This window comes from Pristiophorus japonicus, chromosome 7 (assembly GCF_044704955.1).
Source record: "Pristiophorus japonicus isolate sPriJap1 chromosome 7, sPriJap1.hap1, whole genome shotgun sequence".
Classification (NCBI taxonomy): domain Eukaryota; kingdom Metazoa; phylum Chordata; class Chondrichthyes; family Pristiophoridae; genus Pristiophorus; species Pristiophorus japonicus.
In genome coordinates, this window is record NC_091983.1 from 50,266,305 (window position 1) to 50,843,020 (window position 576,716).

General features: G+C 44.4%; 1 protein-coding gene across 1 annotated transcript; it reads right to left on the reverse strand.

The window, feature by feature from the left end:
• Positions 1–9,661: 9,661 nt before the first annotated feature.
• On the reverse strand, positions 9,662–442,365 carry myt1lb (myelin transcription factor 1-like, b). The gene is made up of 22 exons (XM_070884356.1): positions 442,343–442,365; positions 380,979–381,033; positions 380,765–380,798; positions 380,402–380,464; positions 337,345–337,643; positions 334,588–335,565; positions 315,776–315,910; positions 284,661–284,751; positions 283,094–283,201; positions 227,013–227,224; positions 222,424–222,426; positions 172,174–172,424; positions 150,072–150,326; positions 81,875–81,999; positions 80,779–80,847; positions 79,146–79,208; positions 51,616–51,699; positions 48,489–48,710; positions 40,518–40,609; positions 20,094–20,197; positions 17,248–17,391; positions 9,662–9,802 (listed from the first exon to the last, which is right to left on the reverse strand). Exons 2-22 carry the CDS (start codon positions 381,031–381,033, stop codon positions 9,662–9,664), a joined length of 3,528 nt encoding a protein of 1,175 aa, XP_070740457.1. The 5' UTR covers positions 442,343–442,365.
• Positions 442,366–576,716: the final 134,351 nt, after the last annotated feature.

Here is a 576,716-nt window from a genome sequence, read left to right on the forward strand (position 1 = left end):
ATTGGTGTAGGGCTTGCAATAGCTGTGCTCTGATCTGAATATTTAAATTAAATTTTCAGATAAATTTTCAGTTGTAATAATATAATGCTCCCTTTTGGTCTACTGTAGTAGTATGTTGGTGTCTGCCTTCCAGTAATATCTGCAGGTTTTCACAACCTATTCCTCTGGGCTCTTTTCTCCTGCAACATCACTAGTTCTTTTGTCTGTGAGTTCTGATTTTTGTGACTGCATCACCCCCTGAATGACTTTGGTCATGCTTAGCCAGTAGACTAAATCTGATTACTTCTGCATTTACCTTCATTTTATACTTAACTGGCATGCAACCAAAGCCATCAGTGGCATCATTGTACTCTTTGAGTATGCTTTAGGTGAAGTATTGGAATGTATCCTTTACTTGAATAGCACTACTGTGAAATGTCCATTTTGCCCAGACTTATGACCTTTAGCCTTTATAGTTGGGCACTATTCCCTACTGTATGGTGGACAGCTAGTTCTATGGTGGACAGCCACTTCTATTACATTTGCCTAACTTATGACGACTCTTCTTGTGCTTGAAATTATATACACTCTTGGCTGATTGCTTGATTACATTTACAGATGCTTCTCTTACAGTGCATCTGGTGAAGCACCCACTTTAAAAATGACATTTGCTGCTTTCAGTTAACCCTTTCGTACATCACATTTTTCTTCATGGTGAAATGTCTTATCAAAATCTTCCAACATTGGCTTTCTTTTAACTTCCACTATTTATCAACTTCCCCATCCCCGATTTTAAATCGCTCCTCGATTGGTGGCCGTGTCTTCGTTGCCAAGGCCCTAAACTCTGCAACTCCCTCCCTAAACCTTTCTACCTCTCTTTCCTCCTTTAAGACACTTCTTAAAACCTACTTCTTTGATCAAGTGTTCTAATATCTCCTTATGTGGCTCCGTGTCAAATATTGTTCTGATGACGCTCGTGGGAAGCGCCCTGGGATGTTTTGCTAGGTTAAAGGCACTTTTTAATGCAAGTTGTGTTGAATGGTGTAAGAGGATTGTGTATGCAGTAAATTCGTCTATTTACTTTTCTAATTACAACTAGTCCTAATGTGACATGGTAACGATTCCAATGCTTTTTCTATTCGTTCATTTCTTTAGCTTGAAAACATTTGATTTCACTGGAGGAGCAATAGCAATATCAGCTTCTGCCACATTTAATTTGGTTTGGCACTTAACTCATATTTTGGAATGTCTTAACAATGTTTTGTCCAAAGCTTTGATTTTCATGTGTGATGCTAGCACTGAATTCTGTCGTTCCCCCCCCCCCCCCCCCCCCCTCCACCTCCTTTCTCTTTCCTGCTTACTGAGGAGACTTCAGCAGTTTAGATTAAAAGTTTCCTTATTGTTTTTGCGGATAAGATTTGAATTCTGACACCATGTAAGGGTTTTCAGTGATGACATCACAACAAGAAATGATAAACTTTATTTACAAGCATAACTAATCAATCAAGACACAAGAAGAATGAATTGATTACAAATAATAGATTCATACAGATAGCTTGATTACGTGGGTGACTTCTCACATCAAGTATTGACAAGTTACTCAACCACAGTCAAGCCCACTATTGTCCTCTCCTGACATGGCATTTAACAGGTGGCAACTCTGGACAACAACCAGGAGCACAAACCATGACTGCTTTGCCCCTGCCTAGCTCAGGGGTGCAGAGGCCAATTGTAGATTTACTTCTGTTGTTACCGGAGCTGAGATCAGTTAACTCAGCACTACTGGGAGTCACACCTCAGATCTCCTGGTCAGTATGGGTCAGTTACATGCTTTATCAACTGCAAAATCAGGAGAAATTAAATATATTTTTGTAGACAAATCTAAAATGCTGAAGCCTTGCTCCGGTGCTTTGAAAAAAAAAAAATCATTCTTGTGATATGGGTGTTGCTGGCTAGCATTCCTAGTGCCCTTGGGAAGGTGGTCATGAGCCGTCGCCTTAAACCACTGCAGTCCATGTGGTGAAGGTGCTTCCACAGTGCTGTTGGGTAGGGAGTTCCAGGATTTTGACCCAAAATGTTGAGCCTCTCTTGGGAGAGTGGTGCTCCTACATTGACTTTGGAAATCCAATTACTTAATCAGAAATCAAATCATCAAAAATTGGTACAGTATTTCCAAGGAATAGAATATGTATATACGTGATAAACATCAAAAGGCTGATTCCTTGGGGAATGTGAGGAACAATCTTCAGATGAAGCACTGGTCAGAAACCATAGGCCTGCAGACCTCGATTTTCCATCCACTAACTCATGGTCCTACACCAGGGGATGGAGGCCCATGAGCTCCCAACCAGTGCTCCCTGCATGATTCAGGGAATCAGCTCTCAAATGTACACAAATAATGCCCTAAATTCTGAAATCAATTTTGAGAATGATTTCAGACATTGCATTTTACCTCCTTATAGCACACCCGGTAAATAATAAGTGATTTCTAGTAATCATTGTTGTGTACTTTAATCAAATAAGGTGAGGTGAGAGTGACTGCCCTTGACATTAAGGCAGCATTTGACCGAGTGTTGCATCAAGGAGCCCCAGTAAAATTAAAGTAAATGGAAATCAGGGGAAAAACTCTCCACTGGCTGGAGTCATACCTAGCACAAAGGAAGATGGTTGTTGGAGCTCAATCATAGCCCCAGGACATTGCTGCAGTCACCAAGAAGATGTGGTTGGAGGCAGCTGAGGAGTTGAGCAGCAGGAGCATTGTACAGTACCGTGCAGAAAGCAGTTTAATGTTCTAACCAGGCCAGGAAAAGTGAGTCCATTTGCTGATTCACCTAGATCCTGTGGTTTAAGCCCCCCCTCTTTCACTCTGTCTTGCCAAGTGTACCCCATTACATCACTTCTCACGTCCACTCAATTTTAAGCTGCACCCATACTTTCTATGCACTTCATCACTGCCCCATTTATCCATCTATCATTGCATAAGGATTACAGTAAGTGGCAATGTGAGGCATTTGTCTCATCGTCAATGCACTGCATCCATCAGATGAATGATGAGCCCATTCATCCTCCTCCATGCTGTGCAATCTTGTGTAGTGTGCAGCACATCGCTATTAGTCTGGACACCCTCACTGGCGAGTACTGAGGGCACCTTCAGACCTATCTAGGCACCTGACGTGCATCTTCAACATTCCGATGGCTTGCTCGATGAAGCACCTGGTGGTCATGTGGCTCTTGTTGTAGCATTCCAGCTTCTCATTTTGGGGTTCCTCACAAGTGTTATAAGCCAAGTTTGAAGGGAGTATCCCTTGTCTCCTACAAGCCAGCTCTTAAGTCTGCTTCCTGGAACGAAAAGGTCTGGAATGTTGGACTGCTGCAATGTGAATGAATCATGACATCTGCCAGGGAATCTGGTGCATACCTGCATGAACCTCTTCTTGTGGTTGCACACAATCTGTGCATTGATGGATGAATATCCCCTGCGGTTTATAAAAACTCATGGTTGCTGTGGTGGTGCTCGGATTGCCACATGTGTGCAGTCAATGGCTCCCTGAATCCAGCCAGAGAGGTGAAACCGAGTGCTCGTTCATTCTGGCTATTGTCATCACAGAGGAAGTTTACCTAACTCTCATCCCTGGGAAACAATTCAGCCATCAACTGCATTTATGTGCAGCGATATGTCTCTGGTCGCACCCAGGAAGGAACCAAAGGCTAAAAAAAATTGAGGGTGGAGTTCACTTTCATAACCGCTGGTAATGCATGGCCGCCAGGTTCAGTGGGTAGCAGGTCTTCTTCTAGGAGGTCTGCGACGACTACTTGAAGTGACAACCTCAGCCTTCGGAAGCATTGCTCTTCCAAGAGGTCAAGGACTCTGAGCCTCTGTTTATAACCCGTTTTTCATGAGTAGTGCCTGCTAAACCTTGGCCCCTCTCCTCTGTGCACCTCCCTTGTGTGTTCTCCTTCCCATGGACCGCTTTCTGTGCATTTCTCTCGTGTATTCCCACATTACAACAGTGACTACACTCAAAAGTACTTCATTGGCTGTAACGTGCTTTGAGATGTCTGGTGGTCGTGAAAGGCGCTATATAAATGCAAGTCTTTTTTTCTCTCCAATGCACCTCTCTCCTGTCCATGTGCGGATCCCACCGCGGCACGTTGTCTTCCTTTTCTGATGTGCTGTCAAACACATCCAACATGCCTCCCATCCTGATGATGTCAGTTTGAGAGCCTTCAAAGTTTAGAAATAGTTGTCATAACACAAGATTTCTCTGGCAAGGATCTGAGACACCAGCTGTAATAAATGAGCTTTTTTTCAGATGGGGGACTCACCAGTTTAAATACCCACCTGAACTGCGGCGCAAAATCACCTCCGTTTCTCTGGTCAGTTACCCGAGATGCGGGAAAGCTGTGCTGTACTCGTTAAATTTAAAGGTCAGTCAAATTCAATTCAAAAATACCTCATTAACATCTTCCAAGGACGGTAATAAGTACCCACCCTAATTAAGGTCCCGACTTTGACCAGAAGGTTACTCACAAGCATCCAAACTCGCCTCCATTAAACCTGGAAGTGGGTGAGTTGGGGCCGGGTTGTGGTCACGATCTAAAATTACTTTTTTCCCCTCCACTACCCAGCCACCCTCACTCAACCCACCCGTTATTGGGGGCTAAAATTCCCCTTTTGTTACCCAATTGTATTAATCTTGACTGTTAGTTAAAGAGCCCTTTTCTCCATCTCCAATATTTTTGTAACTAAAATGAAAATGTTCAAAGAAACAGAATTTTGTTGAATGTCACAATGATATTTTTCCCGTGGGCTGCTTGCAGCAGTGCCCTGGAGATGAATCTTCACTTCCTGGAGACTCCAGGACAATCCTGAAGGGTTGATAACCCATCAATGCGGAGTATTGCAAGTGCTAACCCAAACTGTGACACATGGAAAAGTCCACCTGTATTCAGATCAAATACCTTCAGCATCACTCTTTATTAGCGCATCTAATTTTACTGGTTAGTTATCTTTGAAACGATCAAACCCTTAATCAAACTTCCTTTAGGTTACCAGTTTCCTGTAAAACTTCCATTAAAAGTAGTTTTCCTGGGAAGTCCGCCCTACAACAGAATCACATTAGCGGTAAAATGATTCTAAAAACAGCTCACCTGTGTCTGAAGGGCCTCTCTCTGCTAATTTCACATCAGGCATTTATTTTTTCCAAGTGGTTCCACCTCCATTTCTCTTTCTGACCCAGCTGAATATATTTCCACATAAAGAACATTTGTAACATATCAAACCCGGAAAAAATTGTTTGTGATCTATATTAAATTCTGGATGCATATTGCACACTCCGAACCCCGCCATTCTATACTCTTCCACTTTCCCCCTCTTTCCTTGTCTCTTTATACGCTCCTTAAAACATACCTCTTTGACCAAGCTTTTGGTCACCTACACCAATTTCTACTTCTGCGGCTCGGTGTTAATTTTTTAAATCTCATAATACTCCTGTGAAGCACCTTGGAACATTTAACTATGTTAAAGGCGCTATATAAATGCAAGTTGTTGTTGTTATTTGGATGTCATTATTTCCACCATACTTCGAGATGTCACCTCGATAGGATTTCCTATATTAAGTGAGCAGCTACTAGGTGTATCAGGTCTCCAGTCACAGAAGTATTAACTATGCATTTCTACACTAGGTGGAGCTTCAAAAGCTCCAGGTTTCTGGAAATTTTCAGACTCTGTTCGCAATCTTGTTTTTCTCTTCAACTAAGTCAGCGTTTTAACTTTTATCTATGTTTTTTTAAAAACAAGAAGTTTATTTTTTACTCCTTCTCTAGGGGTTTGCCGTTCTTTTGCCTCCCACCACTCCTCTAAAATGTTAAACTTGATCAGGCTCCTACCTGCTCCTCCGGGTCTTCTCATCACCGATTCCTGGGGCTCAACAAAGCGCTGTCCCTGAAAAAAGATGTACTTTCCAAATATCTTTTTAATTTGAATAACTTTGTGTCCCCTTCACTGATGCTATTTGTCTAAAAGTTGTTATCTTTTTAATCACTCTGCCAGGCCCGATATTGCCTACCCCATTGGCTGGCAGTGCAGTCATCATGGCCAATATTTCGGGCCATTCCCTTCCCGACATGCTGGATCCCGGCTGGCGTTCTCGCTTCTGCCCAAAAACAACACTGCGCCGAATGTGATCCTGGCCCTCCATGCAGTGCCTCGAGCTCCCCGTGCAGCTGATATCCTGTCTCCCCTCACTGGTGTGGTGACACTGGTGTGCTGCTCTTTACCAAAGTTAAGTATCAAAAACATTTTTTTAAATCACAGCAGGCACTTTAGCTTTCCTTTGTGCTTCGAAGGTGCTTGCTACCAACTTCATATTTTAATCAAAAACAATAACCTTTGTAGCCAACTTAAAAAAAAAAATAATTTGTCCATTTAGGTTCTGGCCTGCAACTTTTAATTTTAATGTCCTATGCCGCTCCCCCCAACTCTCCTCTCTTTCCCAGAACTTTTCCTAATCTTTTCTGTTTTTTTGGTTTCTCCAACAAGATTGAGTGGTTAAATGGTGTGTAAATGGTGAACATGATGTATCTTATCTTGATGGGCTTAATGGGCTTTATCTTATTGTGTATGTGCATATTTCTTAACATCTCTAGTACAATTATGCCCCCAACATATGTGCCTTTGTATCTAACTGAGACTGAATACCTCATCTACATAGTGTAGGTGACTTGATGACCACAAATGAACATTTTACATACATAGCAATGAAACAATTAAAATAGAGAGGCCACACTGACAGCATCATTGAGCATCTGGTTTGATTATCATAGCAACAGGCCACCAATTGGTCTGGAATTTACCCATCTTATACTTTTCTTCAAAGCAATTTATGAATTTAGCCCAACATTTCTTTACCACTAAGTGATAAATTAAACACATTATTTTATATTATAGTATTTACTGGACAAGCTGACACAACGTCAAAAGCATTTTTATTTAAAAATGCTTTTTTCCCCACTGTTTCAGTAAAAGGGAAGATTCACAGAGAAATGACAGGCTCGTCTCACTCTCACAGCCAGTCTATAATGCAAGGCAATCAGTGGCATCCAGGGCATTGTCACCACCTGCTGTGCCAGCAGGCGAGCAGTTTCTCATTTGGAGTTTTATTTTAATTTAATTTGACTTCCCACTGAGAAGGCAGCCCTCAGGTCAAGTCTGGATTGCCATTATCCTTGTTTTCTTAAAAGCTATGTGGCCTTTAACTAATTTCTGTGTCCTCTTGTCTTACCCCTGGAGCTTTATTAGAGGTAACATCAAGGGTGGAACTCCCTGGAAGGCCAGTAAGCCCCAAGACTACACGATTGCATGCATAAACAAGGTCCATGCCTGATAAGGCCTGGCATGCAAAAGTATGACAATAAGAGGGCAGAGTTCATGAAATACTTATTATATTAGCTGAATATTTATTTGCCACAGCTGCCAGTACATACAATAAAGTTAAAATGTTAACACTGATCAGAGAACCACTGTGCTACAAATGTGGCAACACGATTTTATTTATAGTAAGATGTGTCAACATCCAGCATGACAAAATTGTACAAAGTTCACAATTTAAAAATGAATCATCACAGCAACTTGTGATTTCACACATTTATAGCAAAATTAAAATGTCAACAAATCCATGCTGTGTTGTACAAAAATAAATCAAACTTCAGTTCCACAGAGAGCACAATAAATAGTTTATACAAAATCCTGTCTTAATAAATGAATATCACTTAAATTAACTTAGAAATGAATATGAACAATAAGTTATTATAAATAAACTCTGACGAATCTGCAATAATCCTTATGAAATGTTAGCATTCTAATATGTGACACATCTGTGTTCACTATGTCGGAGTCACAGGTACGTTTTGATTCGATATTATGTACCAACATTAGATGAGCAGCAGATTTGTGCTTAAAATCCCTTTTCCATTTACATAGGTGAGAACAGTAATAATCCAAAAGTCAAACTAGCTCTTACTCTATTAAAAGCATTACTATATTGGCATAGAAGCTGCAGACACAATGCAGTGGAAAAAAAGGCATATGCAGTCAATGAAGAACAAAGCCCTAAAAGAGGCTAGGGCAAGTATATATGTATATATATGGCATAAGGTGAAAGACAAGCACCTTGCTTTAGCTCTCAAAAAGGCAATTCTGAACATGGCAGCTACAACTAATAGCACAACAGAAAGTGGGCACCGTGCAGGCTCAATGCCGCACAGACCCATGAGTAATTACAGAATCTTTTCCCAGCTAGTTAAGAATTTGTCCATTGGGAAAACTTTGCAAGTTTTGCACAACGACTATGAATAAAGTGCTGCTGGGATTATGTATTCACATTGAACATTTTATCATGTTTCCTGTCATGACAGCATTGCGCCCAGTAGTTTCCATTATGGCTGTCGCCGCGACGGTGGCCACATGGGCTTCTGTGTTTCGTTTGTTCAGACTCATGCGACTTTTGTCATGTGACTGATGACATCAGCAATTGCACACCTTATTACACTGTGGATATAGGACAAGGTAAGTGCAAAGTAGAACTGGCAGGTTTCTAGGGACAGTGACCCTGTAATTTCCAGTCAGATGAAATTATTAATAAGGTATAAAACCCATACTTCCTTCTACAGAGACCCATAGTACAGATAAACATGTACTGTAAACTGCAAGACAAATTAACTTCACAGAAAGTGTGCTGTGGCATTCAGTGGCCATCCTATGTTCATTGAAGTGCATTGCTGTAAGCATCTTATGGCCTACAAGGCTGCTGAAGTCACAACACCAATCAGTGCAGTGTGTAAGTAATCCTTCTGTCAAGTTACCTTGTCTTGGAGTTTAGCCCTGGGCCCTCACTGGGCTATGTTGTTTTTACCACTAACCCCACTGCTCTTTTCTTAACTAGAATTAACGCAGGATAGTGAGGACATAGGGTTATTCACCAAACGTTAACTAAAACAATCTTAAAGCTACTCATTATTTCATTCACTGTTCTAAAATCCCCAAACAATAATTTCATTTGAGTGTCCCCACCTAATGTTAATCCTTTTAAAACTAAAGCACATAATATTTTTAAAGCGTTGTTCAAAACTAGAGCATTTTCGCTACCAATCCTTGTCTATTAAACAATATGCACATAAATTCTTTTTTTTAAATTCTGTAAAACACAATCTCCCATATGAGACACAAAATCAGAGTATCCAAGTGATAGCGATACATAGTCAGATCATAGCTCACATGCTCCCAAGCTTTCTGTTATCTGTCAAATTCAATTTGTAATATTAAATCCTTCCCTTTTTGTAAAGCATTTGAAAGAATTCATATCCTATTCATTTTTTGTTCCGTCAACCATTCAAGAGTATACACTCAAAAAAAGTGTATACGTTGGCAGCTATAAACATTACATGGCATATTACACAATGTCATCTCATATGAAAACGTACAAAATGTGAATGTTTTTAAAAACTATATATTAAATGCAATTACTATTTTCAAAGCAGGACATAAAATCATTATGAAGTCTCCTACGCATAACACCTTTTGTAACAGAAATAAAGTTTCGATATTCAACACTGTCTGGTAAATTAGAGCAGCAAAAACGTGAGGCATCCTAGCAAGATCTCCCTTAAAACCAGAAAGAGGTCCTTAGACCTGAATTCCTTTTACAGCTTGCTTTATGTTTTCCAGCAGGGCCTTGTTTTCCGGGCTCTGATAGCGATCTTGATTTGTATACATGTCCGTTAAAGTCGTCACGTAGGCATCAAAATTCTGTTCGTTTATTGGATCCTACACAATGAAACAAATAACTGTCAGGTCCCTTATGAACAAAATCCCTGTCATGCAACAAATACGAATACTTTATACTAAGATACTGCACGCCATTGCATTTTTACAACAACAACTTGCATTTATACAGCACCTTTAATCTCATAAAATACACAATAAATAATCTCGAATAAACATGCCATGTAGTCTCATGCAAGTAAGAACCCCTTGCTGATTTGTTAATTTTTCAATTGCTCTAATTAATTTTTCTCGATAGTAAAATATCATACAAAGTTATGCTTCACCGCACCAGCCTCCACGTTCAACAGATTCTCCACCATTTCCACCACCTCCAACGTGATCCCACCACCAAACACATCTTCCCCTCCCTTCTCAGCATTCCAAAGGGATCGCTCCCTCTGTGACATCCTGGTCCACTTCTCAATCACCTGCAGCACCCCTTCCCCTTCCCACAGCACCTTCCCGTGTAAGCAAAGGAGATGCAACACCTGCCTTTTTACCTCCTCCCTTCCCACTGTTCAGGGCCCCAAACACTCCTTCCAGGTGAAACAGCGATTTACTTGTACTTCTTTCAATACACTGTATTCATTGCTCACGTGTGGTCTCCTCTACATTGGGGAGACCAAACGCAGATTAGGTGATCGCTTTGCAGAACACCTCCATTCAGTCTGTAAGCGTGACCCTGAGCTCACCTGTCACTTTAATTTCCCATACCATTTCAACTCTGATCTCTCTGTCCTCAGCCTCTTGCACTGATCCAATGAAGTTTAATGTAAGCTCGAGGAACAGCGCCTCATATTTTGTTTCGGCACTTTACAGCCTTCTGGATTCAACATCGGGATCAACAATTTCAAATCATAAACTCTGCCCCTATTTTTTTTCTGTTTTGTTCTCTCATTGATGATTCTGCCATCTCCATTTACACCCTATCTAGATTCATCTTTTGTTTCTTAACTTGTCCCATTGTCCTTTGGCCTTGCATCATCATTCTTTTGTCTCTTAATCTCTTCTGTCTTCCACCCTATCACAGACCTTCGCTTTTGTTCTTTCCTCCTTTCCCCCAGCCCCTACACTTGCTTAAAAACCTGTTACATCTCTAACATATTCCAGTTCTGACGAAGGGTCAACCTGTTTCTCTCCTCACAGATGCTGCCTGACCTGTTGAATATTTCCAGCATTTTCTGTCTTTATTTCAGATTCCAGCATCCACAGTATTTTGCTTTTTGTATGCTTCATCCCTATTTGTTCAATTTTAGGTTCCAGTGTATCTGTGTAGGTAATGCACTGTGTGTGGTTTCTATTTGTTAAATCAAGCATGTAACCAAGCTACAGCGTAGGTGTTCAAGGAATACAAAATAAGGATTTTGTGGTAATAGACAGTGAAGCTCTCGAACATATAATAGATCAGGACACAATAAAAGTTGCTTGTACCATTACTGCTTATTCGGATCTATTGTTCTGTATTCACCAAGGTAAGTGAGACCAGTGCTAGGGAGTAATACCTTTTAATTTCCCTGGTCATGTCAGGTTAATAGCAGGTTAAAATGATATCTAACCTGCCCTGGAAATGTGCCTTGACTTTGAACTCCGAGGAACCAACATGACATTTCAATTTCCCACACCCAAACTCCAATGTTTTAAAAATAGTGCAAAATAATTGGAAAGATTTGTGCTGTGCACGCTCTAGGGACAAGGTTTACACTGTTGAAACTAATTTCATTTAGGAACCGTACTACCATTAGAGAAATGGCTTTTATCATATTAATCTGAGTTAGATTGAAACTCAGGTTCCAGAGGTACAAGGACAACACGTTGACTGACCCATTGTACCCACGCCATGTGCTGTGGAACATAACAAATTTATATCGCTTTTAGCAAGGATGAAACAGAATTCCTTTGTGAGTAGCTAAGCTACATAGACTAGGAAGGCCCAGGCCTACATTGAGTTAACTACGCTCAACAGTTTGGCAGTGGGACTACTACAATTGGCCTTACTGAATTTAGTACACTGAAACCCATGCTACATCAACTTTAAGATTGAATTCTGCCTATGATCGAAAACGTTTGATAAACACAATTGTTTCTGTTTGCAAACTAATGGAGTAATCTCCAGGCTTTTGTCTTCTATTTTGACGGTTTAAGCTATTTATTTTAAAGAGCATAACATATCCATCAAGATATTGGACTTGTAAAAATGGGAGACACATTCAGAAACTAATACTGCACAGCATAATTTATAGGCTTTAGGTCTTTAACATCAATATAAAGCTAGTTATAGAAAATCAGACTTTTAATGTGTAGCCATCAGCCCTCTATTAAAATGATTATTTGCTTCTTGAAATAAAGGGGCAAATCTATGGTAGATGTGAGGTTATCCATTTTGGATCTGAGAAAGACAAATCAGAATATTTTTTTCAATGGTGACAGACTGGGATCTGTAGCAGAGCAAAGGGATTTACGTTTCCATGTGCACAATTCACGAAAAGCACAGGTACAAAAAGGCTAATGGAGCCAGCTCTACCTCACCACCACCTCCCTCGACCCTTCCACGGTCTCTAAATTGTCAGACTGCTTGTCCAACGTCCAGTATGGGATGAACAGAAATGTTCTCGAATTAAATATTTGGAAGACTGAAGCCATTGTTTTCGGTCCCCGCCACAAACTGCGTTCCCTAGCCACTGACTACATCCCAATCCCTAGCATCTGTCTGAGGCTGAACCACACTGTTCGTAACCTTGACGTCGTATTTGACCCTGAAATAAGCTTCCGACCACATACCCACAGCATAACTAAGACTGTCTATTTCCATCTCCGTAACATTGCCCATCTCCGGCCCTGTCTCAACTCATCTGCTGCTAAAGCCCTCATCAATGCCTTTCTTACCTCCAGAATTGACTATTCCAAAGCACTCCTTGGCTGGCCTCTCACATTGCACCCTGCATAAACTTGAGGTCATCCAAAACTCGGCTGCCCGTGTCCTAACTTGCATGAAATCTCATTCATTCATCACCCCTGTGCTCGCTGACCTACATTGGCTCCCGGTTAAGCAACAACCTTGATTTCAAAATTCTCATCCTTGTTTTCAAATCCCTCCATGGCCTCGCCCCTCCTTATCTCTGTAATCTCCTCCTGCCCGACAATCCCTAAGATATCTGCGCTCCTCTAATTCTGTCCTCTTGAGCATCCCTGATTATAATTGCTTAACCATTGGTGGCCGCGCCTTCAGTTGCCTAGGCCCTAAGCTCTGGAATTCCCTCCGTACACCTCTCTGTCTCTTTACCTCTCCTTCCTCCTTTAAACCGCTCCTTAAAACCTAACTCTTTGACCAAGCTTTTGGTTATCTGCCCTAATTTCTCTTTATGTACTTTGATGTCAAATTTTTGTCTTGTACTACTCCTGTGAAGCACATTGGGACGTTTTACTACATTAAAGGTGCTATATAAATACAAGTTGTTGTTGTTATTCATTCTTATTGGTAATCTTCCTCCGCGTGATGTCTATCCATGGGGGAGACTAGAACTAGAGGGCATGAGCTTAGAATAAGGGTCCGCCCATTTAAAACTGAGATGAGGAGAAATTTCTTCTCTCAGAGGGTTGTAAATCTGTGGAATTCGCTGCCTCAAAGAGCTGTGGAAGCTGGGACATTGAATACATTTAAGACAGAAATAGACAGTTTCTTAAACGATAAGGGGCTAAGGGTTTATGGGGAGCGGGCAGGGAAGTGGAGCTGAGTCCATGATCGGATCAGCCATGATCTTATTGAATGGCAGAGCAGGTTCGAGGGGCCGTATGGCCTACTCCTGTTCCTATTTCTTATATTCTTATGTTCTTATGGTCCTAGCATGTTAATCGATGAGACTTCCAAGGCTGAGCATTAGATAACTGATTAATTAATTATCTCTCCAGCTATTCTTTTGTAAAAAATGAAAATCATATTTTCACAGATGAAGGATATTTTCACATTTTATTTAACACACAGTGATACAATTAATATCAAAAAACCTCAGATATTTGTTAGCTAAAAGAAGTGATGCCCGTTTTTCCGATGGGGAATTTTGGGGCTGAGAATGAGCCTGTGCTATTGATGTGCTTGGGTCTCACTTTAATTGTCTATTTATTTAAATGAGATCTTTTAGGCCCATGGCATGCGAGGATTACATAGGATATACGGCATAGCAACAGGCCATTCAGCCCAACCAATCCATGCCAACATTTGTGTTCCACATGAGCCTCCTCCCATCTCTTCACCTAATTAAAATGGGCACTTTTGGGTTCCTGAGGCCTGGCCAGTCGAACTGAGCTCCTTGTAGTCCATTATTTGTTTTTGCTGTGAACATGCCATTTTTGGACTTTGGATTTTTGGATTTTTCTGCTGATGATTTTCTTCAGTATTCCTGGTCGTTGTGGACATTTTATATAGCACTGCACAGAGTGGTACCCTTGATCATTTCTTGCTGGTTTTCAACCGTGCTTAATGGTTCATTTGAGGTAGAGCAGTTTTGCTTCAGAGCTTCAACATTTCGCTCCAATATATTTCCACAAGTCCACGGGACCGGTTCCAGTTTTAGGCACATGGCAGGTGGTCGGTGGATGGAGGGTGCCTGCTGCGTTGTGAGGCCCGAGCCCTTTTGAGACCTGCCCCTCATTTGTACGTTGCCAGCACGATACTGGGGAGGCTGAGAAATTGACTGGCTGCTATGTGGAGCCAGCCAACAGTTGGAGCCTGGATGTTGAGAGAGAGAGAGAGAGAGAGAGAGAGAGGCGATCCCAGGAGAATGCTCGCACGGGGCTGTCATCAAGGCAGTGGTTTTTATTCTGGGCTCAGGAGGAGCACTCAGTCCAAACTGGCAGCAGCAGAAGCATCAGTGCAAATGGGGCTGTAAGGGAGCCGACACCATTCTCAGGCGGTTACGGCACTGTTTATGACTTGGCAGGGGCACCCAGAATCAGCCCCCACTTTTGCAAATTATCATGTGAATAATCCAGTCAGTGTCCCTTTAGTCTTCAATCTTATGTTGGGTGGTAATTTTACAAGTTGGGGAACTAGCGCCTACCGGAAGCGCATATTGACTATTCAGTCGTGCACTGCCCATGAGTTGCTGAGCATTCCAATATGCGCTACCTGTGGGCAAGGCTCTCTAGTGAGAATGCAGACTCATAAGTTTACCATTATGGCCATTATGGTTGAAAGATGTGTGTGCATCTGAAATTGCAATATCTACTGCAGGTGGGCAAGGCTTACTACTGGCACAGATTCCTAACAAACTTGAACACAGCATAAATAAGCTAACCAGAATTAAGTGACGGAAAGTAGATTCTATACCAACCTTTTCTTTATTTTGGTTGTCTAATACTTGGAGCAACAGCATTTGGTTGCACTTACAAGTGAGAAAGTTTAAGATGGAATTTAAGTTTTAAAGCATTTTGATACGAATATAAGTTCCTGCGTGTGTAGGATTTCAAAAACCATCATCTTCTCTGAAGCTGTTTGTGACTTAGCTAATCTTTTCTATTTAGATAGGGCAGGTTTTCCCCTAGCATGAATGACATGAAGATGAATGAGGTGTAGACCTCTGTGCCAGAAAAAACATAGCAGTAACTGAGAAGATATCACTAGCCACGGAGAGAGGTATGGTATGAACATGATTGGTGCATTAGAATAATTACAACCAGTTGTTTTTCTGCTTAGAGAAATTTGGATGGATCAGTTAACAAACCGGGCATGTGGGCAGTTAAAATGAGTAGATTACTTACCTGCTCGTAACTCGACCTTTCACGCCATTTACAGCTTGAACCTGCAGAGTCTTATAAATTTATGCAGATCGGGGTCCTATTACGTCAAAATAACCCCGATTGCATTTCATCTGCGTTCTGAGTGGGCAAACCTCCCATCAGGTGAAGCAAGTCTGCAGACAGAAGCCCACCAAGGTAAGTTTGATGTGTGAAACTTCCATTTGTGGCGCCAGGGGGAGTAGGGAACCTCCTCTGGGCACCACAAGGAAGGTTGTTGCCTCCCTTGCCCCGGATACCCCTCACCCTCCCTGGAAACCCTCCCAGAACTCCCTCCCTGCTGTTTACCTGCAAACTGGTCGGCGGCCTTTGGCTCTTAGATCCTACCCTGCCAGTAGCTGCTCTCGTCCACTTACTGTCCAAGGGCGGGAAGCGGACTGAAAGCATTTAAATGAGGCACGGGGGTTAAAATACCCCGGCCCTGAAACTTAGGCCAGTGAGTGCATTTCGCACTTGCCCAAAACATAGAAACATAGAAACATAGAAAATAGGTGCAGGAGTAGGCCATTCGGCCCTTCAAGCCTGCACCGCCATTCAATGAGTTCATGGCTGAACATTCAACTTCAGTACCCCATTCCTGCTTTCTCACTATACCCCTTGATCCCCCTAGTAGTAAGGACCTCATCTAACTCCTTTTTGAATATATTTAGTGAATTGGCCTCAACAACTTTCTGTGGTAGAGAATTCCACAGGTTCACCACTCTCTGGGTGAAGAAGTTCCTCCGCATCTCGGTCCTAAATGGCTTACCCCTTATCCTTAGACTGTGTCCCCTGGTTCTGGACTTCCCCAACATCGGGAACATTCTTCCTGCATCTAACCTGTCTAACCCCGTCAGAATTTTAAATGTTTCTATGAGGTCCCCTCTCATTCTTCTGAACTCCAGTGAATACAAGCCCAGTTGATCCAGTCTTTCTTGATAGGTCAGTCCCGCCATCCCGGGAATCAGTCTGGTGAACCTTCGCTGCACTCCCTCAATAGCAAGAATGTCCTTCCTCAGGTTAGGAGACCAAAACTGTACACAATACTCCAGGTGTGGCCTCACCAATGCCCTGTACAACTGTAGCAACACCTCCCTGCCCCTGTACTCAAATCCCCTTGCTATGAAGGCCAACATGCCATTTGCTTTCTTAACCGCCTGCTGCACCTGCATGCCAACCTTCAATGACTGATGTACCACGACACCCAGGTCTCTTTGCACCTCCCCTTTTCCTAATCTGTCACCATTCAGATAATAGTCTGTCTCTCTGTTTTTACCACCAAAGTGGATAACCTCACATTTATCCACATTATACTTCATCTGCCATGCATTTGCCCACTCACCTAACCTATCCAAGTCGCTCTGCAGCCTCACAGCATCCTCCTCGCAGCTCACACTGCCAACCAACTTAGTGTCATCCGCAAATTTGGAGATACTACATTTAATCCCCTCATCTAAATCATTAATCAACCCCAAAGATCTTGAAGAAAGACTTTTTCTCTGACAAATAAGAATTCTTATCACTGTATTATGTTGTAGATTTTAAACAGATTGGACAAATATTGCCGCAAGACACATTCTAGTAATTTACTGTGTAAATTTGTAAAATGATTGCAGTTCTGTCATGCCATCATTTTGATAAATGCGCAATATAAATATTTTTAATTTAGACCTTACCATGTGTGGCAGTTGGATGTTGGCCAAGCTATGGATTAGAGACTGACTGAGATTGGCCAACTCATGCAGAAGGGACTCGTTCTGTTGTTCAATTGCTTTGTTTTCTTCTTCTATCGTTTTTAGGTTATTTTCCATTGTTGTGATCTGAAAAGCAAAGTATACACTACCAATCAGCAATCTTAAAGGCAAAGTATACAATACCATAGTAATCTTAAAGGTAAAGCACACTTTACCAATTAGTAATCTTAAAGGTAAAGCATACAATACCAATTACTAATCTTAAATAAAAAGCATATAATACCAATTAGTAATCAAAAAATAATACAATTAAGTAATCTAAAAACTAAATATACAATGCTAATTAGTATCCAAAAAGTAACATGATCAAAAAATAGGGAAAAGTTCCAAACCAAATTCAGAAGCCAAGGGCCTTGAAATTCTCCTGTGCGAAGATTAGTATATAAATGCTGAGCATGCTCCTACAAAATTCCTTTATTTTGAATGATTTAACACCCGCATTAGAATTGTGAATAAAGGAATTTCATGCAAATGCATCAAATGCTCGTATGCTAATCTTTGTTCAGCATCATTTCAAGGCCAAGGTGAATTGAATTGGGTCAGCTTGGGTTCATTCATAAATTCTTGACTTTTGCCTAATTCAATTGCTTTTGTGTTTGGATGGCCTGTCATTTAAAAACTGCTCCTCCATAGCCTGAAAATTAGTGTTGGCAATATTAGTGGACGAAAACTTAACCCTTCTCCATGACATTCCTCGGTCCACTATTTTATTAACTTATTAATCCACTTGGAATAAACAGATTAATGCCCGTACTAAAGTAATGGGCAAAGGAATATCATACCGACATGTTAAAAGTTGATGTGCTAATATCGCCAACAGTAATTTCAAAGCATGTGTCTATGCCAGCTTTGTGAAAATCAGGCCATCAGCATCCCACCATAAGAGTATTTAAAAAGAACAGTGCGTGTCTGTGGCTGGAGCCTAGTAATTGATAGTAGTCCAATGGAAGGCATTCAATTTCGGACAGTTTAGTACTGGAATCTAATCCGTGACAATTTGGAAGTTAAGAGTGTCCCATTCATGGTTATCTAATGTAATGATGTATCCACTTTGTCTGGCAAAGCTGATGGGCTGATAATGCTGCATCCAGTCCCAGGTTGTACAAAAATAGTTACGCACGTTGTTTTCCTACAAAATATAATAAGGGAGGGGGGCGGTGGGGGAATTGTGAATGTAAATCCATCTTCGTTGGTGGCCGAGGAAGATTCAAACACTGAAGATTATCCCTATTACGTCCTTGTAAATTAGTAAAAAAACACCTTTCCTTCTTTTTAGCAGATTTTCTAAATATTGCTAAGAATATTCATTTGGTGCTGGTTTAGTAATTCACTAAACTGCTGAGTGGTAGTAAGTGGCTTCACATCTGGTGATCTCAGTCAGGTAACTCTGAGAATAGCAGAGCAAAGGCCAGCAGATGCTTCCCCACCGGCTCAGACTTAAAACGTCATCATGCAAGTCAACCTGGGACACTCCGGAAGAGCTCTGAGTAGCCTGTTACAAAGTGGCAAAGACAGCAGATCACCTACCCCCCTCTCAGCCAGGGATTGATGCATGGTGTGGGGGACCTAAAGGAGGGAAAATATAAATGAATAAATGCTTTCTATTATATAATATTCAAGTAATTTATTATAGAGAATTTCAGCTGAAGAGTACTTTGAGACTCTTGTTTTGCAATTATTCTTTGGCTACAACACTTTGTACATACATTAGTTCCACCGTATACAATATGAAAAGTACCGTGTGAAAGAGACCGAGTTTTATGATGACTTATGTACCAAATGTTGCTGGACACCATTCCATGGGAGCGGTAGTAGTGTTCATTTGTGCTGATCTACTCGACCACTGAGGATGCAGTTATATTGTCTCTTTTATGTCACTGTGAAGTAGCTTCCCCTTTTCAGTAACACTAAAGTGACAGTCTAACTCTCAAGTCAGGCCCTGATCTGACTCTGGAACACAGCAGTGCGATCACTTCCGTGAGCCTAACTCTCACTGTTTGGGTTTGATGCCGCATTAAGTTAACTCCAGTGCACGGTCGCACTGGGTTTAAAAAGTGCTCAGTTGCTCTTTTGAACCATTTGAGCATTTAAAAAAATAAATGTAAGTAATGTTTTAAGAAAACTAATGCTCCCTCTCACACTTTAAGAACATTGGAAGATTTACGACCAGGAGCAGAGCTCCCTCCTGGTCCCCAGAAGGTGGTTCACAACCTGCAGCATAATTCAGGTGTTGATAGTTGCAAATCACACTCTGCAGTGACCATTTCAGATCACTAGCCCATATTCAGTGTCTGATAGGTTGTTACAGCTTTGTGAGCTGCTTCATTTGTGATGGTTGGAGCATGTCCCACACCCTTGGTGTACAAGCAATGTGGATAGTATTGCTGACCAATCAGTGGCAATAGGCAGGGACAGAGATCAGATTTTTAACCAGATTCCTGGCTCTGCCTTTGGTCTGTGCACAATTTTGCTTGGATTGTTTCAATCCACTTTGGCCAAGTGGCAGGGGCTGGCTATCGTCAGCTGGATGCACTGATGGACTGTTGGGGGACAGTGCAAGAACTTGCCTATGTTTGGGTTGTGGGGGATGGGTGGGGATGGATGGGTTCACGATGGAGACACCCAGGAATCACTCTGCTGGATCTGATCCGATTCTGTGCTAAATGATTATTTTTTTGTTGATATTACGCACCACCTTTTTGCCAGAAGGTTTTTGGGCTTTTTGGGCATGCATAGAATGCTGAGATTTTTTTTAAAAGAAATGCTACCTGGGTTCTAAGCTTGATCATGTCTGCTTCCACCTGGGAATTAGATTCATTTAATTCCTTAATTTCTTCATCCAGCTGCTTGATTTCTTCATCATTCTCTATCCCTAGGGAATAAAATTACAAGTTAAAAATCACAGGTAATTGTTGAATTACTACACACAGGTCAGAATTTTCATTTTACTCACCGAGATATTAACTGCAGATATAATCCATCACTTTAAAGTTTTTTGAAAAAAAAAATATCAACCTGAAGTTTCTTTAATCTTAACATTATATCTCATGTTCATCTATGTTTAAGAAAGTGCTAATATTGACACAAACTTTTACAATCTTAACTTGTTAGGGAGGGAGGCGGGAAATCACTGGCGGATCCTCTTAAAACCATCCCTTGATTTGTGAATTCATATTCAGTAGTGGTGTTTAAATGTGCCAGTCTGATCCAGGTATAATCAAAAATTACAGAACAGAAAGTGTGAACATCAGAACTTGCTGCATGTTCATCACTGCTGGTTTTCCTTTATCATTGTTGTCAACATAACTTTCTCTTGGAGCAGCAGCCATTATAACATAGAAACATAGAAACATAGAAAATAGGTGCAGGAGTAGGCCATTCGGCCCTTCTAGCCTGCACCGCCATTCAATGAGTTCATGGCTGAACATTCAACTTCAGTACCCCATTCCTGCTTTCTCGCCATACCCCTTGATCCCCCTAGTAGTAAGGACCTCATCTAACTCCTTTTTGAATATATTTAGTGAATTGGCCTCAACAACTTTCTGTGGTAGAGAATTCCACAGGTTCACCACTCTCTGGGTGAAGAAGTTCCTCCGCATCTCGGTCCTAAATGGCTTACCCCTTATCCTTAGACTGTGACCTCTGGTTCTGGACTTCCCCAACATTGGGAACATTCTTCCTGCATCTAACCTGTCTAACCCCGTCAGAATTTTAAAGGTTTCTATGAGGTCCCCTCTCATTCTTCTGAACTCCAGTGAATACAAGCCCAGTTGATCCAGTCTTTCTTGATAGGTCAGTCCCGCCATCCCGGGAATTAGTCTGGTGAACCTTCGCTGCACTCCCTCAATAGCAAGAATGTCCTTCCTCAGGTTAGGAGACCAAAACTGTACACAATACTCCAGGTGTGGCCTCACCAATGCCCTGTACAACTGTAGCAACACCTCCCTGCCCCTAACTACACATATGCTTTAATCAAAATCTACTCAGATCCTTGCGAATGCCACTCGAGCCTATTTTTACTGCCAAAAACAAGTGGAAATACTTTCTAGCTGCCTCTTTCCTTACTACCCAGCATATCTTCCTCAGCGGTAACAAATTAAGGTTTCAGCTGCAACACATTTTCCCAAACTCCCTATGATCTGAATGTTGATGTTCTGAGAGAGGTTACATCACCAAACAATTTGCATAGAGTATGAGGCAGACCAGATGGTCTCAACAGTAGTAAGCACACTTTTACCAAGCAAAACACGTACTGATGGCCCAGATTTTGTGTGGCGAATAACGGCAAGGCTAATGTTATGACGGAGTAAATTGAAGTACAACTTCTGGCGTCCTCACATGCACAGTTAAACACGGAAATCTGGAAGTTGCTGTCAGAGATACCCTGCTCCTCCACAGTCTTCGCCGATAGACTCAGCACTGAAATCAATGCAACAATGTGAACTTAGGGTACATGCCCATTAGTTCCCCACTAAACACGGCAGAAAAAGTTAGGGCTGGTGCATTCAGGAGAAAGTGATTTTTTAACGACATGCTCTGGCCATGAAAGTTTAATTTTACAAGTGTGAAGTCTTATTCCTTCAGAATTTAATTTGTGTTGGAATTTAAAAAAAATATATATATTTTACTTTCTCTGTCTTTTTATCTCTCTCTTAATCCCATCTGTCTTTCCCAATCTTTATTTTGCTTTCTGTACATGATTTAAATCTAATTCATACTTCCTGTTTTATATTTCCTGGTTTAGACTCCGTGGCCGCAATTTTATGAACCTCGTCAGATCTGTGACAGGTGACTTCGGTGGTGGGTCCCGAACCCACTGCCGTCTCCAACCCAGCCTCTGAAATTAATTTACATTGATTGGGCTTGTTAAGCCAGTGGAGTTTGCCAGCCAATTAGAGGAAGCGGGTCTGGTGACATCAGTTGATGACACATCATCAGCCGGGACCATGGCCAAATTTGGTTTGACAGTTGTGCTGTCAGTGTTCTACAGCATTGAGATGTCGCAAACACTGACAAGCACTGCACAAAGGTGCGGGACTGCACCCAGGTTCTCCCAACACTCCCTCCATATGCTTATGTAAGGAGCTACAGCGCGCAGGGAGGTCCTCTTCCCTTCCCATTGGTGGAAGAGACCTCCCCAGGAGACCAGCACAGCCTGACTGCACATTGCACAGGAGGGTTCAAGCAAGGATGTCGTCAGGAGGACCTGAGTGCAGTGCTGCAAATGTTTCAATGATCTCAGTAGATCACAAAATGTTAGTACAAAGCCACACTCATAGAAACATAGAAACATAGAAATTTATAGCGCAGAAGGAGGCTATTTCAGCCCATCATGTCCATGCTGGCCAACAAAGAGCCGCATGGCCCTTGGTCAGCCGTCCTAAAGGTTACATATAAACCTATGAACAATGATGGAAAGGTAAAGAGCACCCAGCCCAACCAGTCCGCCTCACACAACTGCGACACCTCTTACACTGAAACATTCTACACTCCATCGAAAACGGAGCCAATGATCTTCTGGGAGAGGCAAAAGCCAGATAAAAACCCAGGCCAATTTAGGGAGAAAAAATCTGGGAAAATTCCTCTCCGACCCATCCAGGCGATCGAAACTAGTCCAGGAGATCACCCTGGCCGTATTCCATTCTCTGCAGTACTTACCATTATATCTGCACTGTCCAACAAAAGGTCATCCAGTCTAATCCCAATTACCAGCTCTAGGTGTGTAACCCTGCAGGTTACTGCACTTTAAGTGCCCATCCAACCATCTCTTAAAAGTGGTGAGGGTTTCTGCATCCATCACTCTTCCAGGCAGCGAGTTCCAGATCCCCACAAAACCTTCCTGTTATGTATGTTAACTGGGTTTTACCTGCCACCAGAGGGTGCGACTGTCGGAGTCCTAATGGTCACTGGCAGACACGTGCAAGCTGTGTATATAATGTTGGCAGCCATGTTGAATCCTCACTTTGAGAATTAATAAACAAGAGTAAGGTCATACCTGAACTAACTCACCGTACTTAGCCCCGTGGAGTTATTCGATACTTAACAATCGGCGACGAGGATGGTACTATGATCGCCCGGCCGTATCATATGACATTGCTGTTCATGACCCTGTATATGTCCTGAATTATGGTCATGGTCCAAAGTAGGTTGCTGGCACGGTTTTGGCCAAGGACGGGAACAGGGTGTTTGTAGTCAAACTGTTAAATGGCTAAACGTGCAAGAGGCTCATCGACCAAACCAAACCGTGATTCACAGAAACCCAGAACAAATTGAAGATGACATCATCATCAATCAACCAACACACATCCAACCATCAGTTGAACTTGTGTCATTCATGAAGACGAATCTACCATCTCCGACAGTCCTGTCAGATCGACTGATCCACAATGCAGCAATGGTCCTACAAACTCACCCAAGTTTGGGTTCGAACTGAGAAGATCAACCAAGGAGCGGAAGGCCCCGGACCGTCTCAACTTGTAAATACAACCTGTACCAAGGACTTTGGGGGGAATGATATTATGTATGTTAACTGGCTTTTACCTGCCACCGGAGGGCGCGACTGTTGGAGTCCTAATGGTCACTGGCAGACACGTGCAAGCCGTGTATATAATGTTGGCAGCTATGTTGAATCCTCACTTTGAGAATCAATAAACTGGATAAGGTCATGCCTGAACTAGCTCACCGTACTTAGCCTCGTGGAGTTATTCAATATTTAAGACTTCCAGCAACCACCTTAAAACTATGCCGCCCCATAATAGACCCCTCCACCAATGGAAATAGGCCGTTACTATGTACTATGTCCAGGTCCCTCAATATTTTGTACACCTCAATGAGGTCTCCTCTCAACCATCTCTGTTCCAATGAGAACAAACCCAGCCTATCCAATCTGTCCTCATAACTAAGATTCTCCATTTGAGACAACATCCTCGTAAATCTCCTCTGCACCCTCTCTAGTGCAGTCACGTCCTTCCTATAATACGGCAACCAGAGCGGCACGCAGTACTCCAGCTGTGGCCTAACCAAAGTATTATACAATTTAAGCATAACCTCCCTGCACTTATATTCTGTGCCTTGGCCAATAAAGGCAAGCATTCCTTTTGCCTTCTTAACCACCTTATCCACCTGGCCTGCTACTTTCAGGGATCTGTGGACAAGCACTACAAGGTCCCTTTGTTCATCTACACTATTAAGTGGCCTATCGCTTAATGTGTATACCCTTTCCTTATTAGCCCTCCCAAAGTGCATCACCTCACACTTCTCTGAATTAAATTCCATTTGCCACTACTGTGCCCACCTGACCAATAGATTGATATCCTTCTGCAGCCCATGACTTTCTTCTTGATTATCAACCACACAGCCAATTTTAGTGTCGTCTGCAAACTTCTTAATCATACTCCCTATATTCAAATCTAAATCATTGATTTATACCATAAAAAGCAAGTGACCCAGTACTGAGCCCTGTGGAACCCCACTGGAAACATCCTTCCAGTTACAAAAACATCCATCAATCATTACCCTTTGCTTCCTACCTCCAAGCCAATTTTGGATCCAACTTGCCACTTTGCCCTGTATCCCATGGGCTTTAACCTTCATGACCAGTCTACCATGTGGGACTTTATCAAAAGCCTTGCTAAAGTCCATATATACTACGTCATATGCACTACCCTCATCGACCCGCTTGGTTACCTCCTCAAAAATTTAAATCAGGTTAGTCAAACACGATCTTTCCTTAACAAATCCATGCTGACTGTCCCTAATTAATCCTTGCCTTTTCAAATCTGGATTTATCCTATCTTTCAGGATTTTCCCAATAATTTTCCCACCACTGAGGTTAGGCTGACAGGCCTGTAATTATTCGGCCTATCCCTTTCTCCCTTTTTAAACAAGAGTACTACATTAGCAGTCCTCCAATCCTCCGGCAACATGCCCAAATCCAAAGGGGACTGGAAAATGATGGTCAAGACCTCTGCTATTCCCTCTTTTACTTCGCTCAACAGCCTGGGATGCATTTCATCTGGACCTGGGGACTTATCTACTTTCAAAGCTGCTAAACCCCTGAATACTTCCTCTTACTATATTTATTTCATCCAGAATATCACACTCCTCTATAGCAGTATCTGCATTGCCCCTTTCCTTTGTAAAAACAGATGCAAAGTATTCGTTAAGAACCCTACCAACATCTTCTGCCTCCACACAAAGATTACCCTCTTGGTCTCTAATAGGTCCTACCCTTTCTTTAGTTACCCTTTTATTCTTAATATATTTATAGAACATCTTAGGGTTTTCCTTAATTTTACTGCCCAAGAATTTCTTGTGCTCTCTTTTAGCATTCCTAATATCCTTTTTAATTTTTCCTCTTAACTTTCTATATTCCTCTAAAGAATCTATAGTATTTAGCCATTGGTATATGACATAAGCGGCCATTTTTTTCTTAATCCTCTCCTATAAGTCCCTAGACATCCAGGGGGCTCTAGAATTATTTTCCCCAACCTTTTTCTTTAAGGGCACATGTTAGGCCTGGCCTTCCAGATCTCCTCCTTGAATGCCTTCCACTGTTCCATCACTGATTTACCCACAAGTAGCTGCTTCCAGTCCACTATGGCCAAATCACTCCTTAACTTAGCAAAATTAGCTTTTCCCCAATTCGGAACTTTTATTCCAAGCCTTTTCTTGTCCTTACCTATAACCAACTTGAATCTGACTGAATTATGATCACTGACACTCAAGTGCTCTCCCACTAATACCCCTTCAACCTGCCCAGCTTCATTCCCCAAAACTAAATCCAAGACCGCCTCCTCTCGTGTTGGGCTTGCTACATACGGACTAAAAAGGTTCTCTTGAATGCATTTCAAGAATCCTGCACCCTCTATACCCTTGACACTAAATTTGTCCCAATCAATATTTGGATAGTTAAAATCCCCTACTATTACTACCCTATGGTTTTTTGGACTTCACAGCAATTTGCCTACATATTTGCTCCTCTATCTCCCTCCACTGTTTGGGGGTCTATAATACATGCCCAGCAGTGTGATCGTCCCTTTTTTATTTTTTAATTCGACCCATATGGCCTCATTTGATGATCGCTCTAACATATCATGCCTCCTCACCGCTATAATAGTTTCTTTAATCACTCAACCTCATCACACCACCATCACCCTGTCTTCTCTACTCTAATCCTGAACATACACCAACTTACCTGCACCTCCACCCATCCCTCTCTATCTACATTATCACATCCCCATCTCACTAACCACCCCTCACACTCACTCTCATAATAGTGCAATCATACCAACTAATAACACACAAGGGTAGGCACTTGGGTCTTTTAGCCAATGTTCATGTAAAGCTTCTGTTAATGTAGTGTCAAACATTGAAACCTTTATTTTCAACACTTTGCATTCTTGGATAGATTTGTGTGCACCTTTGGAAGTGACTTAGTGAGTTGCAGTGAATGATGAGACATAATGGTGATGAGTGTGAAAGGAATGATTTATGTATTGTAAGGATGATTTACAGTGTTGGTGTGGGGTGATGCCAATCTGGTGCATCACGTGGCAGCCAGTGTGTACAGCATCAAGTGAAATAAATCTGGCCATGGTGAGATCATCTCTGGCTTCCCGGGCAGCAATGTGATCAGGTATTGATGCCCTCTGTCCTGTGCAGCATCTGGTGATTGCGGAGAAGGTTGGTGGTGTTGTTGTTGGTGTTCCTGATATGCCTGGTGTTGCTGGTGTTGGCGCTGTTCCTGGTGGGATTCTGAGGACCAAGGTGAGAGAGTTTCAAGGGCACCCATGCTGATGGAATAGATGGCAGGTGAAGTAGAGATGACAGAAGCGATCTGTCAATGGTGAGAGAGGTAATTAGGTCAGAATGGATGGAGACTTGTGTAAAGACTTGCAGCATACTGAATCTGTAGTGGAAATGCAGTTTAGAGAAGCTAGTGGTTAAGGGAACATATCTCAATCAGCTGGGAGCTTTGACTTGGCATTTGAAGCTGTCAACTCATCAGCTGATTCAATGGTCACTAAACTCCCACCTCAGCTTCACAGACAAGGTCTAGACACAGCGGGAAACTGGTGAGCAACCTGTCAAATCCAAAAAGTTGTGAAAAAAACATTGATAAGTGGCTGTACACAAGCCACTAATGATTTTAATTGTCTCCCCTATAGCTAAGTGTTGGGTCTGCTCAGCGCTCACAGATCCGACATTTGGTAAAGGTGCGTGGCGGCAGGTTCACAGCAGGATCCCAATCCGCTGAAGAAAATAACCACTTTCCCACCCGACTCATCACAGATTGTGCCCGCTGACCCCTGCAAAATCCAACCCTGTGTGTCTCAGTGAGGATTATTCAATCTGATTGGTTGAAGAGCCTTGCCGTGACTTGGCCTGCTTACCGACAGATCAGCTGTAGAGGGCGCTGTGCTGGATTAGACGCCCAAATAGAGCAAATCTCCTCTCAAGCCTGCAAATCTTTGGGGGCAGTTGTCAGCGAGGTGAACGGTGAGCGCCCTTAATTCACCGCTGACTGCAAAGTCTGGGCCATATATCATAGAAACATAGAATCATGGAAATTTATAGCACGGAAGAAAGCCATTTCGGCCTATCGTCTCCGCGCCAGCCAACGAAGAGATATCCAGCCTAATCCCACTTTCCAGCTCTTGGACCGTAGGCCTGTAGGTTATGGCACTTTAAGTGCACATCCAAGTACTTTTTAAATGTGGTGAGGGTTTCTGCCTTTACCACCATTTCAGGCAGTGAGTTCCAGACCCCAACACCCTTTGAGTAAAGAAATTTCCCCTCATATCTCTTCTAAACCTCCCCCAATTACTTTAAATCTGTGTCCCTGGTTGTTGACCCCTCTGCCAATAGAAACAGGTACTTCCTATCCACTCTATCCAGGCCCAACATAATTTTATACATCTCAATCAGGTCTCCCCTCAGCCTCCTCTGTTCCACAGAAAACAACCCCAGCCTATCCAATCTTTCTTCTTAGCTAAAATTCTCCAGTCCAGGCAATATCCTCGTAAATCTCCTCTGTACCTACTCTAGTGCAATCACATCTTTCCTGTAATATGGTGACCAGAAATGCACGCAGTACTCTAGCTGTGGCCGAACTAATATTTTATATAGAGTCCAAGCATAACCTCTCTGCACTTGTATTCTATGCCTCGGCTAATAAAGGCAAGTATTCCGTATGCCTTCTTAACTATCTTATCCACCTGGCCTGCTATCTTCAGGGATCTGTGGACCTGCACTCCAATTTTCCCTTTGTTCCTCTACACTTCTCAGTATCCTACCAGTAATCCCTCACCTTGTTAGCACTCCCCAAATGCATTATCTCACACTTCTCCGGATTGAATTCCATATGCCACTGTTCTGCCCACCTGACCAGTTCATTGAGATCTTCCTGCAGTCTACAGCATTCTTCTTCATTATCAACCACACAGCCAATTTTATTATCATCTGCAAACTTCATAAACATACCCCCAACATTCAAATCTGATCATTGATGTATACCACAAAAAGAAAGCGATCTAGTACTGAGTCCTGCGGAACCCCACTGGAAACAGTCTTCCGTCACAAAAGCTCCCATCAACCATTAACCTTTGCTTCCTGCCTCTGAGTCAATTTTGGATTCAACTTGCCACTTTGCCCTGGATCCCATGGGATTTTTACTTTCTAAAAAAATATTAGAATCGTTTACTATACTTGGCAATTTTCAAAATTGTAAGTGTAGTATAAATATGATAAAGAATGGTGATTCACCAGGATAACTCACCTCAGGAAATCAACTTACTCATATATGCTACTGTAACATTAGTAACATTAGCCTAGAAACTGGGTAAGGCCTGAATTGGGGTGCAATCTCAGTGCAGCCCATGTTACACACGCCAAATGAGGCCAGTGGCAGGAACATGCAAAATTGGTCCGCTGCCTAATTTGTTTACTACTGGCAAGCTGTGGCTGCAATTCGCCTTCCCATAGGCAGCATGCTGCAAGAATGAAGATCAGCCGGATTAGATGCTGGCTAAGGCGGAAAAGCAAAGTTGATGGAGGAAATTGGAAGGAGGGTAAGTGATCTTGCTCCTCCCGTCTCCACAATATGGTGAGTGAAAAAATAAAAACTTATCATTGGGGAGGCAGCTGGCTTGGACTGCTGGTTTGGCCGCCAAGTGCCTGAGAACACTGATCGCATCATGCACAGCGCATGTTGTGGTCAGTCGCTAATGAATTTTGGAAAAGGGGGCATCAAATAGATGACAGATCCCCAGTTGCACATGTAAAGGGCCTAATGCCTGTTCGCCTATACATGAGCCTTTACCAATGTGGTCAGCGACGTACTACTAGCCTAACAATCATATACTGTTACAGCCCAATCTGTACAGTTCTGGTCTTTATATTACGAAAAGGATACAGAAGCACTGAAGCACACGCAAAAATAATGTACAAGGCTAATGCCAGATCTGAGAGGTTAGAACTCTCAGGAAAGACTGAATAGGCTAGGGGTCATTTTATTGGAAAAGAGAAGACTGAGAGGCAACCTGATAGAGGTCCTTAAAATTATGAAGAGGTACGATAGGATCAACGTAGAGAAGATGTTTCCATTTTTTGGAGAGTCCAAAACTAGGGGCCATAGATATAAGATCATCACTAATAAAGCTAAAAAGGAATTCACTGGAACCATCTTTACTTAGAAAGTGGTAGGAATGTGGAACTCACTATCACATGGAGTGATTAATACAAATTGCATGGATGTATTTAAGGGAAAGCTAGATAAACACATGATGGAGAAAGAAATAGAAAGATATGTTGACAAGGTGACATAAAGTAAGGTGGGAGGAGGCTCATGTGGAGCATACACACCGGGATAGACTTGTTGAGCTGAATGGCCTGTTTCTGTGCTTATATACTATGTATTACTATGAGTACATTCCTGCTATGCGCTCCCAGGGGAGAAAATCCATTCAAAGTATCGGCCCTATGAATTGATGGTGGGGAATTTACTGTCTGGGGCATCAAAGCTGGGCCTGAGCTTGTTAACCAATGCCTCGATATCAAAATTCTCATCCTTGTTTACAAATCACTCCATGGCCTTGCCCCTCCCTATCTCTGTATCTTTTTCAGCCTTACAACCCCACAAGCTGTCTGCGCTCCTCAAATTCTGCCCTCTTGAACATCCCTCATTATAACTGCTCAACCATCGGTGGCCGTGCCCTCAGCTGCCTGGACCCCAAGGTCTGGAACTCCCTCCCTAAACCTCTCCGCCTCTCTATCACTCCTTCCTCCTTTAAGACGCTCCTTAAAACCTACCTCTTTACCCAGCTTTTGGTCATCTGCCTTAATTTCTTCTTTTGTGGCTCAGTGTCAAATTTATTTGTTTTGTCTTGTAACACTGCTGTGAAGCACCTTGGGATATTTCACTATGTTAAAGGTGCTATATAAATACAAGTTATTATTATTGTCCTCACTCGATTCATTGGATAATGATCAGAAGCAGAAACCGTGGCTGTTTTCACCATTCCCTAGCCAAGGGTGTTGAGTCCAACTGTAGTGCCCCTACTGTACTGAAATATCAGTTTGAGTATGATAATGTAAAGATGTTCACTTAACAGCAGTAAGTGCTGTATTGATGTTGCAACTAAGCAACCTGGTAGATCAAAACCTGACAAATAGAGTTTGTAAGTTAACCATCATCAGCAGTCCCTTGGAATCGAGGAAGACTTGCTTCCACTCCTGAAGTGAGTTCTTTGGTGGCTGAGCAATCCAATATGAGAGCCATAGACTCTGTCACAGGTGGGACAGATAGTCGTTGAGGGAAGGGGTGGGTGGGACTGGTTTGCCGCAGGCTCTTTCTGCTGCCTGCGCTTGATTTCTGCATGCTCTCGGCGTTGAGACTCGAGCTGCTCAGCGCCCTCCCGGATGCTCTTCCTCCACTTAGGACGGTCTTAGAAGCTAACAGCGAACTGCTGAATGTGAAGTTCTTTAAAACCATTATAAATCAAATTGTTTTTCCATCATCATTCAGTGTCAGATAATTAGGAACCCAAACAGGAATGTAACATAAGAACAGCATTCTTTTCATCATCATCATCATAGGCGGTCCCTCGAATGAGGATGACTTGCTTCCACACCAAAAGGGACGATTTCACAGATGTTTCAATGAAGGACCAGATATTGCAGTCCTGAACTCCAATTGAAGGGGTGGAAGATGCCTGTGCGTGAATTTTTTTAACGTGTGGTGACCGTTGCACATCAGCCACCACACAGGCTTGACAGAGCTAGGCCTTTATCCAGTGACAAGGGTTAACCAGGATGACTGGAGACCTGCTCTGCTGCACGGACCTAGTACGCACACATATCGCAATGCGGGCTGGCCCGTCCTGCCCCATGGCCCTTCTGGGCCCCCTGAGATCAGCTAAGTTATCACTGTTTGGGTATTTTTTTATGGTTTTGGTCCATACCAGAGATATTATCAACTGAGCCATGAGGGAGACCAACATAGAGGCAATATTTAGTACTGTTCACAGATTCGTAAGTTTTGGTTGCTGCTGCTTATGATGTCTTGCCAAATTTTGACAAACATTTTATCCATTTTGTTCCTTTTATTAAAGTTTCTTTCGATAAACATTCAAATTTTGTATCACTTTATATGTGCTGACATATTGTGAGAAGTGGCATAGAAATTTAAAATAGGGAAATTTCACAATACATTTTTAATTTGTATTGCACTTTCTCAGAATGTTATGGACAGCGTTCTTCCCATTGACAGTGGGAAGAATTTCAATACCAAAGGCACTGTGAGAATACAATACGTTTGTCGTTTCTTTCCACCTTTCCAATCATCTCAATCCCTTTAATTTAATTCCCACGTCCAGTGTATCCGCTCTCGTATGGCTGAATTTCCTGGTGGGCGCTGTTCAGGGGCAATGTATGTGCTGCACCCGGGGAAATAATGGGGCTCTGGGATTTCCTGCTGGCCCTCATTATAATGGAGAGGGCAGACATCTGGTGCTGCTGGAGGCACTCTTATTGGGCACAGACCAGTGAAGACAGTAAGATTGGGAAGAGTTTGGAACTTACAGGCAGCAAAGACATTTAAAGGGCAAGTACACGAGGCCCCAGGAGAGACCCAATTTAAAAGAAAAGTAATAGGACAAGATTTTTATAGTGCCAGCTTGAAATGACTTGTGGTAATTTTTTTAGTAATGTGCAGCAGGTTTGCATGCCAGTGGCCTTCATTTTAATTTAAAGGTTCCATCGGCCACAAATGAGTTCATGCTACTGTGGGCTGTGGCGTTAGCAACACCCCAAGCAGCATTTGGGCTCCTCTGCAGTCTTCCTTGGAAAGAACTGGTGGTACTGTTGTGCTAAGCCGTAGGTTCGGGAGCAGCAGCAGGTAAGTTCAAGTATGGACATAAAGAATGCTTGTGCAGGAACAGGAAGCAGGAGATGGCTTGACTGTGAGGCTTCTCTTTATATTCCAGTTGGCATAGAGCAGATGTATGGTCAGGGGCAGAGAGCATCTGCTCTAAAAGCCAAAAATAAAGAACATTCTTGCTAATACCAGCCTGTCTATCGAGACAGATAGCTCCAAAGCAGCAGCTCTAGAAGCTATTATGCCAGCTATCTCTGGGAGCAGTATGGCCCGAACTGTACTTGGCAGTCGAGCAGGTAATCTGAGTGCAAAGGTCTCTGGCATTCATTTGCAGGCAATTTACATTGCCTCATCCTCTTCAGCCACAAGTGGGTTCAACCTCCTGAAAAGCCACGCAGAAAATGTTACTGCAGTGCTATTCAGGCACAGAACGGGGGCAAATGATTAGTCTTAATTTTTCTGCACATAGCACCTGTTTTGTAGGTGCATCATGCAAGATACACCCAGGATAAACTGCCTCTCATAACTTCATTTTTCTTTTCCCTCAGCCTAATTTCCTGTCACTGAATGACATTCTTATTTACTCTTCCATCGCCCCCACGACTGGCTACTCTTCCCCAGACATGTTTCCCTATAACCACAGCAAGTGTAGCACATATCCAGTTGTTTCCTTCCACACTTGGGTTGCCAACCCTCCAGGATTGTCGCGGAATCTCCAGGAATGAAAGATTAATCTCCAGGACACTGCCCGTTGGCAGCCCAAGGGAAAAATCATAGCGGCTTTTCAAAAAAAAGTGTTTTAAAAACATTTTCTTGGCACACTTTTATTTATTAGTCATAAAAAGATTGGAGATTGGTATGAAGGCAGTTTGACACAGTCAAGAATCCTCCAATCGGGTAATAAAGAGACTGTTTGCCTTCCAGTTGGTGGGGGAAAGCAGTAAACTGCGAGGATATACGTTTTAGGTGATCAATGGCAAAGTGTGAGGGCGAGACGGTTGTTTTGCTTCTAAGATTCCCCAAATAGTGATTTCTCAATCATGGCCAGGCTTTCATGGGGATGTTTGAGGTAAGGCCCAATCGCTTCTCCACAGGGAGAAAGGCAAAGCCGGAGGGAGCTGTCCTGTGAAACGCTCATGCATCTCTTAGAGGCCAAATTGATAATGACACTGTCAGAAGAAAGTCTTGCATTTATATAACGCCTTTCACGTCCACCAGACGTCTCAAAACGCTTTACAGCCAATGAAGTACTTTTGGGGTGTAGTCACTGTTGTAATGTGGGTAACTTTTTCCAGAAGCCTGGAAAAAGTTACCTCACACTTAACACATGGTGACTAGTAGAATTCTGAGAAGACCAAATGAAAATGAAGTTTAAAAAACAAAATTGTGTTTGATCTGGATTACTTAACCCATTGTCTGTAGCAATCTGATGATACGAGTGCAAATGTGTGGCTTTTCATATAGCTGTCGTAATTAAAGAGCAAAAGTGATTTATTTCATTGAGTAATAGGGACTTGTTAAATATGTTTACTTCTTATAGCCAGAATGTTTACTTCTGTCTATAATGTAAATCCTGTCTAGCTCAGCTGCATAATGTACTAAATACATGTTTGGACAACTGCATATTTAAATGTAACACCATTAAATTTCCTCCTATAAATTCTCTCCTTTAAAAGAATGAGGAGGTTAAAGCTGGAGGTTCGAACATTTCAGAAGGTTTTTCAAAATTCTGTTACATGAATAGCTAAAGGATCTTTTTCTTATCCTACTTGAGACATTACATTAGACTATGTTATGATATCAAAATAGTAATAAGAAGACAAACCTCCTACTCGGGATTAAGACTTTAATCAGATGGGAAATTGTACAATTAGGGAAATATAGGGGCGAATGGCTCGAACCATAAGCATGTGAGCTTCATAGGCGATTGACATTTTGAGTGGGAACAGAAGGAAATCTGGTGGCTCATACATGGAGACAAGGCAGAGCTAACGGTTTGGTGGGGCCGCGGGGGTCTGCAATCACAGGAATGATATGGAGGGGCAGGCGCTGGGTGGAAAGATTTTTGTGGGTCCAGGAGCAACACTCATTCTCTTCCTCGTCCCACAAACATCTTTTTAAAACTTACTGTTACTGTTTTTATGAGCAACTGGCAGAGGTTCCTTTAAGCACTGCTGGTTAGGTCATCCATGCTGAGCTACAGCGCATGCTCTTTCCATTGGTATCTCATATTTAAATTGGGCTCCTTTTACATCACAGGACCCCGACATACATATTACAAGTCAGTTCCCACCAAAAACAGGTGGGCACTCTCGCCACCTTTCACAAGGCACCCGACAAAATGGCGGCAGGTGGATCGGGAGCAGGAACAGGGCGATAATTCAGGGCTGTGATTTTCATAGCACAACCGCCCATTCCCATTCAGTGGGGGTGGTGAAAATCAACCTCATAGTGATGTGCAGTAAATCATTTGGGTTATGACGTACCATAAAATAGTAGGTTTGAACATGTTCATAGCTTCCCTAGGCCTTTGTAAAATAAATCTACACATGGGACTAATTTGATTTTTGGTCCATGATAAAGAGGGGTAGGTGGTGGGTGTAAAATGTATTTAATACTGAATATTATTTAGCACATTGAGACCTAACCAAGTGATAAGATGCAGGTTCTTGCTCACAGTTTCTCCACACAGTGAGTTCCTGATCTAAAGCTACAGGATAAATTCTCTCCTTCAAAAGCACGAGGAGGAGGTTCAAACAGTTCAGAAGGCTTTTCAAAATTCTGTGACATGAATAGCTAAAGGATCTTTTTCTTATAAAGCACTCGTTCAGGTACTTCCACACAGAGAGGGAGGGGAAATCAGAACAGTCACCCAAATTCTCTTGTGCACTTCCCGGTGGCTGCTATTGGATAGCCCTAACAGAGGTGTGGGAGCGGGTTTCAAGCACATCTTCACTGCCAGGAAAAACGTGCAGGAAAATTATGGAAAAAAGACAGAAAAAATATATTAAATGCAGCAAAACATTTAAAATGCACATTTTACCCACAACAAAAATTGCGAAAAGCTTTAAAAATAATTGACATTGTCCACACAGTTGGTTTGCGCTGCAAAATTTCCACTTTACGCACATGCAGAGATGATTTTTATAAAATAGCAAAATATGATTTAAACTCCTAACAAGTGATAAAAGCCACTACATAGTTGCTGCACTCCTGTAACTTTGATGTCATAAAGAAATAATTTGCTGAAGCTCAGTTTAAAAGTGGAGCTGTGCAGCATTGTGGTTTGTTGTAAATCACAACTTCACAAAGCCATGTTCAAGTACAAGATTTTGACATTATAGGAGATGATAAAAATGTCTTCGCTGACAACAATGGAATACATGGTTCAGGTATTTAAACATAATATAATGATATAATTAAATAACAAGATTTGTGTATTTAAATATGGGCTAAACTGTACTGCAATCTTCCTTGGTTGCTAACATTGTCAAAGTTCAGTGAGACCAATGGACCATGCATGCGGAGCTACAGATGACTGAAACGGCTTTTGTTTCCATCAGGATTACTCACTAACATTTTGCCAGAGCCGACACCTCACCCTCGCTGTACTGCTGAGCAGTAATTGGAAGCCTACACAGAGCAGCTGGCCTCCTGAGGACCACAGATGAGGGGGAGATAGACCGCAAGTAGCCTACTGGCAGAAATATGAGTACCATTGGTTTATACATTCGGTTTTGTTTCATCTGAACCAACAGAAGTCAGCTGAATCTGAGCCGTATTGAAACTGATAAAATCCCTGCATTATCTTTCTTTTTCTCCCCTGTGTTTTCCACCAATTATCTCTCTCGTCCTCGCTTGAAGTCCTTGACTCGAATACAGTTCGAGCAGCGCTTGGCTCAGGGGCACTTTATGCAGATGAGCGGTACACTATTGAAAAACTTACATATGCTTTAAATTTCAAGGTTTAGATGCTTAATCAAATCATTACAGGTTCAAAGAAAGCCAGAACTAATCAACAAATTAATTTTCAATACAAACTACACAAGCTGACAATTTTAAACTCAGAATTTGGCCACACACATTAAGACCAACAACTGCAGCTCTAGTGCCGAGAGTCTATGAATCAATGAAACAGGCTATCCGGATTTTCTGCTCTGTTTAATTTAGTGCAGTTTCCCACTCTCCATAGCTCCGTAACATCCTTGGCCATTACTTGGCTAGTTAATGCCTGTAAAGTCATGTGAGAGTCAGGAAATAAATGATTACAGATAAGCCTTGGTTGGCTATGCTTCTGCCATTAAGGCTAACCAAATCCTGCAGAACAAACTCACCCAGTAAAAAATCAAAGTGATTAGCATTTCTATTTGTTGCTGTTAAAATAAATAAAACACAGCGGGACGAAACTGCCAGTGGTGCAAAACGGGCACACAGCGAAAGGACGGTCCCTTTTACACCGCATCCGGTTGCCTTTTCCATGGCCTACATAACAGTCATTGCACTTCAAAAATAATTAATAGTGTGAAGTACTTTGAGATATTTCAATGTGATCAGGGAATATGGCCGGAATTTTAATCTGCAGGGGGTTGGGAAAGCAGGGGAGGGGTGTGGGAGATAGAAAGCGGTCTGGAAACCCGGGAGAAAACAGATTTGCTGCGGGCCTTGATTAGCATTTCCAAGCTTTGTTTTCCACTAGCAGCCAGTCAGATGGAGAAACTGGCTGGCTGCAGGTGGGTAGGCCTGTGGCACTAGGCCGCAGAGAGGAGGGAGAGAATGGGTGGGGGGGTTGTGGTTGGGGCCGGAGGAGCATTGGGGAGGGAGAGAGAATCTGGGCTGGCGGAGCAGCATCAGGGGGGAGAGGAGGGGAAGGCAGAGGATCTGGGTCGGATGGAGTAGCATGGGAAGGGGGGGTGGGGCAGGGGGAGAGAGAGGATCGGGTTCGGCTGGTGAAGCATTGGGAGGGGGGGGGGGAAGAGAGAATCGGGGCCGACAAGAGGAGCACCGGGGGGCAACAAAGAGGATTGGGGCTGGAGGAGATTCGGAGGATTTGGGCTAGGATCGGGACTGGAAGAGCATTGGAGCTGTAGGAGGGTGTCTGGGAAGGCGATCAGGGGCCAGGTGACATTGTGGATGGATTGGATGCTTCGGGAGTGGGTGGGAGCAATAGTGGAGGCCTTGTGAGGGAATCTGAGACTTTGGGGAGGGTGATCAAAGGCCTCAGGCTGGTGGGGAGAGTTGCTGGGGGATTGGAGGCCTCGGGGGTGGGTCTCTGACCCCGGGGGGGTTAGGTGAAGCCGGAACACTGGATCCAGGAGGTAAGTGCCTTTACACTTACCTCCTGGATCCAGCAATCCTCGCCTTACTTTAGCTAGTCGGTTCTCCAAGGCCTGCGAAACCCAACCAGCCATAGTTAAATTTGTATTGGTGGTTAAATCTGAGGCACGTCAACCTCATTATAATATTTAAATAGGTGACCTGCCTCCTGGGAGCGATTGGCTGTCCACCCGCACACCTCACCCCCGCTCCCGAACCACACCCCCACCCCACACCCCCTCTGTCCGCCTCCGTTAAAACCAGAAGTGGGCAATTTGGGGTTGGGATTCAGTTTTTTAATACTTTAACCTCCCACCTAGCCCCAACCCATCCGTTTTTTGGGGTTGAAATTTACCTCCCTATATATTTGTTTGTTTAGTTGATATTAATAGATGGTTAGCAATGAGATTCAAGACAGTAATAAGTTATGGGTTGATCTCATACCCATAAGAGCAAAACTTGAGCTGTTCACAACTGCAATCTGATCTGAGGTGAGATTATAGTCTTAAAACCAATAGTTATATCTATTTCTTTTTTTTAATTATATATAGGTTGAACCTCTCTTATCCGGCATCCTCGGGACATGGCCTGTGCCGGATAAGGGATTTTGCCGGACGAGGGGAGGTCACATTAAATTCGATGAGCAAGGGAATGTCAGGGCTGGCTGGCTTGGGGCTTGGAGTGCAGTAGAGAGATTGTGGGTGTAGTGGGGGGTGGATTGCGGGGTCAGGCCAGCGATCGCAGGAGTTGCAAGCGGAGAAGGACTTCAATTTGTTCATGTCGGAGCTACCGGGAATGGTGCCGGACGAGGTGTGGTGCCGGATATGGGAGAACCGGGTAAGGGAGGTTCAACCTGTATTGTGATGTTCATAGGGTGATTTTGTTCAGAACTGGGATCATTTTCCACTGGCACATTAACGCTGTGCTCCACATCATTGATACATAATGGGACTGTCGGATTAATAATTGTGGTGCATCGATTGCAAAGGATTACATTACATGGGGAAACTGATTGTTAAGATGATTACGAGAAAGTAATAGTAGCCATGACCATTCCACCATAATGTAAGAGGATTGGCTGCCGCAACAGCACATATTTTTGTTATCTTATTACCATTATTACTAGCTTACCACACTACACAAGTACTAATATCTTGCATAAATATCATTTAGTGCTATGTTTTTATTTTACTGCTCAGTTATACCCTCCTTTCTTTTAGATGCCCTAAGCACAATTATCGAAGCAGGCAGGCAGGCCTGCGACGAACCATTCAGACTTGTGTGAGAGTAGCCTGCAGCAAGTGACTTGGGTCTCTGATTCCCCTCCCCCACCAGCACTTGTGGAGAAAAATAAAACTCTGCTCGTCATCCCCTCCGGCTGTTCAAGTCAAGCTCTAAACTTGGCATAGTGGGGGAAACAAGTGAAAATCTATACCTTACCAATAAACCACGGTTGACTGCTATGCCAACAGTTGTACCCTTGTTGTTATTTAAGTATTGAATATTCATTATGCAGATCTTTCAGTCTTCAAAAATACATGGGTCATTCTTGAGATACATGAGTCTGTTTTAACCCTTTTCAGCCAATATGTAGTTCGTCTTTTTATACCCTGCAATATTTTATTGGTTTATTTACTTATTTTGTTACCATTTTATTTTCAATTTTACCATTCCATTCACATTTGACCCAGCACAATAACCTTTCAATGGATAGCTTCAGAGTACTGCTTAATCTATTGTACCCAACTACTGTTACTACTTTACTGATCTTATACACAATCATCCCATGCATTTACCAAATATGCTACATATGTTCAAAAAACCTATAAGATCCTCCTACAATCTATTTTTTCATAAAATCTGTGGGAACATACAAGGCACACAATAAATCCTCGTAGCTTATGTCATAGAACATAATATTGGAAGCATTTCAACAAAAGATTTTTGTAAGCAGTTATGTTTTCACTAACTCTGAATCCCATGCTTTCCCTTTTTACAATATCTATTGTATCACCTTCCCATGACCCAATAGTGGTTTAAAACTTCTCACACAAATATTTTCTGTGACATTGTCCAACTGATCAGAAGATTTAATTTATTCTACTTTCCTTTACAGGACCGCTGCATCTATAAAGGATAGTCGAAGTACATTATATCTTCACTTTTATGTAGCATAAAGTAATTTTTCCAATTGTTATTTTGATTGAACTTTTGAGCTTGTGACGAATTCTATAAAATTAACACATATTTTATGTCTGTTTTTTTCTTCCATTTTTTAAAAAAGGTCATGAATCACAAATGCTATTGATGAATTGAGTTATTTTGAAGGAGAAACCTTTAATTCCAATATATATTATGTGGCCAGCTACCAAGGGAGCACAAACCTAGCTTTAGTGTCCCTACAGGTTGTATGAGCTTTATTGGACAAATCTTTACCTATATGTGGCAATTTCACTTAAGAAAATCTGCTTTATATCATGCAAGCTAAGTGAAGTCTGTTTACCATTACTGGCTCGTTGCTTTATCGTCAACATTTCCTCTCCCGATAACCTTGCTTTCTTCATTGCAGAAGTAGCTCTCGGACATCCTGACAGGCTGGGTCCATGGAAATGCAGGAAAGCGAAACAAATTAAATTAACAAAATTATAACAATGGGACTGGAACACTTACTGATGTGATTATTTTCATTCTACATCTACTAATTAAGTTGGGAAATTCATGATTTATCAAATCACTTATATATACATTTTATCAAAGGTACATTAGGAAATTATTTGTTTTGATAACTGTATACAGAATAATTATGACAGATTGACATATGAATGGGAATCTTTTTCTTCTAAAATCTGAAATTACCATTAATTATTTTTGTTTTATGCTGATGAGATATTGATAGGACTGGAGTTCCAAAAGGTGAAAACGATTTACTAACTGATTTGATATATATAACATAGTACAATTAGTTTTAAAAGGTTATTCTGTCTTTTAAAACTTCAGTCATATTAATATTTGAGAGATGTTGTACATTGGTAGAAATAATGACAATTTTACTTTTCATAGAACTCGGCACTTTTTAATCCCATCATCATCCAGATTCAGATTTGAACAACGTACATTCTGGAGGTTGTCCTATCGTACATTCTGGAGGTTGTCCTAACTTGTACATAGACTTATTTACTTATTTGAATGCTGTTTCCAAAACACATCAAGACAAATGGCCTGATGTACAACTGGCACAAGCAGAAACTCTTCAGGTTAGCAAATGGTTTATGGTTATCATTATGGCTAATGATTATCTTACCAATACTAAAGCTACATTGTCACATCCCTAAACATACTGAAATACCCCATTCAAAATAATACTTCCAAATTACTCAAAGCACATGTTACATAAATACTCCTGCAGATTTGTCCAGAATTTGCTGAAAACATAACGGCCCATGAGTGATTAGTGCATAAATCACAGGACTAACTATTTGTGCTGCACTTTTTTTGACAGGCAGGCGTCTGTCCAGCCCCCCCGCCCGTACTGCACTTTTTTGACCAACAGGCGACAAGCCTCGCCTCCTGTCAAGCTCCGCCCACCCCTCCCTGCCGAATCATTCCATCTACATGGTGCCAGAGGCAGGACCTGAGGCTCTCACTCTCTCCTCCCCCCCGGCCCCCTCCCCCTGCTAGCCTGCGCCCAATGGCGACGGGAGTGGGCCGATAGTGGTGGGCTGCTGCTCCTTCATGAGTTAGCTTCTCCGGCTGACCGGGCCTCCCGTTGAGCTGCGAGCCCTGAGTGGTGGCAGTGGCAGGGGGGAGGGGGGGAGTCGGAGGGCCGTGGGGGCCGCGAGTGAGAGAGTTTGGGGGGGGGAGTGAGAGAGGGAGTGAGAGAGGCGGGGGGAGTGAGAGAGAGGCTGGGGGTGGGGAGTGAGAGAGGCTGGGGGGGAGTGAGAGAGGCTGGAGAGGGGGAGTGAGAGAGGCTGGAGAGGGGGAGTGAGAGAGGCTGGGGGAGAGCAAGAGAGGCTGGGGGTGGGGAGTGAGAGAGGCTGGGGGAGAGCGAGAGAGGCGGGGGGGAGTGAGAGAGGCTGGAGAGGGGGAGTAAGGCTGGAGAGGTGGAGTGAGAGAGGCTGGGGGAGAGCGAGAGAGGCGGGGGGGAGTGAGAGAGGCTGGAGAGGGGGAGTAAGAGAGGCTGGAGAGGGGGAGTGAGAAAGGCTGGGAGGAGAGTGAGAGAGGCTGGGAGGAGGAGAGTGAGAGAGGCTGGGGGGGAGAGTGAGAGAGGCTGGGGGGGAGAGTGAGAGAGGCTGGGGGGGAGAGTGAGAGAGGCTGGTGGGGGGAGAGTGAGAGAGGCTGGGGGGGGAGAGTGAGAGAGGCTGGGGGGGAGAGTGAGAGAGGCTGGGGGAGAGCGAGAGAGGCGGGGGGGGGGGAGTGAGAGAGGCTGGAGAGGGGGAGTAAGAGAGGCTGGAGAGGTGGAGTGAGAGAGACTGGGGGAGAGTGAGAGAGGCTGGGGGGGAGTGAGAGAGGCTGGAGAGGGGGAGTGAGAGAGGCTGGAGAGGGGGAGTGAGAGAGGCTGAGGGAGAGTGAGAGAGGCTGGGGGGGAGATTGAGAGAGGCTGGGGGGGAGAGTGAGAGAGGCTGGGGGGGGAGAGTGAGAGAGGCTCGGGGGGAAGGGTGAGAGAGCCTGGGGTGGGGGGGGGGCGGAGAGTGAGAGAGGCTGGGGGGAGAGTGAGAGAGGCTGGGCGGGAGAGTGAGAGAGGCTGCGGGGGAGAGTGAGATAGGCTGGAGGGGAGAGTGAGAGAGGCTGGAGGGGAAGAGTGAGAGAGGCTGGAGGGGAAGAGTGAGAGAGGCTGGAGGGGAAGAGTGAGAGAGGCTGGAGGGGAAGAGTGAGAGCGGCTGGAGGGGAAGAGTGAGAGAGGCTGTGGGGGAGAGTGAGAGAGGCTGGGGGAGAGTGAGAGAGGCTGGAGGGGAGTGTGAGAGAGGCTGGGAGGGAAGCGTGAGAGAGGCTGGGGGGAGAGTGAGAGAGGCTGGGGGCGGGGGGGGGGAAGAGAGAGAGAGGCTGGTGGAAGTAGAGAGAGAAAGAGAGAGAGGCTGGGGAGGAGCGGGAAGGGGGGGTGGGTAGCGTGAGAGTCTGGGGGAAAGAGAGAGGCTAGGTGGGAAGAGAGAGAGAGAGAGAGAGAGGCTGGGGGGGGGGTGTGGTGAGAGAGAGACATGGGGGTGGGGGTGGGGGGGTGGTAGATTGGAGGGGAGAGAGGGAACTCAGGAAAGACAGATTACGTTCTTCCAACTGGATATCCAGAAGTCACAACACTGTCACTATTCACTTCATACCAAATAAACCTGTTAAGAATCCGCACACAGTGCCCCATATTTGTGGGGGGGGGTGGGGGCGGGGGGAGGATGCACTTGCGCTTGGGTAAGGCACTTGGGTTGGGGGAGGCATGCATGGAGCGGGGTAAGGCACTCAGGCTGGGGGAGGCATACATTTGGACTCGGGAACAGGACTTTGGTTGGGGGAGATATGCACTTGGACTGGTGTAAGGCATTTGGCTGCGGGAGGCATGCACTTGGACTGGGTGGGATAAGACACTTCGGCTGGGGGAGGGATGCACTTGGACTGGGGTACGGGACTTTGACTGGCCCTTGCTGTATTCTGGGGAGCTCTGTCCTCTGTCGCTTCAGGAAGGCAAAGTGGATCGAGTTACAATTTGCAAAGTCAGTGAGACCTTGGGATGGGCGGATCCAGTGACACATTCCTATGAAACTTCAGGATGTGGCTTATCCTCCAAGGGGACCAATCAGAAATAAGGGGTGGAGCCTGTTGGCCATTTTTGCAGTACAAATAAGCGCGTCCATTAATCATCCAGCAACTTGTGGCGAGAAAGAGATACTGTCAGGTTTGCCCAGAGAGTGAACAACTGAAACTGTGATGTTTAATTCCTCGAGGTAGCGAATTGTTGTTGGAGATTTTTAAAATGTCAAATTTTAAAATATTGATTTTTGTTCTTACTTTTCCTTTCCCTTAATTCAATCTGTCTTTCCCATTATTTATTTCTCTTTCTGTGCCTGATTTGACATTGAATTCACCCACTCTAATTTACCCTCCTTCTCAGTCCTTTCACTGTTTATTTCTCAATCCTTAAATCTCATTGGTTGAGGAGATGCATTGTTTGTCCCGTTGTTGACAAGGTCCCAGTTACCCCGCTGCCCTCACTGCACCATTATCAGCTCGCACTTCCAGCAACTTTGTGGGCAACAAAACTGAAGGATGTAGAACAAGTCTAAGGAACGATCGGTGCTGGGCCCTCAACTATTTACAATTTATATTAATGACTTGGATGAAGGGACCGAATGTAATGCAACCAAGTTTGCTGATGATACAAAGATGGGTGGGAAAACAAATTGTGAGGAGGACACAAAAAATCTGCAAACGGATATAGCCAGGCTAAGTGAGTGGGCAAAAGTTTGGCATTAATATGGGAAAATGTGAGGTTATCCAATTTGACAGAAAAAGTAGGTATGCAAATTATAATTTAAATGGAGAAAAATTGCAAAGTGCTGCAGTTCAGAGGGACCTAGGGGTCCTTGTGCATGAAACACAAAAAGTTAGTATGCAGGTACAGCAAGTAATTAAGAAGGCAAATGGAATGTTGGCCTTTATTGCAAGGGGGATAGAGTATAAAAGCAGAGAAGTCCTGCTACAACTGTACAGGGTATTGGTGAGGCCACACCTGGAGTACTGCATAGAGTTTTGGTCATTGTATTTAAGGAAGGATATACTTGCATTGGAGGCTGTTCAGAGAAGGTTCACTAGGTTGATTCCGGAGATAAGGGGGTTGACTTATGAAGAAAGGTTAAGTAGGTTGGGCCCATACACAATGGATTTCAAAAGAATGAGAGGTGATCTTATTGAAACATATATGATATTGAGGGGGCTCGACAAGGTGGATGCAGAGAGGATATTTCCACTCATAGGGGAAACTAAAACTAGGAGACATAGTCTCAGAATAAGGGGCCACCCATTTAAAACTGAGATGAGGAAGAATTTCTTCTCTCAGGGGGTTGTTACTCTATGGAATTCTCTGCACCAGAGAGCTGTGGAGGCTGGGTCATTGAATATATTTAAGGCAGAGATAGACAGATTTTTGAGTGATAAGGGAATAAAAGGGTTATGGGGAGTGGGCAGGGAAGTGGAGCTGAGTCCATGATCAGATCAGCCATGATCTTATTAAATGGCAGCACAGGCTCGAGGAGCCAGGTGACCTACTCCTGCTCCTATTTCTTATGTTCTTATGAACAGGGCGCACTGTGAGATGCCTTGCTCCAGCAAAATAAGGAACGATATGTTTCCAATTATATTCAGGGTCCTTAGAATTCTGGGGCGCCTCGAGGCCAATTTCAGTGGCACAGTTAACCAACTTTTATGGTGTGAGAATGTCGATTCTGTGAGAGGTTTCTCCTGGGTTGGACATCTCAATACAATAAATAGTATTGAAATGCCACCTCAATCTATCTCTAATATATTTTAAAAAATCATACATCTATGGGGAATTCCTATCTACAAAATCTTACTTGCTGTTGTCAACTTTTTCTGTTATAGATTCCTATGTACTCAGTTATAATAGAAACTGCCTATATGAATTTGTTACACTGGAGTCACATCCTCCTGCCAGTGGTGGTGTTTCAGCACTCCAGTTTTGCATCTCCCAGCTCCTCAGCCTGTACTGTACAGAATCTCCTCTGCTCCAACCAATTCTACTTCAGTCCCTTCCAAAATCAGTTTTGCCATTTAACTTAAAAAAAACAATAAATTTAAAAATAAGGAAATACTGTATACGTTTAAAATGGGAACAGAATTAGTGCTTTCCACCTCAGTCCAACTAAACCACACCCTCCAACCCTGCTTCACCTGAAGATTATACTTGTTATTGACTCATGTACAATTCACTGGTATAATAAATATTCTAAAAAATATTGTATATGACAATATCTTTTTTTCGTCAAGTCAAACATTCTAAATTGTTCAAATGCAGTTGAGTGTGCTTGGTGCGGCCAAATTGTTTATGGCAATTGGCAGGGAAAACACTGAACAGTGGGAGAGAAATTCCACTGGATTCTGTCACAATTAGGATTGGCAACTCTGGTCGTACATATTCCTGGAAGTTTTATCACATGATCGTCTGTCTCCAACCACCTCGCCCAGTCAAACAGTCTTTTTCCCCATCTCCAATATTTTTATAATTAGTAAAGAAAAACATTCAAAGAAAATAAGAAAAAAAAAAGGGAAGCTTATGACAGATACTGGGAAAACAACAGTACAGAACCCCTAGAGAAGTGTAAGTGCAGAGGTGCAATTAAAAAAGATATCAGGAAAGCAAAGATAGAGCATGAAAGAATGCTGGCAAATAAAATCAGGGAAAACCCAAAGACATTAAGAGCAAGAAAATAACTAGAGAAAGAATGGGCTCTATTAGATACTATAAAGGAAATCTGTGTGTGGAGGCGGAAAACATCGGTAGGATTCTTAATGAATATTTTGCATCTATTTTCATAAAAGAGAGAGGCGATGCAGACTTTGCAATAAGGGAGGAGGAGTGTGAAATATTAGATGAAATAAATAGAGTGAGAGGCTTAGCAGCTTTGAAAGTGGATAAATCCCCAGGCCCGGATGAAATGTATCCCAGGCTGTTAAGAGAGGCTAAAAAGGAAATAGCAGAGGCTCTGACCATCATTTTTCAATCCTCTCTGGCTACAGGTGTGGTGCCAGAGAACTGGAGGACTGCTAATGTTGCAAATCTTTGTTTAAAAAAGCAGAAAGGGATGGACCGAGTAATTACAGGTCAGTCAGCCTAACCTTGGTGGTGGGAAAAATTATTGGACAAAATCCTGAGGGACAGAATAATTCTTCATTTTGAAAGACATTGATTAATCGACGACAGTCAGCATGGATTTGTCAAGGGATGGTCGTGTCTGACTAACTTGATTGAATTTTCCGAGGAGGTAACCAGGAGGGGCAATGAGGGCAGTGCGTATGATGTAGTTTATATGGATTTTAGCAAAGCTTTTGATAAGGTTCCATATGGCAGCCTGGCCACGAAAGTAATAGCCCATGGGATCCAGGACAAAGTGGCAAGTTGAATCCAAAATTGGCTCAGAGGCAGGAAGCAAAGGGTAATGGTTGATGGGTGTTTTTGTGACGAAAAGGCTGTATCCAGTGAGGTTCCACAGGGCTCAGTGCTGGGTCTCTTGCTTTTTGTGGTATATATCAATGAGTTGGACTTAAATATTGGGGGTATGATTAAAAAGTTTGCAGATGACAATAAAATAGGCTGCGTGGTTGATAATGAAGAAGAAAGCTGCGGACTGCAGCAAGATACTAGTCAAGTGGGCAGAACAGTGACAAATGGAATTCAATCCTGATAAGTGTGAGATGATGCATTTAGGGAGGTCTAACATGACAAGGGAATACACATTAAATGGTACGACACTGAAAAGTGCAGAGGAAAAAAGGGACCTTGGAGTGCAGGTCCACAGATCCCTGCAGGTAGCAGACCAGGTAGATATGATTGTTAAGAAGGCATATGGAATACTTACCTTTATAAGTCGAGGCATGGAATACAAGAGCAAGGAGGTTATGCTTGAACTGTATAAAACACTGGTTAGGCAACAGATGCAGTACTGTGTGCAGTTCTGGTCACTGCACTATTGCACTGGAAAGGGTGCAGAGGAGATTTACAAGAATTTTGCCTGGATTGAATAATTTTGGCTATGAGGAAAGATTGGAGATGCTGGGTCTGTTTTCTTTGGAAAAGAGGAGGCTGAGGGGAGACCTGATTGAGGTGTATAAAATTATGAGAGGCCTAGATAGAGTGGATAGGAAGGACCTGTTTCCCTTGGCTGAGGTGTCAACAACCAGGGGGCATAAATTCAAAGTAATTGAGGGGAGGTTTAGAGGAGATATGAAGGGAAATGTCTTCACCCAGAGGGTGGTGGGGGGCCTGGAACTCACTCCCTGAAAGAGTGGTGGAGGCAGGAACCCTCACCACATTTTAAAGATACTTTGATGTGCACTAAAAGTGCCATAACCTACGGACCAAGAACTGGAAAGTGGGATTAGGCTGGATAGCTCTTGGTCGGCCAGCACGGACATGATGGGCCGGAATGGTCTTCCTTCCTTCCTTCCTGTAAATTTCTATGATTCTATGAAAATGAAAAACTAAAACACACAAATTTTTTAATGTGCGTTTGATTTTTCTTCCAGGTTGTGCGCTGCAGTGTCCAGGAGATTCATCTTTAATTCTGGGAGACTCCAGGACAATCTTAGAGGTTTGATATCCCTACGCCCAATATACCAGGCATGAGAAGGGATGGCTGAAAACAAGTACTTGTGTCATCAAATGGTTAGTTTTTTATGATCAATTCCAGTCATTTAAATGTATTGCAGCCTTTACTTTGAGACAACAGTTTCAAGAAACTGTTACCTGATTTCTCACCTGCGATGAGTAAGAAAGCTGCCGCTTACGTGTCCTGAACCATCACATCCTGGAGTTGGACAGGACATGCCTTCTGTTTTCCCAGACTTCCACGAGAATTGTGAACCGTTAAGGTAGCCGTCCTTTTGTCTCTTGGCAGCTAGGGGGCATCCTGACGCACTGCGATGAGATGCATACTTCCCAGTCACGTGACCTTGACCATCACACCCCGGAACAGGACATCTGCACAAACAACATAACAAACAATGCCCTTGACTGACTGCATATTTAAAACCCACAGTGTGGCCAAGAGAAAAACATTTTTCCAAATACGATCAAGCAAATGCATATAAGATAGGTTCCAGATATATGTTTTATGTATATTACTGACCAGCTATATTTCCCCCTCATTTGTGTTTCCCAGGGGTAAGGGACCTATGTGAAGTAAATTTAGGCAATCTTAACCCAGCTCCTACTGGGTATAGCTCCACAAGCCAAAATTGTCTGCAAATTGGCACAAAGTTACAATCTCACCCAGGATGGCTCATGTGAGAAATGAAAGAAATAGTACTGACGGAGTACAGGGTGCTCTTCTCAGGTACTGAGGCAGATTGCTGGGACAGATTAAGTGGTGCCTTGGTTTGCATGTGGCCAGGGTTTACCTAACCTGGCTGATGACGACTCTGACAAAAATGGCAAAAAGTGATCCATTTCCCAGCACTCATATTTCTCAGCTTGATGTGAACAAAGTAGCACAAAAATACACTTTTTTAAAAAGAAAAACACTTGCAGAAATCTGCAACTTTCTTCCACTGTAGTGAGGATGAAAAAAGTGAAAAATTCCAGAACTTGGAGATTTTCCTCTTATCTTTTATTTTGTAATTTTCTCTCTATGTATTGATTTCTAAGTAAACACTGGAAGGTATATTTTACAAATTCGCTCCTGACACCAAGCTGCATCCACCAGGAGCGTATACTGGGGATTCGGGTGCGGAGGTTAGAGAATCCTGCAGGGTTTTCTTGCGGGAGTGCAGGTTTGTAAAATTAGCCCTTAGGATTGCGAGGTAAATTGACAGCTGAAAGTAGTGCAGTACGACATTCACAGAAGTGCACTGAACTTATCCGAAGCATCATTACTGTAAATTAATCAAAACCCTTTTGCAGTTGAAAACAAGACATTCAAAGACTGGATCAGTCACCTCTATATTGGTGGAGATGGAAAACACCCCAGGGATTGTTCAAAGAACTGACCTTTATACATGTGTACTTAACTTATTGCTGATAGTGCTTTGCTTTGTTTTTTTTAAACAAATGATTAAACATTATTATCAATTGATTGAGCAGAAAGAGATCAGAATTTACACCATGTGTGTGATATTTCTTGCAATTACTTCATTTTTCCCACTCCGTTATGTTTGTAAGTCCTTGGATAGGAACCAAGTTCTGAAGCTTAATTGGGATATCCTGTACCAATATCTTTGCAATTAATATTGATCTTTACCACCATTACACACCAAATACCAGGCTTAGCTTTTACTGCAGTTACTATAATTACCCGATATGCTCGTTCCTGCAGTATTTTACTCAATATGTTCTGTTCAACATGGTCCTTTCTACTACAGGTTATCTATTAATTACTTTGTGTTATTTCTTTAGAGGCTGATTGGCACTGTTGGTGCTAAATATTTCAAGATTTTGCTAATATGATAGAAGTTGTTATAGGGGTTGTTTTCGTTCGAACAGAGAAGGCTAAGAGGAGATTTAATAGAAGTGTTTAAAATCATGAAGGATTTAGTTAGAGTACTGAAGGGTCGATAACCAGTGGGCGCAGATTTAAGGTAATTGGCAAGAGAACCAGAGGCAACACGAGGAAAAACCTTTTTACATAGCGAGTGGTTAAGATTTGGAATGCACTGCCCGATAGAGTGTTGGATACAGATTCAATAGTAGCCCTCAAAAGGGAATTGGATAAATACTTGAAGGAGAAAAAAATTGCAAAGTTGTGGGGTAAGAGCGGGGGAGTGGGACTAACTGGATTGCTCTTCGAAAGAGCCGGCGCAGACTCAATGGGCCGAATGGCCTCCTTCTGTGCTGTAGTATTCTATGATTCTGTGTGAAAATGAAGGACATCCTCAGAGCAATTATATTACAACGGATGTGAAGCCAAAGTGATGTGAGATTACCTGCTCCAGATGGCCTTCCACCCCAGACCTAAGTTCTATTGGCCCTGAAATTCCGATGCGCCGGGCCCGTACGAAGTTTCTACGGACCCGGGCAGGTATCGGAAAAGCCGGTTTTCAGCGCACAATGCACATGCGCTGAAAATCGGCTTTTCTGACCTGTCTGACTTTTAGAGATCTTCTGCCCAGGATTAGGGCACGAAAGTTCTGCGAGAGATAAAGCAGGTGTACAGCCTGCGTTCTGTGTGTATCTGCATCACCTGAAACTTTGCTTCAAACAGCTCAATAGTCTTCAGCATAAGCAGCAGTCGACGCTGAGGAGTTCTGGAAAATATGATTGACTTTATGCAAGTATGCACAGGGGTGTCAACAGTAAATTGGGTAAAATCGATACTCTATTCTAAACTATGCTGATCAATAGAGTTGAAATAGTTTTTCAACTAGTTTTTTAAAATATGGAGATGGAAACCTGCACGAATTGTTTAGTTCTTCTACTTTTGTGGAAATGTAACATGTTGCTCCGCCCTGTGGTCAGACCCAACACCGTAGATCAGGGGCGTGGCCTATGTAAATTAGCTCCTTTTGACAGCTCCTGTGGGCGGGGACAGACTCCGAAAGTAGCCACAGGATTCGCACGCACTGCGTTCTCGGGCGGCGTGACATCATACGCTGCCCGGGAATCTTCATCACAGAATCGGAAGTTCAAGAGGGCGCAGGAGAGAAAGGTAAGTGCGCATTTTTTTCCTTTATTTTACCAGATTGCCCGTGGGAATGGTGTTACAGGAATTTTTGGGCCATTATGGTGACTTTACATTCTAGTTATACTCTGCACTTGTGTTGATGTGAACCTGAAACTGCTTTAAATTAACATAAAATGCGTAGTTTAATTAAACCTTCACTAATACATTTTTATCCATTGTTTTCACGCTGAGTGGCAAACCATTACCATTAAGTAAAGCTGTACTCACTTAATCGGCTCCTGATCTTCTTTGTCATCTTTGCTTTGAGCAATTTTGATTCCACTTTTCTTTGCTCGGGGACAGCCTGAAAGACTGAAAAAATATACGTATCATAAACTACTTAATTCAAAATGCAATTGCTCTTTATAGCCCACAGCATATGTCAGTTATATTATATTTAATGACATAAAAATTGTATTTGTGCAAGCATGGTAACAAGCACAATTTTTCTTTTGGCAATTTTCTCAATTTTGTTTATTTCTCCCCTCCCCTTCTGAAGGTGTTAACTTTTCACTGGGGTATAATTTCGCAAGCTGTCACCACCCTCTGATCCATCACCCAAGTGCCCATTATTCACGCCTGAGCCTTGACAGTGAGTGCCAGCAGGTTACGAGTGGTGGAGGCATCACCTGATCCTGCTCTCACCCGATATCCTTACTTGCACTTCGAGCAGCAGTTTCTCTCTCACCCAGCGAGCTGTAGCATCCCAACCAGCTGAGATCAGCAAACTTACCACAGACTGGGATTCAACCTGGGACCTCTTGCATACTGAGCTTTTAAAGTACATTAGTGGCCGTCTTTCAGATATTATTGACTTTGTTGTCATGATTTTATGTTGCATTTTGCCGCAAGTGACATAGGAACAGACAACTTTTACTGTTTAAGGAAATTGTTATGAAATAAATTATTATGCTTTGATTATCTATGTGTTGACTGGATTAGTTTTGACTGAGGCACCTAATGGTGCAAAGCAGCAAGGACACATGACCAGCAGGTGGTGCTCAAGTAAAGTGAAACTGGAAAATGTGCTGCTCGACATGATTTCCTTGCAGGCAAATCAGCACAGATATTGTAGCAGTGATTCTGTGAAGAGGAAACATTCTCAATTCACAGGCGTTCCCAGATATTTTTCTGACAAAATGTGCACCACCACTTTTATAACATCTCTTAAATATTTCAATTCTTTGTGAGCTTGAAAATAATTTGTTGAATTGTTCTGTACAATTGGTCAATATATTTCATTGGAAAACCTCAAAGCTCCAGCTTTCTTCTTTTCCCATTAAATATTTATCTTTCTTCTCCCCGCCAAACCATTTCCCGACTGAGACGGTAGCCTGACAACAAGCTCCCAAATGTCTGCAGTGTCATTTGCGATTTGTCTGTGAACTGGTGCAGAAGAGCAGGCCAGCTAATTTCACCCTCTGATCTTCTCTCCCCCATGTGAGTAAATGACTGATTTCTGTTCAACGCCTCCCCAGCATCACAAATGTGGTCGGAGCCCAAGAATAGGTGCAAACTGCTTCCTACCACTTTGCAACCGAGCATTTTGCAACACCAACATGCTGCACTATCAGAGCTGTGGAGCAGGTCACATTCATCAATTCAGCATCAATGAATCAGTGATCTCTATCTGCTCGCACTGATGAACAGGACTTTACACCAGTGCAATTTGATGAGTTTTCACAGTGGGTCTGAAATTCTATTGGGTTCGGTCAGTGGCCTGCAATAACTCCAGTGGGAGTCTGACAGAACCGACCCCACTCCCCCGCCACCCCAGGTAAATAAGACCTACCCACCTACTGTTTCCCGAAGTTTAAGGGCAGAAATCCAACAGCTCACCATGGAAAATGTTGTTGGGGTAGGTGGGGGAAAGCCTGTGCAGGGGCTCCCTATGCCAGGAGTTTCTGTTGGACTGGCTTAGTCCAGACCTTGCTCATTTCTGGGGGATGCTTACTCGGGGGTCCAAGGTGGACACGATCAGTCTTGGGCCTGAGCCTCACCCCGCCTCCACCCTAGTGGTGTGTGTATGTGCAGGGGTGGGGGGGGGGGGGGGGGGGAGCGGTGCGCTGCAGATATGCCCACAGTAGCACTTGCACCCACCCATGGAAATGAGATGCTTTCCCATTGATGCCACAAACTCTGGCAGAGTTAGTGATAGAGGGCACTATATCCTAACAGACCGCACTGCGGCACTGGAGCTGCATGTGGATTCACTCTGGAGCATCCGTGATGCTGAGGATGCCGTGAATAGCACGTTTAGTGAGTTGGTCATACCGCAAGTAAAGGTTACTTAGGCAGATAAGGAATGGGTGACCAACAGGAAGAGCAGTGGAAGGAAGGTAGTGCAGAAGACCCCTGTGGTCATCCCCCTCCAAAACAGATACACTGTTTTGGGTACTGCTGGGGGGATGACTCACCAGGGGAGGGCAGCAGCAGCCAAGTCCATGGCACCATGGGTGGCTCTGCTGCACAGGAGGGCAGGAAAAAGAGTGGGAGAGCTATAGTGGTAGGGGATTCTATTGTAAGGGGACGGATAGACATTTCTGCGGCCGCAATCGAGACTCCAGGATGGTATTTTGTCTCCCTGGTGCAAGGTCAAGGATGTCTTGGAGCGGTTGCAGGACATTTTGGAGGGGGAGGGTGAACAGCCAGTTGTCGTGGTGCATATAGGTAACAACGATATAGGTAAAAAAATGGGATGAGGTCCTACAAGCTGAATTTAGGGAGCTAGGGGTTAAATTAAAAAGTAGGACCTCAAAGGTAGTAATCTCAGGATTGCTACCAGTGCCACGTGCTAGTCAGAGTAGGAATCACAGGAGAGCTCAGATGAATACGTGGCTTGAGGAGTGGTGCAGAAGGGAGGGATTTAAATTCCTGGGACATTGGAACCGGTTCTTGGGGAGGTGAGACTAGTACAAACCGGACGGTTTGCACCTGGGCAGGACCGGAACCAATATCCTAGGGGGAGTGTTTGATAGTCTGTTGGAGAGGGGTTAAACTAGTATGGCAGGGGGATGGGAACCTATGCAGGGAGACAGAGGGAAGTAGAATGGGGGCAGAAGCAAAAGATAGAAAGAAGAAAAGTAAAAGCGGAGCGCAGAGAAACCCAAGGCAAAAATCAAAAAGGGCCACATTACAGCAAAATTCTTAAGCGGCAAAGTGTGTTAAAAAGCCTGAAAGCTCTGTGCCTGAATGCAAGGAGTAATCATAATAAGGTGGACGAATTAACTGCACAGGCAGCAATTAATGAATATGATATAATTGGCATCACGGAGACATGGCTCCAGGGTGACCAAGGCTGGGAACTCAATATCCAGGGGTATTCAACATTCACGAAGGATAGACAGAAAGGAAAAGGAGGTGGGGTAGCATTGCTGGTTAAAGAGGAAATTAACACAATAGTAAGGAAGGACATTAGCTTGGATGATGTGGAATCTGTATGGCTGGAGCTGCGGAATATCAAAGGGCAGAAAACGCGAGTGGGAGACCACCAAACAGTCGTAGTGAGGTTGGGGACAGCATCAGACAAGAAATTAGGGATGCGTGCAATAAAGGTACAGCAGTTATCAGGGGCGACTTTAATCTACATATAGATTGGGCTAACCAAACTGGTAGGAATACGGTGGAGGAGGATTTCCTGGAGTGTATTAGGGATGGTTTTCTGGACCAATATGTCGCGAACCAACTAGAGGGCTGACCATCCTAGACTGGGTGATGTGTAATGAGAGAGGACTAAATTGCAATCTTGTTGTGCGAGGCCCCTTGGGGAAGAGCGACCATAATATGATAGAATTCTTTATTAAGATGGAGAGTGACACAGTTAATTCAGAGACTAGGGCCCTGAACTTAAGGAAAGGTAACTTCGATGGTATGAGACGTGAATTGGCTAGAATAGATTGGCGAATGATACTTAAAGGGTTGATGGTGGATAGGCAATGGCAAACATTTAAAGATCACATGGATGAACTTCAACAATTGTACATCCCTGTCTGGAATAAAAATAAAACAGAGAAGGTGGCTCAACCGTGGCTAACAAAGGAAATTAAGGATAGTGTTAAATCCAAGGAAGAGGCATATAAATTGACCAGAAAAAGCAGCAAACCTGAGGACTGGGAGAAATTTAGAATTCAGCAGAGGAAGAAAAAGGTTTTAATTAGGAGGGGGAAAATAGAGTATGAGAGGAAGCTTGCCGGGAACATAAAAACTGACTGCAAAAGCTTCTATAGATATGTGAAGAGAAAAAGATTAGTGAAGACAAACATAGGTCCCTTGTAGTCAGATTCAGGTGAATTTATAATGGGGAACAAAGAAATGGCAGACCAGTTGAACAAATGCTTTGTTTCTGTCTTCATGAAGGAAGACACAAATAACCTTTCAGAAATACTAGAGGACTGAGGGTGTAGTGAGAAGGAGGAACTGAAGGAAATCCTTATTAGTGGGAAATTGTGTTAGGGAAATTGATGGGATTGAAGGCTGATAAAACCCTGGGGCCTGGTAGTCTGCATCCTAGAGTACTGAAGGAAGTGGCCCTCGAAATAGTGGATACATTGGTGATCATTTTCCATCAGTCTATCGACTCTGGATCAGTTCCTATGGACTGGAGGGTTGCTAATCTAACACCACTTTTTAAAAGTGAAAACGGGGAATTATAGACCAGTTAGCCTGACATCAGCAGTGGGGAAAATGTTGGAATCAATTATTAAAGATGAAATAACAGCGCATTTGGAAAGCAGTGACAGGATCGGTCCAAGTCAGCACGGATTTATGAAAGGGAAATCATGCTTGACAAATCTTCTAGAATTTTTTGAGGATGTAACTAGTAGAGTGGACAAGGGAGAACCAATGGATGTGGTGTATTTGGACTTTCAAAAGGCTTTTGACAAGGTCCCGCACAAGAGATTGATGTGCAAAATTAAAGCACATGGTATTGGGTGTAATGTACTGACGTGGTTAGAGAACTGGTTGGCAGATAGGAAGCAGAGAGTCGAGATAAACGGGTCCTTTTCAAAATGGCAGGCAGTGACTAGTGGGGTGCTGCAGGGCTCAGTGCTGGGATCCCAGCTATTTACTATATATATTAATGATTTAGATGAAGGAATTGAGTGTAGATGATACGAAGCTGGGTGGTGGTGTGAGCTGTGAGGAGGACGCTAAGAGGCTGCAGGGTGACTTGGACAGGTTAGGTGAGTGGGCAAATGTATGGCAGATGCAGTATAATGTAGATAAATGTGAGGTTATCCACTTTGGGGGCAAAAACACGAATGCAGAATATTATCTGAATGGCGGCAGATTAGGAAAAGGGTAGGTGCAACGAGACCTGGGTGTCATGGTACATCAGTCATTGAAGGTTGGTATGCAGGTGCAGCAGGTGGTGAAGAAGGCAAATGGTCTGTTGGCCTTCATAGATAGGGGATTTGAGTATAGGAGCAGGGAGGTCATGGCTGATCATTCACCTCAGTACCCCTTTCCTGCTTTCTCTCCATACCCCTTGATCCCTTTAGCCGTAAGGGCCATATCTAACTCCCTCTTGAATATATCCAATGAACTATAAGGGCCATATCTAACTCCCTCTTGAATATATCCAATGAACTGGCATCAAGGACTCTCTGCGGTAGGGAATTCCACAGGTTAACAACTCTCTGAGTGAAGAAGTTTCTCCTCATCTCAGTCCTAAATTACTTACCTCTTATCCTTAAACTGTGTCCTCTGGTTCTGGACTTCCCCAACATCGGGAACATTCTTCCTGCATTTAACCTGTCCAGTCCCGTCAGAATTTTATATGTTTCTATGAGATCCCCTCTCATCCTTCTAAACTCCAATGTATAAAGGCCCAGTTGATCCAGTCTCTCCTCATATGTCAGTCCTGCCATCCTGGGAATCAGTCTGTGAACCTTCGCTGCGCTCCCTCAATAGCAAGAACGTCCTTCCTCAGATTAGGAGACCAAAACTGAATACAATATTCCAGGTGAGGCCTCACTAAGGCCCTGTACAACTGCAGTAAGACCTCCCTGCTCCTATACTCAAATCCCCTAGCTATGAAGGCCAACATACCTTTTGCCTTCCTCACCGCCGCCTATAGGGTAGGGAAAGCAGAGTGATGGGGATGTGATGAGTGATACAACAGGATGAGGTTGAGTGTGGCTTTGTACTAACATTTCTTGATCTAATGAGATCATTGAAACGTTTGTGGCACTGCACCCAGGTAATCCTGACCACATCGCTGCTTGTGCCCTCCTCTGCAATCTGTATCCAGGCTGTTTTGGTCTCCTGGGGAGGTCTCTTCCACCAGAAGAGAAGAGAAGAGAAGAGGACCTTCCTCGATGCTCTGACTCCCTCCATAAGCAAATGGAGGGAGTCATCGGAGAACCTGGGTGAAGCCCCCTGCCTCTGTGCAGTTATTGTCAGTGTTTGCAGCATTCCTATGCTGTTGTACACTGACTATGTTAGATTAAACTTCAAATGTAATGTGGGCATGGTGCCTTTAAAGATCCCGGCTGAAAACACATCATGAATGACATCACCAGACCCGCTCCATTTAATTGGTCCGGGTGACGAGCTGGTGGGCTTAATAGGCCCTATCAAGGGAAATTCTTTTTCAGCAGTGGGATCGAGTCAGCAGCGGGGCTGCGACCCGCCATGGACACCTCCCACACCTGACCCACTGACGTGGCCAAAATACCGGCCAATGTCTTTCGTTTATTTTGACAAAATCTCATCAATAACCAAATTTTAAAAATAGGCCTTGAACAACCCAAATTGTATGCTCAGCAGTGAGTCTACTTCAGTTGATCTCATTGGCTCATGTCACCATGACATGTCTTCTTGACTTCCCGCAGGTGTTGATGACTTTGAACACTACGCATGCACTTTCAATTAGAATTTTCTAAATACACTTGATAAATAAAAGGCATCACACAGAACACATATAAAGGAGATGCTTCACATTTAGAGCACTCACCCATATAACATTCTTCCATTACAAAGTGAATGTATTCAACCTGAGTGGCTGATTATATTGAAAAGAAATTGCTGCACAAATGGTATTTTATTTGCCTATATTAATGTAAAGCTGCAAGAATGCCTGGAGGCGAAATTGCCCATTTTTATATCCCCACTAGCGTCTCCAGGGTGTGCTAATGGGGCGCAATAAGGTTATCTCCCTGGGGGAAGGGGTCGATAGCATCTCTGGGGAAATTGCCCTGGAGATTTTGGGGGCATTGTGCCGTTAGCGCAGCACCCCGCGATTTGCGGGTGCACGCACGGCAATGATGTAATCGCCGTGCACACCAACTCCTTTGTGCCCGCAGGGGACACTGCCTCGCGGGCGGTGAGGATGGCGCTGATCGATGTCACTGTGGTGTCTCTGCACTGTACTATAAAGTCACACGAGGCATGTACTGCAGACAAGGTCACTACATGACCTGCACCTTTATTCCCAGGACCAAGGAGTGCTGAGCCTGCGTGGAACCTCCCTTTAAGTACCTGGCTGACCAGGTGAGGAGTGTCTCCCACAAGTTCACCCCCTGTGGTCAAGGTGTGTATTTCACAGTTGTATATAGTGTACAGTGTTGTTACATATTGGTTACAGTTATGTGAAGGTTACAAACATGACATCACCTCCCCCCAATGTCTTTGGGTCACAGATTGAGTCTTTCAGGCGGTCGACACTCTCTCGTGGAGCGCCGCAGTTGTGACTCTGGTGGTTGAGTCGTGGCATGCGTCTCTGTCGCCTGAGTTGGTTCCGGCCTGTCCGGGCTGGCCGCAGGGACTGCATGCTGGTGACTGTCCTTGTTGCTCGTTCACTAACAGTGGTGTGGTTGACATCCCATGGTCTATTTCAGGTTCCTCAGTGTCCATGCTGAACCTTTTCTTTACCTGGTCCAGATGTTTGCGGCATATCTGCTCATTGTTAAGTCTGACCACTATGACCCTTTTCCCCTCTTTGCCAATTACAGTACCCTCAAGCCACTTGGGTCCCAATGCGTGATTGAGAATGAATACAGGGTAATTGATTTCTCTGCATCTCCCCACTGAGTTGCGATCATGGCACTCGATTTGGGATTGGCGCTTGCCCTCAACAATGTCTGACAGGGCTGGATGAATGAGGGACAGCCGCATTTTAAGCGAGCGTTTCATGAATAATTCCGTGGGCGGGACTCCCGTGAGCGAATGCGGGCGGGACCTATAGGCCAGCAGGAGGCGCGATAGGCGGTACTGAAGAGAGGGTCCTTGAATCCGGAGCATGCCCTGTTTTATGATTTGAACCGCATGTTCCGCCTGGCCATTGGGAGCCGGCTTGAATGGCGCTGTCCTGACGTGTTTGATATCATTACCCGACATAAACTCCTGAAATTCATAGATAGTAAAGCACGGACCATTGTCGCTAACCAGGATGTCTGGCAAGCTGTGGGTCACAAATACCGTGTGCAGACTCTCCACAGTGGAGGATGTCGTGCACGAATTCAATATGATGCACTCGATCCATTTCGAGTATGCATCGACAACAATCAGGAACATTTTTCCCATAAACGGGCCCGCGTAGTCTACGTGAATACGTGACCATGGCTTGATGGTCCAGGGCCACGGGCTGAGGGGGGCCACCCTCGGGGCATTTCCCAGCTGAGCACACGTCGTGCACCTGCGAACACAGTGTTCCAGGTCTGAGTCAATTCCCGGCCACCATACATGTGACCGAGCAATGGCCTTCATTAGCACGATGCCTGGGTGCTCGCTGTGGAGTTCCCTGATGAAAGCTTCCCTTCCTTTCTGGGGCATGACTACCCGGCTGCCCCATAGTAGGCAGTCGGCTTGGACGGAGAGCTAGTCCATCCGTCTGTGAAATGGTCTGACCTCCTCGGGGCACGCTCCATGTGCGGGCGCCCAATCCCCAGTTAGGACACATTTCTTTATCAGTGATAGGAGGGGATCTCTGTTGGTCCAGATTTTGATCTGGCGGGCTGTGATGGGGGAGCCTGCGGTGTCTAAAACCTCAACGGCCATGACCATCTCTGCGCTTTGCTCCGACGCCCCCTCGGTGGTCGTCAGTGGGAGCCTGCTGAGCGCATCAGCGCAATTTTCGGTGCCTGGCCGGTGCCGTATGGTGTAATCATATGCAGCCAGCGTGAGAGCCCATCGCTGTATGCGAGCTGACGCATTGGCATTGACAGCCTTGCTGTCGGACAACAGGGATGTTAACGGCTTGTGGTCTGTTTCTAATTCGAACCTTCTGCCAAAAAGGTACTGGTGCATCTTTTTTACCCCAAAAACACATGCAAGTGCTTCCTTTACAACCATCCCATATCCCCGTTCTGCCTGGGAGAGCGACCTGGAGCATAAGCCACAGGTTGAAGTTGGCCCTCATCATTATTCTGCTGCAACACACACCCAAACCCATAGGACGATGCATCACACGTTAAAATCAGTTTCTTACAGGGGTCGTACAAGGTCAACAGCTTATAAGAACAAAGCAGGTTCCGCGCCCGATTAAAATCCCGTTCTTGACAGCCCCCCCAAAACCATTCGCAATCCTTACACAAGAGCACGTGTAGTGGCTCCAACAATGTACTTAAGTTCAGCAGAAAGTTCCCGAAGTAGTTTCAGAGTCCCAGGAATGACCTCAACTCCGATGTGTTGCCGGGCCGGGGCGCACGACAGATTGCTTCCGTTTTCGATTCGGTAGGCCGGATCCCGTCTGCGGCAACCCTCCTGCCCAAAAACTCAACCTCTGGTGCCAAAAACACACAATTGGGCTTCTTTAGTTGCAAGCCTTCTCGGTCCAGTCGGCATAGCACCTTCTCCAGGTTGTGGAGGTGTTCCTCGGTGTCTTGACCCGTGATTAGGATGTCATCTTGGAATACGATTGTGCCAAGAATGGATTTAAGCAAGCTTTCCATGTTCCTCTGGAAGATAGCAGCCGCTGAACGAATGCCAAACGGACACCTGTTGTATACAAATAGCCCCTTGTGCGTAGTGATGGTGGTCAGAAGCTTAGATTCTTCGGCCAGTTCCTGGGTCATGTAGGCTGAAGTGAGGTCCAACTTGGTGAACAGCTTGCCACCTGCCAGTGTGGCAAAAAGGTCCTCCACTCTTGGAAGCGAGCATTGGTCCTATAGTGACACTCGGTTGATGGTGGCCTTGTAGTCGCCACAAATTCTGACCGAGCCATCTGCTTTAAGGACAAGAATGATGGGACTTGCCCAGTCGGTGAATTCAACAGGCAATATTATGCCCTCTCTTAGCAGCCTGTCCAACTCACTCTCAATTTTCTCATGCATCACATACGGCACAGCTCTGGCTTTGTGGTGTACTGGTCTGGCGTCCGGGGTGATGCGTATCACTACTTTGGTGCCCTTGAAAGTCCCGACCCCAGGTTGAAATAGTGATTCGAATTTCTGTAGGACCTGTGAGCATGAACTTCGCTCCACAGATGAAATGGCGTGCACATCCCCCCATTTCCAGTTCATCTCGGCTAGCCAGCTCCTCCCCAAAAGCGCGGGACCATTCCCCGGGACAATGCAGAGTGGCAGCCGGTTCTCTGATCTATTATGTGTGACCACCAAATTTACACTGCCGAGCACTGGGATGATCTCTTTGGTGTACGTTTGTAATTGCGTCTCAATGCGTTCTACTTTGGGTCTGCTAGCTTTGAGTGGCCATAGTCTTTCGAATTATTGGACATTCATAAGTGACTGGCTAGCTCCTGTGTCCAGCTCCATGCGTTTCTATGCCATTTAATAGAACTTTCATCATCATAGGCGGTGTTTTAGTGTATGAGCTGTGGATGTCTGCCACATGAACCCGCTGGACTTCAGCATCCATGGCTATGCCCCAAGCATCCAACTGCCTTGCAGAATCTTCTTCTGGTTCCTCTGCCTCGTAAACTAACCTCACTGCGGGTTTTCTGCACATTCTGGCCAAATGTCCCTTGAAATTGCAGCTTCTGCAGATAAAATGTTGAACCCTGCAGGTTTTCGCATTGTGTCTGCCCCCGCACCTTCAGCATGAGCTGAGATTGTTATGGACATAGGGACTGTTACCAGGTATTCCTCTCTGATTATCTGTTTGATTACTCCTGATCACACTGTTGCTGTGTGTCAATGGTCCCATCCCGGGATGCACTGTCCCTTGTGATGGTGTGAATTGCCGATCCTCCTGCCACTCTCCCACCCTGGAATCTGTTGCTGCCTGGGCGGTGTTGAATTGCCCTTGCCTGCCTGCCTGGGCGGTGTCGAATTGCCCTTGCCTGCCTGCGGGGTTCTGTATCGCTTTTACAACATTAACTCCCTGGTTCATCACCACATTGAAACCAGGGCTGCTCGCGTAAATTATCTTGGCTTCCTCTTCCCCTGCCATGAAGATCTGAGCTATCAAAGCTGCCCTCTCCAAAGTCAAGTCCTTGGTCTCAATAAGCTTCCTGAAAATCCCGGCATGACCAATGCCCTCAATGAAGAAATCCCTTAACATCTCCCCCCCAGCAGGCATCTGTGAACTTACAGAGGCTGGCCAAATGCCGAAGATCCGCAACAAAGTCCGGTTTGCTTTGTCCCTCCCGACGTCTGTGTAAATAGAATCGGTGTCGGACCATGTGTACGCTGCTCGCTGGTTTGAGGTGCTCACCGATCAGTTTACTGAGCTCCTCAAAGGTTTTGTCCGCTGGCTTCTCAGGTGCGAGCAGGTCTTTCATCAGCCCGTACGTCTTAGGCCCACAGCTGGTCAGTAGATGCGCCCTTCACTTGTCGGCTGCTGCCTCTCCCAGCCAGTCCTTCGTGACAAAGCTCTGCTGGAGCCTCTCAACGAAATCGTTCCAGTCCTCACCAACACAGTACCTTTCATCTATGCAACCGGTGGCCATTTCGTGAGTCGTTGATTCCCGTTTCCCGTCGCCAAATGTGGTGTCTCTGCACTGTACTATAAAGTCACACAAGGCACATACTGCAGACAAGGTCACTACATGACCTGCACCTTTATTCCCAGGACCAAGGAGTGCTGAGCCTGCGTGGAACCTCCCTTTAAGTACCTGGCTGACCAGGTGAGAAGTGTCTCCCTCAAGTTCACCCCCTGTGGTCAAGGTGTGTATTTCACAGTTGTATACAGTGAACAGTGTTGTTACATATTGGTTACAGTTATGTGAAGGTTACAAACATGACAGTCACGGCCAGCTTCATGGGTCACGAAGACGGCAGACAACAGCCGCTGGGGCTCCCCTTAAAGAGAAGGCTGCTTGCGCTATGGGATGCCATATTTTTCTGTCGGCCTGACGATGGCGGCCCTCTTCTCGACCGGGCCGCCATCCTGCAGCCTGGCACTCGATTTGGGTGCCGGGCTGTTGGCCCAGTCAAGGGCGTCCCTGATGGTCGCCAACGGGACTGCAGAGCGCGCAGCGACCCTTCCCTTCAATTGAAGGGGAGGGGCATTCTGCTGCATCAGCGCTACGTGGAGCATCCGTGTGCCACTAACATTGCCAGGGGGGCACCGGTCTCCTGAGCGCGGTGCTGGACTCAGTACCACTCTATCGCCCCAGGAACGCTCATCCACGGACGCGGTGTGCCTCCAATAGCGCTCCGCCTCCTTTGAGGGGTGGAAGGGACGAATTTCGCGTCTGGGGTGGAACATCCGAGCCGGGGATAAATGCCCCAGCCCCGGAAGGTTACGGCCTCCAAACGGGACGCGGGCAATTTCACCCGCCCATATTTTTTTTAAACTGTACTTAAGGAATAGTCATTAGCATAATAAGTACCTGACAAATAAAACGCACAAAAATATTTGGCTTCGTATTGAAGATTTTTGTGAGTTCTATTATTCTATAATGGTATATCTTTAAAGCACCACTTTTGGGGAGTTCAATATTTTCATGAATTCCAAAAATGCAATCAATGGATTGTTTCAGTTTTAGTTATTGTTATTATTATTATGTCTAAGTTTCCCATCTTTTGTGTCCATATACCGTGTATCTTGTCAAGATGAGAGTATAGTTTGAAAGTCACTGCTAGGCCTCTGCAGTGCCAGCTGATAAGAGGTACATAAAGATAGGCCAGGCTCACTATCTCAGTTTTCCTCTATGTGGAGACTCATCTAACCATATCTAACCAGTTCTGATGAAGGGTCACAGACCTGAAACGGTAACTGTTCCTCCCCACAGACGCTGCCTGACCTGCTGAGATTTCGAGCATTTTCTGTTTTCATATCTAATCTTGGCTTGGTCTGTCTGTGGCAGCATGTTTGAGATCATAAATCACCCCTTCCATGCATTGAAATGTCAAAGAGACCACGAGAAACACTGGGCAGAGCACTGCAGCTCCAGTATGTCACAGTGCTATTTCAGCTTTCAACTTTTGCTTTAAGTCATAAATGCACAACCTGCTTCGAACAGATGTTAAAATTCTGTTTTATTACTAAATTATTGTCCAACACAAATGCATTTAGAATAACATTGTTTTATAGGTATTTTGGGCCCAAGTTTCCACACGATAAAAAATGGGCGCCTCTCCGAGCTGGGCGCCCGTTTTTCGCGCCGAAAACGGCGCCGGAAAAAAAACGCGCGATTCTGGAGCGCCCTGCAGCTCCATGTCTGCTTGGCGCGGTGCCCAGGGGGGCGGAGCCTACCACTCGCGCCGATTTTGTAAGTGGGAGGGGGCGGGTACCATTTAAATTAGTTTTCTTCCTGCCGGCAACCCTGCGCGTGCGCGTTGGAGCGTTCGCGCACGCGCAGTGTGAAGGAAAACATTGGCACTCGACCATTTTTGTAGTTCTTTGTAGCTGTTTAATTTTTGAACATTTTTTAATAAAAGCACATTGCCCTTCCATGATCAGCACTGAGGCTTCTTGCAGCAGTGAGAAGGCTGCAGGAAGCCTCAGAAGTTGAGGCAGCCGTTTCCCGATGGCCTCCCCTCCCCCCCCCTGCCGTCGGGAATGGCTGCTGAACTTCTGAGGCTTCCTGCAGCCTTCTCACTGTCTCCTTCCCCCCCCGCCCGCCGTCTGGAACGGCTTCTTCCCCCCCCGCTGCGTTCGGTCGGTCGGTCGGGCCCGCACTCCCTCCCTCCCCCCCCCCCCACGCCCGCCGTCGGGAATGGCTTCCTCCTCCCCCCCTGCCATCGGGAACGAACGGCTGCCTCAACTTGTGAGGCTTCCTGCAGCATTCTCCCTGGCTGAAGCACTTTCACACAGGTAGGAAGATGGTTTATTTAATCTTTTCTTTGCTTATAAATTTTTATTCAGGTTGGATTTATTTGTATAATATTTGTATAAGTATAAATAAGGATTTATTATAGAATTTAATGATTTCCCCCCCCCCCCCCCCCACCTCGTTCTGGACACCTTTTGTAACCTGCGCCTGATTTTTTAATGTGTAGACAAGGTTTTTTCAGTTCTACAAAAATCTTCACTTGCTCCATTCTAAGTTAGTTTAGAGTACGTTTTCACTGTGGAAACTTTGAAATCAGGCGTCAGTGGCTGGACACGCCCCCTTTTGAAGAAAAAATTCTGTTCCAAAGTGAAACTGTTCTAACTGACTAGAACTGCAGAAAAAAAATGTGGAGAATTGCGATTTCTAAGATCGTCCGTTCTCCACCAGTTGCTCCTAAAAATCAGGCGCAAATCATGTGGAAACTTGGGCCCATAAAGTTGTAGCAAAACAGCCTTTAGAGACCTGTCACAATTGATAACAAAATCTACTATTATTCCAAGGTCAGGAAAACCATTTTGCCCATGGAAGAGGCAAGGATCCAACAGATTAATCTATAGAAGGCAGCATAATTGAAGTCATGTGATTAAGCTGCAAGCAAGGCGAGATCAAAGATCGGGTTACACTGCTATGGCATCATTTCTCCAACCTGCACTCCCTTCAAGCAGTCTCCTCTGGGACTGTGGGATCTATGAAGTTACCTTCGTATATAACTATAACTGAGTATTCTGAGTCTCTCAACACTATTTGATGGATTCAAAATGACAGGGAAATCAAAGAGCAAAAAAAAAGAGAAAGCGATGCATCATCGGAACCTGGCATAGTGACCATGATGTAGAATATTTGCAGCACCAAGGGAAAACCTTAGTTAAATATATGATTGGGCAATGGCACTACTGAAGAAACTGAACAATATTTCTGCTCCCACACAAAATACAAATTAGCAATTTTAGTCTAGTGATGAGTGAGTGCAACTCAACAAAAGGGAAAACAACCAAACAGTACTGGGATGCAACTCAAGGGCATCTGATTTTAAGTCAAAACAAGCTATTCTAAATCTACATAGGTCAGGTTTAGAATGTGTGTGGGGTTAGAAAGGGCTCAGGATTATTATTCACCATTGGTTCTACGTCAAAGAGGGAGACTCACAGAGCTAAAATTGGTTTAATTGAAGAAAATAAAATTGAGAGGGGATGATGCAGATCTTTAAAATGCTGGCAGACATGAATAATATAAATGTAAATAGGTTATTTGAATTGGATGGTGAGTTTAAAATGAATTAGCCTCAAGCAAGACCTGATAGGGGAAGAAATTGGAGCCGAAAGTTTGTGGCCCTTCCATTGTAACTCTGGCAGAACTTTGGAAAATGTATTCATTCACAGTATTTATTACCCATCCCTAATTGCCATTTGAGAGGGTGGTGGTGAGCCGCCTTCTTACACCGCTGCAGTCTGTGTGGTGAAGATACTCCCACAGTGCTGGTAGGTAAGCAGTTTCAGGATTTTGACCCAGCGACGTTGAAGGACTGCACTACAAGGGCTGAAAATTGGGAATAATTGTGTAACATCCAAACTCCCAGGAACCTTGTTGGGAACGAAGCCTCCATCCACCCTAAACAAATGTTTTCCCATATCCTCAGCTCTCATTGGGACCCAGCAGTGGTCCGTCTAGTGAGACCTGGTGAACCAGGCCACTGAACAGCAGCAGTGAACTCCATTGGAGGGTCAAAACTGGGATTATGGCCTGGACTCCCACACAGATTTAAGGTCACATTTTGTAGTTAATTGTAAGGCAGCCTATTTACAAAAGGGACCATGGAAGCCCAACTTTGCACTATCCGGGGTTCAATGGCACCGGCAACCCCCCTCCCCTAATGCAGGAGCCCACCAATGTCATACAAATGACCCCAACCCTGAAAAGTCTGCCAGAGTCAGCTGTGGAGGTTCCTGGCAGATATATCCTGGCACTTAGTCTGCAACGTGCTCCCCCGCACCCCCCCCCACCCCGCAAATGTTCAACCCCATTATTTTGTATCCACAGAGTAATGGGTATCTGGAACAGGTTTCCAGCAAAAGCAGTTAATACAGTTTTGATTAACTCCCTCAAAAAAGACAAATAGCCAGTCAGAAATGGTATTGAATGTTGCTTGAAGGCGACTGTTGCAGATAGAGTTAATTAAATGCTGCATGGAATACCATAGCTTCTACACTGACAATGGAAAGCACTCAGCCAGGATTACATGGTGCAAATATAGGAAGGGACAAGTTTTAGTTGATGAGCTTTGAGGATTAAAGAGAATTCAGGCAAAGCTTTACCATAAGAGATCAAATGGGAGGGGTAGAGTCCATGATGGGCAAACTTATACACAGAAGGAATGGAAGTGGAAGGAATGGGCTGAATGGCATGAAGGGCCGTTTTTGTTCCATGCTTTTGTATGTTTTATTGTCTCCCTGCATCTAGATAGGCTCAGTATAAAACTGTAACTGCCGACTAAATTGGGAATAATGGGCGGAACTTTCAACTTTGGTGAAGATTTAAAACTGGCGGTTATGGATCAGCTGCCCGTTATACACCCCGCCCGATTTCCTTTCCACTGAAGTCACAGTTCCCTTGGTGGCTCAGTGTGTTTTTCTCCAATAATTAGCTGACTATGCAGATTGAAACGATCCCAAGTTTGATCCCCCAGTTTGTGCTGTGTTTGAGGGTCTCAGGCTGGGAGGCTGTGCAACTGGCCAGACAGTTAAGAAAGTCTTGAGTTAAGAAAGGGAAAATTGTCTCGCACTCCTGCTTCTGATCATTTTCCAGGGATCTCTGCTAGAAGTGCACGTGTGTGGATAATGTCTAAGAACAGGATTGTGCTCGGCTGTGATGCCCTCATGACCAAATACTTTACCTACACATGAAAAAGGGCATTTGTATGAGATACTAGGAGAGGAACAGGTCAAAAAGGAGTCAATACTTTCAGCTGGAGGAGAGAAAATTGATGAGAAAGTGGTAGAAAAGAGTAATGTTTTGCAGAGCAAGCATAGAGCAGAAAGTACTCAAAAGAGGAAACATTCATTGTGAAATACCTCACTCTTCTCCTTTATACAACCTCAGCTTTTAAACAAAGTTCCTATGGCAATTATTGTCTTCATTTGCTGATTTCCTGAATCACCATTGATTGTCTGTATCCGTACAATAAAATGGAGCACGGTGCCATTTTTATTCCTGCAAATCTATTTGTAAATATATATTAGCGAATGTTTATTGTTGAGTATAAGAGAATACAACAAATCTGAGCCTGTACATATTTACAGAAAGCACCCCAGCTGCTGAAGACCCTAGAGATATCGAAGTAATGTCTGCCCTGTGCTTCCAGATTGGAGCACTGCATTATGAACTCCGTCATTGCCATAGGGAGATCAATCCTTGACAGATTTCAAGCTGAGTTACATATAATTCAGCATTTTTCTCCCTCACATCCATGACTTGTGTTATGCTGTTAATTACTTTTTGTTTTAAAGGTTTTGTCACTTTTGGCTGCTCGAGATTGATGTTTAGTGGGAGCACATAAAGTCTGCTGGTAGTGCTGAAGGATGATTGGTGATGCTGGAGGAATCCTGATCAGCATTTAAAATACCTTTTTGAAGGCATGCTGCAGTTTGCGAGGGAGTTGCCACTGGTCCCTGTAGACCCTGAAATCTTTTTTTAAAGGTCTTTTTTGATAGGCCATAGTGACCTGCTCTAGCTTCTTAGGTAAAGGTATGAATTTGACTTCTTGCAACAAGTGTAGCTACATAATTGGAATGGTTATTGGCCCACTGCTCAGATCTTTCACATTTATCTCCAAGAGTTGCCCAAATTTATAGAAATTGCCACCCAAGCAAATGGCCAACTGTATGCAAGGTATCTTAAAATTGTGCAACCCCTTTGGAAAATCACTCATTCTAAGTGACACTGTAACTGTTTGCCTGGACTTGTGAACACTCATCCTCACTACACCTGCCTGCTCTCCTTGATTCTTGCAAGAAAGTTGAAAGGCCCTAAGGTGCATTTGCCCCCTCCACCAAAATCTTCTGCTCTACCAGAATCTTGTTCTTCACTGTGGCTTCTGGTATAATTCTGTATTTTCACTTCAAGGAAGTACCATAATGCTGTCCACTCCATAGGTTTCTTGAGCAGGAAATGGACCCGAAGAAGGGTCATGTCCAGTTGATAGGATCTATGAACAAGAACCAAGGAACCATAACGATATAATCGAGTGACATTAATTGCAACAATTAAGTGATGCATAACAATTAGGCAGCTGGAGTAAGTGGCAAATGAGCTTCAGGTTCTGGCCAATGTGCTAAAGACTAAAATTGATCATAATGTTGATAAATAATTTTTACTTGTGGTTTGTTGAAATGAAAGTACATTCATTTTGTACACTATAACAAAATATGGCCAGTCAAATTAAATAATTTATGGTTGGATGTATTCCTGTAACATTTTGAATGGATGTAATTTGGCTTCTGAATTAAATAACTTATACAAATACTGAGAATAAAAAGTACAATAAGCATGTTTGATTGCGGAGGCACTTTACCCAGTGAGGATATTAAGTTAAAAGAAGAACTGTAAACAGCAGAAGGCAGACTTACCCAGTCAAAGAACTTCAGCTGTGCTTTTGCCTCCCAGGCCAGTTACAACTTCTGGCGAGATGAGCTGGGAAGATATCTCATGCGACAGAGTCAGTTTCCCATCCTGATTCAGATGATGACCAGTAGCTTTGAGAAATCTCCTTATTTTGTCCATCTCATATCTAGTGCACCACTTAATGTTATTAAACTACTTTTGTTTTCTCCTTTTACTCCTCATTGATTTCAAGGGTTATATTGTATTTTCAGGTCATCTCTTTCTATAATTTAGGATGGAGATAGCCTCTTGTGCCAAATGCTTATTTTTGGGCGGACTTTTGGATGGGAAACACAGAAATTCGGGTTTCCCTGCATGCGGTGGTGTCTTTTGGCCTTAACAGAATCACTGCCCAGAAGTCAGCCGGATTGACAGGCTTGGCTTCCAGTCAGGCAGCGAGCACTCTGGAGCAGGCTGCGGCACCAGGTAGGCCTGATCCCCGAACAGGGAGGGTCTCTGATCCCTGACCCCCGGAGGAGGGTCCGATCCCTGACCCCGGGGGCCCTTGTATGGGGGTGGGAGAGCTTGGGGGCTGGGGGAAGCACTCCAGCTCCTCCTGGCCCACAAGCAGTGCTGTGACGGTACTTACCTTTGTCCAGAAGCTGTCCTTGCCTTGCTTCAGCTGCCAGATTTCCCGGGCCTGGGAAACACGGCTGCCCACTGTAAAACCTGAAAAGCAGGTTCAACCAGCAGCTGCCAGCCTCACTAATATATTTAAATTGCCAACCCGCCTCCTGGGAACAGGTTGCTTGCATGACTCTTGTCCCACCTCCGTAAAACCTGGAAGTGGGCAAATTGGAGGCAGGTTGGGGGTCAGGGTTCAGAATTTTAACATTTTCATTCCCACACCCACTCCCAACACACTTGTTTTATGTGCTAATATTCCCTCCCATGTGAGTTTGTTACTCAGGGCGTACTTCACACAAAAGCACACAGATTTGCACATTCTGTTGTTTGGACACCAGGGGGTAAAATGGAGACGAATTGAGTGCTGGAAGCAGACTGGTCAAGCAACACGTTCATACAATGGTGTTCCCATTGTTTTTTTTTATCTCACTCATTTTTGGTAGGAAAGAGTCCTCACAAATATGAAGATTTAGATTCATTTGTGAGTTGCTTCCAAAGATGTCTAGAGGTCCATACATACATTCCAGTAGCGATAAGCACCATTTTAAATAAGTGTAGGAATAATATAACATTTATTGTTGAATTGCAAATGTATCAGCTTTGACAAAGCATTTAAAATGATATTAATCGCTCCACAGTTATATTAATCTAAGGATCTTGAACTTATATCCATATAGACAATTCCATGTTTTAGCTTATTTGGTAATTGATGTTCACATTTGGCACCCAGAGTGTGTGGATCTCGGAACATTCCGCATCCACCCAAAATGGATCCGCAGACTATCAATTATTGCAGGTTTGGCAGAACCAGGGCAGTCTGTGTTGCTTATATTATTGATTCTAAAATAAAGTGCTTCAGAAATTGGAAGTGGTTCAGTTTTGAAATGTCACTATCAACAAGCTGCATTTTTGGTGTCAGTAGTTAAGTAGATTCTAAACTGACATGGGGCAGGACATTTGCTAGTGTTTAGTTTCTTAGCAACAAACAGTTTTTTTCTGTATTGATATTAATCAATCTACACGACTAAGCTAGTCAGCAGTTAGCTGTGAAGGTTTCTTCGGCAATTCAACATTCATATTTGATAAAAGAACTAAAAATGTGAACTTCTGAAGATATTTTTATTTTGTAGAGCGTTTGTGAAACAAACTTTCTACCTGGCAGGTCTGGATGACTATTCATGGTCTCAAAACAATACTTCTAAAGTGCAATAGTTTTGGTACTCCAATGGTTAATCATAACATCAGACAGCACAGAAGGAGGCCAATCAGACCATCAAGTCTGTGTCGGCTCTTTGACAGAACTCTCCAATTTGACCAAATCCCCTGCTCTTTCCCCATAGCCCTGCAAATTATTCCTTTTTACAGGAACGGTAGCATAGTGGTTATGTTACTGGACTAATAATCCACAGGCCTGGACTAATGATCCAGAGACGTGAGTTCAAATCCCATCACAGCAGCTGTGGAATTTAAATACAATTAAATAAATCTGGACTAAAAAGCTAGCATCAGTAATGATGACCATGAAACTATAGGATTGTCGTAAAAACCCATCTGATTCACTAATGTCCTTTAGGGAAGGAAATCTACTGTCCTTAACTGGTCTGGTCTGTATGTAACTCCAGACCCACAGCAATGTGGTTGACTCTTAACTGCCCTCTGAAATGGCTGAGCAAGCCACTCAGTTATAAAAAAAAAGCTACGAGAAACAATAAGAATAAAACCGGACGGACCACCCGGCTTCGACCTTGCCATCGGCTTCGGAAACGACAACGGCACACCCAGCCCAGTCAACCCTGCAAAGTCCTCCTCACCAACATTTGGGGAATTGTGCCAAAATTGGGAGAGCTGTCCCACAGACAAGACAAGCAACAGCCTGACACAGTCATACTCACAGAATCATATCTTGCAGCCACCTACTGCTGATTACCACCTACTGCCCTCTCTCAGATGTTGAATCAGTAGTCCTCCATGCTGAACACCACTTGGAAGAAGCACTGAGAGTAGCAAGGGCACAGAATGTACTCTGGGTGGGGGACTTCAATGTCCATCACCAAGAGTGGCTCGGTAGCTTCACTACTGACCGAACTGTCCAAGTCCTGAAGGACGATGACCCTTCATAAGAAATAGGAGTAGGATTAGGCCATTTGGTCCCTCGAGCCTGCTCCATCATTTAATAAGATCATGGCTAATCTGATCATGTACTCAGCTCCACTTCCCTGCCTGCTCCCCATAACCCTTTATTCCCTTATCGCTCAAAAATCTGTCTATCTCTGCATTAAATATATTCAATGACCCAGCCTCCACAGCTCTCTGAGGCAGAGAATTCCACAGATTTATAAGAACATAAGAACATAAGAATTAGGAATAGGAGTAGGCTATCTAGCCCCTCGAGCCTGCTCCGCCAGTCAACAAGATCATGGCTGATCTGGCCGTAGACTCAGCTCCACTTACCCACCCGCTCCCCATAACTCTTAATTCCCTTATTGGTTAAAAATCTATCTATTTGTGACTTGAATACATTCAATGAGCTAGCCTCAACTGCTTCCTTAAGCAGAGAATTCCACAGATTCACAACCCTCTGGGAGAAGAAATTCCTTCTCAACTCGATTTTAAATTGGCTCCCCCGTATTTTTGAGGTTGTGCCCCCTAGTTCTAGTCTCCCCGACCAGTGGAAACAACCTCTCTGCCTCTATCTTGTCTATCCTTTTCATTATTTTAAATGTTTCTATAAGATCACCCCTCATCCTTCTGAACTCCAATGAGTAAAGACCCAGTCTACTCAATTTATCATCATAAGGTAACCCCCTCATCTCCGGAATTAGCCTAGTGAATCGTCTCTGCACCCCCTCCAAAGCTAGTATATCCTTCCTGAAGTAAGGTGACCAAAAATGCACACAGTACTCCAGGTGCGGCCTCACCAATACCTGTACAGTTTCAGCAGGACTTCTCTGCTTTTGTACTCCATCCCTCTCGCAATGAAGGCCAACATTTCTTCTGAGAGAAGAAATTCCTCCTCATCTCAGTTTTAAATGGACGGCCTCTTATTCTGAGGCTATGCCCCCTAGTTTTAGTTTCCTCTATGAGTGGAAATATCCTATCTGCATGCACCTTGTCGAGTCTCCTCATTATCTCATATGATTCGATAAGATCATCTCTCATTTTTTTGAACTCCAATGACTATAGGCCCAACCTACTCAACCTATCTTCATAAGTCAACCCCCTTATTTTCAGAATCAACCTAGTAAACCTTCTCTGAACAGCCTCCAATGCAAGTATATCCTTCCTTAAATATGGAGACCAAAACTGTACGCAATACTCTAGGTGTGGTCTCACCAATACCCTGTACAGTTGTAGCAGAACTTCTCTGCTTTTATACTCTTTCCCCCTTGCAATAAAGGCCATCATTCCATTTGCCTTCCTGATTACTTGCTGTACCTGCATACTAACTTTTTGTGTTTCATGCAGAAGGACCCCCAGCTCCCTCAGTACAGTAGCACTTTGCAATTTTTCTCCATTTAAATTATAATTTGCTTTTCTATTTTTTCTGCCAAAGTGGATAACTTCACATTTTCCCACATTGTACTCAATTTGCCAATTTTTTGCCCACTCACTTAGCCTGTCTCTATCACTTTGCAGAATGGTCAAAGGGTCATCAAGCTGAAACGTTAACTTTTTTTTTCTCTCCACAGATGCTTCCTGACCCGTTGAGATATCCAGCATTTTCTGTTTTTATTTCAGATTCCAGCATCCGCAGTATTTTGCTTTTGTGTTGTTGTAGGCTTGAGACAGGTTGTGTGAGAGGACCAACACGAGGGAAAAACCTACTTGACCTCATCCTCTTTAGTTTACCTGTCGCAGATGCATCTGTCCACGACAGTTTTGGCAGCAGTGACCACCGCACAGTCATTGTGGAGATGAGTCCCATCTTCTGAAGGCACCCCCCATCGTACAATGTGGCACTACCACCGTGCTAAATGGAATAGATTCAGAACAGATCTAGCAGATGGAAGGTGTCACCCTAGTGCTATCAAGCGACATTTACTCACCAATAACCTGCTCACTGATGCCCAGTTTGGGTTCCACCAAGACCACTTGGCTCCAGGCCTCATGGGCTAGATTTAGAACAGAGCTAGCAGCTCAAAACTGGCATCCATGAGGTGCAATGGGCCATCAGCAGCAGCAGAATTGTATTCCACTATAATCTGTAACCTCATGGCCTGGTATATCCTCACCCTATCATTACAATCAAGCCAGGGGGTCAACCTTGGTTCAATGAGGAGTGTAGAAGAGCATGCCAGGAGCAGCACCAGGTGTACTTAAAATGAGGTGTCAACCTGGGGAAGCTGCAACACAGTACTACATGTATGCTAAAAAACAGATGCAGCATGCTATAGACAGGTTTAAGCGATCCCACAATCAATGGATCAGATCAAAGCTCTGCAGTCCTGTCACATCCAGTCGTGAATGGTGGTGGACCATTAAACAACTAATGGGAGGATGAAACTCCGTGAATATCCCCATCCTCAATAATGACAGAACACAGCACATGAGTGCAAAAGACAAGGCTGAAACGTTTGCAACAATCTTCAGCAAGAAGTACCGAGTAGATGATCCATATCGACCTCCTCCTGACGTCCCCACCATCACAGAAGCCAGTCTTCAGCCAATTCCATTCACTCCACGTGATATCAAGAAATGGCTGAGTGTACTGGATACGGCAAAGGCTTCGGGTCTCGACAACATCCCGGCTGTCGTGCTGAAGACTTGTGCTCCACAACTAGCTGCACTTCTAGCCAAGCTGTTCCCTTCCAGCTACAACACTGGCATCTATCTGACAATGTGGAAAACTGCCCAGGTATGTCCTGTCCATAAAAAGCAGGACAAATCTAATCCGGCCAATTACCACCCCATCAGTCTAATCTCAATCATCAGCAAAGTGATGAAAGGTGTCATCGACAGTGCTGTCAAGCGGTACTTACACCAATAACCTGCTCACCAATACTCCAGGACCACTTGGCTTCAGACCTCATTACAGCCTTGGTCCAAACATATACAAAAGAGCTGAATTCCAGTGGTGAGGTGAGAGTGATTGCCCTTGACATCAAGACAGCATTTGACCTTGTGTGACATCAGGGAGCCCTAGTAAAATTGAAGTCAATGAGAATCAGGGGAAAAACTCTCCACTGGCTGGAGTCATACATAGCACAAAGGAAGATGTTTATTATGTTTGGAGGTCAATCATCACAGCCCCAGGACATCGCTGCAGGAGTTCCTCAGTGCAGTGTCCTAGGTGCAACCATCTCCAGCTGCTTCATCAATGACTTTCCCTCTATCATAAGATCCAAAATGGGGATGTTCGCTGATGATTGCACAGTGTTCAGTGCCATTCGCAACTCCTCAGATAATGAAGCAGTCCATGCCTGCATGCAGCAAGACTCAGACAACACCCTTGGGCTGATAAGTGGCAAGTAACATTCATGCCACACAAGTGCTAGGCAATGACTGTCTCTAACAAACAAGAGTCTAACCACTGGCCCATGATATTCAACGACATTACCATCACCGAATCCCCCTCCATCAATATCCTGGGGGTCACCATGACCAGAAACTTAACTGGACCAACCACATTAATACTGTGGCAACAAGAGCAGGTCAGAGGTTGGGTATTCTGCAGTGTGTGTCTTCCCGACTCCCCAAAGCCTTTCTACCATCTACAAAGCAAAGTCAGGAGTGTGATGGAATGCTCTCCATTTGTCTGGATGAGTGCAGTTCCAATAACACTCAAGAAGCTCGACACCAGCCAGGACAAAGCAGCCCAGTTGATTGGCACCCCATCCACCACCTTAAATATCACTCGCTCCACCACCGTGACTGCAGTGTGTACCATCTATAAGATGCACTGCAGCAACTCGCCAAGGCTTTTTCGGCAGTACCTCCCAAACTGGTAACCTCTACCACCTAGAAGGACAAGGGCAGCAGGCACATGGGAACACCATCACCTCCAAGTTCCCCTCCAAGTCACACACCATCCTGACTTTGAAGTATATCGCCGTTCCTTCATCGTCGCTGGGTCAAAATCCTGGAACTCCCTTCTTAACAGTACTGTGGGAGTACCTTCACCACACGGACTGCAGTGGTTCATGAAGGCCGCTCACCACCACCTTCTTAAGGGCAATTAGGGATGGGCAATAAATGCTGGCCTTACCAGCGACACCCACATTCCATGAACGAATAAAAAAATAGGGATTCAATTCCCTTTTGAAAGTTACCACTGAATCTGGTTCCACCACCCTTTCAGGCAATGCATTCCAGATCATAACAAATCGTTGAGTTAATATAATCAAAAAGATGTACACCTGCCCAAGAATAAAACCAGTAAAGAAATTCAAAACATAAAGAAGAATTATGAAAAGCAGATTAACTTACAAGCCTGCATTTTTTGCGAGAGAGGATATTAATAAACATACTTGTTGTTAACAAGTAAAAATGACTGCAACCCAGATTTTTATCTGCTTACACAGTTTAGGCAAGTGTGCTCCATTGGGAACATGACCTGAACAGCTGTAGGACCTAATTTATACAATAAAGGCCCACAGCACAAAGGAAATCTGGGCACTTCTGAAATCTCACAGGTAGCAGCAACATTAAAGGACTGGTACAGGAGGAGCCCTGACTAGTCCTAATTCTAAAACATTGTACAATGATTTTGCAATATGGAACAGAAAGAAAACCAATTGTGTATTTTTCTAATGAATGTTACTAATATTGTGCTTTGAAAAAAAAACCTAGTTTATGGTCAGAATATAAATATTGGCCCTGAATTCATATATATTTTAGTTATTCCAGATATACATTTGATCAAACATCTTTTATAACTATGTGTAAATAATAATACTGCATTTATTAGACATATGGTTCTTACCTCCTCAGAATTAGATTAGATGCTCCAGTATTTGAATTGTGCCCTTAAAGTAGCAAACCCCAGTACAAAATGCTTCTATAAATCAGTAGTTTTTTTATTGCAATATGTTGAGAAATAATCGGCATAATAAAACTTTGCTTGTAAACCAATATATCCAATCTATAGAGTGCCAAATTGCTGGTGTTTACTGTGTTCAAAAACTCATTGGGAAAGATTCTGACACATGAAAAGAGCGTTGTGTTTGGTTAGTAAACCTTTAATCAGAAAATGCTGGAAACACTCAACAGTTCAGTCAGCAGTCACCGACTAATACAATTTTCTCATTCCCCTCCCCTTACGTTGTGCAACAGGCTCCTGCATTTGTTTCCACCAGATGTAAACGTTTCCAGGGTAGTCAATGCGCAGTAGGTGGACAATTAGCCCAACTTTTTGCCAGCAGGTTGATTTGAATGGGTCAGTGAAGCCAATGCGCAGTCAGAACTTGACAGATCGCAAGTCAGGGATTTAGCACATGCGGAAATCCTGAATTTGCGGTCAATTTCAAAGGCGAATTCAGGGCCATTCTTATTTTTCTCAGATGCTGCTGTGAAATTCATGGATTTGTGGCATTCTAAAACTAAAGTAACCAAAGTCCCTAAACAGCAGCTCAAAGATTTTTTATGGCAGCAGGCTGCCTGATCTCGACCCAGGAAATCTGTGCCCAGAACAATCAGACATGAATTTGCATGTAATTTAAATTGTTGCTCCCTCTTCAGGTGCAGTCAGTCGCAGACACCAGGAAAACCATAGAGGAAGTTTGGGTGCAGTGCTCTTCAGGTGCAGAAAAGGCAAAACAATGCCCATTTTTCTTGTTTTGCACCTAATTTGGGGGTATTATTTGAGAGCATGGCAGAGGAAAATCCACCGTTATAAGTTGTCCCGATGGTTTAGCTGGATAAGGCAGTGATCAGCCGATTCATAAAGACCATAACGGTTCTTGGTTTGATCCACAGCTTGAGTTCATTGAACTGATCTCAATCAGCATAGCAGCAGTATCTTTATAATTGACTGGAGCACTCATGAGTTAGGGGAGGAAAATCAGCCAGGGTTCTTGCTCCTGATTGGCACTATGCTGGAAGTGTGAGTGTGTGTATGTTTGGGGGAAGACAGGAACAGGATTGGTTACACTGCCCCTGGTGAAATAGCCTGCCATCACTCACTGTCCAGGTTTACACATGAAGAATGATAAGTTGGGAATGTGAATGGTAACTGTCGAACTGTATCCCAGCAATGAGTTAACCCCTTCATGCAAGGAGATGGGGAAGGGGGAGAATAGGAGGGATAAAAGTAGAGGGAAAAATAAACTATACAAGTGAAAGGTTAACCACCTACCTCCTATGAGAAGCATAGTTTCCAGTAATATGCCCGGATCCATCACATCCAGGAGTCGGACATCTACCAATGAAAATGTAAGAACAGCATATTGATCAGATGCACCTTATATCATTTATATAATTTACAGATGGGAAACTGAGAGGACTAGAACTGCCAGTTTGGTACCCAAATTATGTGTATAGCCTCTGAAAATTATTTTCAAATATATAACAGCATTTAACAAATACATTGTACAACATACAATATTATATTTTGATACGTGTGACAAAATAGACAGGATGTTTTGTGTTTAACATATCTGGATGGTAAAACATTTTTTTAGAATAATTGAAAATGGATTAATGTCACCGTAAAAGATCTTAACTAAAATAAAAGCATCATAACTAGCATATCTGTTCTTTGTAGAGTTTCCAGTTATCCACTTAAATTGCCCTATAATCAGTAAAAAAATGTCTTCCAGTTAAACTAATTGAGTGTATGCTAGAAAATTTGTAGTGGAAACAGCTTTATAGGATTTTCCAGCCCCCCCTACACCCGCCACCCCCAGGCTTTCCCTTTCTCTCTTTGCCAGTCACTCCCATGAGGCTCTCTCTCTTTCCAGTCACTTGTGCGAGTAGGTCAACTGCATACATATTTATAATAATCAACTCTGCAGGTTACCAAAGGAGAATCTTTGAGAAATTGACAAATGTCAAGCCAAAATACCAAAAGAGAAAGACATGTTGGTGATTGAACTTGTTGTGTTGCTGAAGCATTGTATATGAAACCAGGTTGGATAATATAAGCGCAACAAATTCACAAACTTGTGGGAAATCCAATGGATCTACCATCGTTGAATGATAGTATTCATACACAGAGACAACTAACACAGCGCAATACACAAATATTTAGTCAGGTTGCTACAAAATCTACTTGAAAGAAAACCAAAGTTATTGGGTAGAAACGTTTAGAGGTCATCTCCAAAAGAACAACCAAGAATGGATCAACACAAAAATGAGCAACAACAACAACAACTTGTATTTATATAGCATCTTTAACGTAGTAAAACGTTCCAAGGCACTTCACAGGATTATTATGAGATAAGAAATTTGACACTGAGCTGCATAAGGAGAAATTAGGGCAGGTAACAAAAGCTTGGTCAAAGAGGTAGGTTTTAAGTAGCATCTTGAAGGAGGAAAAAGAGAGTCGGAGAAGTTTAGGCAGGGAATTCCAGAGCTTAGGACCTAGGCAACAGAAGGCACGACCACCATTGGTTGAGCGATTATAATCAAGGATGCTCAAGAGGGAAGAATTAGAGGAGTGCAGACATCTCAGGGGGTCGGGCAGGGGGGGGGTGGGAGAAGTTGTGGGGCTGGAGGAGATTACAGAGATAGGAAGGGGAGGGGCCATGGAGGGATTTGAAAACGAGGGTGAGAATTTTGAAATCGAGGTGTTGCTTAACCGAGCAAAACCAATGCATCATATTTACACGAGTCTGTACACACATGCATGTGAAAGCAGCTTGTTCAACTGCTGGCTTCACATAAGCTATGCCAGTTATTAGTTAACGAAAAACCTAACATTAACCAAATAAAATTGGTCATGACAAAATGAAGACTTTATGCATGCATTAATGTCACTTAAGCCTTACTTGAGTTCTTGTGAGCTGGTGGCCATCATACTTCGAATACTTTTATCAGCCAAAGGACAGCCGGATAGACTGTAAGATATGCAAGGCAGCAAAGTTAACTCATGTTAATTCTTTCATACACACATATGACACAACTTGACAAATGCAGAGAAGCAATGTTTTCACTGCTGAATTGCTGATTAATTCATATCAATAGTTAACACTCTGAATATTAAGTAATATTTTGTTGATCACAACCTATATAGTTATGGAATCTCATTGTTAAAGCACCACACTTGCTTCTTTGATGGGCACACATTTTACAATAAATAACGGTCAACATCAAATTTATATAATACAGTGACGGCACATTCAAGACAATTGTTCTGTATAACTAAACATTTTCAGCATATTTCCGAATACAAAATGAAGGAAAATGTTTACAATTTACTCATGATGTACTGACAATAAAGAAATATTATTTCTTATGTAGTATTCTTACTCTTCATGGCACTCAGCCCCAAAATCTTACTGATTATCGTGCACATTTCGATAATAAACATGCTGCAAACTGTCAAGGAAATTCCATTGTCAAAGGGTTATCGTTGAAGGTTTTTTTTTGCAATTCACTTGACAGCATTGTTCAGGTAAGCTGAAAACAATAAATTGAAAAGACAGTATGCACCATGAAAAAGGAAGTCACACCTTCTATGTGAGGCGTAATTACCCATGACATGACCACTCCCATCACACCCTGGTGTTGGACATCTGTCACCAAACAAGAAAACATCCAAAAATAGTAATTATATTTTTAGTAAACTTTGTTTTTGATATTTCATTGTTTCCAGTTTAGCTTCACTGTCTGCAATGGCTTGCTAAGCATCTTAAGAAAAAACTGCAAAAATGAAACAATTACATAAATGATGTTTTACTTCCTCTTAATACTACATAGTTAAAGTAAGAAACATTATCTGCCAAGAAAGTTTTGGGATATGAAGATTAAAAAGTGCATGTTGCATATTGTGTCGCATGTTACCAAAATACAAAAGAAAAGAGTTTATTCAAAAGAAAAAAATATCAAAGTCAAGAAATAGTTGACACTATTCTGCCTGCTTACGTTATGAGATCTTTTTTGCTGATGTCCTTGCATTGTCCATATTTAGATTTGGGACTTGGTATTGTGACCTCACCAGGATACCTCCGTTCTTCCAGGCTTTCCAGAAATGGATCCATGTCTTCTGGCTATAGGAAAATGAGTCATTGTTATTTATTTATTTACATTTGTGTTGTTGCTTATGAACATGGGAAAGTGACGGGCAGGAAAAGACCAACTGCTCCTTCAAGCCTGCCTCACACTCGTGATGGTTGGAGCATCATGACTAGACACTTCCTACTCACCCCACCTCTTCCCTCTCCTCGCCCCGAAGCCATGTAATCTCCTGCCGTTAACAATGTGCAAAATCAACCAGAGAATTAAAAGATACTCCAAGAGTTGTGAGTCTCCACAACTTGATGGTCGATTTAGGCCGCTCCACCATTTGCTTCGCACAAACACCATCTCACCCTTAACTTCCCCGTTATTTTTAAGAACCTGCTGAATTTGCATATTAATTGCCCATTAAACTCACCACAGAAAGTTAAGTTTGGTAATTAAGAGCGCAAGTACCCTTTTAACGATGAGATAATTATTAAGGCAATGCCAATCAACCTCTCTGGCCCAGAAAGGGAACAATTTAAAATGCTGAATCTCATTCCTGCTGGCCGTCAATTGTTGCAGCAGGACCTTTACCAACACTAGTAAAATTAGCAGCAGCCAAGAAGATCTAATGAAAGACTGATCTTCCTCATTGACAGTCTGAAGAAATTTAGCAGAGGCTGGCTGCGGGAGACTCTCATTACAGGAGTCTGAAGATAAAAAGCAATACGAAAGCAGCTCTTATGCCCAGTCAGCAGAAAGTACACCTTAGTCTACTGATGAGTAATTACAAAAACATACAAGACACTTATTTATTTGACTTCATTAAAAATAAAAGGCACAGTATTTCCTTGGAACTTGTCCAGTTAATCCCAAAATACTCTCGATGAATTTAATGTATGCAAATACCATATGCCTGCATAGTTTGTGTGTCATTTTCTGCCAGGGTAAGGTAGGTGCAAAAACAGCATTACTGAAAATGGTGTGTCCAAATAAAATACTAAATGCTTGAACGAAGCCTCGTACTGCAAACATTTCGTAATACAAAATAATAGATATTCTCATAAATAGTAGTGCCAATATATTCCTACTTGTGATAATTGTAAATACAACTACAGTCAGTTTGGAAAGGGGAGGGGAGCGGGGGGGAGGGATAGAATTGCATCTCTGTGCAATCGCGAGGATACAACTGCCCAGGATCTCCAAAACTGGCTCTGCCAAATTTTGTGCAGTTGGGAGAAGACCCTTAATTAAACATGCTAATGGTGGACATCTGTACCACTCGGAGCACGTCTGGGGTGTTCGTAATTGGCAAGGTGGGGGGGGGGTAATATCTGATGAATTATATCCTCCTTGAATGCCTCCTGACTCTTGTTAGCTCCATCCTGTGCTACAGCTCCTCCTCTGTGATAATGGCAGAAGGTATGCTATAGGGAAAAGTCATAGCTGCTCCTTACATGCCCTAACTGTGGGGATGGAGGAGGGGGCTAACAATTCTCCATTGGACTACCTCTGTGAGAGGTAGGCAGAGTGAAGTGCAGGTTTTTGTAGAGAAAAAAACAGGTTTGTAAAGCCTCAGAAATCACTCCATTTGTTTCCCAGGCTCTTCAAGTTCAGAAACTCCTCATTTAAAATTGGCAGCTGCTGAACCTCATCAATCTCAGTCACCCAGACTGCAATAGCAGTGCAAACCCAAGAAACTCACTGTTGCTACGCCAGTGGCTCTCACTCTGACTTCTGCAAACGTAGCCAGTGGTGACCAGGTGAGTGGATTGTGGGAAGGCACAAAAAGCACAAGAAAAGTCAGGGGAAACATTTCAAAGGTGCACAAGCTGCAGAAACAACTTCCACCTTCAATTCTTGACTTAAAAACATTTCCTGTGTCGTTTACACACCGCTAATGCGCTGAAAATGGTGAAAAAATTCATCATTACAATAGATATACTGCAGCTGTTTCCATTTAACTTCTGTATGCATATTATTTTGCATTATAGCAGGATATGCCTCGAGGTAACTTACATGGACAAATATATCAGAAATGTGATCTTAGTTTTGTTGGACCATGCTTTTGTTACGTCCAGAGTTGCCTATTCCAATGCTCTCCTGGCAAGTCTCCCATCTTCCACAGTGGTAAACTTGAGCTCACTCTGCTGCCTGTATCCTAACTCACACCAAGTCCCATTTACCCATCACCCCTGTGCTCGCTGTCCTACATTGGCTCCACTGGATTTTAAAATTCTCATCTTCGTGTTCAAATCTCTCCATAGGCTCGCCCCTCACTATCTCTGTAACTTCCGCCAACCCTACAACCCTCTGAGAAGACTGCATTCCTCCAACTCTGGCCTTGTATGCATCTTTCAATTCCTTCGACCCCACACTGGCGGCTGTGCTTTCAGCCGTTTTGATCTTAAGCTCTAGAATTCCGTCTCCTTCTTTAAGATATTCCTTAAAATGTTTGACCAAGCTTTTAGTCACCCGCCCTAATATCTCCTTTTTTGGCTCAGTGTCAATCTTTGTTTCATAACGTTCCTGTGATGTGTCTTGGAATGTTTTTACTATGGTAAAAGGCGCTTTATAATTCAAATTGTTGTTGTTTTAGGCTTCGGCTGAGTGGTGAACCTGGTTCAGAGCAATCATTATCAATCAGTGTGAAGCGACATAAGATATAACAACTGTTGTTGCCGTGCAGTCAGACACAAGAACACAATGAAATAGGAGCAGGAGTAGGCCATCTAGCCCCTCGAGCTTGCTCCGCCAGTCAGTAAGATCATGGCTGATCTGATCTTGGCCTCAGCTCCACTTCCCTGCCTGCTCTCCATAAACCTTGTCAACGGTGGCTTCCAGGAATATTTGGGGGAAATGCACCAGAATGCAGGGTGATTTAAAAGCAGGGAGTCGGCTGGCTGGATGGGAGGTGAAGTTACATTACAAGGAGGCATCATGGCATCGGAGCCAATTCTAATGGATAAAGGCATGATTTGTTTGTGTTTACTGTGTTATAATTTTTATTTTTGGAGGTATACCCTGGGGTGTGTGATTATCTGTCCTGGCAGCTGTAACATGGAGATTTTTTTGAGGAGTTCAATGGGGATAAAAATGAAATTGGAAGGAAAGATTTTGCATAATATGATTGATAAATAATTGAAGGCGAAAATCACAGTGAGGAAGAATAAAAATTACAGACAGCTTGACATTCATAATGTAGACGAAAGAATTAATCTACATGACAGATACAAAAAATATTATAAAGTCAGAAATAAAAGTGCACTTAGTGATATAACATAGCAGAAAATAAAGGAAAAAGAGTGACTAACACTGAAATTTTTATTACAGTATAAGAAAGCTACTCCTGACATTTGCATAGCTTTATTACTGTAATATTACTGTATTAATGTTTGTTTTAATGTCGCAGTACATGAACTAAAAACAAATATCAGCTGGCCCACTCCTGGAATCAGCCTGTGAGCTAAAATTGTTCAATATCTACAGACCAAACTATAGTAGTTTCAGACAGATTATTAAATTATAGTTGATCATCTATATTTGAAATGCATTGATATCACTTCACTTCCCCATGGAAGTTGTACACATTTTGCAAATTTCAGCATGTATTTCTTGAGATTGGTTTACAACACGTTTACAACACATAAACAGGCTATTCAGCCCAACTGGTTTATTTTGGCATTTATGCTCCATACGAGCCACCACCCATTTCTCTTCTTCTAACCCTATCAACATATCTTTACCCTTTATTACTTAAGCACTAAAGGACAACCCCTTTCCCTGCATCACGTGCTGTACTCACACACAAATACAGGTAGATGGAAGGACAAGATGAGACCATAGTTATCCTCTCTTTTGTGCACTTTCTCGCTCAGAATCTTAACTTTTAATTTGTTTACTTTTCATATTTCATAAAATTAAAACTTTTATTTCAAGTGTAATAACATAAAATATCTTGTAAAGGTCTTACATTGCGGCAGTGTTTAAAACATGCACGCTGAACTCAGGTTGTTTAAACATTGAGCCCTACAACATTTATATTACTGCGATGTTTGAAAATATATCATGCTGATTGACTGGGCTTTGAAACTTGTTTGATGGCAGTTAGACCTCATGGATTATAAAGATGTTTCAATATATGAAGAGCAATTAATTAAGTCTCTTTAGTGTGTCATCGCTGGTCACTGCAAGCAGTTAAGCCAGATGATTTAGGTAATAGAGAATACCCAAATCATATACTTTTCAATGCACCCATGATTCTAATGCAGCTCAATTCTATTTTTGCATGCCCCAGGCAGCCCAGTAGATATTAATACATCCACCTACCTGGCCATCGATAGAGCTCACTGAATATTAACTCCTTGTTCCAGCAATCCTACTGGACCATGAATGAGCATTTGCACTGACGCTAAAATATTCAGAACAAGAAAGACATTCTCCAGAAGCCATGGCTCAAAAGCAACTGCGTTTTCCATAGTATTGATATAGACAGACATTGCCTCATTTTCTAGCTTTGCGCAATAAATTTTACTGGTTAAAAGTACTGCTGTGAAAACCAGGCATCCTCAATCATGTGCTATACCCCACAAGACTCATTATACAAGATAGAGCTGTAGGCTCCTTTTCTGCACCAGATGTGTCGGAATCCTATCTGCAGGTCAAGAGTTAATTATGCATATCTGTGCTAACTTCAGTCCAGGTCACAAAATCCATGACAAGAGCATACAACAATGCACTTTCCCAGTTTTACTGAAAATGGAGCAAAAACTTAACTTCATCGTCTTGAAAATAGTTACCCTAATTCAATGGGGGTTCACACAGATGCCCGAGTAAAAGTGACTTAACACTCAACGCACTAAGTAAAATTAATTGGAAAGTTGTTTCAAAGAGCCGACACAGGCACCATGGGTTGAATGACCTCTTTCTAAGCGGTAAGATAGGGCTAGAAATTCAGCAGCAGGTCCTGGTTGCGGTGTTAACTTTTGAAAAGTAGAAAAAGTAGCGGCAGGCACTAATGATTCTCTCCTGCCGGGAAATTCAGCTTTAGGACTCAAAGAGGGAAGTGGAATACTAAATCAAGTACTAACCACTTCTCTTAGGGCACTAAAATCTCTGAGCAGGGTGGTAGTACCCCCACTTCGGTGAGGGTTTTAGCATGCTGGTCCTGGAAATGTAAATTAAGAGAGGATGGCATCAGTCGGTGTGCAATGTCACCTCAGTAAACTTAGACCTATGAGTGGAGTTCAGTGCTGGACTGGATTTTTAAAACTTCATTGAAGTACTTGCTTGGTGCAATACATGTTAAGTGTGCAGGGAGTGCAGCTGGATGCTTTCAAGGCCTCGGATGGTAAAGGAAGGCTCTGGGAAGACAGTAAATACTGGAAATACTCAGCAGGTCAGGCAACATCTGTGGAGAGAGAAACAGAATTCATGTCTCAGGTCATGATGCTGCCTGACCTGCTGAGTATTTCCAGCATTTTTATGCTTTTATTTCAGATTTACTGCATCCGCTCGCAGAGGGAAGAGGAAGATGCAGAAGGGGAGGAAGCAAAAGGAAGGATGCATCCCAGACAGCTCCTTTCTGGCCGGGATGGAATAATCCGCTTGCGGTACCAATGACCATAACCCCTATTCCCCTTTCAATATTTGTCCCACACCTTCCCTTCCCTCTGTTACTGACCATCAGAGCGCCCTCTTGGCCAAAATGCTGAAATAAAAGCCACCACAAAGCAAACTTTCCAATCCAACTTTATACACCTATCCATCCAATATGACATCAAGAAATTAATGCAGCACCCTTATGCATTCCCTTAGTGACTGTCTTGTGTGTGCCTTTGCCGATCAGCAAGTGATCAGGAAGGCCAATGGAATCTTGGCCTTTATTGCAAAAGGAATGGAGTATAAAAACAGGGAAGTCCTGCTACAGCTGTACAGGGTATTGGTGAGGCCACACCTGGAATACTGCGTCCAGTTTTGGTTTCCATATTTACAAAAGGATATACTTGCTTTGGAGGCAGTTCGGAGAAGGTTCACTAGGTTGATTCCGGGGATGAGGGGGTTGACTTATGAGGAAAGGTTGAGTAGGTTGGGCCGCTACTCATTGGAATTCAGAAGAATGAGAGGTGATCTTATCGAAACATATAAGATTATGAGGAGGCTTGACAAGGTGGATGCAGAGAGGATGTTTCCACTAATGGGGGAGACTAGAACTAGAGGGCATGATCTTAGAATAAGGGGCCACCCATTTAAACTGAGATGAGGAGAAATTTCTTCTCTCAGAGGATTGTAAATCTATGGAATTCGCTGTCTCTGAGAGCTGTGGAAGCTGGGACATTGAATAAATTTAAGACAGAAATAGACAGTTTCTTAAACAATAAGAGGTTATGGGGAGCGGGCATGGAAGTGGAGCTGAGTCCATGATCAGATCAGCCATGATCTTATTGAATGACGGAGCAGGCTCGAGGGACCATATGACCTACTCCTGCTCCTATGTCTTATGTTCTTAAGTTCTACTGATGTCATGTAGTGTTACCTCAGTGGCTGCAGCATGGCTGGTGAAAGGCTGCTGTCTTTCAGTGGGAGCCACGGCAAATGACCTTGTCGGTAGCTGGGAGTGTCAAATCAAGTGATGGTGTTTCTTCTTCTTCACTCTCCTCTCTGTCTTCTTGGTCAACCACTCAATCACTGGCTGGTAGACTACATTTCTTCGGTGTGTGAAATGCACAAGGGTGGAGTTGTGGTGAGGGTAGGGCAGGAAAGCAAGAGGTGCATGCGAGAAGGAGGATAACACATGACGATATCAGCATCTTGGATCCTTTCAGACCCGCCGTTGGTCAAGGGCTCAACCATGCCCCAGCAAGAATGGCCTGCACTATCTCCTCCATAGGGGTGAGGTGAGGCTAGGAATAGGAGGTGTGCCTCATGGTTGATGCAGATTGTTGGTAGGTGAGTGATTGGGGTGTGGGAGGGGTAGAGTCGTGCATTGAGAAGAGTATGAGGTTAGTGATGTAGTTGGTAGGAGACAGCTTTTGAAGACTCATTCACTGACCTTGACCAGTGGTCTGAGGTCATGGAGCTTGGTTGGGCACTGGAGCCAGGTGGTGGGGGCGACACTGCTGACAGTGACGACCTTGATGATCTGGTCCCACTTCGTTCTTTCTGCAGGGCCTCCTGGCCCCCGTGGATAGAGGCCCTCTTGCAGTGTTGACTCCCTGCACAAAACTGGAGCGCTGCTTGCGAGACCCTGGATGCCCGTTCCATGGCCTGCAGAGCCATTTGTGGTAGTGCCGAAGCACTTTTCCCATTTTTTTAGGTCGGGAGGCAATTTAGCTTGAAGAGCTGAAAACTCCCTTTTGGGAATTCTTTCTAATGTTAATTAAGTTGAGCTGTAATGCTACAAACTGCATATTTTTACATTATTTATTTTGATCATTACAGAAGGCATTGCCCTTTTAGGAAAACAACATTGCATTGCCCTTTTAAAGTTCCACAATGCTTTGAGAAACCACAGCCTCGCTTCCAGAGGCTGCTCGAAGCTGCAATGCCGCATGTGGACACCACATTAGGGCCTGCTGCTGGGACGAACGCCACCAGGAAGGCATTACAGCGTGGCGGCCCCGACTTGTGGGAAACCACCAGCCACAGGTCGGGACCATGAAAGGAGTGGAGATGCAGCAGCCCAGGAGCAGCGTGAAGGCCACTTCAGGGAGTAGCACAAGCTGGCGCGGGAGGGCGACGATTTGGGGAAGGGTGACTGGATTGGACGTCACCAAAATCAATGTCGTGATTGGAGCATGGGCAGATATAGCAGGAGAAGTGGCAAGCAGCAGAGGAGTGGCATGGTCGAGGCGAAGGAGCAGCAAGAGATTGTAGAGTGACGTGATCGGGGCCCAGGAGAGGCGTGAGTTTGGTGCCCTGAAGAGGCGATACGATATGTGTGCGCTCTAGGTCCGTGCAGCAGAGCTGGTCTCCAGTCGTCTTGGTTAACCCTTGCCACTGGACCAAGACCAAGCTCTTTCAAGCCCCTGTGGTGGCTGGTGTGCAACGGCCAGCACACGTTAAAAAAAATCCACGCACAGGCTTCTTCCACCCTTCAATATGTAGTTCGGGACCTGGAATGCCAAGTCCTTCATTGTGAACTTATCGTTTTTTGGTGTGGAAGCAAGTCATCCTCGGACACGGTAAGTGTAGTGCTGGGCTAATAATCATTAGTCTCCAGCAGCAATTTTTCAGTCCTGTTAGCGCCACCATTTTCGGCAGCCGTTAATCCTCGGCCGCGGTAGCTTTCGTGGCGGTCATGAATTTCTACACCGTAATTTTTTCTGCACTTCTGCCGAAGTTACCGCGATGGAGCAACTCCGATGAAATTCCCAGCGAATATGTGTGGACCATTTGGAACAATACTTGTGCTGCATGGTAAGTTGCGTATTTTATGGCTGAAGGGTGATCAGGCCAGAGTTTTTCTTTGGAAGGAAGATGAACCGCTCTCCAGTTTTCATTTTGTTATTGTTTTTATTTGATCCTTTTCTGTGGTTGAAGCTACAAGTTGTACATTTTCTTATCAGCTAATATATTGAGCCATAAATATCAACTGAAATTTACAGCGGGTTAGCAAACTTCCCTCTCACCTCCAAGACCGGAGGTTGAATAACACAAGTCTGATGGGTGAAAAGTCATTTTTCTCCTAAGATTTAAGAGTCCAATGTGAGATGAGTCAATTCAGTTCCTAGTCGGTTCAGACCCACACAAGGAAAGGGCACTTAACCGTCGATCCTACTCAAAGAGGCCATAAGGTTAATTTGTGATTATGAGACTGTTCCTGTGCTGAAAATAATGGCTACTGTAAAACTGTAGGCTCAGCTCTTTGTGCATGTGAGAACATTTATTGGTAACCATGTTTATGCAAATACATGCTGACTATAATTAAGTTAATGTCCCTCAAACTAATTAAGCTAGACAATAAAATGGAAGTAAGTACTTATCACACTGCATTCTTCAAGAATTCAATATCACTAAAACTGAGCACCTCAGATTAATCATAAACTGAGTCATCACCTACTTTGTAAAAAGCAAAGGAGTAGCATACACATCACTAAGCACTTACCATTCTCACTTGTTGAACAAAGCCCTGTGGAAAATGCTAGACACACTTTAGTAAAGAGCCAAATGTAAGAAAATATATGCCCCAAAATGAGGGGGAAATGTTCCTTCCTATTAAGAAGTTTTCAGCGTTTGGCCTCCATGTGGAGGTCTTAGAAGGAGATTCTCTTTGTATTTGGATCCCTCCCTCAATGTATTCATCTTTTTTTTCTCTGCTTGCTCCTCCTACCAGATATATACTCTTCTGAGACAAAATAGATTAAATAGCATGGTCCGGAAATGAAACCACCAAGCAAGACCTTTTGTTGGGCAACTTGTAGGACATTACACCCCACAAGCTTTGAACTTATCTGTTACTCCACCACAAAAGTCACGCTCAATTACTTTCACTAAATAAAACTCAAATTGGTAATGTTGAATCCTATAGAATGAGATACATACTGCTTTGTCCTATTGTCCCATTGCATCGAAATTTATCAAAACCAGATTGCTCCATTCTCAAGGTCCCAAAGGCTCATTTCCTTCCTTGCAGGAGGTCCACATGTCTTAGCATACATGAGAAATTTCTTTATGCAAATGGCTGTTGGAGCATGGAATGTTTTGCCACAGTGAATGGTTGAGGCAGAGAGCATCTTTTTTAAATGCGAAAATTGGATAAATATTTGAAACGCAGAAGATGCATGTCTATAGCGAAAGTGTGGTGCAGTGGGATTAGTTTTGAATTGCCCGAGCAAAGAGATGGTATACACAATGGGCCGAATGGACTATTTCTGTGCTGTAAACTTTCTATGGTTCAATGATGGATAGCATTTTCTACTCTCGGCAGAGAACAAAATCCACATCCTGGATGCCTCCTCTCCATTGCTGTGGGAAAGTGGACAAACTGTTGCTAAAAAAAATAGGAAGACAGCACTTACAGTGGCAGGGAAATGAAACTGATAATATTATATCTAGACCCTAAACATTGCAGGTTTCGGTCACCAAACATCTATCGAGAAAGCCAAAAGGTGTTTCACAATATCCTTGCCTTTTATTATGAATACAACTACCAGCCTTGGAAGTTACAAACTGATGCTCCAAAACAGCAACTCAAAAGCCAACCTGTTACATTGTCTTGAGACCCTCCCCTTCTGTTGAAGAATGTAACTTGTATACAAAATATAAATTAAATATAATTTGTCATGTAGTTTAAAACTGTCTATATCTGTAACAAACTAGAATTAGAAGACATAATAATTGCAGTGAACACAGAAAGTACTAAAAATTACTTAATAACACAAAGGCATGAATAATATCATGTAGGGTAGAAATTTCACCCATCCCTCTTCTATCTCTGGAGAGTGTCTGGGTGAGTTCCTGACTACTCCAGGAATTACATCAACTAAACTCCCCATTAGACCCAATAGAACTGTCATCATTTTTGTTAAAGACTCTACAATGAAGCAAGATAAAGGTATCTGGGAAAATGCTGGAGTCCATTATTAAAGAAGCAGTAGCAGAACATTTGGAAAAGCAAAATTCGGTCAGAAACATAGAAAATAGATGCAGGAGTAGGCCATTCTGTCCTTCGAGTCTGCACCACCATTCAATATGATCACGGCTGATCATGCAACTTCAGTACCCCATTTCTGCTTTCTCTCCATACCTCTTGATCCTTTTAGCCAGAAGGACCATATCTGACTCCCTTTTGAATATATCTAACGAACTGGCCTCAATAACTTTATGTGGTAGAGAATTCCACAGGTTCACAATTCTCTGAGTGAAGAAGTTTTTTCTCATTTTGGTCCTAAATGGCTTACCTCTTATCCTTAGACTGTGACCCCTGGTTCTGGACTTCCCCAACATCGGGAACATTCTTCCTGCATCTAACCTATCCAATCCTGTCAGAATTTTATATGTTTCTATGAGATCCCCTCTCATTCTTCTAGACTCCAGTGAATATAAGCCTAGTCGATCCAGTCTTTCTTCATATGTCAGTCCTGCCATCCCGGGAATCAGTCTGGTGAACCTTCACTGCACTCCCTCAATAGCAAGAATGTCCTTCCTCAGATTAGGAGACCAAAACTAAACACAATATTCAAGGTGTGGCCTCACCAAGGCCCTGTACAACTGTAGTAAGACCTCCCTGCTCGTATATTCAATTCCTCTCGCTATGAAGGTCAACATGCCATTTGCCTTCTTCACCGCCTGCTGTACCTGCATGCTAACTTTCAATGACTGATGGACCATGACACCCAGGTCTCGTTGCACTTCCCCTTTTCTAAATCTGTCACCATTCAGATAACATTCTGCCTTCGTGTTTTTGCCACCAAAGTGGATAACTTCACATTTACCTACATTATACTGCATCTGCCATGCATTTGCCCATTCACCTAACCTGTCTAAATCACCCTGTAGCCTCTTAGCATCCTCCTCATAGCTCACACTGCCACCCAGCTTAGTGTCATCTGCAAACTTGGAGATATTACATTCAATTCCTTTGTCTAAATCATTAATGTGTATTATAAACAGTTGGGGTCCCAGCACTGAACCTTGTGGTACCCCACTAATCCCTTGTGTGGGACCTTGTCAAAAGTCTTTTGAAGGTCCAAATACACCACATCTACTGGTTCTCCCTTGTCCACTCTACGAGTTACAGCCTCAAAACTTTCTAGAAGAGTTGTCAAGCATGATTTCCCTTTCATAAATCCATGCTGACTTGGACCGATCCTGTCACTGCTTTCCAAATGCGCTGCTATTACAGCTTTAATAATTGATTCCAACATTTTCCCCTCCACTAATGTCAGGCTAACCGGTCTATAATTACCCGCTTTCTCTCTCCCTGCCTTTTTTTAAAAGTGGGGTTACATTAGCTACCCTCCAATCCATAGGAACTGATCCCAAGTCGATATAATGTTGGAAAATGACCACCAATGCATCCACTATTTCTAGGGCCACTTCCTTAAGTACTCTGGGATGCAGACTAACAGGCCCTGGGGATTTATCGGCCTTCAATCCCATCAATTTGCCGAACACAATTTGCTGACTAATAAGGATTCCCTTCAGTTCCTCCTTCTCGCTAGACCCTTGGTCCCCTAGTATTTCTGGAAGGTTATTTGTGTCTCCCTTCGTGAAGACAGAACTAAAGTATTTGTTGCATTGGTCTGCCATTTCTTTGTTCTCCATTATAAATTCACCTGATACTGACTGCAAGGACCTACATTGGTCTTCACTAATCTTTTTCTCTTCACATATCTATAGAAGTTTTAGCAGTCAGTTTTTATGTTCCCTGCAAGCTTACTCTCATACTCTATTTTCCCCTCCTAATTAAACCCTTTGTCCTCCTCTGCTGAATTCAAAATTTCTCCCAGTCCTCAGGTTTGCTGCTTTTTCTGGCAAATTTATATGCCTCTTCCTTGGATTTAACAATAACCCTAATTTCCCTTGTTAGCCACGGTTGAGCCACCTTCCCCGTTTTATTTTTTACGCCAAACAGGGATGTACAATTGTTGAAGTTCATCCATGTGATCTTTAAATGTCTGCCATTGCCTATCCACCATCAACCCTTTAAGTATCATTCGCCAGTCTATTCTAGCCAATTCACATCTCATACCATCAAAGTTACCTTTCTTTAAGTTCAGGACCCTAGTCTCTGAATTAACACTGTTACTCTCCATCTTAATGTGATGGTCACTCTTCCCCAAGAGGCCACGCACAAGATTGCTAATTAATCCTCTCTCATTACACAACACCCAGTCTAGGATGGCCAGATCTCTAGTTGGTTCCTCGACATATTGGTCTAGAAAACCATCCCTTATACACTTCAAGAAATCCTCCTCCACCATATTGATCCCAGTTTGGTTCGCCCAATCTATATGTAGATTAAAGTCACCCATGATAAATACTGTACCTTTATTGCATGCATCCCTAATTTCCTGTTTGATGACATCCCCAACCTCACTACTACTGTTTGGTGGTTTGTACACAACTCCCATTAGCGTTTTCTACCATTTGGTGTTCCGCAGCTCTACCCATACAGATTCCACATCATCCAAGCTAATGTACTATTTCGTTAATCTCCTCTTTAACCAGCAACGCTACCCCACCCCTTTTCCTTTCTGTCTATCCTTCCTGAATATTGAATACCAATGGATGTTGAGTTTCCAGCCTTGGTCACCCTGGAGCTATGTCTCCATAATTCCAATCACATCATATCTGTTAACAGCTGTCTGCACAGTTAATTCATCCACCTTATTTCGAATGCTCCTTGCATTGAGACACAGATCCTTCAGGCTTGTTTTTTTTAACACTCTTTTGTCCTTTTAGAATTATGTTGTAACGTGGTCCTTTTTGACTTTTGCCTTTGATTTCTCTGCCCTCCATTTTTACTTATCTCCTTTCTACCTTTTGCTTCCGCCCCAATTTTACTTCCCTCTATCTCCCTGCATAGATTCCCATCCCCCTGCCATATTAGTTTAAACCCTCCCCAACAGCACTAGCAAACATGCCCCCTAGGACATCGGTTCCGGTCCTGCCCAGGTGCAGACCATCTGGTTTGTATTGGTCCCACCTCCCCCAGAACCGGTTCCAATGTCCCAGGAATTTGAATCCCTCCCTCTTACACCATTTCTCAAGCCACGTATTCATCTTAACTTTCCTGCTATTTCTACTCTGACTAGCACGTGGCACTGGTAGCAATCCTGAGATTACTACCTTTGAGGTCCTACTTTTTCATTTTAATCCTAGCTCCCTAATTTCAGCCTGTAGGACCTCATCCCATTTTTTACCGATATCGTTGGTACCTATATGCACCACGACAACTGGCTGTTCACCCTGGAAGTGTCCCTGATTTCCCACATTGCACAGGAGGAGCAGAGTCAGCATGGATTTATGAAGGGGAAGTCATGTTTGACAAATTTGCTGGAATTCTTTGAGGATGTAACGAACAGGGTGGATACAGGAAAACCAGTGGATGTGGTGTATTTGGACTTCTAGAAGGCATTTGACAAGGTGCCACATAAAAGGTTACTGCACAAGATAAAAGTTCACGGGGTTGGGGGTAATATCTTAGCATGGATAGGGAATTGGCTAATTAACAGAAAACAGAGAGTCGGGATAAATGGTTCATTCTCTGGTTGGCAACCAGTAACTAGTGGGATGCTGCAGAGATCAGTGCTGGGACCCCAACTATTTACAATCTATATTAACGACTTGGAATAAGGGACTGAGTGTAACGTAGCCAAGTTTGCTGATGATACAAAAATGGGAGGAAAAGCAATGTGTGAGGAGGACACAAAAAATTTGCAAAAGAACATGGACAGGTGAGTGGGCAAAAATTTGGCAGATGGGGTATAATGTTGGAAAGTGTGACGTCAGACACTTTGGCAGAAAAAAAATCAAAGAGCAAGTTATTATTTAAAAATGGAGAAAGATTGCAAAGTGCTGCTGCATAGCGGGACCTGGGGGTACTTGTGCAAGAAACACAAACGGATAGATTGCGGGTTCAGCAAGTGATCAGGAAGACCAATGGAATCTTGGCCTATATTACAAAGGGGATGGAGTATAAAAGCAGGGAAGCCTTGCTACAGCTATATAAGGTATTGGTGAGGCCACACCTGGAATACTGTGTCCAGTTTTGGTTTCCATATTTACGAAAGAATATACTTGCTTTGGAGGCAGTTCAGAGAAGGTTCTTCACTAAGTTGATTCCGGAGATGAAGGGTTTGACTTATGAGGAAAGTTTGAGTAGGTTGGGCCTCTACTCATTGGAATTCGGAAGAATAAGAGGTGATCTTATCGAAATGTATAAGATTATGAGGAGGCTTGACAAGGTGGATGCAGAGAGGATGTTTCCACTGATGGGGAAGACTAGAATTAGAGGGCATGATCTTAGAATAAGGAACCGCCCACTTAAAACTGAGATAAGGAGAAATTTCTTCTCTGAGGGTTGTAAATCTGTGGAAGCTGGGACATTTTATAAATTTAAGACAGAAGGACAGTTTCTTAAACAATAAGGGGATAAGGGGTTATAGGGAAAGGGCAGGGAAGTGGACTTGAGTCCATGATCAGATCTGTAGGATTGCAAAATTTGTGGGAAAACCTCTCCAGTGTTTGGACTCGTTGTAAAGGGAATTTAATTTTGAACTGTCAACCAGAAAGTTTGGGATCCTGAAGTGCACGTGGAAGAAACTACAAGGCAGATTGGGTCTGTGTGGGAAGGGCTGAAAACCACAGGATAACTATCCTTCAAAAGAAACCAGTTTTGGGTATTGAAGCTGTCTGGTGTATCGAAGCAAAAAAAATTGTCTGGGGATTTGTGTAAACTCGAAAACCCTTCTCCCCGGGAGACATTAACATAGCAACAATCAACCTCGAAATAGCCAGCCATCACTCTAAGCATGGAAACCCAGGCCTAGGCACACATTACAAATACCAAAGCTCATTTTTTTTCCGATCGAGAAACAAATTCAAAAGATCAACACATCCGAGACAGTTTACCCTTAATGGGTCTGCCAAAATATGACAAAGAGATATCGAGCCCGCCAAAATTAAAACAAAAAATCGCATCTGATTTGGTACGTAGAATAGAACGGCTCCAAAAGTATAACTGAGGCCCGATTTTAATGAAAGAGAGCGAGCAGGCATTCATCTACCGAAAGAAGAAGGAAGAACATCATCATGGCAGAAAGCAGCTCCCAGTAACTTCAGACATCACCATCGCGGTAACAACTGACCACAGCCAACGTGGTAACATCAAAAGCACCACGATCGACCAATTCCGAAACCAAAACTCCTCAAGAAGAAACCAAAGATTTGAAAGTTTCCACTCTACAATCTAGTCCTAGCTACCAACAGGTGAAACATTACCTAAAAAGACTTAAAAACCTATTTCTAACAGAAGAAAGTGGGTACTCACCCCATAAGTCCAATACACACCCTACCGCATCAGCGGACACCACCCAACTAAAGACTATGCAGTCAGAAGTCCTCTACCCCGTTCGGAGTACGGCAAGCAGAATCTAGAGTCCAGCGAACAACAAAATCGTGAACCACCGCCAACGGATAATAAAGGATTGGTGAGCATAATCCCTGTTTACCCTGAAGTTTAAACTCATCAGAGTTAGGCTTTGGGAGGTGGGAGGTGTAGTTTTTTCTGTAACCCCTTTTGAATGTGTGGTGAAGTGTTTTTATTCTAGTTGTTTCAAGCTTGACATTGTACTTCTCTTGTATGTAATAAAATCGAAGTTCTATGCACCAAAATCAGTTGTCTCTTGCACTTTGTCACATCCCCAAATAAATCCAAAGTCTAGAACCCAGGGAGTGGGAGCGATTCGAACTGCTCAGAAGGTCAGAGGTGAACCTGACCCCACACACCACCCCCTACAGAATCGCGACCGCGGCAGGACTTTGGTATAAAGGATGTGATGCAGAGAGTGCTGTGCTGGAGGAAAGAACTAAGATGGAAGAGAGGATTTCCTCCTATGTGTACAAAAAAGTGAATGTCACTAAAGAATGGGTGCTTGGTCTGTTGCGCACTGAGCCTCCAGGAGACGCCACAGCCCAGTGGACAGCAAACAAGGACCATAAATAATGGGTAGAAAAGGCAATTTGGTTGGTCTGTCTACAGCGACAGGTCCAACTCCTAGACAAGAACATCGAGTCACTGCAGGTAGACTATGGGAATATGCAGAGACATCACATGAAAGGGCTATGGCAGGAGAAAGGTTATGGGGTGAACTCCGTAAGCTGAAGCATGGAAAGGTGCAGCTAATGGAGAGGTTCAAGAACAGCCAGGACTATTTTCAGTGTCAGGTTACCGAGGTTAAGAATAATGAAAAGATACTACGGGAGGAAAACACTCGCCTTACCCTTCAAGTAAAAGAGCTGGAGGAGAAATTAAGAGATGTACAGGCAGCTTATAAAGTAGCCAGCATTAATGGGTTTGAGTCAGGAGACCACGGTCCCTGCCAGCAACAAATCAAGAGTTTAACCCTTGCTCTTTCCAAGGCCAAAGGCATGGTATGCCTAATAAACCCGGTACGGCCCGGGTAAACCTGTGGCGTCGGTGACTATACCGGTTTGGCAGCAGGAGGGGTGGACGGGTTGTGAGGCGGATAGGGATAGCAGACCACCTCCACCTGTGGTGCCGAGTTTCAGCTCGGTTTGGCAGCAGGGAGAGGTGGACGAGCCAGAGCCAGAAGAGCCAGAGCCGGGGCCGATGTGTCCGGTCCGGAAACAAAAGTTTGGCCTGCCCAAGGGCGCTGGGGGTCAGAGGCCTCTGGAAAGTCAATTTGTGGTTCCCCACACTACCCAACAGCTTAGGGCTATGATAAGTCACCTGGGAAAGCTCACTCCAAAGGGAGACCCCTTTATGGAAGTGGAACACGCAGGGGATATCAACGGGTGAGATGATACCGAGATAGCAAAAATGCTCCTCCTCTCACTGGACGGCAAGCTGTACCAGTCCCTCTCTGCCGAGAGCAAAAGGTGGCAGAGCATTTGTGCCGCAGTCCAGGAAGACATTCTAGAAGCCATGGGCTGTAATGATGGTAGTCCCTTCTCCAGAGTGGAGAAGACAGTGCAGCTCACATGGGAAACTCCACAGGCCTTTGCAGACAGACTGTGGCCTGTGTACCAGAGCGCCAGTGGTGGGGACCTCAACCAGCATCACCTATCCCGGGACGAAAGAGCCCGCTGGCTCTGAAACCTGGTGGCAAACAGTTCACCACGGATCAGAACAAAGGCTGAGGCCTGGTTTGACCCGAGAGATCCCCAGGCCACCGAGCAGGGAGTGGTCAGGCAACTGATCCTAGCCTACCGGAACGGCAGGGGGATGGAAGAGCACCCACCCAACGTAAGGGTCTACGAAATCAGACCTAGTCAGGATAAGAGGGAATGGCATCAGAAGGGGGGCAACCCCTCCGATACAAAACGTACCTGTTTCAGGTGCGGATAAAGTGGGCACTGGGGAAAGGATTGTAGGAATCCATGAAGAGTGACGCAGGGAAGATTTCTCCAGTCCCTGCCAAAAGGACTGCGACTGAGAACCAGTCTCTCCCCACATGTTTGACGCATTCATGACTGCGCTCCGAACAATGCTAGATGGCCCTGGGAGGGTAGCCATCAACACCGGTACCGAAATCCCATCTGCCCCCTCCCATCCAAAACAGTGACTAGGACAGGCGCAGCCTGTTCACCTGTGTTCCCTCGAGTATGATGCATGGGGGAGACTGACCGTTCAGATGGAAGTGGAAAAGGTGAAAGGGACTTACCTGCTGGATACCGGTGCATCAAGCACCCTCGTCTATGCAACTAACCCCGCCCCCTCACCTCTGTCTAGTGGGGTCCCCACAGCTTAGTGGGTTTCACAGGCGCCGAGCAGGCTGGCTCATTCTCCGTTCCGCACTTTATTCATTTGGGAACACTCCACACCAGGTGGACTTGTTTCCTGATGAAGTGGGAACAGGAAGGGAGGGGGATCCTGGGGGCTGACTTCATTCTAGGTTACGGGACCCTAGTGGATTTAAGAAATCACTATCTTTGGGGGGCAGTATGTACGGGACAGGAGAGTGAGGTGGTGGTTATCCCAGAAAAGCGGGGAAAAGGGTCGGTGTGCACCATGAAGCCACAGGAGGGTTACGACCTTTAATCTCTGGTCAGTAACACTCCGATGGAGTACCAAGAGTATGTGAGGGCACACCTTGCAGCTTTTGCCACTCACAAACATGACCGTGGGAGGATAAACGGATCGAGGTTATCATAGATGGGGACCCCATGATCCGACCGCAGAAACAGTATAACTTTCCCAGGGAGGCGGAGGCGGACATGGAAACAGCCTTGGGTTCCTCGGTTAAACAGGGGGTATTGAGACCGATAGCTACCCATGTGAACTCTCCCTTGTGGCCGGTTAAGAAACCGGACAACTCCTGGAGCGTCAAGGTGGACTATCCCCGCCTGTGCACCCACGGTTGCTGCCGTCATCGACCTCATTGGAAGTATTCCGGCCTCCGCGACCACCTTCACGGTGCTGGATATTTCCAACGGGTTTTGGTCCATCGCTGTACGAAGAGAAGACCAGTACAAGTTTGCTTTTACCTTTAAAGGCCAGCAATGCACTTGGAACTGTCTCCCTCAGGGCTTCCACAACAGCCCTAGTATTTTCCATCAATGTATGACCAACTGTTTAAAGAACTTCAGTAGACCCCAGCAGTTGGTACATTATGTGGACGACCTGCTCCTATTCACTGATGAGGGGGAGGAGCATGGCCCACTGCTGGCTGAGCTGCTGGAGCTACTGAAGGAAGAGGGGTTTAAAGTGAATCCCAAGAAGGCACAGATTGGCCAGAAGGAAGTAAAGTTCCTGGGACTGACTGTGCACGCTGGGGAAAGAGCCATTGACAAAGCCAGAAGGGAAGCAGTGCAGAAGCTACCAGCCCCCAACACAGTAGCAGGAGTAAGATTTTTTCTCGTGCTAACCGGGTACTGCAGAGATTTCATTGAGGATTATGCAGCCAGAGCAGCCCCTCTGCTCCGACTCCTACACAAGGGAATGGAGTGGGATTGGGACAAAGGTTGCGAGGCAGCATTTATCCAGCTCAAGAAAGACCTGCAGACCGCGCCAGCTCTAGGGGCTATTGATGGGGGCAAAGAGTTCTTCCTGGAGGTAGCAGCCAGTGGAGACAGTGGTCTACTCCTCCAGGATACTCACGGATGTGGAGAAGGGACACTCCAACTGGACTGTGAAAAGATCACTGATCTTCACAGGGGGGTCCCCTATCACACTCCTTACCCATCACACACACATCCAAATGCTCCTGGATGGGAGAATCAAGGACAGGACAGTGAGCAGTGCCTGCATTGCTCGCTGGACCCTATTCCTCTCTTAGATGGACCTAAGGGTAAAGGGTATCTGCGAGCCAAGGCTCGCAGCCAACATGATCTAACCAGGGACAGCCCACCGATGTTCCGTAGAAGGGGTATGGGAAGTTAACATAGGCTTTCGGGCCGGGTTACACCCCACACGTCGGGAAATCTATGTAGACGGTTCAAGCATGGTATCTGCGAAGTGTATGACCCAGAGGCACGCATTTCCCTGCCGATTAAACTCCCAAGTACTATGAGTGCCCAGCATGCTGAACTGTCAGCAGTGGTGTACGTGGTCACACACCCCGAAGAATTCCCGACCCCATATACGATTTGCTCGGACAGTATGTTAACGTGCAATTTGTATACGGAATACCTGGCTATCTGGTCCCGTCGCAGATACACATCTGCTGACGGGAGACCCCTGGCAATCAAGCCTCTACTGGAAAAGATCATGGCAGCCGTAGGGAAGGAAGGGAAGGTCTATATACACAAAGTAAAGACACACTCAACCACTGAACCCCGTAGCGAGGGAAACCAGCAGGCTGACATGTTGGCCAAGCAAGGTGCCTGCATGGGCAAGCTCTGGGATCCGTACAATCCAGGCCCCATCGCAGCAGTCAGAGGTAGGATTGGGATGGCAGGGAAGACAGGGGTAACATTGCCCCCGGACCTGAAAACAGTTTAGACCCAAGACCCCATCCTCAAAACTGTCCTGAACACACTAGCTAAAGGGGAAAAGGTAGACGGCCTGTACGGCACCGCAGCGATTGTCATTAAAGAAGGCATGCTGTTCAGGGGGGAGCAATGGTGGTACCGCAACAACACCGGAGAAAATTCCTCCAGCTGGCCCACGAGGGTCCAGGAGCAGGACACCCCGGACCTGAGACCGCTTGGCAACGGATGGAACAGGCAAGGTGGTGGCCAGAACTCAGGGAAGATGAGTTCTGCGCCAGCTGTCTGATGTGCGCTGCCACAACCCTGACCCCCAGAAAAGGAAGGTGTCTATGGGACATATCAGGAGGGTAGTGAGACCCTGGCAGTTGATCCAGGTTGATTACATCGGGCCTCTACCCACTGCCCAGGGAGGTTACAAGTACTGCCTAGTGTTGGTGGACGTGTTCACCAAATGGGTGGAAGTCTTCCCATGCCAAATAGCCACTGCATTAGGGACAACTAGGATTCTGGTCAGGGAGGTGTTCACCCGATGGGGACTACCCCAGTATGTGGAGTCCGACCAAGGGAGTCACTTCACAGGACAGGTGATGCAGGAGACCTTTAAGGTGCTCGGCATCAAGGGGAAATGGCATGTCGCCCACAATCTGCAGTCATCCGGGCCTGTGGAGTGCTTGAACCGCACTATTAAAGAAAGGTTACGCAAGGAGACGGGGGACTCATCCAAGAAGTGGGTAGAGGTCCTACCACTGGTCCTTATGGGGATCCGAGCCAGCCAGTCAAAGAGCACGGGGTATTCCCCGTACGAGATGATGCCCGGCAGAGCCATGTGAACCCCACCCATGTACTAGCCCCGGTACTCACGGAAGGTCAGCTCAGGGAAGCGAACCGGGACAGTTTTGTCCGGAATCTGTTTGAACAAACTTAAGCAGATTCACTGGCAGGCTGCTAACAACATGGGAAACTAGCATTGGAGCAACCGAATGTTGCTAGAACCCTGCAAACACCACGAATGGGAGGTAGGGGACCAGGTCATGGTAAGGAACCACGCTCAAGTAGGGGTTTTTGAAGCAGTGTACATGGGCCGTACCACATTGTCGATATGGTAAGCCCCATGGTCTATGCTGTAAAGATGTCACGCCATACAAAGTGGTTCCACATAAACCAGTGCAAACTTTTCAACCCCGGAATAGCAGCCGAGCCTAAGGGACAGCCAGGAAATGTGAACCGTGCTAAAGGCAGAGACCTTCAGCCAGCAGACCCCGATTGTGCAAATCCCACAGGGGACATGGCAGACCCACAGGCTGTACCTCGAGGGGTGGTGGACTGTGTTACCGGAGGAGCTAACCCCCAATCATTTTGGACTCAGACGTACCCCCGGTAGTTAGAGCCTTGAGGAGGAACCGTGGTCACCAGTGCCCCAAATTAAGTGGTTCAGCCCCGGGAGAGGGACCAGCTGCAAAGGGGTACCTAAGATCAGGGACCAGCCTGCAAGCAGGGACCCCCAGCCGGTAGCCTTGGGCAACGAGGGACCCCCGGAAGAGATACTGGTGGACAAGCCATCAAATGAGAGTCCCCAGACTGCAGCCTTCGGCTATGCAGAACCCACCGGTAACAAAATGGGCCTCGCAGCCACCCCTAAAGGGGCGGTGTGCTGTAGCACCGGAGGGGCTGCTCCCCCAATAGTGTGGGACTCAGTCCCACCTCTGGTCAGGGCACTCCGGGTCCTGCAGTACAGGCCGACTTACTGCCGGCCACGCTTGAAACCCAGAGGCCTAAGAAGAAAAGAGAAGAATAGGAATTAACCGGGCCACCCGGAGACGAGTGGCAGATGTATATAAGTAGGACGACATGAGTTTAAGTCTGTTTAGTAAGAATCTAGCGTAGCGTAAGAAGTGTAAGAAGTGTATGAGTGTAAGACGTTTAGGTCACCATGACCTTAAAGAAGCCATGCGTAATGAAGTAGTGAAACGAATACAAGAACTGGGATAAGAATGGTTCAAAACGAAAGAGTTTTGCCCGGCAGCCGGTATCCGACTAGGGACATGTACCTGGTAGTATTTGGGGAAGGTGTGTAAGAGCCCATTTGGGGGTATGATGAAGAATCTACGGGTACAGCTAATAAAGGAAACACCGGTGGTATTTCTGGGGAAAGAAAAAGACTCCACCTTGTAGTCAGTAAAAGAGGCACTACAAGGACGATAAGAGTAAAAACAGACATCCGTTCTGAGTCAGGAACTGGATAAGACAGCCAGTTGATTAAAGACTTTATTGTGTTTTCTGAGAAGAAATGAGCCCAAATTGGAACTCGATCACCTTTTGTCAAGCCAGAGAGCTTTTCTCAGGGCTAGAGTAATCTGTGTAATATGTGAAGAGAAAAAGATTGGTGAAGATGAGCATGGGTTCCTTGCAGTCGGATTCGTGTGAATTTGTAGTGGGGAACAAAGAAATGGCAGACCAATTGAACAAATACTTCGGTTGTGTCTTCACGAAGGAAGATACAAATAACCTTCCGAAGGTACTCGGGGACAGTGGCTCTAGTGAGAAGGAGTAACTGAAGGATATCCTTATTAGGCAGGAAAGTGTGTTAGGGAAATTGATGGGATTGAAGGCCAATAAATCCCCGGGGCCTGATAGTCTGCATCCCAGAGTGCTCAAGGAAGTGGCCCTAGAAATAGTGGATGCATTGGTGATCATTTTACAACAGTCTATCAACTCTGGATCAGTTCCCATGGACTGGAGGGTAGCTAATGTAACACCAATTTTTAAAAAAGGAGGGTGAGAGAAAACATGGTAATTATAGACCGGTTAGCTTGACATCAGTAGTGGGGAAAATGTTGGAATCGATCATGAAGGATGAAATAGCAACGCATTTGGAAAGCGGTGACAGGATCGGACCAAGTCAGCATGGATTTATGAAAGGGAAATCATGCTTGACGAATCTTCTGGAATTTTTTGAGGATGTAACTAGCAGAGTGGACAAGGAAGAACCAGTGGATGTGGTATATTTGGACTTTCAGAAGGCTTTTGACAAGGTCTCGCACAAGAGATTGTTGTGCAAAATCAAAGCACATGGTATTGGGGGTAATATACTGACGTGGATAGGGAACTGGTTGGCAGACAGGAAGCAGAGAGTCGGGATAAACGGGTCCTTTTCATAATGGCAGGCAGTGACTAGTGGAGTGCCTCAGGGCTCAGTGCTGGGACCCCTGCTCTTTACAATATACATTAACGATTTGGATGAAGAATAGAGTGTAATATCTCCAAGTTTGCAGATGACACTAAACTGGGTGGCGTTGTGAGCTGTGAGGAGGACGCTAAGAGGCTGCAGGGTGACTTGGACAGGTTAGGTGAGTGGGCAAATGCATGGCAGATGCAGTATAATGTGGATAAAGTGAGGTTATCCATTTTGGGTGCAAAAACACCAAGGCAGAATATTATCTGAATGGCGGCAGACTCGGAAAAGGGGAGGTGCAACGAGACCTGGGTGTCATGGTACATCAGTCACTGAAAGTGGGCATGCAGGTGCAGCAGGCGGTAAAGAAGGCAAATGGTATGTTGGCCTTCATAGCTAGGGGATTTGAATATAGAAGCAGGGAGGTCTTACTGCTTTTGTACAGGGCCTTAGTGAGGCCTCACCTGGAATATTATGTTCAGTTTTGGTCATCTAGTCTGAGGAAGGACGTTCTTGCTATTGAGGGAGTGCAGCGAAGGTTCACCAGACTGATTCCAGGGATGGCTGGGCTGTCATATGAGGAGAGACTGGATCAACTGGGCCTTTATTCACTGGAGTTTAGAAGGATGAGAGGGGATCTCATAGAAACATATAAGATTCTGACGGGACTGGACAGGTTAGATGCGGGAAGAATGTTCCCGATGTTGAAGAAGTCCAGAACCAGGGGACATAGTCTTAGGATAAGGGGTAGGCCATTTAGGACTGAGATGAGGAGAAACTTCTTCACTCAGAGAGTTGTTAACCTGTGGAATTCCCTGCTGCAGAGAGTTGTTGATGCCAGTTCACTGGATATATTCAAGAGAGAGTTAGATATGGCCCTTACGGTTAAGGGGATCAAGGGTTATGGGGAGAAAGCAGGAAAGGGGTACTGAAGGAATGATCACATTGAATGGCGGTGCAGGCTCGAAGGGTCGAATGGCCTACTCCTGCACCTATTTTCTATGTTTCTCTGTTTCTATGTTTTATGTGCCCCTATAGGAAGGAGAACAACATGATAAGGATGAGCAGCAGCGGCCGAGAAGATGTGGAAGAGTCCCTCATTTATGGGTGCTCGGGAGAGAGAGCACCGATCGTGACTGCAGGGGGTGGCACACCAGGTGTGGAAGAGCTTGCCGCTTATGCCCACGAAGGGAGGTGGCCAGGGTGGCTGTCGAATTCCACTCGCTACTCCAGCCAGGAAGGGTTTCCTATGGGAAGGTGTCTGTTCCATGCCCCAGGATACGGGTCGTTTCTGCGTGGGTCAGTGTTACGGAGGGAAAACGTGTATGTTTGACTTGTAAAGGGCAGATTCCCCTGGGTAGATGGTGGTGGCTCAGGAAGCTGAGCAAGGACGCGGGGGACCAGGAATCTGACTGGGAACAACTCGGTAACGATACGAACCGTACCATCACTGGGACACGGGGAGGAGTGAAGGTGCGTTGGAACAAGTGGTGGGAGTCTGAACAGGGAATTCACATCTGCATGTGGGGGTCAGAGAAGATCTGTCCCGCAGGTATATCAATCGCCTTCGCCAGGCAATGGCAAGATGACGGGGAAGGGATGGGGTGGGATTCCAGCCTACACGGATGTGCGGTCCCACACTCCCCACTCCCAATTAACGCCACTGAACTTATAGCACGCATTAAGAAACCCCTGCCCACAACCCCGCCAATGCGAACAATAATAGAGAGATGTCCTACCACCACCAAGGGACCAAGGAACGGATTAGTATTGGTACCGACCGAAAGGGTGTTATATCAGGGAGTACACTATGCAGTAGCTTCAGTTATTTTAAACCTTACCGAGGTACACTTATCTGCGTGGTTCCCAAAGGAAACAGAACAGCTATAACAGGCCCTACTCAGAGAAATGTTCAAAGAAATTTTACGAGTTAGACTTTGGCAATGTAGACAAAGCAGATCTATACACTCTATATGCTAGGGACACCATGGGCACGGGGAGACCAAGAAGGGGAATCTTGAACGACATTTTTACTGCATATAATACAGGATCCTCTGTGATATAGAACTGCAAACAAAGATAAATGTTCTAAAGAACCAACTGAGAAAGATCCCAAAAGAGGAAAACACAGTGGTGGGCTCAGAGCGGCACGAGGACCAGGCTATGATGGTCCATTTAAAATAAATCGTGGCTGAGCTGGAAAAACATGCACAAACAGTGAATGCACTTATACGGGAGGATAGGAATGCTTCAGACCAGGCTGCACAGAACGAGGTTTGTGTGCTGTACGGGGCATGGTTGTTGGGCGAGGGCCGCGACAACCTGGAGGATTTAAAACAAGATTTAGTCCCCTTCTGGATCAGTAACAAGCACCTCGCAGCCCTCTACCCGTATAGTAATTCACTAAGCCTGTGCCAGCTCCATCTAGCTTCTGAAGCCTGTTCTGTCCCAGTAGATTGTGGACGTTCTAATCACACCATCATGGGGATAGTGCTAAGGATGCCGGTCATGGGTGGGACAGCCCGACCCGCACCGGTATACAGGGTGGAGAACATTGGAGTCATTCAAGGAGGTGCACACATTCGTTTCACAGCGGTCCCACCCTATGTCATAAAGTGGGAGCACGCTATGATGGGTATTGACCTCTCCGGGTACCGGAGCCGGGGTACACACATAATACTGTGTCCTCAACACTTGAATGCCTATTCTAAACCACAGTGTGGGTTTAAAGCTGCTGGCGCATAGCCTATCAACTGTATCATGGGGGTAATGACACAAGACCATGTTCCTCCACAGGTAGCATACATAGGGGGGGGACATATTGCGTCACCACCAGAGCGCCCCACTACCAGCATGGACAACACTTCTGTTGTCCAGTCAGTGACAGCAGTTTTTGCTTTAAACCCGAGGCAGAAGTTCAAGTGGCCCAGGAACAGATTGTCCCCATTCCCGATCCCTCCACTGTTCACCTCACTGTGAGAGAAAACATCACAAACCTGCGATATTATGTTGCAACATTTTGGCTATGAAATTCACCCTCTACCCGAACATCTTACTGCTCTGCTAGAAGCTGTAGTAATCTCACAAAAACATTTCTATACTCTAGAACAGAAAACAATTGAGATGGGGAGAAAAATTTTAGAGATCACAATTCCACCTTGGTGGGACCTTTTCAGGAATATAGAAGTTCCTGCCGGGATCAGAATAGCTTCCCACGTTTTGGTTGTCTGTCAACTCGCGATTATTCTTTGCTTACGGTGTCTCATTTGTCGAGTGAAACGCAGAGGCCGTCAGGTCAGGCACCAAAGGGTGCTGTACGCTCCCTGGCCAAACTTGGGGATCGCACAGGGAGGGGTAACACCATATTATCATGTGTGATTTGTTTTAATTTTCACCTGCTGTAAAAACGCAGAGATCGAGTGTTGTAAGAATGTTACTTAAAAATGTGTTTGACTATGTACCTTTATTTTCTGTAAAAGCAGGGTAATAGAGGGGCGTCAGACCACCTCTATACTGTAACATAATTGGAATGACGGCATTTATCTGTAAACTGCATTGCATTTCAAAGGGGGTATGCACGCTTAAGTTCAGTTAGGTAAATACAGGGGAAGTTTGACTCTCGGGAATCAGGAATTTTGCTCACCTAACATGACACTCTAGCATGTAGCGTATCACAGCGGGGACTGTAGGATTGCAAAATTTGTGGGAAAACCCCCCCAGTGTTTGGACTCATTGGAAAGGGAATTTAATTTTGAACTGTCAACCAGAAAGTTTGGGATCCTGAAGTGCACATGGAAGAAACTACAAGTTTTATCGAATTTGGGAATTTTACAAGGCAAATTGGGTCCGTGTGGGAAGGGATGAAAACTAAAGGATAACTATCCTTCAAAAGAAACCAGTTTTGGGTATTGAAGCTATCTGGGGTATCGAAGCTAAACAAATTGTCTGGGGATTTGTGTAAATGTGAAAACCCTTCTCCCCGGGAGACATTAACATAGCAACAATCAACCTAGAAATAGCCAGCAATCATTCTGAGCAGGAAACCCATCCAGCACATGCATAATGTTAATAGCCCATCCAGCCCGCATGGAAACCCAGGCCTCGACACACATTACAAATACCAAAGCTCATTTTTTTCCGATCGAGAAACAAGTTCAAAAGATCAGCAAATCCGAGACAGGTTACCCTTAATAGGCCCACCAAAATATGACAAAGAGATATCGAGTCCGCCAAAATTAAAACAAAGAATCGGGGCTAATTTGGCGCATAGATTAGAACGGCTCCAAAAGTAGAACTGGGGCCCAGTTTTAATGAAAGAGAGCGAGCAGGCATTCATCTACTGAAAGAAGAAGGAAGAACATCATCACGGCAGAAAGCAGCTCCCAGTAACTTCAGGCATTGCCATCGCGGTAACAACTGACACATCCAATGTGGAAACATCGAAAGCACTGCGATCGACCAATTCTGAAACCAAAACTCCTCAAGAAGAAACCGAAGATTTGAAAGTTTCCCCTCTACAATCTAGCCCTAGCTATCAACATTCTGAAGCACTTTGTTTACGAGTGTCCAGTGTGCCAAAGGACAGTTCCAGAGAACCGACAAGCGCCGATGAAGGTCATGTGCAGTCCCATTATATGGAGGCCAACTGATGGGCAAACAACAAACCAGTTTGAGTTCTACTTTATAAAAGGTAGTAACCATATCCAGTCTGAATTTTAATTCTAAGTGCTTTAGAATTAAAGCACCATAAGTCCAATATGCGCCCTACCGCATCAGCTGACACCACCCAACTAAAGACTACGCAGTCAGAAGTCCTCTACGACGTTCGGGGTATGGCTAGCAGAACCTATAGTGTCTAGCGCAGCCTGAAATCGCGAACCACCGCCAACGGATAATAAAGGATTGGTGAGCATAATCCCTGTTTGCCCTGAAGTTTAACCTAGTCAGAGTTAGGCATTGGAAGGTGGGAGGTGTAGTATTTTCTGTAACCCCTTTTGAATGTGCGGTGAAGTGTTTTTATTCTAGTCATTTCAAGCTTGACATTATACTTCTCTTGTCTGTAATAAAATTGAAGTTCTTTGCACCAAAACCAGTTGTCTCTTGCATTTTGTCACATCCCCAAATAAATCCAAAGTTTAGAACCCAGGGAGTGGGAGCGATTCGAACCGCTCAGAAGGTCAGAGGTGAACCTGACACTGCACACCACCCACTACAGATCAACCCCATCATCATCATAGGCAGTCCCTCGGATTCGAGGAAGACTTGCTTCCACTCCTGAAGTGAGTTCTCTGGTGGCTGAACAGTCCAATACGAAGTCACAGACTCTGTCACAGGTGGGACAGATAGTCGCTGAGGGAAGGGGTGGGTGGGACCGGTTTGCCGCACGTTCTTTCCGCTGCCTGCACTTGATTTCTGCATGCTCTCGATTTGAGACTCGAGGTGCTCAGCGCCCTCTCGGATGCACTTCCTCCACTTAGGTCGGTCTTGGGCCAGGGACTCCCAGGTGTCAGTGGGGTTGTCGCACTTTATCAGGGAAGCTTTGAGGGTACCCTTGTAGCGTTTCTGCTGCCTACTTTTGGCTCGTTTGTTGTGAAGGAGCTCCGAGTAGAGCACTTGCTTTGGGAGTCTCGTTTCTGGCATGCTAACTATGTGGCCTGCCCAGCGGAGCTGATCGAGTGTGGTTACTGCTTCAATGCTGGGGATGTTAGCCTGGATGGGAACGCTGATGTTGGTGCGCCTGTCCTCCCAGTTGGTGATATTTCTCCAGCAACTTGAGGTGTCTGCTGTACATGGTCCATATCTCTGCAGGGTAGGTATTACTACAAAACCCTGTAGACCATGAGCTTGGTGGCAGTTTTGAGGGCCTGGACTTCAAACACTCTTTTCCTCAGGCGGCCGAAGGCTGCACTGGCGGCGGTGTTGGATCTTGTCGTCGATGCCTGCTCTTGTTGATTGTCGGCTCCTGAGATATGGGAAGTGGTCCACGGTGTCCAAGGCTGTGCCGTGGATCTTGATGACTGGGGGGGGTGGGGGCGTGCAGTGCTGTGCGGTGAGGACAGGTTGGTGGAGGACCTTTGTCTTATGGATGTTTCTCGTAAGGCTCATGCTTTCGTACGTCTCAGTAAATACATCGACTTTGCCCTGGAGTTCAGCCTCTGTATGTGCGCAGACGCAGGCGTTGTCTGCGTACTGTAGGTCAATGACAGAGGTTGGGGTGGTCTTGGATCTGGCCGAGAGATGGCGCAGGTTGAACAGATTCCCACTGGTTCTGTATTTTCGTTCCACCCCAGCGGGGAGCTTGTTGACTGATCAGATCAGCCATGATCTTATTGAATGGCTGAGCAGGCTCGAGGGGCCGTATGGCCTATTCCTGTTCCTATTTCTTATGTTCTTTTGTTCTTATTCAAGGATCAATTACCTTTAAAATCACGGCCAATCAGCATGACCTTATGAGCTGAAGAGAAAAATCGGAACATTTATCTTCAGCCCTTCCTGGGCCTCTAGTTACCCTATTACAATGACTGAGTGCCACTCCGACTTGCGTTGGTAGACGAGAGCGCTGCATCTGAAGTGCCCATATCCATGCAGGGCACTATCCATGATTATGTTAATGGACCTGTCCTTCTGCATCCAAGTCCATGGGCCACCAGGAGTCTCACTCTGTCTTATTGCTGCTGATGCAATGGTAGTCTCGGCATTTCAGCCAAGTGTAAATCATTTTACCATTGGGCATGCATTAAAAAAATTTGTTTCTATTTATAAAATGTCTTAACAGATTGCCAGTTTCTATGGCCTAGAAATTTGGTGCATTTGTGCCTCCCGTTAGCGCCCCTCGGGGTCAAATACGTTAGCACCCTGCCATATTGCGTGGGAGTTTAGCGGCGGCGCTAAAGCATTGTGCCCCCATCTCCTTGCCCGGAGGTTGTGACGTCATGGCCATGTGCATCGCCCCGTTAGTGCCTTGGGCCCAAAATTGACTTTCGCCCCCTGCAGCAGCACTGGGTGTAAACACCGGCAGCTGCAGGAGGCTCGGATCGGGCAGCCGGCCACTACCGGGGCGATAATTAAAGGCGAGGTGGCCGAGTAAAGTAAATAAAAATGTACGTTTGTTTTCACTGTGTTCCTTTATTTTCTTCGTGGGGTCCTACACGCGATCACTCAGCCTGGCACACTGCTTGAGTGCCTGGCTAATTGCGCAGCTCCCTTGTTCGTCCAGGTAGGTGTTTTTTTTAATTGCACAGGCTGCAGCGATGGACTTTCCCTTTAAGGGAGGGAAGGGCCATTTGTACGTGGTATAGAAACATACAAACATAGAAAATAGGTGCAGGAGTAGGCCATTCGGCCCCTCGAGCCTGCACCACCATTCAATAAGATTATGGCTGATCATTCACCTCAGTACCCCTTTCCTGCTTTCTCTCCATACCACTTGATCCCTTTAGCCATGAGGGCCAAATCTAACTCCCTCTTGAATATATCCAATGAACTGGCATCAACAACTCTGTGCGGTAGGGAATTCCACAGGTTAACAACTCTCTCAGTGAAGAAGTTTCTCTTCATCTCAGTCCTAAATGGCCTACCCCTTATCCTAAGACTATGTCCCCTGGTTCTGGACTTCCCCAACATCGGGAACATTCTTCCCGCATCTAACCTGTCCGGTCCCATCAGAATTTTATATTTTCTATGAGATCCCCTCTCATCCTTCAAAACTCCAGTCAATACAGGCCCAGTCGATCCAGTCTCTCCTCATATGTCAGTCCAGCCATCCCAGGAATCAGTCTGGTGAATCTTCGCTGCACTCCCTCAATAGCAAGAACGTCCTTCCTCAGATTAGGAGACCAAAACTGAACACAATATTCCAGGTGATACCTCACCAAGGCCCAGTACAATTACAATAAGACCTCCCTGCTCCTATACTCAAATCCCCTAGCTATGAAGGCCAACATACCATTTGCCTTCTTCACCGCCTGCTGTACCTGCATGCCAACTTTCAATGACTGATGTACCATGACACCCAGGTCTCGTTGCACCTCCCCTTTTCCTAGTCTGCCGCCATTCAGATAATATTCTGCCTTCGTGTTTTTGCACCCAAAATGGATAACCTCACATTTATCCACATTATACTGCATCTGCCATTTGCCCACTCACCTAACCTGTCCAAGTCACCCTGCAGCCTCTTAGCATCCTCCTCACAGCTCACACTGTCACCTAGCTTTGTGTTGTCTGGAAACACGGAGATATTACACTCAATTCCTTCATCCAAATCATTAATGTATATTGTGAGTAGCTGGTGTCCCAGCACTGAGCCCTGCGGCACTCCACTAGTCATTGCCTGCCATTCTGAAAAGGACCCGTTTATCCCGATGCTCTGAGTCCTGTCTGCCAACCAGTTCTCTATCCATGTCAGTACATTACCCCTAATACCATGTGTTTTTGCACACCAATCTCTTGTGCGGGACCTTGTCAGAAGCCTTTTGACAGTCCAAATACACCACATTCACTAGTTCTCCCTTGTCTACTCTACTAGTTACATCCTCAAAAAATTCCAGAAGATTTGTCAAGCATGATTTCCCTTTCATAAATCCATGCTGACGTGGATAGATCCTGTCACTGCTTTCCAAATGCGCTGCTATTTCATCTTCAATAATTGATTCCAACATTTTCCCCACCACCGATGTCAGGCTAACCGGTCTATAATTACCCGTTTTCTCTCCCTCCTTTTTTAAAAAGTGGTGTTACATTAGCTACCCTCCAGTCCATAGGAACTGATCCAGAGTCGATAGACTGTTGGAAAATGATCACCAATGCATCCACTATTTCTAGGGCCACTTCCTTAAGTACTCTGGGATGCAGACTATCAGGCCCCGGGGATTTATTGGCCTTCAATCCCATCAATTTCCCTAACACAATTTCCCGCCTAAAAAGGATATCCTTCAGTTCCTCCTTCTCACCAGACCCTCGGTCCCCTAGTATTTCCAGAAGGGTATTTGTGTCTTCCTTCGTGAAGACAGAACCAAAGTATTTGTTCAACTGGGTCTGCCATTTCTTTTTTCCCCATTATAAATTCACCTGAATCTGACTGCAAGGGACCTACGTTTGTCTTCACTAATCTTTTTCTCTTCATATATCTATAGACGCTTTTGCAGTCAGTTTTTATGATCCCAGCAAGCTTCCTCTCATACTCTATTTGCCCCCTCCTAATTAAACCCTTTGTCCTCCTCTGCTGAATTCTAAGTTTCTCCCAGTCCTCAGGTTTGTTGCTTTTTCTGGCCAATTTATATGCCTCTTCCTTGGATTTAACACTATTCTTAATTTCCCTTGTTAGCCACGGTTGAGCAACCTTACCCGTTTTATTTTTACTCCAGACAGGGATGTACAATTGCTGAAGTTCATCCATGTGATCTTTAAATGTTTGCCATTGCCTATCCACCATCAACCCTTTAAGTATCATTTGCCAGTCTATTCTGGCCAATTCACGTCTCATACCATCGAAATTACCTTTCCTTGAGTTCAGGACCCTAGTCTCTGAATGAACTGTGTCACTCTGCATCTTAATAAAGAATTCTACCATATTATGGTCACTCTTCCCCAAGGGACCTTGCACAACAAGATTGCTAATTAGTCCTTTCTCATTACACATCACCCAGTCTAGGATGGTCAGCACTCTAGTTGGTTCCTTGACATGCTGGTCCACAAAACCACCCCTAATACACTCCAGGAAATCCTCCTCCACCGTATTGCTACCAGTTTGGTTATCCCAATCTATATGCAGGTTAAAGCCACCCGTGATAACTGCTGTACCTTTATTGCACATATCCCTAATTTCATGTTTGATGCTGTCCCCAAACTCACTACTACTGTTTGGTGGTTTGTACACAACTCCCACTAGCATTTTCTGCCCTTTGGTATTTCGCAGCTCCACCCATACAGATTCCACATCATCCAAGCTAATGTCCTTCCTTACTATTGCATTAATTTCCTCTTTAATAAGCAACGCTACCCCACCTCCTTTTCCTTTCTGTCTATCCTTCCTGAATGTTGAATACCCCTGGATGTTGAGTTCCCAATCTTGGTCACCCTAGAGCCCTGTCTCCGTGATGCCAATTATGTCATATTCATTAATTGCTGCCTGTGCAGTTAATTCGTCCACCTTATTATGAATACTCCTCGCATTGAGGCACAGAGCCTTCAGGCTTGTCTTTTTAACACACTTTGCTCTTTTCGAATTTTGCTATAATGTGGCCCTTTTTGATTTTTACCTTGGGTTTCTCTGCCCTCCACTTTTACTTTCCTTCTTTCTATCTTTTGCTTCTGCCCCCATTCTACTTCCCTCTGTCTCCCTGCATAGGTTCCCATCCCCCACCATATTAGTTTAACCCCTCCCCAACAGCACTAGCAAACACTCCCCCGAGGACATTGGTTCCGGTCCTGGTTTGATGCTGTCCACAACCTCTTGCCCAGGAGCAGACCATTCGGTTTGTTGTGGTCCCATCTCCCCCAGAACCAGTTCCAATGTCCCAGGAATTTGAATCCCTCCCTCCTGCATCACTCCTCAAGCCACGTATTCATCTTAGCTATCCTGCAATTCCTACTCTGACTAACGCATGGCACTGGTAACAATCCTGAGATTACTACCTTTGAGGTCCTGCTTTTTAATTTAACTCCTAGTCCCCTAAATTCAGCTTGTAGGACCTCATCCCGTTTTTTACCTATATTGTTGGTCCCTATATGCACCACGACAACTGGCTGTTCACCCTCCCCCTCCAAAATGTCCTGCAGCCGCTCCGAGATCTCCTTGACCCTTGCACCAGGGAGGCAACATACCATTCTGGAGTCTCGGTTGCGGCTGCAGAAATGCCTATCTATTCGCCTTACACTAGAATCCCCGACCACTATAGTTCTCCCACTCTTCTTCCTGCCCTCCTGTGCAGCAGAGCCACACATTGTGCCATGAACTTGGCTGCTGCTGCCTTCCTCTGATGAGTCACCCCCCCAACAGTACCCAAGATGATGTATCTGTTTTGGAGGGGGATGACCCCTGCACTACCTTCCTTCCACTGCTCTGCCTGATGGTCACCCATTCCTTATCTGCCTGAGTAACCCTTTACCTGCCGTGTGACCAACTCACTAAACGTGCTATTCACGACATCCTCAGCATTGCGGATGCTCCAGAGTGAATCCATGTGCAGCTCCAGTGCCGCAATGCGGCCTGTCAGGTGCTGCAGCAGGATACACTTCCTGCACATGTAGTCGTCAGGAACACTAGAAGCGTCCCTAGCTTCCCACATAGCACAGGAGGAGCATGACACGGGTCTGGGCTCTCCTTCCATGACTTAACCCTTAGATTAACTTAATTTGGCAACAATGTCAAAGTTGACCGATTGATAAGGAAATAAAAAGAAGAAAAAAACAGATTAAATACTCACCAATCCACCAACCAATCACTTACCCGCTTGGCTGTGACGTCACCCTTCGATTTCTTTCTACTTCTTTGCTTACCTTCTGCCCCTCGACTGCCGCTGCTCCTGAACTCCTGGGCCTTTTATAGGCCTCCTCAACTACCGCCTCCTCGAACTCCCGGGTCTTTTATAGGCCTCCTCGACCTCCCGCTGCTCCCGAACTCCCGGGCCTTTTATAGGCCTCCTCGACTGCCGCCTCCTTGAACTTCCGCTGCTCCCAAACTCCGGGGCTTTTATAGGCCTCCTCGACTGCCACCTCCTCGAACTCCCACTGCTCCCGAATTCCCGGGCCTTTTATAGGCCTCCTCGACTGCCTCCTCCTTGAACTCCTGCTGCTCCTGAATTCCTGGGCCTTTTGTAGACCTCCTCGACTGCCGCCTCCTCGAACTCCCTCTGCTCCCGAACTCCCGGGCCTTTTATAGGCCTCCTCGACTGCCGCCTCGTCGAACTCCAGCTGCTCCCGAACTCCCGGGCCTTTTATAGTCCTCCTCGACTGCCGCCTCGTCGACCTCCCGCTGCTCCCGAACCTTTTATAGGTCTCCTCGACTGCCACCTCCTCAAACTCCCTCTGCTCCCGAACTCCCAGACCTTTTATAGGCCTCCTCGACTGCCGCCTCCTCGAACTCTCGCTGCTCCTGAACTCCTGGGCCTTTTATAGGCCTCCTCGAAGTCCCGCTGCTCCTGAACTCCCGGGCCTTTTATAGGCCTCCTCGACTGCCGCCTCTTCGAACTCCCGCTGCTCCCGAATCTTTTACAGGCCTCTTCGACTGCCGCTTTCTCGAGCGCTACACGGCCCAGTGTGCGTAAATTTTTTGAGAGGGGGAAAACTTTAGCACCTGGCGCTGTTTCCCGCCTCTCAAAAGTTATCGCTCCATCAATTTCTCCCCCTATGTATTTAATTGAAGATTTTATAAATGTTGAAACGGAACATAGATATAGAATAAAATTAAATTGTTCTCTTGATAGATCCCATTGTTTGTTTAGTATTGATAAATCCATGCAACACCCAGGCAAGTAATCAGATCCACAGGATTTCATGATTTAAATCAATATAATAACATAAGAAATAGGAACAGGAGTAGGCCATACGGCCCCTCGAGCCTGCTTTGCCATTCAATAAGATCATGGCTGATCTGATCATGGACTCAGCTCCACTTCCCCGCCACTCCCCATAACCCCTCATTCCCCCATCGCTCAAGAAACTGTCTATTTCGGTCTTAAATTTATTTAATGTCCCAGCTTCCACAGCTCTCTGAGGCAGCGAATTCCACAGATTCACAATTCTCTGAGAGAAGAAGTTTCTCCTCATCTCAGTCCTAAATGAGCGGCCCCTTATTCTAAGATCATGCCCTCTAGTTCTAGTCTCCCCCACCAATGGAAACATCCTCTCTGCATCCATCTTGTCAAACCCCCTCATAATCTTATCCGTTTCGATAAGATCACCTCTCATTCTTCTGAATTCCAATGAGCAGAGGCCCAACCTACTCAACCTTTCCTTATAAGTCAACACCCTCATCCCCGGGATCAACCGAGTGAACCTTCTCTGAACTGCCTCCAAAGCAAGTATATCCTTTCGTAAATATGGAAACCAAAACTGCACGCAGTATTCCAGGCATGACCTCACCAATACCCTGTACAGCTGGAACAAGACTTCCCTGCTTTTATACTCCATCCCCTTTGCAATAAAGGCCAAGATTGCATTGGCCTTCCTGATCACTTGCTGTACCTGCATACTAACCTTTTGTGTTTCATGCACAAGTACTCCAGGTCCCGCTGTACTGCAGCACTTTGCAATCTTTCTCCATTTAAATAATAACTTGCTCCTTGATTTTTTCTGCTAAAGTGCATGACCTCATACTTTCCAACATTATACTCCATCTGCCAAATTCTTGCCCACTCACTTAGCCTGTCTATGTCCTCCTGCAGCCTCTTTACGTCCTCCTCACACATAGCCCTTCATCCCATCTTTGTTTCGTCAGCAAACTTGGCTACATTACACTCAGTCCCTTCTTCCAAGTCATTAATATAAATTGTAAATAGTTGAGGTCCCAGCACTGATCCCTGCGGCACCTCACTAGTTACTGATTGCCAATCGAGAATGAACCATTTATCCTGACTCTCTGTTTTCTGTTTTTCAGCAAATCTTCTATCCATGCTAATATGTTATCCCCAACCTTGTGAACTTTTGTCTTGTGCAGTAATCTTTTGTGTGGCACCCTCTGGAAGTCCAAATACACCACATCCACTGGTTCCCCTTTATCCACCCTGTTTGTTGCATCCTCAAAGAATTCCAGCAAATTTGTCAAACATGCCTTCCCCTTCATAAATCCATGCTGACTTTGCGTGACCAAATTTTGCTTTTCCAAATGTCCTGTTACTGCTTCTTTAATAATGGATTCCAACATTTTCCCAACCACAGATGTTAGGCTAACTGGTTGAAAGTTTCCTGCTTTTTGTCTGCCTCCTTTTTTGAACAGGGGCGTTACATTTGCAGTTTTCCAATCTGCTGGGACCTCCCCAGAATCCAGGGAATTTTGGTGAATTCCAACCAATGATTCCACAATCCCTGCCACTACTTCTCTTAAGACCCGAGGATGCAAGCCATCAGGTCCAGGGGATTTATCTGCCTTTAGTCCCATTATCTTACCGAACACCACCTGCTTCGTGATTGTGTTAAGTTCCTCCCCCCCCTATAGCCCCTTGACTATTCACTGTTGGAATATTGTTCGTGTCCTCTACCGTAAAAACTGATACAAAATATTTGTTTAGAGTTTCTGCAATTTCCATGTTCCCCATTACTAATTCCCCGGTCTCGTCCTCTAACGGACCAATATTTACTTTAGCAACTCTTTTTCTTTTTATATATCTATAGAAACTCTTACTATCTGTTTTTATATTTTGTGCTAGTTTACCTTCATAGTCTATCTTTCCTTTCTTAATCATTTTTTTAGTCATTCTTTGCTGCTTTTAAAAGCTTCGCCATCTTCCGTCCTCCCACTGGTTTTGGCCACTTTTTTATGCCCTTGTTTTTAATCGGATACCGTCCTTTATTTCTTTATTTAGCCACGGATGGCTGTCTTTTCTCTTGCACCCTTTCTTCCTTCCTGGAATATATTTTTCTTGAGAGTTATACATTATCTCTTTAAATGTACACCACTGTTCATCAACCGTCCCACACTTCAATCTGTTTTCCCAGTCCACTTTAGCCAACTCTGCCCTCATACCTTCAGAGTCTCCTTTCTTTAAGCTTGGTATGCAGGTTAAAGATCCAACTTTTTCACCCTCCATCTGAATTTGAAACTCAATCATGCTATGATCACTCATTCCGAGGGGATCCTTTATTATTATTTTGTGCTGTTTCCACAAGGTTCGAAATGAGTACAACAGCATTTTCATTAAATCCTGTCGCTCTTCATAGTTGTTTAATAGTATTTAATGGGATTGAAAAAAATTTTACAGTTACTTTCAAGAGCGCAATTCTACAGTGGGCCAGCATGCTGTTTCTCTGGAGGCTTCCCATAACTTCATAAATAATCTAAAAACTTCCAGATACATAAATGTTGAAGACAGATGAAAGGTTGTTTAATCTAAGGTTGCAGGCAGATTCCATTCGGAACTATCAATATTAGAGCAAAAGTAAAGCGAGAAGTATAAAGGTGGTAAGATATGTCATGGTGAAAGAGTTGCCTCTGAAAGGCTCCAGGAACAGCAGTAGGTTCAATGATAAAGTAAACAAAGAAGTATCAACCAACTTAGTTTTTACTAAATTGACAGTGCAGGGAGATAAAACTTTTCAAAGGAGAGCAATCTGAAAAATTCATGTTAATAGTAGACAGGATCTAATCCGCAAGAGAACACCTGTGTGCATCCATGGCTAAATCCAGAGCATGGCTATTTATTTAACATTCAGAGATATAGACTGTTCATAAGGGACAAAAACGAGGTGTTGTAGTCAGATATGTCAGGGACAATTAGAAGGGAAATATAATTTATTGTTTGAGAGGGAGCAAACTACGTAAAGAAGTATTCTGGATATAAATCTCTAATGTGAAAAGATCCAAGCTAACACTGGGGGTATGCTACAGACCACCAGACCACAAGTAGAAGAACAGTTTGCTCTACGAGGCGATAACGAAGAATGCGTGAGCACAGGAAAGTTATTTTAATGGGAAACTTCAATCAACTAATATAAATTTGGAAAACCTAAGTGGTTTTGAGTCAAGAAGGGCTAAACTTTCCTTTCATTTTCGGCGGGTTCCCGGCGATTTTCTCGACAGTACAGCTGTTTTTACGCCCGGTGAAAGTTTCCCCTTTTGTTTTTCAATGTTATCACCCAAATCTGAAAATGTCTGCCGGGAGCAAACCACCGACATGCACCACCGAGAAAATCGACAGGGTGTAAGTTTTGTCTCAATGGAAGCCCGTCCAGATCGCCAAGGGAACCGCCCTGTAAAAGCTGCTTAAACAGGGCGGTAGGTGAATACTCTGCAATGAAAGGTAAGTTAAAGGTTTTTTATTCATTTTTTTTAAATTTTAAAATACCAATTATGTGTAAAAGTGTCTTGGGAATGTTTTTAACTTTTTAATGAAAATTTGTTTTTTAAGTTTTCTCCCCTCCCTAGGTCCAACGGCAGCCTCGGACTAAAGGTTAAAAAAAACGCCCGTTTTACATAGTTTCCCCTTAACCGCCAAGAAGACTGCCCGAGAATAATGGTGCAAGACCCATTTTCTTGCCGGGCGATTAGTTTTAAATCGTTTTAACTTAAAAGTGGAAATTTTCGCCAGCGTTACTTACCAAACGATAGCGGTTTTTCTGGGTGGGCAATCAGATATTGAGGGGCTTGTAATGTGTGACTACTTCTTGACTCACTGGATATGGGAGACAGTGTTCATCCTGACCTAGTATTTGTAAATTACCCAAAATAGATATAGGAAATGGAAGTCCCAGCACTCCTGGGGAATAATAACTACATAATAATCAAATACAAGTACAAAATTATCTGGGATTCAGTTATACCAAAGGCTCGTTTGCTGTGAAGGAGTTCCGAGTAGAGCGCTTGCTTTGGGAATCTCATGTCTGGCATGCGGACAATGTAGCCGCCCAGCGGAGATGATCAAGTATGGTCAATGCTTCAATGCTGGGGATGTTGGCCTGGTTGAGGATGTTAATGTTGGTGTGTTTGTCCTCCCAGGGAATTTGTAGGATCTTGCTGAGACATCGTTGGTGGTATTTCTCCAGCGACTCCAGCCAAAGGTGGGCAGAAGAAACGTTACAAGGACACCCTCAAAGCCTCCCTTATAAAGTGCAACATCCCCACTGACATCTGGGAGTCCCTGGCCAAAGAGCGCCCTAAGTGGAGGAAGTGCATCCGGGAGGGCGCTGAGCACCTCAAGTCTCATCGCCGAGAGCATGCAGAAATCAAGCGCAGTCAGCGGAAAAAGTGTGCGGCAAACTTGTCCCACCCTCCCTTTCCCTCAACGAATATCTGTCCCACCTGTGACAGGGACTGTGGTTCTCGTATTGGACTGTTAATAGTGGAAGCAAGTCTTCCTTGATTCCGAGGGACTGCCTATGATGATGATACCAAAGACAAATGGATTGGAGGAAGTTGTTTTCAATATTTCAGCAGATGTTCAATGGAACCTTTGTAAAATAATAATGTTGAGCATGCTGGACAAAGACATGCCTAAACTCAGTAAGATTAAACTAAACAAGTGTGACTGTAAAAGGATTAACAACTTTAAAAATGTTCTTTACACTTCTGCAAACAAGCCTTTGGTATAACTGAATCCCAGAAAATTTTGTACTTGGGACATGTCCTTGGGATTTTTTCTTTTTGTGTTAAAGATGTATAAATATATAAATGCAAGTTGTTATTGTAAAGGTGAAATAAATGGGGAAATTAATTTACTGGGAAAAGGGGGAAGGGGTTTACTGGGATGATATAAGAAAATGCAGAAACATGCCAAATGTTGATCAGAGGGGTAATGGGAGATCTAGAAAAAAGGACAGTTGTAAAGGCAAAACATGATAGTATGAAAACCTTTGAGTACTACAATAGCAAGAGGTCTTTCTGAAAGGAATGAGAACATTAAAATATGAAAATGGATTGAAACTTCAGATCAGCATGAAATAGTAAATATTCTGAATGATTACTTCTTTAAAGTATGAAGGATCTGCCCTCCTCAAAGTATTAAGGCAGGATTTAGGAGATGGAAATTCTAGACACAAAAATACTTAACACAAACAAATGCCCAGAGTTAGATGGTATGTATCCCAAAGTGCTGAGATAAACAACAGAGAAAATTTGAGAAGCATTGACAATCATTATAAGAGAGTCAATTGGCATTGAGGATATAACAGTAGATTAGAAACAGGCTAATATGGTGCCCATATTCAAAAAGGGTGACAAAACAGACACAGGCAACTACAGACCCATTAATGTTACTTTCGTCCATATAAATGAATGAAATCGATTTTCAGGAGTAAACTTGAGGATTATCTATATAACAACAACCTAGTAAACAGCAGTCAATACAGCTTTAGACAGGAAAGATCCTGTCCGACCAACCTCCATCATTTCCTTGAGGAACTGACAACATAAGTTGACTGTGGTAAACCTTAAGACATTGTGTACTTGGGCTTCGTAAAGTTTCACCTGAAAGACTACTGCTTTACTCAAAAGTTATGAGGATTCAACTCACTGGTATGGAAACTCAAAACAAAACTTGGGAATGGATAAGAAACTGTCTGAAGGGTAGAAAACAATGGGTATTGGTTAGAGCGATGAAGTTGGGGTGGGGTACTGAATGAGGTGCCCCAAAGCTCAGTATTGGGACCACTACTGTTTCTAATTTGCATGAACAACTTGGATTCAGAAGCTCAATGCAAATTGGTCAGATACCAAAAATAGAAGGGGTAGTGGCATTGGAAAAAAAAATCTGTGCTGGTTAAAATGGGCTGTCAATACAATATCACCAATTTTGCACTACTGTTCAGGACAGATTTTACCTCCTTTGTGTTCCATTTTGGAGACTCACCTTAAGATGGATGTATTGCCCTTTGAGAAAGTCCAGTGACTATTTACCAAAATAATGCCGACATAAAGGAAATGAGTTATGAAGATAGACTGGGTTAACAGGAGCTAAATTCTCTGGAGATGAGGGAGCGAAGAGATAATCTGATCAAGGTGTTTAAATAATGAAGGGAATTGACCGACCAGATAGTGAACCATTGAACAACTTTTTCCTCTGGCAGAGGCATGCAGAACTAATGACTAAAAACTTAGGGCCCAAATTGATGAAGGCCCCTGCCCGCCCAAGTGTCGCCCAAAGGACCGCCGATGGCCAGTGAGGTCCCTGACGGTTCTTTGGGCGGGGTTTTCATCACCCAGGTCCCTCGGAGGTCGGCGGGTGGCAAATCTACAACGTTTGTCGCCAATCTGGGCGGTGGCCGGCAGGAGCTCTCATTCTCGGCGGCAGAGGCGCTTGCCGCCCAAGTGCTGCCGAGGATGGAATCGGGCCCACAGAGGGTCAAACAGCTGAAAAGTAAAATCATCAGAAAAAAATAAATTTGACACCATTGAGGTAAGTTGCTGTGAATTTTTAAAAAGTTTTTCTCAGGATCTTCATACCTACAGTCGGGGACAGACCAGCCTCCTTGCAGCTGTTCACCCCCGACGACTCATTCCCGCATGAATATGGCATCTCAGCGAGCGGGAGTCCACTTACGCCACTTGGCCGTCCGCTGAGGTCAACGGGTGGTTCCCGGCGGCTCTCCCCTTCCGCCTGCAAAGCGGCAGCACTAGGTGGAACCCGAAGAGGAATGTCGGCGCCAGTGGGCGCCAGTGGGCGGTGAGTCCATCAAATTCTGGCCCTTAGAATTCAAGTGAAACTAATTAAAAGCTAATCCAGGAAAATCATCTTCAAACAATGGATCGTGAGAATGTGAAAGCTATAGATGCAAAACTAATTGAGGTGTTTAAAAGGGAGATAGATCAATGGAAAGTAAGGGCATTAAGGAATATGGAAGTAGCGAATTGATATTAACATATATAGTGGTAGAGGAATCACTACAAGCCATGGCACGGAAAAGTAAGGGTAGGAGAGAAAGGAGATGAAAATGTGCAGTTAGCAGAAGCTCAGCAGCTACTGCAGGATACAGCATGAGCAGACCAAGCTCTGACTGAGCACTGCTTTCATGTTTCATTAGAGTTTTGTTTTGAAATAAACAACCATTCCACATTAACGTTGTTTTTTTGAGGAAAACTATTAATTTCAAAAGTAAAGAATGACTGCAAAATTTAAGATAATATATTGTGCTTTTATTAGAATAGTAGAGATGAACGCATGTTGAATATGACGTGTTACCATGCCAACAGCTAGTGGTATATGAATAACTGATATTTCTAATCTATTACTGCTGTGTGATGCATTACATAAGGAGAATGGTAGGAAGACTTCTTGGGATGTCTGCTGTGGATCCTCTTGTGATTTAGTCGTCCATGGTAGGCCCAGACAGTCCTATCTGTGTCAGATGTGTGTCACACCCCGTCACAGTTCAGGTGTTAAGGCTTACTTGTTTTAAAGGATTTTTCCTGTCACTTATCTAGAGGTAGCTGCAGGCAAGGGACTGGCAGCATTTGACAGCAATATGACTAGTCCTTGTTGGAGAATAAGTCTTCACATTGGCTATCTGTTTGCTGCTGTGAAGTGTCTTCAAGCTCATGTAAACCAGCCATTACTGCATCAGGAAGTGAAGATCTCAATGCCTATGTATCATCAGTAGGACCACTCTTGAGAGATGCTGCAACTGTGCTTGGCATCTGCATGGCTGAGATCTTCCGTTCACTGGTGCTGTCTGCTGCTCAATGATAATCTGCAGACCAGTTTTATGAGAGTGCACAACTGATTAGTGGAATCTGCAGTGCAACATAATCTGCAAGGAGTCAAGTGACTGGTCCCCAGTCTGTTCATGAAGTAGCCTCAATTTCAAAGCTAGTCTCATCAGGTCAATCACGAAATAACTCAACAGGTTCTGTCACTGTACTATGCCTCCACTCAGTAGCAATCCAGCCTTCTTCAGCCATCACCTCTGCCCTTTCCATAATCATGAAAAATGACTCACCCAATTCTAAATCACTAAAAGCACTCCGAAATGTGTGTCTTTGGCTAGTGTGGTGTTTATAGTGATGACTGTGCTGAGTGCTGTGGTGAGGCTTGCTGTTGAGAGGGTCTGGCTTGTTGCTCTTTGCTTTGTGGTTTTTCTGTAACAAGAAGTCAATGCAAATAGTTAGATATGTTGCTGTTGCCACACAGTCAATTCTTGACACATTTCAAATACACGGCACAGTCACGGCTTTACAACTGCATTTGAGCAGACAAGGTAGGTGATTGCAAATATACAAGCCTGGAGCATAGGTTTTCAAGTCTGCCATGCAGTTTATAGTTTCCCAGCCAAGATGTTCATGGTAGCACCTTCAAAGGGGTGGGTGGTTTGGCCTGCTGAGTTCGTTGACCCTTCTGCGCCCTGTGTCTTCTGTTGAAGACAGCATTTTTCTGTGAAGAGAATGCAAATTTTCACTGATGAGTGAATATCTTGTGCTGTTTTTGTTAAGCAACAGCACTGTTTTATGGGCTCATGCACAGCTTACCTGAATGTAAAGTACCTTGCCTACAAAATATGTAAGAGAATGTTTGGGAGTGACTGAGTGCATTTTAATTGACAGCTATTTGTGTCAATAATTATAATCAGCCATCAGTCTTTCTGCATGCAGTTCACCATTGTAAGTTTTATTTCTCTGATCCTGCTGTGCTAGTTCTTAACTATGTTCATTACGTCCTTTTGTGTTGCATTTTCAGCAGATTACTGGATCAATTTGCTTTAAATATACTACGGTATTAAAGATAGCTCATCTGACACCTGTAATTTACTTGATTGGCATCGGTTATTAACTACACGAATAGCTGCCTCCATAAATGGCAGGTTATCTTTATTCACACTCATTCTCCTTTCTTACCTTGGTACTTTTCTTCAAGTGGAACAACTTCTTCTGGATCTCCTTCTAGACAATCCTGCGACATGAACTTGGACTGACCTCCCATACCTGCCTCACACTCTGGGCATTGGTAGTTTGCCTCTTCACTTCACAGAGAGCCATGCTTTATATCGTCTGCATTCCCCCTCCACTTCTCACAGACATTGTGCATGCCACTACTGGAGTAGCCCACAGTATGATATTTATATTATCTAAGTGATCATTTAGTTTGTTCAGTAGCAATTCTTGAAGGTGCTTCTGAGTAGCCATCGGTATGTGTGTTTTAAGTGCACACTAAACACTCGAACGTCACAATGTGCACAAAGTAAAGTTAGGTGTTCCTGTGAGTGTGTAAAAAAAAGGAACAATTTTAATTCTCATTTAAGGTACTGGTTATGCACTAAGAATAATGAGACTGTGTTTATTAACAGGTTGACAGGGTTTCAATTAACAGGCCAACTAAATTGTTGAAAACTGCATTTTGCTACAGTTAACTGACCAGTTAGATTTCAGAAACGGGCTTTATTCTTAGTTTCAGACAAAAAAAATAATCAGACTGTAGAAAAGCAAGAAATACAAGAAAGGAATTTGCATTTATGTAGCACCTTTCAAGACCTCAGGACATCCCAAAGTGCTTTGTAGCCAATTGAGTACTTCTGAAATGTAGGGAATGTAGCAGCAAATTTACACACAGCAAGCTCCACAAACAGCATTGACCAGACAATCTGTTTTAGTGAAGTTGGTTGAGGATATATATTGGCCAGGTGAAATCCCCTGCTCTTCTTCACATAGTGCCATGGGATTATTTACGTCCCACTGAGAGGTCAGAAGGGACCTCGGCTGCTTAACATCTCATCCAAAAGACGACACCCCCAACAGTGCAGCACTCCCTTAGTACCGCACTGAAGTGTCAGGCTTGATTATGTACTAGCCTCCTTTGGAGTGGGACTTGAACTCACAGACTTCTGACTTAGAGGTGAGAGTGCTACCAACTGAGCCAAAACTGATGGATTAAATGGCCCTGAAATTTACCAGGGTTAGAGACGGCGGAGAGAGGACAGGTCACCCGCTGGAGCGAAGGGGGCAGCAGCACATATAGGCAAGTTTGGGGCAGAACCCGAAATGTCAGATTTCTGCCCTCTGCAGGAATCACGGCAGTCAGCGGAGTGGAGAGTCTTCTGTCCCTCCCGTGACAATGGGCGTGCCTGGGAGAATTCATAATCTATCCTGGGAATTCCACCCATTATGCCCTGGTAAGGTCCAATGGAACTCTTGTCAGCTAAGAGCTGTCTTGAATTCTGTTCAGGTCCCAGGAAAGGCATCAAAAGTTTCCAAGATGAAGTTAAGTGATTTCAGAGGGGATCGGTTACTTTTAATGAAATGTCTTTTGGCTCCCATAGTAGTTGAAGAAAAAAGTAACTTACCATTCCTTTAAACTGCAAAGAGCCTCAGGGTCTCCCCAGAAGTACAGTGGTGAGCCACTCTCAGTTCTGCCGGTGCATCAGGGTGGATGTTTCTGATATACCTTTGAAAGTACAGACCACCTGCCCAGATCATGTTGATGATCCCATCACCGGAGTTTGGGATGGTGGTCTGCATCCGCTTTGATGGGTGTAAAGGAGTCCCACTCTACTGGAATTTTCAACAGTATAGATTTTTCTTCACACACTGAGCTGTGCTTTTTAGAATTTCAATGCATTTATTTGAAATATAGCATAAAGACAGAGAGGCTGAAATTGTAATGGGTTTGCTCTGCGGTGCATGTGTATTATCGGTGACCCGAGGCCGATACCAGACCAAAAGTGAAAATGATGAAACATTATTCAGTTCTGAAAGAAAGCTGTATGTGTGATTTTTAAGGTAGTCGAGCCCCTCCAAGATTGTTTACTTTTGCCTGTGCAAGGTCTGGGCCTTACATGGAACTCTCACCAGCTGAAGTCTCCCCTCTACTGAAAGTTTAGATGAGACTTGGAATATCTGGAATCCCAGCAGAATTGGGGTCTGCTCTGAGTTTGGCACCCCTCTCCAGACCTGCCCTCTCTCTAGAGAATTCACTAAATATTGGGCCCAAAAACCCTGCGTGTAACTCATACCTCAACATATCTTTTAGTTCCTTGTTGGAGCGATTTGTACATTGGTGTGCTTTGATGTAAGCATTAATAGGATAGCCACCAAGATTTGGAATGGTACCAGAGAGCTCTTGTTCATTCAGCCATTGATCTTTGTGTATTAGATTGGCTGCTTAGAGGAAAGAGAGAGATAGAAATCAGCAACACATAGACAAGAAATAAAGGCCCAGAAACTGGCCTCCTTAGTGCCTCCCGTTATCGCCTCCGGGGGTGTAATAGCGGAAGCGGCGAGAAGATCGACTCCTGCCATATTTGGTGGGAGATTTGCGGCGGCGGTCGGATGTTGCGCCCCAATCTCCTTCGTCCGGAGATCATGATGTCATCACCGTGCGCATCACCCCGGTAGTACCCCGAACCCGAACATCGGTTCCGCCCCCTGCAGCGTCACTGGGTGAAAACACCGGCAGCTGCAGGAGGCATTGATCAGGAGGCTGGGCCGCTTCGGGGGCGATGCTTAAAAGTGAGGTGGCCGAGATAAGTAAGAAAACGTTTTCATATCTCTCTTTGAATTTTTTCAGATCTTGCTTGCCCACGATCGATCAGCCCGGCACTTTGCTTCAGTGCATCGCGGCTGTCATCGAGGAGCAGGTAAGTTTTTATGAGGACACTGATGTTGGTTCGCCTGTCCTCCCAGGAGATTTGCAGGATCTTGTGGAGACATCATTGGTGATATATCTCCAGCGACTTGAGGTGCCTTCTGTACATGCTTCAGACCCATACAGAAAGGCGAGTATTACTACAGCCCTGTAGACCATGAGTTTGGTGGTAGATTTGAGGGCCTGGTCTTCAAACACTCTTTTCCGCAGGCGGCCGAAGGCTGCGCTGGCGCACTGGAGGCGATGCTGAATCTCCACATCAATGTCTGCCTTTGTTGATAAGAGGCTCCCGAGATATGGGAAATGGTCCACGTTGTCCAGGACTGCGCTGTGGATCTTGATGATTGGAGGACCATAACATCCCCAGTATTGAAGCACTGACTGACCACACTCGATCAGCTTCACTGGGCAGGCCACATAGTACGCATGCCAGATACGAGACTCCCGAAGCAAATGCTTTATGCGGAGCTCCTTCATGGTAAACGAGCCAAAGGAGGGCAGCGGAAACATTATAAGGACACCTTCAAAGCCTCCCTGGCAAAGTGCGACATCACTGACACCTGGAAGACCCTGGCCGCAGACGGCCCGAGGTGGAGAAAGTCCATCCGGGAGGGCGTTGAGCTCTTCGAGTCTCGACGCAAGGAGCATGAAGAGGCCAGGCGCAGGCAGCGGAAGGAGCGCGCAGCAAACCAGCCCTACCGACCCCTTCCCCCGACGAATGTCTGTCCCACCTATAACAGGGTCTGTGGCCCTCGTATCGGACTGTTCAGCCATCAAAGAAGACACTTTGGGAGTGGAAGCAAGTCCTCCTCGATTCCGAGGGACTGCCTAGGATGATGATGATGATGAAGTTTTTATCTTGAAGAGTCTGCAGTGATGGCCCTTCCCTATAAGGGCGGGAAGGAGCCTTCCAACGCAGCAGCGCTGCACGACGCACTGTACAACATTGCACACCTACTGCCCCGCCTTCTGCATGTTGCACGGAGCGCGAACGGAAACTTTTTTTAACATCAGAAAACATTAGCGCCTAGCGCTAATTTTTCCAACTTTTAAAAGTCAATGCCCCAAACGGGCACTCCCGAATTTCTCCCCCAAAGAGTCTTCGACCCACTGAGACCCCGAAGGAAGGAAATGGATACTCTGTGGAAGTTTAATGACTCCAAAACTTTACAATAATAAAAAGGGAGAAGGGAGTGATTCATAGATTTTTCCAGATTGGTAGTTCAATTTTCCTAAATGCCAGTTATGGGTAGAATAACTTACAAATAAATTTGACTAATATGCCAGATTTTACAGTAAATTATCTTTGGAAATAGTTGTCAGCAAATAGTTGGATGTCTCTCACATCACAAAATACCATTATTCTCCAATGACACATTACTTCAACCTATCATCCTCCAAACTATGGGGCAGATTTTGCTGGATCGGGCCATCTCTCGACATGCCCTGTTAGACTTGTTTGTGCATGTTTAGGTTTTTAAAAAGTTTTGCCCACAAAGTGGCTGGAAGTGTAAGCTGATAATGGTACAGTATTGGCAACAGGGCATCAGGGATTTTGGTAAACAAGGGGAAAAACAGGATATCTCCTCAACCGATGAGATTAAAGGTTTGAGAAATAAACAGAGGAAGGAGGGTGAATTAGAGTGAGTAAATTCAATGATAAATCAGGTACAGGAAGAGAAAGAGAGGGAAAGAAAGATTGGATTAAGAGAGAAAAAAGGGACGGAAAGGAAAAGTAAAAAAAAATTGAAAATGGAAAATTTGACATTTTAAAAATATCCAACAACAATTCATGACCTGAAGGAATGAAATTCCACACTTATAATTGTTCACTGTCTGGGCAAGAAAAGTTGATTGGCAGTCATTAACAATTATCATGTTGTTAAAATGGTAATTATGCTGCTAATTACTAGACTTAACTGTCTGTGGCAGGTTTAATCGACAATTAATGTGCAAATTCAGCAACTTCAAGAAACTCACAGGGAGGTAAAGTGCAAAATGCCATTGTTGTGAAGCTAATGGCAGAGTGGTGCAAACTGGCCAGCAATTTGTAACAATTCGCAATTCATGGGGTATCTCTTCCTCACTACAAGTTGCTGTCCGATTTGCACATTACAGGTACAATGTCTCAAATTCGGCAACCTCGGGACCGAGACTGTGCCGATTTTCAGATTTTTCCGGAATTCGGACAAGAAAATCAAGAACGTATGTATGTTACCGAGACAGATAAAGTACTAATGGTGGCGTGGGTCAGGTCGGGTTGGGCCGGGTCGAGGGTCATTCGGTAAGGCTCGGACCAATCACATGCCATTTAAAACATATCAGTGAAGCCAATAACTAGTCCGGCATGCCGGTTTTTGAACAATAATTCTGGATTTTATTTTACTGATTATCAAATGGGATTTTCTCAAAAATGTCTGATTTTCGGACAATTCCGATTTTCGGACAGCCGAATTTGAGACGTTGTTGTCATCATAGGCGGTCCCTCATATTGAGGATGACTTGTTTCCACGCCAAAAAGGAATGAGTTTACAGGTGTTTCAATGAAGGACCTAATATTCCAGGTCCCGAACTACATCCTGAAGGGTGGAAAATGCCTGTGCGTGGATTTTTTTAACGTGTGGTGGTTGTAGCACACCAGCCACCACACGAGCTAAACAGAGCTAGGTCTTGGTCCAGTGGTAAGGATTAACCAAGATGACTGGAGACCAGCCCTGCTGCACAGACCTAGTGCGCACATATATTGCAGTATGGGTTGGCCCGTGCTGCCCCTCGGCCCTCGCCTCTTCTGGGCCCCGAACTCATGCCTCTCCTGGGCCCCGATCATGTCGCTCCACGATCACTCGCCACACGTTGTATCTGTAATAACGGCAAGCGTCGCTCACATTAATTTGTCAGCAAAACCTGGCCCTATATCTTTGCCACATTTTTCCTTAGAAATTCTTAATGTGTCCACTGGACAACCTGGTTGCAAAAGGCTCCGCGATTCAAAAATGGCTTTAAAGCTATAGCTTTGTGGTTGAAAATGTCTGCAAAATTCATTGGTATACAAAGATGTGGCTAAAAAGGAAAAACACAGATGTAGGATATCTGAAATAAAATAATTTACAATCTAGTAAATGCTTTGCAGTTTAGAACAGAATCTGAGAGAGAAAGCTTAATATTTTGGGTGCAACCCTTAACCAGAACAGGAAGGATAAGAACATAAGAAATAGGAGCAGTAGTAGGCCATTCGGCCTTGAGCCTGCTGCATCATTCAAAAAGAGCATGGTTGATCTGATCCGAGCTTCAACTCCACTTCCCTGCCCACTCCCCATAACCTTTGGCTCCCTTATTCAAAAATCTGTCTATTTCCACTTTAAATATATTCAATGACCCAGCCTCCACAGCTCTCTGCGGTAGAGTATTCTAAAGGTTCACGACCCTCTGAGAGAAGAAATTCCTCCTCATCTCCATTTTAAATGGCCGACCCCTTATTCTGAAACTATGCCCCCTAGTTCTAGACGAGGGGAAACATCCTCTCTACGCCTACTCTGTCAAGCCCCCTCAGAATCTTATACATTTCAATAAGATCACCTCTCATTTTTCTAAACTGCAGTGAGTATAGGCCCAAACTGCTCAACCTTTCTTCATAAGACGACCCCTTCACCTCAGGAATCAACCTCGCAAACCTTCTCTGAACTGCCTCCAATGCAAGTATATCCCTCCTTAAATAAGGAGACCAAAACTGCACGCAGTACCCAAGGTTTGGTCTCACCAATGCCCTGTACAGTTGTAGCAGGACTTCCCTACTTTTATACTCCATCCCCCTTGCAATAAAGGCCAAAATTCGATTTGCCTTCCTAATTACTTGTTGTACCTGAAGGCTAAATTTTTGTGTTTCATGAACAAGGACCCCGAGATCCCTCTGCACCACAGCATCTTGTAATCTCTCTCATTTAAATAATAATTTGCTTTTTTATTTTTTGCTACCAAAGTGGATAATTTTCCCACATTATACTGCATTTGCCAAATTTTTGCCTGAACACTTAGCCTATCTATATCCCTTTGCAGATTCTTTGCGTCCTCCTCACAACTTGCTTTCTCACCTATCTTTGTGTCATCAGCAAATTTGGCTACAATACACTCCCTCCTTTCTTAAATAGGTCCCTTCATCCAAGTCAATAATATAGATTGTAAATAGTTGAGGCCTCAGCATTGATCCCTGTGGTACCCCAACCTAAAAATTACCCATTTATTGCAACTCTTGTTTTTCTGTTATAGGCAATCCTCTATCCATAATATATTACCTCCAACCCCGTGAGCTCTTATCTTGTGCATTAACCTTTTATGTGGCACCTTATTGAATGCCTTCTGGAAATCCAAATATACTGGTTCCCCTTTATCCACCCTGCTCGTTATATCCTCAAAGAACTCCAGCAAATTTGTCAAACAGGATTTCCCTTTCATAAAACAATGCTGATTCCTTAATAATGGACTCCACATTTTCCCAGCGATAGATGTTAGGCCACCTGGTCTATAGTTTCCTGCTTTCTGTCTTCATGCTTTCTTAAATAAGGGCGTTCACATTTGTGGTTTTCCAATCCACTGGGTCCTCTCTAGAATCCAGGGAATTTTGGTAGATTACAACCAATGCATCCACTATCCCTGCAGCCACTTATTTTAAGACCCTAGGATACAGGCCATTAGGTCCAGGGGACTTGTCTACCTTTAGTCCCATTAGTTTGCCTAGTCATCCTATTTTTAGCCATCCTTTGCTGGTTTCTAAAAATTTGCCAATCCTCTGGCCTTCCATTAATCTTCGCAACATTGCATGCCTTTGTTTTCAGTTTGATCCCATCCTTTACTTCCTTAGTTAGCCACGGATGGTTCATCCTTCTCTTAGAGTCTTTCTTTCTCACTGGAATATATTTTTGCTTAGAGCTATGAAATATCTCCTTAAATATCTGCCACCGCTTATCTATCGTCTTACCCTTTATTCTATTTTCCCAGTCCACTTTAGCCAACTCTGTCTTCATACCTTAGTAATTGCCTTTATTTAAGTTCAGGACACAAGTTTGAGACCCAAGTTTCTCACTCTCAAATTGAATTTTAATTTCTATCATGCTATGATCACTCTTCCCAAGAGGATTCTTTACTATGAGATTATTAATTATCTGGTATTATACACATTACCAGATCTAAAATAGCCTGCTCCCTGGTTGGTTCCACAATGTATTGTTCTAAGAAACCATCCTGAAAACATTCTATGAACTCTTGCTCAAGGCTACCTTTACCAATTTGATTTATCCAATCAATATGAAGATTAAAATTGCCCATGATTATTGCCATACCTTTCTTACAAGCCTCTATTATTTATTGATTTATACTCTGTCCTACAGTGTAGCAACTGTTAGGGGACATATAGACTGCTCCCACCAGCGACTTCTTTCCCTTATTATTTCTTATCTCCACCCAAACTAATTCTGCATCTTGATCTTCTGAGCCAATGTCACTATTGCATTGATCTCATCTTTTATTAACAGAGCTACCCCACCTCCTTTTCATTTTTGCCTATCCTTCTGAAATGTCAAATACCTCTGAATATTCAATTCCCAGCCTTGGTCATCTTGCAACAACGTCTCTATAATGGCTATCAGATCACACCCACTTATTTCTATTTGTGCCATCAACTCATCCGTCTTGTTACGAATGCTGCGTACATGCAAATAAAGAGCTTTTAATTTTGACTTTTTACCATTTTTCTCTACTCTGACCTCACTTTCTGATGCACTCTTATGTTTAGGGATGGAAAGATAGGAAAGTCCACTGTGGAATATTACAAAGGGAGATAAAATGGGGTAAAGCCTTCAGCACTATCAGCCAGTGGCTCAGTGGGTAGCACTCTCACCTCTGAGTCAGAAGGTTGTGGGTTCAAGTCCCACTCCAGAGACTTGAGCACAAAGATCTAGGCTTACCCTCCAGTACAGAACTGAGGGAGCACTGCACTTTTGGAGATGCCGTCTTTCAGATGAGACGTTACACCAAGTGCTCTCTCAAATGGACATAAAAGATCCCATGGTACTATTTTGAAGAAGAGCAGGGGAGATATCCCTGGTTTCCTGGCCAATATATTTATCCCTCAATCAACATAACAAAAAAACAAATTATCTGGTCATTATCACATTGCTGTTTGTGGGAGCTTGTTTGTGCGCAAATTGTCTGCCGTATTTCTTACATTACAACAGTGACTACACTTCAAAAGTATATAATTGGCTGAACCCGGGAGCATAACTGTCGGGCCGACCTGGCAGTTGGCCGACAAAAAACATTAAATGGCGGCCGCGGCAGTGCACCCTCCCCTTGAATGGCCACCACGCAGCCATGTCACACACACAGCGAACACAGTGCACCATCTGAAAAAACTGTCGGGGGCATTGCTTGGCGGCTCGAAGAATTTTTCCCTCTGAATTTAGGTTCAGGTGCGGGAGATCAGTGGTGCGTGCTTTGATGACGCACTTAAGAGAGGTCAGCAGTAACAGGGCAGAAGTGGGGACCGCTGGAAAAAGCACCGAGGAGAATTTTGCGAGTGGCGGCCATTCAACTCCAAATCAGTGGCCATTAGACTCCGCCGCGTGGCCGCCGCTTTCCGGTGCTAATAGGCATTTTCGGGAGGCTGAATTCCGGTCCCACAGCCTCTGAGAGAAATTAGGGAAGTTTAGATACGGAGGTGCAGGTGTGGGGAATGTACTGGAGTGTGCGTGTGAGACTCTGATGATGTGATGGGGTATGCTGGTGTGTGTGTGGAGGGGAATGTTGGTGTATGTGGGGGAGGCTGTTATCAGGCACGGGCGAGAGCTGACTGAATTGGTTGATCAAGATGTTTATTAGTAAACATCAAACAATTGGAAAAGGCTAGCACACAGTTGGAAAGTCAAGGCCAACAATAACATGGCTCGACATTTTTGTGGAGATTTTATATCCTGCTGTAACACTGGTTGATTGGCAGAACCCCTGAAGAAATGGCCATTTTTAAGTTCTTCAGCACTTTCTCTGGAGCTTCCACGGATCTCTCACTGGAGAACCCACATAAAGGGCCCAAGTTTCGAGCCGCGCCTAGAATGGCGCAGTCCCGACCTGGACGCCCATTTTTCGCGCCACAAAGTGCGCCTAAAAAAAACCTTGAGATTCTCCACCTCCCTGCAGGTCCTCTGGCCCTTGGCGCAGCGCAGCAGGAGCTGTAGGGGGCGGAGCCAGGTCCCTGCACTGAAAACAGTGCTGGGACCTCTGCACATGCGCGCTACAGTGGGCACGCATGTTCAGTAGCTCCAGGCACCCGAAACTGTGTGGGAGGAGCCGAAGCCCCTACCCCAGGCCGAATGGCCTCACTGGGTCTGCGTGATTAAGGCTCCTCCCACGGCCAGCTCCTGCTTCCTCCCGACCCGACTTGACTCCCGCTTCCTGCCTCCGGATTGGACCTGACACCGACCTGACTCCTGCCCCCCCCCCCCCCCGGACCGGACCGGACCCGACTCCCGCTCCCGCTCCCCCCACCCCGACTGGACCCGACCCGACTCCCGCTCCCCCCACCCCCACCCCGGACCGGACCCGACCCGACTCCCGCTCCCCCCCCCACACCCCGGACTGGACCTGACCCGACTCCTGCTCCCGCTCCCTCCCCGCCCCCAACTGGACCTGACCCGACTCCCGCTCTCCCCACCCCACCGGACCGGACCCGACCCAACTCCTGCTCCCCCCCCCAGACCGGACCCGACCCGACTCCCGCTCCCCCCACCCTCCCGAATGGACCCGACCCGACTCCCGCTCTCCCCCCCCCCCCCCCGCCCCAACTGGATCCGACCTGACTTCCCTCTCCCCGACCTGACCTCCCTCTCCCTCCCTCCCTCCCCCCGACCTGAACCGAACCGACCTCCCTCCCACCACCCCCCCGTCCCGACCCAACGCCATCTACCTGTAAATCTGGTGCTGGGGACGGGCCCTGCCCGAAGTCTCGGGCCCAGCCCGTTCAGCCTCCCTCCCCTTTCTCCTTTCACCCCCTCCAATCTCCTTCCCCCCCCATCTCCTTCCCCCCCCCATCTCCCCACCTCATCTCCTTCCCCCCATCTCCTTCTCCCCCATCTCCTCCCCCCATCTCCTTTCCCCCATCTCCTTTCTCCCCCTTATCCCCTTCTCCCCCCCTCCCCCTTCTACCCTCCTCCCCCTTCTCCCCATCCCTCCCCCATCCCTCCTCCTCCTCCCCCATCCCTCCCCTTCCCTCCCTCTGCTCCCCCCCTCTCTCCCTCTACCCCCCTCCTCCCCCTCCCCTCGCTGTCAGAAACACAGACACTGACAGACAGAGAGTGAGAGACACACACAGACAGACAGAGAGATAGAGACACTGACAGAGACACACTGGGGGGGTCCATCCCAGCACGCTGTTGGAGGGCTCCCGGTGCTGCAGTCGGTAAGTAGAAAATGTTTTATTTATTGATTTAAAAAAAAAATTATTTCTTATTAATTTTTTTTGATTGATTTATTGGTTGATTTATTGATGTATTTATCATTTATTATTGATGATGGCTCTTTATTTGTAAAACTGAAGTGTTTAATGTTTGTAAACTTCCCTTTAAACCCCCCCCCACCACCATTCCCTACGCCTGATTTGTAACCTACGCCTGATTTTCTAAAGTGTAGACAAGGTTTTTTCGAGCGTACAAAAATCTTCACTTACTCCATTCTAAGTTTGTTTGGAGTAAGTTTTCACTGACAAAACTTTGAAAACAGGCGTAAGTGGCCAGACACGCCCCCTTTTGAAAAAAAAATTCTGTTCCAAAGTGAAACTGTTCTAACTGACTAGAACTGGAGCAAACTAAATGACGAGAATTCCGATTTCTAAGATACTCCGTTCTACACCAGTTGCTCCTAAAAATCAGGAGCAAATCATGTGGAAACTTGGGGCCAAAGATTCCAGGTGCATGTATTTATATATCACTTTTCTGGATGTGGCAAGTCTGTAGTTGGAAGCAGAGAAGCTCAAGAGCGGGTAGAAGTGGAAAGGCTAAGGCTGAAAGCAAATAGACTGGTTGCAAAGGGAGAAGGCTGAGGTCAGGAGCAAGGAGATTGGTCCACATGAATGATAGTACATTAATGGTCACCTGGTTATCACAGAACAGTGAAAATGGCCAGGCACGTACTATTTTATTAAATAGATGGATAGACAGACAGAAACAAACTCCCTCCCATAATTTGGAGGTCACAGTGTGTCACAGTGAAATTAATATTATTCTGCTGTTCTAAAGGTGCTTATATGGTTTTCTATTCGTGAAGGAGCCAAAAGCAATTAGTCGAATTGTACAGTTGTTAGTAATGTCAATGCCAATAACAAACTACAGTACAAAATCTGTATACCTTATATTAACATAATCTGTACTGAACACTCCCAATTGATATTATAATTCCTCATTTATACGTTCTTCTGACATGAATTTCGCATGGCCAGCATTTTTGTCCTCCATAACGTGAAAGAAAGGGGATGGGGAGGGAATGGTGGCACAACTCTCTGGTAGTTATGGTTCCAGTCTTCCACACAACCCCACCATTCCACATGAAGCTGAGGGAATTTCCAGATTATTAAATGCTTGTAAGTTTCCAGCCTCAGGCTGATTGGCTTGACTGGTAGCAAAGAATCTTTAATACACCACAGTGTGAATAATTGTTTTTTTCAATGTTTGTTCAGCCGTGGTATATTGCTGCTTCATACAAAGTGTGGCATCTGCAGTATGATGGAAACTCTTAAAATTTTTATCCAAACAGACAGGTATCTCCACACCTCCTCCAAGGTGATCCTAAGGGCTCTGCCAAAGAAATGACAGAATGCAGCTGGCAGTGCAGCATACGTAACATGTATTTGTATTTATCTACTTCCCCTGACCCACACTAATGATAAATTAAAAACCTGTACCAGTGATAACCTGAGAATGGTGGAGAGCGGCAAATTGCATCAACATTTCTGTTTTCAAACAAAACATTTTAAATTATTTTATTGCCACCTGCTATTCTGCTGATGATACATAAGAACATAAGAAATAGGAACAGGGTAAGGCCATACAGCCCCTCGAGCCTGCTCCGCCATTCAATAAGATCATGGCTGATCCGATCATGGACTCAGCTGCACCTCCCTGCCCACTCCCCAAAACCCCTTATTCCCTTATCGTTTAAGAAACTGTCTATTTCTGTCTTAAATTTATTCAATGTCCCAGCTTCCACAGCTCTTTGAGGCAGTGAATTCCACAGATTTACAACCCTCTGAGAGAAAAAATTCCTCCTCGTCTCAGTTTTAAATGGGCGGCCCCTTATTCTAAGATCATGCCCTCTAGTTCTAGTCTCCCCTATCAGTGGAAACATCCTCTCTGCATTCACCTTGTCAAGCCCCCTCATAATCTTATACATTTCAATAAAATCACCTCTCATTCTTCTGAATTCCCATGAGTAGAGGCCCAACCTATTCAACCTTTCCTCATAAGTCAACCCCCTCATCCCCGGAATCAACCTAGTGAACCTTCTCTGAACTGCCTCCAAAGTATATCCTTTCGTAAATATGGAAACCAAAACTGCACGCAGTATTCCAGGTGTGGCCTCACCAATACCCTGTATAGCTGCAGCAAGACTTCCCTGCTTTTATACTTTATCCCCTTTGCAATAAAGGCCAAGATTCCATTGGCCTTCCTGATCACTTGCTGTACCTGCATACTATCCTTTTGTGTTTCAGGCACAAGTACCCCCAGGTCCCACTGTGCTGCAGCACTTTGCAATCTTTCTCCATTTAAATGATAACTTGCTCTTTGATTTTTTCTGCCAAAGTGCATGACTTCACACTTTCCAACATTATACTCCATCTACCAAATTTTTGCCTACTCACCTAACCTGTCTTTGTCCTTTTTCCAGATTCTTGTGTCCTCCTCACACATTGCTTTTCCTCCATCTTTGTATCATTAGCAAACTTGGCTACGTTACATTCAGTCCCTTCTTCCAAGTCGCTAATATAGATTGTAAATAGTTGGGGTCCCAGCACTGATCCCTGTGGCACCCCACTAGTTACTGGTTGCCAACCAGAGAATGAATCATTTATCCCGACTCTCTGTTTTCTGTTAGTTAGCCAAACCTCTATCCATGCTAATATGTTACACCCAACCCTGTTAAATTGTATCTTGTGCAGTAACCTTTTATGTGGCACCTTATTAGGTGGGAAATTGTATTCGGGAAATTGATGAGGTTGAAGGCCGATAAATCCCCGGGGCCTGATAGTCTGCATCCCAGAGTAATTAAGGAAGTGGCCCTAGAAATAGTGGATGCATTGGTGATCATTTTCCAACAGTCTATCGACTCTGGATCAGTTACTATGGACTTGAGGGTAGCTAAAACCACTTTTTAAAAAAGGAGGGAGGGAGAATACGGGTAATTGTAGACTGGTTAGCCTGACATCAGTAGTAGGGCAAATGTTGGAATCAATTATTAAAGATGAAATAGCAGCGCATTTGGAAAGCAGTGACAAGATCGGTCCAATTCAGCATGGATTCATGAAAGGGAAATCATGCTTGACAAAACTTCTCGAATTTTTTGAGGATGTAACTAGAAGAGTGGACAAGGGAGAACCAGTGGATGTGGTATATTTGGACTTTCAAAAGGCTTTTGACAAGAGATTGGCGTGCAAAATTAAAGCACATGGTATTGGGGGTAATGTACTGACGTGGACAGAAAGCTGGTTGGCCAGGAAGCAGAGAGTCGGGATTGTCATATATGTAACCTTTATGTAACAACACTGCAATACTGATATATGTAAGAAATGCACACCTTGACCACAGGGGGTGAACTTGTGGGAGACACTCTTCACCTGGTCATCCAGGTATATAAAGGGAGGTCCCACGCAGGGTCATCACTTCTTGGTCCTATGAATAAAGGTTCAGGTCATGGAGTGATCTTGTCCATAGAATGTGCCTCATGTGGATTTGTGTAAGGACTTTACATTAGCGACGAGAAACGGGAATCAACGACCCACGAGAATGGCCACCGGCAGCACAGATGAACGGTACTGTGTTGGTGAGGACTGGGACGAATTCATTGAGAGCCTCCAACAGAGTTTTGTCATGAAGGACTGGTTGGGAAATGCAGCGGCCGACAAGCGAAGCGCTCATCTGCTGACCGGCTCTGGACCTAAGACTTATGCGCTCATGAAAGACCTGCTAGCACCCGAGAAGCCGGCGGACAAAATCTTTGAAGAGCTCAGCAAACTAATCGGTGAGCACCTCAAACCAGTGAGCAGCGTACACATGGCCCGACACAGATTCTATACCCACCGACGTCAGGAAGGACAGAGCATACTGGATTTCGTTGCGGACCTCCGGCACTTGGCCAGCCTCTGTAAGTTCACAGGCGCCTGCAGGTGGGGGGAGATGCAAAGGGATTTCTTTATTGAGGGCATCGGTCATGTTGGGATTTTCAGAGAGCCAATTGAGACCAAGAACTTGACCTTGGAAGTGGCGGTGTTGGTAGCTCAGACTTTTATGGCGGGGGAGGAGGAAACCAAGATAATATACGTGCGCAATTCTGCCTCCAACGTGGCGATGGATCAGGGAGTCAATATCATAAACACGACACAGAGCCCCGCAGGCAGGCAAGGGCAGTTCGACACACCCCAGGCAGCAACAGACCCAGGAGTAAGTCTCCAACAGAGACAATGGCAGGCTGAACGGACATTTACGCCCCCGCAGTGGACAATGCGGCCCGGGATGGGGCTATTGACACCCACTAACAGGGTGCTCAAGAGCAGTCAAAGGGACAATCAGCGAGGAATGCCTTGTAGCAGCTCTTTTGTTCACAACAATGGGAATCTCAGTTCATGCTGGAGGTGTGGGGGCAAACATGTTGCCAAGACTTGCAGGTTTCAACAGTTCGTCTGCAGAAATTGTAATCTCAGTGGCCATTTAGCCAGAATGTGCAGAAAGCCTGTAACCAGGCTAATATACGAGGCGGATGAACCAGATGAGGGGTCTGCGAGGCAGGACGACGCTTGGGGCAAATCAATGGACGCTGAAGTTCAGCGGGTTCATGTGGCAAACATTCATAACTCATATACCAAAACGCCACCCATAATGATGAAAGTCCTATTAAACGGCATAGCTGTATGCATGGAGCTGGACACGGGGGCCAGCCAGTCACTCATGAGTGTTCAACAATTCGAAAAGCTGTGGAAACTCAAAGCCAGCAGACCCAAACTAGAACGCATTGAGACGCAATTACGGACGTACACCAAAGAAATCATTCCAGTGCTAGGCAGTGCAATGTTGGCGGTCACACATAATGGATCGGTGAATCAGCTGCCGTTCTGGATTGTCCCGGGCAATGGTCCCGCACTGTTGGGGAGGAGCTGGTTAGCTGAGATGAACTGGAAATGGGGGGCTGTGCACACCATGTCATCTGTGGAGTGAAGTTCATGCTCACAGGTCCTACAGCAATTTGAATCACTATTTCAACCTGGTGTCAGGATGTTCAAAGGTACCAAAGTAGTGATACGCATCACCCCGGACGCCAGACCAGTGCACCACAAAGCCAGAGCTGTGCCGTATGTGATGCGGGAGAAAACTGAAAGCGAGTTGGACCGGTTGCTGAGTGAGGGCATCATCTCGCCCGTTGAACTCAGCGACTGGGCGAGCCCCATCATTCCTGTCCTAAAAGCGGATGGCTCGGTCAGGATCTGTGGCGACTACAAGGCCACTATCAATCAGGTGTCCCTACAAGACCAATACCCGCTCCCGAGAGCGGAGGACCTTTTTGCCACGCTGGCAGGCGGCAAGCTGTTCACCAAGTTGGACCTTACTTCAGCCTATATGACCTAAGAACTGGCCAACAAATCTAAACTACTGACCACCATCACCACGCACAAGGGACTGTTTGTTTACAACAGGTGTCTGTTTGGCATTCGATCAGCGGCCGCGATTTTCCAAAGAAACATGGAAAGCCTGCAGAAATCCATTCCCGGAACAATCGTATTTCAGGACGACATCCTCAGCACCGGTCGTGACACCGAGGAACACCTCCACAACCTGGAGGAGGTGCTACGCCGACTGGACCGAGTAGGCCTGCGACTCAAGAAGTCTAAATGTGTGTTTTTGGCTCCTGAGGTTGAGTTCCTGGGCAGGAGGGTTGCTGCAGATGGGATTCGGCCCACCGAATCCAAAACGGAGGCGATTCGACGAGCGCCCAGGCCCTGCAACACATCGGAATTGCGTTCATTTCTGGGACTCTTGAACTATTTCGGGAATTTTCTGCAGAACTTAAGCACTTGTTGGAGCCGCTACACGTGCTCCTGTGTAAGGGTTGCGATTGGTTTTGGGGGACTGTCAGGAACAGGCTTTCAATCGGGCGCGGAACCTATTTTGTTCAAATAAGTTGTTGACCCTGTCCGACCCCTGTAAGAAAGTGGTTCTGACACGTGATGCATCATCCTATGGTGTTGGGTGCGTGTTGCAGCAGCCAACTACAACCTGTGACTTATGCCTCCAGGTCACTCTCTCAAGCTGAACAGGGATATAGGAAGGGAGGAAGCACTCGCATGTGTCTATGGGGTGAAACATAGAAACATAGAAAATAGGTGCAGGAGTAGGCCATTCGGCCCTTCGAGCCTGCACCGCCATTCGATAAGATCATGGCTGATCATTCCTTCAGTACCCCTTTCCTGCTTTTTCTCCATACCCCTTGATCCCCTTAGCCGTAAGGGCCATATCTAACTCCCTCTTAAATATATCCAATGATCTGGCATCAACAACTCTCTGCGGCTGGGAATTCCACAGATTAACAACTCTCTGAGTGAAGAAGTTTCTCCTCATCTCAGTCCTAAATGGCCTACCCTTTATCCTAAGACTATGTCCCCTGGTTCTGGACATCCCCAACATTGGGAACATTCTTCCTGCATCTAACCTGTCCAGTCCCATCAGAATCTTATACGTTTCTATGAGATCCCCTCTCATCCTTCTAAACTCCAGTGATTACAGGCACAGTTGATCCAGTCTCTCCTCAAATGACAGTCCAGCCATATCTGGAATCAGTCTGGTGAACCTTCGCTGCACTCCCTCAATAGCAAGAACGTCCTTCCTCAGATTAGGAGACCAAAACTGCACACAATATTCCAGGTGAGGCCTCACTAAGGCCCTGTACAACTGCAGTAAGACCTCCCTGCTCCTATACTCAAATCCCCTAGCTATGAAGGCCAACATACCATTTGCCTTTTTTACCGCCTGCTGTACCTGCTTGCCCACTTTCAGTGACTGATGAACCATGACACACAGGTCTCGCTGCACCTCCCCTTTTCCTAATCTGCCGCCATTCAGATAACATTCTGCATTCGTGTTTTTGCCCCTAAAATGGATAACATCACATTTATCCACATTATACTGCATTTGCCATGCATTTGCCCACTCACCTAACCTATCCAAGTCATTCTGCAGCCTCTTAGCGTCCTCCTCACAGCTCACACCGCCACCCAGTTTAGTGTCATCCGCAAACTTGGAGATATTACACTCAATTCCTTCATCTAGATCGTTAATGTATATTGTAAAGAGCTGAGGTCCCAGCACTGAGCCCTGCGGCACTCCACTAGTCACTGCCTGGCATTCTGAAAAGGACCCGTTTATTCCGACTCTCTGCTTCCCGTCTTCCAACCAGTTCTCTATCCACGTCAGTACATTACCCCCAATACCATGCGTTTTGATTTTGTACACCAATCTTTTGTGCGGGACCTTGTCAAAAGCCTTTTGAAAGTCCAAATACACCACATCCACTGGTTCTCCCTTGTTCACTCTGCTAGTTACATCCTCAAAAAATTCCAGAAGATTCGTCAAGCATGATTTCCCTTTCATAAATCCATGCTAACATCAATACCTTTTTGGCAGGAGATTCGAATTAGAAACGGACCACAAGCTGTTAACATCCCTGCTGTCAGACAGCAAGGCTGTCAATGCCAATATGTCAGCTCGCATACAGCGATGGGCTCTCAAGCTCGCTGCGTATGACTACACCATTCGGCACCGGCCCGACACCGAAAACTGCGCTGATGCGCTCAGCAGACTTCCACTGGCCACCACTGAGGGGGCAGTGGAGCAAAGCGCTGAGATGGTCATGGCTGTCGATGACTTTGACAGCGCAGGTCCCTCATCACAGCCCGCCAGATCAAAATCTGGACCAACAGAGATCCCCTCCTATCCTTGATTAAGAAATGTGTCCTGACTGGGGATTGGGCGCCCGCACACGGAGCATGACCTGAGGAGGTCAGACCGTTTCACAGGCGGATGGATGAGCTCTCCATCCAAGCTGACTGCCTACTATGGGGCAGCTGGGTAGTCATGCCCCAGAAAGGCAGGGAGGCATTCATCAGGGAACTCCACAGTGAGCACCCAGGCATCGTGCTGATGAAGGCCATTGCCCGGTCACATGTGTGGTGGCCGGGAATTGATTCAGACCTGGAACACTGTGTTCACAGGTGCACGACGTATGCCCAGCTAGGTAATGCCCCCAGGGAGACTCCGCTCAGTCCGTGGCCCTGGCCCACCAGGCCATGGTCACGTATTCACGTAGACTATGCGGGCCTGTTCATGGGAAAAATGTTTCTCATTGTGGTTGATGCGTACTCGAAATGGATCGAGTGTATCATTTTGAATTCGTGCATGACATCCACCACTGTGGAGAGTCTGCGCGCGGTCTTTGCGACCCACGGCTTGCCGGACATCCTTGTTAGCGATAATGGGCCATGTTTCACAAGCTACGAATTCCAGGAGTTCATGTCGGGTAATGGCATGAACCATGTCAGGACAGCACCGTTCAAGCCGGCCTCCAATGGCCAGGCGGAACGTGCAGTCCAAATCATAAAACAAGGCATGCTCCGGATTCAAGGACCCTCCCTTCAATGTCGCCTATCGCGTCTCCTGCTGTCCTATTGGTCCAGATCGCACTCGCTCACGGAGCTACTCATGAAACGAACACTCAAAACTCGGCTGTCCCTCATTCATCCAGTCCTGTCCGACATTGTTGAGGGCAAGCGCCAGTTCCAAAACGAGTACTATGACCGAAATTCAAGGGGGAGATGTATAGAAATTGATGACCCCGTATTTGTTCTCAATCACGCTTTGGGGCCGAAATGGCTTGAGGGTACTGTAATAGACAAAGAGGGTAATAGGGTCATAGTGGTTAAACTTAAAAATGGGCAGATATGCCGCAAGCATCTGGACCAAGTAAAAAAAAGGTTCAGCATGGACACTGAGGAACCTGAGGAAGATCATGAGATGGTATTCACACCACCGCCAGTGAACGAGCAACAAGAACATTCAGCAGCATGCACAGTCCCTGCGGTCAGCCCGGACAGGCTGGAATCACCACAGGTGACAGACACACATACCAATGCTCAACAACCAGAGCCCCAACTGCGGCGCTCCATGAGAGAGCGCAGACCACGCGAGAGACTTAACCTATGATCCCAATAAGATGTTGCGGGAGAGGTGATGTCATGTATGTAACCTTTATGTAACAACACTGCAATACTGATATACGTAAGAATTGCACACCTTGACCACAGGGGGTGAACTTGTGGGAGACACTCCTCACCTGGTCATCCAGGTATATAAAGGGAGGTCCCACGCAGGGTCATCGCTTCTTGGTTCTGTGAATAAAAGGTTCAGGTCATGGAGTGACCTTGTCCATAGAATGTGCCTCATGTGGATTTGTGGTATTGTGTAAGGACTTTACAGGGATAAACGGGTCCTTTTCAGAATGGCAGGCAGTGACTAGTGGGGTGCCGCAGGGCTCAGTGCTGGGACACCAGCTATTTACAATATACATCAATGATTTAGATGAAGAAATTAAGTGTAGTATCTCCAATTTTTCAGATGACATTAAGCTATGTGGTGGTGTGAGCTGTGAGGAGGATGCTAAGGGGCTGCAGGGTGACTTGGATAGGTTAAGTGAGTGGGCAAATGCATGGCAGATGCAGTATAATGTGGATAAATGTGAGGTTATCCACTTTGGGGGCAAAAACACGAAGGCAGAATATTAACTGAATGGCGGCAGATTAGGAAAAGGGGAGGTGCAACGAGACCTGGGTGTCATGGTACATCAGTCATTGAAAGTTGGCATGCAGGTACAGCAGGCGGTGAAGAAGGCAAATGGTATGCTGGCCTTCATAGCTAGAGGATTTGAGTATAGGAGCAGGGAGGGCTTACTGCAGTTGTACAGGGCCTTGGTGAGGCCTCACCTGGAATATTGTGTTCAATTTTGTTCTCCTAATCTGAGGAATGACGTTCTTGCTATTGAGGGAGTGCAGCGAAGGTTCACCAGGCTGATTCCCGGGATGGCAGGACTGACATATGAGGATAGACTGGATCGACTAGGCCTGTATTCATTGGAGTTTAGAAGGATGAGAGGGGATCTCATAGAAACATATAAAAATCTGATGGGACTGGACAGGTTAGATGCAGGAAGAATGTTCCCGATGTTGGGGAAGTCCAGAACCAGGGGACACAGTCTAAGAAAAACGTCTTCACTCAGAGAATTGTTAACCTGTGGAATTCTCGACCGCAGAGAGTTGTTGATGCCAGTTCATTGGATATATTCAAGAGGGAGTTAGATATGGCCTTTGCAGCTAAAGGGATCAAGGAGTATGGAGAGAAAGCAGGAAAAGGGTACTGAGGTGAATGATCAGCCATGATCTTATTGAATGGTGGTGCAGGCTCGAAGGGCCAACTGGCCTACTCCTGCACCTATTTTCTACGTTTCTATGTTTCTACCTTGTCAAATGTCTTCTGGAAGTCCAAATACACCACATCCACTGCTTCCCCTTTATCCACCCTGTTCGTCACATCCTCAAAGAATTCCAGCAAATTTGTCAAACATGATTTCCCCTTCATAAATCCATGTTGACTCTGCCTGACCAAATCTTGATTTTCCAAATGTCCTGCTACTGCTTCTTTAATAATGGACTCCAACATTTTCCCAACCGCAGATGTTAGGCTAACTGGTCTATAGTTTCCTGCTTTTTGTCTGCCCCCTTTTTAAAATATGATCTCTCATTCATATAGTCCTGGCTCTATTAGAAGTAATAGGTTCATCACAGCACAAGAATATGGGTAACTGTATGTGCTGTTGAATTTACTATGGTCACGTCCCTCTGTTAACAGATTAAAAAAAAACTACAAATGCTGGAAATCTGAAGTAAGTAGAGAACATGATAAAAATACAGAGCAAGTCAACAGCTGAGAAATAAGAACGGTAGGCAAATGACTTGAGTTCGATTCTTTGTCAGAATTGAAGAGTCACATTCAAAACATTAATGGTTCCTTTTTTTTCGGATGTCGTTTGATCCTTCTCTTTCTATTGTTATTCTGTATTCTGTGTTATGAATGATGTTGTAGCTGCTGAAAAGCAAATTAAAAATGTCTGGGTGGCAGGAAAAACAACAATAGCTCTACCATTGATGGCAAATAAAAATATACAGGCTTAAGCACAAACGCCAACATGGGACCATCCTGTTCAATTGTACATCTGCAACTACAAAAAAAGTTAACATGCAAAGAAGGAATGTCACATTGTCAGGGATGTCAATCAAGCTTCAAGTGGGAGCCTCACCATCAGTGTTCCCTTCATACAAATCAGGCCATCACAAATGGTTATGATTAACTTGAACATCTGTTTGATTCCTCCCTACACTCCCTATTTTTTGATTAGCATTGTTCAAAAACAGTCCAGATGACATTGTCAGGGCACTGGATTGGTGAATTTACTGATTCTGACTGTAAAGGGGTGAATTATCATCAGTTGATATCACTATTAACACAGAATGCTTCAATTTCAGCTATATGCGCATGTTAATTTGGACAATTGGGCTTCTCTGAGCTGCTTTTCCAATGATATGCCCTGATGAATATTTGAAAAAAATTAGAGGTAAAACAAAGGAAAGTCAAAATGCATCCTAATTCTTTGAAAGTGTGGTGAAACTTTTAATTCTATTTCTGCACATCATGAATATGCATAATCAGTAAAACACAGGTGTTTTGTCTTCTGTTTGTTTTATTGTACAACCACCTTTCACAAATACCTCTTTGAGATCCTCCTCGTCCATCGTCCTAGGTTTCATTTTGGTGTAGTCTACCGGAAAGTCCCAGCAATCACTCTCGTTCATTGTGTAGCACTTGTTGACCATCATATTCTGTCGCTGTGGGGACATTGGCTCTAATGGCGTCAGCAGGCCAGTGCTGCTGCTGCTGCCACAGCTGCCATCTCTGTGCCTCTGTTTGTTCATGCTTAGGTCGAGGGTTCCATTCTCATCCACTTCGATCTCGGGATTCTGTATAATAAAGATCATCCCTTTTAACTGACATTGAACTGCATACCAGTTGCACTGCAATCTCTCTCATTTTAGTTTATTCTTAGATTAATGAGTCTGTTCTGAGATTAATGATAGTTTTATGCATTACTTTAAACCCTTCAGCAATTTTAGAGCGTGGTGAATAATATCAAGTACCCTCCAAAGCTGTCGAAAACTACTCTCAGAAGAATGAGGGATTTGAAACCCTGAAGTACTATTGCAGCTTGCTAAGAATCATAAAAGAGAGCTGAATTCTGTTTGTTTGAAAAGCATTTTTTTCTTTATTACTTCTTTAAGTTTCAATATTTCTTTAGCAGAAAGGAAGAAAGACTTGGATTTATATAGCGCCTTTCACAACCACCGGACGTCTCAAAGCGCTTTACAGCCAATTAAATACTTTTGGAGTGTAATCACTGTTGTAATGCAGGAAACGCGGCAGCCAATTTGCACACAGCAAGCTTCCACAAACAGCAATGTGATAATGGCCAGATTATCAGTTTTTTTGTTATGTCGATTGAGGGATAAATATTAGCCGGGATAACTCCCCTGCTCTTCTTCGAAATAGTGCAGTGGGATCTTTTACGTCCACTTGAGAGGGCAGGCGGTGTCTCAGCTTAACATGTCATCTGAAAGACAGCACCTCCAACAGTGCAGCACTCTCTCAGCACAGCACTGGAGCGTCAGCTTAGATTTTTGTGCTCAAATGCCTGGAGTGGGACTTGAACCCACAATCTTCTGACTCAGAAGTGAGTGTGCTACACACTGTACTACAACTGGCACAGAATGAGTTAAAAACACAATTAAAAACCCTGCATGACATTCCCCTCTCATATATTGAACTTAAAAAAAAACTTACCACACTTTCTATATTTGATTTATAGAAACAAGAGTATAATCTTGCTGTGAATTTTGGCAGGTTTTCTCCTGGGGCAAAACTCATGTACCAAAAATACCTTATGAAAATGCTGGAGAAAGAGGAGGTGATTAATGAAGAATGCACTTTTTGTCGGTTGTTTGAAATCTAGTCTTCCTACATTACAACAGTGACCACAGTTCAAAACGTACTTCATTGAATGTAAAGTGCTTTCGGATATCCGGTGGTTGTGAAAGGCGTTATATAAATGCAAGTCTTTCTTTCTTGTAGGTCTACCAAAACTCATATACCAACATTTAAAATTGTTTGTAGTTACCGAATAGGCAATGTGTAACAGACAGATATGCAGTTTTCAATGAACAATAAACCTTTTGCAGCTATATAGAACCCACCCTCCATGTCTCTGAAAGATGTACCTCATTACGTTATGTTTATGCTGCATCACAGACAAAATTACAATCGGAAATCAACAAATTAACTAAGGCCTGCGATTCAGTTTGTCTCATTTGAAGCAATTTCCTTCAATGTCACAGATAACTGGACAAGTCAAACTTAATTCCCTCCCTCTGGTTATATTGACTCCTGGGATAATCCAGGCCCCGGTCGATGCACAGTCCTCCCATGACTGATGGTCAACAATAACTCTTCCTACACTATACACTATAGGACCCAGATAACATTGGTATATTCCCTGAAGAGATGTTGCAGGGGCTAGATGCTACTGACTGCTCTCCCCCATGTATGGTTTTTGTCAACATTAACTGCATCTGCCAACAAAAGTTTTACATTCTCACTCCTTCCCTGATAGCCACTTTGCTCCTCACTCCGTACTGAGTACTTTGCCCGACATATATGCCAGAAGACCCAAGTAAGTTCAATCAGCACTAATAGATCAGTGCTTGACCATTCAACTTGTTGGATACTCCCATACTTATCCTTCCTCAAAGTGATCTCAGTTGATGCTCCAGGCATTGACCCTGAATGGACAATTTGAGGTTGTGTACTTGGCACAACACAAAAGGCTCTATCTGTTCATTAAAAGCCTAATTACATTCCTAAAAATACTATGAAACCTGGAAAGCACTTCATTACTTCTCATATGATATGGAGCAACTGCTCCCGTGATAACAAAGTTCATTCTGCACCTGGCAATAAATATATCAAAAGCAGAAAGAGAAAACTGCAGGTGAGATGCAGGGATTAAGTCAGGCAGGGGTTAAAACTGCAGATTCGAGTGTGCATCATGGCATCATGGCATCATGGCTGAGTTAAGAGATGATTAAGATAAAAAGGGGACAAGGTCAAAGCTGGGAAGGTAAGGAAGAAAAGTGAGGAGGGGCTAAGTTTGAATGTTAAAACTGAGTGGAACTGAGGTTGAAGCATGCAAATAAGGTGACAGATCTTAATGTCGAAGCAAAATAAATTAGCCAATTTAGACAGGGCCCTATTAGAAAGTGACATTAGGTCAGGAAAGTATGTGTTTAATGACAAGATTTGAGAAATTGTGCTAGCAGTACACACATTCAACTCAATGCAATTTACTTGTTCCTCTTCTTGATGACTCTGATTATTTTGATCATTTTAATTTTCTCCAACCTCCCCTTTGATTTTCTCCCCTGACCTTTCCTCCCTGAAAGTGCGAAGTCTTGCTGAGAATCAATAGCTCTCCATTACTTTGACTTAGTTATCTTCACATTTGAGCACAGACTGTGTGTGTTGGGAAGCAATTTGATGATGCAGCCATTATAGCCAAATCCAATTATCCACACACGTGTGACTTCCAAAATGACAATCTGAACTAGGATAGTTTTTCTCACCTCCAGCTCAGAGTTGGTAAACCCAATTATAGTGACGTGACGGGGTAAATATTCAACTTTCTACCTGGGCGTAATACTGGCATCGTGGATCCGTGCCCATTGAAAAAAAAGCGACTGATTTGCATTACCATTGATTTCTATCATGGTTGGCTGATCTACAACTCCAGATTGGTGTTCAGGTGGAAAGTTGAAAATCGAGGCCCATCACCACCCTGGCTGAAACTACATAACTTAACACACATCAAAGCTGAGATCTCTATTACAAAAGCAGAATACTGCAGATGCTGAAAATCTGAAATAAAAACAGAAAATGCCATAAATACTCAGCAGGTCAGGCAGCATCTGTGGAGAGAGAAACAGAGTTAGCGTTTTGGGTTGATGACCAAATCTAATGAAGGGTCATCAACCTGAAACATTGGCCGGAATCTTCCTAGCCTGCGAGTGCGGGTTTGGAGGCGGGCCCACTGTCAAAATGGCCCTGATTGACAGCGATATCCCGCTCTGAACCCGCTTCCGTGTGAGTTTCCCAGCTGTCAGATCAGCGTTCGGATAGCAGACACGACAGCAAGCAGTGGGACAGGTAATTAACATCATTAGAAGGTACTTAAATGCTAGTTAAGAGGCTTAAAGGTAGGCACTTACAATTTTACCAACCTTTTGACGGGTTTGCCGTTCCTCGGAGAACACGCCAGGTAAGTGTGTCGGGTTCTCAGTGACTCGCTTGCTTGGCCAGTTGGCAGTTGTAGAAGTGGTATGAAAGCTACCATTTCACAGCTGTTCACTTTCCAATGTCAGAAGTTGAAGCTTTCAGATTTTGGAAGAGACTTTTGAGCTGAATGCAGTTTGAAAGTGCTGCAGTGAACTCTCTATTCACTGTCATCTCCTTGGAGCAACCTCCCTCACCAATTGACAGATCACTTCTGCCACCTTAACCTCACTTACCAGCTATTCTAACAGCATCAGTGCCCTTGAAAAATATCTACCTTGGTCCTCAGAATCCCACCACAATCAGCCCCAACACCAACATCACTACCAACACGACCAACATCACTACCAACACCATCAACCTTCTCCACAATCAGCTGATGCTGCAGAGGACACAGGGCATCAGCAAGCAACCACATTGCTGCCCGGGTGGCCAGGGTTGGCCTCACCATGGCCACTTTTACTTCACTTCATGCTGTATACCTTGACTGCCACATGATGCGCCAGGTTGGTACCACCCCACACCAGCTCCATAAGGCATCCCTGCAATGTCCAATCCATTCCTTTCATACTCATCACCATTGTGGGGGGCACCCTTATTTCTCACCAGTTACTATGTAGGACCTCAAAAGTAGTAATCTCGGGATTGCAACCAGTGCCACGTGCTAGTCAGAGTAGGAATCGCAGGATAGCTCAGATGAATACGTGGCTTGAGCAGTGTTGCAGCAGGGAGGGATTCAAAATCCTGGGGCATTGGAACCGGTTCTGGGGGAGGTGGGACCAGTACAAACTGGACGGTCTGCACCTGGGCAGGACCGGAACCAATGTCCTAGGGGGAGTGTTTGCCAGTGCTGTTGGGGAGGAGTTAAACTAATATGGCAGGGGGATGGGTACCAAAGCAGGGAGACAGAGGGAAACAAAAAGGAGGTAAAAGCAAAAGACAGAAAGGAGATGAGTAAAAGTGGAGGGCAGAGAAACCCAAGGCAAAAAACAAAAAGGGCCACTGAATATAAAGGGGCTGCAGGAGGGGTCAAAACTAAAAATCATGGTTTAAAAACTAGTATTAAAACACTCTACCTAAACGCACGCAGCATTCGAAATAAAGTAAATGAGTTGACGGCACAAATCATTACAAATGGGTATGATTTGGTGGCCATTACAGAAACGTGGCTGCAGGGTGCCCAAGACTGGGAATTAAACATACAGGGGTATCTGACGATTCGGAAAGATAGACAAGAAGGGAAAGGAGGTGGGGTAGCTCTGTTTATAAAGGATGATATCAGGGCAGTTGTGAGAGACGATATTGGCTCTAATTAACAAAATGTTGAATCATTGTGGGTGGAGATTAGAGATAGTAAGGGGAAAAAGTCACTGGTGGGCGTAGTTTATAGGCTCCCAAATAATAACTTCACGGTGGGGCGGGCAATAACCAAGGGAATAATGGAGGCATGTGGAAAAGGAACGGCAGTAATCATGGGGGATTTTAACCTACATATCAATTGGCCAAATCAAATCGCACGGGGTAGCCTGGAGGAGGAATTCATAGAATGCATATGGGATTGTTTCTTAGAACAGTATGTTACAGAACCAACAAGGGAGCAAGCTATCTTAGATCTGGTCCTGTGTAATGAGACAGGAATAATAAATGATCTCCAAGTAAAAGATCCTCTGGGAATGAGTGATCACAGTATGATTGAATTTGTAATACAGATTGAGGGTGAGGAAGTAGTGTCTCAAACGAGCGTACTATGCTTAAACAAAGGGGACTACAGTGGGATGAGGGCAGAGTTGGCTAAAGTAGACTGGGAACACAGACTAAATGGTGGCACAATTGAGGAACAGTGGAGGACTTTGAAGGAGCTCTTTCATAGTGCTCAACAAAAATATATTCCAGTGAAAAAGAAAGGCGGTAAGAGAAGGGATAACCAGCCGTGGATAACCAAGGAAATAAAGGAGAGTATCAAATTAAAAACCAATGCGTATAAGGTGGCCAAGGTTAGTGGGAAACTAGAAGATTGGGAAAATTTTAAACAACAGCAAAGAATGACTAAGAAAGCAATAAAGAAAGGAAAGATAGATTACGAAGGTAAATTTGCGCAAAACATAAAAACAGATAGTAAAAGCTTTTACAGATATATAAAACGGAAAAGAGTGACTAAAGTAAATGTTGGTCCCTTAGAAGATGAGAAGGGGGATTTAAAAATGGGAAATGTGGAAATGGCTGAGACCTTAAACAATTATTTTGCTTCAGTCTTCACAGTGGAAGACACAAAAACCATGCCAAAAATTGCTGGTCACAGGAATGTGGGAAGGGAGGACCTTGAGACAATCACTATCACTAGGGGGGTAGTGCTGGACAGGCTAATGGGACGCAAGGTAGACAAGTCCCCTGGTCCTGATGAAATGCATCCCAGGGTATTAAAAGAGATGGCGGAAGTTATAGCAGATGCATTCGTTATAATCTACCAAAATTCTCTGGACTCTGGGGAGGTACCAGCGGATTGGAAAGCAGCTAATGTAACGCCTCTGTTTAAAAAAGGGGGCAGACAAAAGGCAGGTAACTATGGGCCGGTTAGTTTAACATCTGTAGTGGGGAAAATGCTTGAAACTATCATTAAGGAAGAAATAGCGGGACATCTAGATAGGAATAGTGCAATCAAGCAGATGCAGCATGGATTCATGAAGGGGAAATCATGTGTAACTAATTTACTGGAATTCTTTGAGGATATAACAAGCATGGTGGATAGAAGTGTGCCGATGGATGTGGTGTATTTAGATTTCCAAAAGGCATTCGATAAGGTGTCACACAAAAGGTTATTGCAGAAGATAAAGGTACGCGGGGTCAGAGGAAATTTATTAGCATGGTTAGAGAATTGGCTGGCTAACAAAAAGCAGAGAGTCGGGATAAATGGGTCCTTTTCGAGTTGGAAATCGATGGTTAGTGGTGTGCCATAGGGATCGGTGCTGGGACCACAACTGTTTACAATATACATAGGTGACCTGGAAGAGGGGAAAGAGTGCAGTGTAACAAAATTTGCAGATGGTACAAAGATTAGTGGGAAAGTGGGTTGTGTAGAGGACACAGAGAGGCTGCAAAGAGATTTAGATAGGTTAAGCGAATGGGCTAAGGTTTGGCAGATGGAATACAATGTCGGAAAGTGTGAGGTCATCCACCTTGGGAAAAAAAACAGTAAAAGAGAATATTATTTGAATGGGGAGAAATTACAACATGCTGCAGTGCAGAGGGACCTGGGGTCCTTATGCATGAATCCCAAAAAGTTAGTTTGCAGGTGCAGCAGGTAATCAGGAAGGCGAATGGAATGTTGGTCTTCATTGCGAGAGAGATGGAGTACAAAAGCAGGGAGGTCCTGCTGCAACTGTATAGGGTATTGGTGAGGCCGCACCTGGAGTACTGCGTGCAGTTTTGGTCACCTTACTTAAGGAAGGATATACTAGCTTTGGAGGGGCTACAGAGACGATTCACTCGGCTGATTCTGGAGATGAGGGGGTTACCTTATGATGATAGATTGAGTAGACTGGGTCTTTACTCGTTGGAGTTCAGAAGGATGAGGGGTGATATTATAGAAACATTTAAAATAATGAAAAGGATAGACAAGATAGAGGCAGAGAGGTTGTTTCCACTGGTTGGGGAGACTAGAACTAGGGGGCACAGCCTCAAAATACGGGGGAGCCAATTTAAAACCGAGTTGAGAAGGAATTTCTTCTCCCAGAGGGTTGTGAATCTGTGGAATTCTCTGCCCAAGGAAGCTGCCCAAACTAGCTCATTACATAGAAACATAGAAACATAGAAAATAGGTGCAGGAGTAGGCCATTCGGCCCTTCTAGCCTGCACCGCCATTCAATGAGTTCATGGCTGAATATGCAACTTCAGTACCCCATTCCTGCTTTCTCGCCATACCCCTTGATCCCCCTAGTAGCAAGGACTTCATCTAACTCCCTTTTGAATATATTTAGTGAATTGGCCTCAACTACTTTCTGTGGTAGAGAATTCCACAGGTTCACCACTCTCTGGGTGAAGAAGTTTCTCCTCATCTCGGTCCTAAATGGCTTAACTCTTATCCTTAGACAGTGACCCCTGGTTCTGGACTTCCCCAACATTGGGAACATTCTTCCTGCATCTAACCTGTCTAAACCCGTCAGAATTTTAAATGTTTCTATGAGGTCCCCTCTCATTCTTCTGAACTCCAGTGAATACAAGCCCAGTTGATCCAGTCTTTCTTGATAGGTCAGTCCCACCATCCCAGGAATCAGTCTGGTGAATCTTCGCTGCACTCCCTCAATAGCAAGAATGTCCTTCCTCAAGTTAGGAGACCAAAACTGTACACAATATTCCAGGTGTGGCCTCACCAAGGCCCTGTACAACTGTAGCAACACCTCCCTGCCCCTGTATTCAAATCCCCTCGCTATGAAGGCCAACATGCCATTTGCTTTCTTAACCGCCTGCTGTACCTGCATGTCAACCTTCAATGACTGATGTACCATGACACCCAGGTCTCGTTGCACCTCCCCTTTTCCTAATCTGTCACCATTCAGATAATAGTCTGTCTCTCTGTTTTTACCACCAAAGTGGATAACCTCACATTTATCCACATTATACTTCATCTGCCATGCATTTTCCCACTCACCTAACCTATCCAAGTCATAGCATCCTCCTCGCAGCTCACACTGCCACCCAACTTAGTGTCATCCGCAAATTTGGAGATACTACATTTAATCCCCTTGTCTAAATCATTATTGTACAATGTAAACAGTTGGGGCCCCAGCACAGAACCTTGCGGTACCCCACTAGTCACTGCCTGCCATTCTGAAAAGTGCCTATTTACTCCTACTCTTTGCTTCCTGTCTGACAACCAGTTCTCAATCCACGTCAGCACACTACCCCCAATCCCATGTGCTTTAACTTTGCACATTAATCTCTTGTGTGGGACCTTGTCAAAAGCCTTCTGAAAGTCCAAATATACCACATCAACTGGTTCTCCTTTGTCCACTTTACTGGAAACATTCTCAAAAAATTCCAGAAGATTTGTCAAGCATGATTTCCCTTTCACAAATCCATGCTGACTTGGACCTTTCATGTCACCTTTTTCCAAATGCGCTGCTATGACATCCTTAATAATTGATTCCATCATTTTACCCACTACTGAGGTCAGGCTGACCGGTCTATAATTCCCTGTTTTCTCTCTCCCTCCTTTTTTAAAAAGTGGGGTTACATTGGCTACCCTCCACTCCATAGGAACTGATCCAGAGTCAATGGAATGTTGGAAAATGACTGTCAATGCATCCACTATTTTCAAAGGCCACCTCCTTAAGTACTCTGGGATGCAGTCCATCAGGCCATGGGGGTTTATCGGCTTTCAATCCCATCAATTTCCCCAACACAATTTCACGACTAATAAGGATTTCCCTCAGTTCCTCTTCCTTACTAGACCCTCTGACCCCTTTTATATCCGGAAGGTTGTTTGTGTCCTCCTTAGTGAATACCGAACCAAAGTACTTGTTCAATTGGTCTGCCATTTCTTTGTTCCCCGTTATGACTTCCCCTGATTCTGACTGCAGGGGACCTACGTTTGTCTTTACTAACCTTTTTCTCTTTACATATCTATAGAAACTTTTGCAATCCGCCTTAATGTTCCCTGCAAGCTTCTTCTCGTACTCCATTTTCCCTGCCCTAATCAAACCCTTTGTCCTCCTCTGCTGAGTTCTAAATTTCTCCCAGTCCCCGGGTTCGCTGCTATTTCTGGCCAATTTGTATGCCACTTCCTTGGCTTTAATATTATCCCTGATTTCCCTTGATAGCCACGGTTGAGCCACCTTCCCTTTTTTATTTTTACGCCAGACAGGAATGTACAATTGTTGTAGTTCATCCATGCGATCTCTAAATGTCTGCCATTGCCCATCCACAGTCAACCCCTTAAGTATCATTCGCCAATCTATCCTCGCCAATTCACGCCTCATACCTTCAAAGTTACCCTTCTTTAAGTTCTGGACCATGGTCTCTGAATTAACTGTTTCATTCTCCATCCTAATGCAGAATTCCACCATATTATGGTCACTCTTCCCCAAGGGGCCTCGCACAATGAGATTGCTAATTAATCCTCTCTCATTACACAACACCCAGTCTAAGATGGCCTTCCCCTAGTTGGTTCCTCGACATATTGGTCTAGAAAACCATCCCTTATGCACTCCAGGAAATCGTCCTCCACCGTATTGCTTCCAGTTTGGCTCGCCCAATCTATGTGCATATTAAAGTCACCCATTATAACTGCTGCACCTTTATTGCATGCACCCCTAATTTCCTGTTTGATGCCCTCCCCAACATCACTACTACTGTTTGGAGGTCTGTACACAACTCCCACTAACGTTTTTTGCCCTTTGGTGTTCTGCAGCTCTACCCATATAGATTCCACATCATCCAAGCTAATGTCTTTCCTAACTATTGCATTAATCTCCTCTTTAACCAGCAATGCTACCCCACCTCCTTTTCCTTTTATTCTATCCTTCCTGAATGTTGAATACCCCTGGATGTTGAGTTCCCAGCCCTGATCATCCTGGAGCCACGTCTCCATAATCCCAATCACATCATATTTGTTAACATCTATTTGCACAGTTAATTCATCCACCTTATTGCGGATACTCCTTGCATTAAGACACAAAGCCTTCAGGCTTGTTTTTTTAACACCCTTTGTCCTTTTAGAATTTTGCTGTACAATGGCCCTTTTTGTTCTTTGCCTTGGGTTTCTCTGCCCTCCACTTTTCCTCATCTCCTTTCTGTCTTTTGCTTTTGCCTCCTTTTTGTTTCCCTCTGTCTCCCTGCATTGGTTCCCATCCCCCTGCCATATTATTTTAACTCCTCCCCAACAGCACTCGCAAACACCCTCCTGTGGACATTGGTTCCGGTCCTGCCCAGGTGCAGACCGTCCGGTTTGTACTGGTCCCACCTCCCCCAGAACCGGTTCCAATGCCCCAGGAATTTGAATCCCTCCCTGCTGCACCACTGCTCAAGCCACGTATTCAGCTGCGCTCTCCTGCGATTCCTACTCTGACTAGCACGTGGCACTGGTAGCAATCCTGAGATCACTACTTTTGAGGTCCTACTTTTTAATTTAGCTCCTATCTCCTTAAATTCGTTTCGTAGGACTTCATCCCTTTTTTTACCTATGTCGTTGGTACCAATGTGCACCATGACAACTGGCTGTTCTCCCTCCCTTTTTAGAATGTCCTGCACCTGCTCTGAGACATCCTTGACCCTTGCACCAGGGAGGCAACATACCATCCTGGAGTCTCGGTTGCGGCCGCAGAAACGCCTATCTATTCCCCTCACCATTGAATCCCCTATCACTATCGCTCTCCCACTCTTTTTGCTGCCCTCCTGTGCAACAGAGCCAGCCATGGTGCCATGAACTTGGCTGCTGCTGCCCTCCCCTGATGAGTCATCCCCCCCAACAGTACTCAAAGCGGTGTATCTGTTTTGCAGGGGGATGACCACAGGGGGCCCCTGCACTACCTTCTTCCCACTACTCTTCCTGCTCGTCTTCCATTCCCTATCTGGCTGTGGACCCTTCTCCTGCGGTAAATGTATTCAAGTATGAATTCAATTATGTATTGAATGTATTCAAGTCACAGATAGATAGATTTTTAACCAATAAGGTAATTAAGGGTTACAGGGAGCGGGCGGGTAAGTGGAGCTGAGTCCACGGCCAGATCAGCCATGATCTTGTTGAATGGTGGAGCAGGCTCGAGGGGCTAGATGGCCTACTCCTGTTCCTAATTCTTATGTTCTTAGGTTCTTACTACAACTCACTGAGCCTCTTCCAAAAGTGCCCACAAATCTGTCCAAGAATGCAAAGTCCTGAAAATAAAGATTTCAATGTTTGATAATGCATCAACATTAACAATACATGAACATTGGCTAAAGGACCCAAGTGCCTACCCTTGTGTGTTGTTAGTTAGTATGATTGGACATGGATGAGGGTGAGTGTGAGGGGTGGTTAGTGAAAAGGGGAACTGATAATGTAGATAGACAGAGAGCGATAATGTAAATAGAGAGAGAGAGTGATGGTGTGAGTAACAATGCACAAGGGCAGCGTAGGGAAGGCAGAGTGATGGGGATGTGATGAATGGCTCAGCAGGATGAGGTTGAGTGTGGCAGTAAAATTTTGTGATCTGCTGAGATCATTGAAAGGTTTGCGCCACTGTTGCCAGCTCCTCTGGACAACATCCCTGCTTGTGCAAAAGACTGACAGATGAACTGTCACAAAAAAGTTAGGCATGGTCACTTTAAGGAAACCGGCTGATGATACATCATCAGATGACATCATCAGACCCACCTCCAGTTAATTGGCCAGGAAACCGGCAGGGCAGGTTTAACAAGCCCCAACCAAGGAAGATTGAAAGGAGAGGGCGAACTGCACTTTGGAGTGAGTTTTTCACGCTGCACCAATGCCGCCTGCATCAAACTCGCCTCTGTTGGCGAAACCTCGGCTGTTTCTTCTCCACAGATGCTGCTTGACCCGCTGAGTATTTCCAGCATTTTCTGTTTTTATTTGAGATCTTTATTAGTATAAGTATCATACTTGGTGAATTTGCCTACTGAACCATCAAGGAGGCTCCTGCTATGGTTATTTTAACCAGCAACATGTCTTAAGTGTGATAATATGTCGCGGACTTGCATTTGGAACTTTGTATCTCGTCTACGGGTTAGAAAGCAGTGGATTATTTTTCATTTGGGAGAGCAGCAATATACTCCTTGCAATCTTTGGTAGCACAATAACATTAAATTGGAACATAATTAAAAGTATGTAGAATTTAAATTATTTGATGTTCAGTTCAGGTGTTTATGAACTGCTGAAAACATTTGTTACTTATATTAGTTATTTTTAAAAGAAAGTATTTTATTGGGCTGATCTCTCCGAACATTGCCATGAATGCCAATCTGGAATTATCTTCAAAGAGCTATCCTTCACTTGGTACAGCACCACATGGTGCACTCCAGTATTCTATCAGTAGCTTTAGTAGAAGTAGCTTTAATTGGCCTTACTAAAAAATGCGGCCCTGGTATAAATTTTAAATAATGAAAAGCTCCAAATCCAACTCCCTTGAAAGGAACTTCTGTAAATTTTGAGATGCCTTGTCTTCTATTTTCACCTTTAAAAAAAAAACTCCATCTTCGCTTTCTTGGGCTGGATTTTCGGTCCTGCTCATTTCGGGGCGGTAATATGGCGGGGCGGTAAAGTTTGCGCCCAGGAACAGTTTGCGCTTCAGTCAGCAAAATTCATCAGCAGGGCTCTGAGCTTGGGGCGGAGTGCTAAGGGAGGCATTGCACACCTCTTTTAGGGCACTAGGCTGGCTGAGCAAGTGAAAATCCCAAGGTAAATAGTCAGCCTCGGAGCACTCTGATAGAGGACTGGGGAAAAAAGTAACCTGAAAAAAAACACCAAAAACATTCCAATAAATAACTCATGCCACCACAACATAAATCGCAAAAAAAACCCAATCACACGTACTTGAGGTCAACATTACTTACCTCCTGCTACAGCTCGGACTGCCAGCTTTCACAGGCGGTCCCAGCAGGGTTTCTATGGAACGTTATAGATTGGGTGGCAGCCAAAAAATGAGCCAGTGTTGCAACCAGGGGTTTTGCACACTGACTCGCCTCTTCCGGGCGGTAATGCTCCACGCCCCATCGAAACCAGCACCGAATGTCCCGGCAGCATTCTGGAAACTGCCCGTCCACCCGGAAGTGCTTACCGCCGCCATTGCCGCACCTCCGGGGTGCTAACAGGGACAGCAGAAGGCCGAAAATCCAGCCCGTTATGTACCCCTCTAAATGCATTTCATGTCTATGTGTTTCCCTGTAGCCATTCTCTTCCTGGCCATGTCTTTCGTTTTCCCACCATTCCTTTTCACTGCTCCGTCTTTTATATTTCTACCCACCTTTGTTCTTTCTGTGATTTTTGCCGATTTACCCTCAACCCTATCATTGATCTTCTGGACCTGTGCATAGAATCATAGAAATTTACAGCACAGATGGAGGCCATTCAGTTTATTGTGTCTGTGCCGGCCGAGAAAGAGCTATCCAACCTAATCCCACTTTCCAGTTCTTGATTCATAGCCCTGTAGTTTGCTTCATTTCAAGTGCATACTCAAGTACTTTTTAAATGTGGTGAGGGTTTCTGCCTCTACCACCCTTTCAGGCAGTGAGTTCCAGACACCCACCACCCTTTTGTGTTTCATGCACAAGTACCCATCATCATCATCAGGGGTAGTAATTGAACAATTTACTGAGCTGAACAATGCAATAGACCGGAATTAATATTGACAACTTATGCTGATGTACATTTAGATTGAGGGCAATAGATGGAAATTACTGTTGGCGATCATAGCAGACAAACACTTAACACATTCATAGAGAAACACTGAACAAATACTTTGTATCAGTCTTTACAGTTGAGGACACTAATAATATTCCAACAGTGGATAGTCAAGGGGCTATAGCGGGGGAGGAACTTAACACAATCACAATCACTAAAGAGGTGATACTCAGTAAGATAATGGGATTAAAGGCGGATAAATCCCCTGGACCTGATGGCTTGCATCCTCGGGTCTTAAGAGAAGTAGTGGCAGGGATAGTGGATGCATTGGTTGTAATTTACCAAAATTCCCTGGATTCTGGGGAGGTCCCAGCAGATTGAAAAACTGCAAATGTAACGCCCCTATTTAAAAAAGGAGGCAGACAAAAAGCAGGAAACTATAGACCAGTTAGCCTAACATCTGTGGTTGGGAAGATGTTGGAGTCCATTATTAAAGAAGCAGTAGCAGGGCATTTGGAAAAGCAAAATTCGGTCAGGCAGAGTCAGCATGGATATATGAAGGGGAAGTCATGTTTGACAAATTTGCTGGAATTCTTTGAGGATGTAACGAACAGGGTGGATAAAGGGGAACTAGTGGATGTGGTGTATTTGGACTTCCAGAAAGCATTTGACAAGGTGCCACATAAAAGGTTACTGCACAAGATAAAAGTTCACGGGGTTGGGGGTAATATATTAGCATGGATAGAGGATTGGCTAACTAACAAAAAACAGAGAGTAGAGATAAATGGTTCATTCTCAGGTTGACAATCAGTAACCAGTGGGGTGCCGAGGGATCAGTGCTGGGACCCCAACTATTTACAATCTATATTAACGACTTGGAGAAAGGGACCGAGTGTAACGTCGCCAAATTTGACGACGATACAAAGATGGGAGGAAAAGCAATGTGTGAGGAGAACACGCAAAATCTGCAAAAGGACGAAGTGAATGAGCAACAATTTGGCAGATGGAGTATAATGTTGGAAAGTGTGAGGTCATGTACTTTGGCAGAAAAAATCAAAGAGCAAGTTATTATTTAAATGATGAAAGATTGCAAAGTGCTGCAGTACAGCAGGACCTGGGGGTACTTGTGCATGAAACACAAAAGGTTAGTATGCAGGTACAGTAATTGATCAGGAAGGCCAATGGAATCTTGGCCTTTATTGCAAAGGGGATGGAGTATAAAAGCAGGGAAGTTTTGCTACAGCTGTACAGGGTATTGGTGAGGCCACACCTGGAATACTGCATGCAGTTTTGGTTTCCATATTTACGAAGGGAATATTTGCTTTGTAGGCAATTCAGAGAAGGTTCACAAGGTTGATTCCAGAGATGAGGGGGTTGACTTATGAGGAAAGGTTGAGTAGGGTTGGGCCTCTACTCATTGGAATTCAGAAGAATGAGAGGTAATCTTATCAAAATGTATAAAATTATGAGGGGGCTTGACAAGGTGGATGCAGAGAGGATGTTTCCACTGATAGGGGTGACTAGAACAAGGTGTTACGATCTTAGAATAAAGGGCCGTCCATTTAAAACTGAGACAAGGAGAAATTTCTTCTCTCAGAGGGTTGTGGATCTGGAGAATTCGCTGCCTCAGAGAGCTGTGGAAGCTGGAACATTGAATAAACTTAAGGCAGAAATGGACAGTTTCTTAAATGATAAGGGAATAATGGGTTATGGAGAGCGGGCAGGGAAATGGACCTGAGTCCATTATCAGCTCGTATTAAATAGCGGAGCAGGCTTGAGGGCCCATATGGCCTACTCCTGCTCCTACTTCTTATGTTCTTATTACTCAGTCAGCTAGCAATAGCCTATGCAGGAAGAGCATCTGACTGGCCTACAGTGTGCTAACCCCATATATATTTCCAGGATGAGCATCATTTGCATAATCTCAATGAGCTCCGAGTATGGGACACACCTGTGGCTGGGAGATTATCCATTAACAGATGGAAAATTGTACACTGCTACAGGATGTATAGCTCTGCAGCAGCCTAAGTGGGGTGGGTGGGTGGGTGGGGGGATGCGGCATGGGGGGAGCACCCTTCTGTTTGGAAAATTGTCTGCAAGCAATTCAGCTGACACAGAACATCTCATTTCCTGAATGAGGCTACAGAAATTCTGATGGAAGAAAGGAGGAATCGGACCAGGAGAGAGCCCACAGGACCTCAGGAAGCTGCCCAACAACAATGGCATAATGCAAGAAATTTGAGAAGTGACCTCATGACTAAGTTGTAGCCTGGTTCTCTGACCTGCATGCCCTGGAGCCATATCTCAGGACTAGGAGCAATGGATTGCAGAATTACCCCTTTAATGATCAAGCTAAAAGAATGCACTGCACCCGTCTCTTAGTTCAGTGAAGTAAGCACCTATCACACTTAAAATAAGCCCCCTCCCCCCATACAGCCTTTAAGTTCTGTCAATGTTTGCACTGAATGGCCAGAAAGCATAGGGTACAAGTGAGCTGAAACAGCTGCCAGTGGCAGAGGAGGAGTAGGAATCTGCTGTCTTGAGAGTTAGCTCATGCAATGTCATTCTTTGGCTGATGAGCCCGGGAATCTGAAACACATCAAAAGGTGATTTCTGAAAACATGCGAGGCTCGTGACAAGCAATGGCTGCAGATGGCAATTGTGTGGAGGAATCCACTAACCTTCTTTGATAAGTTTATATAGAATTTTATTGCACACAAAGAGGCCATTCAGCCCAACAGGTCAATGCAGATGTTTATGCTCCACCTGCATCTCCTCCCACATTACTTCATCTCATCCTATCAACATATCCTTCTATTCCATTCTCCCTCATGTACTTATCGAGCTTCTCCTTAAATGCATCTATACTATTCATCTCAACCACACCCACATTAGCGTCCTCAGCCAGGCCAACATCCCCAGCATTGAAGCATTGACCACACTTGATCAGCTCCACTGGGCAGGCCACATAGTTCGCATGCCAGACACGAGATTCCCAAAGCAAGCGCTCTACTCGGAACTCCTTCACAGCAAACGAGCCAAAGGTGGGCAGCGGAAACATTATAAGGACAACCTCAAAGCCTCCCTGATAAAGTGCAACATCCCCACTGACACCTGGGAGTCCCTGGCCAAAGACCACCCTAAGTGGAGGAAGTGCATCCGGAAGGGCGCTGAGCACCTCGAGTCATCGCCGAGAGCATGCAGAAATCAAGCGCAGGCAGCGCTTCCCACCCATCCCTTCCCTCAACGACTATCTGTCCCACCTGTGACAGAGACTGTGGTTCGCGTATTGGATTGTTCAGCCACCTAATAACTCATTTTAAGAGTGAAAGCAAGTCTTCCATGATTCTGAGAGACTGCCTATGATGATGACCATGTGGTAGCATGTTCCACATTCTCACCACTCACTGGGTAAAGAAGTTTCTCTTGAATTCCTTATTGGATTTATTAGTGACTATCTTATATTTATGGCTCCTATTTTTGGACTGCCCCACAAAAGGAAACATCTCTTCTATGTTTACCCAGCAAACCTTTGCAGCACTATAATCCACCACAGAGGATGCAACAACTCCAGAACTAATTGCAGCAGAGCCCCCCATGCTAGAGTCTCCAAGGCCAGTTAATGATTCTTTCAGGAGTGCTCAGACTTTTGTTGTAAAGGTTTGTGGGTCTACAGAGGAATGTTCTATCTTTTTTGGCTTAGAAAGACTTGCAGATCAGCTAGAAGAAACCACAGAACTATGCTTCACTGATCTGATTGGTGCCATTTGTTCTGCTGTCATGGTGTTCATTGACCATATTAAGGCAGTGTGCTGCAGAAGAGGCATTTGCTGAACTAAGCATGGATGATGGTGCTGACCGACATCTGCTCCTATCTCCATTCTAATGACTGCACATATGACAGAAAGTGCACAGGGCCAGGTTGCCTGAGAGTTGTGAAAATGGTAGAGCTTGCAGCTGGTCTACTTCAGGTCTCAGCTGTCAGATGACAAGGACCACCTCAATCCCTAGAGGTTCTATTCCACACACATCAGCCAGCCATGTCACGTCATGCAGTCCAGCAACTCAGGTAGCACATCGATAATGCACTAGACTACATATGAGAGCACGCACATCATGCAATGTCATCAAGGGGAAGCGCAATGGAAGCAAACACTGGACACTCAAACTCAGCATGTTATTGCATTAACAATCTGGTTGTACTGAAGCTAAATATTTATAAAGGGCTTTGTTAAAAGAGTTCTCAAGTATGTATCATCAAGTAGCAGGAATGTGATATTTGTGAGTTGCTCGGAAGACTTAAGGCATTTCTGCCAAATATTTGTGGCAGGCATGCGAAGCTGTAGATAGGACAGTTAACGCAGTGGGAACATTTCAAAATGCCCACTACATTAATAGTCATGAATGAGAGTATGTTAAGTGGCTCTCTCAACTAGCATTAGGTTCCCTTTCACAAGCGTTCTGACCAGCTTCTGCTCCTATTGTTCGTCTCTTTGCTGCACTTGGGGTCTTATTCCTCTGTGACTTCCATGATAATGCCTCTTTGAAAGACACATTATACAGCATGCAGCACACGACCACAGTGCTTGAAACTTTAGCCAGGCCATATTGCAGAACACACTCAGATGTGTCCACGCACTTCAAGCATTGGATGAGTACTTGAGTGGGTGCATGTACCACATTCAACTTGTATTCAATTGGTGCCCTAGGATACACAGAGATGTCATTGCTTCAGAGAATAGCTTGATTACTCAGCAGCCACCTTGAGATTCAGTTTTTGTGGTTCAAACAACAGTAGGACCATGGCTGCCTTACAATGAAGGCATTATGACAGCTGCCTCGGAAGCAAGAAATTACATGCTGATGGTTGTAAATAACCTGAAACATATTTATCCTTGTGAAAAGATAAAGTGGAATCCTTTCTGATTCATATAGGTAATGGCATGTGCAATGGAACATCTCAAAAATATGGGTGCAATCTATAACCATTTTGACCTTTGTGAGCTCTGTCAAGCTGCTGCTGATTGTTCATGTGAGAAGGAAATGAAATCACTAGATTAAGCAAGAGCATCCATCCACCACTTGCATCTATGTACTGTGGATTGACTAATGTAGCTGATGTCATCAGTGGCATTTTTGAACCATCTGGAGGCACAAGAGGGCTGCTGTGATGTTCACAGCCATTATAGTACTGCATCTGTGGACAACTTTGGTTAAATGTCATTGACTCTCTTATGAATCTCAGCCTGTGCTTTTGACAGTTGTAGGTGTGGACACCTTGTGCTGTGAATGCAGGTTGAGTGAGACTCATGAGTTGAAGCAGAGCACCTATGGTGCAGCCTTCCATGCCTCCATTGATTCTTATCCTTTTCTTCCAAAAAACATAAGTAATGGGGAATTCCTATCAAGGTAATACTAATGAGGTTTGGAGAAACATGTCAGCTGTCCAGCAATTGCTACAAAAGTATCTTAATTTAAGCTAAAGCAAAAGAAACAAGGAAAAGTGAAAATAAAAACAAATAGGGTGTAAATTGACCTTGTAGTCTCCAGGAAGGGCTCTTCAGCAATAATTCTTCAACAGTCCCTAGCTATTGTGGATACCCATTTGGCATGGTTGTGTTGATTAAATGTTATCCCAACAGGAATATAATGATGTTTTATGAAGGCTGTGAAAAAAAATCATTGAAGCCTTATTAACTTATGCAAACTTTTAAACAGGTGGGCAACCAATGTGAAAAACTAAATGGGCAGAGAACTAGCAGGATGGTTTTGTAACCTGATTTCCAGGTGGGTTTGCCCAAATTACATCCATCTTTTGGAGGAAATGAATCAGAAAATCGAGGATAATAATTATGCCAAAAAGATGATAGAGAAATCATTTTTTGAATGGGTATTAAAAACCAACTCAATCAGGACTAGAGTATTCTTTCATCCTTCAGACTTGTGACACTATGCCCATTGGTTGGCAGTTTATTTTTATGGGATACTACAAATCTCTCATCCTATTGTTACTCATAAAATAGACAAGGGAATGTCTATGGCTGTTATCTGTATGGACTTTCAGAAGGCATTTGGTAAAGTTCCACACAAAAGATTATCAGCAAAATTGAGATTGCACGGAATTGGAGGTAACCTTTTAACTTGGGTTTTATTGGTTGGGAAGTAGGTGACGGAGAATGTGGATAAATGGTGTATACTCAGATACAGGGTGTGACAAGTGACGTTCCCCAGTGATCTGTTCTGGGGTCTCAACTTTCACCATATTTATTAATGACTTGGATGAAAGACTAGCGAGTTGTATTTCCAAGCTTACAAATGACACTAATTTAGGAGGGACAGTAAATAATGTAAATGGGAGCAGGCAGTTGCAAAGGGACATAGACAGATTAGGTGAGTGGGCAAAACTATGGCAGATGGAGTTTAATGCTGGCAAGCGTGAAGGCATCCATTCTGGACCTAAAAGATAAATCAGAGTATTTCTAAATGATGAGAAACTAGGAACTGTAGTGGATTAATGAGATTTGGGACTGCAAGTGCACAAATCATTTGAAGTTCGTAGACAGATACAAAAAGCAATCAAAATGTCTAATGAATTTTGGCCTTTATTTGGGGGCTGGATTACAAAGAAGAGGAAATGCTCAGTTGCACATCTCCTTGGTTAGACTGCATCTGAAAAACTGCATTCAGTTTTGGGCACCGAACCTCAGGAAAAGTTTAACAGGCTAGACTTTTGTTAGGTAAAAGTATCAAAGGATATGGAGCTAAGGTGGGTAAATGAATCAGCCATGATCTAATTGAATGGCAGAGCAGGCTCGAGAAGCTGAATGGCTTACTCCTGTTCCTATGTTCCTGTATGAGCTGTGCTTTTTATTTCAGTTTATTTTTTCTTATAATCAACTACGCCTCAAACCTTAATTTTAATGCAGCTGAAAGAGAAGCACAAAACACATTTCTTAGATAATGGGATTCAAATAAATGGAAAGGAAAAAGCTTATTTGAAGAAATTAAGTGAAGGAATGCTAGTGAAGGATTATTTAAAAATAGATTTTCAGGCAGACTGCATTGTGCAGTGCAGACTGCCCAGTCTCTCCGAGAACTGATAGAAAAAAATACAAGTCTCTCTTTGCTGCTTTAAAAAGGGCCCTGTGAAAAATTGCTTTGGTCAGTCTCAACCCAGTACCTAATGGGTGTGAGCCCATCGCACAAATTAGCTGTCAGAAAGGTCATAAAATGGTTTGAGTAAGAAATGGGAAAAATCACACTGGTGCAATAGGAGTTCTTCTTGAGGTCGGGGGTTAAGGCATCTCGGAGAGCTTAATGCCGACTCTAAGCACAAAAATGGAAAAGTGTTAGGCTGTGGTTATAGCTGTAGCTACCGATCACAGGTCAGTAGCTGCAATACTGAATCATAGCTGGCACCCCATTATTTATGTTGCCTGGCTGTAAATCTGTCTGTTGCATTAGGAGAAGCCATTCTGTTCACTGGCACGCGCGGAGCTCCATTTCACACCTTGTAAATGTTAAAGGTTTTGAGAGTGCTTAAGTTTATAAAGCACCCTGGAAGTTCTGAACATTTTTTAAACTGAACTTGACACCACACTATAGTTATACTCCATGCCGTATCAAAGCCTGTGTGACAGGAGACAGCACGGTGAAGTCTGGTCCCCACTCTATACATTTGCATTGCGAAAGTGGGCAGTATAGTTGTGGCCTTAGATTCCCAGCACTGACATCCCTCACCCTAATGAGCAAAAATATAAAAAATTATGTCCCAAATTGGAATTATCCAAAAAACGAAAGACATGACTGAACAAAAGGACATAAGTGAAAATTGCTTTTATCTATTCTTATCCAAAAAAATATTTTTTTTTGTTGAAATCCCTGTTAAAACTCCAGATTTACAGAACTCGGGATCGAATGCAATATTCACACTAAGCCAGACTGCTTGCCCTTCTGATCAATGAAACCACTGCATTATATGTTGAAAAGTGTTATCTGGGTTTTCTTTGTGCTTAGGCCTGTCTACATGTATGTGAATGATGGAGCCATAGACTGCCATCTACACTGAAAAAGGGCCTTTGAAAGGGAATGTTACTTACTCTAGCACATAGATCCTGAGGCTTGGTCGAGAGGTTCTGCGGCATCTCTCGGCACCTGGTGGACAAATTCAGAATGGCCGTGGCTGCCATGTGTGCTGCCTCCATGTCGTGCGTGTAGTCGAAGCTGCTCTTGCTCGAGGTGCTGCTGGCACTGCTTCCTCCACCACAGCTGATACTGCTGCTGCTGCTACTGGGAGCATAGCTGCTCGTCGTGCTGCTGGCTGAACTGGAGTTCTTGCAAAAATGCTTTGCTGTAACAACAAGCAATAAAGGGAACACATGACCACTAATTATTCCATTAACCAAATGTCAGCAACAAGATTTCGTGTTGTTTCTTTTTAACATAAAGGCCCTGAAATTGTATTGTGCGATACTAATATATGAACACTTAACATGTTCATCTAAAAAAAATCCTCTCTCCATCACCTTGGTGAGGACTTTAACCCATTTATTTTTAAAAAGGTGAAGGATTTCCTATAAATTGGTGGGGAGGGAGATTTCAGACAAATCTATTAAGTGTTCTATATTAATATTTTCAAGCGTTACATGGCGGTATATTGTGTTAAAAACATTAAATGTTACAACCTTGTGGCAAATTCCCTGACAGGTGTTTTATTTTAATATATACATGTACTTGCCAATATTTTCCTCTGAGCATTCGTTTTAATAATTTCATCAACATGCTTGCAAAATACATGGTTAATAATGAATTAAAAAGAATATTGAGGACTGCATTCCAGAATTGCTTTTTGTAAATTACTAATGCTAAATTATATATAAAAATTGGGGTGGCGTTGGTGGGATTATGGACCCCGCTACACCCATTTATTGGGTGCAAAATGGAGGTAAAATGTACTAATTTCCCGGTGCTGTCTCCCTCACCTCAGGGCACCTGAAATATGTCTGTGCCATACTGAGATGGGTGATATTCAGGCATTGTAGACAGCCACCTAAAACAGGCATATGATAATGAGCGGCCTAATGCCTGTTTCAGGAACTATCCTGTAAATTCAATAGGACTGATTAGAGCAAGTGTCGGGTATGCTTTGCTCAGGGTTTTGGGTTTTTCAGTGGCCTAACCTGTGGTCCTTAAAAGGACTGCTGGAAACCACCACCAAAAAAATATTTTCTTTTAAACTTACCATTATGTGGAGCAGCGGGAGCAGGAGTGCTCCTCCTGGGTGCACAGCACTATTGCTGGCCACTACAGCCGGCCTAAATTGGCCCCCTTCAAACCGGCGAGCTGTCTCTGAATACCCGATTGGCATCTGCAGTTCACTGGAAATATCTAATGAGGCCTGAGGTCCAATTTCGGTCGTGCATCCAGTGTGCACATCCAGTGCGCCAACCATTCTGCACCCAATAACGGTCCAAAACAAATTTCTAGCCCAACGTACCAATTAGTTGCTCTACAGAATACAAAATTGTAAGTAACTCAGCACGTGTCATGTTAGCTTACATCTTGTTTTCTTGAAAACCAAATATAAATTGAAGGTGGCATCTTAAAAGAACTTAAGGACAGGGGAATCTCAAAAAAAGCTAACTAACTAGGCTTAATTGTACAAATGTTACTTAAGGAAATCAGAGCTGGCCTCAGTTTAGATAACTCATACGAATGGACATAAGTCCAGCCAGAAGCAAACAATTAAAATTGTTATTTTCAATGTAGAATCCAATGGAAAGTGAAATGTATTGTACTTTTCTCCCAGCAAGGAAGGTATTCTTCCCCTACAATATCTTGAAGGCTGCTCTCTATCCACAGCAGGAGACAATTCCTCAAACCTTTTCTGCACCATTTCAAAAGAAGGGTCTGTGGTGTCCCTACACCTTACTACAAATTCACACGAGGCATGTATTGCAGACACAGTCACTACGTGACCTTAACCTTTATTCCCAGGACCAAGGAGTGCTGACCCTGGGTGGGACCTCCCCTTTTATACCTGGAAACGCAGGTGAGGAGTGTCTCCCACAAGTTCACCCCCTGTGGTCAGGGTGTGCATTTCTAGGGTATAAGTACAGTGTACAGGAGTTGCATGAAGGTTACAGTTACATGAAGATTACCGTTGCATGATGGTTACATACATGACAGGGTCATTCCTCACCCACCATATCCTTTTCCTTTTTACCCTCAGGTAGCATTCCTCATTTACAACTTAGTTTTTTATGTTCCCTCCCAGCAAGAGAGGTAATTTCTCTCCTTCAAGCTCTTTTTCTAACTACCACTACCCCACCACCCCACCCCCCACCCCCATCTTATTTTTCTCACATTTTGGACTGTATTTTCCTCTTAGTATAAACAGTAACACCGAAAAGGTCCAGTGCATAGGCTAGCATGGAAGTCTATTCATTTTCATAAATGTCTTTAAAACTTGCATTATTGCCACTGAAAGATGAATTCCTCCTGATCATAAAATGCTGATCTACAACCAACAAAAACAGTGAAAAGAAAAACACTAAGAGGCGGCAGGAAGAGAAGGGGCAACAAGAGAAGGGACAGGAAGAAGCGATGGGCAGCAGAATGAAGAAGACAACAATGAAGAACCAATGGCAGGAGATCACACACAGCAAGCAGGCTAACAGTGAGATAGATAGGAAGCTCTGAGTCATTTTTAAATTATAAGAAAGCCTATTTATTTTTTTTTAAACTATTTATGAGATGTAGTTGGTCTTTTTAATCTCCATATGGTGGGGGTAACATCCAAAATTTATGGTGGGTGGCCAGAAGTCATATTGTAGAAGAACAGGTCAGAGATGGTGCATTTTTTGTGTGTAAATGCATTTTGATTACATAGCAAATATATACTACTTAATGCAAACTGCTTCCTTTACAATGAAAACGATCAGAGTAGAATGCTTGGAAACATGTGAAAATAGATTTGTGTCTGGCCTCTCTTGCGTGGTTCAGGCCAGGTGGCATTTCAGAATGTGGATTGACAGTCTAGATGCCTGTGAGAACTGCCATTGAGTAACAGAGCTTTTCACAGCAGGGGATGGCCCACCAGCTGTCTCTGTGGGAAGGGCTTATGGACAGCAGTCGGAGAGATATTTCTGCAGTCTGTTACCGCTCTTCAGATTTTCTGAGACCATGAAGATAGAGGCTGGAGGATCCGTGCTGGTCAGACAAAACTTCATGTATACATTTAATTTTACGGCCCGTGACCCAGAACTATTATTACTGAGTTAGGTGTGGCATATTTATTATTGTTTTTGCATAAGTTAAACATCTGTAATAAAATTAAATCTACTGTATTAATTTTCTGTACCAGTTTATTTTAACTTATAATAAATTTGACTTTGTGGTTTGTAGCCGAATTCACGCAGTCTATTGGAATACATATTGTTGTGCAACCTGAGGACTAGAAAAACACAAAGGGGCAGTGTCAATTCAATGTAATAATAACAGTGACAAGGGCCGGAATCTTTACCTGAGCGTCGGGATGGGTGCGTGTGGGTCGCCTAACGGGTCGCCATCTGGAATGTTTCAACAGCGCGTTCTGCACTGCGCATTTAGCTCAGTTGCACCAATTAAATGAGTCATGTGGGTTTCCCAGCCCAATTAAATGGAGCGAGTCTGCTGATGTCACCGCTGACTCGTTTTCAGCATGGATATTTAAAAGCAACCTTGCACACATCTCAGCTGAAGGTTGTTGGACGGAGAGATAAAGGTGTTTGGGAGAGCTACAAATGGCTACATGTTACTGAGATTTGTGCGGCTCATGGCGTCATTCGGACAGAAGGCTGCACCAAGATTCCCTGATACCTCCCTGTGCTGGCCAGGGAGTCCGAGCAGGAGCGGATTAACCATGGGACGATGGGGCTGCAGCCCCAGGCCCACCAAAGAAGATAGGTCCACCAAATAAATGTAGGAAAAAAAATATAAGGCCTCGCAAATAGGCTGAATAGAATAGACAATAAGAGAGGAAAAACGAGACCGAGGAAAATATTGTTTATTGGCCTAACGTATACATACCTATTTTTGCAGAGTACCTATATATACTAATGTACCTCTACAGAACAGAATATGTACTAGCCTGTTTTATTTCACAAGTTATTGAGAAAAATTTGCATATATGTATAGGAATCTAGTATTGCAATGTTACCAGAACCAGAATATATACCTACTTGATACAGAATATATGCTTTCATTGTTGAATATACTGGCCTATGTTTTCATACTCAGAATCAGAATCACATATGTAATGTAATGAACATGAACAAACATAACTGTCGGCCCATTTGGATCAGTTTGCCCCAGGCCCATCAGGCCCTTAATTCGGCCCTGAGTTAGAGCTTGCAAGGTGGTCTTCTTCCCTGTGGATGGCTGCAAATGACCAGCCAGAGACACTAAGAGGGCATGGCTAGAAATCACAGAGGAGGTCAGCAGCAGGATGTGGCGAGGAGGACGTGGATCCAGTGCCGCAAAAGATTCAATGATCTCATGAGGTCAGGAAAGGTGAGTGCAATGCTACACTCACCTACATCCTGATGTGCCTGTCACCCCAAGCCCATCATTCTGCCTTCCTAAGCCTACTCCTGCACATCACCTTTCACTCCAATCTACCTTGTCGGTGCACCCATCCCTCTCTGTCTACGCACCTACTCACATCCCCATCTGACTAACTACCACTAACACTCACCCTCATCCTAATGCAGCCATGATGTGCTTGATGGTACAGAGAATGAAAGAGTCCATCTCCAACATGAGCACCACCATCTTGCAGGTGATGATGACGATGTGCTGTTCCATGGAAAGGATGGCCACCTGCATGGAGTAGCAAATGTGCCTGTCCAACGAGAACATGCTTGCTGTGAACAACAGATTGCAGACTCTCAATGATCTAATCTAGAGGAGGGATACTAACTGTTATGTATGTAATAACTCGATAGACTGAATACTGCAAACTCACTCAGGTGCAAACCTAGCTCTACTTTATTCGGGCCCAAAAGTGCCCGCATTACATGGTGGTTTCCTTTATATACCTGGCCCGCACATACATACGTACAGCCAATGACCTCCGACAGTAGTGCCCCCTGGTGGCTAGTAAACCCAAGCATACATATATGACAACATCCCCCTTCAAGATCTTAGCATCAGTCTTTTTACAAGTTAAGATGGTCCGGGGCTTTCCACTCACGAATTGATCGTCTCAGTTCAACTCCAGTTCTGGGCGAGCGCCCTGGAGGCTGGGTAGCCGATCTGATGGGAGTGGCAATGACCATGTCAGAGATTGAAAGTCCATATTCATTGATGAATGAATATATGTTGGTTGGTCACTGATTGTATCTTCCTCAACTTGTTCCAGTTCATCCGTGTGCCGCAGCTTTATCTGATCAACATGTTTCCTGCATGTTTGCCCATTCTTGAGCTTGACGATAAATATTCTGTTACCCTCCTTGGCCGTAACAGTACCGGGGATCCATTTGGGACCATGACCATAATTTAACACATACACAGGATCGTCAACAGAGATGTTGCGTGACACAGCAGCACGATCATGATACCACTGCTGATTTTGATGTCTGTTTTCAATACGATCGTTCATGTCAGGATGGATGAGAGAGAGCTTGGTCTTGAGACCTTTCTTCATCAATAGTACAGCAGGGGAGACTCCGGTAAGTGTGTGGGGTCTTGTCCTGTAACTAAGCAATATGCACGACAAGCGAGTCTGCAGTGAACCCTGAGTTACACGTTTCATACTCTGCTTGATTGTTTGGACAGCACGCTTTGCTTGACCATTGGAAACAGGTTTGAATGGTGCTGACCTCACATGTTTAATACCATTGAGTTTCATGAACTCTTGAAACTTCAGACTTGTGAAGCAAGATCCGTTGTTGCTCACAACGATGTCAGGCAGACTATGAGTAACAAACATGACCCGAAGGCTCTCAATGGTAGCTGTGGATGTACTGGATGACATGATTATACACTCTATCCACTTGGAATATGCATCCACCACAACAAAAACCATTTTAGCCAGGAAAGGACCCGCAAAGTTGATGTGGATCCTCGACCATGGTTTGGATGGCCACGATCACAGACTCAACGGAAATTCCGCTGGTACTTTGCTTAGCTGCATGCAAGTGTTGCACTGATGCACACATGATTCCAGATCAAAGTCAATTCTAGGCCACCATACGTGAGACCTGGTGATGGCGTTCATCATGACAATACCGGGATGAGTGCTGTGTAGATCACGTACAAATTTCTCTCTGCCTTTCTTGGGCATAACAAAACGATTACCCCACAGTAAACAATCTGACTGAATGGATAGTTCGTCTTTGCGATGGTTGTAAGGTTTGGTCTCATCACCCATTTCCATAGGTATAGCAGACCAATCACACTAAGGACACAATGTTTTACAACCGATAAAATAGAGTCCTGTCTGGCCCAGGTCCTAACTGGTTGAGCAGTGACAGGGGTTCCTTCACTCTCAAAAGCATGCATAACTAACAGTAGATCTGGAGGTTGTGGCATGTCCATCTCCGGTGTGGGCAAAGGCAGACGGCTCAGTGCATCGGCACAATTCTCGGCGCCAGGTCTATGGTGAATGACATAATCATAGGCAGATAATGTCAGCTCCCACCTCTGGATGCGGGACGATGCATTGGTATTGATACCTTTGTTTTCCGAAAACAATGAAATGAGTGGCTTGTGAACTGTTTCCAGTTCAAACTGAAGACCAAACAGGTACTGATGCATCTTTTTAACCCCATACACGCAGGCTAAAGCTTCTTTTTCTACCATGCCGTAGGCTCTTTCCGCCTTTGACAAAATTTTCGAAGCATTTGCAACAGTTTGCAATTTACCCAACTCATTAGCTTGTTGGAGCATGCAGCCAACCCCATATGATGAAGCATCACTGGCCAATACTAGCTGCTTACATGGATCAAAATGTACCAGCAACGGAGTGCAGCAGCAGCTCAGAGTGCAAAGATAAGAGTTTGGTAAGTGGGAGAGTTCTGGCAAGTGGGAGCGGGAGGTGTTGCTTTGTCTTGTTTTCCCCACCAGTGCTGACTCCCCGACCTGGGAGGAAAAGAAAACGAAGTGTGACGTCACAGCCAAGAGGGTAAGTGATTGGTGAGTAGTTTTTCTTTTTTCCTTATTGTCACAAAGAAACCTTGGGCATTGTTGCCAAATTAGGTTATTTTAAGGGTTAAGTCATGGCAGGAGAGCCCAGACCCATGTCATGCTCCTCCTGTGCCATGTGGGAAATCAGGGATGCTTCCAGTGTCCCTGACGACTAGGTGTGCAGGAAGTGTATCGAGCTGCAGCTCCTGTTAGACCACGTGACGGCACTGGAGCTGCGGATGAATTCACTCTGGATCATGCGCGATGGTGAGGATGTCATGGATACCATGTTCAGTGCGTTGATCACACCGCAGTTAAAGGTTACAAAGGCAGATAGGGGATGGGTGACCATCAGGCAGAGCAGGAGTAGGAAGGCAGTGCAGGAGTTCTCTGCGGTCATCTCCTTCCAAAACAGATATACCGCTTTGGATATTGTTGGGGGAGATGGCTCTCCAGGGGAAGGCAGCAGCAGCCAAGTTCATGGCACCATGGGTGGCTCTGCTGCACAGGAGGGCAGGAAAAAGAGTGGGAGAGCTATAGTGGTAGGGGATTCTATTGTAAGGGGGATAGATAGGCGTTTCTGCGGTCGCAACCGATACTCCAGGACGATATGTCGCCTCCCTGGTGCAAGGGTCAAGGATGTCTCGGAGCTATTGCAGGGCATTCTGGAGGGGGAGAGTGAACAGCCAATTGTCGTGGTGCATATAGGTACCAACGATAGAGGTAAAAAGCGGGATAAGATCCTAAAAGCTGAATTTAGGGAGCTAGGTATTAAATTAAAAAGTAGAATCTCAAAGGTAATAATCTCAGGATTGCTACCAGTGCTACGTGCTAGTCAGAGTAGAAATAGCAGCATAGCTAAGATGAATACGCGGCTTGAGGAGTGGTGCAAGAGGGAAGGATTCAAATTCCTGGGACATTGGAACCGGTTCTGGGGGAAGTGGGACCAGTACAAACCGGACGGTCTGCACCTGGGCAGGACCATAACCAATGTCCGAGGGGGAAGTGTTTGCGACTGCAGTTGGGGAGGGATTAAACCAATATGGCAGGGGGATGGGAACCTATGCAGGGAGACAGAGGGAAATAAAATGGGGGCAGAAGCAAAAGGCAGAAAGGAGAATAGTAAAAGTGGAGGGCAGAGAAACCCAAGGCAAAAATCAAAAAGGGCCAAATTATAGCAAAATTCTAAAAGGACAAAGAGTATGAAAAAGACAAGCCCGAAGGCTCAGTGCCTCTATGTGAGGAGTATTCATATTAAGGTGGATGAATTAACTGCACAGGCAACTATTAACAATTATGATATAATTGGGATTACGGAGAAATGGCTCCAGGCTGACCAAGGCTGAGAACTCAACATCCAGTTGTATTCAACATTCAGGAAGGATAGACAGAAAGGAAAAGGAGGTGGGGTAGCGTTGCTGGTTAAAGAGGAAATTAACGCAATTGTAAAAAAGGACATTAGCTTGGATGATGTGGCATCTGTATGGGTAGAGCTGTGGAATACTAAAGGGCAGAAAACGCTAGTGGGAGTTGTGTACAGACCACCAAACAGTAGTAGTGAGATTGAGGATGGCATCAAACAAGAAATTAGGGATGCGTGCAATAAAGGTACAGCAGTTATCATGGGCGACTTTAATCTACATATAGATTGGGCTAACCAAACTGGTAGCAATGCGGTGGAGGAATATTTCCTGGAGTGTATTAGGGATGACTTTCTCGACCAATATGTCAAGGAACCAACTAGAAAGCTGGCCATCCTGGACTGGGTGTTGTGTAATGAGAGATGACCAATTAGCAATCTTGTTGTACAAGGTTCCCTGGGGAAGAGTGACCATAATATGGTAGAATTCTTTATTAAGATGGAGAGTGACAATGTTAATTCAGAGACTAGGGTCCGGAACTTAAGGAAAGGTAACTTCGATGGTATGAGACGTGAATTGGCTAGGATAGACTGGCAAATGATACTTAAAGGGTTGACAGTGGATAGGCAATGGCAGACATTTATAGATTACATGGATGAACTTCAGCAATTGTACATCCCTGTCTGGAGTAAAAATACAAAGGGGAAGGTAGCTCAACTGTGGCTAACAAGGGAAATTAGGGATAGTGTTAAATCCAAGGAAGAAGCATATAAATTGGCCAGAAAAAGCAGCAAACCTGAAGACTGGGAGAAATTTAGAATTCAGCAGAGGAGGATAAAGGGTTTAATTAGGAAGGGGAAAATAGAGTATGAGAGGAAGCTTGTTGGGAACATAACAACTGACTGCAAAAGCTTCTATAGATATGTGAAGAGTAAAAGATTAGTGAAAACAAATGTGTGTCCCTTGCAGTCAGATTCAGGTGAATTTATAATGGGGAACAAAGAAATGGCGGACCAGTTAAACATACTTTGGTTCTGTTTTCACGAAGGAAGACGCAAATAACCTTCCAGAAATACTAGGGGACCGAAGGTCTAGTGAGAAGGAGGAACTGAAGGATATCCTTATAAAGCGGGAAATTGTGTTAGGGAAATTGATGGGATTGAAGGCCGATAAATCCTCGGGGCCTGATAGTCTGTATCCCAAAGTACTTAAGGAAGTGGCCATAGAAATAGTGGATGCATTGATGATCATTTTTCAACAGTCTATCGACTCTGGATCAGATCCTATGGACTGGAGGGTAGCTAATGTAACACCACAGTTTAAAAAAGGAGGGAGAGAGAAAATGGGTAATTATAGACCAGTTAGCCTGACATCAGTAGTGGGGAAAATGTTGGAATCAATTATTAAAGATGAAATAGCAGCGCATTTAGAAAGCACTGACAGGATCCGTCCAAGTCAGCATGGATTTATGAAAGGGAAATCATGCTTGACGAATCTTCTGGAATTTTTTGAGGATGTAATGAGCAGAGTGGACAAAGGAGAACCAGTGGATGTTTGGACTTTCAAAAGGCTTTTGACAAGGTCCCACACAAGAGATTGGTGTGAAAAATCAAAGCACATGGTATTGGGGGTAATGTACTGATGTGGATAGAGAACTGGTTGGCAGACAGGAAGCAGAGAGTCGGAATCAACAGTTCAGAATGTCAGGCAGTGACCCGTGGGGTACCGCAGGGTTCAGTGCTGGTACCCCAGCTATTTACAATATACATCAATGATTTAGATGAAGGAATTGGATGTAGTATCTCCAAGTTTGCAGATGACACTAAACTGGGTGGCAGTGTGAGCTGTGAGGAGGATGCTAAAAGGCTGCAGGTTGACTTGGACAGGTTAGGTGAGTGGACAAATGCATGGCAGATGCAGTATAATGTGGATAAATGTGAGGTTATCCACTTTGGGGGCTAAAACACGAAGGCAGAATATTATCTGAATGGTGGCAGATTAGGAAAGGGGGAGGTGCAACGAGACCTGGGTGTCATGGTTCATCAGACATTGAAAGTTGGCATGCAGGTACAGAAGGTGGTGAAGAAGACAAATGGTATGTTGGCCTTCATAGCTAGGGGATTTGAATATAGGAGCAGGGAGGTCTTACTGCAGTTGTACAGGGCCTTGCTGAGGCCTCACCTGGAATATTGTGTTTAGTTTTGTTCTCCTAATCTGAGGAAGGACGTTCTTGCTATTGAGGGAGTGCAGTGAAGGTTCACCAGATTGATTCCCGGGATGGCAGGACTGACATATGAGGAGAGACTGGATCAACTGGGCCTTTATACATAAGAGTTTAGAAGGATGAGAGGGGATCTCATAGAAACTTATAAGATTCTGACGGGACTGGACAGGTTAGATGCGGGAAGAATGTTCCCGATGTTGGGGATGTCCAGAACCAGGGGACACAGTCTTAGGATAAGGAGTAAGGTCATTTAGGACTGAGATGAGGAGAAACTTCTTCACTCAGAGAGTTGTTAACCTGTGGAATTACCTACCGTAGAGAGTTATTGATGCCAGTTCATTGGATATATTCAAGAGGGAGTTAGACATGGTCCTTACGGCTAAAGGGATCAAGGGGTATGGAGAGAAAGCAGGAAAGGGGTACTGAGGGAATGATCAGCCATGATCTTATTGAATGGTGGTGCAAGCTCGAGGGGCCGAACGGTCTACTGCTGCACCTATTTTCTATGTTTCTATACTGACACTAACGTACACTTGGGTGTTCATCGCCCCACTGATGTGCAGCAATGTGCTCTCCAGCTCTTGCTAGCAGTGAAGTGCGGGTGGCCCATGAGAGAGAGAGATGATGTTGAGAGTTGACATGGAAGTGAGGGCTCTGCTCAAAGCGCTCCCACTTCTCCCCGTTGCCTCCCCCTCAGTCAGAACCTCTATGCTGCCTCGGATCCCGATGGCCGAGTCTGCCCCTGCACAGTCGCAGGAGGAGCAAACTTTGGCGGGGCCATTACAGGCTCCAAAACCCAGAGGACATCTGCCAAAAGTGTCAAAGCTGCCAAAGCAGGGAAGTGAGCAGTCTGCCTCTACCTCTGTTGAAGCCACAGGGGTTGCACCTCGTTGAAGCAATCGGAAAAGGAAAAACGCACAACCGTGTATGGATAATGTAGGCACATGGGTGTATGAAAAAATGTTAATGTTAAGTTTCAGTTATATTTATAATGCACATAGATTTATTTCTTTGCACAACTTTCCTGTCTTGTCTATTTTTGCCTGCTACCTGTGAAATGGCTTTGTCACTTGGAATGAATGGTGAGACAGTACTTAATCTCGAACAATGGGGGTTTGGGAGCCAGAAATAGCTTGGTCATTGTAGGACTGCTTTCTGGTGTTGTTGGGAGGTGGGGGCAGCGGGGTGGGAAGTTAGTACAACATCTGGGAGCCATATGGGTGCACTGGCATAAGTTAAAGGAATCGAGCCATTATAAGGCCATCCCAGGCCTCCCAGGTACCGATGTGCACCACTGCTGGTGTCATCTCTATCTCAGGTTCCTCCTCCTCTTGTACCACCTGCTCCCCCGAAGTGGCTGTGCGTTCTGCGCCTTGCTCCTCCTCCACTATGTTGTGCAGCGTGCAGCTTATGACGATGATTTTGGAGACCCTGGCTGGTGCATATTGAAAAGCTCCTCCAGATCTGTCAAGGCATCTGAAGTGCATCTTCATCGTACCACTTGCTTGTTCTATGACACATCTGGTCAACATATAACTGTCATTATAACGCCTCTTGGCCTCATTACTTGGCCTTCTCAAGGATGTTATCAGCCACGCCTTCAGTGGATAGCCCTGGTCTCCAAGCAGCCATTGCTTGGAGGTGCCAAAGTCTGTTTGGCGCAGCACGAAAGAGTCGCGACAGCTGGCAGGGAATCTGGCACACACATACATGATGGCCTTTTTATGGTTGCAGATGAGCTGCACGTTGAGGGAGTGGAAGCCCTTGCGGTTGACAAAGACTCCTAGTTGCTGTGGGGGTGACTTCATGGACTCATGTGTGCAGTCGATGATACCCTGCACCTGTGGAAAGCTAGACAGAGTTGCAAAGCCGAGCATCCGGTCAGTCACACTGGCTTCATCAGTGGCAAAGTTTACGTAATTGGCTGACTTGTGAAACATAGCATCGGTCACCTGTGTGATGCATCTGTGGGCGGTCGACTGCGAGATCCTGCAAATGTCTGCTACAGATCCCTGTATCCTGGGGCAAATATATTGAAGGCAGTGATGACTTTGACAGCCATTGGTAAGGAGTATCCACCAGCTCCTCTGGGCAGCAGGTCTTGTTCTAGCAAGCTACAAATGTCTGTGCTGACCTGGTGCAATAGCCTGAGCCTCCTGAAGCACTGCTATTCAGTCATGTCCAGGAATCTCATCCTCTGCCTATATAATCTGTGTTGGAGGTATCGCCTCCGGTACACCCCTGTGCTGACCCGCCTCTCCTGTGGAGCCTCAGGTTGTTGACGAGGAGGCTGCTTTAATGGTTGCTGCTGGTGTTGTGGCTGCTGCTGCTGGTGTGGCTGGTGTTGTTGATGCTGGGGCTCATCTTGGTCCGATTCTGAGGTCGAAGGTGAGACAGCAGAAGCAGCACCCATGCTGATCTGATAGATGGCAGGTAAAGTGGAGATCAGAGGCAACATCCTTCAATGTTCCGATAGAGACTAGCCATGTGGTGAGAGTGGCTTCTGAGGTTGCAGAAATGTCCTGCAAACTGCTGAAAGCTAAATTTGTGCACAAAATGGTATCAGCAAGAGCCTTTCCCTAAGGCAAGGAAGCAGGTATAAGGTGTGTGAGTATCTTTTTTTCCAGCTGTCACTTAATGAACTCGCACAATGACCACTGAGCTTCCGCCTCCCCGTCACAGGCAAGATTCCCGAGGTGCGTGAATCCCATGTGCAACCCGTTAAAGCCCAAACCTGAGGTTAAAAAGGCAGTTAATGGTCTGTAAACAGCAGTTAAGCACCTCAATGAGGTTGCCCACCTCTCCCGAGCGAATCCGTGGCACGCTGGGAAACGCGTTAAATGTGGATGATGGTGCATTCCCGACGTGCTGTCAATTTTCATGCAATTTATTGCTGACCCGCCCCCAAACCCGCACCCTTGGCATTGGGAACATTCCGGCCACTGTTTCTGTTGATTGCTGGGCAATGTTACAGTGACAGATAGTATGTGTATAAAGTCACACTCCAGTTTGTAGTGAGTCAGGACTCGCTTATATGAATGGTCTTTGATGTTGCTGTTGAGAACAAGAGAAGTATCTGGTGAAGCCCTAAAAATGTACCAGGCATCGTAGGTCACTTAATTTCAAGAAGACCTGCCAATTTTTGAAAGAACTTATATTTTCTCATTTGTATCAGACTCGATATCTTTTTTGTGTGTTATTTTAAGACCATCGATTTTCCATCCTTTGAAACATTTAAGTGCGACTCAATTTTCTTTGTAACAAGGTCTGATGTTGGTAAAGATACCATGACAATTTGACTGCTCTTTTGCGTGTGCTTGGAAGCTGCTGTTGAATGGCCTTTGATCATCAGGCACACTCATAGCACACTGTCAGGTGACAGGCGGCAGGCATTTTGGAGGCACCTAAATTCCCCCCGCCCCCTGCCCCAAACTGATGTCAATTACTCTTTGAAGAACTGAATATCATGAGCTGCAGCTATAAATGGTGCTGGTGAATAGTGTACAGTAAATGGCTGCAGCATGTGCAGTTCCATCTTGTGTGCTATTCCCCAGTCGCACCACTTCTTCCTCATGGCCTTTCATGCCTTTTGTGGGAGGTACATGCTCATTGACATTCCCAACCAGGCAGGAATATTGAATCTATGAGTCCTAATCCAACTGATGGATGCACCCTTCAGTTTGATGGGCAGGTGCCTTGACAAAAAAGAATTGAGTGAACTTCAACATTTATTCTTAAAGAAGGCAATGTACCCAAATCTGTTTTTATTTTTTGTTTTCATTTCTATTATGATCTTTTTACTTCTTTATTCGAATTGACTTATTTTCTTACCTTTGTTTTTTTTATTATACTTTCAAATGATTCAGTCATCCGTGGGCAGACAAAACTATGCTATTTTCTGTTTGCATCATCCCCAAAGGAAATAATACGATACAGCTGTTCAAGGACTGCTACCTCAAGGTTTGCTCCAGAATTTTTTTTTCTTCTAGGAGCATATATTTCAAAGAGAATGGCACTATGTTGTGCATATTGAGATCATGGGGTCAATTTTCTTACATCATGTAAATAGGGCGGGTAGTGGGCAAAGAATTTCAGATGGTGCCCAATTAAATTTCTCAGCAGCAATGGAAAGAGATGGCAGGGCAAGCACATGCCACGAGCATTGTTCCTAGGACATGACAGCAATGCAGGATGAAATTTAACAACTTCACCCAGAATTGCTAAGGTAAGACTCCCTTTCACATCTCTCTTACTCTCTGCACAGCCCTGCACTTTCTTATTTTAGTCCCTGTACAACCAATCCTTCCTCCCCGGCATCCTATGCTTCTCCTCCAATATAACAGGACACTTCACTAAACCTCCTCTGCTTGTACTTGCACACTCAGGACCTGCTACAGCCCTCAGAATGACTTCCCCATCTTGCCCACACCAGCTGTTCCTTCCTCTCGTCATGGGCACTCTGCTAAGCTGCCTCACGTGTCTACAAAACTCTCCAACAGGGCAAGCATTAACTTACTGACATTCTTCTACCCTTCCTTCTTCCATTATACTTAACTCTCTCTCACATACTCAGCAATAACAACCTGGTTCATAACGCTGCCGATTGTCTGCTACTGCTTACCCTTGCCATTACGTGCTCACCGTTGTTCCTCTCAACTCTTCCCAGGTCCATCAGATGTATCAGGCCACATTGAAGAGGAGAGCTTTCCCGACGACGCACCATCATCCTTTCAAGAACCAGTGCAGAACTTGGCACCCCATGTACTATAGATAGTGAGTTAAAGTGATCTGCACTGGGTAATTCAATGAACACAGGTGAGCAAGAGCAAGTGCAGGTGAAAACGATGGCCCAGGAATCAGCTCACCAGAGGGCAAGCTCGAATCGAAGCTTTGAATTTTTCCTCCCTCTGTCCGGTTTAGGTACCCAAGTGGAACATGGGCAGGAATTATTCCATGGAGGAATAGCAGCTGACATTCAGCATCTGATAGGTGATTGAAAAGTGAAAGTCGATTGGAAAAGGCCATGACCTCTTCAACCTGAAGGTTAATTGGAATTGAGCTCTGCCCTCTTCCTCCAACTCCCCGCACCCCCCACCATCCCAACTAGATCCCTCTCCTCTTGGGTGTCTAAAGCAGACAGAAGCGAGACAAGAATGTGTTTTGAGTAAACTGAGTTTAAACAGTACAATCATCAGCTGCCATCATTGCTGCCATTTCTCTTTCTCTCGCTTATAATTGGCATTATTCCACTAAGGTCAATCTTGATGCTGTTGAGATGATGGATGGCTGCCTCTATGGCTGACATAGTGACGGAATGATCCTATATGACTTGGACTTCCCTCAGCAAATCAATTAAGGGTCTTTGTTTGATAAACTGAGGTCTTCGGCAATTTAAGGAAAACATTTAAAAACTGTTTACGAGACCAAGTGAAGTTGGCCCAGATTAGATGAACAATGAAGAAGACGTTCTGATTCTCTGGAATATTTAATGCTGACACATAGCACTGTGTATTATTATAACCACCTTACTTCATATATCTTATCAGTTCAGTCCATGACAAGCTTCATACTTTGTGTAGCGCCAAGGATGGAACCATTCATCCAACAGAAATGTCAACCATGAAAGATGTCGCCAGCCGTGTGGGCATATTTTAAAATTACTACAGAGATAAAGAGGTTATAAAAGACAACAGTGGATCTAACATTTTAATCAATTTGAGGTCCCCATTATAACAGAATGAACCTTACTGTACACTCTAGCCATCGTTAGGTACAATAGTTCTGAAATACACATGGTTTCAATTTGGAATTTATAATTGCAAGGGACTTCCCAAGGATTACAGTTTGCTCACAAACCAGTCAGATCATCAGATTTTCTTCATCTTCTAATATTAAGTATGATCATCAGATTTTCATCATTTACTAACATTCAGTAGCAACAATTCACACAAATACTTTATGCATACCCAATTATAATTTTAAGGTCAGTCAGTTAGCAGTTAAATTCAATCTTCTCTTCCTCCTATAAGTTACAGATTTTTCAAACAAAAACTTGGCCTCACCTAATCACTACTTGATTTATCTAGTCTTCTCTCCTACTCTTTCAATTCTGATGGTGCCTTGCACTATGGGGCCTCGGCTCTTCATCTCTCCTTCTGAACAAAATGAAAGCAGATATTATGTGAGCAGCTGGGAAACCTGTCAGAGTTGAAATAAATAAATCTTCTCTTCTTCCTTATCACTGAAAACACTTTGAAATAGCTTGATAAATAGTCTGAATAATTGAGCATAAAAGGCAGAAACTGGAATTAATAGCATATCTGGGTTGCATATATTTAATTAATCTGCAGAATGTCATGCATTCTCCTATAGACAAGGGTTGGCAGTCAAGAGCTATTATTTCTCAATTAGAATTTGCACTTCTGGCAGTACAGGATGACTGGCAAAAAATATTATCTTGGACTCTCGGGGCTGTTAGATGGTTAATTTTCATGTACTCTTTTTTAGAATTGGCTTGAAGAGAACTTCTCCTAAAGCTGTCAGAATACCTTGCCTTAAGCCCAGTGACCAATGAGATAGCTGCCAGTTCAGTTTAATTTAAGACTTTTGTTATTATCTCAAACTATACCACTGTCATTAGAAGCATTATTTCTGACAAGGTAACAGAGAAATGCTTCAGGTATGCTTGAACCCAAATTAGCTGCCTGCCTTCCTCTATTAATAGTAATTTCAAAATATTGGCTGGTTGCTTACAGTTCATTGTCAGGTTGAATAGATTTTATTTTGCCTTTTATTTACAAGCACAATATATTTCTCAGTAAGCATAACAGAATACACATTCTTAAGTAGTCCCTCGTATCGAGGATGTCTTGCTTCCACACCAAAAAGGGATGAGTTCACAGGTGTTTCAATGAAGGGCCTGATATTCCAGGTCCCGAACTACATGTTGAACGGTGAAAGATGCCCTTGTTTTGGAGCTTGAGCGGCAGCTGGAGTCACTGTGGTGCAGCAGCGAGACTGAGAGCTATGTGGATAGCACGTTTCTAGAGGTGGTCACCCCGCAGCTTAAGAGTGTGCAGGCAGAGAGGGATTGGGTGACCACTGGACAGAAGAGGAGGACAAGGCAGGTAGTGCAGGAGCCCCCTGAGTCCATCTCGCTCTCCAACCAGTACCCTGTTCTGAGTACCGGTGAGGGCGATGATGCCTCTGGGGACTGCAGCCAGAGCCAAGACCACGGCACCACGGGTGGCTCAGCTGCATAGTGAGGGAGGAAGAATGGAAGAGCTATAGTGGTAGGGGATTCAATAGTCAGGGGAGCAGACAGGCGTTTCTGCAGCAGCAGACTGACTCCAGGATGGTATGTTGCCTCCCTGGTGCCAGGGTCAAGGATGTCACCGAGCGATTGCAGGGCATTCTGGGGGGAGAGGGTGAACAGCCAGAGATTGTGGTCCATATCGGGACCAATGACATAGGTAGAAAGAGGGATGAGGTCCTCCAGGCAGAGTTTAGGGAGCTAGGAGACAGATTGAAAAGCAGGACCTCAGAGATAGTGATCTCCAGATTACTCCGATGCCATGATCTAGTGAGTACAGAAACAGAAGGATAGAGCAGATGAATGCGTGGCTGAAGAGATGGTGCAGGCGGGAGGGCTTTAGTTTCCTGAGGCATTGGGACCACTTCTGGGGGAGGTGGGACCTGTACAAAGTTTGCACCTCAACAGAGCCGGGACCAATATCTTCATGGGTGGGTTTGCGAGTACTGTTGGGGAGAGTTTAAACTAGCTTGGCAGGGGGGTGGGAACCTGAAAATAGATTCAGTAGCGAGGGGAGAAAAGCTGGAATTAGAAAGCAAAAATAAAGAAAGTGAGTTTGAAGGAGAGAGGAAAAAGGGGCAAAAAAACAAATTTAAAGGCTCTTTGTCTAAATGCACATAGCATTCATAACAAAATAGATGAGTTGACGGCACAAATAGATACAAATGGGTATGATCTGATAGCCATTAGAGAGACGTGGTTGCAAGGTGACCAGGACTGGGAACTAAATATTCTGGGGTATTTTGACAATCCGGAAGGACAGACAGAAAGGAAAAGGAGGTGGGATAAATCTGTTGACAAAGGATGGAATCACTGCAATAGTGAGAAATTATATTAGCTCAAATGATCAGGATGTTGAAACAGTTTGGATGGAGATAAGAAATAATAAGGGGAAAAAGTCACTGGTGGGCATAGTCTATAGGCCCCCGAACAGTAGCAACTCTGTTGGTCGGAGTATAAACCAGGAAATAGTGGGGGCTTGTAAAAAGGGAATAGCAATAATCATGGGTGATTTTATCCTCCATATCGATCCTCCAAATCAAATTAGTCAGGGTAGCCTTGAGGAAGAGTTCATAGAATGCATAAGGGACGGGTTCCTTGAGCAGTATGTAACGGAACCAATCAGGCGGGGCAGGTTATCTTAGATCTGGTCCTGTGTAATGAGACAGGATTAATAAACAATCTCCTAGTAAAGGATCTCTTGGAATGAATGATTATACCATGGTTGAATTTCAAATTCAGATGGAGGGTGAGAAAGTTGGATCTCAAACCAACGTACTAAGCTTAAATAAAGGAGACTACAAAGGTATGAGGGCAGAGTTGGCTAAAGTGGACTGGGAAAATAGATTAAAGTGTAGGATGGTTTATGAACAGTGGCGTACATTTAAGGAGATATTTCACAACTCTCAAGAAAAATATATTCCAGTGAGGAGGAAAGGGTGTAAAAGAAAAGATAGCCATCCGTGGCTAACTAAAGAAATAAAGGATGGTATCCAATTAAAAACAAGGGCATACAAAGTGGCCAAAACTAGTGGAAGGACAGAAGATTGGGAAGCTTTTAAAAGCTAGCAAAAATGACTAAAAGATGATTAAGAAAAGGAAGATTGACTATGAAAGTAAACTAGCACGAAATATAAAAACAGATAGCAAGAGTTTCTATAGGTTTATAAAAAGGAAAAGAGTGACCAAAGTAAATGTTGGTCCCTTAGAGGATGAGACCGGGGAATTAGTAATGGGGAACATGGAGATGGCAGAAACTCTGAACAAATATTTTGTATCAGTCTTTCTGGTAGAGGACACTAAAAAATATTCCAACAGTGGATAGTCAAGGGGCTATAAGGCAGGAGGAACTTAACACAATCACAATCACTAAAGAGGTGGTACTCAGTAAGATAATGGGACTAAAGGTAGATAAATTTCCTGAACCTGATGGCTCGCATCCTAGGATCTTAAGAGAAGTAGCGGCAGGGATAGTGGGTGCATTGGTTGTAATTTACCAAAATTCCCTGGATTCTGGGGAAGTCCAGCAGTTTGGAAAACTGCAAATGTAACGCCCCTATTTAAAAAGGGAGGCAGACAAAAAGCAGGAAACTATAGACCAGTTAGCCTAACATCTGTGGTTGGGGCGATGTTGGAGTCCATTATTAAAGAAGCAGTAGCAAGACATTTGGAAAAGCAAAATTCAGTCAGGCAGAGTCAGCATGAATTTATGAAAGGGAAGTCATGTTTGACAAATTTGCTGGAATTCTTTGAGGATGTAATGAACAGGGTGGAGAAAGGGACCAGTGGATGTGGTGCATTTGGATTTCCAGAAGGCATTTGACAAGGTGCCACATAAAAGGTTACTGCACAAGATAAAAGTTCACGGGGTTGGGGGTAAATGGTTCATTCTCGGGTTGGCAATCAGTAACTAGTGGGGTGCCCGCAGGGATCAGTGCTGGGACCCCAACTATTTACAATCTATATTAATGACTTGGAAGAAGGGACCGAGTGTAACATAAGCAAGTTTGCTGACGATACAAAGATGGGAGGAAAAGCAATGTGTGAGGAGAACACAAAAAATCTGCAAAAGGACATAGACAGTCTAAGTGAGTGGGCAAAAATTTGGCAGATGGAGTATAATGTTGGAAAGTGTGAGGTTATGCACTTTGGCAGAAAAAAATCAAAGAGCAAGTTATTATTTAAATGAGAAAAATTGCAAAGTGCTGCAGTACAGTGGGAGCTGGGGGTACTTGTGCATGAAACATAAAAGGTTAGTATGCAGGTACAGCAAGTGATCAGGAAGGCCAATGGAATCTTGGCCTTTATTGCAAAGGGGATGGCGTATAAAAGCAGGGAAGTCTTGCTACAGTTATACAGGGTATTGGTGAGGCCACACCTGGAATACTGCGTGCAGTTTTGGTTTCCATATTTACAAAAGGATATACTTGCTTTGGAGGCAGTTCAGAGAAGGTTCACTAGGTTGATTCTGGTGATAAGGGGGTTGACTTATGAGGAAAAGTTGAATAAGTTGGGCCTCTACTCATTGGAATTCAGAAGAGTGAGTGGTGATCTTATCGAAACGTATAAGATTATGAGGGGGCTTGACAAGGTGGATGCAGAGAGGATGTTTCCACTGATAGGGTGGACTAGAACTAGATGTCATAATCTTAGAATAAGTGGACGTCCATTTAAAACTGAGATGAAGAGAAATTTCTTCTCTCTGAGGGTTGTAAATCAATGGAATTCGCTGCCTCAGAGAGCTGTGCAAGCTGGGTCATTGAATAAATTTAAGACAGAGATAGACAGTTTATTAAACGATAAGAGAATAAGCGGTTATGGGGAGCGGGCAGGGAAGTGGACCCGAGTCCATGACCGGATCAGCCATGATCGTATCAAATGGCGGAACAGGCTCGAGGGGCCGGATGGTCTGTTCCTGCTCCTATTTCTTATGTTCTTATGCCTGTGCGTGGATTTTTTTTAACATGTGGTGGCCGTTGCACACCAGCCACCACACGGGCTTGACAGAGCTAGGTCTTATTCCACTGGCAAGGATTAACCAAGATGACTGGAGACCAGCTCTGCTGCATGGACCTAGTGCGCACACATAATGCAGTGTGGGCTGGCCCGTGCTGCCCCGGGCCCTTGCCTCTTCTGGGCCCCGATCACGTCACTCTGCAATCTCTCGCCGCTCCTCTGCCCCAACCTTGCCGCTCCTGCTCACGCTCCAATCATCGACCTGGGTTATGGCAGCTCATGGCTATAAAAGGAGCGGAGCTGTGGAACCTGGAACCAGTGTGGCGGCGTACCACCTCGGGGAGCAGCGCGAGCTGGAGCAGGAGAGTGACATCTTGGAGGAAGGCGACTGGATTGGAGAATACACATTAGAGCTTTTTTATCGATAATAATAGGTGCACTATTGTGGTTTCCATAGCCTGTGATAACTGAAGCTGTTGAATATTAAATGAAGTGATGGAAGAAACTATCCTTCTGGAGTGTATAAAAGATGCGGCCCTCAAACTGAGAGAAAGAAGCAGGAGCAGGAAAGAGTAGAAAGAGTACCCTTTGTAGCGAGAAAACTCAGCTCATGGAAGGCAGCAAGAATATTCTTAGGGGAAGTGACAGACAACACAGTGGAGCTGGCAATAATGGCGCTGGGTTTTGTTTCTGGACTTGATTATTGGGATACTAGTTTTAAGATTTGAGAACAACAGACTGTTCCAATTTTATAAATTTCCTTTTGGAAGGGAAATGGGGGTGGCATAGCCCTTTATATAGTGTTGATTCTGAAAATTACATTATTTTTTGCACAAATAGAATTGTGTTATATTTAGGAAAAAAAAACTAAATTATGTTGAAAGAGAATGATCAGGGCAGATCTGTACATCAGAACAATGGCAGGCACCTAATGATGGTTTTCTAACATCATGGTATTTTTCTTATTGTGTGATATTTCTAATGCAATATAGATCACTTAAACATGAATTATATCATAAGAACACGAGGAAGGTCCTCCCATGGGCAATTGATAAAGGTAGTACTAAGTAATGCAGACTAGAAGGTCCTCGGTCTGAGTTCCAGCCAATGCTGAATTTGCTGATCTCAACGAGGTTAGCAATTTATTTCAGCACCATTGAATAATCCTAACATGAAAACTAAGATGCCTATGACGAGGAGGTAGAAATTGCCCTCTGCCGGAAACGGGGCGCACCTCCCCTTTTTGGTGTTCTGACCCCCCCAATGGATGCGCCGGCTTATCCTGCGAAATTAGCGTCACGAGTGGGGTAGAAGTGTGGGCAGGATGGAGTGTCCGCAGCTGTCAGTCATCTCGTTGGCGCATCACATCTCTCTCCTTCAGTTAAAGGGGAAAGACACTGTGAACTCTGCAGTTAGTTTAGTTCAGTCCGCTGGGCCACCAGGGAGGGTTTTGGCCGGACCAGCGGCCTGGCACCCAAGAGGGGTTGCCAGGCTGCCTGTTGGCGGCCTGGCTGAACCCGGGAACATAATTGTCGGGCCAACCTGGCAGTCGGCTGACAAAAAAAAATAACATGGCGGCTGCGGCAGTGCGCCCTCCCCTTTAAGGGCAACCATGCCGCCGTTTCACACACAGTGCACTGACAGCAGGTAAGGGGCAATTTCGTGAGGGGATCCCCGCCAGATGGTAAGGGGTCGTTGCCTGCAAGCCACGGTGGAAAACGGGCGGATTGATCCCGGACACCACTCTGCTCCTGAGGAAGGGCAATTTCTAAAATGGTGGCCGCTCCACGGAGAGTCGGCGGCCAACCCGGTCAGAGGCTTTATTGAAAGGGATAATTTCGGTACCTAGGTATCATACTACTAACCTTCCTCAGCACTTTTCTTTGATTACTTTGTCATGTGCAGAGACCAAAACTGGACACAATTTTCCAAGAACAGATATATAAAAGCCTTATATAACCTCAGTATAATACAATGGCCTAGAAATTGGTTTGCCCCTGACAATGGACGTGGGGATCGTGACCCGCCCGTTCGGAGGACCGCAGGCAGCACACAAAGCTCCGCCGGGGGCCCAAGTTCGTGTGAGGCCTGCACTACTTAAAGGCAGTCTTTACCACTTCAAGAGGAGGTGCATTCTGCTTGCAGCAGATCATTGAGCTGGCTGGGGAAGACTGTGAAAAAGAACAATTGTTGATGGCCCAACAGGGGAGCGAGCATGCATCAAGGTTCTCCGATACAGCATTGGAGGCCGTAAGTGCAGCGGGAGCAAAAAGAAAGATTTACCTTTATATGACGCCTTTCACGACCACCGGACATCTCATGAAGTACTTTTAGAGTGCAGTTACTGTTGTAATGTGGGAAACGTGGTAGCATATTTGCACACAGCAAGTTCCCACAAACAGCAATGTGATAATGACTAAATAATCTGTATTTGTTTTGTTGATTGGGAGATAAATATAGGGAGAACTTCCCTGCTCTTCTTCAAAATAGTGCCATGGGATCTTTTATGTTCACCTTAGAGAGCAGATGGGGCCTCGGTTTAACATCTCATCCGAAAGACAGCACCTCTAACAGTGCAGCACTCTCTCAGCACTGCACTGGACTATCAGCCTAGATTTACAGGGTCAAGTCCCTGGAATGGGTCTTGAACCCACAACCTTCTGACTCAGAGGTGAGAGTGCTACTCACTGAACCACAGCTGACACAGATAGCTAATGTGGTGAATGCCAGCAGTGTAGCCCTGAGGATGTGGACAAAATCTAGGAAGAAGTTTAATGACTTCACACGAGTGGTTAATGTCAGTGAATTCATCCATAGCCCTCCATCTGCAGCACTCGCTTCACACACTGCTCAATGCACCCATCACTCACCCATCAACAATCTCTATCAAACAGAGCTCATATCTAATATACATAGCTTCAGCTCACCCTCACAATGTTACCACTGCTGCAAGCCTCACACCCACAGTGTTAGCTATTCAACCATGACAGGCATATCACCCAAACAAATTGCACCACACTCACTGACACAGTCTCCTTTCTCTTGCAGGACAAGGTGGCACATAACCAGCACAAAAGGCGCCAGCAGAACCTAACTAGCCAGGGGTACAGGCTCGCCTGCATAACCTCACCCCCATGGAGGATACGGTGCTGGCCATTCTTGGGAGGGGCATGGCTGAGTCCTAGGTTTTCCTCCTTCTCACATCCCACTTCCCCCCTCATCACACAATATCTTCTGATTTACAAGCTGTACATGGTGTAAGCATACAGCTCTTGCTTCCCCCGCTCCCTTCAACACAATGCTACCGTGTGCCTTTCTCATTTCAGAGACCTAAGAAATCCAACCTGCCTAGCCAGTGGTTCAAGAAGACGAGGGAGAGGAGAGTGATGAAGAAGAGGAAACAGTGTTACATTATCTGACACTCACAGCCACCAGCTCAGATACTGGCACTGTGTGGAGTTTAGAGGGTAGGTTAGAGGTGGGGGTCTGCACATGCTGAGTTGTCGGGCACGAGTGGGCAGGTGGAAAGGGGCTTGCAGCGTGTCACAGCAGTCCAGCAATCTGTCCTTCAACAGATGGCTAGGAATGCTGAGGCACCCCCCCGGTGAGTGGTAGTGGCCCCATGGAGCACGAACTCGCTGTCCTCTCTCAGGATGACAGCATTTGTCCTCCCGCCACTGCCACTCCACTAATGTCCTTGCTGTTGCCTGCCAGCCAGCCAGCCCAGACTGGTGCAGTCTGCAGCCAGGCTTTATAGGTCCAGAGGTGCTTGAGGTCATCCTGCTAGTATATCTGCAGTCTCCCCCATTGAAAGTTAGCAGATTTCCACCCGCCATGCTACAGCCACTTGGGTAGCACTTCGTATGAGCACCAGGACATGCAAAGGAACATGCAAGACAGGCACTAAGGGAAAGCACAAGGTGATTAGTTGACTTTGTTATGTAATATTGGATGGATTGATGTATAAAGTTGGATTGGAATGTTTCTTTTGCGGTGGCTTTAATTGTGGCATTGTGGCCAAGAAGAAGCTGTGATGGTCAGTAACAGAGCGAAGGTCAGATGTGGGACTATTGTTGAATGGTGAATTGGGGTTGTGTTCACATGTACCACAGTCAAATGAGTCGATTATAGACAGCCTGGGCAGAAGGGGGATGTTTGGGTTGCCTCCTCCCTTCTGCTTTCTCCTCTTCCACTTACTCCTCCTCAGCAGGTTGCCATGTACCTGGTGGCAGGAGCTGTGCCCACATTGTGGCGAGGTTATGGCGCTTGCAGTAGACCACGTTGGATGCTGAGACATGCAGTGGTGAGTGTGTCAGGGCCCCTCCAGAACGGTCCAGGTTACGGAAACGTTGTTTGAGGACGCCAATGGTCTGCTTTGTCGGATTCCTTGTGGCTGAATGGCTCTCATTGTACACAAACTGCCACATGTGGTTGGGTTGTGGAATGGAATCATGAGCCAGTGGTCAGCAGATAGCCCTTGTCGCCCAGTAGCCACGCTCCAGTTTTTCTTGGTGGTGCAAAGACTGAGGGAACACTGGACTGGCACAGAATAAAAACATCATGACTGCTGAACACGGTCGCACACTAACTGCACATTCAGCGAGTGGTAGCCTTTTTGGTACATCTCAGCATTTACATGCAGTGCCCGCAAAGTCACATGTACGCAGTCGATGAGGTCCTGCACCATGGGCAAGCCCACTATCTTGGCAAAGCCACATGCGCACTCTGCCTGCTTCTCTCTGGTCAGAGAGAATGACCGGTGAATGTCCGGTATCCTGACAGCAGTCATGATGCTTTTATTCTTCGCCAGTCCAGTACCGGTTCCCTCAGTCTTTGCGCCACCGAAAAACCGGAGGGTGGCTACTGGCCGACAAGGGCTATCCGCACCGTGAGGTAGCACACAAAGCCACATGCATGCTCTAGCTGCTTCTCTCAGGTCAGAGAGAAGACAATGAACTCCCCTCTCTTGGCATAAAGAACATCTGTCACCACTCTTATGCAGCAATGGACGGCGAACTGGGAGATGTTACAAATGTTGCCTGCTCCAGCCTGGAACGATTCCGACACAAAGAAGTTCAGGGTCGTGGTCACCTTCACAGCCATTGGCAGTGCTGTCCTTGTCCTGATGTGAGGCTGAAGGTCTGATTGCAAGAGGTGACAGAGTTCTGTAAACACCTACTTTGTGAAGCGCAGAGGTCTCACCCACTACTCCTGGCTCAGGCTGAGGTAAGAGGATTGCCCTTGGAAGGTGCTAAGTGGGTAAGGCCTCCTGCTGAAAGCTCTTCTCCCACTTTATCTCCTCCCTCTGCGAGCAGCTTGTCATCTTCATTGCTTCTGCTCCATCTACCTGTCATGCTGCAGGCCAAGGGGCGGAGGGGTGAGGGGGAGGGGGGTGGGGGCGGTGACAATTAGAGCACCTATAACTGAGAGCAAGTGGTCTGACCAGACCCTTTGAAGTCAGAGGCAAAGCCTTCTCCACTTGCAACACCAATCCATCACCTCGCCAACTTTAAACAACTCTAAAAGCTCCAAACACTTCCACAAACTTACAGAGAGCCAGTAAAGATTAATGAGCAACTGACTTGAGAGCAGTTGATGATCCATTTAAATATTGTTAGTGGGGGGGTCCTAGCAGCTGCTGAACACATGTTCAGCTGTACAAGGTTAATACAGGGTGTTAGTTCCACTTTTGAGGACGAAAATGTTAGTACTGACACCAAATCAGCATTGCACGCTGATTGACATCACGCTGTGCCTACTCTACATACTTCTGGTGCACACTCCCAGCGCCAACACTAACACCCGCACCAATGTATGGCATGCAGCAGAAGTGTGCGCAGGCAGCTTGGACACTATTTTCAACCCTAAACGGCACGCCTGGTGCCCAAACAACGGGCGCTACGCAATCGAAAGATTAGCCAATTTGATTTATACTTAACTGTCCTGGCAACATAACCTAAAATAATATTTGCTTTCCTTGTAGCCATTTCATACTGATTGAGCCCCCAGCTGCCCTATAAGGTGGATGTAAAAGATCCCATGACACTTTTTGAAGAGCAGGCGAGGTCTGGCCGGGTAGTCCTGGAGAAGGTCTGTAGGGAGGGAGGAAGTTAAAACAATCACTATCATTAAAGAAGTAGTACTCGGTAAAATAATGGGAATAAAGGCTGACAAGTCTCCTGGACCTGATGGCTTGCATCCTAGAGTCTTAAAAGAAATGGCTGCAGAGAAGTGGATGCATTGGTTGTAATCTACCAAAATTCCCTGGATTCTGGGGAGGACCCAGCGGATTGGAAAACCACAAATGTAACGCCCCTATTTAAAAAAGGAGGCAGAACGAAAGCAGGAAACTATAGACCAGTTAGCCTAACATCTGTCGTTGGTAAAATGTTGGAGTCCATTATTAAGGAAGCAGTAGCAGGACATCTGAAAAAGCATAATTCAATCAAGCAGAGTCAGCATGGTTTTATGAAAGGGAAAGCATGTTTGACAAATTTGCTGGAGTTCTTTGAGGATGTAATGAGCAGGGTGGATAAAGGGGAACCAGTGGATGTGGTATATTTGGATTTCTAGAAGGCATGCGATAAGGTGCCACGTAGAAGGTTACTGCACAAGATAAAAGTTCACGGGGTTGGGGGTAATATATTAGCATGGATAAAGGATTGGCTAACTAACAGAAAACAGAGAGTCGGGATAACTGGGTCATTTTCCAGTTGGCAAACAATATCTAGTGGGGCGCCACAGGAATCGTTGCTGGGGCCTCAACAATTTACAATCTATATTAATGACTTGAATGAAGGGACCGAGTGTAATGTAGGCACGTTTGATGATGATACAAAGATGGGTGGGAAAGCAAATTGTGAGGAGGACACAAAAAATCTGCAAAGGGTTACAGACATGCTAAAGGAGTGGGCAAAAATTTAGCAGATGGAGTATAATGTGGGAAAATGTGAGGTTATACACTTTAGTAGAAAAAATAGAAAAACAAATTCTAATTTAAATGGAGAAAAATTGCAAAATGCTGCAGTACAGAGGGACCTGGGGGTCCTTGTGCATGAAACACAAAAAGTGAGTATGCAAATACAGCAAGTAATCAGGAAGGCAAATGGAATGTTGGCCTTTATTGCAAGGGGGATAGAGTATAAAAACAGAGAAGTTCTGCTACAACTGTACAGGTTATTGGTAAGGCCACATCTAGAGTACTGCATACAGTTTTGGTCTCCGTATTTAAGGAAGGATATACTTGCATTGGAAGCTGTTCAGAGAAGGTTTACTAGGTTGATTCTGAAGATAAGGGTTTGTCTTATGAGTAGATTGGGCCTATACTCATTGGAGTTCAGAAGAATGATAGGTGATCTTATTGAAACATATAAGATAATGAGGGGGCTCGACAAGGTGGATGCAGAGAGGATATTTCCACTCATAGGAGAAACTAAAACTAGGGGGCATAGTCTTAGAACAAGGAGCCGCCCATTTAAAACTGCGATGAGGAAGAAAATCTGTGGAATTCTCTGCCTCAGTGAGCTGTGGAGGCTGGGTTATTGAATATATTTAAGCAGGAGATAGACAGAATTTTGAGCGATAAGGGGTTATGGGGAGCGGGCAGGGAAGTGGACCTGAGACCGTGATCGGATCAGCCATGAGGTCCTTACTGCTAGGGGGATCAAGGGGTATGGCGAGAAAGCAGGAATGGGGTACTGAAGTTGAATGTTCAGCCATGAACTCATTGAATGGCGGTGCAGGCTAGAAGGGCCGAATGGCCTACTCCTGCACCTATTTTCTATGTTTCTATGTTTCTATGATCGTATTGAATAGTGGAGCAGGCTCGAGGGGCTGTATGGCCTACTCCTGATCCTATTTCTTATGTTCTTATGTTCATCTGAAATTGGTTCCATCTGTCGGAAATACAGAGCTTCAGCAACACTTGCTTAAATCTGTACAACCGAATCATGGGAGACCCTGAACCATGGATAAACGAGTAAGTTTAGCTATATGAAGCACAACTGCCTTCAGCATAGCAGAGAGACATATGCGCGTAAGCTTGCAATGTGCCACCTACCCTGACCTTCGAGATATCCAAGTCCAATTTTGCTTGTCAGGTTTACTCATCACCAGATGTATAATCGAGGTCATCATGTCATCATTGTGTATCCTATGTTCAGTCTGATTGACCATTCCACATTGATATAATGATTGAAGTAACAATTCTGTCATCGCATAAATACAAGGGATAATTTTGGGAGGCTCCACTCTCAATGGCTGGCCTTGCTACACAGGCAGGAGTGAGGAATCATGGCCTCTACCAACATCCCAAGCCTGACCTGGGAACTGAACATTAACGTGCAGAAATTCTGTCAGCACCACACATCATTTGTACAATCTTCAAATTAAAGAAAGAATTTGCATTTATAAAGAACTTTTCATGATCTCAGGTTGTCTCAAACTGCTTCACAGTCAACAAAAGTACTTTAGAATTGTAGGGTTAGATTTTAACTAGGGCCACCCAGCATAAATAGGGTGGTAGTGGCCTAAAAATGGCTTACCGCCCCGTTTACATTGGAGATCCAGCAACCATCAGTTTCAATGGGCCCTACCTCTAGGCCCTCTCCTGTTTCACATATAGGACCCCGTTGCTATTTAAGGACAGAACGCACCCGCTCTACCCAGTTTCAGCTGGCGATCTAGCCAAAGAGTAGCCCAAAGTTAAGTTTTTATTTAATTTTTATGGAGGAGGTGGAGTGCTTCTCTGCGTTGCACAAAAATAATCTCAGCTGCTGCCACATTGGATCTCCCCCCACCAACACCACCGCCAGAATTGAATCTCTTCCTCATCTACCTTTTTCTGGGCCAAGCTGGTCTCTGAGCCACCCAATGTTGTGCAATAGGCACATGAATGGCATCAGAGGTACAGCCCAAGATACCTATGCCAAGGGAACATGAAACAAAATGTACATTCCTCTGTTACTGTTGGTTTGAAGCTAAAGGAAGTGTATCTTTTAGCTGGGTCAGCCATGGCTCAGTTGGTAGCACTCTCAACTCTGACTCAGAAGGTTGTGGGTTCAAGTCCCATTCTAGAGACTTGAGCACAAAAATCCAGGCTGACAGTCCAGTCCAGTACTGAGGGAGTTCTGCGCTGTCAGAGAGGCCATCAGGTGGATGTAAAAGATCACATGGCACTATTTCAAAGAAGGGGAGGGGAACCATCCCTGGTGTCCAGGCCAATATTTATCCTTCGAACACAAAAAAACTGATGGTCTGGTCATTATCACATTACTGTTTATGGGAGCTTGCTGTGTGCAAATTAGCTGCCGCATTTCCTACATTACAACAGAGACTACACGTCAAACGTACTGGCTGTAAAGCCCTTTGGGACACCCTGAGGTTGTGAAAAGTGCTATATAAATGCAAGTCTTTCTTTCTTTCTTGGCGTACTGTGACACCCCTTACAGTGCACTGGACAGGATTGTGGATAATGTAAAAAATATCCCATGGGTACCTAAAACATACTAGTCATGTAAAACATAATCGTTGTGATCATCTTTACTACCAGCGCATGCTTATCCTCCAATTACTCTAGGAGTCGTTAACCAGTGATAGCAATGATATCCATGGTGTGAAAGTCTCAGATACTCTGCAACTTCCCCACTTGGGAGTGCTTAGCTGAGGCCACAAGTATTATCTGCATTGATTGCAGTTAGCTGGGTTAAAAAAATCCTCCTCTGTCTCTAGCCATTTGTTTCACAGTGAAACCCAACATTGGCAGTTAGTTGACCATCAAAAAATCATGAATTACTTTCAACCTAATTTTTAAAATTTTGCTGGCACTTCAAATCTCCTTTTCAGAGTACAGGCACTTAATATTTTGCAGCAAAATCCAGAAGCTGTAGAGGAAACCCACTTTGTTAACCTGCTTTTGTGCATGGCTTGCTCAGACAGCAAGTCTATCCTTGACATTAATTGATAAAATAACTCTCACTTACTGTCCTTGTGTGCCTGTCTGTTCTTGCGTATGTCTATAATTCTCTCTTACTCTGTCCCTATATGCATCTGTAGTTCTTTCTCTGTCTGGGTGTGTCACAAGTTTCCTATCTTTTTCTTGCTGTCTGTAGTTTTCTCTTTCTCTCTTCTTGTGTGTGTCTGTAGTTCAATCTTTCCACCTTTCTATCTCTGTATGCACCTATGGTGCTCTTTCTGTTTCCCTGTGCCTGTGTTTGTGATTCGCTCCTTCATTGTCCAGTGTGTCTGTGAATCTCTCACTTTTTATTTCTTTATCCCTGTGCATGCCTGTAATTCTCATTATCTTGCTCCAGAAAAACTGAGAGGTTATACCCATCAGAAAAGACCAACAGGTTGGAGCTTTTTTCTCTAGAAAAGAGAAGGCTGAAAGGTGACCTGATTGTATTTAAAATGATAAAGGAGTTTGATAAGGTAGATATAGAGATGTTTCTACTTTTAGAGGATTCAAAAAATATAAGATAGTCACTATTAAATTCAAAAGGAAATTCAGGAGAAATTCCTTTACCTAAAGAGTGCTAAGTATGAGGAGTGTAGAAGGAATAGTTGAGGTAAATAACATAGATGCATTTAAGGGGAAGCCAGATAAGCTAGATAAGCACATGAGAGAGAAAGAAGTAGAAGGATATGCTGATAGAGTTAGATGAAGAGGGCTGGGAGGAGGCTCGTGTGGAACATAAACACAAGCATAGACCAGATGGGCGGAATGGCCTGTGTCAACCATAGCTCAGTTGGTAGCACATTCGCCTTTGAGTCAGAAGGTTGTAGATTCATCGGGCCCAACATTGGCCACGACTTGCATCAATTTTTTTGGAGTAAGCTGTTTTTTCTGGCGCAAGTTAAAAAATGCCATTTTCCCCCAAAAATTTGCTCCAGAGTAAGTCAGTTAGGTACGATTTTTTTTAGGTCAGTTTTTTTTTTCAAAAGGGGGCGTTCCCAGACACTTATGATAGTTTTGGCCATTTATGCCACTTTGGCCAGCAAAAACTTACTCGAAATCCACTGAGCGTATGTGGCCAGCTCTGAAAAACCTTGCGGGCAGTGAAGAAAAAGCAGCGCACATTCGGCAGACATTAGGGCAGGGATAGGGGAGGGACCTCAACAACCAAGCACCAAACATTGCAAGGAAAAGCTCAAACAATTAAAATGAAGTAAATCCTTCCAGAGAAATGCGAGCTGCTGGCTGCAATGTCACGGGGGGAGGGGATAGCTAGAAAGAGAGAGAGAGATGCGAGTATACAAAACACTCTTTCTCTCCCCCCGCTCCAATACACTCTTTCTCTCCCCCCCCCCCTCACAATACACTCTTTCTCTCCTCCCCCCACCCGCCCCCCCAAAACTCTCCTTCTCCCCGCCCAATCAAAAGTCTCAAGCACAGCCACTAAATAAAACATAGGACCAAAGTGCTACCTTGCCTGGAACTCAGCGGGCGGGCGGGCCGGTGCGGGAGGCCACTCGGCCGGGGATAGGGTGTGGCGAGATCGGGCATCCCTTCGGCTGGGGATAGGGGCGGCGAGCATCGGGTCTTGCTCACGGCCCACAGAACGCGCTGGGAGGGCAGGAGCATGCACGCAGCTCTCACTGAGCATGCATGCAGGTGCCGGCAGTGCTTTCTGTGCTGGCCTGTTGCTCCCCCCACTCCCCTTCAGTCTCCATGCTACGCCATGACTCTGGGGACTCCGAAGAGTGGCCAAAATGGGGCCCCTTTGGTCTGGCGCCCTTTCCAGCACGCAAAGTCGCCACGCTTCAGGTCAGTACGCCGAAAAACGGCTTGGGCAATGTTGGGCCCATAGTCCCACTCCAGAGCACAATAATCTAGGCTATCATTCCAGTGCAGTACATTGTCGGAAGTGTCAACTTTCGGGCGAGACGTTGAATTAATGTCTGCTCTCTCAGGTGGCGGTCCCATGTAAAGGATCCCATGGCACTATTTCGAAAAAGAGCAGGAGAGTTATCCCTGTTGCCCTGGCCAATATTTATCCCTCAATCAACATCACGAAGAAAAAAAGAGATCATCTGGTCATTATCACATTACTGTTTCTGGGAGCTTGCTGTGCACAAATTGGGTGCTGCGTTTCCTACATTACAACAGTGACTGCACTTCAAAACTACTTAATTATCTGTAAAGCGCTTTGGGACGTCCAGAGGTCGTGAAAGGTGCTTTTTAAATGCAGTCTTTCTTTTTTTTCTTTCTGTGTTGCAGACTCAATGTAACTCGATGTAACTTTCTATCACTTTGTGCATTTGTGGTTCTTTCTCTCTCTCTTTCTCTCTCTCTTTCTCTATCCTTGTATGTGACTGTGGTACCTAAAAAAGTAAGCATTAAAATATTTATTTTATTGTCCCTTTAGTATGTAATTAACACTAAATCACATAGATTGTGTAAAACTTGGCAAGAACATTTGGGGACATTGTACCTTAAAAAAGCACTGCTCGATTCATGATGTATCACTATAATCGCAGTCACGTACTATTATAATACTCTGAATGACATACTGTCACTCAGGAATATTTTGTTGTAAAATGAGTGCCAGTTAGGTCAAGATGGTCTATCATCATCATCATCATCATAGGCAGTCCCTCAGAATCGAGGAAGACTTGCTTCCACTCCTGAAGTCCAATACAAGAGTCACAGACTCTGTCACAGGTGGGACAGATAGTCGTTGAGGGAAGGGGTGGGTGGGACTGGTTTGCCACACGTAATATGGTCTATAGGATTCTAATGAAAACCTTCAGGTAAATATTGCCCAGGACTCTGAGGAAAACTCTTCTATTCTTCTTCAATATAGTGCTATGGGATCCTTTAAGTCCATCAGAGAGGGCAGTCGAGGTTTCAGTTTAACGTTTTTTCTGAAAGACGGCACCTCCGTTACTTTTTTAAAAGCTCAGGCAGCTTCCTAGGACTGGAAACTCTGAGGGGATCCACTTATGCCCATCTGGATCCATTTCCAGGGTGTTCCAGACTGGGACTCTGCCCTGGACAACTCGTCTGGCCCAACTTCTGAAAAATGGATTATCCTGGCGTGCAGATCACTGGGTGGAAATGAGTCAGGACCCAAAGATGTTCCCTGCATGGCAATCCCGACCCATCGGTCCCTCCACCTCCGACATTATGGGCCACATTTGGGGCAGGGGGAAGTTTCTTCCGCCCAGGCCCATCAGAAACTGACAGCCTGGGTTGGAGCCTGGCATTTCCAGGTCCTGCCTGAATTTCTTTGCAGTACACCACACTTTTATCCTACTCATGGGGAAGTCTGGAGCCTCATTGTTTGAAGACTGAAATCGCCCTTCAATTAATATATTGGCCCAGTTTCTGGTCCTGTTAGCATCTAGGCGCGATTCGGGCTCCACCTAATCCCTGATCTGTCTTGCATGTTTGATGATGGTGGGGTCAAGCGAGCCGCTTGGAGAATATGCTGTGTAATGTAGAGGAGTGTTTGATTTTCCAGCTTCCAACTGTGTGAATATTAAATTTATTATTTTTACAATGGAATTAATCAGACTATACAAACCCATGTTGTGGAAATGTTATCTGCAATTTAAAAAAAATAATGATGTGCAGCATGACAAGATAAATAGTCATCACTTAAGGTCGAGATAATTAGTGATCACTCAGGTTTGAGATAAATAGTGATCACTCAAGGTCAACAGAACTAGTGAACATTCAGCTCTGAAGAGTTCCTGGTTTGGAAATTGGAGGACGACTAGGTTCAAAGCAAAATTGTGGACTTGAAACCACATATTTAACATACAGAATACAGTTTAGTACCCTGGGCGTGCAGCTCCTCAGTGTATCACTGTGCGACAGAATGGTAGCACTGCCCACAGGGCGGGCCCCCAGTCTTTTCAGGGTGCAGCAAGTGAAGGCCAGGCAGAGAGGGATGGCAAGGCACCCTGTGCCACTCTTGCATATCTCCTAGTTTTAGTCATTGACAAAGATCTGAACATAGGTCATCTTTTGGTCTAGGAATGGTGCACGGTTTGGGAAGACCATGGGGTAGATCTTTGTCTTCATTGACTAGACATAAAAGATCGCCTTGACAGACTGCAGAGAGGAAATGTGGGTGGGAAGGATTGCACATTTGTAACTGCTGTGAGATCCTTTCTGCTCCAGTTTCCTCTCTGCGTACAACTCAGGCAATGTTTTAAGCCCAGGCAGTCAACAATAAACCCACCCTGTGTGTCAATTTCTTCTTCCTCATTGGCTAAGTCTCAATATTTCTCCCTGTTCTAATTGTTTTTTTTAACTTTTGTTATTCACTAATCACCTTCAGCAAAGACCTTTCCCTTCTTTTTCAATCATCTTCCAATCAAATCACTGCAACAAAACAGGATGATCCACTGAAGTCCAGATGGAGAAGAAATAATTTGATAGTCCTGTTGCTATAAATGTGAATGTTGAAATGAGTAGACTATCACTATGATTCACAGAATAAACTTGCTAAGGGATTCCTGCCTCAGAGTTGCAATTACATTTAGAGTACATTGAGGCAAAGACACCCGAGTCTCCGAAAGCCTCGGACTTGATTTTAGGAGCCCACAGCTCTACTATGCATCACCTGCTCCAACGGTATTCAACCTGCAGGCTTAACTTTCTTTTTATTTCATTTTCTTTATTTTGTAAATCAACATTTCGACACATGGGGATAATTTTCACCTTCAGCGCTTGGGTGATAAAGCGGTCGAGAGGATCACCCGCTTTAAAAGCTACCCGATTTTCACTTCCAATGATTTCAACTTGATAATTGGATGAGTTCTAAAATGGGCAGGAGATCGGCTTCCAAGCGATGAAAGTAGACATTAATCCAATTATCTCCCCAACCTAAACCTCAACTTGGAAACACCTCCTAACCCTCCATGGCGGCCTCCATGCAGATCCAATTTGCCCACACTTGGCATACTCAAGCCGCGAGCAATGCAATGGAAGATCTTACGAACATACGAACAATGACGGAGAGGTAAAGAGCATCTGGTCCATCAAGCTTGTCCTACACAATTGCAATACCTTGTGTATCACAACATATACACTCCACCCCACCTGAAACTATGTGATCTCCTGGGAGAGGCAAAAAAACAAAAACCCAGGCCAATTTGTGGGGAAAACATTTGGGAAATTCCTCTCCAACCCATCGAGGTGATCAAAGCTAGACCAGGAGATCACTCTGGCTCTGAATTCCCTGCAGTACCTACCTTCCATAAGAGGTGATCTCCGCCGCAGCCAGAAACAGGTTCAGCTGGAACACAATCTATTCCATTCATTATCTCATAAACCTCAATCAGATCCTTCTCCCCGCCCTCCCCACAACCCCAAACCCCGCCCTCCCCCCCGCCCCACCAAGTCTGTTTGTCTAATGTGTAGTCCCAACCTTTTAGCATATCTTAATAACTAAGATGCTTTAGACTGGGAATTAGTCCAGTGGCTCTCCTCGGCACCCTCTTCAAAGCCTCAATATCACCCACCATCTGGGGAGACCAAAACTCGACACAGTATTCCAAGTGCGGCCTGACTAAGGTCTTGTACAAGGACAAGACAGTAAGCCTCGTCTTGTACACAATTGTTCTTTGGATATATCCCAACATTGTCTTTGCTCTAGCTATCGCTTCATGCCATTGCTCATGTATCTTTAAGGATGTATGCACTAGAATGCCCAAATCTCTTTCTATCTCCATCATCTTTAATATCTTTCCCTGAGGGGTGTATGAATATTGAACATTTGCCCTGCCCATATGCACAACACTGCACTTATCTAAGTTATACATCATTTTCCAGTCTTGAGCCCAATCTCCCAACACATTAAGATCTGTCTGAAGCAGATGAGCATCATCTACAGTTCCAACACTAGCACAGATCTTGGTATCATCTGCAAATTTGCAGATTGTGCCCTCAACACTTGCATCCAGATCATTAATAAAAATAGTAAAGATCAACGGTCCCTGCGGGACACCACTGGTGACCGGTTTCTAAACAGATCCAAATCCATCTATAAATATATTTTGCCTATGTCCTGCCAGCCAGTTCTGAAACCAGCTCAATATATTACCACTAATACCAGAGGCTTCGATCTTACAGAGAAGCCTCTTGTCAAAACCTTTTTGGAAGTCTAAGTAGACAATGTCTGCTGGACGTCCCTCATCCAGCAACTTTGCAACTTCTTCAAAAAACACAATTAGATTTATAAGGCATGACCTCATTTTTTTAAAGCCATGTTGATTGTCCCTAATACTTCCCTCTCTATCCAAGCATTCCTATATTGCAACCCTAATGATGCCTTCAAGCATCTTACCTATTACAAATATTAAACTAATGGGCCTATAGTTATGCAGGTCTGTATTGTTAACTTTTTTAAAAAGGTGGGGACTACATTAGCCTCCTTCCAGTCTATAGGAACCATTCTAGAGTGCAGCGAGTTATTAAAAATATAGGCTAGGGGCTCGCACAACACATGTCCCATCTCCATGAGGATCCTCAGGTGGATATCATCTGGTCCGGCTGCTCTATCTATTTACAAGTTCTTAATTCTTTCTAAAACAATATGTTCATTTATATTGATATTACTAGTTTTGTTAGTAACATTATTAAATTGTAATTATTGAGCATTATCTTCAAGGCTGAGACAGATGCAAAATACTAATTTAAGATTTCCGCCATACTTAGTGAATCCTTTGTAACCTGTCCTTGAACATTCTTCAATGGCCCAATACAGTCTCGGACTCTTCACACAATTGAAAAAGCTTTTCCCATTACTTCCATGGCTGTCTACAATCCTTTTTTATATTCGCATTTTTGCTGATCTACCAGGAGCCTTCATTTTCTTTAGGTGTTATTTGTACTCAACTCTGTTTAGTTGAGTATTAAATGTCTTTAGTCGATAGAAACATTTCAGCTTACATCTTATTTGTCTTTGTACATGACCAGTCAGCCAACTTGATGTTTTCTTACCACACTTCCTTCTTTTGACTTTGGGTACATATCTGTTGACTACATTTTTTAACTTTTTCTTAAAATATGTCAAAATGATCTTGTCCACTTTTTCTTCAAATTCTTCAAACTGAATCTCTGCTAAACCAACCCGAAATGCTGCAAATTAAAACAGACAAGTGCAGATGTGCCTAGCAAACATCTAGGGGGAAAACTTCATCCCCTTAGCACCGCCAGTAGATGATGCTAATGAGGTGTCGAGAGCTTTAATGACAGCTCCTGTCAAATCAAGTGCCACCTGTCAAATCTGCCCCCACCCCCCGCCGCCTCCCCCCCGTAGCGCTACTGGTAACAGCGATTGCCGGGGTTTTCAATGCCAGGGAGATCGTAACATAAGTGAGTGTGCACGTTCATTGAATGCCCAATCTCCCAAATTGATTACAGCCACTTACCTCACCACCTGGGGTAAACACCGATAGGGAGAGCTGGCGTGCAGCACCAGGAAGCCAGCTCCAATCACTCGAACCTGACAGAGTAGTGAAGTTTCAGTGCCTGTGTGTGAGTTCCTGGTACTGCAACAGTTTAATTTAATGATTTCAAGGTTCTTTGGTATCAGGAGTGTTGTAGCAAGTAGAAAAGGACAACATTTATTCTTGAATGATTCCACCTGCAACATTTGTAAAAAATCCGGGGGCTGTACTGACATCCCCAGGATCTATGGCCGAGGGAGCGGCGACAACATGGGGGCTGTACTGGCATCCATCTCGCCCTCCAGGATCCACGGCCGAGGGAGTGGAGGCAACATGGGGACTGTACTGGCTGTCAGTCCACCTCGTCCTCCAGGATCTATGGCAGAGAGAGTGGAGACAGCGAGGAAAACAGGAACATGTGCGCAGATGGAGGAGGAAGAAAACGAGGAACAGGAGGGATGGAGGATGCAGCCAGACAATCATTCCACCTCCCTCCACATAGTGTAGCCTCCTGCCAGTTGGTGGGTACGGGACTGATCGCCTTCTCTCCACTGCTAAAACCAATGCCTGGGGGCTCTCTCCCTGGGGCGGCAATCTGCCATCAGGATTTGTAAATAAATGCTCCTTCTCCTTGTCCTTATGGTTGTTGGGGCAACTGCACACCCAACAATGCTGAGAATGAGGTGCTGCAGCATCAATGAACCTCTTCTTTAATTAGTGAAAAAGCTTGTAGCAATCATAAGTTGTTATTAGACTACACCCAATATTGGTCCAGCCTTTACGTGTAACACCAATGAGCTTAGACATGATTTAAGACTCCAATCATTTTATTCAGCAATGAGGATGAATTTTGCGTGCAGTCTAGAGCATTTTCGCCTGGTGCTAATTCACCATCTTTTGTCCTAACACCACCCATTCCTTGGCTATAATGAAGTTCTAGCCCTATTTTTTAAATGGTCTTATCACTGTCCTGGTTTTAACCAATCTAATAACAGATGTTCCCCCACATGGACACCCGATACGAGGTCAGGCTCACCACTAATTTTCACCTTCAGCGCTTGGGTGGTAAAGCGGTAAAGGATCGGCCATTATAAAACCTACCTGATTTTCACTTCCATTGATTTCAATGTGATTATAATTGGACGGGTTCTAAAATGGGCAATCTAATATTTAATTTAAAGCCCCCCGCTGTTTGCACACTGTTAAATATCGAATAACTCCACGAGGCTAAGTACGGTGAGCTCATTCAGGCATGACCTTATCCAGTTTATTCATTCTCAAAGTAAGGATTCAACATGGCTGCCAACATTATATACACTGCTTGCACGTGTCTGCCAGTGATTATTAGGACCCTGACAGTCGCGCCCTCTGGTGGCAGGTAAAACCCAGTTAACATACATAACATCATTCCCCCCAAAGTCCTTGGTACAGGTTGTATTTACAAGTTGAGATGGTCCGGGGCCTTCCGCTCCCTGGTTGATCTTCTCAGTTCAAACCCAAACTTGGGTGAGTTAGTCGGACCATTGCTGCATTGCAGAGCAGTCGGTCTGACAGGACTGTCGGAGATGGTAGGTTCATCTTCGTCAATGACACAAGGGTCAACTGATGGTTGGATGTGTGTTGGTTGGTCGATGATGATGTCATCTTCAATTTGTTCTGGGTTGTCTGTGAATTGCGGTTTGGTTTGGTCGATATACCTCTTGCACGTTTGGCCATTTAACAGTTTGATACAAACACCTTGTTCCCCTCCTTGGCCAAAACCATGCTAGCAACCCACTTTGGACCATGACCATAATTCAGGACAAACAGAGGGTCATGAACAGCAATGTCACTTGATACGGCCGCGTGATCGTGGTACCATTGCTGCCATTGCCTTCTGGTTTCGACATGATCATTGAGATCTGGGTGTACAAGGGAGAGCCTGGTTTTGAGGCCTCTCTTCATTAACAGCTGGGCAGGAGGGATCCCGGTGAGCGAGTGGGGTCTCGCCCGGTAACTGAGCAGAATGTGGGACAAGCGGGTCCGTAGGGAGCCGTGAGTCACACGTTTTAGGTTCTGCTTAATGGTTTGGGCAGCCCGCTCCGCTTGACCGTTAGATGCGGGTTTGAAAGGGGCAGACCTGACATGCTTGATACCATTATGGGTCACAAACTCGTGGAACTCCGAACTGGTGAAACACGATCCGTTGTCGCTGACAAGGACGTCGGGTAGGCCATGGATGGCGAACATGGCCCGGAGGCTTTCAATAGTGGCTGTGGACGTGTTGGATGACATGATTATGCATTCAATCCATTTAGAGTAAGCGTCCACTACCACTAAAAACATTTTGCTGAGAAAGAGGCCGGCAAAGTCTATGTGGATTCTTGACCACGGTTTGGATGGCCATGACCACAGGCTCAGCGGAGCCTCCACAGATGCGTTACTCAGTTGCATGCAAGTGTTGCACTGATGCACGCATGACTCCAAGTCCAAGTCAATGCCAGGCCACCAAACGTGAGACCTGGCAATGGCCTTCATCATGACAATGCCTGGGTGGGTACTGTGTAAATCTCACATAAAAGTTTCCTGCTTTTTTTTGGCCTAACAACACGATTACCCCACAACAGACGATCAGACTGAATAGACAATTCATCTTTGCGGCAGCTATAAGGCTTAATTTCATCCTGCATTTCCCTTGGAATTGCAGACCAATTTCCATTTAGGACATGCCTTTTTACGCTTGACAGTACAGGATCCTGGCTGGTCCAGGTCCTAATTTGGTGAGCTGTGACGGGTGACCCCTCGCTCTCGAAGCCATTCATGACCAGCAGCAAGTCTGCGGGCTGCGGCATTTCTACCCGGGTTGTGGGCAATGGTAGCCGGTTAAACGCATTAGCACAGTTTTCAGTGCCTGGTCTGTGGCGGATGATATAAGCATAAGCGGATAATGTCAGTGCCCATCTTTGGATGCGGGACGAGGCATTGGTGTTTTTCCTTTGCTCTCAGAAAACAATGAAATGAGCGGCTTGTGGTCTGTTTCAAGCTCAAACCGAAGCCCAAACAGGTATTAGTGCATTTTCCTAACCCCATATATGCATGCTAAGCCTCTTTCTATACCATACTATAGGCTCTTCTAGCCTTAGACAGACTTCTGGATGCGTATGCAACTGGTTGGAGTTTGCCTGATACATTGGCTTGCTGGAGCACACAACCGACTCCATAGGATGAGGCGTCGCAGGCCAGCACTAATTGCTTACATGGGTCATAGTGTACCAGTAATTTATTGGAACATAGCAGGTTCCTGGCCTTCTCAAAAGGCTCAGTCTTGAGATTTGCCCCAAACCCAGTCATTACCCTTTCTCAGCAACATGTGCAAGAGCTCTAGCAATGTGCTCAAACTAGGTAGAAAGTTACTGAAATAGTTGAGAAGACCCAGGAACAAATGCAGCTCCATCACACTCTGGGGTATGGGTGCATTCTTGATGGTCTCTGTCTTCGAGTCCGTAGGCCTGATGCCATCTGCTGCAATCTTTCTCCCCAGGAATTCGACTTCTGGTGCCATGAAAACGCACTTGGAGTGTTTTAGCCTGAGTCCCACTCTGTCCAGACGGCGTATAACCTCTTCCAGGTTGTGCAGGTGTTCGGTGGTGTGGTGACCGGTGATCGGGATGTCATCTTGGAACACGATGGCTCTCGGAATGGACTTCAGCAAACTCTCCATGTTTCTCTGAAATATGGCTGCCGCCGAGCGAATTCCAAAAGGGCATCTGTGGTATATAAACAGTACTTTGTGCGTGTTGATGCAGGTCAGTTTTTTTGATGATTCGACCAGCTCCTGTGTCATGTAAGTGGAGGTCAGGTCTAATTTGTTGAACGATTTCCCCCCCGCTAGCGTTGCAAACAGGTCATCAGCCGTGGGTAATGGGTACTGATCCTGTATCGAGACTCGGTTGATCATTACCTTGTAGTCGCCACAGATCCTGACCGTGCCATCACTTTTCAACACCAGGACAATTGGACTGGCCCATTCGCTGAACTCGACTGGTGATATGATTCCTTCCCATTGAAGTCTGTCCAATTCGTACTCGACCTTCTCCCTCATCATGTACGGAACCGCCTGAGCCTTGTGATGGACGGGTCTTTCATCCGGGCCGAGGTGGATCTGCACCTTGGCTCCTGTGAAGTTGCCGATGCCTGGTTCGAACAACGAGAGAAACTTGCTCAGCACTTGAGCACACGAAGCGTCATCCACTGATGATAAAGCTTTAATATTGTTCCAGTTCCATTTAATTTTCTCAAGCCAACTCCTGCCGAACAGCGTTGGGCCATTGCTTGGAATGATCCACAACGATAAATCATGCACAGCTCCATCGTATCATACCTTTACTGTCGCGCTGCCAATAAGTAGGTACGCAGCTTCGCATTGATTGGGCTTAGTTTGGGTCTTTTTGCCTTAGTGTCCCACAGCTTTTTGAAATACCTCTGGCTCATTATTGACTGGCTCGCACCCGTGTCCAGTTCCATGGATACTGGAACCCCATTTGATTTAACTTCCAGCATTATCGGAGGATTTTTGGTAAAAGAATGTACCCCATACACTTCGTCATCCTGTACCTCGGGTTGAGTTGCCTGTGCCGCTTGATCCACGCTGGATCGATCATCCTCAGCCACGTGGTGTGTCGCAGCACGCTTGCTCGGTTGCGGACACATTCGCTGAAGGTGCCCCATTGTTGCACAGCCTTTGCACACATATTGCTTGAATCAGCATTGATGGGCCCGATGATAGCCCCCGCAACACCAACAAGGCGAGATTTGATTCACCCCCAATGGCGGACTTTGAGCAGTTACAGGTCGTACGAACGCGGACGAGTAGGCCCTGCCATGTGCAGCTCTGCCTGCCGACAATATTATTTTATGCACAGTACTTGTCGGTGAGTTTCGATGTTGGGAAGATATCTGTTTCGAGTTTTCATTTGTAGACATGCATGCCTGGGCGATCGTGATGGCCATGCTCAGGTCTAGAGATTCAGCAGCCAGCAGCTTTCGAAGGATGCCAAGCATGAAAAAGTCCCACAGCATTTCCTCCAATGCAACTCCGAAGTTGCACGGCCCAGCGAGACATCTCAGGTTGGCGACAAATTCCGCCACGTCCTGGCCCTCGGAGCGATTGTGCGTACAGAAATGATACCTCGCCATGATGATGCTCTCCTTCGGTTTAAAGTGGTTCCGAGCAGCATACAGAATTCATCCTAAGTCTTATCCATTGGTCGAGTCGGTGAGAGTGGATTCTTGATAAGGCCATAAATTTTTGACCCGCAAACGGTGAGGAGAACCGCCCTGCGCTTAATTGCGTTATCGGTTCCTTCAAATCCATTGGCTACGAAGTACTGGTCGAGGTGATCAGTGAAATCCTCCCAGTCTTCCCCTTCCACGAATCTCTCCAAAATTCCAACAGACATGGTTGCGTGAAAGTTTGTATTTTTAACTTGTCGCCAATTGTTAAGTATCGAATAACTCCACGAGCCTAAGTATGGTGAGTTAATTCAGGCATGACCTTACTTCAGTTTATTCATTCTCAAAGTGAGGATTCAACATGGCTGCCAACATTATATATATGGCTTGCACGTGTCTGCCAGTGACCATTCGGTCTCCGACAGTCGCGTCCTCCGCTGGCAGGTAAAACCCAGTTAACATACATAACACACATCCTTCTTGCAACTCTAAACACGTAAGCTGAAATAATGGGAAGGAGAGATGCATTAGAAAACATAGAAACATAGAAAATAGGTGCAGGAGTAGGCCATTCAGCCCTTTGAGCCTGCACCGTCATTCAATAAGATCATGGCTGATCATTCACCTCAATACCCCTTTCCTGCTTCTCTCTATAAAGCAAAGTTCACTATTTTAGTATATATAACAAACATTATTAAGTTCACTTTGGCAACATCCAATTCTTTCTACTACAGTATTTTTCTCAAAAATGACGTTGCTCGATTCAAATAACTTGCCTAATCCCAAAAGCTCACTCGCCAAAATTTCCAAGTGCCTATCTCTACCTCAGACTGTACCTTTCAATTTTTTCCACAAATATGCATTGCTTTTTTTTTTTACAGAACTAAATACCACATTAATCAGATTCAACATTGCATTTCTTTTCACACGACTGTTATAAATTAATTTCTGATTCAATCTTCCCCACAAATATAGCTGGAAGACTTATTACATTATTAATAAACATCAGCGTTCCCTATGCTGCTTTTCCTTGTGCACAAGCATTCCCCTACAGTCTTACAAAACTCCTCTTAAATTGACAGCTCTGGGTTTTGAAGTTTTCCATTTTATTTTTACCCGGTTCTTCCCTGTAACCATTGATCTCATTCAACCCATACACAGATAGTCTCGTACCAATCTAATAGCTGCTTTGTCATTCCTGTATTATTTTAAAAAAGCACAATTTGCACTAAAAGCTCCAACTCTTGCACAAAAATAGCAACTGGACTCTATTCATAAAGCATTCATAGATCCACAAATTGGGATTTTTTTGTCGAAGCCATTCTGGAAGGGAATCAGTCACTCGGTATGAATTGTGAAAATAGTGTTCCAACTGTGGAAGTGTTGATGTGTATGAATATTCAGGATTCAAACTGAAACAGATGCATGCAGCCTATTTTTTATCTGCCATTTACTAAACCTTGCTGATCTGCAAGCTGCAATCTGCAGAAAATTTCAGATATAGAAGCTCCTGTAATTTAGCAGAAATCAGTAACACATTGTATTGATATTTATTCACTTCTCCAAAAAATGACCTTTCTTTCTTTAATGTTCACCCAACAGCATTGAGAAATGTCAGTAAGATCCCTCTTTCAGACGTGCTGGAGTTTACCACAGGAATATTCCAGGATTGGAGCAGTACCCAAGTCATCAGGAGATTTAGATTTAATAAGCATGCCGTGCTGGGAAATTCAGTCAGTTAGCCATCCATGTCATGCTGCATGTCTTAGGTGACAGATGCTCTCAGGCGAGCACATCTCAGTATCTAGATTCCTGGGTCACAGCAGGAGCAACAACAAGCCAACTATGATTTCAATTAAATGGCAGGCTTTACAACTGTGCAGAATCCTATTGATTGCACATATGTGACTCGCAGACCACCATCCATAATGAGGACATGTGTCAGAAAATGGTGTTATGCCAGAAACATGCAGATGCTGTGCACTGCCGTGTATTAAAATCACTCCTCCAGTCTTGCTTGGCATCTGAGGGTGCATGACCCGCATGTCCCTCAACCACTTCTGGGTAAACCTACTGAGCAGATGATTCTCCTCCACTGGGCTTGGCTGATTTGGCATGGTATGTTTATATGCCACTTCAGGTCTTCCCAACTTTGCTAGATATCTATGCTGGACCTCATTTCCGAGCTGTCCATATTGACTTGGGCAATTTCCCTAGGAAAATCAAATGGGCACAGCCAAAGCATTGATCCAGTTTGCTGGCAACCTCAAACATTTACATTCATATTTGATAATTGTATGTTTACATTGTTATATTAGTAAATGCAACGAAGATAAAAAAAAACCTCTGCTTGGGATCCTTCCTTTAAAATTCAGAATAGTGAGAGAATTTCTAATTTTTGACTAAAAATGTAAATTAACGTTGTATTATCTCCATTTGAATGAAAAACAAATCAGTGTACTAAAGTCTTGTTTCAAAGGGCGTTTGATTACTTTGTGCACTGCATCCTCCAGTAAATTTAATTAAGCCTTCTGATTTTAATGTTATTACCCCGTCACCCTCTCCACAGAAGGATGAATTCCAAAATTAGGGTTAAACCTGACAAAAACATGGAAACATCAATGTCTGGTGTGATGCATGCGGCAGCTTTCTATATTTGGCACAGGGTATGCTACATCTTCTCTCCATAGCGACAGGCAGCATCAATGCAGAGCACATCTTCAGTCGCCTAGATCACACAGAGATGGCTGAATGAAGATGTGTCGGGGTGGGGCACTGAGTGGAGCTTGTGATGCACGTCAGCTGCTTTTAGCACAGTACTTTGTGAAGACTGTTGTAAATGTTTATTATTTCAAGTATTTCATTCGTTTCTTCCAAATTTATTTTGCTGATTAAACTCAAAGTTTCTGATTGTAGAAATTCTGTCTTTTTTTATACCAAAACAAGCAGCACAGATTTGCTTGTAATTGGTTTCACCTACTGTTTTGACCTGATTCAGGAAAACTTAACCTGACAATGGAATATTCCTAAATATATTGCTGTCACTCAAATGACAAAAAGTTAGCATACAGGTACACTAAGCAATTAGGAAGGCAAATGGAAAGTTGGTCTTTATTGCAAGGGGTTTGGAGTACAAGTGTAAGGAAGTCTTAGTACAATTGTACAGGCTTTGGTGAGACCACACCTCGAGTATTGTGCTCAGTTTTGGTTTCCTTATCTGAGGAAGGACATTCTTGCCTTAGAGGTGATGCAACAAAATTTCACTAGATGGATCCCTGGGATGAGAGAGTTGTCCTATGGGGAGATATTGAGTAGATTGGGCCTATATTCTCTGGAGTTCAGAAGTATGAGAGGTAATATCATGGAAACATACAAGGTTCTGAGGGGGATTGACAAGGTAGATGCTGAGAAGCTGTTTCCTCCAGCTGGAGAGTCTAGGGGCTTAATTTTCCCGGGTCATTTGCGCAGTTTTTTTTGCGCACAGGGTTTTTTCTGGCGTAATTATTTAATTCAAAGTTTCCCCCTGGAATCTGCGCCAGCGTAACTGCTTTAGTTATGATTTTTCGATGTTAGGTTTTTTTGACGTACGTTTTTTTGACTGCGCCAGGTTTCAGCATTTTTCGCAGTTTGCCCAAGTGTTTTTTTATCCCAGGTCGGCGTATCTGGCCACTCCCGAAAACCTTCTGGTGAGTTAACAGAAAGCAGCACACAGTGAAAAATCGGTGCTGAAAGACGCCATTGCTTTTCATCGCAGGTTTTGGAGGGAGTCTCTAGCACTTGAAATATCCATCATAAAGTTCAACTGTTTTTATCTTTCAATAGAGTCCATGGAAGTTTCTTGGATTTCTGAAGTTTGAATTTTTCTTTTACACACACGCCACCACCAAACGTCTTCAAGCAGGGCTGGAGGGTCGTAGCGTCGGCCGTCAGAATTGGCCCCGCGCCTGGACACAGGGGCTCAGGGCTCAGCTGGAAAACAAGCCCGGGAAGGGGAGGTGGCGATCGGAAGGCCTCTGCACTGAGTCCGGGGAGGGAGGTAATGATCAGAAGGCCTCTGCACTAGGCACAAGACTGCAATGAGTTTCGTGGGGGGGGGGGGGGGGGGAGAGAGGGAGAAAGAAGTCACAAGACCTGGGTGTGGTCCATCCATACAGACCTTGGAGAAAGAGAACAAAAAACCTGTTCTGCCATTTTGAGCTTCTTGCAGAGGTAAAATTTAACTATGGGGGCAATACTGACAATGCCATACCTTGTGTGAGCCTCCCGCATGATGGTGCTACGTAGGAGACAAATGATTCAACATCATCTCATGAGGAACATCAGAGTCCGTAGGGTGCTGGGCAGGAGGCCTTACCCATCTCGGGTATATCATGACAGGCGATTGTACCTGCACCTGAGTGATGCAGACTGTGTCAGAAGGCTGCGTTTCCACAAAGAAGTTGTAACTGAGATCTGTGAGTTGGTGAAAGAGGACCTGCAGCCTAGAAGCGTCAAGAGGACTGCTGTGTCAGTTGAAGTGAAGGTTACAGCTGCACTTTCATTCTATGCCTCCGGATCGTTTCAAGCTATAACTGGATATGTGTGCGCTATTTCTCAACATGCAACACATGTCTGCATTCGGTAGGTGACAGCTGCAGTATATGCATGGAGGAATGACTACATAAAGTTCCCCGTGACCACCCAAGCAATGCGTGACATGGCTGTGGGCTTCTCCAGGATTGCTCGTTTCCCAAAAGGTACAGGGCTGTATTGATTGTATCCATTTCGCGTTGCGAGCACCTTTGGAGGATTCCGAGATGTACAGGAACAGAAAAGGCTTCCACTCCATTAATGTACAGCTCGTGTGTGACGACATACATCAGTCAATGCAAGATATCCTGGGAGCACTCATGATGCGTTCATCCTACGCGATAACGTTATATCAGCCATATTTCAGCAGCCGCCAGAAGGGCAGAGCTGGCTACTGGGAGACAAAGGGTACGACCTCGCCACCTGGTTCATGACACTCCTACGCGTAACCCGGACGAAAGCTGACCAGGAATACAACATGTCGCACATTGTGACGCGCAGCATCATAGAGAGACCATTGGCATCTTGAAGCAGCATTTCTGATGCATGGATCATTCCGGAGGCTACTTGCAATACTCCCCTGAGATTGTTAGTCAGTTCACTGTTGTGTGCTGCATGCTGCAGAACTTAGCGATCATGAGGCAGCAGCAGCTGGTTGGAGACGACACACCTGCAGTGAGAGTAGCTGATGATAATGATGAGGAAGATGCAGATGACGAGCAGGAGGATGAGGAAGCCATGCAGGTACCTGAACCGAAGCATGATGGCGGAGGAGGGCGGGCCATCATGCCCCTTTAACATTGCTCGAACCTTGCTCCAGCAGCTCATCCGTGAATGCTTTGCTGCCTGAAGGCTCAGCGGCAACTATTCCACATGGACCATGTTTACTGTTTGGACCTGTTCTGTAATGTTGTGTTGTGTTAATGGAACAAATGATGGAAATGATTCTTGTTTACTTCAAAAGTTGTGTTAATAATGGAACAAATAATGGAAATAATTCAGATTTAATGTAAAATATATTTTATTCAAAAGTTTAACAAACAGTTCTTTGTACTTAACTTAACTTTAATAAAATTATTATTGTATCATACTTTAAAGTTTTCTGTTATGATCACTTAAAAACTTTAAGATCACTTATGAATTTTTAAACTTGTAAATTTACATAACTTACAAAAATCTTTTAATTTGAGAACAACAGTTACAACAGTAACAATAATAACAACAACAGCAGCAGCAGCAAAGGCTGCATCCATCTCTCCTCCATCTTATACTAAGACCGCGCTTATTCTTGGTGACTCCACTACCCCTGCCCGCAGACAGTGGTGCAGTGTTTCTGGGGTTGGTACAAGCTTATTCTTTCTAAGATCTCGGGTAGTGCGCACCTATTGAGGTGGGTGGGGTGAGGAGCGACAGACAGCAATGTGGAGGGACCAGGCGGCATTATGGAGGGCCTGGCTTGGGGCTCTTCAGAGGCTGATGTGGGGATTGAAGTGGGTGTGGCAGTTGATTCTGTCAATAGGCGCGGGGTCTGGACTTGTTCCCTTATTGCAGCAGCTAACTCCAACATGCCGTCCCTCATGCCCCCTGACAGTGCATCAACAACCTGCAACATTCCCTCCCTCATGTTCACTGATAGTGTTTGCACCATCTCTGACATTCCGTCCATGATGTTCACTGACAGCGCATCAGCTACCTGTGACATTCCCTCCCTTATGGTCACTGACATGGTTTTACCTGATTGAGATATTCCCTCACTCATGTTCCCGGACATCGTTCCCATTTCTCGTGAGATTGCTGTTACTTCTCCCGACAGTCCCGCTACCTCATCACCCACCCCACTGATGGTGTCCAGGAGTGATCGCGTAAGGTCATTGCTCTCCCCACTCATTGCCATCATCTGAACCACATCTGTTAGATCCTGCACCTCAGGAGAGCGCAGTTGAGCTCTCCTTCCCCTCCTCCCCACGGGTGTGGCTCGCACCCCACCACTGGGATCCATAGCCTTGGAAGGTGGGGCCCTGGGTGTGCCTTGCTGCACTCCACCACTGGGACCTGCAGCCATGGACATTAGGAAACCATGGAATGTCCCACCAAAACTCAAACTACTAGTCACAGAAGGGGCTGGCACCTGAATGGACGGCACCTGACCTCCATCAAAGTCAGTAAAACAGTGGGGGCTTCATCCATCTCCATCCCCTCCACCTCCCCCTCACCCCCATGCTTTTGGTCTGGGATTGGAAGATGTTCTCCTCTTCAGGTTCGTCCTCGTCTAAATCTTCTTCTGCATCGTCAGGGTTGGCCTCAAGTTCTGCAAAATATAACAGAACAGAGACAAATGTTTAGCAGCAGAGGAGGGGGCAGGGTGGGTGGCATGAGTAGGCTCACACAGTGCAGGCAGCAGGCTGGTTTGAAGGACCATGATGAAAGGTAGCACATTGCATCAACCGAAGCGTAGCTGACAGAGACGAAGCACGGCTAGCCCGTGCAATTTAACATTTAGCAAAGCCAGACTGTGGAATTTGCAGGACGTACCCTCTCCCTCGAGTGTGGGCCCAGCTTGTGCAGTGGTGGTTGCTTTTCTCCAGGCAGGACCCATCAAAGCAGCAACCCTCTCTTCCAAGGGTGTCAGTGGGTGCAAATTTGCTGGGCCTCCTCCTGTTCGAGTTCTTTCTCATTTGTTGTGTGCCACCTTCCTCTGCAAAGATGAAAATGCAACTTTTTAGAGAGGGTGTCTTTCTGTTGGGTGGGACATATACAGCTGGTCACATTTGAAATTCCATTGAATAAATGAAAATATTACTTACACTAACTACTGGACCAAGGTCCTGTCATTTCTTTTTACACTGGCCTCCAGATCTCGTAGTGGTCACCGTTGCACAGTAATCTTCTGCAACTTTGTTCCAGCATTTCTTCATTTCTTTGGGTGGAACATTTATGTGACCTCTGCTGGTGTCCAGCTCCTGTCATCTGGTCTCAATCACAGTAACCAGTGCCTCCACTTCATCCTGTAAGAAATTCTTGGTCCTTGCTCTGCGTTGCATCTTGTATTGCTGCCGATCCGATTGTTCCAATGCTCACACAGCACTCCTTCTCTCACACACACACACAACTGGCTCTTTAGAAATGGCCGATTGTGAACCCGGTGCTGTACTGCACTTGCGCGCCCATTGATTTAATTGAAAACATCAGTTTTTTTGTCGCGCTCGCGCAGAAGGTGTGGTCTTGTTTTTTTCGGCGCAGACAGCAGACTCCACCCCTCGAGGCGACTGGACACACTGCGTGGCACCAAATTTGAATGATAGATCGGGGAAACTTTCGCAAAATATTTCTGCCGCATTTCTGGCCGAGAAAAACAGGCATAACTCTGGCAATACGACAGAAAACGGGCTTGTGCAAAATTGAGCCCTAGAACTAGGGGGCATAATCTCAGAAGAAGGGGTCGACCATTTAAGACTGAGATGAGGAGGAATTCCTTCACTGAGGGTTATGAATCTTTGGAATTTTCTACCCCAAAGGGTTGTGGATGGTGAATCGTTGAGCATATTCAAGTCTGAGATAGATAGATAGATTTTTGGACTCTGGGGGAATCAAGGGATATGGAGATCAGGCGGGAAAGTGTTGAGGTCGAAGATCAGCCACGATCTTATTGAGTGGCGGAGCAGGCTCGAGGGGCCCAATGGCCTCCTCCTGCTCCTAATTCTTAAGTTCTTAAACTTGCCACTGCATTCTTATGTGAGGGACCCTGTTACCTCCCACCGGAGACTGCCCTGTGATGTAATAGGCTTAAACAGAGGGGAACTGGGGAGCACTCCAATATATGTGACGTCACTGAGGCTGTACAAGGTGCAATGCAGCAGAGGAAATGTTCTCTTCATTTTTATCCAATCTCCGAGTATCCAGCCTAATAAAACTCTGGATTTAGCAAAGGCCACCCCCACGCTGCAGTCTTATAAATCTATGCAGCCTGTTTCTAATTTATTGTTGCACAGGCCCTTGTCCGGCCTGCCCCACTTTAATTGTTCCTGTCCTTTGCTCTCTTTGCCAATGTTCTTTGTTTCCATTGCAGAAGTGACTATTCAAAAAACAGGACAATTCTAATACAAATCTCTTGTCAGGATGAATTAAACCTGATTCACATATGTAGCCAGCAGCCACAAGAAACACCAACCTGACTGCTATGACAATTTAATCTTGACCACATGGCAGAAAAGATTCGGCATTGTATTTGACTCTTTTGGCACTTTTGTACGATGAAGAGGTGTTGTTCCTCCGGGGCTAAACTAAAGCTGTTAACAAATCCATTTCACTGTTCACCTTCTTACATTTTTTTGCTGTCAAATTTCATCAGGTGTCCTCCGAAAATGAAAGAGGCTAACTTCTCAGAAAACCATTAAATGCAGTGATGTCTTGTTAATTTATATAATGTAATACATAATAATACAATCACTATGAAGAAAAGTTTTCCAAATGTGACATATACACAAGTATTATTTTATATTTTTAATTGTTTTACTTTTCTACATGATTATTGCTTTCCTTCAATATCCTAACTTGCAGAAGGCATTTGATATTGGCTCGTCCATAATGCAGGGCGCAATACGGCTGCAGTGCACACTGCATGAGCCTAAAGATGCCACCTGCAGGACCATAGCAGATTGGTCAGACGGCCTTACTTATTTATTATTGGCAAGCTGCTGGTACCAGTCGGGTCCCCAGAGACAGCTCATCGGTCGCGAGGGTGAGTCTGGAAGAGGGAGCAAGCAGTGGCTGGCAGCAGTCTGCAGTTTTAATACGGAGCTTTCCTCCCGGTTCCACCTTCAGGTACGTATTTTATTATAAATCGCACATTTTTGGTGGCGATCTCCAGCGGTTCCTTAAAGGAGCACTGGTTAGACTGCATGATGGAGCATGGTAGTAAATTTGAGGACCTGGTCTTCGAACACTCTTTTCCTCAGGCAGCCAAAGGCTGCACTCGCACACTGGAGGCGATGCTGAATCTCCTCATCAATGTCTGCTTTAGTTGATAAGCCTGAGGAAAAGAGTATTCGAAGACCAGGCCCTCAAATCTACCACCAAGCTCATGGTCTACAGGGCTGTAGTAATACCCGCCCTCCTGTATGGCTCAGAGGCATGGACCATGTACAGTAGACACCTCAAGTCGCTGAAGATATATCACCAACGATGTCTCCACAAGATCCTACAGGTCCCCTGGGAGGAGAGACACACCAACATCAGCGTCGTCGTCCAGGCTAACATCGCCAGCATTGAAGCACTGACTACACTCGATCAGCTCCGCAGGGCAGGCCACATAGTTCACATGCCAGACACGAGACTCCCAAAGCAAGTGCTTTATGTGGAGTTCCTTCACGGCAAATGAGCCAAAGGTGGGCAGCGGAAATGTTACAAGGACACCCTCAAAGCCTCCCTGATAAAGTGCGACATCCCCACTGACACCTGGGAGTCCCTGGCCGAAGACCGCCCTAAGTGGAGAAAGTGCATCCGGAGGGGCGCTGATCACCTCGAGTCTCATCGCCAAGAGCATGCAGAAATCAAGCGCAGGCAGCGGAAAGAGCGTGCGGCAAACCTGTCCCACCCACCCTTCCCCTCAACGACTATCTGTCCCACCTGTGAGAGTCTGTGGCTCTCATATTGGACTGTTCAGCCACTAAAGAACTCACTTCAGGAGTGGAAGCAAATCTTCCTCAATTCCGAGGAACTGCCTATAGACTAGAGAAGCATGATGACCTGGTAATCCCGGACGCAGCAGGCCCGGCGCCTGCAGTAAAAACCAATTTCCATTTGGGTAGGTCCCTTATTAGCATATTCAAGGGCCCTAAAGCTTGCTTTCGGTGGACGCTGTGAAGCCTCTACAGTGCCGATCCAATATGGCACCACACCTGTTTCCAAAGCTATTGGTGTACAGGAACTTGATCTTCCAAATTAGACCTCCGCCTAGAAAACGGGCACTATTAGATCCAATTTCACCCCCATTATGTTTTAACAGGATCTACAATTTTGATTGCTATTGTGCTTGAAAGGTCCTAAAGATGTTGTTATATTCACAGGTAGTTTTAGCCACAGTGTCTGAAAGAACTGTCAGTATTGCTCACAAACAAATGCAACATAAACTGCAAACAGAAGGTCTGCTTTGTTTTGGTGATTAAAAACAATTTTCTTTGTTAAACACATTAGTTATCGCTGTTCCATAATATTAAAGCACGTTACTTTTCTTACCGTCATACCCTTTGGGAGATGCATCCCTGGCCTGAACTTTGGGAGCAATAGCTCGTTTTCCAAAAACTTGGTTGTCGTAGTTGTTATATTCAAATGTAGTCTTAGAATATTTCTCCAGCTCTTTTGCCAAGTTAGACCGAGGTGTAGTGGTGGAAACATTATGTCTGTAGCCATACTGTGGGATCTCGAGCTGCTTAACAAAACACATAGGCCTAAAATGAAAGAGATATGTAAATTACTAGGATCTGTGTTTCTTATATAGTCGCTGAAGAATTTACACTTTGTTCACAAGACAAGATATTTACAGTGTAAATTATAATGGAAAATTTCTCATTTCAGTGCTCCCGGTGTGAACCTGCCCTCATTGGGAGTACATATTGTGAAATTACGCATCTGCAGCCTGCAATTTGCTGTCCATAATTAATGTTCCGGCCAGGCCGGCTTCTGCACCAGGAACCCTGGAGCAGAAAATTTACTCTCTAGTTTTCACACTTCCCTGGTAGCTAAACAGTTTATAATTAGTGAAAAAACTGAGCTTGTAATTATGATTCTAAGCACTCTTTGGATGGCACAATGTTATTCAAACAGAAATGATTTTAATAATGGAAAAAAACATTCAAACCTACAATACATCTCCAAGTCATTGATCATTTCTTTAATGATGAAAAATGTCATCAGAAACAGATTGTTTAATGGCTCAGTATGTAATGGCACTGCTCGGTCCCGCCATGAAAGGACCATGTTTGAGCTACCGATGTATTCTAAGTTAGCTGAGCTCATCGTGGGGTGTGGGTGGGGCGGGGGGGGGGGTGGGGGGGGGGGTGCTTTCAGCCGCAAGACCCGGTCACAGTGCTCCAGACTTAGGGAGGAGTAAAATCGGCCATGGTTTCCACTCCTGATCGGTATCCTGTGACCCCCCCCCTAGAAATGTCTTGTGTAGACGATGGTTGAGCTAGCCGTGATACCCCCAGCAAATACCCGGTCAACACACGCTGTCACAGGTCACATATGAAGAATGGACAAGGATTGCCAACACTCATGGGACCATGCTCCAGCCTCATCCAGTGGGTTGAGGACTAATGGGGAGGCAATTAAGAAAAAGCGGCCTCAGATTTACTTTCACGAATTTTGCTGTTATAATAAACTGCAGACTATTTTCAAACTAACATAAAAATTAAAACTAGAAATCAGAGTTTAAAGCATTTTTTTGGTGTGAATTTGGTGCTCATCAAAGTGATCCAATTTTAATGCTGGGAAAAGGGGCACCTTGGGTACCCACTATCAGCATCATGCAATAGGTATAGCATTATTTGATGTTACCTTTGCTCTGATGCACCTCAGCTCCAACTTAAGAAGAGCAACCAATACTGCTGTACTGTAACGTATTCCTACATCAGAAATCCTCAGTGAGACTGCCAATTCAATACCAATTAATGCCGTTTTTGTGCTATGGGATCATGCCCATTAGGCAGTGGGTGGAGACTGATTTAACAGAGGACACTAAACGATCAGTGCACAGAGAAGACTTTCATCCTGTTAGTCTGGATGAATTTTGAACACTGGTCTCAAATGCGAAAGACCAATATCCTACCCACTGCATTACCCAGTGCCCCTGTGCTTTTCTATTATACCTATCGTAATTTAAATTCATAACAAAATTCATATGGATTGATTTTGACTTATGGACAGCCATTCTGGCAGCAAAGAGATCGCAGCGATTTTGTGGCCCGCCCTCATTTGAATTTGACAGGTGAGCTGCGGGTGCTCTCGGGCCTCCGGATGCAACTCACCCGACTGCAACCTCAGGAATGGCGGGCAGAGGCCCTTAGGTAGTCCATTGGGGGAGGGGGAGAGGATGCCGGAGCGGGGTGGCGCTGGGCCTGCAACAGCCCACAGGTTTTTTTATGGAGTCAGGAAGAGCCGTCCATGCTCCACGGAAAACCAATGCTTTAATTCTTTCTAGCTGTTTTCTGATTGGAACACCAGCACACATGGTCCACCCATGTGTCCCGTGAAAATTGCAATCGGGGTCCTAACTGCATCATTAGGAGCCTATTTGCATGGGAAAAGGGCCTTCCACCTGTTTGAAGCAGATGCTCAGGCTGCCTGGGGGAAGCTTCTCTCAAAATGGCGACTGTCGTAGCATTAGCGTCAACTTGTAGTAAGTCTACCAACCTCAATTTGAGGCCCCTACCACCCAGTTAAACGCCAATTTCCCCAAGTGAATATCAGTCTCATTGTGTTTCTCTCTATGCTGAATGATGAAGAAATGAAACCAGGAAATGGAGAGTTCTAAAATTTTTAGTGTGATGTTAATTTTCTTAAATGGTATAATGCAACCAGACTTGAAGGGACAAATTCAGAACAAACTGTAGGCAAATTGCAAGGAATGCTGTTGGTTACCAAATGTCTTCCATTATTTAGAATACCTTGTTCTGAGGGTTGTACCAAAGTAATAGATTTCTAAGCATAGTTGCAGTAAAGAAACATTGCTCCCCAGAACCAGCACAAATCTTAATAGAAATAGTATACAAGACTGTGATAAATGTTTATAGTAAAGAAACAATATTACTTTTTAGTTGCCTGTAGATGAAATATTGTCAGAAAAGTCACAGAGTAGCACTTCTGATCAGCAAAGTTCAAGTATGAATACTTAAAACAGCCATACTACTTCTTATTTGCACTATTTATGCATAGCCATTAACCTGTTTATTTTAAACAGGTTAAACATTATGTAAAAACAGAGGAGGTGAAATTACCCCATGCCCCGTTTGGAGGCGGTAACCTTCCGGGGCCGGGACATTTATCACCCAACCCGGATGTTCTGCCCCCGGTGCAGAATTCGGCCTTTCTGCCCCTCAACGGAGGTGGAGCGCTACCGGGAACGTCCGTGGAGGGGCCCTTCCGTGCTCTGGAGCCCAGCACTCCACCGGCAATGTCAATGCTACGCAGATGCTCCACGTAGCGTTGACATGGCAGAATGCTCCTCCCCTTCAATTAAAGGGGAGGGTCGCTGTGCGCTCTGCAGTCCCTTTGGCGGCCGCTGCTCGGTCACCAGGGACGCCCTCGACCGGGCCGACAGCCCGGCACCCAAACAGATTGCCGGGCAGCAGGATGATGGCCTGGTCGAGGAGAGGGCTGCCATTGTCGGGCCGACAGAAAAATATGGCGGCACACAGTGCGAACAGTCTCCCCTTGAAGGGGTGCCCCAGTGGCGGATGTCCACCAGCTTCGTGACCCGCGAATCTGGCGATGGCATCGGCCGGTGCCATCCTCGCTGCCAGCAGTGCAATTTTCCCACGGAGGTGCAAATGGAGCTATAAAAAAATGCAATTTCACCCCCAGTGTCTAAGGGGGAAAAATTGCCCCTTGTCCCGATTGAGGGAGATAACCTTCCGGGGCCAGGACTTTTATCGTCCGGCCCGGAAGTCCCAATCCCGACGTGAAATTGAGCCTTACACCCCTCAAAGGAAGCATAGCGCTGTCTCTGGCGCTCCGCTTCCTTTGGGAGTGGTGACAGGGCGGTAGTGCAGTGCTAATGCCAGCGCTACGCGCATAATTGGCGTAGCGTTGACGTGCTACAATGCACCACCCCATCTGCCTGTGCCAACTTCGCGGGCCAATTTCCTAGTGGGGTGTTAACGGGTCGGCATGGGACAGTGACGGTTCGCCACGCATGCCGATAACGTCATCGGTGCGTGCGTGGTGGTCCCGGGCACTAACCACGGTGCTGCTGGGACATCGCCTCCCAAACCTCCGGGGCAATTTCCCGAGAGGCAGTAGCACCCCCCCCCTCCCCCGGGTGAAAACTGCCTTGTGCCTCCAGGGGGCGCTAACGAGGCTATAAAAAGCGGCAATTCTGCCCCATAAGTGCGCTAAGTGTTTGTACGTGAACTTTGGCAATTGCAAGTTTTATCCACACAAATCCTTAATATTTTTATTTTAAATATCTGTAATGGATCAAGCTTACAGGTATAGAGATCTACACTTGGTTGATATTTAAAAATGTTATGTTTATATGATTATAGCCATTGATTTTACAATCATTATATTTTTTTCGATCATAGACCCTTTGAGCTGGGTGGCAAAGATCATTCAGGAGGGGGGATTTGCTCTTCGAAATTAAATCAGTTTTGAATTAGCACTAATGAATAGAGCATTCAATTTTGCCTCGACTCTTGAAATTTCTCCTGTACCTAAACAATTACTGTGCAAGTTAACCAACAAATCTTGCACCATGTTGTTTTGCTTGTTGTGTCCTTGTTCAGCAGCAATTAATGCGGCTCATGCAAAATTACACAAGCCTGACTTTGCATGCAGGTTGTGTTATTGAGCCCATTATAAGGCACCATTCAAGGCTGCCAGGAAAAGTCCAGCACGTGGGTAAGTTCATCAAGCCTGCACTCCCAGTGGTGAGTCAGCTTTAAGCGTGTGCGGGTTGGAGATAGGAACCTCAAAACTCCTGGGCCATACTGGCAGTTAGCTAGTGGGGGATGAATTTGGGGCAGGTTATATTGAGACTCCACCCCTTTTTTGGCCACCATCTGATATGGGGCCCTGTGCTTCTTGCATCCACAGCCTCTTCTGTGCGGATATCACACAGAATGTAATACCATCTGTCAGAAAACCCGCCAGCTCCGCATTCTTTGCCCTAAAAGTTGTGTACAGCTGCATGAAGTATGCCAGGTCCCGGTCCGGTCCTGGAGAACGTGGGGCCTGTGTGGCTTTCTATGGCAACCTTTGAATTAAAAGCTTGAAAATCTCTTGGAAAGATCTTCATCCAGCACAACCAGCCCAGTTCATTCACTCCTCCATTCATTTGTTGAGGTGGGCGTCCCAGAACTGCTGAAAATGGCACAACTGCCTGAACCCCAGGATTCAGGACAGAGTCCGCAGCACCTCCATTTGTGGATGGAAGTTCTGCCCTGTCCCGGGCCTGCACAAAGGAGATTAGAAGGGGAATTTCTAAGCTAGGGTTACGACAATTCTCTGACCCACGCTCCCTTTGACTACAGCTCTCCACTGGGAGCGTGGTACCAGTAAATTTAATTTATAATATAACATCAACAACTTGTATTTATATAGTGCCTTTAAAGTAGTGAAATGTCCCAAGGTGCTTCACAGGAGTATTATGCGAGGAAAATTTGACACTGAGTCGCATAAGCAGAAATTAGCGCAGGTGACCAAAAGCTTGGTCAAAGAAGTATGTTTTAAGCAGCGTCTTGAAGGAGGAAAGAGAGGTAGAGAGGCGGAGAGGTTTAGGGAGGGAGTTCCAGAGCTGGGGGCCTAGGCAACAGAAGGCATGGCCACCAATTACGATCAAGGATGCTTAGGAGGGCAGAATTAGAGGAGTGCAGACATCTCAGGGGATTGTGGGACTGGAGGAGATTACAGAGATAGGGAGGAGGGAGGCCATGGAGGGATTTGAAAATAACGATAAGAATATAGAACTAGTAACATGTTTCAGTGTATGCAGCAGTAAGACTCATTTGGAAATGTTAGAGAAGGAAGAAGAGGAAGAAGGAGGGCTGGGAAGATCAGTAGCTATAACAGAAGGACCATCAGCTACCACCTCAGCCAGTACTACCAGTACTGTCCTCCTCTCCTTCAAATCTGCCGTCATCAACCCTCTCCTCAAAAAAACAACCCTTGACCCCTCCATCCTTGCAAACTACCGCCCCATCTCCAACCTCCCTTTTCTCTCCAAAGTCCTTGAACTTGTCGTCCTCTCCCAAATCCGTGCCCATCTTTCCCGGAATTCCATGTTTGAATCCCTCCAATCAGGTTTCCGTCCCTGCCACAGTACCGAATCGGCTCTTATCAAAGTCTCAAATGACATCCTATGTGACTGTGACAAAGGTAAACTATCCCTCTTTGTCATTTTGACCTGTCTGCTGCCTTTGACACAGTTGACCACTCCATCCTCCTCCAATGCCTCTCCACCATCAGTTGGGTGGGATTGCACTTGCCTGGTTACATTCTTATCTATCTAATTGCAGCCACAGAATCACCTGCATTAGTTTCTCTTCGCACTCCCACATCATTACCTCTGGTGCCCCCATGGATCTATCCTTGGCCCCTTCCTATTTCTCATCGACATGTTGCCCCTCGGCAACATCATCCAAAAACACAGCGTCAGTTTCCACATGTACGCTGATGACACCCAGCTCTATCTCACCACCATTTCTCTCGACCCCTCCACTAGTCTTTAAATTGTCAGACTGCTTGTCTGACATCCAGTACTTGATGAGCAGAAATTTCCTCCAATTAAGTATTGGGAATACTGAAGCCATTGTCTTCAGTCCCCGCCACAAATTCCGTTCCTAGCCACCGACTCCATTCCTCTCCCTAGCATCTGTCTGAGGCTGAAACAGACTGTTTGCAACCTTGGTTTCATATCTGACCCTGAAATGAGCTTCCGACCACATACCGATGCCATAACTAAGACTGCCTATTTCCACCTCTGCAACATTGCCCGTCTTTGCCCTGCCTCAGCTTATCAGCTGCTGAAACCCTCATCCATGCCTTTGTTACCTCGAGACTTGACTAATCCAACGCACTCCTGACTGGCCTCCCACATTCTACCCGACGTAAACTTGAGGTCATCCAAAACTCGGCCGCCCATGTCCTAACTCGCACCAAGTCCCGTTCACCCATCAGCCCTGTGATCGCTGATCTACATTGGCTCCCGGTTAAGCAACGCCTCGATTTTAAAATTCTCATCCTTGTTTTCAAATCCCTCCATGCCCTCATCCCTCCCTATCTTTATAATCTCTTTCAGCCCCACAACCCCCCAAGATATCTGTGCTCCTCTAATTCTGGGCTCTGGAGCACCCTGATTTTAATCGCCTAGCCATTGGTAGCCATGCCTTTGGCTGCCATGGTCCCAAGCTCTGGAATTCCATCTCTGCCTCTCTGCCTCTCTACCTCTCTTTCCTCCTTTAAGGCACTCCTTAAAAGTTATCTCTTTGACCAAGCTTTTGGGCATCTGCCCTAATTTCTCCTTATGTGGCTTGGTGTCAAAATTTTGTTTATAATGCTCCTGTGAAGTGCCTTTTACTACGTTAATGGTTGTTGTTGTTTTTGTTGTATGTCTACTATAGCCATTTGAGCTATCTCAACTGGGCATGAATTACGTCATCTCCTGGAATGAGACCCACAACCATAAAGCAGCATCAGCACTGAACTTGTAATAGCTGTAAAAGTGACAACAGCACACCACATCAGCATGGAACTTCACAAAGATTGGCCAAGTCATGGATTACTGCTACCAGAGGTCACAGATCTACTATTTTGACATGTTCATGATTATACAAGTTCATCACCGGGATGTAGCAACAGCCAGAACACTTCTACCGAAGATACGGCATTCCCAGTAGTATAGGGTGTAAACGACTTCAGCCAGCTGGTCATGCAAGCATCTATAGAAAATCCCATGTATTCATTAACAGCAAAGGTGATCACTTTCTGAACTTCTAAATGGTGTGCAACCACAGGAAAAAGATTAGGTATTCAATGCATGGTTTCCAGAGACTAGGCAGAATATTATCCTAAGGGATTCATGGGATTCCCAGCTTTTCCAGACTGAGAATAGGCCATATGGCTGGTCACTCAGAAATATGGGTTACATGCTCAAAACATGATTATAATACGACATAATTACCTAGCATTCAGTAAACAGTGTCTATTAAGATAAATCCCAGAGGCAGGAACATCATAGCTATAACACAATGGGCCAATTGTTTGGATCAGTCCAGGGGTCCCCTTCAAATGCCACAGTAAGAGACATAAGTATAACTGTGGATGTGGAACAGCAATAAGCCTGGAACAGCAGGAGCAGGATGTTGATTAAATGGAGCCGGTGGAAGCAGATTCGTCACTGCAGGAAACTGCTGATTCTGCTTGAGGAGTTCTTTCCTGGAGGCCTGTTCAGAGCCTTGCACTAAATATCAGGGCAAATTTGAGGAATTCAAAAACCTTCATGCTTGACTTCAAGGGTTTTTTCCATATCTGTTTGGTTAATATCCCTGACAGCTATTGTTTTCTTTAATAAAGAGTTCTTAAAAACGATTAACTCAAATCTCTAACTTGAAGTGTAGTGTTTTTATTTATGTGAAATATATTTCAAAGAGACACTGTCAATTTATGAAGGGTAGGTCATGTCTGACTAATCTAGTTGAATTATGGCAGGAGGTCACACGCATGGTGGGTAGGAGAATACCTATGGATGTTGTCTATATGGACTTCCAGAAGGCATTTGATATGGTTCTGTACAAGAGATTATTGCTAAAATTAGAGCACATGGAATTTGAGGCAACCTTGTGACATTAGGTCAGTAATTGGTTGGGAGGCAGGAGATAGAGAGTAGGAATAAAGTGAATGTACTCTGGCTCAATGTGACAAGTGGTTGTGTACCGGGCCCTCAGATGAAGGAAGAGAGAGTTATATGTCCATCTTTGCAGATGACACTAAGTTAGGAAGCACAGCAAGTTTTGTGGATGGAAGCAGGAAGTTACAATGGGATATAGACAGACTAAGTGAGTGGGTAAAACTATGGCAGTTCAATGTGGGGTGATGTGAGGTCATCCACTTTGGATTAATCTGCCAGATCTGATGAAAGGTCATTGACTTGAAACAATGGTGCAGAAATTTCGGTCGGAGGCCTCGTGTAGGCGGAAGCCTCCGACCTGAAAACAATCTACAAACTTATCCGGGAGGTTCGTCGACTTGCGGTCCTAGACCTCTACGTATAGGCATTTCGCAAGTGCCCCTGGATCACCAATCAAAGTAGCAGTATTTCCATCCATTCATACTTGAGTTGAGTTCTATATGTACAGAATCAACATAAGTATGAATGGGAATACCCTCAAAAATACATGTAAACTTCATATAATTTTTTTTTAAATCACGTATTTAAAATGAATCAAAATAGAATTTAATTAATTATTTAAAACTAAAATTTTATTTTTGGAAAAATAAATTTACATATTTTAAAGGGTCTAACAATAAACTTATCTTATTACACAGGTTTTGAAATGTTTAAATTATTGAAATTTTTTTATTTTTCTGTCCTTTAAAAGTTTTATGCTGATAAAAGCAGGCATTTATCAGGCGAACGAATTACATGGGCATTCGCTGGGCAGAAATTAAGCAAATAGCCCAAATCTTCGCTAGCAAAAGCCCATTTACTTCAGATTTGTACAATCTGTCAAGAGGATTCTTGACAGATCGCAAGTTCCGGGTTTCGGCGCATGCACAGTGCATGTCTAAACCCAAAACTTGTGGGGCCCCTACGGGTGCACATCTTGTACACACCCTTGGGGCTGCAAATTTAGCTCCATTGACTCTGTTTCTCTCTCCACAGAGGGCAGCAGCAGCCAAGTTCATGGCACCATGGGTGGCTCTGCTGCACAGGAGGGCAGGAAAAAGAGTGGGAGAGCTATAGTGATAGAGGATTCAATTGTAAGGGGAATAGATAGACATTTCTGTGGCAGCATCCGAGACTCCAGGATGGTATGTTGCCTCCCTGGTGCAAGGGTCAAGGATGTCTCGGACCGGGTGCAGGGCATTCTGAAAAGGGAGGGTGAACAGCCAGTTGTTGTGGTGCATATAGGTACCAACGATATAGGTTAAAAAAAGGGATGAGGTCCTACAAGATGAATTTAGGGAGCTCGGAGCTAAATTAAAAAGTAGGACCTCAAAAGTAGTAATCTCAGGATTGCTACCAGTGCCACGTGCTAATCAGAGTAGGAATCACAGGATAGCTCAGATGAATACGTGGCTTGAGGAATGGTTCAGCAGGGAGGGATTCAAATTCCTGGGACATTGGAACCGGTTCTGGGGGAGGTGGGACCAGTACAAACCGGACGGTCTGCACCTGGGCAGGACCGGAACCAATGTCCTAGCGGGAGTGTTTGCTAGTGCTGTTGGGGAGGAGTTAAACTGATACGGCAGGAGGATGGGAACCTATGCAGGGAGATAGAGGGAAGTAGAATGGGGACAGAAGCAAAAGATAGAAAGAAGAATAGTAAAAGTGGAGGGCAGAGAAACCTAAGGCAAAAAACAAAAAGGGCCACATTACAGCAAAATTCTAAAGGGGCAAAGTGTGTTAGAAAGACAAGCCTGAAGGCTCTGTGCCTCAATGCGAGGAGTATTCGGAATAAGGTGGACGAATTAGCTGCGCAGATAGCAGTTAACGGGTATGATGTAATTGGCATCATGGAGACATGGCTCCAGGGTGACCAAGGCTGGGAACTCAATATCCAGGGGTATTCAACATTTAGGAAGGATAGACAGAAAGGAAGAGGAGGTGGAGTGGCATTGCTGGTTAAAGAGGGAATTAATGCAATAGTAAGAAAGGACATTAGCTTGGATGATGTGAAATCAGTATGGGTGGAGCTGCGGAATACCAAGGGGCAGAAAACGCTAGTGGGAGTTGTGTACAGACCACCAAACAGTAGTAGTAGGGTTGGGAACAGCATCAAACAAGAAAGAAGGGATGCATGCAATAAAGGTACAACAGTTAACATGGGTGACTTTAATCTACATATTCATTGGGCTAACTAAACTAGTAGCAATGCGGTGGAGGAGGATTTCCTGGAGTGTATTAGGGATGGTTTTCGAGACCAATATGTCGAGGAACCAACCAGGGAGCTGGCCATCCTAGACTGGATGATGTGTAATGAGAAAGGACTAATTTGTAATCTTGTTGTGCGAGACCTCTTGGGGAAGAGTGACCATAACATGATAGAATTCTTTATTAGGATGGAGAGTGACACAGATAATTCAGAAACTAGGGTCCTGAACTTAAGGAAAGGTAACTTCGATGGTTTGAGGTGTGAATTGGCTAGAGTAGACTGGCAAATAATACTTAAAGGGTTGACGGTGGATAGACAATGGCAAACGTTTAAAGATCACATGGGTGAAATCACATTCAGCAATTGTACATCCCTGTCTGGAGTAAAAATAAAACGGGGAAGGTGGCTCAACCGTGGCTAACAAGGGAAATTAAGGATAGTGTTAAATCCAAGGAAGAGGCATATAAATTAGCCAGAAAAAGCAGCAAATCTGAGGACTGGGAGAAATTTAGAATTCAGCAGAGGAGGACAAAGGGTTTAATTAAGATGGGGAAAATAGAATACGAGAAGAAGCTTGCTGGGAACATAAAAACTGACTGCAAAAGCTTCTATAGATATATGAAGAGAAAAAGATTTGTGAAGACAAACATAGGTCCCTTGCAGTCGGATTCAGGTTAATTTATAATAGGGAACAAAGAAATGGCAGACCAATTGAACAAATACTTTGGTTCTGTCTTCACGAAGGAAGACACAAATAACCTTCCGAAAGTACTAGGGGACAGTGGGTCTAGTGAGAAGGAGGAACTGAAGGATATCCTTATTAGGCGGGAAATTGTGTTAGGGAAATTGATGGGATTGAAGGCCGATTAATCCCCGGAGCCTGATAGTCTGCATACCAGAGTACTTAAGGAAGTGGCCCTAGAAATAGTGGATGCATTGGTGATCATTTTCCAACAGTCTATCGACTCGGGATCAGTTCTTATGGACTGGAGGGTAGCTAATATACCACCACTTTTTAAAAAGGGAGGAAGAACGAAAGCGGATAATTATAGACCGGTTAGCCTGACATCAGTGGTGTGGAAAATGTTGGAATCAATTATTAAGGATGAAATAGCAGCGCATTTGGAAAGCAGTGACAGGATCGGTCCAAGTCACCATGGATTTATGAAGGGGAAATCATGCTTGACAAATCTTCTGGAATTTTTTGAGGATGTAACTAGTAGAGTGGACAAGGGAGAACCAGTGGATGTGGTGTATTTGGACTTTCAAAAGGCTTTTGACAAGGTCCCACACAAGTGATTGGTGTGCAAAATCAAAGCACATGGTATTGGGGGTAATGTATTGACGTGGATAGAGAACTGGTTGGCAGACAGGAAGCAGAGAGTCGGGATAAACGGGTCCTTTTCAGAATGGCAGGCAGTGACTAGTGGAGTGCCACAGGGCTCAGTGCTGGGACCCCAGCTCTTTACAATATACATTAATGATTTAGATGAAGGAATTGAGTGTAATATCTCCAAGTTTGCAGATGACACTAAGCTGGGTGGCGGTGTGAGCTGTGAGGAGGACGCCAAGAGGCTGCAGGATGACTTGGACAGGTTAGGTGAGTGGGCAAATGCATGGCAGATGCAGTATAATGTGGATAATTGTGAGGTTATCCACTTTTGGGGCAAAAACGCGAAGACAGAATATTATCTGAATGGTGGCAGATTAGGAAAAGGGGAGGTGCAACGAGACCTGGGTGTCATGGTTCATCAGTCATTGAAAGTTGGCATACAGGTGCAGCAGGCGATAAAGAAGGCAAATGGTATGTTGGCCTTCATAGCTAGGGGATTTGAGTATAGGAGCAGGGAGGTCTTACTGCAAGTTGTACAGGGCCTTGGTGAGGCCTCACCTGGAATATTGTGTTCAGTTTTGGTCTCCTAATCTGAGGAAGGACGTTCTTGCTTTTGGGGGAGTGCAGCAAAGGTTTAACAGACTGATTCCCGGGATGGCCGGACTGACATATGAGGAGAGACTGGATCAACTGGGCCTTTATACATTGGAGTTTAGAAGGATGAGAGGGGATCTCATAGAAACATACAAGATTCTGACGGGACGGGACAGGTTAGAAGTAGGTAGATTGTTCTCGATGTTGGGGAAGTCCAGAACCAGGGGACACAGTCTTAGGATAAGGGGTGGGCCATTTAGGACTGAGATGAGGAGAAACTTCTTCACTCAGAATGTTGTTAACTTGTGGAATTCATTGGATATATTCAAGAGGGAGTTAGATATGGCCCTTATGGCTAAAGGGATCAAGGGGTATGGAGAGAAAGCAAGAAAGGGGTACTGAGGGAATGATCAGCCATGATCTTATCGAATGGTGGTGCAGGCTCAAAGGGCCGAATGGCCTACTCCTGCTCCTATTTTCCATGTTTTTATGCAAGACCTGCGGAATATTTCCAGCAGTTTTGGTTTTTATTTTAAATTTTATGTTTCTTTTATATGGCCTGCTCTAATTCTTCAGAATAACTGTCATTAGTTTATTTTGTGTTGTACGCTGCTGGGTAAATTCATGTTAAATATTGAGTCCCCTTGTACTTTGAGAAGTTAATCAATCAAATATGTTACCTGCAAATTACTTTGATACCCATACAAAGCAGGCTCATAGGTTGCAAAAACAGTGCTAATCTTTCAAAAAGGGTTAGAAATAGTTTGTCACAGATATTTTGCTTTTCTAAAAGCTATTTTAAGAAAAAGAAAGTGTCTGGAAATTCCCAGTAACTAGTATAATAAACATGAAGGCAGGAAATAGACTTGTTGCACAAGTGATGGATCCGAGCAGCATTCTAACTCTGTGTTTGATGGCAGGTGAAGTAGATATTCTGCTACATGGGTGGGTGTGAGGAGTGCTGTTCTGTTTCCATCGCAGGGAACCCTTCCCAAAGGACAGCAGAGCAGTATACCCAGCAGGAAATGGTGGCCAGGCTCAACACTGCTCACACTACCTGCAAAACCTGGGAACTGATATAGAAGAAGCTGCCATGCCAATGGTTTCATCTACCAGCCACATGGCACACATTTGGATGCCACAAAGTGTTGGCAGGAAATTTGTTCTACATTTGATGATAGTCCTTGTCAAGCCCATGCAATCTTACAATTCTTTGACTGGTGACAATGCAAGTCTCAGCATACTCACATGTTCAAAGGGATTTTAACACTGCACAAACAGCAATGCAGTTTGAAAAATAGCCATTCATATCAATATCACTCTTGGAAAGTGAAGCAATAGAATACTAGATATAAAAAAACTATTACTTAAATATGATTTAAATAATCCTTAAAACAACCCCCAATCCATCCACATCGTTTTAAGCAATTATTGGCTCGAGGTACTCCACAAATTGGGGAAAGCATCATCACTGAATGGCAGTCATAAAGGGCTGCAGCTTCAGCGTGTCTGCCACTGTCCATGTACTCCTTCAACTTACAAGTCGAGACAATATCTTTACTTTCACAACAACATAGGGCCCAATTTTGGCCAACCCATTTTTTTGGCGCACTGACCCTTTATGCGCCGACTTTGTGTGCTGGAAAGGGCGCCAAAAAACTCCCTTAGTATCCTGGCCCCTCTGCCGAGTGTCCCCGGTCCTAGCACGGCATCCATGGTAGAGTTGGGGGGGGGGGGGGGGCGGAGCTACAGCCCTGCGCTGAAAACACTGCCGGCAGCTGTCGCATACGCAGTGGAGTCTGCGTGCATGCTCCTCGCCCTCCCAGCGTGTCCTGCAAGCTGTCAGCAGGACCCGATGTTCGCCGCCCCTAGCCGTGGCCGTCTGAGTGCAGCCCAGGCTGCCAGAACCCTACCCAAGATGCCGCTAAGCCCAGCCTTTCCTCTCCCTCGTCCCCCTCCCAATGCCGGCGAGCCCAGCCTTTCCTCTCCCTCCCTCCCTTCCCCCCCCCACCTCCAGCCTCCCGATGTGTCTTTGCCAGCCGCCCCTATCCCACGCCGAACGGCCTCCCGTACGGGCCGGCCCGTTGCCTTCCCCGGCCCAAGGTAGGATTTACTTCAAATATTTAATACTATTCAATTATTTACCTGACTTCTTTATTTTTATTTAGTTATAAAAGCTTTTATTTAGAATGTTTGCTGTTTGGTGCTTGGGTGCAGGTCCTTACTTATTTACCTGTGCCGATTTCTTAACTGCCCACAACGTTTTTCAGAGCTGGCCACATACGCTGACCTAAGTCGATTTGGTGTAAGTGTTAGCTGGCCAAAGTGGCATAAATGGCCAAAATTGGTGTAAGTGTCTGGGAACGCCTTTGAAAAAAAAAACTGAACTAAAAAAAAATCGTACTAAGTTACTCTGGAGCAAGTTTATTGGAGAAAATGTTTTTTTTAAACTTACGTCAGAAAAAAACAACTGACTACAAAAAAATTGATGCAAGTCATGGCCAAAATTGGGCCCATAGTACTTAATGCAAACAAACAGAATTTGGATTTTAAATTACAAGCCCTTGATTCCTGGTTCGGAAGCCAAACTGGACAACTTTGTCTATTAGAGCATTGAGGGGATAAGAGATGAAGCCACAGGTATCCTCAAATTAACATCCAGTTTTTAATTCTTGATCTCCTACTCGCTCCAACTCATGCATTGCTTACAACCCAACCAGCAATATCTATAGTATCTATCAACAATGTCGCTGGACCAGGACAAGATAGGATCTTACAGCACCTTGCATCCTTCTCAAAAATATTTCAAAGCATCAGCACAAGCTGCAAAGATCTTTGACCTTGAGAAGGTAGCAAGCTTGCAAGGATAAGGCTCAGATAAGTCACAAGGGAAAGGTGAGGAAGAGCAAGTGCTGCTAGTCAGGATGGAACAGGAACCGACTGGTCACCATTAAGGACCCCCTTGTACTTTGGGTAGTACAACAGTTCAGTGACATTGAGCAAATACTGCTAGCCAGAGGAAAAGGAGATAAAATAGCTGGTTATGCTGACCAATACATCTATTTACCGAGGCGTATGAAAGCATGGGCCTTACGCTAAATATTAGCAAGACAAAGGTCCTCCACCAGCCTGTCCTCGCCACACAGCACTGCCCCCCAGACATCAAGATCCATGGCATAGCCCTGGACAACGTGGGCCACTTCCCCTATCTCGGGAGCCTCCTATCAACAAGAGCAGGCATTGACAACGAGATCCAACACCGCCTCCAGTGCGCCAGTGCAGCCTTCGGCCGCCTGAGGAAAAGAGTATTTGAAGGCCAGTCCCTCAAAACTGTCATCAAGCTCATGGTCTACAGGGCCGTAGTAATACCTGCCCTCCTGTATGGCTCAGAGACGTGGAACATGTACAGTAGACACCTCAAGTCGCTGGAGAAATACCACCAGTGATGTCTCCGAAGATCCTGCAAATCCCCTGGGAGGACAGATGCACAAACATTACTGTCCTCATCCAGGCCAACATCCCCAGCATTGAAGCACTGATCACACTTGATCAGCTTGACTGGGTAGGCCACATAGTTCGCATGCCAGACACGAGACTCCCAAAGCAAGCGTTCTACTCGGAACTCATCCACGGCAAACGAGCCAAAGGCGGGCAAAGGAAACATTACAAGGACACCCTCAAAGCCTCCCTGATAAAGTGCGACATCCCCACTGACACCTGGGAGTCCCTGGCCATGGACCGCCCTGGGTGGAGGAAGTGCATTCGGGAGGGCGCTGAGCTCCTCGAGTATCGTCGCCGAGAGCATGTAGAAATCAAGCGCAGGCAGTGGAAAGAACATGCAGCAAACCAGGCTCCCTGCCCACCCTTCCCTTCAACGACTATCTGTCCCACCTGTGATGGAGACTGTGGTTCTCGTATGGGACTGTACAGCCACCTCAGAACTCATGCTAAGAGTGGAAGCAAGTCTTCCTCGATTCTGAGGGACTGCCTATGATGACAGTTGTTTCATAGATCTGAAGGCTGTCCATTGGCTGATAGCGCAGAGATGCATTGGTTAGATTGGAAGGAAGCAAAGACAAAAAAGTTAAGTGCGTGGATAACATTGCCTGCCACTGACTGTCAATCCTATGGTGCAGGTTGACTGCATGTACAGTAGCATAAATGGTTATGTTAATGAACAAGTAATCCAGAGGATTCATGAGCCAGAGGACATGAGTTCAAATCCCACCATGCCAGCTGGGGAATTTAAATTCAGTTAACTAAGTAAATCCGGATTAAAAGTGGTGACCGGATTGTCGTTAAAAACTCATTTGGTTCACTAATGTTTGCTGTCTGCCATCCTTACCCAGTCTGGCCTATATGTGACTCTTAGCTACACCATTTCAGAGGGTAGTTAACAGCACTGTGGGAGTAACTTCACCACACGGACTATAGCGGGATGGGCAATCAGTGCTGGCCTTGCCAGCAACAACCCACATCCTGTGAATACATTTTTTTAAATGTGTCCTTGTAACTGGCTTCCTGTTGTTCCAAATCCTTTCCTGCCTGTTCCCCATGGTCATTGCCATTGTAAGTGTGCCGGAGCCTGCAGATATGACTGATGACATCACGGCAGGTTCACCAGAACTGGCTGTTCTGCCTTTGCATCTCCCTTTTATGCCTAATCCCTTTTTGTGTCACTTAAAGCATGAAATACTATGACTAGAATGCTTTCCAACCGGCCTTGCATTTGGTGTAACTTCCAGTTAGATACAGTTGTGCATCCTTTGGCGGTACAAACATTGATATGGTGGGAGACACTTTACAGGCTGTTCTTGTTCAGCAGAACTCTTGGAAAGAATTTCTGTAGAATCAATTTTCCTACAATAACAACAACTTTTATTTATATAGTGCCTTAACATAGTAAAATATCCCAAGGCGCTTCACAAGAGTGTTAGAAGATTTTTTTTTAATTTGTAGGTTTTTAGGAGCGTCTTAAAGGAGGAAAGAGAGGTAGAGAGGCAGAGAGTTTTAGACAGGGAATTCCAGAGCTTAGGGCCCAGGCAGCTGAAGGCACGGCCACCAATGGTTGAGCGGTTATAATCATGGATGCTCAAAAGGGCAGAATTTGAGGAGCACAGATATCTCCAGGGGGTTGTGAGGCTGAAGGAGTTTGCAGAGATAGGGAGGGGCGAGACCATGGAGGGATTTGTAAACAAGAATGAGAATTTTGAAATCGAGGCGTTGCTTTAACGGGAGCCAATGTAAGTCAGTGAGCACAGGGGTGATGGGTGAGTGGGACGATGCAAGTTAGGACACGGGTGCCGAGTTTAGGATCACTTCTAGTTTACGTAGTGTAGAATGTGGGAGGCCAGCCAGAAGTGTGTTGGAATAGTCAAGTCTAGAGGTAACAAAGGCATGGATGAGGGTTTCAGCAGCGGATGAGCTGAGGCAAAGGCGGAGCCGGGAGATGGTTCCTACAATATTGGTAACAATGCTTCAGCTGCGTCTCTCATATAAACATTTCCACCATTGGAAAATTATTTAAAACATTAGCTGAAAAAAGACTGCTAACATTAAAGTAAAAAAGGAAAAGAACATTCCAAAAGGATGTTAAAAATATTTTCCTTCTCCTCTTTAATTGTGATTTCATGTAACTTTATTCTCGCACATTATTATAACAGCCAGAAGTGGATGAGACGTCCACCGCATCACTGGAAAGTGAAACAGATCTGCTAAAGGCCTTCATTAGCATGCTTCACGTGTGCTTAATAAGGCTCTCACTCAATCGGTGTGGTAGTGATTAACACCAATGTATAGCCCCACTAGGAATATATATATATATAGGACACATTTTCTGCAGACACTGGATTGGACCATTAGCCACGCAATTCCTCAGTCCCCGCACACCTGAATCCTGCCAGCACTAGCAGCAACACCTAGCAGAAATCACACCTATGTTCACCACCTGCATGATTGCCTCAGATGCATCCTATACCCTCAGCTCATTAGTGGCCTGTCCTTTCACATTGAAAATATATATATCTGCAGGCTCTTGTACTCAGCCAAACAGGCTTTGTGCCAGTTGCATTCTTGCTCCATGGTCACTCAAAGTAATGGCATCTCACGTCTGGATCGGCCTTCTCTGCATATTTATATCAGTTAAGTTCTTATTTTGCTAGTTATTGAGTGACTCAGCACCAACATGAGTTTTGATTGGCTACTTAATTGCACATCAGTTATAACACATGGTTATCACAGAAATCAGAGTTAAAATTGTTCTTTCTAGACGGCGCTAAAAATGAACATAATTTAGCTTGTTTCACATATTCACAATATATTAACAATAATGACCCCTTCCTCTTTTTTTAAATATAAAGGCTCAATGCTGGTGGTTATTGAACAGCAACTGAGACAATTTGTTGGGGCAGAACAATCAAATTAAATTTGTAATTTTCTAATATTTTGAAGCCCTTATGATGGCAAGTTATACCCAGACCGCAGTATATTAATGCCAAAACATGTAAATTAAAGACGTTTGCTTTTATTCTACATGATAGAGAGAATTTAGTATATATCAGTTTTGAATTAAATATTAATGATTTTGAAGGACATTGCTGGCATATATATGATTGCTAATGAGATTATTTACATTACAATTCATTACTTTGAATGGACACTGAGATCAACACTGTAACAATGTTGCACGACATCTTGAACTTTGCGAGTGCCAAAATCCAAGCTGCTTTCTTCATCAATAAATTGACAGGAGGATTCAAGGGAATACACAAGATAAAAGTGCATGATATGGAAGAATATTTTAGAAACTGAGACTTGCACTGTGGTAAATGAAGATAAAGCGTGCTTGAGGTTTCTAATTTGTATATTAAATGGGAAACTACATTCTTGTAATTAATAAGGGCCTACATACAGCTATAACATTAAAAATCCTGCACCCATTGCGTGTCCATATCATCACACCTCACAAAGGTTTTGCATGTCAAAGGCGACATGTGTCTGGCTTCGGCATATAATCCTGCATTGCCTGTTGAGCTATCTCTGCTGATTGGTTCAAATATCCAAACGTCTATACAAAAACTGATCAAAAAACACTTCTGCTCACTAGACTGTGTGGAAAGTTTGCCATTTAACAACCAGCAACCACTACATCAGTAATCAGTCAAGTCATTTAGTCTTTTTTCCAAACTTGCCAGTCGTAAACAAGCAAGCATCACAACGCAAAACCACAGATTGCTCAAAACTTTTGCTCCAACTACTTTTGGTCACCATGTTAATTTTTGAGTCACTGATTATAAATATCTTAAGAATTATCACAATAAATACATAAAAATTAAATAATTCTCAAATAAATCAGTAAACAGCCATGCCTATTCTAATTTAGCAATCCCTAGAACAACTCTCCTTGGCACAGGCCTGCCCCTTTCTCTGAGGCTTGGGGCTGGAGTTCTACGAGGTCCCCCGCTACTTAAATACGTTTTCCTGCTGATGTTTCCTAGGCTCTGAGCATGCTCCATCCCAGTCTGCAGCCTGAGTTTCCAGCCGGTAGAAGAGAGGGGGCTGCCATTTTTATACCTGCCAATTCTCACTCTGCTGCAATAAATAAAGTCGAATTATTGTCACTTGATTTTATCTATTTGGTTGTTTATTTGAGCAGCAAAGTTTTCAGAAATAAAGTTGGGGTTTTGTGCAGTGCTCCTTTATTTATTTCTGAAATTTCTGGTGCCAAAATAAAGTCAAGCTGCAGAAAATCGTCAGCTTTATTTATTTCACTACAGCACCGAAGGGAGAAACCAAACAAATGTCCCATCCTCTCCCCCACTCTCATCAAATCCCATCCTCTTTGCCAGTGCTGCTAGGTCACGGCCTCCATTACACCCTTTCCAGTGACTGCTCGGCTCGAACACTCTGCCCTCCCCCAAGTAATGTCAAGCCACAGACTTCCTCCGCATTGAGGCCAGACTACAGCGACCTTTTCCTGTGCTGGAAATCCCCAGGACTCCTAGGTTACAACCTCTTCACAGTGCTGCCCGGCCCCAGTATCTTCCAAGTAATGCCATCCCCTAGCCTGAGACTTTCCAGTACCCTGTACTTGAGTGCCCCAAAGCCTCATCTACACAGTGTTACAGATGAGAGATGAAACCAAGGACTTGCCTGCCCTCTCAGGTGAACATTATTTAATGAGGAGAAAGGGATTTCGCCCCGTTCTCCTAGCCAATAGTAATCCCTCAACCGACATCAGTAAAACATAGTAGCTGGTCTTGTGGGACCTTGCTGCACGCAATTTGGCTGCCGAACAACACTGTACTTAAAAAGTATTTCATTGGATGCAAAGTACTTTGGGATACCCCGAGATTGTGAAAGGCAGTATTTTCTTTCTTTTCAGGCTTGAAGTTCTCAGTACCCAATCTGACTCATGTTGACTGCTATCTTGCTGTGCACTCTGGGTTTAAACAATAGCACAACATTGTGCTGTCAAGACCCCACCCCCCAGATACTCGCAGCCCCTCCTTCCCATGCTGCCAGTTTACAGCCCTGGAGTGTTTCCAAGACCAAAACTCCCCACTCTGTTCCCAAACCCTACCATGAGCACAAGCTTTAGGGTTTAGAGGTAATATAGAAAATAACTACATTAGGATAACTTGACATGAACAGAAAGCATCATGGGTTAACTAGTACAGAGAGTACAGCATGTGCTGGGCGGTGTTACCATGGATACAGAAGTATAGTGGCAAGTACTGAACCGAGAAACCTTGAACAAGAGATAAGAGATGGGACCTACTATCTAGTGGAGTCGTGTTAGACTTGCCAAGTGATCTACTGTAAGATTTAATAAAGCTGGTTTCTACTATTTTTCAGACCAAGAGAATAGTACATGATGCTGTGGTTACATCATATCACTGTGACCACAAGTTGGTGTGTTGCAGCAAAGGTATGAAGATTACTGTATACTAGTGGCCTATAGCAGTTGGAACTGAAAACACAAGGACAAGGCATCCAAGGTTCCATCCAAAAGGCTCTGTTCATATATGGTTGTGGACGGTCATCATTTATATGTCTACTATGATTGATCTATCAATATAAGACAAGGCAGAGGCTAAATCTTGTATTTATTAATAATGTATTAAAGTTGCTGAAATCAGTCTCTTGGATCTATTAAATAATAAGATAAGACAGAAGCCAAAATATTACACAAGCTAGCCACACGCTTCCAACCATCTTCTGACTCCAACCCATACACTAACCCCCGGTCCCAGTTTCCATTCTGGCTAAAACTATGTTTTGCTTTCATCTGTGCGTGTTGCAACAGTTATGACCTAGCCTATTCTCAGCCAGAGTTGGAGTTCCCAAGACCCAATCCCATTCTATTATATGTTGGCTGCTACCTATCTGTGTACCAACAACAACTTGCATTTATATAGCGTCTTTAACGTAGTAAAACATCCCAAGACATTTCACAGGAGCTTTATCAAACTAAAATTTACACCGAGTCACATAAGGAGATATTAGCACAGATGACCAAAAGCTGTTTCAAAGAAGTAGATTTTAAGGAGGGTCTTAAAGGAGGAGAGAGGGGTAAAGAGGCGGAGAGGTTTCGGGAGGGAAATGCAGAGCTTTGGACCTAGGTAGCTTGACGGCACGGCCACCAGTGGGGGAGTGATTAAAATCGGTGATGCCCAAGGGGTCAGAATTGGAGGAGTACAGAGATCTCAGAGGGTTTAAAGTAGTACGACGTATATATTTAGAAAATTCAGTAAAGCAACATGTGTGAGAGCCATATAGTGGCACTGAGAGACCGTTAAATGAGAGGCTTATAAAGGCAGATAAAGGAGAGACTTATAGAAAGAGTGATGGATAAAGAATGATCACAAACAGTGACAGATGCTACAATGAAATAAGTGACAGCCATACACAGAGACAGAGGCTCCGATGTTTACGTAGAAGTGGGGAGGGTGCAGGGGAGCCCGAAAATAGCCGAATAACCCAGCAAGGCTGAGGGTGCGGAGGCATTAACATTTTGTAGGACCGTCCCCTGCCCGATTGCCGGCCAAATGGGCAGCCTGGACGGCAGGCAGATTGGATCGCCAATGGCAGGAGGGCGCAGCCGGGGTCCCTTGGGGATGGTCCTCGGCAATTGGGTGGAGGGAGTGACCCACACCCGGGTGGGCTGGGGGAAGTTGCCATTCGGAGTTGGGGGAAGTCATCAATCAGGGCAGGGGGGAGGAGACCTGCGATCGGGGCTGGGGGTGGTTGAAGGCTTTCTTGAGGGTTCTGGGGAAGCACTTCTGCTACTCTGACCCACAAGGAGTGCTGAAAGGGGCACTTGCATTCTGGACCTGTCAGCTCCCGCCTCCATTTCACTGTTGAGTTTCCCAACCGCCAGGAAACCCGTGTAGCAGCTCGGAATTTCAAATGTGCAAATAAGGGGCCTCATGCCTGTTTGAGATCCTCTTCCCAAAATGGGGCTGGCCTGAAAGTAGTTGGAGCAGTTCTTGCTGGGTAACCATGTCTGCATGGGGCCTAACCAGCTGTCCTGATATGGGTTACTGGAGGCCGCCGTCAAAAAGCTAGGTGTCGAAATTTCCCAGTTTTGCGATGCCCTTTAGCGCGCTGTGGGGGGGGGAGGGGGCAAAATAGTTTTTGCCTTGGGGGGGGAGGCACTACCGGCTCCAGTGAAATTGTGCGGGAGTTAGCAGAGCACCCCGGGCCGCCACACAACCGGTGGTGGCATCATCTGCGCGCACGGCAACCTTTTAATGCTGCACGCTGACCCCTTCCACCGCACGCGGACATTGCCCAGCGAGGCTGCCACGAGCAGTGTTAGCTCCAACCTCATGGGTCGTGAACCAGGCTGACCTCCGCTTGCGGGGGTGGAAGTTAAAGGGGAGGTGGGGAGCGCCCCGCATCGCCATCTTGGCGGTTTGGCCGACCCGACTTCTGCCTCCCTTGCGTGGTCTGGGCCACCATCGTGCACCCAGCACTCCGTTTTGGTGGTGGGCTGCGGCCTCGGCCCCACCTGCCCTCGTGATCCGGTGGAGACCATCAGAGGCCCGGCAGAGTGTATAGCTGTCCTCGCCTTTAATCGATGAAAAGCATCAACGCTACACGGAGCAGCTGCGTAGCGCTGACCAACTCGCCCCAGTAGCGCCCCACTTCCTGTGAGGGGCGGTACCCACAATTTCGCGGCCGAGGCGTGATATCCACGCCGGGTGCAGGAAGTTACCCCCCCAAGTCAGTTACCCACCCCAATCGGGGCGATGGGAAATAGTTCTCCCCACTATTTAAAAAAAAGGGCTAGAAAATGGTCTCCTTTGCACCTCCCATTAGTGCCTCCAGGGGGCGATAATGTGACGCTACCGGCTCTGCGACCGGTTGTGGCGAGAGTACCAATACCCGCGAAATTGCTGTGGAGGTTTGAGGCGGCAGTAACCCCTAGTGCCGCGATCTCCTGCGCCCGGAGATCATGACATCATCGTGCTGCACATCGCCCCGGTTCCCCTCCGAACCCAAACTTCGGTCCCGTCCCCTGCAACATCGCCAGCTTCAACACCGACAGCTGCAGGAGGCGTTGTTAGAGAGGCTGGCTGCTTGGGGAGCGGTATTTAAAGGTTAGGCTATTTGCGCGAATAAAAAATGTTTTTTTACTCCTTAGGTTGTGTTTTCGTCATTTGATACGCCGCGATTGATCAGCCCTGCCCTCTGTTAGAATGCTTGGGGTTGATCGTCGTGGATTGCCGTCAACATGGAGGGACATCGTTTCTATGCAGCGATGGCCCTTCCCTTTAAGGGAGGGAAGGAGCCTCCATTTCCGGCAACGCTGCCCTCGACATTGAGCAATGCTGCACCCCTACTGCCCCTCTTGCCGGCTTTAATGCTCCAAGGGAAGTGGTAGGGCAGAACAAAAACTTTCAAATTTATAGTATCCAGTGGCATCCATTTCTTGTGAAATTTTAATGCTAAAAATGTATGCCTTAGATTATACAAATAGTGCCGGGCAACCGAAAGGTAGCCATTGTAAGACATCTATTCAACAAGGGAGAAGTAATAACTAGGTAACTATGGACCAATTAGGCTAAGGTCAGTTGAGGGCAAACTTTTAGAAAGCACAATTCAAGATTAAATTAATGAGCATGTAGAAATGTATGGGTTAATCAGGGCAGCTAGCAAGGATTTGTTATAGGCAAATCATGTTTCGTTTGACATGTTTAATACCGTTTTTTCCAGAAGTGACTAATTCAATAGATAAAGGGAATGTTGCCATTGTGGTTTAACAGAAAGCATTCGATAAACTGTCTAGTTGGAGGCTGACTACAGAAATTCATTCTTATAACACCCCCCCCACCCCCCGCCCCACCCCAAAATAAAGATTTAGTGAGGAGCTACCAGGAAGTAGCAGGAATGAAATACTATGGTTATGATGAGTGATTTGTGATACTGGGAATTGAAAAGACTAATGGAAGTTTTTAATTATGAAGGGTTTTAATAGGACGGATAGGGAAAAACTGTTTCCTCTGGCTGGGGAGTCAGTTGTGAGGGGTCATCAATTTAAAACTGTCATAAAGATAGTAAAGCAAGGGTGGCAGACCATTGCACCTTTGAAGGGAAGTAAACCTATATAAGCAGAGGAAAATACAGGGCTATGGGGAGAGAACAGGACAGTGGGATTCATTTTGGTGCTTTGCATATTGCACAGACACAATGGGCTGCATGGCTTCCTTCTGTGTTGTGAATTTCTATAGTTCAATGAGATCAGCATCACCACTGGCCTGGATGCCAAATGGGAGCACCCAAGCTGGGAAAATTCAATCCTGACATTTTTGAACATAAGGGAGTATAACAAGAGGATACAACTGAAGACAACTTGCACCAGGAGAGATTTTTAATTGAAACTCTCAGACTTGGGATTTTCTCGGTGTTGCAGATTCAACATAACATTTAGGTGGCATGAAGATTCCAAGGCAAATTATTTTATTAAAAGAAATAAATTGCTCCAGAACATTTTTCCACCTTATTGTCACTCTGGGGGTCGGGCAGTACTGCCTGACTGAGGGACATCAACATAGGCAAGATGTGATGGGATATCACTCTACTTGTTAAATTGAATTGTGGAATATTAGGAATGGAGACCAAATATTGCAAAATATGCCAGGTTTCTGTCTGAATGAACAGATTTGTTTAAATGTAACTTAGTAATCCAGTAGGAATTTTTCCAGCATAATTTTGAGGCAGGCTGATTTGTTGGCCAGGTCAAGAACCCTTCAACTGACAGCTATCATAACAATGCATGTTAACTGCACAGGGGTATGGGGAGAGCTGTTGGGGATTCCAAGCAGGAAAAGTAATGTTTGCAGGGCTAGCATCCACATGTTTAGCTTTTGGATTAGGCAATGATACACTTTGAAAATAGGTGAAATTTCTTCCTTGATACTCAGATAAAGAGGGAATATTGAGCTGGGACTTTGTGACAACACTGGTACATAGTAAACATGGCAAGTTAATTTAAACTGTATTTCCTTTAAGCTACTGCAGGTACAGATTTTCTGGACTGAAATCCATATGCTCTTATGCATCTCAAGTTTCTTTTTTCAGATTGAGGTTCATGTTCAGCTCCCAGATGGAGTTGAAGACAGCTATATTGGATAATTGCATGTTAAAGACATTCTGGCGTTAACTCTGTTTCATTTGCCATAGATGATGCGTTTCCTGCATTTTCTGTTTTATTCTCAATTGATACTGTTTTGCTGGAGTCATTTGAGGCTCGATTTTAACTCGGGTCATGCTTGGGGTAGGCGGGAGTCTCCCACGGACTGCTCGGCATGAAGCCCTGCCCACTTCTACTCTCGAGTCTCAGTTAAATGTGTCTGCACTATCTTTCACCTGATGCTGGAAGGAATTGTGCAGGAAATTGGGCTTGAGGCCAATGCCACTGGAGAGCCAAGGGAATGGTCTGCAGCATGAGGTTAGGGCTGCCAATGGTGAGAAAGAGAGAAGCCGAGGAGGGCTTCTACATCTTCTAGCCCACAGAAAACTCTTCCCACTCCGTACAAACAACTGGTAGATGTATAATTACTTATAACTTGTAGTCAGGATTTATGAACTATTTCAATCTAGGCAGTTTCAACACATTCTCTAAGTGGGAATGAGCCTGCAGCATTACATTGCTCATAATTTGGTACTAATTGGCAGAGTCAGCAAGGCCACAAGGTGTTGCAAATGTAAATATCACACTGCTAAAGCAATCTAATTCATTCCCTACTTAAGCTGATACTTCTTGACACTGACACTGGGTGCAACAAGTGAAAAATGTCTGATTCTCTAGCAGTGGCATCTCTCACCTTGATGTGAGCAAAAGAAAACAAGAAACTGGAGTACTTGAAGGCTGGTAATAGATCAAGCTCAGATGAAATGCACCCGAGGGTATGAAACAGAAATCAGAGTAAAAACAGCAAGTACAGGATACAGGGATAGTACTAATGGATTGGAAGATATTGAATATTATTCCAGCCTTTAAATGAGTTCAGAAGCATAATCCTGGACATTATAGAGTTATTAGCTTACTATCTTCAGTGCAATAAATACAGGTGTCTATTATTTAAAGGATACCTAATATCAAATGCCTGATCTCTGCAAAATAAACCATGGAATGATGCCATGCAGATAACTCATAAGTACAGTTACAGGGATCATTTAGTATCAGCGAACCAACAGTTTCCTGTGTGTTTTCTACTTGCATATTAAATTAGGCATTAGATTATTGTTTGAGTTTCATTAATTTTTTTTTAGCCTTTCATCAATTTTAGATGCACATATTGCAGATTTAATGAAAGGTGACACATACAGCAAGATTATGTGAAATGTCAAAAAACTAATGAAAAAGAGTTAAAGAAACACTTTAGCTACTTGAAAGTTTATTAAAAGCATATTAAAAAGAACAGGATACATCCAATGGGCTGATGGTTTATTTAAAATTAAACTTCATGGGGGTAACTTTAACTTTTATCGTTGGGCAAAAAACAGGTGATAGTGAATCAGCCGCCCAATTTTCTTTTCCATTGACTTTAAACTCAGGTTTCTGGAGCAGGATTTGAATCCACTCCCTTCTGACTCAAAGCAAGAGGTACTACCACTGAGCCACCAGAAAATGTCTAACAAAGGCTACCTGAATGCTAACATCTTTAAAATCAAATGAGCTATGAAGAGAAGCAAAGAAAACGACATTTTCTTATTTGAAAGAAGGCAGCTGTTGATCTGTGACATTGTGCAGTACAGTCATTCCTCAACAGGAATAGAGAAAAACAGAGCCTTCAGCATAGCAGGAAAGAAATGAAAACCGACTATAAAGTTCCTGAATAATAGCAATAATAATGACAAAGGTGTGTGGTATGGTGAGAATTCGTACAGGGGGAAAATAGAGGAAAATCAAATGAAATCATCCAGAAAGTGAGGCTGTGGACATGGTATTGCTTCTTTAAACATAGCAAACTCCCTAGAAACTTAGTGATCTTGATCTACTTAGTGTCATAGTTAACATAAAGCAGCCATTCTTACAAATACAGCTTCCATGTGACATCACCTCCATTTTATTCTGGAAAATGGACAATCTGAAAGAGTATCACAAGCTCTCGTGAAGGTGGATGGCCCTAGTGAGAAATCTTCAAAATTCTACACAAGGCTTTATGACACTTCCTTTCCACCTGGATCATTCAGTTATTTTCAGAAGCAACATTACCGAGCTCATTTCTCCCCAGAGCGACAAGCTCCAGTGTTCTTTATTTGCCACAATAATGCATTTCCTTGATCTGGAACTATTAAAGCATGGCATGCAATGCATTGCCCCTACTGATAATTTGATTCAAACCTAAACAAGGTATAATGCAGAATTATTTTATTTATTAAATACATTGGCAAGGAGCAGCTACCATTGCACAATTTGATCACGTTCCCATGATAATAAGCCTACTTTACAAATACACCCTACTGGTATAGACATTAATGACGAAACAATTGCTTTCTTAGTCACCTATCTATATTATATATTAATATCTTATGTCTCTGCAGGAGAGAGAGAGAGAGAAAGAGACAGTGGGAGGAAGGAGCATTGAAAGCTATAGAGAGCGAGCAAGAGAGACAGAGAGAGAGGGGAGAAACAGAGAGAGACACGAGTAACAGAGAGACAGAGAGAGAGAGAGAGAGAGAGACATGAGTAACAGAGAGACAGAGAGAGGGGAGAAACAGAGAGAGACACGAGTAACAGAGAGACAGAGAGAGAGAGAAAAACACGAGTAACAGAGAGACAGAGAGAGAGAGAGAGAGAGAGAGAGACATGAGTAACAGAGAGACAGAGAGAGAGAGAGAGAGAGAGAGAGACATGAGTAACAGAGAGACAGAGAAAGAGAGAGAGAGAGACATGAGTAACAGAGAGACAGAAAAAGAGAGAGAGAGACATGAGTAACAGAGAGACAGAGAGCAAGAGAGAGAGAGAGGCATGAGTAACAGAGAGACAGAGAGAGACAGAGAGAGAGAGAGATTGAAAGAGAGACGAGAGAGAGAGACGAGAGAGAGAGAGAGAGAGAGAGACTGAAAGAGAGACGAGAGACAAGAGAGAGACGAGAGACGAGAGATGAGAGACACGAGAGAGATGAAAGACTCGAGAGAGACGAGAGACATGAGAGAGAGAGTGAGAGACGAGAGAGAGACGAGAGAGAGATGAGAGAGAAAGAGAGATGAGAGAGAAAGTGAGAGAGAGAGAAGCTAAAGACGAAAGTCAAGAGAGAGACGAGAGACGAGGGACGAGAGACGAGAGACAGAGAAATGGAGAGACGGAGAGACGAGAGACAAGAGACGAGAGAGAGAGGAAAGAGACGAGAGACGAGAGAGAAACGAAAGACAAAAGAGAGACGAGAGACGAGAGAGAGAAAGAGACGAGAGAGAGAGAGAGAGAGAGAGAGACAAGAGTGTCTTGGTTCATGCTAATTAGTTGAGTTAGAAGATAACTAATTATCTCCACCTGCTTTTGTTGACAGTTAGAAAACGTCAGTACTAATGGGTTACACCTGCGAGAGCGAGGTTCTAGTTTCCGACATGTTTAAGACCGAGAAAGAGAGCGACCGAGAGAGACAGACAGACAAACAAACCGCGAGAGAGACAGAGACAGACAGACAGACAAAGAGAGATACAGACGAGAGACAGAGACAGCGAGATAGAGACAAGATACAGACAGAGAGAGACACAGAGAAGAGAGAGAGACAGGAGAGAGGAGAGACAGACAGACAGAGAGACACACACATAGAGATAGAGACAAATAGAAAGAAAGGCAGAAAGTTTGGGGGTGAAAATTGGATACTGCCAGCCTGCCGAACTGGGCATGGGAAATGGGTATTAAATTTAAATTAGACTGCAAAGTGGATTTAAATTTTGAGCCGCTGCGTCGCTTGCAGTGGCCCTCATGTAGGTTCATGAGGGGTGGGGGAAAGAGGCAATTGGTAGACTCAGAAATTTACAGCACAGGAGGCGGCCATTTGACCCATTGTGTCTGTGCCGGCCGACAAAGAGCTATCCAGCCTAATCCCACTTTCCAGCTCTTGGTCCGTAGCCCTGTAGGTTACGGCACGTCAAGTACACATCTAAGTACTGTTTAAATGTGATGAGGGTTTCTGCCTCTACCACCCTTTCAGGCAGTGCGTTCCAGACCCCCACCACACTCTGGGTGAAAGAATTTCTCCTCAAACCCCCTCTAAACCTCCTACCACTTACTTTAAATATATGCCATAATATATGCCACAATATATCACTTAAATCGATGCCCCCTGGTTATTGACCCCTCTGCTAAGGGAAATAGGTCCTTCCTATCCACTCTATCTCGGCCACTTATAATTTTATACACCTCAATTAAATCTCCCCTTAGCCTCCTCTGTTCCAAAGAAAACAACCCCAGTCTATCCAATCTTTAGTCATAGGTAAAATTTTCCAGTCCTGGCAACATCTTCGTAAATCTCCTCTGTACCCGCTCTAGTGCAATCACATATTTCCTGTAATGTGGTGACCAGAACTGCACGCAGTACTCTAGCTGTGGCCTAACTAGTGTTCTATACAGTTCAAGCATAACCTCCCTGCTCTTATATTCTATGCCTCGGTTAATAAAGGCAAGTATCCCGTATGCCTTCTTAACCACCTTATCTAGCTGTCCTCCTACTTTCAGGGATCTGTGGACATGCAGGTTTCTGCCTCTACCATCCTTTCAGGCAGTGCATTCCAGACCCCCACCACCCTCTGGGTGAAAGAAATTCTCCTCAAACCCCCTCTAAACCTCCTACCACTTACTTTAAATCTATGCCATTAAATATGCCACAATATATCACTTAAATCTATGCCCCTTGGTTCCTCTACACTGCTCAGTGTCCTACCATTTAATGTGTATTCCTTTGCCTTATTAGTCCTCCCAAAATGCATTACCTCACACTTATCTGGATTGAATTCCATTTGCCACTGTTCTGCCCACCTGACCAGTCCATTGATATCTTCCTGCAGTCGACAGCCTTCTTCTTCATTATCAACCACGCAACCAAATTTAGTATCATCTGCAAACTTCTTAATCATACCACCTACATTCAAGTCTAAATCATTGATATATACCACAAAAGCAAAGGAACTAGTACTGAGCCCTGCAGAACCCCACTGGAAACAGCCTCCCAGTCACAAAAACACCGATCGACTATTATTTTTTGCTTCCTGCCTCTGAGCCAATTTTGGATCCAATTTGCCATTTTGCCTTGGATCCCACGGGCTTTTACTTTCGTGACCAGTCTGCCATATGGGACCTTATCAAAACCCTAGCTAAAATCCATATAGACTACAGCAAATACACTACCCTCATTAATCCTCCTTGTTACCGCCTCAAAAAATTCAATAAAGTTAGTCAGACACGATCTTCCCTTAACAAATCCATGCTGACAGTCCTTGATTAATCTGTGTCTTTCTAAATGAAGATTTATCCTGTCCCTTAGAATTTTTTCCAATAATTTTCCACTATCGATGTTAGGCTGACAGGCCTGTAATTGCTCGATCTATCCCTTTCTCCCTTTTTAAACAACGGTACAACATTAGCAGTCCTCCAGCATCACATCTGCAGCCAGAGAGGATTGGAAAATGATGGTCAGAGCCTCTGTTATTTCCTCTCTTGCTTCTCTTAACAGCCTCGGATACATTTTATCCACACCATGGTGATTTATCCACTTTCAAAGATGCTAAACCCCACAATACTTCCTACCTCACTATGTTTATTTCATCTAATATCTCACACTCCTCCCTGAGTCAATGTCTGCATCATCCTTTTCTTTTGTGAAAAAAGATGCAAAGTATTCATTACGAACCATCTTCCGCCTCCACACACACAGGTTAACTTTATGGTCTCTAATCAACCCTACTCTTTCTTTAGTTATCTATCCTCTTGCTCTTAATGAAAGGGGGAGGCGATCAGGAGAGGAGCATGGCGATTGGGAGACGATTGCTCAGGGGTCGGCAACAGCATTCCGGACTGCTGTGGAGCTGGGAGGACTCCTGCTCCTCCTGGCTCCACATTCGGTTAGGTATTCTAATTTTTCTATTACTTTTTTGGTGGCGGCCATCAAGGATCCCTTAAAAATAGCTGTTTAGGCTGCATGTAAACCTGGCTATCCTGAATGCAGCAGGCCTGACGCTGACCGAGTTTAGGGCAGCCCAATTTCTGGAAGGGTTCCTGAAACAGACGTACGGCCCCTTATTTGCATATGCAGAGAGCATAGCATCTGTTTCAGGCACGGGCGCTGGGCGCCTATACTCTAGCCTTTACAGATACGTGGCACATTTCTGACACGGAATATGGCACACGTCACCCACCATATTAAGTGCTTAGGTGCCACTTAACGCCCGTAAAACAGATATAGCATCAATTTCCTCAATCCAATTTGATTTTTTTTTTAAATGGAAACAAATTGGGAAGGTAGAAGAAAAGTGAAGGAGGGGATAGAGAGAGAGTTGAGATAGAGAGGTGGGCAGAGAGAGATAGTAGAGAAAGAGAGGGAATTATGAGAGGGGTTTGAAAGATGGAGGGGTTTGAGAGAGAAAAGGATGGGAGTTTGAGCGGGGGGGGCGGGGAGGTGGTTCAGAGAAATTGATTGAGAGGGATTGAGAGAAACAAGATGAGTTGGGAGAGAGGGACAAAGACAAAAAAAAGAGAAATGCACTTTATTCCATCATTCCAGTTTGATTTTGTTTTTTAAAGTTGAGCTTTGAAAGCAAGTAAAACTTTTATCATGAAAACAGATAGGAAAGATGGGAGAGGAGATAGGGAAGTGGTTGAGGATGAGGAGGCTACTCGCCTCTCACTACCTACCCTTAGGAAGAGTAGGAGCTGGTAGAGGGTTAATGGTGAGGTAAGTGACAACAGAGGAAATGGGCAGGGCTTGTGACTGGAGCAAAAGTGTGGCAGGAAGGTGAGGGAGTAGTGAGAAGGTCAAGAGATAAGGAACACAACAACAACAACTTGCATTTATATAGTGCCTTTAACGTAGTAAAACACCCCAAGGCACTCCTCAACAGTGTTATAAGACAAAACAAATAAATTTGATACTGAGCCACAAAAGAAGAAATGACCGCAGATGATCAAAAGCTTGGTCAAAGAGGTAGGTTTTAAGGAGTGCCTTAAAGGAGGAAAGAGAGGTAGAGAGGTGGAGGTTTAGGGAGGGAGTTCCAGAGCTTAGGGCCCAGGCAGCTGAAGGCACGCCCATTAATGGTTGGATGCTCAAGAGGGCAAATTTGAGGGGCGCAGACATCTCGAGGGGTTGTGAGGCTGAAAGAGATTACAGAGATAGGGAGGGGCGAGGCCATGGAGGGATTTGTAAACAAAGATGAGAATTTTGAAATTGAGGCATTGCTTAACCGGGAGCCAAAGTACGTCAGCGAGCACAGGGTTGATGGGTGATCGGGACTTGGTGCGAGTTAGGACACAGGCCGCACAATTTTGGATGACCTCAAGTTTACATAGGGTAGAATGTGGGAGGCCAGCCAGGAATTGTAAAGTCCTGTCCCCTCAGAACAGATTCACACGAGGCATGTAGTGAAGTCAAGGTTACTCTGGACCTGCACCTTTATTTCACAGCTCTGGAATGCTGCACTTGCCTAAGACCTGTCCTTATATACCTGTCTCTTGCAAGTGCACCCCTGGTGGTAAGGTATGCTGGTGGTTACAGGTCATATTTTATTACAGTCATGTATAGCATGTTAGGATACAGTTATATATAATAATGTAAGATACATGACATCACCCTCCCCCAAGGTCTTATTGTCTTTATATAGGTACAGTCTCTCAGGTGGTCTACACTCTTGCGTGGAGCGTCTGAGTTGTGGTTCAGTTGTTTGCCTTGGTGTCTGTTTTTCTTTGGGTGTGGTTGCTGGTATCTCGCCTGGGCTGTCTGTTTCAATTGGCGTGATTGTTGTTGACTCATCTGGGCTGTCTGTTGGGATTGCCTTTTCCTCAGGTTGTTCCCTCTGTCTGTCCACCAGGTGTGGTGCGAGTTCCACGTTGTAGTCTGCCTCTGGTTCCGCAGTGTTGTTGGTAAATCTGCTTTTGACTTGGTCTACATGCCTCCGGCAGGTTTTGCCATTGTCCATTTGTACTACCAGTAGCCTGTTTCCTTCCTTGCCCGCTACTGTCCCTGCAAGCCATTTGGGACCCCTACCATAGTTTAGTACAAACACTTTATCCCCTATCTCACTCCATTTCCCCCTCGAATTTCTGTCATGGTACTCAGTCAGCTTACGGCGCTTTGCCTCAACGATTTCGTGTATGTCTGGGAGGATTAATGAGAGCCTTGTTTTTAAAGTCCTTTTCATCAACAGTTGCACAGGGGGGGATCTCAGTCAGTGAGTGCGGACGAGATCTGTATGCCAGCAGCAGTCGCGACAGGCGATCCTGCAGCGTGGGATCTTGGATTTTAAGCATGCCTTGTTTAATGATTTGCACTGCTCTCTCTGCCTGGCTGTTGGAGGCCGGCTTGAACGGTGCCGTCTTGACGTGATTTATGCCGTGGTCAATTATAAAGTCTTGGAATTCTGTGCTTGTGAAGCACGGACCATTGTCACTGACCAATATGTCAGGGATTCCGTGCGTTGCAAACATGGTTGCGAGGCTCTCCACAGTGGTGGAGGTTGTGCTTGAGTTTAAAATGGTACATTCGATCCACTTTGAAAATGCATCTACAACTACGAGGAACATTTTGCCCATGAATGGGCCCGCATAGTCTATGTGCATCTGCGACCATGGTTTGGTAGGGCAGGGCCAGGGGCTCAGTGGAGCTTCCCTGGGGGCATTGCTGAGTTGGGCACAAATGGTGCACCTTCGGACGCAGAGCTCCAAGTCCGCGTCAATACCAGGCCACCAGACGTGGGATCTGGCTATGGCCTTCATGAGAATGATCCCCGGGTGCTCACGGTGGAGCTCCCGGACAAATGCCTCTCTGCCTCGCAGAGGCATGACGACTCAGCTGCCCCACATCAGGCAGTCTGCTTGTAGTGATAGCTCATGCATGCGCCTGTGAAAGGGTTTTAATTCCTCAGGGCAGGCATCGCGAGCCTCTGCCCAGTCACCGGTTAGGACACATCTTTTACTAAGGATAACGTGGGGTCGCTGGCCGTCCAGGCTCTGATTTGGCGAGCCGTCATGGGCGAACCTGTGGACTCAAAGGCATTGATTGCCATGACTATCTCACAGTCCTGTTCGTCAGACCTTTCCATGATCGCCAGGGTAGCCTGCTGAGCGCGTCGGCACAGTTGTCTGTGCCTGGTCTGTGCCTTATGGTATAGTCGTAGGACGCCAGCATGAGTGCCCACCGTTAAATTAGCACCAAGGCTTTGGTGTTTATTGCCTTGCTCTCGGATAGGAGGGACGTGAGGGGCTTGTGGTCGGCTTCTAATGCGAACTTGGCCCTGAAAAGGTATTGGTGCATCTTTTTGACACCGAACACGCACGTGAGCGCCTCCTTCTCTACCATGCCGTACCCACGCTCCGCCCGCGAAAGTGACCTGGAGGCATAAGCTATGGGTTGTAATTTGCCCGCACTATTGATGGGCAGCGGGTACTGGTCCTGTAGGGAGACTCTGTTTATGGTAGATTTGTAGTCCCCACAGATTCGTACGGATCCATCAGACTTCATGACTGGGACGATGGGACTTGCCCAGTCGCTAAATTCCACAGGTGATATAATGCCTTCCCGCAGAAGCCTGTCTAGTTCGTGTTCAATCTTTTCCCTCATCACATAGGGTACAGCTCTGGCCTTGTGATGGACCGGTCTAGCATCCTGTGTGATGTAGATTTTGACTTTGGCCCCTTTGAAAGTGCCCACATCTGGCTGAAAGAGATGTTCAAATCGCTTTATAACTGTTGAGCAGGAGGTCCGTTCCTCTAATGACATGGCATGGACATCATCCCATTTCTAGTTTAGTTTTGCCAGCCAGCTTCTCCCCAGCAGTGCTGGGGGGGTCTCCAGGACAATCCACAGGGGAAGTCGGTTCACTGTCCCTTTGTGTCTGACAGAGAGCATGATGCTGCCAAGGACTGGTACGATTTCTTTGGTATAGGTCCTTAGTTTGGTGTCGACCCTTGTGAGTTTTGGTCTGTCTCTTTTATGCGGCCACAGTTGTTCAAATTGTTGAGCGCCCATGAGAGATTGACTCGCTCCCGTATCCAGCTCCATGTTGACAGATATCCCATTGAGTAGGACCCTCATAATTATAGGAGGCGTCCTGTTGTGGGAGCAGCGGCCATTGATCGTGTTGACCCGCTGTACGTCGGTGTCCCGGGTACTGTCCCCACCATCTTCTGGTCCGCTTTCCGACCCATCCGATTCGTATACCAGCCGAGCTGCTGTTTTTTTGCACATGCGGGCCAAATGCCCTGTGTATTCACAATTTCTGCAAACAGCTTGCTGAAATTGACATCCCCTTGATGAGTGCCCACCCCCACACCTCCAGCACAGACCTGTTCCATTGTTCAAAGTGTTCCCAAAGAATGAGCTGTGTCTGGCTGATCTCTCTTGAGCTTCTCTCAGTTTGTAGTTGATTGTTCGCATTGTGGGTTGATGAGGTGTGAACGGCCGTTCCAGTGGCCCTTGATGGCTTCTGCCTGCTGTCGAAAGCCTGTTCTCCCGGTTTTGTCTGTGTGTGGGGGTAGCAGCTTGTTTAGTGCTGTGAACTTCTTCTTCCGATATTTCGTTAGTTGTCGTACCTGCATTGTAAATCAACCTCGTTTCTTCTTCCCCTACCAAGAATGTCTGTGCAACCAGTGCTGCTGCCTCTAAGGTCAGGTTCTTGGTCTCTATGAGCTTTCGGAATATGCCTACGTGGCCTATTCCTTCAATGAAAAAGTCTCTCAGCATTTCTCTCCTCAGTTCATCGGAGAACTCACATAAACTAGCCAATCTCCGAAGTTCCGCCACGAAGTCGGGTATGCTCTGGCCCACACAGCATCTGTAGTTGTCGAACCTGTGTCTGGCCATGTGTAGGCTGCTCGCTGGCTTCAGGTGGTCTCTTACCAGTGTGCTCAATTCTTCAAACGACTTGCTTGCTGGTTTTTCGGGTGCCAACAGATCCTTCATTAACGCGTATGTTTTTGAGCCACTGCTGGTCAAGAGATGGGCTCTTCTCTTGTCTGTCTTATCGTCGCCTAACCAGTCTTCAGTTACAAAGCTTTGCTGGAGCCTTTCTATAAAGTCCTCCCAATTGTCTCCCACATTGTACTTTTCATCTGATCCGTTGTTCGCCATTCTGTGGATTCTGTAATCCTGTAACTCATCGCCACTGTAAAGTCCTGTCCCCTCAGTACAGATTCACGTGAGGCATGTAGTGAAGTCAAGGTCACTCTGGACCTGCACCTTTATTTCACAGCTCTGGAATGCTGCACTTGCCTGAGACCTGTCCTTATATACCTGTCTCTTGCAAGTGCACCCCTGGTGGTAAGGTATGCTGGTGGTTACAGGTCATATTTTATTACAGTCATGTATAGCATGTTAGGATACAGTTATATATAATAATGTAAGATACATGACAGGAATGTGTTGGAGCAGTCTAGTGTAGAGGTAACAAAGGCATGGATGAGTGTTTCAGCAGCATATGAACTGAGACAGGGGCAGAGACGGGCAATTTTACAGAGGTGGAAATAGGCGGTTTTAGTTATGACATGGATATGTGGCCAGTAGCTCATTTCAGGGTCAAATATGGCACCTAGGTTACGAACAATCTGGTTCACCCTCAGACAGATGCTAGGGAGAAGGATGGAGTCAATGGCTAGGGAACGCAGTTTATGGCGGTGATCAAAGGCAATGGCTTCGGTCTTCCCGATATTTAATTGGAGAAAATTTCTGTTCATCCAGCACTGGATGTCGGACAAGCAGTCTGACAATTTAGAGACCAAGGAGGGGACGAGAGAAGTGGTGGAGAGGTAGAGCTGGGTGTGAGAGGGGAGTGAGAGGGTCAGGAAGTACAAGTGATTGATAGAGGGGATGGGAAGGGAGGCCACTTTTGCCACTACAACCACAATTCCACCTATCGCCTCCTTCCTGCAAGGAAAGAAGAGAGAGATGAGCAGAAGAATGCAGGAAGAAAGTAAAGGGAGTTAGGGAAAAGAAGTGTAAGGGAAGAATAAAAGAGACTTATAGATCGAACCAAAAGAGAACAGAGAAACCACCAACCTGAAGACTTCAGAGGCAGGTGACCACATTCGCTTATTTCCTGTGTGCCTCATCGGAGATCGACTTTCATTGTGATATGAAGACTAATGTCCTAATCTTTGTTTTTTTGTGTTTGAGGGGTTGCTTGGAGGTCAGCTTGTAATGGGAAACAGAGTTCCTTCTCTACCTCTTAACTGAACCAATGCCTCCTCAAACAGATGTCTACAAAAACATAATTGAGGGAGTGGTGTAGTTGTAAACTCTGGTGAAAGCATACTTCCTAGTCGGTCTTATCCTTTGGTGCCTTATCCTATGTTTCTCATTCTTCATCTACCTCCTGCTCCTCTTCTGGCTCCATTAAAAGGAGATATATGAGAATACCTAATGTGGGCTCCATGACAGAAGGGTGGCAAGCAATCAATTTTCCTGCCTGAAAATATGAAAAAGCAGTTTGTAGAATCCTTTCTTCACAGCACTTTTTTGAATCACTTCAGTCAAAGCTAATGTTATCGACAAAGTTTTTGAATTGTCAGGCCTGGACTTTACGAGTCCTACTCCAAGAGGGTTGGCGCGGAACATCACCCTCCTCTTCCACCCTTCCATGACCCCAGCCCAGTTTCCTGGGTCAAGGTTAAGTGTGCAAAACTGGCTCCCGGCAGGATCCCCACCAGCAGGCAGGGGCACATCATTGTCCCTAAGGAATATTCTAACAGTCTTGTAGTGAGACTGCTTCTGCAGTGCCCAATGAGGTAGGACGTTAAATGGGGCAGAAGAGCCCTGAAGATCAAGGAGGGGCCTGCAGTTTTGGCTGATGCCTAAAATGGTAACGGTCTGAGTTCTAATGGGAAAGAAAGGTGCCCACTATGGTGCCCTCTTCCTCCCCCATCTCACCAAAAGGGATATCAGGAGGCCTTCCTGCCTCCAGGAATGCCCCAGGAATTACCACCACCCTCATACTGATTGTCCCTAGGTAAAGGCAGAGGCAGGGAAATGGGACAGTTTGCCAGGCCCTGCAGGGAAGGGATAGCTGGCAGCCATCTGAGTGGGGGATGAGGAAGGAAAATGAAGGTCAGGACGGGATGGTAGCAGTAAGCCTCACCATCCTATTTTGCTGCTGTTTCTATTGCTATTTGTAGTGGAATAGTGGAGGAAAAAACAGCCCTCAGAACCTGAAACTCAGCCACTTCCAGATTTAATAAATCATTGAAAGTAACTTCCCCTTATTTTCTGCAAACTTCAGTCAAGTGCAATTCTAAAGTAAATGACAAAGTTTCTGGGAAACAGCTTGTTCCTCATACTACTTTGGGAGCAGGCTTATTTTCCGTCATCTTTGACTGGAATTTACGCATATTATAGAATGAGTGAAACTCTGACGTATGTGACATCCACCCCAAATTCTGGTTCCCTGCACCAGAATGACATCACTTTTGTACCAAAAAACGTCGAATTTCGGGCATTTTGTTTTTCGGGATCTCTCTCTCATTCTTCTAAACTCCAGCGAATAAAGGCCCATTCTACTCAACCTCTCCTCATGGGACTGTCCTCTCATCCCAGGAATCAATCTACTGAACCTTCATTGGAACCCCTCTAAGGCAACTATGCCGTTCCTTAAGTAAGGAGACCAAGGGCCCAAAATTTGCCACCATTTAGCTCCATTTTCTTTGAGCTAACAGCGTTTTTTGGAGCCAACTTAATTTTGAAAGTTTCGTCAATGGTATAAAGGATGATTTTTTAAAGTACAATTTTTCTGACGTTACTCGGGATCAAACCCACCATTTTTACCCATTTTTGTGAGTTTCGCCAATTAGAATTTTTTTTTTTAAGGACAATGCTCTGGACCACTTTTTAAAACCTTAATTTACCAAATTGAAATCGGTGTTACCGACGTCATCTTTGGAAATGGAGCTGAGTTAATTGAAGGGAGGGAATAAAACATATTGGAAACTACTTAAAAAGGCTTGTGCAGAGGGAAAAGACCAATTTTATTGAAGTTCAAAACTGCAATTGCGAGACATGGTTAAGTTCCACCACCGAACTGCTGACTTGGCTTCCATCTCCCCCGGACTTCTTTCCAAGCTGAGCGCTGAGCTCCTGTGTCCAGCTGAGGGTTGAATCCTGCCGGCTGCCCCTATCCCTGGCCAAATGGCCTGCCGTCCCATCCCTGGCCACATGGCCCACCTCCCGTTACCCTGGAAACCTAAATGCTTGGGCATGCGCAGAGAACTGGCCTCACTTTTTCGGCACTAACAATAGGCTCCACCTTCTACACTGCGCCAAAATCAAAAACAATTTTGGCAAAATTTCAGACTTTCTTTGGCGCTATTTCAGATTTTAAAAGCAGCCATTAATCAGAAAAAGCGCCAAAAAAAAGCAATGTGGAATTTTGGGCCCCAAAACTGTACACAGTACTCCATGTGCAGTCTCACCAAAGCCCTATATAATTTCAGCAAGACTTCCTTGTACTCTAACCTCCTTGCAATAAAGGCAAATATTTTTAAGCTCTGCTCACCGCTAGCAAATTAAAAGTAAAGTGCATCCAAAATTAGTCCGCTGATTCCTTGGTTTCCTATGTCTGCCATCATTAATCAGAAACTTTTCTTCTTCTTAAAGCTTTACTCCTCTGAGAATAAACGCTTAGAGCAGGAAATCCTTGATCACTTGAATGATTTCTCCTTCAGATCAGGGAAATGCTAAGAGCTACTTGAGACTACGGCCTCCGCTATCGAAATAACTCAGCGCTGAAATGCTTTAGTCAACTAGGATCTTGGGCCTAAAAGATTTCTATCAAAGTATAATAAAGACAGTCTCCAAAATATGCTCCATTTTCAAGAAGATATTATTGAGCCAATTTTCCAATTGAGGGACTGTGTTCTAACATCACAGAACTTACAATAACAGGCCGGGCAATCAGACAGGAACCCTTTCTGCCCTTTTCCTGCCTGATATGCAATGAGTGTCACTTTCACTGAGATCTGAAATATGCAGTAACGTACTCTCACATGAAATGTGCAAAAGCTTCTTAAAAGCCAGAAATGTATTTAAATATATTCAAATTACTTGAAGGTGGCTTTCCCAAATTTCTTGTCAGCAATATGTTGTGTGCTAATCTAGCTAATATAAAATGGACAATGATGGGAATGCACATTTTGATCTTTGATAGATTGTGATCTTAAAGATATGCTGGAATTTTGTGTTGTTGCATTTTTTTGCTGGATGTCTGAGAGGTCAACTTTCAGTTGCTGTTGCCAAAATTTAGAAATTGGGAATTCCTCTGGGTGTTCCTCTCTCTCTCATTGTTTTGAAGGAGGAACAGGAGAATGTAAGGAGGGGTGACAGGCATGTCTGTTGACACCAAAGGTGGATGGGCCACACCCACCTTTACCCAAACAGTCATGTCTCCAAATCCAGGCACAGCTAACTGCAGATGACCAAGGCGATTTGGTTTCGCGGGTTGCATTTCAATGGGGAGGCAGTGATGGAGTTATGCTGCATTCTCGAACCCGAACTTCACAATTGACTGACCATGTTGTAATGTATTTGCTTCATGGGTTCTTTGCTTAAGAATTCATAGCAACACATTGCTATTAAGAACTAGTTGGTTTATTGGCAAAGGTTTAACAATCGCGCTACACATTACTATTTCATCCACCAGGCTCATAACCACCTGCGTCATCATGGATCTCCTGAACCCAACTAGCTGGAGTTTTATTGAGTCTTGTGAACATCAGGTGACTGGCTAAGCCACTCACAACTCAACAGCTCTACAACTATTTTAGTTGTATCAGTAATCAAGTGCCCCCCTGATTAAAGGGGGGGCACACTCCAAAAACTTTTCAAGTGCCCTCTTGTTTTTTTTTTGTTTTGTTTTATTTATGTTTTTTGAGGGCACTAAAAACAAAAATTATACAAGTACCCCCCTGGCTAAAAGGAGGCGGGCACTAAAACCAACAACTTAAACAAATTAAATTTTGGACATGATTCAAATTAAAATTTGGTTGCCGGGGGTGATGATGCACTCTAGTCCCTCCGGCGCCCACCTCTCGCAGAAGGCCATAAGTGTACCGGTGGACACCGCGTGCTCCATCACCAGGGACACCCTGGCTCGGATGTAACAGCGGAAGAGAGGCAGGCAGTCGGGCATGCCCAGGAGCAGTCCTACGAGGAGACCATCTGACCTGCCCACTCCCCTCTGCACATGGTGCCCAAAGATCAGGAGTGTGGGACTGAAGTGCAACCAGAATTTGAGGAGCAGCCCCTTCAAATATTGGAAGAGGGGCTGCAACCTCGCACATTTCATAAAAACATGGAACACGGACTCCTCTAGACCGCAGAAATTGAAGGCAGCCTGGGAGCCCGTGAACCAACTTAAAAACTTGTTGCACAGAGCAGCCAGGCCAAGTCCCCAATAAATAAGAAGAGGACTCTCGTGTAGCGAGTACTCCATTGGGGACCCTTGCCTCCTCCGAATGGCAAGATGGTGCGCCATGGCGTGTCCAGACGGCAGACGAGGATGGCAACATGGAGAGTGTGCAAGAGCAACCCGTACAGGAACCCCCTCCGTGCAGAACTGAAAGGCACAGAGGGGATTTCCCAGAGGAGGCTCAAGTTGTGAGGCGCCTGCTCCCGAGGGAGATTTCAGGGCTTGGTGCCGATGAGGAATTTTGTCCAGACGGGGGTCAGTCCGGACAGGATCTCTCCATGTGCGTGTGCCTCCTTGACACACCTAACGGAGTCAGGGCCCAGCGCTGTTTTAGCGACTCGATGGCATTGGCCGCGCGCCGGACGTCGGCCCAGCTCGTCTGGCGTCTACAAACCTGTGAGCATATATTACACACGGGGATGATTTTGACTGTCATGTGAAGTTGCCCATAGCCCTCCAAGCTAACTCTGAGGATATAGGACCAGTCAGTCAATCAGCAGTGCACCAATGCAGGTGATTGGTGTGTTGATCATTCATAATTTTTTCATGGCATGCCACCAAAAGCATGAGAGGACATTCCACTTTTTCTGCAAGTCAATATTCCTCAAAGTGCAGGGTATTATTGATGCCACTCAAATAGTCAGCTGGTTCCTTACACCAAAGCTTTGTGATCATATGCACAGAATAATGCAAGTGAAATTTCACCTTTCTGATAGTTGAGCCCAGCACTTAAGTGCAAGTGACAAGGCTGGAGTGTTTTTAGGCATTTTTAGACAAAAGTAATTTCCCAAGCTTAAGGCTAATGCCATCCTTTTCCTATTATTTTTTTCTCCCCCCTACTCACTGACTGACTGCAGCAGAACACCATGCTGCTCCTGATATTGCCGTGTGGGCTCTTTTTGAAGTGGTGTCTTGCAGCCAACATTCTAATGGTGGGTAGCCTTACCATGGCATTTTTCCTGAGACTAACAAATTTCTCCCTCATCAGTTTGCGTTCTTCTGTAGAGATTGTACATTGGAGACCCTTTTGCGGTGTGCAGATGGCTCACACCCTCTGCTCCAAAAAGAATCCACTTGTAGTAGGATCATCTTAACTGCTGCAATAGTCAATGATAGTTTTCAGCAATGCCATTCCCCAATGAGCCAAAGTATCTGCCTCTACAATGTTCTGCTTGCCCAAAAATACTAGATTAAATAGCAGCTGGATCCCTTTAAGAGCTGCCACTGCACAGGAAATTCCACATTTCCAGGATGGGAGTTTGCCACTCAATAAATAATGAGGCTGAACCCTCGTGAGAGGTTAGCCTTTTCTAAAATGTGCGACTGCGTAGCTTGCAAAGATCTGGTGCTAAATGGGTAAGCAAAGATCGAAAAATCAGGACTCACCAATCTTGCTGGAATACCACTCATAACATTTTCTGATTTACATCTTCTATAAATGCACCCATTGAAAGTAATCAGAGGCTTACAGAGGCTTTTAAAAAACATTTTTCTATGAATTTGAGCTTTGCTTTCAAAGCTCCCATAGCATAGGTGTTCATGCTTGAAAACAAAGATCAAAGTAAAGGATGTCAGGGAGATCAGCTGGCACCAGAGCTAGAATGACCACATACTGCCTTCCAGCCAATGACCTCCATTACTGGGATGAGGAGTTTGACCTGCTGAAACCCACTGCCTACCTGTGCTCAGTGCCTTCTGTTGTATGCTGCCATTTTCTGTAAGAAGGAAAAATGCATTGAATGAGCAGAAATGTTGTATTAAGTACCTTAAACTATAACATAGTTTAGTGGTATATGCATAGCTTACCTAATTGTAGAGTACGTTATCTACAGAACGTTTGGTTTGATTGAATTTGTTATATTTAGCAGTTGTATGTGAATAATAATAGCCTGTATTCAATCTTTTTTATCTACTACTTTTTATTTGATTCTTTTTGACCTGGCATACTAGTTCTCAACCATTACTTCCCTTTGTGTTGAAACTGTAACAGGTTACTAAATCAGTTGGACTTAAGCATACTAAGGTACTCGAGCAAATTCGCCTGACACTTGCAACTTACTTTGATTAGTATAAAATGGCTTCCTACATATACTGTATTGCAGATGATTAGTCATGGTTATCCTCATTTCTCACCTTGGAACTTTTCTTCAAGGCTGACGCATTCTTGTGGATACTTCTCCAGCCTTACTAAGTACATGACCATCATTGACATCCAGATCGATGGCCTCCCATCTTTGCCTTGTGCACCACACAGAGAACTGCTCCATATCCACACGTCATCTATTATCACTTGCAGATTGTTTTTGCTGAATCTGGTTTTCACCTGCTGTGTTCTTCTTTGTTGCCCATAAGTTGTGTGCTCCACAGCTGGACTGCCCCACAGTACACTACTTTTACTGGTTAAGTGCCTGGTTAGTTAGCGGAGCAGTATTATTGCAGGCGTGTTTAGATTTGCCACTCAGTTATGCACTAATTTTAACATATTCAAGATAAAAAAATGCACAAACTTAACCTGTGTGTTCCTATGAGTGCATTAAAAAAGGGCAAAAATGTAACTCATTTAACTCTTATTTCTGCAGTAAGAGGAATTTATCACCTTTTGTATTTAACACTGAACAGGGATTATTAATCTATATAAGCAAAAGTTGCAACTAGAATGCATCTTCTCAAAGACATTACACCTCTAAGTGTTACACTTCACCCTACCACATATCGGGGTGTTACATCTTGGGACATCACATCTCAAAGCACTATACATGCGTAGGCAATACTTAGTGAAACAAGGATTTGTGTGTTGACAATCAAATATCCAACTGACTAAATATCAATGAATCGAATGTTAATACTCATTCCTCATTGGTACTTACCAACTGAATCGGACTTTGCCTCACTCAGGAGCAGTCCATATAACAGCAATATTAGGGTCAATTTTAAAATATGCATTACTGGCAGGGAACCCCACCTGTGAGACACACATATCAGGAAATTGCATGCATGTTTCCCACAATTTTCCATCCTTTAAAACTAAATGCCGTAATTTCCCGATATGCACTGGCAATGGGAGAAGCTCTTTTCTGGAGCTGCATACAATCAGCGCTTTTATGTATGTCAGTAAAGGAACTTGTATGAGAGCCATATTGGAGATGTACAGGAGAAAGAGGACACTGAGGAGGGAGAGTATTACAGAATGAGTGAGATAAACAATGAGAAAAAGTGTCAACACAGTAATGGACACTGTAATGAGAAAAGTGTGTGATAGCCAGAGAGAGAGAGAGAGAGAGAGATTTAAGAAACCTATTTGACATAGTTCTACAATGAATATTAACATGAAAGTTAAAGAATCATGAAAAGAGAATGTAGTACATGACAGATAGCTGGATCAGACCAGGAAGTCATAAACAAAAACCTTTCATGTTGGAAAGAAGTTACTTGTAGGGTACCTCAGGAATCTGTCTTAGAAATTTTATCATTCTCTATTATCAGAAAGGAAGACCAGGACAGAGAGTAGGAACAAAGCAGCTACAGAAAGATAAACATTTTACTGTTGTCAATGAAAAATCATCATAGGAGATCAACTTTATAAACTGGAGCCAAAAATCCTTGCCACCATTCCACCAGCAGAAGAGCTGTGGGGTAAGTGCTAGTGACCTTCGCTTCTGACCTTGTCAAGAGTATCTGGGGTCATAGTAGGGTCACCTAATTTGCATTGAAGTGGTGGGTGCCCACGCCACTATGGACGTATCTTGGGAACTTACCAGAGGGGAGAATGATGAAAAAAACAGTGCAGCCAAGTCACTCTTTGGGTCCCACATGCGAAGACTTTTTTGCTGCTTAATTGGCCTTCTTTATAAGCTGATGGTGTTCTGAAGGATCAAGGCCCAAATCCCATGTGGGCGCCACTTGCACCCCTCAAACAACTGGGTTCATAATGCCAACCAGGTAGCTGGCTAATAGAGAGGCCAAGACCAGGGAAATTCTTGCCATGGGAAAATCCTCCCCCAGCCCCACCCCCTATGATGTAATAGGCTATGTTTGGAGCAGCCAGACGTTCTACCCCAATCTGCCCAGTCGGAAATTCGCAACCTGGACTGAGACCCAGCGTACCTAACGTACCCAAGTCCCACCTGATTTCCCTAGGGCTATGCTGCACTCTAAATTGACTAACAATGGGGACTGTGCTCCTGCCCTTGCAGATATTCAGAGCCATTTTGTTATATAACTAGTTTTATTATATACTAGTAAATCATGTGCGCAATACCACAGGCGATGTAGTAGTGTAGAATTAAAAGTCTTGTGCATAGCATGTTTATCTCACAGTGGAAATAACTCGCTGCATCATGTCTGCAAAGTGCCCATCGCACATGTAAGTATTACGTATGGAAAGTTTCTGGAGGTCAAAATTCCTGATTGCCCAAAATGCAATAAAGATCAACAAATCTGAACAGTGCTCATTTTCTTATGATCACAAGCAGCAAAACTATCAATTAATAATTGGTAAGCAGCAAACAAAGCACCAATAACAGTAACAAATACACATTTTGCTAAAAAGCCATGAAATGTAGCAAGCAGCATAAAAGCAACAAATTACCCCACCTTAAAAATAACATAAAATTAACTTAAACATAAAAATTGAATATACAGGAAAGAAAATCACACACTCACCATAACCTTCTCTGCAATAACTTTCTCCCCCCACTCACAAATGCCATCAAGCACTCTATCTAGATTCTTAACCTGGGCTCTGGGTATAACCTTTCCAGCCCCCATATCTTTCACCATCTCCTCAATGTCAGCTTACTCTTCATATTTGGAAGCCTCATGTAACAGCGCTGACATAAAGTTACAAGCTACATGTGTGTAAGATTCCTCCCATGTAATAGACTACAACTCCCAGCAACTGTTTCATGGGCCGAGATCCTTTACAGGTTAAGAACAATATCCTGCTTCCATCCTGCTCACTGGAAAATTAAAGACATGTTAACACCGAGATGAGGTGAAGCAGCACAAGCCTGACCCTGCATCATAAAGTATTAGAATATCTATATGTTCCCAACACCCATCATTAAACCAACCTAAGAAAAATGCAAAAGACTTGAGGAGGTGATACTGGTTGGCCGCCTATCCGTATGACTTAAGTTGTTGTTTATACTTTTTTTCATTCACACCATCTATGGGTGGGGCATTTTACCAGTTCAATCCTCTTGGCCCATCCAAGAGAGATGATGGTGGAGTTTCAATTGTGTTCCAAGGACTTGCAGCACCTTTGCCACCCTTGCTACCTCTGTATAGCAACCCGGCCACACTCACCAATGGTACTTTTGACCCCCTCCATTCCCAGTGCCGTTAATATACTCATGGCTGATGCTTTTCAAGTAACCATTCCTGGATGCTGCCAGCCCTGGAGCTATACTGAGGGCCGAGACCTGTTCCCATGTCCCCCTCAAGTACTTCAACTCCCTCATTGCAGCAACTCCCAGCCTTGCTTCTGTGCCACAAGATCCCATTCACTATCCCCACTGCTGCAAGACATCATTTCTGCACAATAATACCACTCTCCAGTTTCCCCCTGCCAGTGCTCCTACACCCCATTTCCTCCCAGTGTTCACGATCTCCAGCCACTTTCCACTACCACAAATCTCCTCCACAATTGCTTCCAGTCTTCAAATTCCCTTAAATGCCCTTGATCCCAGTGGCATCCATTTCTCTAAACTTCTAATATCCTCATTGCTCCCAGTCTCCTGACAACCTCCCACCAGCCCAGCAGCCCCACCCACTCCCCGCCGTCACCCCTCCGTCTTTAGGTGCTTCTGATTCCTAAGCACCAGTCTCTGCCTGACCTTCCATTTGCTCCAAAGCCTCATATCCTATCTCGTAAGTACTCCCACACTTGTGGCACTTTCTATACACTGCCCAATAAGGCTCCCAAACCTTAGCATTCTCAGGATGCCAACTACTCTGAGGCCCAGTCCACATTACAAGCCCTCACCACCTTCATTCATCTGTTAATCCCAATCCTTTACCTCATTTGGCCACAGCTACCCTATCCCTTCCATCATGGGCTCCATTCCCTCCCAGCCTCACTGCCACCCTCACTCACAAATGTTGAAGCACCAAATTCTGGTAGCCACCACCAATCCAGTAGATGTTGCCTCCCATTTTCTTGCGTATCTTGGACTATAAAAAAATTAAGACGTAGAAATTGAGTACATCAGTCAAGATGGCCGCGATTTTGCCAACGGATGCGAGTTGGGTGCGGGGGGCATCGGTGGTGTGTGGGGAACGTGCTCCTGGCTCCAGCCCAACTTCTGACAGCAATCTTCCGTTGATTGGGCTTGTTAAGCCCGCCCTGGGTGTTCCTGGCCAATTAACAGGAAGCAGGTCTAATGATGTCATCTGATGACATGTCATCAGCTGGTTTCCTTAAAGGGACCATGGCCAACTTTATTCTGACAGTTCTTCTGTCAGTATTCTGCAGCATTGAGGTGCTGCAAACACTGACAAGCACTGCACAAAGGTGCATGGCTGCACCCAGGTTCTCCCATAACTCCCTCCAGATGCTTATGGAGGGAGCCTGAGAACACAGGGAGGTCCTCTTCCTTTTCAATGGGTGGGGGAGATCTCCCCAGGACACAACACAGCCTGGGTGCACATTGTATAGGAGTGCACAAGCAGGGATGTCATCAGGAGGACCTGGCTGCAGTGGCACCTTTCAATGATCTCAGTAGATCACGCAATATTACTGCAAAGCCACACTCAACCTCATCCTGCTGTGTCACTCATCACAACCCCATCACTCTGCTTTTCCTACCCTACTCCTGCACATCCTTACTCAAACCAACCTACCTTGCACCTCCACCCATCTCTCTCTCTCTATCTACATTATCACTTTCCCATCTTACGAGCCACACCTCACACTCACCCTCATCCTTGTCCAATCATACCAACTAACAACTCGCAAGGTGTTTTATGCAATGTTCATGTAGACTTTCTGATAATGTGTTGACAAACATTGAAATCTTTATTTTGAACACTGTGTTCTTGGACAGATTTGTGTGCATCTTTGGAAGTGGCTTAGTGAGTTGTAGTGAATGGTGAGACATAAGGGTAACCCTGCAATAGTGATGAGTGTGAAAGGAATGGTTTGGGCATTGTAGGGATGCTTTATGGTACTGATCTGGGGTGGTGCCAACCTGGCACATCATGTGACAGCCAGGGTGCATAGTGTCAAGTGAAGTAAATGTAGCCATGGTGAGGCCATCCCTGGCCTTCCAGGCAGCAATGTGATCGGGTGATGATGTCCTGTGTCCTGTGCAGCATCAGGTGGTTGCAGAGAAGATTGATGTTATTGTTGGTAATGCTGGTGTGCCTGGTGATGTTGGTGTTAAGGCTGATCGTAGTGGGATTCTGAGGACCAAGGTGAGATTTTATCAAGGGCTATGATGCTGCTAGAGTAGATGGCAGGTGAGGTTAAAATGACAGAGGTGATCTGCCAATGGTGAGAGAAGTTATCCAAGGAGGTGACAGTGAAGAGAGTTGACTGCAAACACTTCCAACTTGCATACTGCTCAAAGGTTTCTTCCAAATCCTGAAGGCCTCATCTTCTGACGTTGGAAAGTGAGCAGCTGTGAAATGGTACTACTTCTGCAGCTGTCAACTTTCTAAAGCAATAAAGAGTCACTGAGAATCATTATTAAGGAAGCAGTAGCAGGACATTTGGAAAAGCATAATACAATCAAATAGAGTAAGCATGGTTTTATGAAAGGGAAATCATGTTTGACAAATTTGCTGGAGTTCTTTGAGGATGTAATGTGCAGGGTGGATAAGGGGGAACCAGTGGATGTGGTGTATTTGGATTTCCAGAAGGCATTTGATAAGGTATCACATAAAAGGTTACTGCACAAGATAAAAGTTTAGGGGTTTGGGAGTTATATATTAGCATGGATAGAGGATTGGCTAACTAACAGAAAACAGAGAGTCGGGGTAAATGGGTCATTTTATGGTTGGGAAACGATAACTAGTGGGGTGCCACAGGAATCAGGGCTGAGGCCTCAACTATTTACAATCTATATTAATGACTTGGATGAAGGGACTGAGTGTAATGTAGCCAAGTTTACTGATGATACAAAGATGGGTGGGAAAGCAAATTGTGAGGAGGACACAAATAATCTGCAAAGGGATATAGACAGGCTAAATGAGTGGGCAAACATTTGGCGGATGGAGTATAATGTAGGAAAGTGTGAGGTTATCCACTTTTACAGGAAAAATAAAAAAGCAAATTATTATTTAAATGAAGAGAGATTACAAAATCCTGTAGTACAAACGGACCTGGGGGTCCTAGTGCTTGAAACACAAAAAGTTAGTATGCAGGTACAGTAAGTAATCAGGAAGGCAAATGGAATGTTGGCCTTTATTGCAAGGGGGCTGAAGTATAAAAGCAGGGAAGATCTGCTACAACTGTATTGGTGAGACCACACCTAGAGTGCTGCGTATAGTTTTGGTCTCCTTATTTAAGGAAGGATATACTTGCATTGGAGGCAGTTCAGAGAAGGTTCACTAGGTTGATTCCTGAGAAGAAGGGATTGATTTAAGAAGAAAGGTTGAGCAGGTTGGGCCTATACTCATTGGAGTTTAGAAGAATGAGAGGTGATCTTATGGAAACATATAAGATACTGAGGGGGCTCGACAAGGTAGATGCAGAGAGGATGTTTCCAGTTGTGGGGGAATCTAGAACTAGGGGGGCATAGTTTAAGATTAAGGGATCACCCATTTAGAACTGAGATGGGGAGAAACTTATTCTCTCAGGAACTTATTCTCTTATAACTCTGGAGGATTCTCTGCCCCAGAGAGCTGTGGAGGCTGGGTCATTGAATATATTTGAGGTGGAGATACAAATTTTTGAACGATACGGGAGTAAAGGGTTATGGGGAACAGGCAGGGAAGTGGAGCTGAGCCCAAGATCAGTTCAGACATAATCTTATTAAATGGTGGAGCAGGCTCGAGGGGCCAAATGGCCTACTCCTGTTCCTATTTCTTATGTTCTTATGTAGAATCCAATTCCACTTACCTGGCGTGTGCCCCGAGGGATGACAAACCCATCAAAAAGTTGGTAAAATTGTAAATGCCTGCTTTTAATCCTCTTAAATAGCACTAAACTACCTGTTAAGTTCCTTAACGAAGTGGCCCGCTGCTTGGTGTCGGGTCTGCGATCTGCACGCAGACCTGACAGCTGAGAAACTGGCAGAGTCAGGTTCAGAGCGGGATTCCCGACCCGCTGTCAATCAGAGCCATTTTGACAGAGGGTCCGCCTCCAAACCCGCACTCACAGGGCTGGGAAGATTCCAGCCGATTCGTGTGAAAGACATATGGTAGAGAGAGGAAACAAAGAGGAGGAAAAACTTCGAGAGTGAGTAAAGTTGTAAACAAAAAGATACAGACACCACAGAAAGAGCCATACAGAGAAAAAAAAAGAGTGGATACAAAGAGGAAAAAGAGAACCAGGAGGAATTAGAGACTGTAAAAGAGGCACAAACACAGTTAAATGAAGAGAGAGACAATTTTAAAATTAGCAATAAATGAGGCTCAATTCAATACAGTTTGGCTTCAGTATGCTGGGAGGACATTTTCTAGTTTCTGTGTCAAGATTTCAGCTAAAATGTTATCATCAGTTTTATGTGGAGATTCTGGTTATAGGCGCTTCCTTCTCCTTGTTGAAACTTCTTGCAATACTGGTTGAACATTAAGAATGCATAACAATTCCATCCTCTAGAGTGGCTGAGTATGTCAGGCAATAATTGAGATACCCGAGATAAAAATACTGTAAAACCTGACTAGAAACCCACTGGGTTTTCAGAACCTTCCCTGTGTATGTCTCTCAGGGACCTTGCTCTCTATCAGCTAAAGTAATGCAAGCATTCAGCATTTATACGTCAATTCCCAAGGTCTGAAGTAGCATAACAGATTTGAGAGAGCAACAGAATTAACATTGCCTGTTTCTGATGTATAATTTTTTCCAAAATATTACAAAATATATATTTATAGCAGGGCAAGGGAGCCATATGTATGCGGGGGGTGGGGGCGAAGGGGTTGGGGAGGGCGAGTCATTTCAACTTTCACCACAGCGGGGGGTGGGGGGGGGGGCGGGGGGTGAGAGAGCATTAATTTGCTAGTGCGGATCTCCTGCATATTGTAAAACCTTCCTGATTTTCTTCACACTGATTTAAATAGGATAAAAGTTGGACGGGTTCTACAATGGGTTATCGATTCGTTCTATCAGAATATCGTCCAGATGATGAAGGTGAAAATTGAACCCATGGTATCTTATATTTTTCTTTAAATAGCTGACATGGTGCAGAGGATATTTTGTTGCTTTTAACTGACAACCAAGAAGGCTGTTTTCATGGTTCAATCATTTCTGCGTTGAGTAAGTCACACAGAGTGCTGCATATTTGGTCTGTCTACCTTCTAGCTTTCCCCTCCCCCTCCCATTCAATTGTCTTTATATTCGGTCTCCCCAATTATGAGCTGTTATTATTATTTTTTTATTTTAAAGCCCCACGAGCCAAGTCTTTGAGACACTGACATGACTGAGAAGGAAACATGGGCCTCTTCATTTATTGGGCCATATATTATGCTAATTACATGCCCAGTACAGACTGCAACTAGTATTTCATGTTTGTGCCTCAATGTGTGGTGTTGCAGTGTGATGGGGTGTGGGCTTCTGTCTATAATTCTATATGTTGCAATGAGACATTTCCTGCTCTTTATTTAAAACGAAGGCAGAGACAGACTGGGACATAAGCTGAAGGTACCAGTTTTTTTCATTTTGTGCTATTCCTGCTTTCTACCTAGAAAATGGTGGGAGTGGGCAGTAATTTTAACTTGTGGCAATAGTGTAACATGGACGATATTGGATTATTCACCCGCCCGCTTTTCTTTTCTGTTGAATCAATTTGTGAGGGAAATCAGGCAGGGTGTATATTGGTGGTTGATTCAATATCGCCCGTTTCACATCATCGCCGAAAAATTACCCCCAGGGAATGAAATTAGTGACAACTTTTTTTGAAAAATCTGTTGTTGCTTTCCTTAGGACCTTTCAGAGAAATACGTGATAATTTTCACGGGGGAAATTAAAATGAGTAGGTAGGAATTAGCTCAAACATTGAGCTGGTGTTAGTTGAACAATGGAGCAGCAAAACACATGGCAGTGTGTATGTTCAACATGGAGATTTGCTGTAATTGTCACAGTAACTGGTTCAGTATTCCTTTTGGTGGGAGAAAACTGATAGAGTGCAGGTCCCACCGGAGACTATGCACCCACCTCACCATATCATCATCAAGGTTTTACACAGCTTACTGTGTTGTTGAGACCAGTGGTGTTGAGACCAGGATCAGATCAGCCATGATCTTATTGAATGGCGGAGCAGGCTCGAGGGGCCAAATGACCTACTCCTGCTCCTATTTCTTATGTTCGTATGTGTTCACCATCAATTTATTCAGCTACACATCACCCAGCTCAAGGGCACTTCAAACAGATGAGCAGTAAACTGTTGAAAGTCCAGATGTGCCACTCAGCTGTATTTTTCATTTGTTCACGGGAAGTCAACAAACTCAAAATTTAATAAATCATTATAGGTACAAAAAAGGCTAAAACTAACCAAGGAATGAATTTAAATATAATTTTCAATAGAAACTGCACAATCAGACAATGCATTTTATTTTAAAAACTTGAATTGCAGTTTATTCTTTGTTGCTAATTTCAAAACCCACAATTTGATTACAAACATAAAAGAAAATACTTTCACGCTCTGGAAATGCTATCTCAGTGAATCAGGATGTACAAAATCATTGCTTTGCTTAATTCCTCCAGTGTTTCACTCTCCAAAGGTGGATCGGTGCACTTGGCCATTAGTGGACTAGTTGAGTGGCCGTTAAGCCACAAGAGGCATGAAATGGGCACTATTGCGGCGGAGTCCTGACGAGCCAGGTTTCTGCCAGAAAAGCTAATGAAATCCTATACAACCAACCTAAGCAAATAAAAAATTATGTAACTAACATTTCTACTTGTTGGTAAAATAAACAAAACATGGCAAGATTAACGCCCTGTTTTTTAAAAGTGGAAAACATCTGCTAGTGAGTTCTTAATTTCAGCTGCATAATTGTGGGGCGGTGACAACCAAAAGCAGTCCATGCTGCATTGATAACTTTTTTTCAGAAAGTACCTGGATAAATACCTGGTTGGGAATGGGACTAGTGGTTTTAGAGATATGCATTGATTGAAAGGTGAAAAACTCCGCAGAATATGACTCTTTCCATTGCTTACTCTATCTGCTTACTTGGTTAGTGAGTCTTATTAAAAAATATTTTCTCAATCTTTTTCTCAAGCAGATATAGTTTTTTTTCCGCCAATTTATTAAATTCTTGTTGCTCTTCACAGGTCGAGTGACCCAACTTGCATTCAGATTTTGACATATGTGAGTCAAAGTACAATAGCTTTTAGAGTGACTTGGATGCAAGTGCCCTTACTGCTACCAAAGATAAAGTTTGGATTTCTGATCTTTCAATATCATGTTGATCCAATGTAAATACCGTAGTTCTAAACACCTTTCTTCTTTACATACTGTAATATAAAACACACAATCATATGCCAAAGAATCTCATTGTTCTAAAATTCTATGACATGATCTACAATTATTATTGTGAGATAACCGCAGACCCTCGTCTTACAAGCTAAGTCATTAATTCAATAGAAAGTTCACCAAGATAGCTCACTATCTCTACCCTGTGTTCACGAGCTTAAACAATCAAAATAGTGTTTTATCAGCCCTACTTTTCCTGATTGGTTGTGACTGCACAACAGCAACATCATCTAGTCTTCATTAGTGGTTGGTTGGATGTAGTTATTTTAAAGATTAGCATTCATCAATGTCATTAAAAAATGTAACATAGTAAAGGAAACTGCAAGCAATAGTCTAAAAGCAGCTCTACACTTGAATGATTGAAATAACTGATAATATTCCAAATATGATTCACACTGGGGGAAGAATTGCTCTACTCGCTAGGTTTGGCAAAATCAGAAATGTGTTTGTGAAGATTTCCTCTAGTTCTGAATTCTACCGAAATCAGGAAACACCTTTTTCAACATGTTCTCGATTGCTCTCGAGTGATCAGAAGAAATCTTCAAGACTGTATTAACAATGTCACTAAGCATAACGACTAGAGCAATCTCTCTCTGAAACTGATATTATGGATCCTAAAGATCGGGAGTGAACTAACTGGTTAGTAAAGTTATTGCGTATCAATATCAAGATGACTTTCTGTGAAAGCTGGAAAAGCCCCAAGAGAGGAAGAATTAATACAAATAATTTACTTCAGATCGGTGCTCAGCTTTGTTACATTAACGTAGAGGAAAACATAGCATTGCAAAAAATAGTTGTCAGAATACTATCGCACAAGTCCCCTACCTTAATACACGATCTGAACCCTGGTTAGATTTTGTTGCTTCACCGCTATGATGCTTTTCTTGAGCTTTCGCCAGCTTCTCCGCAGCAGCAATGGGGCATCCAGAGAGACTGCAGGAACAGAGAAACAATTAAACACTCGTCCAGCAGTAGGAACAGCAGCACAGGACCAAGCATCAGGGAATTGGAAGCATATGGCTGATAGCTTCTGAGCTGCAGCAAATATCAGGAAAGAAGAAAAGTAATTAAACTGTGCAGCTTTTGGTCAACACAATAAGTCATACACTTTTGTCTGCATAAATAAAAGCGTTGTATGTGAAATCATCCATGTAGACTTGCTTCTAATCCTTAGATCACCACACATTTTTTGGCCAAAATGCTTTTTATTCTAATATAAAATGCAATCTTTTCCAGTGCACCTTAAAGAGCTTTTCATAATCTTTGATGATGTTCTTAACCTTAGGTTTTATGAAAAATCAGCCTGATAACATTATTTTGAATGTAAATATATTTTATTCATCATCCATAGATTGAAAATAAAGGTTTTTTTAGAAGATCGCTGGCCATGTTAGGAACCAATCGATCTAGAAAGAAAGTGAGGTGAAAGAGAAAAAGTGAGTGGTAAGATTTAACAAAATGTAAGTCCACAGCCAAAGAGAGTGAGCTAGTGATTTTAGTTATTGTGTGCTGACTAAATAGATGGAGGAAAAGAAAATTCTAATCAGAAAATTTGTTCTCATTAAGTTGATGGAAAATAGAATCATTTCCACTTTCCATTTCATGATCATGCATTAAATGCTCCAATGGTCTGCAGGACACAATGGTCTGCTACGGGGTTCTTGATGGGGAGGGTGGTGGGGGCAGTGAGGGGAGAGGAAGGAATATTATCTGATGGGCATGGCAGCCCTGGGTTCAGTCATGGAAATGTGAGAATGGATCAGCATTCTGGAGTTTTATTTGATTATTTCTGGAATCAGAGAATGTTCATGAAGAACTGTCCCTCAAGTGTTAAGTGGCTAGGGTGGGCTCCTTAACAGCATATACTGTACATGGTCTGTGGAAGAAGTGAACTGGTCTTTTCTCATTCCAGTCGTATGCTTTTAAAGCAATCTAGGTGAATGCTTGCACAATTCAGCAAATAATGTTGGGCTTGTCTGAAAGTCCTCCAATAAGCTACCTCTTGGGAGAATGGAACATAGTTCCCATTCGATTTCCTCCCATACAGAGACAGACACAGCATTATGATATGCCTATACACAACACTGTGAACTGTGCACTGACACTATTGACTTAAGTACTGATTTTAAAGGTGGGGAGAGGTTGTATAGCTCAGTTGAACAATACTTAAATTGACAAAATATTAAACTGAGATTCCTAAATGTCTCTTATTATCTAATATTAACAAACTGTAAATTCAGCAAAGTTTTCCTGCTACTTAGAGTATTGATTATTGATGGTGCTCGTCGAGAGAGGGACAGGGAATGACAAGTAACTAGTTTTTGAATCTATGAATATAGCCCTTCCATGTTTTTTTCAGTTGTTACTATATTATAGTAAAATCCTTGCTTACCTTCTATGAGAATTCCTGTTGCTATTTACATGGCCTCGCCCAGTGCAGCCTGGTGTAGGACACTTAAGCACATTTTCATGCATGGCAAGAACTTGACAGAAAAAAGATTGGAAGCTATTAGTAAAGAATGACCACAGAAGAAAAACACAGGCAAGAGAGGGAATAAGTTCAGATTTCCACCCCAATTTGATTACGTATGCTCTTAACAGAGGGAAGACCGCATTTAGGTTTCCAATAGCTATTTTAGTTACCATAAAATAACAGCATCAGGCTGAAACATTCAGAAGACAAAAGTCATCTGTAGTTATTTATTATCAAAAATGTTTTTCCAAATTAAGTTAGCTCAGATTGATGCAATTTCCTTTATGCCATGAGACAGATAAATCAGGATGGAGCCACAACGTACATACAAAAAAGGAAAATGCATGACTTTAAAGTACAAATTGTTATTTGAAATAAGGTGAAATAATATAATTATATAGTGAGATCAAATTGGAAGGAATTATTGTCAATATCATCCCTAAGGTGACTACTAATGAGCATCTCAAAAACACTTGGGGTGGGTTTTTGGCTCCTCTCTGCTCTGTTTTTCGCCCCGGAGCGGTGGCAATGGCGGTGGTGAGGGTTTTTGGCCGGGCGGTCAGCCTCCAGCGCCCCACAGCGATCTTCGAGTCCGGTTTTGCGGCGGCGTGAAACAGCACTGCCCAGAAGAGCTGCACTGGTGTGCAACATCGCTGGTTGCAACACCAGCGCCAGTTTTGATTCTTGTCTAACCCGTATGCCCCGAAGCGTGCCCCACAGTGAACGCCTGGGAAATCAGGCGGTCCAACGATACCGAAAGCGGAGAGGTAAGTGATGGACTCCTCAGGTAAGTGTGATTGTTTTTCCTTTTAATATTTTTTGCAATTTGTGCTGTGGTGGCGTGGGCAATGTTTTGAGAATGTTTGCGTGGCTTTTTTTTTTCCGTCCCAGGTGTCACTCAGGGCGCTCCCGGCCTGGCTCTTTAGCTCTGGAATTTCCCATGCTAGCGCGCAAGAGAGGTGCACAATGCCTCTCTTAGTGCTAAGCCCCCTGACTCAGGGCCCAACTGCCCAATGTTACTTACTGAGGCGCAAACTTTACCGCCCTGCCGCCATTACCGCCCCAAAAACATCAAAGCCGAAAATCCAGCCCAAAATGCCGAAAAGCTATCTATGACAGCCTTCTTCATTTTTTCAACATCAACATGCCACTTGGATAAGCCCAGATTATCAATAGGGGAAATAAAAGCAAAACCCTTACAGATATTTAGAACATTTTTGATGTCACCATTTTAGATGTGTGACTCTCCCTCACCATATTAATGGTGTGCCTCGACTGGGCACTGTTAGTTCTGTTGCAGGAGAAGTGAAACACCGTACATGACTGAACAAAAATTAATTAGGTACAAAAATGTTTTGAACAAAATGAACAATGATAAAGAAATAGATATAACCAGTTGGTAAGGAGCATGGTGCATGGAGGGTGCTTTCTAATCGAATGATAAAGAAGATCCCATTAAGTACACCAGTAATTTATGCATGGCCTCTCCCGACCTGCCACCATAACTTCAGCAGAAACCCCTGGAAAAATGGCATAAATGGCTGTTTCTCCAAGATTTCCACTAATCTTACACCAAAGTTACAGGAGAGCCACGTGGAAATTCTACCCCTTTGTCCTTTTTTGCCTCAGTTTTCTCCTCTCCTTTTCTGAAGACTGTAACTAATGCAAGGCTACAGTTCAGTAAGCATGGATGCTTTGCAGTAACTCACCAAAGTTGCAATTCTTCAGATATAAGCCTAGATAGGGAACGTGATGCGAACTGTTAGCACACCTTGCATTACCCCAGCTGAGATCAGTGAATTCAGTACAGACCACAGACCAAACCAGGGACCTTTCTAGTCTGTATGGCTCCATTCCATTCTTGATAGTCCATTAATAACTGAATCACTGCAAAAACATTATTTTTCTTGATCATTCAAACCTACTATTAGGAATGCATTATAACAAAGTTGCATTACCCATGAAGAAATTGGACTTGTTAGGTAATTTCTAATATCTATATTAATTAAAAAATGACCAAACATTCAAGATAGACCTAAATCAGGTGTATCCAAACTTTTATCTTCGCAATCCACATAACTGCACATCTATAACGTTTAAATGAATGTTCCCAGTAATTTGCATTTATAAAAATTGCTGATACGAGCAACTTTTGGTGTAAGAAAAATCCACTTTTGAATCCTCAGGGCCTTAAAATTAAAAAACGCTAGCAATTAAACGATATAAGTGTAAATAGGACTGAATTACCTGGGCCCTGAGGGCTGATTTTCCAGGACTCAGCGACTGCATGAAGTCCCAGGACCATAGTTTGGACGCCCCATGCTAAATAATAATACTTGAGGGCGCAATTTTGCCCAAGCCAGTTTTTTTGGCATATTGCCAGAGTTATGTCCGTTTTTCTAGGCCAGAAATGCGGCAAAAATATTTATCGAAAGTTTCCCTGATGCATTTTTCAAATTTGGCGCGCGAGCCTGTCCAGTCGCCTTGGGAGGTGGAGCCTGCTGTCTGCACCGAAAAATGATGCTGCACCTTCTGCGCACGCGCGAAAAAAAAGGGACATTTTTGACGTGATTCCAATGGGCGCACAAGCACAGTACAGCTCTGGGTTGGCAATCGGCCATTTTTAAAGAGCCAGTTGTGTGTGTGAGAACTTTGAGTGCTGTGTGAGGGCATTGGAAAAATTGCAGCTGCAATAGAAGATGCAACGCGGTACAAGGAACAAAAATATCTCACAGGATGAAGTGGAGGCACTAGTTACTGTGATTGAGACCAGATGGCAGGAGCTGGACACCAGCAGAGGTCACATAATAGATCCACCCAAAGAAATGAAGAAACGCTGGAACCAAATAGCAGAAGATTACTGTGCAATGGTGACCGCCACGAGATCTGGAGGCCAGTATAAAAAGTGGCAGGACCTTGTTCAAGTAGTTAGTGTAAGTAATATTTTCATTTATTCAATGGAATTGCAATTGTAAATGTGACCAGCTGTATATGTCCCAACCAGCAGAAAGCCACCCTCTCTAAAAAGTTGCATTTTCATCTTTGCAGAGAAAGGTGGCACACAACAAAAGGGAAAGAACTCGAACAGGAACAGGCCTGGCAAATCTGCAGCCACTGACATCCTTGGAAGAGAGGGTCGCTGCTTTGATGGGTCCTGCCTGGAGAAAAGCAACCACCACTGCACAAGCTGGGCCCACATCGAAGGAGAGGGTAAGTCCTGAAAATTCTATAGTCTGGCTTTGCTAAATGTTAAGTACTGCACGGGCTAGCCATGCTTCGGTTCCTGGGGATGTCTCTCTCAGCTACGCTTCGTTTGATGCAATGTGCTATCATTCATTGTGGTCCTTCAAATCAGCCTGCTGCCTGCGCTGTGTGAGCCTACTCATGCCACCCACCCTGCCCCCTCCTCTGCTGCTAACCATTTGTCTGTGTTCTGTTATATTTTGCAGAACTTGAGGCCAACCCTGACAGTGCAGAAGATTCAGATGAGGACGAGCCTGAAGAGAACATCTTCCAATTGCACCCTCCAGTCCAAGAACATGGGGGTGAGGGTGAGGGGATGGAGATGGATGAAGCTCCCACTATTTTACTGACTTTGGAGGAGATGCAGGTGCCGTCCATTCAGGTGCCAGCCCCTTCTGTGGCTAGTGGTTTGAGTGTTGGTGGGACATTCTATGGTTTCCTACTTTCCGAGGCTGCAGGTCCCAGTGGTGGGGTGCAGCAAGGCACACGCAGGGCCCCAACTTCCGAGGTTGCGGGTCCCAGTGGTGGGGTGCGAGCCACATCCGTGGGGAGGAGGGGAAGGAGAGCTCGACCGCGCTCTCCTGAGGTGCAGGATCTAACAGATGTGCTTCAGATGATGGCAATAAGTGGGGAGAGCAATGACCTTACGCGATCACTCCTGGACATCATCAGTGGGGTGGGTGATGAGGTAGTGGGACTGTCGGGAGAAGTAACAGCACTCTCATGAGAAATGGGAACGAAGTCCGGGACCTTGAGTGAGTGAATATCTCAGTCAGCTGATGCGCTGTCAGTGAACATGAGTGAGGGAATGTCACAGGTAGTTGAGACACTTTTGCTCAAGACGAGGAAGGGAATGTTGCAGGTCGTTGATACACTGTCAGGGCGCATGAGGGACAGCACATTGGAGTTAGCTGCTGCAATAAGGGAACACGCCCAGACCCCGCGCCCATTGACAGAATCAACTGCCACTCCCACTCCAATCCCCACACCAGCCTCTGAAGAGCCCCAAGCCGGGCTCTCCACATTGCCGCCTGCCATACCCTCTACCACCCCCCCCCCCCGCCCCATCATCAACAGGTGCACACTACCTAAGATCTTAGAAAGAATAAGCTTGGTACCAACCCTAGAAACACTGCACCACCACCTGCGGGCAGGGGTGGTGGAGTCACCAAGAACAAGCGCGGTGGGCGGTCTTAGATTAAGGTGAAGGAGCGATGGGTGCAGCCTTTCTTTGCTGCTGCTGTTGTTATTATTATTGTTACTGCTGTAACTGTTGTTCTCAAATTAAATGTTTTTTGCAAGTTATGTAAATTTACAAGGTTAAAAGTTTGTAAGTGATCTTAAAGTTATTAAGTGATCGTAACAGAAAACTTTCAAGTATGATACAAGAATAATTTTATTAAAGTTAAGTACAAAGAACTGTTTGTTAAACTTTTGAATAAAATATATTTTACATTAAATCTGAATCATTTACATTAGTTGTTCCATTATTAACACAACTTTTGAAATAAACAGGAATAATTTCCATCATTTGTTCCATTGACACAACACAACATTACAGAACAGGCCTAAACAATAAACATGGTCGGTCCATGTGGAATAGTTGTCGCTGAGCCTTCAGGCAGCAAAGCGTTCACAGATGAGCTGCTGGCGCAAGGCTCAAGCAATCGTTAAAGGGACACCATAGCCCGCCTTCCTCCGCCGTCATGCTCCGGGTTCAGGTACCTGCATGGCTTCCTCATCCTCATCCTTGTCCTCCTGCTCATCATCTGCATCTTCCACATCATTATCATCAGCCACTCTCACCGCAGGTGGGTCTTCTCCGACCAGCTGCTGCTGCCTCATGATGGCTAAGTTATGCAGCATGCAGCACACAACAGTGAACTGACCGACAATCTCAGGGGAGTACAGCAAGTAGCCTCCGGAATGGTCCAGGCACCGGAAACACTGTTTTAAGATGCCAATGGTCCTCTCTATGATGCTGTGCGTCGCAATGTGCGACATGTTGTATTCCCGGTCAGCTTCTGTCCGGGTTAAGCATAGGGGCATCATGAGTCAGGTGGCAAAGCTGTATTCTTTGTTTCCCAGTAGCCTGCTCTGAAACATGCCTGATATAACACTCTCACGTAGGACGAACGCATCATGTGTGCTCCCAGGGTATCTTGCATTGACTAACATGATGTGAGAAGGAGGAACAGAAGGCTTTCCTTATTAGGCGGAAAATTGTGTTGGGGAAATTGATGGGATTGAAGGCCGATAAATCCCCGGAGCCTGATTGTCTGCATCCCAGAGTACTTAAGGAGGTGGCCATTGAAATAGTGGATGCATTGGTAATCATTTTCCAACAGTCTATCGACTCTGGATCAGTTCCTATGGACCGGAGGGTAGCTAATGTAACACCACTTTTTAAAAAAAAGAGGGCGAGAGAAAGCGGGTAATTATAGACCGGTTAGCTTGACATCAGTAGTGGGGAAAATGTTGGAATCTATTATTAAAGATGAAATAGCAGCGCATTTGGAAAGCGGTGACAGGATCGGTCCAAGTCAGCATGGATTTATGAAAGGGAAATCATGCTTGACCAATCTTCAGGAATTATTTGAGGATGTAACCAGTAGAGTAGACAAGGGAGAACCAGTGGATGTGGTGTATTTGGACTTTCAAAAAGCCTTTGAAAAGGTACCACATAAGAGATTGGTGTACAAGATCAAGGCACATGGTATTGGGGGTAATGTACTGGCATGGATACAGAATTTGTTGGCAGGCAGGAAGCAGAGAGTCGGGATAAACAAGTTCTTTTCGGAATGGGAGGCAGTAACTAGTGGAGTACCGCAGGGCTCAGTGCTGGGACCCCAGCTATTTACAATATACATTAATGATTAGGATGAAGGAATTGAGTGTAATATCTCCAAGTTTGCAGATGACACTAAACTGAGTTGCGGTGTGAGATGTGAGGAGGATGTTCAGAGGCTGCAGGGTGATTTAGACAGGTTAGGCGAGTGGGCAAATGCATGGCAGATGCAGTATAATGTGGATAAATGTGAGGTTATCCACTTTGGTGGCAAAAACACAAAGGCAGAATATTATCTGAATGGCAGCAGATTAGGAAAAGGGGAGGTGCAACGAGACCTGGGTGTCATGGTTCATCAGTCATTGAAAGTTGGCATGCAGGTACAGCAGGCGGTGAAGAAGACAAATGGCATGTTGGCCTTCATAGCTAGGGGATTTGAGTATAGGAGCAGGGAGGTCTTACTGCAACTATACAGGGCCTTGGTAAGGCCTCACCTGGAACATTGTGTTCAGTTTTGATCGCCTAATCTGAGGAAGGGCGTTCTTGCTATTGAGGGAGTGCAGCGAAGGTTCTCCAGACTTATTCCAGGGATGGTTGGACTGACATATGAGGAGAGACTGGATCAACTGGGCCTTTATACATTGGAGTTTAGAAGGATTAGAGGGGATCTCATAAAAATTTATAAGATTCTGACGGGCGGGACAGGTTAGATGCGGAAAGAATGTTCCCGATTTTGAGGAAGTCCAGAACCAGGGGACATAGTCTTAGGATAAGGGGTAGACCATTTAGGACTGAGATGAGGAGAAACTTCTTCACTCAGAGAGTTGTTAACCTGTGGAATTCCCTGCCACAGAGAGTTGTTGATGCTAGTTCATTGGATATATTCAAGAGAGAGTTAGATGTGGCCCTTATGGCTAAAGGGATCAAGGGGCATTGAGAGAAAGCGGGAAAGGGGTACTGAGGTGAATGATCAGCCATGATCATATTGAATGGTGGTGTAGGCTCGAAGGGCCGAATGGCCCACTCCTGCCCCTATTTTCTTTGTTTCTATGTTTCTATGACGTCACACACAAGCTGTACATCAATGGAGTGGATGCCTTTTCTGTTTCTGTACTTCTTGGAATCGTCCAAAGGTGCTCGCAAGGCGATATGGGTACAATCAATGCAACCCTGTACCTTTGGGAAGCCAGCAATCCTGGAGAAGCCCACAGCCCTGTCACGCATTGCGTGGGCGGTCATGGACAACTTTATGTAGTCATTCCTCCGGGCATATAGTGCAGACACATATTACATGTTGAGAAATTGCACACACATTCCCAGTTGTAGCTTGAAATGATCCGGAGGCATAGAATGAAAGTGCAGCTGTAACCTTCACTTCAACTGACAAAGCAGTCCTCCTGACACTTCTAGGTCACAGGTCTGCTTTCACCAACTCACAGATCTCAGTTACAACTTCTTTAAGAAGAACATAAGAAATAGGAGCAGGAGCAGTAGAAGATCATTTGGCACCTTGAGCCCGCTCCACTATTCAATAAGATCATGGCTGATCTGATCATGGACTCAGCTCCACTTCCCTGCCCTTTACTCCCGTATCATTCAAAAATCTGTCTATCTCCGCATTAAATATATTCAATGACCCAGCCTCCACAGCTCTCTGGGGCAGAGAATTCCATAGATTTACAACCTTCAGAGAAGAAATTCCTCCTCATCTCAGTTTTAAATGGGCGGCCCCTTATTCTAAGAGTATGTCCCCGAGTTTTAGTTTCCACTATGAGTTGGTCGAGGAGCGGGAGGTCGGAGGGAGGCTTATAAAAGGCCCAGCGACTGTGGGCGGCGGGAGTTCGTCAAGGAGCCAGCTGGTGCAGGGAGAGAAGGCAAAAAAGTAGAAAGAAATCGAAGGGTGACGTCACAGCCAAGGGGTAAGTGATTGGTGAGTAGTTTTTCTTTTTCTTTTCTTTTTCAGTTGGTAACCCTTATCATTGTTGTTGCCAAATTAAGTTAATCTAGGGGTTAAGTCATGGCAGGAGAGCTCGGACATGTGTCATGCTCCTCCTGTGCTATGTGGGAACTCAGGGACGCTTCCAGTATCCCGGACAACTACATGTGCGGGAAGTGTATCCTGTTGCAGCTCCTGACAGACTGCATTGTGGCACTGGAGCTGCGGGTGGATTCACTCTGGAGCATCCGCGATGCTGAGGATGCTGTGAATAGCACATTTAGTGAGTTGTCATACTACAGGTAAAGGTTACACAGACAGATAGGGAATGTGTGACCAACAGGAAGAGCAGTGGAAGGAAGGTAGTTCAGAGGTACCCTGCGGTCAACCCCCTCCAAAACAGATACACTGCCTTGGGTGCTGTTGCGGGGCATGACTCATCAGGGGAGGGCAGCAGCAGCCAACTCTATGGCAGCGTGAGTTGCTCTGTTGCACAGGAAGGAAGGAAAAAGAGTGAGAGAGCTATAGTAGTACGAGATTCTATTGTAAGGGGAATAGATAAACATTTCTGCGGCCACAATCGAGACTCCAGGATGGTATGTTGCCTCCCTGATGCAAGGGTCAAGGATGTCTCGCAGGCAGCTATTAACAATTATGATATAATTGGGATTACGGAGACATGTTCCAGGGTGACCAAGGCTGGGAACTCAACATCCAGGGGTATTCAACATTCAGGAAAGATAGACAGAAAGGAAAAGGAGATGGGGTAGCGTTGCTGGTTAAAGAGGAAATTAACGCAATAGTAAGAAACGACATTAGCTTGGATGATGTGGAATCTGTATGGGTAAAGCTGCTGAATACCAAAGGGCAGAAAATGCGAGTGGGAGTTGTATACAGACCACCAAACAGTAGTAGTGAGATTGGGGATGCCATCAAACAAGAATTTAGGAATGCGTGCAATAAAGGTACAGCATTAATCATGGGCGACTTTAATCTACATATAGATTGGGCTAACCAAGCTGTTAGCAATGTGGTGCAGGAGGATTTCCTGCAGTGTATTAGGGATGGCTTTCCAGACCAATATGTTGAGGAATCAACTAGAGAGCTGGCCATCCTCGACTGGGTGTTTTGTAATGAGAGAGGACTAATTAGCAATCTTGTTGTGCAAAGCCCCCTGGGGAAGAGTGACCATAATATGGTAGAATTCTTTATTAAGATGGAGAGTGACAGTTAATTCAGAGACGAGGGTCCTGAACTTAAGGAAAGGTAACTTCGATGGTATGAGACATGAATTCGCTAGGACAGACTGGCAAATAATACTTAAAGGTTTGACAGTGGATAGGCAATGGCAGACATTTATAGATTACATGGATAAACTTCAACAATTGTACATCGCTGTCTGGAGTAAAAATAAAAAGGGGAAGGAAGCTCAACCGTGGCTAAAAAGGGAAATTAGGGATAGTGTTAAATCCAAGGAAGAGGCATATAAATTGGCCAGAAAAAGCAGCAAACCTGAGGACTGGGAGAAATTTAGAATTCAGCAGAGGAGGACAAAGGGTCTTATTAGGAGGGGGAAAATAAAGTACGAGAGGAAGCTTGCAGGGAACATAAAAACTGACTGCAAAAGCTTCTATAGATATGTGAAGAGAAAAAGATTAGTGAAGACCAGTGTAGATCCTTTGCAGTCAGAATCAGGTGAATTTATAATGGGGAACAAAGAAATGGCAGACCAATTAAACAAATACTTTGGTTCTGTCTTCACTAAGGAAGACACAAATAACCTTCCAGAAAAACTAGGGGTCCGAGGATATAGCGAGAAGGAGGAACTGAAGGGAATCCTTATTAGTCAGGAAATTGTGCTAGGAAAATTGATGGGATTGAAGGCCGATAAATCCCCAGGGCCTGATAGGCGGCATCCCAGAGTACTTAAGGAAGTGGCCCTAGAAATAGTGGATGCATTGATGATCATTTTCCAACATTCTATTGAATCTGGATCAGTTCCTATGGACTGGAGGTAGCTAATGTAACACCACTTTTTAAAAAAGGAGGGAGAGAGAAAACAGTGAATTATAGACCGGTTAGCCCAACATCGGTGGTGGGGAAAATGTTGGAATCAATTATTAAAGATGAAATAGCAGCGCATTTGGAAAGCAGTGACAGGATCGGTCCAAGTCAGCGTGGATTTATGAAAGGGAAATCATGCTTGACAAATCTTCGAGAATTTTTTGATGATGTAACTAGTAGAGTAGACAAGGGAGAACCAGTGGATGTGTTGTATTTGTACTTTCAAAAGGCTTTTGACAAGGTCCCACACAAGAGATTAATGTGCAAAATTAAAGCACACGGTATTGGGGGTAATGTATTGATGTGGATAGAGAATGGGTTGGCAGACAGGAAGCAAAGAGTTGGAATAAATGGGTCCTTTTCAGAATGGCAGGCAGTGACTAGTGGGGTGCCGCAGGGTTCAGTGTTGGGACCCCAGCTATTTACAATATACATCAATGATTTAGATGAGGGAATTGAGTGTAATATCTCCAAGTTTGCAGATGACACTAAGCTGGGTGGTGGTGTGAGCTGTGAGGAGGATGCTAAGAGGCTGCAGGGTGACTTGGCCAGGTTACGTGAGTGGGCAAATGTATGGCAGATGCAGTATAATGTGGATAAATGTGAGGTTATCCACTTTGGTGGCAAAAACAGGAAGACAGAATATTATCTGAATGGCGGCAGATTAGGAAAAGAGGAGGTGCAACGAGACCTAGGTGTCATGATACATCAGTCATTGAAGTTTGGCATGCAGGTACAGCAGGCGATGAAGAAGGAAAATAGCATGTTGGCCTTCGTAGCTAGAGAATGTGAGTATAGGAGCTGGGAGGTCTTACTGCAGTTGTACAGAGCCTTGGTGAGGCCACACCTGGAATATTGTGTTTAGTTTTGGTCTCCTAATCTGAGGAAGGACATTCTTGCTATTGAGTGAGTACAGCGAAGGTACACCAGATTGATTCCCGGGATGGCAGGACTGACATATGAGGAGAGACTGGATCAACTGGGCTTGTATCGACTGGAGTTTAGAAGAATGGGAGGGGATCTCATCGAAACATATAACATTCTGATGGGATTGGACAGGTTAGAGGCAGGAAGAATGTTCCAGTTGCTGGGGAGTTCCAAAACCAGGGGGTCACCGTCTAAGAATAAGGAGTAAGCCATTTAGGACCGAGATGAGGAGAAACTTCTTCACTCAGAGAGTGATTAACCTGTGGAATTCTCTACTTTTGAAAGTTGTTGAGGCCAGTTCATTAGATATATTCAAAAGGGAGTTAGATATGGCCCTACGGCCAAAGGGATCAAGGGTGATGGAGAGAAAGCAGGAAAGGGGTACCGAGGTTGAATGATCAGCCATGATCTTATTGAATGGCGGTGCAGGCTCGAAGGGCCGAAAGGCCTGCTCCTGCACCTAATTTCTATGTTTCTATGGAGCGGCTGCAGGACATTTTGGAGCAGGAGGGTGAACAGTCAGTTGTCGTGGTGCATATAGTTACCAACGATATAGGTAAAAAAACGGGATGAGGTCCTACAAGCTGAATTTAGGGAGCTAGGAGTTCATTAAAAAGTAGGACCTCAAAGGTAGTAATCTCAGGATTGCTACCAGTGCCACATGCTAGTCAGAGTAGGAATCGCAGGATAGCACAGATGAATATGTGGCTTGAGGAGTGGTGCAGAAGGGAGGGATTCACATTCCTGGGACATTGGAACCGGTTCTGGGGGAGGTGGGACCAGTACAAACCGGACGATCTGCACCTGGACAGGACCGGAACCAATGTCCTGGGGAGAGTGTTCGCTAGTGCTGTTGGGGAGGGGTTAAACTAATATGGCAGGGGGATGGGAATCTATGCAGGGAGATGGAGGGAAGTAGAATGGGGGCTGAATTCCTTCATCTAAATCGTTAATGTATATTGTAAAGAGCAGGGGTCCCAGCACTGAGCCCTGCGGCACTCCATTAGTCACTGCCTGCCATTCTGAAAAGGACCCGTTTGTCCCGACTCTCTGCTTCCTGTCTGCCAACCAGTTCTCTATCCATGTCAGTACATTACCCCCAATACCATGCGCTTTGATTTTGCACACCAATTTCTTGTGCGGGACCTTGTCAAAAGCCTTTTGAAAGTCCAAATACACCACATCCACTGGTTCTCCCTTGTCCACTCTGCTAGTTGCATCCTCAAAAAATTCCAGAAGATTCGTCAAGCATGATTTCCCTTTCATAAATCCATGCTGACTTGGTCTGATCCTGTCAGTGCTTTCCAAATGCGCTGCTATTTCATCCTTAATGATTGATTCCAACATTTTCCCCACTACTGATGTCAGGCTCACCGGTCCATAATTACCTGTTTTCTCTCTCCCTCCTTTTTAAAAAAGTGGTGTTACATTAGCTACCTTCCAATCCATAGGAACTGATCCAGAGTCGATAGACTGTTGGAAAATGATCACCTCTCATTCTTCTGAACTCCAATAAGTATAGGCCCAACCTATCTTCATAAGTCAGCTTCCTCATCTCTGGAATCAACCTAGTGAAATGCAGCCTTCTGACACAGTCTGCATCACTCAGTTGCAGGTACGAATGCCTGTCTCGATGTACCCGAGGTGGGTAAGGCCTCCTGCCCAGCACCCTACGGGCGTTGAGGTTCCTCATGTGATGACGCTGAATCATTTGTCTCCTCCGTAGCACCATGATGAAGAAGGCTCACACAAGGTATGGCATTGACGGTATTGCCCCCATTCTTACATTTTACCTTTGCAAGAAGCTCAAAATGGCAGGAAGACAGGCAAGACAAGGTCTTTGTTGTCTCTCCCCAAGGTCTGTGTGGACCACACCCAGGTCTGAGCAGTCTTGTGACTTCTTCCATCCATCCACCACTCCCTGCCCCCGCCCCCCCCAACCCGGGTTCATTGCAGTCTTGTGACTTTCCTCCCCCGGGCTCATTTGCAGCCTCGTGCAGTCTTCTGGACGCCACCTCCCACCCGCCCCCGGGCTTGTTTTGCAGCCGAGCCCCGAGCCCTTGTGTCCGGGCGCAGGGCCGATTTTGCCGGCCGACGTTGCGACCCTCCAGCCCTGTTTGAAGATGTGCAGTGGTGGCATGTGAGTAAAAAAACAATGAAAACTTCAGAATTCCATGAAACTTCCATGTACTCCATTGAAAGGTAAAAAAAAATGTCATCTTTATCATGGATATTTAAAGTGTTCTTGACTCCCTCCAAAAACTTCAATGAAAAACAATGGTGTCTTTCAGTGGCGATTTTTCAATGTGTGCTGTTTTCTGTTAACTCACCCGAAGGTTTTTTGGGAGTGGCCAGATATGCCGACCTAGCAAAAAATGTTTTTGGTCAAACTGTGAAAAATTATCAAAACTGACGCAGACATGAGGGAATGACCCCTATGACGTTAAAAAAAACCTAACGTATAAAAATCGTAACTAACTCAGTTACGCCGGCGCAGATTCCTGGGGGAAACTTTGATTTAAATAATTACTCAAAAAAAAATGGCGCGCGCCAAAAAAACGGCGCAAATGACTCGGGAAAATTGAGCCCTTAGTAAAGATACAACAATTGTTCCATATGATAGACTCACAGATGCCTTGACTGTTAACATCCATGGGATTAACCCAAGAAATACTGATAGAATGGAGCAAATGACTTAATTATTCCAAAAGGTTCTTTTCATGCCAGTTGATTAGTCACTTTTTTACCACTTGTTCAAAGATCAGCAAAAGCTCCATAAGAAGTGGACCATTCCTTTGATTTATAGAAGCCCTTGGCTTTCTGAACTTATAATGCCATCAATGTAATGAAAATGCCTCTCCATCTCTGAAGAATAAGATATGGGGGAGGGGACAAGGAAGGAAATAATTTATCGCCTGAGATAAATGGAACTGGAACATTATTTTGGGAGCAATTAAGGGCATAAGTTTATTCTATACATGTGTTATACGAAGCAGGGTTGATCTTCCATAAGATAGAATTTGCTGATCCTTCCTGTGGATGCCAGTGCCAGCTGTAAATCTGTTTGCATACAAGAATATGTGCTGTGACTTAAATATTACGTAGATGAGTTTGCTCAAAGAATTCACCAGCTATGGAAGATGACGAGTCAAAAATATGGTATGAGGAAACCCAATCAAAAAAGGTGATTAACTGAAAGTGGATGTAAGTCACGAGGATTACAGTCAAAGTTGGTAATATCCAGCTATTGTAAAATACACGAATACTGGACAAAAACATCCACAGCATCGCTGATCCCTTATAATAAAAATGGAAGAGCAAAGCAGTGCAAATATTGAAGTGCCGTCGTGAGTTCGTATCTGTGCCAGCTAGTTCTAGTTTTTGTACTGGGCTATGCTGTAGTACCCAACTGGCTATTTGCAAGTATTAATACAACACAATATGATCCTGAATCAGCTGAATGTGGCATTTCATAACACTGAACTATTGGCAGAAAGCTATGTCAAAACAGAACACAGAGTCTTGCGATTTAAGTGCAGAGAAAGTCTTTTTTATGTGGTTGGATTTTATGGGCATTAACTTTCAGAATAAGATTACCCTGTTGATAATCTAACTGAAAATGACAAAACTTCCTTTTTATATTCACATTGGTTATCACATAAATGATTGTCAAAAGGAGTTTCATGCCTATCATTGGCTTAGTTTTAAATCAGTGGTCTAACCTAATCATAGAAATTTACAGCACAGAAAGAGGTCATTTCGGTCCACGCCGGCTGATCAAGAGCTATCCAGCCTAATCCCACTTTCCAGCTCTAGGTCCGTAGCCCTGTACGTTATGGCACTTTAAGTGCACATCCAAGTACTTTTTAAATGTGGTGAAGGTTTCTGCTTCTACCACCCTTTCAGGCAGTGAGTTACAGACCTCAACCACCCTCTGGGTGAAGAAATTTCCCCTCTTTTCTCCTCTAAACCGCTCCCCAATTAATTTAAATCTGTGCCCCCTGGTTGTTGACCAATGGAAACTGGTTCCTCCTATCCACTCTATCCAAGCCCCTCATAATTTTATACACCTCATTTAGGTCTCCCCTCAGCCTCCTCTGTACCAAAGAAAACAGACACAACATCACCAATCTTTCCTTATGGTAAAAATTCTCCAGTGCAGGCAACATTCTTGTAAATCTCCTCTGTACCATTTCCTGTGCAATCACATCTTTCCTGTAATGTGGTGACCAGAACTGCACACAGTCATCATGATATAATCATCATAGGCAGTCCCTCAAAATCGAGGAAGACTTGCTTCCACTCTAAAAGTGAATTCTCAGGTACAGTCCAATACGGGAATTACAGTCTCTGTAACAGGTGGGACAGACAGTCGTTGAAGGAAAGAGTGAGTGGGGAGCCTAGTTTGCCGAATGCTCTTTCCGCTGCCTGTGCTTGGTTTCTGCATGCTCTCGCTGACGAGACTCGAGGTGCTCAGCACCCTCCCGGATGCTCTTCCTCCACTTAGGACGGTCTTGGGCCAGGGATTCCCAGGTGCCAGTGGGGATGTTACACTTTATCAAGGAGGCTTTGAGGGTGTCCTTGAAGCGTTTCCTCTGCCCAATTGGGGCTCGCTTGCCACGAAGGAGTTCCGAGTAGAGCACTTGCTTAAGGAGTTTCGTGTCCTCCAGCTGTGGCCTAACTACTGTTTTATACAGTGCAAGCATAACCTCCTTGCTCTTGTATTCCATGCCTCGACTAATAAAGGCAAGTATTCCATATGCATTTTTAACCACCTTGTCTACATGGCCTGTTACCTTCAGGGATCTGTGGACCTGCACTCCAAGGTCCCTTTGTTCCTCGACACTTTTCAGTGTTGTATCATTTAATGTGTACTTGCTTGTCTTGTTAAACCTCCCCAAATGCATTATCTCACACATCCAGATTGAATTCCATTTGCCACTGTTCTGCCCACCTGACCAGTACACTGATACAAAAACATAGAAAATAGGTGCAGGAGTAGGGCATTCGGCCCTTCGAGCCTGCACCACCATTCAATATGATCATGGCTGATCATTCAACTTCAGTACCCCATTCCTGCTTTCTCTCCATACCCTCTGATGCCTTTAGCCATAAGGGCCACATCTAACTCCCTTTTGAATATATCTGATGAACTGGCCTCAATAACTTTCTGTGGTAGAGAATTCCACAGGTTCACAAATCTCTGAGTGAAGAAGTTTCTCCTCATCTCGGTCCTAAATGGCTTACTCTTATCCTGAGACTGTGACCCCTGGTTCTGGACTTTCCCAACATCGGGAACATTCTTCCTGCATCTAACCTGTCCAATCCCGTCAGAATTTTTATGTTTCTATGAGATCCCCTCTTATTCTTCTAAATTCCAGTGAATTACTAGTTGATCCAGTCTTTCTTCATATGTCAGTCCTGCCATTCCGGGAATCAGTCTAGTGAACCTTCGCTGCACTCCCTCATTAGCAAGAATGTCAGTCCTCAGATTAGGAGAGCAAAACTGAACACAATATTCAAGGTGTGGCCTCACCAAGGCCTGTATTCCTGTATATTCCTGTATATATATTCCTGTACAGGATATATTCCTGTAGTCCGCAGCTTTCTTGTTCATTATCAACCACACAATCTATTTTAGTGTCATCTGCAAACTTCTTAACCATACCCTCAACATTTAAGTCCAAGTCATTGATCTCTACCACAAAAAGCAACGGACCCAGCACTGAGCCCTATGGAACCCACTGGATACAACTTTCCAGTCACAAAAACACCCATCAACAATTACCCTTTGCTTCCTGCCTCTGAGCCAATTTTGGATCCAACTTACCACTTTGCCCTGGATCCCATGGGCTTTTACTTTTATGACCGGTCTGCCGGAAGCTTTTCTAAAATCCATATGCACTACATCATACGCACTGCCCTCATCGACACGACCTTCCCTTAACAAATCCATGCACACAGTCCTTGATTAATCCATGTCTTTCCAAATGAAGATTTATCGTGTCCCTCGGGATGTTTTCCAATAATTTTCCCACCACTGAGGTTAGGCTGACTGGCCTGTAATTACTCGGTCTATCCCTTTTCCCTTTTTAAACAAAGTTACAACATTAGCAGTCCTCCAGCCCTCTGGCACTACACCTGTAGCCAGGGAGGACTGGAAAATGATGGCCAGAGCCTCTACTATTTCCTCTTTTGTCGTATCAACTTTTTGGGTCTGCACCATTTACGCAAAAGCAAATGTACTGCAGTACATACCTTACTCGATATCTGCTAATTACCAGCTACGACAGAGTCACTACAAGTCTCAAACTGCCCTTCTTACTAAAAGTCTCCCAGCACATAGTATTGAGCTTCAGAATTTGAGAAAATGGCTCACAATGGAAGTCACAGAGCTATTTCAAGGTTCCTTGATTTATCAAATGCATTGCTTTCAGATGATTTCCTACATCATGAGGTGACTTTTTAGGCTCGGGTGGATTCAGGAAAAAACTAGAACTGCATGTGACTATGTCATGCTTCAATGACATTCAGGGCAGGCACTAGAAATGGCCACTGAAAGCACAGAATGCTTATTGGCTCTTAGTGCAGTATCCAAAACTAGGATATAGGAAAAGATGAAGACGAAGGTGGCCACAGAGGAGATAAGTGAACATGCCCAGGAAGGGCAAACTGCTTATAACATAGAAACATAGAAAATAGGTGCAGGAGTAGGCCATTCGGCCCTTCGAGCCTGCACCGCCATTCAATGAGTTCATAGCTGAACATGCAACTTCAGTACCCCATTCCTGCTTTCTCGCCATACCCCTTGATCCCCCTAGTAGTAAGGACTACATCTGGCTCCTTTTTGAATATATTTAGTGAATTGGCCTCAGCAACTTTCTGTGGCAGAGAATTCCATAGGTTCACCACTCTCTGGGTGAAGAAGTTTCTCCTCATCTCAGTCCTAAATGGCTTACCTCTTATCCTTAGACTGTGACCCCTGGTTCTGGACTTCCCCAACATTGGGAACATTCTTCCTGCATCTAACCTGTCTAAACCCGTCATAATTTTCAATGTTTCTATGAGATCCCCTCTCATTCTTCTGAACTCCAGTGAATACAAGCCCAGTTGATCCAATCTTTCTTGATATGTCAGTCCCGCCATCCCGGGAATCAGTCTGATGAACCTTCGCTGCACTCCCTCAATAGCAAGAATGTTCTTGCTCAAGTTAGGAGGCCAAAACTGTACACAATACTCCAGGTGTGGCCTCACCAAGGCCCTGTACAACTGTAGTAACACCTCCCTGCCCCTGTACTCAAAACCCCTCGCAATGAAGGCCAACATGCCATTTGCTTTCTTAACTGCCTGCTGTACCTGCATGCCAACCTTCAATGACTGATGTACCATGACACTCAGGTCTCATTGCACCTCCCCTTTTCCTAATCTGTCACCATTCAGATAATAGTCTGTCTCTCTGTTTTTACCACCAAAGTGGATAACCTCACATTTATCCACATTATACTTCATCTGCCATGCATTTGCCCACTCACCTAACCTATCCAAGTCACTCTGCAGCCTCATAGCATCCTCCTCGCAGCTCACACTGCCACCCAACTTAGTGTCATCCGCAAATTTGGAGATACTACATTTAATCCCCTCGTCTAAATCCTTAATGTACAATGTAAACAGCTGGGGCCCCAGCACAGAACCTTGCGGCACCCCACTAGTCACTGCCTGCCATGCTTTGTACTGACATTAGGACAACGTTGGCATTCAGACCGTACTACTTTCACAGTTCACCTCATTGGTATCCTAAGGTGATCTTAGTGTATGTGGCTGACCAAATGAAGAGAAGTGATTAATAATGACCGAAGAGAAAACTTATTCCAATCACTATCAATCTGAGAGGTGTGATTTTTCAGTGGGCTCTCACTATGCTACAGGTTTCTTTGAATCTGTCTGTGCTGCTGCAATAGCAGCGTCATGAACATTTGACCTGTATGTTCTTATGCATAATTAAGTTTCTAGTTTATTGATGGATTGAATTGTCTCCACCACTATACATCACCTAATGTCAGCAAAGTGTTTATTTGGTTGACCGGCCAAGATTAAATTAATTATTGGCACTAGAATCTTCCATTAATGCTTAAACCAGATCATTATTTGGATCTATAGATGTTCATGGAACGTGGGCGTCGCTGGCAACACCAGCATTTATTTATTAGTACAGTATTTGTGAATAATAATTACAACAAAAATAGGAATCAATATAAATTAATCAGTAATAAATGTTGTTCAGCTGATAAGCAATAGGGTAAGATTTAATGGGGCCGAAATTCAGCCTCACAATAAGGCCTGTTACCACCGGAAATTGTCCCTGGTTGTTTTCCTGGCGGTCCCCACTTCCGCCCCGCTGTGCCGAACCCTCCTAATTGAGTCATCAAAGCGCTTACCGCCGATGTCCCATGCGCAAGCAACATTCACCTTAGAAAACCTTCCATCCACTGCTCGGTGCCCCCGACAGTTTTTTCTCTCAGTGCACTGTGTTTGTACTGTGGTGCGGCCGCTATTAAAATGGAGGGCTCACTGCCGCGGCCGCCATCTTATTTTTTTTTGTCAGCTGGCTGCTAGGTCGGCCCGATAATTATGCCCCTGGGTTTGGCCGGGCCGCCAACAGGCAGCCTGGCACCCCCTCTTGGGTGCCAGGCCACTGGCTCGGCCGAAATCCTCCCTGGTGGCCCAGTGGATCTAAGTAAAGACTTTGTAGAATTCGCAGCGGCTCTCTCCTTAAACTGAAGGGGAGAGACGTGTTGACGCGCCAGCGCGATGACATCACCAGCCCAGCGCTGATGACTGACAGTGGTGGAGAGTCCATCCCGCCTCCGATTCCGCACCCATTATGACGGTATCTCTGTTCCCACCCCCACTTCCGCCCCATTATGACTGACTTACGTCCTACTCTAAATGAAACGACAAAGAGCTGAATTGCGGTGGCCAAAACACACCAAAAATGGTAGATGCGACCCCTTTCCGGCTGGGGTGAATTTCGTCCCTGAAAAATGCTAACCACATTGGGTAAATACTGAAGTTACCAGGAAAAATTCTTCTTCAGGTGTATGGGAAGTGATTTAAGCTAAGCACAGTACATCATAATACAATTATTATCTCAATGATTTTATATTTTTTGTAAAAGAAGAAAAATACTGTCCAGTTAAATTCTATTTTAAGTTGCTGCGATACATACAGGGGAATATTTCCTCAGTGTGCTAGGTGCAGTAAAATCAGAAACTTTACAAAACCAGTTTTATGAAGTTGATACACCTCATGCTCAGAGAAAATCTTCCGCACAGAGAGCATCATTTCCTGAATATTAGTCAGTGCATTTTATATATATTATGATGTCACTAAAATATATTATTGCTTTGCATGAGATTTTTGAACTAAGAACTGATTAAACATGTGACGAATACTTTATTGTTGGAACCTCTTTTAAAAACAGAACAGTTACAAACAACTGCAACTAACTTAAACATCTTTGTTGACTTCTGTTGATTTTTGGAACACTTTGGCCCCGATATTAACTGGGAGGTGGGCGGGGGGGTGGTGGGGTGGGTGTGGAGAGATCGGATGTCAGGGTGGGAGAAGATCTCCGGGGGAGGACATAGGGATGGGTGGGACGACATTGCAGGCCATGGTGTACATCGGGAGGGCATCATTGTCGGGGATTGTGGGAAGGGGGGAAGGGGTCCAGCGCTGAGGAGGTTAACAGGTTTGCTTGGTGGGGGTTGGAGGGAAGCATTCCTGCTCCTCTTGTTCTCAGTCCTCCGTTTGCGAGGAAAGTCTTAGGCCCTGTAAAAGACTATACACCATCAAATCCGTATAGTGGACTAATCACATTAACACCAACATACCTGCTATAAGCGATGGGGGCTGCACAGTCAATCAGGGTATATTGGCTGTTAATTACCTTGGCATGTCTTCTTTTATACAGCTTTACTGAAAACATGCAATAGTGTGACAAAGTGCATCAACATCATGGTTGATATTGTAGTGGTGGCATCTGATCTGGTTTCTCAGATTCCTTTGAGTATAATAGCCACCACAAGCAAAGTAAGGTTCGTTTGCAGACGTGGGTGTGTTAGTACTAACAAGTGACCACAAAGCACCTCTTTTGTGGTCTCATATCTGCCTGGCAACTTCCATAGCTCCCTCTCTTCTTCCTAACATCTCAGATTGGGATACTCCCATTAGTACCAACAGTGGTACTGGAGCAAATTTTTTTCAGAACCAATGGTTACTGATAGCTCACTAATTGGAGTGGGCTGGAATTACGGCTGCTCTTCCGCAGAACCAAACCATAAGTATCATCAGCGGGCAGGAGGGGGGAAGCAATCGTGCTGGAGGGGAGGGGTGCATGGGTAGCCCTGCAGTAGATGTTGAGCTCCAGCTGGCCCCACAAAAATCATGGAAAAAAACCAGAAAATGTTAAAGCGGCCTTTGAGGGCTGCTCGTCACACCTGTCAACCTAGCGCATGCTACACCCATGGTACCTTAAAATTGCATGAGGGTCCAATGTATGTCATATGACCTTGATTAACATAGTAGAATTTGGCTTGTGCCTGTAACAAGTCAGCATCTGGACGTGCCATGCGGCGGCCCCTGGGTGGGAACGGGTCGGTAAAAATAATCAGCAATTTTATGTGGTACTACCAGCCATTCTTGCTGGATTGGGTGTAGGGAGTTGAAATTGACCCCTTGATGTTCTGATTTAGGATTTAGGATTTACCCAGCAATGATGCAACACCTCTTTATGCAGTGCTTTCCAAAACTTGAGGTGCACAAAATCCCCAAAAAGTTAAATCAGTATATTTAAGTGCAAACAGAACTGAGTTGGCTGGGCTTCGAGGGCCAGATTCCAGGGCTTGGAACCTAGGACTGATGGTTAGGTACCCCTGACCTAAAAAAACAGCAAGAGACGACACCAGTTTAACGTCTCAATTAAAAGACAACATTACTGGTGATGCAGCACACGCTCAGTACTGCACCGAAATGTCAGTCTAGATCATGTCTTCAAGTAATGGAGTAAGGCATCAACTCATAGTCTCCTAACTCAGAGAAGGAAGTGCTGCAACTGAAGTTCCTTCGTACAGTCAATACTAAGTAACACAATCAGTTGAGTTCCTCCAATGATTGCATCTGTACTCACATTTTTTTCTTTGAATTTAAAGAGGAACAAGTGTAAAAATAATTATATTTGTAATTAAACTAAATGGGGTCCTGAGGGCAAGCAACCCTCTTTAATACATCACACTGAACAAAATGCAAAGCATCTCACGAATGTAACGAGGCAATCAAACTGTAACAAGCATTCCATTTGTATTATATATTCATTATGTTGCTTTCTTCAGAAAATATTATACTTAGTGCGAAAACTTGTTTCTTTCATTAATAATAATGACAGCACTATGTTACTGTCAAACCTGCCCTAGCTTTACTGTCTTCTTGTGCACACCATGGGGGCAAAATTCCCCAGCGCCCTGATTGGGAGGCGGTAACCGACTCAGGGTGGGGTTTCCAGCGCCCATCGGAAGTCCCGCCCCGGCCGTGACATTGCAGTTACCACCCCCACAGCAAGAGGAGCGCACTCTCACGCGCTCCACTTACTGTTGGGGCGCGTTCGTCAGCGCTACGCGACAACGTTAAAGTGGAGGGTCGCTACTTACCCTGCCGGGCCTCTGATAGCCTCCACTGGGCCACCAGGGTGGCGTGGTACCGAGCCCGCAGCCCCGCACCCAAAACGAAGTGCCGGGACACACAGTGGCGGCACGGATCGTGCAACAGAGGAAGAAGTCAGCCAAACTGGCAAGATGGCAGCACGGGGCGCTCCCGACCTCCCCTGTAACTTCCGCCCCGCGAGTGGACGTCGGCCCTGTTCATGATCTGCGAGGCTGACGCTGACACCGCCCGAGGCAGTCTTGTGGGGCACTGGCCAATGTCCGCCGCAAGGCGGAAAGGTGTCGGCACATGGCACGAAGAGGTTGCCACGCACAATGATGACATCTTCGCGGTTGCGCAGTGGCCCTGGGCGCTACCAGCAGGGCGCGGTGCTATCGTGGTAGCGCATCTGCTAACTTCCGCGAAATTTCACAGAAGCTGGGAGTGCCCTCCCCCACCCGCCCCCGGCGAAAACAGTTTGGCATCACCAAACAGGGTAATTTGGACCTCCATGTTTTTAGCAGGAGTTGTGTTCTGGATGTGCTACAAAATACAGTTCCATGATGCATTTTATACTTATTTGGTTATACTTGAAAGTTTGGCCATGTTGGATAAATGCCTAAGCCGTGGGCTAAGATATATATAAAGTAGTATAAGGCTTCAATGCCAAGTACACTTGTGCATAATGAATGTTATAGCTATCACACTATATCTTAGGGACTAGGACAACTAACTAAGGATTTAATGAAAATGAGGCGATGTAATTCTGACTACCTTTATAATAGTGAGTTGAGATCCTTCGCTCACAGATTCCTTCTCACCTTTCTAGTTAATTTCCCTTATCCAATCATATCCACACACTGCCTGCCCAACACACTGTCTACTTTCATAACTAATTTCTTTAGCAAAAACAAGGTTCGTCAGTTCCTCAATTCACTTCCTAAAATCAATGCCCCTTACTTTATAGTTCTCAATTCTAATCACCTTTTTCCAGTTTAAAAAAAACACGTGGGTATCTTTTCATTATTTCAAATACTTTTGGGAAATGTCCTTATTTTAAAATTCTACCATTTACTTTTATTCTTACCAAATTCTACTTCAGTGCTCCACTTTTAGTGAGCTTTTTTCTTTTAACTGTACTGCAATTTTTTTTCTTGCTTTGGAGATGGTAAGACTCCTTTCCCTCCTTGCACCACACAATTCCACAGTGGATAGGTTGGACAGCCACTTTGCTCTCATGCCTTCCTACATTACAACAGTGACGACACCCCAAAAAATACTTCATTGACTGTAAAGTGCTTTAAGACATCCGGTTGTCATGAAAGACACTATATAAATGCAAGTCTTTCTTTCAATGCCGCTACTTTCTGTCTGATGTGGTTATAAAGGTGGTGCAATTTACTACTTTGTGGAGGTAAATTCAGTTTCAATGGGGGCGCAAAATAGGTGTTAACGTATTGGCTGCCTGTTATACATCCTGTCCGATTTTCCTTTCTATTGACTTAACCTTGAAATGGTTAAAGGTGACTTTTACTCCCTCTATTTCTCCACAGATAAGCTAGCCATCTGGAGTTGAAGGAGATAGACTAAACACACTATAATACAAAGGACTAACACCACTTTTGCAAGTGTGAGCACAATCCATAGATTGGACAACATGGGCACAACATTGGAAAATTCTCCCATTATAGTAGCTTCTAGCACAGGATCAACTTTCCAAACTTTTCTGAGAGCAGGACTTACAAAATAGAGAGAGAGTGCAGGCATCTGTAAGGTTAGAGATTTCATTCAGTCTGATTTCAGCCAGGTGGATAACTGCATTAGACATAGAAACATAGAAAATAGGTGCAGGAGTAGGCCATTCGGCCCTTCTAGCCTGCACCGCCATTCAATGTGTTCATGGCTGAACATGCAACTTCAGTACCCCATTCCTGCTTTCTCACCATACCCCTTGATTCCCCTAGTAGTAAGGACTTCATCTAACTCCTTTTTGAATATATTTAGTGAATTGGCCTCGACAACTTTCTGTGGTAGAGAATTCCACAGATTCACCACTCTCTGGGTGAAGAAATTCCTCCTCATCTCGGTCCTAAATGGCTTCCCCCTTATCCTTAGACTGTGTCCCCTGGTTTTGGACTTCCCCAACATTGGGAACATTCTTCCTGCATCTAACCTGTCTAACCCCGTCAGAATTTTAAACGTTTCTATGAGGTCCCCTCTCATTCTTCTGAACTCCAGTGAATACAAGCCCAGGTGATCCAGTCTTTCTTGATAGGTCAGTCCCGCCATCCCGGGAATCAGTCTGGTGAACCTTCGCTGCACTCCCTCAATAGCAAGAATGTCCTTCCTCAGGTTAGGAGACCAAAACTGTACACAATACTCCAGGTGTGGCCTCACCAAGGCCCTGTACAATTGTAGCAACACCTCCCTGCCCCTGTACTCAAATCCCCTCGCTATGAAGGCCAACATGCCATTTGCTTTCTTAACCGCCTGCTGTACCTGCATGCCAACCTTCAATGACTGATGTACCATGACACCCAGGTCTCTTTGCACCTCCCCTTTTCCTAATCTGTCACCATTCAGAGAATAGTCTGTCTCTCTGTTTTTACCACCAAAGTGGATAACCTCACATTTATCCACATTATACTTCATCTGCCATGCATTTGCCCACTCACCTAACCTATCCAAGTCGCTCTGCAGCCTAATAGCATCCTCCTTGCAGCTCACACTACCACCCAACTTAGTATCATCCACAAATTTGGAGATACTACATTTAATCCCCTCGTCTAAATCATTAATGCACAGAACCTTGCAGTACCCCACTAGTCACTGCCTGCCATTCTGAAAAGTCCCCATTTACTCCTACTCTTTGCTTTCTGTCTGACAACCAGTTCTCAATCCATGTCAGCACACTACCCCCAATCCCATGTGCTTTAACTTTGCACATTAATCTCTTGTGTGGGACCTTGTCGAAAGCCTTCTGAAAGTCCAAATATACCACATCAACTGGTTCTCCCTTGTCCACTCTACTGGAAACATCCTCAAAAAATTCCAGAAGATTTGTCATGCATGATTTCCCTTTCACAAATCCATGCTGACTTGGACCTATCATATTACCTCTTTCCAAATGCACTGCTATGACATCCTTAATAATTGATTCCATCATTTTACCCACTACCGATGTCAGGCTGACCGGTCTATAATTCCCTGTTTTCTCTCTCCCTCCTTTTTTAAAAAGTGGGGTTACATTGGCTACCCTCCACTCCATAGGAACTGATCCAGAGTCAATGGAATGTTGGAAAATGACTGTCAATGCATCCATTATTTCCAAGGCCACCTCCTTAAGTACTCTGGGATGCAGTCCATCAGGCCCTGGGGATTTATCGGCCTTCAATCCCATCAATTTCCCCAACACAATTTCCCGACTAATAAGGATTTCCCTCAGTTCCTCCTCCTTACTAGACCCTCCGACCCCTTTTATATCCGGAAGGTTGTTTGTGTCCTCCTCAGTGAATACCGAACCAAAGTACTTGTTCAATTGGTCCGCCATTTCTTTGTTCCCCGTTATGACTTCCCTTGATTCTGACTGCAGGGGACCTACATTTGTCTTTACTAACCTTTTTCTCTTTACATATCTATAGAAACTTTTGCAATCCGTCTTAATGTTCCCTGCAAGCTTCTTCTCGTACTCCATTTTCCCTGCCCTAATCAAACCCTTTGTCCTCCTCTGCTGAGTTCTAAATTTCTCCCAGTCCCCGGGTTCGCTGTTATTTCTGGCCAATTTGTATGCCACTTCCTTGGCTTTAATGCTATCCCTGATTTCCCTTGATAGCCACGGTTGAGCCACCTTCCCTTTTTTATTTTTACGACAGGAATGTACAATTGTTGTAGTTCATCCATGCGGTCTCTAAATGTCTGCCATTGCCCATCCACAGTCAACCCCTTCAGTATCATTCGCCAATCTATCCTAGCCAATTCACGCCTCATACCTTCAAAGTTACCCTTCTTTAAGTTCTGGACCATGGTCTCAGTGAGTAGCTCCAATACCCCACTGGAACATCATAGGCATGGTGTTGGATCTTAGGTCAGTTATGTTAGCTCGCCCAAGCAACAAATCCTTGTAATCCATTTTGAAGACTCTGCCCACCCTCCACGAAGAGAAGTTAAGATGGTCCTTGCCCCAGTGCACAAACATCAGACAATTCTGTTGATGCCTCCATCATCCCAACACCCCATAGAGATGTGACTCCTTCCTCTCGTGACGCTAGTTCCATGGTAGATTCACAAATGTCGAAAACAGGAAGAAATATGGCAGAGAGGTTTAGTGTTACTCCTGCTCTCTGTGTATCATATAACTCTATGGAGAATTTTATATATAGTTCAATTTCTTTAATTCTCTGTTCCAGAGAGTGATTTGATCATAATTCTATGTTGTTGTTCTATATGAATATATGCATACATATTATGTAGCTGCAGTTAATTGTCAATATGAGAATAGCAAAATAAAATTACCCAGAAAATAAGATGAACTGAAGCCGCTGGCAGAAGAGAGATTTTTTTGAATTGAAATGACATTTAATGAGGTCATCATGAACCTCTTGGGCTGGATTTTCCACTGCCAGCTGCCTCTGTTTTCACCCCACAAGGGCAGCGATGGTGGTAGTGAGCTCTTCTGGGTTGGAAGGCCAGCTTCCAGCGCCCCGCCGGGGTTTTCAGGGCCAGTTTTGGCGGGCATGGACATTATCACCCGGAAGAGGCGAGCTGGTGTGCAATGCCCCTGGTTGCGACACCGGATCGATTTCTGCCTCACACCCAACCCGCAGCGCAGCGCTGCGTAGGTCATCGTGCTGGGACCGCCTGTGAAAACGGGCGGTCTGAGCTGTTGCGGCTGCAGAGAGGGAAGTAATGTTGACCTCAGGTAAGTGTGATTGTTTTTTATTTAATTTTTTTTTGCGATTTATGTAGTGGTGGCGTGAGGTACGTTTTGGGAATGTTTTGGTGTTATTTTTTCTCCCCAGGCCTCTCTTAGAGTGCTCCAAGGCCGGCTGTTTAGCTCAGGATTTTTACCTGCTAAGCCAGCTTAGCATCCTAAGAGAGGTATGCAACGCCTCCCTTAGCGTTCTGTCCCACACTCAAGGCCCTGCTGCCCAATTTTGCTGACTGAGGCACAAACCATTTCCCGGCAGTGGCAGGACCACCCCACCGCCATTAATGCCCCGAATTCTGAAAGCCGAAAATCCAGTTCAAGGCTTGGCTCTTCCTATTACACCCCAATAGGCAAGCATACTTTCAAGCAGGTATAACTCCTTAGGAGTGGGAAACCTGGCTTATTATTGCCTTAACTCAGGGGCACTCGGCCAACAGCTCCAATTGGTGCAATTTTTTCCAGCCATAGGCCCAATAGTCACTGAGGAAATTTCTAGATCTGGAGCCAGCATTTGACGTAACTATTATTTTAGCTCTAATTAACCTCAAGCTCTTCTTCCAATAAATGTCAAATCATTCATTCTTGGCTTGTACAGCCTGCTGTGTGAAAATAGGTTTCTTTTTGTTCTCCTCCTAAATTATCATATCTCCCATTCTTTCCGATCGCTCTCCCAGGTGAGTGTAGACTATGCCTATGGGAAGAAAAAATGTTGTCCATATAGCACCAAACACTGTAGCAATAACAAAGTGAGTTATGTCTCATGTATTGTAAATTTGTACAAATATAAGGAAATCACAGCCAAGCTAAAGTTAGTGTGAACCATTCCCAAGAAATGGCTGTTTTAGTTCAGAAATATTATTACTATTGAAGGAAATGTCCTCGGAGCTGCTCCCATTCCACCACCATAACTTCACCAGAAGTATAGTGGAATCCCTGTTTACCTTCGAAGATAAGATGCACTTTTGGCGAAGTTAGGGTGGCAGAGCAGGAGCAGCTCCGAGGAAATTTTCAGCCTATGTTAAACGCACCTTAGAATTAAAGAGCAGTGTTGCACAGCGAAAACTTCTCTTACTTGTAGTGGCACTTGGTGATAAAATCACTGATCCTGTAATTGCAGGATCTTGTATTTTTAATTTCTCATCTTCTGTTTTCCATTTGCTCCTCTGTTTTTTTGTGTCTTTATTCTTTCTCATTTTATTATGCTCTATTAACATTTAGTTTTAATCTTTGTTATTCAATTTACAACTTTTAATGGAAGTATGGTTGCACTGCCATATTGGTGCCCTGGTATGCTGCATCATGGAGTGGTAGAATATCTGTTTGTGCTTGCGATTATCTACAAATTATGATCAGGAAGAGATGTTGGGCTGGATTTTTGGTCTTCTGCTACCCCTATTAATGCCCTGGAGTGGGGCAATGGTGGCGGTAAGCACTTCCAGGCGGGCGACCAGCTTCCAGTGCCCTGCCGGGACATTCGGTGCCAGTTTGGAGAGTGTGCAGAACATTACCGCCCGGAAGTGACGAGCCGGTGTGCAACGCCTCTGGTTGTGACACCAACTCAATTTTTGGCTGCCTCCTGACCCGTGGCACTCTGTAGAGCGCCGTGCTGGGAACGCCTGTGGAAGCAGGTGTTCCCAGCTGTAGCGGCCGCAATCAGGTAAGTAATGTCGACCTCAGGTAAGTGCGATTGCTTTTTGTTACGATTTATGTTGTGGTGGCATGAGTTATGTATTGGGAATTTTTAAAGTTTTTTTCCGCCTAGCCCTCTCCTAGTGCGCTCTGAGGCAGGCTGCTTAGTTCGGGATTTTCACTTGCTCAGCCGGCCTAGCACCCTAAAAGAGGTGCGCACCGTCTCCCTTAGCACTCCGCTCAAAACCCAGGGCCCAGCAGATGAATTCTGCTGAGGCACAAACTGTTCCCGGGCGCAAACTTTACCGCCCCGCCAGCATTACCGCCCCGAAATGAGCAGAATCGAAAATCCAGCCTGTTGAGTGGCAGGATAACTGCTCACACCTGTGATTCTCCACACATTGACATCACATTGACAGGACATTTGGGATAGATGTGAACTTCCGGGTGGTCAACCAATGAAGCACCCCGGCTGTCCGCCCATTCCTACCGGCAGCAGGCCCGTGTCATTTCGAGGACTGGGTCTGATTTTCATGCGAGTTGCATGCCCTGAACCAGCACCCTAAAGCAGCTCACCAGCTCCAGGGCACCACAATATTGGGCGACTCGGGCACTGCCTCAGCTCTCAGTTGGTCCTGGAAAAGGGGGGGGATGGGGGGCAGTGGACGGTGAACACGAATTTTGTGGGGGGGAGGGGGGGGTGGGGTGTGGGAAAAGGTGGGCAAGTCCAGGCCAGCAACAAAGCGTAGAGAAATGCTCCACCTGGCTTTTCAAAAATACAACATAGAAACTTTTCTGGTCTCTCTTTGGATTGACCACTTCTGCCCTTGTGTCCCTGAAAATTACAATCGGGGTCCCAACCACATCATAGGTCCACGATTTTCAAAGGCAAGAGATCTGCCGCCTAAAACATGTGGGGCAACTGGCTGCCCAAGAGAAAAGACCAAACTGTTTCTCTACAAGGAGTGATGAAATATTGGAATAGGCTCAGCTCAGTTTGGAGTGGCCACAAGCAAGACTCCTTGGGTAGAACTTTCAACTTCGGCAGGGGCATAAAACGGGCAGTAACGGATCGGCTGCCTGTTATACAAGCCACCTGGTTCTGTCTTTACTGACTTCAATGAAAAAGAAAATCGAGCATGGTGTATAAGGGGTGGGTGATTCACTCCCGACCGCTTTTTGCCCCCACCAATGTTGAAAATTCCGCATCTATAAGCAGCTCACCCAATAGCTTTATTAACAGAGGATGCCACATGACATGGCGAGGTCACATAGCGAAAGAGAGCAAAATGTATATATTTTAACTACCATTCTGTTTTCTGTCACATAAATAAATGCTTTTCAAAGCTTTTAGCATTGCTGCAAGCTTGACATTCATCTGATTTTTTTTTTACAGTTGCACTGTATTTATAAATTTAATGGTCACAAGAGACATAATACATTGGGCATGAAACTGCTCTTCAGCAGTGGCACGAAACGTGGTCATAGCGAATCAGCAGCTCGTTTTACACCCATGCCTGATTTTAATTTCCATTTAAGTCATTCAGGAGTGGAGTAAAATGGGCTGCCGATTCACTGGCGAAAACCAGTATCACCCCCACCATGTTCAAAGTTCCAGCTATAGATAATTTCCTGTATTTTATTTTCTGCGATTTATCAAGGAATAAAATAAAACTACATGGTTCATTTTGGTGATTGGTAGAGAGGCTGGTACGGCACCAAATCTGATAGAAAATGAGATTCCCTCAGGAGCTACTTCAGGTTACATATGATAGTAATTGTAAATATGTTTACCTTGCACTTGGAACTTCTTTTTCACTTACTTTCTGGGGGAACCCTGTCTTTGTGTGGACAGCCTGACAAGCTGCGATGATGGGGGTAAAGGCCTGTGACGTGTCCTGTTCCATCACATCCTGGTGTGGGGCACTTGCTTTCTTTCTTTTCAGGCCTCGACGAGTCTGTGAAAATGAGAGAACTTTTTTTATAATCAGAAAACAGCAAAAGAGATTGGCAGAATAAAGTAAATTTAGACAGATAATGGGGCCAATATTTGTTCACTGTGGTAATTGGCGAGGGTGGGGGTGGGGGGGTGCGGAGGGGGCAGGCCAACGCGGCTGGCTTCATCACAGCAGTGAGAAGCCCTAACCATATGGCCAATTTTCACTTTTGGCATGGCAGTAAACTGCCAGTTGCCAATTGGCTGCCCGTTATATGCCCGATAATCAGACGGAGCACATGACAGGTCGCCAACCTGCAACTGCCAATTTATCACCACACTGAAAGTGAAAGTGGCCGGGCCTTATTCGCTTGCAGCCGGTGAGCTATGAGTCTCGAATGGACACTCCAAACTAGCTTATCAGTCAAGGAGCATGGGAAATCGGAACCGGCGAAGGAGGCGATTCCTTAAGGGGGGGTGCACACAGGAACTAGCAATCTTGTTCCTCCTCGCCTCAAAAAAATGTAAGACAAATACTTCTGGCTGTTTTTGGAGCGGCCTGTAGCAGTCTCTTTAAGAATCATATGTTTAACCGCTCCACGTTAGGGACCAATGGTGATTTTAAAATCGGCCCCAATATCTTAGGAAATCGTTTTTGTTTTAGGTGTGAAAGTGGAAAAGGCATCAGACCTACACATTCTGTGTAAAGATATTAAGGAATGTTTTGAAAGAGGATAACCACATCAAATTCCATTGATAAGTACTTAGATGAATAGACTGAATAAAAATACAGCTGGAGCAAAAATTATATTTTATGATAATCAGAATTTTACCCAAAATAGCCTTTTTCTGTGCCACAATTCCAACAATTAAGAATCTGGTATCATGTAATCTGTATAAAGTAAACTTTGAGGCAAACAAGTTGCTGAGAGAAGCATAAACGAAAGCTAATGGGAGACTTTCAACTGCTGGCTGCCCATTTCTCACTTGAAAAACGGGTAACCGACATTGGAAAGTCTGGTGGGGACCTGGTGCACTCAGTTGGCAGCTCGAATCAACTTTTAGACAGGCCTTTAAATGGGCATCCAGGATTCCACCCAAAACAGGCAAGGAGCTGTTTAGATATGCAAATTGGAGTCTTAAGCCTGTTGTAGAACCCCAATTGCAACCTTCAAGTAGAAATGAACGAAACATGTACAGTGCATGCCAGTCTCATTTCTTCTTATCTGGAGTACTGCATTCAGCTTCAGGCACCGAACCTCAGCAAAGATATATTGACCTTTGAAGGGGGTACAGAATGATACTTGGGCTTAAAGGGTTACATTATGAGAACAGAGTGTATAAACATAGCTTGTATTCCATGAGTTTGGACAGCTAGGCTAGATGTGTTTAAAATGATAAAGGGATCCGATAATAGAGTCAAAGAAACAACTACAGTGGATTTATACAGCGCCTTTAATACATCCCACGGTACTTCATAAGAGCGTTATCAAACAAAATTTGAAACCGAGCCACATAAGAAGATGTTAGGAGAGGTTTTAAGGAGCATCTTAAAAGGAGGAGAGGTAGAGAGATGGAGAGGCTTACAGAGAGAATTCCAGAGCCTCAGGCCCAGGCAGCTAAGGGCATGGCCGCCAAAAGTGGAACGATTAAAATCGAGGATCACACAAGGCCAGAAATGGAGGAATGCAGAGATCGTGGCGGGTTGTAGAGCTGGAGGAGGTTACAGATATAAGGAGGGGAGAGGCCATGGAGCTATTTAAAAACAAATATGAGAATTGCTGGACCAGGAGCCAATGTAGGTTAGCGAGCACATGGGGTGATGGGGGATCGGGACATGGTGTGCATTAGGACACAGGCAGCAGAGTTTTGGATGAGTTCAAGTTTATGGAGGATGGAAGATGGAAGACCAGCCAGGAGGGCATTGGAATAGTCAAGTCCAGAGGTAACAAAGCCATGGATGAGGGTTTCAGCCGCAGATGAGCTGACGCAGGGGCTGAGGTGGGCGATGTTGTGGGGGTGGAAGTAAGCGATCTTGGTGAAACTAGTTCCTCTGCTGAGGGAATCCAGAACAAGAGGGCATGATCTTAAAATTAGAGCTAGGCCATTTAGGAATGAAATCAGGAAACACTTTTTCACACAACTCTCTTTCCCAAAGACTGGGGTTGCTGGATCAACTGAAATTTTCAAGACTGAGATCGATAGATTGTTGTACGGTAAGGGTATCAAGGGATATGGAGCAAAGACAGTAAATGGATTTAAGATACAGATCAGCCATGATCTAATTGAATGTTGTAACAGGCTCGAGGGGTGGAATGTCCTACTCCTGTTCCTATGTTCCAGGCGTTGAGACCCAAAAAGCAAGATTTTTGTTGTTTTTTTAAAAAGATTTTTGTGGGACTTGGAGGAGCAGGAGTCTGTTGCTGGTTGGTTCTCCACCACCGCTCACCCATCACCACGCCCCCCCCCTCCTCACCTACCACCACAACCTACACTGCCTGCTGGAGTAGCCAGACAGTTTTGCCAGCGAGGTGCAGTGGGACACCCATTTGGAGCCCATAGCTCGCTGATAACATGTTAATTAGGTTCGAACCGGAAAGTTGAGCAGGCACATTGCTGATATCGTGCTTGTTCTCTGCCCACCCCAAAATGTCTTCCCAATAACTATACGGAAACAGAAAACTTAGAATGCTTTATCACATCTATCAGGATATCACAAATATTTCACATACAATGAATTATTTTTGAATTGCAATCAGTTTACTTGAAATGGATAGGTTATGGAAGACCCGGGGTCATTTTTACAAGTTACGCAAGGACAGAACTAGGTCGGATGTTTCCTAATTGGGTGGTTCTTCTCTTCTGGACAGGAAAGTGGAGTTGAGGTTGAAGATCAGGAATTATCTTCTTGAATGGCGGAGTAGGCTCGATGGGCAAAGTGACCTACTATTGCTCCTATTTTTTATGTTCTTAGTTTCCTGTAGAATAGTGGGCCTGTAGAATAGGCTCGGGTAGTAAATGCTGATTCACTGTAGACCTTTGAGAAGAGTTCGACCTGTCTCTGTCTGGGGAAACGATCAACTTGTCTAAGAGGTAGGTATGCTATAATGTAACTCAGGGCCGCTGTGGTCTCCTGGACTAGTTTCGATCAGCTAAAGGGGTTGGAGAGGAAATTGATGAATTTTTCCCTTAATTGGCTAGGTTTTTAATCAGGTTTTATGCCTCTTCTACGGCATTACACAGCTCCGGGTAGGTAGGGAGTGTTTGCATCGTGATGCGTAAAACACCATGGCCTAGAAATTCGGGTCATTTGCGCCTCCCGTTAGTACCCCGGGTGCGGCGCTGCTAACGACTCCCGCATAATTGGGTGGGAGTTTAGCAGCGGCGGTAACCCGTAGCGCAACGTCATCACCATGTGCAATGCCCCGTTAGTGCCCCTGACTCTAAATTAGGTTGCCCCCCACCCCCCAAAGCTGCGGCGGGCGACGACAGCGACAGCTTCAGGGGAGGCGAACCGGCTGCTCGCGGGGCACAACTTAAAGGGGAGGTGTGATGCATTTAGAAAACAAATTATGCGACTTTTTCCTGCGCCCTGTTGGCACTTTGAATGTGGGGTCCGTGAGGCACCCTGGTGGTATGCAGCTTGGGCCCTTCCCTATAATTCAGGGAAGAGCCCATCCTACACAGCACGCTACACGGCCCAGTGTGTAATGCTGCGCCCCGCTCCCGACGCGTCTGCCCCGCTAGCGTCCCAAGTAAGCACTCCACTTCCTTTCGGGGGCAGTAACCCCAATTTCTCGTGAAAGGCAAATCTCGCGTCTCGCAAGTGGCTACCGAATTTCCCCCCCCCCACCCCCCCCGCCGCACACGGATGGTGCGACCCATTTTGGACAAGTTGAATAAATCAATTGTTCCTTTTCCTGTGTGACATTTTTTTATGCTCGCATGTTCATTATTGTCATGCAAGATGACTCAGCAAACATTTTGCATACAGCATAGTCCTGCTAACAGTAATGAGATGAATGACCAGTTCATTTATTTTTGGTCTTACTGGTTGAGGTAATAATGTTGTCTTACAGAGTACTCCAAGTATTGTAATCACCTTCAATCCCCTTGTTAAATAACATTGATCCAGTTTCCTTTCAAAGCTGCCAATTAACCCTGAATCCACTAGCTTGTTAGGAACCATGCTCCATACGTCCACTATCTTGGGGAACAGGGGTTTGGGGCGGGCAGAGGTTTTCCAAGGCTTGTGAATTTTGTACACGTACTTGCGTCCTCTGATCCTACATTCATTGTCCACGTTAAGTAGCTGGCTTACTTAAACTGTGTATTATTTTAAAGACCGATGTTATGACTCTCCTTCGTCCTCTCCATGTAAAATAAATTTAGAGGTCGATTTTAACCATCCCCACCCGACAGAATCCAGGTGGGAGGGCAGTGAACATTTTTCTGGCGGTCCCCACTTCTGCCCTGCCGACCGGTCCTAAGTGTGTGTTCAAAGCGTGCACCACCGATCTCCCGCACCTCCAGCCAAATTCAGCTGTAAAAATCCTCAATACACCGCGAGGTGCCGCCGACAGCTTTTTCTGTCAGTGCATCTTGTCTTCTGTGTGTGGGACTTGGCTGTACGGTGACCATCAAAGGCAAGGGCCCACTGCCGCGGCCATCATTTTATTTTTTTGTTACCGTCCAACTTTCAGGGTGGCCGGACAATTGTGCCCCCGGGGGCGGCCAACAGGCAGCCTGGCACCCGCTCTTGATGATGTCATCGCTGCTCCGCTGCTGACTGACAGTGGCGCTGACTCTGTCCCGCCTCCACTTCCATCCCTCTACAGTACTTACTGCGCCACTTCCTCCCCCATTATGACCGACTTCCGGTCCGCTAAAAAAACCCGACAAAGTGCTAAATTTCGCGAAAGAGGCCAGCTCATCCGAAGCGGCGGAAAAATAACTTCAAAAGCGGATGGTGCGACCCATTTTGGATGGGGGTGAATTTAGGCCCCCGTGTCTCCTGTTGTTAAGACATTTCTCATACCATCAAGTTGTCAACTATTCCACTGACCTTAGCATTGCATGCGAAGTTTACAAAGGACACTTTGTTAAGGACCTTTTGAACATTCAAGATAATGACATGTACTTCATTAACTACATTAGTTACTACTTCAAAGAATTACAATAGGTTTGCAAGACACAAACTATTACTTCTAAAGCCATGTTGACTGCTCCTTGCTCTTTAAATTTGCATAGCTTCCAAACATGGATGTTCGATTAACTGGCCTGAATTACCAGAGTACTCCTTTTAAATATTGAAATTACAGTTGTTACTTATAAAATCATAGAAATTTACAACAGGGAAGGAAGCCATTTCGGCCTATCGTGTCCGCGCCGGCCGACCAAGAGCTAACCAGCCTAATTCTACTTTCCAGCTCTTGGTCCGTAGCCCTGTAGGTTACGGCACTTTAAGTGCACATCCAAGTACTTTTTAAATGTGGTGAGGGTTTCTGCCTCTCCCTCACTACCCTCTGGGTGAAGAAATTTCCCCTCATATCTCCTCTAAACCTCCCCACAATTACTTTAAATCTATGTCCCCTGGTTGCTAACCCCTCTGCCAAGGGAAACAGGTTCTTCCTATCCACTCTATCCAGCCCCCTCATAATTTTATACACATCAATCAGGTCTCTCCTCAGTCTCCTCTGTTCCAAAGAAAACAGACCCAGCATCTCCAATCTTTATTCATAGCCAAAATTCTCCAGTGCAGGCAACATTCTTGTAAATCTCCTCTGCATCCTTTCCAGATCAATCACATCTTTCCTGTAATGTGGTGACCAGAACCGCACACAGTACTCCAACTGCGGCTTTATGCAGTTAATGAATAACATAGAAACATAGAAAATAGGTGCAGGAGTAGGCCATTCGGCCCTTCGAGCCTGCACCACCATTCAATAAGATCATGGCTGATCATTCCTTCAGTACTCCTTTCCTGCTTTCTCTCCATACCCCTTGACCCCTTTAGCCGTAAGGGCCATATCTAACTCCCTCTTGAATATATCCAATGAACTGGCATCAACAACTCTCTGCGGCAGGGAATTCCACAGGTTAACAACTCTCTGAGTGAAGAAGTTTCTCCTCATCTTGGTCCTAAATGGCCCACCCCTTATCCTAAGACTGTGTCCCCTGGTTCTGGGCTTCCCCAACATCTGGAACATTCTTCCCGCATCTAACCTGTCCAGTCCCATCAGAATCTTATATGTTTCTATGAGTTCCCCTCTCATCCTTCTAAACTCCAGTGTATAAAGGCTCAGTTGATCCAGTCTCTCCTCATATGTCAGTCCAGCCATCTCTGGAATCAATCTGGTGAACCTTCACTGCACTCCCTCAGTAGCAAGAACGTCCTTCCTCAGATTAGGAGACCAAAACTGAACACAATATTCCAGGTGGGGCCTCACCAAGGCCCTCTACAACTGCAGTAAGACTTCCCTGATGCTATACTCAAATCCCCCTTGCTATGAAGGCCAACATACCATTTGCCTTCTTCACCGCCTGTTGTACTTGCATGCCAACTTTCAATGACTGATGAACCATGACACCCAGGTCTCGCTGCACCTCCCCTTTTCCTAATCTGCCGCCATTCAGATAATATTCTGCCTTCGTGTTTTTGCCCCCAAAGTGGATAACCTCACATTTATCCACATTATACTGCATCTGCCATGCATTTGCCCACTCACCTACCTTGTCCAAGTCACCCTGCAGCCTCTTAGCATCCTCCTCACAGCTCACACCGCCACCCAGTTTAGTGTCATCTGCAAACTTGGAGATATTACACTCAATTCCATCATCTAAATCATTAATATATATTGTAAAGAGCTGGGGTCCCAGCATTGAGCCCTGCGGCACTCCACTAGTCACCGCCTGCCATTCTGAAAAGGACCCGTTTATCCCGACTCTCTGCTTCCTGTCTGCCAACTAGTTCTCTATCCATATCAGTACATTACCCCCAATACCATGTGCTTTGATTTTGCACACCAATCTCTTGTGTGGGACCTTGTCAAAAGCCTTTTGAAAGTCCAAATACACCACATTCACTGGTTCTCCCTTGTCCACTCTACTAGTTACATCCTCAAAAAATTCCAGAAGATTTGTCAAGCATGATTTCCCTTTCATAAATCCATGCTGACTTGGACCAATACTATCACTGCTTTCCAAATGCGCTGCTATTTCATCCTTAATGATTGATTCCAACATTTTCCCCATTACTGATGTCAGGCTAACCAGTCTATAATTACCCGTTTTCTCTCACCCTCCTTTTTCAAAAAGTGGTGTTACATTAGCAACCCTCCAGTTCATAGGAACTGCTCCAGAGTCGAAAGACTGTTGGAAAATTATCACCAATGCATCCACTATTTCTAGGGCCACTTCCTTAAGTACTCTGGGATATAGACTCTCAGGCCCCGGGGATTTATCGGCCTCCAATCCCAACAATTTCCCTAACATAATTTTCCACCTAATAAGGATATCCTTCAGTTCCTCCTTCTCACAAGACCCTTGGTCCCCTAGTACATCCGGAAGGTTATTTGTGTCTTCCTTTGTGAAGACAGAACCGAAGTACTTGCTCAATTGGTCTGCCATTTCTTTGTTCCCCATTATAAATTCACCCGAATCCGACTGCAAGGGATCTACGTTTGTCTTCACGAATCTTTTTCTCTTCACATATCTATAGAAGCTTTTGCAGTCAATTTTTATGTTTCCGGCAAACTTCCTCTCGTACTCTATTTTCCCCCTCTTATTAAACCCTTTGTCCTCCTCTGCTGAATTCTAAATTTCTCCCAGTCCTCAGGTTTGCTGCTTTTTCTGGCTAATTTGTATGCCTCTTCCTTGGATTTAAAACTATCCTTAATTTCCCTTGTTAGCCACGGTTGAGCCACCTTACCCGTTTTATTTTTAATACAGACAGGGGTGTACATTTGTTGAAGTTCATCCATGTGATCTTTAAAGGTTTGCCATTGCCTAACCACCGTCAACCCTTTAAGTATCATTTGCCAGTCTAATCTAGCCAATTCGCGCCTCATACCATCAAAGTTACCTTTCCTTAAGCTCAGGACCCTGGTTTCTGAATTAACTTTGTCACTCTCCATCTTAATAAAGAATTCTACCACATTATGTTCACTCTTCCCCAAGGGGCCTTGCACAACAAGATTGCTAATTAGTCCCTTCTCATTACACATCACCCAGTCTAGGATGGCCAGTTCTCTGGTTGGTTCCTCGAGATATTGGTCGAGAAAACCATCCCTAATACACTCCAGGAAATCCTCCTCCACCGCATTGCTACCAGTTAGGTTAGCCTAATCAATATGTAGATTAAAGTTGCTCATGATAGCTGCTGTACCTTTATTGCACACTTCCCTTATTTTTTTTGATGCTGTCCCCAATCTCACTACTACTATTTGGTGGCCTGTACACAACTCCCACTAACGTTTTCTGCCCTTTGGTATTCCGTAGCTCCACCCATACCAATTCCACATCATCCAAGCTAATGTCCTCCCTTACAATTGCATTAATTTCCTCTTTAACCACCAATGCCACCCTGCCTCCTTTTCCTTTCAATGAATCCTTCCTCAATGCTGAATACCCTTGGATGTTGAGTTCCCAGCCTTGGTCACCCTAGAGCCACGTTTCCGTGATGCCAATCACATCGTATCCGTTAACTGCTATCTGCGCAGTTAATTCGTCCACCTTATTCCGAATACTCCTCGCATTGAGGCACAGAGCCTTCAGGCTGTCTTTTTAACACACTTTGACCCTTTCGAATTTTGCTGTAAAGTGGCCCTTTTTGTTTTTTGCCTTGGGTTTCTCTGCCCTCCACTTTTACTATTCTCCTTTCTATTTTTTGCTTCTGTCTCCATTTTATTTCCCTCTGTCTCCATGCATAGGTTCCCATCCCCCTGCCATATTAGTTTAACTCCTCACAAACAGCACTAGCAAACACTCCCCCTAGTACATAGGTTCCGGTCCTGCCCAGGTGCAGACCGTCCGGTTTGTACTGGTCCCACCTCCACAGAACCGGTTCCAATGCCCCAGGAATTTGAATCCCTCCCTGCTGAACCACTGCTCAAGCCATGTATTCATCTGCGCTATCCTGCGATTCCTATTCTGACTAGCACGTGGCACTGGTAGCAATCCTGAGATTACTACTTTTGAGGTCCTACTTTTTAATTTAACTCCTAATTCCCTAAATTCGTCTCATAGGACCTCATCCCATTTTTTACCGATATCGTTGGTACCTATATCTACCATGACAACTGGCTGTTTACCCTCCCTTTTTAGAATGTCCTGCACCTGCTCCGAGACATCCTTGACCCTTGCACCAGGGAGGCAACATACCATCCTGGAGTCTCGGATGTGGCCGCAGAAACGTCTATCTATTCCCCTTACAACTGAATCTCCTATCACTATCACTATCACTCTCCCACTCTTTTTCCTGCCCTCCTGTGCAGCAGAGCCACCCATGGTGCCATGAACTTGGCTGCTGCTACTCTCCCCTGGTGAGTCATCCCCCTCAACAGGACCCAAAGCGGTGTATCTATTTTGCAGGGGGATGACCACAGGGGACCCCTGCACTACCTTCCTTGCACTGCTCTTCCTGTTGGTCTTTCATTCCCTATCTGGCTGTGTACCCTTTTCCTGCGGTAAGACCAACTCGCTAAACGTGCTATTCACGTCATTTTCAGCATCGTGCATGCTCCAGAGTTCATCCATCCGCAGCTCCAGTGCCGCAATGTGGTCCGTCAGGAGCTGGAGGCAGATACACTTCCCACACACATAGTCGTCAGGGACACTGGAAGCGTCCCTGACTTCCCACATAATACAGGAGGAGCATAACATGTGTCCGAGCTCTCCTGCCATGACTTAACCCTTAGATAAACTTAATTTGGCAACAATAATGTTAAAAGTTACTTACTGATAAAGAAAAGAAAAAGAAAAGCTACTTAGCAATCACCAGCCAATCACTTACCCCCTTGGCTGTGACGTCACCTTTCAATTTCTTTCTACTTCTTTTTTTTTGCCTTCCTGCTTCAGCTGCACAAGCTCCGCCCCTCCGACGCACCTCGCTGGTCCCCGAACTGCTGGGCCTCATATAGGCCACTGCCGCTCCAACTCCTGCCTCTCCATCGCACCTCGCTGGTCCCCGAACTGCTGGGCCTCTTATAGGCCACTGCCGCTCCGACTCCTGCCTCTCCGACGCACCTCGCTGGTCCCCGAACTGCTGGGCCTCTTATAGGCCACTGCCGCTCCGACTCCTGCCTCTCTGATGCACCTCGCTGGTCCCCGAACTGCTGGGCCTCTTATAGGCCACTGCCACTCCGACTTCTGCCTCTCCGATGCACTTTGCTGGTCCCTGAACTGCTGGGCCTCTTATAGGCCACTGCCGCTCCGACTCCTGCCTCTCCGACGCACCTCGCTGGTCCCCGAACTGCTGGGCCTCTTATAGGCCACTGCCGCTCTGACTCCTGCCTCTCCGACGCACCTTGCTGGTCCCCGAACTGCTGGGCCTTTTATAGGTCGCTGCCGCTCCGACTCCAGCCTCTCCGACGCACCTTGCTGGTCCCCGAACTGCTGGGCCTTTTATAGGCCGCTGCCGCTCCGACTCCCGCCTCTCTGACGCACCTCGCTGGTCCCCGAACTGCTGGGCCTTTTATAGGCCGCTGCCGCTCCGACTCCCGCCTCTCTGACGCACCTTGCTGGTCCCCGAACTGCTGGGCCTTTTATAGGCCGCTGCCGCTCCGACTCCTGCCTCTCCGACGCACCTTGCTGGTCCCCGAACTGCTGGGCCTTTTATAGGCCGCTGCCGCTCCGACTCCCGCCTCTCTGACGCACCTCCTTGCTCTTGTATTCCATGCCTCGACTAATAAAGGCAATTATTCCATATGCCTTCTAAACAACCATATCTACCTGGCCTGCTATCTTCAGGGGTCTGTGGACCTGCACTCAGGTCCCTTTGTTCCTCTACACTTTTCAGTGTCGTACTATTTAATGTGTATTGCCTTATTCGACCTCCCCAAGTGCATTACCTCACACTTATTGAATTCCATTTGCTGCTGTTCCACCCACCTGCCAGTACATTGATATCTTCCTGCAATCTGCAGCTTTCTTCTTCATTATCAACCACACAACCTATTTTAATGTCATCTGCAAACTTCTTAATCATACCTCCAACATTCAAGTCCAAGTCATTAATATATACTACAAAATGCAAGGGACCCAGCACTGAGCCCTGTGGATACAGCCTTCCAGTCACAAAAACACCCAAATGGCAGACTGATCATGAAAGTATTACCCTTTGCTTCCTGCATCTGACCAATTTTGGATCCAACTTGCCAGTTTGCCCTGGATCCCATGCGCTTTTACTTTCATGATCAGTCTGCCATTTGGGACCTTCTCAAAAGCTTTGCTAAAATCCATATACACTACATTATATGCACTGCCCTCATCGACCCTCCTGGTTACTTCCTCGAAAAATTCAATCAAGTTAGTCAGATAATACCTACTCTTAACAAATCCATGCTGACTGTCTTTGATTAATCCATGTCTTTCCAAATAAGATTTATCCTGTCGCTTAAGATTTTTCCCAATAATTTTCCCACCACCGAGGTTAGGCTGACTGGCCTGTAATTACTCGGTCTATCCGCTTCTCCCTTTTGAAACAAAGATGCAACATTAGCAGTCCTCTAGTCTTCTGGCACGACACCTGTAGCCAGAGAGGACTGGAAAATGATGGTCAGAGCCTCTGCTATTTCCCCTTTTGCTTCTCTTAACAGTCTGGGATACATTTCATCCGGGCCTCTCCAAGCATCCGTTAGTCTCCAAGCATCAGGCACAACTCCAATAGTTATAGATTTCTTAAGACTAGCAGACCGCCACCCAATTTTTCAATGTTAACTGGAACAGGTGGCAGTGGGAAATGAGACAACATACCTTCACCCACTTTTGTGCTTGGCCCATTTTCTGCCGTCATTTCTGACAGCTGCCAGACTGCCTGCCATTTATTATCCCAAAAGATGAAGCAGTATTAATGTGGTCACATCATATACTCCATTTTCATACACTGATTTATATTCTTGCCTTTATATTCTTGCCGGTTTTATTTATGTGCTGAGAGTTGCTAGTTGCACAGAAAAGGCAAAAGACAATTTAAGGACCTAGATTTCTCTTTGTTTTTTATTGTTGTCAACTACTTTGACGTCTGTCTTTATTCCATTTGCTGAGGGGCTGTCAATCGCTTCCACCTGCATTTCAGACAGGACATTTTAATTGGCTGGGCAGTAACAGGAATTAAATTAAATGAGTAAAAATCAAGTGGATTCTATAAAGGGCCGGTGATCGACACTGACTGGGCAGTGAGGAATAAAATCTACTCCAATGGCTCTTTTATTGGGAGCTCCTTTCTACTTTTGCTTCTTGGACGAAGAGGAGGATGAGCATTGGAGGGATACTAGACTGTTGAGGTTACACCAGAGGCACATGCCACTGACCCACTGGCACCCCACCAAAGCAGACTCAAGCACTCTTAACTGGCTTTGACTGTGGAGCAATGCCTGTAGAGGCTTCATTTTCCAAAATAAGTTATCACTGCTTTATGCCACGTGCTGCAAGGACACCTAATCCCAACTCCACCACAGGCAGCACTCTACCAATGGCTGAGGTCACGATCACTCTTCATTTCTATGCTGCAGAGTCATTCCAGACTTTAACATTAGCCAAATAGCTGTGCACAGATATAGTAATAAAGTTACGAGTTGTTTTCCAGTACTAACAGTTTCATCTCATGACTAACAAGCAGTAACATCCTCCTCCTCTTCCAAGAAGCAAAGATAGAAAGGAACTCCCAATAAAAACATAATTAGGTACCTTTTACAGAGGGCTAGGATTTCCCCTGGTCCCAGGAGTCTTAGATTCCATTCACATGGCTATTCGTGCTCCCTTGATCAATACCTATAGTTATGTTAGCTGGAAATTATTCAAAGGGCCAATTGTTTGTAACAAACCACAATGCAAGTGAATGCTCATTTCCCTAGGCATTCCTATGATTCTTTTAGTTTAAGGAACTCAGCTGTGCCAATACCCTTTGACTCAGATAGGCAAATCTCTGGGCGGATCCTGGAAACCTATCCTCTACAGTCATGTGACATCTGTACGCTTTCCTAGGACAGAAGCAACTAATACTATAAGGAGGTACATTTATCCACCAGAGTAATCACTGAGTACATCACTGATATGTTGAACGTGTGCTTCAGGTGCTTGGATTGATCTTGGAGCATGCTGCAATACACCGAAGGTAGGGTCCCAAGGATTGTGGTGGTGGACTGCAAGCTGCACAACTTTGCCTTATGAAGAGTGTTCCTTCTTGAAGCTCCAAGAGACAAAAGCATCATGGGAAGCAGAGGAGCAGAAACACGAGCAGATTGAGGAGGATGTTGAGGATAACCCAAGGACATATTTCATGGCACATGTAACATAAGATCTTCTCTTGATTACCATATATGTCTATGTGTTTAATAGTGCTGCGTACATCTTCCTGCTTCCCACCACTAACATGTTATTATCCACAGTCCTATCACCATACACACTAGCTCACACAACTTCCATTTGTATTACATAATGAAAGCAACTTACAAACCTTACCCCGAAAAATGACTTCATACACAACAACCCTGACATTCCAGTGGGGTTGATGTGCAGAAATAGGGTGGAATCTGGATTTTCCAGGTTTCTGCCCGGTGCTATTCCAGGAGCTCTGCACAGTACAACCCAATAGGCTCAACAGAAGCCATGCCTGCTAAGAGCCCCAAATAGCTGAGGAAAGAGTGGCCACAATTTTAAACTTTGGATGGCAAGGGGTTTTTTTTCTCTTAAGTTTCTTTGTTGGCCGGTTAAGGGTCTTTGATTCTCCTACTCAGAGCAGCAGGGTGAGGCTCCAATTTCCAGTCACTTCTTTGAGGTAGGGACCTCTTGGACACCCCTACAGTTGCGGTCCACCTGCCCAAAATAATTAAACTACCTTTTAAATAAACCACAGGATTTATGATGGAGTCAACATTCTTTGCTGCAAATCCCGTTCCACTACACTTCTGGCAGCAAGCAGGGTCCCTGAATATGCAGCCCAATAACTGTGTACTGGTGCTTGTTACCATCATCCTTCCCATTGTCGCCAGTTTGTGGCATGTGAAGTCTCAAGCCCAGCCTTGTGCTTGTCCTTGGTCCTTCATGAGTAAGTGGAATGCATGAAGTGGTAAACTGCCATATTCCATTACGAACCTCTTCAGCTTGAGATGTCCTTGTCTCCTGGTAGCTAAGTCCACAGACTGACTTACTGCAGGCTGTGTCTCATGCTATTGCAGTGGGCATCCTGGTTCTGTGTCCTTTCAGCCACATGTGCAAGCACTGAAAGGGGCTCGCTAAGGCACGCACATGTACTGACATCTAGAGAGACAGTACTACCATGTGCCCATGCCACTGGTGCTGGGCACTGTCTCCGTATTGCCATGGATCTGAGAGAAAACAGACTTAATGGTACCAATGAGATCAGAGAAGCCCATGTGATGCTTGTCAGCAACACATCCCCAATCCTTTCGGTGCCACAGAGAGCACTCTGCAATCTGGCATCCAGCCCTCTCTATGGCAACATTCTGAGCATCAATAGATGAAGCACAGACTGCCTTCATGGCTCTGCATTGGGGATCTTTGCAGCAGATATCCTTGGAGTTGCCACAATCCAGGATGGACTGCAATGATGCAAAGTCATCCAGCATTGTACTGCATATGTGGCTTAGTGTACTTCTCTATGCAATCCACCTGCAGTATACTGTTTGGCATGGCCACCAATTCCTGCATATATGTTCGATGCTCTGCAAACATTCTTCTTTTAAAAGTAGGACCCCAATCTCTCCAATCAAGGAGTGACATTTCTTGAACATTCCAGTCATTAACATGTTCCTCCTCAAGTTCTACCACTAGCTGCTTTTGCTCCCTGTATCATCCAGTGCACTCCTCTGTGGATCACTTTCTAATTTCCCTGAAGGAGTATGTGTGCAAAGGAGAGTGTGCGTGATGATGTGTTCCAGTAGGACTAGATCCACAGGAGCCTGGTTCTGCTTACTCTGGCACATCTAGAGGAGAAAAAGAGGAAGAGGTGTTAGAATGGGTGCTGTGAAGCAGAGTCTGCAGGTCATTTTTAGTCGAAGAAGAAATATGAGTGGTTCACAATATAGTTTTCTTACAAGTAACATAAAGTGCAGTAGGATGAGAAGGAAGAGAAGCAAAATGTCATCATGAAGCTGCATCTGGCACTTGCCATTCTACTTCCCCATCTCTGGTACAGTCTACTGCCTCACTACTCAAGATTTGGAGAGATTTATCATCATAGGGACTAAGAGAGAAGAGGTTTAAGGTTCATCACCTGTTGTAGTTCTCTGTCTGTCGTTATGGACTGTCTTCTCCTTAAAAAAGAATGCACAAGATTAGAATTACCTTTGATTACCATGACATGCAGTAAAATCCAAATGTTAGCATGCAGCCATTGTGGTTGTAATGACAGGTGCTTGCACCAAACAATTAAATTCTATGTGAGGCTTTGGTATGGTGACTGCATGTAAGGCTGTGAGTGAAATAATACTTTCAGGTGAAGGCTGGGGATGTAAAAGGCCCCATGCTATCTCGGGCACTGATGGAATGCAATTCAAGCACTTTAACACAGTGTGAGGTGAGATCATTATGAATGGTAGATATGCTTAAACTTAGTGTAATCTTAGAAGGTATGGATTGATCCTCCTACCTTGCTTGAATTGGTAGGGTTGTCAAACTTTTTCCTGCACTGAGTTGCCATGCATGGGGTATTAGCTTTGGCACTCACTCTCTTCCAACTGCCTCTGAGCCATATGCCTAGAAGGCCTTTATCACTGTTCCAAACAGTGCCTCCTTCCTCTGCATGACTTCATCCAGCAGCATTTCCAGATTTTTCAGTGAACCTAGAGGCTTTCTGCCCTCCTGCAGTCCTGACACATTACTTTGCCAGTAACCTTGCTGATGTGCTTTCCGGCTATTTTTTTGTTGGATGATTGCCCCCTTAAGCTATTGCAGTCCCCTGCCCTCAAACAAGTATGATACAAATCAGTCGTGTTCTTGATGCCCGAAGCTCACTGCCATTATTTTAATTAGGCTGACCCTGAGCATCAGGTGAGTGCAAATCACACATTGCCTGACTTCCACTTTCAATTTCACCCTTTTCAGCACAAAATCTAGGTTTAAATCCTGTGCATTTTCTCCTTTAATTATTTATGGCTTCCAGGACAATAGCCCCCATTACCGAGGAGTCTTCTGGATATATTATCCTTGCAGTTTCTACGTAACACCTGCTTCACTAACTTCTATATGGGTAATGGATCACGTACCCATATTTTCTACGATTGTAATTTATCTACATTATTCTTTTGAAAAACTGCCTTATAATACTCATGGATAATTTATATATTTTGTTAAAAGCTTTTTGCTTGTTTTACAAAAATACAAATTCAGATTGCAAAAAAGGACCAGAAGGTTAGAAATTAATTAGAAATAAACAGTTAGAAGTGGAACATGCTTCATATTTCACTCCTTTGCCAGTGTTGTTACATATTTTAACTGTTTACATTTTGTTTAATCATTTGTCTCGCTTAGCTTGTTGCTTCTATCAATTCCATTACCTTAAGCCCTTCTATGCTTTGGATATGTTATATTGTCCAGGAGTAATACATTGGCTGGAAAGCGCTTTGGGACGACCCGAGGTCGTGAAAGGCACAATATATGTACAAATTCTTTCTTTTCAGCTGTGTCTGTGGCTCAATGGGTAGCACACTCACCTCTGAGTCAGAAGGTTGTGAGTTCAACTCCCACCCAGGGATTAGGCTGACACTCCAGTGCAGTGCTGAGGGAGTGCTGCACTGTCAGAGGTGCCGTCTTTTGGATGAGACATTAAACCGAGGCCCCGTCTGCTCTCAGCTGGATGTAAAAGATCCCATGGCACTATTTCGAAGAAGAGCAGGGAAGTTATCCCCGGTATCCTTGCCAATATTTATACCTCAACAACATAACAAAAACAGATTATCTGGTCATTGTCACATTGCTGTTTGTGGGACCTTGCTGTGCGAAAATGGCTGCCGCGTTTCTCACATTACAACAGTGACTGTACTTCAAAAGTACTCAATTGGCTGTAAAGCGCATTGAGACGTCCAGTGGTTGTGAAAGGCGCTATATAAATGCAAGTCTTTTTTTTTGGACTGCTCCAGCCTTGGACAAGATGAATTATCCTGTAGCAACAGCTGTCTATTTGATACTTCTGATTGGTTGAAAATTATCCTCTGCAGCTGATTTTCAGCCATTTAGAGGGTAAACTGTCCAAAATTGTATTCATCTCCAAAATGAATAATGGGACCTTTGGAGGCATAGAATACAAAGCAAATGTAACAAAAATATATAAAAAAGTAGAATGGAATTAATACTTAGTAAAAGTGGAAGAGAGGAAAGATAAGACAGAATGGAGGAAAAGAGAACATGGGCAAGCAGAAGTAATTTTAATTCCATAAAGTTATTATAGTCATAAAATGATTCCTTACATTTGAATAACTTAATACTGTAATATTAGGCTTTGTTCCAGCATCATCGTGAAAACTGAAATTTATTAAAAATTGACCAGACCAGGGAAGCTGAAACTTGCTCAGACCTGTTGACAGTCTCAGGTCTAAAGCACCAAAACCATATATATGTAACACATAATTTCAGTTTAGATTCTAAGAATCAATAACCCCCTTGATTCTTATTCTGGGTGACTCTACACAATAAGTACTCATGAATTCAAGTCCAACTAACATCATACAATCCCATTAGACAGTCTATAGCTGCGTACATCGTAGGACAAATTATGCTATATTTGTGACATCTTAAATAAGTTATTGTATGACTGTGTCATGTAGGTTCATCCCAAGAGACCAGTTAATTGGCAAGCAAATACTAGAATAAGAATGCAAATAATTTTTATGTCTGATTATGTGCAAAAATCATGAAACAATATTGATGTGAAATTATTGCAATAAGACCACAGTAATAAAATAGTTACTCAGCTGTAAATAATTTCTGTGTGCATTTCGTAAATGTTGATACTAAAGGTTGAATTTCTGCCGAGGTTCTCCCGCTCACCTGCCGTAACTACGGCAGAAGTACCGCGGAAAAATGTTGTATACACATTTATGCCGTTTTTCTGGGTTTCCGCTGCTCTTCTGCCAAAACTATGGCAGATGAGCAGCAGAATCCCTGTGGAAATTCACTCCCTAAATGTTTTGTCTTCACTTTTTGTATAGTATGTCCTCATGGTATATAATACCTGGCCACAATTTAAAAAAGGATGAAATCAAGTGAAGTGGAATTTGAATTAAAGTTAAATAGCTATTGATCTAGCCCTGAACCAGTTTTTACCTTCTATAGTAAATGGTTTCCATTAACTCACAGTGTTAGCATAATTAATGTGTAGTCAATGTAACTTTCTTTTGTTATCGGTCATTCTGATACGGTTCAATTGAAATCTGGCAACTTTAGTTTTAAAGACAAGGTAGCTGAATAAATAGCTCTCAACAGATGATTATTTTATATTCTAGAAACAGACAGAAGTTGTACCTTTAGGGTAGTATGGCTTTTTAACATGACCATCGGAGGATCTAGACTTCTTCTCATCTCCGACATGATGCCTTGGAATTTGATCTGATGTGTCTCTCTTTGCAGCTTCCATAGCCATTTTTTCTCTCATCGCCTTAGCCCTCTCTGTTTCCAGAGCAATGGCCTTTTCTAACAGAGTCAAGTTTCCCTTGGTCATATCAAACACCTCCTCAGACCGTTCAGATTTGACTGAGCCAGTGTCATCATCTCTGTCATGTGAATCTTCTTCCTTAACACCAGAAGAAAGAGCTCTAGAACGAGGACTAAGCTGTTCTTCAAGCTTCATCAGGTTAACCATATCTGAATAGTTCCGATCTGACATCCTTCTTGTGATGTCATCATCAGGTCTGTTCTGTTGACAATCACTAAAATGATGTTGCTGGTTTCTTTCCTCATGCTGACTCTCACTCAGCTTCCTAGCCAAGTCAAAACATTGGTTCCTTAGGCACTCAAGACTGCTCAGGCAAACAGCCTCATCACTTTCATCAGCAGTCTTTTCCATACCATCATTGGTGGACTTGCATGATCCTAAATTCACATTTCTAATTTCATTCTGTATTAAACCATCTATGCGACCCCTAACACTTGCATTGTCTGAAAGTACCACACCATGTCCTTGAGCCAGTAGTTTAAGGGAATCCACTGTTTCCCTAACAACATCACTGTCAACATCCAAACTCAGCTGGCAGGAGTCACTTTTATTTGTTTTTCTACCCCTGCTCCCGTTAGTGTCACTATCATCCTCCAGGCCACGCGCCGTGCTGTCACTCATTTCAGACTCTGTCATAGCCCTAAATGCTGCATCTTCAGCTATTTTGCCCAGGTTTAATAATGATTTTGCAACAAGCTCATCATAATTGTCATATTCATCATTGTTGTTATCATCTTTCTCAATGTCCTGGTTTCTCCTGATATTATCAGATTCTTCTTGAAGGTCTTCTAATGGAAAACAAGAAAGCAAAGCTTAATTATTGTTTTTCACCTCGAGATGAAATTATTCAATGGGTATGGTTTATTGCCATTAAATCTTTCCCATCCAATTTTTACCCTATTCTCCTAAAGGCAGTGACTCAAGTGGCACTATGGTTCCACAGGAACTGACACAGCTCTGGTATCTTGCTCATGTGACCATTTTCCATGCATAGAGAGCAATGCCCTAGAATTTAATGGGGGTTCTTCAAATCTCCTACCATCACTTTGGCAGGAGACCAGATGAACCCCAAAAGAAACGACGTAAATGCTGAAAAAGGCCCTTTATACTATTTCGCCAGGGGTTCCACCAGGAGAACCTCCACAGAATTTCACAGCCTGAATGTCAGCAAGCTATTTTACGATGAGGGGGCATCACCTAATTTTGTCCTCAGTGAACCTCCAAACTCTGCACATGTTCCAGCAGCAGCCATCAAGAGCGGAAACTCTGATTTTTTTTCTGGGTGATTCCTTTTTTCTTCTCTCATAGCTAAGAAACATTGAGGCCAATTATTGTGGCCACTGCTACCCTGGCTGAGATCATCTAACTCAACAAAATACCAGGGATAAAACCTGGTCTCTCCACGTACGGCTCAGTACCACATCATATGGCGCATTTATCCACTGAGTCTTCAGGAATGCCTTGGTTTATATTTTATATGTATGCATCTCATATCAAACAACATTGAGCATGATTATTAACAAATGCATGCATAATATAAACAATTTTTACTAGGTAATTGAATAGTAATAATAGAATTATCAATACAGCCTACAATTTAGTATCAAGCCTATTGGCGTGTGATGAAACAATGATAAAAGAGGGGTGCCACAATGATTGGCATGTAGGAACAACTGGTGTCTTTACAACGCCTCCATGATCAAGTCATGGGAATTCATCATACTTGTTAAAAATAAATTTATTCTGACTCACAATACTGAAACCTAACTCATGGACTATTGTAACTTTAGTCTGAAAATTAAAATGGTATACTGGTTTTACAGCAAGTTATTACAGTTATCATTAATTAGAAACAATATTTTTATTCTCCTTCTTATAAAAGCAAATAATACCCCAAACAACCATCTGGGTGCAGAAAATCAAAACTAATTTATATGCATTAGTAATACAGTTTATAACTATTGTATAATTGAAACAAAAACCTCTTTGAGCTTACATGCTTGCTGACAGAATTGCAGTATTAACACATAAATAATCTCTTGGTTACCATCACTACAGTAATTATTATTGTTTCCAAGTGAATATTCACAGGTTTAACAAAGTCACTTGGGTGACAAAGTTTTGAACTAATTGGCTTGTCATGAAATAAAGATGAAAAAAAGGTCCCATCATGATTGGCATGTAGGAATAAGAGGTGGCTTTTATGAGGCCTTATGATCAGTTAATAAAGTTCATCACGTGTTAAAAACAAGTTTATGCTGATTCACAACAACACATTTAATAATAAGAGGGTGATTTCATCAATCGCAATGAATCTGGGCTACGGTGTTGTGTCTCTTTCACCAAACCAAGCTTCTTGCAAACACAGCTCACCACAGGCAATATGAGATTAGCAAATTTATACAAATGTTGAAAATAAAGTCAAGCTTCATATTTAATCTTCAAATAATGCAAACTAAAAATGAAGACAGCTGAACCCAAACTGGGAAAATCTTTGCTTTGACATTTAAACACTGAGCAGTGTTCAATAGTTATTTCAATCTGTTTAACTGCAATGTAATTCGTACCTTGTTCATTACTTTGATCTTCATACTCTTCATCCTCCTCATCTTCCTCTTCTAATTCATCCTCATCTTCCTCTTCGGCTTCCACATCCTCTTCCTCCTCTTCATCTTCCTCCTGATCATCATTTTCATCAGAGTATTCCTCATCTTTCTCATCCAGCTCCTCTGTACCATCAGTCTCATAGCACTCATCTACAGAAGAGTTGTCTGTTCTCACCAGAAACTGTTTTCTCTTAGGAGCTGGTTCACTTGGCTGCTTATCCTGTATTTTCCGCTTTTTTGCTAATGGACATCCATAAACACTAGAACAAGGAAACAGAAACATTAGTAAAAGAGGAAGATTTTCCACAGTAACAAGTTATATTTAGAACAGCAATATTATTTGCTGTGGACAAACAAATTACATATGATACGACAGTTAACAATCAGTCTTTGAGGGTCTTGAGCAACAGTTTAAAATGTTCTTAGATGATCACTGGGCTGCCTGAGATCATTTTGATTATTTACAGAGAGTCAACTGTCTCATTAGTTTTGTTAACGTTAAATTTAGTTAGCAATGAGCGTGAAATTCTATACATGCACACTTGCCTCTTATTTAACAATTTACTGCCTGTGTATATCAGCAGGTTTAAAAAAAATGTATTTACTTCCTACTGACATTTTACAAAGAGGTCGTTTGCCACCTTGCAATGTAAGACAGTTCTACGGTCTTTTCATTTATATTTCATTTACACCAGTACGTTAAAGTGTCTGTAACTGTAACTTATTTTGAGGATTAAGATGTTCTATTGCCCCACAGAGGTCTGTTTTTCAATTCATGTGTTGGAAAAGTATTCATCTAAATGTTTAACTAAATAAAAGTTTTGAAATTGCTCTTATTTGTGTCAGCTGTCACTCAGTGGGTAGCACACTCGCCTCTGAGTCAAAGGTTGTGGGTTCAAATCCCACTCCAGGGACTTGAACACAAGTCTAGGCTGACACTTCAGTGCAGTGCTGAGGGAATGCTGCTCTTCAGAGGTGACATCTTTCGGATGAGGCTCTCAGATGGACGTAAAAGATCCCATGGCACTATTTCAAAGAAGAGCAGGGGAGTTATCCCTGGCACCCTGGCCAATAGCTATCGCTCAATCAGCATAACAAAAAGTTTATCTGGTCATTATCACATTGCTGTTTGTGGGGGTTGCTATGTGTAAATTAGCTGCTGCAGTTCCCACATTACAACAGTGACTACACTCCAAAAGTACTTCATTGACTGTTAAGCGCATTTAGACATCCAGTGGTCGTGAAAAGCGCTGTAAAAATGTAAGTCTTTCTTTCATTTTTCATAATTTTTATTTAGATTAGTTAACACTTTTAAAAGACACTTGTCAAAATATGAGGGAGGCTTCCTTTCAGCTCCACTTCTCATGTTAACCAGCGGCATCAATGGTTAGCACACTTCACGGACAACATTCCAGGAAAATGGGATGAAGTGGTATTTTCAATTGCTTGGGAATATGGTTGTGATTCTGAATTTGAGAAAAGGAAATGGAGAAGAAAACTGGCGCTACCATAAATAAATGTAAGGGATGATTTTAGTTCTTCCCAATTGCTGGAAATGGAGCAGGTGAGCAGTTAAAACGGAATGGTTCCATTTCTTGCTCTGTTCCTGCTGATCTGTGATTTTAATGCCGGGGTCCCATATTAGTTCCATTCGGAATTTTAACCTACTCCTGAAACAAAAAAAGAAGTAATCTTAGAACATTGCAAGATGGCTGTCAGGAAGCCCCTCTTAGTTAAGTTAAAAACACTTTCCTTAGTGGGGCTCAGAGGAACGAGTACCTATAAGGAAAGTCCGTGCCTCTGCTGCTCCGGCCTTCCCACGCTCTCCAGCTAGCAATACTGCCCAACTTAATCTCACCAACCTGACATAAATGGAACTGCTTTCTTCACACCTCAGTGACCACAAGTTTGAGTTCCAGTGCTGGCTGACCCTCTAACGCACAAACTAATACTAGCTGTCATGTGTTCAATGGGACTAATTTTGACAATGTGCAATAGTGTGAAACTGGCGATAACGAATTGGGGGCCTGTTTTACATCTCTCCCAATTTTTATGTCCATTGATTTCAATAAAAAAAAAATCGGGAGAGATGGAAAGCAGGCTGCTGATGCACTATTGCCCATTTTAAACTATTGCACAAAGTCAAAATGCCCCCCTATGAGATTTTAGTTGAACTGAGGTTTGGGGAGGGAGAAAGGGAAGCTCTGCCTTAGGAAAACTGACAGACCATCCTCCATCAATGGTGCCCAAGACAGTCAATCCTCCATCAATGGTGCCCCAAGACAGTCAATCCTCCATCAATGGTGCCCCAAGACAGTCAATCCTCCATCAATGGTGCCCAAGACAGTCAATCCTCCATCAATGGTGCCCCAAGACAGTCAATCCTCCATCAATGGTGCCCCAAGACAGTCAATCCTCCATCAATGGTGCCCCAAGACAGTCAATCCTCCATCAATGGTGCCCAAGACAGTCAATCCACAATGCAGAAGTTGTGGAGCAGTCACTACCACATTCACCTGCCCTTATGGCTAGAGATCCAGCACAATGAGAAGCTGCTAAGAAAGGGGAAATAATAAGAGAGCGAATGTGGAAGGAAAATAACATCATTTAAACAATGCTCTAAGTAAAATGCAGAATGTGGTGTGAACAGAATATTTAATCACTTAAGTTAGGTTTCAAATGATATGCATCAAATTATTTTTGTTATTAACTATTCTTTGGACCACTGGAATGTTTGATCAAATATTTACATACATTAAACAATTTCCCAAAGCAAGTGCTTTAAGTGGAGCTCCTTCATGGCAAACGAGCCAAAGGTGGGCAGCGGAAACGTTACAAGGACACCCTCAAAGTCTCCCTGATAAAGTGCGACATCCCCACTGACACCTGGGAGTCCCTGGCCAAAGACCGCCCTAAGTGGAGAAAGTGCATCCGGGAGGGCTCTGAGCACTTCGAGTCTCAACGCTGAGAGTGTGAAGAAATCAAGTGGAGGCAGCGGAGAGAGCATGCGGCAAACCAGTCCCACCCACCCCTTCTCTCAACGACTATCTGTCCCACCTGTGACAGAGTCTGTGGATCTCGTATTGGACTGTTCAGCCACCAAAGAACTCACTTCAGAAGTGGAAGCAAGTCTTCCTCGATTCTGAGGGACTGCCTATGATGATGTATAAGAATACAAATATATTTATGTTTATTCTCTTATTACCACAGTATCAATAGGCTGCTCAAGAATATGATCAACTGAGTAATGTATTTGTAGAATACCGAGGCCGAGATATTACGTTGCGCCCCATTTGGAGGTGGTAACATTCGCGAGGCGGGACTTTTTTTCACCAGATGCGGAAGTCCCATCCCACTCTCGTAATCGGCGTTACCGCCCCTCTCTGGGGTGCTAACCGGGCGGATGGGTTAGGATCAGGGGTGCAGCGCTATGCACTGGGCTGCATAACGCTGCCGCGTCGGAGAGGCTCTCCCCTTCATTAAAGGGTAGGGCCGAAGCTGCCAACTGTGCAGGGCCCTACCTGGGCCAGCGGACAGCGGGGTGCCGTGCCACCAGCCCATCACTCAAGCGGAGTGCCGGGCTGGCAGATTGCAGCACGGACCCCACGTTCAAAGTGGCAACAGGGTGCGGCAAGTAAGTCGATACATTTTTTACTGACCCATCTGCCACCTCCCCTTTACCGTGACCTCTGCCGCCCCCTTCACGTTCCCCTGAAACCATTGCAGTCATTGCCCAGCGGGCCAATTTGTGTTCCGTGGCGAAAACGGGGTGTTGCGCATGGTAATGATGTCGTCACTGGTGCAGCCGCTAAATTCCCGCCGAGTTTAGCGGGAGTCGTTACTGGTGCCGCGCCCGGACGAAAAGTCGTTTGTGCTCTGTTAGCGCTCCCCGGCGCACACGACCCCAGTTTCTCCCTGTATCTATTGTGGATGGTTGTTAGTTGGATGATCGCCTGTTAATTAAACTTTTTAACTGTTACCTGCAATGGTCACTGATCTTGAACTTAACTCTTTTGAGATATATTAATTTACAATATACATTAATGATTTGGATGAAGGAATTGAGTGTACTATCTCCAAGTTTGCAGATGACACTAAACTGGGTGGCGGTGTGAGCTGTGAGGAGGATGCGAAGAGGCTGCAGGGTGATTTGGACAAGTTAGGTGAGTGGGCAAATGCATGGCAGATGCAGTATAATGTGAATAAATGTGAGGTTATCCACTTTGGTGGCAAAAACACAAAGGTAGAATATTATCTGAATGGCGGCAGATTAGGAAAAGGGGAGGTGCAACGAGACCTGGGTGTCATGGTACATCAGTCATTGAAAGTTGGCATGCAGGTGCAGCAGGCGGTGAAGAAGGCAAATGGCATGTTGGCCTTCATAGCAAGGGGATTTGAGTATAGGAGCAGGGAGGTCTTACTGCAATTGTACAGGGCCTTGGTGAGGCCTCACCTGGAATATTGTGTTCAGTTTTTGTCTCCTAATCTGAGGAAGGACGTTCTTGCTATGGAGGGAGTGCAGCGAAGGTTCACCAGACTGATTCCAGGGATGGCTGGACTGACATATGAGGAGAGACTGGATCAACTGGGCATTGGAGTTTAGAAGGATGAGAGGGGATCTCATAGAAACGTATAAGATTCTGATGGGACTGGACAGGTTAGATGCGGGAAGAATGTTCCCGATGTTGGGGAAGTCCAGAACCAGGGGACACAGTCTTAGGATAAGGGGTAAGCCATTTAGGACTGAGATGAGGAGAAACTTCTTCACGCAGAGAGTTGTTAACCTGTGGAATTCCCTACCGCAGAGAGTTGTTGATGCCAATTCATTGGATATATTCAAGAGGGAGTTAGATATGGCCCTTACGGCTAAAGGGATCAAGGGGTATGGAGAGAAAGAGGAAAGGGGTATTAGGTGAATGATCAGCCATGATCTTATTGAATGGCGGTGCAGGCTCGAAGGGTCGAATGGCCTACTCCTGCACCTATTTTCTATGTTTCTATGTTTCTATAACTTAAACTGTCTTCTTCCACTTACTTTCATATAGTTTAATTATCAATGGTAATACATTTTTGTAAATGTTTTTCTTTGTATAAACTACAGTGCCACTTACAAAACTGTTCATTTTACAAATCAGAGCTTTTAAATCCTATTCACTAAAACAGTCAAAATAAACTGTAGTTGATACTGAAATTGAACATCATTGAATAGATTTCTTGTCCAGGAGTTTCCGCTTTGTGTGCAATCGACGATCTGGGCATAAATTGTGCTCAAACTTGCACATTTTATTGCCCACCCCTAATTGCTCTCGAGAAGGTGGTGGTGAGCTGTTAAGAATTGTTTTTTTTTCCACTCAAACTCATTTGAATATCGCCAAATGTAAAATCTTCCATGAACTAGCGCAGTCGGGCAGCGTTTTAGAACGTAGTTTAAAAAAAATTGTATTAAAAATATTCGTTGATATATTGAGTGGTAACCTGGTACAGTTTTAGTAACACGGCTGAAAATGGGTCCATCACAAAAAATTAAGCATTTTTAATCAGATTGTCCAACAACTGTGAGTAACCCAATTTTAAATAACTGAAAATGACATTAAAAAATATATACAGAACAGTTTACTAGTTTATATTGGTGTACAGTAGTCAGTTTGTTGTAATTTTTTTTTAATTTCAAAGCTTTTAAAAGGTACCTCTTTGTGTCATTGCGCCTAAGAAAAAGTTTAATTTTAAGAGCCTCCGCGAAGACTCCAAAAAAGGGTGCAATTAGTGGAAATTTGCCATCCTGACTGATTAAATCTGGTCACGTGATCAGTTTTTTTTAGACTAGTGCAAAAGATCTCGCTTTGCACTGAACGTATTTTTGCGTGAAATTCCTCGATCTTTTGCACTGGTTTGGCCGATTTCAGGCAAACTGCACTTAACAAAGCAGCGCAACTAAGCAGAAACTCCAGGCCCTATTGTTTTAATGGATCCTGTGGCAAAGTCTCAATTGTTTGTTTCCTTGATTTAAAATTCAGATTGTGTGTCTACACAGTACACACCATCATTGATTGAACTACCGAAGGCATCTAATGACACAAAGAATGGGTGTATTTAATTGTGAAGATACTTAATTAACAAACCTGTTTGATGTACACGTGAGTAATTTTGTGTTTCAGATAGAATTGTATAGTCCCTTTTTCTTTAGGGTGAAATCTTTCTACTATTTGGGAAAATTTACACCAATCTATTGTCTTCATTTAAATTTACGCATGACATGTTGGGCCGTAAATTGCAGCCTTTCCAGGTGCGTATGAAGTGCGCAGGTGTGCACTGCGCATGCGCCTAAACCTGGCACTTGTGATTGCGTACCTCTACAACTAAAGGGCCTCCATGGGCAGAGTCTATTTGCCCAACTCCTGCCCAGCGACTGTCCTTAAAACTCTTACGCCTGGTAAAAACAGGCGTAAAGTCTGGTTTCACCAGCGTAAGAGATTGAAAACATAGAAAAAATAAATGTTATGACTAATTTTTATGTTAAAAACCCTGTTCATTAAGGTAAGTTTATTGTTAGCACTACTAAAATATTTTTAAAAATTCAAAAACATAATTTTTTTTCTGAAGCATTCAATTTCTATTAATTTTAAATGAGTGAGGTACATTTTTTTTAATTTATATGAAGTGTTTTTTTTTGTTTTAGGGGGTATTCCCATTCATAGTAATGGCAGCTCCGAACAACAAGACTGTGGAGTTATAAAAAAATCAGGAGCCTGGCCTATTCAAATTCGCTTTTTTGACAGGTCTTGTGGGAGCTACTATTTTCCGAACTAAGCCACAGGCTTCGCGTGGGCAGAGTACCTGGACAGCGTGACTCTACCGGTTCAAAATGGAATTCTCCGTGAGTGCAGGGACTGCAAGTAGGTGTGCATTGTATTCGATGGTCGGAGGCTTGCGTCCACGGGAAGCCTCCCACTGCAATTTTTGACCCATTGTTTAACCATTGTTTAACCAAACTTTAATTTGATCCTTAATGTTTAAAGTTTAATTTGTCTATGTTTGTCGGTTTTAGTGCCCCACCCCTTTCAGCCAGAGGGCAATTGTAAAATTTGTGTTTCTAGTGCCCTCAAAAAAACAAGGGGGCACTTGAAAGGTTTTTGGAGTGTGACCTCCCTTTAATCAGGGGGCACTTGTTTAATGTTCACAACTAAAATAGTTGTAGACCAGCAGATTCTGCTGCCATTAACTTGAGTCCCACAGACCTGCCTTGCCTGCTCCCAGTGCAGGCCCACAAGGCAGCAGCTCTGCCAATTATGTTTGAAGCAAATAAAAACAGAAAATGCTGGAAATACTTTTTTAAAAATTCGTTCATGGGATGTGGGCATCACTGGCAAAACCAGCATTTATTGCCCATCCCTAATTGCCCTTGAGAACATGGTGGTGAGCCACCTTCTTGAACTGCTGCAGTCCGTGTGGTGAAGGTACTCCCACAGTGCTGTTGGGGAGGGAGTTGTGGGATTTTGATCCACTGATGATGAAGGAACAACGATATAGTTCCAAGTCAGGATGGTGTGTGACTTGGAGGGGAATGTGGAAGTGGTGGTGTTCCCATGCGCCTGCTGGTGTTGTCCTTCTAGGTGGTAGAGGTTGTGGGTTTGGGAGGTGCTGCCGAACAATCCTTGGTGAGTTGCTGCAGTGCATCGTCTTCAACATCATCATAGGCAGTCCCTCGTATCGAGGATAACTTGCTTCCACGCCAAAAAGGGATGTTTCAATGAAGGACCTAATATTTCAGGTCCTAAGCTACATGTTAAAGGGTGGAAGGTGCCTGTGCGTGGATTTTTTAATGTGTGGTGGCCGTTGTACACCAGCCACTGCACGGGCTTGACAGGGCTAGGTCTTGGTCCAGTGGCAAGGATTAACCAAGACTGCTGCAGCTCATCTTGTAGATGGTACACACTGCAGCCACAGTACGTCAGTGATGGACGAAGTGAATGTTTAAGGTGGTGGATGGGGTGCCAATCAAGCGGACTGCTTTGTCCTGGATGGTGTTGAGTTTCTTGAGTGTTGTTGGAGCTGCACTCATCCAGACAAGTGGGGAGTATTCCATCACACTCCTGACTTGTGCCTTGTAGATGGTGGAAAGGCTTTGGTGAGTCACGAGGTGAGACACTCGCCGCAGAATACCCAGCCTCTGACCTGCTCTTGTTGCCACAGTATTTATGTGGCTAGTCCAGTTAAGTTTCTGGTCAATGGTGACCCCCAGGATGTTGATGGTGGAGTATTCAGCGATGGTAATGCCGTTGAATGTCAAGGGGCGATGGTTGGACTCTCGATTGTTTTAGATAGTTATTGCCTGGCACTTGTGTGATGTTAGAGGGAGTTAGATATGGCCCGTACGGCTAAAGGGATCAAGGAGTATGGAGAGAAAGCAGGAAATGGGTACTGAGGTGAATGATCAGCCATGATCTTATTGAAAGGTGGTGCAGGCTCGAAGGGCCGAATGGCCTACTCCTGCACCTATTTTCTATGCTTCTATGTTTCTATGTTATTCCGGAAACCATCTTAGCAGTCTCCCAAGCTAGTCAGAAAATTGTACCAGTCATTATTTGATTTGTCTGAGAATCCCGAGTTGTTATTTTTTTTATACATAAGGGGTTATGGAGCAGAACTTGAAAACAGAAGGGAAGTTTTTTTGAAAATAATCCATCTAACCCAGGGCCGGATTAAGGGCCTGATGGGCCTGGGGAAAACTGATCTAAATGGGTCCATAGTTATGTTTGTTCATGTTCATTACATTACGTATATGATTCTGATTCTGAGTGTGAAAACATAGGCCAGTATATTCAACAATGAAAGCATATATTCTGTATCAAGTAGGCATATATTCTGGTTCTGATAACATTACAATACTAGATTCCTATAATATGCAAATTTCTCTCACGAACATGTGAAAAAAAACAGGCTAGTATCTATTCTGTTCTGTATATAGGTACATTAGTGTATATAGGTACTTCTGTATATAGGTATAAACAAGTGAATCTATTGTCCTCGGTCTTGTTTTTCCTCTCTATTGTCTATTCTATTCAGCCTATTTGGGAGGCCTTATATTTTTTTCCTACATTTATTTGGTGGGCCTATGTTCTTTAGTGGGCCTGAGGCCGCAGGCCCATTCGCCCCCTGGTTAATCCGCCCCTGATCTGACCCGGAGGAGGAGCTTACAGCAAGAAACCATACATCAGAGACGCAATGGCGTAGCAATTCGATCAAGCAGCTTTCTGGCGTTAAATGGCAGGAAGCGCATGCTCATTACACGCCGGAAATGCCCAGCCATCATGCTGGGGCAGGCAGAAAAACTGATGTCAGGGTCCTCACCTGAAACAGGCATTAACCCCGAGGCTTATTGAAAGAAGGGGTCGAATATTGGGTTGCTGTGAGGGAGCCAATGCCAGTGGCGACAGTGTTCAGTTGGCCCAACAGTCAATCCTTAAAGGGACGACAGTAGAGTGCCCCTCCTGGTTCTAAGAGGACCACTGCTATCCATCACTTCCCACTCGACCTCGACCGTGACCTTGACCAACCCCAAGCTGACACCATGCCCGCCCCGATCACAATCGCCGCCTCCCCGATCACCGCTGCCCTCCCCGATCACCGCCGCCCTCCCCGATTACCGCCGCCCTCCCCGATCACCACCTCCTCTCTCCCGGATCACCGCCCCCACTCTCCGCGATCACCACCCCCCCTCTCCCCGATCACCACCTCCTCTCTCCTGGATCACTGCCCCCACTCTCCCCGATCACCACCTCCTCTCTCCCGGATCACCGCCCCCACTCTCCCCGATCATCACCCCCTCTCTTCCGGATCACCACCCCCTCTCTTCCGGATCACCACCCCCTCTCTCCCGGATCACCACCACCACTCTCCCCGACCACCGCCCCCTCTCTCCCCGACCACCACCCCCTCTCTCCCCGAACACCACCCCCTCTCTCCCCGAACACCACCCCCTCTCTCACCGAACACCACCCCCTCTCTCACCGAACACCACCCCCTCTCTCACCGAACACCACCCCCTCTCTCACCGAACACCACCCCCTCTCTCACCGAACACCACCCCCTCTCTCACCGATCACCACCCCCTCTCTCACCGATCACCACCCCCTCTCTCACCGAACACCACCCCCTCTCTCACCGAACACCACCCCCTCTCTCACCGAACACCACCCCCTCTCTCACCGAACACCACCCCCTCTCTCACCGAACACCACCCCCTCTCTCACCGAACACCACCCCCTCTCTCACCGAACACCACCCCCTCTCTCACCGAACACCACCCCCTCTCTCCCGGATCACCACCTCCTCTCTCCCCGATCATCACCCCCTCTCTCCCGGATCACCACCTCCTCTCTCCCCGATCATCACCCCCTCTCTCCCGGATCACCACCACCACTCTCCCCGATCACCGCCCCCAGTCTGCCCGATCACCAACACCTCACTCCCCGATCACCACCCCCTCTCTCCCCAATCACCAACATCTCACTTCCCGATCACGGACCCCTCTCTCCCCGATCACGGACCCCTCTCTCCCCGATCACCACCCCGTCTCTCCCGGATCACCACCCCGTCTCTCCCGGATCACCGCCCCAACTCTCCCCGATCACTGCCCCCACTCTCCCCGATCACCGCCCCCTCTCTCCCGGATCACCACCCTGTCTCTCCCGGATCACCACCCTGTCTCTCCCGGATCACCACCCTGTCTCTCCCCGATCACCGCCCCCTCTCTCCCAGATCACCACCACCACTCTCCCAGATCACCACCACCACTCTCCCCAATCACCACCCCCTCTCTCCCCAATCACCACCTCCTCTCTCCCGGATCACCACCCCCTCTCTCCCCGATCACCACCCTGCCTCTCCCCGATCATCACCCCCTCTCTCCCCGATCACCACCCCCACTCTCCCCGATCACCACCCCCTCTCTCCCCGATCACCACCCCCTCTCTCCCCGATCACCACCCCCACTCTCCCCGATCATCACCCCCTCTCTCCCCGATCACCACCCCCTCTCTCCCCGATCACCACCCCCACTCTCCCCGATCACCACCCCCACTCTACCCGATCATCACCACCACTCTCTCCGATCATCACCCACCACCCTGATCCTCACTGCGACCCTCCCCTCATCACCCGTGCCCTCCCCGATCTTTGTGTCCCCTTCTCCAACGAGCTGCAAATTAGATACCTGCATCTCGCTCGGTCTATGATCATGAGGCCAGAGGCCCAATATTATGTTCGCCTCAGAACTATCTAGTCAGACCAGGGAGCAATCCCCAAACTTGGGCACCCCTGTATTTCTACGCCAATACATCGACTTGGTGGTCAAGAAGAGGTTGAATTCACAATGCAGTAACCAAAATATTGTTCATCAATCTGACACAGCTATTTGAATATTAATTAATGTACAATGGTCATTATCATTAGCATTGTTCTTATTTTCGATTAGTTATGCTTAATAGAGATATTTAGTTGTAAATAAAATTTACTAGTTGCTTTAATCTGCCATTTTCTGATCTGTATACTACTTCGAGGAGAATCTGGTAGCATGGTACAAACTATATTAGAACCAATAAGCAAATTACTGCAATATTATCCCCTTGGGTATGCACCTCTGAGATGGTAGAGTACAGCTTCCGATCACAGAGTCAACAGTATGCTTGCAGGAACAGCTGATAGTTACTTTAAAAAGTTGCTACAAAATTAATCCTGAACTCTAGCAGATATTTTTCAATCATAGAGTTAAATAAAGGGTAATTTTAACCCCCAAAGATGGGTTGGTTTGGGTCAGATAGGAGGTTAAAATGTTAGGGCTAGAAATTGCGTAGCACCCTGTTTGCGGCGATAACTTTAGTGGGAGCGCAATAGTATCGGCGGGCACTACCCAATTCCAGTGGACGCGAACTTCTGGTTTGGCGCTCCAGGAGGGAAGTGCAGTGCTAAATCAAGTGCTACCACTTCCTTTGGAGTGCTAAACTAGGCAAGAGGCGTGGTAGCGGCAGAGCACTGCACAATGTCCAGTGCAACGCTGCCAGAATCACAGGCTCCTTCCCACCGTTAAAGGGAAAGGCCATTGCTGAGGATGCTGCAAGGAAAGGATTCGATAGGCAGTGTCAGCACCTGCGTTCCACGACGATCAGCCCCAAGCACTCTGACCGAATGCAGGGCTGATCAATCGCGGCAGTAGAAAATCTAAAAAATGAGCAGAGAGGAGTGATAAAAGAAGTTTGGCCTATCTGATCACCAATCCCTTTAACTACTGCTCCCCAAGCGGCCAACCAACCTCACAACGCCTCCTGCAGCTGCCGTTGTTGATGCTCAGCGATGCTGCAGGGAGTGGAAACGAAGTTAGGATCTCCAGGGCAGAGGAGATCAAGGCATTAAGGTTTACCACCACCGCCAACCTGCAAGGGAGGTTTGCGGGCATCGGTCCTCTCGCCAGTAGCGCCCCGTTATCGACCCCCAGAGGTGCTATTGGGAGGCGATAAGGAGGTCAATTTCTCCTCCTTAAAAATTTAAAACAAAAACCCAACCCGCCTCAAACCCGCCCATTCCCGGTTTTAATGAGGGTGAGGTGGGCAACCAATCCACCCTCAGGAGACGGGTCGGTCATTGAAACTTTGTCAGGAGGCTGCATGCTTTCATTTTAACAGTGGAGCTGTATGTGCGGTCGGAGGCTTCGTGTGGGCAGATGCCATCTGCCTCTGGATCCACGGAGACTTGCGCTCTGGCCTATACGTGTAGGCCTGCATAGAGGCTCATGTATCCCAGTGGCGCACGTGGTTTGCAAGCGCCTCTGGGATCATGTGGGCTGGCCCAACCAATCAAAGAAGGGAATCCCCATTTGGGGGATTGTCCGTTGTGCCCCGTAGGGGACGAAATCCGCTCTGTGATTCCGGGAGGAGCTCCTCGGCCACAGGGAGAAGACGGTTGAGGAGAACTTTAGCGACCTTCCCAGTGGCTGATAGCAGGGAGATTCCCCTGTAGATTCCCCATGATCTTTGCAGCGCGACAGCTGCAGGAAAAATACACGGAGCAGCGCCAGCCTTCGGCCGTCTGAGGAAAAGAGTGTTTAAAGACCAGGGTCTCAAATCTACCACCAAGCTCATGGTCTACAAGGCTGTAGTAATACCTGTCCTCCTTATGGATCTGAGGCATGGACGATGTATAGAAGGCACCTCAAGTCGCTGGAGATATATCATCAATGATGTCTCTGCAAGATCCTACAAATCCACTTGGAGGACAGGCGGACCAACATCAGTGTCCTCGACCAGGCTAACATCCCCAGCATTGAAGCACTCGATCAGCTTCGCTGGGCAGGCCACATAGTTTGCATACCAGATACGAGACTCCCGAAGCAAATGCTTTATGCAGAGCTCCTTCATGGTAAACGAGTCAAAGGTGGGCAGCGGAAGCACCCTCAAAGCCTCCCTGGTAAAGTGCGACATCACCACTGACACCTGGGAAACCCCAGCCGAAGACTGCCCAAGGTGGAGAAAGTGCATCCGGGATGGTGTTGAGCTCTTTGAGTCTCAACGCAAAGAGGTCAAGCGCAGACAGCGGAAGAAGCACGCGGCAAACTAGCCCCAACCACCCCTTCCCTCAACGAATGTCTGTCCCACCTGTGACAGGGTCTGTGGCTCTCGTATTGGACTGTTCAGCCACCAAAGAACTCACTTTGAGATTGGAAGCAAGTCTTCCTCGATTCCAAGGGACAGCCTATGATGATTATGGGGATTCCATATGTACAGAACACCCAGATGTATGAATGGGGCTCACATAAAAAATACATTTAACATAAGAAAAACTTTTTAAAAAGTTATATATTTAAAATTAATTAAAATACATAATTAAATATGTAAAACAAAAATTTAAGTTTTTGAAAAATAAATTTGAGGGGGGAGAAATTTGCATCGTTTATACCTCCTGTTAGCACCCATGGGGCGCAAACGATTTCTCGCCCACCCCCAGCATGGACAGAGCCCCCTCTCAGCACAGACACGCAGCCCGACAGACTCACCCACACCCCCGCCGCCCCCCACCAACTGATTTCCAGCCTCCTATTACCGAATTCTTCTCCCACCAACCAGCCCTATAGTGCATCTGAACATGTTCGGGCAGGACTTTCGGAAAATTTATGTAAATCAGAACCAGTTATTTAGATTAGCCTGGCCTGCACATCCTTGGACTCTGAGTACACTGCCTGCTTTGGGGTTAATACTCACTGCAGCCACCTCCCCTTTAAAATCTGGGCCTATATCTCTCTTCAACAGTCATTGTTACATTTTTAATTTTCTTTGAGATCTCTTCAACCATTTCCATCCCTCTTTCAACTGGCCAATTTTGCCGATGTTTCCAGTTAAAAAAGTTGGTTTATAAATCTTTGTTTTTTAATGAGAAATTTTGTTGAAGGACCAAGACTGCAGTAAAAGTGTCAGCTGTGGCTCAGTGGGTAGCACTCTTGCTTCTGAGGCAGAAGGTTGTTGGTTAAAGTCCCACTCCAGAGACTCGAGCACATAAATCTAGGCGAACAGTTCCACACAGGACTGAGGGAGTGCTGCACAGTCGGAGGAGTGGTCTTTCAGATGAGATGTTAAACCAACAGTCTGCCATCTTGGGTTGCTCCTATTAAAAAGCGCTATTAAAAGCCGATGAGTTCTCCTGCTGTCCTGGTCTATACTTATCCCTCAACAAAGTTCACTGAAATAAAATAGTTGATCATTATCTCTTCGCCGTTTGTGGAACCTAGCTGTGTGTAAATTAGCTGCCACGTTTCCTCACGTTACAATAGTCACTACACTGCAAAAAGCACTTTATTGGCTGTAATGTGCTTTGGAACATCCTGAGGTTGTGAAAGTTGCAAGAGAAGTGCAAATTCGGCACCACCAAGATTGAAAAGATCAGGAAATATATAATAACTCAAGAAATAGCGGTTAAGTGAGCATAGGTTTTTAAAAGTTACTAGGAGGCATGGAAGAATGGGGGAAGTTAAGGAGTTCCACAGATTGGACGTTAAGCTGCCTTAAAAGGAACTCTTGATCCAACTGGATTTATTTCCTTAAAAATAATGGCAGAAAGAGGCTTTTTGCTTCTGAGATATCCAGTTTATTAATCAATACAAATATTTGCACAGTGACAAACTCAATAACATTTGACCAATTATTCTGAGCCGAGATACAAGTAAGTAGCTTGATCAAGTGGACACTCTTTAATTTGAATCTCAACCTAATGGTTAAAAATATGAAACAGGAATAGATTAGGAGCCCAGCAGCTCTAACAGTAGAGTACAAGAGGTCGCAGCTTGAATCCTTGGCTCAGCTATTATTTGAACAAACATTAACCTGGACCTAACCTAACCCAATAGTGCACGATCCTCACACTGGATGGAAAAACTGAAAAATATCATGTTCTGTTTCCCTTATCCTTTACTTTGATGGGTACAAAATTCACTGAACAGCAGAGCTTATTTAGCATTTTGAGGTTTAGTACAAAATTAGGTTCAACTGTCCAAGTAGAACATAAGAAGTTAAGAAATAGGAGCAGGAGTGGGCTATCTGGTCCCTTGAGCCTGCTCCACCATATAATATCATGGCTGATCTGATCCTGGGCTGAGCTCCACTTCCCTACATGTTCCCAATAACCCTTCATTCCCTTTTCACTCAAAAATCTGTCTATCTCCACCTTAAATATATTGAATATAATTCAGAAGAAGGAGAGGTGATCTTATCGAAACATATAAGATAATGAGGGGGCTCGACAAAGTGGATGCAGAGAGGATATTTCCACTCATAGGGGAAACTAAAACTAGGGGAGATCATCTCAGAATAAGGGGCCGTCTATGTAAAACTGAGATGAGGAGGAATTTCCTCTCTCAGAGGGTTGTAAATCTATGGAATTCGCTGCCCCAGAGAGCTGTGGCGGCTGGGTCATTGAATATATTTAAGGCGGAGATAGACAGATTTTTGAGCGATAAGGGAATAAAGGGTTATGGGGAGCGGACAGGGAAGTGGAGCTGAGTCCATGATCAAATCAGCCATGATCTTATTACATGGCGGACAGACTCAAGGGGCCAAGTGGCCTACTTCTGCATCTATTTCTTATGTTCTTATGTTCAATGACCCAGCCTCCATAGCTCTCTGAGGCAACAAATTCTACAGATTTACAACCCTCTGGGAGAAGAAATTCCTCCTCATCTCAGTTCTAAATGGGCGACCCCTTATTCTGAAACTATGCCCCCTAGTTCTAGATTCCCCCATGAGGGTCTGCATCTACCTTGTCATGCCCCCTCAGTATCTTATATGTTTTAATAAGATCACCTCTCATTCTTCTAACCTCCAATGAGTATAGGTCCAACCTGCTCAACCTTTCTTCATAAATCAACTCTTTCATCTCAGGAATCAACCTAGTGAACCTTCTCTGAACTGCCTCCAATGCAAGTATATCACTCTTTAAATAAGGAGACCAAAACTGTACACAGTACTCTAGGTGTGCCCTCACCAATATCCTGCACAGTTGTAGCAGGACTTCTCTGCTTTTATACTCCATCCTCCTTGCAATAAAGGCCAACATTCCATTTGCCTTCCTGATTACTTGCTGTACCTGCATACTCACTTTTTGTGTTTCATGAGCAAGGACCCCCAGGTCCCTCTGTATTGAGGGTTTTGTAATTTCTCTCAATTTAAATAATAATTTGCATTTTGATTTTTCCTGCCAAAGTGGATAACCTCACACTTTCCTACATTATGGGCCCAAGTTTCCACACGATAAAAAACGGGCACCCCTCCGAGCCCGTTTTTCGCTCCTAAAACGGCGCCTAAAAAAAAACTCGCGATTCTGGAGTGTTCTGCAGCTCCTTGTCTGCCTGGCACGGCGCCCAGGGGGGCGGAGCCTACACTCGCACCGATTTTGTAAGTGGGAGGGGGTGGGTACTATTTAAATTAGTTTTTTTCCTGCCGGCAACCCTGCGCATGCGCGTTGGAGCGTTCGCGCATGCTCAGTGTGAAAAAAACATTGGCACTCGCCCATTTTTGTAGTTCTTTGTAGCTGTTTAATTTTTTGAACATTTTTTAAATAAAAGCACATTGCCATCAGCACTTGCAGCCTTCTCACTGTCTCCTTCCCCCCCCACTCCCCGCGGGAAGAACGGGCGCCTCCTAGCCCCCCCCCCCCCCCGTGGGAAGAACGGGCGTCTCCTACCCTCCCCGTGGGAAGAACGGGCGCCTCCCCCTACCCCCCCGCGGAAAAGAACGGGCGCCTCCTCTCCCCTCCCCCCCCCCCGCGGGCAGAACGGGCGCCTCCTAGCCCCCCCCCCCCCGTGGGAAGAACGGGCGTCTCCTACCCTCCCCGTGGGAAGAATGGGCGCCTCCCCCTACCCTCCTGCGGGAAAGAACGGGCGCCTCCTCTCCCCTCCCCCCCCCCACCGCGGGCAGAACGGGCGCCTCCCCCCCCCCCCCCCCCGCGGGAAGAACGGGCGCTCAGGCTGACTGCAGAATTCTCCGTGCCTTCACACAGGTAGGAAGATGGTTTATTTAATCTTTTCTTTGCTTATAAATGTTTATTCAGGTTGGATTTATTTGTATAATATTTGTAGAAGTATAAATAAGGATTTATTGTAGAATTTAATGAGTTCCCTTCCCCCCCCTCCCCCCCAGCTCGTTCTGGACGCCTAATTTGTAACCTGCGCCTGATTTTTTAATGTGTAGAACAGGTTTTTTCAGTTCTACAAAAATCTTCACTTGCTCCATTCTACTTTAGTTTGGAGTACGTTTTCACTGTGGAAACTTTGAAATCAGGCGTCAGTGGCCGGACACGCCCTCTTTTGAAGAAAAAATTCTGTTCCAAAGTAGAACTGTTCTACCTGACTAGAACTGCAGAAAAAAAAATGTGGAGAATTGCGATTTCTAAGATAGTCCGTTCTCCACCAGTTGCTCCTAAAAATCAGGCGCAAATCATGTGGAAACTTGGGCCCTATACTCCATCTGTCAAATGTTTGTCCACTCACTTAGCCAGCCTATATCCCTTTGCAGATTCTTTGTGTCCTCCTCACACCTTGCTTTCCCACCCATCTTTGTATCATCAGCAAACTTGGCTACATTACACTCGGTCCCTTCATCCAAGTCATTAATATAGATTGTAAATAGTTGAGGCCCCAGCACCGATTCCTGTGGCACCCTACTAGTTACCGTTTGCCAAATGGAAAATGACCCATTTATCCCGATTCTGTTTTCTGTTCGTTAGCCAATCCACTATCCATGCTAGTATATTACCCCAATCCTGTGAGCTTTTATCTTGTGCAGTAGCCTTTTATGTGGCACCTTATCGAATACCTTCTGGAAATCCAAATACACCACATCCACTAGTTCCCCCTTATCCACCCTGCTTGTTACATCCTCAAAAAACTCCAGTAAATTTGTCAAACATGATTTCCCTTTCATAAAGCCATGCTGACTTTGCTTGACCGTATTATGTTTTCCCAAATGTCCTGCTATTGCTCCGCTGGGCAGACCACATTGTTCGCATGCCAGACACGAGACTCCCAAAGCAAGCGCTCTACTCGGAACTCCTTCATGAGCCAAAGGTGGGCAAAGGAAACATTACAAGGACACCCTTAAAGCCTCCCTGATAAAGTGCAGCATCTCCACTGACACCTGGGAATCCCTGGCCAAAGACCACCCGAAGTGGAGGAAGTGCATCCGGGAGGGCGCTGAGCACCTCGAGTCTCATCGCCAAGAACATGCAGAAATCAAGCGCAGGCAAACAGCAAACCAGTCCCACCCACCCTTTCCTCAATGACTGTCTGTCCCACCTGTGACAGGGACTGTGGTTCTCGTATTGTACTATTCAGCTACCTAAGGACTCATGTTAAGAGTGGAAGCAAGTCTTCCTCGATTCTGAGGGACTGCCTACGATGATGATGATGCTATTGCTTCCTTAATTATGGACTCCAGCATTTTCCCCAATGACAGATGTTAGGCTAACTGGTCTATTGTTTCCTGCTTTCTATCTGACTCCTTTTTTAAATTGGGGTGTTACATTTGCGGTTTTCCAATCTGCTGGGACCTCTCCAGAATCCAGGGAATTTTGGTAGATTACAATTAATGCAGCCACTATCTCTGCAGCCATTTCTTTTAAGACCATAAGATGCAGGCCATCGGGTCCAGGGGACTTGTCCACCTTTAGTCCACTATAGAACGAACCACTACTGGCACTATAGTTTACCTGTAGCGTTCATGACAGAAAGTGGTCACTTAGAAGAGAAGGGTTAAATTTCATGAAATGTAAACAGAGTCGATATTCTATTGTCCCAAGTGTTTAAGAGATTGTGGAGATAATACCGTAATCAAGGGTCCCAAACACAGTCGCTACACCTCAGGTTGTTTACTGTTGCCCTGTAAAGCTGCTCTCTGCAGGTGGAGGGTGGGGGGGCTCTGTCTGTGCAGGGGGGAGGGGGCTGCGGGCGAGCTCTGTCCTTGCAAGAGACCAGCTTTTGCAGGTAGCAGAAAGATTTGCCAATTTTCAAAGGACTGTAGACAGAGTGGATACTATAAAATCTGAAATTGTTTATTACTCATCAACACTTGGTATGAGCCCTAAAAATGTATTTATTTGGTATATTTTTCCCTAAAAAAATGCTAAGTTCTTCACAGACTGTCATTTCAAAAAGTCTATTCATAATATATGTGGCAGTGCAGTTTTTACCCTCTCTTGCATAAACTAGGCATGTATCCCTGAGTATGGAAGCTTCAGGGGTGATCTAATTGAGGCAGGGAAGATAAAGAGAAACTTTTACCTCTGGTGGGGGAGGCCAGAACAAGGGGGCATAACCTTAAAATTAGAGCTAGATCATTCAGGGTTGATGTCATGAAGCACATCTTCACACAAATGGTAGTGGAAATCTGGAACTCTCTCCCCCAAAAACCTGTTGAAGTTAGGTCAATTAAAAATATCAAAACTGAGATTGATAAATTTTTGTTAGGCAAGGATTAAGGGTTACGGGACCCAGGCGGTTAAATGGAGTTAAGATACAGATCAGCCATGATCTAATTGAATGGTGGAACAGGCTGGAGTGGCTGAATGGCCTACTCCTGTTCATATGTCCCCCCCGCCCCACCCCCCCATCCTTTGAGACCACTCACTATTTAATAAGGGCGTGAGATGATCTGGGTTGCAGACATATTTGCAGTTACCATCGGTGCCACTGAAATCAGCCTCCAGGCACCATGGAGTATGAGTTATCAAGATGGGGGCAAGCTCATAGAAACGTTTAAAATTCTGATGGGTTTAGACAGGTTAGATGCAGGAAGAATGTTCCCAATGTTGGGGAAGTCCAGAACCAGGGGTTACAGTCTAAGGATAAGGGGTAAACCATTTAGGACCGAGATGAGGAGAAACTTCTTCACCCAGAGAGTGGTGAACCTGTGGAATTCTCTACCACAGAAAGTTGTTGAGGCCAATTCACTAAATATATTCAAAAAGGAGTTAGATGTAGTCCTTACTACTAGAGGGATCAAGGGGTATGGCAAGCAAACAGGAATGGGGTACTGAAGTTGCATGTTCAGCCAATGAACTAATTGAATGGCGGTGCAGGCTCGAAGGGCCGAATGGCCTACTGCTGCACCTATTTTCTATGTTTCTATGTTTCTATGTAAGATGTTTCATTGTTAAATTTTTCCCCACACACCCAACAAAGAAAATGAAATGCTATGTTTGCACAAAGCTAGAGGGTTGGTGGTGAACTAACCCGAAAAGCACTAAAATATCAGTCAGAAGCGAAACCTACAACCTCCTGGTCCGGAGTCATGCACTCAGTTGTTGAGGTATCAAGTCACCCTATGCTACTGCAGCTTGAACTTAACACTTTAAAAAAATACATTTAACTCAAGCTCTCCAGCAGCTTCTATTGGGGGATTTTTTTAAAACCTAGTAAACATAAAATTGGACCAACAAATTATGCTCAACTCAATGGCCAGGAAATTCCTCAGTGCTGCTCCTGTATGGGGGGAACCTCCATACTTCCGGCCACGTTACAGTGACAGAGCAGGACCACTTCTGAGGAATTTCCAGCCCATAACAATCACAACTTGTATTTATATAGCCAATGCGATGAATATACTGCTTGTTTTACATCTGCTGGAAAATTCAAAACAAATCAAAATCAAAATGGTTAAATTCTGCATTTGGTCTTGCTTTGATTATACAAACGACTGAGCAATATTGCAATGCAAGAGCTTAGCTTATGTGATCGGAAAAGCCAAAATCTGCATTTAACTTGTTTATCTGATCTTAGGTTCTGAGGCGGTAAAGATCTGCAAAATGGTACCAGTGATCAAAACATTTTGATTTTTTAAATTATTTGTAGCAGCAGGCGAGGAGCACACTGCAAGAAAGAGATTTTTATATCTTTATTGGCTCAGTAACTTCCTCCTCCACTGCAACCTCCCCCTCCCCAAAAAACAGTTCAGATTGCAGCACCATGGATATAGTTACATGATTGGTATCAATTTAACACCAGTACCTGATTAGAACAATGAGTTCCATCAATGCTAAATTATACTGAGGGCTATTCATCACACTCAGGCCTGGAAAACTAGTATCCAAATGCCTGTTATATTTTAATTTAAACAAAGAACAGATGAACAGCCAACTCTTTGCTAACATTAAAGGAATTCAAAATTAAGTTTTAAAAGTTCCCTAGCAATCCTGTGTCCTTTTGAAAGCTTATTTTGTATCAGCTCGAGTAAGCTGAAGGCATGACAATCTGATCCCACTTGCCAAAATTCAGTTTATGGGATATTGCACCAAAACTTCATCTTACAGTTTGCATCAATACAAAGCTAAAACTGTCTCACATTGTCACAGTATGACGGGCTTATAACCACCTCTCAGCACACTGCCTCTATGCATTCTTCTTAATTTTACTTTCACTCCTCCCTTCCAGTGAAGGTGGAATGTTATCCCTGAATTAAACACTATACTAGAAATGATCAGCAAGTTGACCTTCAAATGTCCTACTTAACTTAATTATTTTATTTCTAATTAAAAATGTGCATGGACGCACATTTGACATCTGCCTCTGAGGTTAACATAATTGGCTTTGATTGAAAATTTGTGAGGAGTTTTATATGACATTCTCCCTCCCCTGAGAGTTCAACTCACTTGCCTCCAACTGAATGTCTACATGGAGGTAGATGTGCTAGCCTTAAAATCAGCAATGCAATCTCTTAAATGTCCCGCTTAAGCTTTTGGTTTTCCTGATTCCAAGGTGTTCAAATGCCTAAGTTTAAACAATAAAAAATGCAAATTTAATTGCAGAAAGATATTGTATTATAACACTGGTAAACCATAGTATTATTTCTTTACAAAATCTTCTTGAAACACAATGGTCCAGAAGTGCTGGGAAAATAACGGTGGGTTCATGACACTCACCATTATTCGTGCGTAAAGAGCCCAACAATTGGAGGAAGAGATACGGCGCAAGTTGCAAATCGGCACAAACTGCTGGACAATTTGTGCCCCTTCACCATTAGCATCACAAAAACTGGATCTCACCGTCAATCTCCCCATGAGTTTCAAGAAATTGCTGCATTTGCACCGTAAATATGGATTAAACTCGCCAAAGTTAACGATATAAGGAACCTTTTAATGAGGAAATTTATGCTCCTGCAGTGCCACTCAACGTCGGAGGCCCAGAAAGTGAACAACGGAAACTTTGTGGAGTTTCACTCCTGCAGGTAGTAAATTATTCCTCGAGGTGTTTTTAATTTAACATTTTCAATCATTTTCTTAGTTTTCCTTTCTGACTCTTTTTTTTCCTCTCTTAAATCCAATCTTTCTGTCCCTCTCTATTTCTCGTTCTGTACCCGATTTGACTATAATTCAGCCTATTTCCTCTCCCTCATTCCTGTTTCCTGCTCTGTCCTTTAATCTCATTGGTTGAGGAGATACATTGTTGGTCCCGTTGTTCACCAAGGTCCCCGTTGACCTCGCTGTGCCGTTATCAACTCATAGGTCCAGCAATTCGTGGTGCAAAAAAAGTTTCAAGCTGAAGGGTGAGGAAAAAAAATCCAACTCACGCCCCAAGATGCTCAGCAAATTCTGGGCCTTTATATTAATTTTTCCAAAACATAAATTAATCTGTAGAATTCAAACTGGATTTTTTTCATAACCAAATTCACACATTAAATCTATGCTTGCATGTTTGTTTAAGACTTATTCAAGTGTAAAATGTTATAAATTCCAATTGTTACAAGATAGCATCTTCTATAATCTTTCGCTAAAACAGGCGGATGAAGCGATTTTTATCCAAATGATCAGCCCTTCATTCCAATATGACTTTTTTCCCAAATAATAGGACTGACCACTATTACAGTTCATTCTTAAAGACTTGAAACACTGTAGACAAAATGTATGATGTTCACAAGACATATTTTTAACTGACTGAATTTATTCTCTGCGTATCACTTATAAATGTAGTGACCAAGTACATATAATTGTATATTGGTTAATAGATATATTAATATCCAAACTAATCGAGTGCACGCACCCACTGTGAAGCATTTATTTCTTCTAAATTGTATCTGAGTTCTATGAAAATGTTTTATCCAAACTCAACAGGACAATCTAATTCTAAGCAGATCAATCCGTATTTATTCCTTTGGGGCTTATTTGCAAGTTTTAAATGAATTAAGAAACGTGTCTCACAGGTAAGGTCATTTAATGACACTTCACTATAGTGAATTATTATGTTACTGGCCAGTAAATTGCTATTCACACCCCTATAGAATACTTCAACATAACATAAATGGTGTATGTTATTCGCTACTGTTCTGCTGAACACCATTGTATTGTTGCATGATAATGTCGTGTGTGATATTGTTACACTTCAAAGCAATCGTCACCAACAGCTCTTAGATCTTTAAATCCACATCACTATCACAATCCTTTCAATCCTAATAGGAATGTTACCATATACCAAAACTCACGCTGAGACAGCCACCAGTAGCAACCTAATTTCATAGCAATAAAATAAAATAAAACAAAATCATAAATATAAGTTAAAAATAGTTACTCCATCAAGAGATTAAGACGATGCTGAAACTTTGTGGCTTCTGGTACCTTCTAAATCTCTCAATATAACATTCCCTTGTGACACTGCCATCAATCTGTCATTCCATCTAATTCTATGCAATTCATGTGGGGATACAGATCGTTGAATACAATTCTGTTATTCAATGGTCTTTCATTTGCATAAGTTAACCAAGCATAGGGACAGGGACCAATCGTTGACGACACTTAACGCTTACAATTGCCTCAGCTAATGGTCCAAAAGTATCATATTTTAATCATTGGAATAGTCGTATTGCAAATTTCTATCCATGACACTTTAGGACCATTAGTATAAATTTATTTTTAAATTGGCGATTTGATAAGGAAGCAGACTGAGCAGCAATCTCTAGCCCTGGTTGTTTTTGCTTTGGCCAGATTGTAACACTAATAACATTTATTTACATTCTTCCTTCAAATAAAATACTAATAACTGAAAATTAAGTTCGCTCAATGATAAATTATTACTGAAACCATAGCTGACCATATTTTCTAACTTTAATGTTTGCTAATAGGACTATCAAGATGGTAGAGAAAATCCTAGGGATGGCTCGATACACAGGAGGTATTATATAGAATTTACAGCACAGAAACAGGTCATTCGGCCCAACTGGTCCATACTGGTGTTTATGCTCCACACGAGCCTCCTCCCAACCTACGACATCTAACCCTATCAGCATAGCCTACTATTCCTTTCTTCCTCATGCAGTTAGTTAGCTTCCTCTTCAATGCATCAAAGCTATTCGCCTCAATGACTATCTTATAATTATGATCATAGTTTTGGACTCCCTTACAAATGGAAACATCTTTTAAAGACCTTTATTCGGTCACCCCTGAGCCTTTTATTTTCTAAAGCCTGTTCAGTCTTTCCTGATGGTTATAACATCTCAGTTCTGGTATCATCCTTGGCAGCTTTCTTGTACCTTCTCCAGTGCCTCGATATCCTTTGTGTAATACCAGACGTATTAAAGAGTCTTCCATGTTTATAATTAATCTAATCATAAAAGAAAATATTCTAACTTCAGATTTTATGTCACAAATGATATAAACAAAATACACAATTCATAGCCCACAGGAACAGAATTTCTTTTAACTTAAGAAACTAAATTGAAAGGTCAAAACTCAGGATATCACCAAGATTGAAAAGAGTAAAATGGTTGAAGTAACTCAGGAAGTAGCGATGCCAAGTTTAGGTTTTAGAAACCTAAAGATTGTAACAGGAAAGAAAGACTGAGGGAGATAAGGAGTCCCACAGCTTTGGGAGAGAATTTGATTCGGGGACACTGCGAAGGGTCTTACATTTTGAAATAATGAAGATGCCAGGAGCAGGATAAGCATGGCTTATCTACATCTTAAGAGGAACATGAGGTTAGTCGGGCTAGAATCATAGTAGTGTCAATAAAATAGCGAAATGAACAAGGTTGTAATGGAGTGAGAGAAGTTGGAAGTTAGAGGTTTCAGAGTAATTGCCCAATAAACAACAAACTTTTTCTTGTACCCTAACAAAAAGTACAGATTTTTTAGAAGAAGCTCCCTAAATATAGGAACAGTTTTCAAATCAACACAACTCTCCCTGAGACCGTCTGTTAATTATATGATTCACTTCATTCAGATCGTGACCATCTTTAAAAAAGGGGACACATCCGACTGCGGCAACTACAGAAGAATCTCCCTGCTATCAGCCACTGGGAAAGTTGTCGCTAGAGTCCTCCTCAACCGTCTTCTCCCCGTGGCCGAGGAGCTCCTCCCGGAGTCGCAGTGCGGATTTCGTCCACTCCGGGGCACAATGGACATGATTTTTGCAGCGCGACAGCTGCAGGAAAAATGCACGGAACAGCGCCAGCCCTTATACATGACCTTCTTCGACCTTACAAAGGCCTTTGACACTGTCAACCACGAGGGTCTATGGAGCGTCCTCCTCCGTTTCGAATGCCCCCAAAAGTCACCACCCTCCGCCTGCTCCACGACGACATGCAAGCTGTGATCCTTACCAACAGATCCATCACAGACCCAATTAATGTCCGGACCGGGGTCAAGCAGGGCTGAGTCATCGCCCCAACCCTCTTCTCAATCTTCCTCGCTGCCATGCTCCACTTCACAGTTGATAAGCTCCCCGCTGGAGTGGAACTAAACGACAGAACCAGTGGAAAGCTGTTCAACCTTCGCCGTCTCCAGGCCAGGTCCAAGACCATTCCACCTCTGTTGTAGAGCTACAGTACGCGGATGACACCTGCGTCTGTGCATACACAGAGGCCCCCAAAACATCAAGATCCACGGCGTGGCCCTGGACAACGTGGACCACTTCCCCTATCTCGGGAGCCTCCTATCAACAAGAGCAGGCATTCATGATGAGATCCAACACTGCCCCCAGTGCGCCAGTGCAGCCTTTGGCCGCCTGAGGAAAAGAGTGTTTGAAGATCAGTCCCTCAAAACTGTCACCAAGCTCATGGTCTACAGGGCCGTAGTAATACCTGCCCTCCTGTATGGCTCAGAAACATGGACCATGTACAGTAGACACCTCAAGTCGCGGAGAAATACCACCAACGATGTCTTCGCAAGATCCTGCAAATCCCCTGGGAGGACAGACACACAAACATTAGCGTCCTCGTCCAGACCAACATCCCCAGCATTGAAGCACTGACCACACTTGATCAGCTCCGCTGGGTAGGCCACATAGTTCACATGCCAGACACGAGACTCCCAAAGCAAGCGCTCTACTCGGAACTCGTCCACAGCAAACGAGCCAAAGGCGGGCAGAGGAAACGTTACAAGGACACCCTCAAAACCTCCCTGATAAAGTGCGTCATCCACACTGACACCTGGGAGTCCTTGGCCATAGACTGCCCTAAGTGGAGGAAGTGCATTCGGGAGGGCGCTGAGCTCGAGTATCGTCGCCGAGAGCATGCAGAAATCAAACGCAGGCAGCGGAAGGAGCTTCCGGCAAACCAGGCTCCCTGCCCACCCTTTCCCTCAATGACTATCTGTTCCACCTGTGACAGAGACTGTACAGCCACCTAAGAACTCATACTAAGAGTGGAAGCAAGTCTTCCTCGATTCCGAGGGACTGCCTATGATGATGATATGATTCACTTCATTCACAGGCACATAAGTATTTTCAGGGTAAGGAAAAGGCCCAACAATACTCTCCATTTTTCAATGATCAATCCAGTTTATTCACTTTCTCACTGTTATCCTCAACCCTTTCTTGCCAGAAATGTCTCTTGGAACCATTTCAATTTCAATGTTCACTTCTATCGCCTTCTCTGGTAACTCGTTCCACAATTCTATAATCATTTGGCTGAAAAAGCTCCATTTTCACTTCTTTCTTACTCATGCTTCCTCATTTATAAACTTGTGTCTCTAGTAGTTGGAGGCTTTGCCTCAGTGAATAACATTGTCAATAACCTTCATAATCTTGAAAACTTCAATTAGAACAATTCAAGGTCTCCTCTTCTCCAAAGCAAACAAACCCAGCGTCCTTAACCTTTCTTCATAGCCTAAATATTGATGCGTGGAATCATCTCTGGTGCTCACTTCTGTACTCTTCCACATGTAATTATATTCTTCCTTCAGTGATTGGTCTCCAAGTATCTTCTGTACATACTGAATGCACGTTCTAAACTAGTAAACATGTTCGTTCCTTTTTTACAAAAAATATTTATTGAAAGCAAATGTATTTCTTACTTCACATAATTTTTGGTTTGCCTACAGTTTTATAAATATACTTCAAAAGCTTTCAGAGGTCTATTGCATTGTTATTAATCATCAAATCTTTTAGCTTGTAAATGATATCTTTAATTAAAATCATGATTAAAACTATTTCATCTCTGGCAATATATGTCTCCAGAGTTAAGCTATTGTCAATACTTTACACGTGGCCAATTTTAGTATTTCTTGTTGGGAATTTCTTCTGTGTGTTTTGCATCAGCTAATGCGTGTGCTAAATCATTCTAAGATCAGGCAAATGCTGAATTGCTCTTCAGTGAGCAGTTCCTATAAATAGACAATGGCTTTAGGTAAATTGTAATATGCAAAAGTGCACCACTGGTAACCAGTCTGTGCTGTTGCATGGCTGCATGTCGGAAATTTAACCTATTTTAGGAAACACCAGAACCAATCATTCAAATTTTTTTTAAATGATTCTGGGTTTTTCCCTCCTCCATCCTACCCAGAAGTTCGTTTATAGTGTTGAGCGCCCTTTATGTGAAGATCTTCCTCGAACCAGCCCTCGATAGCTCTTTCACATGTTTGAACCAGCACTCCCTTATCTTATCACCATATAAATTAAACACTAAATGAAACCAAATTTTGCTCATTTTTCGTCAGAGAGTGGTAGCATAATACAACAACAACAACAAAAGGATGCAGCGCCTTTAAAATAGGAAAACATAACATGGTGCTTCATAGGAGCATTAGCAAGCAAAATTTGACGCCAAACTATATAAGGATATATTCGGACAGGTGACCAACAGCTTAATAAAAGAGGTGGGCTTTAAGGAGTATCTTAAAGAAGGAAATAGAGGTAGAGAGGTTTAGGGAGGGATTTCCAGATCTTAGGGCCTCGGCAGCTGAAGGAACGGCCGCCAATAGTGGAGCAATTAAAATCAGGGATACGCAAGAGGCCAGAATTGGAGGAGCACAGAGATCTTGGAGAGTTGTAGGGTTGAAGGAGGTTACAGAGATGGGAAGGGGTGAGGCCATGGAGGGATTTGAAAACAAGGATGAGAATTTTTAAATCGAGGCGATGCCAAACCAATGTACGTCAGAAAGCACAGGGGTGTTCTGTTTCAGATAATCTTGCAAATTGACAACATTGCTTTTTTTTTTTGTTATTTTTTCTTCTCTTTCTATCATCCCACCAGTGTGCATTATCTCTCGACAAACAGGATATGTTGGTGCACAGGTCCCAAGCCTTTGCCTGTGCTGGTCAATATATCGGTGGCCACTAGGTGGTGCACTAGAGTAGCACATGTTAACACTGATTTTTCTTCGCTCTCCGTGAGAAAGCTTCTTGCCCCCATTTCTGCACTTGACTCAGATGACCTGGATGACATTGGGAACTTATCAGAGTGTGGAAAGCGTGGGTGCAAATCTATATTTTACTACCTTAGGACACTAAAATGCTCCATTGTGATCTGTAACTATTTCTTTTGTGACTAAATCTTTTGTGAATGTTATCATGGGCAGTCTAGTTTGTGTGTGCAGGCAAGAAATGAGAGGGCGATCTATGTCTAACCCAGAGTGGCCTGGTATGGGCAGGAGATATGTGACAGATTCCTGATGATCTTGCGGCAGTAACTCACAAATCAGCCTATTTGAATCTGAATGCAAATTTCAAATTCTGAGAAAAATCAATTTTGTAACCTTTGAATGTGAAGTTTGAATATAACTGAATGATCATCTTTTAATTACCCGAAGTTGCTCGTGAACATTTTAAACCTCATTCCAAACTAATGCTCCGATGGGACAATGTTTATTTCAATGAGCTAAAACATTTGTTCATTTGCTACAGTTGAACGCCTTTATATCTGTAGGCTACGAAAGCTAAAAATGTCTGCAATTTCTTTTTATTTGGTGATCTGATTATAATCCTGATTTTTGTCCTTGAAGAATCTATGTTGATTTCATTTTCTGAAATGCTTCCAGCAAATAGACTACAACATATATTTGATACTATATGAGCATGGAAATTACTCTGTGCAACATTATTCTATGAGTACTTAGCATGTTGATCTCAAATTTCTGTCCATATTTTAATAGAACAGGTTAAAGGTCTTGCTAAAAAATAGGATAGGGAAATTTATATAAATGCATTATGAATAATATTACAGAGTATAATTTTCAGGTTACATTTCTTATCTTTATTATTAAACTTGAAACCCCCCTGTTATTAATCATTTTCAGTAGCTATCTAGAAGAGGTATTACAGTAAAGAAAAATGGCAGAGCAATCATTACAGGCATTTTGTTTAATTTTTTTTATTTTTAAATTTACCATATTTCATTCAATTATGTGTCCCAAACATTGCTATCTTTAAAGTCAGAGCTGAACAACTGTACAAAAATAACAGCATACAGCAAAATAATTCATCCTTTTTTGTGTTTAATTCCCAATAACACCTCATCGTAGCCCTCTTATTGGCAGACATTCCCTCCAGCTGAAAGGATGTAAGAGTCTGGGCTTCAGCTTTTCTAACTGTGGCTGATAATGCAGTTTGTGATCAGCTAACAAGAGGTGTGATTTAAATGATGCAAGCTAGACCGTGTCAGTTTTTCCTCCTCCTCTCTTTTCCTTCACTGAGGTTTTGTTTCTGTGTAATGCTCCATCTACCACTACCCATTCACCCCTTCCTCCACCCCAACCCCCCCAAGCCAATACCTGACAAGACTCAACCTACTAATGTACACGATGTTGAGTGACAGAAGCCCTGGGACTTGAGCAAATGACCTTCTGGTTGAGAATCAAAGCACTCAACTGATTGAGCAGCTATTTCGTGCTTCATTTTCCATAAACTTCTCTGGTCAATACTACTTAATAGGCAAACTGAGTCCCAATTATTAATAAGATATGAATTAAATTACAGTAAAATATTCTAATGAAATGTCCCACCCAAAATGTTAACCTATCTTTCTATGCTGACAGATTTGTTATGTATTTTAACACTTTGGGGGAAAAATTGAACATCGACAAAATGTCGATGTTCCTGCGGCCATTTTCAGCGGCTGTAAACCTGAGGCCACAGGGCTACTGGGCAAAAATTAACGCTGGGGGCTGGAAATTTGTAGCGCAGTGCTAACTTACCTCCTGGTAGCGTTAGTGGAGGCATCCGACCTGAAGTTCCCATCCTGAAGTAGTGCTGCAACTTCTTATAGCCACTGGGAGCGAGGCTGTGGAGTTTGCAATGAATTGTGGGCAATTAAAAGGGCTATGAATTAAAGGGCAATGTGTTCAGAACTAATAAAAATTAAAATCAAGTGAAAAAATTCAATTTTCAGCCCTTACTGCCTTTCAAAAGAAAACATTAATATTAAAAAGTCCCAAATGGGAGTCTTCAGCATTTAAAGCTGAATTCTCTTCCGAACCTCAAAAAATGGGAAAAGTGCTTCAGCACTAACACAAATGGCTTAGCAAGCCAGGGAAGGGTCACACAGCACTCCACCTTTGTGCACAGGGTCAACACTGCAAGAGAGGTCCTCTACCCACAGGGGCCAGGAGGACCTCCAGAAAGAACGATGTGGGATCAGATCACCGAGGTGGTCACTGCCAGCAATGTCGCCCTCACCACCTGGCTCCAGTGCCCAAAGAAGCTTCACGACCTCAAACCACTGGTCAAGGTCAGTGAATGCATCTTCAAAAGCCATCTCCCAGCAACTGTATCACTAGCCTCACACACTGCTCAATGTACAACTCCACCCCCCATCCCCAATCACTCATCTACCAACAATCTGTACCAATCACGAGGCACATCTCCCATTCCTAGCCTCAACTCACCCCCTTGGAGGAGATGGCGCAGGCCATTCTTGGCAGGGATTTGGCCAGCAGCGGGGCTGAACTGATACAAGATGCTGGTAACCTCATATATTATCCTCCTTCTGGCATGCACTTCTTGCTTTCCCGCCTCGCATCACTACAACTTGTGCCTTCCTCATTTCACACACCCAGCAAATGCAGTCTGCCCAGGCAGTGGTTGGCCAGGTAAAGGGAGAGGAGAGTGAACAAGAAGAAAAAGAAGAGGATTGATGTGACACTCCCAGCCACCAGACCTTAAGGTCGGCCAGCAAGACCATTTGTAGTGCCTTCCACCAGTCATGCTGCAGCCACTGGGGTAGCACTGCATGACATCAATAGGACAGAAAGAAAAACTTGCATTTATATAGAGCCTTTCACGACCACTAGACGTCTCAATGCGCTTTACAGCAATTAAGTACTTTTGTAATGATAGGCAAAGGCATAAAAAAGACAAGTCACTAAGGGAATGTTTCTATAGCAGGAATGGGGTACTGAAGTTGAATGTTCAGCCATGAACTCATTGAATGGCGGTGCAGGCTAGAAGGGCCGAATGGCCTACTCCTGCACCTATTTTCTATGTTTCTATAAGGGTGGTGAGTTGATTTCTTGATGTCATATTGGATGGATAGATGTATAAAGTTGGATTGGAAAGTTTGCTTTGTGGTGGTTTTTATTTCAGCATCGTGGCCAAGAGCATGCTGTGATGATCAGTAACAGAGGGAAGGGAAGGTGTGGAACTTATGTTGAAAGGGGAATTGGGGGTTGGTCACTGGAACCGCAAGCAGATGATTCCATCTCAGCTATCATGATCAGAAAGGTTGTGTTGCATCCTTTCTTCTGTTTCCTCCTCTTTGGTTCCTTCCTCTTCTGCGTCTACCTCTTCCCTCTGTGAGCAGATGCTGTAAATCTGAAATGACAGCATAAAATGCTGGAAATACTCAGCTGGTCAGGCATCATCTCAACCCGAGACCTAAACTCTGTTTCTCTCTCCACAGATGTTACTGACCTGAGTATTTGCAGCATTTTCTGTCTTTTCAGAGGCCTTGCAAGCTTCCAGCAGCACTCTCTGCACACTTAAAAAAACTTTAACATCTATTGCAGCAAGCCACTACTTCAATAAAATAAAAAAAAAACCTAGTCCAAACGTTTGTACAAACTTACCTGAAAGATGTGGGTGTCCCTTTAAGGGTGCTGACAGCCTCTGTCAGTCTGCTTGCAGGCTAGGATTACCTGGCGTGCTTAGGACCCAGCACTGAACTCAGCGCTAGGGTCAAAGTTCGCCCTGGTGATGTTAAGTCGGACTGACGTCACTACTCCATTTTTATTGCAGGGCGCTACTTCAGAATGGCAGTACTACTGGGTCTTCGAAAATGGCGGTCACCATGGGACCCGCCACCAGCTGGGGGCCACCACTATCTTGACTTAACAACATGCTATCGGGTGGCTCTAAGGTTGGGAATTTCTCCCCCTCTAACTTTTATTTCAGATTTCCAGTATTTACTATTTTTCTTTTTATTTATACCTTACAGAAGACTAAATGATAAATTAAGAAAAGCAACAAAGTATTTTTTTACAGAAATGACGATCTCCCTTCGTGTTACTCACTGGTAGTCTTTACTCCCAAAGCAAGTGCTCTACGCAGAGCTCCTTCACGGCAAACGAGCCAAAGGTGGGCAGCGGAAACGTTTCAAGGACACCCTCAAAGCCTCCCTAATAAAGTGCGACATCCCCACTGACGCCTGGGAGTCCCTGACCGCACTAAGTGGAGAAAGTGCATCCGGGAGGGCGTTGAGTACCTCGAGTCTCAACGCCTAAAGCATGCAGAAATCAAGCGCAGGCAGCAGAAAGAGCGTGCGGCAAACCAGTCCCACCCACCCCTTCCCTCAACGACTATCTGTCCCACCTGTGACAGAGTATGTGGCTCTCGTATTGGGCTATTCAGCCACCAAAGAACTCACTTCAGGAGTGGAAGCAAGTCTTCCTCGATTCCGAGGGACTGCCTATGATGATGATGATTAGAGTTGCCAACTCTGGTTGGATGTACTCCTGGAGGTTTCATCATATGACCTCCCACCACTAACTGCCTCACCCCCACACTCTCACCATTGGTCACCTGTCACTTCCATCATCATGGTACACTGCCTTCCCATGTTAATTGGAAAGCAAACTGATTCGTCAGTTTTTTTTATAACTAGTGAGCAAAAGTGTTCAAAAAGAATGAAAAAAAAACACACCATTCCTTAAAATATCCCTAATTTTTCTCCTGGATTGCTCACCCCAGTGCCTTGGAGATTAATCGTCAATTCCTGGACACTTTGGGACGATCCTAGAGGGTTAGTAACCCGAGTCGTCTCAGGTCTGGAGCGTGGTGCGATGTTAAACTGCTAGCCTGGCCTGTCCCTTTACGCCTACTACTTGTTCTCTCTGTGAGCTTCCAAGGAATTGTAACTGCTTGTAAAATCCTGAGGTCTCACAGGTCAGTAAACTTCAGGCTTCAGGCCAGAAGAACCCAGAACCCCGGCTTTCTTTTTGTTTTTCACATCGGTAACAGAGTAGAACTTCTAGGGGTAGATTTTAACTTTCAGCACCGGTTGATAAACTGTCAACTGCAGATCAGCAGCTTGCTATGCGCCCCAATTATCATTCCGGAGATTTCAATGGAAAGGAAAATCGTGTTAGCAGGTCCTTGATCTTGCCGGTAACTGCAGGTAGCTGCCGTTTATCGCCCAGTGATGGAAGTTCAAATCTACTCTCTGGAGTGTGACTGACGTATGCTGGAGGCAAGACTGTTGTATATATCTTCTGGCAAATCTTCCGAGGAAATGCTCATGGTGAGCCAGTGGCTATGCTGGTTTTTTTTGGGGGGGGTGGGAGGCTGGAGAATGGGAGTAGTTGAGCACCAGGAAAAAAACAAATGTTCAACCACCACGAAGAAAAAGACAAGAAAAACTGAAACATCTTGGGGTGAATTTTCTACCTTTTAAACTGGGTGGTAGCGGATCAGCTGCCTGTTTTATGCACTGCCCGATTTTTGCTTCTAGCTGTATTAAACCGAAAAGTTGAATGTGCCATAAATAAATTTCCGTGTGTTTGTGCACGCACAGATCCCAGGGGTAGGTGGCTCATGGTTTCGCAGCCAACAATGTGCAATCAGAAGGCCACCAATATAAATAATTAACACAGGGAGAAAAATGTGCTTCTATTTTACAAATACAAAAATTCAGCCAATCAACAAAGTGTAATGGGCAGGAAATGTGCATTTTTATATATAGGTATATGTCTGAGAGGTAATAGACGAGCAGCCTTTGTTTATTTACATCTTTCATCTTAAAAATGTCCCATAGGTGCACAGGTTGAATGGACAGGATTGCAATTATAGAGTATTAATTGAGAAACTAAGATCAAGGACCAAGATCTATCTTGCAGGTGTCAACAAAGTTGAAAAGATTAAAAAAGACAAGATAAATGGGGAATGAGCTGATGCTAAGCTTTGGTTTTAAAAGCCTGTAGATTGTAGGAGGAAAGAAACAGAGGTAAGGAGTTCCACACTTCCTGCTTGTACAGAAAAGGCTTACATTTTATAATAGATACTGTGATAAAATATACTTCAATTTTATATCAGATTTTAATGAATGCAGTAAACTAGGAACAAAAATTACTGATGCTTTGACTGATCAATTACAGGAAGCTCATCAGTATAAGAACAGGATCTTGTTGTAACCAGTTGGGTTTCACTTTTTTTATGCACCATTTGACTATACAATCCCCAGATGCAATCTTCACTGTCACAAACAGAGTTTAGTATTATGATAAAACAAGGCACGGGTTTACTTTTTAAAATGTATCCCAAAAGCCAATGCCTCCTTCTCCAAAACTTACTAACATTACAACTAAACATTTAGGACTCCAGGATATAAAAACTTAAATGAAGCCACTAACTGGCTATCTCTAATCTCACCTAGGGCAATGGTGAGGCACTACAATTGGCCTCACAGGGCTAAGGTTGGGGGAAAAAACAGTAATTCCTGCTCCTGATCGCCATTCAGTAACCCTGACTGGAACTAACTGTGTGTAGACAGAACCTGGAGACTGTGGTGCCCTACTTAGTCTGCCTATGTTCAGTGCCAGAGATCGTACATGAAGAATATCTATTTGGGTGAGGATTAGAAAACTGGAGCCTGTGGAGTCGTGCCCCAAAATAAATCAATTGCTTCAAGAGGAGAAACTAATGAGGGGTGGAAGGGGGGCAGGGTGTAGATTTTTAAAAATTGCTTCATGCTAGGTTGAAAGGAAACAGCCGAACTGCAGTAGCAACTATAGGGTTAAACCAGCAAATACAAGTATTTGGTCGCAAAAGCAGCATTAATGAAGTCATACATCATATAATATGCAGAACCTTACTGGATATACAGTGTGTTCAGAATTCTCTTCGTTCCTATTTAAACTGCAAACTTTTGTCCTCATGAAATGAGTCAAAAAATGCAATTGTTTTAAGGATGCTGTTAACAAAAGCTTATGGCCATTAGAAAAAATCTCCAGTCTATGCCTAAAAGATAAATCAAATATTTAATTCAGATACTTCTTTGTCAAAGATAATGATAGCAGATGCAGAATTACGTTAATGTGGTATAGAAAAATCGGGGGAGGAAAAAAGATACTTAAAATTGGCCCCAGTACAAGCACTGCATTTCTAATAAATATCCCACAGTGCATTCTGCTGTACAGCAGCCATACATTAATTAGTGAATTCAGTGTCATTGCATTGTGTTATATGCATTCATGTGAATCTTCATTTTTCACTTGTGGTGACTTACTAATTAAACATAAGCCTAGCAATTAAATGTAGAAAATTGTGTTAAAAATCTTAATCCATGCAAGCTTCAAAAAAAGCCCACAATTTTGTATTTTATTTGCTGAATGCAAATTGGATTTCTATATTTTTATCGTGCTAACGTAGCTATGGAAATGAAGCTGCTTTCCTTTTGTAGATGATACTCTGAGTAGTAAGGTGCAATGTTCCAGAATCTCCCTGCCAGTACCTGGCCCTAGTCCAATGCTTTTAGTGAGTGCTATCTGTCAAGGCATGAATAATACAGCCCCTAGGCTGTCGGCTGAATCCAAATGAGGCATACATCACGAAGAAAGCACTCGACTTTAGCTCCAGAACATGCTCCTGCTAAGACAGGCAATTATTCACCCACTGCAGCAGCCATGGCAATCAAACTGGTGGGTGAAAAGGTACACAAAATGAAAAAAAAAATTGAATAAAATATAGCAAAATAGGCCAGAGAAAATTCAATAATTCGTTATCAAGAGAAGGCAATGGCCAATTTTATATATACTCTGAGTTATTCAGTCTCGTGGCTTTATGAGGAACTATTTATAAAATCAGATTTACATAGATTGCCAAAAATACATGGTCGTTGTTGGAAAGTAATAAATTATTATTGTATAAGACAGGAAACACTTTAGAAAAGCAAAACAAAAATTCAGATTGACCATTTCGAAAAAGCTTTGCAATCATAAGATTTTGAGCAACTAAAGTACATTTTAGGTCATATTTTAACAGATGTTTATGAACTGCTCATTTGAAACATCATTGTGGCATAAACATATAAAGAATTGCCATTGCTAATACTTACAGAGATAGGAACAAAGAACTTGAAAGTCATATTTATATTGACACAAATACTATACGTGATATCACCCAAAGCTGCAACCCTCATTTATAATGGAAGACTCTTGACAAAAACTAGAAAAATATAAAAATAAACTGTTGGCATTAGTGCTACAAAAGTCAATCGAGTGAGATACTAATATGAATTGAAATTCTATGTGGATAAATTACATACCCCAACATATATTCTTTTTTATAAAAGGTTCCTCAGTGTTAGTAAGGCAGACATTATTTACAGCAGACACATGAGACAAAAGTGTGGTTGCTGGAAATCTGACATGAAACCAGAACATTTTGAAACTGGCTTGTCAGCATCTGGAAGAGAAAGATCAGTTAAGGTTTCAGGTACCACCCTTCGGCAGAATCCAATGAAGGATCGCACTCAGAATGCTAATTCAAGGATATTATAGCTCTAGTTACATCCAGCACAATAACAAAACTAAATGAAATGAAAAAAGTTCTAATCAATTCACTCTGCAATCAGCTTGCCACCACAGCAGATAAATACTAAAGAGCATTTCTTTGTAAATAAAAAGAATCCTCTTTTGTAGAAAGAAGTCTCCAAGAATACAAGCAAGCTGCTTTATGTTTAAGAACTGCTGTATATAGCCATCTATTAATTTATTTACCCTAAATGCCAAGAATAATTGATATTCCAAAATATTGAGTAATATGTAGGTCTATTGTGTTCAGTGACTGTAAACAAAATAAATACTGCAGGAATTTCATTTGAATCAATTTTTGCTAATGTTCATTCTTATTTGAACAAACACTACCTTAGTTGCCAAAGATTAGTAATGGTGCAATAACTGTGAGGGTAGAAGGTGCAGTTAACTAAAACTGTTGTCTTTGTCATTACGCTACACCTCGAGAGACCTGGCTTTCAGTTCAAAACAAAGTACAGAGAATGAAAATATTTTCTCTTTTACATGGCTGTTAGAGCTGTAAGAAATTCGAGTTCCAACTGATCTAGTCTACCTGAGTTAAGAATGCTTATTACTGACATCAAGCAGCAGATACAAAACTAGGATGAACTTTACAATAGTCAATTTTCATATAACATAAAGACTGGGAAAACTAGAGTTTTACCTCTTCCAGTAAATCTAATGTAGAGTGAAAATTCAAATGGTGGCAGAGACTGAACTCACTTGCTTACTTAAGAATTAAAGAAAATATGGAATGCGAAAATGCCATTCAGTCCATTAACCCGGCTCCTTCCTCAGATAATGCACAATCTACCCTACCATGGACTCAAACCACCCAATTAAGCTCCCAAGGAAAATTTCTACGTAAATACTCCCTGATCTCTGTATGTAATCAAGCAAAACAGAATATTTATCGATGTGCACATCTCCATTATTCAATACTGTCTGACTGCCCTTCATAGACAACAACCTTTCTCCGCCTCCCAGCCCCATGAGCTCAGGAACCAATGTGCCATTTGAAGAAAGCAGCGAAACAACATGATCACAAAAATATGGAAAATCCTATAACCTAATGTAATAAAAATGGATTTGACTTATTCAGTCATCGTAAACCAATAAGCCTCATTATAAATGGGCAGAATCAGAGAATGTGATCCCAAATCATTGCTAAATATCCCAGAATCCCATGTAATAAAACTAGAATCTGATCTATTGAGTCACCATAAAACAGTGGCCCTGAGCATGATTATACTATCTGAATACTTAGATGAGAAGATAGAGATAGAGAATTAAAGCATGAGGCAACGGGGGTGAAATTCCACTTGAAGATCAGCACAGAATGGACAGTCGCTGATCAGCTGCCTATTATGCACTCCACTTGACCTTCCCCCTTTCTATTGAAGTCAGGGGGTAAAACAGATGACTGATCTGCTACTGTTTGTTTTGTGCCTCTGCTGAAGTGGCCAAAGTGTCAGCTGTGGCTCAGTGGGTAGCACTCTCGTCTCTTCATGTCCCACTCCAGAGACTTGAGCACAAAATCCAGGCTGACACTCCAGTGCAGTACTGAGGGAGTGCTGCACTCTCAGAGGTGCCATCTTTCGGATGAGACATTAACTAGGTGGATGTAAAAGATCCCATGGCACTATTTGAAGACAAGCAGGGGAGTTTTCCTCAGTGTCCTGACCAATATTCATCCCTCAATGAACATCACTTAAACAGATTATATGATCATTATCTCACTGCTGTTTGTGGGACCTTGTTGTATGCAAATTGGCTGCTGCATTTCCCTATAATACAACACTGACTACAATTCAAAAAAGTACTTAATTGGCTACAAAATGCTTTGGGACATCCTGAGGTCGTGAAAGGCACATTATAAATGGGAGTTCTTCTTGTTCTTCTTAAAATATATTCACCAGCTCAAGATCCCACTGTGTTTAGAGTTGTCACCTGTTTTGTTTTTGGTTGGACAGTCCATTATTTGAGTAGTCTGTCAGTTTTCATTTCTAATGTAAATTGGGCAGGAATATCCAGGGTCTGAGCTTTTAGTGGATTTCTTTTCTCCAGTCTTGTGGGGTTTGTAGTCAAATATCAAAATTGGACTGATTTAGATTTGCTGCAGCTGAAAAACCGCCAAGGTCTTCAAATGATGTTCAGCACCAGCAGTACTGAGGGAAGAAGCTGGTCCTGGCCATCACAATATAAAATCATTTCCAAGCAGAGAGAGCTCGAGCCCAAATAAATACCTTACACATTAACTGATCACCAAGGGAAAGCATCCAAATATATATAGAAATGAACTAGGTACAAATATTAATACAAAATATACTAAACAATAATAAGGAGCCAGAGGTGCTGAATCTAAATCTGCAGGTTCTGAACAAAGAGTTGGCAAAGAGGTATGGGCTAGGATTTCTTACAAAACAGAGTGCAAGAGAAAGATAATCTGCACTGAAATAAATGTACATCCTGTAGCAAATGAACGCTGATGCCACACAATATTTGAAATAATCTGCTTTAAGAGAATTAAACAAAAGTATCTCCAAAAGCTGCACCACTGACCCTACTCGCAAACCTATTTTTTGTCCAGTATTGTACTCAGCAAAAGGTGGCTATCCTAACAGAAGGCAGGTTTAAAGTACATAAAGGGGGATTTTAACTGGGTGTAGGTTTTGCGCAGGTGCTACGAGCATTAAACCCCCACTCCCTGCTCTCCCACCCCCTCCCAGTGCCATTAATTTAATTCCTGGGCTATTTTAACTCCTGGATTGAATTTACATCCCTGCTGGCAGCCAGCCAGCTGCGTGCCCAAAATGAGCATAAAGAAGCCGCCGGCTGGCTCCCAGCAAGCGACGATCAGACAGCCCAAAAGCTGCTCGCCGGCATTCAGGTTAGTGACAGAAGAGGGTTTCGGCTGGGTCTCGCAGGTAGGAGGGGTGGGGTAGCCCGGTACCGGAGCACTCTGTTCACTCAGCAGTGACACCGGGATCCTAATGACATCATAGGACCTCTATTTGCATGTATCAGTGAGGCTCCCCCCACCACCCTCCAACCATGCCCCGGATTCAAGCAGGTGCCTCAGCCTTCTAAAAAAAGGGTCCAGTTAAAGAGATGGTGGGTGGCAATGGTGTGGGAAACAGGGCGATAAGTTTTCAGAGGTGATTTTAACTGAGTAGCTGCCCCTTTCCCACTGTGTTAAAACTGGCCTCATATTGCCAGTATCAATATTAAATCATCAGTATCATTAGAGTATGCTGGCTACGATGATTGAAGTATGTTCTCTTGGGTCAGTCCTGAGGCATACTCCCTTGGTGTACCATTGTACTGTGTCATGGTACTGGACTCAGGTTCATGCCAATGATTCATACCAAGGACTTGATCTTAATCAAACAATGAATTTTTAATTGCTCAAACAAGGTGAAGGCCCAAGGCTGACAGTACAGGATATCACCATCGTTGGAAAGAGTAGGAGAGATGATGAGGTAAATCATGTTGTGGTTAGGTGACGCCAAACTTGAATTTGAAAAGGAATGGAGGCTTGTCACTTTCCTACAGTAGGAAGATAAAATCGGCAAGTAATTCAGATAGATCACTGTCCAGAAAAAGAAGAAAATTGCAAACTGCTGGGAATAAAAGTAACTACTAAACATGGGTTCTTAAAATGTAGGCTGCAGCGGGGCGTAGTGCTCGCTAGTCATCCCATCTTTGGATTCTGATCTGATCTGCCATCAGCATTTTCTTCTTTAAACCAATAGCATTTTATGGTACATTATTCCCCCACTCTCCCCTCATGTTAGACTTTCCCACTGCTCTTTCTCCTCGTCACCCACCTTCCTTGTTTCAAGTGCACTATAACAGTGCAACTTCCAATCATCTCAGCTTCTTTGGTGCAGCAGCCATATAGCTGTTGTTTCCAAGAGCAGCCTGCAGGCCAATAGGAATCTTCACTTACAGACTTTTAGAGCCTGCAGCCGCCATGCAAATTCCCTTCCCCGTTTTAGAATGAATGCCGATTCCCATCAGGTAAGCCCTCCTGGCACTTGCCCACCATATTTAAAATACCCGAACCTGGAAATACAGCTGGGTTCAGCTGAGGCCAAGTTGAGCCCTTACGAAAAGCACACCATTCAATTTACACTGTGGCGGGGGAGGAGAGGAAGACAGGTGCCAGAGTCTCTGGACCTGTTTTTGACTAAAATCTTACCAATGTTGAGTCTTACTTTGAAACTACAAAACTATTTTATCAAACCATTCAGAATGTTTACATTGTACATGTTTCAGTTACTAATTCACTAAAGAAAATATTCAAACAGACATGAGGTTAGTAATCTCTCAAAGGGAGCATGGGGTTTTGTTAGAAAAATTTTGGTAGTGGAATAATATTGTCTATTTTTTCTGCGGTTTATTTCATAACAAAACAGCCTCAGACTTCCCACCCTGGTGTTGTTTTATTAGTGGTTTACACCAGAAATAGGAATCCTAACCATTATACATTTATGCAAAGTTGCCTCTCAAAGTCATAATAATGTTTTCGTTACAGGCCAAGTGCAAGGTGGACTGTGCTTCCCCACAAAGTACTGTAGTTATATATGTTGGGCATAGCATTCAGCATTTAGTGCGTCACACAGGATATAATGAGTGTTCACAGTGCAAAATGCAACAAGTGACCAGGGCAGAGTGTCATAACATCTCAATGTCTGTCACATTACACTTTCCAAAACAACATTACTTTCAGTTCTGTCAATAAAGCCATCTTGGTGAATTCTGGCTGCAAAATTTTGTTACAATTTTGGTTCCAACCATAGTACAATTGTTGAAATCTGAAGCTGGAGGGCTTTAGATAAGATAGGATTAAAATAGCCTCTGTAAATTTAATATGTGTCCAGAATAATGTTGTACATTTGTATTTCCCAAGTAATTAACACTTTAGTCCCATTGCTGTTTTGATGTTTAAATTGCTAAAATAAATAACTTGTGTCAATTACAAAATCCTCATGATTTGATTAATGAACAGGTATCACAGAGCTCCACTGTTCTTCCCAGTATTCTGTCTCGCAGTTTATATTAGACTGTGTTCCTTTTGTAGAAGACAGTCTTCAAAGTGTCAGGAGCAAGATATTCACATGCACTTGTGGGGCTACCCATCATTATAAAAGTAAAATAAATCTTCACAGCATAGTTAGAACATTCACAGCCCTAAGCTCAGACATCATACTTTAATTGCATTTGCCTCACTCCAGCATTCAGAAAGAAAATAATTAAATAGAAGCACACAAATTACCTTCGGTGCCTTGCGTATTTTCCACTAACATGGCCTGTGCCATCACAGCCAGGAGTTGGACAACTAAAAAAAAGAGAAAAGCTCGATTGTGATAATTATCAGCGACACTGGTTTATGTGTGAATACGTGCGCATGTGTGCAGCTCTGTGAGTGTGCATGTGGAAGGATAGATTAAGAAAAAGAGAGGAGAAGCCGAATACTGGATTTTTTATTAGCAAGTCCCAGGAGAATTAATTTCTTCAGCGCAGCCAGGCATGAGCCGACCACCAATGCAAGTGACAACGTGCTTTATCCATTAAAAGGCATGAAATTTCAAAATTGCTAATGTGGTGAAATTTTTTTTTTTTTACAATGAGCACTCACCTGAACAGTTCTTGGATTACTGGTTCTATGGGGACTGGGGAGAAATGAAAACAACACAGATTTATCATCTCTTATAATTACCTGGTTCTTCATATATAACAGCCAGTAAGTTGCCATGAAAACTACAGTCAGGATGAGACAAGCAAAGAGGCTCTGGTGGATGAAGGTCACCCTGAGCAGGGGTTTGACTGATTTACTGAGCCAATAGCCTTACCTCGGATACCTTTAGAACGTGTGCGGTGACGCTTCTGGTCTGCATCCGCCTCCATCTGAAAACAGATTAGTAGGCATTCAGTGTCCTTATCCAGCACACACAGACCTTCAATACACAGCATGTCAAAGTGTGCCACAGGATTTATTAACAAGCCTCTCCCTGCTTTCATATATAGTTTGATACATAAAACCAATACAATTTATGATTTGAATGCCTTTTTATTTATAATAAAAAACTTCAATCCACATTTGAAAAAAAAAACAATTGACCACTTTGATGTTGCTCATGCAACATTTTTTCTTCACGTTGCTTTTTTATTCAGGGTTAATTTTTCTCAGTCAAGATAACCATGGTGCTGATTGCAATAAGATTAATTAGGGTAGGTGCCACTAGTCTCCTAGTTATGGAAGGGTTATAAATTAATATCTTAAAGGGTTACTCAGCTCTATTTAAAAGGTGAACCTCTTCAGTTGGAGACTCACAAATTCTGCCAAGTGTTTCTGTACCATATACTACTGCGTTGTAGAGAAATCCAGCGATAACATTGCACTCAGGGAAGTCCATGACTTCTCCTTCATTCTGGGTAATATTCCTCGTGATGTGATAATTCAAAATAACTGTTGATTTTCTATCTGCTTATTTGTCTCAAAGACAATTTTTGGCACTAAAGCAGCAAAATATTATAGATATAATTAGTGGACACTTTTTTGGTAAAAATTGCAAATGCATACTGTATTTCTAAATGGAGACGATTAAAGCTTCTTTTTGTTCAATTCTTGCATTTGAATCTTTAAATGCACATCCTTTAGAAACAATTAAAAATATTCTAGTTTTGAGAAATAGCTGAAGTACTTAAATTGCCAAACCCTTTTGCACAATGGGATACTGGGACAGAATTTTGCTACTAATCGGGTAATCTGGTAATAGTTTACAATTAGAAACTGGCCTGCAAATACAGCCGCCCAGGGGCCAGGCTTCTCTTAAAACATTAACCAGTCGATGAGCATCTGCAAGACCAGGAGACAGAAGATCACCAGGGAGGATCTGTTTGCCCAAGCTTTGGCATGAGCCCAAGGTTAGTGTGGAACATGAGTGCAAAGTGTTCACTGGATGCACTCCAATGCACTATGCTCTATCAATGCTTCTTTTTTGCTTCACCTAAGATATTTTAATGTTACTTAAAATTACGTCTGTCACCCAAGTATCTCTTAGTGTTGCCCCGCCCCCTCCCTTCCCCACCAGGGGAGCACTTGAGAAGAGGTCTTGCAAGATTGGGTTCCATCCAGTCTTGTCAATAAACAGCTCAGATTCTAAAATAGTTCCAGTTTATTAGAAAAAAAATACACGCAGGTCATAGAAGCATCAGATGACCTGCAATTAGAAAGAAAAGGAGAAATAAAAAGTGAAGGGATCATTTAGAGTGCAATAACTAAGAAACAGCAATAAAAAAGATTAACATGCAAATTTTGGCATGGCTTGGCAATTTTAGGCTTTTAAAAAGTGTTCAATAATTTTATTTTTCATATATTACATGCCGGTTTCTTAATTTAAAGTGATCAATTTATGTAGCTGCAGCCCTGATTACAACACTGCCTTCTAGGATCTATATTTGAATCCAGTCCAATATTTAGTGCGATTGAAGTCTCCTCTTTCTGCTCGTTGTAAGGGTCAAATTAATTTCTCTATTCTAAATTCGGCTCCTAGTCAGCATCGCTCAGCAGCACAAAACTGTCCATGCTTTGGCATCAATTTATAAAAGACTGGCAATTGCTCAAAAAAACTGTGTTGATAGCTGGTGTGGAGAATGAAAATGTCACACTGTTGTCTTAGGGGTGCTGCTCTAAAGTGTGTTTAATGACCACTGCTACAGCATCTAACCACTGCCATGCTCGAGCTCGATGTCAACACTGGATGCAAAAAGTGGGAAAAGTTTTCCAATGTCCTGCACTAAAGTCCCTCACCTTGACAAGGTCAAAAAATAAATAATGGGGTTGATAAAAAGAAAAGCTTTGCAGCTAAACTTCAGAGTAAATGGGAGTCATGATCTTGCCCAGAATGCACTGGATAAAGGCGAAGGAATGGCAGCCCTGGTGCAGTTATTCTAAACTGTATTTCTTCATAGCATATGGTTCCGGGCATGAGGAATAAAAGCAGTTTATGAGTAAACTACAAGGATTTGTCTCTTTCAAATAAAATTAATTTCCCTTTGAAGAAATAACGAATGATCCTTTTTACAGGCAAAGAAAGGGGAGGTGGGAGCCCCAAACTGGCATTTTATTCTAAGGTGGAAATGCCCTTTGTGTAGTTGGACTGAAACAAACAAAATGAGTTACGTGAGATTCCAGCATCCTCGCAGCATGCTGAAATTACAGCTGGTCACCAGGGAGGAAATTCTCTCCTACCAAACTGCAAGAATAATGAGGTCATTTCCTCCCACGGTTGGAGAAGCCAGGGCAGTTTAAAAAAAACTTGACAGCCACAATGCCCGTTGAGAACCCTTGACTGATGAATCAGGGATAGGCTGAAGTATGTAAGTAAATATACCTTTGGAGCCAGATGCTGCTAGCTGTGATAAAAGCGAGCACAGGGGCAATGCCTGGACATTCCAAGTCAACAACTAAAAGTGCATGTAAATCATTCTATGCTCTTCTCAGTGCTGTAATACAAGCCTTATACACCATAGAAGAATCTGATGCATTATTTGCATGCAACAGAATTTTGGTTCCATTATAAAATGAAGCCAAGACACAGCTGTGTAGTGTTGCCACAACAATTTAATCCTGTTAGATATATTAATGTTTTCAACAAACTTTTCCTGATTGTATACTCTTGCACACAACACTCTTACTTTTTTTTGCAAGCAGAATAACATACCATTTTAAATGAATTCCAAATGTGAATTTAGAACAAAACAATTACTAAAGAAGTGTTGTAATTACAAAAGCAAAATACTGTGGATGCTGGAATCTGGAATAAAAACAGAAAATGCTGGAAATCTCAGCAGGTCAGGCAGCATCTGTGGAGAGGAAGCAGAGTTAATGTTTCGGGTCACGCTTTGTCGACTGTAATTAGACAAATTATGACAAGATTTTCATATTATTTTACTGTATTTTTATTAACTGGATTCCTCTGATGGTTCAGTGAGTAAATGCACCATTTGGTAAATCACTAAGAAATATAGACCAGAAAGTCACAGGTTCGACGAGAGTAATTTATCCATATTGAGTTAGCTGATGTCAGCCAAGTTAATGGTGAGCTTGTTCTGAATTGCCCTGAACTAGGGAGAGATAAAGCAGCCAGTGTGCATGTGGGGATATTGGATGAGGACAGCATCAGACGTGGCCATGATGCCCTGTGTGGTTGGAAAGCCTGCCAACACTCACTAGCTAGATTCACACAAAAAGAATGGCCATTTGTGTGAGATATTGAAGGACTGCTGGAACCATACTGAGCATGTGTCACTTGTCAGGAGAAGAAAGGACAGGTGGAATGAACTGGCTCAAGAATGTTTCAGTTCCAAGTTAGGAAGCAAAGTTTCCTGATTAAGTTTCAACTGCCCTTGAGAATATAACAACAAGGACTGCCCATTCAGTCCCTCTACCTTGAACCATCATTCAGGTTAAAATCAAATGCATTTTCAAACCCTTCCAGCTTCATGCACTTTTAGAATCAAACTCATGATGGTTAAATACACGGTATATCTTTTTAAACAAACAAATCCAGCAACATACTCAAGGTTTACTTAAATGTAAATGTAATATGCTACTTATTCTGCAAGAGTATAAATTTACTGCTTTGAGGTTGTTTATTGAATACAAATTTAATGAATTAACAATTAATGAAAACTGTCAATCAAAATATAGCATACTCCACCGAGCTAAAAACTTCAGCCAACTTTAATCTATGTAGAAGCTAAAGGAAATGGAGAATGTATTTTGTATTAAGTTGACAAATACATTTCAGAAAAAGTAGAAGGGACATACTGCCCCTGTAGAACACTGCAATCTGATTAAACATATCTGATCCTCCTGTAAATTGCACTGTAAGAAAAGCACTGCATTTGGCTCTTTGGATCAGATATGCAAATGCAATATATGATCTGCCTCTTTAAGGCAGTCAAACTTAAGCTTTCTCACAAATGCCACTTTTGCACCAAACCACATAACCAACAGATACAGGCATATAATTAAAATGTACTGACCAGGCCCTTCTAATCTCCTATTTTAAATAAAAGATTTACAGTTTGAAGAACAAGCTATTTGTTCAATGTCACCAATCGCGTCAATAATATAGCCATGAAAACAGTGATTGTGACAAATGAAAGACGAGCATTCAATAGGAAAGCACTCAGAAATAAATGTGCAGACTGAACCTATCAATCCCACGAAGGTAAGTTTCCCAATTTATGAAAGTGTATCGTGCACATAAATGCTGAAGCAAAACTCAGCGCCGGTTCTCTGATTTAAATACCACAGACAAAAAAGGGCACGTGTCTGACTTTTACCATTGCCATTTACCATTGTCCCGATTGCCTAATTCTTTGAAACAACTACTGATATTACACTCTGGTGAAAGGCTCGCACAAAAGTGAAACTATCTCTTCATTTCCAGATGCTGACAGAACTGCAGTGTATTTTCACCATTAATTTCAGACTTTTGGCATTTGCAGTTTATATTATATATAGTTGCTGACATCCTCAGCTAGCAACACAGCTGGAGAGTGACTGTCACCATCAGTGTACATTTTAACAAAACAAAAAGTAACAAAAAATATGATCATTGCATTCTTTTGTTTTTCTATATATTTCTGCAGATATTAAAAATATATATTTTACTTCATATTTGCCATTGAGATTACTAGGGAAAACTAGCTTGAAGGAGTTACTGAGCCCAACAGAGTAGTGGAGCTGCGTTATTATATATAGCAATAACTTGCATTTATATAGTGCCCTGAATGTAGAAAACTTCCCAATGCACTTCAAAGCAGTATTAAGAAAAGAAAATGAATGCTGATCCATGGAAGGATATATAGGAATGGTGACCACTGGTAAATTTAAGGTCATATAGGAGGATTGGGATGTAGAACGGTAGCGGAGTTTAGGGAGGTAATTCCAAAGCATCGGGCCTTGACTGCTGTAGGTACAGTGGCCACTGCTGGGCCAAAGGAAGGAGGGAAGCATGAGAAGGCGCAATCAGAGGACTGGAGAATTGGGAGACGGGATGGCGGGGTGGGGTGGGGGGGGGGGGCTGCTGGCGGGAGATGGTAGTGCTGGAGAAGGTTACAGACATAGGGTGGAGAAAGGCCATGGAGGGATCACTGATCCAGCTCTGGGTTAATAACAATCTGCTGCTGTTAATTCAGATGTTGGGAGATCACTCAATGTATTTTTATATTGACAGTGTGCCATCGACAGCAGATGCATAGTATTCCTACTGCCGATAGCAATACAAAGGAGACATACACCATGTTTCCGATCAGGTCTATGACTCACATTTCTTCAATCTCCATTGAAGACAATTTGGGGACCTTCTTTTTAGGCCTCTAATGGATCAAATAAGTGCACATAATATGCTTGTGAATAAAATAACAGGAGAGCAACACTCTTCCAGTGCGCTACATCAATATAAACAGGCTTCTAATAACTCTTCAAACCAGTATCTTAATGATGTCATCAAAACTCATTATTGAAGCAAAAAAATGAGAGGATAAAAATCAAAAAGATAACGGGGCCGAAATTCAGCTCCCCAACATGTCCTCTTACCACCAGAAAGCGGCGGCCAGGCAGCGGTGTCGATCGGCCGCCGACTTCCGGTCCAATCACCGCTGCCAGCGAAACTTAGCTCGGGGATTTTCCTGCCGGTGCCCCACTTCCGCCCCGCTGCTACTGACCATCCTAAGTGCGTCATCAAAGGGCACACCACCGATCTCCCGCACATTCATCGCGCCTCCCGTGAAATTTAGCTGCAAAAATCATTAACCCGCCGCGCGGTGCCCCTGACAGCTTTTTCTGTCGGTGCACCTCGCTTTCACTCTGTGAACCTTGGCAGCGCGGTGGCCCTTCAAGGGGAAGGCGCATGGCCGTGACCGCCATGTTTTTGTTTTTGTCGGCCGACTGCCAGGTCGGGCCGACAATTATGTCTCCAGGTTCAGCCGGGCCGCCAACAAGCAGCCTAGCACCCTCTCTTGGGTGCCAGACCGCTGGCCCGGCCGAAACCCTTCCTGGTGGCCCAGTTGACCAAAGTTTCAAAGAGTCGAAGGTTCGCCCCTTTAAGTGAAGGGGAGAGAGTGGTGACACACATGCGCCATGACGACATCTTCGCTCCGCTGCTGACTGACACCAGCGGAGACTCCGTCCCGCCTCCACTTCCGCCCCTCTACAGTACTTACTGCCCCACTTTCGCCCCTGACCGACTTCCGGTCCGCTGCAAAAAAAGGACAAAGTGCTGAATTTACAGAAAGAGGCGATCTCATCTGGAGCGGCAGAAAAAATACTTCAGGAGCGGAAGGTGCGACCCGTTTCGAGCGAAGGTAAATTTCGGGCCCATTGAATTTAATCAAAATTATTCACAACTAATTTTTTTATATGACACTTAAATGTAACTACAACGACAATTAAACTACCGTATATACTCGCGTATCCTGCGATCTCGCGTATCATGCGACCCCTAAATTTTCGTCCCCAAAACATGATTTTACCATATATCTCATGTATCATGCGAGTCACTTTTTTGAGATCGAATACAGACCTTAACATGAAACATCGAGTGGATTCTGCTGTGAAAGCTGTTCGCGAATCGAACACCGATACAGCAATCGTTCCAGCTGGCTTGACTAGCGTCGTTCAGCCACAGCCTCTACTGTGTTTGCGGGTAAAAGAAGCATGGGCTGAGATAGATGGAGCCTCTAATAATGCAGCAAACTTCAGGGGGAGTTGTGGGTGGCGGAGGTCGGGTCGCCGGGGGGGTGGGGGGGGGGATGAAGAGGAGGTCGGGTTGGGTCACCGGGGGGAAGCGGAGGTCAGGTTGCCGGGTGGGGGGGGAGTTGGGGGAGCGGAGGTCGGGTCGCCGGGGTAGGGAGAGCGGGGGTCAGGTCGGATCCGGTCCGGTCTCTTTCCTCGCCCCCCCCTGACCTCCGCGACTCTCTCTACCCCCCCCGACCTCCGCGACTCTCTCTCATCCCCCCCGATACAGTACAAGTGACAATAGAGGCTGCAATCCAGCCCAGGAGATACCTGCCGAGATTCAGCGTGGATACGGTCTGCTTAACAGCCTAACAGCCTAATCTTGGCCAGCACTTCACACCCGCAAATTTTGTATCTCGCGTATCATGCGACCCCCCAAATTTAGGTTACAATTTAGGTCTTCAAAAGTCGCATGATACGCGAGTATATACGGTAATTGCAAGACAAAAATTAAAGAGGTGAATAACTTTGTGATTTATTTCCAACTGTGATACAAAACTAGCTTATATTATCAGGATTGAAAACCTGTATCTTTTCTCGTCCTGCTCCTACATCGAGGGGCCGAAATACCCACCGCCCGAAACGGGTTGAACATTCATCAGCTGAAGGGAAGAGCTGCTGCGAGCTCTGCATACTTTTAAGTTGGGTCCACTGGGCCTCCAGGGAGGGTTTCGGCGGGCCAGTGGCCTGGCACCCAAGAGAGGGTGTCAGGCTGCCTGTTGATGGCCCGGCCGAAGCCGGGGGCAATAATTGTCAGGCCAACCTGGCAGTCAGCCGACAAAAAAAAAGATGGCGGCTGCGGCAATGCACCTCCTTTTTAAGGGCGGCCGGGCCGCCATGTTACGGAGAGTGCACCGATACAAAAAGCTGTCAGGGGCACCGATCGGCGACGGGGCCTTTCCCACGGGGCAATACCAGGAAAGGGGCTATTTCCCGAGGGGCAATTTCGCGAGGGGATCACCGCCAGTTGGTAAGGGGTAGGCGCGTGCATGCCACAGTGGGAAAACGGTTTGAGCGGTCCCGGGCACTGCTCCTAAACTCACGAAGGACAATTTACAAAATGGCGACCTCTCCGTGGAGAGTCAGTGGCCATTCCATTCACCCCTTTCAGGCAGCCAGAGGCCTTATGGAAGGGGCAATCTTGACCCCCTAATCTTTTCCATTTGTTTTCTTCTTCTATCCTATCCTGAAGGTGGTGACTTGTTCTGCGCTATGTTTCCATAGGCACCAGTAACAACAACAACTGGCATTCATATAGCATCTTTAAGATAGCAAAATGTCCCAAAACACCTCCCAGGAACGTAATCAGACAAAACTTGACACCGAGTCACATAAACATATATCAGAATAGATGACCAAAAGCTTGGTCTCAGATGTAGGATTTAAAGGAGCGACTTAAAGGAGGAGAGAGAGGTAGAGAGGCTGCGGGTCACTAAGGCCAGTGATGGTGCCTCTCTTCACCAACCTGGCACAAACCAGCTAAATGAACACAGGGCTGGACCTGGTACTTTCCAAGCTTGTATGTCTCCTTACCACACCATACAGTAATTTTAGTCACTGGGTCACCGAGAGAGCACTCAAAAGCAGTACATTTGAAAGAAAAACCCCATTGATCAACGTTAATTCAACACAATGTGAGTTAACAAGTATATTGTATCAGCAGGAAGTGTAAAAATGTCTCTCACATTACAATTTTATGTACTCAAGCTGAACAGGATTTTCATTTATTGGATTCACAGGCAGTAGATACCTTGCTGTGTTTTAACCACTGAAATACACTGTATTTACACACCTGGCCTGGGCTGGGAGTTCTTATTGGGCCTTATGATAGGCACACCCTCCACCCAACCCTTACAAGGCCTGTGTCTCGGAGGGTGCGAGCCCAGGGTTATGGACAGCAACTCCCTGCATTGGAAATCCCCATGACCTCAGCCTAGGAGGCAGTTGCCTGACCTTTGGAGGTCGCTATGTCCTGTGGGAAGAGGCCTCCCAGCCCTCTCAGTGGTGGCTATAGAGCACATCTTCGGAGTCCAGGCCACAATCCGAGCCTGGACCTCAGAAGATTTAAGGGAAAAAAAATAAGTTTACTGTTGCCCTCTTGTTGGGGCTGATGCTGAATTTTCCAGGGTTTCGTATTTCTTGGCATTCCAGGTGTCCAGCAGGATCAACAGCAGAGGTCATCAGCAGGTTCAATCCTGGTGTCATTGCTAGAAGCATTTCTCCAAGTACTTTCTAGGCCTGTGTGTGTTTGGTCAGATGAGGGTAGAATTGGGCTTGGCCACGATGCCTCCCATTTTTAAACATTCCAGCTGCACTCACTGTCTAGGCTCACATATGAAGAATGGTCTCTTGGGATACCATTTCAGGGCTGGGACAACCTTCCTGCATTTCACACAAGTAATTGTTTTTCATGTGCAAGGGGGGCTATTAAAAATCAATGACTCTTTTGACCACAAAGACCATTAAAGCAGAGACTGGGCCTATCCTCAACCAGCACGCTCTCATGCATGATTGTAGCAGAGGTCACTTGATAGTGATCAGGACTGAAAACTCTGACTGATTTTTCTCCTTCCTGGGCCAAGATGTTGAGGTCAGTTGATTCCCCATGATTATCTCCTGAAGTCAACTAATTCCCACAAACCATGGATCTTTCTGGTTTGTTTAGCTTAGTACTACACCACATAGTCATTTGTGCATTTAGGGGGTAAAATTGCCCCGCGCCAGGTTTGGGGCACATAATTCGAATGAAGTGAAAATTTATTGCCTGGCGCAAAGGGAAGGAAAGTGACCCGGAATTAAGGTCTTTAACTTGAAAAAATTGTCCGAGCGCGATCGGGAGGTGGCGCTGATGCATCACAATGTCCTTCCCCTTCTTTTAAAGGGGAGGGCCGCTGCGAACTCTGCAGCCACTTCCGTGGCGCCCACTAGGCCACCAGGGAGGGTTTCGGCCGGGCCAGTGGCTGCCATTGTCATGGCGACTGCAAAGTCAGCCGACAAAAAAAAAGATGGCAGCAGTGTCTCATGGCCCTCCTCTTTATGGGCAGCCGGGGCACACCAGCCACCACAGCTTTGTGACCCGCAAAGCTGTCAGTGGCATCGCCCCACGCCAACGACGCTCCCACGGGGCAATTTCCCCCACGGGGCAGAAAGGGGTCAGCGCAGGGCGATAAGGGATTGGCGCGCACGACAATGATGTCATTGCCATGCATGCGCCAGCCCGGGGCACAAATCGCGGGGCGCGGTACAACAGCTCCCGAACCTCCGGGACAATTTCCCCGAAGGTGCTTACGACCCCTTCCGCTGGGCGATAACCTCGTAGCACCCCATTAGCGCCCTCCCCCGGATGCACTAATGGGGGTATAAAAAGGGCAATTTCGCCCCCTTAGACATTAACGAAAGGAGCGTATGCCTTTAAAATATGGAAGTTCCTATATAGAACCATAGAATAATACAACATGGAAGGAAGCCATTCAGCCCATCGTTTCTGGGCCAGCTCTTTGAAAGAACTATCCAATGAATGCCACTCCCCTGCCCTTTCCCCATTGACCTGCAATTTTCCCACTTCGAGTATTTATCCAATTCCCTTTTAAAAGTTGTTATTGAATCTGTTCCCACCACCCTGTCAGGCAGTGCAATCCAGATCACAATCTCGCTGCATAATGTTTACCCCTCATATCGCCTCTAGTTTTTTTGCCAATTACCTTAAATCTGTGATTACTGATCCTCCTGCCACTGGAAACAGTTTCTCCTCAGTTACTCTATCATAACCTTTCATGATTTTGAACACCTCTGTCAGATCTCCCCAAAACCTTCTCAGCTATAAGAAGCACAAGCCCAGTTTCTCTAGTTTCTCCACATAACTGAAGTCTTTTAACCATGGTACCATTCTCGTAAATCTCCCCTGCACACTCTCCAAGGCCTTGACTTCCTTCCTAAAATGTGTGGTGCCCAGAATTGGACACAATACTCCCACTGGGGCCTAACCAGTGTTTTATAAAGGTTTAGTATAACTTCCTTCCTTTTTTACTCTATGCCTCTATTTATAAAGCCAAGGATCCCATATGCCTTTTTAAAAGCCTTCTCAACTTGTTCTGCCACCTTCAATGTCTTGTGTGCGTACATCCCCTGGTCTCTCTGTTCCTGCATCTCCTTTAAAATTGTACCATTTAGTTTATATTGTCTCGCCTCATTCTTCCCAACAAAATGAATCACTTTACACTTCTCTGCATTAAATTTCTTCTGCCATGTGTCTGCACATTTCACCAGTCTGTCTACGTCCTCCGGAGGTCTGCTTCTAGCCTCCTCATTGTTTATTGCATTTCCGAGCTTTGTATCATCCGCAAACATTGAAATTATGCCCTGTATACCCAATTCCATGACATTAATATATATCAAAATGAGCAGTGGTTGCAACACTGACCCCTGGGGGACACCACCACCACCACAACAACAACTTGTATTTATAGTTACAACAACTTACATTTATAGACAAATTCACAAAAAAACAATCAATCTTCATTACTCTTTGCTTTCTGTCCCTTAGCCAATTTCATATCCACGCAGCCATTTCCCCTTTAATCCATGGGCTTCAACTTTGCAAACAAGTCTATTACGTGGTATTTTATCAAACGCATTTTGAAAGTCCATATTTACAATCAACCGCACTACCCTCATCCACTTCATCAAAGAACTCAATCAAATTAGTCAAACACGATTTACCTTTAACAAATCCGTGCTAACTTTCATTTATTAACCCATATTTTTCCAAGTGCCAATTAATTTTGTCCCGGATCAATGGGCCCAAGTTTCAGGTGGAGTTGCTCCTATTTTTTTGGAGCAACTAGTTTAGTTTGGAGTTTCTTAGAAATCACAATTCTCGGCATTTAGTTTGCTCCGGTTCTAGTGAGTTAGTTTACATTTGTTTTAGTTCAGTTTTTTTTTCAAAAGTGGGTGTTACCACCACTTACATCTGTTTTGCAAATTTAGGCACCGAAAGGATACTCCAAATTAACTTAGAACGGAGTAATTGTTGACTTGTGTGCACTTTAGAATTAGGTGTAGTTAGCCAGAGATTGGGGGGGGGGGGGGGCGGGGCCGGGGGGGGGGGGGGGAGGGAAGTTAGAGGGAAGTCAGGGGATTTTCCAAAGCATTAAACACTTCACTTTTAAAAATAAAGAACCATCATCAATAATAAATGATAAATAAATAAATCAATAAATAAAAAATAAAAAATAAATCATTCAATAAAAAATTCCTACCTCATCTACCCATTCGGGAGCACTGGTAGCCCGGCCAGAGCAAGGGGCTGTGTGCTGCAGGCTGGAAATCGGCACTCTGCCCGCTCCAGGAGTCCATTTGGCCAGGGCTCGGGTCGGCGTGCTTCAGGCCCCTCCCACACAGCCAGCAACACACGTACACAAAATCTGGGGGCCAGGAGCTACTGCGCACGCGCACAGCTGCTGGCACTCTTTTTGGCCCAGGGCTGTAGCCCCACCCCCCTGCTGACCGCTGAACAGGCCTGCTGCACTCGGAGAATCGCGAGGTAAGTTTTTGGTGCGTTTTTCATTCCACAAAACAGGCGGGCCTTTCGGAGGTGCGCCGTTCTAGCAGATATCGGAAACTTGGGCCCAATGTCTCTAAAAATTTTCCCCCACCAACGTTAGACTGATTGGCCTGTAGTTGCCAGGTTTATCCCTTTCCCCTTTTTGTAACATTTGCAATCTTCCAGTTCTCTGGCACCAATCCCATATCAAAGCAAGATTGTGACTCGAGCCTATGCAATATCTACCCTTATGTCCCTTAGCAACCTTGGATACATCTCATCCAGACCTGGTGACATTTCTACTTTGAGTTCTGCCAACCTTTTAAGTACCTCCGCTTTATCTATTTTTATCCTATACAATTTCTCTACTACCTCCTCCTTTACTGTGAAATTGTTTGCACCCTCTTTAGTGAAGACAGATGAAAAGGACTCATTTAGTACCTCGGCCATTTTTAGTCATCCTGGGAACTCTCACTTTGGATGCCCTTCCTTTCCCTCTTGTGGGAATCTGTCTAGCCTGTACCTGAACTATCTCCTCTTCGTAGGCCTCCCATTGTTCATTTACTGTTTTACCAACCATCTTTGATTCCAGTCCAACTGGGTCAGATCCCTTGACAACTCACTGAAATTCACCCTCCTCCAGTTGAGTATTTGCACATTTGATTTTTCCTTAACCTTTTCCATAGCTACTCTAACTACCTAATAATACTGAAATCATGATTTCCCAAATGCTCTCCCATTGAAGCATATTCCATTTTCCCACTTCATTCCACAGAACTAGATCCAGCACTAATTTTTTCCTTGTTGGGCTGGAAACATACTGATCAAGAAAGTTCTCGTAAACATTTCAGGAATTCCTCCCCTTCTTTGCCCTTCACCCCTATTTTCCCAGTCTATATTAAGATAATTGAAGTCCCCCTATTATCACTACTCGAAAGAACATTTGAACTAGGAGCAGGAGTAGGCCATTTGGCCCCTTGAGCCTGCTCCGCCATTCAATAAGATCATGGCTGATCTGATCATAGACTCAGCTCCACTTCCCTGCCCGCTCCTCATAACCCTTTACTCCCTTATCGCTCAAAAATCTGTCTGTCTCCGCCTTAAATATATTCAATGATCCAGCCTCCACAGTCTCTGGGTGAGAGAATTTCATAGATTTACAACTCTCAGAGAAGTTGTTTCTGCATCTTTCTGTAATTTGCCTGAAAATTAAGAACATAAGAACATAAGAATTAGGAACAGGAGTAGGCCATCGAGCCCCTCGAGCCTGCTCCGCCATTCAATAAGATCATGGCTGATCTGGCCGTGGACTCAGCTCCACTTACCCGCCCTCTCCCCGTAACCCTTAATTCCCTTATTGGTTAAAAATCTATCTATCTGTGACTTGAATACATTCAATGAGCTAGCCTCAACTGCTTCCTTGGGCAGAGAATTCCACAGATTCACAACCCTCTGGGAGAAGAAATTCCTTCTCAACTCGGTTTTAAATTGGCTCTCCCGTATTTTGAGGCTGTGCCCCCTAGCTCGAGTCTCCCCTACCAGTGGAAACAAACTCTCTGCCTCTATCTTGTCTAACCCTTTCATTATTTTAAATGTTTCTATAAGATCACCCCTCATCCTTCTGAACTCCAACAGTAAAGACCCAGTCTACTCAATCTATCATCATAAGGTAAACCCCTCATCTCCAGAATCAGCCTCGTGAATCGTCTCTGTACCCCCTCCAAAGCCAGTATATCCTTCCTTAAGTTAGGTGACCAAAACTGCACGCAGTACTCCAGGTGCGGCCTTACCAATACCCTATACAGTTGCAGCAGGACCTCCCTGCTTTTGTACTCCATCCCTCTCGGAATGAAGGCCAACATTCCATTCGCCTTCCTGATTACCTGCTGCACCTGCAAACTAACTTTTTGGGATTCATGCACAAGGACCCCCAGGTCCCTCTGCACCTCAGCATGTTGTAATTTCTCCCCATTCAAATAATATTCCCTTTTACTGTTTTTTTTCCCAAGGTGGATGACCTCACATTTTCCGACATTGTATTCCATCTGCCAAACCTTCGCCCATTCGCTTAACCTATCCAAATCTCTTTGCAGCCTCTCTGTGTCCTCGACACAACCCGCTTTCCCACTAATCTTAGTGTCATCTGCAAATTTTGTCACACTATACTCTGTCCCCTCTTCCAGGTCATCTATGTATATTGTAAACAGTTGTGGTCCTAGCACCGATCCCTGTGGCACACCACTAACCACCGATTTCCAACCCGAAAAGACCCATTTATCCCGACTCTCTGCTTTCTGTTCGCCAGCCAATTCTCTATCCATGCTAATACATTTCCTCTGACTCCGCGTACCTTTATCTTCTGCAGTAACCTTTTGTGTGGCACCTTATCAAATACCTTTTGGAAATCTAAATACACCACATCCATCGGTACACCTCTATCCACCATGCTCATTATATCCTCAAAGAATTCTAGTAAATTAGTCAAACATGATTTCCCCTTCATGAATCCATGCTGCGTCTGCTTGATTGCACTATTTCTATCTAGATGTCCCGCTATTTCTTCCTTAATGATAGTTTCAAGCATTTTCCTCACTGCTACTACTAGCTCCTCTATCTCCTTCCCACTATTTGGTGGCCTAATCATCATCACTATCATCATTATAGGCAGTCCCTCAAAATCTAGGAAGATTTGCTTCCACTCTAAAAGTGAGTTCTCAGGTGACTATACAGTCCAATGCGGGAATTACAGTCTCTGTCACAGGTGGGGCAAACCGTGGTTGAAGGAAAGTGTGGGTGGGGAGCCTGGTTTGCCACACGTTCCTTCTGCTGTCTGCGCTTGATTTCCGCACACTCTTCGTGACAAGATTCGAGGTGCTCAACGCCCTCTTGGATGCTCTTCCTCCACTTTGGGCAGTCTTGGGCCAGGGATTCCCAGGTGCCAACACTATAGGTCCCAGGGCCTACAGTATACACCCAGCAGCGTAATAGATCCTCTAGTGTTCCTTGATTCTCAACAAATAGATTCTGTCTTTGAACCCTAAAGTACATTATCACTTTCTAATGCTGTAACAGTACTGCCAACCAGCAACACCACCGCCCCCATCACCTCACCCCCAACTCTCCTTTTTTTTCCTTCTCTTATCTTTCCTGAATACATGTAGCCAATCCTCTCCTTCTTTGAACCAGGTCTCCTTTATTGCCACTATATCATAATCCCATGTGGCTACTTGTGCCTGAAGTTCACCTACATTATTTACCACACTCCATGCATTTACATACATGCACTCTAATCCAATCTATGTCTGCCTCACATTTCCCCCATGTCTGATCCCTCCTATTTCTGAACCACTCTTTATTCTAATGCTGTTTGTCTCTCCCAATCCTTTGTGCACCTTGTATCTCCTTTCTAATGTTTCATCCTGCTGCTCCTCCCTCTACCAAATTAGTTTAAACCCTCCCCCACAATGCTAGTTAACCTACCCACAACAACATTTGTCCCAGCCCTGTTGCAACCCATCTTTTATAGGTCTCCCCTGCCCAAGAACTGGTCCCAATGCCCCAGGAATTTGAAGCCTCCTCTCCTGCACTATTTCTCCAGTCGCGTGTTAACCTGTCTTATATTACTGCTCCTTTCCTCACTAACGTGAAGCACTGGGAGTAATCCATAGATCCTTAACTTCCTCCCCAGCTCCTGAAAATCTGTTTGTAGGACCTCAAGCTTTTTAGTCATTGGTTCCAACATGGACCATAATTTCTATCTGCTCCCTTTCCCCCACAAAATGTTCTGCACCCTCTCAGTGATGTTCTTTACCGTGGCACCAGGGAGGCAACACACCATGCAAGATTCATGTTGACGTTTGCAGAAATGCCTGTCTATCCCCCTATCCAATCACTTATGACCTCAGCATCTAGGGATATTTTTTTTTAAACCACCTCTCTTCATCCCTGCATAGAAGAAAACGCTTGTTATGTGACAGATGATACTTCTCTCACATCAGACCTCCAACCTTTCACTCCTGCAACATTTATTGTTTTTCTCTATTTTATTACACAACTATGGCCATTGGACTTCTCTGGACTTCTCTTCTTCCTCTTGAGCTCCAAAAACATCACACTCTTCTGCATCTTTGCATCCTCACTGTGTTCAAATCAAGGCTTACTGTGCCTTCTCTTATTCTAACTCATTCATTTCCAGAATCTTAGAACTGCAGAGCTCCTATCTCCCTCAGACATCCCATTCTCCTGAAATCTACATACTTGACTTGGTGTCATGCCAGCCTACAACAGGATCTGGGTAATATCCTTGCTTGGGCTGATATCTGCTTTACATATGTAGCAGGCAATGACAATAAGAACCCCAAGCACCTCTTCATGACATTCAATGGCACTAACATCGCCCAGTGTGCCACCATCAACATCTTGATGTCACCACTGATCAAAAGATTAACAAGACCAGCCATATCAACACCATGGCTATAAGTGCAAGTCTGGGTATTCTACAATGAATGGCACATCTCCTCACTACTCTAAGGCTCATCTACAAGGCTAAAGTCAGGAGTGTGTGGAATATTCTCATTTCGCCTGGATAGGGGCAGCTGCAACAATACTTAAGAAGTTGTAAGAATAAAATTGTTTATTAATGATTAAAATTGATTCTGTGTGTCTATAAATGTTAAAAGTGTAGGTTATACGGAAAGGCCTGTTTGTGTTGAAACAAAATGAAAGCCCACAGGTTGCCAGCATGGGCGGAATTTTGAAAGAAACAAAATGGGAGTCCACAGAGCTGCCGCATGGGTTTTGTGTATTGGAAAGCCATTTAAACTAATCAAGAGATGGCTGAGCCAGGTCAGACAGCCACATGTATGAAGAGAGCCAATAAGGAACTGCCCTGGGACCAAGGTCCAATCCTGAGGTTTTTTGAGGGACAATGGCTTTGAGAGGTATAAAGAACTCAGCCAAAGACTTTTCTCTTTCTCTTGAACCAGCCAGCCAAAGGGAAGTAACGTATATCACTCTTTATTATAACCTCATTGTATCTGTTGTAACTAAGGTGGATGTGCATGTGTGTGTGTTTTTTTAATAAACTGTTGAAATTGTTTTAAAAGAATTGTCTCACTGTCAAGTTTAATGCCAGAGATTTAGAAATCTTACAATTGGTGGAGAATGCGGGCAACTGGCGAGACAGCTTTTTTATGATTCTTTTGAACAACTGGAAATTTCAGGAGTTGCGATTCTAAACTGTGTTGCGAAGTATAAGCTTGAAACGATTAAACGGATCGGGATAAATTGCGTCTTAAGAAGCAGGCTTCTCGATAGTTGTAACTGTTTAAGTGGGGTGGGTTGTAACGGGTTAAGTGGGGACCCACCAGTAGTTATATTCAAAAGACACAGGATGAAGGGATTGGTCATGAACAGAAAGCTAACAATAAAAAGAGTTTATCAGGAGAAGTTATCCAAAAAGTTCCCGATACAAGACATAGAAGAGTTAAAGGCACAGGCACGGCACATCCACAAGGGTCAACCTGCGTCATTTGGGGAGATGGTCAAACTTATCCAGGAGAGGGTAGATAAGGGAGAGCTAAGGCCAAAATGGGAAAACAGTCTCTTGGCATTCAGCGCATTTTATTTTGCCCGGAGAGATGAGGAATTAATGAGACAGGATGCCAAAGTGATACAAGATTTGAAAGAATTGCAAGTAAAAGAGATTCAACTAAAAGAAAGAGAGAGTGAAGGTATAAAACAACAAAAGGAAGAAGACCTCCAACTTGTGAAGCAGTTAAAAGAGGGAGAAATACAGCATTTAAGACAAGAAATTGGCCAATTAAACCACAGTATTAAGCAATTAGAAAGAGGGGCCGAACAGACAGCTTCATTGCTACAACAACAAAGTCTCTCAAACTTAAATGCCACAGCAGCCGTTGTTGAAACAAATGAAAACAAATTAGAGTTAAAAAAATATAAATTGGAAAACTTGAGGCTCTAGCAAGAGATAGAAGGTGCTAGAGGAGCATTAAGGGAAGTAATTAAGAAACCACATCGAGAAGCAGATCACTCCCAGTGCCAACTAGAAATAGTGAGGTTAAAAAGTAAGTTAGGGGAGCAGTGGGCCCTGGTATCCGCAGTAACATGGGGAGCCATAACAGAGACAGCAGAAGGGGACGAGGGGGAGACAGATTGGGAAGAGGAAGGAAGTCAGTATAATCCCCAGGAGAGTGATGTAGAATGGGTTACCGTGGAGACACAAGAGCCAATTGTAGCCATAGTAACCACTTCTTCATAACGTAATGGGCATGGCCACATCACCAGTAACCATACCCATATCTGGTGCTGACGTGTAGCCACGAGTTGAGGCTCATTAATGATGGGGATGACCCACTGGAAGTTAATAAGAGGTGGGCAGTTTTCAGGAGGTGTCACCCCGAGTTGGAAGAGAGAGACTTAACACGAGTCCTCTTCTTGGCCTGTTCCACTTCCCTAAAAGATAATCTGCCAGAAGCAGTCCTCCAGCCTACTGCAGCGGCCGATGTACTCATGACCGAGATCCTAAACCATTTAGGGATCCAAAACTTGAACTTAGTGGCTCTGCTTAATCAGACCAAGCAGCACCCAGAAGAGACCCCTAGAGCCTTCAGTAATGGCCTGTACGATATCTATCAACGTACACAGAACCAGGCACCCACAAATGCTACAGTAGGAAAGAATCAGGAACAATTTAAATCGACGTTCCTGACCCAACTCCACCCTTTAGTTAAAACCACCCTGGGAATAGCCATGAGGCCCACCAATTGGTGGACAGATATAGAGACCAACACTCAAATAGCTTGGGAGATGGAAAAAGACTAGTTAAAGGTGAAGTCACCACCCCCTGCAAATAAACTAGTGTCAATGGTGGAGGGATCTCAAAACTACCCCTTTAAGGGACAGTGCTTTAATTGTAAGAAGGTAGGCCACCTAGCAAAAGACTGCAGCAGACCCAGACCAGCACCGAACCATGTTGCATCCTGAGGGATGAATCCAAGCTCTCTGGGACAGATCAACGATTGGATCAATTGATAATCCTTATACAAACCCAAATTGCCACGGGGAAGATGCAAAATCATTTACTGGTACATGCAATCGCTGATGCACACTCATTCGAGGGACTCATTCAAGGATCAACAGTATGACTGGGTTTGGCCCCCAAAGATTGGTCGGGAGTGGGGTTCCGATATGATGGTAGTGGGAGACCAGTACTCCTTGTTGTCTTAAAAGAGGGCAGGCAGCAGATTATGCTTATCGATACCGGCTCAGCCATTACCATCATCCACACCCCATACCCTGAACGCCATGCAGCGGCGGGCAAGGGTTATATGAATCTTAAAGGGTTTAACGGTGATACAACCACCATTACAGGGAAAATACAGGGAAGGCCACTGAACTTCAGTTGGGAGGCCTCACCTGTAAGGCCCTAGCACCTATGCTGATGACCACCCCCGACGGAAGGGGATGTGTTGGATCAGTATGGCGCAGTGATAGATTATAATCAGGACTGTGTTTGGATGGGCTTGAGAGATAAGGCAGGAGTGATAGAAATTTCAGATGGTCACTCGGTTTTTGCTATTAAAAAGCTATCTGAATATGACGCTCCAGGGAGCGAAAATGAAGCTGTGGCAAAACTAATTCGCGGTGTTTGCCACATGCAAGCATAACTGTGAAAAAATGCCATGCGAGGAATCTATTGAGGGACCCGCCCCACTCATTCACTAAACAGTACCCCATCCCAAGTCACCCTTACATCCGTTACACCATAAAATCCCTAGTTGAGCAGCGTGTTCTGAGGTCAGGCACTTTCACGACCAATTCACCCACATGGCCGGTTAAAAAGCCTGATAGCAGCTGGCGACTGACTATTGATTACAGAAAGTTGAATTCTGTAACACCAGCCTGCTCACCAGTAGTAAGAGAAATTCCCACCATATTATCTCAAATTCCTGCTGGTTCCAAGTACTTCTCGACCCTCGACATCACCAATGGATTCTGGAGTATCCCTGTTAAAGGGGAAGACCAGTACAAATTTGCATTCACATTTGAGGACCAGAGCTACACCTGGACATGCTTGCCTCAGGGGTTCCACAATGCCCCCACGATATTCCACAAAAGCATGACTGCAATTTTAAAAGACTTTTCCCGCCCTACCTGCTTGCTATGGTACGTAGACAACCTACTGCTGGCAACTGACAGCATGGAGGAGCATCTGTCTCTTGCACGAACTTTTGACATTATTGGCTCAGACGGGACTAAGGGTAAATCCCCATAAGGCTCAATTAGTAAAAGAATGGGTCACCTTTCGAGGAGTGTCCATTTCTCCAGAGGGATCATCCCCCAACTCTCACAAGATGGAGATAATACAGCGACTGCCATTACCCACTTCGAAATCAGCCCTACGATCATTCTTGGGTTTGGTGGGGTACCAAAGGAACTTTGTCCCAGGCTTTGCAGAGTGTGCAAAGCCCCTGTATGATTTAATAAAACTGCAGGGTGATGACATACGCCCGGCATGGACTGATACCCACACCCAGTCTGTGGCTAAATTAAAAACTGCGGTGATACAGGCCGCATGTTTGATCCCTCCTGATCCCACGCAGCCCTTCCATTTGGAGGTTGGGGCCACAGAGCAAAGTCTCACTGCAGTTCTGTGCCAAATGCGAGCTGATCGACTACAGCCCATTGTATATGTGTCTCGAATCCTGCAGGGGGCAGAAAAGATGTATATCGCATGCGAGCGCCACCTACTGGCTGTCTTCGGTTGGTACATCACTTTACCTTTATTACTGGGTTACAGGCTACAATCCTGCACAGCGGACACACACCTCTGAAACTTGATGAAACCTGGTGATTCGCGAGTTTCATCGTAGCGCCTCAGCAAATGGACATTGGAATTTATGGAAAGCGACATTGATACCATTTCCAAACCCACCACATTGCTGCCACAATTTCTAATCTATGAGGGGGACCCACATGAATGCCCATTACCCTGATTAACTTTGAGAGTCATCCAGTGCAGAAAGAGCCCAGACAGGATGCCCCAGATGTCTACATTGATGGGTCCTCATATCACATTGCTGTGGTATTGCCAGAAAGAATCATCCAGCGAAGATGCAACAGTGTTCACAATATGCAGAAATCGCCGCACTTCTAACTGCTGTAAAGGAGACCTCAGATAGACCGGTGAATATTTGGTACGATAGTGCCTATACTATAAACACCATGCTCTCCCTGCCCCGAAAGCATAGAAACATAGAAAATATGTGCGGGAGTAGGCCATTCGGCCCTTTGAACCTGCACCACCATTCAATAAGATCATGGCTGATCATTCCCTCAGTACCCCTTTCCTGCTTTCTCTCCATACCCTCTGATCCCCTTAGCCGCAAGGGCCATATCTAACTCCCTCTTGAATATATCCAATGAACTGGCATCAACAACTCTCTGCGGCAGGGAATTCCACAGGTTAACAACTCTCTGAGTGAAGAAGTTTCTCCTCATCTCAGTCCTAAATGGCCTACCCCTTATCCTAAGACTGTGTCCCCTCGTTCTGGACTTCCCCAAAATCGGGAACAATCTACCCGCATCTAACCTGTCCTGTCCCGTCAGAAACTTATGTTTCTATGAGATCCCCTCTCATCCTTCTAAACTCCAATGTATCAAGGCCTAGTTGATCCAGCCTCTCCTCATATTTCAGTCCTGCCATCCGGGAATCAATCTGGTGAACCTTCGCTGCACTCCCTCAATAGCAAGAACGTCCTTCCTCAGATTAGGAGACCAAAACTGAACACAATATTCCAGGTGAGGCCTTGAGGCCTCACCAAGGCCCTGTACAACTGCAGCAAGACCTCGCTGCTCCTATACTCAAATCCCCTAGCTATGAAGGCCAACATACCATTTGCCTTCTTCACCGCCTGCTGTACCTGTATGCCAACTTTCAATGACTGATGAACCATGACACTCGTTGCACCTCCCCTTTTCCTAATCTGCCGCCATTCAGATAATATTCTGTCTTCACGTTTTTGCCCCCAAAGTGGATAACCTCACATTTATCCACATTATACTACATCTGCCATGCATTTGCCCACTCGCCTAACCTGTCCAAGTCACCATGCAGCCTCCTAGCATCCCCCTCACAGCTCACACCGCCACCCAGTTTAGTGTCATCTGCAAACTTGGAGATATTACACTCAATTCCTTCATCCAAATCATTGATGTATATTGTAAAGAGCTGGGATCCCAGCACTGAGCCCTGCGGCACCCCACTAGTCACTGCCTGCCATTCTGAAAAGGACCCGTTTATCCCGACTGCTTCCTGTCTGTCAACCAGTTCTCTATCCACGTCAGTATATTACCCCCAATATGATGTGCTTTGATTTTGCACACCAATCTCTTGTGTGGGACTTTGTCAAAAGCCTTTTGAAAGTCCAAATACACCACATCCACTGGTTCTCCCTTGTCCACTCTATTAGTTACATCCTCAAAAAATTCCAGAAGATTTGTCAAGCATGATTCCCTTTCATAAATCCATGCTGACTTGGACCGATCCTGTCACTGCTTTCCAAATGCGCTGCTATTTCATCCTTCATAATTGATTCCAACATTTTTCCCACTACTGATGTCAGGCTAACCGGTCTATAATTACCTGCTTTCTCTCTCTCTGCCTTTTTAAAAAGTGGTGGTATATTAGCTACCCTCCAGTCCATAGGAACTGATCCAGAGTCGATAGACTGTTGGAAAATGATCACCAATGCATCCACTATTTCTAGGGCCACTTCCTTAAGTACTCTGGGATGCAGACTATCAGGCCCTGGGGATTTATCGGCCTTCAATCCCATCAATTTCCATAACACAATTTCCCGCCTAATAAGGATATCCTTCAGTTCCTCCTTCTCAATAGACCCTCGGTCCCCTAGTATTTCCGGAAGGTTATTTGTGTCTTCCTTCGTGAAGACAGAACCAAAGTATTTGTTCTATTGGTCTGCCATTTCTTTGTTCCCCATTATAACTTCACCTGAATCCGACTGCAAGGGACCTACGTTTGTCTTCACTAATCTTTTTCTCTTCACATATCTATAGAAGCTTTTGCAGTCACATATCTATAGAAGCATTTTACCACAAAAATGACTATTGTACGATAGACGGTAAGGCCCTGGTCACACCTGCTCTGGTCATGCCTTAAAATAGCAATCCCAACCCTGCTTCATAGGAAAGGTAACAGCCCATAGAAAAGGGGGTCCACATAGTGAGGGAAATTCCAGAGCAGACAGAACAGCCAAGGACGCTGCGATTGATGGGGAGATAGAGGATTTAGTTGTTGAGCCCTGCAATGTTGTTAGCAAGGCCTTCCCAACAGATCACTTAGATTTAAAATCCCTGCAGCAGCAATACTGGTCATATGCTGTTGTAAGCTTCTGGCACGAGGAAGGCAGACCCCTTCCTCAACCAACAGCCTGAACTCCCAATACCATACTAGCCACTGCCTCTGACTCAGATGAGCAGTTGCTGATGTTCAAAAGAAAGCCAAACGCCTGCCCGGTGGTGTGCGTTCCACCAGAGGTGGATCAGGAACTGCTCTTCCTCTTTCACTCCCACCCCACAGCAGGGCACTATTCGGCTCTGGTTGCCTTCTATAAGGTAGCATCCACAGCTTGGTGGCTTTCCATGAGGGAAACAATCAACCAATATGTGGCATGATGCCTACCATGCCTGCAACACAATCCTCCTGCATGCACTAACTGAGCCTTGCTTCAAAGCGCACCCCACCTCAAAGGCAATGGGCTCACCTCCAGGTAGACTTCATTGGGCCACTTCCACAGGTGCAAGGCAATTTTCAGCATGCCCTAGATCAATTCACGAAATGGATCGAAGCATTCCCTGCCTCTCCAACACCGCAATCACAGCAGCCAAAGCACTATTGAATCATGTGTTCTGGAGATAGAGAGTACCAGTACAAGTGGACAGTGATCAAGGTTCACACTTTATCGGTAAAATTTTTACCCACCTGCAGGAAATCATAGAATCATAGAATCATAGATGTTTACAGCATGGAAGGAGGCCATTTCGGCTCATCGTGTCCACGCCGGTTGTTGGGGATAAAACATAAATTACATATTGCTCAACACCCCCAGTCATCCGGAGGAGTCAAAAGGGGGAATAGGACCCTCAAGTTAATGTTAAAAAAAATTGTGCGGGGACCACCCCACTATGGGCTAACATGCTGCCAATGTGCTTAATGGCAATGAGGTCCACACCTCATAGAACAACAGGGGTCTCCCCATATCAAGCCATGACGGGGAGGCTCATGAGAATATCAGGCCAGATAACACTAACAGGGATGAGTCCCTTGACAATGAAAACATGTAGTTCCACGTGGCTGGAACAAGTGGTAGATCACACTAATCAGATCAATCGATTTGTGGCCACCAAATTGGGAAAGTCAAAAAGACCAGACAGCCACATGTGTGAGGAGAGCCAATAAGGAACTGCCCTGGAACCAAGGTCCAATCCTGAGGCTTTGAGAGACAATGGCTTTGAGAGGTATAAAGAACTCAGCCAAAGACTTTTCTCTCTCTCCTGAACCAGCCAGCCAAAGGGAAGTAAGGTATATCATTCTTTATTATAACCTCATTGTATCTGTTGTAACTAAGGTGGATGTGCATGTGTGTGTGTTTGTTTAATAAACTGTTCCAATTGTTTTAAAAGAATTGTCTCACTGTCAAATTTAATGCCAGAGATTTAGAAATCTTACAAAGTTCACCATGCAGCCCACTTGATTATGCTGAAGCTATTCTACTGCATATTACTTCCACCATTGTGGCTAAAGTAGGTACTATCTGCACTGCAAAAACTCAAGTTTTCTACAGAGCAATTCCCAGCCCTGTGACCTCTGTGACAGTGGATGAACTGGTGATGTGTAGTGTGTTTGTTAAACCTTTGTTAATAAACCAACTAGTTCTTAATAGCAATGTGTCGCTATGAATTCTTAAGCAAACAACCCATGAAGCAAATACATTACAGTGACCAAGAAAGAGAACAGCAGCAATGTCATAGAAACAACCTCACCTCTAAAACCAGTTCTTGACTGAGGCAGAGATTACATCATATAAAAGGTAAATGTCTTTATAGATAACACTTGGTCCATGTGATCTTCCGGACAGGTTTTGATCACCACAGGGAGTCAGAGAGAAATTTTCCAGTGTATTTTTTCTCCTTTGGCCCTGGGTGTTTTCTGTTTTTTTGCCTCTCACAGATTACATGGCTGCAGGGATGGGTGGGAGATGGGAAGAAGTGTTTAGTTGTGGCGGACATCAAGGTGTGGGGTAGGCTTTACAGACCAGCTAGACTTTTCCTGCCAATTTTGTATGTTCATAAGCTCCCCGCAAAGTCACAAATCACCCTGACTTGGACATATATTGGAGTTTCTTCATTGTCAAAATTCTGGAATACCTTACCCGAAGTAGGAGTAACAATTACAGAAGAAGTGCACTAGTTGAAGAAGGAAACCTTCTCGGGGCAACCAGGATGGTCAATAAATGTGGCCATGCCAGCATCATTCATATGACAGGTCAATAAAAAAACATCTCTGATTTCTACATTCTAACTGGTTTCTATATTTTGCTCTTTTCTTCTTTCTCTATTGTTACAGTTCCTGAAACATTTTCTTTTCTCAATTTCTGGGTGTTTGTTTCATTATCTTTCTGTCTCTCTACAGTTTCTGTAACATTTTATCCCTTTTTACCTGGGCCTTTTTTTCTGTTCTTGCTACCCTCCACCCTCATTTTTTCAATACTATCTTCTTTGCCCCCAGTCTTCTTCCCCCTCTTTCTATAGTTTCTGTTCTGTTCTCACTCTTTCTCAAGGCATCTCATTATATCTCTCTTTCTGCAATTTCTATCATATTTTCTCTCTCTTTAGTTTCTATCTGTTCTCTAATCCCTATCATTCTGCATGTTCAGTTCCCATCTTTGCTCATCTTCTCAGCCTGTCTAACTTTCTGCTGCTCTTCTTCCCTCTCAGACTGCTGCTCTCTTTCCTAATTAAATGAAAAACAGAACAGAAAGACCTGGTGAGGTTTCTAGCAGCCAACCATCATTATTGTCACTCACCATATTCATACCTCACTCTCATTATTTGTTTCCTGCTTTCTCTTTTTGTCCACCAGCAAATGGCTGGACTACAATCATAGTGAGTTCTGAATGGTGGAACCTGGGAACTGAAGTCCTTAACTTGGAAAAGCACCCTTGTGCATGTGCATTCTGTTTGTTCACATTGGCAAGCTTATTTAACTCTCTGACTATCAGCACTCAGCTGGGACAGGTGGAGACCATGAAGCAAACAGGGGATGGTTTATCCAGAGTCCAGGATGTTCAGGCACCCAGCAGAGTGAGGAGTTAAAAATGATTTAAGCAAGTTTATAGGTAAGTTTTTCTGTAAAATTTTTTATGTTTTTGTTACGTGACCAATGTTACTTCTAGTTATATATACTGGTGTCGGTGAGTAGCTGTCATGACAGCTACATCTTGGAGGATTTGTTTTATTGGAAAGTAATAGGGGAGGAATTTTTTTTGTGGCGTGTGATTGGGGGAAAATTGATGTTGGGAAGAGAAATGTTTATAATGGTGAAAGATAAAAGTAGAAAATAACCAATCATGCAGGAGAAAAACACAGATGTAAATGCTCCACTAGTGAGGAAGATGCAAATTGACCAATGACTTGACAGCCAAACCATAGTCAACAGACTTGACATACACAAGGAATTGTATTATAAAGATATGAAACATGTGCATACAGCTATTGCTACTGAGTCCCAGATAATTTACTTCTATAAACTTATAATAAGCAGACTGAGGTAGTTTTGCACTAACAAAATTATTTTTTCTTATACTCATTTTAAATGCACCTCATGTGCATTGTTCAACATCCATGCAAAGCACGTATGCCAAGTAAGTGGGGGGGAAACAAACAACACATTACATGCAGCCTTACATCCTTACCATGTGTCAAAGGTCACCATCTGAACTATATAACCTCAAACTGGTTGTCTGCATACCAATCACTGAAAGGCATATTTTTGTAACAGTGAAATAATTTTTGCTTCATTGCTAACAGTTATGTTATGGAATAAATCATTGCTAGATTGAATTCATTTTCAAAATTAAGCAACTGTTAATCCACATTTGTACACTACAGCTGTGGCATAATGCACTGCAATACAATCTCTGATTTTGATTTAATTATTTTGTGTGTAAAAGAATGCTTATTTTTCGAGGACAATCTATGTTCTTCAAATGAACTAGCCCAAATGAGTAATTTTAGATTATCAGCAGGGAGAAACATTATAAATGCAGTCCCTGTAAGCTATTCGTTACACTGATGATGTTGAGTGGCAGCCATGTAATGCTCTCCTCCCACACTGCAGCAAGGCACTTCCCCACGGTTGACTTCTGATTCCAGAGACAGAAACACAATAATTCACATTACAGTATTATACAAGTGCCTTGTATTGGTGTTCCTTCAGCCCCAAGAATTTCTTATGCCATGGCCAAACTATCACCTGAAAGTAAGCAACCTTTAGTTCTGTTATAGCCAGCTAGCGGACTGCTTAAACAATTTAAACTTCTCCTTTCTGAAAATTTTGTTCAGTGATCATACCCCTAGTTTCTTGGCTTATTGGTGCCTCCTTTATTGAACCTAACTGGGCTGCGACCAAAAAATCTTTCCATTTTGTTTCCCATTTTATCTACTCTACAGCCCTGGAGATGGTGACTCAAATTGATGTAATGTTCCAAGACTTTGTCCAAATCCTTTGTGCATGAGCCTAAACACTAACTTTGGCAGGCAATCTTGTCCTCAACTAACAGCCACAGGGATCACTGGACAGCGACCAAGAGTTTGACCCTTGGGTGAATTTTATCTGTTCCAGCCAGGGGCAGCAATGTTAATTGCTGTGCCACCATCCCTGCCTTAGCTATGATCTGCACGTCCAGTACAGATCAGGAGCTGAATCCAGGGCCTTCCTGGTCTGTATGGCCCAGTGCCACACTACCTGCTGAGCCACCGGAGGAGAAAGCCCAGTAGTAATTTGCGTTTTCGGCATCTTAAATTAAAATTAAAATGATAGATCAGCGGCAGTTTCCCTTCCCACCAATCTAGGTCCCTGAAGGAAACCTGTCATTACTTTGGTACAGCACTGCGGGAATTCTGCATTGCTGGAGATGCTATCTTTTGGATAAACCATTATATCAAGGTCCTGTTTACCTATTCAGGTATAACTTTGAAAACGAACAGGGAGTGCTTTGGATGTCCGAGATAAGATTCCTCTCACATCACCATATTATCTGGTTATGCATCTCATTTTCTTTTGCGGGATCTTACTGTGTGAAATTAACTGCTGCATTTGCCTACATAATAGCAATAACTGCACTTCAAAAGTAATGTATTGGTTGTGAAGTACTCGGAGACATCATGAGGACTTGGCAAGGCAGAATATTAATGCAAAATTTGTTCTTTTCTTCCTTACTAGACAAGGACACCATGACAAGGAGAGATTTTTCCACGCAATCTATTGGCTATCTCCTGCCCACGCATGCTTGAACCTCTAGTTTGATGCTTTGTGGGCCTGAAATGTGACCTGAAATTATTGTAATTATGAGTGACTCCCTCTATTCCCCCCCACAATCTCCGATTCTCCCCAACCCCGAGATCTCCAAGTGCTCACCAGCCTTCGATCTCAGAATCCCCCACCTTATCGCGATCGCCAACTCACCCCACCCCCGTGGCCTTCGACTCCCCTACCCTCTGCGATCTCAGACTCCCCGCACTCCCTCACAAACTCTGAGTGCTCACCCCAATTCAGAGGGCTCACCCCGATCTCCGATTCCTTCCACCCCCATGTGATCTATGAGTGCCTATGTTCACCCCGCCCGCCCCCACGATCTCAGATTCTCCCCACCCCCCCCCTAATCTATGACTCCCCCCACCCCATGTGATCACTGAATGCTCACCCCCGCAATTTCCAATATTCCACATTGACCTGCAAATTCTGAGTGCTCACCTTTCCGATCTCAAAATCAACAGTAAATCCATACTTCCGCTTTCCCATCCGAAAATCCTCTTGCCTGCTCTCTTCATGGTCCCAGATAATTATAGGGCCTCCTCATGTACAATATCAAAACCCCTGCTGATTTTGAACACCTTTATTAAATCTCCCTTTAATCTTCTCCTTTCTAAAGAGAACGAATAGCAGCTTCTCTGGTCTCCACATTACTGAAGTCTTGCATCCCTGGCGCTATTCTAGTAAATCTTCTCTGCATCCTTTCTAAGGTCTTGACATCCTTCCAAAAGTGTGATGCCCAGAATTGAACACAATGCACCAGTTGGGTTGTATCCAGTGTTTTATAAAGGTTTGCCATAACTTCCTTGCTTTTGTACATGATGGGGTGAATTTTAACTCCCAAAAGCATGTGGATTTGGGTCGGGTGGGATGTAAAAGTCTCAAATCTAAACCCAACCTTCCTCGAACCCACCCACTTCCTGTTTTAACGGAAGCGGGATCCGGGGTGGGGAGTGGTGACCAACCTGATCCCAGGAAGTGGGTCACTCATTTCAATATTTTAATGAGGCTGCATTCCTCAGATTTTATCTCACTTCCATTTTTACGCTAGCCGGCCGTGTTTCCCGTGCCTCGGGGTACCCAGCAGCAAAAGGGAAGCGAAGACTGCTGCATGGAACAGGTAAGTGCTTTCCCAGCACTGCCTGTGGACCAAGAGGAACAGGGGTGCATCCCCCCGAACCCCCAAGCATCCAATTTCCCACACACTGCGATCACTGACCCCTTCCCGTGATTGAACCCGAATACAACCACTGGCCTGCAATCACTGATCCCCCCTCTTGACACCCCAACTCTGCCCCCGATCTCTCTTCGACCCACTGCAATCACCGCCCGTCTCTCCAAATTGTACCCACCACCCTCCCTCCCACACGATCTCCAGCCGGAGCAGTAGGAAATCTACCTAATCCTGGGCTACAGTCTCTTCTGGAGCGTTTCCTGCCCGACAGGGAGCCAAGCGTGTCAATCAGGCTGGCTTTCGGGTGAGGAACATGTTAAAAAATACAAGCACGCTGTGGAGTTAAAACTCTACAGCGTTTGGTGCAGCAGAACATCGCACCCCCGCTTGGAAATCCCACTCCAATAAATATCGGGGCCAATGTCTCTATTTATAAAGCCAAGGATCCTGTATGCCTCTTTAATAGTCTGCGTTGTGTACAGAGTTGTGTACAGAGTTGTGTACAGACCTCCAAACAGTAGTAGTGATGTTGGGGAGGGCATCAAACAGGAAATTAGGAGTGCATGCAATAAAGGTGCAGCAGTTATAATGGGTGACTTTAATATGCACATAGATTGGGCTAGCCAAACTGGAAGCAATACGGTGGAGGAGGATTTCCTGGAATGCATAAGGGATGGTTTTCTAGACCAATATGTCGAGGAACCAACTAGGGGGGAGGCCATCTTAGACTGGGTGTTGTGTAATGAGAGAGGATTAATTAGCAATCTCATTGTGCGAGGCCCCTTGGGGAAGAGTGACCATAATATGGTGGAATTCTGCATTAGGATGGAGAATGAAACAGTTAATTCAGAGACCATGGTCCAGAACTTAAAGAAGGGTAACTTTGAAGGTATGAGGCATGAATTGGCTAAGATAGATTGGCTAATGATACTTAAGGGGTTGACTGTGGATGGGCAATGGCAGACATTTAGAGAACGCATGGATGAATTACAACAATTGTACATTCCTGTCTGGCGTAAAAATAAAAAAGGGAAGGTGGCTCAACCGTGGCTATCTAGGGAAATCAGGGATAGTATTAAAGCCAAGGAAGTGGCATACAAATTGGCCAGAAATAGCAGCGAACCTGGGGACTGGGAGAAATTTAGAACTCAGCAGAGGAGGACAAAGGGTTTGATTAGGGTAGGGAAAATGGAGTACGAGAAGAAGCTTGCAGGGAACATTAAGGCGGATTGCAAAAGTTTCTATAGGTATGTAAAGAGAAAGAGGTTAGTAAAGACAAACGTAGGTCCCCTGCAGTCAGAATCAGGGGAAGTCATAACGGGGAACAAAGAAATGGCAGACCAATTGAACAAGTACTTTGGTTCGGTATTCACTAAGGAGGACACAAACAACCTTCCGGATATAAAAGTGGTCAGAGGGTCTATTAAGGAGGAGGAACTGAGGGAAATCTTTATTAGTCGGGAAATTGTGTTGGGGAAATTGATGGGATTGAGGGCCGATAAATCCCCAGGGCCTGATGGACTGCATCCCAGAGTACTTAAGGAGGTGGCCTTGGAAATAGCGGACGCATTGACAGTCATTATTCAACATTCCATTGACTCTGGATCAGTTCCTATCGAGTGGAGGGTAGCCAATGTAACCCCACTTTTTAAAAAAGGAGGGAGAGAGAAAGCAGGGAATTATAGACCGGTCAGCCTGACCTCAGTAGTGGGTAAAATGATGGAATCAATTATTAAGGATGTCATAGCAGCGCATTTGGAAAATGGTGACATGATAGGTCCAAGTCAGCATGGATTTGTAAAGGGGAGATCATGCTTGACAAATCTTCTGGAATTTTTTGAGGATGTTTCCAATAAAGTGGACAAAGGAGTACCAGTTGATGTGGTATATTTGGACTTTCAGAAGGCTTTCGACAAGGTCCCACACAGGAGATTAATGTGCAAAGTTAAAGCACATGGGATTGGGGGTAGTGTGCTGACGTGGATTGAGAACTGGTTGTCAGACAGGAAGCAAAGAGTAGGAGTAAATGGGTACTTTTCGGAATGGCAGGCAGTGACTAGTGGGGTACCGCAGGGTTCTGTGCTGGGGCCCCAGCTGTTTACATTGTACATTAATGATTTAGACGAGGGGATTAAATGTAGTATCTCCAAATTTGCGGATGACACTAAGTTGGGTGGCAGTGTGAGCTGCGAGGAGGATGCTATGAGGCTACAGAGTGACTTGGATAGGTTAGGTGAGTGGGCAAATGCGTGGCAGATGAAGTATAATGTGGATAAATGTGAGGTTATCCACTTTGGTGGTAAAAACAGAGAGACAGACTATTATCTGAATGGTGACAGATTAGGAAAAGGGAAGGTGCAACGAGACCTGGGTGTCATGGTACATCAGTCATTGAAGGTTGGCATGCAGGTACAGCAGGCGGTTAAGAAAGCAAATGGCATGTTGGCCTTCATAGCGAGGGGATTTGAGTACAGGGGCAGGGAGGTGTTGCTACAGTTGTACAGGGCCTTGGTGAGGCCACACCTGGAGTATTGTGTACAGTTTTGGTCTCCTAACTTGAGGAAGGACATACTTGCTGTTGAGGGAGTGCAGCGAAGATTCACCAGACTGATTCCCGGGATGGTGGGACTGACCTATCAAGAAAGACTGAATCAACTGGGCTTGTATTCACTGGAGTTCAGAAGAGTGAGAGGGGACCTCATAGAAACGTTTAAAATTCTGACGGGTTTGGACAGGTTGGATGCAGGAAGAATGTTCCCAATGTTGGGGAAGTCCAGAACCAGGGGTCACAGTCTAAGGATAAGGGGTAAGCCATTTAGGACCGAGATAAGGAGAAACTTCTTCACACAGAGAGTGGTGAACCTGTGGAATTCTCTACCACAGGAAGTAGTTGAGGCCAATTCACTAAATATATTCAAAAGGGAGTTAGATGAAGTCCTTACTACTCGGGGGATCAAGGGGTATGGCGTGAAAGCAGGAAGTGGGTACTGAAGTTTCATGTTCAGCCATGAACTCGTTGAATGGCGGTGCAGGCTAGAAGGGCTGAATGGCCTGCTCCTGCACCTATTTTCTATGTTTCTATGTTTCTATGTTTCAACTTGTCCACCTTCAAAGATTTGTGTACATACACCCCCAGATCTCTCTGTTCCTGCATCCCTTTTAAAAGTGTACCATTTAGTACATATTGCGTCCCCTCATTCTTCCTACCAAAATGAATACTTCACTTCTCTGGGTTACATTTCAGCTGCCATGTGTCTGCCCATTTTATCAGTCTGTCTATTTCCTCTTGAAGTCTATTATTATCCTCCTCACCATTCACTACATTTTTGAATTTTGTATCATCAGCAAACTTTGAAATGATAACCTGTATACGCAAGTGCAGGTCATTAATATTTATCAAAAAGAGCAGTGGTCCCAACACTGACACCTGGAGGACATCACTGCACACTTCCCTCCAGTCTGAAAGACAACTGCACACCACTGCACTCTGCTGTCTTTCCGTAACCAATTTTGTTACTGCATCTTTAATTCCACCGGCTTCAATTTTACTAACAAGTTTATTATATGGTAATTTATCAAATGCCTTTTGAAAGTCCAAAAACACAACATCAACTGCTCTACCCTCATCAACACTCTCCGTCATTTCATCAAAGAACTCAATCAAGTTAGTCAACCCATATTTTGCCAAATAGCAATTAATTTTGTCAGGAGGCAGGAGTTCCGTGCACATTGCCCCAGATGATTAGATGACAGCATCAAATAAGAACATAAGAACATAAGAATTAGGAACAGGAATAGGCCATCTAGCCCCTCGAGCCTGCTCCGCCATTCAACAAGATCATGGCTGATCTGGCCATGGACTCAGCTCCACTTACCCGCCCGCTCCCCATAACCCTTAATTCCCTTATTGGTTAAAAATCTGTGAGTTGAATACATTCAATAAGCTAGCCTCAACTGCTTCCTTGGGCAGAGAATTCCACAGATTCACAACCCCCTGGGAGAAGAAATTCCTTCTCAACTCGGTTTTAAATTGGCTCCCTCGTATTTAGAGGCTGTGCCCCCTAGTTCTAGTCTCCCCGACCAGTGGAAACAACCTCTCTGCCTCTATCTTGTCTATCCCTTTCATTATTTTAAATGTTTCTATAAGATCACCCCTCATCCTTCTGAACTCCAACGAGTAAAGACCCAGTCTACTCAATCTATCATCATAAGGTAACCCCCTCATCTCCGGAATCAGCCTAGTGAATCGTCTCTGTACCCCCTCCAAAGCTAGTATATCCTTCCTTAAGTAAGGTGATCAAAACTGCACACAGTACTCCAGGTGCGGCCTCACCAATACCCTGTACAGTTGCAGCAGGACCTCCCTGATGTTGTACTCCATCCCTCTCGCAATGAAGGCCAACATTCCATTTGCCTTCCTGATTACCTGCTGCACCTGCAAACTAACTTTTTGGGATTCATGCACAAGTACCCCCATTCAAATAATATTCCCTTTTACTGTGTTTTTTTCCCAAGGTGGATGTCCTCACATTTTCCGACATTGTATTCCATCTGCCAAACCTTAGCCCATTCGCTTAACCTATCTAAATCTCTTTGCAGCCTCTCTGTGTCCTCTACACAACCCGCTTTCCCACTAATCTTTGTGTCATCTGCAAATTTTGTTGCACTACACTCTGTCCCCTCTTCCAGGTCATCTATGTATATTGTAAACAGTTGTGGTCCCAGCACCGATCCCTGTGGCACACCACTAACCATCGATTTCCAACCCGAAAAGGACCCATTTATCATGACTCTCTGGTTTCTGTTAGCCAGCCAATTCTCGATCCATGCTAATACATTTCCTCTGACTCCGCGTACCTTTATCTTCTGCAGTAACCTTTTGTGTGGCACCTTATCGAATGCCTTTTGGAAATCTAAATACACCACATCCATCGGTACATCTCTATCCACCATGCTCGTTATATTCTCAAAGAATTCCAGTAAGTTAGTTAAACATGATTTCCCCTTCATGAATCCATGTTGCGTCTGCTTGATTGCACTATTCCTATCTAGATGTCCCGCTATTTCTTCCTTAATGATAGCTTCAAGCATTTTCCCCACTACAGATGTTAAACTAACCGGCCTATAGTTACCTGCCTTTTGTCTGCCTCCTTTTTTAAACAGAGGCATTACATTAGCTGCTTTCCAATCCGCTGGTACCTCCCCAGAGTCCAGAGAATTTTGGAAGATTATAACGAATGCATCTGCTATAACTTCCGCCATCTCTTTTAATACCCTAGGATGCATTTCATCAGGACCAGGGGACTTGTCTACCTTGAGTCCCATTAGCCTGTCCAGCACTACCCCCCGAGTGATAATGATTATCTCAAGGTCCTCCCTTCCCACATTCCCGTGACCAGCAATTTATGGCATGGTTTTTGTGTCTTCCACTGTGAAGACCGAAGCAAAACAATTGTTTAAGGTCTCAGCCGTTTCCACATTTCCCTTTATTAAATCCCCCTTCTCATCTTCCAAGGGACCAACATTTACTTTAGTCACTCTTTTCCATTTTATATATCGGTAAAAGCTTTTACTGTCTGTTTTTATGTTTTGCGCAAGTTTACTTTTGTAATCTATCTTTCCTTTCTTTATTGCTTTTTTAGTCATTCTTTGCTGTCGTTTAAAATTTTCCCAATCTTCTAGTTTCCCACTAACCTTGGCCACCTTATACGCATTGGTTTTTAATTTGATACTCTCCTTTATTTCCTTGTTTATCCACGGCTGGTTATCCCTTCTCTTACCGCCCTACTTTTTTACTGGAATATATTTTTGTTGAGCACTATGAAAGAGCTCCTTAGAAGTCCGCCACTGTTCCTCAATTGTGCCACCGTTTAGTCTGTGTTTCCAGTCTACTTTAGCTAACTCTGCCCTCATCCCACTGTAGTCCCCTTCGTTTAAGCATAGTACGCTTGTTTGAGACACTACTTCTTCACCCTCAATCTGTATTACAAATTCAACCATACTGTGATCACTCATTCCGAGAGAATCTTTTACGAGGAGATCGTTTATTATTCCTGTCTCATTACACAGGACCAGATCTAAGATAGCTTGCTCCCTTGTAGGTTCTGTAACATACTGTTCTAAGAAACAATCCCTTATGCATTCTATGAATTCCTCCTCAAGGCTACCCCGTGCGATTTGATTTGACCAATCGATATGTAGGTTAAAATCCCCCATGATTACTGCCGTTCCTTTTTCACATGCCTCCATTATTCCCTTGATTATTGTCCACCCCACCGTGAAGTTATTATTTGGGGGCCTATAAACTACACCCACCAGTGACTTTTTCCCCTTACTATCTCTAATCTCCACCCACAATGATTCAACATTTTGTTCAGTGAAAGCTCCCACCTGACACATGAGCACTTTCCTCAGGCAGAAGCTGTTGCTCAGTCCATTTTCAGCACAGATTCTACCACAATCAGCCCCAACACCAGCAGCAACCAGGCACACCAGCTGCACTAACAACAACACCAACCTTCTCCGCAATCACCTGATGCTGCACAAGACAGAAGGCATCAGCACCCAACCACATTGCTGCCCGGGAGGACAGGGATGGTCTCATCATGGCCAGATTTAGTTAACTTTTCGCTGTACACCCATGTGACTGCCACATGATGCGCCAGGTTGGCACCATCCCACACCAACAGCATAAATCAGCCCGACAATTACCAAGCCATTCCTTTCACACTCATCACCATTGTGGCGGGTACTGTTATGTCCGGGTTATTCAACATTCAGGAAGGATAGAGAGAAAGGAAAAGGAGGTGGGGTAGCGTTGCTGGTTAAAGAGGAAATTAACGCAATCGTAAAGAAGGACATTAGCTTGGATGATGTGGAATTTGTATGGGTCGAGCTGTGGAATACCAAAGTGCAGAAAACGCTAGTGGGAGTTGTGCACAGACCACCAAACAGTAGTCGTGAGATTGGGGACAGCATCAAACAAGAAATTAGGGATGCGTGCGATAAAGTTACAGCAGTTATCATGGGCGACTTTAACCTACATATAGATTGGGTGAACCAAACTGGTAGCAATGCAGTGGAGGAGGATTTCTTGGAGTGTATTATGGATGGTTTTCTCGACCAATATGTCGAGGAACCAACTAGAGGGCTGGCCATCCAAGACTGGGTGATGTGTAATGAGAAAGGACTAATTAGCAATCTTGTTGTGCGAGGCCCCTTGGGGAAAAGTGACCATAATATGGTAAAATTCTTTATTAAGATGGAGAGTGACACAGTTAATTCAGAGACTAGGGTCTTGAACTTAAGGAAAGATAACTTTGATGGTATGAGACGTGAATTGGCTAGAATAGACTGGCGAATGATACTTAAAGGGTTGATGGTGGATAGACAATGGCAAACATTTAAAGATCACATGGATGAACTTCAACAATTGTATATCCCTGTCTGGAGTAAAAATAAAAGTGGGAAGGTGGCTCAACCGTGGCTAACAAGGGAAATTATCTATCCTGTGACAGTTTGAACTGGTGCTCTCCACTCTCCCATCCTGTGACAGTGGGAACTGGTGCTCTCCACTCTCTCTCCTGCGACAGTTGGAGCTGGTGCTCTCCACTCTCCCATCCTGTGACAGTGGGAACTGGTGCTCTCCATTCTCCCGTCCTGTGACAGTTGGAACTGATGCTCTCCACTCTCCTGGCCTGTGACAGTTGGAACTGGTGCTCTCCACTCTCCCGTTGGTGTAGGAGGGAAGGCTTTAGTTTCCTGAACAATTGGGACCGTTTCTGGGGAAGCACCTGTACAAGTCAGACAGGTTACACCTCAACAGAGACGGGAACAATGTTCTCACGGGTGGTTTTGATAGTATGGTTGGGAGGGCTTTAAACTAGCTTGACAGTGGGATGGGAACCCAGAAGAGGGCTCTGAGCTAGTTAGAGTGGGTGAGAGCTCAGATGAACAGAACCCCAAGAAAGAATGCAAAAGGCAGGAGGCAACAGAGCAGAGTAGCACTGGGGTAAGTGTAAACCACAAAGTGATAGGAAGGGACAATATGTATGAATATAAAGGGGCTGCAGGAGGGGTCAAAATTAAAAATCATGGTTTAAAAATGAGTATTAAAACGCTCTACCTAAACGCACGCAGCATTCAAAATAAAGTAAATGAGTTGACGGCACAAATCATTACAAATGGGTATGATTTGGTGGCCATTACAGAAACATGGTTGCAGGGTGGCCAAGACTGGGAATTAAACATACAGGGCTATCTGACAATTCGGAAAGATGGACAAGAAGGGGAAGGAGGTGGGGTAGCTCTGTTAATAAAGGATGGTATCAGGGCAGTTGTGAGAGACGATATTGGCTCTAATGAATAAAATGTTGAATCATTGTGCGTGGCGATTAGAGATAGTAAGGGGAAAAAGTCACTGGTGGGTGTAGTTTATAGGCCCCCAAATAATAACTTCACGGTGGGGCAGACAATAATCAAGGGAATAATGGAGGCATGTGAAAAAGGAATGGCAGTAATCATGGGAGATTTTAACCTACATATTGATTGGTCAAATCAAATTGCACGGGGTAGCCTTGAGGAGGAATTCATAGAATGCATACGGGATTGTTTCTTAGAACAGTATGTTGCAGAATCTACAAGGGAGCAAGCTATCTTAGATCTGGTCCTGTGTAATGCGACAGAAATAATAAACGATCTCCTCGTAAAAGATCCTCTCGGAATGAGTGATCACAGTATGGTTGAATTTGTAATAAAAATTGAGGGTGAGGAAGTAGTGTCTCAAACGAACGTACTATGCTTAAATAAAGGGGACTACAGTGGGATGAGGGTAGAGTTGGCTAAAGTAGACGAGGAACACAGACTAAACGGTGGCACAATTGAGGAACAGTGGAGGACTTTGAAGGAGATCTTTCATAGTGCTCAACAAAAATATATTCCAGTGAAAAAGAAGGGCGGTAACAGAAGGGATAACCAGCCGTGGATAAACAAGGAAATAAAGGAGAGTATCAAATTAAAAACCAATGCATATAAGGTGGCCAAGGTTAGTGGGAAACTAGAAGATTGGGAAAATTTTAAACGACAGCAAAGAATGACTAAGAAAGCAATAAAGAAGGGGAAAATAGATTACGAATGTAAACTTGCGCAAAACATAAAAACAGATAGTAAAAGCTTTTACCGATATATAAAACGGAAAAAAGTGACTAAAGTAAATGTTGGTCCCTTAGAAGATGAGAAAGAGGATTTAATAATGGAAATGTGGAAACGGCTGAGACCTTAAACAATTATTTTGCTTCGGTCTTCACAGTGGAAGACACAAAAACCATGCCAAAAATTGCTGGTCACGGGAATGTGGGAAGGGAGGACCTTGAGACAATCACTATCACTAGGCGGGTAGTGCTGGACAGGCTAATGGGACTCAAGGTAGACATGTCCCCTAGTCCTGATGAAATGCATCCTAGGGTATTAAAAGAGATGGCGGAAGTTATAGCAGATGAATTCGTTATAATCTACCAAAATTCTCTGGACTCTGGGGAGGTGCCATCGGAATGGAAAGCAGCTAATGTAATGTCTCTGTTTAAAAAAGGGGGCAGACAAAAGGCAGGTAACTATAGACCGGTAGTGGGGAAAATGTTTGAAGCTATCATTAAGGAAGAAATAGCGGGACATCGAGATAGGAATAGTGCAATCAAGCAACATGGATTCATGAAAGGGAAATCATGTGTAACTAATTTACTGGAATTCTTTGAGGATATAACAAGCATGGTGGATAGAGGAGTACCGATGGATGTGGTGTATTTAGATTTCAAAAGGCATTCGATAAGGTGCCACACAAAAGGTTACTGCAGAAGATAAAGGTACGCGGAGTCAGAGGAAATGTATTAGCATGGATCGAGAATTGGCTGGCTAACAGAAACCAGAGAGTCATGATAAATGGGTCCTTTTCGGGTTGGAAATCGGTGGTTAGTGGTGTGCCACAGGGATCGGTGCTGGGACCACAACTGTTTACAATAAACATAGATGACCTGGAAGAGGGGACAGAGTGTAGTGTAACAAAATTTGCAGATGACACAAAGATTAGTGGGAAAGCGGGTTGTGTCGAGGACACAGAGAGGCTGCAAAGAGATTTAGATAGGTTAAACGAATTGGGCTAAGGTTTGGCAGATGGAATACAATGTCGGAAAATGTGAGGTCATCCACCTTGGGAAAAAAAAACAGTAAAAGGGAATATTATTTGAATGGGGAGAAATTACAACATGCTGCAGTGCAGAGGGACCTGGGGGTCCTTGTGCATGAATCCCAAAAAGTTAGTTTGCAGGTGCAGCAGGTAATCAGGAAGGCGAATGGAATGTTGGCCTTCATTGCGAGAGGGATGGAGTACAAAATCAGGGAGGTCCTGCTGCAACTGTACAGGGTATTGGTGAGGCCGCACCTGGATTAGTGCGTGCAGTTTTGGTCACCTTACTTAAGGAAGGATATACCAGCTTTGGAGGGGGTACAGAGATGATTCACTTGGCTGATTCCGGAGATGAGGGGGTTACCTTATGATGATAGATTGAGTAGACTGGGTCTTTACTCGTTGGAGTTCAGAAGGATGAGGGGTGATCTTATCGAAACATTTAAAATAATGAAGGGGATAGACAGGACAGAGGCAGAGAGGTTGTTTCCACTGGTCGGGGAGACTAGAACTAGGGGGCACAGCCTCAAAATACGGGGGAGCTCATTTAAAACCGAGTTGCGAAGGAATTTCTTCTCCCAGAGGGTTGTGAATCTGTGGAATTCTCTGCCCAAGGAAGCAGTTGAGGCTAGTTCATTGAATGTATTCAAATCACAGATAGATAGATTTTTAACCAATAAGGGAATTAAGGATTATGGGGAGCAGGTGGGTAAGTGGAGCTGAGTCCACGGCCAGATCAGCTGTGATCTTGTTGGGTGGCGGAGCAGGCTCAAGGGGCTAGATGGCCTACTCCTGTTCCTAATTCTTATGTTCTTATGTTCTTATTAATGTTGGGGAAATCCAGAACCAGGGGTCACAGTCTAAGGATAAGGGGTAAGCCATTTAGGACTGAGATGAGGAGAAACTTCTTCACCCAGAGAGTGGTGAACCTGTGGAATTCTCTACCACAGAAAGTTGTTGAGGCCAATTAACTAAATATATTCAAAAAGGAGTTGATGTAGTCCTTACGACTAGGGGGATCAAGGGGTATGGCGAGAAAGCAGGAATGGGGTACTGAAGTTGCATGTTCAGCCATGAACTCATTGAATGGCGGTGCAGGCTTGAAGGGCCGAATGGCCTACTCCTGCACCTATTTTCTATGTTTCTATGTTTCTAAATTAGGGATAGTGTTAAATCCAAGGAAGAGGCATATAAATTGGCCAGAAAAAGCAGCAAACTTGACCACTGGGAGAAATTTAGAATTTAGCAGAGGAGGACAAAGCGTTTAATTAGGAGGGGGAAAATAGAGTATGAGAGGAAGCTTGCTGGGAACATAAAAACTGACTGCAAAAGCTTCCATAGATATGTGAAGAGAAAAAGATCAGTGAAGACAAACGTAAGTCCCTTTTAGTCATAATCAGGTGAATTTATAATGGGGAACAAAGAAATAGCAGACAAATTGAACAAATACTTTGGTTCTGTCTTCACGAAGGAAGACACATATAACCTTCCGTAAATACTAGGGGACCGAGGGTCTAGCGAGAAGGAGGAACTGAAGGAAATCCTTATTAGTCAGGAAATTGTGTTAGGGAAATTGATGGGATTGAAGGCCGATAAATCCCCGTGGCCTGATACTCTGCACCCCAGAGTATTAATGAAGTGGCCCTAGAAATAGTGGATGCATTGGTGATCATTTCCCAACAATCTATCGACTCTGGATCAGTTCCTTTGGACTGGAGGGTAGCTAATGTAACACCACTTTTTAAGAAAGGGAGGAGAGAGAAAACGGGGAATTATAGACCGGTTAGCCTGACATCAGTAGTGGGTAAAATGTTGGAAACAATTACTAAAGATGAAATAGCAACACATTTGGAAAGCAGTGACAGGATCGGTCCAAGTCAGCATGGATTTATGAAAGGGAAATCATGCTTGACTAATCTTCTGTAATTTTTTGAGGATGTAACTAGTAGACTGGTCAAGGGAGAATCAGTGGATGTGCTATATTTGGACTTTCAAAAGGCTTGTGACAAGGTCCCACACAAGAGATTGGTGTGCAAAATTAAAGCACACGGTATTGGGGGTAATGTATTGACATGGAGAGAGAACTGTTTGACAGACAGGAAGCAGAGAGTAGAGATAAATGGGTCCTTCTCAGAATGGCAGGCAGTGACTAGTAGGGTGCCGCAGGGCTCAGTGCTGGGACCCCAGCTATTTACAATATACATCAATGACTTAGATGAAGGAATTTAATGTAATATCTCCAAGATGACACGAAGCTGGGTGGCATTGTGAGCTGTGAGGAGGATGCTAAGAGGCTGCAGGATGACTTGGACAGGTTAGGTGAGTGGGCAAATACATGGCAGATGCAGTATAATGTAGATAAATGTGAGGTTATCCACTTTGGTGGCAAAAACATGAAGGCAGAATATTATCTGAATGGCAGAAGATTAGGAAAAGAGGAGGTGCAACGAGACCTGGGTGTCATGGTACATCAGTCATTGAAAGTTGGCATGCAGGTACAGCAGGCGGTGAAGAAGGCAAATGGCATGTTGGCCTTCATAGCTAGGGGATTTGAGTACAGGGGCAGGGAGGTCTTACTGCAGGAGTACAGGGCCTTGGTGAGGCCTTACCTGGAATATTGTGTTCCGTTTTGGTCTTCTAATCTGAGGAAGAACATTCTTGCTATTGAGGGAGTACAGCGAAGGTTCACCAGACTGATTCCTGGGATGGCAAGACTGACATATGAAGAGAGACTGGATCGACTGGGTCTGTATTCACTGGAGTTTCGAAGAATGAGAGGGGATCTCATAGAAACATGTAAAATTCTGATGGGACTGGACAGGTTATATGCAGGAAGAATGTTCTCGATGTTGGGGAAGTCCAGAACCAGGGGTCACAGCCTAAGCATAAGGAGTAAGCTATTTAGGACTGAGATGAGGAAAAAACTTCTTCACGCAGAGAGTTGTTGATGCCAGTTTGTTAGATATATTCGAGAGGGAGTTCGATATGGCCCTGACGGCTAAAGGGATCAAGGGGTATGGAGAGAAAGCAGGAAAAGGGTACTGAGATGAATGTTCAGACATGATCTTATTGAATGGTGGTGCAGGCTCGAAGGGCCGAATGGCCTACTCCTGCCCCTATTTTCTATGTTTTTATGTTTCTATATCTCACATTTCACTGAAACTCATTCAGCCACTTCCAAAGGTGCACATTAAATGACGTCATCAGACCTGCTTTCTTCAATTGGCATCTGCCATGTATTTGCCCAATCAACGTAAAATCATTTTGTACAGTGGGCTGGAGCCAGCAGCGAGGCCAGGACCTGCCACTGACTTCGCCCGCCATGGACTCGCTGAGGTAGGAGAAATCATGGCCTTTGTCTTTAGTCATTCCAGGCGCTGTAACTTTGGATGGCCATAGTTTCCTGCTTGTGGGAATATGTCTAGTCTGTACCCGAATCCAATGGATCCCCACCTGGATTTCACTACTCATCTAGTGGGGCCCACGTCCATACTTCAGGAGGCTGCTTTGCCTCTTCTCACTTGGTCTAGCGGCCTTTAAGGATACAATAGATCCCTTTGAGTCTGTCGATGTAGCAATTCCCAGCATAGGCATTCCCTTTCCCCAGTTCCACCCTCTCTGACAAGGATGCCCTTGTCACAGGTCGTCCAAGGTTCCACCCCTTACAAGGCCCTGTGGATACTGGCAACGCATGCCAGAACGTAGCGTCTCTGGGTCCTCAAGCTGCAGCAGAAGTGCAACACCAGGTCTGTGAATGTAGAGGCCCTCTGCTTATTCTGCTTCCTCTGTCTCATCCTGGGCAATCAATTTGGCTCTTGTTGATCCAGCTTTCCAATCTATTGACTCTTCTGCACCTGATCTGCCTGTTCTTGATGAATTACAATGCCTCCACCTTGGTATCATCAGCAAAATTTGACAGTATTGATAAACAATATGAACAGCAAAGATTCCAGCTTTGATCCGTCCACAGTCACTCTGACACGGCTCCTGTCATGACCGCACTCTGTCTCCTTGGATGCAGCCAGTAGTCAATCTACTTTGATAACTGCCCAGCTATTCCATGAGGCTTTTCTACCTTATTGACAACCTCTTATATGCTACTGCAGTAAAGTCTGGGTGAACAATGTCAACCGAGTTCCCTTTATCCACAAACTCAAACAGCTCCTTATAGAAATCTAACATATTTAACAAGTAGGATCTTCTCGCCATAAAGCCACCTTAACTTGCCCTGATAACTTCATAATTCTCGAGGTAATTCACCTTACTATTTTTCAGGATAGCCTCTACCAATTTATCCACAATTAATGTCAACATAACCAGCCTGTAATTTCAAGAGCAGTCAATTTGTTGTTTTTTTAAGAGATAAATGCTATATTTTCGCATGTCCAATACTTTGGTTCAACTCCTGATTGCAATGACTTCCTAAAGACCACCGCCAGAGGATTCAGCCAGCCATGCCCTTAAGTATTCTTGTGTGCTGGCCATCTAGTTCTTTTCCCTTTTTGCAATGCCTTCAATATTGCCATCACTTCCTTATCATTAATTACAATTGTCCTTAATATTTCTTTCTCATTTCCTGAAATATAAATCCTTGCTTCCAAGGGAATCCTTACTTTCAGTTGATTCTTCCATAGAAACCAAGACAAAGAAGTTCAGCATAACATCCATTTCCCAACTGCCTGAAACCATGCCACCCCCATTCAAAATTTCCAACGGTTCTATTAGTTTTGGATTGCTCCAGCAAAGAGCCAGTACAGATACGATTGACCAAATGGCCACCTTCTGCGTAATTTTCTTCTATGGCTCTAATTCTTTAACTCTCTGTTTTCTGTAGATCCTGATCCCTGATATGGGCGGGGTTGGGAGGAGGTGGTCTGATTGGGATGGCGGGGGGAGGGGGGAAGCTTGGGTGTTGGGGGGAAGCACTCCAGCTCCTCTTGGCCCACAAACAGTGTTGTGAAGGCACTTACTTTCTTCCCGAAGCTGTCCTCGCCATCCTTCAGTTGACGGGTTTCCCGAGGCTTGGGAAACCCAGCCTCCCACTGTAAAACCTGCAAAGCAGGTTAACTCAGATGCTGCCAGCCTCATTAACATTGCCAACCCGCCTCCGGGGAGCGGGTTGGCTGCCCACCCCTTGTCCTGCCTCCGTAAAGCCCGGAAGTGGGTGGGTTGCAGGCAGGTTGGGGTCAGGGATCAGAAATGTTAATTTTTCACTCCCATGTGCTCCCAACCCACCAGTTTTTGTGTGCTAAAATTGGCCACTCTGAGAGCATACAGTGTAGATTCACCAGGATTGGCTAACTAATAGAAAACAGAGAGTTGGGATAAATGGTTCATTCTCTGGTTAGCAATCAGTAACTAGTGGGGTGCCACAGGGATCAGTGCTGGGATCCCAACTATTTACAATCTATATTAACAACTTGGAAGAAGGGACTGAGTGTAACGTAGCCAAGTTTGCTGATGATACAAAGATGGGAGGAAAAGTAATATGTGAGGAGGACACAAAAAATCTGCAAAAGGATATAGACAGGCGAAGTGAGTGGGAAAATATTTGGTAGATGGAGTATAATGTTGGAAAGTGTGGGGTTATGCACTTTGGCAGAAAAAATCAAAGAGCAAGTTATTATTTAAATGGAGAAAGATTGCAAAGTGCTGCAGTACAGCAGGACCTGGGGGTACTTGTGCATGAAACACAAAAGGATAGTATGCAGGTACAGCAAGTAATCAGGAAGACCAATGGAACCTTGGTCCTTTATTGCAAAGGGGATGGAGTATAAAAGCAGGGAAGTCTTGCTACAGCTGTATAAGGTATGGATGAGGCCACACCTAGAATACTGTATACAGTTTTGGTTTCCATATTTACGAAAGGATAAACTTGCATTAGAGGCAGTTCAGAGAAGGTTCACTAGGTTGATTCTGGGGATAAGGGGGTTGACTTATGAGGAAAGGTTGAGTAAGTTGGGCCTCTACCCATTGGAATTCAGAAGAATGAGAGGTGATCTTATCGAAACATATAAGATTATGAGGGGACTTGACAAGGTGGATGCAGAGAGGATGTTTCCACTGATGGAGGAAACTAGAACTAGAGGGCATGATGTTAGAATAAGGGACCGCCCATTTAGAACTGAGATGAGAAGAAATTTCTTCTCTCAGAGGGTTGTAAATCTGTGGAATTCGCTGCCTCGGAGAGCTGTGGAAGTTGGGACATTGAATAAATTTAAGACAGAAATAGACAGTTTCTTAAACGATAAGGGGATAAGGGGTTATGGGGAGCGGGCAGAGAGGTGGAGCTGAGTCCATGATCAGATTAACCATGATCTTATTGAATGGCGGAGCAGGCTCGAGGGGCCATATGACCTACTCCAGTTCCTATTCTTATGTTTATATGTTCTTAGGATGATATTAGGGATGAGAGACTATAATCACAAGAACAGAAGAGATACTGGGTCTACTTCCATTGACGCAGAGAAGCCTAAGAAGAGATTTAATTGAGGATTTTTTAATTATGAAAGGTTTTGCTATGTTAAACAGGGAAGGACTATTTTTTTCTGACTGGGGAGTCAGTAATGAACAGTAATCAATTTAAAATTATCACTAACAGTGGGGACAGAGGTTAGGAGAAATTTATTATACAGAGTTGTTACAGATTGTGATGCTTTCCCATAGATGAGTCCATTGCATCTTTTAATGGAACAATTGATAAACATTTGAAGGTGAGGAAAATGCAGGGCTATGAGAAGAGGGCATGGCAAAGAACTTGAACATACATGATGGACTGATTGCCTCCTTCTATGCTATAAACCTCTTGTGGTTCTAGGAACCTGAAGCGGTATATTTGAGGAATGCTCTCTCTTTTGCCCTTATTCCTTGCATTACCTCTTTTGTTGTCCACACAGGTTTTCTCTTATTTATGTTGTGTTTCCTACCCAACGGTTTCAATTGACTTTCCAACTCCTGCATTGTACATTTAAAAGTATTTTACTTCTTCTCCAAACTTTGCCCCTCTAACAATCCATTCCAATCCAGCTCCATTAGATGCTTCCTCACTTCCACCTCTTAAAGTTAAGAGTCTTTGAGGGTGAATTTCCTCAATGTATCTCCTGCTCGGCCAATGTAACTTCAGTGGAAGTTAAGTGGAAAAGCCCATTTACGTTTGTAAACGTAGTTTCCATCAAATGTCCCCTAAAATTACTATGGTGGAGCAGGAGAAGCCCTGAAGAAATTCAGGCCCTTTACTGTATTTTCTTATCTATTTTGAGTCTACCGCCAAATACATTTATGTTATGGTCATTGTTTCCAGGAGCTTTAATTGTTCAATCATCTCTGAACTGTTACACAAAAATGGATCCAGAAACTCCTCCATCCTCACGTGTTCCTTATTAGCCATCTGGGTTAAAAAGCAGTCCATGATTAAGTCCCAAAACAAAGTCTATTTTTTTCTTCAGTTCCCACTGGAGTCTTTATAGTTAATTCCCGGTAGATTAAACGTTGCACCCTGCCAATAACAATCATATTCACTCAAAAAATTACCTTCCTAAACTGTTTATACAGTTCAGCATCCATAGGCTCACTCTGACTTGATATCTTGTAACTGATCCCAGCAACTAGCTTGTTCCCTTTATTATCCCTGATATCAATCCATAATGTCTAACATGTCCTTAGTAAATCCAGATTTTATTATTTCCCTTAGCTTCATATGTTATTTAATATTTAAAAAATCCCTACTGGCTCATCCTCTCTTATTGTTACATATCTTTATCCTTTGATATGTACTCTCTCCCCACCCACCTCTGTATCCTTATTTAGCCATGACTCTGTAATACTTATAATAATTATAATTCTTGCAGAACAGAGATCCAGATTGCGTAAAACTCATCCAATGTTGCCAGTTTCTAAATTCTTCTCTCCTACATCCCTAGCCATACATTTACCGCTATGCTGCCTATATTGTCCAGCATGTGTGACTGCCAGTAATCCAGCGATCGGTCCTTTTCTTCACCCAGCACCTAGCTCCAGAAAATCTGACTGCAGGACCTTGAACCTACTCTTGTCTATGTTATTGATTATGAATGACAATTATCGATCACCTTCCCTGATTAAAAGTTTGTTGGCCACTGTGTGACATCCTTCACTGTAGCACCAGGTAGGTCAAACCATGTGGCATTCAGTTATAGCTGAAAAGCAAACTATCTGTGCCTCCAATTTATAGAATCTCCTACGCCAAATATCTTTCTTTTTCTTTATAATTTTTCCCTCCTCCCCTTTACGGCAGAGGACACAAAAAATATCCCAACAGTTGATAGGCAAGGGGCTATGGGGGGGGGGGGTGCGGGGGGGGGAACTTAACACAATCACAATCACTAAGGAGGTGGTACTCAGTAAGATAAGAACATAAGAAATAGAAACAGGAGTAGTCCATATGGCCCCTCGAGCCTGCTCCGTCATTCAATAAGATCGTGGCTGATCTGATCATGGACTCAGCTCCACTTCCCTGCCCGCTCCCCATAACCCCTTATCCCCTTATCGTTTAAGAAACTGTCTATTTCTGTCTTAAATTTATTCAATGTCTCAGCTTCCACAGCTCTCTGAGGCAGCGAATTCCACAGATTTACAACCCACTGAGAGAAGAAATTTCTCCTCATCTCTGATTTAAATGGGCGGCCCCTTATTCTAAGATCATGCCCTCTAGTTCTAGTCTCCTCCATCAGTGGAAACATCCTCTCTGCATCCATCTTGTCAAGTCCCCTCATAATCTTATACATTTCGATAAGATCACCTCCCATTCTTCTGAATTCCAATGAGTAGAGGCCCAACCTACGCAACCTTTCCTCATAAGTCAACACCCTCATCCCCAGAATCAACCTAGTGAACCTTCTCTGAACTGCCTCCAAAGCAAGTATATCCTTTCGTAAATATGGAAACCAAATCTGCATGCAGTATTCCAGCTGTAGCCTCACCAATACCTTATACAGCTGTAGCAAGATTTCCCTGCTATTATACTCCATCCCCTTTGCAATAAAGGCCAAGATACCATTGGCCTTGCTGATCACTTGCTGTACTTGCATACTACCCTTTTGTGTTTCATGCACAAGTACCCCCAGGTCCCGCTGTTTGCTGCGGCACTTTGCAATCTTTCTCCATTTAAATAATAACTTGCTCTTTGATTTTTTTTCTGCCAAAGTGCATAACCTCACACTTTCCGACATTATACCCCATCTGCTAAATTTTTGCCCACTCACTTAGCCTGTCTATGTCCTTTTGAAGATGTTTTGTGTCCTCCTCACACATTGCTTTTCCTCCCATCTTTGCATCATCAGCAAACTTGGCTATGTTACACTCAGTCCCTTCTTTCAAGTCATTAATTTAGATTGTAAATAGTTGGGGTCCCAGCACTGAACCCTACGGCACCCCACTAGTTCCTGGTTGCCAACCAGAGAATGAACCATTTATCCCGACTCTCTGTTCTCTGTTAGTTAGCCAATCCTCTATCCATGCTAATATATTACCCCCAACCCCGTGAACTTTTATCCTGTACAGTAACCTTTTATGTGGCACCTTGTCAAATGCCTTCTGGAAGTCCAAATACACCACAACTAAAGGCGAATAAATCCCCTGTACTGGATAGCTTGCATCCTAGGGTTTTGAGAGAAGTAGCTGCGGGGATAATGGATGTGTTGGTTGTAATTTACCAAAATTCCCTAGATTCTGGGGAAGTCCCAGCAGATTGGAAAACTGCAAATGTAATACCCCTATTTAAAAAATGGAGTGGGACTAAAGGCGGATAAATCCCCTGGACTTGATGGCTTGCATCCTCGGGTCTTGAGAGAAGTAGCGGCAGGGATAATGGATGCATTGGTTGTAATTTACCAACATTCCCTAGATTCTGGGGAAGTCCCAGCAGATTGGAAAACTGCAAATGTAATGCCCCTATGTAAAAAAGGAGGCAGACTAAAAGCAGGAAACTATAGACCAGTTAGCCTGACATCTGTGGTTGGGAAAATGTTGGAGTCCATTATTAAAGAAGCAGTAGCAGGACATTTGGAAAAGCATAATTCAGTCAGACAGAGTCAGCATGGATTTATGAAGGGGAAGTCATGTTTGACAAATTTTCTGGAATTCTTTGAGGATGAGGGTGGATAAAGGGGAACCAGTGGATGTGGTGAATTTGGAATTCCAGGAGGCATTTGAGAAGGTTCCACATGAAAGATTTCTGCAAAAGATAAAAGTTCACGAGGTTGGGGGTAATATATTACAGAGGATTGGCTAATGAACAGAAAACAAAGAGTCGGGATAAATGCTTCATTTTCGGGTTGGCAATCAGTAACTAGTAGGGTGCCACAGGAATCAGTGCTGGGACTCCAATTATTTACAATCTATATTAATGACTTGGATGAAGGGACTGAGTATAATGTAGCCATGTTTGTTGACAATACAAAGATGGGAGGAAAAGCAATGTGTGAGGGGGTCACAAAAAACCTGCAAAAGGACATAGACAGGCTAAGTGAGTGGACAAAAATTTGTCAGATGGAGTATAATGTTAGAAAGTGTGAGGTTATGCACTTTGGCAGAAAAAAAAAATCAAAGAGCAAGTTATTATTTAAATGGAGAAAAATTGCAAAGTGTTGCAGTACAGCGGGACCTGGATGTCCTGGTGTATGAAACACAAAAGGTTAGTATGCAGGTACAGCAGTTGATTAGGAAGGCCAATGGAATCTTGGCCTTTATTGCAAAGGGGATGGAGTATAAAAGCAGGGAAGTCTTGCTACAGTTATACAGGGTATTGATGAGGCCACACCTGGAATACTGTATATAGTTTTGGTTTCCATATTTACGAAAGGATATACTTGCTTTGGAGGCAGTTCAGAGAAGGTTCACTAGGTTAATTCCGGAGATGAGAGGGTTGACTTATGAGGAAAGGTTGAATTGGTTGGGCCTCTACCCATTGGAATTCAGTAGAATGAGAGGTGATCTTATCGAAACGTATAAGATTATGAGAGGACTTAACAAGGTGGATGCAGAGAGGATGTTTCCACTGATAAGGGAGACTAGAACTAGGGGGCATAATCTCAAATAAGGGGCCGCCCATTTAAAACTGAGATGAAGAGGAATTTCTTTTCTCAGAGGGTTGTAAGTCTGTGGAATTAATTGCCTCAGAGAGCTGTAGAACCTGGGACATTGAATACATTTAAGACAGAGATAGACAGTTTCTTAACCGATAAGGAAATAAGAGGTTATAGGGAGCGAGCAAGGACGTGGACCTGAGTCCATGATAGGATCAGCCATGATCGTATTAAATGATGGAGCAGGTTCGAAGGGTTGTATAGCCTGTTCCTGCTCCCATTTCTTATATTCTTATGCCTTGGGTAGCCACTGTCTCGAAAATACAGTGTTGACTATTGCTGTCTTCCCCATGGCTATCCAGAACTATGTAGCTATCAGTCAGCTACAGGAACCTAGTGATTTCCTGTACCTTCTATCTATTCCTGCCCTCCCTGTGGATGGTCACCCACTCCTGTCCTCTCCCTAAATTCATGTTTCTCTAGTTGCTGACTCTGTAGGGATCCACCCTCAGGAACATTTGATTCAAACATTCCATGCCCTTCCAGATGTTGCAGAATGTAGAGAGAACACGGTAATCTTACACTTGAGAGACAGCAGCCTTTAGCACCTGATACAGACATTTCATGATGGGGAAAGAAGGATGGGTTCCTCAATCTTAACCATCAGTGGATGTTCTCCAACTCTGTTAATAGCAAGGGCATGGACAGCAAAATTCCCTGCCTACTTCCAAATAATATCCTTCATCAAGGTAAAACTTTAGTCATGAACTTCTGAGAATTGGAACTTGAGGGGCAACCATATGAACCACACCTTCTTGACCTTGTGATGTGAAGTGATCAGGATGTTGAATCAGTTTGGGTGGAGATAAGGAATAATAAGAGGAAAAAGTCATTGGTGGGTGTAGTCTATAGGCCCCTCACCAGTAGCAACTCTGTTAGACGGAGTATAAACCAAGAAATAGTGGGGGGCTTGTAAAAAGGGAACAGTAATAGTCATGGGTGATTTTAACCTCCATATTGATTGGACAAATCAAATTGGTCAGGGTAGCCTTGAGGAAGAGTTCATAGAGTGCATAAGAGATGGATTCCTTGAGCATTATGTAATGGAACCAACCAGGGGCAGGCTATCTTAGATCTGGACCTGTGTAATGAGACAGGATTAATAAACAATCTCCTAGTAAAGGAGCCCCTTGGAATGAGTGATCATAGCATGGTAGAATTTCAAATTCGGATGGAGGGCGAGAAAGTTGGATCTCAAACCAGCGTACTAAGCTTAAATAAAGGAGACTACAAAGGTATGAGGGCAGAATTGGCTAAAGTGGACTGGGAAAATAGAATAAAGTGTAGGACAGTTCATGAACAGTGGCATACATTTAAGGAGATATTTCACAACTCTCAAGAAAAATATATTCCAGTAAGGAGGAAAGGTTGTAAAAGAAAAGATAGCCATCCGTGGCTAACTAAAGAAATAAAGGATCATATCCAATTAAAAACAAGGGCATACAAAGTGGCCAAAACTAGTGAGAGGACAGAAGATTGGGAAGCTTTTAAAAGCCAGCAAAGAATGACTAAAAAAATGATTAAGATAGGCAAGATAGACTATGGAAGTAAACTAGCACGAAATATAAAAACAGATAGCAAGAGTTTCTACAGGTATATAAAAAGAAAAAGAGTGGCTAGAGTAAATGTTGGTCCCTTAGAGGATGAGACCGGGGAATTAGTGATGGGGAACACAGAGATGGCAGAAACTCTGAACAAATATTTTGTATCAATCTTTACGGTAGAGGACACTAAAAATAGGATAGTCAAGGGGCTAAAGGGAGGAAGGAACTTAACACAGTCACTAAGAAAGTGGTACTCAGTAAGATAATGGGACTAAAGGCGGATAAATCCCCTGGACCTGATGGTTTGCATCCTAGGGTCTTAAGAGAAGTAGCGGCAGGGACAGTGGATGCATTGGTTGTAATTTACCAAAATTCCCTGGATTCTGGGGAGGTCCCAGCAGATTGGAAAACTGCAAATGTAACACCCCTATTTAAAAAAGGAGGCAGACAAAAAGCAGGAAACTATAGACCAGTTAGCCTAACATCTGTGATTGGGAAAATGTTGGGGTCCATTATTAAAAAAGCAGTAGCAGGACATTTGGAAAAACATAATTCAGTCAGGCAGAGTCAGCATGGATTTATGAAGGGGAAGTCATGTTTGAAAAATTTGCTGAAATTCTTTGAGGATGTAACGAACAGGGTGGATAAAGGGGAACCAGTGGATGTGGTGAATTTGGACTTCCAGAAGGCATTTGACAAGGTTTCACATAAAAGATTACAGCACAAGATAAAAGTTCCATGAGGTTGGGGTTAATATATTAGCATGGATAGAGGATTGGCTAACTAACAGAAAACAGAGAGTCAGGATCGGTAACAAGTGGGGTGCTGCAGGGATCAGTACTGGGACCCCAACTATTTACAATCTATATTAACGACTTGGATGAAGGGACCGAGTGTAACATCGCCAAGTTTGCTGATGATACAAAGATAAGAGGAAAAGCAATGTGTGAGGAGGATACAAAAAACCTGCAAATGGACATAGACAGGCTAAGTGAGTGGGCAAAAGTTTGACAGATGGAGTATAATGTTGGAAAGTGTGAGGTTATGTACTTTGACAGAAAAAAAATCAAAGAGCAAGTTATTATTTAAATGGAGAACAATTGTAAAGTGCAGCAGTACAGCGGGATCTGGGGGTCCTGGTGCATGAAACACAAAAGGTTAATATACAGGTACAGCATGTGATCGGGAAGGCCAATGAAATCTTGGCCTTTATTGCAAAGGGGATGGAGTATAAAAGCAGGGAAGTCTTGTTACAGTTATACAGGGTATTGGCAAGGCCACACCTGAAATACTGCATTCAGTTTTGATTTCCATATTTAAGAAAGGATAGACTTGTTTTGGAGGCAGTTCAGTGAAGGTTCACTAGGTTGATTCCGGAGTTGAAGGGTTGACTTTTGAGGAAAGGTTGAGTAGGTTGGGCCTCTACTCAGTGGAATTCAGAAGAATGAGAGGTGATCTTATCGAAACGTATGATTATGAGGGGGCTTGACAAGGTGAATGCAGAGAGGATGTTTCCACTGATAGGGGAGACTAGAACTAGAGGGCATGATGTTAGAATAAGGGGCCACCCATTTTCAACTGAGATGAGAAGAAATTTCTTCTCTCAGAGGGTTGTAGATCTGTGAAATTCACTGCCTCAGCGAGCTGTGGAAGCTTGATCATTGAATAAATTTAAGACAGAGATAGACAGTTTCTTAACTGATAAGAGAATAAGGGGTTATGAGAAGCGGGCAAGGAAGTGGACCCGAGTCCATGAACGGATCAGCCATGGCGGAGCAGGCTCGAGAGGTCGTATGGCCTACTCCTGCTTCTATTTTTTATGTTCTTATGATTATTTGGAGGTAGTCACAAATCCTGGTCAGGGAATGATATGAAGGCTTAAAGCTCAATTGAGAAACCCTACTACGAGAAGAAAAGTACACTGCATGGCAACATGGCCCTACTTTCCCCAGTATTGGGTTCCTGTTATAAAATGTTCATCCTGCCAAGGGCTCGGCAGCAATGAGCGTGATCTTTGTTTGGCACTGGCTGATTCCACCACGGAGCAAAGCCCCTAACGATGGATGCAAGAATGCTTATCCTGTCCAAGAGTGTTTCTCTGGCAAAGGAACAGGTCACACTGGCATCTCATTGGCATGGAGCTAAACAGTGCTGACAGGGTTGTCAACTTTCCTGTTGCCTAGGGCTCACTCATATAGTGCATATATTCCTCAAGGATCATTTTCACTTCTACAGCTAGTTCCAGGAAATGCAGGTGGAGAAACCCAAGCACAGAAATATTATGCTTGCAGGGCAAGTATCACAAATAATAATCACTGTAAAGCACAGAACGCTTAAAATCTTGAAGGAGAAAAGCAAATGTTTTTATTTTAAAAAGCAGTTACATCACTGAAATAATTGAAGTTTGACAAAGCATATACTGTTGAAATTTACTTTCTGAGAACAGGATAAACTGAGGAGTGCGATACTGCTAGAAACAGGGAAGAGAACTGATGCAAAAACCTCGGAGAGGTGCCTTTAAGTAGCACTGGAAGGGTCAAGCGAGTACTATCTCAATGTCACAACATGACTAACATTAAAACGTTATGTCGAGACTGCTTTTGTAATAATTCTACCCATTGACAACCTGGGAGAATATAGAATGAGGAAGAACTATACACACTTCTCACTGAATAACATTGTTAAATATATATAGCAACCACCAAGTGCTAGCATGTTAATGGCTATTCATTTTAAATTGCAATCATTCACAATGAATCTTTTATCTTTGAGATAAAATTCAAAGGAGCACTCCATGAAATAAACTGTGAAAATGACAACTTTTAAGATGTTCTCTGGCATTCTCTTCCAAATAGCAACAACTACAAAAGCAAACTCCTTTTGTCATGTTTTTTTCAAGAATGGTATTCAAGATTAGCTCACCAACAACTAATTAGTTTCAGCCAGTCCTGATTTCTGTACTCAGTGGCAAACATTATTGAAAGCTAATGACCTTTGATAACAACTGAACCACATTGCACATAAGTCACAGCAAGTCTGACTTCCCACTCAACATTAAAAAAAATCAAGTGTAATATTTGTTCAAAGGTTATGGTAACCAAAAGCTAATTAATCATTGTTATTCATAAAATTATGTTTTTTGAATTATAAGCTGGAAAACCACTAAAACAACAGACTTTAGTTTTTTTAAGTTTATATATGTCCAGTGGTCGTGAAAGGCGCCACATAAATGCAAGTCTTTTATACCCTTAATAATTGACACTGAAACTATAATTGGTTAATTATAACAGGAAGAAACTGCTTTGTGGCTCAAATGTTTGAGAATGAACAAAAGCAGAACAGCAAATTAGGATGCAGAGAAGAAATGCAGTGTTTCAATAAGAAAGCTATTTTTAATAATTTTATTATTTTAAAGATTAATAGGGCACCCCCAGAAACTCAGACCCTGTTGCAGATTGAAGTGTCTCTATTATAATTGAGATGACCTTTCACTGCTTGTTTAAGACATAATTCGGTGTTATTGGGGTAGAATTACTGTGAGGTTTTTGTTGTTTCTCCAGGGTTTCAACCAATCTTCCACTGAAGTTATGGTGGGAGATCAGAACTCCCATAGAAAAATAGGCAATTGCATACTTTCACAGCAGTCTAAATTGTACTTCTACCTTTCCTCAAACATACAAAGTTAATTTCATGCCTGCCTTCGTCACTTAGCATTTTATTGCAACAATGCTGAGGGGCCGAAATTGAGCCCCGCCCCAAACTGGGCGCACCTACGGGAGGGGAGATACCTGAGATACCGGAGACATTCAGCTCTTTGAAATGTTTTTGTCCTTGGTGGGGTGTTGCGATCGGTTGCAGGGCGGAGGTGCCCTTGCAGCGGGTCCACCACCCCGACCAGTTATCATCGCCACGTCACGCTGACGTGTCACAACGTTTCTCCCCTTCAGTTAAAGGGGAGGGCTGCTTTGAACTCTATATCCTCAGTGGCAAACACTGGGCCACCAGGGAGGGTTTCGGCCAGGCCAATGACCTGGCACCCAAGAGGGGGTGCCAGGCTGCCTGTTTGGCATTATAGCATCTGGGAAATAGTCAATATTTCCTACTCCTAAAGTTTGTTAAAATTTTCTTTGCTTTCAACCTCTTAAAGTCCCTTTTTGGCAAATACCATTCAAAGCAGCCAAACCTATGCTTTAACTCGTCCCTGAAAGGTGCATTAGAGAAGCTCAGGTTTGGTCTCTGTCAGATTCGCCTTCTTTTTCAATGCGGAATTGCCCAGAAAGGTCATCTGAAATAGGGAACTCATTTTTGGAAAATTACATAACTTCACTCTATGATGGAATGTGTTAGCTCACCAATGAATTGAATCTTTAATCTTTGAAATGAACTTTTACAATCAGCATGTTTGATTATGTTACTTTGTTGTTGGTGTTTACTGACTTTCTCAATCAATAAGAACATAGGGGGCATGTCTCCCCTCAATCCACTATATGTTATTGTTAATTAATGAGATGGAAGCACAAAAATGAGAGGTTCTGCTCTGCTGGTCATGTTAGTGCTTGCGCTGATGGAAGTTTGAAAGTCCAGGCAAATAATGGGCAAGTGTAGGAACACTTACATATATGTGTGATTTTGTTTCCAAAAAAGGCTTCTTGAACTCCGGTAATATTTTAAAATTTCCTGTTATCAGACGCTATGTTACAATAGCGACAACTCAAGTATCGATTAGTTAAAGATATATTTTAATTACATGGTATTGCTGAGTGTTGCAGCAGCAATGCAGCACACCTTAGATCCCTCTGTGGCAAAAACATTATTCATAGCAGTCAAGGTCACTGTTTAACTGTTCTCCCCTCTGCACTCTGGTCAGTTTCTAATTTTAGAAATATAGGGGTCCATTTTCATGTGACCCTGTTCATTGGGCAGGTGGCAGGCAGAGCGCTGACAAGCAGCTCGCCAATCGGGGAGGAGTTGGGGCATTGGAAATCCAGCAGTAGCGTCTCCATGGAGCCGAGCCAGCAGTATTTAATAAAGGTGTGGGGGGTGGGGGGGGGGGGGGTCACGTGCAATCACAAGGTCTGAGAATCCAATGGCAAGCAAAATGATTTTTGTAGGGCCAGGAGGAGTTCCTTCAGGCCCACATAAAAGTCATTAAAAAAAATTCCCTGGAGCATTTTCGGAGTGGCCGCCCACTGCCTACTGCAGGACCACTGGTTCGGCTACTCTACGTGGAGTTGCACTGGGTGAGCTTGCGCAGAACACTTGCTGATCATTAAAACACTAAAATTGCAACACGTCATAGGGCCTCCATTTGTATAGATTATTGAGGCTCCCACTTGCTTACTGCAAGAGTACTAGGCGATTATTTCCTGACCCGCTACAAAAACACGGTGCACCAGATATCAATGGCAATGGGAAGGTAAATACTGCACAGTGATTTTGGTCTTGCTACCTCTCTATTCCCACTAACAAATGGGGTGAGAATGAGAACAAAATCAGCTCCGTTGTGTGAGAAACACAGAGTAGAAGCCAAGTATTGTCTCAGGGATAAGGAGAAAACTGAAGGTGGAATGATTGCTGCTTATTCTTTTGCAACACCTGGCAGCAGAACAAAGAGTGACAGTAGCGAAGGTTTGAGAGCAGTAGATCTGATTATTCCAGTTGCCGTAGGTGGAGCATCACCTCAAGTACCCAAGCAACATTGGAACATTAGGAACAGGATTAGGCCATTCAGCCTTTCGGGCCTGCTCCGCCATTCAATTAGATCATGGCTGACCTGCACTTCAACTCCATATCCCTTGATACCCTTACCTAACAAAAATCTATCTATCTCTGTCTTGAAAGCTCCAATTGTCCAAGCAAGGAGATAAGCTTACAAATAGCAGAATAGTTTATCCTTCTTGAAAACTAATATATTAGCATTGCATATGATTTTTTTTTAAAGAGACTCCTTGATTACTTAGTCAGTTAATGCACGGTGTGACGTGATATGTAACCATGTAATACAGCTGGGTCCCAGGTCGAATGTCTGGTCTGTGCTGAGCTGGCTGATTGCATCTGGGGCAACGGTCAAAGCATGACAATTGGTCTCAGCAAAAATTAAACATAAGGATATTTCAGACACAAAATTAAGAGGGAAAGCAGTGTGATGGAATGTTAGGGCAGAGGATCAGCAAAATCATCTGATTAGTGAGAAGGTGCTGAGCAGAAGGTGCGTGTTTCTCCACAGAGTGAGAGTACGATTCAGACAGTTATTAACCTAGGGGTTCTCATGCACATCTATCACAATAGGATAAGGAGCACCATTTGCAATGGCCTGGGAGTCAGCCACCCACTAAAGGAAGGGGACTGAGGCAAGGAAACTAAGTAAGTGGAGTAAACAAAATAAATTATTTTTTTAAAGTGGTAAAATAAACCAACACATGTCATTCTTCAGCAATGTATTTTGACCATTTTAAATCCATTTCTGCCAAGTATTCATGCCGGTGCACCATAATTTCAGTTGCATTTCTCCCAAGGGATTGCCACAAATGCAATACAAGTTCTAAGATCTTTTCTTCTTCCCCATCCTGTTGCAGCAAAGGGTAGTAGTTGGTACTAAGGACCTTTTAGGGGACCTGACCTATTAATGTCTGATATAAGTTTGTATTTTTTTAACTCTAAATAGTTCTTTTTTTTCTCTCCACTATTTTTCTGTTTAACGATACAACTCATGCTGAAATATAGTTCCACAGGCAATTGCAGTCCTGTGAATGGAGAGAGTGCGTGCTGGGTGACTACTTGAGCCTAGTGTTCATCATAGCTGTGCCCATCATTTGCACTAGCACGCATTTCCAGCAGGCATTGCTGGATAGCAGTCAAGAGCAGAAAGCCTGCCCAATTTTCCTCTACCGAACGCAGGGCTGCTGCAGCACACTCACTGCAGTCGTGAACCTTGGGCTTTCATTGACTACATGGCTAAGTACGACTTCAAGGTACTGCACTTACCAAATTACCCATAAGAGGATCTGTTAACAATGATTCAAATTATAAGCAATGCAAATACTCAAGGGTCTGGGACACAACACCTGAAAAATAGAACATTAAGCTGCCGTTGTTGGTACATCAGCTGCTTCAACATTAATACCATTGTCTTCCTTTCCTTTGCAGCTTACTTCAAAAGAAGTAGACAGCAGCAGACAGAGAAGAGGGAGAAACCAGTGAAAAATATATAAAATTCACAGCAAAATACATTTTGGTTGCACGGCATATTAAATATAGTAAATCCATCCTATATGTGGGGAAGTATGATGATATTGTTGAAATTCTAAGTTATAATTGCTAATTTATTCATAACATGTCCTTTTTTTTTGTTTACCCTCTTTTCAATGGAATTTGGTAATGTTTTAATATTACAGACATTATTTACATTGCAAGGATGTCTGTGCAACTGCCCTGCTAAGCAACATTGCTTGGGATTTTCCTGTCTATCAACAGCAACGCTACACTGCTTTTTCATGCATAAGTGTGTGATTTCGGTTAACCACTTAGTTGCTGATTTCATTGGAACATCATAATTTTTGGATGTTCTTTTGTTTTCATTTTTATTTTCTCTTACAATCTTCACCCATTTAAATAGATGTTGCATTAGCCATTTCATTTATCTGAGGGTACAATTTTCAAATTTCCATAAAACTATAACTAAAAATAATTATAGAACCTACAACAAAAAATGTGCATCTGAAAAATAGTTAAAAAAATTAAATCACTCTTTGAATGCCGACTACATCTGAAAGCAGCCAGTCCATCATGGTACAATCACTGTTGATTAAAAAAAAACAGCCTGGATAGATAGGCGTATGATTTATCCCCTTCCCATCTCGTTCTGGCTTTACAATTTATCTAGCCTCCTTTCTTATCAAGTGCTGCATGATTCTGTAAAGGCTCATTCTACTTAGGAGTGTGATTTTTTTTTAGCAGCACGAACAGCATATGCATCATCTAATCGAACGGCAAAAGGGGCCTTTTACCCATGAATCATCTGGTGACAGTGAATGCAAAAATAATACAGATCCTTTACTGCCTGTGAATGCTCATGAAAGAGCAAGCAGATAATATCACAGCGGTTAGCAATCATTTTTTTTATAGAAATGGAAGGAAAAGACTGAAGAAGACAAGGAAAACTCAACTGTTCAAAGACTCCAAATAGAGCTTTCATTTGATGGTTCTGTACCTGAAGTCGTTTGGTGGCGTGATTTTTCTTTGGTCCACACTTTGCTCCTCTGAGCCTGTCACAGCAGCTGTGAGTCCACGTCTGTCGTTTCACCAGCTTTCTTCTGAATTCATTTTCTATGGAAAATGTGAGAAGATAACATCTAAACCAGGGAAGTAACGTGTAAAAAAAACAAAACAAACAGAAAGGAATGATAAAAAATATATTGTATTTACTTCTTTTGTTTCCAGTAAAAAGGAATGGTAGTAAAAGTAGTTACATCTTTTTCGTAACAAAAAAATATATACTGCATTATTTTCACGCCAAGCTCCAAATTCAATGATACTAATTAAAATTGGTATATTGCAATAACAGACGAAGTGTTAATGGGGCAGCAGTCAAGTGTGTCAGGAAAATGAAGGGACCCTTGGGGGGCTGGCACGGTGTTTATAATCAGCTAAAATCAGCATCCACAGGAAAGCTGCTTTACCACAAATCTTCTAATAGCTTGAAAAGCACCATTGCAGATTTGAAAGAAACAAATTTCCTCCTAAATATTATTTAACCCTGCTTGATACAGTACAAAATGAGCAACAAAGCCGGTGCACTGTCTGTTGATTTAAAAAAAATAGTATTTTAGATTCCACAAATAACTATTTAAGTTTAGATGCTTTTACTTTCTAGAATTCCACCTTGAACTTCCTGTCCTGTTACTCACACATTGAGTCAATACTTTCTGTAAAGTCTCAGCATTATTCTCTTGTTCAAAATGCACACAAGGCTATACACTTATCTACCGTACAACGGTCTTGGAATAGGCAAGCCCCAAAACTGGCTGCTTCAGTCAAAATGTTTGCAAGTTTGGGGTGAAAATATGTTTCAATTCTCCATTAAAATAGAACTGCACTCAGGTTTACTCGCATTTATTTTTGCCGGCTGCAGCTGCTTTGAACACTGCCCCTTCTACTGCTTCCCGAGTACAAGCATATTTTTCTTTTCAGCACCTAGGCCAGCAGCCGCAGCCAGACACTGGAACTGCATCTGTGATCTGACAGGCATTGTTTATTTCAGCACCATCTTCTTAGAATCGGGGCTGAACGAAAGTTAGGAAAAGGTTACGGGAATGGAAGCAGTTTGCTATGCTCCCTCTCTCACATTCCATTCCTGAACAACTGCTTTAAAATCCCAGATTGTTGATTATCCAAGACAAGTCAATGCAGTTCAATGCTATTTTCATTTCTACTCAAAGGTGTTTTATAAAGTATCGAGCATCTACCTGATAGAAACATTTTAGGAATTGTATTTAGTGATATTACTTACAAGCATTGTCACTGATTTTTCTTTAGGGAAAAAAAATTAAAATTACACCACTGGATTAATATTTTTCAAGTGCAGGTTAAGGAGAACATTTTAGTATTTGTCTGCGATTTCCCCTCTCTTTTTAAACAGAATTTTTTAAATACATGTTTGATGAGCTTCACAGACAAATATTCTTCAAATTCCCTTTGGAATAGTGGGGAGTATGCTTTGTGAAAATGTCATCTGCCTGTACTGCAATTACTCACACTTCAGCAATCATGTTCACAATGCCGAATGGGTCGAATTCAGGTGAGTACCAGAACCAGCAATCATTCTCTGGAATGAGAACAAGGCCATTTTCTTTCATTTCCCATCAACACAACTATCAAGGCCTTAATTACAAGGCAAGTGTCAGGCCTGGCTGGTGAAAAGCTTATTATTATACAGCTCAGCGTCAAATCAGTTTTGTATTGATGATCAGCAGAAATGAGAAAACTAAGCTCAGGCCCTACAAGAAAGAACAGAAAGCCTCTGGCCAGAGGAAAAAATATAGAAAAGTCTCGATTGTATTTGGCCATTTCGACTTACAACGGCCTTGATGCTTTCATGACAGACACAAGAAAAGCAAGCCTCAAATACAGGGGGAAAATGTCACGTTATTTTCAATGAGTTCATTCTTTTTATTAATTACATATAAAGACATTGAAATATTTTAAACTTGCCTGCAAAACAAATCTAGTCCGCTTCAAGAAATTAAGCTTGGAACATGCTTTCGTTGATCTACAGATTGTAAGAGAAATTCTATTGTTCTGTTTTATTCTGTATTTGGGATCTAAAGATTCTCCATTCAAAAAGAGAGGGCCCTGTATAATAATGGGTTTATGTTTTAAGTGGCACCTTAGCATAATCAATGTCACTCAGGACAATTATCCATCAGCTGCTGCCTGGCACAGTGTTAAAGATTGCCCATAAGCTATACCAGTTTTAATCAACACAAGAACAAAAAATACCTTTCTACCGAATATCTAGATGTTACCTTACTATTAAGATGAATACATTTTAGCTATCTATTGTATTATATTAAAGATTCTAGCCATCAGGTATGTTGTTTACAAATCTTTTCCACATATTGCTCCTATTATATTGATAGGTATTTTCCTTTACACCCACCTTTATTTACATTCTGCTGCTTCCTGCCATTACACTTAAAGTAGGGAATGAGAGAAAGCCATTCAACCCATCAAGTCCACTCCCTCCACAACACTGCATTCAATTTATTCTCCGATGACTTTGGTGCAGCTATTTAATCTCCTGCAAAGAATGAACAACCACAGGTAAAATGTATGAGAAAACTGTGAATTTTCTCTCTGAGCCCTATATTTAATCATATCAAGATAACATCACAATTTATGTTAGTTAGCAACAACTATTTGCATTCCACAAGTAACTATCCCAATTGGACTGGAACCATACTGATACTGGAACCATGCATATAATGGCCCTGAAATTGCAGCCTCTCTGGGTGCGTACGATATGCAGGATTTGGTGCACAAAGCACAAGCACCAGCATCCCCGGGAGAAGACCCTTCGCGGGCGGAGATTTGGGCTATTTGCCCAACACTTGCCCAGCGAATGTCCTTAAAACTCTTATGCCTGGTAAGGTTTTACCAGTGTAAGAGTTTTAAAAGATAGATAAATCAAATTTTATCAATCATTTTTATATTAAAAATCCTGTCCATTAAGGTAAGTTTATATTTACCACTATTAAAATATTTATTAAAAACATTTCAAAAAAATAATTTTTTGTCCAAAGCATTTAATTAAATTCAATTTCAATTCATTTTAAATATGCAAAGTGTTTTTCTTATTTATTTAAAATGTTTGTGTTTTTGGGGGTTTCCCCATTCATAGAAATGGTGATCTCCGGAACTCACCATTACTGTGAATGGGGATACGCCATTTTCATGGTTTGGTCCGGCCCATGTAATCACAGGCTGCACATACGCTCCTGGAATACGTAGGCCCCTGCGCTGGGCTGTGAATGGGGGCCTCGTAGCGTAAGTGTTCGTTCCTCTAGAACCACCAGGTACATTTGTAAATATTTTTGTGGTCGGAGGCAACCGACTGCAATTTCAGAACCAGTATGTATACGAGATATTCCATCCCATCCTTTTAAAGATACTATTTTTTGAACTTCCTTCTCTTCTTCCTACATTCTATATGCTCTTTCTCCTCCTTGCATCCTCACTGTGTTAAAATCAAGACTCACGGGGACAAAATTGGTCGTCTGCCCATTTCTTGGCGGTATGCCAGTGGTATGTCGTTTCATACCACCGGGTACCGCTGGGATGGAGTGTGCCTGATTTTCGGCACTTTTTTCTCAGTGGTTTGCCGAGCAGAGTGCAGCTGGTGGTATGCGGGCATTTTCTCTCGGGAATCTTCGGCTCCCGAGTTGTGCGCACGCGCATGCTGTTGTTAAGTTCCCCCCTCCCCACCCCCACCCCCCACGAGGCACAGACGAGAATCCAGAGAGACTGCCGGCCTGAGAGCACTGTGCAGGTATTTGGGAGGGGGGCGGGAAATCACTGCTGTGGGGGGAAATACCTGTGAAGGGGAGATCGCTGCTAGGGGGGGAGGAGAAAGCGCTGCTTTGGTGGGGGGGGCGAGGAGATCACTGCTTGGGGGGGGAGATCGCTGCTTGTGGGGGGGGGGGAGATTGCTCCTTGGGGAGAGGGGGGAGGTCGCTGCTGGGGGTGGGGGGGGGGAGATCGCTGCTTGCGGGGGGGGAGGTGATTGCTCCTTGGGGAGAGGGGGGAGATCGCTGCTTGGGAGGGGGAAGATCGCTGCTTGGGGAGGGGGGAGATCGCTGCTTGGGGAGAGGGGGGAGGTCGCTGCTGTGGGGGGCGGGGAGATTACTGCTTGGGGAGAGGGGGGAGATCGCTGCTTGGGGAGGGGGGAGATCGCTGCTTGGGGAGGGGAGATGGCTCCTTGGGGGGAGGGGGGAGATCGCTGCTGGGGGGGGGCGGGGAGATTACTGCTTGGGGAGGGGGGAGATCGCTGCTTGGGGAGGGGGGAGATCGCTGCTTGGGGAGGGGAGATGGCTCCTTGGGGGGAGGGGGGAGATCGCTGCTGGGGGGGGCGGGGAGATTACTGCTTGGGGAGGGGGGAGATCGCTGCTTGGGGAGGGGAGATGGCTCCTTGGGGGAGGGGGGAGATCGCTGCTTGGCGGGGGGGAGGGGAGATGGCTCCTTGGGGGGAGGAGGGAGATCGCTGCTTGGAGGTGGGGGGGGGAGATCGCTGCTTGGGGGTGGGGGGGGGAGATCTTTGCTTGTGGGGGGGAGATTTCTGCTTGCGGGGGGGGAGATCGCTGCTTGGGGGAGGGGGGGTGATCGCTCCTTGGGGGTGGGAGATCACTGCTTGGGCGGGGGGGGAGATTGTTGTGGGGGGGGGGGAAATCACTGCTTGGGGGGGGAAATCGCTGTGAGGGGGGGGAAATCACTGCTTGGGGGGGAGATCGCTGTGGGGGGAACACATCACTGTGGGGTAGGGGGAAGAGATTGGGGGGTGGAAGAGATGGGGGGAGAGATTTTAAACATTTTACAGGTAAAGACGCATACTGTCGACTAAAGATTGACATAAAACCATCTTTTCCAGGGCGGTTTGCAGGGTTGGCGGTATGTCAGTGGTAAGTGATCAATTTAGCAATTTTGGCCGGTATGTCGGCCGTGTGCATGGGCGGATGGTATGCATACTGCCCGGCGGTATGTCGCTGATGAATTTTCCGCCAGGTGGTATGTGGGTGGTATGTAGGTATTTTTCAATCAATTTTGCAATTTTTGGTGGTATGTTGGCGGTTCGCAGGTGGTATGTCCACTAATTTCGGGCCCACTGTGCTATCTCTGACTCTAACTACTTTTTCAGGACCTTAACTGTGAAACTCCTTACCTTGCTCAGTTTCACTTCATGTCAACTACATGCTTATAAAACCCAAGACTGATATCAGTTAACCATTACTCTTGATTTACTGGGTCTTCTTTCCAATCATTTCAACTTTGGTACTACCCTGAAAGGAAAGGAATGGACTTGCATTTATAGAGCACTTATCACGACCTCAGGACATCCCAAAGCACTTTACCACCAATGAAGAACTTTTGACGTTTAGTCACTCCTGTAATATAGGGAAACACAGCAGCCAAATTGCGCACAGCAAGGTCCTTCAGAAAGAAATTAGATACACGACCAGATAATTTGTAATGATGTTGATTGATGAATAAATATTGCCCAGGACACCAGGAGAACTTTGCTGCTCTTCTTCTAATAGTGCCATTGAATCCTTAACATCAGATAGGGCAAACAACATAGACAGCAATAAAAAAAACTCACTATAGCCACAGTAGTAGTAAGAGGAAAGTCATGCTAATGATAGGGGTATGTGTAGAGTCATTGTAGGTGTTGAGGTAAGGGTAGGTCCAGGGCTGCTAAGAGATGAAAGAGGCAAACTTGTAGTGTAGAGGAAAGGAATGGTGGAAATACTAAATAATCACCTGGCCTCAGTAGAACCACCACTGAAACATATAGGATTCTGAGGGGGATTGACAAGTTAGATGCTGAGATGCTGTTTCCCCTGGCTGGAGAGTCCGGAACTAGGGGGAATAATCTCAGGATAAGGGGTCATCCATTTAGGACTGAGATGAGGAGAATTTTCTTCACTCAGAGGATTGTGAATCTTGGGAATTCTCTATCCGAGAGGACTGTGGATGCTCAGTCGTTGAGTATATTCAAGATTGAAATCGATAGATTATTGGACTCTTAAGGGAATCAAGGAATATGGGGGTCAGGTGGGAAAGTGGAGTTGAGGTTGAATGTCAGCCATGATCTTACTGAATGGCAGAGCAGGCTTGAGGGGCCATATGGCCTACTCCTTCGCCTAATTCTTATGTTCTTATGTTCTTAGATGGCTGTCGACCTATCAGTGGAGGTTATTCAAAGAATGATGGTACTAAATAAATTACTCAAACATAAGGAAGCTTGTAAACATAAGAACGTAAGAAATAGGAGCAGGAATCGGCCATTTAGCCCCTCGAGCCTGCTCCGCTATTCAACAAGATCATGGCTGATTTTCTACCTCAACTCCAGCTTCCTGCACTATCCCCAAATCCCATAATTCCCAAATATTTATCGACCTCCGCCTTGAATATACTCAATGATTAAGTGAACATCCACAGTTCTGTGGGGTAGAGAGAATTCCAAAGATCCAAAGAAATAGCAGAGGCTTTGATTATAATTTTGCAAACTTCTTTGGAAATGAAAATTGTGCCAAGCACTGGATGGTGATAAATATGACTCCCTCTTCAAAAAAGGAAACAAGGATAAGCCAAGAAATTATAGACCATTTACTCTTATTTCAGTTGTTAGTAAACTAAAATAGTCTATAATATAGGTTGAAATTATTGGGCCCGAATTTGGTGAACTTACCGCCCGCTGCCGCTGAGTTTTCTCGGCGGTCTCCCTGCTTTGTCGGCGCTCTCCCCTCCAAGTGAGTTTGGTGAGGCCCTCACACTGGCGGGGAGAGAAGACTGCTGGGAGGCATCCGCTGGCGTGTGCCGGTGTGCAACGCCGATAAAAGTCCTCTCGCCCGCTCCCTCCCGAGATTGGTCCGGGCGGTCCTCCGCTCCAGTAGCAGAAAAGACCGCCGTGAGGAGGCAGGTCTTACCTGAACGGTAAGTATGAAGACTTGCAAGAAAAGGTTAGTGAACTGGTTTTCTTCATTTCTTTTGCAGTGATTTTGTTGGATAGGGTCCTCTGAAGGATGTGTAATTGTTTTTTTTTTCATTTGTTGAACATTTTTTTTCCCATTCCTCCGTCCCTGGGCCCGACTCTATCCTCGGCATTACTTTGCCGAGGCTCACATTTGCTGCCCAGAATCCGACCTACCGCCCGCTGCCGCCCAGAATCGGCGTGTAACGCCCATTTTTTCCACCGGTTGATTTTTTTTCCCATTTTTCCACCAAACTTCCACGCAAAGTACCGTCAGGATCTTAGCGGTCCTTTCGACGGTACATGGGCGGAATTTAGGTTTGACCAAACTCGGGCCCATTAAATATTGGGAAAAACCTAAGTTAATGAGGGCTAATCAGCGTGGATTTTTAAAAGGCAGAACATGCTTGGCAAATCTTATAGAATTCTTTATAGAAATAACAGATAAAGGGAATGAGTGGATGTGGTTTATATCAATTTTTTTTAAAGCATTATTTAAGTTACCATATAGGAAATATACATCAAAGACAATGTCACATGATATTAAAGGTAATATGGTCATATGGATAAACATGATGGTTAGAGAGCAGAATGCAAAGGGCAGCGGTAAAAAGTGCTTTGGATGGAAAGATGTGGGCCCCAATATTTACGGGGAGATGGGGAGGGAACAGGGGAGCGTGTTTGCGGTCGGGAAATCTGGAAATCCCGGGAACACGGAGTCTTGCTGAATTTAAGGGCAGGACCTCAATCATATTTTTAACTCTGTTTCCCATCGGGCAGCTGGTCAGATTGACAGGCTGGTTGGCTGCTGGGCGGGAAAGCCAGTGATAGATGGGTGCAGCCGGGGATTGGTGGGGACGGTTCCCGGCTATCGCTAAAGATTGCATGGTAGGTGGGAGGTGTCAGACTGGCAACCGGGAGGGAGAAGGGACCTGAAGAGAGCACAGCTTTGGAGGTGGTGGGGGGTCAGACAATCGCAGCAGAAGATTTTCTCTAGCTGCTGGGTTTCCTGAGCCCTGGGAAGGCCGTGCAGGAGGCGTTAACTTCAAGTTGCTGCCTAAATATTGGGAATTGAGCTATAATTACAGACCTGTCTCTCCAGAGCGGGTTACTCAGACACCCCGAAACCCGTCATGGTTGAAACGGACGCAGGCGCATTTGTAGCTGGATGGGGTCGGATTTTGAAAATATTGCAATTTAACTCCTAACTCTCTCCCACCTGTGGTGGTGGAATTAAAATTCCCTCCTGTGATGTTTCACAGAGGTCTGCACTGGGGCCACTCTTATTTACTATGTGCATCAATGATCTGGACTCAGGAATGATGGAACAACATTGACATTTGTCGATGACACCAAATTGAAAGGATGGCAAATTGTGACGATGACTATGAAAGACTGAATGAGGACATAGATAGGTTTGCAAGGGTGAGCAAACAGATGGCAGCTACAGTTCAATGTCGAAAAATGTGAAAGTAATGCGTTTTGGAAGTTAGGAAGAGGAAAAGAAAATACTACTTAAATGGTAAGAGTTTAAATGGAGTAGAGGAGCAAAGGGACCTCAGTATTCAGATACACAGCTCATTAAAGGTGACAAAAACAAACAGAATCCATGGTCTTATATGTACAGGCAGAGAGTAGAAAATTAAGGAGGTGATGTTGAACTTATACAAGACATTAGTTATACTGTATTAGTGCTGTATTTGAAATAGTGTGCAGTTTAAGACACCACATTAGAGGAAAGATATAGCATCATAGAATCATGCAACACAGAAGGGGGCCATTCGGCCCATTGTACCTGTGCCGGCTCTTGGAAAGGTCTATCCAATTAGTCCCACTCCCCTGCTCTTTCCCCACAGCCCTGCAAATTTTTCATATTAAAACAATGGCATGGTTGATTCAATAGATCTGGGGAGTTACACAGAGGGTGGTTAGGATGTGGAGCTTCTTTTCACAAATCATTGTTGAAGCAGAGTACATCATTATTTTTTATAAGGGAATTAGATAGTTGCTTGAAAAAGATGAATATTAAAGGCTATGGGTAGGATTGGGGGGGGAGAGGGAGAGTGTGATTGGAGTAAGTGGCTCAAGTGGAGGAAAAACCCCTGCCACAGATTTGATGAGGCAAATGGTCTGTCTGTGCTGTAACATTCTATGATTATGTAATCTGCTCTTTCACAGATTCATTCTGATCAAATGTTCTCTTTCTCAAAAACCAGTGCGTTGATTATTAGTCTCTTTCTGCAGCTTACATTTTGCTGTCTCCTGAATTGCCCAGAAAGTTGAAACGTACCATAAGAAATCATATTCTCCTTCTAACTCCTACCCGCTGACTTCCTTTTACACACGTCTCACTCTCAGCAGTGCTTTGAAGTGCACTGGCATGCTTAATTCACTAATTGCCACATGCCGGCTGTGATGTTACAGACTCTCCTGTTTCTACAAGGCAACAATGAAAATTCACATACAAAAATGGTCATAACTATAAAACAGCACCACAAAAACTCATAAAATTCTAGCAAGATCATCTCCATTCCAGTACCTTGCCTCTTTATAAAATGTACTGTCAATCTGACCAGCTGTTTCAAGAACTAGTATAAAACTATTCTGCACACACTGTCTGTCAGCAAGATCATATATAACATTCTGACAAGCACTCAACACAAACTGGCATAAAGACACAGACCTCAGAAGCATACACAATAGTAAATACACAATGCAGCATGCAGATGTCACCTATATAAATATGCACACCAGCATGCACGCACACATGACAGCTGGTACATGTAACTGTACCCATACTGAACGTACTAGCATGCAAATTAAAAAATGAACTGATTGTTCTTTTTTGCTTTTAAGTATTCCATCAATAGACTTATTTTACTAGCTTCCTTATGTATTTATAATGAATCCATTTTACCTTTATTTTTTTTTCTCTTACAATCTGATCCTCATCTTTAGAATTCATTTTTATACATTTTATATGTTCACTTTTTACTCTCCCCTTTGCAATATTCCATTTTAAATTTTTCATTTTTGTTTTCCATTTTGTGCATGAATAATGTTACCATTTTCTTTTTGAGCTCCGTATTAATTTATTATTCAATTTTACTTCTCCCATATGTATTTTGTTGTTGCACATTTGCAAATAGAGGAGCAGGAAGGTGGGGAATGGAAATTGAGTGGGAGGTAGCAGGAAAAGAACAGAGACCAGTTCAAATTGAGGCACCGAGGAAAGTGAAAAATGAAAAAAAATGAAGTGCAGCAGGGGACAAAAATGATAGCAGTGAAGAAGGTAGAAGAGAAGGCAGGTAAAACCAGATCAGAATTGGGGCAATCAGCAAAGGTAGGAAGCAAAGAAAATCAACACAGAAATGCACCAGAAGACTGAGTACAATGAATTAGGAAAAGGGCAGAAATGGTGGAATTAAGAACTCTGTCATCAACAAACAATGCAAATCCAGATTAGCTTCAAAAATTCAATAAGGCCAAAGAAAAGTGCAGGATTCATAAATGCACATCCACTAATCTTTGCTATGTTTCTATTTATTTTAATTTAGGCCGTTAAACCACAATAATTTTAAAAGTACTTATGGATTTGATGGCATCTCAGGTTCAACCACTGTACTCCCACTTGTAGAACCTGCCGTTGAATCCAGCCAGCTCAGATTGCTACAATTAAACTCTCCTCTCTCGCAAAGACCTAACTGAAATAATGCTGGGGCAGTCTTAATCCAGTTTCTAGTAAGGAGTGCACAGCAAAAAACTGTACATAATAAGTATCAGATTGCTGCTAAATTAGCAAGCCGACCATGATGACTGCTATGGGAAAAGGAAGTAACTTGGTTGAGAAGTAGTGAGTGCATTAGTGAGGTAGAGTGTAAGTCGTTAGAGAAATACCACCAACTATGTCTCCGCAAGATCCTACAAATCCCCTGGGAGGACAGATGCACCAACATTAGCATCCACAACCAGGCCAACATCCCCAGCATTGAAGCACTGACCATACTTGATCAGCTTCACTAGGCAGGCCACACAGTTCGCATGCCAGACATGAGACTCGCAAAGCAAGCGCTCTACTCAGAACTCCTTCATGGCAAACGAGCCAAAGGTGGGCAGTGGAAACGTTATAAGGACACCCTCAAACCCTCCCTGATAAAATGCAACATTCCCACCGACACCCAGGAGTCCCTGGCCAAAGACCGCCCTAAGTGGAGGAAGTGCATCCGGGAGGGCGCTGAGCTCCTTGAGCAGAAATCAAGCGCAGGCAGCGGAAAGAGCGTGCGGCAAACCAGTCCTACCCACCCCTTCCCTCAACGACTATCTGTCCCACCTGTGACAGAGACTGTGGTTCTCGTATTGGACTGTACAGCCATTTAAGAACTCATGTTAAGAGTGGAAGCAAGTCTTCTTCGATTCCGAGCCCATGATGATGATGAGAGTGCAAGGAGCTTCACTTGATGTGTCTGAGCTGGCTTCAAAAAATATTTTCTATTTTTCAGCATTGATATCTTTCAGCTTGATGAGCACAGAATTACATCTCTCCACTTCCCCCCACCACAACAACAAACTTCTTTTTCATTCAATTGAAGAAAACCTACCACAAAGAAAATAATTTCCCCAGATTTTCTATCTCATCACAAAATTCTATTTTTCTGCCATTCTTATTGTGTTAACACAACTGAGTCTACCCACACACACACATACAGTCAACAAATTGATAAATTAGCCTCCTTTACAGGAAACTAATAAATGGAGTCTGTTTCTTTGGGTTTTATGCAACAATTGTCATCACCTTTAACACCCACCACTGTGCTGTCTTCAGCCAACATTAAGTACCGGATAAGCAAGAACTTGCTTTAACTCAATATGGGCAAGACCAAATTCATCCTGTTCGGTTTTCACCAAAAGCTCCACACCTCAACCCCAGACTTCATTCCTCTCCATGGCTGCCCACTCAGGCTGAATTTAACGACGTGGATCATCGGTGTCCTATTTGAACCTGAGCTGATCTTCAAACCCCACATCCTCACTCCCTTACCAAAACCATCTATTTCCATCTCAGCAACATCACTTCCGTGACTGGTGGGCACCAGAGGAACTGGAGTACATTATCACAACCGGGAACAACTTTTTAATTTGGTTAATTTACAGCCTTTAAAAATGGGGCACACAAGTTGACTTTTTTAAAATCGGCTATTAGCCTAAAATGAAAGAGTCAGCTACATCACTGGCTTGGCTCCCAACTCACCTACTACCGCTGAAATACTTTTCCACGTCCTGGTTACTTCAATGCTCTCCTCACTGGCCCCATTAGTTCTGCCCTTCCCAAATTGCAACTAGTCCCAAACTCCACCATCTGCATCTTGAGCTGCACTAAATCTGCTCCTCTATTACCCTGTCCTTGCCAACCTTCAGTGGCTCGCCATCCCCAACATATCAATTTCAAAGTATTTACCTTTATTTATAAGTCCTTCTTTGGCCTAGTCCCCCTGCCCCCCGCCGGCTACTTCTGAAACCTCCTACAGCCCTCTGTTGAATCACAGGCCCTCGGCTCCTCCACTCTTCCGACAATGGTTTACTTTGCAAAATCCCCTCCCCCAATTTCACCCTCAGCAGCGCGTTGGCTCCACACAATGGAATGATAGTACTAGACCCTTCCACTTTACCACTTCACTGCCCTCCTTAAAACCTATCTCTTTGATCTTGCCTTTGGCCCTGGTCCATAACCCTTCACTTTTTACTGCTTGGTGTCAAGTTATGTTTTTTTGCCACTATGAAGCTTCTTGAGATAGTTTATTACACTAGAGACATTATAATATCATAAGTTATTATTGTGATGACAGTATGTCCTGCACCAGAAACCTTGAACTGCCATTTCTGCGGATTCAGTGAAACATGAGAGATGAAAAGAAAACCCGCAAATGTCAGAAAACTGAAACAGAGAATGCACATCAGGTCAATCAACATTTTGGGTGTAACACTGCACCAGAACTGATAATTCAAAAGATGGATAATGCCACCTGAAATATTTTGCTTCAGGTAAGATGCTGTATAGCCAATAGATAGTTTACATAAAAAGGGCAAATTAAAAAAAAATCCATGTGGTACCTTATGGTTTTCTGCTTGAAACATTAAAATTGGCAATAAATCAAAATTTAATAAAGAGAAATTGTTGCAAAATCATTTACATGAACAGGAATACTTTGATAAAAGAAACAATTGTGTTGGACTTTCTGCTTCAAAGGCAAAGAGGACTGCAAGAAACACAAAAATGAAATCCAGTGTTTCTATCACATTTACCAAATTTCAAATCTGTCACTTTCAAGACACAGTTTGATGAAACAACCAAGAACGTATGCCTATGCTGATTGAGAATTCTAACAACATGTCCAAAGTCTGTATAATGTTTACTTGAGAAACAGACTGCGATGTTTTGAATAAGTTTCAAATAGATATTAAGAAGCTACCGTAAGACAACATAACATTAACAGGTCACTTAATGCATTCTAGATTTCTGAGACAATCATTATGGGGCCTAAATTGGTGAAGGCCAAGGTCCCCCCAAGCGCCACCCAAAGGACTGCCGATGGCCGCCGAGATACCTGTCTATACCTTGGGCGGGAGTTTCGGCAAAAAGGTCCTTGAAAGAGTGCTCGGCGGCAAAAGAGGGCCTTACGCAGTCAATCTGGGCGGCAGCGGGCGGCAGCTCCCAATCTTGGTGGCAAAGACTCTTGTCGCCCAAGTGCTGCTGAGGATGGAATCGGGCCCACGGAGTGTCGAAGAGCTGAAAAGAAAAATCAATGCAAAAAAAAAATGGGAACACCTTCAGGGAACACCATGTTGGTAAGTCGCAATAAACAATTGTTTTTTAATTGTTCACTAACTTTTTTTTGCAGGTTTTCATACCTACCATTCGGGATAGACCAGCCTCCTCGAAGTGGTCCTTCCCCCTGCTGTCGCTGACTCTCGCCTGCACCAATCTGGCATCTCGGCGGGCATAGAAACATAGAAACATAGAAAATAGGTGCAGGAGTAGGCCATTCGGCCCTTTGAGCCTGCACCACCATTCAATAAGATCATGGCTGACCTCAGTACCCCTTTCATGCTTTCTCTCCATACCCCTTGATCTCTTTAGCCGTAAGGGCCATATCTAACTCCCTCTTGAATATATCCAATGAACTGGTATCAACAACTCTCTGCGGTAGGGAATTTCACAGGTTAACAACTCTCTGAGTGAAGAGGTTTCTCCTCATCTCAGTCTTAAATGGCTTACCCCTTATCCTTAGACTATGTCCCCTGGTTCTAGACTTCCTCAATATCGGGAACATTCTTCCTGCATCTAACCTGTCCAGACCCGTCAGAATTTTATATGTTTCTATGAGATCCCCTCTCATCCTTCTAAACTCCAGTGAATACAGGCCCAGTCGATCCAGTCTCTCCTCACATGTCAGTCCTGCCATCCCGGGCATCAGTCTGGTGAACCTTCGCTGCACTCCCTCAATAGCAAGATCGTTCTTCCTCAGATTAGGAGACCAAAACTGAACACAATATTCCAGGTGAGGCCTTACTAAGGCCCTGTACAACTGCAGTAAGACCTCCCTGCTCCTATACTCAAATCCCCTAGCTATCAAGGCCAACGTACCATTTGCCTTCTTCACCGCCTGCTGTAACTGCATGCTAACTTTCATAAATAAATGTACCATAACATCCAGGTCTCGTTGCACCTCCCCTTTTCATAGGTCTGCTGCCATTCAGATAGAAACATAGAAACATAGAAAATAGGTGCAGGAGTAGGCCATTCGGCCTTTCGAGCCTGCACCGCCATTCGATAAGATCATGGCTGATCATTCCTTCAGCACCCCTTTCCTGCTTTCACTCCATACCCCTTGATTCCCTTAACAGTAAGGGCCATATCTAACTCCCTCTTGAATATATCCAATGAACTGGCATCAACAACTCTCTGCAGCAGGGAATTCCACAGGTTAACAACTCTCTGAGTGAAGAAGTTTCTCCTCATCTCAGTCCTAAACGGCCTGCCCCTTATCCTAAGACTGTGTCCCCTGGTTCTGGACTTCCCCAACATCGGGAACATCCTTCCCGCATCTAGCCTGTCGAGTCCAGTCAGAATCTTTTATGTTTCTATGAAATCCCCTCTCATCCTTCTAAACTCCAGTGAATAAAGGCCCAGTTGATCCAGTCTCTTCTCATATGTCATTCCAGCCATCCCTGGAATCAGTTTGGTGAACCTTCGCTGCACTCCCTCAATAGCCAGAACGTCCTTCCTCAGATTAGGAGACCAAAACTGAACACAATATTCCAGGTGGGGCCTCACCAAGGCCCTGTACAACTGCAGCAAGACTTCATCTGCCATGAATTTTCCTACCTAGCCTGTCCAAGTCATCCTGCAGCCTCTTAGCGTCCTCCTCACAGCTCAAACCGCTACCCAGCTTAGTGTCATCTGCAAACTTGGAGATATTACACTCAATTCCTTCATCAAAATCATTAATATATATTGTAAATAGCTGGGGTCCCAGCACTGAGCCCTGCAGTACCCCACTAATCACTGCCTGCCATTCTGAAAAGGACCCATTTATCCCGACTCTCTGCTTCCTGTCTGCCAACCAGTTCTCCATCCATGTCAGTACATTACTCCCAATACCATGTGCTTTAATTTTGCTCTTGTGTGGAACCTTGTCAAAAGCCTTTTGAAAGTCCAAATATACCACATCCACTGGTTCTCCCTTGTCCACTCTACTAGTTACATCCTCACAAAATTCTAGAAGCTTTGTCAAGCATGATTTCCCTTTCATAAATCCATGCTGACTTGGACCGATCCTGTCACTGCTTTCCAAATGCGCTGCTATTTCATCTTTAATAATTGAGTCGAACATTTTCCCCACGACTGATGTCAGGCTGACCGGTCTATAATTACCCATTTTCTCTCTCCCTCCTTTCTTAAAAAGTGGTGTTACATTAGCTGCCTTCCAGTCCAGAGGAACTGATCCAGAGTCGATAGACTGTTGTAAAATGATCACCAATGCATCCACTATTTCTAGGGCCACTTCTTTAAGTACTCTTGGATGCAGACAATCAGGCCCCGGGGAATTATTAGCCTTTAATCCCATCAATTTCCCTAACACAATTTCCTGCCTAATAAGGATTTCCATCAGTTCCTCCTTCTCACTAGCCCCTTGGTCCCCTCGTATTTCCGGAAGGTTATTTGTGTCTTCCTTCGGGAAGACAGAACCAAAGTACTTGTTCAATTGGTCCGCCATTTCTTTGTTCCCCATTATAAATTCACCTGAATCTGACTGCAAGAGACCTATGTTTGTCTTCACTAATCTTTTTCTCTTCACATATCTATAGAAGTTTTTGCAGTCAGTTTTTATGTTCCCAGCAAGCTTCCTCTCATACTCTACTTTCCCCCTCCTATAATTAAACCCTTTGTCCTCCTCTGCTGAATTATAAAATTCTCCCAGTCCTCAGGTTTGCTGCTTTTTCTGACCAATTTATATGCCTCTTCCTTGGATTTAACACTATCCTTAATTTCCCTTGTTAGCCACGGTTGAGCCACCTTCCCCGTTTTATTTTTACTCCAGACAGCGATGTACAATTGTTGAAGTTCATCCATGTGATCTTTAAATGTTTGCCATTGCCTATCCACCGTGATGTTAATCTAAAGGTTAAGTCATGGCAAGAGAGCTCGGACACGTTCCATGCTCCTCCGTGCCTTGAGGAGTGGTGCAGAAGGGAGGAATTCAAATTCCTGGAACATTGGAACCGTTTCTGGGGGAAGGTGGTACCAGTACAAACCAGACGGTCTGCACCTGGGCAGGACCGGAACCAATGTCCTCGGGGGAGTGTTTGCGAGTGCTGTTGGGGAGGGGTTAAACTAATCTGGCAGGATGATAGAAAGAAGAAAAGTAAAAGTGGAGGGCAGAGAAACCCAAGGCAAAAAGCAAAAAGGGCCACATTACAGCAAAATTCTAAAGGGGCAAAGGGTGTTACAAAGACAAGCCTGAAGCCTCTGTGCCTCAATGCGAGGAGTATTCAGAATAAGATGGACGAATTAACTGCGCAGATAGCAGTTAATGGATATGATGTAATTGGCATCACGGAGACATGACTCCAGGGTGACCAAGGCTGGAACGCAACATCCAAGGGTATTCAACATTTAGGAAGGATAGACAGAAAGGAAAAGGAGGTGGGGTGGCGTTGCTGGTTAAAGAGTAAATTAATGCAATAGTAAGGAAGGACATTAGCTGGGTGATGTGGAATCTGTATGGGTGGAGCTACGGAATACCAAAGGGCAGAAACGCTAGTGGGAGTTGTGTACAGACCACCAAACAGAAGTAGTGAGGTTGGGGACAGCATCAAATGACAAATTAGGGATACGTGCAATAAAGGTACAGCTGTTATCATGGGCGACTTTAATCTACATATTGACTGGGCTAACCAAACTGGCAGCAATGTGGTGGAAGAGGATTTCCTGGAGTGTATTAGGGATGGTTTTCTAAACACATATGTTGAGGAACCAACTAGAGGGCTGGCCCTCCTAGATTAGGTGATGTGTAATGAGTAATGAACAATCTTGTTGTGCGAAGCCCCTGGGGGAAGAGTGACCATAATATGGTAGAATTCTTTATTAAGATGGAGAGTGACACAGTTAATTCAGAGACTAGGGTCCTGAACTTAAGGAAAGGTAACTTCGATGGAATGGGACGTGAATTGGCTAGAATAGACTGGCAAATGATACTTAAAGGGGTGATGGCAGACAGACAATGGCAAACATTTAAAGGTCATATGGATGAACTTCAACAATTATACATCACTGTCTGGAGTAAAAATAAAACGGGGAAGGTGACTCAACCGTGGCTAACAAGTGAAATTAAGGATAGTGTTAAATCCAAGGAAGAGGCATATAAATTGGCCAGAAAAAGCAGCAAACCTGAGGATTGGCAGAATTTTGTAATACAGCAGAGGAGGACAAAGGGTTTAATTAGGAAGAGAAAAATAGAATATGTGAGCAAGCTTGCTGGGAACACAAAAACTGACTGCAAAAGCTTCTATAGATATGTGAAGAGAAAAAGATTCGTGAAAACAAACGTAGGTCCCTTGCAGTCAGATTCAGCTGAATTTATAATGGGGAATAAAGTTATGGCGGACCAGTTAAACAAATACTTTGGTTCTGTTTTCATGAAGGAAGACACAAATAACCTTCCGGAAATACGAACGTCTAGTGAGAAGGAGGAACCGAAGGATATTCTTATAAAGCGGGAAATTGTGTTTGGGAAATTGGTAAGATTGAAGGCCGATAAATCCCCAGGGCCTGTTAGTCTGCATCCCAGAGTACATAAGGAAGTGGCCATAGAAATAGTGGATGCATTGGTGATCATTTTCCAACATTCTATCGACTCTGGATCGGTTCCTATGGACTGGAGGGCAGCTAATGTAACACCACTGTTTTAAAAAGGAGGGAGAGAGAAAATGGGTAATTATAGACCGGTTAGCCTGACATCAGTCATGGAGAAAATGTTGGAATCAATTATTGAAGATGAAATAGCAGCGCATTTGGAAAGCAGTAGGATCGGTCCAAATCAGCATGGATTTATGAAAGGAAAATCATGCTTGACAAATCTTCTCGAATTTTTTGAGGATGTAACTAGTAGAGTGGACAAGGGAGAACCAGTGGATGTGGTGTATTTGGACTTTCAAAAGTCTTTTGACAAGGTCCCACACAAGAGATTAGTGTGCAAAATCAAAGCACATGGTATTGGGGGTAATATACTGACGTGGATAGAGAACTGGTTGGCAGACAGGAAGCAGTCGGGATAAACGGTCCTTTTCAGAATGACAGGCAGTGACTAGTGGAGTTCCGCAGGGCTCAGTGCTGGGACCCCAGCTCTTTACAATATACATTAATGATTTAGATGAAGGAATTGAGTGTAATATCTCCAAGTTTGCAGATGACACTAAACTGGGTGGTGGTGTGAGCTGTAAGGAAGATGCTAAGAGACTGTAGGGTGACTTGGACAGGTTAGGTGAGTGGGCAAATGCATGGCAGATGCAGTATTATGTATTAATGCGAGGCTATCCACAATTGAGAGCAAAAACGCGAAGCCAGAATATTATCTGAATGGTGGCAGATTAGGAAATGGGGAGGTCCAACGAGACCTGGGTGTCATGGTTCATCAGTCATTGAAAGTTGGCATGCAGGTACAGCAGGCATTGAAGAAGGCAAATGATATGTTGGCCTTTATAGCTCGGGGATTTGAGGCTCGGAGCAGGGAGTTGTACAGGGCCTTGCTGAGACCTCACCTGGAATATTGTGTTCCGTTTTGGTCTCCTAATCGGAGGAAGGACGTTCTTGTTATTGAGGGAATGCAGAGAAGGTTCACCAGACTGATTCCCGGGATGGCGGGACTGACATATGAGGAGGGACTGGATCAACTGAGCCTTTATACACTGGAGTTTAGAAGGATGAGATGGGATCTCATGGAAACATATAAGATTCTGATGGGTCTGGACAGGTTAGATGCGGGAAGAATGTTCCCGATGTTGGGGAAGTCCAAAACCAGGGGACACAGTCTTAGGATAAGGGGTAGGCCATTTAGGACTGAGATGAGGAGAAACTTCTTCACTCAGAGCGTTGTTAACCTGTGGAATTCCCTACCGCAGAGAGTTGTTGATGCCAGTTCATTGGATATATTCAAGAGGGTGTTAGATATGGCCCTTATGGCTAAAAGGATCAAGGGGTATGGAGAGAAAGCAGGAAAGAGGTACTGAGGGAATGATCAGCCATGATCTTATTGAATGGTGGTGCAGGCTCGAAGGGCCGAATGGCCTACTCCTGCATCTATTTTCTATGTTTCTATGTTTCTATTTTTCCTGTGCTACGTGGGAAGTCATGGACGCTCCCAGTGTCCCTGATGACTACATGTGCAGGATGTGTATCCGGCTGCAGCACCTGACAGACCGCATTGTGGCACTGGAGCTGTGGGTTGATTTATTCTGGAGCATCCGCGATGCTGAGGATGTCGTGAATAGCATGTTTAGTGAGTTTGCCACACCGCAGGTAAAGGTTACACAGCTATATAGGGGATGGGTGACCAACAGGAAGAGCAGTGGAGGAAGGTAGTGCAGGGATCCCCTGCGGTCATCCCCCTGCAAAACAGATACACCGCTTTGGGTACTGTTGAGGGGAATGACTCATCAGGGGAGAGCAGTAGCAGCCAAGTTCATGGCACCGTGGGTGGCTCTGCTGCACAGGAGGGCAGGAAAAAGAGTGGGAGAGCTATAGTGGTAGGGGATTCTATTGTAAGGGGAATAGATTGACGTTTCTCCGGCCGCAATCGAGACTCCAGGATGGTATGTTCCTTTTCTGGTGCAAGAGTCAAGGATGTCTCGGAGCAGCTGCAGGACATTTTGAAGGGGGAGGGTGAACAGCCAGTTGTCGTGGTGTGTATAGGTACCAAAGATAGAGGTAAAAAATGGGATGAGATCCTACAAGACGAATTTAGGGAGTTCGGAGCTAAATTAAAAAGTAGGACCTCAAAGGTAGTAATCTCAGGATTACTACCAGTGCCACGTGCTCATCAGAGTCAGAATCACAGGATAGCTCAGATGAATACGTGGCTTGAGGAGTGGTGCAGAAGGGAGGGATTCAAATTCCTGGGACATTGGAACCGGTTCTGGGGGAGGTGGGACCAGTACAAACCGGATGGTCTACACCTGGGCAGGACCGGAACCAATGTCCTTGGGAGAGTGTTTGCTAGTGCTGCTGGGGAGGAGTTAAACTAATATGGCAGGGGGATGGGAACCTATGCAGGGAGACAGAGGGAAGTAGAATGGGTGCAGAAGCAAAAGATAGAAAGAAGAAAAGTAAAAGTGGAGGGCAGAGAAACCCAAGGCAAAAAGCAAAAAGGGCCACATTACAACAAAATTCTAAAGGGGCAAAATTTGTTCAAAAGACAAGCCTGAAGGCTCTGTGTCTCAATGCGAGGAGTATTTGGAATAAGGTGGATGAATTAACTGCGCAGGTAGCAGTTAACGGATTTGATGTAATTCGCATCACGGAGACATGGCTCCAGGGTGACCAAGGCTGGGAACTCAACATCCAGGAGTATTCAACATTCAGGAAGGATAGACAGAGAGGAAAAGGAGGTGGGGTGGCGTTGCTGGTTAAAGAGGAAATTAACGCAATAGTAAGAAAGGACATTAGCTTGGATTATGTGGAATCGGTATAGGTGGAGTTACGGAATACCAAAGGGCAGAAAACGCTAGTGGGAGTTTTGTACAGACCACCAAACAGTAATAGTGAGGTCACTTGTGCCACTTGGCCATCCGTTGACGTCAGCGGGCAGTTCCCGGCGGTTCTCCTCTACCGCCAGCTCCAGCCCAAGTGCAAAATGGAACGCGAAGAGGAATGTCAGCGGATTTTGGCGGCAGCCGGCAGTAAGGCCATCAATTTTGGCCCCTATTTTTGTTATTGTGGGAGGAATTTCACCGGCATCATACAAGTGAGGTTTTAATTTGTCTACTACCTGATATGCAGCTGGTGATGTTATATAGAATCATCGGGGGTGAAATTGTACATGGCCAATGGCACAGAATAGGTGGTATTGTATCAGCCACCCATTATAAGCTCCTCCTGATATTCAGTTCCACTAACATCAATAGAACACAATATTGGGCATTTCCTACAATGATCGGCAAATGTGATTCCGCCTGTTTTACGTCCCTGTCCATGTCCAATTTCACCCCCATAGAATCTTATGGCACAGAAGGAGGCTTTTTGGTCCATCGTGCCGGCTCTTTGAAAGAACTATCCAATTAGTCCCATTTCTCTGCTCCCTCCCCAAGCTCTAAAAAATTTTCCTTTTCAAGTATTTATCCAATTACCTTTTGAAATTTACTGCTGAATTTTCTTCTTCCACCATCCTTTCAGGCAGTGCATTCCAGATCATAACAACTCGCTGCATAAAAAAATCCTCCTCCTCTCCCCTCTGGCTCTTTTGTTAATTATCTTAAACCTGTGTCCTCTGGTTACTGACTCTCCTGTCACTGGAAACAGTTTTTCCTACTTACTCTACCAAAATTCTTCATAATTTTGAATACTTCTATTAAATCTTCCCTTAATCTTCTCTGTGCTAAGGACAACAATCCCAGCTTCTATTGACTCTTCACATATGAGACGTCCCTTCTCCATCCCTGGTATCATTCTCATAAATCTCTGCACCTTCTCCAAGGCCTTGACATTCTTCTTAAAGTGTGGTGCCTAGAATTAGATACAGTATTCCAGCTGGGGCCTAACCAGTGAATTATAATGGATAACATAACTTCCTTGCTTTTGGACTCTAAGCCTCTATTTATCAAGTCGTGGATTTTGTATGTTTTTTTAACATCTTGCTTAACTTGTCCTGCTACCTTCAACGACTTGTGCATGTGAACCACCAGGTCTCTCTGTTCCTGCACCCCCTTTAAAATTGTACCCGTTAGTTTATATTGCCTCTGATATTCTTCCTTCCATGTGCAGTACTTCACACTTCTCTGCAATAAATTTCATCTGCCATGTGCCTGCCCTTGCACCAGTCTGTCTATGTCCTCCTGAATTCTGTTACTATCCTCATCACTGTTTACCATATTTCAGAGTTTTCTGTGATCTGCAAACTTTGAAATTATGCCCTGATACATGCCCAAGTCCAGGTCATTAATATATATCAAAATAATAGTGGTCCTAATACCGACCCTGAGGGATACCGCAGTATACTACCCTCTAGTCTGAAAAACAAACGTCCACCTATACTCTCTGCTTTCTTAGCCAATTTTGTATCCACACAGCCACTGCCCCTTTTAATCCTATTGGCTTCAATTTTGCTAACAGGTCTATTAAGTGGCTCTTTATCGAATACCTTTTAAAAGTTCATACAAGCAACATCAACTGCACTATCATCTCTGTTATTTCAGCTTAGAACTTAATCAAATTTGTCAGTCATGATTTGCCTTCAAGAAATCCGTGTTGGTTGTCATTTAATAACCAATATATTTTCCAAGTGCCAATTAACTTTGTCCTGGATTATTGTCTCTAAACATTTCCCCACCACCGACATTAGGCTAACTGGCCTATATTTACCAGGTTTATGTCTCTCCCCTTTTTTGAACAGGGGTGTAACATTTACAACCCTTTCGTCCTTTGGCACCACTGGGGAATTCCAGCCTGCTGGTGATAAGATGTCATTACAGAGATGTCTGGACTGGAATTCTGCAGAAGACTCCGACAAATACTTACGGTAAACTTATATACTTATTTTGCAATAATCATTTAAGCACTCAATTTTGGGTACTTTTATAGCTGAAGTGATATTTCAATTACAACTGAACCTAACCTCAGTGGTGGGAAAATTATTGGAAAAATCCTAAGTGAAAGGATAAATCTTCATTTGGAAAGACTCAGATTAATCAAGGACAGTCAGCATGGATTTGTCAAGGGAAGGTCGTGCCTGACTAACTTGATTGAATTTTTCGAGGAGGTAACCAGGAGGATCGATGAGGGCAGTGCGTATGATGTAGTGTATGGATTTTAGCAAACCTTTCGATAAGGTCCCACATGGCAGTCTGGTCACGAAAGTAAAAGCCCATGGGATCCAGGGCAAAGTGGCAAGTTGGATCCAAAATTGGCTCAGAGGTAGGAAGCAAAGTGTAATGGTTGATGGGTGTTTTTGTGACTGGAAGGCTGTATCCAGTGGGGTTCCACAGGGCTCAGTACTGGGTCCCTTGCTTTTTGTGGTATATATCAATGACTTGGACTTGAATGTTGGAGGTATGATTAAGAAGTTTGCAGATGACACTAAAATAGGCTGTGTAGTTGATAATGAAGAAGAAAGCTGTAGACTGCAGGAAGATATCAATGTACTGGTCAGGTGGGCGGAACAGTGGCAAAATGGAATTCAATCCGGATAAGCATGAGGCAATGCATTTTGGGGAGGTCTAACAAGGCAAGGGAATACACATTAAATGGTACGTCACTGAAAAGAGGAACAAAGGGACCTTGGAGTGCAGGTCCACAGATCCCTGAAGGTAGCAGGCCAGGTAGATAAGATGGTTAAGAAGGCATATGGAATACATGCCTTTATTAGTCGAGACATGGAATACAAGAGCAAGGAGGTTATGCTTGAACTGTATAAAACACTGGTTAGGCCACAGTTTACATTCCTGAAGTGATAATGTTTAAGAGCCAAATAGAAAGGGAAGAAGTAGTACAAAAACAATGGCACCAGATTGGAAAATGGCAGATTTCAGAAAGATGAGGAGTGAGCTGGCTGAAGTGAGGTGAAGGCACATAGAATGAACAATAGGATATATTTAAAAAGGTGATTGCAAATTTGCAGAATATATAGATATATATTTTTTAGAGTGACAACTTCAAGTTTCAGAATGTTGTGGATACATAAAGAGATCAGAAAGAAATTCAACTTGGAGTGCATAATTAACCGAAAAAAACAAATACGAGAATACAAGAAAATAAGAGGTTAAGAAAGAGATGTCGAGAGCAGCGGTGAAATGAGCAGACCTGGGATAAAGCGACAGGAGCAGCAGCAATGGCACTATAAAAAGAGGGCCATGTGAGGAGCCTTCAAAACAGAAAAAAAAATCAAGAATTGCAGCTAGGTGATTGGTTGGTGAGTATTACAGTTTTTTTTAGCCTTTAAGCTCAGGAAGTGGATTAAACTCAAAGCTAGGAAACTGTAACCTGCTATTACTTTACTGAATTAGTAACTTAAAGGAGATAAATGAATTAATTCATAAAATAATTGATAAAAACTAAAATAATTGATTGAAAAAAAAAATAATAATTAACTAATCAAATAAATAAAGAAGGTTAGGTAGATATTGCAGGGCAGGTGGTGTGCCGTAAATAAAGACTGCAGCATGTGAGAGTTTGTGGAGACGGACGAGATCCCGAGCATATACATCTGCGGTAAGTGACTGCAGCTCAAGGAACTTCGGCTCAAGAGTTGGTGAGCTGGAGTCCGAGGTGCAGACATTACACTGCATCAAGGAGGGGAAGAGTTACCTGGACACTTTGTTCCAGGAGGCAGTCACACTCCTTAGATTAAGTAGTATTTTAGAGTTAGTTAATGGTCAGGACTGGTGGGTGTGACTGCGAGTCAGGAAGGTATAGGGACCTAGGATGTAGTGATGGAGGAGCCTCAGCCCTTGACTTTGACCAATAGGTATGAGATACTTGCTACCTGTGGGGGATGAGAACGAGGACTGCAGGATGGATGAGAAAACTGACCATGGCACCATCGTGCAGGAGGCCTTTCAAGTGGGGGGAGTGAAAAAGAATGTGATCATTAATATGTCCTTACTATACAGTACAAATGCAGAGTAGGCCCATACTAGAGAGAAGGTCATTCTGCGACCAGTCCTTTTATTAGCCAGCACTGAAGTGATGAAGGTGGGTGGAGCTTCCCCTTTTATGCCTGAAAGTCCAGGTTAGGGGTGTCTCCCACAAGTTCACCACCTAGTGGTCAATGTTCTCACGGTGTACAACTTAGGTCAGTATATACATGGATTACTATGACAGTTGAATACATGACATCACCTCCCCCTGCAAAGTCTTATTGGATCACAGGTTAAGTCTCCCTGGTGGTTTACGCTCCCTTGTAGAGCACCTGAGTTGGAGCTCCGGTTGTTGGGCGCTGGCCTGAGTGTCTGCTGCTTGCGGTGCCTCAGGCCTGTCCGGACTGCCCACAGTGACTGGGCTCTCCTCTACTTGGTTCCGGTGTTCGGTGGTGGAGTGAACTCTTCCTCTGCTTCTTCTATGGGGTTGCTGAACCTCCTTTTTGTTTGATCCACGTGTTTGCGGCAGATTTGTCCATGGTAAGTTTAACTACCAGAATCCTATTCCCCTCTTTGGCAATCACAGTGCCTGTGAGCCATTTGGGCCCTGCAGCGTAGTTGAGGACAAAGACAGGGTCATTGACATCAATACATCGTGCCCTCGCATTCCTGTAATGGTAGTCACATTGTGACCGGCGCCTGCTCTCAACAATTTCTTTCATGGTGGGGTGTATAAGGGATAACCTGATTTTGAGCGTCCTTTTCATTAGCAGCTCTGCGGGTGGAACCCCTGTGAGCGAGTGTGGTCGGGATCTATTGGCCATTGTGATAAGCGGCTTTGTAGGGAACCCCCTTGGATTCTGAGCATCCCCTGTTTGATTATCTGCACTGCTCGTTCCGCCTGGCCATTTGAGGCCGGCTTGAACGGTGCCGTTCTAACATGGTTGATACCATTTCCTGCCATGAAGTCCTGGAACTCAATGCTTGTAAAGCACGGGCCATTGTCATTGACCAAGACATCCGGTAGACCATGGGTGGTGAATATTGCCCGTAGACATTCTACCGTGGCAAAGGATGTGCTTGAATTGAGAATGTCACACTCGATCCATTTGGAGTAGGCGCCAACTACAACCAAAAATATTTTTCCCATGAAAGGACCTGCGTAGTCCCCATGGATGCGTGACCATGGCTTGGCGGGCCAGGACCAGGGGCTAAGGGGGGCTTCCCTAGGCGCATTGCTCAGCTGGGCATACATGTTGCACCTGCGAACACAAAGTTCCAGGTCTGCATCTATCCCTGGCCACCAAACGTGTGACCTGGCAATTGCCTTCATCATGACAATGCCCGGGTGCTCATTGTGGAGTTCTCGGATGAACGCCTCTCTGCCCATCTGGGGCATGACTACTCGGTTTCCCCACAGTAGGCAATCGGCCTGAATCGAGAGTTCATCCTTGTGCCTGTGAAATGGTTTAAATTCCTCAGGACATGCCCCGTACGTGGCTGCCCAGTCCCCATTCAGGACACATTTCTTGACTAAAGACAGTAGCGGGTCTCTATTTGTCCAGACTTTAATCTGACGGGCTGTCACGGGTGAGCCTTCCTTTCGAAAGCTTCAACAGCCATGACCAGCTCAGCAGCATGCTCGGTTGCCCCCTCGGTGGTGGCAAGTGGGAGCCTGTTAAGTGCATCGGCGCAGTTTTCAGTGCCCGGTCTGTGCCGAATTGTATAGTCATAAGCAGCTAACGTGAGTGCCCACCTCTGTATGCGAGCCGACGCATTTGCATTTATGGCTTTGTTGTCAGCCAAAAGGGACGTTAGGGGTTTGTGATCTGTCTCCAGCTCAAATTTCCTGCCAAACAGGTACTGATACATTTTTTTTACTGCATATACACATGCAAGCAGTTCCTTTTCTACCATCCCATAGTCCCTTTCTGCCTGGGACAGACTTCTGGAGGCATAAGCTACCAACTGTAACTGACCCTTGGCATTAACATGCTACAACACACATGCGACCCCATAGGACGATGCATCGCACGATAAAACAAGTTTCTTATTTGGGTCCTATAGCGTTAACAGATTGTTGGAGCATAACAAATTGCATGCTCCATCAAAAGCCCTTTCCTGGCTGTCCCCCCAGACCCATTCGCGACCTTTGCATAGGAGCACATGTAGCGGCTCTAACAGCATGCTCAATTTGGGAAGAAAGTTACCAAAATAGTTCAGGAGCCCCAGGAACGAACGCAGCTCCGTCGTGTTACGGGGTCTGGGTGCCCTCTGGATCGCTTCTGTTTTGGACGCAGTAGGTCTGATCCCGTCTGCTGCTACCCTCATCCCCAGAAATTCTATCTCTGGAGCTAGGAAGGCGCACTTCGCCTTTTTCAGTCGCAGCCCTACCCGGTCCAATCTGGGTAGCACCTCCTCCAGGTTGTGGAGGTGTTCTTCAGTATCGCAACCCGTGATGAGGATGTCGTCTTGAAAAACCACCGTCCTTGGAATCGACTTGAGGAGACTTTCCATGTTTCGTTGAAAGATCGCGGCGGCTGAGCGAATCCCAAACGGACATCTATTGTACTCAAACAATCCCTTGTGTGTCGTAATGGTGGTCAGCTTCTTCGACTCACTCGCCATCTCCTGGGTCATGTAAGCTGAGGTCAGGTCCAATTTTGAAAAAGGTTTGCCACCGGATAGCGTCGCAAAGAGGTCCTCCGCTCTCGGTAGCGGGTACTGGTCTTGGAGTGACACCCGATTGATGGTGATCTTGTAATCACCACATATCCTGACCGACCCATCCGCCTTGAGCACCGGCATGATCGGGCTCGCCCAGTCACTGAATTCGACTGGCGAGATGATGCCTTCCCTCAGCAGGCGGTCCAATTCGCCTTCTATCTTTTCCCGCATCACGTACGGCACCGCTCTGGCCTTGTGGTGTACTGGCCTGGCATCCGGGTTTATGTGAATCACTACCTTGGTCTCCATGAAAGTTCCAATGCCGGGTTGAAATAGTGAGTCAAATTTCTCCAGGACCTGTGAGCATGATACTCACTCCACAGAAGAAATTGCATTGACATCGCCTCATTTCCAGTTCATGACAGCAAGCCAACTCCTCCCCAGCAGTACGGGACTGTCCCCCGGAACAATCCAGAGTGGCAACTTGTTCTCCGAATCTTTGTGGGTCACGACTACCGTGGCACTGCCTAGCACCGGAATGATCTCCTTTGTATATGTTCGTAGCTGTGCGTCAATCGGCAATAATTTTGGCCTCCTGGCCTTGGACGCCCACAATTTGTCGAACTGTTTGATACTCATCAGGGACTGGCTGGTCCCTGTGTCTAGCTCCATTGATACTGGGATGCCATTGAGCAGCACTTTCATCATTATCGGTGGCGTCCTGGTCTATGAATTTTATATGTGCTCCACATGAACTCGCTGAACCTCAGCTTCCAGCGATTTCCCCCAGTGTCCATTTGTCCTCGTAGGGCTTACATCGGGCCATCCTCCTCATACATCAACCTGGCTGCAGGCTTCCTGCACATATGCGCCAAGTGACCACTGACGTTGCGATTTCTGCAGGTATATTGCTGATACCTGCAAGCTCTGGCTGTGTGTTTGCCTCCACACCTCCAACATGAGCCGTTGTTGGAAACAAAAGGTCCATTACCAGTCGATCGTCTCTGACTGTCTCTGTAACTGTCCTTAAGTGCACCATTAACAGGTGTTGATGGCCCCATTACTGGCCGCATTGTCCCTTGAGATGGCATGAATCGCCGTTCAGCTAGCCATTGTCTCTGTTGAATTACCCCTTTGGGTTCGACTACATGCTCGGGCATGTCTGATTGCCCCTGTCTGCCTGGAGAACGGTTAACAATGTTGATTCCCTGTCTATTTGCTGCATTTAAACCAAGATTTTTATCAAACATCATTCTGGTCTCTTCCTCCCCTGAGATAAATGTCTGGGCCATCAAAGCCGCCGTTTCCAGGGTCAAGTCTTTGGTCTCAATCAGTTTCCTGAAAACCCCAGCATGCCCGATGCCCTCAATAAAAAAGTCTCACAGCATCTCCGCTCTGCATGCGTCTGGGAACTTACATAGGCTCGCCAGTCGCCGGAGGTCTGTCACGAAGTCTGGAACGCTTTGCCCTTCTCGCCGCCGGTGCATGCTGCTCGCCGTATTAAAGAATTCCCGATCAACTTACTGAGCTCTTCAAAAGTCTTGACTGGCGACTTCTCTGGCGCTAGAAGGTCCTTCATCAGGGAGTACATCCTGGATCCACAAACCGTCAGGATATGAGCCCTGCGTTTGTCGGCCGAAACCTGTCCCAGCCATTCCTTAGTGACGAAACTTTGCTGTAGTCTCTCAATAAGATCGTCCCAATCATCACCAACACAGTACATCTCGTCTGTGCTGCTAGTGGCCATGCTCGCGTGGTTTAAATCCCAGTTTCTCGTCACCAATAATATGTCCTTCCTATACAGTACAAATGCACACGAGGCCCATACTAGAAAGAAGGTCACTCTGTGACCAGTCCTTTTATTTGCCAGTACTGAAGTGATGAAGGTGGGTGGAGCTTCCCCTTTTGTACCTGAAAGTCCAGGTTAGGAGTGTCTCCCACAAGTTCACCACCTAGTGGTCAGTGTTCTCATGGTGTACAACTTAGGTAAGTTTATACATGGGTTACAATGACAGTTGAAAACATGACAATCGTGGTCAGCAACAGTATAGTTAGAGGGATAGATACTGTTCTCTGCAGCCGTTTTTGGGAGTTCCAAACATTGTATTGCCTGCCAGGGCTAAGGCTGTCTCCTTGTGGCTGGAGAAGAACGTTGAATGGGAGGGGGAGGATCCAGTTGTTGTGGTCCATTTCGGAACCAAAAACATAGGTTGAACTAGGAATGAGGTTATGCTGAGAGAGTTTGAGGAGTTAGGGTCGAAATTAAAATGCAAAACTTCACAGGTAATAACCTCTGGATTATTACCTGAGCCATGCGCAAATTGACATAGGGACTAACAGATTAGAGGCTTAAATGTGTGGCTCAAAGAGTGGTGTGGGAGGCAGGGGTTTCAATTCATGGGGCACTGGCACAAATACTGGGGAAAGAGGGAGCTGTTCCATGTGGACGGGCTTCACTTGAACCATGCTTGGCCCAGTGTCCTGGCGAATCGAATAACTAGAGCATAGATAGGGCTTTAAATTAATGAAGGAAGGGTTGGGGTGGGAGGATTCAGGAAAGGGCAAATTCAAAAGCAGTAAGAGAAATGTCAAAGCTGTACAGCAGAGTTTTGACCTGGGTAAAGATAAGCAGAGTGGGTCAGGAAGGGACAGAAAGATTAATAATGGTTATAGGGCATTAGTGACTAAAGTGACATCAGGGAAAAATAGAAAAAAATTAAAGCTAAAGGTATTATATCTGAATGTACAAAGCATTCGCAACAAAATAAATGAATTAATAGTGCAGATAGAAATAAATGGGTTTGAGTTAATAGCCATTAAAGAGACATGGTTGCAGTGACCAAGGCTGAAAACTAAATATTCCAGGATATTTTACTTTTAGAAGAGACAGGCAGAATGGAAACGGAGGAAGAGTAGCCCTGATAATAAAGGAGGGACGAAAGACAGTAGGGATAAAGGATCTTGGCTCAGAAATACAAAATGTAAAATCAATTTGGGTGAAACAAAGAAACAACAAAGGGCAGAAAAAATGAGTGGGAGTAATCTATAGATCCCTAACAGTGGTTGTAGTGTTGGGCAGAGTATAAATCATGAAATTAGAGATGCATGTAACAAGGTAATGTGGTAATCATGGGGGAGTTTAACTTTCAAATTGACTGGGCAAATCAAATTTGCAGAAATAGTGCAGAGGAAGAGTTCATGGAATGCATTCAAGATAGTTTTCTCGATCAGTATGTCTAGGAATATACGAGGGAAGTGGCTGTTTTAGATCTAGTACTGTCTAATGAGACAGGCTTGATTAATAACCTTGTAGTAAAGGAGCTTCTGGGGAACAGTGATCATAATATGATCGAAATTTATGTTGAATTTGAGAGTGATTTAGTTAAACCTGAACAAAGCAAACAATGTAAGTGTGAGAGGCGATTTTGCTAAGTTAGGTTGGGAAACTAGATTAAAAAACATGACAGTAGAAAAGCAATGGGAAACATTTAAAGAAATAATTCATAATTCGCAATGAATATACATTCCCTTAAGAAATAAAAACACCACTGGAAAAATGTCTAACCATGGCTGACAAGAAAAATTAAAGATAATATTAGATTAAAGGAAGAGACGTATAATGTTGCCAAACATAGTAAGCCTGAGGATTGGGAGGATTTTAGAATTCAGCAAAGGAGGACCAAGAAATTGATAAAGAAAGGGAAAATAGAATATGAGAGTAAACTAGTGAGAGACATAAAAACAGACTGTAAAAGCTTCTACAGGTATGCAAAAAGGAAAAGATTAGCGAAAGTAAACGTGGGTGCCTTACAGGTTAGACATGAGAAATTATAATGGGAAATTTAAAAAATGGTAGAGAAATTAAACAAAAACTTTGTGTCTGTCTTCAAGGAAGAAGGCACTAAAACTTCCCGGAAATATTGGTGAACCAAGGCTCCAGCGAGAATGAGGAGCTGAAAGAAATTAGTATTTATAAAAAAATAGTACTGGACAAATTAATAGGACTGAAAGCTAATAAATCCCCTGGTTCCGATGACCTACATCCTAGGGTTTTAAAAGAGATGGCTATAGAGATAGTGGGTGCATTCCATAGATTCTAGAACGGTTCCCATGGATTGGAAGGTAGCAAATGTAACCCCACAATTTACGAAAGGAAGGAGAGAAAACGAGGAACTCAGACAAGTTACCCTGACATCAGTCGTAGGGAAAATGCTAGAATCTATTATTAAGGATGTGGTAAAAGGGCATTTGGAAAATAATAATAGGATTGGGCAGAGTCAACACGGATTTATGAAAGGGAAATCTTGAGGTTGTAACTAGCAGACTAGATAAGGGGAAACCAGTGGATGGGGAGTATTTGGATTTGGATTTTCAAAAAGCATTCAATAAGGTGCTACACAGAGGTTATTAAACACAATTAGGGCTCATGGGATTGGGGGTAATATACTAGCATGAATTGAGGATTGGTTAACAGACAGAAAACAGAGAGTAGGAATAAACGGATCATTTTCAGTTGGCAGGCTGTAACTAGTGAGTACTGCAAGGATCAGTGCTTGGTCCTTGGCTATTCACAATCTATATCAATGATTTGGATGAGGGGACCAAATGTAATATATCCAAGTTTTCTGATGATACAAAGCTATGTGGGAATGTAAGTTGTGAGGGGGATGCAAAGAGGCTTCAAGGGGATATAGACAGGCTAAGTGAATGGGCAAGAACATGGCAAATGGAATATAATGTGGAGAAATGTGAAGCTATCCACTTTAGTGAGAAAAATAGAAAGCAGAGTATTTTTTAAATGGTGAGAGATTGGGAAATGTTGGTGTTCAGAGGGACCTGGGTGTCCTTGTACACAAATCACTGAAAGTTAACATGTAGGTACAGTAAGAAATTAGGGAAGCAAATGGTATGTTGGCATTTAATACAAGAGGTTTTGAGTATAAGAGTAATGACGTCTTACTGCAATTATATAGGGCCCTGGTGAGACCACACCTGGAGTATTGTGTACAGTTCTGGTCTCCTTACCTTCGGAAGAATATATAGAGGGAGTGCAACAAAGGTTCACCAGACCTGATTCCTGGGATAAGGGGTTTGTCCTATGAGGAGAGATTGAGTAAAGTAGGCCTATATTCTCTAGAGTTTAGAAGAATGGAGGTGATCTCATTGAAATCTACAACATTCTTTCAGGGCTTGACAGGATAGATGCAGGGAGGATGTTGCCCCTAGCTGGGGAGTCTAGAACAAGGGGCCACAATCTCAGAATAAGGGGTCGGCCATTTAGGACTGAGATGAGGAGAAATTTCTTCACTCAGAGGGTAGTGAATCTTTGGAATTCTCTACTCCAGAAGACTGTGGAGGCTCAGTTGTTGAGTATATTCAAGACCGAGATCGATACATTTTTGTATGTTAAAAGAATCAAGGGATATGGGGATAGTGCAGGAAAGTGGAGTATTGAATGGCGGAGCAGGCTCCAGGGGCCGAATGGGCTGGGTGTGCCTTTGTCCTGTCCGAATTAGATGCCTAAATCGATGTTGGATAGTCCATCTGGTTTTATTCTTATTGTACTTTTTTGAGCGATTTGATACAGCTGAGTGGCTTGCTAGGCCATTTCAGAGGGCAAGTTAAGAGTCAACCACATTGCTGTGGTCTGAAGTCACATATAGGCCAGACTCGGTAACAATGGAAGGTTTCCTTCCCTAAAGGACATTAGTGAAACAGTTGGGTTTTATGACAATCTGATAACTTCATTACTGATACTAGCTTTTTATGCCCGATTTTAAAAATGTAATTAACTGAATTCAAATTCACAAGCTGCCATGGTGGGATTTGAACACATACACTCTGGATTATTAGTTGAAGCTTCTGTACTACTCGGCCAGTAACATAATCACTATACTACCATACCCACGATTAATTACCTTGTTAATCATTATCAACAATCTGATCACCTAACAAGAAAAGTTTTCGGATCAAAAAGATTTAAAAAAGGGAGTTTGCAGAATAAGATTTCACCATAATTCATCATTGTCTGTAACGATAATCAAGAATTGCAGCTAAAAGTAACTGAATGTATTTAAATAATACATTAGACTAAACAGAGCACTTCAGATACCAATGTTCACTTCCTTTTATATATTTATATATTTTTATCCCCAGATGTCAAGCTCCAAAGTTTGTTACAAACGCAATATAATAACTAAACAAAAAGAGAAAAAAAACAATCATTTCACCTTGGATTCTCCTGACCTGAAGCGAGAAGCTTACAAACTGCTGCCTGTGCCTTTGACCTCGCAAACAACTACAATTACCTGGATTTGCCTATTTAGGTCACCTCTCCACAGACAGCACTTAAGCAGTGACCGTTAAGATACAGGCCAGGTTGAACACTGAGCTGTCTTAGCAACTGAACATCACTGGGTAAAGTTTTGTCACCAGCATCTGGGTGGTAACCTGTGGGAGCGGAATGCCCCTGCAGAACATATCTGATTCATTCCAACTGAAATTAGAGGAATGGAAGTCGGGCGGGTTGTACACTGGGCAGGTGACCCGCTCCAGCAGATGACGGAAGATGAAAATTCCACCCAGATGACGCAAGATGAAAATTTAGCCAGTGCATATCTATGCTCCAGATTCTCGGGGGTTATTCTGACTTTGGCGATAGTATAAGACGGATGATAGCAAATAGGAATCCCCTTTTGCAGCTCTCCCAATTTTTATTTCTATTGAAGTCAATGGAAATAATAATCGGGATAGATGTCAAACAAGCTGCTGATTCACTATCACCCATTTTACACTGTTGTTCAAAGTCAAAATTGTCCCCTCTGTGATCACTGCACAGGAAATACCCGAGTTATTCAATGAAGTTACTGTCCTTTAATTCCCAAATAATAAAATCCGAAGAGTTGTTTATGCACGTAAATGTGTTTAACTGTTTCATACTTAAAACTAAAAGATAAAGGGGGTGAAATTGGGGAGCACCCTGTTTGGAGCGCTAACTTTTAAAAGTTTGAAAAATTAGTGGCAGACATTAATGATTTCAAACTTTGAAAACATTTTAAATTTTAAAAATCAAGCGCTCCCTTCCTGGAGTGCAACGGTAGCAGGCGGGGTGGTGAGTGGAGCAGCCGCGTTGAAAGGCTACTTCCCTCCCTTAAAGGGAAGGGTCATCACTGCAGGCTCTGCAAAGGAAAAAAAAATTACTTTCTCCACGATGGCAGCCACGATCCTGCCCGATCAGCCAGGCACTGAAGCAGAGTGCCGGGCTCATCCCCACGAACCCACGATAAAACCTGCGAGACAGACGTAAGTTTTTTTTTAAACTTACCTCGGCCACCTTGCCTTGAAGCATCGCCCCCGAAGCGGCCGGCGGCCCAATGCACACCTCCTGCAGCTATCGGTGTTTGCACCTGCCGATGCTGCAGGAAGTGAAATGCAATTTCGGGTCCGACGCGCTATCGGGGCGATGCACAAGGCAATAACATCATGCTCTCCGGGCGAAGGAATCGGGGCGCAACGCCGTTCCGCCACCACAAAACTCCTGCCGAATTTAGAGGCTGTCGCTGATCTCGCCGTGCCCGGTGGTAAACCTATTTACGCCCCGATAGCGTCCCTGAAGGCGCTCACGGGAGGCGCAAAGGAGCCCAATTTCACCCCTAAAGTTTCAAAGGTGTCACAACTGAAAAATGATCAAAAACATAGATGGATACTTAATTAGGTGATAATGGCAATGGTTGAATCAAATTTCAAAGCTATTCAATTCAGCAGTGAATATTGTTAAAACTATAACACTCAAAATTCTTTATTTAAAAACACAAAGTAACATAGAAACATTACCGAGAAGCGGGCCCGCATAGTCGACATGGATCCTCAACCACGGTCTGGAGGGCCAGGACCACAAACTTAGTGGTGCCTCTCTGGGCGCGTTGCTCAACTGAACACACATAGAAAACATAGAAACAGAGAAAATAGGTGCAGGAGTAGGCCATTCGGCACTTCGAGCCTGCACCGCCATTCAATGAGTTCATGGCTGAACATGCAACTTCAGTACCCCATTCCTGCTTTCTCGCCATACCCCTTGATCCCCCTAGTAGTAAGGACTACATCTAACTCCTTTTTGAATATATTTAGTGAATTGGCCTCAACAACTTTCTGTGGTAGAGAATTCCACAGGTTCACCACTCTCTGGGTGAAGAAGTTTCTCCTCATCTCGGTCCTAAATGGCTTACCCCTCATCCTTAGACTGTGACCCCTGGTTCTGGACTTCCCCAACATTGGAAACATTCTTCCTGTATCTAACCTGTCCACACCCGTCAGAATTTTAAACGTTTCAATGAGATCCCCTCTCATTCGTCTGAACTCCAGTGAATACAAGCCCAGTTGATCCAGTCTTTCTTGATATGTCAGTCCCGCCATCCCGGGAATCAGTCTGGTGAACCTTCGCTGCACTCCCTCAATAGCAAGAATGTCCTTCCTCAAGTTAGGAAACCAAAACTGTACACAATACTCCAGGTGTGGCCTCACCAAGGCCCTGTACAACTGTAGTAACACCTCCCTGCCCCTGTACTCAAATCCCCTCGCTATGAAGGCCAACATACCATTTGCCTTCTTCATCGCCTGCTGTACCTGCATGCCAACCTTCAATGACTGATGTACCATGACACCCAGGTCGCGTTGCACCTCCTCTTTTCCTAATCTGTCACCATTCAGATAATAGTCTGTCTCTCTGTTTTTAGCACCAAAGTGGATAACCTCACATTTATCCACATTATACTTCATCTGCCATGCATTTGCCCACTCACCTAACCTATCCAAGTCACTCTGCAGCCTCATAGCATCCTCCTCGCAGTTCACACTGCCACCCAACTTAGTGTCATTCGCAAATTTGGAGATACTACATTTAATCCCCTCGTCTAAATCATTATTGTACAATGTAAACAGCTGGGGCCCCAGCACAGAACCTTGCGGTATCCCACTAGTCACTGCCTGCCATTCTGAAAAGTACCCATTTACTCCTACTCTTTGCTTCCTGTCTGACAACCAGTTCTCAATCCACGTCAGCACACTACCCCCAATCCCATGTGCTTTAACTTTGCACATTAATCTCTTGTGTGGGACCTTGACAAAAGCCTTCTGAAAGTCCAAATACACCACATCAACTGGTTCTCCCTTATCCACTCTACTGGAAACATCCTCAAAAAATTCCAGAAGATTTGTCAAGCATGATTTCCCTTTCACAAATCCATGCTGACTTGGACCTATCATGTCACCTCTTTCCAAATGTGCTGCTATGATATCCTCAATAATTGATTCCATCATTTTACCCATTACCGATGTCAGGCTGACTGGTTTATAATTTCCTGTTTTCTCACTCCCTCCTTTTTTAAAAAGTGGGGTTACATTGGCTCCCCTCTACTCCATAGGAACTGATTCAGAGTCTATGAATTGTTGGAAAATGACTGTCAATGCAACCGCTATTTCCAAGACCACTTCCTTAAGTATTCTGGGATGCAGTCCATTAGGCCCTGGGGACTTATCGGCCTTCAATCCCATCAATTTCCCCAACACAATTTCCCGACTAATAAGAATTTCCCTCAGTTCCTCCTTCATACTAGACCCTCTGACCTCTTTTATATCCGGAGGTTGTTTGTGTACTCCTTAGTGAATACCGAACCAAAGTACTTGTTCAATTGGTCTGCCATTTCTTTGTTCCCCGTTATGACTTTCCCTGATTCTGACTGCAGGGGACCTAAGTTTGTCTTTACTAACCTTTTTCTCTTTACATATCTATAGAAGCTTTTGCAGTCCGTCTTAATGTTCCCTGCAAGCTTCCTCTCGTACTCTATTTTCCCTGCCCTAATCAAACCCTTTGTCCTCCTCTGCTGAGTTCTAAATTTCTCCCAGTCCCCAGGTTCGCTGCTATTTCTGGCCAATTTGTATGCCACTTCCTTGGCTTTAATACTATCCCTAATTTCCCTTGATAACCACGGTTGAGCCACCTTCCCTTTTTTATTTTTACGCCAGACAGGATGTACAATTGTTGTAGTTCATCCATGCGATCTCTAAATGTCTGCCATTGCCCATCCACTGTCAACCCCTTAAGTATCATTCACCAATCTATGCTAGCCAATTCACGCCTCATACCTTCAAAGTTACCCTTCTTTAAGTTCTGGACCATGGTCTCTGAATTAACTGTTTCATTCTCCATCCTAATGTAGAATTCCACCATATTATTGTTACTGTTCCCCAAGGGGCCTCGCACAACGAGATTGCTAATTAATCCTCTCTCATTACACAACACCCAGTCTAAGATGGCCTCCCCCCAGTTTGTTCCTCGACCTATTGGTCTAGAAAACCATCCCTTATGCACTCCAGGAAATCCTCCTCCACCATATTGCTTCCAGTTTGGTTAGCCCAATCTGTATGCATATTAAAGTCACCCATGATAACTGCTGCACCTTTATTGCATGCATCCCTAATTTCCTATTTGATGCCCTCTCCAACATCACTACTACTGTTTGGAGGTCTGTACACAACTCCCAATAATGTTTTTTGCCCTTTGGTGTTTTGCAGCTCTACCCATATAGATTCCACATCATCCAAGCTAATGTCCTTCCTAACTATTGCATTAATCTCCTCTTTAACCAGCAATGCTACTCCACCTCCTTTTCCTTTTATTCTATCCTTCCTGAATGTTGAATACCCTTGGATGTTAAGTTCCCAGCCCTGATCATCCTGGAGCCACGTCTCTGTAATCCCAATCACATCATACCTGTTAACATCTATTTGCACAGTTAATTCATCCATCTTATTATGGATACTCCTTGCATTAAGACACAAAGCCTTCAGGCTTGTTTTTTTAACACCCTTTGTCCTTTTAGAATTATGATGTAGTGTGGCCCTTTTTGTTTCTTGCCTTTGTTTACTCGGCCTTCCACTATTGCTTTTTACCTTTCTACCATCTGTTTCTGACTCCATATTACTTCGCCCTGTCTCGCTGCATAGGTTCCCATCCCCCTGCCATATTAGTTTAAACACTCCAGAACTGCATTAGCAAATGTTACCCCCAGGACATCAGTTCCAGTCCTGCCCAAGTGCAAACCCACAAAGTGGGTCCCACAAAGTAGAACCGTAAATCCAGAAGACAATATATTACATTTGATGATTCCGAGATATTTAATGGCACATATAACAACAGCTGTATAACACAGCTCTTGTGTCTTACTGCATCCTGCAAAGTGCTTTCTTTTTACATAGTTCCCAGACTTTGAGTTTAATTATGTCTCATAATTATTGCTCATAATTCTTGTTTCAACAGCAAGCTATAAATTTGCCGTTTTTAAAAAAATAATTCATACAGGAATAATAACATAATAAAATATGTGATGTTTATGACAAGTTTTTTTGGATGAAAGCAATACTATATTTGTCTTGCTTTATTTTCACATCCCTGAAAAGCCTAGAAGCGTACACGATAACTTGCACTTGTGGATGTTTATTACCAACTTACCATGACTAAAAATACTGAGGAATTCTATTCCCCAAAAGTCTACTCTTTCCTCCTATTATATAAACAGTGGATTTTATATCTTTTGCTGTTATTCAGATTATTATTACCTCCTATCTAGAGACAGCTAATAACTGCCAACAGACACAAAGATTAGTGGGAAAGCGGGTTGTGTAGAGGACACAGAGAGGCTGCAAAGAGATTTAGATAGGTTAAGCGAATGGGCTAAGGTTTGGCAGATGGAATACAATGTCGGAAAATGTGAGGTCATCCACCTTGGAAAAAAAATAGTAAAAGGGAATATTATTTGAATGGGGAGAAATTACAACATGCTGCGGTGCAGAGGGACCTGGGGTTCCTTGTGCATGAATCCCAAAAAGTTAGTTTGCAGGTGCAGCAGGTAATCAGGAAGGCGAATGGAATGTTGGCCTTCATTGCGAGAGGGATGGAGTACAAAAGCAAGGAGGTCCTGCTGCAACTGTATAGGGTATTGGTGAGGCCGCACCTGGAGTACTGCGTGCAGTTTTGGTCACCTTACTTAAGGAAGGATATACTAGCTTTGGAGGGGGTACAGAGACGATTCACTCGGCTGATTCCGGAGATGAGGGGGTTAACTTATGATGATAGATTGAGTAGACTGCGTCTTTACTCGTTGGTGTTCAGAAGGATGAGGGGTGATCTTATAGAAACATTTAAAATAATGAAAGGGATAGACAAGATCGAGGCAGAGAGGTTGTTTTCACTGGTCGGGGAGACTAGAACTAGGGGGCACAGCCTCAAAATTCGGGGGAGCCAATTTAAAACCGAGTTGAGAAGGAATTTCTTCTCCCAGAGGGTTATGAATCTGTGGAATTCTCTGCCCAAGGAAGCAGTTGAGGCTAGCTCATTGAATGTATTCAAATCGCAGATAGATAGATTTTTAACCAATAAGGGAATTAAGGGTTATGGGGAGCGGGTGGGTAAGTGGAGCTGAGTCCACGGCCAGATCAGCCATGATCTTGTTGAATGGCAGAGCAGGTTCGAGGGGCTAGATGGCCTACTCCTGTTCCTAATTCTTATGTTCTTATGTTCTTATATAACAGGATTTTAAGTTTTTCCTCCAAACTTTCTCTGAAAAATGCTGAATTAAGCAGGAAATGGTTCCATCTGAGTCAGTAATTCTCTGCTCCCTTATCGACGTAGCCATTCTCTGGGCTGGATTTTGCCGGCACTCAGGTTCGGAGGCGAGTTCGCTGTCAAAATCTAAAAGATTGACAGCAGGGAGGTTTCCTGTTCTAAACCCGCCTCCGTGTAAGTTTCCCAAGTGGCAGATCTGCCTGCGTTTTGCAAACAATTGAAATACTTAAGAGGGTGTTTAAAGGTATTTAAGCAGCATTTTGCCAGCTACTAACTATTTTTCCACCTTATTTAAGATGTTCCCATCGCCTGGCGGTCACGTCAGGTCAGTACGTCAGGTTTTCAGTTACTCTCCATTGCTTTGAATAGGTGACAGCTGCAAAACTGGTATAAAAGCTCCCATTTCACAGCTGTTCACTTCCCAATGTTAGAAGTTGGAGCCTTCAGGATTTGGAATACACTTTTGAGCTTTATGCAGTTTGAAGGTGTTTGTAGTATACTCCCTATCCACTGGCACCTCCTTGGAACAACCTATCTCACCAATGACAGACCACTTCTGTCATCTGAACTTCATTTGCCATCCATTCCACTGGCACCGGTATCCTTGAACAAAATCTCACTTTGGTCCTCAGAATCCTGCCTCAATCAGCCCCAACACCAACATCAACAAGCACACCAGCAACAACACGAACCTTCTCCGCAACCCAAGGTGGCCTCACCATGGCCAGATTGACTTCACTTGATGCTGTACACCCCACACCAACACCATAAAGCATCCCCACAATACCCAAGCCATTCCTTTCATATCACTATTACGGGGGTGGGTGGGGGCGGCAGCGGAACCATTATGTCTCACTATTCATGACAACTCACTAAGCCACTTCTCAAGGAGCGCACAAATCTGATCAAGAAGGCAAAGTGTTGAAAATTTGAAAATTAAAATGTCAATGTTTGTCAACACATTAACAGAAACTTGACATAAACATTGGCTGAAAGACCCTCGTGCCTACCTTTGTGAGTTGTTAGTTGGTATGTTTGGACAAGGATGAGGGTGAGTATGAGGTGTGGTTGTGAGATGGTGATGTGATAATATAGATAGAGAGAGAGGGATGGGTGGAGGTGCAAGGTAAGTTGGTGTGAGTAAGGATGTGCAGGAGTAGGGTAGGGAAGGCAGAGTGATGGGTGGCACAGCAGGATGAGGTTGAGTGTGGCTTTGCAGTAACGTTTCATGATCTACTGAGATAATTGAAAGGTTTGCGCCACTGCAGCCAGGTCCTCCTGATGACATCCCTGCTTGTGCCCTCCTGTGCAATGTGCAACCAATGGCATGGTCTCCTTAAGGAAACTGGCTGATGACGCGTCATCAAATGATGTCATCAGACCCGCTTCCTTTTAATTGGCTGGGAAACTCGCAGAGCGGGCTTAACAAGCCCAATCAAGGGAATGCTGGATCGTGCGAGAAGCTGACATGGAGCCAGGAGCGGTGTTTGAATCCGCACCCGATGTCGCCCGCTTCTCTCCTGACCCATTAGGAAAAATCGAGCCCTCTGTGCATGAACTAGACAGTTAGTGTAGGCAGGTTATTTGCCAAGCCCGATCCTGTCCGCACCCAATGTTCACACAGTGGCACTTTACAGAAAGGGTCGCCGGATAGCAATCAGAAGCAGGAACCAATGCACTTTCTTTTCCCTTCCAGAAGTGCTGAGCCAATAGTTATACCATTGCCATCCGAAAACACTGAGCACAACCATGGATCAAACCTTGTCAGTCTATGGGACTCTATTCCACAGCAGATGGGGTACTGTACGAGATCTTTTTCTGTAGATTGCTTGCTGTAGTCACCTTTGGATTTCATGTATAGGCATTGGAGGGGAAAATGAAACTTTTATCACACTCACTGCAGTTGTCAGTAGTCAAAATACTTCCTGTGTTCCAGAAACAGTCATTTACATCTTCAGCACTTGGACAGTGACCTGCTGGAGTAGATTGCTGACCCTTTGTAAACCCGCTTGATTTCTGTTCTGCTGATTTCAATGGAATGAAATTTAGGCAAATTCTGCAATGCTCAGACATTCCGCAAAATTGAAAATTACCCCCACTATGTCATGATCACTTGGTGGCATTAGCTAAAGATTTGCAAAAATATTCAACTTTAAAAAACAAAAAGTTACACTATTTAATTTTTGAAAACCCTAACAACAGTGAATGTTTCATAAATACAACTTATATTTCCACAAATGTGGCTCAAAGAACAACTGGTAAATGACAAAGTTGTGAGTGAAGTACAGTCAGTGCTTGGCAAAGTAACAGAAATGGAGGTTCAAAGGAATATTTTGCGTATCCTCTGTTTTTTTCGCAACTACGACGGAGAGAGAGCCACTGAAGGCACAACAGGTAAATACAACACCTCAGCAGTACAATCATACAGACAAGGCAAATCTCAGGTTCAGATTACTGATCTGTGCGGAGCTAGTTGATTGCCATCAGGGCTGGCAGAGACATTAATCTCAATGCTCTTGAGCTAGCAAAAAACACAACTGGCTAGCATTCGTGCTCAAAATTGCTATCTATAATATGTGATCAAATATGTGGATATTGGCTAAGGATAGGATCAGGTTGACTATGATTCCCGCCCACTCCATGTTCAATCAGTGAGCCTACATCCACGGCCTAGGCTTGTACATAAACAATGATCATTTGGATGTGATATCAGAGAATACCCATCACTCATGGAAGGATAACCAACATTAGTCAATGCATTTAAGAAGAGGTGAAAATGGGGAAGAAAACTGGGTGAAAAGAAGACTAAAGGACTTAATTCTTTTCTGTCAACACAAACTGGTTGCAGGGAATGACCCCTGCGCATGAATGGGTAAACTGATGCACATCCGGTCTGGGCAAGTCACCGGCGAAGAGCCTTGAAATGTCGGGTCGCTGGTCACAGCCTCAGGTAAGTGTTTAAAGAGGAAGGGAAGGCGATTGGCTGAGGGTCAATCGGGATGGGGGGGTGGGCAGGGAGGGGGCGACCGGGAAAGGCAATCATCGGGAGGGGGCAATTGTGAGTGGGGTGGGGTGGAGCAACTGGGCGATGGGCAATCAGGGAAGGGGGCAGCAGAATGGGGTGATGAGGAGGGTGGTTGAGACGGCAATTAGAAAGGGGGTGAAGCAATATTCCCTTTAAGCTGCGCGACTGTGTCGTGCTCCAGGGAACCCACGCAGCTGACTTGCCAGCTTTTCAATGCAAAGACTGCGCATGCGCAGTATTTTGATTGATCCGTGCAGCCCAAAACAAAATTAGAGGGAATATTGGGGTCAGGCGGTGGCCCATGGTTTTAATTCAGGTAAGTATTTTTTTCATCGTAACTTTTTGGTAGCGGCCTCCAGAGATTCCTTTAAGGACTGCTGGTTAGGCCGCAAATAGATGTTGTGTTCCTGAATGAAGCCGCTCCGGCGTTAAGGGCATCCTAATTTTGCACAGGTTGCCTCAAACAGGTGCTGATGGTGCATATGTTTCAGGCCTAGGCCCTGGATGTCTTTTTTTAGTGGAGCAATTATCTGCACGAGCACTTCTGCGGCCTTCTGCGTATGCACGGTTTCCCGGAGCCACACATGCACAGTATCCAACAGTTGTGGCCAGCAGTGGGCCACGCTTTCCTCAGTTGCGTAAGGATCTGTTGGTGGCTGGGGGTGGGGGGTACAGAGAGAGGATCGAAAGGGGAGAGAGGAAATTGGTGATCGAAGGGGCAAGAGAGAAAGGAAATCGGAGGGGGTAAGAGAGGGAATTGGAGGGGGGAGAGAGCATGAATTGGAGGGGGGAGAGAGCGGGAATTGGAGGGGGACAGAGAAGGACATCAGAGGAGGGGTAAGAGAGAAAGGGTCAGAGTAGGATGGGAGAGGAAGAGGGGTTTGGAGGGGAGAGAGGGAATCGGAAAGGGGAGAGAGAGGGTATCGAAGGGGGGAGAGAGGGGATCGGAGGGGGAAGAGAGAGAGAGAATCAGATTGGGGAAAGAAAGGAGATTGGAGGGGAAGAGAGAGGGGATCGGAGGAAGAGAGAAGGGGGATCGGAGGAAGACAGAGAGGAGATCGAAGGGGAGAGAGAGGAGATCAGAGGGGAGAGAGAGAATCGGAAGGAGGGAGAGAAAGATTGGAGGGGGGTGAGAGAGGGGATCGGAGGGGAGAGAGAGAGAGAATCAGATGGGAGAGAGAAAGGAGATTGGAGGGAGAGAGAGGGGATCGGAGGAAGAGAGAGAGGAGATCGAAGGGAAGAGAGAAATCACAGGGGAGAGAGAGAATCTGATGGAGGGAGGGAAAGGAGATTGGAGGGGGGAGAGAGACGGGAGTGGAGGGAGGGAGAGAGATCAGAGGAGAGAAAGGAGATCGGAGGGGGGGACAGAGAGGGGATCGGAGGGGGACAGAGAGAGAATCGGAGGGAGAGAGATCAGAGGAGAGGGGAGATAGGGTTGGAGTGGGAAGAGAGATAAGGTTGGAGGGGGAAGAGAGATAGGGTTGGAGGGGAGGGGAGAGGAGGTCAGGAACTCGGGCAGTAAAGAGCACGGAGAGCACAGTGGGTATGGGGGAAGAATATGATTCATGTCTAGCGGGGGGGGCGGATGCGGGGGGCTGGTGAATGAGAGCAAGAACATGATGCAATGATACAGAAGGTAAGATGGCACACCCCCTTTACACCTGCACCATGTTCTCCATCCCATCCCCCGTGACCTGGTTGATTTCCCAGAATGCTCGGTGTGTGTGTGGCAAGTGATATCATTTCACTGGATAAAATCTGGAAGTCATGACTGTCACCATTCACTTCATACCCAACAAACCTATTAACAATCCATGACCCACACACAGTGCCCCGTCTATAGGGCGGGTATATAAGGGGAGCAGGAACTTGTTTAGGGGTGGGAGATGGTCTTAACCCGTGAGGGTGAGCCCTGTCTGTTCTACGTGAGCTCTGTTCTGTCTGGGACGAGGCAGTCAGAATGGTTTGAATTGCACTTTACAAAGTAATTGATTACTTAGGCAAGCAGGATCTAATTACACATTCCAGAAAAACTGCTGGGTGTGTCTTGTCCTCCAAGGGGACCAATCAGAAATCGGGTCTTTGTCCTCCAAGGTGACCAATCAGAAATTTGGTGTTGGTAATAAATGCAACCATTTTTTTGTCCATACCAGTATGGCGGGTAGCATACCTCCGGCTTATGATGAGCGCGCACTTCCTGCCTGCCATATTGTTGTCTTAGGCACCCATTTAGCACTTGAAAAACTGCCAGGCGAGGGGCCACAGATTTTTTAAATGTGGGAACCTGAGAATGCAATTCCATCAGCAGTTACATAAATAATAACAGCCAATCACGATTCACTTTCTCATGCAGTGTTATTGTTTGCCTGCATAACACTTCAATTCTACAGTGGCTTTTACACTATAGTTTGAAAAAAATAATTAATTGTGTGAAACTTTTGAGATGTTTCTGTGTGATACGCCGTCATATAAATGCAAGTATTATTTATTTATTTCTAAAGCAATTTAACCTTTAGAAAGTTCACAAATCCAACTGTGGAGCATGCAATTGAAGTAGAAAATGGCTTTGCAGTATCAGAAAGAACACATTTACTGACCTGGTGCGAGAATTAAGTGATGCAATTACATTTTTGGTGAGAGGCAATGCCCCCAAATATACAAAGGAGGAAACATGCATGGAAATACATGATTAAAAATAGCAAACTCTGTAATAACCACGAGAAGGTATGTATATTACTATAAAGTAGGAGCATGGAACATATATGACTGCAATGAGCAGTTGTAAATGTAAAATGTGTGTGCTAAAAAAGCTGTACTTGCATGGAAATGTTAATAAGTATGTAGCAATTAAGGTGTTATAATTGCCTCTAGCAAGGTTACACATACTACCTTATATATATCACAATGGGAGAGAGGGTTTCACTGAGCCAAATCAATTTCTCAATCCCCACTGTTCATATGTTTAAATGCAAAACTTGTACATTATTAGAAGGTGTAGCCGAGAGTAGGTAGGTGGATCTCCTTATTCAAATATTCTATAATTTACACCATGTCACATCAATGTGTCTGCACACTCCAAATGGATTGATTGTACACAATTGCTGTATAATAAAGTATGTCAGGGTAAATTGACCAATCCTACGTTACCAGCAGGGAGCCATGCTCGAAGGCAGCGAGGATCGGTGACAGAGTGACAACAATGTAGCACTGATTCTTCAATCCTCACTCTCTTTGAGCATACCATTCTTCCCCCCCATTGGAATTGTGGGATAAATAGAAATAGATAAGAGATTTAATTAATTCATAATGTACCATCCGTTGCCTTCACAGAGCAAGGAGAGCCCAGTTATCCTCGAGCCAAATCTGAAGAACATATACTTATTCTGCTTCTTTATCAAAGTCACAAATGACATCCTATGTGACTGTGACCATGGTAAATTAGTCCTCCTCATCCTTCTCATAACGTAAGAACATAAGAATTAGGAACAGGAGTAGGCCATCTAGCCCCTCGAGCCTGCTCCGCCATTTAAAAAGATCATGGCTGATCTGGCCGTGGACTCAGCTCCACTTACCCGCCCGCTCCCCGTAACCCTTAATTCCCTTATTGGTTAAAAATCGATCTATCTGTGATTTGAATACATTCAATGAGCTAGCCTCAACTGCTTCCCTGGGCAGAGAATTCCACAGATTCGCAACCCTCTGGGAGAAGAAATTCCTTCTCAACTCGGTTTTAAATTGGCTCCCCCGTAATTGGCTTCTCGAACTGTCTGCAGCCTTTGACACAGTTGATTACAACATCCTCTTCCAATGCCTCGCTCCTCATCCAGCTGGGTGGGACAGCACTCGCCTGGTTCCATTCTTATCTATCCAGTCGTAGCCAGAGAATCACCTGCAATGGCTTCTCTTCCCGCTCCTACACTGTTACCTCTGGTGTCCACCAAGGATCTATCATTGACCCCTCCTATTTCTCATCTATACGCTGCACCTTGGCAACATCATTCGAAAATACGTCAGGTTCCACATGTGCAACACCCAGCACTACTTCATCACCACCTCAACTGTCTCTAATTTGTCACATTGCTTGTCCAACATCCAGTACTGATGAGCAGAAATTTCCTCCAACTAAATATTGGGAAAACCAAAGTCATTATCTTCAGTCCCTGCCACAAACTCTGTTCACTAGTCACCGACTCCATCCCTCTCCATGGCAACTGTCTTAGAAACATAGAAATTAGGTGCAGGAGCAGGCCATTCGGCCCTTCGAGCCTGCACCACCATTCAATAAGATCATGGCTGATTATTCAACCTCAGTACCCCTTTCCTGCTTTCTCTCCATACCCCTTGATCCTTTTGGCCGTAAGGGCCATATCTAATTCCCTTTTGAATATATCTAACGAACTGGTGTCAAAACTTTCTGCGGTAGAGAATTCCACAGGTTAGCCACTCTCTGAGTGAAGAAGTTTCTCCTCATCTCGGTCCTAAATGGCTTACCCATTATTCTTAGACTGTCACCCTTGGTTCTAGAACTCCCCAGCAATGGGAACATTCTTCCTGCCTCTAACCTGTCCAATCCCATCAGAATTTTATGTTTCAATGAGATCTGCTCTCATTCTTCTAAACTCCAGTGGATACAAGCCCAGTTGATCCAGTCTGTCCTCATATGTCAGTCCTGCCATCCCGGGAATCAGTCTTGTGAACCTTCGCTGTATTCCCTCAATAGCAAGAACGTCCTTCCTCAGATTAGGAGACCAAAACTGAACACAATATTCTAGGTGTGGCCTCACCAAGGTTATGTACAACTGCAGTAAGACCTCCCTGCTCCTATATTCAAATCCTCTAGCTATGAAGGCCAACATGCCACTTGCCTTCTTCACCGCCTGCTGTACCTGCAAGCCAACCTTCAATATCTGATGTACCATGACACCCAGGTCTCGTTGCACTTCACCTTTTCCTAATCTGTCACTATTCAGATAATATTCTGTCTTCCTGTTTTTGCCACCAAAGTGGATAACCTCACATTTATCCACATTATACTGCATCTGCCATGCATTTGCCCACTCACTTAACCTGTCCAAGTCACCCTGCAGCCTTTTAGCATCCTCCTCACAGCTCACACTGCCACCCAGCTTAGTGTCATCTGCAAACGTGGAGATATTACATTCAATTCCATCATCTAAATCATTGATGTATATTATAAATAGCTGGGGTACCAGCACTGAACCCTGCGGTACCCCACTGGTCACTGCTTGCCATTCTGAAAAGAACCCGTTCATTCTGACTCTCTGCTTCCTATCTGCCAACCAGTTTTCTATCCATGTTAATACATTATCCACATCAATACATTACCATATGCTTTAATTTTGCAAACTAATCTCCTGTGTGGGACCTTGTCAAAAGCCTTTTGAAAGTCCAAATACACCACATCCACTGGTTCTCCCTTGTCCACTCTACTAGTTACATCCTCAAAAAATTCCAGAAGATTTGTCAAGCATGATTTGTCTTTCATAAATCCATGCTGACTTGGACCGATCCTGTCACTGCTTTCCAAATGCGCTGCTATTTCATCTTTAATAATTGATTCCAACATTTTCCCCACCACCGATGTCAGGCTAACCAGTCTATAATTCCCTGTTTTCTCTCTCCCTCCTTTTTTAAAAAGTGGTGTTACATTAGCTACCCTCCAGTCCATAGGAACTGATCCAGAGTCAATAGAATGTTGGAAAATAATGACCACTCCATCCATTATCTCTATGGCCACTTCCTTAAGTATTCTGGGATGCAGCCTATCAGGCCCTGGGAATTTATCTGTCTTCAATCCCATCAATTTCCCTAACACAATTTCCTGACTAATAAGGATTTCCTTCAGTTCCTCCTTCTCGCTAGACCCTTGAACCCCTAGTATTTCCAGAAGGTTATTTGTGTCTTCCTTAGTGAAGACAGATGCAAAGTATCAGTTCAACTGGTTTGCTATTTCTTTGTTCCCGATTATAAATTTACCTGATTCGGACTGCAAAGGACCTATGTTGGTCATCACTAATCTTTTTCTCTTCACATATCTACAGAAGCTTTTGCAGTCAGTTTTTATGTTCCCTGCAAACTTCCTCTCGTACTTTATTTTCCCCCTCCTAATTAGACCCTTTGTCCTCCTATGCTGAATTCTAAATTTCTCCCAGTCCTCACATATGCTGCTTTTTCTGGCCAATTTATATGCCTCTTCCTTGGATTTAACACGATCCCTAATTTCCCTTGTTAGCCACGGTTGAGCTACCTTCCCCGTTTTTTTTTTCCCCAGAGAGGGATGTACAATTGTTGAAGTTCATCCATGTGATCGATAAATGTCTGCCATTGCCTATCCACCGTCAAACCTTTAAGTATCATTTGCCAATTCGCATCTCATATCATTGAAGTTACCTTTCCTTAAGTTCAGGACCCTAGTCTCTGAATTAACACTGTCACTCTCCATCTTAATAAAGAATTCTACCATATTATGGTCACTCTTCCCCAGGGGGTCTCGCACAACAAGATTGCTAATTAGTCCTTTCTCATTCCACATCACCCAGTCTAGGATGACCACCCCGCCAGTTGGTTCCTCGACATATTGGTCTAGAAAACCATCAATAATACACTCTACGAAATCCTCCTCCACCGTATTGCTACCAGTTTGGTTAGCCCAATCTATATGTAGATTAAAGTCGCTCATGATAACTGCTGTACATTTATTGCACGCATCCCTAATTTCTTGTTTGATGCTGTCCCCAACCTCACTACTACTGTCTGGTTGTCTGTACATAACTCCCACTAGCGTTTTCTGCCCTTTGGTATTTGCAGCTCTCCCCATACAGATTCCACATCATCCAAACTAATGTCCTTCCTTACGATTGCATTAATTTCCTCTTTAACCAGCAACGTTACCCCACCTCCTTTTCCTTTCTATCCTTCCTGAATGTTCAATAACCCTGGACGTTGAGTTCCCAGCCTTGGTCACCCTGGAGCCATGTCTCCATAATCCCAATTATATCATAATCGTTAATAGCTGCCTGTGTAGTTAATTCATCCACCTTATTATGAATTCGCTTCGCATTGAGGCACAGAGCCTTCAGACTTGTCTTTTTAACACTCTTTGTCCCTTTAGAATTTTGCTGTAATGTGGCCCTTTTTGATTTTTGCCTTCGGTTTCTCTGCCCTCCACTTTTACTATTCTCCTTTCTATCTTTTGCTTCTGCCCCCATTTTATTTCCCTCTGTCTCCCTGCATAGGTTCCCATCCCCCTGCCATATTAGTTTAACCCTCCCCAACAGCATTAGCAAACACTCCCCCTAGGACATTGGTTCCGGTCCTGCCCAGGTGCAGACCATCTGGTTTGTACTGGTCTCACCTCCCCCAGAACCGGTTCCAATGTCCCAAGAATTTGAATCCCTCCCTCTTGCACCACTCCTCAAGCCACGTATTCATCTTAGCTATCCTTCTATTTCTACTCTGACTAGCACGTGGCACTGGTAGCAATCCTGAGATTACTACCTTTGAGGTCCTACTTTTTAATTTAATTCCTAGCTCCCTAAATTCAGCTTGTAGGACCTCATCATGCTTTTTACCCATATCGTTGGTACCTATATGCACCACGACAACTAGCTGTTCACCCTCCCCCTCCAGAATGCCCTGCAGCCGCTCCAAGACATCCTTGACCCTTGCACCAGGAAGACGACATACCATCCTGGAGTCTTGATTGCGGCCACAGAAACTCCTATCTATCTCCCTTACAATAGAATCCCCTCCCACTATAGCTCTCCCACTCTTTTCCCTGCCCTCCTGTGCAGCAGAGCCACCCATGGTGCCATGAACTTGGCTGCTGCTGCCTTCCCCTGGTGAGCCATCTCCCCCAACAATATCCAAAGCGGTATATCTGTTTTGGAGGGAGATGACCGCAGGGAAGTCCTGCACTGCCTTCCTACTCCTGCTCTGCCTGATGGTTACCCTTTCCCTATCTGCCTTTGTAACCTTTACCTGCGGTGTGATCAACGCACTGAATGTGCTATTCATGACATCCTCAGCATCGTGCATGCTCCAGAGTGAATCCATCTTGGTGTCGTACTTGACCCCGAGATGACCCGCCCAGCACTAATCCGTTCCATCCTCAAGACCGCCTATTTCCACTTCCCTAACATTGTCCAAATCCTCAGGTCATCTGCTGCTGAACCCTCACCCATGTCTTTGTTATCTCTAGACTTAACTATTTCAACACACTTCTGGCCTGTCTCCCATCTTCCACCCTCCATAAAATTCAACTCATCCAAAACACTGCTGCCCATATCCTAACTCTTACCAAGTCCCATTCACCCATCACAACTATGCTCGTTGGCCTACATTGGCTCCCAGTTGAACAACTCCCTGATTTTAAAATTCTCATCCTTGTTTTCAAACCATTCAATGGCATGGCCCCTCCCTATGTCTCTAACCTCCTCTAGCCCGACAACCCTCCAGGACCTCTGCACTCCTCCAATTGTGGCCTCTAACGTATCCACAATTTTACTCGATCTAGCCTTGGTAGTCATGCTTTCAGCTGCTTAGGCCCTAAGCTGTGGAATTTGCTCTGTAAACCTATCTGCCTCTCAGCCTCTCTGTCCTCCTTTAAGATGCTATATAAAACCTACCTCTTTTACCAAGCTTTTGGTCATCTGTCCTAATATCTCCTTATGAGACTCAGTTTAAATTTTGTTTGATAACGCTCCTGTGACACGCCTTGGGACCCTTAACTACGTTAAAGGAACTATATAAATGCAAGTTGTCGTTGTTGTTCCTGCAGTGCTGCCATTTCCCCTTTAAGCTGTAGCAGGTTTTACTTCCTGCTCCTGGGCCCCAGGTTTTTGTCTCTCCTAATTCTATTTTCCTGCCTCTCCAAAAGTTATCTGACCCCCCACCTTCCTCCATGTATCTGAGGCATCTCTGGGTGCACCGACATAACCTTCATGCCTCTATATATTCAAATTGTTTGACCTCACAATTTATGTCAGGGTCAGAACTAGATTTTCACGATTGGTGCAGGTCCCATTCTGCCTCACTCTGGGGAAGGCCCAACAAAGGTTCCGGGAAAAAGTATTTAAACGTAAATCTAACACAACAAATGCCATCCTCTGCAAAACCTAAACAGGTAGAGCAGATTGTAGTAGTGTTTTTTTTAATAAAAAATTACAGTGCCCAATTGATGGACAAATCAGACAATGAACCCGCGCACACCTGTCTCCACCACTCCAGTGCCTTGTGTTCTGTTGGTAGCTGCAGCACACCATCATCCAATGCTCTTCCAAATCCATGGTGAAACCTTTGTGCATCGCTTTGCATGCCTTCTCTATGGTCAATCCAACCATCCCCAAATGTCTACTCAACGAAGGTTTAGTTTGCCCACTAGCTTGGTAGTATGTGCTCTCGGCTGGGGTATGGCAGTCATGTAGAGGTGCCATCCTCCATGGCTGCACAGCGTAAATGTATTTCCAAGCAACCAGCCATCCATCCTTGCTTTCCTTCAAAGAGTATCACATTTGATTGCCTCAGAATCAAAGCACCATGCAAACCCCCAGGGACTGTGCATTGAGGTGCAGTTTTTTTTTTCTGGCATGACATTTGCAGATTTGGCAAAATATTAGCCCTTCCCTGTTTAATTATGCCACACAACCATTGTTGTTGGGCGCATAAACAGGACATGCAGATGGTCAGTGATATCCTACACCTTGGTGAAGCCAGCGATTCAAAAAAACAGTTACTGCCTTTGTTATTTAAGTGTATGTAGCTAGGTGCATGACGATAAAAAAGTTTTAGTTACATTCTTAATTAAATGTGTGAATAAATGGTTGACTGATAGTCCCGGTGAGTGCTTGAAAACTCCTTGGGGAATAAAAGTTGAGAGCTGTGGTGAGCTTCTCTACCACTGATACTGCAGTATAGATGGTTGACTATTCCTATAGATTTTCTTGAATCAGATGGCACACCTCAGCATAGGCTTCCTGCTGAGCCTTAGTGTCTTCATGCCCTGCTCCTCCATCATGTCCAGGTAGATGACTGCTGCAATACATGGAGTAGCTGGAGTAGTACACATTGCAAGTCATTTACCTACTATTCACTTCTGTCATTGTTGCTGTGATGCTTGAAATGTTCATCGTTGTTAAGTACACTAATGCTAGGTCTGACTTGGAGTAAACTATTTACTTTGGCGCAAAGCTCCAACACTGCATCATTTTACAAGACCTTTTCATAACTGACCTTTAACAAGACATTAACAAGTTAAATTAGCCTTTTTAAAAAACTTTTCACTGATATTTGTTAGGATAACCATGGATGAATATTGTATCACCACTTTCTTCCAACATTATACCACTTTCTACATACATCCTTTTTTTAATTAACACAATCAGTAATGTTGGTCCTTTATAATGTGTTTCTACAATATAAATGTTTCATTTTCCCAGCACTTAAATGATTCAGCTTAACCAATGTAAAACTCACAAATTTTTAAAAACTGAAATTTCTATATCCAGAATAAGGGTTTAAACCTGATAAAAAATCCAAAAATTACTTACTTCACAAAAACATGATTACATTTATCCACTGAACTGTCTTTTGTACCTTTAATGCTTTCATTAAAATTTTTACTTGAAGGTCTCACTCTCTCCTAAAAGCCTGGGTTTGGAATTGATATGTTTTCCCAGAGCTGTGGCATTGTGAAGTGAAGTGTAGTCTGAGCCTACGCAGCATGCATAATTTCCCAGGATGCATGTGCACCATTCAGTCAGCAGAACCTATCAAATATATTTCTTTCATTTCTATCAGTTTCTGTTCAAAAGAACCACACACTAACCCACTCTCATTCTTCCTGCAGGACGAGCTTGCGAGCAACAACCGGGAGAGGACCAGAACCGGGAGGCGGTGCTGCCAACACAGAAGGCCTCACTGTAATGGAGGAAGCTGCTATGGACATCATTTGCAGAGGGAGGACGTGCAGTGTCAGAGATAGTGATGCTGAAGGTCAAGTGCAGCAGGCTGTTGGCTCTGGTGGGGAAGGAGTGCAGTTGAAGCACTGATTGATTAACTGTTGTCAAAGAACTCTGACTGCAGGCTGGTGCTCTTCTACTTTTGCTCCATATTTGCTGTCATCAGAGCCTTATCAGAAAGCAGAAGGCTTTTCTGCTGAGCCGGCTCCATTTACTGTCCCTGCTGCACTGTAATGTTGTGCAGATGACCACAATCTGGGACACTTTCTGCAGGCTGCACTGCAGAATGCCTCCTGATCTGTTCAGGCATTGTTTGAGCACTCCTATCATCTGCTTTATGATAGCTCTTGTCGACCGGTGGCTCTGATTGAATCTCATTTCAACAGGCGTGCATGGTTTTTGTGGAGCTGTCATAAGCCACGTGTGAAGGGGTTGCACTTGTCGTCATGCAGCCATCCTCTGACATGCTGTGCTGTGTCATGGGGATGGGGAATAGTGGACTGACTCAGTATAAAACCATCATAACAACTGCCAGACCACAGACCTGCGTGAATTGCTGGTGGTGGTCATAGACCAGCTCAATATGAAGGGAATGAAAACCCTTATGGTTCATGAACGCCATTGCCTCTTTGGCAGGGGCCCTGGTGACTACATAGGTGCAGTCAATCATGTGCTGTACTTAGGGGAAGCTTTTAATGTTTACAAACCCCACAGCCCTTTCCTGCTGGTTCCTGGAGCTGACGGAGAACATGGTATGCTGTTTGGCGTTTGCTAAGATAGCGTCAGTCACCTGCTTGATGCAGGCATGGAGTGCAGATTGACTTATATACTTTTGTCACCAGGTGCAGCCTGTACTGAAATAAAAACAGAAAATGCTGGAAATACCCAGCAGGTCAGGCAGTATCTGTGGAGAGAGAAACAGAGTTAATATTTCAGGTCGATGACCTTTTATCAGAACTGGAAAAAGTTAGAGATGTAACAGATTTTAAGCACGTGTAGGGGCAGGGAAAGAGGGGAGGGGAGGTAAGAACAAAAGGGAAGGTCTGTGATAGGGTGGAAGACAGGAAATATTAAATTAGAAAAGGAGATGGTAATGGGACAAGTAAAGAAACAAAAGATGAGTCTAGAAGAGGTGTATATGGGAATGGCAGAATCATCAACAGCTGCCATGTGAAAAAATATGGATAGAGGTTAGGATGTGAAATTCTCTGTACTGAACCCAAGGTGAAAAAGTTGGGAGCTACAGTGACTTTCACTGCCACATGATCAAATGTGGGATAGGTTTCAGGTCTTGCTGTAAGGGGCTACACAGGTTGGTGACAGCCTCTCTGGAGAAGCACAGCTTCTTATGTGCTACTCCTCAGTAAACTGGAGATAGGTTGCTCTGGGCCTACAGACTGTATTGGTAGCGTAAGGGCACCTGCAAGCAGTCATCCTCCTTGAAGCTATCCTCCAAATACATCTATCTGAGGTTCCCCGACACCTTTTGCAGCTCCTATTTCTCCTCTTCTTTCAGCCAGAATGGATTGGCCAAGATGGCTCCCATCTTCTGCAGTAACCAGTACCTCCCTGAGCTTCCTGAAGGGTGTGAAACAAATTAAAGCAAAAATGCAGCGATTTCCAAACATATACACTGGTACTGTTGAGATATTATATTGAGATTGGGGCTTAGAAACATTGCTTTGGCAGAAACAAGATATTTTAACCCGAGGATCTTTAATGTGGACACTGGCTGGCAAAAGTGGTAAATGTTCCATTCCCCAGCACTGACATCCTGTACCTTAATTAGAAGTTTCACCAAGGAAAATGTTTCAAAGCAACAACAATAAATGCTTACTAACGTAAGTGGAAGTGAAAGAGGAAATGATTAGCCTCTGCCGTTATTTTTGCATCACATTAACATGGTGGCAAATCCAAGTCCAATTGCAAAGTTACTCAATGAAAAATGTCTGGTGTTGCAGCATAATACGGTCAATATTATGAGCACATGTGGTCACTGGGTGAGTTTCCCAGCTATCATAACATACTCAGAAATTTGCCACCAATGAATGCCACCATGGCGCAATTTGAAGTGGTAGCACAGTGCTCACATCTGCAATGTTCCATATGTTGGGTTTCCAAATTTAACCACGTTGCTGTGAGGAGCATCTAAATAAAGAGCAAGGAAGACAAAGTTCCTGGCACAGTCTCCTCCAGAAGTGTGCCAATTGCCAAATTGGAGGATGGATACATTATTCCTGTCCACCTCTGCAAAATTAAGCTTTATTAATTTCAGAATAATATCAATGCTTCAACACTGCAATTTGCATACTACTACAGTAGCTATTCTATTGCAATGTTGCACCACTCATACAAAAGAATCCATTTACAGTCAAATATCAATTTAGGCCAATGTTTATGCCCAATCTATTATCCACTGATGCTATGCATGCATACAGATATGCTCAACCAAAGAAGTCTACAGTTCACTGAAGTTCTGATGAAAAGGAAATAGCTAAAGTATTACTGTAGATTCACAAGAATGTTATAAAGTTTGCTATTTTTGTCACACATTTTTGAATTTGCTTGCAGGGTTGCCATAACCTGGTTGCTGAGGATAATGGTTAAAAACATAGAAATCTACAGCGCAGAAGGAAGCCATTTCAGCCCATCGTGTCCGCGCCGGCTGACAAAGAGCCACATGGCCTTCAGTCAGCAGCGCTGAAGGTTACATATACACCTATGAACAATGAACAATGGCGGAAAGGTAAAGAGCATCCTTGATATTATTGCTCTTAGCTCCCAATGAAAGAAATTAGTCCGCCTGTTCCTAAGGAAGGGGGCAATCATATTATGAAGCTGTTGGTATGAAACTGCTGCCTATGAGGTGCTGGCTGTACCTGCGCCTGAATGTGCTGACTTTGCTCCATAATGTGAAGTCAGCTCATTTACATAATTCTAAGGGCTAGAACCTCCACTTTTTTTGCCCACTTAATGCCCATTTTACTGCTGAAATGACGTATAACACCCATATATCGCCCATTTTGGCACAAAATGGAAACTGGCGGGCATTTTTCTAAAACTTATCGCCGAGCTTTACTTTCCCCATGTGCTTAACGGCAAGAAAAATATTACTGCCCGCCCACTTTTTTGGGGCGGAATCAGCAGAATGGGCGAATTCAACGCCCATAATAGCGCCCAGCATTACTTTCCTCACAGAATTAATGCCGAGATTCAATATTAACGTCCGCCCACTGTTTTTGTCGTAAAGAGCATATTTACCCAAACTAGCGGCCATGGAGATCACCCATCGTCAATTTCATCACCTCGCACACATATCGTCCACAATATTGCTCGCCTAAAAAACCACCCACAAAAAGTGGAACTAACTGGAATGAATCACAGCGTTATGGACGCCATGTTCTACATCACATGTCGCGTCCTTTAAAAGGCTGCTGTGCTTCAACCTCGGCAGAGTTCGGATGTACTCTGCAGGTCATTGGAGTTGATGTGAACATCTCTAAAAACATCTTGACTACACTGTGACCGATTAGAATTGAAGAGGTGTGTTCGTTGGGACATTCCTTGTTTGCGAGCAATCGGTGGAAAACAGAGAGCTACTGCAATGGGGCCTGTCCTTTCTCACCCTCTTTTGGTGACGAAATACATGCAGCAGACTCAACATCACCGAAGGAATGCTCCACTGCATTATGTGCCCAATGTAAGAAGTTGACAGATTGATGAGGAGGACCAGACGTTACACCTCCCGCAAATACAAGGAGATGCATTCTTACATCAACTTGCCTGACACCACCTGCCTTCGAAGATGCGCTTCCACAAAGAGGTTATCACTGAGGTATGCCAGCTGATAAGGGTAGATCTGCAGCCTGCCAGCACCATCAGTACTGCACTGTCCGTCGAGGTCAAAGTCATCGTGGTACTGTCGTTCTACGCATTGTTTTTTTTTCAGGCCACAGCTGGCAACCTTTTGCGGACTTTCTCAGCATGCCACACATCGCTGCATTAGACAGGCCACTGAAGCCCTGTACACACGCAGGAGGGACTTGATCAGCTTCCCTATAACGAGGGAGGCTCAGAGTGAGAGGGCTCTAGGATTCTCCAGAATTGCAAACTTTCCCAAGGTGCAGGGAGCAATAGACTGTACGCACATCGCGATGCGGTTACACCTTTTCAGGATGCTGAGGTTTTCAGGAACTGCAAGGGATTCCACTCCCTGAATATCCAACTGGTTGTCGACCACCAACAAATTATACCGACAGTGAATGCTCAATTTCCGAGCAGCATCCATGATGCTCACATCCTGCGTGAGAGCACTGTATCTGACTTGTTTAACAATGAGCCACAAGGTCAATGCTGGATGCTCGGGGACAAAGGATATGGCCTCGCCACCTGGCCGATGACCCCCCTGCATGACATCCACACCGAGGCCGAGTGACGATACAAGAGTCACAGAGCAACTCGAATATTGTGGAGAAAACCATTGGAATGCTGAAGCAGCGCTTTAGATGCCTGGACCACTCAGGAGGCAAGCTCCAATACCACCCTGAGTAGGTAGCTCAATTCGTGGTAGTGTGCTCTATGCTACACAAATTGGATGTCAGGAGGGGACAAGAATTGCCTGATGAATCAGACATAGTCCACCTCACTAGAGAGAGGAAGAGGAGGATGACATCGGCCCAGACAATCAGGCTGACACTGAAGCCATGCCCCGCACCCTGTAGACCATATGAAAGGGCCCATTGTAGTATAATAGCTCCAAGAGACTTACATTAGGAGCTCATCAATGATCGCTTTGCCTGAAAGAACGTTGGTGTTATTTACAAGGCTGACACACTGCTGGGTGTGCAGGTCATACATCAATGGTGGGCATCACCTTGGTGACAGTTAAAGTTTAAGTTGATTGAAGTTAAGTGTCATTATACCCTTTGATGTTAAGGAATCAGCAGCGTGTAATGGTGCAGCTATCTGAGCCAATGTGCTACAAGGTTTTGTTCAATAAACCGAACATTAGTCTGAAATCATCAGTATTTCTGTACAAACCAACCCTCCAACCCCACTCCCCGCCCCCGCGCTTCTCCGCCCCACCTCTACCCCTTTCCCTTCCCCTCCCAACTCCAAGCCGCCTGGCCGAGGAGGTCCTCAGGCGATGCTTCATTCATGGGGGGGGGGGGGTGGCATAACGGCCGAAGCGCTGGCTTGGACAGATACGGCTGAGGATGTACCCGAAGTGGGAACGTGCTCCGAGCCATAAGCAAGTCATCATCATAAGCAGTCCCTCGGAATTGAGGAAGACTTGCTTCCACTCTTAGCATGAGTTCTTAGGTGGCTGTACAGTCCAATATGAGAACCACAGTCTCTGTCACAGACAATGGTTGAAGGAAAGGGTGGCCGGGGAGTGTGGTTTGCGCACGCTCCTTTTGCTGCCTGTGCTTGATTTCTGCATGCTCTCGGTGACGAGATTCGAGGAGCTCAGCGCCCTCCCGGATGCACTTCCTCCACTTAGGGCGATCTTTGGCCAAGGACTCCCAGGTGTCAGTGGGGATGTCGTACTTTATCAGGGAAACTTTGAGGGTGTCCTTGTAGCGTTTCCGCTGCCCACCTTTGGCTCGTTTGCCGTGGACGAGTTCCGAGTAGAGCGCTTGCTTTGGGAGTCTCGTGTCTGGCATGTGAACTATGTGGCCTGCCCAGCGGAGCTGATCAAGTGTGGTCAGTGCTTCAATGCTGGGGATGTTGGCCTGGACGAGGACGCTAATGTTGGTGCATTTGTCCTCCCAGAGGATTTGTAGGATCTTGCAAAGACATCGTTGGTGATATTTCTCCAGCAACTTGAGGTGTCTACTGTACATGGTCCATGTCTCTGAGCCACACAGGAGGGCGGGTATTACTACGGATCTGTAGACCATGAGCTTGGTGACAGTTTTGAGGGCCTGGTCTTCAAACACTCTTTTCTCAGGTGGCCGAAGGCTGCACTGGCGCACTGGAGGTGGTGTTGAATCTCGTCGTCAATGCCTGCTCTTGTTGATAGGAGACTCCCGAGATAAGGGAAGTGGTCCATGTTGTCCAGGGCCGTGCCATGGATCTTGATGTCTGGGGGGCAGTGCTGTGCAGCGAGGACAGGCTGGTGGAGGACCTTTGTCATACTGATGTTTAGTGTAAGGCCCATGTTTTCATATGCCTCAGTAAATACGTCGCCTAAGTCCTGGAGTTCAGCCTCTGTGTGTACAGACGCAGGCTTCGTCCGCTCGACAACAGAGGTTGGGGTGGTCTTGGACCTGGCCTGGAGACGGCGAAGGTTGAACAGCTTCCCTCTGGTTCTGTAGTTTAGTTCCAGTCCAGCGGGAGCTGGTCAACTGTGAGATGGAGCATGGCAGCGAGGAAGATTGAGAAAAGGGTTGGCGCGATGACGCAGCCAAGCTTGACCCCGGTCTGGACGTGGATTGGGTCTGTGATGGATCCGTTGGTAAGAATCACAGCCTGCATGTCATCATGGAGCAGGCAGAGGATGGTGACATACTTTTGGGGGCATCCGAAACGGAAGAGGACGCTTCATAGATCCTCGCGGTTGACAGTGTCAAAGGCCTTTGTAAGGTCAAAGAAGGCCATGTATAAGGGCTGACGCTGTTCCCTGCATTTTTCCTGCAGCTGTCGCGCTGCAAAAATCATATCTGTTGTGCCCCAGAGGGGACGAAATCCACACTGCGACTCTGGGAGGAGCTCCTCGGCCACGGGGAGAAGACGGTTGAGGAGGACTCTAGCGACGACTTTTCCAGTGGCTGATAGCAAGGAGATTCCTCTGTTGTTGCCACAGTCGGACATGTCCCCTTTTTTAAAGATGGTCACGATCACTGCATCTCTAAGGTCTCCCGGCATGCTCTCCTCCCTCCAGATGAGAGAGAGAGATAAGCAAGATGTTGTTGCTGTCTCTCATATGTAGTTGGCAATGGGGGTGCATCACCTTGGGGTGCAGTGCCGTGCTCCGGGACCACTGGGAGCCCTCTGCCACCAGTGTTTCTGGCTACCAGCTCCAGGGCCTCCTCCATCCCTTCCATGTTATATATTATTTGTTGGACAAAAACTCGGTGCCAACTATGGTCTTGGTACTTAATAGGCTTTTTGCTACTGGTGAATCTCCATCATTCTTCCCACAACAGCCAAACAAACACACACCACAGCCATACATGCTTTCAGTGCCTCTGAGCTCCCTCTCTCTCTGTCTCCTCTTCTGCACATGTCATGATGACCCTTGACCTTCTGAATTGCGGGAATCGAGCACTACCATGCCGTTGCTAAGGATGGCTACACTTTACAGCAGAAGGTCAAAAAGATTTAACGCTACCGCCCATTTGATATCGCTTGCGGTAACGCCCGTTTTCAAAAATGTAAACTAGGTGTTTTGGGAATGGGCGAGAAGCCGGTGATCTGAAAACCCTTTTTTAATGCCCACGCCAGAAATAATGCCCATTTGTGGGCGATAAGCACAAAAGTGGAGGTTCTAGCCCCAAATTACTCTAGGCGCATTGCGCATGATGCACTGGGAGTTCGTTAAGTTCAGGGGTGGAATTTCCAGTTCCAGCAGCTCCAAAGAGGCTGCTGGCTGCCCATAAGAGTGAACTGTGATTTTTTTTGCTGAAAAAGCAGTTAGGAACAGAAAAACCCCATTCAGTGAGCAGGTGCCAGACGACCTGCTACAGAAAGTCCTGCAATGAAGAGTGGTTCTATTGGTGGAGAGGGCGACCTTGCTATTAAAACTACAGCAGGGCAGCATGAATGGAGGTGACAGAGATTACAAATGCAGACAGGAGGGGCTTTCCAAGTCGATGACCCCTGACCCCATGAGGAAAGGTGTCAAGATTATGGGCAAGGAGGCAATCAAGGGAATGAAGGAGGGTGAAATTAGAACCCTCCCACAATTTCATGGTCTGGCTTCACTTTTCCTTTATTATTTCCTTATTTATTCCGTTTTTCACACATTGACTTAAGTACAGCGTTTCAGTTCAACACAGTGCGATATTTCACCATGTTTCAAGGGGTACCTCACTGCAAGAATTATAAGCATGTTTTAATCAATTCCTCCAGGTACGGGAGGATGATAAATGAGGAGAAGAAAAAACAATGGAATTGCGAGACGGTCAGCTCCAGGCCTCCATCAACTGTTGAGCCTGGCGATTTGGACCTCACCAAATATTCTTCGGTGGTTGCACATTACAGCTTCAAGGATTAATTTGAGAGTCTGTCAAACAGTGTACAGTGTAGGGGCATCCCTGAAAAAGTCCACAATCTATACCTGTGCAATGCTATATGGGAAACGTGGCTACCCTTGGGCCCTCTGTAATGAACACCCCCACCCACATCCCCATCTTCAAACTGAGGTCCCAAGCTTAGGGCTAGCTTCCCTTAGGAACAATTAGACTGATGCAATGGATACTACTATGTGTAATACAACAGACTTGCTTTGCTGCAGGAAAGAATCCAATAGGGAAAAATGCTAGTATAAATAACAATACTTGTTGCACACGAAACGACCCCTGCTATAAAATGTCCATGTGAGGACGTTGGTTGCAAACAGAATTGGGCTCAGTTTTTACACCCTCCATGCCCAAATGTCCTGTCGACATTCATTTTCTAGGCTCACTCACAGAAAATGGCTATCTGCGTCAGGTACTAGGGGATGATTTGTTGTCTATGAAATTGTTCCCCCAGTATGGGGGTGAGGTGTGGGGGGCGGGGGAGAAGAAATTGATATCGGGGGAAAAAAGCAAGAGAAAAGAGATAAGGCTTGTGTGTGAGGGTGATTTACTTTGGAGGTCAAATGGCACATTCTATTGCCAAAGTAGCCTTAACCCTGGCAAGCATAAACAGGATCCATGCTGTCTGTTCACCATTAACTGTGAAGTAAGGAGGACACCACAGGATAAGACAACAGCCAGGGATCAATGGAAGAATGATGAGTGCAAGGTAGAATACTGCAGTCTGCTGTGAGTAGGATCAGTTTCTTTGTGAAGTTCTATTTATTTTGTGAAGTTTTCTTCCTAATCTCCTCTGCCATAAAGGATTTAATCATATTTTACCATGTATGGTAAGAAAGGTATAGTTAATGGTATTACAGTACCTTTCAATTGGATGATTATTCAGAGAGAAACTGTTAAACATAGAAACATAGAAAATCGGTGCAGGAGTAGGCCATTCAGCCCTTCGAGCCTGCACCACCATTCAATAAGATCATGGCTGATCATGCAACTTCAGTACCCCATTCCTGCTTTCTCTCCATACCCGTTGATCCCTTTAGCCATAAGGGCCACATCTAACTCCCTTTTGAATATATCTAACGAACTGGCCTCAACAACTTTCTGTGGTAGAGAATTCCACAGGTTCACAATTCTCTGAGTGAAGAAGTTTCTCCTCATCTTGGTCTTAAATGGCTTACCCTTTATCTTTAGACTGTGACTTCCCCAACATCGGGAACATTTTTCCTGCATCTAACCTGTCCAATCCCGTCAGAATGTTATATGTTTCTTTGAGATCCCCTCTCATTCTTCTAAATTCCAGTGAATATAAGCCTAGTCGATCCAGTCTTTCTTCATATGTCAGTCCTGCCATCCCGGGAATCAGCCTGGTGAACCTTCGCTGCACTCCCTCAATAGCAAGAATGTCCTTCCCTAGATTAGGAGACCGAAACTGCACACAATACTCAAGGTGTGGTCTCACCAAGGCCCTGTACAACTGCAGTAACACCTCCTTGCTCCTATACTCAAATCCCCTCGCTATGAAGGCCAGCATGCCATTTGCTTTCTTTACTGCCTGCTGTACCGGAATGCCTACCTTCAATGACTGATGTACCATGACACCCAGGTCTCATTGCACCTCCCCTTTTACTAATCTGTCACCATTCAGATAATAATCTGCCTTCCTGTTTTTGCCACCAAAGTGGATAACCTCACATTTATCCACATTATGCTGCATTTGCCCATTCACCTAACCTATCCAAGTCCCTCTGCAGCCTCCTAGCATCTTCCTCACAGCTCGCACTGCCACCCAGCTTAGTGCAAACTTGGAGATATTACATTCAATTCCTTCGTCTAAATCATTAATGTATATTGTAAATAGCTGGGGTCTCAGCACTGAACCTGCGGCACCCCACTAGTCACTGCCTGCCATTCTGAAAAGGACCCATTTATTTCCACTCTTTGCTTCCTGTCTGCCAACCAGTTCTCTATCCACGTCAATACATTACCCCCAATACCATGTGCCTTAATTTTGCACACTAATCTCCTGTGTGGGACCTTGTCAAAAGCATTTTGAAAGTCCAAATACACTACATCCACTGGTTCTCCCTTATCCACTCTACTAGTTACATCCTCAAAAAACTCCAGAAGATTTGGCAAGCATGATTTCCCTTTCATAAATCCATGCTGACTTGGACCGATCCTGTCACTGCTTTCCAAATGCGTTGCAATTACATCTTTAATAATTGATTCCAGCATTTTCCCCACCATCAATGTCAGGCTAACCGGTCTATAATTCCCAGTTTTCTCTCCCTCCTTTTTTAAAAAGTGGGGTTACATTAGCTACCCTCCAATCCATCGGAACTGAACCGGAGTCCATGGAATATAGGAAAATGACCCCCAATGCATCTACTATTTCTAGGGCCATTTCTTTAAATACTCTGGGATGCAGACTATCAGGCCCTGGGGATTTATCAGCCTTCATTCCCTTTATTATGCTGCGAATCATGCGATAATGTTATTCTGATTTTGGGCTGTTGGGATCAGCTATGATACTCTCAGCAATGCAGAAACACTACCAATTGCCATTAAAGTCTCACCCCCTCTTGCATACATCATACCACCACTTGATCTACCCTTTAGCATGCTTAGAACAGAAGAGACTTCTGGTTTAATTTTTCAAGTTCAAATGCAGTTAGTAGCATTACAGAAAATACTATCTGCTGATAAGGGAGCAAAAGATTCAATCTCAGCATCCTGCTAACATTCATAAATTGTTCGATTGGTATTTCCATAATTTATGATATCACTAGAATTCCTGATTGAGTTCCAACCTTGTCGCTCTCTCCCCAGTAGCCATTAGTTGACAATATCCTTTGCTAGGAATTGGTGTTTATGATTTACAGCTTTAAAAAGGGATGGATGAATATCTGGTTTGGGACAAGAGTGAGGGTTATAAGAATATGTACAGATAGATATGACCGAAGGTTCTGTGGAACATGATAGTTCCTGAGCAGCTGGAGCTATGGAAATATCATGCCAAGGAAGGTATCTGGTCAAGGATAAATAATACACAATGTACAGTTAGATACATACTCTGGAGTTTTGCTTGATTTACAATCAGGGGTAGGAAGAAACATTGAAGAATTATCCCTCAGGAAAAGAAATAGCTTGGATAGAATCCACTATAGGAAGAATTGTACATGGTTGGTGGAGCAGTAGGCTTGATCACCCAACTGCTGTATTCTCATTTCATGTTTTGTAGCATTCTTACGTTCATAGTATTATCCCAAATATATAAAACCATCACAGCAGGGTTAACAGATAAATACATTTTAGACCTGTATAAACCACTTTTTCCACAGGATTGCTTTCAACTATAACGGGTTGCATGTCATGTGATGCACCAGCAATCAGGCGTCATACTGCTGCTATCACTTTCCATTACAGTTAAATGCGGGTTTTAAAAAAGATAGAAGAATATCAATTAAACTACAAAACGCTACTATCCTAGCACAGGAGCACTTTGATCACATGAAACTTGTGGAAAGGTTATGAAAAATACCTCAGAAATAATGTGAATTACAACAACAACAAGTTGCATTTAACAAAGTACAATGTCCCAAGGTGCTTCACAGGAGCGTTATCAAACAAAATTTGACTGAGCCACATAAGGAGTTATTAGGGCAGATTTGGTCAAAGAGGTAGATTCTAAGGAGGCGTTTTAAAGGAGGAAAGAGAGGTAAAAAGCTTCTAAAATGTACACGTACCACAATGAACCTTACCACAGTTACACTGCGCGCAAATGCAGCACAGTATTCTTCTCTGATGCTGCATGTAAATATTTGATAGGACTCTTACTTATTTAATTTGTAACAATGTTCCCCAACAATTAACAACCAATGCATAAGTACAACCAGACATGTGCTCTGGTGTGGTGTGATGACCCAACAAGCACTTGTAACTGTGAAAGTGAATGTGCAGGAATTAATTGTTAGCCCCCCTCAATGGAAGAATTGTTTTTACAAATTGCACAATATGGCAGACTGTGGCCAGCAGCAGTGAATTTAAGCCACCTAATGATAATTGCAGTATAGTATTTTAATTAGCAGGAAATGGACCTTTTGATCATTATAACAATTTGCCTGATAATGCAGATGTGCTGTTTAGAAACTTGCAAAATAAAATTTTGAAAACAAGAAAAAGTGTGTTCCATCGATGGGAAGGTGTCCCTCATTGTCAGCAAGTGGTGAGTTTCAGCTCAGCAGCACACCATATCAAGCCACCTGCCAGGAAGCATGCCTGAGAGCATTTTTTAAAATATTCATTCACGAGACATGGACGTCACTGGAAATGCCAGCATTTATTGCCCATCCCTAATTACCCTTGAGAAGGTGGTGGAGAGATGACATTTCAGATGTCAGTTAAGAGTCAACCACCTTGTTGTGGGTGTGGAGTCACATATAGGCCAGACTGGATAAGGACGGAAGATTTCCTTCCCTGAAACGAATTAGTGAACCAGATGGTTTCTTTAGGGCAATCCAGTAGTTTCATGATCATTATTACTGAACCAAAGGAGTTGAAATTCCCACTGTTTTTGAGATGGTGTCACTAGCTGAGTGCTGATTTTAACACCAGGCGGTAGGTGCCACCTCAAAATTCAGTTTTACCATCCAAAGATGAGAGAGCAGCGCTAAAAGTGGCATTGCGCTCTCATCCTTGGGCACCAACGGAGCACCATCACAGGAGGCCTACCAAATTTCCCGACAGTAGGCTGCCGGCATGTGAGTTTAAAAAATGGGGGAAAAAAGTTTGAGGCGCTTTCCCTCACCCACACTTCCCCACTGATCCCATTAATACCTAAATGCAAAAAAAAAAATAAACATAAACACTTACCTTGGTCCCTGGACGCTATCGCTCCGGGATCCCCAAGGGGCGTTACATGCTCGATGATGTTACCACGTGGTGGCGGCTGAGCGTGTAGCGGTACGTCTTGCCCCTGTCCCCACCGCCCAACTAAATTTCCAGTCAGCCCAGGAACCCGGTCGCCACCAACGGTAAGGATTAAGTCGGCCGTTAGCTGCCCCTCTCCAGTGGTGTTAAAAGAACAAATGTCAACCCCTAACTTTTTTTATTCCAGATATAGTTAATTAACTGAATTTAAATTCCACAGCTGTCATGGTGGGATTTGAACTCACGTCCCTGGATCATTAATCAGGCCTCTGGATTACGAGTCCAGTAATATAACAACTATGCTACTATATCCATATAACATGCTGGGTAATGTAGTTCCTGGTCAGAACCTGGGAGATGAGGAACCAGTTCCATAATGTGAACAAGACCACTAAACGGAAAGATACCCTCAGTCACAGGGCCTGTGAAAAATACCACTGAGGAGCCACAGAAATATACAGTTCTAACAAACCCAGAGAATGCTGTGGCAGAACCTTTTGGTCTCAAGAATCTTTAAAAAGTGACTGAGATCCAAACGGGCTTATCTGCCAGTGAATCCAATAGGTGCCTCCCCTTGTATACCATGCATATGGCTACGACATTAAGTCTGATCTGAAGCTTAGATGACAATAATGGTTGAAAAACTCTATTATCTGTTAACGTGTGCTTAGAGTGCTATATCATGACTTCCAGTATGCATGCAATAACAATAATTCTGAGTGTCATACTACCTCTGTGGCCTCCTAACAATATCTACCTTTTCTCTCTTCCCAAAAGAGCTTTAACATCCAGACTACAAACACTATTGTCCCACAGAATACACCTTCACTGGTCGAGGATGCACTGGAGAGACCAAACAGAGGTTGCAGATTCCCGAGAGCTGAGGTTCAAGCAGAAGCACGGACATGTACAAAGGTAAGTGGAGGTGTCTTGAAATTGAAAACCAACAAGATACTGAAAAATGTGGTCACTATGCACACTATGATAGACGAGAGGCTGGAATGGATGGAACGATCTGTATCAGTGATGAATACTCCCATCTCTGACATGCATAATGTGCTGCAGTAATGATTGGCTGCAGTGGAGACAGCAGTTAAGAGGTGCCAACCAGCACGATCCTACAATGAAAACCTCTCTGACCAGCCACTAAGTAACATGAAGACATCAACTGAAAATGCATAGATTCAAATGAAAAGCTCCATTCACAGCGAACTGTCTTGTTATGTGCAGCATGACTTTTTCCAGATATTAGTAAGCCATCAGCAGAATTACCAATATTCAGAAATTTGTCTATTATGTGTCGTGCAGCTGTTTCAGGGAGTGGGTGGGGGGGGGGGGGGGAGGTGAGGGGGGAGTGGGAGCGGGGTGCCTCGGCTTCGTCAGACAACGTTCCTGGATCTGACTTGGTTTGAAATAGCTTTACGTCAATACAAAATATGTAGTGTAACTGATCCGTGAATTAGAAGTGCAACGTTCAAAATCCTGTGCACGATGAACTGGCAAATAAGTAACAGATTTTGCAGCTGAGCATAAACAAGGGTTAGGATTGTGCTAGTATAGGCAATAATGGAGCTGACTGAATTCAAGTTGAGATCAATGCTTTTGACTGCCGCGTTATCAGTAATCTCTGCAGTTTATGCAACAGCAATCTTTACCAGAAATAAAACACTGATTTATAATCATTTAAGTTCTTTTTTGTCTGAGGAAGTTCTTTGATTACGGTGCAAGGTAATACACAAAGGATTGTTTTCTCAAACTTATGGGCCTAGAAATTGGATCGTGGCCGAATTGGAATGAGATTCTGGTGCAATACACACTGCACATGCCGAATGAGACTGGTGGTAGGACCAAGGCAAATTGGTTTGCAGGCCTCATTAGGATAGTACCGGCGAGTTGTGGGTGGCAGATGCAGCCCCAGAGGCAGCTCTCTGCCTGCGGCAGCGGGGGGGGGGAGGTGGGGGGCAGTAAGATCGCCCAGCTCGAATGCCAGCAAAGGCCCTTAGGACAGTATGGGAGTGTAGGCTTCAGGAGGGGGCAAACAGTGGCCGGTAACGGACCCTGGTGTTAATGTGGAGCTACAATGAGGTAAGTATAAAAACTTGAAACTTACTTTTTAGGTGGCAGCTTTCAGCAGTCCCTTCAAGGCCTGCTGGTTTGGATGTTGTGCGCCTGAAGAAACTGACTGCAGGAGGCAGTGATCAATTGCAAACCAATTTCACAATGCGGGGGGCTGAAACAGGTGTTAGGCCTCTGATTTGTATATGCAATGGGCCTAATGCCAGTTTCAGGCATACGCCCAGGACGCCTACTGAGCCGTCCGATCCAGTATGGTAATGCCTGACTTCTGGCGTGGACTGAGCGCACACACAATGCCCACCATATTGGACTCTCAGGCACCCTTTAATGCCCGTAAATTGCAATTGAGATTCTAGGTCATCGAAACTTATTGTAAAATTATTCTGAGCTCACTGTAATTGGCTGTCATGATTGAAGATGAATGAGTTTTATTACAAAGCTATGAGTTTTGATAGACTGAATAGCCTTTCTGATCCCTGACTTCTCTTGAATTCCACTCATTTGTTCAGATGTGGTAACAATAATTTTACATAAGTTACATACATAAGTTATATCCAATAGAAATGCATCATGGAAATTCTGTCACCCATGAATGACCTGTAAATCATGAATGCTGCAGGAGTGAGTTATGATGGGTTTACACGCATGACAGAATGTCCATACCGTGCTGCCAGTGGTGTGATGTTTTATTTATCACATAGATTTGCTTTTAAATATCTTTTGGAATGAGTTTTACAGGGCGTTAAGTGATAATTAACTCCAGTAAGTTTGAATTTTTATTTTCACTACAGTTAATTATCACATTCCTGAATTATGGTATTGTCACTCATACCTACAAAATTCCCATTAACCACCGTTCCACAGAATTAAAAAAAAAATTCTGACCAGAATTCTAGCTATTTTACTATTTCTATGCAAAATAAGAATCCACAATAAGACACTTGGGGGCAGAAATTCAGCTGCTTTGCGCTTCCCGTTAGCGCCTGCGGGGACGATAATGGGGCGCTAAGGGGTTACCGACCAGGCGCGGTGAGTTCACCGACGCCCTCAAACTGCCCTGGTGGTTTTGCGCTGGTGCTAACACTTACCACCTCGCTCTCTCGCGTTCCGTAGATCGTGGTGTCGTGGAGCTCAGCGGCCTGTTTGCGCCCCTGATGTGATATTTGCTTCCGCCCCCTGCAGCATTGCCGGGCATCAACAACAGCAGCTGCAGGAGGCATTGTCACCTCGGTTGGCTGCTTGGGGAGCAATATTTAAAGGCAGCGGTGGTCAGGTAGTGCAAAATGTATTACTCTCCCCAGTCTTGTGCCTTCTGATTGATTTTGACCCCGTAATTCCTCAGCCCTCCACTCTCTTAGAGTGCTTGGACAGTTATGCATGTAGCGCAGGTCCCGTGGCCACACAGAGAGAGCAGGAAGATTCATTCAACCCATCATTGGCCTTTCCCTTTAAGGAGGTAAGGAGCCTTTAAAGACGACATCGCTGCACTGAACATTGCTCAGCGCTCTGCCACTACCGCCGCTCTCATTCACTTTAGCGGTCTAAGGGAAGTGGAAGTGCTTGATTTAGTGCTTCACTTCCCTCTTGGAGCACTAAAGCTGAAGTTCTTGGGAGGAGCAAATCGTTTTCGCCTGGCAATACCTTTGCATTCCTTCTAAAGTTATCGGCCCAAATGGGGTATTACGCAATTTCTAGTCTTTGCAGTTTATGCATACAATAAGCATTCCACCATTCTATTAGACCATGGCTGATCTATACCTCAGTTCCATTTAACCACCTTTGATGCCCTTATCTAGCAACAATCTATCGATCTCAGTCTTGAACATTTCAATTTGACCCAGCCTCTCGAAGAAGAGTTCCAGATTTCCACTACCCTTTGTGTGAAAAATGCTTTCTGATTTCACTTCAAATGACTTAGTCCTAATTTTAAGATTATGCCTCCTTGTTCTGGATTCTCCCACCAGAAGAAATAGTTCCTGTATCTACCCTTTAAAACCTCTTTCTTATTTTAAACACCTCCATTAGATCATCTGTCAATCTTCTAAATTTAAGGGACAACAAACCATAGTAATGCACGTCCTCATGATTTTGCCCTTTAAACCACTGTATCATTCTGCTGAATCTGTGCTGGATCCTCTCCAAGGCCAATATATCTTTCCGAAGGTTTGGAGCCGGAAACTGAACACAGTACTCCGGATGGGGTATGTCCAAGGCTCTATACAACTGAAGCATCATTTCCTCACTATTATAATCCAACCCCATTTAGATAATGGGCAACATTCTATTGGTCTTTTTTTATTACTTTTTGTATCGGTGCACTAACTTTTAGTGATTTCTGTGCACAGACACCTAAATCCTTCTGCTCCAACACAGTTCCTAGTCTCCAGCCATTAGGAAAATTAGGTAGTATTTTAACTTGTGATCTTTTAATTGAGCTGTTTCTGTTCTGCGTAACTTATTTTGTCAAGTTGAAAAGAAAACCTTGTTTTAAAGAAGCCATAAATATGCAATAGACCAATACACTATCTAATTGATTATAAATCTCCAGAGGATAACCTCTCGGGCTAGAAATTCAGCTTTTGGCAATATCGGGTTTTTTCCGTTATTTTACGGCAAAAATGCCTGTACATGTGTACCACTAAAAACGTCGCCATTTTTTAAGGGTGTAAAATTGGAAAAAAAAGGAGCTCGCCAGTAAAAATTGGCATTGCACGAGGATTGATGGTGGAAACTGCAGTCCTCGCGAACTTTAACTCGAGGCCTATCACCACCAAAAATACAAGCCCTGGGAGGGGAAAAAACGCAAAAAACAATTGCAAAAATCAAAAAATAAAACATCAGAAAACATTCACTATACACTTAAGGAATCGCTGAAAAAGAATTATAAAATAAAAATTTCAACTTACCTTTTTTTGTCAGTCTTCATACCTACCGCTATTTCTGGGGCTTCAAAGTAGGCTTTTTTCAGGCGCTTTTTTTTCACCCTGAGTACGGGTTCCCCGAACGGCCAATTTTAAACGGTGCGGTTTTTTTGGGGCATTGCACATGGTCGATCGCCTTTTTGGCGATGTTTCAAAACCGTCATTTGTTAACTTTGGCCAATTTAGGTAAGTACCTTTTAACAGCAAAAAAGGCAAAATATCACCAAAAAAATGTGCGCAAGGCTGGCCAATTTCTCCCCCCTAATGTTTACTCCTTGGCCCTAAATTTAAGAGAATGGCTCAGGGACAGGTGCCTGTGACAACAACAACTTGCATTTATATAGCGCCTTTCATGTCGTAAAACGTTCCAACGTGCTTCACAGGTGCGTAATAAAGCAAAATTTGACACCGAGCCACGTAAAGAGATATTGGGACAGATGACCAAAAGCTTGATCAAAGAGGTAAGTTTTAAGGAGCGACTTAAAGTGGAGAGTGATGTAGAGAGATGGAGAGGTTTAGGGAGGGAATTTTAGGGAGGGAATTCCAGAGCTTAGGGCCTAAGCAGCTGAAGGCACGGAAATCGGGGATGCGCAAGAGATCAGAATTGGAGGAGCGCAGAGATCTCGGGGGGGTTGTAGGGCTGGAGGAGGTTACAGAGATAGTGAGGTGTGAGGTCATGGAGGGATTTGAAAACAAGGATGAGATTTTTTTTAAATCGAGGCATTGCCAGACCAAGAGCCAATATAGGTCAGCGAGCGCAGAGGTGATGGGTGAATAAGAGTTAGTGAGAGTTAGGACACAGGCTTCAGAGTTTTGGATGAGCTCAAGTTTACGGAAGGTGGTAGGCAATGTTCCCCATAATATTTTGGGGGGTGCGCGGTCCTCTTAATGGACTGCGTGGCCCATTCAAAGCTTCGCGCATGTGTGAAACTTCACATTTGAAAAGTCAGTCCCAAGGCTACGCTGGACTGGCCGACAGCTGTGTGGCCACACAGCTTAGAGAGAACGGTGGTAGGTGGAAGGCCGGCCAGGAGAGCATTCAAACGTAGAGCAGTGCTGGCAGCTCAGGGGCAACTATGGAGAATTTAGCAACAGGAGTCCTTCCCCTATCTTGAACAGTCGACTGGAACATGAAAAGTTTGGCCTGTAGCTGAGGAGCACAATATCCTGCAATGCAGCAGCTCTTAAAGGAATGCAGTTTACCTTTGAAGGGAAAGTTATGATAGTGGCACAAGAGTCATTAATTGTTCATAGTGCTATATATGGGAAATACATGTCCTTTACATTGCAGTGATACTGCATGAGGTGAATTAAAGGATGTTGGCCCTAATTGCAACTGATGGCTACCTTCCAATAAAAACACAAGTGCCAGCTGAATGGAGGGAGGTTGTCATTGAGTCAGTGCAGTCAGCCAGCTCCCTCATATTAGGCTGCAAATGAGCAAACTCTTACTGGCATCAGGAGCAAGATGCAGATTAGTATGCTCAATACTTCTGCAAACATTTCATTTAGGATCCATCAACCATTGTACCAATCTAAGTTGGGAGCTGCTGGAGCTTCAGGAAGGTGCCATTTCAAGCATTTCACAAAATGATTGCCCTTTTGCACACCATCTTTCATTGTGGCTAAGCTACATGGCACACTCTTCTTCAAGATGGTGGCAGCCGAAGAACAGCAAATGGAGGACTACTCAGCAAAATCGTCTAATGCATGGAGCAAAATGCAGCAAAATATGTTTGAAAACACTTTTTTTTTTACCTTTATCAAAAACTACCATCTCTCTTTAAGAATTCTTTTTGAGCAGGCCAGACTCCAGCGTTCCTTTTCCACCCAGTTTTTAAGGTCTTAGTTTGGTTTGGGACAAAGCCTTGTCTAAAATTCAGTGTGAGATATATAGCATATTTTTTTATATTTAAATGAGACCAGTAGATTTAAATAGCTTCCTCCCATCTGCCAAAGTCGTATATCACATAATGCGGTACACATCAAATCAGGGGTGCAAGGTCATATGTCGAGTTTTCCAATTCCTGCTCGCTGTCTGCAAAACCCTGTGTCACCAGTGTCTAAAGTTGTGATATAAAGTTTCCGAGACAGTAAACCATCTAACCCGATATTTGCTTCTGTGCATTAGTTTTAATGAATCAATAAAGATTTTCACAGAAAATGTACTCACAAATAAGCTGAGTCTAAAACACAGAGGGAACTATCAGGTAAGTTTGTTTTTGTGTCGATCTTGACAGACTGGTGAAACGGGCAGACACGTGGCAGATAAAATTTAACACAGAGAAGTGTGAAATGATTTATTTCAGTAGGAAGAATGACTGAGGCAAAATAAACAAAATGGTACAATTTTAAATGGGATGCAGGAACAGAGAGACTCGGGGTGTATGTACACAAGTCTTTGAAGGTAGTAAGAGAAGTTGAGAACGCTGTTAAAAAGGCATACGGGATACTTGGTTGCATAAATAGAGGCATAGGGTACAAAAAGCAAGGAATTTATGCTAAGTCTATATAAAACATTAGTTCGGCCCCAGATAGAGTACTGCATCCAATTCTGGGTGCTACACTTTAGGAAGGATGTCATAGAAACATAGAAACATAGAAAATAGGTGCAGAAGTAGGCCATTCGGCCCTTCGAGCCTGCACCACCATTCAATAAGATCATGGCTGATCATTCCCTCAGTACATCTTTCCTGCTTTCTCTCCATACCCCTTGATCCCTTTAGCCGTAAGGGTCATATCTAACTCCCTCTTGAATATATCCAATGAACTGGCATCAACAACTCTTTGTGGTAGAGAATTCCACAGGTTAACAACTCTCTGAGTGAAGAAGTTTCTCCTCATCTCAGTCCGAAATGGCCTACCCCTTATCCTAAGACTGTGTCCCCTGGTTCTGGACTTCCCCATCATCGGGAACATTCTTCCCGCGTCTAACCTGTCCAGTCCCGTCAGAATCTTGTAAGTTTCTATGAGATTCCCTCTCATCCTTCTAAACTCCAGTGTATAAAGGCCCAGTTGATCCAGTCTCTCCTCATATGTCAGTCCCGCCATCCCGGGAATCAGTCTGGTGAACCTTCGCTGCACTCCCTCAATAGCAAGAACGTCCTTCCTCAGATTAGGAGATCAAAACTGAACACAATATTCCAGGTTTGGCCTCACCAAGGCCCTGTACAACTACAGTAAGACCTCCCTGCTCCTATACTCAAATCCCCTAGCTAAAGGCCAACATACCATTTGCCTTCTTCACCGCCTGCTGTACCTGCATGCCAACTTTCAATGACTGATGTACCATGACACCCGGGTCTCGTTGCACCTCCCCTTTCCTAATCTGCCGCCATTCAGATAATATTCTGCCTTCATGTTTTCGCCCCCAAAGTGGATAACCTCACATTTATCCACATTATACTGCATCCGCCATGCATTTGCCCACTCACGTAACCTGTCCAAGTCACCCTGCAGCCTCTTAGCGTCCTCCTCACAGCTCACACCGCCACCCAATTTAGTGTCATCTGCAAACTTGGAGATATTACACTCACAATTCCATCATCTAAATCATTAAATCAAGGCATTAGAAACGGAAGCGAAGGAGATTTACTAGAATGGTAACAGCGTTGAAATACTTCAGTGATGTGGAATGACAAAATAAACTAGCTTTTTTCTCATTAGAGTAGAAAAGGTTAAGGGGAGATTTGATAGAGGTGTTCAAAATCATGAAGGATTTTGATGGAGTAAATAACGATAAACCCGTTTCCAGTGGCAGAAGCTCGGTAACCAGAGGACACAGATTGAAGGTAATTTTTTTTTAAATTCATTCACGGGATGTGGGTGTCACTGGCAAGGCCGGCATTTATTGCCCATCCCTAATTGCCCTCGAGAAGATGGTAGTGAGCCGCCTTCTTTGAACCGCTGCAGTCGTTGAGGTAAAGGTACTCCCACAGTGCGATATATTTCCAAGTCAGGATGGTGCGTGACTTGGAGGGGAACTTGGAGGTGGTGGTGTTCCCATGCGTTTGCTGTCCTTGTCCTTCTAGGTGGTAGAGATCGCGGATTGGGAAGGTGCTGTCGAAGAAGCCTTGGCAAGTTGCTGCAATGCATCTTGTAGTTGGTACACACTGCAGCAAAAGAACCAGAGGCGATGTGAGGAAAAAATAATTTACACAGCAATCTGTTATGGTCTGGATTGCACTGCCTGAAAGGTTGCTGGAAGCAGATTCAATAATATCTTTCAAAAGGGAATTAGATAAATACTTGAAGGGGGAAAAATTTCTGGGTTACTGGGAGAGAGCACTGGTATGGGACTAATTGGATTGCTCTTTCAAATAACCAACACAGGCACGATGGGCTGAATGGCCTCCTTCTGTGCTGTATCATTCTATGATACAAGATGTATTTATCTGTAGCATAAATGAGAAAATCTACCATCAAACTCCAAAGCTAGCTTAAACTTATCTTGACATGTTAAACCTTTGGGAGTAACTGGCATCTATTGTGCAAACAGTTTCTCACAAATTACTTTAGAAGCCCTATACAAAACAATTTCTTACAAGCCAGTTTCCCTATACATTTTGCATTGACATAGAGCAGTTTTGCATCACCCCAAACTGTGTAGTATGAATGAGGTGTGAAGGCACCTGAATTTAATTTAGGTATGGGGTGTGCTGTCACAACCACTTTAACTGCAGCTGTTGTGAAGTGAAATTTTAAAGCCAGCCATTCCAGTGACTCTTTGCGAACATTAGCATCTAACATATATTTGAGTGCTATTAACTGGGGCTCTGCATTGCCTGTTTGTGCATATGTGCAGATCTTGACATTCCCTGGCCAGAGTGCTATGTGGAGGTGGCAGTGTAACTCAAGTAATAACATTGTTTTATACAGCCACTTTTAACAGATGCCTGGGAGTATGCTATATGGAGGATACTGAGTGGGTGGCAAATGGATTACAAGGCAGTAATCCTGTTGCGTTATTCAGAATTAACCACAAAAGAAATTTGTTTGTCATTTGAACCCTGAGACTGAATTACTGCCTGTAATCCTTTGCCATCCATCAATATTTTTCATATCATGTGAATTTTTCTTTAACCTCTGTTAGCGTCATCACTTCTTAAGTGCATCTGCCTCTGGGTGAAGCCTCAAACAGACACAACAAGCTGATGATGCAAAATGATGCAATCTTTCATAGACCATCAGGCTGGTGACCCAAATTGACACCGGATCTCACAGACGATCATATTTTTCAAATGATGAATTGCAAAGGAATTCACCACCTTTCATGTAATTTGAGGCTGCAACACACTCGCAGGGATCAAATGTTTTCATAAACAGTGAGGGAAGCTTGAGTAGTTTCTGAACATCGTCCCCAAGAGTGCACTGATCAAAAGAAAAAATGGTGCTGGAAATGTGAAATAAAAACAGAAATGCTGGGAACACAAAGCAGGTTAGTCAGCATCTGATAGGGAAAGAGAGGCTAACATTTCAGAAGTGATGGTTATTGGATTGCTTATTGGACTGGCCAGAACAAAGGGGAAAGAAGAACTATAAGTGAAAGTTGAAGTACAGATTTAATAGCTACTTTCACAAAAGCCTGTAAATGGTATGTGCTGTACCCTTTTGGACAAGACTGTCCAGACTTTTTGTTTTCATGACCCACACAGGTATGTAGCATGAAGACTTGGGGCCACATATTAAGTTTAAATTCATGTTCCTATTAATTTGCATCCACCTCAAGTTGCCAATACTAACAGATCTAAGTATTCTGATTTAGGATTTAGCCACCAACGAGGCAACTGTGCTAAAAGCTATTGTGTTCCGAACACAGATGAGGCTGCACACAGGGAGGTTAAAGTAACAGTGACCTCAGTCTTTAATAAGACACGACAGAGTGAGGAACGGGTCTTAGGGGCCAGCTTATATACAGTGCTCCCAAGGGATGCTGGGATCCCTTGGGACTTCAGGGGATGAGCTCCCTGGTGGCAGAACATAGGAGTGCATGCTTTACAGATACACAACATCACTCCCCCCTCAAAGTCAAAGTGAAAACTATTTACAAGGTGAGGCGGTCAGGAGCCTTTCTTTCCCTGGTGGACCGCCTTGGCACAAATGTCTGTTGGCTGTGCCCTTGCTGGTCTGGCGTGTTGTTGGCCCTGCAGGGCTATATGTGAGCCAGGCCTTGCTGGGCTGTTGGGCGTGATGGGTTCGATTTCCTGGTCCGGCATGGTGTCGTTGATCCTTTGGGTGTGTGTTGTTGGCTCGAAAAAGGCGGTGTCTGCTGTGGGTTGTTCAGGGCAGTCTGTGAACCGCAGCCTCATTTGGTCCAGGTGCTTTGTGCAAATTTGTCCATTGTCTAGTTTGACTACAAACACCCTATTCCCTTCTTTAGCTATCACCGTGCCCGCGATCCACTTGGGACCATGTCCATAGTTTAGCACATATACAGGGTCATTCAGATCAATTTCCCGTGACACAGTGGCGCGACCATCGTTTACATTTTGTTGCTGCTGCCTGCTCTCCATCTGATCATGTAGGTTGGGGTGAACCAGTGAGAGTCTGGATTTAAGTGTCCTTTTCATGAGTAGCTCAGCCGGTGGCACCCCTGTGAGCGAGTGGGGTCTTGTGCGATAGCTGAGTAGTATTTGGGACAGGCGAATTTGGAGTGAGCCTTCTGTGACTCATTTAAGGCTCTGTTTGATGGTTTGTACTGCTCACTCTGCCTGTCCATTGGAGGCTGGTTTAAACGGGACCGAGATGACATGTTTGATCCCATTGCGGGTCATGAATTCTTTAAATTCGGCACTGGTGAAACATGGTCCGTTGTCACTGACCAGTATGTCAGGCAGGCCGTGGGTAGCAAACATGGCCCTCAGGCTTTCAATGGTGGCGGTGCTTCCCGACATTATTTCACATTCAATCCATTTTGAAAAAGCATCCACCACCACCAGGAACATTTTACCGAGAAACGGGCCCGCATAGTCGACATGGATCCTCGACCATGGTCTGGAGGGCCAGGACCACAAACTTAGTGGTGCCTCTCTGGGTGCGTTGCTCAACTGAGCACATACGCTGCATTGCCGTACATAGGACTCGAAGTCAGAGTCGATACCGGGCCATCACATGTGGGATCTGGCTATCGCTTTCATCATTACTATACCCGGGTGTGTGCTGTGGAGATCCGAGAGGAACGTCTCCCTGCCCCTTTTTGGTAGCACTACGCGGTTACCCCACAACAGGCAGTCTGACTGAATGGACAGCTCGTCCTTTCGCCGCTGGAATGGCTTGATTGGCGCTTGCATTTCAACGGGGATGCTGGCTCTGCTCCCATGCAGTACACAGTTTTTTACTATGGACAGCAGATGATCTTGGCTGGTCCAAGTCCTAATCTGGCGGGCCGTGACAGGTGATTTATCAGTTTCAAATGCTTCCATGACCATCAACAAGTCTGCGGACTGTGCCACCATCAATAAGTTTGCAGGCTGCGCCATTTCCACCCACGTGGTGGGCAATGGTAGCCGACTGAGAGCATCCGCTCAGTTCTCGGTGCCTGGCCTGTGGCGGATGGTATAGTTATACGCTGATAGCGCGAGTGCTCACCTTTGTATGCGGGCAGTGGCATTAGTATTTATCCCCTTGTTTTCAGCGAACAGGGATATGAGGGGCTTGTGATTGGTTTCCAGCTCAAATTTGAGGCCAAACAGTTACTGATGCATTTTCTTTACCCTGAACACACACGCTAATGCCTCTTTCTCAATCATGCTGTAGGCCCTCTCGGCCTTAGACAAGCTCCTGGAAGCATTGGCAACAGGTTGCAACTTCCCCGCAACGTTAGCTTGTTGTAATACACACCCGACTTTGTACGACGACGCGTCACATGCTAGCACAAATCTTTTACATGGGTTATACAATACAAGCAGCTTATTGGAGCATAAAATGTTTCTGGCTTTCTCAAAAGCAATTAATTGTTTTTTTCCCCCATACCCAGTTCTCACCTTTGCGCAATAACACATGTAGGGGCTCTAAAAGGGTGCTTAACCCCAGTAGGAAGTTACCAAACGCAGCTCCGTGACGTTCTGTGGCCTGGGCACATTCCTGATAGCCTCTGTCTTGGTGTCTGTGGGCCGATTGCCATCAGCCGCGATCTTTCTCCCCAAAAACTCCACTTCTGATGCATTTCGACCTCTTCAGCCACAGCCCTATGCGATCCAGTCGCTGGAGGACCTCTTCCACGTTTTCTAGGTGCTCGGCGGTATTCCGACCCGTGACCAATATGTCGTCCTAAAAGACCACCATGTGTGGTACCGACTTGAGTAGGCTCTCCATGTTTCTCTGGAAGATCGCTGCAGCCGACCTAATTCCAAACAGGCATCTGTTGTAGATGAACAGTCCCTTGTGCGTGTTGATGCAAGTGAGGCCCTTCGAAGACTCCTCCAGCTCCTGTGCCAAGTAGACCGAAGTCAGGTCGAGCTTGGTGAACATCTTGCCTCCTGCCAGCATCACAAATAGGTCGTCTGCCTTAGGCAGTGGGTATTGGTCCTGTAGCGAGAAACGATTAATAGTTACTTTATAATCGCCGCAAATCCTGACCGTGCCATCACTTTTGAGTAATGGAACAATCGGGCTGGCCCACTCTCTGAATTCCACTGGGGAGATGATGCCCACGTGTTGCAGCCTGTCCAGCTCGATTTCCACTCTCTCCCTCATCATGTGAGGTACTGCTCGCGCCTTGTGGTGAATGGGTCGTGTCTCTGGGACCAAGTGGATCCGCACCTTCACCTGGAAAAGTTTCTAATGCCTGGCTCAAAAAGAGAAGGAAATTTGTTAAGAACCTGGGTACATGAGGCCTCATCGACATGTGATAGGGCTCGGATGTCATCCCAGTTCCAGCAGATCTTGCCCAGCCAGCTCCTTCCAAGCAGTGTGGGGCCATCGCCCAGGACAATCCAGAGTGGCTGTTCATGAACCGTGCCCTCGTAGGTGACCTTGACCATGGCACTGCCCAGGACAGTGATAAGCTCTTTGATGTACGTTCTCAGTTTCGTTTGGATGGGGCTCAGGGTTGGTCTGAATGCCTTGTTGCACCACAGTCTCTCAAACATATTTTTACTCATGATGGATTGGCTAGCGCCAATGTCCAGTTCCATGGCTACGGGTAAGCCATTCAATTTTACGTTTAGCATTATAGGTGGACATTTTGTCAAAAATATGTGCACCCTGTGTACTTCAGCATCTGCCTCCTCTCTCTGAGGCTTGAAATTGCTTTGATCCACCATGGACCGATCTTCCTCTGCCACGTGGTGGTTAGCAGGTTTTGCAGAGCTTGCAGTTCGTTTGCAAGCTCCTTGGAGGTGCCCCATTGTTCCACAGCTCTTGTAAACATACCCTTTGAAGCAGCATGAATAGGCTGAATGGAAACCTCCACAACGCCAACAAGGTGTGAATTGCCTTGCATTCATCCTTTGTTGGGGACTCTGAGTCACCTGAGGCCTGCTGGCAGTTGCAGACTCGTGGGTTCTGCCATGTACATTTCTGCTCGCAAACACAGTTCCAGTTAATGTATGAACATTGCTAGCACTTGTGTGCTGAGAGATATGTTTGGTGTTATCACTGGTGGACATAATCGCCTGTGCTATCGCAATGGCCTTACTGAGGGTCGTGTCTCTACAGTCAAACGTTTTCGTAGGATGGTCTCGTGGCCAATGTCCAGTACAAAAAAGTCTCTGAGCATTTGCTCCAGGTAGCCATCAAACTCACATTGTCCTGCAAGTCGCCTTAGCTCAGCGACGTAGCTCGCCACTTCCTGACCTTCAGATCGCTGGCACGTGTAAAACCGATACCTCGCCATCAGCACGCTCTCCCTCGGGTTAAGATGCTCCCGAACCAGTGTACATAGTTCCTCATATGACTTATCTGTGGGTTTCACTGGAGCCAGAAGATTCTTCATGAGGCTGTAGGTCGATGCCCCGCAGTCTGTGAGGAGGACCGCTCTCCTTTTTGCAGTGCTTCCTTCTCTGTCCAGCTCGTTGGCTACAAAGTACTGGTCTAGCTGTTCGACATAGGCTTCCCAGTCCTCACCCGCCGAGAACTTCTCCAGGATGCCAACAGTTTTCTGCATCTTTGCGTTGGATTCATATTCTCGTTGCCAGTTATTGTGTTCCTAACACAGATGAGGCTGCACACAGGGAGGTTAAAGTAACAGTGACCTCAGTCTTTAATAAGACACTCCAGAGTGAGGAACATGCCTTAGGGTCCGGCTTATATACAGTGCTCCCAAGGAATGCTGGGATCCCTTGGGACTTCAGGCAATGAGCTCCCTGGTGGCGGAACATGGGAGTGCATGCTTTACAGATACACAACAAAAGCAACCTCTTCCAATCCTCAAAGCTTACAAAATTGAGATAGGATAAACTGGAAATTAAGAAAAATAAGCAGAACTAGGAATGAGTTGGTTCATAGAATAATAGACGTTTACAGCATGAAAGGAGGCCATTTCGGCCCATCGCGTCCGTGCCGCCCAACAAGAGGCTATCCAACCAAATCCCACTTTCCAGCTCCAAGTCTGTAGCCCTGCAGGTTACAGCATTTCAATATACATCCAAGTACATTAAATGTGGTGAGGGTTTCTGCCTCTACCTCCCTTTCAGGCAAGTGAGTTCCAGACTCCCAGAACTCTCTGTGTGAAGAAATTTCCCCTCAAATCCCCTCGAAACCTTCTACCACAAGAACATACAAATATAAGAAATAGGAGGAGGAGTTGGCCATACGGCCCCTCGAGCCTGCTCCGCCATTTAATACGATCATGGCTGATCCGATCATGGACTCAGGTCCACTTCCCTGCCTGCTCCCCATAATCCCTTATTCCCTTATTGGTTAACAATTACTTTAAATTTATGCCCCCTGGTTGTTGACCCCTCTGCTAAGGGAAATAGGCCCTTTCTATCCACTATATCTCGGCTCTTCATAATGTTATACACTTCAATGAGGTCTCCCCTCAGCCTCCTCTGTTCCAAGGAAAACAAACCCAGCCTATCCAATCTTTCTTCATAGCTAAGATTCTTCAGTCCCAGCAACATCATCGTAAATCTCCTCCGTACTCTCTCCAGTGCAATCTTATCAGTCCTGTAATGTAGTGACCAGAACTGCATGCAGTACTCTAGCTGTGACCAAACTAGTGTTTTCTACAGTTCAAGCATAACCCCCTGCTCTTTTATTCTATGCCTCGGCTAATAAAGGCAAGCATTCCGTATGCCTTCTTAACCACCTTATCTACCTGGCCTGCTACCTTCAGGGATCTTTGGACATGCACTCTAAGGTCCCTTTGTTTCTCTACACTTCTTAGTGTCCTACCATTTAATGTGTATTCCCTTGCCTTGTTAGCCCTTCCAAATGCATTATCTCACACTTCTCCAGATTGAATTCCATTTGCCACTGTTCCGCCCACCTGACCAATTGATTGATATCTTCCTGCAGTCTACAGCTTTCTTCTTCATTATCAACCACACAGCCTATTTTAGTATCATCTGCAAACTTCTTAATCATATCCCTTATATTCAAGTCTAGATCATTGATGTATACCACAAAAAGCAAGGGACCTAGTACTGAGCCCTGCAGAACCCCACTGGATACAGCCTTGCAGTCACAAAAACACCCATCAACCATTAACCACTGCTTCCTGCCTTTGAGCCAATTTTGGATCCAACTTGCCACTTTGCCCTGGATTCCATGGGCTTTTACTTTCATGACCAGTCTGCAATGTGGGACCTTATGAAAAGCCTTGCTAAAATCCATATACACTACATCAAACACACTGCCCTCATCGACCTTCCTTGTTACCTCCTCAAAAAATGCAATCAAGTTAGTTAGACACAACCTTCCCTTAACAAATCCGTGCTGACTGTCCTCGATTAATCCGTGTCTTTCTAAATGAAGATTTAATCTGTCCTTCAGAATTTTTTCCAATAATTTTCCCATCACCGAGATTAGGCTGACTGGCCTGTAATTATTTGGTCTATCCTTTTCTCCCTTCTTAAACAAAGCTACAACATTAGCAGTCCTCCAGTCCTCTGACATCACACCTGAAGCCAGAGAGGTTTGGAAAAAGATGGTCAGAGCCTCTGCTATTTCAGCCTGGGATACATTCCATCCTGGCCTGGGGACTTATCCACTTTCAAAGCTGCTAAACCCCTTAATATCTCCTCTCTGACTATGTTTATTTAATCTAATATTTCTCATTCCCCCTCCCCGATAGCAGTGTCTGCATTGCCCCTCTCTTTTGTGAAACCAGATACAAAGTATTCATTAAGAATCATGCCCACGTCTTCAACCTCCACACACAGATTACCCTCATGGTCTCTAATAGGCCTTACCCTTTCTTTAGTTATCCTCTTGCTCTTAATATATTAATAAAACATTTTTGGATTTTCCTTGATTTTACTTGCCAAGAATTTTTCATGCTCTCTCTTTGCTTTCCTAATATCCCTTTTAATTTCACCCCTGGACTTTCTATAGTCCTCCAGAGATTCTGCCGTATTTAGACCTCAGTGTCTGTCATAAGCCTCCCTTTCTTTCTTTATCCTACCCTGTATGTCCCTAGATTTGTTCGCCCCATCCTTTTTCTTCAACGGCACATATTTAGTCTGAACCCTCTGGATCTCCTCCTTGAATGCCTCTCACTGCTCTGACACTGATTTACCTTCAAATAGCTGTTTCTAGCCAACTATGGCTAAATCATTTCTCATCTTAGTAAAATTGGCTTTTCCCCGATTTAGAACTTTTATTCCTGGTCTATCCTTGTCCTTTTCCATAACTACCTTAAATCTAGCTGAATTATGGTCACAAGCACCTAAATGCTCTCGCACTGATACCCCTTCCACCTGCCCAGCTTCATTCCCTAAAACTAAATCCAGAACCGCCCCCTCCCGTGTTGGGCTTGCTACATACTGGCTAAAAAAGTTATTCTGAATGTATTTTAGGAATTCCATACCCTTTATACCCTTCACACTAATTTTATCCCAGTTAATATTAAGGTAGTTGAAATCCCCTACTATTGCTGCCCTATAGTTTCTGCACTTCTCAGAAATTTTGCCTACATATTTGCTCTTCTATCTCCCTCTCACTGTTTGAGGGTCTATAGTACACTCCCGGTAGTGTGACTGACCCTTTTTTGTTTTTCAGTTTGACCCATATGGCCTCGTTTGATGATCCCACGAACATATCATCCCTCTTCACAGCTGTAATAGCTTCTTTAATCAATACTGTGACGCCCCCTCCCTTTTTACCCCTCTCTCTAACCCATCTAAAAATCCTGTAGCCAGGAATATTGAGCTGCCATACCTGCCCCTCTTTTAGCCATGTCTCTGTAATAGCTATAATATCATACTCCCAAATGTCTACTTGTGCTCTCAGCTCATCTGCCTTATTCGCTAGATTCCTTGCATTTAAGTATATACCATTTAGTGCAGCCAAAGCTCCTTATTGACTACTTCCTAGCCCATATTTCCTCTGTTTTTCAAATTCACTTTCTACATTTTTGCTTTCCAATTCCAACATTACATCCCTCTCTACTGAATCTATTCTCAGGTTCCTATCCCCCTGTTTAAACTCTCCCCAACAGCACTAGCAACCCCCGGCACCCCCCCCCCCCAAGCTCTGGTCCCAGCTCAGTTGAGGTGCAACCCGCCCAGCTTGTACGGTTCCAACATCCCCCAGAAACGGTCCCAATGCCTCCGGAATCTAAAGCCCTCCCTCCTGCATCATCTCTCCAGCCAAGCATTCATCTGCTCTCTCCTCCTATTTCTATACTCACTTGTTCGTGTCACCGGGAGTAACCCGGAGATTATTACCTTTGAGGTCCTGCTTTTAATCACTCTCCTAGCTCCTTAAACTCTGCCTGCAGAACCTCATCCCTCTTTCTACCCATGTCATTGGTACTGATGTGGAAACGACCTCTGGCTGTTCAGGGCTTTGGTTGACCTTTTACGGCCAGATTGCTAGGTTTCAGGGGCCGCAGGTGACCCATAGACTGCAGTTTGGATATTCCCTTTTATTAAACAATACTTGGGTTGTAATACAATCACCTGATAAGCAAAAAATATTCCACTGTCAAAGAATACACTTTTCATTATATTATTCCTGTAAATAAATGTAAATTCAGTGGAGGTGAGGCTCCCAATGTGAATCCTCACTAAATAGTCGGACATTAGCGTTATTGTCCTATCTCTGACTAGCAATGTGGTCCAGAGAGGTTTTCCACTGGGAGTTAAATTTACCTTATATTGTAAAATTGACACCAGTGTCTCTAACTTTCAAAATATTTGAATATTCATTTTGAATATTTAGCCCAGGCTATTCTATCAAAGGCTGACTGATAAGAGGAGTTTATGTATGTATTTTACTTCCAGTTCCATTTCCTAATTTTTTTATAACAGCAAGCTATATTGCTTGCAAACAACTCATTTCACCTGCAATTCACTCCAGGTGATCTAAAATTACCCTGTAATCTTTTTTCCTGTTAACTGCCCTACTAATGGAGCAGAGTCGAGGGAATTTGGGATGTTTACACCAGAGATTATAAAATGTTAAAAATGATTAAAATTATATAAAACGAAGTTTAAGTAAGTATTCCAAGGAGTATAGATAGGTTGCCTGACATAAACACAGATTCTGTAACCGGGGCAAAGACTTAGGGAACGAAATTGCCCCTCGCCCCAATTGGCGGCAGTAACCTTCCGTGGCCGGATCTTTTATCGCCCGGATCGGAAGTCACACCCCGACATGGAATTGGGCCGTGCACCCCTCAAATGAAGCGGAGCACTGTCTCTGGTCCCTGGTGCTCCGCTTCCTTGGAGGGGTGTTCCCGGGGTGGCAGCATGGTGCTGAGTCAAGTGCTGCTAAGGAGACCAGTGCTACGTGGATGCACCGCATGGTGCTGACGTGCTACAGCGCCCCTTCCCTTCAATTAAAGGGGAGGGCCGCTGCACACTCTTCAGTCCCTTTGATGCCCAGCCACTGGGCCAGCAGCCCAGCACTCAAAACAGAGTTCGGGGCTGCATGATGGCATTCCGGTCAACATGGGGGCTGCCATTGTCGGGCCGACGCGAGAGTCGGCCAACAAAATAAAATGGTAGCCCAGGGCACTAAGGGCCCCCCCTTTAAGGGATGCCCCAGCAGGCAGCGGATGTCCGCCAGCTTTGCGACCCGCGAAGCTGGTGTTGACATCCGCCTGTGCGGTCCCCGTGACTAACGGGGCAATTTCCCCCGTGGGGCGCAAAGGGGTCAGTGCAGGGTGGTAAGGGGTTGGCGCACACGACGATGACATCATCACCGGTTGTGCGCCGGCTGGGGGCACTAATCGTGGGGTGTGCCACTACCAGCATAGCACCACCCAAACCTCTGGGGTAATTCCCCCCCCCAGGCAAAAATGCTATTGCGCCCCATTAGTACCCCCAGAGTCACTAAAGGGACTATAAAAAGGGGCAATTTCGGACCCTAAGCTCAGACAAAGGAGAATGATCAGGCAGTTTAGATTTAACTACTTCACACAGAGGGAGCAAACGTGTGAAACAAATTGCCCGGAGAGACACTGAAAGCAGACAGCTAGAGAGAGTTCAAGAGGGAGCTAGATACATTTTGACAAAAGAAACTTGAACAGAATAAAGGAATAGAGGATAGTTTGGCATTTTTGAAATTTGAACCATGTTCCTATGTAGTAATCACCCATTAATGAACATAGTCAGGTAATGAGTCCCTCAGACTGAGTTAATGGTCTATTCTTACAAAGTATGCATCAGCTAACTTCAATAACACGTGTACAAGCTATCTATACCCTGCAAGTGTGACAGGTAGCAAGCACAGTATCAGAAGCATTTCCATAGGACTAATGGGATGCATTAAATCTCTCCAGTAAACTCCATTTGTAAGGTGGTTTTGCTGCATATTTCTGGAGGCAAAATATAAATGACCACCCCTGGTGGCATAAACTGCCATGGGCTGACATTTTTCAGACCACGAGTGGGCCATATGCAGATACACATTGTTGCCCTGTATGGACCTATCCCTTGCATTGTCAGACAAATTAAAGTCTGAAAGCATCTTTTCAATTGTTGGCATTGCTCTGTAAACAGGGTGAGTTCGGGGCACTGGGAGTCAACACGTATTACAGAACTACCTCAAGAAGAAGCAGTTCTGCAATTTGATGAGATAATAGCTGAAGCTATAGGAATTTCCTAATGCCGTATCAACGCCCTAATCATTTTTATTCAATACTATTTTACTCCTCCTCCATTTTTTGCCTTTTTCTGTCTCCCTCCTTCTTCCAAACTACCAGTGAGTCAGAAGAGTGGGATAGTCTGGGTCACAGACTTATCAATGAATGCTTCTCCATATGACATTGAATCAGCTGTTGTCAATCTTTACTTTCCCTGAAAATGAATATTCTGCAGCTTAGTCAAAAACTGAACTCACTCATGTGCTCAAAAGGTAGTCAAGATTGAGGTTTCAAACTTGGGCTTTTGAATGCCAGTTCAGTAATCTATTGCTAAAGATACTAAGGTGCAAAAAGGTCTAAAGTTTAGCTATTGCTGAAGGCACTGGACCCTAATTGTTTGAGCGATCAAACACTCTGCTTCAGAGTTTCACTATACCATTGTAGACCAGTGCCCTCTGCATGAGAGTCCAACAGACCACTGCGAGAGAACTGGGGGTTGATTTCTCTGGGATTTCTCCCTCCCGTCCACTGTAACTTCAGCGGAAGATCTGCAGAAACCCCAGAGACACATGGTAAACACACTTACACAGTTTCTCCAGGGTATCCACAGATCTTCCACTGAAGTTACGGCAGTCGATTGGGAGAGACCCCATGGAAATTCAACCCCTTGGAATACTGCACAGAGCCTCATTCTAACGTTGAATATGCAGGACCTTGTTCATGGTTCTCCAATATTCTCATGATCCACTAGTGAATGTGATGCTATGCTATTTTAGCTGTCAACCCTTGACTGAAAGCCCCTATTGCTCTGCTACTACAATTATGGGCCCTCTAAACCAGAGTCCAAGATTACTACAATATCTAGGAACTTAGGAACGGAGTAGGCCATTCTGCCTCTTGAGCCTGCTCTGGATTCAACTAGATCATGCCTGATCTTCTCCTCAACTCCTTTTTCCTGCCTTTGCTCGTCCATATCCCTTGATACCCTTACCTAACAAAAATCTATCTATCGTCGTTTTGAAAGCTCCAATTGACCCCGCATCCACAGCATTTTGGAGAGAGAGTTCCAAATTTCGCATCTGAATGGCTTAGCTCTAATTTGTCCCCTTGTGCTTGATTCCCGTACCAGAGGAATTAACTTCTCTGTATCTACCCTATTCAATCTTTTTAACATGTTAAGCACTTCAGTCATCACACATACTGCACATCAGTGTTCATTGAGCTATTGACCTTTCTAACTGGAGGTACAACACCTTTTTTGCAAATTTACTTGGCTTCTTTAGATTTCAAATGTAATTTACAGCTAAATACTTTTAACTGAGGAATAATTTACCATTAGCTACCCAATTTTGAAATAATTCACAATAGTAAACACACAAAAGCAGTTTTGGCTAAGCCAATAGCTCAGAGGACCATATCATATAATAACAAAATAACGTGTATTCTTCACAATAATTTAATTTTGAAGTGTTAGCTAAAGTAACAGATTATTATTTTTCAGTGTCAGTAGAAAATTAGAATATGAATGCCCCCCTCCCATCTTCTTCACTTTGCTTTCGAAGGCTGTGATTCATGCTTGGGCTTGGTTCTATGGATATTGACATCCCTCCAATACCTTGCTCAAATAGCCATTATTCATATGCGAGCATGGGTAGTGAGTCACAGGGGGCTATTGAACCATGAAGCTTATCACAGCCGAGCCTGATCCTACCTTTATCTCGGATACACACACATAAATATTTTGGAAATTGACAGCAATTGGCTATGTTTTCTCCATCCCTGCAGCAGGGATACTGAGACCAATTGTTGAACCCCACGACTACCTTGAATGAAATCAGCCCACTCTGCACAGAGAAGGGATCAAATATGGGACCTTTCCTGATCTGTATGGCTCAGTGTCACATCATGCAATGCAATTTCCCACTGCGACATGGGTATTCCAGTGCTGCACTGTGGAAGTGCCATATTTCTGATGAGACATTAAATCAAGGCCCCGTCTGCCCTATCAGGTAGATGTCAAAGATCCTATGGCACTATTTTTAAGAAGAGCAGGTGAATTCTTCCAGATGACCGGGCCAATATTTATCTCTCAGCCAACACCACTACAACAAATTATCTGGTCATTATTATATTGCGGTTAGCTGTAAAACACTTTTGGACATCCCAAGGTCATGAAAGGCACTATATAAATGCAAGTCATTCTTTCTATCATTCTATACTTACAGATACAGGGCTATAAGAGATTAATTTTGGATGCCTCCAGCAAAAAGCACAGACATGATGGACCAAATGGCCATTATCTGTGCTGTGTTGTGCTGTAATGCTGCATGGTTTTATGGAAGGTAATTATAAAACTTAATAATTACTTTAATTTTACCTTGTGATGTAGAGTAAGAGGATTTCCCTAATTTGGTATGCTGCATTTTACAGATAATAAAGCATGCAAAAACATCACACATGCACACAGAAAGTGATACAACGGATTGCTGCGTTGGGTACTAATTTTCATAGAAAGAAAATTATACAAATATTTTAAAAGAACATTACAGGAAATGTAAAATTATCTTCTGGGACATTCGTTTTGAAGCTACATATGGCAAATGATGCACAATAGATGCCAAATATATATGCCAAAGTCAATGTTTCAGACTTTCATATGGTTAGATGAAAGGATAAAAATAGAGATTATTTTATTGGTTTCTTTTAGCATAAATAAATGTGAGGGAAATTATGACTGATTTTAAATCTTAGTACTCTAATTACTGAGCTGCCCTTATTACAAATTGGCAGTTTTGCAGAACTGTTACATTTGTCATATTCTTTCCTGTGTTTCTCATTTTCTGTCTGAATTTGAAGTAATATTTTACCCTTGTTCTACCGACCATTCAACGCATGACTAGTGTGTGCTGGCAACCAATTCCCAGGAAAATGCAAATTATAAAATAGATGCTAGAAGATGTGTGATTTTGACCCTTGGCGACCCACAAACTGATTTTCTCTAATTAGATGGTAATGACAAATTTTGTGAAACAACAACAAACAGCCTACCAACACTCACTGTTTCAGCTCAGTTCTGAATAGTGGTTACTCAGGTGAGTTCCTGGAGAGCTGTCTGCTGCTCTGGAACTGTGGCCTAGTATAAGTCAATGCTACAATGGAGAAAGTTGGAAAATAAATTGCAGAATTTGCATCACAATAGTTCTTGCTGTAGTAATCAATGGCCAGGAAATTCCCTGTACCACCAACGTTCCTTTGCTGGGAATTCAGTGGGAACCCCAGTTACGCGCATCAACGGGTTTTCCGCTGCACCTCCGACAGAGTGATGCTGGGGGAGTGGGAGAAGCTCTGAGGAACTCCCCAGCTAATGACTCTGGTACAGTGCGAAATTCCTAATAGACAACATGCTGGCCGAGAAACTGAGGCCGGAATTTTAATCTGGAGACGGGTCGGGTACGGGGAGGTGGTGGTGGGGGGCTAGAAAGTGGTCGGGAAGCACGGGAGAACTGATTAGAATTTGAAAGCTCTGTTTCCCACCTACACCCAGCTACATGGAGAGGCTGGCTGGCTGTGGGCACTAGGCCGCAGAGAGGAGCGAGGGAGGGATCAGGGGTGTTTGGGAGCCAGAGGAGCAGATAGCTCTGCGCCGAACTAGGATTGAATTTGGGATTTTCCTCGACTATATAGTTACCCACTCACTGGATAACCTCATTGGTCTATTAGGAGAACTATAATACATGAATTTTAAAAAGAGTAGTTAGATAAGTTGCAATAATATACACTGCTTATTGGGTATCCTTCTGAAATTAATCTGTATGATCTTCAGAGGTCCTTGCATGTAACACAAGACGGTATCAAAATCAAGTTCCAATCATGATTGTCAAGAACATACAGTTAACAAATGTTTTGAAAAGATGAAACAGCAGAGTTGAATTATTTGTAATATGTCCATGACAGTGGCTAAGGAATTCCAAAGTTTTGAGGTCCTGGGAAGCATGCATTAAACAGTGGAATGAGTCTTGATTTCAACAATGCAAAATAGAATGAAGAATGGTGTCATAGCTTAAGAAAAACATGAGAGGAAAGTTCAGAGAATTACCGACCATCTGTAATATATTAAATGTCTTGCATATGGCATATACTGTACTTCCTGTAAGCATCACACTTAGGCCGGAATTTCCTGGGGTGGTAGCAGGCGCGATCGGTGGCAGGTCGGGTGGGAAAGTTGTTATTTTTGACGGGAACCTGCTGTCATCCTGCCCCACGCACCTTTCCCCCAGATGTGTCTGTCATCACGGAGCTGACCTGACATTTTTAACCACGTGGCCATGGGAACCACACTGCTCGGGAAGCACGTCTGTCAACCTGAGGCGGGAGCTCCATGGCCATTGTTACAGCTGATTACTTGGCCATTGTTACAGCTGATTACTTGACAGCATCAAATGTACAGTGAAAGCTCCCACCTGACAGATGATCACTTTCCTCAGGCAGAAGTTGTTGCTCAGTCCATTCCCAGCACAGATTCTCAGGCTGCAAGTCTTTCCAGCAGTCTCCCTCTAGTGTCACCTCATTGCAAGAACTCTCTCACCATTGACAGAATGCTTCTGTCATCTGTACTTCACCTGCCATCTATTCCATCAACATCGGTGCCGTTCATACTGTCTCACCTTGGTCCTCAGACTCAGACCACGATCAGCCCCAGGCACACCAGCAGCACCAACAACACCAAACTTCTCCATAATCATCTGATGCTGCACAGGACAGAAGGCATCAGCACCTGAGCACATTGCTGACCGGGAGGCCAGGGATGGCCTCATCATGGCCAGATTTAGTTAACTTTTCGCTGTACACCTATATGACTGCCACATGATGCGCCAGATTGGCATTATCCCACACCAACAGCATAAATCAGCCCGACAATTACCAAGTCATTCCTTTCACACTCGTCACCCTTACGGGGTTACTGTTATGTCTCACATTTCACTGAAACTCTCTAAGCTACTTCCAAAAGGTGCACACAAATCTGTCCAAGACTGGAAAGTGTTGAAAATAAAGATTTTTATGTTTGACACCACATTAACAGAAACTTTACATAAACATTGGATAAAATACCCAAGTGGCTACTCTTGTGTGTTGTTAGTTGGTATGATTGGACGAGGGGTGGCTCATGAGATGGGGATGTGATAATGTAGAAAGAGACAGAGGGATGGGTGGACGTACAAGGTATGTTGGTGTGAGTAAGGATGTGCAGGAGTAGGGTAGGGAAGGCAGAGTGATGGGGATGTGGTGAGAGGCACAGCAGGATGAAGTTGAGTGTGGTTTTGTATTAACATTTTGTGATCTAATGAGATCATTGAAAGATTACGCCACTGCACCCAGGTCTTCCTGAACACAACCCTGCTTGTGCCCTCCTCTGCAATCTGCAACCAGATTGTCTTGGTCTCCTGGGGAGGTCTCTTCCACCCATTGGAAGGTAAGAGGACCTCCCTGCGTGCTCTGACTTCCTCCATAAGCATATGGAGATAATCATCGGAGAACCTGGGTGCAGCCCTCTGCCTCTGTGCAGTCATTGTCAGTGTTTGCAGCACTCCAATGCTGTAGTACACTGACTATGTTAGATTAAACTTCAAATGTAATGTGGCCATGGTCCCTTTAAAGATCTCGGCTGAAAACACGTCATGAATGATGTCACCAGACCTGCACCATTTAATTGGCCTGGGTAACGCACCGAGCAGGCTTAATAGGCCCTGTTAAGGGAAAGTCATTTTCAGCAGTGTGGTGGAGCGAGCAGCAGGGTCGCGACCCACCATGCTGACTGCCCGCACCAGACCCGCCGAGGTAGGCAAGATTCCGGTCTTCGTTTCTGCTACACTACAGTAGTCACCCTTGCTTGATTAGCTCAAAGTAAAACAGCAATAAATCAGACCTGAGGAGGTAGACAATGAACAAATCAAAAGTGAGGAAAGTAGGCTGAATAATCGGTGGCCTGAAAAACCAATGGCCCTAATAGTACACTGTGCATTATACAGTACAACACATTAATTATTATAAAACAGCACCTCCTCCAACTCACCCTGAACAATTCCAGAGGAGATCTGCTAGTGTTTGATAATACACTATTGATAAAATGGCGCGGAGAACAGTTGCAATGGAGAGAGAGGTTGGTGACTAAAGGTGAGAGAGGGATCGCCTATCAGACAAGGTTTTTTACATTCCTCGTTCCTCTGCCTCCTCCAACACCACTCATCGTTACATAGCAATGTTATGCAGAATGCAGAAGACTACTGTGATACAACCCACTTCATCGTGGGCATATTGCAGGGGACCTGCAGACTGATCAATGCACTGGAACCTTAGGTTCAAGATGCTGATTATGTTTGGTGGTCCCATGGTTATCATTGTACCTGTGCTGCTCAGGTGTGTTGGGGTTGTGGAGGAGTGCATCCTTTATCCCTTAGCAGCCATCCTCTGACCTTTCAGGTGGGGTGTAATAGTAGGGGGCCAGATGAATGTTTCGGGGTGAAAGTTTCGTGGAAGCATGCCAGCGAAACTGATGCCGACTTGCATAATCCATCGGTGGTGATTGCCTACCAGTTGGCCATTGATGGATTGATAGCACTTCCCGTTGAGAAGATCTCTTGGCTCAACCTCTGGTGCCCTGATAGCTACATATGTGCAGTCAATGACGTTCTGTACACAAGGGAAGCTGGCCACAGCTACAAACCCTAGAGCTCTTTCATTCTGGCTATTGCCGTCCATTAGCAATGTACTGATTGGCTCTGGTTAAGAGGGTGGTGGTCTCTTGCTGGTGATGTCTCCCGTAGCAGCCTGAAAGGAGCCAGAGGCAAGAAAGTTCAAGGCGGTGCTAACCCTCAACAACTGCCGGCAAAGGATGGCCCCCTGGTCAAGCAGGCAGAAAGTCATGCGGCAGGATGCTGCACAGACCTGTAACAGCCTGGCTGATGAAGCGCAGCCTACTGACAAACTGATCCCCCGAGATGTCCAGGAAAGTGACTCAACCTCTAGACCCTGTGGGCTGGGTAAGGCCTTCAATAGGCAGCCTCCCTCACCTTCTATGAGCTAACAGGCCCAGGTGCTGCTCTCCCTGGTGGCTGCAGCTGCTGCTGTTGTTAGCCCATCCAGAACAAAGAAGCAAACATGGCACCTATGATAAGCTGCACATGCTCAGTCAGGGTGAGTGAGGCAAACAAATGAAAAAGAAGTGATATCCAAGCTCAGAAATGCATTCGGAATAAATTAATCAGAAAAGCATATAAATCCTATTGATCTACATTAATGGCGGTGAGCACACCTTTCAATTTCCTGCAGATCATGTCAGTCAGTTTGAGGTCAAACTCATCAGGTTTCACGGAGTGCATTGTCTGCTGGGTGGGATTTTTGTCTCGGCCAATTAAAATTGTGTTGGGATCGCAGTTACGTCATAGAACCCCCATTTAAATACATTCTTTAGGCACTGGCCGGTTTCTGAACTCAGTCAGTTGCTCTGTGAAAATCAGGATCAGCCAGTCCAAAACAGGAATGGGGTGGTAAGCAGATTTCCCCAATTTTAACGGCTCACCTGCTCCATTCCTGCTGGTCGCAGAGGGTTAAATAAAAGATGTTTCGGGACACAGCTTCGGGTCCCCCACTCTTCCTTCTGCTCACTGAAATCAATGCAGCCTTTCCTCAGCTACTGAGAAGCATTGAGACAGTCACAGCTTTAAAGCTGTTTTACTAATTTAAAAATAAATCTTCTGTTTAGAAATCATTAATTTGGGGATTCCAACTCTAGTTGTTGATATAGTACTGCAGGAGCGGCGAGGTCAGGGCGAAGGAGCGGCGAGAGATTGTAGAGGGACGTGATCGGGGCCCAGGAGAGGTGTGAGTTCATGGCCCAGAAGAGGCGAGGGCCCAGGGGCAGCATGGGCCTGCCCACACTGCGATATGTGTGCGGACTAGGTCCATGCAGCAGAGCAGGTCTCCAGTTGTCTTGGTAAATCCTTGCTACTGGACCAAGACCTAGCTCTGTCAAGCCCGTGTGGTGGCTGGTGTGCAACGGTCACCACACGTTAAAAAAATCCAAGCACAGGCATCTTCCACCCTCCAAGATGTAGTTCGGACCTGGAATTTTAGGTCCATCATTGAAACACCTGTGAACTTTTTGACGTGGAAGCAAGTCATTCTCGATTCAAGGGATGGCCTATGATGATGAGATAGTTCAGTCATCCTCCATGTACATAGACTCAAGAATGATAAGGTAAAATGGGATGATTTTGGAACTGAACATTTCCTGCCAAAACTTATCATTTGTGAAAGTCATTCATACTTTGAAAACAGGAAAAAAAGATGGTGATTATGTGGCATCCAGCACTCTAACACAGATAACAGCATCATACAGAGCACTTTCAGAAAGGCCAAGAAAAGTACTGATTAACTTGGGAAATCTGTCAAAGTTGAAATTGGGATGGTCTTTTGCTCAATTTCAGTTGAATTGCACAAATGGAAAGTTAAAAAAAAAAGTAAAATGAATATATCGTCATCCATCTACAATTTATTACTATAAAATAATGCACTCAAAACATAGAAAATTGGTATTTCTTATATGTAAAAGCATCGATGTAATTAACATCAGATCTGTAGAGCAACATATAGTACAACATATACACCAGAGTCTATTACATATTTTCATTCAACATCATGCAGATTTTGTCATAAAAAGATTTTAGTTATTTGGAAATATACAAAGAATGTTCAGAGCACACAGAAATAACATTGTATACCTCATCATTTGATGGGACTAAAATGAAAGCAAATTCCACTTAAAGAAAAAGACCAGCACTTACTAATAGCCTAAAAATGTGCATGAAAAGTTTCAGTCACCAGTGAATATACCTAACCATTCAAATATCTACAATATGCAGTAATTTCAAAGTGCAACTTCTCTTCTGCAAATAAAACAAAAGATTTACAGCACTAACTTGAACAACTTGTTTCTAAGACTAAAGGCAGAGATAGATACATAGGCAGAAAGAAAAATACTGCTAAAATTATTATTCTTTTTTAATTTCCTCAATTTAAAGTATATTCACAAAGTTTCTGAAAATAAATTACAATCAAAAGGCACAAGTGAGCTAGCTTTTTTAAAAACTAAAAAAAATAATTTATACCACTCAAACACAACATTCAAAGGAACCACTGCACTGGGAACTTTCTCAGTTGTGAAAAAAATTGAGGATTAATTTTGAATGAATTATGTTATGCAGTTTTGATCTTTTTTTCTTACAGTTTAAATAAAAGCCATAGTCACTGTAACAAAAAAAGATGTGGTCTCTGTTGGAATGTGCAGAGGCAGTTTGATTAATTCCACTACCTAAAAATTCAGTTCAGTATTTTTACATTATATTTGCAAGTTCAAATACAAGTACAGAAGCTGTACAATATCTCTTTCCATCACATGTTGGGTACACACATAATGTTGACTTGTTATTTACAGTCCCTAGATTTTCCTTGCTATCATATTTCTTCAATTTTGTTTTCAAAACTGTTGCTAGGTAATCTTATGGGTAAGCAATGTTCATGATAAGAAGATACTAAAACTAAGTATACATTTATTTCTGTTTTGGTATTCTAGCTTTTTGCTTTGCTTTGTATGGTTCATGCTCCTGATCTATTTTTAGCCAACGAGGAAGCTGTACTAAATAGTAGAATCTGTAATTCCATGAATATTTAATTTGATATATGGTGGAATTCTTTTATATGCAATAAGTTAAGATAGTGGGGTGGAGGGGGGCGGGATTGGGGGGGGGGGGTAAATTCTATATAACCAGACATGAATGTAACAGGGCCAGCTTTATTGTTACTCTATAAGGGAAAAGGAAAACTGATTCGGTAACCATTCCTATTTGTCAGGGCATTGGAAATAATTTATCAATATGTGAACTCCAAACTGTATTTTATTTTTAAGTAGCTACACATACAACATACTGAAGCATGCTTTCCACGTTTTATAGGCAGTGCACCAGTTGCGGTATTTTTAAATTAATTCTATGATGCCAAAGACAGACAGTTTGGATTTTGTGCTGCTGGTTCAATAGAATTAATACATGCTTCCTATAGATATGCTGGTGGATCTTTCCAGTTTTGCTACTCAGCATTACAACCACTAGCAAAAGTTTACCAGTGAGGTTCACAACCTGCTGCCTCACAATTCTCCTAGTTCTCCATTTTGTTACCTCGGTTATCGGCCCTCTTTTTGATTTGTATTTGTTTTGTTTATTTTTGGTGACACCAAAAATGCATTTTGTTACTGAAAATCAAAATCACTCACCAAGCTATGCAGCTAATTATAAAACAGCAGCAGCCCTGATTGTTCAGAAAATCAGTTTATGATAAATAATCACATGGATATCTATATTTGGTTTCTTTCCTTTTTACCCAGCATCAAACCAGAAATGGTCCTACCCCTAAAATGTTATGTATGTGCACAAGTATAGCTCACAAAATCTAAAAAATATCCAACTGACACATTGCATTAAAAAAATTACAATGTAAGAAACTGTCACTATCATTTTTAAAACTTTCAACTTTCATTCATTTTTCAAGTAACAATAGCTTTCAAATCTATATCCAATACACATTTTACTACAATTGAGCTATGCTGTAACAAAAATTAAAGGCCAAAAAAATAATAATTACCTTACTGGGATGTTTAGTGACGCACCAGACATAAAGGAGTCGGAGAGAGCAGGGACTTCCTATGCACTGCAGTCAGATTCTGCACTCTTAACTAGGCCCGAGACTATCAAGGAAACATTTCAAAAGCAAAAAAACACCCTGCCTTTCCATATTGTAGTGCATCGCCCAGAAAATTGCTTAACCTGCTCCATAACAATAAACTTCAACAATGACCTTGATTTCCACCATCGCACCCCCCCAATACTTTTTCCATTTGTCTAATTACACATTTCACCTGTACATCTCCTGTCTTTTACAAAACTCCTGAAGATCACCACTGTTCATCTGTATGCTAATAGCTCTGCCACATGGACAAAAGTGATAATAGTCCTGGTGGAAATATCAACAGGCCGAGACAGAGGCTGGAAATTCATAGTTAAAAACAACAATAAAAGAGAGCAAAGGAGTAAGTGCACATACTCCGCGATGGCTGCTGAATCAAACACAACCTCAGCTTAAGGGCATCAGACAGACAAGAGACTGCAGAAAGCCTAGCTATGTAGCATGCATCGAATATGAGCTCCCTTAAGAGACAATCCTTCTGCAGCAGTTTAAAATCACTAGCATATTGCTGACTTACCTCTTCCTCAGCTACAGACTTACATCAGGGAAAGTTGTATTCCACCCAAATCAAAATGTGTGGCCAAAATTTCATGGATATCAGAACAATGGAAGCAAACGTGACAAGTGTTTCCTAACACTGTCATCAATTCTGTGGTCGATTCTACGAGACCATGGTTTGGGGTTGTATACCTTGTGCTACTAATACAGTACCCATGGGTCCTTGAATCTCTGGAGCTGTGTGTGTCTAGTATTGTGTGCAGTGCTGTATATAATGTAATATAGGGAAAGGCTGAATGTAAGATCCAACCAAAAACACCACTATCCTCCTAATTTAAAATGAAAACTTCCAAATTTTTCTAACATTTTTTCATAAAATTAAATGCATATTTATGATGTATAAATCTAACTTAAAAAAATTAAAAAATCAGCAATTGCAAAATGAAAATTAGAGTTTGGAGCTTTCGAGACCGTTGCAGATTACAGTAATAATCTCTGGGTGATCTGCTTCAGATCATTACTTTTTAAATTGGATAAAGTCTATGAATTATTAGATTAAACCTTTGAGCACTAAATTTCCTTTGCACCTTACAAAACACATTTGCCACTTCCTATTGTCAACCAAATGATATATATAAACTTTTACAGTTATGCCATTTTTTAAAAAAGGACCAATATCCATAACTGCAAAGATTCTAAAAATGTAATTTCTGTCATTCTTTACAACAATGCAAAAATACTATGGGGGGCATGAAACATTAATTTATTAACATATTCTCACAACTTTGTTATCTGTAATAAAATAAGAGTTTTTAAAATACTTTTTAAATGCTGCAATTTTATCTGTTCAAAATCACCAGTGAGATATAATTAGGAAATTATGATTCACTGAGCTCTGTCCTGAATTAATTTAATATACTAATCTTTATGCTAATATCTTCATTAACAATATCAGTTATCCAAGACAACACTCATTACTTCAGATTTGAAAAGTTTAAGAGTAGAAAAGTTGCACAAATAACTTAATTGTGTTTACAATTGTGACTTAAAAAAAAACAGCATTGTAAAATAATGCTGGATTTCTTAAAATATATACTGCAACTATAAAAACAACAAGGCACACGCTGGGTGTATTATTAAGTCCCCAACACAATGAAACATCCTTAGCTAACAAATCAGCATGAAGCATAACTAAGGTAAAGCAAAAGAGTCATTCTCAGTCTGTCTGTTAGCCGGTAGGGGGTCAGTCAGGACTCAGAGCACCAGCCATGGACAGCTCCCGGTGCTGACAGGACACAGACACATTTCCCAAATGAAGCCACCCCTCAAAATAACCAGCAAATGGACTGATGCACAAACTAAATAACAATGTTCACAGAATAATAGCAGTGAAGCACAAATCCCTAAATAATTATATTAATTAAATTAATCTTGGAATCAGAAGCAGTCAAATGGAAACTTGCAGGAAAAAGAATCGCACAATAGGTCGGCAAAAATAGGGTGAATTAATGCACCGTACTTTTTGTTTTATCCTGACGCTTTCACTACTGCTTTCTCAACTTGCAAGCATTTTATTAAATATTCTGCTTCTGCAGTGCACATAAGGTTGAAAGTGTTGAGCAGCTCCATAGAGTAGAGCAATAAAAGCTTTGTAAAGTAATAATGGATTTGTAAAAGAGACGGTGCAAGTTATGATGGCCTACGTCAATGTGATGAGCTTTAAAAGTGAAATATATTAAGTCCAAATAATTCTGTTTTGTTTACCTCCAAGGTATTTTAAGTATGTTTACCTTATGAATATTAACCTTGATTCAGAATCATTTAAAACTTTACAGCATTCAAACTAATTTTCTGAAGATCCAAATGGGACCAGTTTAAGGCAGCATTTTAAGAGTTCTATCATCTAGGTCAAGTTTGATACTTTTCATTTATGGCCTAAATCTGCCAACTCTAATTCTAAATACTGTCTCTTTTACTTGTCTTCAAATTAAGGGAAGCCCAAAATATATTTTGGTGTTTGTTCTATAAAATATTAGTCTTTCTTTGCTGATGATAAGTTGAGCCAATCTTTTGAAACTATGGCACTATAATATCTGTAGGCACATGTGGACTTAATAACTTCCAGCCACTTTCAAGCCTGTGTCCTGACTTTATACCAATTACATCAGTTCAACAAATAACAGATCAGTGACAAACTTTTACCACAAGATTGGAAGGTAGATGACTGAGTATAGAATTAGAAAGGACAGGGTATACGGCTGTTATCAGTAACCAACAAACACAACTGAAGACTGAACCACTGGATTCAACAAGCAAACTAAAAAGGGCATTATGCAGCAAATTCTCAGAGGTCCACATTTCATAATTACATTCTTTTTTTTAACCATTGCACGAATATAAATCTGAACTGGATCACAGCCGGCACTGCATGTGTTATTTTTACTTTCTATTCAAAACGCTTTAGTTATTAAAACACAGCACAGATCACAACTACAAAGAAAGGAATCTCATCAATCCATATTAGATATATTTGAACATAAGCAGACTATTCAGAGAAATTGGGAACAAAAAAGAGAGAACTAAACTACACCCACCACAATAAGCAAAATACTGTGACTTCAACCAGACTGCAAGGAACAGCACTCTTCGCTGTGGAGAAGCTTAGGTAAAAATGTCGCCTTGGCAAGGATGACAAATGCAGCACGATAGGCTACCAGGCCTAAGGGATCTGTTATACTTCCACATACATCCACTAATGCACACACTCCCACTCATCCTCTCGATAGGCTTTTTCACATCTTTTTACCAGCTTCAAATCTCCGGCATATGACCTTCTGTTAAATAGATAAAAAAAACGCTTATCAGTCATGCAAATGAGGCTGAATTCATTTTCCACAACAGATGGCCTCATAGATAATGATGATGGAACACAGAAAATTGAATGTCTCTTGCTATGTGTCCATGGCAACCAAGAGCAGAATAATATCAATAAGAGGTGCTGCATAATAAGGTTGTCAGTTCTGAAAATCACACTCTGACTGAAACAGGTATAACGGGCAAGTTAATTTTTATATTTGAATTTTCTGCTTTTATGAATGAATGATAATGAATTTTAATACAAAGTATCACCTTGGTTGCTGATGCACAGTGAAGTATCCTTTTCTAACCTTTCTTTGTTGAAAACTGCATTTTTTTTTTGTTTTTGATCTGGGGGGCGGGGGAATCACTGTATCAGCGTGGGTTTTGATTTAAATGCTAGTTTTTAATCCGTACTTGCTGCAGTCTAGCTGATATGGAATGCTGCAATGATGCAACGGTGGCTCGCCTCAGGCTTCCACCCTGGTTCTCAAGGGGCCGTCCTGCAAAATGAATCAGCAGACGTCCTGATCAAACTGATTAAAATGAAAATGGCAAGGCACACGTCTGGGCGGAACTATCGCGCTTCACTGCCTGACTGGCAAGCACGCTCGCAGCACCTCCACTAATGGCTGATTGGCTCTTATGTCTAACAGCCCGAAAAGAGGTCTGCAGTTTCTAGCCGTTTTCCAATACAGAACAAATTCTGAACCGAAGTGCTTGTTATATTAAAAAAAATATACGTGACTTTCCTCCTCGGCTGTGCCTGCCGTTTGCTGGGCTTGTGTTTCTGCTGCTAGCCCTTGTGCATTTTAATTCAGAAATCAATAGAGCCGCTCTAATGGAGGCTCCACTTTCCGAGCAGCTGCAGACGCCAGTGCTCAAAACAACTAATGACGTCTGTGGAGGTTTTCAGCTGATTGGGCACTGCATCGGATGTTCTGTGAACCAAGGAATAGGAATCATTTACAGTCTGTTAAAAAAAAATGGCAGCTTGGATTTTTCAGTCCAGGGGAGAGTGAAGCTGAACTCCTACACACTCGGCTGCACCGTTGAGAGGCACATTCTCCTGAAGCCTACGTGACCACCATAGCCCACAAGCTGTTGTCCTCGCGCTGTCAGATAGTGGCCTGATCTCACACAATAAGTGAAATGAGGACAATAGTAACCCTTTCAGAAAACAAAAGGACTCCACACGTTTGCTGTGAAATCCAAATTGTGGCACTGGAGAAACTAACATTTTTTTTCAAAAAAATTAATTTGCCTAATTATATACAACATTGCAACATTACAATCATACATTCTAGAAATATATTCAATTATATTTCGCAATCAGATATTGAAAAGTCCCCTTTTCCTGTCTAAAAAATGATTTCTTAGATTATATAAGGAAAATCTGAAAGCAATTAAAATGCTATATGCCATATGGATACAATCATCATAACTTTCAGTTAGGGTCAGTAAATTCATTTCTGTCCACTTGACATTGCACATCTTTTGGGGAATTTTATCCATCGACACAACCAAAGGATGTCAATATTTAAATCAGGCATCATTTTCATTTCTGTGATCTAGTTTATTTCCGAGTGGAATGTTAAAAATCTCAATGTGTTTGACTAACATTAGGCATTACAGCGCAAATAATTGCAGAGAAAATGACTAACCCTGGTCTGTAGTGTCAACCGTGGCTCAGTGGTAGCTCTCTCACCTTTCAGTCAGAAGGTTGTGGGTTCAAGTTCCACTCTAGAGATTTGAGAGCAAAATCTAGTATGACACTTCAGAGCCAATACCAAGTGAATGCTGCACTGGCTGAGGTGCTGTCTTTCAGCTGAGATGTTAACTGAGGCCCCATCTGTCTTCTCAGGATCCCATGGCACTATTCAAAGAAAAGCAGGGGATTTCTATTATTGTATATGTAAACTTGTATTTACTCTGTACAGCCACGAGAGGGCTCATCCCCTGGAGTCCCAAGGGATCCCATAATCCCTTGGGAGCACAGGTATTTAAGGAGGCCTCACAGGTTGGAGAGGCACTCTGGAGACCTGCAATAAAAGACTAAGGTCACACTTTACTTTGAGCTCACAATGTTCAGTCTGACTCTTTCTCCATACATAGCATCTATCAGGTGTCCTAGGAATATAGGAACAGGAGTTGGTCATTCTGCACCTTAAGCCTATTCTGCCATTCAAAGAGATCATGGCTGATCTGTATTCTAACTCCATTTACCCATCTTGACTCCATGGGCTGGAATTTCGGTCTTCTGCCATCCTTTAGCATCCCGGAGGACTGGCAATGGCAGTGGTAAGCACTTCCGGGTGGACAGCCAGCTTCCAGTGCCGGTGTTTCTCTGTCGGTGCTGGTTTCAACAGGGCACAGAGCATAGCCCAGAAGAGGTGTGCTGGTGAGCTGGCGTGCAATGCCCCTGGTTGTGACACCGGCTCGATTTTTGTCTGCCGCCCGATCTATAGCGCTCCGTAGAAACCCTGCTGAGAATACCTGTGAAAGCTGGCGGTCTGAGCTGTAGTGGCCACAGTGAGGTCAGTAATGTCGACCTCAGGTAAGTGTGGGTTTTTTTTGTGAATTATGTTGTGGTTGCATAAGTTATTTATTGGAAATGTTTTTGATGGGGTTTTTTTCAGGTTTCCCCCCCACCCTGCCACCACCAGCCCCCAGGCCTCTCAGAGGCCGGCTGTTTAGCTCGGGTTATTCACTTGCTCAGTCAGCCTACCGCCCTAAGTGACTCAGGGCCCAGCTGATGAATTTTACTGACTGACATGCAAACTGTTCCCAGGTGCAAACTTTACCACCATGTTGCCATTACCGCCCCGAAATGAGCAGAACCAAAAATCCAACCTGTTATCTTTTAATACCCTTGGCTTGCAAAAATCTATCAATCTCAGATTTAAAATTGTTAATTGAGCAAGCATCTACTGCTTTTTGTGGGAGAGAATTCTACACTTCTACCATCCTTATTATTAATAATAATTTTTATTTATATAGTGCCTTTAATGTAGTAAAATGTACCAAGGCACTTCGCAACAGTGTTACAAGACAAAACAGCTAAATTTGACACCGAACCACAAAAGAAGAAATTAAGACAGATGACCAAAAGCTTATTTAAAGAGGTAGGTTTTAAAGTGCGTCTTAAAGGAGGAAAGAGAGGTAGAGCGGTTTAGTGAGGGAGTTCCAGAGCTTAGGGCCCAGGCAGCTGAAGGTACGGCCAATGATGGTTGAGCAGTTATAATGAGGTATGTTCAAAAGGGCAGAATTTGAGGAGCACAGATATCTTGTGGGGTTGTCAGCCTGAGAAAGATTACAGAGATAGGGGGAGGCAAGGCCATGGAGTGATTTGTAAACAAGGATGAGAATTTTGAAATCGAGAATTTGTTTAACCAGGAGCCAATATAGGTCAGAAAGCACAGGGGTGATGGGTGATCGTGACTTGGTGCAAGTTACGGCATGGGCTGCTTAGTTTTGGATGACCTCAAGTTCACGTAGTATAGACTGTGGGAGCCGGCCAGGAGTGAGTTGGAGTAGTCAAGTCTAGCGATAAAAAAGGCATGAATGAGGGTTTCAGCAGCAGAAGAGCTGATGCAGGGGCGGAGGCGGGCAATGTTACGGAGGTGGAAAAAGGCAGTTATAGTTATGCCACGAATATGTGGCTGGAAACTAATTTCAGGGACAAATATGACACCTAGGTTGCGAACAGTCTTGTTCACCCTCAGATTGATGCTAGGGAGAGGGGTGGAGTCAGTAGTTAGGCAATGCAGTTTGTGGCAGGGACCAAAGATAATGGCTTCGGTCTTCTCAATATTTAAATGGAGAAAATTTCTGCTCATCCAGTACTGGATGTTGGACAAGCAATCTGACAATTTAGATATCAAGCAGGGGTCAACAGAAGTGGTGGAGAGGTAGAGCTGAGTGTCGTCAGCGTACATGTGGAAACTGACTCCGTGTTTTCGGATTATATCACCAAGGGGCAGCTTATAGATGAGAAATAAGAGGCGGCCAAGGACAGATCCTTGGGGTACACCAGAGGTAATGATGCGAGAGTGGGGAAAGAAGCCATTGCAGGAGATTTTCTGACTATGATTAGATAAATAAGACTGGAACCAGGCGAGTGCAGTCACACCTAGCTGGACATTGGTGGAGAGGCGTTGGAGGAGGATGGAGTGGTCAACTGTGTCAAAGGCAGCAGACACATCGAGAAGGACGAGGAGGGATAGTTTTCCTTTATCACAGTCACAAAGGGTGTCATTTGTGACTTTGATGAGAGCCGTTTCAGTACTGTGGCGAAAACCAGACTGAAGGGATTCAAACATTGAATTCAGGGAAAAATGGTCGCGGATTTGGGAGGCAACAACACATTCAAGTACTTTGGACAGGAAAGGGAGGTTGGAGATGGGGCGATAGCTAGCAAACAAAGTTGGGTCAAGGGTTGGTTTTTTGAAGAGGGGGTGATGACAGCAGATTTAAAGGAGAGGGGAACAATACCTGAGGAGCGAGAACTGTTAACAATGTCGGCTAACATGGGAGCCAAAAAAGGAGGTTGGGTGGTCAGCAGTTTAGCGGGAATAGGATCAAGAGAGCAGGAAGTGGGTCTCATGGACAAGATGAGTTTGGAGAGATCAAGAGTGGATATCAAAGAGAAACTAGAGAAAGATATGAGTTTAGGGCTAGGGCAGGTGGGAGCTTCAGGTGAAGTTTGGCCCTGTGGGCTAGGTGAAGGAAGGGAACTCGCAGAGGTAGCTGATAGGATGGTCTCAATCTCTGAGACAAAGAAGTACATGAGCTCCTCACACTTGTTGATGGAGGTGAGTGTGGCGGAGAAATGGGAGAGGGGTTTAAGGAGACGGTTAGCAGTAGCGAATATTAGCCGGGGGTTATTTTTGCAATCCAGAATGATCCTGGAATAGTGAGCAGTTTTTGTAGACAAGGTTAGGAACCGATAGTGTTTTTATGTGTTCGAGCCAGATCTGGCGGTGAATGGCTAAACCAGCTGTACGACACATCCATTCAAGTCTGCGCCTTTTTGACTTGAGGAAGCAAAGAAGAGAGCTGTACCAGGAGGAACGGCCAGGGTGGGAGAGATTAATCTTTTTAATAGGGACTAGGGCATTAAAGGTGGTGGTGAGGGTGTGGTTGAGCAGATCGGTGGCTGCAGAAATGTCATTGTTAAAAGAGGACCAAAGGTTGGACAGTTTGGAGTTGCAATTGTAATAGAGTTTGGAGAGAGTTTTTTCCAGGGGCGGATGCAGAAAAAAGTAGATTAGGATTGGGGAAGGGGAATGTGGGTAAAGAGCAATACAAGGAAATGGTCAGAGATGGCTTTATCTTTAATTGATACGGTTGGAATAGCGAGGCCCCGAGAGATTGCAAGGTCAAGGGGGTGGCCGTGAATATGGGTTGAGGAATTTACATGGAGGGAGAGATTAAGGGAGGACAGGAGGGTAGTGAACTCAGAGGAGAGAGAGCAAGATGAATGGAGATGGAGGTTGAAGTCACCGAGGATGAGAAGTTGCTCGATGCATAGGCTGAGGGAGGAAATATATCTGTGATAAATTTTTTTATCATATTTGGGTGGGCGGTAGAGAAGTTTGAATGAGAGGTGAGAGGGGTAGAATAAGGCGAGATGTTCAAAAGATGAGAAGGTGTTGGAGGCTTAGGAGGACAGACCAAGGTATGAGTTAGTGATGCGAGCTATACTGCCACCACGGCGGTCTACGTGGGGCAAGTGGTGGAAGGTATAGCCGAGAAGGGAGGCTTCGATTAAAGACTCCTTTGCTTGAAGAAGTTTTTCCTCACTTCTCTCCTGAATGGCCTGGCTTTGAGTACCAGCAGAAAAGTTTTGCATTATCTACCTATCAATTCCTTTCAAAATCTTAAAAACCTCAAATAAATCACCTCTCAACCTTCTATGGGCTGAAAATTCCGGCCTCGCCGGGTCCGTATGAAGTGCACACGGAGCCGGCAAGGCCTCGCCAAAGCTGATTTTCAGGGCTCGATACACATGTGCCAAAAACCAGCTTGTCTGATATGTCAAGATTTCTCTAGACAGATCCTCCACATCCCCAGAAGGACATCCACATGGGAGAGATTGGGCTATTTGCTCAACTCATGCCCAATGAATGTCCTTCAAACTTTTACGCCTGGTAAAAGCAGGTGCACAGCTTACTTTTACCAGCGCAACACTTTTAAAACATATAAAAATTCAATTTAAATACTTATTTTTATATTAAAACCCTGCCCATTAAGGTAAGTTTATGTTTAACCCTATTAAAACACGTTAAAAAAAATTCCAAAAAATATATTTTTTTCCTAAAACATCTAATTACATTTAATTTCAATTAATTTTAAATATGTGAGGTGTTTTATTTATTTATTATGCTGCGTTTTTGTGTTTTAGGGAGTTTTCTCATTGATAGTAATATGAACTCGCACATGGAGTTTGCATTTTTATCAATGAGAATACTGCATGGTGATTGGTGGTCCAGGCAAATGTGATTCCAGCATGTACGTACCTGAAAGATATCTTCCTGTGCACTGCGCAGTGCATCTAGGCCTCCGATTGGAATCTTGCGTTTCTCCGGGACCACCAGGCACAGTCGTAGATATTTTTTCAGGTCGGAGGCGTTCATACAAAGGAAGCCTCCGACCGCAATTTTCCCCCTATATTCCAGGGAATACAAACCTAGTTTAAATAATCTATCCTCATAATGTAACCCCTGGAGCCCTGGTAACATTCTGGTGAATCATCACTGCACTCCTTCCAAGGCCGATATATCCTTCCAAAGGTGTGGTGCTCAGAACTGTACACAGTACTCACATGTGATCTAATTAGAACTGTACACAGTACTCACATGTGATCTAATCAGAACTGTACACAGTACTCACATGTGATCTAATTAGAACTGTACACAGTACTCACATGTGATCTAATTAGAACTGTACACAGTACTCACATGTGATCTAATCAGGGTTGCAGCAAAATTTTCTCCTCTTTATATTCTAACCCTCCACGACATATTTATCCCTTAACCAACATCACTAAAACAGATTATCTGGTCATTAATAAATTGCTACTTTGTGGGACCTTGCTATGTGCAGATTGGCAGCCACGTTTCCTACATTACAACAGTGACTGCACTTCAAAACAAGTACTTAATTGGTTATAAAGTGCTTTGGGATATCCTGAGGTTGTGAAAGGCACTATATAAATTCAAATTTTTTCTTTCTTTCTTTTGTTATCCAAATATGCACAATTATAGTGTAAGAGATGAACAATGCACAGTCCAGACCAGTGGTCATTCGCTCAAGTAAACAATCAAAGTAAGAATATATTCAAATTAATCATGTCTGGCACTGTATTGATAATACAGCTCTGTTCCCACAGGCAGGCTGCCTTTGCAGACAGCATTGTAACTAGTGTCAGCAGAGGCACAGGGAGCCACTTTAAAATGTAGGTTTCTGCAGACAGTGCACCACTGATGGCAATTATACATGGCGGCCTTTTTTCCCTGACTACCAGAAGTCTGAGTTCTCAACCTACCTGTGCAAGATTGTGAAAAAGCAATTTTCAGAACGTTGGCCTATACTGGCATGCTGACATTGGGTAAAGGCCAAAGTTTAAAAGTTGCAAGCACTGATTTTGAGCAACATGTCATTTGCAAGGTTCAGAAGCCTGGCTACAGTATAAAAGTATAACTGTGTTATTAAAGATCTCCAGAAGGCTGTGTTGGTGGTGTGCATGTCTCGTCCAGTTTTTAAAAAGACCCAATCAACACTCCATAGAATAAGGAAAAGGTCATACTGGTAGTCATCTGTTAAGGCTGCTTTCCAGGAGTGAAAAAAACCTTGAATCCTCACTGATATTTAGAATGCTGACTTTCACACTTATGGAAAACACTTGTTAACATGCTACCCCCATTGTCATATTCTGAATTTAATACCACATTAATTAGCATATGAGCTAAATTTATATATGATACAATCCACAGAATGAAATAAGTATATTCTTAACTCGAGCATTTCCAGGGGCCGAAATTCACCGTCCCCGAAAAGACGGTTACTGCAGAGTTTGGGTGGTCGATCGAAAAAATTGATTGGCCGCTGCGATCGGGTACTTCTCCCTCACTGAGTCATATTCAGAAGGTTTCCAGCAGTGAGCTCTGCAGCGTGCGGGCCGCTGGAAAGGGACTACCACGGCGAAGTTCACCGAGGAAAAGATAGGACTTTTCCCGGCAGTGCCCCGCGAGGTTTTCGATGCGGTGCTCGAACGCGACACCACTGGGGCCCTTTGGTAGGTAAAAAGTTCTATTACTTATTAGTGTTTTTATTTCATTTTTCAGCATGCATCCGCAGTATTTATCTTTTGATAAAGTTTTATTAATTATTAGTGTTTTTATTTCATTTTCCATGTTCCGCAGTATTTATCTCTTGATAGTTTTATTAATTGTTTTGGCTCCATTAAACCTGCTGAGTGCCGCTCAGAGGTTTGCACATACCCCTGTACTTTCAGGTCTGACTCTTTAGTGGGCTACAGAGACCTGCTTGGCAGGGTTCACCCTGAGGATGGGAGGAGTGTTGGGAGGGCAACACCTGGTACACCTGGTCAGAAGCAGGGCGGCACGCAGGAGAAGGCGTCGCCGGCAGCACCGTGCAGACAGGCAGCGGGCAAGGGAGGCAGCAGCCATGATTCGTTCATTCTGCGCCAGACCAGTGTGCCCGCTGTCTTCACCAGCCCGAATCAGGATGGCGATTGGCTGCTTGGGGACAAGGTATATCCCCTGTCCACATGGCTGATCACTCCTCTGTGGAAACCCAGGACAGCGCCAGACCATACATACAATGATGCTCATTGTGCGACCAGGTGCATCATCGAGCAATGCATAGGCATCCTTAAGCAGAGGTTCCAGTGCCCGGACCGCTCTGGTGACACCTTGCAGTACTCTTCTCAACGGATCTCCATAATCATCGTGGTCTGCTGCATGCTGCACAACCTGGCCATCATGAGGGGACAGCCGCTGGAGGTCGAGGCAGCAGTACCACCTGAGGAGGAGGCGCAGAAGGAGGTGCAGGAGGAGGAGGAGGATCCTCGTCGCCCCAGAGCTAGGAGGCGTCGACCCATCGCCACCCTGGAAAGGCTGGGTGCAGACTGGCCATCCCCCTCCTGGGAGGGTGCGTCCTCACATATATGGAGGTGCCCGACACCTCCCCTGCAATCTTCCTCCATTAATTATGTACTGTCTGTCTGCCAGGTCTCTCTACGTCAGGAAACAGTATTCTTCTGCTGTGCTCCACACCGTCCATCAGTGTCTCCAGCTCCATATCAGTGAACCTGTTGGCTCTCCTTGCACCTCTTACACCAGCCATCCTTCCAACCTCCTTCCCCCCTCAGGGCCTTGCTGCAAACCCCGGCCTTTAAAAAGGTCAGGGAGCAGTTGGCTCATTAGAAACCCTCATCAGGTGGTACTGCTGCCTCGACCTCCAGCGGCTGTCCCCTCATGATGGCCAGGTTGTGCAGCATGCAGCAGGCTATGACAATTATGGAGACCCATTGAGGAGAGTACTGCAAGGTGCCACCAGAGCAGTCCAGGCACCGGAATTTCTGCTTAAGGATGCCTATGCACTGCTCGATGATGCACTCGGTGGTACAATGAGCGTCTGCATGTTCTGGCGCTGTCCTGGGTTCCGCAGCCAAGTGGACAGGGGATATACCTTGTCCCCAAGCAGCCAACTGCAATCCTGATTCGGGCTGGTGAAGACTGCGGGCACACTGGTCTGGTGCAGAATGAATGAATCATGGCTGCTGCCTCCCTTGCCCGCTGCCTCTCTGCACGGTGCTGACGGCAACACCTTCTCCTGCGTGCCGCCCTGCTTCTGAGCAGGTGTATCAGGTGTCACCCTCCCAACACTCCTCCCATCCTCAGGGTGAACCCTGCCAAGCAGGTCTCTGCAGCCCACTAAAGAGTCAGACCTGAAAGTTGTACAAAAGTACAGGGGTATGTGCAAACCTCTGAGCAGCACTCAGCAGGTTGAATGGAGCCAAAACAATTACTAAAACTATATCAAAAGCTAAATACTGCGGATGCTGGAAAATTAAATAACAACACTGATAGGTAATAAAACTACCAAAGGACTCCAGCGGTGTCGCGTTCGAGCACCGCATCGAAAACCTCACGGGGGCACTGCCAGGAAAAGTCCTACCTTTTCCTCGGTGAATTTTGCTGTCCTGGTGGCTTTTCAGCAGCCTGCACGCTGCTTCCCTCTCCGCTGGAAACCTAGCTGCACAGCTGTTTCACCATGCCATTTCTGGCGGAAGTGAACACCGCTCAAATCCTCCCTGAGTTGAATATGGCTCGGGGAGGGAAAATCATCGGACCGCGGCGGCCGATCCATATTTTCGATCGGCCGCCCATACCCCGCGGTAGCCGTCCCTTTGGGGACGGTGAATTTCGGGCACCAGGTCTGAGCAGTAAATATTTTGTGAATAGCATGCAGATGTTTTTAAAATATGATGCAAATAGGCAAGACTTAAATACTGGCTCAATTATTGGATCTGATTTCAAAGTTAGGTGTTGTGCAGCCATGGAAAGAAAAACTGAACACTGAAAATGGGAAAATAAAACAAAATATTAAAGTTCTGACCAAGGGTCCCACTCAAAATCTTAACCGATCTCAGTTAAGTGCCACTTCATCAGCTGTGTACTTGCAGCTTTTCCTATTATACGTTCTGTTTATTTATGTTTGAAAAATGCCGTAAACTAAATACAGTGTCCATAGAACAATAGCACAAATCCCTAACTCATTAATAAAATTAAACTTGCAATTAGAAACAGTCAAATGGTAGCTTGCATGAAAAAGAATAGCACCAAAAGATAGTCACAAAATGGTAAACAATTGCACCACACTTTCTGTTTTACCCTGAAGCTTTCACTACTGGTTTCTAAACTTACAAGCATCTGAATAATCACTGCAGCTATTCTGAAAAATCATGAACAATTTGCATATTTGTAATTCAGGAAATCTTAAATATTCACAGAACAAATCCAGAACTGACTGAATATAAATGTGCGATTTCAAATTATCATTTACAGCTGCAAGTTTTAGCATCTAACTGTTATGTGTGTAAACGTTATAATAGTGTAAGACTTGCCACCAGGGGGGCGCACCTGTTGGAGACCCAAGGGTTACCTGCACACCCATGCAAGCAAGTATAAAAGATTGTCTGCCATGCTGCTTCGGCATTCTAGAGTTTGATTAAAGAGACAAAGGGCACATCAGTTTGAGCTTACAGCATACAGTCTTGTGGAGTTATTCTGAACATAACAATTAGCAACGAGTAATAGATCATGAACTTTCACGCGTTTGTTGAGGGTGATGACCAGTACTTTGTGGCCAACGAGCTGGATACAGACAGTAACGCGGTCAAGCGCAGGACAATTCTCCTCACCATTTGTGGGTCCACGATATATGGCCTCATCAAAAATCTGCTAGCACCGACGAAACCAACAGACAAGACATAGGCAGAGTTGTGCACGCTGGTTCAGGAACACCTCAAGCCAAAGGAGAGCATCTTAATGGCCAGGTATCGCTTTTATATGCACCATCGCTCCAACTGCCAGGACGTGGCCAGCTATGTCGCCAACCTAAGACACCTTATGGGATTGTGCGAATTTGCCGGATCTTTGGGGGGAAATGTTGCGGGACTTTTTCGTGCTTGGAATCGACAACGAGGTCATTCTTCGCAAACTGCTGTCTGCCGAATCCCTCGATCTGAGCAAGGCCATCATGATAACCCAGGCTTTCATGTCCACGAACGATAACACTAAGCAGATATCTTCTCAGCATCGAAGCTCACCGGCAAGTACTGTGCATAAAATAATGCCTTCAGCAGGCAGAACTGTACATGGCAGGACCTACACGCCCGCCGAGGCCAGACCTAGAATGACTAAGTCCTCCATTAGGCGTGAATGCGAATCCATTAACACCATGTTGGCGCTGCGGGGGTAATCATAGAGCCCATCAATGTCGATTCAAGCACTACGTGTGCAAAGGCTGAAGAACAATGGGGCACCTCCAGCGAATGTGCAAACGTGCTGCGTCTCACCACGTGGCAGAGTCGGCAGACGATGACCGATCCGGCGCGTATCACGCTGAACGAGTAAGAGAGGCAACTCAACCCAAGGCTGAAGAGGAAGTATATGAGGTACACACCTTCACCACCAAAAGCCCTCCGATAATGTTGAAAGTCAAATTAAACGGCATTCTAGTTTCCATGGAATTGGACACAGGGGCGAGTCAGTCAATTATGAGCCAGAAGGCTTTTGAGAAACTGTGGGGCAACAAGGCACAAAGGCCAAAGCTAAGCCCGATTTATACAAAGCTGCGCACTTACACCAAAGAGCTCATACCAGTCATTGGCAGTGCGGCAGTGAAGGTATCGTATGATGGAGCTGTGCATGATTTACCACTATGGATTGTACCAGGCGATGGCCCAACGCTGTTCGGCAGAAGCTGGCGAGGAAAGATCCGATGGAACTGGGACGACACCAAAGCACTGTCTTCGGTGGATGGCGCCTCATGCGCCCAAGTGCTAAACAAATTTCCGTCGCTATTTGAGCCAGGCATTGGCAACTTCACAGGCGCCAAAGTGCAAATCCATCTAGTCCCTGACGCATGGCCCGTTCATCACAAGGCCCGAGCGGTTCCATATATGATGCAGGAGAAAGTCGAGATCGAACTGGGACAGACTTCAACGAGAGGGAATTATATTGCTAGTCGAGTTCAACGAGTGGGCTAGTCCAATTGTTCCGGTGTTGAAAAGCGATGGCACGGTCAGAATCTGCGGAGACTACAAGGTAACGATCAACCAAGTCTCGTTACAGGACCAGTTTCCACTACCCAAAGTGGAGGACCTGTTCGCAATGTTAGTAGGGGGGAAGTCGTTCACCAAGCTGGATCTAACCTCTGCTTACATGACACAGGAGCTGGCTGAATCTTCGAAAAGATTGATATGCATCAACACGCACAAAGGACTGTTCATATACCACAGATGCCCTTTTGGGGTTCGCTTGGTTGCTGCCATCTTCCAGAGGAACATGGACAGTCTGCTGAAATTGGTTACCTGCACTGTTGTGTTTCAAGACGACATCTTGATCACTGGTCGTGACACCATCGAACACTGCACAACCTGGAAGAGGTTCTAAAGCGAATGGACAGAGTAGGACTCAGGCTGAAGCGCTCCAAGTGTGTTTACTTGGCGCCAGAGATCGAATTTTTGGGGAGAAAGATTGCGGCAGATGGCATCAGACCCATGGACTTTAAGACGGAGGCCATCAAGAATGCACCCAGACCACAGAATGTGACGGAGCTGCGTTCGTTCCTGGGATTCCTCAACTATTTTGGTAACTTTCTACCCGGGTTGAGCACTTTGCTGCAACTTTTGCATTTATTGCTACGTAAGGGTGACAACTGGATTTGGGGTAAATCTCAAGAGACAGCCTTCGATAAGGCCAGAAACCTGCTATGTTCTAACAAGTTACTTGTATTGTATGACCCGTGTAAACGTTTAGTACTAGCTTGTGATGCATCTTTGCATGGGGTCGGTTGTTTGTTACAGCAAGCCAATGTGTCAGGCAAACTGCAATCGGTTGCATATGCGTCCAGAATTTTATCTAAGGCTGAAAGAGCCTATAGTATGGTTGAGAAAGAAGCATTAGCATGCATATACGGGATTAAGAAAATGCACCAGTACCTATTTGGACTCCGGTTCGAGCTCAAAACCGACCACAAACCGCTCATTTCGTTGTCCTCAGAAAGCAAAGGTATTAACACCAATGCTTCATCCCGCATCCAAAGATGGGCAATAACATTATCTTCTTATGACTATATAATCTGCCACAGACCAGGCACTGAGAACTGTGCTGATGCCCTCAGTCGACTACCATTGCCCACCACCGGGGTGGAAATGGCGCAACCCGCAGACTTGCTTCTTGTAATGGACTTTTTGAGAGCGAGGGGTCACCCGTCACGGCTCGCCAGATCAGGACCTGGACTAGCCAGGACCCTGTGCTATCACGAGTAAAAAACTGCATCCTTAATGGGAGCAGATCGGCTGTTCCCGGGGAAATGCAAGACGAAATTAAGTCGGTTTACCGACACAAGGATGAAATGTCCATCCAATCGGATTGTCTCCTATGGGGGAATCGTGTGGTTTTGCCAAAAAAAAGGCAGGGAAACATTTATATGCAACCTATACAATACCCACCCAGACAATCATGATGAAGATTATCACCAGGTCGCAATTTGGTGACCCGGCATTGACTCGGAATTGGAGTCATGCATACACCAATGTAACACTTGCTCGACGTTGAGCAATGCACCAAGGGAGGCCCCACTGAGTCTGTGGGCATGGCCCTCCAAACCATGGTACAGGGTCCACGTAGATTTCGCTGGCCCCTTTCTAGAAAAAATGTTCCTAGTAGCAGTGGACGCTTACTCTAAATGGATTGAATGTGTAATAATGTCATCATGTAAGTCCACTGCCACTACTGAAATCCTCCGGGCCATGTTCGCCACCCATGATTTGCCCGACGTCCTTGTTAGTGACAATGGATGATAGAGAAATATAGAAACATAGAAAATAGGTGCAGCAGTAGGCCATTCGGCCCTTCGAGCCTGCACCACCATTCAATAAGATCATGGCTGATCATTCACCTCAGTATCCTTTCCTGCTTTCTCTCCATACCCCTTGATCCCTTAGCCATAAGGGCCATATCTAACACCCTCTTGAATATATCCAATGAACTGGCATCAACAACTCTCTGCGGCAGGGAATTCCACAGGTTAACAACTCTGAGTGAAGAAGTTTCTCCTCATCTCAGTCCTAAATGGCCTACCTCTTGTCCTAAGACCATGTCCCCTGGTTCTGGACTTCCCCAACATCGGGAACATTCTTCCCGCATCTAACCTGTCCAGTCCCGTCAGAATCTTATACGTTTCTATGAGATCCTCTCTCATCCTTCTAAACTCCAGTGAATAAAGGCCCAGTTGATCCAGTCTCTCCTCATATGACAGTCCAGCCATCCCTGGAATCAGTCTGGTGAACCTTCGCTGCACTCCCTCAATAGCAAGAACTTCCTTCCTCAGATTAGGAGACCAAAACTGAACACAATATTACAGGTGAGACCTCACTAAGGCCCTGTACAACTGCAATAAGACCTCCCTGCTCCTATACTCAAATCCCCTAGCTATGAAGGCCAACATACCATTTGCCTTCTTCACTGCCTGCTGTACCTGCATGCCAACTTTCAATAACTGATGAACCAAGACACCCAGGTCTCGTTGCACCTCCCCTTTTCCTAATCTGCCACCATTCAGATAATATTCTGCCTTCGTGTTTTTGCCCCCAAAATGGATAACCTCACATTTATCCAATTATACTGCATCTGCCATGCATTTGCCCACTCACCTAACCTGTCCAAATCACCCTGCAGCCTCTTAACGTCCTCCTCACAGCTCACACCACCACCCAGTTTAGTGTCATCTGCAAACTTGGAGATATTACACTCAATTCCTTCATCTAAATCATTAATGTATCTTGTAAAGAGCTGGGGTTCCAGCACTGAACCCTGTAGCACTCCACTAGTCACTGCCTGCCTTTCTGAAAAGGACCCGTTTATCCCGACTCTCTGCTTCTGTCTGCCAACCAGTTCTCTATCCACGTCAGTACATTAACCCCAATACCATGTGCTTTGATTTTGCATACCAATCTCTTGTGCGGGACCGTGTCAAAAGCCTTTTGAAAGTCTAAATACACCACATCCACTGGTTCTCCCTTGTCCACTCTGCTAGTTACATCCTCAAAAAATTCCAGAAGATTCGTCAAGCATGATTTCCCTTTCATAAACCCATGCCGACTTGGACCGATCCTGTCACTGCTTTCCAAATGCGCTGCTATTTCATCCTTAATGATTGATTCCAACATTTTCCCCACTACTGATGTCAGGCTAACCAGTCTATAATTACTCGTTTTCTCTCTCCCTCCCTTTTTAAAAAGTGGTGTTACATTAGCTACCCTCCAGTCCATAGGAACTGATCCAGAGTCGATAGATTGTTAGAAAATGATCACCAATGCACCCACTATTTCTAGGGCCACTTCCTTAAGTACTCTGGGATGCAGACTATCAGGCCTTGGGGATTTATCGGCCTTCAATCCCATCAATTTCCCTAACACAATTTCCCGCCCAATAAGGATATCTTTCAGTTCCTCCTTCTCACTAGACCCACTATCCCCTCGTAAATTTGGAAGGTTATTTGTATCTTCCTTCGTGAAGACAGAACCAAAGTATTTGTTCAATTGGTCTGCCATTTCTTTGTTCCCCATGATAAATTCACCTGAATCCGACTGCAAGGGACCTAAGTTTGTCTTCACTATTCTTTTTCTCTTCACATATTTATAGAAGCTTTTGCAGTCAGTTTTTATGTTCCCTGCAAGCTTCCTCTCGTACTCTATTTCCCCTCTCTTAATTAAACCCTTTGTCCTCCTCTGTTGAATTCTAAATTTCTCCTAGTCCTCAGGTTTGTTGCTTTTTCTAGCCAATTTATATGCCTCTTCCTTGGTTTTAACACTATCCCTAATTTCCCTTGTTAGCCACGGTTGAACCATCTTCACCTTTTTATTTCTACTCCAGACAGGGATGTATAATTGCTGAAGTTCATCCATGTGATCTTTAAATGTTTGCCATTGCTTATCCACCATCAACCCTTTAAGTATACTTTGCCAGTCTATTCCAGCCAATTCACACCTCATACCGTCGAAGTTACCTTTCCTTAAGTTCAGGACCCTAGTTTCCGAATTAACTGTGTCACTCTCCATCTTAATAAACAATTCTACCATATTATGGTCGCTCTTCCCCAAGGGGCCTCGCACAACAAGATTGCTAATTAGTCTCTTCTCATTGCACATCACCCAGTCTAGGATGGCCAGCTCTCTAGTTGGTTACTCGAAATATTGGTCTAGAAAACCATCCCTAATACACTCCAGGAAATTCTCCTCCACCGTATTGCAAGCAGTTTGGTTAGCCCAACCAATATGTAGATTTAAGTCACCCATGATAACTGCTGTACCCTTATTGAACGCATCCCTAATTTCTTGTTTGGTGCTATCCCCAACCTCACTACTACTGTTTGGTTGTCTGTACACAATTTCCACTCGCGTTTTCTGCCCTTTGGTATTCCGCAGCTCCACCCATACCGATTCTATATCGTCCAGACTAATGTCCCTCCTTACTATTGCATTAATTTCCTCTTTAACGAGCAACACCACCCCACCTCCTTTTCCTCTCTGCCTATCCTTCCTAAATGTTGACTACCCCTGGATGTTGAGTTCCCAGCCCTGGAGCCATGTCTCCGTGATGTCAATTATGTCATACCCGTTAACTGCTGTCTGAGCAGTTAATTCGGCCACCTTATTCCGAATACTCCTCGCATTGAGGCACAGATCTTTCAGGCTTGTCGTTTTAGAATTTTGCTGTAATGTGGCCCTTTTTGTTTTTTGCCTTGGGTTTCTCTGCCCTCCACTTTTACTATTCTCCTTTCTATCTTTTGTTTCTGCCTCCATTTTATTTCCCTCTCTCTCCCTGCATAGGTTCCCATCCTCCTGCCATGTTAGTTTAACTCCTCCCCAACAGCACTAGCAAACACTCCCCCGAGGACATTGGTTCCGGTCCTGCCCAGGTGCAGTTTCACCAGCTCGGATTTCAACGAGTTCATGACCTGCAATGGCATCAAACATGTCAGGTCTGCCCCGTTTAAGCCCGCATCCAACGGTCAAGCGGAACGGACAGTCCAAACCATCAAGCAGAGCTTGAAACGCGTGACGGACGGTTCGCTGCAGACCCGGTTATCTCGGGTTCTGCTCAGCTACCGGACGTGACCCCACTCGCTTACCAGGGTTCCCCCGCAGAATTGTTAATGAAGAGAGCACTCAAAACCAGGCTCTCCTTAGTCCACCCGGATCTCAATGATCATGTAGAAACCCGGCATCACCAGCATAACATGTATCATGATTGCGCAGCTGTATCACGTGACATTGAGGTTAATGACCCTGTGTTCGTTCTTAATTACGGTCATGGTTCCAAATGGGTTGCTGGCACCGTTTTCGCCAAGGAGGGGAATAGAGTGTTTGTTATCAAACTTCTGAATGGACAAACATGCAGAAAGCATTTGGATCAGACCAAACGCGATTCACTGACAACTAAGAACAGTTTGAAGAGGACATTACCATCATTGATCCACCAACACACACCCAACCAGCAACAGCAATCGACCTTGCTGTCAATCACGAGGATGAACCCACCATGCCCGACAGTCCGATCAGACCAGCCGCGCTGCAGCGCAGCAATGATCCAACCAACTCACCCATGCCAGGACTTCAACTCAGGCGATCAACCCGGGAACGAAGAGCCCCTGATCGCCTCAACTTGTAAATAACTTGTATCTAATATTTTGCGGGGGAGAGATGTTATGTATGTAAACTTTATAATAGTGTAAGACTTGCCACCAGGGAGCGCACCTGTTGGCGACCCAAGGGTTACCTGCACACCTTGTGCAAGCAAGTATAAAAGGTTGTCTGCCATGCTATTTCGGCACTCTGGAGTTTGATTAAAGAGACAAAGGTCACATCAGTTTGAGCTAACAGCATACAGTCTTGGGAAGTTATTCTGAACATAACACTAACAATATCTGTGAAAGGGACTGTATTATTCAGTAGCTGCTGCTATTTTTCTGAGCCAGAGTTACATTGACTGCATCAAATTCCTTCATTCAACTTCACCTTGAATTAACACAAAAAGTGGGACTTCTAGTGGTTTTCATACTGCCGGAGATTCGAAGCTGTAAAAACACATTTGTTCACACATTTTAAAATCTACCATTACGCAACCTGTTGCCTATATGTTAAGAATAGATATTTCCAGCATATTCAAGAGAGAATTCATTTCCGACAGTATCTCTTGCTCCGCAAATCAATGTAGCGACCCCACCCCGTGCCTCCAGGGTTTATGAAGGTTCATATGGGAATTTTGAGGTGTGATATCAGATTTCTTACATATGGATCATCCCTTAAAATCACTGTAGACACTTCAGTTCCCTAGTCCTTTAGCACCAGGAAGTACACAAAAAGAGGGAAAGCCTTTATTTATTAGGGCTTTTTCCTACACATTCCCTGCAGACGCCCACTCTTCACATTTGCGATTCATATATAGAATAAACAGTGGGGACTGGCCATATATGCAAACAATATAAAACAGGAAAATCATTGGACCACATCATCCCTGAGTCTAAAGGACGAGTAGGTCATGCAGCCTGCCATCATCAATTGATTCCTGTATAAATCTCCACTCCCTGTCATTTATTCCACTTTTATCAAAGAGCCCAGCTGCATTAGTAATTTGCAAATAACAATGTTTCAAAGTATTTTTTTTTTGTTCCATTCTATGTAAATAGCTGTGGAACAAGAGATCTATTCTTACAACCACGAACAGAGGCCTTAACTTCTGTGGGACTGCTGCACAGATGGGATGTTAAGAGAGTTGTTGGAGACGTGCTATCTTCAATAACAAAGCATGACAATCTGTGAGGATTCCGCTGCTCTCCCACTGTAAGTCTGGCACGAGACCAATTGAACCCAATGGAAAATGGCAGGAATGCACCAGGTCCCTGTCACTTTCAGGATTTTCCGGCATGCTTTGTAAGGGGAGGAATTTCCGTCCACCCCTAACACCACTGTCATTGATGGTGGGGGAGGGGTGGGGGGAGGGGAACGGGACACAGCCTACAATGGGTTTTCCCGGTTCCCTGGTTTATTTTGGAGCCCATCATAGTACCGGAGAGTATGCCAAGAGAGATGAGGCTGGAAGGGGTACTACCAAGTGTCCTGCAACCCCGAATCAAAGGTACAATTAGAAAAAATACTGTGATCAGCTCCTTTACAAAGCGGGTTGAGAGGAAAATGGAGGGAAAGGTCTGAAGGGAACTGGGCAATCCCCTCCCCCGGTTCTGTTGTATTATTCATTCTCAGCATATGGGCATTAGTGCCAAGACTGGCATTTATTGCCCTTCCCTAGTTGCCCTGAGAAGGTGGTGGGTGGCTACCTTCTGAAGCGGTGCAGCCTGTGCGATATTTATCGCAGTGATGTGATAAAACTGAGCAGTTTAGAATGCCACCAGAGGGCAGTTATGAGTCAACCATGTCGATGTGAGACGCATCACTTACGGGCTAGAGCGGGTGAGCACAATAGGTTTCCTTCCCTCAGGTATATTAGTTGACCAGTTGGGTTTTTAGCACAATCCAATTGCTTCATGGTCACCTTTTTTCTTTAACCAATACCAGCTTTTTATTTCCAGGTTTATTTTAACTGAATCGAAATTCTCAAACTGGCATGGTGGGATCTGAACTCACGCTCTCTGGATTATCAGTCAAAGCCTCTGGAGTATTAGACCAGTAACAGCAGTGAAAATGCGCCGTTTTATTTGGCTGCATGCAGTGAGCAGGTGCCAGAGATACGCCAACAGTGGCACTTGTGCCTGTCGGGACCCTGCAAATCATGTGACCTCCCACTATAGGCAAGGCTTCGCATCCAGACCATTTTCAGGAGCCAAGATGCCTTGCAAACATTTTTCCATCACAACGGCTTTATGTGCAAGTATCACATTATTGTATTTTGGTACAATTTACAACTGGGTGTGTCATGTATTCAACTTTCATTGTAACCCATGTATAAGCTGACCTAAGTTGTACACCTTGAGAACATTGACCACAAGGGGGTGAACTTGTGGGAGACACTCCTAACCTGGACTTTCAGGTATAAAAGGGGAAGCTCCACCCACCTTTATTACTTGAGGTCTTGGTAATAAAGGTAACTGGTCACAGAGTGACCTTCTCTCAAGTATGGGTCTTGTGTGCATTTATACTGTATAGTAAGGACATATTATTGGCGATGAGAAACTGGGATTTAAACCACGCGAGCATGGCCACTAGCAGCACAGAAGAGAGGTTCTGTGTTGGTGATGATTGGGACGGCTTTATTGAGAGACTACAGCAAAGTTTTGTCACTAAGGAATGGTTGGGACAGGATTCGGCCGACAAACGCAGGGCTCATCTCCTGACGGTTTGTGGATCCAGAACGTACTCCCTGATGAAGGACCTTCTCGTGCCAGAGAAGCCGGCGGACAAGACGTTCAAAGTTGATCGGGGAACACCTTAAACCGGTGAGCAGCATGCACATGGCGAGACACCGGTTTTACACGCACCGGCATCGAGAAGGGCAAAGCGTTCCTGGCTTCGTGGCAGATCTCCGGCGACTGGCGAGCCTATGTAAGTTCACAGATACATGCAGAGCGGAGATGCTGCGAGACTTTTTTATTGAGAGCATTGGGCACGCTGGGGTTTTCAGGAAACTGATTGAGACCAAAGACTTGTCCTTGGAAGTGGCGGCTCTGATAGCCCAGACATTTATCTCAGGGGAGGAAGAGACCAGAATGATGTATGACAAAAATCTTGGCTCAAATGCGGCAAACGACCAGGGAGTCAACATTGTTAATGCGGCAACATTGTTAATGCGGCACACAGTTCTCTAGGCAGACAAGGGCAATCGGACATGCCCAAGCATGTAGTCGAACCCAAAGGGGGAATTCAACAGAGACAATGGCTAGCTGAACGGCGATTCATGCCATCGCAAGGGACAATGCAGCCAGTAATAGGGCCATCAACACTTGTTAATGGTGCGCTTAAGGACAGTTAGAGACAGTCAGAGACAATCGACTGGCAATGGACCTTTTGTTTCCAACAACGGGGCCTCCAGCTCATGCTGGAGGTGTGGAGGCAAATACCCAGCCAGAGCTTGCAGGTATCAGCAATATACCTGTAGAAACTGCAACGTCAGCGGTCACTTGGCGCGTATGTGCAGGAAGCCTGCAGCCAGGTTGATGTATGAGGAGGACAGGCCCGATGTAAGCCCTACGAGGCCAAATGAATACTGGGGGAAATCGCTGGAAACTGAAGTTCAGCGAGTTCATGTGGAGCATATATATAGTTCATATACCAGGACGCCACCGATAATGATGAAAGTGCTCCTCATTGGCATCCCAGTATTAATGGAGCTAGACACGGGGGCCAGCCAGTCCCTGATGAGTATCAAACAGTTCAAAAGGTCGTGGGTGTCCAAGGCCAGGAGGCCAAAATTATTGTTGATTGACGCACAGCTACGGCAGTGCCACGGTAGTCGTGACCCACAAAGATTCGGAGAACAGGTTGCCACTCTGGATTGTCCCGGGAGACGGTCCCACACTACTGGGGAGGAGTTGGCTTGCTGTCATGAACTGGAAATGGGGCGATGTCAATGCAATTTCTTCTGTGGAGCGAGTATCATGTTCACAGGTCCTGGACAAATTTGACTCATTATTTCAACCTGGCATCGGCACTTTCATGGGGGCCAAGGTAGTGATTCGCATAAACTTGGATGCCAGGCCAGTGCACCACAAGGCCAGAGTGGTGCCGTACGTGATGCGGGAAAAGTTAGAATGCAAATTGGACCATCTGTTGAGGGAAGGCAGCATCTCGCCAGTCAAATTCAGTGACTGGGCGAGCTCGATCGTGCCGGTGCTCAAGGCGGATGGGTCGGTCAGGATATGTGGCGATTGCAAGGCCACCATCAATCGGGTGTCACTCCAAGATCAGTACCTACTACCGAGAGCGGAGGACATCTTTGCGATGCTATCCGGTGGCAAACTTTTTTCAAAATTGGATCTGACCTCAGCTTACATGACCCAGGAGCTGGCGAGTGAGACGAAGAAGCTGACCACCATCACAACACACAAGGGGTTGTTTGAGTATAACAGATGTCCATTCAGGATTCGTTCCGAGTAGTCATGCCCCAGAGGGGCAGAGAGGTGTTTATCAGAGAACTTCACAATGAGCACCCAGACATTGTCATGATGAAGGCAATTGCCAGATCACACGTTTGGTGGCCAGGGATAGATGCAGACCTGGAACTTTGTGTTCGCAGGTGCAACACATGTGCTCAGCTGGGCAACGCACCCAGGGAAGCCCTCCTTAGCCCCTGGTCTTGCCCTGCCAAGCCATGGTCATGCATCCATGTGGACTACGCAGGTCCTTTCATTGGAAAAATATTTTTGGTTGTAGTAGACGCCTACTCCAAATGGATTGAGTGTGCCATTTTAAATTCAAGCACATCCTCTGCCACGATAGAAAGTCAACAGGCAATGTTCGCCGCCCATGATCTACCGGATGTCTTGGTTAGCCCGTGCTTCACAAGCACTGAATTGCAGGACTTCATGGCAGGCAATGGAATCAACCATATCAGAACGGCCAGGCGGAACGAGCAATGCAGATAATCAAACAGGGGATGCTCCGAATCCAAGGGGGTTCCCTACAAAGCCGCTTATCACGCCTCCTGTTGGCCAATAGATCCCAGCCACACTCGCTCACACAGGGGTTCCACCCGCAGAGCTGCTAATGAAAAGGACGCTCAAAACCAGGTTATCCCTTATACACCCTACTATGAAAGAAATTGTTGAGAGCAGGCGTCAGTCACAATGTGACTACCATTACAGGAATGCGAGGGCGCGATGTATTGAAGCCAATGACCCTGTTTTTGTCTTTAATTACGCTGCAGGGCCCAAATGGCTTGCAGGCACTATGATTGCCAAAGAGGGGAATAGGGTTTTAGTAGTTAAACTTACCAATGGACAAATCTGCCGCCACCACATGGATCAAACTAAAAGGAGGTTCAGCAACCCCATAGAAGAAGCAGAGGAAGAACACGACGTAGAGTTTACTCCACCACAGGTGACCAAACACCGGAACCAAGTGGAGGAGAGCCCTGTCACTGTGGGCAGTCCGGACAGGCCTGAGGCACCGCAAACAGCAGACACTCGGGCCAGCGCCCAACAACCGGAGCCCCAACTCAGGTGCTCTACAAGGAAGTGTAAACCACCAGAGAGACTTAACCTGTCATTCCAATAAGACTTTGGCGGGGGAGGTGATGTCATGTATTCAACGGTCATTGTAACCCATGTATAAGCTGACCTAAGTTGTACACCTTGAGAACATTGACCACAAGGGGGTGAACTTGTGGGAGACACTCCTAACCTGGACTTTCAGGTATAAAAGGGGAAGCTCCACCCTCCTTCATCACTTGAGGTCTTGGTAATAAAGGTAGCTAGTCACAGAGTGGCCTACTCTCAAGTATGGACCTCGTGTGCATTTATACTGTATAGTAAGGACATATTAGGGTGCTTATTAACAAATGAGAAAAGGCTTCCCATAGAATTATCCACAATGATTGTGCCTTGTTAATGTGGCCTGGAAAAGAAGCAATGGAATAACATGGCAAGGAAGAAAAATGGAAGACAGAGAGAGGCCAGAGCAAGGTGCTGTGACCCAGATTTATTTGTGTTGTAAATATTAGTGGTAATGGTCAATAAAAACGAATTCAATCTGTGAAGTGAAGTTAGCACAACTAAACAGCTCAATTGCAGACTCTTGTTCAGACACCACTTTTGTTGTTGCAGCAGTGGAAATTACAACAAATGACCCTGTATGTTAAGTATGTGCTTAACTGGAACCAAAATAATTTTTCCAAATAAGTGAATAACCACTCCCTGTAGTAATTATGGGCCTAAGGAAAACAAATAAAGAACACATAAAAATACCAGCACTGGCAATAAGGGTAAACTGCAAGTCCTGAGTTCGGGAAACATGGGGGCTGAAATTGATAAACTTACCACTCACTGCCTCCGACATGCCTCTGCTCGAACTGCCCAGTGCCACTTTCAATGTGGCCTGGAGCGGGCAGAAGGGAAGCGCCCGCCGATGTCAGCGGATGGCCGATGCGCATAAGTAGACTCCCGCCCACTGAGATGCCAGATTGGTGCTGGCGGGATTCGGCTGGAGTAGGCAGCAAGACGGCGGTAGACTGTTGCATGGAGACTGCTCTGTCCTGAATGGTGAGTGTCAAGATCCTGTAAAAAAGGTAAGTGGAATATTTTTAAATTATTTCTTTACAGGTACTTACCTGGATGGGGTCCACTGAAGGTCGTCCGATGTTTCTCTTTTGTTATGTTGATGATTTTTATTTTTAGGTCTTCGACTCTCCGCGGGCCCGACTCCATCCTTGGGCAGCAAGAGCCTCTGCCGCCGAGAATGAGACCTCCCGCCCACTGCCGCCCAGTTCGGCGGTGTAAGTCGTTGATTTGCCACCTGCCGACCTTCGACGGACCTTGGCAATGAAAACCCCGCCAAAAATACCGTCTGGTACCTCGGCGGCCATCAGCGTCACTTTGGGCGGCCTTGACCAAATTCGGCCCCATGGGATTTTAGCAGGCCACATAATGGCCTCGAAATTAAACCCTGCCCCTCCACGATGGACGGGAGAGGATTGGGGGAGGCTAAAAAACGAAATATGTGGAAAGCGTCCCTAACCCGCCGTGCCCACGCCTGTCGCTTTTTATACAGCGGTGGATATCAGGGCGTCCGGGTGGCCCACCGTGGAGAGGCGGAACATTTAATTGACATCTTTAAATTGGTATCTTACAGTGCAATTGGGAGCCTGATTTAAAATTCACCTCTGCTGCGCGGATTTCCCAGGGGTCAGAAAACTCAACAGTGAAAGGGAGGCGGGAACTATCGGTTCCACAAGTTAAGTGCCTTGTTCAACACTCCTTGTGAGCCAGGAGGAGCAGGATTGCCATCCTCCGCCCAGCCCTCCTGATCACTGGCCCTCCCCTGCCCTGATTACCGGGGACCATCCCCAAGTGTCCCCGGCTGCAGCCTCCTGCCGCTGGTGTTCCCTCCCCGCCACCGGCCAGGGTGTCCATCTGACCGGAGACCAGAGGGAAGAACACAAGAAGGAGGCCAGGGTTTGCAGCAAGGCCCTGAGGGGGCGGAAGGCGATTGAAAGGATGGTGGAAGAATGGCTGGTGTAAGAGAGCCAACAGGTTCACTGATATGGAGCTGGAGACACTGATGGACAGTGTGGAGGACAGAAGAAGAATACTGTTTCCTGACGTGGGGAGACCTGGCAGACCGCCAGTACATAATGCATGGAGGGAGATGGCGGGGGGGGGGGGGGGGGGTGTCAGGCACCTCCATATATGTGAGTACGCACCCTCTCAAGAGAGTGTTGGCTAGTCTGCACCCGGCCCTTCCAGGGTGGTGATGGGTCGACGCCTCCTAGCTCTGGGGCGATGGGGATCCTCCTCCTCCTGCGTCTCCTCCTCAGGTGGTACTGCTGGCTTGACCTCCAGCAGCTGTCCCCTCATGATGACCAGGTTGTGCAGCATGAAGTAGACCATAACAATTATGGAGACCCATTGAGGAGAGTACTGCAAGGTGCCACCAGAGTGGTCCAGGCACCGGAATCACTGATTAAGGATGCCTATGCACTGCTCAATGATGCACCTGGTGGCACAATGAGCGTCATTGTATGCATGATCTGGCGCTGTCCTGGGGATCCACAGGGGAGTGAGCAGCCAAGTGGACAGGGGATATCCCTTGTCTCCAAGCAGCCAACCGCAAACCTGATTCGGGCCGGTGAAGACGGCGGGCACACTGGTCTGGCACAGAACGAAGGAATCATGGCTGCTGCCTCCCTTGCCCACTGCCTGTCTGCACGGTGCTGACGGTGATGCCTTCTCCTGCGTGCCGCCCTGCTTCTCACCAGGTGTACCAGGTGTCGCCCTCCCAACACTCCTCCCATCCTCAGGGTGAACCCTGCCAAGCAGGTCTCTGCAGCCCACAGGACTGCACTAAAGAGTCAGACCTGAAAGTTGTACAAAAATACAGAGGTAGGTGTAAACCTCTGAGCAGCACTCAGCAGGTTGAATGGAGCCAAAACAATTAATAAAATTATGTGAAAAGATAAATACTGCGAGTACATGCTGAAAAATGAAATAAAAACAATAATTAATAAAACTATATGAAAAGATAAATACTGTGCATGCAGGAAAATGAAATAAAAACACTTAATAAAACTATTTCAAAAGATAAATACTGCGGGTACATACTGGAAAATGAAATAAAAACAATAATAAGTAATAAAACTTTTTACCTACCAAAGGGCCCCAGCGGTGTCATGTTTGAGCACCGCATCGAAAACCTCGCGGGGCACTGCCGGGAAAAGTCCTACCTTTTCCTCGGTGAATTTCGCTGTGGTATTCCCTTTCCAGCGGCCCGCACACTGCAGAGCTCACTGCTGGAAACCTTCCTTTACTGCGGCTTCACCGCGTCGTTTCTGGCGGAAGTGAACGCCACTCACACCCTCCCGGAGCTGAATATGGCATGGGGAGGGAAAAGTACCCAACCGCGGCTGCCAATCGATTTTTTCGATCGACCGCCCAAAACTCTGTGGTAGCCGTCCCTTCGGGGTATATGGTGAATTTCAGGCCCGTTGTTTCCCCTGGCTGGTGTGTCTAGAACCAGGGGGCACAGTCTTAAGATAAGGGGTAGGCCATTTAAGACAGAGATGAGGAGGAATCTTTGGAATTCTCTGCCCCAGAGAGCTGTGGGTGCTGAGTCTCTGAATATATTCAAGGCCGAGATAGATAGATTTTTGGAGTCTAGGGGAACCAAGGGATATGGAGATCGAGCGGGAAAGTGGAGTTCAGGTCTATGATCAACCATGATCTTATTGAATGGCGGAGCAGGCTCGAGGGGCCACATGGCCTACTCCTGCTCCTAATTCTTATGTTCTTGTGTTCTTATAAGATATAACAGACGTATGAAGGAAATATTCCATATCTGCACAGGCAGAAATTCACTGATTGTATCTCATCATACTCAACTAGCAGAAGGGCTAGGAACCCTAATGAGATTCAGAAATAAAGAAATACACCCTCAGCAGCCATGTTAATATTAAAAATGGTAACAGCGTCAGTGTTGAGACAATGATAGCCTGTAAACAAGAACAAAAGCACAGCCATAGATAGCTCTAAAAAGGGAATACCTAATCCCCACCCTCTGCCCCCCCAAACACTTAATAAAATAGGAAAGACACTGAACAAAGTAAAATAATAGAACAAAACCATGGAAAATAAACATTGACAAATACATTTGGAGCATTCGCAGCACTCTCAAAGATTAACAACTGTCATTGCTCCCTACACTCGTGGAACCCTGACAGTCTGTAGAACGGGATTGCTCTCTCTCTCTTTCTTTTTCCGATTCCAATGCAAAGGATCGGAATTGCACAGGGCTCCTGAAAAGAGCATCAGTGACCTTGATGCAATGGTGAGCTGCTGTCAGTTTCATGTGGCAAAGTTCACCAGATGCTGCCTTGAAGGATCAGTGGCAAAGAAATTCAAGGTGGTAGTGACTTTGGTTGGGACATACTAAAAAACAAGATTATCTTGTCATAATCACATTGCTGTTTGTGGGAGCTTGCTATGTTACAAAAGTGATTACACTTCAAAAAGTATTTAATTAGCTGCAAAGCCCTTTGGGACGTCCGGTGGTTGTGAAAGGCGCTATATAAATTCAAGTCTTTCTTTTTTTTTTCTTTCTTTTCTTGGTGGAAGTCGACTTTAGGTCTTCATGCAGAAGTTCAGCTTCAGAGAAATTTAAGTAAGATCTTCTGTAAACCCTGGTGACTGGGTATCTGCATGTAGGGAAACAAATGCTTTCCATGACGTCTTACTCTAAGTGCCTTCAATCTATCCTTCCAGATCCTCATAATATCCTCTTCATAATATAGAAATGTTAGGAATCATCAGGAAATCAATGTTCCTGGTCCAAAACTGTGCTGTTTGAAGACTAAAAATAACAGCAAAGTAACACCAACTTTCAGCTGCAGCAAATAAAATGCCCTCCTTAATGCAATACCCTAAGTGATGCTCTTATAGCCACTTCTATAGCGGCAGTAATAATTTGGGGCTGGTTTGTGATGGGTCAGAGGGGTTAGCCACATGGCCCCAATTCAATGGACTGGGGCGAGCTCTCAGTGGGCCTTAAATGGGACTGACGATTTTTTGGAAGGTAAATTGTGGTTCAATGTTGGACTAACAGTTTTGAGACAATAGTCATTATCATCCCATTTGACTCCATTTACCACCCCAAAAACACCATAAAATGGGCAATAATTCACAGTGTTTATTGAGAAGGAACTGTGATAGCTGAAAACAGCACCATATGACATCCCATCCCCTTCTACCTCATAACTCGTCTGCGGCTTAGTTGTGATATGATGATATGGGATTACAAAATGACAATTTTATTGCCAGCTAGGACTAATATAGTGGTCTGCTATTTCTGAGGTGAATTAAAACAACAGTAGCGTCAACAATAAAATCGTGCAGGGATCGGCAGGTCCTGCAGGGGTCGGCTGATCGTGCAGGGGTCGGCAGGTTGTGCAGGGGTCGGCTGATCGTGCAGGGGTCGGCTGATCGTGCAGGGGTCGGCTGATCGTGCAGGGGTCGGCAGATGGTGCAGGGGTCGGCAGATGGTGCAGGGGTCGGCAGATGTTGCAGGGGTCAGCAGGTCGTACAAGAGTCGGCAGGTCGTACAAGAGTCAGCAGGTCGTGCAGGAGTCGGCTGATCGTGCAGGGGTCGGCAGATGGTGCAGGGGTCGGCAGGTCGTGCAGAGGTCGGCAGGTCATGCAGGGGTCGGCAGATGGTACAGGGGTCGGCAGATGGTGCAGGGGTCGGCAGGTCGTGCAGGGGTCGACAGGTCGTGCAGGGGTTGGCAGATCGTGCAGGGGTTGGCAGATCGTGCAGGGGTCGGCTGATCCCAGCAGAAGGTTTGCTTGAGGGTTGAGGGGGAGCTCGACTGCTGCTCTTGGCCCACAAGCAGTGCTCTAAAAAGCACTTACCTGCTGGATCCTGCAGCTTCAACCTCCCTTTGGCTACCAGGTTTCCCAAGCCCTCGGAAACCCGGCCAGCCACCGTTAAATTTAAATGCAGCCAAAATATGAGGGTCGTGGCCTCACTGACATATAATCACAGGCCTGCCCCTCCAGGGCAAGTTACTCAGACACCCCAAAACTCACCGCAGTTAAACTGGAATTAGGTGCATTTGCGAAGGGTTCGAGTTGGGTTTCACTTATTTATCAATTTAACTCCCCCACCACCCTCTTCTGCCCGCTGTGGTGGAGGGGGGTTAAAATTGCCCCCATTAACTCTTTCTCTCTCCACAGATGGGCCAGGATTTTGCCAACAGAAGCGAGTTCGATGTGGGCGGCATTGGTGCAGCGTGGGAAACCCACTCTGAAGTGCACCCCGTCTTCTCCCTTCAATCTTCCGTGGCTGGGGCTTGTTAATCCCACCCTGCGGGTTTCCCGGCCAATTAACTGGAAGCGGATCTGATGACATGCCATCAGCCGGTTTCCTTAAATGGACCATGCCCAACTTTTTTTTGACAGTTCTTCTGTCAATGCTTTACAGCATTGAGCTGTTGCAAACACAAACACTGTACTAAGGTACACGGCTGCACCCAGGCTTCCCTCCAGATGCTTATGGAAGGAGTCACAGCACGCAGGGAGCTTCTCTTCCTTTCCAATGGACAGAAGAGACCTCCCTAGGAGACCAACACAGCCTGGCTGTACATTGCATAGTAGGACACAAGCAGGGATGTTGTCTGGAGGATCTGGCTGCAGTGGCACAAACCTTTCAATTATCTCAGTAGATCACAAAATGTTACTACAAAGCTGCTCTCAACCTCATCCTGCTGTGCCACTTATCACATCCCCATCACTCTGCATTCCCTACCCTACTCCTGCACATCCTTACTCATACCAACTTACCTTGCACCTCCACCCATCCCTCTCTTTCTATCTACATTATCACTTCCCTATTTCACTAGCCATTCCTCACACTCACCATCATTCCTTGTCCAATCATACCAACTGACAGCACGCAAGGGTTGGCACTTGGGTTTCAGCCAATGTTCATGTAGAGTATCTGCTAATGTGTTGTCAAACATTGAAATCTTTTTTCCAGCACTTCGCATTCTTGGACAGATTTATGGGCACCTTTGGAAGTGGCTTAGTGAGTTGCAGTGAATGGTGAGACACAACAGTACCCCCACAATGGTGATGTATGTGAAAGGAATGGCTTGGGCATTGCAGGGATGCTTGGTTTGGGTTATGCCAACCTGGCGCATCATGTACTGCA

Excerpts from the sequence above, each read along its gene's own strand:
- myt1lb (XM_070884356.1), bottom strand. The coding sequence starts at position 381,033 with ATGGAGGCGGATGCAGACCAGAAGCGTCACCGCACACGTTCTAAAGGT. Across the intron at positions 51,700-79,145 it reads AACTATGCTTCTCATAGGAG|TCTTTCAGGCTGTCCCCGAG; the intron begins GTAGGTGGTTAA and ends ATATTTTTTCAG. Across the intron at positions 17,392-20,093 it reads TGATCAAGCTTAGAACCCAG|ATCACAACAATGGAAAATAA; the intron begins GTAGCATTTCTT and ends TTTGCTTTTCAG.